Source organism: Siniperca chuatsi, linkage group LG7 (genome assembly GCF_020085105.1).
Source record: "Siniperca chuatsi isolate FFG_IHB_CAS linkage group LG7, ASM2008510v1, whole genome shotgun sequence".
NCBI classification, from domain to species: domain Eukaryota; kingdom Metazoa; phylum Chordata; class Actinopteri; order Centrarchiformes; family Sinipercidae; genus Siniperca; species Siniperca chuatsi.
In genome coordinates, this window is record NC_058048.1 from 23967967 (window position 1) to 24544682 (window position 576716).

Genomic DNA, 576716 nt, shown 5'->3' on the forward strand with positions numbered 1-576716 from the left:
TACCAATTTTTTATTTTTTCTCACAAAATAAACTGTCTCAGATAATTAATTGGCGGACTCAATGATTTGCGGACCAATTTTAAAGGTCTTTCAGAGACCTTGAGCCTTGGTAGAAGAATTAAACCTTTCTCCTGGCTGTTTGCCATCTTAAAAAAATAATTTGCAGCTGTAATGCTTCATTCTCAAAAAACTGGAAGTGATTGCCGCCTCATAATGGTTGCAAAAGCTTTAGAAAACCTGAGGATTATAAAAAGGATTGATATTAATTACACTGAAGTAATGGAAATTTGAAATGTTAATGTGGGAAAACTCATTACAGTCTGTGAAATGCCCACTGTAATACAGAAGATGTTCCTCTATTCACATATTCATATAACAGTATTGTGGTGCTAAATTTACACTGTCCTTAGCACACTAGGCCGGATCGAGTTCATGAAAAGTCTATTAGCCTCAGGCATTTAAAACAGTGTAATAAGTCATGTAGACATCTCCTAACACACCTATGAATTGTAACCTATTTGCAGGAAACAAGTTAAATTCCTAGTGGGACTCACCCACACATGGAGTGATGAGTGGTGGTAAGGCAGTGCTTTGCACTGAGGGAAATCCTCTGCGTAATTCAAAGTAGGTCCACACAACATGCTTGCTCCGCCAAATATTTCTAGCATGTCAGCAACAACGTCCCAATTGGGTTCGACTTTGTCTGAAGTTGAATTTTATTCTTTAATCCTTGTCCAAAACAGTGAAGGGAAGGAAGATTTCCTCCAAAAACCATTCTCCATGTCTGGTTCAGCTAAGAGTTCTAGCAAGGATTTTAGAAATGCTGAGGATATGCACTCCACCCCATCAGAAGAAAATTGACCAGACATTAAAAGAAAAATAAATTTTTGGAATTTTTCAAATTTTATTTATTAGGTGAACTGCATGATTATATTTGTATATTTTATTTCCCTACATGAAGGTCTAAACACTGTTCCGAGGCCTCTCCACATTTAAAAGTAAAAAAAAAACTCTGAAGGGGAAATACTGAATTCTTTATTTATTATATTTTGATGGCCTAAAGATATGGAATGATGTTTTAAAAACAAATGTAACTTTGAACTGCAGAGAGATTCACATTTTCACAGAAAAAAAGACTTCAGGTGTCCTCAGTAATAAGAGCACCACAGTCTACAGAGTGACATCCAAACCTTGCTTAAAACATCAGCGATGCAGCTATGAATGTGGCTTTGATGATAATTTAAGTCACTGAAGAGATTTTGCATCATGTGCTTCAAAAACATCACAGATGCCTACATTACCTAATTCCAGTCATTTGTGCCACAGTATTGCTGTGTGAAATGTTTCAGTTTTCGTAAATATGTTTTTTGCCTTTTTTCCTCTTTGGTATAATTCACACATTTCGTCCAGTTAGGGGTTTGTGATTTGTTTATTATTTGCTCATAATAGATGATCGAAAGATGTATGAGCATCAGTCCAATTGCAGATAAGTACAATCTCTTATGTGTCAGTAAGGCTTGACTTGACGATACTTATCCTTTGTTAAGCTTTTTGTGAGTTTTAAAGGGTTGATTCACTCACATTACAACAAAAAACATTTCTTCACTTACTCATAGCTGTCATGAGACAGACAGTTTCAGTTTTGTTTGTCCATTGTTTTTAGATATCTGCCCCTGTGGGGTTAAATTGGGAACAGAAGGAGGTGGCACTTTGCACCTGTTTACCTTTATTCCTCCCTTTGAAGCAGTTAATTAGATTACAAATGAACTTTACAAAAAGCTCAGGTTCTCATCACATTTCAATGTCTGCGTTCCCTTTACAGATTTGGGTTCACATGGCTGGATTATTATCAGATTTGGATTCACATGGCTGGCTAAAGCTTTTTGTAGTTTGAATAAAAGCATGTGAGTCGTAGAGACTCCTGGCTGGAGAGCAGTTGGAGGATTTTGAATTTTCAGTTGTGGCTGTTTGAACACGAGTGCGTTTTCCTTAGGTGATCAGCATGGCCTCCAAAATGGAGCGGATGGGAAGAGCTGCCGCAGTCAGTGCCATCTCAAATCTCTGTCACGCTCAGCTGAGGCTTTTATCATCACTCAGTTTTCTCTCACTTGTTGCCAGTCTGTTTTCCATCCCCTCAGGGGAACAACAGTGACTGCAAAGATCTCTTTAGCAAAACAATTACGAGACTTGAGATACATAAAGTCCATTTAACTCTTCCTAGTTACAATAACAGTGATCTTATTAGGTAAAAATGAACCCTGGTGAACCATGTACTGTACAGTATAATTAATGTATTTCAGATGTAGCATTTTAGACATGCTAGCGGCGCATGGATCTGTAGGGATGGCACTATATGGCACTCGGCATGTGAAAAACTCAGCAATGTCTCTTTCCAGAAATCATAATCCACAGACCTTGTTGTGAGCAGTTTCATGTAGGACCTATCGGTAGAAAGAAAATAGTTCCTACATGAAACTCCTCACAACAAGGTCTGTGGATTATCTTGAGTAACCAGGTCACGATTTCTGAGAAGAGACATTGCTGTTGAATTTTTCAAATGTATTTGTTTGGCGCTTTGAGTATCACAAGCCGAGTGCCATATAGTCCTATTACATTTAAAAAATGCAGACATCTCTACGGCCAATATCTCCAAAACTCGGCAGCTCACACCAAAACAATCTAGATGGACTACAGGCAAGAGGAAAAATATGTATTTTTGATTTTGGGGTGAACTGTCCCTTTAACAACGAATGTTAATGGATGAATTGCCATGAAATTTTGTACAGATGGTTTTGGTGATCCCCTGATGCCTGCAAAACTAATGTCCTTCCCATCAGCCTCAGCTTTATTTTGTGTTTGGTGCTAATTAGCAAATGTTAGCATGCTTACACACTAAACTAAGATGAGAACATGGTAAACATACCTGCTAAACATCACCATGTAAGCATGTTGACGTTAGCATTTAGCTCAAAGCACTGCAGCCTGACAGAGCCGCTAGTATGGCTGTAGACTCTGTTGTCTCCAGTTCCATTAATTTCATGCAAACCACAAACCGTTTTTGACATTTGTGAAGAGTAGGCTACTTTGTAAAGTAGTTGTTGCTGTCAGACCAAACCATAGTTTAAACTATGTATCTACACATGTTTTTATGTGAATGATTTTAATTTCCCTTTTTTCCCCTCCAATTTCATTCAATGAGTCATGTTAATAGCATGAATGTAGTCATTTGTGCCAAACTGAATCTTTTAGTAAACACAAAGGAAGCCTTAAGTGCCGTGGTCAGGTTGAGAGTGCAAACAGATTCATTCATAACTCGTCACATTTTAATGTTTTCTCCTTAATGTTAGACCACTGACAATTACACTCCCACCTCTCTGTCACACACATATAGGGCCAGAAATTAGCCAGGGAGTGTTTTATGGGCCCAATGTGTCAGCTTGTAAGTTAACAGTTTGATATAGATGCAGACACAGAAGCCTAAGCGGTGTCTGAAATTTTGTTTTGCCCAAGGGAAATTTCACTGATACTATCCAATGAAATAGGTTATGCTGATTTTGAACATTATGCATTCAAAAGGTGTTGCTCAGCAGGAGTCATCTCTTTGCTTGTATATTTGGACCAAGAAAATCATGATAATGAATGTTGGCAAGTCTGGCGAATTAATTATTTTCATGTATATGTATAATTCATCGGTGTCCTGTAAGGGTAATATGATTGTGCCTGAGAATAAACTCAGTGTCAAATGAGAATAGTGCATTTGAGAGGGTCTCTTTATAAAGGCAGAGTGGATAATACAGAGGGTGTTAAACTCATGTAGATGTGCTGGTAAGTGGGCGGGTTGCAGTTAAAGCCAGGCCAAGGACAAGTGCTGAAAGTCAAAATGCTACCAGCTCTTAATCACTGGTTACACAAGATTGGTTTTAGTTCAATAGTGAAATAAATAGTATGCTGTCACAGTGTCAGGCTACTATTAATGATTAAAATATTTCTGAATACTTACCCTCCGCCAGCTGCTTATTCCAAGAGAAGATTAGATTAGATCAAATAAACTTTATTGCCCTTGCAGGGAAATGTGTCTTGGACATGGAAGTCACAGCAGCAAGGACACGAAAACAGTTAAAACATTACAAACAGCAGTGCAGGATAAAAACACAATATATCATACAAAAACTGCAAATAATGACATACACCATGGGAAGAAATTCTGTCCAATTACTGTGTATAACAAGTCAACATAAATAAATAATAGGAACTAAGGAAACGAAGGCCTGAATAGGAATGTGAGAGTGTGTGTTTGTGCAGTGGAGACCCAGACTATCATTCTGAGTTAATCAGTTTTATTGGCAGGGGAACAACAGACTCCTTGTATCTGTTCAGGCTGCAGCATGGGACACTGTATCATCTGCCTGATGGAGAGAGATGGTATTATCTGTCCATGATGTCAGTGGAGTCTACTGATATATATACAGTATATTACTTTCGGTGTATGTATTTTTTGTGTGATCAACTTTTTATTGATTCTGAACTTTTTAACAATTTACCAATACATTAAAGAGGGGCACTTTCAGATGTTGGCAGCATGATCTTAAAGGAGCAGTGTGTAGGATTTAGTGGCATGTAGTGGTGAAATTGCAGATTGCAACCATTTGAATACCGCTCGCCTCACATTCCAAGCATATAGGAGAAACTGCGTGGTTGTGAAACTCACGGAAGACGCGAAAGGCCCTATCTGTGTTTTGTTTTTTTTTCATTCTGGGCTACTGTAGAAACATGGTGATGTAACATGGCAACAGTCCTTTATATCTTTATATAAAGATATAAAGGACTTATTCTAAGGTAATGAAAACACAGCGATTCTTATTTTCAGGTGTTTATACACTAATGAAAGCATACTTATAAATGTTATATTCCATTTCTTCCAATAGCTCCTTCTAAATGTTACACCCCAGAACTTTTATGTTGTCGTGTGACCTGAATGTAGTTGTCGGTTTTTACAGTGTAAAATGGTACGATGGCCCTGAAAGCTCAACGCACCACAGCTTAAGAAAACACATGCAACACAACACAAGCAAATTAAGAAAACACCTTCATCTGACAACACATATGCAGCATTTAGAAAAAATGCTGCAAATAGAGAAAACACAACCAAATACAGTTTCCAGGGAACATCAAACAACAAGCATGTCCCATCAATGATTGGGTGTGTTCATCTCTTTTTAGTGTTCCCTGGAAACAGTTTCCGTTGTCGTCTGTGCTACTTCTTGCATTACAGCATTTCTGTATTTGTTGTGTTTTCTCTATTTCCATGTGTTTTCTTAAGTTGCAGTGCTTTGAGCTCTCAGGGCCACCGTATAATATACTAAAACAGTATTTGATGGTTCAACAGCTGTATAGTGATGGCAGTACAGACTGAACTGGATGACTACCCATTCTATGGCTGCAGAAAATTATAGTTCGTTAATGATCTTTTACTGAGCACTCAAGGAGTAGGCCTACTCCCGCGATTTAAGGGGAAAAAAGGATAAAAATTTTAACTAATAGATATCACCATGAAACTTCCCCAGTTAATTTGTTACATTAAGACAATTATTTTTTCAAGTTTTCTGAAATTTATGTTTAAATATGCAAACTAGGTATTATCTGATTATAAATGCACACATTTGCATATATTTCCATTAATGACATACATACATGACATTAGTGTAAAAAGTAACAAGGATGGGGGAGAGGCTGACAGCAGCTCTGTTGATAGTCATGGGCTCAGAGAAAGTATTGACTTTAACAAGCTTAGTTTGTTAAGTGAGAAAGGAGTGGGAGCACTTGATTATGTGAGCCCTCACCTCCAGTTCCTGAAACTGTATGAGCTGCACGTCTGAAGGAGTGACACAGCTGCAGGATTAGGGAAGAGTTTTGTATTACTGTCATAGAAGAAAATGTGCACTGTCTGATTTCGCTGCAGCAGTATAAACCTACAAGTAACAACCAACAACCTTTTACTGCTGCCTCAGGACTATAACATGTGTTTGTCTGTTACATTAATGTTCACTGCACAGCCATTGCACTTAAATTAATATATTGTAGGCACGGTGTGGCTCATTGTGAGTTCATTGGTACTTTATTAATGCCCGTGGGTCATTTTGTCCTCCGAATTTGACCCAACCTAACTTATTTGGAGCAGTGGGCAGCCACACTGCTGCACCTGGGGAGCAACTCCAATTCTGAGGCCACTGTCCTTGACTGAGGCACACATTATATGCAGGTAGTGTATGCTAGAATGATACTGTTCAACACTGGTCTGCTTTCAAATGGTGCAAGCAAGGATACCACCATTCTGATAATGGTGAGCATAGTTAATTAATAACCAGAAAATAAAGAGTGCAAAGCAGCTCAGTGTGCAGGTGGCTTAATACTGTAACTGTGCAATGAAACAACATGGTGTGATGAAACTAGTCAGAATTCCTCCCACACATGTTAACCCTCATTTATCTTTGAGACACAGAAAGCAGAGAAAAATGGCCACCTGTTCACTTTCATCTCCACATGAAATGTAATTATTTTGAGAGGTGTGGGTAAGTCGGAGCAGCACAAGCTCCAGAAGTCGCAGCAATAGTCTCTGATATGCGAGGAAAAGTCTGGAAATACTGCACCAGTTCATTTTACATTTTTGTATTAAAAAATGGGAGGGATCTATTTGAACTTCTCACTCAAAATATTTCATTACCTAGAGTATAACATGGTGTAAAGTGAACCAAACTTTCTTTTTAATCATTAGTGAAAAAAATTATTTAGTTCTTTCAGTCAGCTGTGAGCTCAGCTTTTACGGTACAGAGAACTCATTCAGTGCTCTTTAATGGATGTTTTGTGTTTTAAGGTTAGATTCAGCACTTCCTATGTACTTAGGTGACCGCACCTAATGCCAGTGTTTTATTTTGCAAGGTCAAGCTACAGAGAGCTCCATTTGTAAATCCATCTAGAGTACTTCATCCACATGGACAATGTGTTGTTACAGGATGATGTCTTTTAGGATCTGCACGAGTAACAGTGGCCAGAAACACAAGAACCTGTGATGGGAATAACATTGAAAATATTTAGGCACTAATTGCATCCTTGCCTAAATATTTTGAACAATAAAGGTCAACATGTTATATCTATGTCAATTTATATATGCTTTAATGGTAATAATCATAATTATGACTGTTTTCCCCTTTTTATTTTGAACATCAAAGTTTCTGACTTTGATGTTGGAGGTGAAAAATAAAATTGGAATAATTTCAGAAAAGCTCATAATCCTCTTATGGCATGTTGCTATATGGTGTTTTATGACATGCAGAATTAAATCAATCAGCAGAGGAGTACGGGTAGAAATGAGAGTATCCAAAAATGTCTGCCGTTATCTGATTTGTCCACTCACAAGATCAAAAGCTTCAAACTTTAAATCGTCTTTGTCATGCAAAATGTTTCCACTGGAAACCAATGACATTAGCTATGCAGCAGTTACTACATCTATTGACATTTATTGTCCCAATCAAAATGCACAGTAAAAATAAAAAACACTATTTTCGAATACAAGAGAGTAATACATGATAATTACTTATTGACATTTGTGAGGATGTTTGGAGTGTGTTGGACCAGATGAATAACAATACCTTGAACTTATGGCCTGTAGCCCTTCAGCCAGAATAATATGATGTGGTGGAAGAGGGGAGAACAGTTTTGAAAAAAGGTGCGACATGCATTTTAATGAAGTTCAGAATTAAATATGAGCTACCCGAGTACCCAGGAAGAATTTCAAAGATAAAATAAAAAAAACCCTGCTAATTGTGTTTGGCTGTGACCAGTAACTATGGGGTTGTTGTTCGTGTTGTGTTTCTTTCTTGTGCATTTTGGCTTTTCACAAAGCTCGTCAGGCTACACTCTTTAAGCAGTTGCTAATTTGTGAATCTGCACTGTGATGGTGGCTCCATACAGAGAATGCAAACCTCATGAATACTCCGTCTCCCTCTCTGGTTGCTGACAGCTGTTGGCAAATATCAAGCAGCATGGTAGCTACAATTGAATAGCAATTTCTTTCATGCACACTTGATCTAGATTTCCTGGCAGGTCTGGTCCTCCTTAAATCACCATGCTGGTATCATCTTATTATGAATTACGTATGAGGTTTGCATCTTCAGGTTAAATTTATGGGAAAGGTGCAGTAAAATGTGATTGAGCAAAGTTTCATATTCAAGTCGAGATAAATATATGTTTTTAATATATGTAATTTTATGGGCTCTTTTATCCAAAGTGCTCATGAGTTTTACCCTTATTTTTGTTTTAGCATGGGTAGCACCAGTGGGAATTAAACCACTAAATCTTGTACTAACTATATTGCGCTCAGAGCAAACAGGGCCTGTATAAGACCAGATCCAAACAGTATCTTCCCCAAGAATGCTGTACTGTAAAATAAAAGCAACAAATGTGAATAATCAGACATAATAAAGGGAAAACGTGAATTGTTGGATCCATTAGTGCCCACTCAGCTGAACTAAAATTGTACAAATGCACATAACAAATTGTACATGGGGGGATTGACTTATAGTCAATTGCTGTCCGTATTACATTATCTTTATTGTCTCCATTTTTATTGCTCTGGCCTCGTGAAAGTCTGGCCTTGTGTAAATTCATACAGCAGCAGTGAAGCCAGAGTTCAGAAACTTTCAACAGATCAGTACAAAAAAGAAAAATTGTAATCAAGCATTACATATAAAGCAGAATGAAGTTCTATTGTTTCATCTGTCCTCTCTGCGCAGGGACTTTGACAGGGAGCTGAGGCTGATGGGAATGTATGATTCCTCCTGTAGGTGGCACTAGAGGAAATGTCAAGGGATCACCAAAGTCAGTAGGATTCATCATCTGTGCACCATAAATGTCTGTACCAAATTTCATGATTAGTTGTTGAGATATTTCACTCTGGACCAAAGTGGTGTATCTACCGACAGACTGCCATCCCTAGAGCCACACCACTAGCATGGCTAACAATCTTATACTCTTCTCGATTGAACACTTCACTTTACATACTCTCTTCATCGTACTCACAGAAAACAGGGAAAGGCAAACAAAGTTTAGATGCAAGCAAACATGTCCTTATTGGTTGTGTTAACCTTCTCACCCAGACACGATTGCTTTACCAAAGTTGTAATGGATTTTTATTGTATTGCAGAAACCTCTGGACTGACAGGCTTCATGGTCTGCTGAGTGTTTACACTACTTATCTAAAGCATTATTAAAAAACATCACAGATGTAATTAGCAATGCATTTAACTGTGGTAATGGGAGAGGATATTGCACTGTTAGAAAAATGAAACAACTAATCCCACAAGATATATGGAGATTAGAAATATTGTTCAGCTCTGTTTGTTTCCTGAAATGGAATTGCACATCATGTTCATGAGTAATAGCTGCATTATAAGCACTGTAAGAACATTGATAATATGTTGTCTGTGACATGGTGTAATTTGTCTGCATTTGCTCCCATGCAAGTGTACTCTGTGTGGCTGAATGTGTCTCTTAATATTATTAGTTTCAACTTGGCATCAATTAGAGATTTATAGTCACTGATAGAGGCTCTGATTGAAGTTGTCCAATCCAGTTATGTGAGGCACATTGATGCAAAAACACAAAAGGGTGATACACATTGCTGCAGTTAATGGTCTGATATCACTGTCCTTCATCCTTTATATCCGTACACACTAATCAAATTAGCAGACGACCAGAGGACAAATTCCATGCCATACACTAAAAAACATGCAGAGAGCAGCTTGCTCGCAGCAAAACGTACAGATATTACAATATTAAACAGATGTTGTGCTGTTTCAGTAGCCTGTCAATCTGTAGAGTGACAAGTAAGATTAGAGATTAATTTTAGAGATCACCAGAGGCCTCTCTGTCACGTATTATGACTGTTAATGTTGTCTAAGGACACATTTATTAACAGTTTGTGACTGTTTTGGTTTTAGTTCTTGTCTGTGATGCCTTTCCAATATAAAAGTCATCCTATATCGTTTTGAGAGGGATATGTGTGTGTGTCTGGGCAGATTTGATCACCCTTTTGCATCTTCAGCTTCTGAGGATGCATCTCAGTTATTGTGAGTTATGCCATGCCCAAGAATAACCTCCTTCCAAAATGATTTGATAGGCCCATCTGGGCATCCTCTTTTTTTTATCTTGTAATTTTGAGTGGTGTTTCTTACAGCAGCTTCACAACTTGAAGCTGTGTCGTCTTGTGGTGTGTTATATTTCCAGAGCAGCAGATTGTTGATAAAATCAAAGATAAACAAGCAGCCTTCCTGCGTGCTTTTGTGCCAGGCCCAAGCCTGCTATGCCTCCTGGGGGAGATTAGCAGGTAGAGGACAGATTGAAACCAGACAGAGAGAGGGTGATGAATTGGAGCATCAGTTCCAGGAAGATGATACGCAGTACTCACCTCTGCTTTCCCACAGAGTCCTAACAGTGAGACTGATGCTGTTCATATACAAGATTTTCCAGCTGCTTTCCAGCTTTCACATCCATGTCTATTCTGTTTATAAATGCATATTCATTTAGTATAATTCGATTCATTTTTGCTGCCTCACATGTGGAGCAGTCAATAGGAATTACAGAGCCATCATAACAACAACAAAAACATAAACGTAAAAAAAAAAATCAAATGCAATAATCACAGATTTCTTGCGTCTGATTAAAGCAGAATCGGACATGAAGATTATATTTATTAGAGTAATGATATCAGCCCAACAGCAGTGAGGCAGCAACACTCAATCATCTTTAAAGTTTACAGTAAAGTGATGTTCAGGGTAGGACGATGCCGAACAGACTAACATTTTTACACTGTTTGTGATCACTCACCTAAATAGCATTACATTAACAGTTTGACAACCCTGCCTAATTCATTCCTAATTAAAAAAATGACAATGTCCATAGTAGCCACCAATGGAAAACAAGCAAATTGAACAGATCCATTATATGTTTACAGAAATTAAAGTAAGTAATTCATCTCTGGAAGCCTACATAATGACATTCCCTTTTTGCAAAGCAAATGCTGGCATAATTCACAGCTTATTATTAATAACAGTGCTACTATATATGCACTTATAGTCATGAACTTGACTTAACTTACTTATGTGTTTTAAGCCTTGACCACAACTGTCTGTGACAAGTAGACAAGTAGATAGACAAAACATCTGCACGTCAGGTAATCACAACCTCTTGAAAGCTAACAATCAGGGTGTAAAGCTACAAGTTCCTTAAGTCACCGCAAGGCTACATTGTTGTGTGTGAATCGCTGACCATGCAAAATGCACTAAAACGAGACAGGTTTCACTCCACTGATGTCCTGACCAGCAAGTAGCAGTAGGTATTGTTGCTAAACCTAAAGTGGAAAGAAAAGCCATTAAAGTCCTCTTAGCAGTGCAGAGCATTGGGGGCTGCAGTGTGCCGTGCACGGTGTGCCAAGTGGCTAGCTGTGCATAAAAGGAAATCATGGCTGTGGCTGAAGCTGCCAGCTCCTGATTTGCACTTAAGTCAATTGTAACTGGTCTATCTGAATAATATAATATATTATCTCTTAATTTCATACCATCCCTTGTTCCTCCTTGACCTCTCTGTGTATATTCCAGGCCCTTCACTGAAGTAGAATTTGTCTCCGACTGGTGTGAAGGAGAATACATTAATGTGGAGGGCAAATATTACTGGGTTTCAGGTTTGGTTGCATCTACAGAATGCATTGCAATTTTACTATTTTTGCATTCTCTCTGCACACATGCCAATAGTCTTGATATGCACAATAAACATGCCATTGCTATGGTGGCATTAGAACCCATAATGAGGGTGGCAGAATAGCTTTAATGCCACACAAGGCAAGATATTAATGGAAAAATACACCTGTTTTAGCAGCCTAGAGAAGAGCAGTGGAGAAAAGCATCCCAACCCTGCAAGTGAGACCCTGAACACTTGTCAGCTCACAGAAAATAACTAAATTTAAAAGCAAACTACAAACAGCAAGTGACTGCTACATTCAGTGAAGGTTGGTCTCGTTAGAGCTTTTGCCTCTCTCATCCCTTAGGTATCCTTTGGCATAAAGTAATCAGAGCCTGGATTAGTAAACATGGGCATGCTGTGTGCAGTTTACTGATGATACATGAATTCTGGGTATAAACAGTTACTTCTTGGTGCTATTTGGAGCTGTCAGCTTGCCAAGTAAGGTTTTGGAGATAGTTCAAAAATCAGTGATTGAAAGGCTTGCTTGAGTATTTAGCCCTTAAAATGTAAGGTGGCTGTCTTACACCGCCTCAGGCCCTGTATGCAAATTATATAGGATCTCATACACTTTCCATATAGGATCTTATACACTTTCCACCTGTCTGAAAACCATTAGTGCATTGACCAGCTGTTTGTCAGAGTTAAAACCAGATAAATCTTTGGTCTTTTCTAAGTAGCCTTGAAGTTCTTACTTAGTCTTTATACATAACCACTCTCTCCTCATTTCTAATTTTCCTTCTCTGCAGTAACAACAACATCACCTGCTGCTTTCAAGCTTCTCTCCAAGAAACCACTGTTAATTGTGCCAAATTTATCTTCAGCAAGAATTACAAATACCTCAGTCGACTCCAATTATCTGAACAATGTTAATGATATTTTATTGTTAATTACTGTTGATGGTAATTCTGATTATGAGACTAAGCTCTGTGCAGCTTTAGAACTGCTGGTTGAATCTAAATCATATTCCTAAAATACAGACCAACCTGACACATTATCCATCTAATTTAACAGCATACATCCATTATAGGACTTTGGCACTAAAACATCACAGTGTGCCCTTGTTCAAATACTTAACAGAGCTCACTGAAGCCGCACAGCTCATCTGTGGTCTCATCAATATTGTTTGTGGAATCGTGCAGCACAGCCCAATCCATGCAGTCAAAGCATCCCTGCAAGACACGAGAGCTTTGATCCACACTGCTGACCTGCCGCTTCAGTGCCTTCTCCCTCTGCGGCCGCCTCTCTGTGGCGGACTGATCTCTTCTGCTGTTACTCAAAGGTTTCAAAGGCAGAACTGTATTCTCCCTTAAAAGAGTCAAAGCATGAATCAAGGGTCATCATGCGTCAGACTTTCAGCTGTGGGGCAGTTTCCAAGCTGAAAACTTTCATATTATAGCAAGAAATCGGCCAATATGGAGTTGCTGCAGGAGTATCAGCAGCCACAGAATACCACTGAAAAATGTCAAAATGGCATTGAAACCCCCCTCCCCCCAAGTGGAAAGTAAAAGACTACTTACTTTGAAGAAGATGTGGCTAATGTGATTTTATGCATATCTGTGTGGGTCATGGCTTTCACAAGCAGTTTATGGAATCTCTTTTTAATTGGTACGCAGACTTTCATCTAAGCTGAAAACTACCTGCATGTGCATCAAGGAGCTGTGCTGTGACAATCATCCACATCCTCCTTTATCCTGGGTTTTCTCTATTCCTTGGAGAAACCAGAAAGGGGCACTTGGATCAGGTCAGAACTGCTGTGCTGAGTTATGCAACTGCTTTGAATTCCATCTCTCTTTTGTGCTGTGGCACTGATGTGTTATTTCATTGATGGCTAGCCTAGCAGAATTATGACCAAAGCTGATATGCTGTAGCCAAAAACACCTGGCTCAATATAGAAGAAAAAACACAGGAAAACATTTTCCATCTCAATTATAAAATCAAATTGCATTGCATCACTACTACTTTTTATTCAAGTTGCGTACACGCTGGTTTTATAACACCACAGTTATTTCCTTGCCCATGTGTGTTGCTTATGGTTATGGTTATTTGAAATTATTCTAAAAAATCAGTTTTTTAATGTTTTGTCTTGCAGTGCACCTGGTGCTCTATAACTCACCAGCACTGTAGAGCTCTGCTGTCATCGTGACAAGCCGTGGTGTGTGTATACAGTTGACAAAACAATTTTGTTGTTCTGGTCTGGACAGAGCTCTTGGGCATGCTATCATCTTGAATCAGTAGCATGCTCTCCCTGAGTGCTAAAACAGTGATGTCTGAGGGGTTGATGGCCAGCCATTGAACTCCGTCCATTCTTGTCAGGGTATCTGCTCTCATCAACAACAGCTGTGTCTCTCTGAGGCTTTGGGTTCACACAGACCTTAAATTTGAACTTCTGACACATCTATTAGAGCCAAGAGAAATATTTGTTGATGGTATTTTCTCAAGAAGCGTGGCCATTTGAAGCTCCATTGTAAACGTAAGACATCAGGTTTTGTCAAACTGAAATATGTGCACTTGTATTTCTTCTGTCACCTCTTTGAAAATCATTCTCTCCTACACTTTACAAATTTATTATTTTCCAAACATACAGGTCAGTGTTGCTGCTCTTCACCACCTCTTCCTCTGAGATATTTCCACTCTTAACATGTTCTTTGACGCCATCTGCTGGATCCTCATTAAATTAATTTCACTCAAGGTTCTAAGTGATAGTCCCACTCACTGTACACATCAATATAATACACATCCTACTGTATTTGTGTTTACTTATATTGCATTTGCAGATAATAGGTAACTCTTCCATAATGTATTGTTTGAGGCAAAGCTGTGGTGGAGCAAATTCACTGAATTCTGTCACCAACATTGGTGTGGAGTTGAAATGGTAGATAAGTCTAAAAGCCAGGAAGCTCATTGAGTCTATTAGCCAAAATCTCAATGTAGCCTACACCAGTTGTGTATATACAGTATTACCACATATAGTTGCAGCAATACATAAAAATAACTCTGTATGTGGACAAACTGGATCAGTTTTTAAAGAGGGATCAGTCGTAGTCATGAACGGCCAGGTGTTTTTTAAGCTTTTATGGTATCTTTATTGCAACGTTGTGTTTTGTATTGATTTTACATTTCATGTCCCATGTCGGGACAGGAAGTGTGGAAAACAAGCCGAGGCTATACATGCTGTGGTATGTGGCATAGGTTCATGCTGTGTACCTGTCCCTATAAAAATATACGTTAACTAAATAAATACCGTATATTATCAAATGCATTTTAAGAAATATAATTAGCTGTTTACATAGAATTACAAAGCAGATGAAAAAGGTTTGCGATACATTTTACATACAGAAACACATATGAAACTAATTGCTAGGCTATTTTTTTTTATTAGATTTAATTAAGATTTTAGGCGAAAAATGTTATGTTGCTGTTGGAATTCATATTCCTTATATATATATTTAAAAACAACACTTTGAATATATGTTCCATATGGATATTTATCGCGTTTTCTAGTAACCGAACACCAGAGTGTACATTGTAACCCATTGTGTTGTTGCTATAGCCTCTACTGTACACAGCAGAATACTATGGTATTCTGTGGCCTTTTAGCGTGCAGGTTTCCCTGTAAAACTAACCAAAGGAAAGCAGGTGTGTTTGAAAGAGGCCGTGGGCCAGGTAACCGTGCCGTGCAGACTGAAGCCAGCGCTTTGCATTATTCAGGAGGACGGAGCAGGGTGGCTGCTGGGGGCGGAGCCTGTCTCTGCCGGGCTGATGGAGGGAGACCGACGGGGAGAAGTTCATCTGAACAAGTGCAGCGCCTGGAGGGACGCTGAGGCTGAAACTTGGACTCACTTCACAAGTGGAGATGGAGTAAGCAAAAATAACAGCACCTGCTGTAGTCGAAGGTATTTATCATCTTTTCAAATGCTGACAAATTCTCCTGAAGTTTCTGCTTTTCTGGAGTTCGTCTTTCGGCGCAGTAACTTTCTTGTTTTCGAGCTGGAAGAAAAATGTGAGCCTAACTTAGTGTTTCTTTTTCTTTCTGCGGTTTTTCAGTAACATGAGGCCTTTCATGAATTTAAAATTAAAGTGTGGTCGCTATAAGTGCTCTAGGTTGTTGGCCATTCAAGTCTTGTTAAATTGCGTTTTGAGGGGTTGTAATGACACCGAGCAATAAGGAGTCTCTACTGGAGGCCATTTTTACTATATGAAAACACAACTTCTGTTCATCTTAAAACATTTTGTTCAAAGTCCATTTGTGTGAAACCCGCTGTCTAAAACAGCACAGTTACAGTGAGGTCAATCTTTAAGCAGAAAACGTGTATTACTCTAACAATGCATGCTGTACATATTAAACCGCTTTCTTTTAGCTAAATGCCCGTAAAAGTCATTACGATGTGAGGGCGATGTGTTGAGTTGGGGGGAAAAATCCTTATGAAAGATGAAAATGTTTTGGTGAATTTGTTGATCCAAACAGTATGTTGCACAATCATCGAGTGGGTCTTTTTATTGTCTACAAATGTAGTCAATTCAGCTGGGGGAAAAAAGATGTGAAACTGTACAATTAGAAAGAAAAAGCAAAAGCACACATTTTATTACAGGCTATCCTCTCTGAACAGGTTGCCAAAAAAGATAAAAAGCCTATCACAAGTTGTTTTGGGAAGTTGTCAGCACTGTCATGGTCAAGTAGGTCCTGGGTTTGTTTCCCTGCCAGCCAGTAGGAGCCTTTCTGTGTGGAGTTTGCTTGTTCGCCTTCTGTTTTCTCCAGATGTTCTGCTTTTCTACCCATTGTCCAAAGACATGCAGGTCATATAACGTGGGCATTTTTCCCCATCATGTCCATAGGTATGAGTGAAAATCTGTTTGTCTATAACACAGTGGTTACAGTTTTGACAGTATGGCAAATATAATTTCCACCCTTTACATAATTGAGATTATCCAAAACATTTCTAGCATTGTCTCCTTTCCATTAGAATGAACTGTGCATTAAACAAAAAAAAAACTTCTCTGCTCTTTAGAATAGCATGACACAAAAAGATCAAGCAGTATCAGTATCTCAGTAGCTCTACTGATCCATCATCACAAGAATGTCATAGTGTCAGTTTTATTTGCATGAGGAGATTCTCAAACTCTGACTTGCAGATGTATAAATGATAAATGATTTTTCCAACTTCATTCTGCACACAGATTTAGTTGACACTGTTGTTTTGTTTGGTACTATTTCTGCAAAACAAACAGAACAAACGTGTTGGTGCAGAAGCGCTCCATAAATAACATTGACTTGAACTGACTTGACACTATTGTCACTCCAGTGAAACTCGCACTCGGCATGATTCTTGTGCATGTTAATATGAACCAAAAATGTCTCTCACATAAAAACTCTGCCAAACTTTGCTTCAAAAATAATACTATCACTACTGTCAATAGTGATATCTATAATACTGTAAAATGAGACAGAAAATTGTAATTAAGAAATAGTGGCAGCGCTTCCTTTTCAGTTAGGCTAGATGTGATCAAAGATGTTACTAGAAATACATTTTTAAAGACAGTTTCAAATTGAAACACCTCCAAGAGGTGCTGGCACCAGGATTATCAAGGTGTCTTCAGCACAGAAGAAGAGCACTAAAAGATTTTCAACTCTCCCTGATGAGAGAGTCCATGCATGCCTTTAGGCAGTTTATGTACCGAAGAGTTTAACAGCTCAACTTAGCGTGTCTTTCCTTTTTGATATTTATAATGCCTTCTGAGTTGCTCAGATAAACCCGTGGGCTATCCACCTGGCGAAAAAGACTAAATCGATAATGAATATGCATACCATGCTGACATTGGGCAAACACTCAAATATCCATCAGGAGCAATAAATAAGTGATTTTTTCCCCCAAAAGCGAGGCAATCCTATTGATGCACAATGCATAAGAACATAATCACCTCACTGTAACTGGATATGCAGGGTGTTCACCTCACCTGGTCTCTTTTTTTCGGAGTCCAAAGTGACTGCATGTGTTCAATATGAAGCCTCTCCCTCCCCAGGTTGATAATAGGCAGGCAGAGCAGGGAACAGGTGCAGCCCTTGAATGGTCCTTATGTGTGTTGACCCAACCCAGACCCAGAACTGAGTGGAGAACAGGTGACCTGTTGAATAATTCACTGTGGATGCTGGCTTTTTGTCTGTTTTTCCCTACCTGTTATGTGAAGTTATATGTGTAAAATATGGAGATGGTTGAGTGAACTGGCAAAGATCAGGAGACTGTGGCATGTCTCACCTGTAACAGTTGTAAAAGGTTGTATCAGCTGTAAAAGGTTGACAGCCTTGATCCCATGTGGTATTAAGTTGTTATGCAAAGTCCTTCCTCTTAGCATTCAAGAGATTTGTAAATGTTTAAACAGCACTCTGTACAGTAGCTTCATGTTGCTTCTTCTCTGAGTGTCTAGAGTAAACAGTTGAACACAAGTGACACAGTCACACACACTGATAGTTTATCACATAAAGTTGTTATGTGTGTTATGTAACAGTCTTCTGTATCCAGCGTCAGTTCCCACAGTACGCTGTGTGTTTGTCTACTTGTTGCATGAGTGTGCTGTGCAAGAGTCCACGATCATTGCTGGAATTAACCTTCAGCTGGTTTGTGCTAACATTAGGGCCTGATATCTATCAATTATTCATCATGTTCTGGTCTGCCTGTGCAAATCTAAATGTGTCTCACCATGGAAACAGCCTTCTGTCTCCGCCGGAGGGTGTTGGTTTCAGCGGCCGTGCCGCCTTCAACCTCGTTTCTCAATCCAGGCGGCCCTGCTCTGCTCCACATAGTGACACATGCGATGAAAAAGACCTGGGACAGTTTCACAGTTTGTAGTAGATTTGATTTGAAATTCAGTCAACTTGTCATTAGTTCAGTTTGTTTTGAGACTTGACAAAAGTTTATATAGATGCAATAATAGCTGATAAAGGTTTATTTATTAGTAGTATTATCAATGATTAGCTCGTGTTGATTTTTGACTTAAGTATTCTTGGATGCATACTGTACAGTCTAAGTTGTAGTTTTATATTGACTTTCATTTACAAAGTGCATAAGGTCTAGAGGCTGTTGCTAATCTACTTTTTTGTAGATCTGTTTTATAGATTCTAATTAACTAGTTGCTAAGTTGCTATCATATAATTACCATCTTCACATTATAATCTGCAAAATGAAGTTCAAACTATTCACAATTGGGAGGTAAGTTAGAACATTTTACACATAAGCCAGACTGTTCTCTCAAAGTTCAGAGTTGTTATTGTTTATTGTTGTGTATGTTTTGTCAAGGTAAGACATATCCAAATATCGCAGTATAGTTGAGAAAGTTGTATCAGCTCCAGTTGTATCTATCAATGGACAGAATGGCCAACTAAATAAAAACCCAGTTACACTTGCATGTATTTCCTACTGAATGATGATTGTGACTCCTGGTGTCATGGTGACGAATTGCAACTTTTCTTTAGCCAGATTAAGGCAGTTAATTGACTCAGCAAGCAAGTAGCAGTGGACGTTTTATTTTATGTTTATTTTGAACACTAGAGGGTGCACTATTACTACAACATCCTTTGATAGTCCATGTCCTTTACAGTAATTTAAGTAATTAGTACCTCTGTCTCAGGTTATTGGAATCTTTGAATTTTCAGATTTCACATTGTGTAAGGTTTTTATTGTTATGAATACTTAAAAACAAACTAAACATGAATATGCAAAGGAATAAACAGTAAGTGGCACTCGCTGTAGTACCTAATGGAGCTCTGAGAGAGGGGACAGTAATTTCTGATTCTGATTTCTGAAGGACAAGTTAAAATATAAATGTAAATCTTGAAGATCTGAATCAAACACAAGGTTAAAAACTTCAAATATGCATATTTAGACACTTGAAAAACTGAGCAGGCTTATTTGTAACTGGACCGGAGTGAGCACAGGCAGGTGTGACTTGAGATTTCAATGCCAGTCAGATTTGTTTGTGTTTTAGTGGGTATCCATATGAGTATGTTATTAATGATTTAGATTTTTTCCTACTGTTGGTCTACTGACTTGGTATCATGTCCTTAAACCCCAAACAGAAAGCATGCCTTTAGATGTTGTGAAGACATGTCTTTGCTTTGCTTGTTGTTTACTATGCCAACATGATTATTCTTGTCCTGAAGGACGTTTTAAAGTAGGTCAGGACCAGGCTCATACTGTAGGTAATTGTAATTCACACTTCATTACTCAAGATGAAACAAGATGAATGTACTTTGTTATTTTTGACAGTTTTCTCGAGTGTGCTGCTGCAGAAGCATTCCATTGAAACAGTTTTCTTTAGGCTACCTTTTTCTTTGACAGGTGGATGAAAAGCAAAATTACTGCTGGACTCATCAGATGAACTTATTGCCAGGGGCTCCCTGTTGTGCTGCTATTCTCTTTGACATAGTTCAGCTCTGTATATTCAGTCAGCCGTGAAGTTAGTCATGTTTAGGTGTGTGATTTTGGCCACATTGTTCTGCAACACAAATCCATGAACAAACATATTAATGACGTGAAAAAAGAGTGTATAAGCTGGTTGTTCCATGTTCTGACTGTGGTTTCTTCCTAAAACAGAAAACGCCTTCACTTCACGTACATACACAGGGTGTTTGTATTGCTGATGTAGGTCAGACTAGGAAAAACTGGTTCATGTGGTAGGTGTGTCCAGTTAGCGTTCACTTCAGTGGTTGAAAAAGACTGAATAGAGCATAAGCTGCAAGCTGTGAGAATGTTTCTCTGGATTTACGTCTTACTTATTACTTGATGGTTTCACACCTTTCACTCATTTCCTTAATGACGCCAGCCATAGACGCCAGATAATGATGCAGTGGGAAGACTACACAGCCCTCAACACAGAGGGCTGGATATAGAAGAAAGTGCTGGGAATGTGCAGTTGTTGTGTACTGAACTGATGGAACCAGTGAGGACTTTTTAAGCAGTGCATGTGGAGGATATATTTCTCTGTCAAACATCTCTGAATGTGAAGAGGAGATATTGTGCAGCTTTTAAATATTCTCTTGCTGGTAATGAGTACATGATTGTTTAAGAAATTCATTTGCGTCTCATTAACACTGCCAGGGGCAAAACAAGTCTGTTTACACTTTGATGTGTGGACTCCAAGACAAATACAGAATATTTATTCAGGAAAGCCTCATGGGCATACAGTAGGCGGGGATGTTGTAGCTGTCAGAGCGGCCTCTCTTTCGCGCTCCCTCCCTCTTTAGTTATGACTTTGCCCCTCTCTTCTCTGCCTCTTGCCTTTTTGCTGAAAAGAGGAGGGGCTGTCTAAGTAATCCAATACCTGCCCAATTCATGAATGTTACTGTAACTTGCTGAACTGCCCTGACAAGTGCAGGGGTTAAAACACATTAGCAGGCCGAAGCTGACAGCTCTGGCTGCATCTGTGCACAGCAGAAATTTGCTGCCCGACCAAGAGAAAGAAGTAAGTTTGTAGGAAAGGAAAAGGAAGAGAAAAATTAAACACTACACTTAAAAGAAAGAGGGGAAAACCTGGCACAGCTTCAAATGACTCCTTTGGAAGAATGATAGAAGTAGCTGTGGGCTCCCTGCCATCCAACATGTCTATAGAGGAGAGTGCTTTGAGAGACATGGCTGAGAGTGAGACGGATTGCTCTGAGGGACTGGATGAGGTTGTCCTGGGGCGCATTGCCAGCTTACCTCTGGATCCATTCCCACCCAGGGACTTCAGAGGAAAGTTTAAAAAGATGCGCCATAAGAAGAGGCCCACCATTCTTGAAAGTAGGTTCTGCTTTGACTCTGTGAAGCTGTGGTAATCGCCTCAAGTATTTTGTTTTTAATGTGAAGAAATGTGATTTTGGAAAAAATGTGGTGCAGAGGCAATACCGGCATTTCAGCTACTACTATCATCACTTTGTGAAATGCCTCACCTCCCCATTGTATTTGTCATAGTTACCTAGGAATGTGATGGCTTGTTAATAATGGAGTCAGACAGTGGGAGAGTACATCACACAATTTTTGATATTATGTAATTGAGCTCATTGTCACAAATTAGCTTTGTATCTGACTTCACTTGAATTTAATAGAGACATTAAAGACCAGAATTTGTGAGCACAAACAAGAAGAAGATGAAGAAGCTTGGGGCACCAGAGGCAGAGAGTAAGAGGGAGTCAAGTGTTTCAGCTTGATAACCACAAAGATGGCTGAACTGGACAGACATACCTCACATTCCTAACCTTCATCAGAGCTTGATAATGCTTTTAATAAGTGTTTAATTTGTCAGAGCCTTCGCCCACTTAAAGCCTAATTAAGGAGAGATGTTTACAATCATTTTTGTAATCAGCAATGCATTTCTGATTTATTCTCTTTTCTTTTTCACGTGTTGTTTGATACTGAACACAACTGCTGGTGAAGCTGCCAATAACCAGACCTGCAAACCTGAAAATGATGAGAGTATTACCGAAGTAGTTTCCTTCTTAAGAAGTGGCACTGATCCTATCCAGGCTGCCAGCAGACTTTCAGTGCTTTACGTCTAAATGTTTGGCAGCAGTTATGCCGACAAGTTTAGAGATATCCAGATAAGGTGTTATGCAATAAACACCATATTTAAGTTTCTTCAGAGTGGCGTTTGGTCTGATATTTTCATGATATCCGCTCCTGGCTGTTATGATGTGGTGGGATACAAATATCGAGTTGTCTTTTCTGGCATATTCATAGTCTTCGGATCTGCTTTGACAGTTTAGATCTCTGTAAAAGCGTACAGTCTGCTTCATGGTGTTCTAGTACAGTCACCTCAAATCTCTCTGAGAGACAGGTCCATTAGACAAGTTATTACTGCTTCTCAAATAATAGGAAGTTTGGCCTGTCAGGACAGGAGAGGCCTGCAAACCTAATACCCTTACTATTTTGGAGTAGTTGTATTTTTGTAACTAGGAGGAGTCAGTGCCTCATATAAACTATTTTACTACTGGATCTATGCAGACCCTTAGTGAATAGGACATCAATCATTTCACTGTTATTCATTAATGTTTTATACAGTTGACACAAAAGAAAAGATTATCCAAAGCCTGAAAGTACACATAGTTTCAGCTGCACTGTGTTGTTGTTAATTCTGACTCATAACATTTCATTTTAGTATCATAAAAGTAACTAACAGTGTGGTTGGTGTTTTTGTACTTCTTTTCTTTTTTTTCAAATTTAACTTAAGTCTGAGAAGTCTCTATTGGTCCACCTCTACTTTGACTTTTTCCTGTTTAGCAGCCTTGTAGAAAAATTTCTACAATTATTCAACTAGGGAATTACATAACCGTTTGTCCTTCAGAGGGCCTCTTACTGGACAAGTCAGGCTGACCAGATTATAACTGATGGATAAGTCGGGGAAGTAAACTGTGTTTGTTCAGTGTTTAAAGAATCCATTTGGGCTGATCTCTGTTTTCAGTAATGAGGTGTGACCATAATAGGCCTAGAAACTGCCCATAATTAGTCAAATTTGCTTTGATTAGACTTCATCAAAGGATCATATTCCTTATCACTGTTTGTGTTCATTTTTGTACAGATCTGAAGCACATTTTGTCTGTAAACAGGATGACATACAGTACATGTAATAGGTGAAAGATTTCTTTCTGAACAGGCCCAGATCATATCGCTTTGCAGAACCCTCAACACTGTACTGGTAACTTAGAGAGAGGTGACCGTAGAGTCTGTGCTCTATTTACTTATTAACAGAAATATTTAGGCAAAAACAGAAGAGGCTAAAATGTTCATCAGGTACATGTGTGGCTTTTTACTCACTTCATTTTATTGAGGCATAGGCATGTTAAAAGACACCACAGATGAAGTCAGCAATAACAGAAGGGAAATATGGATTTGTGTGGATAGTAGTAATATGAGTGTGAGATTGTCACCAAATATGTCATCACAATGTGAGTTGTGATAGTGTCCACACCACTTTAGGTGCTCAGAGAGCTGCTTTCTTAATGTAATAGTTGCAGTATCTATAGCAACCTCAAAGCAAAGCCACATAGTGTTTTTTCAGTGTCCACATACTGTCCCACCTATGTTGTTTATTCAAAACTAATTGTTGCGTTTTTATGACAGACAAAAGTTATGACAAAAATGGTTGATGTTAAATGGCTAAATTTATATAGTGCTTTTATCCAAAGCAAGGTGGGGATTGTGATCAGTAGATGAGCCACAGCCGCCCCACAAGATAGTCAATGAAATCTTCACTTGCAGCCATTTCCCTTTAATGCAGACTTCATATATGCAACATCTTTATTAACATAACCAGCAGAACTGCTCTGCAAAGTGTACACTTTGTCACCAGTCATGTTCTTTACATATTTAAAAAAGAAAGCTCTCTGACTCCATTCCCTGGAGTATTAATCTGTCATGGCGTGACAAAATGAGCGATTGTGTCAGAAAGCGCAACAGTTGGAAAGTTGGAAAAATAATCCTCAAAAATGATGGCACAAGTTCTAGAACCTACAAGAACCTACTTTTGTAGTGGTTTATTTAGTTGAGCCAAAATAAAAACAAAGTCACTGCTGTGGGAAGGAGGGTGGGATTATACACAAACATACTGTCTACTATGTTACTGTGCACAAAACAAAAATGTCCTGTACGGCTATACAGACACCAGATCACCACAGGAGCAGTCAGGCAGTGTTGTCCTGGGTATAGTCAGGGCGCCTGAGGCCCTGAAATGTGTGTTTACCAAACACTGCAACCAGTGATGGCTTCTCCATCACAGAGTGTATTATGTAATGAAGGTCAAGTGGCTGTCGCTTGATGGACAGACAGAGTTCTGATAGGATTATACTAAGAGCGCTGAGAGGCAGTAGAGGAAGGGGGATTGTAGGATGTGTTTTATAGTCCATATGGTTGATGACATACATCTGCTTTTTACATAGCTAAATGTTGTGAATATTCGATTTCATTGTTAACATGTCCAGGAAAAGAAATGTAGTCAGAGTGTAGTAAGATTGATTTAATGGGATCCATAAAAAGAGGAGATTCCACTGGTTTGTCTACACATTGATCAACACTTCAAGTTCTGTTATTTGAGGCTTATGGGCTGAAAATACAGAGGTAGATTTTAAAATACAAATGTAGAAGTGTTTTATATCACATTTTCAGCATGCCTGCAAAACATATTTCCCAATTGCTTGATTTATTTTCTATTATGCAAACAACAGTAATGAGGGGTAGGCTACTGCATGATTTAAGAGATAATAAATGATAATAATACTGCTGAAACTATTACACAAATAATTGATTAATCATAGTCTTAAACTGAAAAATTAATTATTTGTTCATTATTAATTTGTGTTTTTTGTGTGTTTTTTTTTTTTACTCCTTTTTAGCATTAGCATGAATACTTTTTAGTTTGGACTGTTATGCTGTCACCTTGGGCTCTGGGAACTTGTGACTGACCTTTTTCTCTATTATTTGAACCTTTTTAGATAAACTGATTATTAAAGTAATTGATATGAGAAAATAATGGCTAGATAACTGGAAAATAAATAAAATAACTTGCCCCCTAATGTAAGAAGAAGAAAAATGTGTGTAAAATGGTAAAAGCCAACAGTCAGACCCTGCTCCCATGCAGATCCCTTGTGTGCAATTATCCTGTCTGCTTGCTGATCATTTTAGTGTCTTCTTCTTTCCACTGCTTCCACTACAGATGTTCCCTGTAATGTGTCATACTTCCCGCGTTCTCCATCTCCTCTGTCAGTGGTGGCAGCTCGTCAGATGCTCCCAGTCACGCTGAAAGACGCACAAGCCCAGTGCTGTCATCATTATCAGGCCCTGCACGCAGACAAACAGTAGTTATTATTAACTGCACTCCGCTAAGAGGATTGCTTCCTGCACTCTCAGCCTCCGCGCAGTTATTTAAAGGGAACTTGCATTGCCGCCCACTGCCTGCCACAGCTTTAGAGAGAGAGAGAGAGAGAGAGAGAGAGAGAGAGAGAGAGAGAGAGAGAGAGAGAGAGAGAGAGAGAGAGAGGGAGATGTTAAGAGAGTGTGAAGGGAGGGAGAGAGAGGGCTGATAGCCAAGGACAGGACACAAGAGGAGGGGTAAAGCAGTGCTGGTGTGTTTTCTCAGGGTCTCGTCAGCACAGCATTGTGTGCGTCACAGAGAGGTGACAGCAGGCACTACCTGCTGGTCCCAGCTCAGCTGCTGCTGCTACTGGAGGGAAACCACAACTAGAGGGGGAACACTCAACAGGAAGCTGCAGCCATGGCCAGCCAGCAGGACTCAGGCTTCTTTGAAATCAGCATCAAATCCTTGCTGAAATCGTGGAGCGGCAGTGAGTAGCAGCTTGTCTCTTGTTGTTGTTGTGGTTTTTGTACTCAGCTGACAGAGCTGACTGACTCACTGAGGCTGCAGCTCTACCGGGAGCCTGACTTTATAGCCTCTTTGTCCTGTTGTGGTCCATGATGGGGATGTGCTGTTGCTTATTGCAGATTAAGCTAAGCGTGATTTTATTGTTCAGAATGCCAGCTGCCGCAAACTTGAAGAAGAAGTTGCCCATTATACACAGGCACACAGTACTGTGGTACAGTTAACATAACGCAGATTAACCTTGGTGCTATAAGTTCTGCTGATGGTGATTCAGCATCTCATTTCTGCTGCTTCCCTTTAAATTCTAGCCTTATTTTACTTAAGTCTGTGAATCTCTGACAGTCTAAATAGCTCTTATTAAGTGCAAGGACACAGTAATAGGATTAGTGGCGGTTGAGCTTGGTTGCATAGTCTGTGCAGAGCTCACAGCTTCGCTGCCTTCCATCGGGCCCATGAGGATGGGATGGGATGCCTCTCTGCATGATCGTGGCATAATTCTGTTTTATGTAAGATATGATAGGTGGACTTTAAAGATGGACTCCCTTTGGAAGTAAAACAAACAGAAAAGTAGAAAAACAGGTAGTAGCCAAACCAGGAAATGGCAACTTAGCCAATGAAGCACTTGCAGTATACATTCCCAATTATAATTTAGTTTTGTTTGTTTGTTTTTTTTTTTTTTTTACTAATCTAAAAACACTAAGATCCCAGACATATTAGCTGCTGATTTCACAAGATAGGAAATATTAATTTACCTCTTAATTTTGGAAAATACTAGAATTGATCAGGTTTGGATAAGTGCCTGGAACCAACAGTATGTGCTTCCCTGCTGTCTATTAGATAAGGTTTGTGCTGTGACCACAAGGTTAACAAAGTCAAGGCCCTTTAGACACTGGTCTCTCATAAATCAGTGTATCCAGCTCTAACAAAACAGTGACAACCAGCAGCACAGAACTGGCACTGTGCAGCAGAGTTGTCAGGTCTGGTGTTAAAATTGCCTGAAGGCCAACCCACCTTCAGCCAATCAGAGCACGAGATGAGCTGTATTGAGCCGAGCACAGCAGTGATCTCCTGATGAGTAGTCAAACATGTTGTTGTTCAGTTCAGTTGCCATTTATTTTCTGTTATGAAATGTAGTTATGCTCATTTTCTGTGTCACATTTGAGCAAGTTTTTAAATCATCCTTCTTCCATGTCTTAGCTTTATGCAAGTGTGCAGTGCAATACTTATGCTATGTTTTTCAGGAGCTGAAAATAGTTTTTCAACAGTGAATAAAATTGCAGGAGTTATACATAGTCGAATCCCTACCGTTTAGCTGGAAGAGACAGATGCGGGCGTTTCAACAGGGACTTATATAAATGGCCTGAAATGCTCTCTCACAGCAGGCAGCAGTTTCCAGCATGATGTCAGCTTGCTAAAACAGGGCTGATGGTCAATAGTTTGAGACTGACATTTTAATCTGCTTTTCACAGAGGTCTGTAATCACTCTCTCACTCTCCCCAATGATTTTTTTTTTGAGACACTCAAACTGTGAACTTGTGATAATGTATTAGTATTAGGATGCTGCTGCTCCATTGGCTCCAGCTGTTGCCTCCTCTTTTGATAAATATTGCAGCAAAAAATAGTTCAGCTTCAACTCCAGACATCATTCCAAGAGATTTGCAGATTTCCACGTATCCATGGATTTCTTTTAACAAATGGAGTCATAGATTAAATACAGCCTCTAGTGACTTATTTGGTTTCATTTTAATATGGAAATACAGGTATAGTCAGTATGGCACATCTGGTTGTTAACAGGGACTCTGGTTGTTTCCTTTGACCTAAAACTTTATGATCTAAACCAGCCGATAAAATTTTCCCACTTATTTTGTTACATGACGCAAACTTTTTTATTAAAACCCACCTTTAGTGGCAAACCAAAGAACAGTGTCCCTTTATTTACAGCCTGAAAGTATAATATATAAATACTGTACAGTGGTAGAGGTGAGGATTAAATAGGAATGTTTTGCAATTTCAAAGCCTGTATTGCCCCTGACTCTCTCACTGAAATGCAGAGTCAATGTTTCTCACAGCAGCTGGACAAAGTGCTCCCAATAGTCTGCGTTGACATTGGAATTTCTGGTCCAGTTAAAGAGGTCAGTGGTATCTAAATATCCACCCACTCTGTTCACAAACGACTGCTAAAGTGGTTCTTTACTCAGTGGGACAGTCTCTGTGGATGCATATAGGGAACTGCATTCTTTGTACACGTGTGCGTGCGTGTGTGTGTTTGTGTGTAAGAGAGACACTTGTTTGCCTGTTTGCATTGTCCTCTTGGGAGCACCACCATGCTCAGGGTGTTTCCAGCATGGTGATGATGTAATGCACACTGTGCCCGAGCTCCTTGTTTGCAGAGTCACATGTCGCGTCTGAGTCTTCGTACAGCGCCTAGAGCAACAGAAAGGGCTTGCTATGCACACTGGTTGCTTTCTTCACCTCCCATCTCCAGTTTAAGTCATGGACATGGGATAATTTAGATAAAATTATATGTCGATTTAATTTTCTCGAACGTGTTGTGCCCTGTGAAATGTTCGTTAAATCAGATGTGTTTGCATCCAGACTCTCTGTTTACTGAAATGCCTTAATGACTATAGTGCTTGAAAAAGTCTTTAATTCTTTAAAAACTTGCAAGTGTGCTGAAGCAGTGCCTGATCAAGAATGGTGTTTACACTCTGCTGGTCTGAGTTGGAGGAAAGGGGAGGGCTGCTCTGTCAGTATAGTGTGTACCTCGGGATAAATATAGTCACACAACTATGCCACCATAGCATGTTGGACCTCATCGCTGTGCCTCGGCTAAAAATTCCTGCCTGACCTTCACTCTTGGAAGGCACCGGTTGGTCACAAGGCTAGAGGAAGCCATTGCAGAAGCAGCTCAGAGAGAGAAAGAGAGTGAGATCTAGAGATTGCGTGGTCTCCCCGGACCAAACACAACTCCCACTTTTTATAACACACCCGCTGTTGGCTCTGTGTGCCATGGAAACTATACCCAGCAGGACAGAGCCAGCTGGTACACAAGACATGGACATTGGTGGATTTTACTAGCACGCATTTGTCTTGATTCAAGACAACCCTGGATACCATATCCTCCTTCCCCACTATGGACGGGACGGCTGTGTGCTGGAGTAAGGCCAGCGTCATTAGCTTCATCAAGGGCCTGGGTAGGTGCTGAGTTGGCACGAGTGAGCAAAGCATGTTCTGAAAGCCACAGAAGATCGTCACACATGCTGGGCATTCCTTGAAAGATATCCAAACTCTTCATATCCTGAAGGAGACCTGTTTACTGGTACCACAGCATTTCTCAAGCGTCTTCTGTGCAGCTTTGTCAGAGCTGCATACTCTTACTGTACAACCTCTAAAAAATGCTGATTGGAATTTTGATTCTTTCTTTTTTCTGCTCTGCACAACACGCTGTAAAATCTCAATTCCCCTTTCACTTGTGTGCATTTGTTTGCAGTTTGTTTCAACTACCTGTAAAGAGGTAATAGTTCTGAGTAAAGCAGTTTAGGCAATTCATTAGAGCTGTTTTTATCCTCTCAACCTTTGATCTGCAAGAACATTTTGATTCCTCTTTTGGCAGATTACAGAAGTCATTAAATTAAATTACCAGTTATCTGATTCCTCTGTTTAATACACACTGAAGGTTTTTGTCTTGTCACAACTTGACTAATTGAACATAAATTACTTACATTTCAAGGCTCTTCGGGTCTGCATGTGTTGTGCTTAAATATGATGGACAGGCCTACAGTACACTTGATGATTCTACAGTGATTAACAGAACAGACCAAAAGCTTTAAAAAAAAACCCTCTTTGAAACATACTTCATATTTCTTCACATTTGTGATTAAGTGTTACAACCTCCAGAGTAGCAATCTTAGGCTAGTTTAGTAATAGTTAATTTAGCCAGTCAACATTTCACATCATAGTCTCAGAGAAATCTTTTAAACAGATATGCAGCAAAGCTTTGTCTTAGTAAGCTATAATTTAAATTGTTTACATATTTTGATCCATAATTTAACAGCAAAGCAAACAGAATTCATGCTGACCACAAAGTTTGGTGTTTGATATATGACGCTGATAGATGTAATGTGTTCCTGACACGTGCAGGCTGTGCTTGCTGCTCCTGATGTGATTTCTGTCCAGTCACATTTATTTATTACATGCACACTTACACTTTTACACACTCATAATGCAGTAGCTGAAGAAAATGTTTTGTCTCATCAGATTTCTGGTAGTTTGTGAGGTGGACATGCAGTTAGGGGTTGTAGAGTTTCAGGCTAAATAAAAATCTCACAGTTCTAATGAGATGTTTGTATGCAGTTCTTTACTATATTTAGCCCTTTGTCTGTGCTAGTCTGGAGGTAGCAGAGTGTAACACTGAGGTAAATTGTAACTTGTGTATTAGTTTGTAGGGTTTTATGGACTAAGCCAAGCCATCCATAATTAAACATGAGCCACATTATTACACTGGCTGAATGATGGTCACATGCACAAGACTTTTGCTTCCCTCAAAGGGCAATGACATCTTGGGTACGAAATGAAAACACCAGCTGCTGGCCAGGGTGTTTTAATTTCCATATGTGCTTTGTTCACTGTAGCAGTAGGAAAGAAAGAGCAGACCCGGGGCAAGCCTGTGCCCTTTGGACAGTCTCCCTCAGGAATGTTCAACATGTTGGGAACTTTATGTCCATGTTTGGAAACTTCTCAGTAATAGTCTATTCTGTGATCTCCTTTTGCAAACAGATCGGTGGCTGAGCCTGTCCCACTCATTTGTGCTTGAAGTGGCAATGTTAGACTTAACAAATTGCTTCCCATCTCATGGCGTTTGTGTCATTTCCGCAGCCTCGCCTGTGGGGAACGGATACAGTAAACCCCCCATCCCTCCAGTCTGCTGTCCTCAGGGAGAGAAGGGTCCCCCAGCCATGATGCCCATCAGCATCGACCCAGAGAGCAAACCGGGCGAGTACGTCCTCAAGAGCCTGTTCGCCAACTTCACCACCGTGTCAGAGCGCAAGATTCGCATCATCATGGCTGAGCCACTGGTGAGTCGGCAGAAAGTGACCGACTGAACAGTTACTGCTCTTTGTGTCCTGTGGTGATTGGTTGTTGTTGCTCTTTCTCTTTTTAAAGATGTGTGGAGATTGTTTCATGAGTTTTGCTTCAGAAGTTCAGACAAAATAAAAAAAAACAGGCTGTGTCTATTATCAGGGGGCATGACATCGGTGCTCTGCAACAGGTGTCCTAACTTTTTTTGCCTGTAAACCCTTAACAAGGTCAGACAGGACAGGCCCACAATAGCTGGTTTGACATTAATGAAGTACAAACAGTGGTGGAAGAAGTATTTAGATTCTTTACTTCAGTAAAAGTACCAGTACAACAATATTAAAATACTCCAAGGAAAAGTGATGAAAATCCTACTTAAGTAAAAGTATAGTAAGTTTTATTGGCAAAATGTGGTTAAAATATCGAAAGTAAAACTTATTCTGCAGGAAAATGTCCTCTGTGACTGATATACATTACAATATTAGATTATTATTATGTTAGCATTTTACTGTTGTAAAAGCTAGCTGGAGCTAGTTAGTTGGAGCTAGTTTTAACTACTTTGTGTACAGTTTGGTAGTTTAGTCCAGTGGTTCCCAGCCTACAGCAGGGGTTGGGCTCCATCAAAGAGTCACAAGATAAATCTGAGTGGTCGTGAGATGATTTTGGGGTAGAAAATAAGAAAAATCTAATTTCTGCTACACAAATTTGTGTTCACTTTTGGACTTAGTCTTTGACCTTTTGGGGCTTTTTGAGTTTTTTAAATGAAACCAAGTGAGGAGTTCAGAAGGGAAATTACTCTTTGGTGGAACTGCTAACAACTCATCAACTAGACACTGTGTTTTGTAAGCGATCACAAGCCAATAAGGTTGAGAACCACTGGTTTATTTTTTAACAATTTGTTGTATTTTATAAGCTTATCATTTTGTATTTTTTTATCTGAAAAGTAGCCACTAACTATAGCTGTCAAGTAAATGCAGTGGAGTAAAAATATACAGTATTTTCACTGAAATGTAGTGGAGTAGAAGTAGAAAGTGGCATAAAATGGAAATACTTAAAGTACCTCAAAGTTGTAGGACGTACAGTACTTGAGTAAATGTACTTTCCACCATGTAAATGTTGCTTTCCACCACTGCTGACCAACATAGCAGCTTATGATTATTACAAGTTCTCAAACACAAATATTTACCTCTGATGTAGAGTCATCCGTTTGCACCTGATTTCCGATTCGTTTATAATATATTTATAATGTAAATATAATGTTTTTGTGACAACAGGCAGACTGACTTCTGATAATGAAGCCCTTAACAGTTTAAACTTCACAGTGATATATTACTGTCAAGGCCTTGCAACTGAGTCTCACACACATAAAAGCAGAGATGTTAACTACCTTGTCATGTTTAATTGCTGTCAGCTGAAGGCCTGGTAGTGTTTTGTGAAGCAGTAGCTTCATCAGCACAAAGAAGGAAGCAGCCTGGGGACAAAATGTGGAATTTTTAGCCAGCTTCATAATGCATGATTCAGTGTTTACAGGCTTCAGCTGAGTTTAGCACATGAAATAGAGAAAAAAGCCCATCACAACTTTGTAGAGCCAAAGGTGACATCTTCAATTGCCTTGTTTTGTTCAACTAAATGTCCAAAACTCTAAAACATTCAATTTACAATGATATATGACAAAGAAAAGTAGCAAATCTTCTCATTTAAAAGGCTGGAGATAACGTTTGCCTATTTTCATTTATTTTTGCTTGAAAAACAACCGAAACTTTTAGATTTATCAATTTCCATTCAAAGCATTTGCTCACATTGTGAGGCTAGAATTAGAAAACTCACAATTAAAGTGGCAACTATTTTGATAATTGATTAATCGGTAAGATAATTTTTCCTAGCACAAATTCAAATATTTTCTCGTTCCAGACACTCCAAGGTGAGAATTCCTGGATTTTTTCTGTGTGATATTATTGTTATTGTTATTGATTTTTGGACTGTTGGTCGGACAAAACGAGACAACTGACGATGTCATCTTTGAAAAAACATTTTTCCCTATTTTCTGACATTACCATTAATTGATTAATCAAGAAAATAATCGATAATGAAAATAATCGATAGTTGCAGCCCTAATCACAATTGAATACATACAGTTCTGAGGCTTTCAGGTAACCTGATATTTTGATTAGGAAAGTACTTCAGGCTTGAATATTAATCAGCAAGTCAAAGATTTAGGTTGTGCACTCTTCTATATTGTTTTTTGCCCTTGTCTTGACCATTTCTAGGAAATGAGATGAAGGTAAAAGCTGCCCATAAAATCTTTGAGAGACTTGTTGTCCAGTGGAGGTTGGAGCCGATCTGTAGGGCCAACAGCTGTCATAAATAATTCTGTTTACAGACAGTCAGACAGACAAACAGGGAAGAGCCACTGTGTGTTAATGTGAGCACCATTCACCACCTGCTCCCAGAACCACATTAGTGCTACTGAACATCAGTTAAAAATGACCAACTGATCCATATTACTAAGAAAAGCCTCAGAACTCCAACTAAAACACATTCAGAAGTAATCACCATATCTGTAGCTTTATGTCCTAAGACACTGTAGAATTGTTTACCAAAAATGGTTACCCACCAGCAACAACGATTACAGCCCTCAAATTTTAAATTGTATTTATTTTGGCTTCAGGGTGGACAAACGGCAAATTATTCAACCTAAATTCACCTACTCAAAACAAAACTTAAACAAAAAGACAAATCTCCTGACTCCTAACTTAACTCCTAGAAAAACAGGAGAAATGAGATCACACAAAACCGCCCCCCACCCCTCCAGATCCCAGGGCTGCTGCAGATACTTGCATGATACTATTTATAGTCATTTAATGTAGGTTGTACAGGTCTGATATACTGTCAGTTTACATGTGGCTGCTATGGAAAGGCAGTCTGCAGTTTTAGGGACTGTGATTTATAGGAAGCTGTTAGTCATCGTCCTCGGTCTGCAGGGAAGTGTTAATTACCACAGGGAAAGTGTGCAACCCCTCGTTTCAGTATAACTCCCTCTAGAGAACTGCAGGGAGGATGTATCTCTCTTTGTTTTTCCTCTCAGTGGAGAAGTGGCTGAGTAATTTGTTTTAGTCCTGCCTTGTAATTATTAGCATACAGTTATCCCTTCTGCTCATCCCCATCATTCAGGTGAATTTGTTTAACTGAGTCCTTTGTGTTCGGTGAATAATAATAATTAATCAAATATTGAAGAATTTTTAAAAAGTCTGTACTCAAATGGTAAATTAGTGACCAATACATGATATCTAAGTTGCAGAAAATAGATTTAGTTAAAAAAATGCTGTAAATCTGCAAGGTGATTGAATACAAACTGTGTTGCTGTATCAGCCTGCAACAAAGGGCAGTAAAATCCTTTAAAGCCCGACAGTGCAAGAGGCATCGACTTTTCTGTCATTCTAGCACAGATGGGGTCCTCAGGTGCAAGCATTTGTCCAAAAACTAAAAGGTTCATCAGAACATGGGGCTTATTTGGCGTTCCAGCTGCTAGAGAGAGAGAGTGACATTAGCATCAGCCCACGCAATGTCAATGTCAGACACATCAGACAGTTGGCTATTTTGGATTAATCATCAAGTAAGTGATGTGCTGTGATTTGCTGTCTGGCTAAGAGACAGCAGAGGGACATATCTGGCAGAGTAGCAAAAAGGTAAAAGATAGCAGATGCTTTGATTTGTGCAAAAATAGATGAGGTGGTGATTGTGGGCTAAGTGTGAATATAAACATACTCCTATTACTGCTGTGTGTGTTTTAGATAAATCAATTTGACAATACATCAGGCCAGTGGTGGAGTGATGGAGCGTCGCCTGCTAAAGCTGCGTTAAATATCTTTGTAATAATGTTCTTTATTTTTATCTTAATTTTAGATATCAGTTTATAAAGCTTGAATGTGTTTCATTTAATCTATGTAGCCAATTCAGTCAACACTATACAATTTGTTCACTTTGTTTTTATTTGTTGTCATATACTGTGTGACTATTTAAGGCTGTGACACAGACGTTGATTAGTGGCAGAGTCTGGAAACATTTTAAAAATAAAGAGGCTTTGGTAATTGTCATTTCTATGATGAACTTTATAGTACACGGGCCAGTATTCAGTGATTGTTTGTAAACTGAAGATTTACTGTAAATTACTGATCATTCCAAGCATGTTTTCGACTCTTAAATGGACTAAACAAAGGACAGCTTGAACCAAATAGAAATATTTTAAGGGACCTACAGTCCAAAAAATGAACCAAATATTTAAATGTTTAAGGAAGTTGACAAGTAATGTTTTATTCAGGTGTTACATGTGTTGTCATCCTGATTTCAGTGTCTTTTGAAGTTTAGTTTTTAACATAATTCTGATAAACTCAGGAAGGCAGCATGTATCAGGCAGTGTAGAATTTTCATTATATTCACCATCTTCATATCTAAACTAACAGATAGAATGTGCTACTTTGAAATGATATACAGAAGTCAAGAAACCATCTACAGGACTGCCCTTACAGCAGAAGAAGACCAACCCAAATCCCTCATGAAGGCTTTTATGTCGGATGATAGAAGACTGTAATAATGGGAGCTATTATGAAAGTCCCATCTCTAATATCTGACCCTGCCTGCTTATGCCTGGCATCAGGCTGATTGATGGCTCTCTCATTAGCAGAGCTGTAATGAGTCCCAGTTCAAAAATACTCCACACACTCTTCCGACAGGGTGGATAGAGTTATGAGCTTCAGACCAAACTTCAGAGAACTATTTCAGTTTGAATTTTTCTTACAAATAAGAAAACCTACTAAAGTTGTAAAATGACTCCCCTTTTTCTGGGTTTTTTCAGGAAAAGCCATTAACAAAGTCACTGCAGAGGGGAGAAGATCCTCAGTTTGACCAAGTAAGTGCTGTGAAATGCTGGCAACAGGGGCTGTTAGCAAAAAAAGTGATATAAAAGTGATGTGTCGAGTTGATGAACAGCATCACTATTTACTAAATACTTAATGTATTCATTTCACCCTTAGAAAAAAGAGATGACGTTTTGTGGTTGTATTTTTAAACCCTACATGTTTTACATTATAACCTGCAGGCGATTATATAAATGATCAGCATTCAACTGTTGTGCCTCTCCCTATGAGCACCTAGGCAAGTCAGTTTTCATGTCTTAAATACTGCGTTTGATGCACTGTAACATGAAAGAGCTGATGGGTGAAAGCCCTGCTCACATCCCAAAAGGTCTTTCAGATCCAGTCAAGGGCAGGAGTGTTTACCTTGAGAGCTGGCACTGGCTCTGCACTAGGTGTGTCCAGCAGGTCTGTGGCTCTGCAGAGAAGGCCCTTTCACAGCCACAGGGGTGTGTTTGTGCTCCTGCGTGAGGCCATTCAGCAGCCACACAGAGCCAGGATTCTTCTCCAGCCTCATGCTGAATGAAGGGCTCGCTGTGTTCCCCAGCCCGACCAGACTCTCCTCCCTTCCTGTGTGCCCGGCCCATCCCACCCGTTCCTTCCTTTCCCTCTCCCTCCCCCAAGACTTAGGGAGGCTCCCCCATGGCACCTTGTCTCTATGCATAGTCCCAATGAGGACCAGCTCACTTAAAAGCTGCCTCATTTTGCCCTGCTCTGTTTATTGTCCAATTGTAGGAAATATGATGAAATATAAATGAAACTCATTATGAAACCTCTTATGCTGTTTAAATTTTTGTTTAAATTGCTGTACAAATAAACAAAGGAACCACTGATTGCTATCTCTAACTTTGGTATGTTAACTGCCAAACACAAACAAGCATTTGCACGATGTGTGTCTTGTTCTTCCAGTTGATAAGCACCATGAGCTCTTTGGCTGAGTACTGTCTCCCCTCCATCCTGCGTACTTTGTTTGACTGGTACAAAAGACAAAATGGACTAGAGGAGGAGCTGCACGAGTACCGGCCAAGATCCAACACCAAGTCCAAAAAGTGAGAATCATTAAATTGATTTCTGTGTGCAACAATGTGTCACCAGTATATAATGTAAAAAAAAAAAAAAATAATGGTGAAGATCACATGTACTGTATGATTGTAGCAAACCTCTTGTTTTTTCTCTCTCTAAAAGCGATGAGCAACAGAGAGATTATCTACTTGAAAGGAGGGATTTGGCCATTGACTTCATCTTCTCTCTTGTACTTATAGACGTTTTGAAACAGGTGACTTGACTTAACTCTGCTGTCCACAAAAGCTTCTTGGTTTATCTTATTATTTTATGATATAAAACTCACTTAAGTAGAGCTGTTATGATTTACTGCTACTGAAAAGATAAACTTATCATGACTGGTAGTTTTCGAAAATTCATTCTCATGCTGTTGTGTCTCCTGATTCTTAACTAGATGCCGCTCCACCCGGTCCTTGACAGTTTGGTCAATGAAATCATTAACTTAGCCTTTAAGCACTTTAGATACAAAGAGGGGTAAGCTCTTGTCTTTTTCCCGCACTGTTCCTTCTTTTTTTAATAATTTTAAGTTTCTCTAAGGTTTGTTTTTCTTTGTCTAATGTTGTGTTTCTCACAGGTATCATGGTCCTAACACTGGCAACATGCACACTGTAGCAGACCTCTACGCTGAAATCATAGGCGTATTAGCCCAATCCAAGTAAGTAGCAAAGACAGAACTATGATTTATATAATTGAATTTAATATATTATTGTTTTTCTCTTTTCCGTCTGTCTGTTAAATCTTCATTCTCTGCTCTGTTGGGCATTTGTGTCACGCCACATCATAATGATGTGTTATCATTCCTAATGCCTTTCTGCAAAACATCCCCTGGTTCAAGAGACTGGAACATACTGTGGGGACGACACACTTTTGGACAGGTCCCCTTCACACCAAACTAGGACTGGAAATTGATGTCTGTTTATTTGAAGTTTTCAGATCATTGCAGCAAGGAACAAACCCTTAAAATAGAGATATGGTTGGTGAGCACACTGCATACCTCCTCTCCAAAGTGCAGTCTGCTTAATTTCCTGCAGGAGATATTTCACCGAGAGGCTTTTATAGTGATCTTTACTTTTCTCTGAGGTCAAGAAAGAAAGAAAGCGGTCAACAATGTTACTGTAAACTGAAATTATTCAGATATAATTCGTAGTTGTATTTGGAGTCTCTTCAAAGAGATTGAGGCTGTTTAAAAAAAAGTTTAAATGTGGTTTCTCAATCTCTGTTTGTGTCTGTAGAAATCACAAACAATTTCTCCTCACATGAATGATCCAAGATGCAGATGCTGTATTCAGTTTCTTATGCGTACTCTACCAGCCACCAGTGAAGAGGTTAAGAGATGCTCATATGAGCTCCCATAATGAATAGTCTTCTAAATTTAGACCAGCTGAAGAATCCCATCTCTGGTTCAATTTGGGTAAGGGATCAGGTGCTAGATGAGGAGTTCATCTTGGGGCACAGACAGCGTTTTGAGGGTAAGACGAGGGGATGATATTTTCGGGAGGTGTGCCCCCTGAGTATTGTCACTGTATTCTCTACTCTTCTCGTCATGACTCTGAGTGCAGGAACTTTTTTGTGGAAGTGCTGATTTGGGATTTGTCTGACTGGGCTATGCAAGCATGTCTTTATATAGAATCTCATTTAGTTTTTTCTCTCTCTCTCTCTCTCAGGTTTCCTGTCGTGAAGAAGAAGTTTATGACTGAGCTAAAGGAGCTGCGGCAGAAAGAGCAGAGTCCATATGTAGTCCAGAGTACTATTAGCCTCATCATGGGGGTCAAGTTCTTCCGAATTAAGATGTATCCTGTTGAAGATTTTGAAGCCTCTTTTCAGTTCATGCAGGTACAACAGACTTCAATAACTGAATAATCTGTCAATTCTTTAAATGGTTCCAAATGATTCCCACAAACATGCCTTGCTATAGTATAAGCTGATTATATGTTATAAGCTATAGGTTCACACTCTCTTTTCTTTACTCATTTGTTTGTTGTCTTTTGATTTTTGTGTTTTAAAACTTAACCCAAATATGGGCTTAAATCACCTTTATGTAGAAATTGCACAAGATATTCTCAGGATTGTTAGGATTTGCCACCCTTTGACCTTGACTGTGTTTCCTATTAGCTTTGGCATGCAGTTTGTGGATTTCATTCTGTTTTGACCATACAGTATCAAATCTGTTTATCTCTTAGGTAAACCATTTCTTAACACTTCTTTCTCTACATGTATAGTAGATTTAAAGTGATATAACATTTTATTGCGTGTTGAACCATTTACTATTGTCTTTTCTACAGGAGTGCACCCAGTATTTCCTGGAAGTCAAGGACAAGGACATTAAGCATGCCTTGGCTGGTCTCTTTGTTGAAATTTTGGTTCCTGTTGCAGCAGTAAGTTTTTTCCTGCAGTACGTGTTGCATGCATTACACAATATTTCATTTAAATAGGAAAAGAGCACTACTCAGGAGAGGATTGTGACTGTGTGTGATGTTGTCCTAGGCCGTGAAAAACGAGGTGAATGTGCCCTGCCTGAGGAACTTTGTGGACAGCTTGTATGACACAACCCTGGACTTGTCCTCCAGAAAGAAGCACTCACTGGTTAGTTGCCCAGCAGAAAACAAACTCACACTGATTGTTGGCCCTGTTTGTTTTTGCACACCTCTGTTTTCACTCTGACACCCTCTGCTGCATGCTTAGATTACCGGGATGCCTGTGGTCTCTGTGAATCCTCAAGCATTTCAAGGTCACTCCTGTGTAATGTTCTCTTACAACGTCATTGTCCACACTAGAAATAATTTATGAGGGAAGATAGGCTGCCATTCCAAAGCATAAAAACAAGCATGAAAGCAGTGCAGTATACAGAAGCGTATGTAATGTCCCTTCCCTCTAAAGTGTCTTCGAAAAAGAATTTCACCACAGCAGTTCACAGTGAAATGGAAAGACAGCAACCCTTATGGAACAGCAGTTTGCTCTTACAGAAAGTCTACATTCCCCTGAGGCAACGATTATGGCTGAAAGCCACATTTTTTTGTCATGCTTTTCAACAAAAAGCATGACAAAAGGAGAAAACCTTGTTATGTCTTCAATAGAAAACTGGTTTACATCTTAAATTGCACCTAAGCAGATATGATTCAGAGATAACTCATAATTCCTCAAATTATCCACTCAAATAACAGCCTCAAATATTAAATGTGGAAACTGTATTCAACCTATTTTTAAGCAATTTGAAGCTATGTTAACAATGCTGTGTATGATAAAAGAGATTTAAACACTAACTGTTCTCTACGCAGGCGTTTTACCCATTGGTGACATGCCTGCTGTGTGTCAGCCAGAAACAGTTCTTCCTCAACAGATGGCATGTCTTCCTTAACAACTGTCTCTCAAATCTGAAGGTAAGGTAACCTGGAAATCAGCAGCCTTTCATTCAGACTACAGTGGTCTTTGTTTGGGAGGAGTATCTGCAACAAAAAGATTCTGTGCATCCCTGTTGCTCAGCTGTCAAAAAGAAGAGTTAATCTACATTGTTTGTTTTTGTATGCGTGGCATGATAATAGTGCACTGAATGCTTCAGGCAGTAATTATTCTTACTATTCTTGTCAGTATTTAATATATTATGTAAGCATAGTGTGATTACAGTTATCGACTCTAATTTTATCATATGATAGGCTTCCACTTGTTGCAAAGTTGTTCTGCCATTGACTTTCTTTTGTAATTGTAATTTAATTACAGAGCAGAGACCCTAAAATGGCTCGTGTTGCACTGGAGTCCCTGTATCGACTGTTGTGGGTCTACATGATCAGAATCAAGTGTGAGAGCAACACTGCAACACAGGGGTAAATATCTTGTAATTCCTTGCATAATGTGGTGAGCCAGCCAAAGAGGTAGATTTATGGATTGCATTAAAACATTTTTAGATGTTGATTTCTAGTGGGCATGAATGAGAATTCCAATTCCTCAATTAATATGAATAATAATGTTTTTACAGACTTTTCACAGTGTTTTTATTTATCAGTAAATATCTGTGAGAAGCTAATGAAGGCCATGGACTGAATTTTGTTGGTACTAAAAATATTTGTCAAAATATTTCTGGATTTAAGGGAAGAACAAAAAAAGTAAATTTAAGTAGCTGTTTTATGCCTGGGGTCAGGCCTAAAACAGAATGTCAGTGCTGGTGGCCCACAGGTTTATCAGCAGCTTACAGACATTATTATGAGCCTGAGCCCACATGAGAAATCCCAAACGACTCAAGCCAGACTTTTTAAATGTGTTAATTAGGCCCAAAATAAACGTGTCTTAAAATAAACCTCCTTTCAAGCAATGGAGTACTGTACAAAACAATTTCATACAGTTTTCTATGTTTTATGTTTATACCACCTTTTAAAACTTTTTAAATGCTTGTCAAAGGTATCCTCATAATGCGTTCTCTCCTCTGTGTTCACAGTCGCCTCAACACCATTGTAACAACACTTTTCCCCAAAGGCTCCCGCAGCGTGGTACCAAGAGACATGCCTCTCAATATCTTTGTCAAAATCATCCAATTTATTGCACAGGTAAACACAATGATGTGTCACACTGCCACAGAAATGATATGTCACTCCCAGTTAAAACCAATATATGGTATCTCATTGAAACGTGTGCGATGATATCTCCTGACATTCGTGAAATCATATTAAACACATTTTTCCTTCTTATTTCATTACAGGAAAGACTTGATTTTGCCATGAAGGAGATTATCTTTGACCTTCTTTGTGTTGGGAAACCTGCAAAAGCCTTTAGTCTTAATCCAGAGGTATGCATTTAACATTAACTTAAAATGTAAAAAAAAAGAAAGGAGAAAAAAAAGAGGACTTCTTCTTTCTGATAAAGTCCTGTGCTCCCTACATGGTTTCATAGTTCAAAAAGGAAATTAAGAATAAGCTCATTCTGGATACTTACAGATGTGTGTCTCTTATAAAGTAAATGTAAAATCCTAAACGTAGTGCTGTGGTTAAAATTAGGTTTTAAAAATTGCTATTCATTTCTCATCAAATTTGGCACATCATTTAAATATCTGAGTGACTAGTAGTCACATAAAGTCCTATATGGACTACTGTATATCTACTGAACTTACAACTTCATGTCACAGCATTTCACTGTAATTGTATTGCAGCAAAGCTATTGAAAGTATGCCTATAATAACCTACTGTTGTAACTGCTGGTACAATTGATTTTTTCTGCTGAAGTGGCGTTTCAATGTCAGTTTCCCTGCAGGACTAATAATGCCATATTGGAAATTGATTAAAAATAAACAAAACAACTGAAGTTTCTTTTCTGTGCAGAGAATGAATATTGGTCTAAGAGCATTCCTGGTCATAGCCGATAAACTGCAGCAGAAGGACGGCGAGCCTCCCATGCCTAACACTGGTTGCACTTTACCCTCTGGGCATACACTCCGAGTGAAGAAGACATACTTGAGCAAAACGCTGACAGATGAGGAGGCCAAAGTTATTGGTGAGTGAGACGGACTGTGGACAGGAATGTTCAGAATATCATGCTTTTGCAGACTCACATGGCAGTGACAGCTTTAGCATCACATTTGGAATTAGATGGACATTTGCAAATGAGTAACAATGATATCAACAGTTTTTCCTCTGTCATCTTCTCCAGGGATGTCACAGTATTATTTTCATGTGAGGAAGGCTATTGACAACATCCTCAGACACCTGGACAAGGAGGTGGGACGCTGCATGATGATGACTAATGCTCAGATGTTGAACAAGGAGCCTGAGGACATGATCACGTAAGTGCACACATCGCTGTGTCATCCTGGCTGCCAAAACATTTCCAGTTGGCAAAACTGCAGAGTGACTCAGCAGAGAATTATTAAATGTGTTAAATTTATAACGCCATATGACAATCTGATTATTTATCACAATGCTTGATCAGTTTAAACTTGACAGTTGAACACATTGTAGACAAGTTTTTGAGGTTAAACTTAAAATCTGACCTTTTCAGAGGTGAAAGGAAGCCCAAGATTGACTTGTTCAGGACGTGTGTCGCTGCCATTCCTCGCATCCTGCCTGACGGGATGTCCAAGCCAGAGCTCATAGACCTGCTCTCTCGGTGAGTAACCTCTGTTGGGGAATGCCCCTATTTTAAGTAGACAAAGCACTGGAGGCACACTCTCTGACTGTCTGACAAAATAATTAACTGGAGATCTAATCAAGTGTTATTAATGTTTGTTTGGCTACCCTAGTTTGTTGTCTCCAACCTAGTGTTTTATTGATTGCAGCCCACTATAATGTTATTATCTTAAGCTACAGTATCCACATATAATGGCCACGACTTTCTGGCTACATCATCAAAAGAGGGTTTTACTTTAATGTGTTAAAAAACAATGTAATATATGAATTTTAAAATTTCATAACTGTTTTTCTGTTTGAAGACTCTATATTAAATCGCTGTCTAAATAGCATTTGACAAACCCCTTGTCTGATAAAAAATGTACTTGAAACCCATTTATAAAATCATAGTTTCAGTTCTGATCAGCTCTTTCTGATCAGTTCATTTGTTTACACTTAATTATTATTTCAGATGTGAGGCAACTGGAAGCTTGGCAGCTTATCTGCTTTTATGCAGCAGGTGAATTTAAGGTGGCTAAATTAAATAAGTGACTCAGTGGGGCTTGTTTCTGTATGTCAGATTTGTACCAAAGATGAGACAGATAATCTTCAGGCTAAATTTATCTGAAATGAAACCCAGTCATTGGTAGTAGATACAGGACTTAATTTTATTCCTATGAAGATACCTCATTTTGTTTTTCTTTGTCTTTTTTGTCAGATTGACAATCCACATGGATGATGAGTTGCGACTCATAGCCCAGAATTCCTTGCAAAGTCTACTGGTGGATTTCTCTGACTGGCGTGACGATGTCCTGTTTGGATTCACTAACTTCCTGTTACGTGAGGTCCAAGACACTCACCAGGGACTGTTAGATACATCCCTCAAATTACTGCTGCAACTGCTCACACAGTGGAAACTAACCCTGACCACCCCAGGGAAGAGCTGTGACACTGCTAAAATACACACTGCTGAGGTACACATGTTTGTGTTAATTATGATATATTTTTGCGCCTTTAACAAGTGGGAAAGACTAATTATAACTGTGACAAATGCCTGTTGTAGAAATGAAAATCTAATGTACTAAGGTGTAATTTTAATCATACAACTGTGAAATCAGCTTATGTTTTATTTTGATGTTTATGTCACAGCTGCTGCAGACCAGCTCAAGTCTCAAGATACCTGCAGAGCGCGGCCCTCACTCCACTGTGCTGCATGCTGTAGAGGGACTGGTACTCGTACTGCTCTGCTCCTGTCAGCTGAGCACCCGTAGACTCGCCATCGCCATACTCAAAGAGATACGAAGTCTCTTTATGACCATCGGACAATCTGAGGTAAAATGAGACAAAGTTAAACTCAGGTGTCAGAATACAGGAAAGTTTAATGACTTAGTTTACAGACTGTGATTTTATGCTTTTTCAACTGCAGGATGATGATAAACCAATGATAGAGATTATGGACCAGCTCAGCCCTGTAATCCTGGAAAGTTTTGTCAACGTTGCAGTCTCTGACACAGTAAGTTGTTGGTAGCTTAACTCTGTGGCTCAGCGCCAAACTAAACCTGGAGTCTCAGTCAAGATCTACAGTGTCTACAAGTGTCTACAGTTTATTTGCTAATGTTTGACTTTTCCTGTGATTTTTCGTGGAGTTTATTCACACTGTATTAATTTCATGTGATATGCTCATTAGCTACTTTCATTAAAAGATCTGGTGTCATTTGAAACAACAAATTTTTTTTACGTGACTGTAAGACAGAAGCTCGATTTAGTTATCTAACATGTAAGAACTGATTGAACAGCTGGAACTGAGCAGCTGTTGGCCTTTTGACTCTCATTTATGTAATCATCAAGCTATCAACATGACGCTAAGAATACAGATTTATTGAGAATGAGATGGTCACAGTAAATGTCCATATACGCATTATCGAATTGTGTTTTAAATATACTTTGGGATGGAAGAAATGTTGGTAATTGGATATCTAACTCAGTCATGACCCCTGACCTTTGCCCCTGCTGTGCCACTTGCTTGTTTGCAGGCTGCCCTGCCAGCTGGCCACCACGTGGACCTTCAGTGGCTCGTGGAGTGGAACGCGCTGCTCGTCAACAGTCATTATGACATTAGGAGCCCCTCACATGTGTGGCTCTTTGCCCAGTCTGTGAAGGACCCCTGGGTGCTGTGTTTATACAGCCTCCTCCGACAGGACAACCTGCCCAAGCACTGCCCCACAGCTCTCAGCTATGCCTGGCCCTACGCCTTCACTCGAATGCAGACACTCATGCCCCTGGTAGACCCAAAGTAAGTGTCCTCGAACACTACAGTGAGTTCAGGAGGGACCATGAAACACTTCTTCTTTTTTCTATTTTATGTACATCCCTACTTAGCGTTTCTATTTTTAGTATAGCCACCTGATACCAGTTCCCCTTTGCATATGAAAAACCCCTCCTCGAGATCCCCTGTTAAAAACAGCTCAGATAAAAGTAAGGATCTTATTTTCTTTTTGTATGATTCACTAGCAATCCAGTGTATGCGAAGAAGACCAGCACGTCTGGCAGTGGGGACAATTACGTAACGCTATGGAGAAACTACCTGATCCTTTGCTTTGGGGTGGCCAAGCCCAGTATCATGAGCCCCGGCCATCTGAGAGCATCGACACCTGAGATCCCGGCCTCCACGCCTGACAGCGGTGTCATCTACGATAACAAGGTAGCTGCCTCCACGCCCACTGGCATTATTAATTCCCCCAGTGCTTTGTCTCTCCAGGATCAGGTGTTCATACGAAGCTTGTTGACATTCAAACTTGAAGCATCAAATTACACAGCAGCTACCTTACATGAATGGAACAGGAAGCTGATATATTCTTAACTGTACAGACACTTATCTCAATGCAGCCCTGTGTAATTAGTGATGTTCAAGCAGCATTAGAGGTTTATTTGTCTGACTGAACCATAGGTGTTTGATGTTTCAGGTGATCGGGAGCCCATCTGTGGCTTGGCTTCTGAAGCAGTTGGTTCCACTGATGAGGGCAGAGAGCATCGAGTTGACAGAGTCATTAGTTCTGGGCTTTGGTCGCACCAATTCCCTTGTATTCAGGTACATCAGAGAACGGTATTTTAGATGAAGAAGAATTTTCTTTGCCTTAAACCAATTTTAATTCAAATTTCCTCTAACAAATGATTATTTGTTTTCTTACATTTTCACAATGATTGACTCATTATTTTCAAAGATTTATAACAGCACAGCATCATATAATATTTTAGCTGCTGATTGTAGCTGTATGTTGTTTTTGTCTCTTTTGATGGGACAGGACCAGTCAAATGAAAGTTAGAGCACAATCCATTATTTTCTGTAGTTAAAGTGCATGCTGATCTGTATTTGTGTGGATTTAAAGTGGAGATAAACAGGGGATTATAGTTGAGTGGTGTCTTGTTGCCATTTACAGCAGCATCTAAATTGTTTCCTAAAAATCGCATTTTTTAGCTCAAAATCTCTTTTCCTTGAAAAAAACAACAATAGTCTTACTGTTGTTTAATTTTGTCCATTTAACTGAATGTTTACGCTAGTTGTTTGATAAAGCATTTTACCTCATGATGACTTTTATATTTTCACTGTCTGCACACAGGGAACTTGTGGAAGAGCTGCATCCCCTTATGAAAGAAGCGTTAGAAAGAAGACCTGAGGTTGGTTGATTGTATTTACAGCACAGTACATGACATAAGCAAAATATTTAGTGTTGGGTTTAATTTGTTAATGAACTAGATAGTGGGGATGTAACACTACCAGCGAGCTGGCGTGTATCTGAAAATCTCCGTAACTAAATACAGATTAATAATATTATTAGCAGGACTTCTGTCTGATTTTTCTTTATGATTTTTTGCAGAACAAGAAGCGGCGTGAACGACGAGACCTGCTGAGACTGCAGCTGCTGCGGATCTTTGAGCTGCTGGCTGATGCAGGTGTCATCAGTGACAGGTTAGTATGGCATTATTTGACACATTACATCCCCACACTGCACAGTATCACACTCACAGTGGACAAGGGGGGAGCATAAGTAAGATTTAAAAACAGGGTCATCAAGACATAACCTTGACTTTTTCCTTATAATACATGTCTGTAGTATAGTTTGCATTACTTTCTTTTCATTGGGCGTCTCCCTGTTTTCACTGTGATCCTACAGTACAAACGGAGCTCTGGAACGTGACACCCTCGCCCTGGGCGCTCTGTTCCTGGAGTATGTGGATCTAACCCGGATGCTCCTGGAAGCTGAGAATGACAAAGATGCAGAGATCCTCAAGGACATCCGAGCTCACTTCAGCGCAATGGTGGCCAATCTCATCCAATGTGTACCAGGTACTCAGAAAAGATTCAGCTTGAAAGGCCTTTCTTGTCAGGCCAGTCACTAGCAATTTCAGATTACATTTCTTTTATATGGATGCCTAAAATTAATTAGCACAGCACATGGAGCACAAGACTCTTGACATCTTGATTTGGACGTAAGCCAAGGGGAGCTGCAAAAATAGTGCAGCGGGGAACTGCAAAAATAGTTCAACTTAAAGACATAGCAAGCAAGGACAGGTGATGACTCATGGGTTGACAAGCATTCACAAGTCCCCACTGAATGACTAGTGCTCTGTCAAGAGACATCAACTCCTTATTATCATATCTGAAAAAGCACTTTCATTTGTTAGTTAAGAGTTTCAGAGAAAAGAAAATTAGAAGTAAACCAAAATGAAAATAACTTGAAGTTAAAAAAAAAGTGTGAGTTTAACGAATTGAACAAAAAAAATGCAAATTGAATAAAGAAATCTTATTTATGTTTGGTTCTTTTAAAGAAGAAAATAAAAACAGGTGGTAAGTTTGTGTCTCCCCTTTAAGATTATTATTCAATTTCATAATCCTTTGAAAAACAACTAAAATGGAGAAATATAACAAAATCATCATTGGTAGAAGTTTTTTTCCTTTAATAGACTATCCACTACAGTATATAGAGATGCCGCTACCCAGTTATTCATTTACCTATATTTCTTTCAAGCAACTTTGTTTTGTTTTGCTTTTTCAAAAAAAAAAAGTTTTCCCTAGACACAATATTTTTGCTGACTCTTACATTCACTCTTCTCAATGAACAGACTTATAACAGGCTTTCTTGTCTCCCTCCCTAGTGCACCACAGGCGCTTCCTGTTTCCACAGCAGAGCCTGCGGCATCACCTCTTCATCCTCTTCAGTCAGTGGGCCGGTCCTTTCAGCATCATGTTCACCCCTCTGGACCGCTACAGTGACAGGAATCACCAGATCACAAGATATCAATATTGTGCCCTAAAGGTAAAGATACTTTCTGCAATCTATTGTCTTCCGCAAACTCTTACATATATTAATATTACCCCCTAAAGCTTTGTATGAAAACAACCATTTATCTTGACAATGGATTGGTCTGAATTACAAAGCATACACTTGAAAAAATCCTGCCATCCTATCTCGGCTAACCGATAAGATATTTCTTTGTTTGGTATGTACTCTTCTCCACCCACAAGACAAATACAAACTAAAGTAAACAACACTCTTTCCTGAACTGCAGTATGTGAGCGAGTGCTCCACCCAGAAAATCTTGGGCTCACCAACATTAGATTTTTACATCTCTCATCCCACTGCTATCTTTAGGTCTAAAGAAACAACAGACTTAGTAGGTTGGCAAACATGAGCACTGCAGTTTAATGTCACATGATATGACTTCTGGGAACTCAACACGTACTTCCTGCTTGCATACCGAGCTATGTGCAGTGTTGCCTATTGCGGCAGTAAACAACACAGCTGCTATTCAAGATCATTGAGGTTGAAAACTTTGAGAACAGTCACCCTTGCTTGTCCAGTGTTGTGTTGAATGACCACATTAGGATTAAATGTGTTGTTATTTTGCGGTGACTTGACAAATCTTTCTGGGGGTGGAACAGTGGGCGTGTAAGATGAAGGGAAAAAGTAGAACTGTGAATAAGTTTGTCTTGGGTATTAAAACCTATATTGAGTATTGTTGACTGTTTGTTCTTCCAGGCCATGTCTGCTGTGCTGTGCTGCGGGCCTGTGTTTGATAATGTTGGCCTCTCTCCAGACGGATACCTCTATAAGTGGCTGGATAATATACTAGCCTGCCAGGATCAGCGGGTATGTGGCCAAAACTGTACCACCGCGGTGCGTTTAACCAAAGAGCTGACCCAGAAAGCCCCTCTGATAGCTTGCTTTGTAAAAGCCCAACACTAGACCTTGCCAAGTGCTCACCATTATCTTGCAGGAGTGCTGGCAAGTAGTGAAGGAGAGTTTTGTTTCAAAATAAATTTGTCTGATATTGTTTTTATTTCAGTTTACTATGATACAAGATAAAGCAGCTGCATGTTTATTTTACACCTTCTTCCTCTGAAAAATTGACTTAGCCCTCATGTTTCAATTACATGGCTTGAGGAGTAGCATTAACTGGGCAGGTAGCCCAGAAAATGTATTTTATCATCTTTTTCGTAATGAATCCATGAATCTTTAAAAAATACACAAAGCCTCAGATATTTCAGTTTCATGATAAAATCAGGGGATCCTTAAAAAAGACATGAAATTCAGGAGAGTCTGTGTTGGTATCTACTCCTGGCTCAGGTACACCAGCTTGGCTGTGAAGTCGTCATCCTGCTCCTGGAGCTTAATGCCGACCAGGTCAACCTATTCAACTGGGCTGTGGATCGCTGCTACATAGGCTCCTACCAGCTCGCTTCAGGCTGCTTCAAAGCCATTGCTACAGTCTGTGGCAGCAGGTACAATCTCTCTGTCATCTGTTCAACTACGTAGTTGAGGTCAGCTGCCTGTGCACATTGTTTTTATTAAGGGCAGTTATGTTCTCATCTTCACTTCTTTTTGTGGAGTTTGTGTTGTACCATTTTATGTGTATTTGAGATGCAGTTAATTAACAATTTGCCTATTAAGTTTAGATACTGTGTTCTCTGGATCACCCATATTTCTTGTCCAAGTGAGGAAACCACTAGCAAATTAGTTTAGGCTTCAAAGCGTCACTTCAGCTAATCCTCTTAAAAGCCTCACTATTTGTCTGAAATGGGCCTTCCCCTTTTGCTGTATCTCATAAACATTAACCCAAACATTATGTGGACTACTCAGCATTGAGTTCTTAATATTGAAACATTACCTCAAAGTTATTTTTCTCTCCTTACTAACAGAAACTACCCAAGCGACATAGTAACACTACTGAATCTGGTCCTCTTCAAGGCATCAGGCACCAACAGAGAAATCTATGAGATTTCAATGCAGCTAATGCAGGTGAGATACACAAGCACAGTTGCCTTTTATGCTTCTGTGTAGTTTTCTGTGATTAAATGGATAAATGACACATTTCTCCTCCTTCGTTGAACAGATTCTTGAAGCTAAGTTGTTTGTGTACTCCAAGAGGACTGCAGAGCAGAAGCCAAACAGTATCCTCTACGGCACCCATGGTCCACTGCCTCCTCTGTACAGTGTCTCCCTGCCTCAGCTCTCCAGCCAGTTGGCCAGAATGTACCCTGAACTCACACTTCCTCTGTTCTCAGGTAGCTGTTTATGTAGGGATAGCCATGGTATTTCAGCCTGCTGTAATACTCTCACAGGCTTGTCATCTTCTTATGGTTTCCCACTAAATGCTGCTCTCTCATCTTCCAAAGAAGTCTTTCTCTCCTGTCACCCAGACACTTACTATATATATGGACACTCCCACTAACCACAGAAACACTGAGAGCTTAAGTTTATTAAGGGACTCCCAGGTTTAAGTTGAGTTCATATGCGGATCAGGATTAAACTGGCAATTATGGTGAAACTGAGTATACAGTAGATGTTTGATTTCCATGTAGAATATAAACACTGCAGTCCCCACTGATGTTAGCATTGCCTTTCCCTTGCTTGTTCCAGAGGTTAGCCAGAGGTTTTCCACCACTCATCCGAATGGGAGGCAGATCATGCTAACCTACCTCCTGCCCTGGCTCGGTAACATCGAGCTGGTGGATAGCGGCCTGCTGCTCCCAGTCTTCACACCGTGCACCTCAGATTATGACGCTTCTAGCCGGACGACCAGCACAGGTTCGTCCCACCAGCTGAAGGGCACTGGCTGGGGCTCCTTACAGGCCACATCTATGGTGCTCAATAACCTCATGTTTATGACCGCCAAGGTAAAGTCATGTTGGGGAAATGTAATGAAAGGGTATGGGTACATACATATAAGGTCAATCCAGCTAACATGACGCTATGTTCTTTTTTTTAACCCCTCTGGTCAGTATGGAGATGACCTACCTGGACCAGAGATGGAAAACGCCTGGAATGCTTTAGTCAGCAATGAGAAGTGGAGCAACAATCTGAGAACCACACTGCAGTTTCTCATCAGCTTATGTGGTGTCAGCAGTGACACCACCCTCCTGCCATATGTAAGATATCTCATTTAGGCCAACTGGAAAATGTTATGTAGTTTGTTTTTTTTAGCTCTTTCCAGTTTCTCACGGATATTCTGTGATATATTTGCTCAGATCAAGAAGGTGGTGATCTATCTGTGCCGGAACAACACCATGCAAACCATGGAGGAGTTGATATTTGAGTTACAACAAACAGATCCAGTCAACCCTGTGGTGCAGCACTGTGATAGCCCTCCTTTTTATCGCTTCACTGCCACAAGCAAGGCCTCCACAGCAGCTTCAGGTACATCTTTGAAAAACACTGTCTCACTGAACAGAATGAAAACCAGTTTAAATGTGTATTATTTAATGGGAAAAATCAACCAACCAGGAAATCCCAGCAGTTCCAATGGAATCACTTAGTGGCCAACCATAGAAAACTGTGTTTGCTCTGGACAGATCCCAGTGGTGAATGTGAAGCTGTTTTGGTGTTAAAGATCATGCTCAGTTGACATTCCTTGAACATTCTGTAAAACAAGTATTTAGCTCTTTTTGGTTAATTTCTAGGCACCACATCAAGCAGCAATACTGTTGTTGCAGGCCAGGAGAGCTTCCCTGACACAGATGATACCAAGACTCTAAAGGAGAATGAGGAGAGGTAGACAACAATATCTTGAAGCTTAACATTAGATAAATGAAAGTCCTAGCAAGACCCATCATGACGATTTTCTTTTTCCTGAACTCAGGCTTAGCCACATAATGCGAGCCCACAACCGCCTGGAATCACGCTACAGCAACAGCTCAGGAGGATCTTACGATGAAGATAAGAGTGAGTGTTTTTCTGTACCAGACACCCTATGAAAAAATTTGGTTGTCATGGTCTGGTTAGTGTGGAATACACAGGCTGGGTTGGAGGGTAAGATGGTGACCGGCACGGTGTCATTGATAATGCATGAGCAGTGCAGAGCCTGGGGCTCTTAAAAGGCTTCTGTGAGAACTGGCACTGAAAGTAGCCTCTACACTGCTGGCAGTGACCCCACAACTGCTTTGTTATACTCTCTTGGTCTGAATTAGTCCTGCAGACTTACATTTCTTAAAATTTGACAATGAAAAGGATCCCTAAATACCCCTTTGACATCTAAGCTTCAAACCGAAGTTCTCTTCTATGATGTTATGTAGTTGTACTAAATGCATCTCCCGTCTGTCATTTGCCCACATGCCACCCATCTCCAGCTATGGAGAATCCACAAATACTCATTTTTGATTGAAATTTGCCATATGTGTGACATAAATGTCAGCAGTATCATTTTCTGTAACCATTTAGGTGAACCTCTGCCCCCCTATGCTGATTGGCTGATGGTTGTCATTGAGACCAACCAGCCCCATCCTCTGCCCATGCCTCTGAAAGGAGGATGTTGGGCTCCACTGGTGGACTTTTTGCCAGAGACCATCACTCCCAGAGGACCACTGCACAGGTTGGACTGCTGCATACTTGTATGCAAAATGTGCTCATTCTGACTCCCATTCCAAGTCTAGTTTAAAATGTCAAGACAAAACTGCTGCTAGTCACTCCTACAGAAATCCGAGGGCTGTTTACTTTGAGATCAGCAATCAGACTGATCTCTGACCTTTAATAACATGCCACAGTTTACCTCTAAATGCCTGCAGATAAAGGCAGCTCCACTCAGCTTTTTCATTCTGATGCTGTGCACTTAAAGGTCATGTTTTTGTGGAATAGATTTGATTTGAATCTGTTTTAAGAAGTGTGTTTCATTTGATTGAGAGGCTTTACATTATGTGTTTTTGTTTGTTATAGGTGTAATATAGCAGTCATCTTCATGACAGAGATGGTGGTGGACCACAGTGTGAGAGAGGACTGGGCCATGCACTTGCCTTTACTGCTACATGCCTTGTTTTTGGGTGAGTTCACACGATAATCAGTCATCCCCATAAAACTCATCTATGTACATATTTAATGTAATACTGTATAAATCTCATAGCTGACTTAACATTTAAGGACTATGGTTGAGTGCAGATTTTGAAATAACAATTTGTCAAATATTTTGAGTCCAATATGATACATCGCCATTGTTTTTTAAGTACAAAGAGTTGGATAATTCAGTTTCTCTTCTTTGTAGAAAGCTTTTATTCAGTTTCAAACAGCTGATATCAGACAGTTGTATTTTTTGGATAGACTCTGAGATCAAGGTTGTGAAACCGGGAGCACAGAACTTGAAAAAAAACTCTAGTCCTTGTCTTTAGAGTTCAAAATGTGCTGAAACAGTCTGGTCTGTTCCTTTCTTCAGGCATAGATCACTACCGTCCAGAGGTGTTTGAGCACAGCAAACGTCTCCTCGTCCACCTGCTCATCACGTTGTCCTGTAACAACAACTTCCAAGCCATCGCCTCAGTCTTACTGCAGACACGTGAGATCAACGGCACCAAGACCCTCACCTGCAAACCAAGTCTTCAGCCGGAGTATTTACCTTCAGGTAAAAATATAGGCCTTTAGCGATACCCAACTGTTTTGAGTTTTCTCAACTACAAATATATTTACACCCAAAAGGTTGAAGAAGACCTGGGTCCACTTAACAGAGCAGCTTGGTATTTGACACATTGCTCTTCTCTCTGGCTAATAAACTTGAACAATGGTTAACATTCTTGTCAGAGGATAGATAAGTTTCTTATCTGGGGAGAAAATATTTGGACACTCTACCAAAAGCAATATTGAGCACAGAGGACATCAAAGGTCTTGATTAAAGCATTCCATTCTGCTATTTTTATCCTCTTGCCCAAATTGGGGCCATCTGCTCAGGCTTGGATAGGCTGGTTTGGCTCCCCTCCTCCCCTTGCCGATAATTTGTTTTGCAAATGTCTAGACATTTTGAAATGTCCACAGTATACTTTGTCCATTTGATCATTTGAATACAACTTTCATGCTAAAAATATCATGTTGTTTTTTTACAGTTATACCACACAATGATAAGCCATTGAGATCCAAAGAAAATATCCCATTTTCTTCTCGGTCTTTGTAGCAGCTTTACTCCCATGTTTATTATATTTGTATTTAACATGTAATATCTTGCAGAAAGAATCAGTTTGTGAATTAACAAGGATATTAGACGTGCAGCAACTTAGTAGTTAAACTTGACAGCTCCACCACATTAAATAAATGCTGTCAGGGAAATGAAATCATGCAAATGAACTGCTACAACCTGTTTCTGATCACTGACGGACCACTTCTTCTGTTGTGTTCAGGAGGATGTTTTGACTTCCTGCGGGAGTGTCAGGTGTCTCCTGTGCCAGACTCTGGTCTGAGTTCTTCTTCTACATCGTCCAGTTTGAGTCTGGGAGGCAGCAGCAACAACCTGCCTGAGATCTCACATGAGGTGGAGCAGCTGGTGGCCTCCAATAAAATTGATGAGAAGACTAACAAGCTCATTGAGTTTTTGACCACAAGGTACTGATGTTCATATGGTGTTCCCCTGTTAGAATCACTTCCAACAAGTGCAGTAGTTGAACTCAGAGAATGTAGTTTTACTTACAGGTTATAAAGGAAGTAAAATATTTTCCACAATAAATGCATGTTATACAGCAGAAATATCCTTCTAATATGCTTATATACTTCCTCATATTTATTGGTGTAGATTACCACCTAGTGGTGCTGTATGCATAGTGCAATAGATTCCTATAGCAGTAGATAAGATTTGATGTTTAAATTAAGCTAGTGCAGTTGGCATTTACCGTGATTAATTGTACACATTGGACATTTTTATTTGTTTAGAATAGCTTTTTCCAGTTTAAGTACAGATAATACTAAACAGAACCACAGTAACAGTAATTTGTGCTTGGTACAGGTGATTCAGAATAATCAGCTTTTTGTCCCACTTTCTACCATAGCAGACCTTCACCTAGACAATATACTGTGTGTTGTTAGTAACTAAGAAAATGTTGTTCTATAGAGCATATGGAGCACTGTGGTGCCATGAAGACATTTCACCAAAGAACCAAATTTCAAAAAGCACTGGGCAGCTGACGAACTTTCTGCGACATGTGGTATCTGTGTTCAAAGAGTCCAAGTCAGGTAACCCTTCAATATATCCTGAAAAGTAATTATTGATTAATTACACTACAGAACCCTGTCTTTACCACTCAATGATTCTCATTTTCATTAGCGCATTCTTCTCTATGTCCTTGTTAGATTTCCACCTGGAGCAGCAGCTCAGTGATGTGGCGTTGCAGACGGCGTTGTGTAGTTCATCACGTCACTACGCTGGCCGTTCCTTCCAGGTGTTTCGAGCCCTCCGCCAGCCCATCTCTGCCCACGCTGTCTCCGACCTGCTCTCAAGGCTGGTGGAAGTTGTCGGTGAACATGGAGAAGAAGTGCAGGTTAGTGCTCTGTGTGTGTACATGATGCGTGTGAGCATGTGGATGTGAGAGCATTACACATCAATGAGTTGTTGGTAAAGCAGAGGAATTCTACAGTTGTTTGTCTGAATTTGTTTTTAAGGACGTAGCACATGAATTCAGTGCTGTTTAGCAAGTGACTTGGGTGTCCCAGATGTTTGACCCTCTTATGAGCACATTAATAATGATCTAATGGCAGAAATCCTAGATCATCATGAAAGTCTAATGTCTTGAAGACAAACAATCATCACTGGAAGCATAATCTCTTCATTGGATCTATTTTTGTTGTGTTCAATTGTGTCCTTTTCTCTCTTGCAGGGCTATGTGATGGAAGTATTACTTACGCTGGAATCTGTGGTGGATAACTTGGCTGAATGTCTCAAGAACAATGATCTCATGGCTATCTTGACGAGGTTTGTGTCTCCTCTACATATATTTATGTTGAAAGAAGGTGGCGGGGTTTTTTTGTTAAAACATATAGTAACTATTAATTTGTTGTTTTCTTTCATTCCAGAGCCTCATCTCCAGATTTCCTCACCAGTTTCAAGCTGCTGTCCAACAGGAAGAGCACAGGACAGCTCAATCTTAGAAGAGAAGAGAGGAGCCAACATCAGAGGAGCTCTTCTGTCCCTAAGAAGTTTGGAGAGGCAGACAGGTGGTCTGATCCACCTCGCAGCGCTACACTGGACCGTATCCAAGCCTGTGAACAGCAGGTTTTGTTAGCCAAGACCCGCAGCTCGTCGTCATCTAAAGACAACATCACCGACCCAACCAACATCAACCATCCCAGCAACCTGCTGGCCACAATCTTCTGGGTGGCAGTGTCACTGATGGAGTCAGACTTTGAGTTTGAGTATCAGATGTCTTTGAAACTGTTGAATAAGCTGCTGGGCCACATGTCGCTAGACAAAACGGAGAACAGGGAGAAGCTGGAGAAACTGCAGAGCCAGCTTAAATGGAGCAGCTTCACTGGGCTCCAGCAGCTGCTGCTGAAGGGCTTCACCTCCGTGTCCACCACTGACCTCACTCTCCAGCTCTTCTGCCAACTCACACCTGTGTCACGAGTGCCTGTAGTGGACACTTCACAAGCCATAGGTACACTGTAGGGATCGATGGATGCTGATGATGTTTAAATTCTTTGATTTTCTGTATCTGTAAGCTGTTATTTTGTGCCAATATTGTTAAATTTCATAAAATTCCATCGTGAAGCACATAAAACAAAACACAGAAAAACTAACATTGCTGTAACCTTGTATCCATATAATTTTACACAAATTGCATGCCAGTGAACTTTCTCCAAAAGGATTTTTCCAAGTGAATAGTCATGTGAAATATTGAATTAATTTGTCTGTTTCATCTGTTAGGTTTTCCCTTGAATGTTCTCTGCCTGCTCCCACATCTTGTGCAGAACTTTGATGGCCCCACGCAGTTCTGTCAAGATGTTGCTGAAAGGATAGCCCAGGTTTGGCTCTGTTACACATTTCTATACTCATTTTCACTCAAAGATAATTATATGTTTTAAGCTAATGCACTTTTTGTGTGTAGGTATGCCTTGAGGAGAAGAACGCCAAGCTCTCCAACCTTGCCCATGTCATGACTTTGTATAAAACACACTCCTACACACGAGACTGCTTCTCTTGGGTCAATGTGGTGTGTCGATATCTTCATGAAGCTTTCTCAGATATAACCCTCAACCTGGTCACCTACATGGCAGAGGTTTGTGCAGCCATATCAACTGATCATATATTTGCTGAGCAGCAGTAAAAAGGGTTGTACAGTAATTATTAATATTACAGCTTCTCAAAAGGTGCTAAATATATTAATGGAATTTAATTTTGTTTTAACAGCTGTTGGAGAAAGGTCTCCCCAGTATGCAGCAGACCCTTTTACAAATCATCTACAGCCTCCTGAGTCACATGGACTTGAGTGGAATTCAAGCCAAACCCTTCAACATGGAGGTGCTCAAGACAATTGAGAAATTTGTCCAGGTGAGTTTAAATAAAACATTAACACCCAAAGTCCTACTGCAGATAATTTGTTTAAATATGCAATGTGACTGTATGCCTTATATTGATTTTTATGCCTCCGCACTAGCAATAGCTGTGGCTGGAGGCATTATGTTTTCTGGTTGTCCATCCATCCCATTCTTGTGAATGCGATATCTCAGGAACGCCTTGAGGGAATTTCTTCAAATTTGGCACAAACATCCACTTGGACTTAAGGATGAACTAATTAGAATTTGGTGGTCAAAGGTCAAAGACCTCACAAAACACGTTTTTGGCCATAACTCAAGAATTGATAACACAGTTTCACAGTTGGGCGGACAATGAATTAGTGGCACTTTTGACTCAAAGGTCACTGTGACCTCAAAATGACCTTGACAAACACGTTTTTTGCCATAACTCAAGAATTGATGCTGTAATTATGAGAAAATTTCACACAGATGTTTAATGGGATACAACGATGAAGTGATGGCTTTCTCTACCCCGAAGGTCAACTTCACTGTGACATCATAATGTCCTGGAAAAACAATTTTTAGCCATTATTCAACACCTCAGTAACAGAAGGGGATATTGTGACCATATTTCACAATTGGTCGGTCACTGTGACCTCAAAACTGTTTTTTAGCCATAATTTAAGAATGAACTGGGCGATTCCAGATTTCACACACATGTTGACTGGGACGACACAACGAGTATACAAAAACTAGCACAGTATGGGCTTTCCTCCATCTCGTCCATTCTGCCTTTCCCTTCCTGCCTCATTCTGAATTTTGAGCGTCATTGTAATCACGTGACTGCAAACAATGTATTGAAGCGTGCCTAGCTAATCTTGGTCCTGTGGTGAGTGAGTGAGTGAGTGAGTGAGTGAGTGAGTGAGTGAGTGAGTGAGTGAGTTTCACCTACAGCTCTAGAGAGGTTTCATATCTAGAAATGCCAGGAGAAAACAAAAGCACCACATTTAGTGTAGCTATACTCTATAGGAGACCATCTTTACATAGTAATCGAGTACATGTGTACCTATTTAGCCAATACATCTATGACAATCCTTCATTAATCAGTTCAACAATGTATATTAACTGGAATCATACATATGTATCATCAGTATAGTGATGACTTCCATTTAGCCCAAAAATACACTTTATACCTTTTATTCAATTCCTTCCAAGTATTCACTACATATATGCATCTGGGCAGACATGGATGTAAACTGCAACTTGACTAGTTGTCAGAGACATACAACCACGGGGCAGTAATTTTAGCTAGGAAATGGTTGTTTATATTTTTAGGATATATTTGTGGTAACTTTCTCTGATATATATGTGCTCGGGAAAAAAAGCATTCAGATTACCTACACCAGATGTGATCATTGGAAATCCTTAGGCATCGTGCTCTGAGTAAGAGGCTTGTGTTCCCTGTTCCTTTTGTAAGTGTTCATGGGGAAAAAAGGGAAAAAAATCTGTCTTGTGTCAGCACAGTAAATTTGTAGACACACCCAAACTATAAACAGTCTGCCTTTCTGCCGCAGGACAGGCCTCTGCTTATTCTCATACTGAATCAATTTTCCTTTAGCTTCCTACTGTAAGTCAACTGCCAGAACACTTGTCTCCAAAAATAGAACTACATTAAAACACATAGAAAGACATTTGTGGTTGTTGCTTTCTAAACATGTGGTTGTTTTGGTTTTTATCTGCCTCTGTGGGTGAATTGGTGTGTGTATGTCTGCGTTGACTATAGACTGTCCAGTGGGGGGAAGCGCTGAATATCCTGAAGCTGGTGGTTTCTCGATCAGCCAGTTTGGTGCAGCCTTCGTCCCCACAAAGTGACCTCTCCTACGAGGACATCAACCGTGTCTGGGACCGCTCCTCCAAGGCCTTGCCTGGGAAAACGTTGGATTTCCACTTTGACATATCTGAGGTTAGAGAGTCTTTCTTTGACTTTCTTTTTACGCTGTGTGAAAGTTCTTGGTTTGAAAAGTCCCTGTAGCATGAGGAGAGCTTAATGCTTGTATGTTTGCCCCTGTATTTTTTCCTGTATTTTCCAGGGTGTGGTGCTTGTTGAGGTTGTGTGGAATCTTATTAAGCTTTTTGGAAAGGAAACATTTCTTCCCCTTCCTCAATGCTGATATTTCTTTTTGACCAAACCCCTTGAGATTAGCTTGAAAGCTCGAAAGGTAAACACAATTAGCCAAGCAGTACAGAGCTGAAAAGTGATGTCAAAGATACAGACAGAGTGGTGTATGTGTGGGAACTGAACAGGGAGCTATTTGTGTACAGTAGTTTATGAATGGCAGGAAATGATGTCAGCTCTTTGCTGCCGTCCTTTGTATGTGAATCAGAGAGCTCTAGTGGACAGCCAACAACATGTGTATTTAAACTTGAGACACACTGGACAAACCACTGATATTTCTTAAAATACCCAGATATTTTTAAACTGAGGAATAAAGCAAAGAAAAGGTAGGTTTATTTTTCCTCAAATGCTTCACGCATTTGGAAAGGGGAAAAAAAACTGTGAACATTGCTAAAAAATCATTGCCAGCTTATGTTGAAACATTGATCACTTTACATTCATCTTGGAACTGTCAAAGCCCTGAAGAAGCAGGAGCTGCTGTGGAGCCTGAGTCATGGCTTGACTAAGCAGAGAGGCACTTTCTCTTATTCAAACTTTCCCTGACTCATCAAGGTTTCGGTCTGCACATGTCTGTTTGTTTGTGTCCATGCTGTCAGACACCGGTGATTGGCCGGCGTTATGATGACCTGCAGCGTTCTCCAGGCCAAGATGTGAGGAGCAGGACCACAGCAGTGACACGCAGCACCTCCTCTACCTCCTCTGGATCCACTTCCAACAATGTCCTGGTGCCAGTCAGCTGGAAGAGGCCTCAGTCTTCACAGGTGAGCTCTTCTTCCCATCCCTTCTTAGAATTATAATCAGAATTTGTAGGGTAAGGGTTGAAAGCATGAAACAGTTATGATTTGATAATGAGGACATTAAAATGTCAGCATGTTTAATAATATTAGTTTTTATCAAGACAAAAACACATCGAAGGCTGCATTTGACGGCTATTTAACGCATTATTACGCCATTAACACCTGGCATTAAAATGCGATCTGTATCTGCATAAGGAAAAATGCGTATTAATGCCAGGTGTGAATGCATGCAGAATGCATTGTGATCAGAATGCAGTCGGATCAGCCGACCACATTTGGATCAGCAAGTTGAAAGGTCACCTAACTCTTCCTGCCAGCTTAAGCAAGCCCGAAAAAAAGCTACACATGATAGTAGTTGCTAGCAGGTCTTCCCTCGCAAAAAGTGATTTAGAAATAAATGACGTCGTGGCATTGCTTTCCTTGACCTGGGATGCACCATGTCTACTGACAAGTCAGGCCTGCCTAAATCATTTGCATATTGAGATCTGATCACAATGTAGGCGCAATCGAGATAATCAGTTCACATTTTAATACCAGGTGTAAATGCAAAGACCCATGGATCGGATTTCATTATCCAGATAATGTATCCTACAGATAACATGTTAATGCCAGGTGTAAATGGGGCCTAAAATTGTGATGTGGTTCAAATGTAATTGAATTGTGACATCCAAATTCTGTTCAAAATATTTCCATTTTCTCTTGCCCTCTGCAGAAAAGAACACGGGAAAAACTGGTGAATGTATTGTCTTTGTGTGGACAAGAAGTGGGGCTCACAAAAAATCCTTCGGTAAGATACACTTGATTTTAGCACTGCTATGAATTTGGCCAGTTTTTATTATCATGCATTCAAAAATAGCCTGTAAGCCCTTTTTCATTTTTGTCTATTTGTTTCTCTGTATAGGTGATCTTCTCCAGTTGTGGCGAGCTGGACCTCATGGAGCACCAGCCTAGCCTGGTGTCCTCCGACGATGGGACACGGGAACCAGACAACATGGACGACACCACCTCAGAGCAGCAGTTCAGAGTCTTTAGGGACTTTGACTTCCTGGATGTGGAGCTTGAAGACGGAGAGGTGAGTCTCAGGACCTCAAAAGTTTCAAAACAGTGGTAAAAAAAAGGATTTATCCTCCTTCTCACCTCCTCTCACATTTGATGGACGACAACATTGTCAAACTCGTAAGGCAAAAGCACGAAGATGCCAGAATATTTTCCTCCAAACACTCTTATACTGTGTTGGGTCAGGTCTGCCTGCTCTGTGTAATGGGGTTTCTTTTTTCTGCTTTTTTCTGTCTGTGCTATCTAGGAGCTACAGGTAAGTTTAGTCATGTTACATTTTTACTTGCTGTGTTCTTTAGAAGAGTGTTTGCTTGTGCAGATAATTTAGTGAACTGCCACACCGATGGCAAATCATAGAAAATGCGTGTGCATGCTGACATATAATTGTATCTTCAGTTGATTTAAACGGTGTTTAATCATTTTTTCTGGTTATTAAGAGAAAGCAAGTATTAGTCATTGATATTCTACACACAGCTCCCCTTTGGCATATGATAGCTTATATGCATGTGTACAGTATTTAACCTAAGAGATGAGTGGTTTGCTTTTCACCAATGTTGATTTCCAACATAGTTGCACATTATGATACTAGTAGTCGATGTGCAGTTTTCCTCAATACAAATTGAGCATCTGTAATTTGACCTATATTGGAGTTTATATATATATACATATATATATAGTTTATTTTCCCTTCAAAAACTTAACAAATCTGACCAACATGATGGGATTTTAAAAATGACATTTGTGCACTGTTTGTGTTGTATGTGTCTCAATGTCTCCATCTACACAGTAGAAGAAACTGTGTTCAGTTTCAGCTATTCTCATACACATCCCACTGAAATCATTATGCAATCCAAACAGCAAGTTATACACAAACTAATTCTGCTGTATACCTTTGCCCTATACAGTCAACTATTTGGTAAATTCATGCAATGAAAATGTCTGTTGGTTTATCTTGAGGAGAAGAACATCAAGCTCTCCAACCTTCCTCAAGTCAGTTCTGTCAAATTACACAGAGGCCCAAATGCTGATGATATACATATTGTTATTCCCATTGTTACAGCACTAACATTGTTGCTTTCGTTAAATGGTTAAATTTAACACCAATCTTGTTGCATTGTCAAACGTAAAAACCACAGTAACATATTGGCATTTGATGCTGTAGAAATAACATACGTATATAACTATCTCAGCGTATCTAAAGCTCTGTAGACTTTGTACCCTGGAACACAGTGTCAGCTGTTCTCCCTGTGCCTGCTAAAATTTCACACAGACTGAAAACTAAAACAACTGGTGTGGTCAACAAAAGTGCAACACAGACAGTTTTATATGTTAATGACACCACAACACATTAAATGGCCTGAGAAGGTGGTGAGGAAGGTTTTCTGACCACATACAAAATTTGTTTTTGATCTCAAAAGTACTATGGTTTTCTTTAAAAATAAGCTAAATGGGCAAAGTCAAGGCCTTTGCCTTTTACCAGTAGTAGATATTAAGATAATCACCACAGGAAGCCTCCCTTGTTTGATCTGTTGATGTGGAGCTTTGGTGGAATGTGGAAGTTGGCCCCTCCCTGAACCTGCACAGCATGGTTGTGTGAATGTGTGTATACAGTATGTGTGTGTGCATGTGTTTGCGTTAGAGAAGAGATTGTGCGTTACTTCTTGGTACTTGGTAACTCAAGGCCGTTCTCTGTTGCAGGGAGAGACTATGGACAACTTCAACTGGGGTGTGCGCAGACGCTCCATGGACAGTCTGGACCGGAGTGACCTGCAGCCGCTGGAGGAGAGTCAGCTATCCAGCAGCATGCCCAGCCTCAGCAAGATCACCCATGAAGACTCAGACGAGTCGTCTGAGGAAGATTCCCTCACCACCAGCCAAATACTCTCCCACTCACAACTTGTAAGTTCACCTATGTTTGTATGCCAATAAATAAATGTCATAATGAAGGGAAAACCTAGTTGTTGAAGCCCACTAGCAAAGAAAATTATACTTATCTGCAGGCCATGAAAAGTCTTTAAAAAAAGGCTTAGAAAGTATTATAAAATCTTACATTCAATTTACTGTTGGGAGACATAATATGCTAACTAACATCTGTTCAATCTTTTGACTTTGACTTTGTCTCTTTGCAGATTGTCAACCTCTCCCCAACAGCAGAGATCAGTAACATGGACTCTCCCTCCGCCTTTTTTGATACAACATCAGCTGATTCAACTCCTCTGAACACCACAAATCCTAGTTTCGAGGTCCAACTGCCAGAGGACTCGAAGCAGCGGGTGAATAAGGGCTTTAGAGTGTCTGAGATTCTGGGAACTACTAATTCCTATCGCAGTTCCATACTAGAGTTCTTTACTAATTTTGCCAAATAGGAGCTATTCTATTGCATATTTTCTTGTGAAGTGTCTTGGATGTTGTATGTGCTTTGGGTTCGGTCTATGTTAAGTATTATTTTGTGGTGCTGTGACTTGTCTACATTTCCTCTCTTCAGAGTAGAGCATGTGAGGGTCTTTTCTTGTTATTTCAGTAGTTGCATGCTAAAGGAGAATTAACTAAAATCTGCAAACAGGCAAATCATAACGCTTTGAGCTGTGGGCTAGTTGGTGCCTTATTTTAATTGCAGAGGTTGTCTGGGGATGTTAGGGGGTCGTAGCCAATAATATAAAAAAGGCTCTTTCTTTCTGTGTCTGTCTGTTTAAGGCAATGTGTATACCTATTGCTTCTGTGTGGGTGGCTCTAAGCGACAACTAAAAACTCTTGGCATGTGGGAGGTCAAGAAAGGTTTACACATTGCCTGTCCCAAAACATGACTGTGAAGCGCCACAGTGCTGGCTGAATTAATTTATTTTATAATCTATTTAATTGGCACTATTTATGCACACTAAATTTACCAAATTAAAGAAAACATCACAAGGAGTGTCCATAGGGTCCCGTGCCAAGGTTAGTGTATCCATTTTACCCACAAAATTATCTGTTTAATAATTAAATATAACAGAGGGAACACTTTTCAGTTTGTAACAACCTTTACTGCATGCTGCCTCAGTATTTGTTAATGGCAATTTATATAAATATATAATATATTAATATTAATTTAGTCAATTGTGAGAAAGCATGTGTCCCTCTTGCTTTCTTTTAGTATGAGGTGCCCCAAGAAGATGAAGACACCAATGTCCATGAGGATGACTTCTCTCTCCCCATCAGTGAACTGCCCCCTGAATTTTACTGTGGGGACAGTTTAACAATGGACATGGTTCACATTGATTACAAAGGAGAACTGGACATTGACAGCTGCTTACCCAGGTACCTACTCACATTTTTATTTTATTTTTTTGTCAGTAATTTATAAAGTTACATAAAAATTACATTGTTAATAACGTGGCTTTATGTCCACTCAGTCTTGCCGAGGAGGAGAGAGATGACATGCTGGAGTCCCGTTCTTCACCGCCACCGTCACCCTTCTTCTCTGCCATCCTCGCAGCTTTCCAACCAGTTGTATGCGATGATGCAGAGGAGGCTTGGCGAAGTCACATCAACCAGCTTGTGTCTGACTCAGATGGATCCTGTGCAGTCTACACTTTTCATGTGTTTTCTTCACTATTTCAGGTATAATTGCATGGCCTTGTAATCAGCCTACACCTAAATTCCATTATCAGTGTGCCTGGTCAAAGTGAATAATTAAACTGAAAGGGTAGCGGGATTAGCTGTCTGGCTGATTAACCTTTAGGGAGAGAGGCTTCCTTTCAGAAGAGGTCTGATTAATTACAAATAGAGGGCATTCTGTCGATGCATTCAGCTTGAAAGCCTTCCGAGATTCATTAACCAGATGTTGTTCACTTCACTGACCAAAGCTGAAGGGAGAATTTCAGGAAAAAACAGAAATAATGACAGAATGTAAGTACCTTTAATGATGTAGGAGTGACTTTGACAGTATCACAACCAGCCTGTTTTTTTCTTTGCAGAGTATCCAGACCAAATTTTGTTCTTTGACCTGTGACGCTGTGAGTTACCTCGGTGATGGTCTGAGAGGATTAGGATCAAAGCTTTTGAAGTCCTCTCAGATGCTGACATCATGCTCAGAGTGCCCAACACTATATATTGATGCAGACACAGTGAGTAACCTGACATTTTCCAGTTTCTAATACTTTTTAACAGTATGACATGTTAGTGGTAGTTGAACTAATTCAACAACAAAACTCTATTTTCACAGATTATGACTTATGGACTCCTGGAAAAAATGAAATTCAGCGTGCTGGAACTTCAAGAGTATCTTGATACTTACAACAACAGAAAGGAAGCAGCTCTCACTGTAAGGAGAATAAATATTGTGCTTTCCAGTCTTAATGTCACCTGTATGTTGTCACATTGTTTTTATGTTGTTACCCACAGTGGTTGAGCAACTGTAAGGCCACTTTTCCCAGGAGTGCTGGAGGCACTGTGATAACACGTCAACCAGCGGAGCATGAGGAAAAGGTAAAACCTTATTTTTTAGGAATTTGAGCAGTAACTCTGACATGCTGTCATATCAATTGAACGATAATGTAAAATACTGGTTTGGTATTTTCTGTGGTTTAGCTAATCCAGTGTGCAAACAGACAAAGGCTGTATAATTTTAAAGAAAATAGTTGTTTATTGTGTAAAAATAGAATTACAAATTGACAATGAATGAAAATACTAAAGATTCCACTTCAACTGACCTTTCATACTGTACTTTCTGCATTACGAATACTGTGTGATACTGTAGCTCTGTGAGTGTTACCTCTAATTTTCTCACACTATGTAAATGTATAGTTTCTGACAATCTTGAGTTATCGCACGTCACAATGATTATCTCATTCCAGTGTGCATTGTGATTATTTTCAGCTCTGCTGGGCATGGGAGCAAGTTCTCTTAAGTTGCATTTGATCTAGCAGTAAACAGTAACGCTCACTTCATAACTTAGTGAAAGGAAACAGCAAAATGGAAAATTTTGCTGTTAAAACTTGGTATTTAATAGCTAAGAGATTCCCACCAAAGTGAGTGCATTTATGCTAATTAACAGGCAAAATTGTTAATTTGCTTGGGCTTGATTCACTTGGCTTTTTAATTAAAGGGGCCCTGTGGAGTTGTCTTAACAAGTTAAATGGCCTGATAACAAAAGTTATGTTCACATTCAGTGTTACTCACCAAAATGCATTCTGTGTATCCTCTAAAAAATGTGTCGAGTGCATTTCTTTCCTCATAAAACATTTCAAATTCAAATTTTTTCAGTGTTTTGAATGCAGCATTGTTTACATCCACATTAACTAGCATGCAGTCTTCTTCTTCCCGGTCTTTGTTAGCGCATTGCTGCATATATTGGTGTGTTAACGCCACCTGTTGATGAGTGGAATAATGTGACACCGTTGGTAGGACAATGTATCGTGTCACGCGCATGCAAGCATGCCTGTGCAAGCGATAAACAAAATGGGGACCCACTCATAGAAAAACACCTCCATAGCAGTACTAGAGGTCAAAAACTCCACAGGGAACCTTTAATTCATGGCAACTACCAGCTCTCCTTTCAGTTCTAATTCACACATACATCAACCTTCACTTTTCTTCCTCTCTGCATGCCAATAAAATGATCTGTGCTAATACCTTTCACCCACTTTTAAATGGCAATAATCAGGAATTGCATGCCCTTCTTTTGATTCTCTGTTTTCCTTACTTCTTTTCTGTCCTGTAACATGCTTGCTTTGTAGCAAATGGAATCTCTGGCTGTAAGTTGGAAAGACTTGGTCCTCTTTGTTGTTTTAAATGGTCTTTTTCTGTTTTAAAAAGCAAAACTTCAGCTTACTGTAATCCCATTTCCAGCACTTGTAAAGTCTTCTGTATAACTGCAGCAGGTTTGACATCTATTACAAGTAGTTCCACAGTAGTTATATGTGAGTTTATTATCCACCAAATGCAGAACTCTAAAAATACCTGATAAAGTATAAAGTAATACCTAAGAAAGAGAAACCTAGACCAATGAAAAGTCCTTTTGCTAACAACCACTTTGCTCTTACATTCAGCAACTGGAGCTCTGTCAAAGACTCTACAAACTCCACTTTCAGCTGTTGCTGCTTTTTCAGTCCTACTGTAAGCTGATTGAACAGGTCCATGCAATAAGCTCTATTCCCAAGGTAGGTACATCATGCATTTGCTTGTCCTCTCTTTTTGGAACCATGACACCCACCATCTTATCCATGTCCCTGTAATGATATTAATCCCTCTCAACCTTTAGCTGACAAATATGTCCAGAGAGCTAAATGAGTTGAAGAGCAACCTGAGGGTAGCAGCAGCCTCAGTGACGAATGATGAGATTGCTGCCTGTGAGAGCTCCTGCTTTGAGCCCACCTTCAGCTCCTCTGAGGCTGCTGTGCAGGCCATCCTGGAGTGTCTGAAGAACAACGAGTTTCCAACAGCCATCCGCTACATTCGTGAGTGCAGGTAAGAAAAGAAAAGAGCTTATTTTCCTATACAGGAGGAGTGTATGCTGTCAAAAAATGCCCCCAGTCAGACACATAACATTTTATATTTTTTATTGCAGAACAATGTGGCCTAACGACATCTTTGGCAGCCACTCTGAGGATGAGGTCCAGACCTTACTCAACATCTACTTCAGACATCAAACCTTGGGTCAGACAGGAACTTTTGCTCTGGTGGGCTCAAAACAGGACCTGACAGAAATCTCTGTCAAGTTGATGGAACTTAACCGGGAGATTCGGGACATGATCCGGCGAGCCCAAGGCTACAGAGCCATCACAGCTTTCCTCCCAGACTCTAGGGTTTCAGGCTCAACTCTTTGATGGCGGCCTGGCAGCGTATGACACCTGCTCCTGCACAGCACCCTGTCCCCTGCCTAGCCTCTGGTCCTGTCTGGGGTTGCTGCTATCATCTCAGTGGTTAACAAGCCCTCTGCTCTCACCTGGGAATAACTAAACCCCCTTTCCTCTTCTTGCTCAGAGCACATCAGAATGTCATTAAGTCAGATGTGCAGCAATACTGTTGTTTTTTTAGAAAGATGAGAGACTTTGCTGTTTCAAAGAAACTTAGGCTTTTATTGCACTAATAATAGAAATTGTCACAAAGCGACCACTTGCTACTGAGGTCAATAACTTTCACATTTAACAAATGACATACCAAAGCTAAATGATTCTCTTTCAGTTATGTTGTTTTAAATGTCAAGGGAAAATGTGCAATCCTTCACAAAAGTGGAAGACTTTTACTGTAACCTGAAGAATGTATTTGAATATCATAGCATTGGAAAACATTAACATTGTTAGTACAGAAAAAGGGAGGCTTCATTACTTGGTTAAAGGAGTGCGTCTTTGAGTGTGTGTGTGTGTGTGTGTGTGTGTGTGTGTGTTTCATGTTCTTATATCCTGATGGAGACATGTGTCACCATGGGGACAAAAATTTAGGTCCCCACGGGTAGAGACTGCTTTTTGAGGGTTAAGACTTGGTTTTAGGATGCAGGTTACAATTAGGTTAGGGTAAGGGTTAAGGTTAGGCATTTAGTTGTAATGGTTAAGGTTAGGGTAAGGGGCAAGGGAAAGCAATATGTCAATGACTGTCCGCCACAGGGATAGTGAAATAAACTTGTTTGTGTGTGGGTGTGTTGTGTATGGGTGCTTGAGCGTGTGATAAAAACCTGACGACCATCACAGATGGAATTATGGATACTGATTTATATAAATTGTTCACATTTAACTACTAAGACATGCTGCAAAACTACTGTAATGTCTCCCAAACCTACACTACATGCTGCTGTGTGGGTTATCTGTTACTTAAAACATCTTACTGTACCTTTTAACTGTGCAGCTTTTTGCAATTAGCTAAATTATTTATATTATTTGCAAGAGAAAAACTTGCTTTTATCAGACTAGATTCATAGAAAACAAATATTTTGTTTCATCTGTTAAACCTGCCAAGCTTGCAAATTCTATGTACTATAAAGTGTAATAGTAATGTTTATGAACAAATACAGAAACTATTTTAACTGAATAATTGTACATAGTACAATGGGGGCTTTGCTTAGACTCATGAGATTGTATTTTTATGAACTTGAGTTGCATGTAGAGTGAAAGAGATAGCTACATACTTGTAAAACCGTTGGTGTAGCCTCTCGCCTTGTAAATACTACTGCCTTTGCAATGTACTGTACTTTGGTGTTCTGTACACTTATGTAACAAGAAAAATAAAACTGATATTTGCTAACTGTGGTTTCATTTTGTGATTTGTGTTATATTATTATTATCATTATTTTAATTATTATTATTGTTGTCATTGAGCTCTAGCTCTGACAATCATCAAGAAGGAGGGTATAAAGCCAGGAAGGTCTGCCTGAAAGGCTAAACTTAGGGAATGAACGTACCTAGTTTCTAACTGTCATAGTAGGCTGTACCATTCCTAGTGTTCCTGTGTGTCTGTCCCCTGTTAGTCTCCTTGTGTGTGTGTGTGTGTGTGTGTATGCTGTGGTTACTTGGTAAGTTACTGCCAATCAGCAACTGACACACCTGCGAACCATCTACTGCTGCTCACCTGTTCTCCATCCACAGTCACATCTGACAGTATATCTACCCGGCTCTTCCCACCAGTCTTCGCCAGCTCGTCCGTTTACCTCAGTGGTATAACTCTTCGGCTCTTGGCTACCCCGCTCAGAAATGACCTGCATGTTATCAGGACGCCTGATTAACCTGTTTAACTCCCTGTGTCCAGGTTCGCTCGTGTCACCTGCTCCCGCGTTGCCCACCGGCTTTCCAGGAGGACTTCACCACAGCTCTCACCTGACTTGCCTCGGACCGCATTCCTGCCTCAGCCTGCCTGCTCTCCTCAGCCTCTGTCTCCAGCCCACCGGCTTCCAGCCTTACCCCCGCACTCCTGGTTCCTCATGGTGTGTTCTTGTAAATAAACGGAACCTACTACTGCACACTCGCTGTCCTGGTCGTGCTTCCGGTATACCATAACACAAACATATTATTCTTTTTATTTATTTATTTATTTTAAATGCGAGCGTAATTGCCACCCATTATTACAGAGACTAATATTCATGCAATAAGTCCCCAATATTGTTGTAAACAACTGAAACCATATAAAAATTAACTAAACTGCAGTCTCCACAGTTTAAACAGGACTCTTATTTTGAAGTCAGGCTGATGACAGATCAGTGCCAGGAGATTTATAGATAGATAGATAGATAGATAGCAGATTGCCTTCAGATATGGAGGTTAGCCAAACTAAAAAGGCAAGGGTGAAAAGCATGGTCTGAAGAGAGGGTAATCTAAGACAAGCCACAAAAAAAGATTAGATCTTTTCAAATGTACCTCTGGAAATGTCCATGGAGGATGTGAAGAATGAGATACAAGGTGGCAAAGTACTAGAGGCCAAATGACTCCAAACTGATAAAAGTGGTTTCAAATCAGATAGCTTGTCTGTACTACTTGTTTTTGAAAAGATAATGCCTTCTGAAGTGTGGTCTAGAAACAAGCTAAAGAAGTACAGAGGTACAAGGTTATGAATAATGTGACACATGCAGAGGCATTAAAGTATTGGCACTTATGAAATCAGGCAAAATACACCAATAGAGTATCAGGAAACCCTGAGTGACAATGTGAGGCATGTAGTACCCCAGAGTTCAAGCATAAGGAGATCTCAGGAAATCTCATGGAATGCTAGAAGCTCGACTGCAAATGGACAAGAATTTCAAAAGTTTGCAGCAGAATCTGAAGTCAAACCTGATATTGTTTGCATTCAAGAAACTTGGCTTCGACCTCACCTTGATTTATTTTAACTTGGGTATGAGTCTGTCAGGTTTGATAGAGGTGAAAACCAAGGTGGAGGTTGTGCAACATTGGTGAGGGATGGCATATCATTCAGAAGAATAGCAACTTGCAGAAATAGAATGTGTGATTATTGAAATGTATAAATCAGATGGGAATTTGATAGTAATCAACTTATATAACCCTTGTAAATCAATAAGCCTAGAAACCTTAGAGAAAATAATAAGGAGACAAGGAAATAGGAAAGAAATATGGTGCAGAGACTTCAATGCACATAATAGTCTTTGGGGAAGTAGTGGAGGAGCTGAGGGATGTTAGGCAGCTGCTTTGTTTAAATGATGGAAATGGCACAAGAATTGACATGTTGAATTACGTTCCAACACATTGTCTTGTATTGACCTTTAGTTTCTAATAATCTGGCAAGTTTGCCAGTGCACATAGTGGTGATCATTTAGATGAGAAGCTATGGCGATGATCAAAAAAGAAATGATGAAGAAATGGCAGGACAGGTGGGACATGGATAGTAGTGGAAGGAAATATTAGTGTGCAGAAATCTATCAATGCAAAGGGTGTGATTAGAAGGAATAGAAGGAAGGAGGAAGTTTAAACCAGACTGAGGTTTGCCCACACAGGGTTAAATTGGTAAAAGTCAATCAGATACATGTTTGGAATATAAAATCATACCTGAAGGATACAGGGTTATATTATAGATTTAGTTTTTGTTTTGTTTTTTGATGTAAAGTAGTCTTATCATCACTCATGCTACGTACTCCGGTACAGTAGGTGGTGGTATGCACCTTATAAGTCATGGTTGCAACCCGCCATAAAACCAAATAGAAGAAGAAGAAGAAGAAGAAGAAGAAGTCAGGCTGAGTTCCGGTGCGCGGCGCGCGAGGTTTGTTTTCGTAGCAGGGGCAAACTATCTAACTTAGTACTTCTCTATCATTTTATTTCGTGGTTTTGTGGTTTATGTCGTCAACACTTTGTCAAGAGCTTCATCGCGACATGAAAGTCAACACTCGTACGTCGTCATGGTAAGTTAGAGTAAAAGCTAAATACTTTAGCCGCAGGTTTCTTTTGGGGAATGAGTAGCGTTAGCGGTCAATTTAAGTGTACCTGCATTTATGCGTTTTCTTAACATTGGCAACCAACTACAACATTTGCCACGGCTGTGGATCAAACTTTAGCTAACGTTAACATTTCGACAATTTGTCCTAAGCAGGTTTACTATCAAAGAGGCAGACAAGACAAGACACGGACACTTGTCACTTATCAAATTACTTAACTTTAACATAAAGCCATGCCCTCCCCGAGGAATGTGTCGCATCAAATAAATAAATAACGTAGATATGTTTCTGCTTTTTTAGCTTGAGTCGTGATGAAAACTTTGTCTTCTAAGGTGTGCCACATAACTTAAGGGATTGCACAAGTCAACTGGAATGGATTTACCCTCAAAAAACATGTACGACACATTCAGAGATGAAATCTGGAAAGGTAAGATAACCGTTAGACTGTTCACAAAGATTGTTCATGATATTGTGTCCAACACTTTAAATCTAGCTGCATAATCACAAAAGGATACTTTTTTGTGCAATCACAAAAGATAAAACACAATGTTCTGTTACAAAAGAGTTTCCTCACGGGAATCAATAGAGTATTTCTGATTCTGTATGTTGGAGGTTGTGTACTGATCAATAAACCATTTTTTTTATCCCAATTTAGAGCTGGGGCCACTGGACCCCGACTGGTTTGAGGCACTGACAGCTCAAACGTTCACTAATGAGGAAAATGTCTCTTATCAAGATGACCTGTGTGCTAACCTAGAGGGAAATTTTAAAACACCTTTTGACAAAACTGCAGTAGACAGTCAGCTGTTTTCAACCCCCAAAGTTTTCAGACGCTGTCAAGTTGTGTCACCTGAAACTGAGAATGAGCAGTCGTTTACTGCTGAACAAGGTAATGTTTGATTTAAAGTTTGACTGTTTATGAAGTAATATAAGTTAAACATTTCTAGCACATTACATATACTCATGTTAAATGTCTGCATACAGCATTTGAAATGAATTGTTGTAAATTGTAGTAACCTACTTGTGTCTGCATTGATAAACTTTCTTGAGGTTGCATCTAAAAATAATGTTTCTCTGTGGTACATCCTAGAAAAAGAAACATTGCCATGGATGGCAACACACAGTCCATATTTGTTTCCAATGTCAAAAGAGGGGTGAGTGCAACAACTCTGAAACTTTGCTGTCTGTACTGTTTGAAATTATAAAGGTTTTATATATTTCAAATTCATTTTTCCATAGTTCTTATTTCAATGTCATCAGTAGGAACAGTGTTTATCTTAAGTGATTTCTCACATCTTCCATTATTGGAGAGCTATAGGGATTCTAAAGAGCAAAAAAGGAACAAATATCGATTTTAGATATAACTCTTGGAGGTAATTGTGCTTTGAGAAAAGACTCTAAACTAAAATCTATTCCCATATATTGTTAATTCATTGTTTATGGAACTATTTTCTAGATACTTGTTACTTGTGTTGTCACTGCTGTTGGCAGTTTTTGATGTCTGTCTTGTTCTTTTTAGGGTCCCAGGTGCAAAATATGGAGGTATCCAGCCTCAGAGTCAGGACTGTTTTGGTTAGCTGCAAATGTATCTGTATGAATTACATTCGAAATAAAAATATGATCATCACTGGTTAATTTGTTTGTTTGCTTTTGTCATTTGTACAGATATGCTTCATACCCCACAAACATCCCCAGTAAGTGTATTAAATCCAATGGTGATGTTGTGTTTTTTTCTTTCAGCAGATGCAAGTTGGATGATGTATTTGAATGTGGAGTAATGGATAACATTAAGGTTTCCACTCTTTTATATTGTTTTTTGAATGATACAGGTCAGCAATGCCAAGCATATATCTGAAAGTCTTGGTGCACAGATTCATCCTGATATGTCATGGACCAGTTCTCTGAATACCCCATCAGCAGTACCGTCCACTCTGATTTTATGTAAGCAAATGACACAATTGGTTGTTTTTAAAAAATCTTATATAATTTGTTGAATAATTAGTTTGTCTTCTCAATTTTATAGCTAAAACTGATGAGAGTCCCTGCCCAGTGAGTGCTTCTGCAGACAAAAATGTCGTTGTGAGTATTCTGTCCAGCCCAAACAAACAGACATATCCCTCTAATTAGTAAAATGTTACTGAATGCTGAGTCTCTGGTTTTGCTGTATGTGCATCTCAGTGTTGATTTCATGTCAACAACACAAGAGCTTTTATTTGTTTTTTGAACTGTCGAAGTTAAAAATATTCTCTATTTTTGATCTGTAAAAGAGAGAATATATTGACACTACAAATTCTTAACATCATATGATATGAATAGATGAAGAAGAATCAAGAGGAAGAAAAAAGGCAGAAGATTATTTTTTTATAACTCTGTTGAATAAAAAAAAAACACCCCTGTTTAAAAGACATATATAATATAAAAACTATTACGTTGGTACAACTCATTCACAGGACCTTTAAATACCTGCACATAAGGGGCACATTTAGTCTTTCTCGAGTCATGTTTTATCCCAGTGACCATGGGAAAAGGGATATAAAAGATGTCCATGTTTTCCTAAAATGATAATGGTAAATTATATTTTCTCTAGTTTTAAATGAAACATACATACATGTAGACCAGGTAGCATTCTCTGGCTTTACACTAAAATGCCTGTTTAAAGGATTTGGTTAAATAACACACAACAAGCTTGTTGTTTAATCAACCTCATTAATATTTAACTTCTGGTTGTGGCCACTGAGGGGCCCTGAAAGGTGCTCGTACATATTAATGAGTAAGGTGGCATCAATGATGTTGAACAACAATGCTAGGTAGCACGTTGTGCATAAATTACTGATATGGGCGTCTAAGCACACACTACAGGGACCAATGTTTTGCTAAATTACTGATGTGGGTGTCTACGTACTCGTTACAGGAACCTGGGTCCCTCATTGGCCACAACCAGAATGTGAATGGCACAACCAGAAAAGCCATGTTAAGGCATCAATTTTTGTTGTGTTAACGTGTAGAAATATTTTGTCTTGATACTACAAAACTCGGTGCTAACACGCATCTTAATGTAGTCTAAACAATAAATCTCTAAGACGTTACTTGCACAAATGGCTTTCCATAGCTAACCAACGGAGGTTGGTAGCGAGTTGTGGCGACAAAATCCAAAATGTAACAAACTGCTAGTACTGTATATATATATTTTTTTAACGTTTTGTCACCACTACAGAAACACTAGGTAACTGCTAACTGCAGTACGATAAGGTTGTCTGATGCTGACTGCGGTTAGTTATTGGTTTGATTAATGGTTTACAGTCTAATAATGTGTGTTTATATTTATTACCAACGGTGGCTGATCAGGCTAATTATCAGCTAATTGTACTCGATTTCTAATGGCAGTATGCAGTAAATGGTTGCCATTTGTGTGCATGTTTTTAAACTATTTTCCTAATTAAACATGATGTGCTTGATGGTGTTATTAATGATTACTGATTAAACTTGAAAGTCCAGCATTCTCATTGCCCATTAGCTTCCTTTTTACACTTTTTTTTTTTGTCACATTAACATTTATTAACCTAATAAAAAAAGTATTTCTCTGTATAATATGACCTACTCTTTCTGTCAGCTGCAGTGTGTCTGCAGTGTATTTACAGATTAGGGATTTTATTTGTTTAATTTTCAGATACATTTTCAACATACATGAATATAACCATAATTATAACCATATGACATCAAACACTACAATTTTTCAAAAAACACAAATTTTATGGGGGACTCACTCAATTTTCCTGGGACCCACTCAAATGACCACCTGTGGGTCCCGGGGACTCACCACATTGAAAACCTATCAATATCACTGTATAAGAATGAACAGGTGTGGTATTTGAAATTGCTTCTGCTACTCAGTTTTTCTGTCTTATCTTTCTCAGTTTGTACGGAAGCTTTTCCCTTCTCTTTCAAATGCATCCAGAGTTGCGTCACCCAAAAACAATGATATGCCTACCGTTCACCAAGGTACTGTGCTTTATCTTTTTTTAATTTGCTAAAATCCAAGATGGTGCAGTAGTACTGAATATGAATTACATAACTATGCATTGCAACAGATTTACTTATTCTGTGTTGCACAGGCTTTTAGATGCATAACGCAAAAATATACTGATCTGCTGATCTGTATTCAACAGGTATTGTTTCCCCTGAGGCCAGTCAGAATCCAGAGTCCCATGACTCTCCCCAAAGTTCACTGAATCAGAGTGACAGTGTTTGGAGACAGAAGCTACCAGATGCTATTGAGGATGGAGAAATCCGCAGCACCGTAGCAAGTGTTCTTGATGGAGCTGAAAATGTTCTCTCCATATTTTTCACCAACAGTAGTTCAGCACTGAGAAAAGTGAAAACTGACAGAATCAAAAGAAAGCAAATCATTCCAACAAAAGAACGTGGCTGCAGCTCTACAGACATCTCGACAACAAACAACGCTGCATCCAGTGAACAGAGAACAGCCAATCAGGAACATAGCAGACTTCCCTCATCCCCACCGGTGAAAACCGGAGAAATTGGATTCACCCAGTGGTCTCCATTGAGTTTATCTGAAATTCCCCCTAGTACTGTAGATACTTCTTGCCATGATAATAGTCCTGCCACACAAGTGGAAAGCAATATATTAACAGAACAACTGCAGAGTGACTCTGATTCTGGCCAGCTAGTCAGGCCACCTATGAAACTCACAAACTTCGGATTTACTAAGAAAAAAAGAACCTTTGTTTACACTGTTGAGACTTTGAAACCACAAGTTCAAGGAAAGGAAACACAGTCTCAGAAGATGGACTCATCACCAGGGATTCCAGATTCTGGTAACACATTCCTCATGCATAAGTGTAAAAATTGCATTCTGTGTTAAGATGGAAAAAGCTCTTTTTCTACAATGACTGAACTTTTTTTTTTCTCATCATGCTTTATTTCAGGACAAGAAGTGAATGTGAAGCAGTTGGGGAAAGTCCCAGACGAAGCAGACTGTTGCAGTATTGGGAAGCATGAGATGCAAAAACAGGGAAATCTCACTGAAGAAAATCTACCTCCCTCTGTACAAGCAAAAGTCCAGGATTTCGATATGTCACAGCTTTGCAGAGATTTTGCACAAGACTTCAGTCAAATGTCAGACCTGGGTAAACTGAGTAAAGTAGCAGAGGATATGCCTCAAAATGGCTTCTCTCCATCAGCTTGTCTGTCAGCCATGAAACGAGAGAAGCAGAAAGCAAGGCAAGCAAACCTTCACCATGACTGTGATGGCGTCAGTAACAGAAGACATGTTTCTACCACTAATCAAAAGAACTCCATCAATGAGGGCGCAACAAGTGACAGTGGATTCCAGTCTGCTGTTGCAGATATCACTCACGTGACTGCATCGTCATTTGTTCTTCCCAGCTCAGAGAACAATGGTCAAAGTCAACAGTGGACTGGTTTTAAAACTATTATCCACAGGACTACTCATTTTCCATCTACAAATAAAGGAAATGGAAAAGCAAATTTGGATGATATTTTACAAGAAGCTGAAACTGATGCCAAGCTGTCCAGTGCAATAAAGGAAAGCCAGACAATGGGTCCTGGCAAAGAGAGTGAGTTGCACATAAAGAGCACATCAACACAACTATCCAGCAGTGCAAAAGGAACTGTCGATAGCATTAATTGCATTCCACTTAATGGGCCAGTTCTTGGCAGTCTGCCAGAGAAAACAGTAGTTTTTCTTCCTTCCGTCCATGCATCAGGATTCAAGACTGCTTCTAATAAGGGCATACACATTTCCTCAGCCAACCTGGAGAGAGCCAAGCTTCTTTTTGAAGAGACTAAAGAGGAAAGAACTTTTAGTGATCAGCTCATAAAATCTACCCATGACAATAAAGCTGAAATTAGCAGTCCTGGATCAGTGAAAAATACAACCTCTAACTCAAACCAGCCACCTACTTCAAGTGAAAAATGTGTGGATATCAGTTGCCAGTTAACAGCTTCACAAAAAGCTGATGTGACTGAGCTGTGCACTCTCATGGAAGAAGCAGATAGCCAGTTTGAATTTACACCGTTCAAAACTGCAAAGCTGAAACAACATTGTCAAGATAATACCACCTCTCCCACAAAAGTTGACAAAGAACTTGACCCTGATTTTCTAATGGGTATAGATTTTGATGACAGTTTTAGTTCAGATGCTGAAAAGCACCTGGCACTAACTGCGATGCATGACAAAATGACCTTAGTTTCAGATGGTAAAACTAATCGTGAAACATCCATCACAAGTAAATCCACAGGTTTTCCATTGTCGGGTGCAATGAAAAAAGAAAATTTCTCTACTGAAGATGTGTCTTCCTCTTCAAAGCACATCTCTGAAGGCAGCAGTATTATGTCAGCTGAACACAAAAGTTGTGACAAAGCTGGACCCACTGAAACAAGCAAGTTGGAGAACAAAAATCCTTTGATGCTTGGTGTGGGATTTAAGACAGCAGGAGGAAATGTTTTGAGAATTTCGAAAAAGTGTCTGAGCAAAGCTAGAGCTTTGTTTGCAGATTTAGAGGAGAATCTTGTGACAAGTGAAAAATCACCCGACAAGCAAAGTAGTGAAAGTGACGCTAAAACACAGCATAAGCCCAGTGTGGATAATCACACTGGTAACTTGTTGCATCATAAAGAGGATAATTCACAGTTCACCAGTTATGGTGATGATACTGGAGGGAGGATCCAGGGCTGTTTTTCAAACATGAAGGAGTCTGTCTGTTCAGTCAGACAGGTCACAGGCATTAGAGATGAAGATGCTACAAAATGTTTTAAAAACAGCACAATGGAAACAACCACGTGTCAAAGTGGGTTCCAGATGGCCAATGGGAAAGGGATTTCTATTTCAGCAAAATCTATGCAAGAGGCAGATGCTTTCTTCAAAGACTGTGACGTTAAGGACAGTAATGCTGGTATGTCAGTAAACCATAAAAAGAGCATAGAACCCTTGCCTGGAAGTGTCAGTCACAAGAAAAACCTTCTGAAATTTAAAAATGTTCAACGGACGAAAGTAAACTTTTCTGAAGAACCATCCAATGAGTTTGAAAATGTGAATGATGGACCAGCTGCATGCCATACAGAGGTTGTACAAAATAATGTGGAGATTCACAATTTTGGTTTTAAGAATACATCGGCTTTAACGAATGCTACTTCTTTCCATGAAAACCCATTTTCTATTGCAAAGGCACTCTCATCTCCCTCATGCACAACATCAAAGAATATTGGCTCCTCTGCCATCAATGAAATGGCCAATGGTGGCGGATTCTGTACAGCCAGTGGAAAGAAAGTATCCATGTCAGCTGATGCGATGAAAAAAGCAGAGTGTCTTTTGAATGAATTCCATACACTTGAGGACACAAACAAACAGCTGAAGAAAAAAGGAGATGCTTTAAGAACAGGTCATCTCACCAATCAAATTCAGGTTTCACCATCTAAAAATGATGGCTTTCAGACAGCCAGTGGCAAAGGAGTTGCTATTTCATCTGCAGCTCTCAAGAAAGCAAAACTGTTGTTGAGTGAATGTGATGAGGATGAAATCGGTGTAAGACCAACACATTCCAAGATTCCAGTTCATGGTCCACCGCCCAGGAATAGTGGATTTCTTGCAGCCAGTGGTAAGCCAGTGGCACTTTCAGCTGAGGCCCTCCAGATGACTAAAGCTCTCTTCAGTGACATCAGTTTCAGTGTAGAGATCCCACCTGTTTCAGACACAAGCAACATTGACAAGAAACAAGACGATGCTGAAAATACAGAGAGAATGCATTGTGGTTTCTCAACTGCAGGGGGAACAAAAGTCCATGTGTCAGAGAAAAATCTGTTGAAAGCAAAATACATTTTGAAAGAGTTTGATGAAGGGTCTATTTCAGCAAAAGCAATGCAAGAAGCAGATGTTTTCTTCAAGGACTGTGACATTATGGATGGTAATGATGGCATGTTAGTAAAACATGAGAAAAGTATAGCACATGTGAGTGAAAGTGGCAGCGAGAAGAAAAACCTTTCAAAATCTAAACAAGATCAAAGGGTGACAAACATTTCTGAAGAGCCTGGAAGTGGACGCACCGAGTTTGAAAATGTGACTGTGGGAACAATTGTAAACCATGAAAAGATGCTGCATCGTGATGATGTGGAGATTCATAAAGATGTTTTTAAGAACACACTGGGTTCTACCAAAGCAGTTTCTTTACATGGAAACCCATCTTTGATGGCAAAGCCACTTTCTTCCCTGTTGTGCACATCAAAAAACATTGGTTCCTCTGCCATTAACGAATTGAGCAACGGTGGTGGATTCTGTACAGCCAGCGGGAAAAAAGTATCTGTATCAGAAGACGCAATGACAAAAGCAAAGTCTCTATTGAATGAAAGTGCTACATTTGAGGAAACAAACAAACAACTGAAACAAAATGAAGACACTTTGCCACCACAGAATGGTGGATTTCAGACAGCCAGTAGCAAAGGAGTTGCTATTTCATCTGCAGCTTTAATGAAAACAGAAATTTTGAGTGAATGTGAAGGAGTTGAAGATAAAACACATTCTAAGATTTCAGTTCATGGTCCACCACCCAGGAATAGTGGATTTCTTGCAGCAGGTGGTAAACCAGTAGCATTTTCAACTGAGGCCCTCCAGAAGGCTAAAGCTCTCTTCAGTGACATCAGTTTCAGCGCAGAGATCCCACCTGTTTCTCACACATGGAACAATGACAAGAAACACAAAGATGCTCGAAACGATACAGAAAAAATACATTGTGGTTTCACAACTGCAGGGGGAGCGAAAGTCCATGTGTCACAGAAAAATCTCTTTAAAGCAAAGAACCTGCTGAAAGAATTTGCTGATGAATGTCATGATTCAAATTCATACTCGACAAGGCCACGTGACACAGAGAAGACAGATCTATCAAAATTGAAAAATGTGAAAAGAACGTCAAATTATAATCTCACCTCAGCCAGTGACAAAGACATGCCTACTAAGGAAATTGTCCCTCATGTAGTTAAACCTTTAACCTCTTTGCAAGAGACTGACCATGAAAATAAAACTCTTCAAAGTTCAAGTGCACGTGGTTGCATTTTTAGCAAAGACAAAGCACCTACAGATGCATTTAAGTTTAAAGAAGTCAAAATTACCCCATTAAGGGTGGGCAACCTCCATGACAGCCCTGGAGAGGAAATGTCAAGTGTGTTGGACTATGAAATAAATCGGATAAGCAGCAGTGAGGGATCTAAGGTCAACGGGACAGAAGAGTCTTCAGTTCTTAATTTTCAGTTGCTTAACCTTAGAGGCTGCACTGAAACCCAGCAAAAGTTTCTTGCCCAGGAAGCTCTGGACTGCACTAAAGCTTTGTTAGAGGATGAAAGTCTAGCTGGCCAAAGTCTCTCAATGACTTCAGAAAATGTATCACTGCAAGATTACCCCAAATCCAGCAACAGATCTTTAGAGGAACAAAAAAGAACAGGGAAAAGACTGGTAAAAGACACAGACATGACTGGTAAGTGTCTGTTATTACCCCAAAATCAAAAATACATATTTTCCTCTTAACCTGTAGTGCTATTTATCCATCTAGATTGTTTTGGTGTGAGTTGCCGAGTTCTGGCGAGATCGACCACAGAGATGTCTGCATTTTTTTAATATAATGTGACTATATGGAACACTATATGTGGTGCTCAAAGCACCAAAAACTACATTTTAAAAACTCAACAGCATTGTCTGTTTCCAGAAATCATGACCTGGTTACTCAAGATAATCCACAGATTTGTTGTGAGCAGTTTCATGTAGGGACTATTTTCTTTCTACTGATAAGTAGTGTAATATGTTTTTGTTAATGCTGCACGGATTGTCTGAAGGTTTTCAGATTATTATTGAATCTGAATTATTTGAACAACAACAATTATTTCATTGCAGTCTTAAGCTCTGACCTCTATCCGTTACAAGCATGACCATAAACTGTTGCCATGCCGTTTTGAAATATTCTAGGTCAGCCTCCTCTGAAAAGACGATTACTGGAAGAATTCGACAGGACTGTTGATGGTCCAAGAGATTCAACACTCCATCCTGAAAAAAGCAGTCCAAATGGTAAAGCATTAGCACTGTAACAAATAATCTAAAGAGTGCATATTTAGTTTTATAAATTAAATAACTCTTGGTCTGTATTTTATTCTTTATTAAGGTGTGATGAAAGACAGGAGAGTTTTCAAGTACAGCGTCGCTCTTCATCCAAACATCACAAGGCCACACAGGTAAGTTTCCTGTGAATTGTTGGCCACGTTTTCAAGCAGCTGACACAGGTTATCAGCTCTCTGTGATGTTTTGGGGGGTTTTTTGCCTTACAGGAGTGGAAAAAACTATGTGGAAACCACATTGCAAAAGACCACCCCAATACAATCCTCAACCCCAAACAGCAGATCAACACATTCCAAGATGCCAGCTTTTGTTCCGCCATTGTTCAAGAATGCAAAGACAGAGAGTCGCAAGAACACAGTGCTCAAGGACAACATAAGAACACCTTCTGCATTTGTTCCTCCATTCAAAAAACAAAGAACTATTGTCCAAGAGAACTTCTCTAAACCACGGGAGGAGGAGGAGGAAGCTACACACCACCATCTCTTAATAACACCCTTTAACAGCAACACTTATGTACCACCCACTAAAAAAACACAAAGCACTAAAGATGTATCTGGTATTAAAAGCAAATACATTCAGAGTGTGGCCTTGACTGACACTACAAATGATAATCTGATGAATAATCAAAACCTGCCTGTTGGCTGTGGATCAGAGGACTCTGCTGCAGAGGCATCACGTGTGGACGACCCATTGTCTAGAAGCCAAGGTGCAGTAACCTTCGTGGATGAAGTCACTATGATACACATGTAAATATTCTGCACAACATAGGTAAAATAATGGTGTGTTTATGGTCTACAGACATGTTCCAGGATCTTCATAGCTTAGAGCTGGCACGAGATATGCAAGACATGAGGATCAGGAAAAAGAAGCGCCAGACCATTCGACCTTTGCCGGGCAGTTTGTTTCTAACGAAAACCTCAGGAGTGTTGAGGATATCATTAAAAACTGCAGTAAATGGACAGCCTCCTGCAAGATACACCCCAAAACAGGCAAGGCCAGAACTGTTTTGTCAGTCTGTTTTGATGTATTTGCTTAAAAATGAAAACGCTGTCAGGTAAACAGCTTTTTGACATGTTCTTGTTTTTCAGCTGTATGGACATGGAGTTCACCAGCATGTGTATGAGATCACCAGTGAGAATGCAGAATCATTTCGCTTCAGTTTACAGCAGTTTATCAAACAGGAAGCATTTATAGACGGAGGTGGTATTCAGCTTGCTGATGGAGGATGGCTGATCCCCAGCAATGATGAGACTGCAGGAAAAGAAGAGTTCTATAGGTATTGAATTTTGAGTTTAAAGTTTAAATCAGGCTTTGTAATGTTGAACTTGTTATGTTTGAGAAACCAGGTGTATCTTGGTATGTGCAAATGAAGGCTGATTGTACTGACTATCATCTTGTTCTTCACAGAGCGTTATGTGACACCCCAGGTGTGGATCCTAAACTGATCAGTGAGGAGTGGGTGTACAATCACTACCGATGGATTGTGTGGAAGCAGGCCTCCATGGAAAGATCATTTCCACAAACGATGGGCAGCCTCTGCCTCACCCCAGAGCAGGTTCTCCTGCAACTGAAGTACAGGTACGTAGGATTATAGCTTATTTTAGTTCAATATGTCCCTGTAGTTGAAATTTATTTCATTGTGCGCCTAACAAGACACACATCTTGTTGCAAATTGTGTGTAAATATATCCCTGAACTAACAATGGTTACACATTGCCTACTGCTATTTTGTGTTAAATTTAAATTTAATTTCCTTAAATAAATTTACATTTTAATTAATTCCTTTTTTTTAAATTATATTTAATTAATAGATACAAGTCTTATATGTATTAATACACATTTTAAATGCATTTTTAAAAATGCTTTTTCTCTAAAGCATTTATTTTATTTTATGTGTCATTAGATATGATATAGAGGTGGACCACAGCCGCAGGCCGGCTCTGAGAAAGATCATGGAAAGGGACGACACTCCAGCCAAGACCCTGGTCCTCTGTGTTTGTGGGGTCGTCTCCATGGGTCACTCCCCAAAAAGACAGAGTTTCAGTGACACCAAGACTCCCCAAGGTGCTGATGGCAAGGTTGAAAACCCATCTGCAGTTATTTGGCTAACAGATGGATGGTACGCCATTAAAGCCCAGCTGGATGAACCTTTGACTGCCATGCTTCACAAAGGTCGACTGGCTGTCGGTGGGAAGTTGATCGTCCATGGGGCTCAGCTGATGGGATCACAAGATGCTTGCTCCCCTCTTGAGGCACCTGAATCTCTCATGTTAAAGGTACTTGAAGAGGGAGGCCACCGGTTATTCTCTGTCCACAAGGCAACTAAATAACCAGTTGGTTTATTGATTGTTTATGTGTTTAGATTTGCGCCAATAGCAGCAGACCCACACGATGGGATGCTAAAATGGGATTTCACAGGGATCCACGGCCATTCCTGCTTCCTGTCTCCTGTTTATACAGCAATGGAGGACCAGTAGGATGTGTGGACATTATTATACTGAGAAGCTACCCCATACAGGTGCGTTTAGTCATGCATTGATATATTTTTACTGTTACTTCTGGAAGTTCATGTTATGATCCCTTTTGACCGTATGCTTGTCATATTTTTCAGTGGATGGAGAGGAAACCAGATGGCGGCGTTGTGTTCCGTTCTGTTCGCGCAGAAGAGAGGGAGGCGAGACGATACAACAGCCACAAACAAAAAGCTATGGAGATCCTATTTGCCAAGATTCAAGCTGAATTTGAAAAGGAGGAGAAAGGTAGGACTCGTGTTTTCTCCATGTTAAGTACACGTTGAAATGGAATACGTTTTAACAAATTGTCATCGTCAGGTAATAAACCTCAACGTAGAAGACAGACAGTCAGTCGTCAGGATATTGCAAGTCTGCAAGATGGAGAGGAGCTCTTTCAAGCAGTGGGGGATGACCCATCTTACCTCGAGGTGATAAGAAATTTACATTACAGATTGTTGACCTAATTTCTCTAATGAATAGAGTTTTAATTCCTCACCTATTTTACTTACATGTCCAAGGCTCATTTGAGTGAACAGCAGTTGGAGACTCTACATGCCTACAGGCATTCTCTGATGGAGAAGAAGCAGGCTGAATTGCAGGATCGGTACAGACGAGCTTTAGAAAATGCAGAGAACAGCGAAGGTGGCTGTCTCAAGCGAGATGTTACACCTGTGTGGAGACTCTGCTTTGCTGACTCCTTGGGCCAACCCGGCAGTGGTGTGTCTATTTTTATTCATTATAGCTCTACTTTAGATGTATGTACTATTGTGTATTAAAATACTGATTTAAAATTATGTTGTTGGTTTTTGTTTGTTTTAGTGTACCAGTTGAACCTTTGGCGACCTTCCTCAGATCTTCAGTCTTTACTGAAGGAAGGCTGTCGATACAAAGTCTATAACCTCACCGCTTCGGATGGAAAGAAACATGGTGGAAGCACAACTGTTCAGCTGACTGGGACAAAGAAAACACAGTTTCAGGACCTGCAGGTACTGTAGAAACTAGCTATCTTGAGCACACTCAGTGTGCATATGAATATACAGATACAGTATTCATAAATTTAGATAGATGATGGAAGAAATTTATAATACTTATAATTTATTTTATCACTCAGGCTTCTCAGGAATGGTTATTAACATGTTTTCACCCGAGGGTCTCTAGCCCTTTTGTGGATCTTCAAAATCCAGAATTCCAGCCACTGTGTGGAGAGGTTGATCTCACAGGATATGTCATCAGTATCATAGATGGACATGGTAGGTGAATTATTTTTATTTATTTATTTTTTCTTAACTGTTTCTGCCTAACTGTTGTTTACTAAATGAGTGTGCTTTTGAACACAGGTTCCTCTCCTGGATTTTATTTGACCGATGGGAAACTGAACTTTGTTAAAGTGCGCTGTTTCAGCAGCTTGGCTCAGTCGGGCTTGGAAGATGTGGTAAAACCGCTTGTCCTCTTGGCTCTGAGCAACCTGCAGCTGAGAGGTCAGTCCACATCTCCCACTCCTGTTGTGTACGCTGGAGATCTGACTGTCTTCTCAACAAACCCCAAGGAAGTTCATCTACAGGAATCTCTCCGCCAACTCAGAAACCTGGTCCAGGTACAGTGCTAAAATCCCAAACCTGTAAAGCAGCTGCTCATGCTTCAAAAACAGTGCTTACCATTCACTCATTTAAAGATACCTCGATCATAGTATGTTCTGAAGAAATCAAAATCAGAATTGCATTAGCTATAATTCCAAGGTACAGGTGCAGATTATGATATATGAAATTAGAAATGCTGAATAGGAACAGCAATGTTTCTCAAATACAAAGTCATTTTGTCATGCTTACTGAGTTAACTTTTAAAAGAATTTGTTCTAAACAACACTGGAAATGCATTTGTAGAAAATGTGGTGAAATCGGAAAGTTTTATAATCTCTCATATTGACCTCTAACAAGTATTTTATGTCTTCATTTCACACTTGAAAGGAAACAAACCTACTTTGGCATTCTATAAATCACAGAAGCAAAACTGTGCATACGGGCACGAGAGATACAGTATAATAGTGCGAGTGCCAAGGAATGTAATGGACTAATGATCAGATCCTGGAATTGTTTAAAAGAGTTTACTGTTCACTGACCTAAACCATGTAGAGCGTTCTCAACTTTTTTTCTCCATCTCCTTGGTTTGGAAACAATAAAATGTTAAAATGACATAACTAGAATTTTCATTGTGTTTTCAGGGTCAGGAGAACTTCTTTCTTACTGCTGAAGAGAAGCTTTCACATTTAGTCAAATCTGATGGGCTGAGCTCCATCTCCTCTCCAGCTCTGCAAACAAGAACCCCAGCTTCTACAACGGACAGAAGACAAGACACAAGGACAAGTGTGAGTTCATGTTGTTGCTGTGGTATATGTGGCTCTTCAGTGTGTTAGCTCTCATAACCACTTCATATTGATTAAAATCTAAAAAAGTGTCCTTTTATGCAGGTGACATTTCAGCAGCCAGTCAGAAGCTTTGGGTCCTTCACACCTGTCGGCAGGAACCCTCCTGCAGCAAACGGTTCAACAGAGAAAGACCCTAGCAGCCTGAAGAGGAGGAGAGCTCTGGACTATTTGTCTCGTATCCCATCTCCACCACCTCTCTCCCAACTGGGCTCAGTCGCTTCTCCATGTGTAAATAAGACATTCAATCCCCCTCGGAGGTCTGGGACACCTAGCACTTTAAAAACTGTACAGACTCCAGCTCGCAAACCTGTCGATTCACCGATGGAGGACGAATGGGTGAATGACGAGGAACTGGCTATGATTGATACTCAGGCATTGCTTGTTGGTGATTTACTGTAGGCACATACGACTGTATGATGATAAGCACGCTACAACTTTTAAAAAAGTGTACAAATGAGTGAATGTAAAGGCTGCGTATGGCACATCTCGGGGTTTTTTTGTAGTCTCACTGGACTCATTAAAGAGGTGAAATCACTTCACAACAGTAAAATCATGTCATCACTTCATAATGATCTACATTCTTCAGTCTAATTTTTGGTCTGTAAAACTAATTAAGTTAAACACAAATTTAGAGTTGCATCGCTGCAGTTTAGCTCCATGATTTCCTTATTTGTGCTGCATTTGAGGGCAACTAACTGAGGGCTGAGTATCTACTGTCACACCTGTAGATAGTGACATACAGAGTTGTTTTTTAGTAAGTAGGTAAGTAAGGGAATTCTAAAATAACATACATATACTGTATAGGATAGTGCAATATCAAACAAACTAAAGCTCATGATAGTTATTTTTTTCTAAAACGTAAAGTAAACTACTTAAAATAGTTATTTAGGGTTACTTTGAAAACAAAGGGATTCTCCTAAATCAATTTAATAGCAAAGTTGCTAACTAGTAACAGAAGGTTATTAAATAGGGCATGTTTTAACTAATCCACAAAAAAATAATCAAATACATAAAAACATTTATGTTAATCAGTCCAAAAAAGCTGTGCAGTCATAAAAAGTTACCACAAATTCACTTTTATTGGAAGATTCATTTAATAAGGTAGATAGCACCAAAAGTACACATGTAGGAGGAGATGAAAGGAGCAACGTGTCGAATTAGATTTGGTACACATTTAGTTAATATCCTTGGTAATGACCGTCTACTGTGTCACACTCCACTGTTTCCAGCTAGTGGCGCTGACGCGCTTATTAGCCGGTTCCCCAGCCGTTAATCTGGAAAAGAAGAAGAAAGACGTCACTTCCGTAAACACAAGGCACCTGTCGAAATTGTCTGCCGTGGGTTTTTTTTTTGTTAATGTTGTTTCCCTCATTTATGCACCCTGAATGTATATGGTGAGCATTAATGAAACGCGACATTTACTCTATATTACATTACTCGTATGGTAGTAAATTATAAACAGTTGTTTTGTGTCACCATCTTCTGTATAGTTTGTGCGGTGACGTTAGCTAACGGTTGGCTTGGTTTCGATTTTAGCTGCAGTTTATGTACAGTGTGACATCAATGATCTACTGATTTACCTACTCAAGTGTAATTGTTATACAGGATGAAACTGTAATAATGAAAATAACTACACAGATTAATTGAGTATGTTTGTGGTTGTCCAGTGAATTATTGTATGAATCTGTTTTCAGATGTCTCATGCTGAATCCTTCTGTACGACCTCTCATGGCATAGAAAACCATTGCATGGGTGTGCGTGAAAGATCCGAAGATGGTAGAGCTGACAAAGACACATTTGTGAAAAATGACTCGGCCAGTCCAGACAGAAGTGTGAGGGAGCGTGTGTTAAAGGAGGTAGGACTCACCAGCACCACCTTCATTGGTCCAGCAATTCCTCCAAAAACAACCACAGTCAAATCTGACATTGAAGAAACACTGAGTGAGTTTTACAAAGAGCTTGAGAAGATCGATAGACCTGATGGTGCTAATAATAACCCAGGAAGACAAGATGCAGTTCAACCACCCATACCTCCCAAATTATATACCAGCAAAGAGACTCGCGGTGTAAGCGAGGAGAACATTAATACAAACAAATCTACAGAAACAGACGGCTACCAGAAAAGCAGTGGACAGAACTGGCCACACTGGTATCAAAATGAGCCATACTACCCCAGAAGACCGAGGCCAGGCATGGACCTAAGCTTTGGTAGAGCTGTTCCTACACAGAATCAATGGCATTATCCTCAAACACAGAATAGACCACCAAACCCAACATTTCACAGACCCCCATTCCATCGCCCACTGCCCCCATCTGCATTCCCAAATCCACAAAATCCGGCATCACACATGAATCAAAACTGGAGCAGTTCGGGCATGACAAACCAGTATCAAAAGGAGTCGCATTTTCCAACATTTTCTAGCCTCCCACCTCTGAATGTATGTAGTCCACCCTCTCAGGGCTTTTATGGAGATTCGCCACACCACTTTGACAGGGATGAATGGGGTTGCAGCTTTGATGCACACTCAGATCATGTAAATGTTGGATGGTCTAGAGATAGAAAAGAAGAATGGTATCAGTTGACTGAAGTTTATGACAGGCGGCAGAGAGATGATTCAGAACATGAACTCTGGGAGCATCACTGCCAACCCCCTGATAACAATAATGCATACCATTCTCCCTTGGTGCTGATCATAATGAGGGGATTACCAGGATCTGGGAAATCAACACTGGCTAGGTATGTCTTTGTGTAATCTTGAGTCTCATAAATTAGTGCATTGTCAGTTTAAAGGAGTCTAAAACTCAGTTTCCTAGCCTGAAAGTATTATTCATTATACATGTGTGTCCCATCTTTCTCACAGGGAGCTGCTTTCCACTGGTTCCAGTGGGCTAATACTGAGCACAGATGACTACTTTGCTCACAGAGATGGCTACCGCTATGAACCAGGCCTTCTTGGAGAGGCACATGAATGGAACCAGGGCAGAGGTATTTTCTCCTTAAATGCTCACAGGGCTAAAATGGTTCGTCAGAGTTATTTCCATGTCTTGAAAATGCTTCATCACAAAGGCATTTCTGTCATGCTTCAGTTAGTCTTTTCTGTGTTGTCTTCACATTGAGGGTATTTTCAGACATATATGAAGAGTAGTTACAATGGTCTTTGTTAAAACACAGTTTAAGCCAGAAAAATTGCTAGTCCAGTGTCTGGCTGTTGGAAAAATGAATGTCATCCCCACCACCAAAACTAACATTAAGTGCCCTTTTAGCTAATAAAGTGGGTGCATTATGAGAGCAACAAGTTCCCTTAGGTGGATGACAGTTTAGAAAATGTGGTTTGATGAGATTTTTATTTTCTTGCATTTATTTCATGTGCTTAATCCTCTTTCAGCTAAAGACGCTATGCATGATGGCCAATCTCCCATTATTATTGATAATACAAACACCCAAGCCTGGGAAATGAAGCCATATGTCAAAATGGTGGGTATGGAATATTACATATATTTATGGTGTACAACACCACCTTCATAGATCCTCATAAAAATGTCCAACTTTTTTAACAGGCCTTGGAGAGAGGATACAAAGTGGACTTTTGTGAACCTGACACCAGCTGGAAGTTTGATCCTGCTGAGCTTGAGAAGTATGATTTCTTACTTATATTTACATGCCAGTGCAGACTTTGAAAAACTTACAGAAACTTACACATTACCACGCTGCACTGTTTTCCCTCCAGGAGGAACAAGCACGGTGTTCCCCAGGAGAAGATTGCACAGATGATGGATCGTTTTTCATTTCCCATATCCATAGACATCGTCATGAGTTCACAAGAGCCGCCTCATGTGAACCAGAGACGTCGACCATAGCAGCCACAGTTGATGAGAAAAAAACGAGATTTCCATTAGTTTTTAGAGGAATTTAACCAGCGAAGTAATTTGCCTTGAAGAACAACACTTTTGTAATGGCGTTAGCTGCTGTTTCTACATGATTTTTAACATATTTTGTATACTGTAATTTTTTATAAAGAGAGAAGAAATGTATTTTTTATGTTAAGTTTTCATAATTAAATTGTAATGTGTAAGATCTTTGCAAGGAAAGGATGTTGTATTAAATGACTGATATTTCAGACTTGTACTTTTGCAGTTTGTGTGTTCTGTGCAATATGCAACAACGTGGAAAACCAAATAGTTGTCCTCATCTGCCTCATGTTAGTTTCCTGTCTTAATGGACCAAAAAACAGTTTCCCAAGTGCCCAATACCTTCTAGTGCCGCATTTAATTTTGGTGAACATTAAAATAATTCATATTACTTAGCTTATGAGCTCAGCACTCAGGAGTCTTTTGTGTATTGTATTATATATACTACATTAACTATATTATGTTATATGCAGCTAATGTTATGTTATAGCTACATTAGGGTACAAACTATTCTAATGAGTTCTTCCATGTGAGTGATGCATTGATACTCTTATGGCTTATAAATTGAAATTCTTTACTATTTTATGTCTCTATGGTGGTAAAATATTTTCCTTTACAAAATAGCTTTCAGGGGAAATCTTTTAGGTCAGATATTAGTAGGAAGGGATCTTTTAATAGCCAGTATGAACAGGATGAATGATTACAGCAAGAAAAACCTGTATCAGTGCTCAAAATTGTGAACCTATCTTAAAGGTAACCTGGGGAGTTGTTTACCTCTGATTTTCTATAACTGGGTCCCTACTTTGTTTGTCTCGTGCCGCTGTACATGCAAGAGCATGTATGCGCGGGTGATGCGATAGAAATTCCTGCCAATGGTGTCACAGTATTACACTGATCTGCAGGTGGCGTAACAGGTAACAGCCAAGATATGCAGCAATGTGTCGGCCAAAGGAGAGAAGAAGACGACTGCATGCTAGAAAGCATGGATGTAAACAATGCCATTTTTGTTTCGGCTTTACAAGTGTCTATGAGGAAGGAAATGCATTAATCACATGTGTTAGACTGCAAGGATACACACAATGCGTTTTGGTGAGTAACAATGAATGTAAACATAACTTTTGTTTGTTTACATGAAAACTCCACAGGACACCTTTAAGTTGCCTAAATGGGCTAAAGTGTGAAAGTGAAGCAATGGTAAATATACCAGCAGTACAAAATATTCATAAACTGTTGAGTCTTGGTAAACACACTGAATTTGTCATGAGACCCGTTGGCCAAAGCAGAAAATCTCCACTACACATGGATTAAATTACTGTGGAAAAACAATGTACAGAGACCTTTTCACAATGAAAGCTCTGACATATGGCAGAATAACAGTGAGTGTGGAGAGGTCTGTGTCTGAGAGCATTCATTATTGTGTCTCGCAGGAAATCACATTTTGCCTTTGTATTCCCTGTGGTGTTCATTAAAGCAGCACACAGAGGTGCTGTTTTGTTGACTTTATGCTTTTCCAGTCAGTGAAGCCCTGGTGAGAGCCAGGAATTCTCTTTCTCTGGACCTCACACTGTTTTTACTCAAGCACATGTCTCCATTTGAGCATGAAAAATTGATCCACTTTGTTTGTAATTCTATATAATAGATGTAGTTGGCTGAAATCTTTCTGTTATTATGTTAATTTTTAAGAAAATCATACCATATTAGACACTAGTGTTTTATTCCTCCCTCTGGATTTTGGTTAATAGTTATTATTTTTCTGTGGAGCTTCATGTGACATATCTGGGTTACCTTTCCTGTTCTCTGCTTCACATTATGCAAATTCCACGATTTCATGTTTGAAAATAGCAACAAAAATAAAAGAACACTGACAATTGGATGCACATAAACTAAGTATGTGTTGAAGAAACGAGCAGTGGAGGCTTAAAACACTAACAGAGGGGGATGGACAAAATAACAGAAACATCTTACAATAGTAGCGTTAGCACTGCAGTAAACAGTCAACTGCAGTCAATTTGGCGAAGCTTGTAATTTTTGTTTAGACTGTCAATGGTCATTTTTGAGTCTGTAGTTTGTATTGTTGTTAAGCCAATATGCTTGTTAAGTCTAATTTAGTCTTTGATGCTGAGCCTCTACTTGTGATTACTTTTCCTCCTGTGTTATCTCATTATTTCTGAAACATCCCCCTGCCACATTACCTAACATTGCATTGTTTTAGACTAATGCTCCTCCAACCAGTCAAAGTGATATTTACTGTTGTTACATTGTTTTGTATTGTATGATATTTCCATCAATGTATCCACCTCCTGTTGGACAGACACAGACATCACACAGATTTCAGCAGCACTTTCATCTTGATAGCTGTGCATTTTTCAGTTTTGTCCAATTGGTTTTGAAAGTGTTTGACTAATCCAGACGCTGTGATTTTCTGAGGCGCATGGTGATCCCTCCACCAGCAATGGATTTTCATTATGATGACGTCAATGAATAAATTAGTTTGTTTGGCAATCTTCAGTAAATGTAAACATAATTGAAAACAGGAAAATATTTGCTGCCTCTTTTGTGGTGATGCAAGGTTGACTGATGACTCAAACTGCAGTATACATTGTACCTTTGTCAGCAGCTTCCTCTCTTTTCTCTGGAGGTTTATTAACACGGCACTGACCTTGATCTACAGCATCCAGTGCCAATGTTCAAGCCAACTTTTAGCAGTTAAGGAAATAATGTGAATCACAGTGTTTTCTGCAGTATTTATAAGGTGTAGGATGTGCCAACATATAGTTGATTTAGGAAAATATGTTACAGCCTGAACAATGTCAGTCTTGGGGAGAAACAAAAGGACATGCATGATTTGGGATTATAGTAACTTAACCTGCAACAGGTACAAGAAAGGAAATACAAAACTAATGAATTAATCATAAAGATATTTAAAACAAAGAAAGGGACATTTTCATGTTGGCATTGCAAACCCACTTTCCACAAAGTAAAAAGATGGATGGTAGATGTGAAGTGCAGTAATCTTTGAACTACATTTGTAACACAACAATAACAACCAAGTTTCTGACTTGGAGTCACAGTGTCACTTAAAATAAAATAAAATCACCATTAAGATTCCTAATATTTAGTATCAAATTAGTCTTACATGAAATGTCATGAGGGCATTTTGGGAACTGACTACAATCTTGAAAAGGAAATTCATGCAAATGACTTGTTTGTGTAAAGGATTTTAATGCACCTAATTGCAAAAGAGGGTCCATGATAAATTATAAAGAGAAGGAAGGAAGATGAAAGAAAACAGACATGAAAATGCGTGGCATTTCATGGACATTTCTAAATTAATTTTTAATCTAATAATTAAAAGCTGATCATATTTTGATAAACAAGATGTAGAGGTGGTCCCAAATCCCTGACTTTCAGTGGATATAAAAGCGTGTAAGAGAATCAATGTGGAGACAGTTTTAAAGGAGCTTTCAAATGGGTTTAGTTTCCCTCATGTGCCTCCCTTTTCTCCAATTTTAGTTAGCAGTATGACTCATTGAAAACTGTTGAACATGTAGCCTATTTTATTTTATTGGAATCTAAAATACTGGTGCTCACAGGCAGGGGCATTGTTTGAAAAAGAGATCAATCACTGAGTCAATAACAGAAACCAATCAATAAATAAGACAAACTAAACTGTAATGAGAAGGACTGTGATGTTGGACTACCATTATAAAGCAAAATTACCTTCAACAATTCATGGAAGATTTTCCTGTAATTATAAATAATTTAGTCCCATTGCTTTTACAGGACCAGATTTTGTAGATGATGTGGTTTATATTTGCTTGTGTATAAAACAGTGCCCTTCATAGACATTTAGAGGCTTTGATGGTTCTATCTTTCTCATTAGAATATTTAATGTTGAGTGAAATAATCTCTTTGCAAATCAAGAACACGATTATATTATTATATTCTCAGCAAGGAACAGGATGTTAGCTGCCTTCTATATCTTTCAAGTAAAAGCTTTGACCTTTGAAATCTGGAGCTGTTCAACATCCTGCACCTTGATAAAGCCGGGGTATGTACATGTGCAGGAGCACTGAACACTGACAGAGGTGATATGAACTGCTCTAGGAAATGAATAGCTCATTTCCACAGAAAAACAAGATTATTCTGTTTTAAAACCTGAGCCAACACACCAAATACTTCCCAACAGTTTGACCTAATACAGACAAGCTTGTAGTTAACACAGAGCAACTAAAACAGGTGGTCAGTTAGCATTCTTCACACATATTATCTGAGATGTGACCTCATCTAGGAAATCACAGGGCTTTGTCTGTGATCTACATTGGCAGTTATTAATATTTATATTTCAACAACTAATTATAATGAAAACAAGAGCATCTGCACACTCCAATTTGTGGCAAGCTTTCAGTCAGTGAAAGCATTCTTAGAAATGATCTTCCTATCATAAGAAAGGATAAGATGTCCAGCTCCTCCAACAAGCCTATCTGATGATTATATGATGGTATGTTATTTTTATGCAGTATTATGTAGTTTAAGTTAAGTTGTATTTTTGAACTCCTTATACACAATGGTAAATGGACTGTATTCATTCTGACTACTCAAAGCGCTTCAACTACATATCTCATTCACACACACATTCATACAGCGATGGCAGAACTGCTCATCAAAGTAACGAAGCATTCGCACACCGAAGGCACAGCCCTCGGGAGCAATTTGGGGTCGCAATTTGTCTTGCCCAAGGAGACTTCAACATGTGGGCTGGGGGAAGCCGTGAGCTGGGATCAACCCGCCGACCTTCCGATTGGTGGACACGCTCTACCACTAAGCTACAGCCACTACAGCAAATCTTTTTTATATGCTGTCATATATCAGCACAGGGAATTAAATCACACAGAAAGCTAGAAATCCTTTCTTCAGTAGACAATAAAACTACCAACAAGGCCAACTGTGAACTGTAATTTGTGGAACAGTGACACAGTAGCCTGCTGTTTTTCAGCAACAGGATGTCAGAAACAGGAAAAGTCATACATTTTAATCTCTGGAGGAGCTAACATGTCCATGCTTCCTGCATTGGCACTGCATAAATCACTGTTAACACAAATCTGCACACAAAAATCTACATCTGAAAACTGAAAACTGTAGTGAATTAAAAATGATTAAATTACTTTTGTACCTACATTTTGGTTTGTTTGTGTGACAACAGTTAGTAAATACACAAGCAAGCATTGAAGGTTTTGTTCAAGTTAGAGTTTTAGTGATGCAAACATACAGAGAATAGACATTAACCAAATATACTGTAAATGTCAATGGCTTAACTCAACAAAATGATAACATGGTTCGGCTTAGCTACCTCCTCTCCTGTCTTTAGTTTCTTCAGCCAGAGAGACTCTTTGGTTTTCAGATTTTCCTCAACTTGTGAGACTGTTTCTGCCTCTGATGAACATTTGCAGCTGTATAAGAACACCAGTCTTCAGGCTCGGGGTGGTAAAAGTCCTTGGAACACAAACATTATGAAGCCTGGAGCCTCACTACTATCTGAATTCATGATTGAATAGATTAAACTGAGCGATGGAACAGAAACTGACAGAAATGGCAGCGATGTCGAGGTAGAGGTTTGCAAAGTTACTGTGCTCCCTGAACGGCAGTGATGAGCCACAATTAAGTCACTGCCATTAACCATCTTAGAGACTAAAAGGGCAGATGAAATCAGAGCTGACATCCACATGTCAGATAGGACAGGCTAATGTGTGCTAACCACCCTACCAAGCAATTCTTAATGGTGTAGAACTCAAAGCTATCCATAGTTTATTATATTTCATTGTTTATGCAGTTGTAACATTATCATAACCTCAATTTAATTTGTCTTTGCAATATGTCTTTGCAAATGGAAGATCAGAATGACCAAGAAACACTGATGGACTCTGTAGCTCACTATTTTCTTTATGCTTGGTGCTAGAGAGAGGAAGTGGCCCCTGCATGGCTTCAAACAATGCATTATTTTGTTTTTCAATGTAGGCTATGCTGTAAATTTACATCTTATAGATTGTTGTCAGCCTCAAAAATAAACTGATTAGATGAGATTATTCTTAGTAGTTTCCTCCAGGTGCAGCCCTTAGCTGCAAACAGGGATTTAATAGTGGTTAAAAGCCATTTAGTCTTAAAGGGGGTTAAGAATAAAATGAAGGTTCTCATGAAAACCAAATAGATTTGTGCATTCATTCACAAATTGTGAATAATGATGTTTTTTGGTTTTGCAACTAAAGGTATAAACATTTTCTAAATGTTCCCTGTAAAACTCCTATTTAAAGGCAACAGGAAGTGCTGTCTGTCGGCTATACTGTTCACGTTGTTTATTGTGTTTGTCACGTGAGGCTGACAGCCAATGCAAACCATGTCCTGTAACCGGACAGCGTGTCATCTTTTTTTTTACACTGGGTCCGCTCCATTTCAGTGCGCCGGTGCACCGCTTAACATGCAAAGGCGAGGGCCGGGAAGACTGTTTAAATGGAGTGTAATCTGTCAGCAACCACCTAATTGTCAGCTGACAAAACAAACAACAATGTCCGCCTACAGGGCAAAACCCGTGGTAACTATTCTGGTTGACAAATAATTGCCAGCATGGACAGCAGTGATGCTCACAATATGATTTTATGTAAGCCTGAATGGCATCCATCAGTTCTCTGTCGTATCAATCTACCTTGACTTGTTTGTGTTTGAATGGGCCAGGTGGTCATGGTGACGTAATTACCGCTCTCCGGCGTATCTGCCGGCTAGATAACTTTCAAATAGTGTGCAGACTCCGCCTACTCGGCGCTCCACAGGCATACGCCGGCGTCGTAATGGTGCGGACCCACACTAACGACCAATCAGCGGACTCAAGTCAACCATAATAAGACAGGACACTAACGCATATAATCTTCAAAATAAAAGCGTACACTTGTGTTATTTTGACAAGAAAAATGACAAGTAGTGAGCAGCTGTATAGCAACAGTAGCTTATAGTATACAAATACATAAATATGGAGTAAATACTGGCCAGGACTAAAGTGAATACAATTGCCTATGATAGCTATAATGACAGCATGTCTCAGTGAAATAATCAGATTTCCCTCACTGGTAAATTTCTTCACCTTGGTTGCTTTTATTACACAAAAAGCATGTAATTCAATATATTCCTCAACTTGGTATTATCAAAGTTTGACATTAGTCCGCCACTCTCAAGAAAAACTGATCTGGAACTGCGATGACGAATTTGCATCCGTTCAGCCATAGAGAGACAGAATAATGCTTTAAATCAATCAGTCGTTCAATAGTTCATCACAGGACAAGAAAAATAATATGCATGACTGAATGCATGAGCAGGTTGTGAATTATTGTGCTCATATAGTTATTTGTCTGATATAATTATCCAAGAGCGCGCTGCTCATTACACTTGTTTTTTGTTTTCTATTTAACAGAATAGCCATATCATCTAGGAAACCACAGGGCTTTGCTTGTGATTTATATTTGCAGTTATTGTGATCTCTATTTAAACTTTGAAGAACAATCACACCCCAGTCTGTGCAGTATCCATTGCATTTGCATCATTGCATTTAGTGACCTTCTTTAAGGTTGCTTGGAAATGATCTTCCCGTCATTAGGAAGGATGTGATGCTCTTCCTGAATCATCTTAATCATCTAACATTTGCTTTGCCTTTGTCTCATATTGTTTTATTCATTGGAAAAAGTAGGCTATTGCCCTTTGAGCAATGTTAATGTTACTGGTTTGTTTTTTGTTTGCTTGTTTTCACTGTCCATGATAATTGATTTACTGCTTTGAGTGAAACACACACGAAGGGTACACAAAAGGTACCGCGTATTATGTTTTTACTTACACAGAGAAGTCAACATTAGTGTTATGGCAGAGGGGAAAGTTTGGATTAACACACAATAGGCTATTTAACGGTTTTACGCTTTCACCAATTGGGCTTTCATTTTGAAACATCTCACCGGAAGTCTTGCTATACTTCCTAACTACCTTGACAGGTGTAGGGGTCAACATGCTATGCATTTAATACAATCCGGCTGCCAGTACGCTGCTGGCGGTGCCACACGGCAGTTGTTTCCCTCGGCTGACGTTATCCGTCCTCACGATGTCGGTGATAATGTGGTCGGTGCAGCCGTGTCGAGCGCGTGCCTCTGATCCTTATGGCAGATCGATCATGTAGGCTAGATCAATCGCATGTGCACAGAGGGAAGTTTACCTCCAGTGACCTGAGGGTAGAGGCGGATAATTGCACGGCTGTACACGTTGTACGGTAAGTGGCTTTGCATTTTCGGTGGATCATAAGGATGCAGGAGAGGATGTGCAAATATTAACATGATTTATAGCAGTTATTGCAGTATGTAGGCTACATTTATATTTTGTTTTGGTTAAATGTCTAAAATCCGAATTGGATATATATTTTTATCTATATATTAACCCATTTAAGAAACTTTGATGGGACATAAAGCAGTAGCCCATGTGCAGGGCAGTTCTGATACTCTGATATTCATTAAATAAATTTGGCTGTACTTTGGAATACGTTTCAAAGCACTTAAAATGGACCAAAAAATGTATTATTCTGATTTAATTGAGTTGCATTTTGTCTGTTCTGTGATTGTCTATAGAATAAACATATATATTACAGTGCAGGTCCTATACATTGCATGCAGTGTGAGAACAATAGATGCTTGAAGCGGTGAGGGGAGTCTACGTTTAGCAGACTACCTCTCACCACATGTTGATTTTGAGAGTCATTAGCTGCTGGCACACTTGATGAGTAAACCTGTTCTCTGTGGTTCCTTATGTTCATGCAGGGTTAGTGGCAGCTGGCAGAATGACTGTGCACCCCTGTCTGTTCATAATAACACCACTAATCTAATCAAAGCACTGCTGAGGTCTGACCTGAGGGCTCCTTTATCAACCTGGTTTAGGAACATTTGTCTAAAGTTAGGTATGTGCAGAATTGTACAACTTTAAAGGCAAGCTGCTGCTCATATTGTAATATATGTTGTGACCAAATATCTTTTTATAAAACTTATTTTGATATTTGGAGATGTACCAGGGAAGCTAAATTGAAAAACCAAAGACTAAGTGATGGTTGATTTTATCATTCAGACATTGCCTCAGCCAGACATTGCCTCTGTCCTCTGATTTAATTTTAGTTCCCATTGTCAGTCAGAGGCAGCGCTCTGAGCCTCCCCAGCTGCTGGTTACATAATGTCAGCCGAGGACGGCCACAGTTTAGTGAGCAGCGAGGGAAACTCAGGCGGAATTGAGCACAGAAAATACTGAAGGAGGCCAGATTACAGCATTACATAAGGGATGTTTTCCTTCCACTAGGCTGGGATGATGCAGATGATGGTGGTCCAGAAATAGGTCTGAGTGAAGGAAGATGGGGTGCTGCACACACTATATTTACCAGTGGAGGAGAACACAGACAAGCCTGGTAATGCACAGTGAGGGTACGGCTCTGACAATCAGTTTATAGAGAGAAATACTTGCATTTCATGTAGCACAGCTTGACCTTTGTTGCTAATATCCTGTGGTAAACGTGCCTGGTAATCTTCATTGTGTACAGTGGAGCACACAATGGGCACCAGACAATATTACATTCAAGGACATATCAGTCTAATATTTTTTTAGAGAGGTGGAGGGGAAATGTCTGATTGCTTTCCTTCTGGTTTACCACATCAGCAAAGTGCACTGTGGCATTACATGGCTCATTAGGTTGCATCACTCTGTTTTAGATCTGTGATTGTGAATGTCTGTACGGGCAGACATACTTAAAACATAGGTAGATATGGATGCCGACTGTCTCTAAAAATGCAGGTGTTGAAGTGGAAGGACAGTCTAACTTGTTAATTTCCAAATTCAGTGCTATTTAATAGAATGCTAAAACCATCATAAGCTTTCCCAGTGTGAATGAAACTGGAAGTGGATGGAGGATGAAGTGGATTGTAATTAAATATTATGCAATGCAACTGGAGATAAACACGAATGCTAAGCTTTTCTTATTTTCATATTATATTTACAACACTACACACTGATTTTGCAACATATGGCAGCTGTATAATGGCAGTGATATATGATGCATGCTGGTATGAGTCGGCACTGACAACTTTCATTCATCACATGTGATTCAAATCATCTCTGTATCACAGGGCAGAAAATCCATGTCACATTTTTCAAGATGGGTTGAAAGTTGGAAGTGTGTTGCAGTCCTGGCCACATCGCCGTGTTTTAAAGCAGATGTTTTGCAGCAAATGTACCCATATTGTGCACTGATCTTGCACTCCGTGTGATTTAATGATGATTTGTCGCTTAATATCAGTGTTTATACAAATCAGATGTTGAATGCAGAAGAAGAAAGAGACAGCTTACTTCTGTGCTGGCCTTATTCAGTTGTTAGAAAGCTACCTTTTTGGCTATTACCAAATTTAAAATGGTATTTTCCTCATTAATTGCAGACTTAATGAACATGGAGATGAAGTTAGAGATATGTAGTCTACAAAAGATTGTAAAAGCAAAATACTTCTAGCAGCCCACATTTTTTGAATTAACTTAGTCCCTCCAAATTTGTAAAGATGCTGTTATGTTTAAGTATTTTCTTACTAAGGTTTGAAGAGTCCAATGTCAATGTGATCAATTAATAGTTTGTTAAACATTATTAGTAGTTTTGCTAAATACCTGTTCTGATTTACCTAAACCAACTGATGCCAAGCTGCAAGAAAGCATGTGATGAATTTCCCCATCATAAGTTTTTGGAAAAAGGCAGTTTAATTAAATTCTTCAGCTTTGCAAACATCTACTTTTAATATCTCCTTGTGGTAAACATGTGATGGAAATTGTGTTATGTGTGGGTTTGCTTTGCATAAAATTAATTAAACCACATGATGATATGTTGTGAAAGATAACCACACAAGTCAAATGAAAGCTCTGCATATTGAGATATTTGTTTGTCTAAAATAACAATGTTATCCTTTGGATTATACTGTAGAAAAACTCTTTATACATATAGTGCTTGAGGGAGCCGCAGCAGCTCTAAAGGAACTGTGAGCTGCATCCTAATAAACTGAGATGGCAGACTGCAGTGGGAGCTGTGAAAACCAGACATAACACAAACATCACAATTACATAATCCCCAAATTTGCAATCAATTCTGAAATTCAATAATGTACCTCTAAAAGTTAAACAATAAAATCTTCATTAGTTATAAGCTACTATTTATGAAATATTTATAAACAAATGTCATGGATGGTTTTTAAACCATATTACCTCACTCCTCTGTTTTTCGCTCCACTACATAATCAAAACAAATTATCGGAATATAATTTCTTATTTAGGAAATGGTGACAGTTATCAGAGGAAAAGAAACGTCTTTTTCATCTGACAATTACATTAACAGCCTCAACTAAAGCTGTAACACAGTTAAGTGATATCCAGTTATGCAGTGCTGTCAGATGATGGAAAATAATGTAATCAGACTGAAAATCTATCCACATGTATAGATATTAGCCTTGAATTTCTATGGAAATTGAAAGTCCTCCTCAGGATCAACGAGGGTCATCTTAGATAAGAGATTCCTAGAACGTGAGCTGACGCTGAAATCTTTGCTTGTGACACTGAATGAAATATTATAATATGTAAAACCCAGCAGCAGCATAGGGTCCACTTACAGTATATAACATGGCTAAGGAAAATCTTGACAAAAGGAACTTTCACTCAAGCATGATTGATGTTGTTCGTTTTGCATCTTGTTGCCAGCAGAAATGATTTATGTGTTGACCTTTTCCTTCTGCGTTACCAGAAAAACAATTTGACACGGCTGCTGTGGAAATGAACCTGCTGAGTGCTCTGTGAGATGGGGACTGGCTCCTTGCTGTTACCTTGTTAGTTAATTTATGATCCCTGCTCTGGTTTTTTTCACAGTTACAGACAATTCATGACAAATTAAACCTGATGACTTTTATTCATAGTGCTTAACACCAGTCCGTCCTCGTGGAGGACTGCAGGGTGGATGTGAGAAGGCTGCCTGATTGTGACCGCAGCTGGTACTTCAATTACAAAGTGGTGGGTTTGGTGTTAAATTACCGCTGCTGGCTGACAGATGTGTTGAGTGTATCTGCTGATTAAGGTTTCCAGCTGACCTTGTTGGACTTTAACAAGCATGTAGAGAGGAACACCACTGCACTGTTCCCTTCAGGGGGTCCACATTGCTATTTTTTTTATTTTCCTAATGAAACAGAGTAACTATTAGATGGATTTATCATTTGTAAATAAGAACAGAGATGTGTTTGTCCTTGCAGACATGATACTGTGAGGCCGTTGCATGAGGCAGCCTGGATGAACATGATGGAGGAGGCTGCCAGTCAGCTCGAGAGAGATCATGTGCACAGTGTCTATGACAAGATTGCTCCATATTTCAACGACAGCCGCTATAAAGCCTGGCCGAAGGTACGACAGTTCCTGCTGGACTTGCAGCCGGGGAGCCTCGTCGCTGACATTGGTGGGTGTCACCTCCAGCAGTGATGTAATCATGGCAATCCCATGACACTTGATCATTAATACGTAGTTTGTGCTTTTTTATATTGTTTTTTTGGAAACACAATAAGTAATTGTAAAAATTGTCTTCCCTTAAGGAGAGGAAGGGAGTATTTTAGATCTAATCAGACCTCTTATCATTCCTAATCAGTCACAAGTGTTGTAGCTGACTGTTTTGTCCTTGGCAGGCTGTGGCAATGGCAAGTATCTCCACATCAACAAGGAGGTGTTCAAGCTGGGGTGCGATGTTTGTCGCCCCCTGGTGGACTTTGCCTGGAGCCAAGGACACGAGGTCCAGATGTGCGACGGGCTGCATTTGCCTTACAGAGACGGCTGCTTCGACGCTGTGCTCTCTATTGCAGGTAATGGACAAACACACACAGTTTACGGGAGGTTAGGATGTTGCTGATTCCTCCCACTCAGTAACAAATCGCTGCCTTCATATGCTTGAAGCTCAACTGCAGCTGCCATTTGACTCAAATTAAATGAACTCATAATAATGATAAACATCAGTTTACCACAAGCTTCTGTTGCCTAGCCAACAGTGGGAAATAATTAATGTGTCCTCCAACAAGAGTGTAATTAGGAGCAAAGACGACAGCAGACACCCACTCTATTAATTTTATGTTTTATGCCACAGTGTACATACAGTAATGTGTTTTGTTGATGCAAGTGCTGAATGTGACTCATCATAATTAAATAAATTCCTACTCATCATCCCACTTTATTCTGACAAATTAATGTTTTTGTCACAGTCATCCATCATTTGTCCACCAAAGAGCGTCGCATTCGAGCAGTAAAGGAGATGGCTCGCACCCTGCGAGTGGGTGGACGCATCATGATCTACGTGTGGGCCATGGAGCAGAAACGTCGGAAATTTGAGAAACAGGACATCTTCGTTCCCTGGAACCCCAACCCTCATTCCCCCTCCGGCTTCAACAGGGAGCACGCCAAACCCAGACGGAGGGCCGCAGCTCTGAGCGTGAGCGAAGCCATAGACAACACTGACAAGCACAGGAAGGTTAGAAGCACATCCTCCGTGGCAGACGAAGAAGATCTGACCTGCGCCATGCCACAGCAGAGGACACAGAGACTGTGGTTCTTCTCCAGGTCTCTGGATTCTGTGTTCGACTTTGGAAGCTTAGCCATCTCCCGGTCGTCCTCCAGAGACCTGAGCACTTTATCTTCACCCACAGGTGAAAACGAGGGGAACAAGGCCAGCCAGCGTGGGAGAGGACGGGGCCTCATCAAGCAGGTCTCGAGCTTCTTTTCCCCGCCGTCTGTGATTGGATCAGAGGAGGACGTCTTTGACTCGGTCACAGACCTGCACAAGGGACAAAATGATCCTGGAGGCAACAACAACGGCACAGAAAACCAGAGTGTCTCAGTATCTTTAGCCCAGGAGTGTGGCTCTTTGGCCCTGCCAGATCTGGTCCCTTTCCAGAAGGAGCACCTGAAGCAGTCTGGAGATGAAAGTGAAGGAGGGCCGCAAGGAAAAGAGCAGCAGGAAAGCACAAGCAGTCCTCAGGGGAGCGAGGGGCATGTGGAGGGCTCCTGCCTGAGGTACTATCACGTCTTCAGGGAGGGAGAACTGGCAGAGCTGATAGAGAATCATGTTGAAGAGCTTCATGTCAAACACACTTACTTTGATCATGCCAACTGGTGTGTGGTGGCGGAGAAAGTTCAGTTATGGAGAATATGATTTTAACTTTATTTTATTTATTTTATCACCTCTGCCTCAAGTTTTAGCACTGAATCACACATTTGATGATTTATGAAATTCGTGCAACTGAAAATATACAGATGTAGCCATTGTTGAAGGTACACTAAACACTAAACTGTTCTCTACTTAACAGTTTGGAAATTACATTTTTTTTATTCCCTTTTTAAGTTTGTGGTGGTCTTGGAACCAGCTGTGTGACAGACCCATCCATATCTAGCATTAACTACTATTTTAGATGGTTACACTGTAATGGTTTTGCAACAGCAGTGGAGGATGCACAGAGGATGGCGGGATTCAACAATGGCTATCACTGTATACTGTACCACGTTTTTAAAGTATTTATTCTATTTGAATACATGAAACCAACAAGCAGTATCCAGATTTCCATTTTGTGTTCTCTTTTAGTGTCAAGAATTTTATTATCAAACCACCGCGAGCTCCAGTGCTGCTAATGATTTTTTAACTCTTTTAAAAGAGCTTTACTGCAGGGGAAATGTTAAGAAATGCACTGTTTTTCTCTTTGGACTTTTAATATTAGCCAAAGACGAATTTGTGAGACTACAGTATACTCTTCCATCTGCTCTTAAATGTTTTAATGCATTGATTACTTTATTCTTTGTGTCTGCCTGTTTTATAATTGCACATTTCTTAACTCCAAATATGAGGAGCTAAGCTTGCAGCAAGTCTCTGTTATGGACTTCTTGGTGGGACTTTCTGTAAACTGCTCATATGTAATCTATCATAACACTATAATAAGAAGAGCTCAAAGTTGTGCAGAATATCTTCCAAAACATTTGTGCATTTGCTTGCTGTGTTTTGTTGTTTGTTTCAAAAAACATGTTACCAGTGTGTGTGTGTGTGTGTTTGTGCTTGATGTTTGTAATAGTTGTATACTGTCTTGTGTTGAAGTAACAAACTGAGCTATTCAACTGTGTTTCAGCAAATCAACTGCCTCATATATTGTGAATAAACATTGCACTGTACCACATATGTCGCTGCTTGATGTCAGTGAATGACACAAAATAAGTGAAACTTGAAACATACTGGTTATCTGTACAGCTTGTGCCAAGGATGGCGCATATCCTTATCAGTACAGTATGTGTGGACCAACAGTTTGTTCTGAAGTGACACTGGTACCTTAATGTCTTATGTGATCTGATGTAAATACTTTTGAGTTTCAATTTGTTTTCCCTATTAAATATTTTTGTTCATGAGTGTTGTTGTGTTGCATTTGCTATCCTGAATGATACCTGTAATTATGTGGTAGATCTTCATTCAGTGACAACCACAAATTGTATAGTTCAATAACAGAATATTTAATAGTGAGACAGTTGCTACTATAGAAGTACTGATACAGTATCTTGATGGGGTAAACAGCAAGTTGAACATCTTCTTAAATCACAACATACCAGCAGATTAAAAATATTCTAAAATATTCTGAGCAGATGGTGGAATCTGTAAGAAATCCATTGACTCAAATTTCTTTTTTTCATAATTCTTGATAAAAATGTACAGCTGCTGCATCTACAAATATCAATATTGGCGGCGTCTCCTGAAGATCAAGTATCAGTTAAGCTTTGAGGGTCCTCTTGATTTAGGTCATAAAGGTTTTACATTCCACACTCCCTCCAAACCTGAAATATGAAAAATATGAACGCAATATCCACTCATGTTCAATGAAACTGTTTATAACATTTTGTACACTGTTTAAGTCAATTATTCTGTATTGAAAAGGGGTCATCCAATCTGATTATGTGTCCTGTACCTGAGTTGCTGCTCTGTGGACGATGGAGTGTCTGAGGGCCAGTTTGTCAATGTCTCTCGAGTATCCTCCTCCAATAACAGCAGCGACAGGAACACCTCTGCTCACCACAGTCTTCATCACGTACAGATCTCTCTGATACAGCCCTAGGAGATACTCACAAGTCATTCAAAAAAAGTCTAGAAATTATTTGTAGGGGGGAGATACTTCGGTGTTAAAGTTATCACTCACCCTGGTCTGTCAGACGGAGCCTCCCAAGTTCATCTTCCCAATGAGGGTCGACACCTGCGTCATACAGAACCAGGTCTGGACGAAAAGTCTCCAGCAGACAGGGAAGGTGGGCCTCCACTATAGAGAACATCATCAGACATGCAAGTCAGTTCATGGAAACAAACTCCTAATTCAAATTACTGGTAACATACTACTAATTACAATAGTGTCATGTTATGATTTTCATTTAGCTTGTTCATTTCCAGCCTCTTTTGAAACCAGCAAATAGACAACAGAAATGTCTAAAACACTTTGACAAATTCAAAATGTTTAGGACTCAAATTGAGATTTTGTGACTTGACTGCAACACTATTTGGATCTAAACTTTGAAAATATATTACATGTATCATTATGGCCTTAACATGCCTGTGGAGAGGAACTCCTTGTCTTCCAGCCCATCCTCCACACTGACATCAAGGTCGCTCTGTTGTTTACGGAGGGGAAAATTTTTCCCACAGTGCACAGAGAATGTAAACACACACGGCTCCTCTTTAAAAATGAAAGCAGTGCCGTCGCCCTGTTGGATGCAAAAGATGGGAGTTTTACTAATGAAAGACAAATGCTGTGCATCTGACATAGTGGTATAACCTCACATCATTAAAAGTAGCAGAGACAAGTTAGCGTTACCTGATGCACATCTAGATCCACAATCAGAACCTTCCTTTTGGGCGAGGAGATGCCCATTAGGTATTTGGCTGCAACTGCTAAGTCATTGAGGAGACAAAACCCTGAGCCATAGCTTGGAAAAGCATGATGGGTTCCTCCTGCTGTACTGCAGGCCATACCCCTCTGCAGAGCTACTTCAGCAGCTAGAACAGTCCCACCTGTCAACAAGAGAGAGGGTGAACAGCATGTAGTGTGATCTTTCCAGGCCATTCGGCTGTTAAATCATCAAGAGACTTCGGATGTTCCTCCCACCTGTTTCATATCGGCAGCGTCTCACTATGCCTTCACTCCAGGGGAAACCTGTCCTCCTTTGTTCTTGCTCGTTAATTGTCCCATTTATGAAGTTGTTCAAGTAGTCCTCAGTGTGAACGCAGCTGAGCAAATCTTTAGAGGCAATTTCAGGGACCCACACCTACTGTGAAGAAGGAAATTCACATTAACAGGAAAATGTGAGAAAATGCCTTACAGTTGTACTACTACAAAAAAAACATTAGTCCTGCAATAAGGTTTTTTAACTACCAATTAATCTATCAGTATTATTTGTTATTGATTAATCACTTATTCGTCTATAAAATGACTAAATCTGCCCAAAAAAAATGTAAATGTAAGCAGGACATCTTTCAATGTTGTGTCCTACCAACAGTCCATAACCAAATGATGTGATATAAAACCAGAGCAAAGAACCATTTTCATTAATAACTTGTCAAAATTGTTGTCGATTCATTTTTCATTAGTTGAGTTTGATATTGGTGACATTTCAGCACTAAACAATAATAGTTTTCATCACAATTGTATTTTCATGTTGAAAATATCCATGAGTCCCTCACCTGTTTCTCTGTAATGACTTGATCCTTGATTAAAAAGTGTAAAACCCGGGGAAACTTGCCCATGGGGAACCTGTGGGTGGGTGAGAGCTCACACACATACTTGCTGTGATGAACTATTGGAAGTCCGCTGGATTCATGTCTTACCTGCGAGGCGAAAAGGTTCACTGTAAGGTCAGTTTTAATGCAATGCATTGTGTTTATAATGTTCTGTAAAATGTATGTAATCAAGAAGTTCTTACTAGTTCAGCATGGAAACGTCTGCAGGAGGCGAAAGCTGCACCGACGTTTATGCGAGGTTTTATAGAAAAGATTTGTTTTATGCAGCTCATTTCTCCTGACTGCCGTTAATCCTAAATGGCTCGTTTGCATAAGGCAGGGAAAGTGTTGTGCAGATTTATGTTATGAAACGAGACTGCACGACAATAAACGTGCCGAAGGTGTCCTGTTTGTTGACGGATGTTTGACTGTGTTTGTCCTTTCTGATACTGCCATCTTCTGTCATGGAGTGAAAATAACACACAGTGTGATTGTTACATGGTTGATTACCACCATCTACTGATTTGGAGTGAATACTGCAGATGTACAGCATGATGGTCACAAAGCTCATCAGACTGACCCAGATATTTTATGCTTTTATCTCCTCATGAATACATCAGATGTTTCCTTGTACTATATTAAGTGGTTTTTAATAAAAAAAAACATAATACCATTTGTGATCTTTGTAATATAAATTACCACCAACAGGCTCTCAAAATGTATTCTCACTGAAGGCACTGAAATATGCTTTTTTAAAATCTTAATGTTATAGGTAAACAACATATTCAATCAATACTACAATAATCAATACAATGCAATAATAATCCTGAGTATGAAAAGCATCATCTGAACTTGAACTGGTCTATGGCATAAAATCTTGGCACTGGAATTGCATCATCAAATGTAAATGTTAGTGTCTTTAGTGCATCAATTTTTATTTAATATACTGTTTTTATTCAAAGCATTTAGACTTACTTCTATCTGTGCTTTCTGTTCCAAAACATTTCTCACTGAAACATTTGGGACAGTGAGATTTAAAGTTCTTGAGCCTGTGCAAGTGATGCAATAATTGGTAACTAATAATACAAGAATAGAGACTAGTACATCTATCACTGCGTGCAATAAGCATTCTGATCTATTTCAGAATATAGTTTATATTTTTTTGAGTGAGCAAAACACTCAGATTCAAATCCTTTTATCATATATAAAATAGACTATACATTTTGTATATAGTTAATTGAATGCAGCCTCCACTCTGTTAACAGAAAAAGAATACCTTGGAGTCCATCCTATCATATCATATCTGATGACAATCTTTCTGCATGCATACTGATTTCTCATACTGAAGTCAGGATGAGTGGAGGCCCCATGCAAATGAGGTGAATTTATGATTCATGAGGCTCTTTTCATTCTGCTCTCTGTCTATTTTTTCCTCTTTATTCATCAAATGATCAAAGCTCCTTTTACTTTTAGAGCTTTCAACTTTCCACCCATGACCAATTGCTCATCCTTTTCTAGTGCATTTACATATAACTATGGGAGTAGTTGTTTTTCTCTGCATTCACCAGTGTGTCTGCACCCTGACCATCTTTATCCACTCCTCCTCTGCAGCCTTCACAGTCAAAGTGTGCTGTGGCTGAAGTGGTTAATCACAATGGCAGAGGATCATTTATGGTGACACACTGAAATCGTGTCAGACTCAGAGCCTGAGAGATTTACTGTCTTAACTCCCACGTGTTACAGTTTAATGTGATAGAGGACTCTGTGGAAGGGTAAATGAAGTGGTGCTTATAATTCTCTTGCATTTTACAATGTCCAGAAAATTTTCAATATTTGCATTTTCACATATTGGTGCTTTTTAGTTTTTTAGAGTTTCTATAGCTTGAAAACGCCATAGTTTCCTTATCACTGTACTAAATGGCATTTGATTAGCTACTTTTGTGTCTGGTTTTGCCTCTCCATCTGTCTCTGTTTTACATTGCTGGCAGGCAGCTCAAGGCACTGTCTGGCGTACTGTCGTCTGTGGGGTTCTCCCATGAGAGTGTGTGTGTGTGCGTGTGTGTGTGTGTGTGTATGAACAGTCTGGTAGATGGGGATTAGTACAGCCCCCACTGGGAGGGGCTAGTGTCCTCACAGCAGATAAGAAAAAAGACGAGAGCGTTGGCCCCAGGTGCAGAGGAGAGATCTCCTCATAATAGAGAGGGGAGATTAGAGAGGTAAAATCAATTACTGACTTCAGCCTTGTTAACGGGCATTTCAAATAGGGAGAGAGGAAGGAGGAGAAGGGACTTTCTTTCCAAATGAAACACTCCAATATATCCTGACAGAAAGATTGTTAGCTTTGTGCAGCAGATAGAGATCATATTAATTCATTAACATTTCTGTTTTGCCTTGGATAAGGTGTTTCTCTAAATTTCCTCTAGTCTTTTTAAAGCACCATACCACTGGTTTTGTACGTTTTAGCTCATTTACTAGAAACCACTTTTACTTTACATCACAGTTAATCATTTTGCAAACCATGCTTCTTATTTTTCTATTGTTCCAGGCATGCATTGGTTTCCATTCATTTCCATACAGTATGAAACTCTTATTAGCAGACTCTTAAAACATATTTGAGTTGTATATTCCATCACAGTGAAGTCTGCATAATTTTTTTGTCAATTTTTTGTTGTGAATTTTACAATTATTTAAAAAGTAATGCAGATTTACTGACTGATGACACAGATCACGCAAGTTTCTAGAATTTGCTAATAGATTTTCATCATTCAGAAATCTGTGAAAACCAATGGCTGCCTGGAACTGCAGTAACAATACATCCAAAAATCATTGCAACTGCAAAGAATGCATTTGAAAATGGTGAAGTATATATGATTTGTAGTAAGAGTTGAAACACCCTGGCGTGGTTCTTTAATATTTTGCACCAGTGAAAGAGAAACCACAGCTGACAGTCAGCTCTGCAGCAGCTCCGTGTCTCATTCCTGGCAAAGACAAAAGAAGAAGCTGACAAGAACAGAGCTTTGATCTGATCTTCTCTTTTCTCAATAGTGTATATTTATAATAGTAGGCTGAATACAGTTTTTCTTTCTCCTAGCATTGTGTTGTCAAAAATTACAGTCAAATGATTTCAGGGATCACCAAGTTGCTTCCTTGCTTTGAAGGTAGTGTTTAAGTTTATTCAACCAAAAAAGCCTCACAGACTTGGCTTGAAGACCTTGCACCACACATTGTCTTTGGTTCACACATAGATGGGATCAATGATTTGCTGTGTTTAACCAAAAGAATAACCCCGTCATCTGTGAATAGCCCTGTCATCTTAGCATGTATTTTCATGTTTCTGAAAGCAGACATGTTTGTTGTCCGACCCCAGTAGCGGGAGTGGGTGGTGTGATGTTTGCATCAGACACTGGATTCAGACAGACCTGTCAATTACACAACATCACAATCACACTGAGCCCATAAACCCCCCGTCCTTCGCCTCCACCTCACAACCCAGAGCGGAAGGAATTCGCTGGTTGATTGCGAGTGCTGGCAGAGCGTGTTGCAGCAGGTGAGGACAAGGGTTGTTGTTGGAGTGAATTAATTTGTAGCTGCTCTTTGTGATGGTGACGGCCTGCTGCCTCGTCCCTCTGAGGCAATCCCCGGTTACGTGAAAGGCCGAGCTGATTCACCTTTCATCCATCCCTGTCCTCCTGTAATCACATACATGCTGGGGAGACAGGCCCTGAAATCTCTGTGCAGTAGTATAATTTACCATCATTTTAGTCTCCCCTCGTTATCCCTGGAACTGACATTTTCTTTTTACTCTCTAGAATCGCTCATTGTTTGGGAATGTCCTCACAGCTGTTAACTAAGTTTTGGCATCTTGTCATGTGGCTGTTGTACAGTAAACAGCGGGTGCTGCCTGCATGTGCTGTCAGAAAGCGATAATGTGTGAGCCAATGAAATACCAAGATTTCATGAAGAGGAGCAAGGCCAAGAATATACAACGACCCAAATATTTGCCAAGCCCCAAAGTGTTTTGTAGATAAAACATTTCCTCACAATTTAACAAATTTACTGTTGCAAGTTGTTTATAAATTGGCTTTCTGTTAAGTTGTGCATGGGAACAATGCTCTTGTGGTGTTTGACATGTGGTTTGATCGTCTGAGGTTATAAAGTTTAGTATTTTATCAGCTGTTCAACTTAGCTTTGAAAGAATTCCGTCATACTATACCAGTGGCCAAATCTGAATAATTTGATGACAACCATTTAATTTGTGTTTCAAAATAAAGTAATAAACCAGCTTTTTCAAGATTTAAGTACACAAGGCAACCTCCACACTAATTATTCAGTCACTGATTTTGCACAAATAACTTGGTAATATCTGGGTCTGTTTTATCAGTAAAAGAAATCTTGTCTTTTCCAACCAATTATCAATCCAGATTAACATATGTTGGCTGCCAAAAGTAATAGCTCTCATGAGGTGTTGGGGAAGTTGGGGGGGGGGTACCACAGATGTTTCATTATGATGTGTGCATCATGGGAGACTTGGGGGATCTTGGACTATTTTATTGGATACATTTAAATTTTTTACATCAGATTTAATACAATAACATGAGGTGACTTTGTCCTCTTTGTATTTATCTGTGACCCATATTATCCAACTTTGTTCTTACACACCAAAGTGCTCAAAAATAAAAACCTCATCAGTCTTGGCTTCATCCTGGATTTTGTCGCCTGCTGAGTGAAAACGTAAATTTCTCATCTCATATGATTGTTACATTTGATTCTCTATAACTGTCCCATTTGAAAAATGTTTCAAACATTTGTTTGTGACAAAAACTAAATATTGAATTTACACCTAAACAACCTCTGACACAATCTGAATAATGGGAACATAAAGGCCATTATCTTTGCGTCCACAACAACTCTGCGATGATTTAATCAGCTCTTAGGATAGAAACAAAGTGACACTGCAGAGAGAAGTGATAATGCAGAACATCTGGTCTGTGGTATTCTGGGAATCCGTATGGGAGTCGAAAAGCTGCCGAGATATTGAGTCAGACTGTGGTATTGCTGGAATGTTTTCTAATGATGTTTACGTTTTTGTATGGTAATCTGCTGGGTAGGTTCAGCTTGGTATGGTTCATGTTACATAAGATTTGCAACAGCATAAAAAAAGTAGATTTGCGTTTACACTTACTATCATTAGATATAAATGCATCATGGTGAGAATGTTATCAGTGTTTCAGGAGCAGACACAATTTTATAATTTTCCATACTGTAGATGTAGTTTAACCCTGTCAGTCTTTAAGGTCTTAACAGACTCTTGCTTGTTCTGTGCCGCAATAACATGTTGCGTTGCTGGCGGGCAAACCTGCGACCGTACAGCCACATGTTTCAGCAACACAGCTGGCTGCCATTCTCTTCCCCTCACTTTAATCTCACTATGCCATGAGAAGACCACAGGCACTTCAGAACGTTTGCCCCGTCTTGGCAGCCGTGTTGATACAGCTGATAAGGGGAAGAGAAGGGAGAGAAGAAGACAGCAAGTGAAATGACAGCGCAGAATGTTTTTCTCCTCATACACTGTAAAACATTCTCAGAAGCCATAAACCATACAGTAACAGTTTTGAATCAAAAAGAAAGTGTCTGGTAACTTAATGCACAAGAATGTATCATTTTTTGTAACTCTGCCTACTTTTATCAGTGAGACATTGAATCTCTTTTTGCCCATATCTGATTATATTTTTTAAAAATGTATTTATTTATCATTTATTTATATTGGTGTGATGTATTAGTGATGCAGTAAACACACCTTACTGATGACTTCCACACGTTCCACTGTTAGTATATAAGTATACAGTATATACTGTATATGATGTTTAAGTCTCTGTTACTTTATCTGTATGTGTAGCAGATTTTTTTTTTGTCAATAACTTTTTTTCTTAAATTATTTTATTTTGGCAGTTAAACAAGTACTCCAAAGATTAATATTGTACTTTCACAATGTTGTGGGTCTTGTGAGAGGCAGATTTAAAAATGAATGGAAATGTTCCCTACATTTCCCATAATGCACATTGTTAGCATCTTTTTGTTAGACCATCCCTGCCTGGTAAATTCTCACATCTTTTAAATTAATGTCAAACTGAAAATTTCATTCAGTTTCAATTCAGTTCTAATTTTTATTTTACATTAATATTACTGAAACATAATGTCTCCAATAGATCCAAAATAAATGTAACACAATTAGGTTAGAGAGTAAAAGATAAACCTTTCAAACATTCCTGTACACTAAAAAAAAATTCATGTTTAGTAAATGTATGTTAATCTAACTATTAATTGATCTGCAGCACTGATGTGTTTTTATGATGATATTTTGTACAGTGTATCAGGCTGCTGTGTGTACTCAAGGGCCATTCTTGAGGGCTGAAATATCTTGCACAAGCTTGAGTCAGTATGTAACTTGTGTCAAACTGTCATATTTTACAAAGTCTAAAACGAGAACAGACCAGAAGAGATTCCAAAGTAGAAACAAATGTGTTTAATAGATTCTAATGATAATTTAATAGTTTATATTTCTAGCCTGGTTTGAGATTAATAATTCATTGAAAAAGTATTTTGTACCCTCAGGTTTTGCAATTCTTTAGTGAATGGGTCATGAACTCTGTCAATTTCAGTCTCTTACACTCTTCCAGCTGAAGTGAATGGTGAAAAGACAGAAATTATCATTCTTATCACTGTAAATCAGTCAAAAACAAACAGCAATATCCTCTTACAATCACATTTGCTTCTTTCTGGAGGGGTTGGCACTGAGCTTCTCCGCCTGCTGAGGATCTGCATCCGAGCCTTGGTATGCCTGCCATCTCTGGCAGTTTGCTTTGGCAGCCAGTCCACATCCCCCCGGTCCTGTCTTGACATAGTTGTCATAGCGGTGATCCGCAGCAGGAAGCCTTGTCTTGTTTCCATTTTTTATAACTACAGTCATATGTAGAGCGCAGCTTTACATATGACTGTAGTTATAAAAGTTACATTTATCATTGATACTGAGGAAAAGTTTTCATTTCAACCAATGAAGAAAACATAATCTCAAAAGGGCACACAGGCCCCAACTTGTTACTTTTAGGACTTTATAGGATAATGCAATTTAAATCTAAATATACTTTGTATATGAATCATGTCAATTTTATTTATATAGCCCCAAAATCAAAAATCACTATTTTGCTTCAAAGGGCTTTACAATCTGTACACCGTTCAGCTGTAGACCCTCAAATCAGATAGGGTATGAATACATTATATTTAGATAATGCTATATCACTAAATACCTGCAAAACCTATAACATTCCCATCAACCTCAGCTGTACTTTGTTTAGTGCTAATAAGCAAATGAAGAGTATGAAACTGGCATAACCTCTCAACTTTAGAGCAAAAGAATCATGGTGGTAACATTCGATCAAACTTGACTGAAGCACAGAGACAGAGTTTGTAATTTGGCCAGTGTGAAGTGACTTTCTTTTATTTCCTCCCTCCTGCTCCAGGTGCAGATTTTGCCTTCTGTCCCCTGCAGAAGCCAAGTCAGTCAGTGTTTTTCTTGCAGTGATACAAACAAGGCTGTTTTTTTCCTTCTTATTTATAGAGCCATGGGCAGACAGGGCCTCCTAGGTTAGCTTGTGAGAACATCCAGCTTTGTTTTAGCCGAACTGTTCTCACTCCCACTGGCCTTGGACTGTTCACCTCCACAGCTCAGATAGACCAGGCAGAGAAAAGGCTGCTTTTCATTGCAGCGCAAGTGCAGCCAGTTGTTCAAGTTGGTGTTTCCCAATTGTTTTTTATACTGAAAGAGTCGACACACGGGACGGACACATTTTCTTTCTGTTCCTGTGTTTCGCTCTTTCTGCCTCGCTACTGCTCTTTTTCTCATTCACATGCACCTGCACACTTCTGTTACCTTCCTCAGACAGAGTAAAGAAGACCACAGCACATTATCTGCCAGTTGCTCCATCAACATGTACACAACCCAGGCAAGAAATTATTATTTAAGATTATTTTGAGAAGATATCTTTTGGTTTTTTCTTTGTTTTAATAAATAAATTGATTTAAAGGAGTTAGAGATGATTCAGATCGAGTTGTGCTACTTACGTTTATGATTAGTTAGCACAAGCTAAACCTCTTGTGTGCCTCCTGTAACCTTTCCATGTACCCATTCAGACAATAGGGGAAATGTAAACACAGATATCCAACAAGGACATCAGGAATGTCACTTACTCTGAACAAAAGATCAGGAAACATTAGGAGTTTGCACACATACCTTATCTCACCGGTCAAACTGTGGATTTAGTACTGTTGCATGGCTGCTGTGTATATTCCCAAATATACAACAGAATATTTCTACCTTTGTCTTTCATGACTTGTTTCTGAATTTTGAAAAATACTGACAATTTCTGCATATTGTTAACATATATGTACAGAAGTCAGTACAGTCTAAAGAGAGACAAGGCGTCATTGATGGGGATCTCCATTTAATAAATGTGTATGTATTTTTACAGCACTGGGTAGAGGCAGAAGATGAACTTGTAAAAACCAAAAAAAGAAAAACAAGAAGCGGTTTGAAACATTGCTGAGAGAGAATGACAGCCACGGGCAGATAGCAGAAGTGTTTTATGAATGTGAGAAGTCACTCAGCACTCATTTTCTCCCCCCTGGCCAGGGGTCAAACTGAGTCCAAGTGTTGATTTGTGGCCGTGGCTTCACCACCTCATTCCTGGTGAGGAGACTGAATGAACAAGTGAATAAACAAATGAATGAACTTCACCGTAGTATACAGTCAAGGACAACTCACAGACCGTGAACTCAGAAATTCTTTCTGCGGCACTCCTGTCGTATCAGGGAGCCCAGGAGCAGCATAAACAACAAGTCCTCAGCCAGTGAACAAGCAAACGCTCAGACATGCCCCTTTCATGTTTACTCTCCATGCTCATCTCTCACTTTCACTCACTTTCACCCACAATTCCTATATGTGGTATACTTGGCTCTTCCTACTTGTATTTTAACTCAAACTGAGTCACAAGACGACTATTACTGAGGAATGGTTGGTTCAAATTTGGCTCAAGTGTTTTATTTTGGTATTGTGGTTTAGCTTTTGTTTGTCTTTCATGTCAAATGGGAATCACATTAGCTTCTGTTCCACATATCATGAATGATAAGCAAAACACTAAATAGAAAGTACGTAAATATTACAAGAATAAACCAGGTTTTGAGAATGAAGAATGAACATATTTAACTTAAAAAATACAAAGTATATATTTGATTATTTGGATATTCCCTCATTGGTTTTTTTTTGTTTGTTTTTTTTGCTTTTTTAGACACTAAAATGTGAATCGACTATCAATAGTGAGTGCTTTGCCCTAACATACAATTAAGCATCCTGTCAGTTCATGATTTATAATGTGACTCCTACACCGCAAATTGGCTCGCTGTCTGATACAGACTCCTAACTGGTAGTTTTTCTAAATATAGTGTCAAATAAGAACTTGAGGAAACATGCGTTTGGTTTCAGTTCAGCATCAAATCTTCTTGTGGAGATATCATCTTAATCTATGTGTAATATGCTCCAGTAAATCATGGCACTTCACAGCTTTCCTCTTTTGAAAACATTCCTCATCCCCGTGTTTTCAAGCCATAGGTCACGGCTGCGGTTCATCTTGCTCCTGCACAGCTCGGGCCGTTGAAGTCAACCATCCCTCACAGCCTGTTTGTGAGGTCTGGCTCACAGACACCTTGTTCTTTTACAGTGCCAACCGCTGCTGCTCCCTCCCTCTTTTCTCCCCCCTCCCTCTGTCTCCTTTCTCCTCCTCTTTCCATCTCCCAACAAGTACAAATTCTCCCTGCTCTTACACATATTCTGAATGGTTTAGTCGCTGCTAACTGAACACTCCTGCAGCCCCCCAGGGAATCACAAGAGGAGGGGACAATAGTTGTGATGACAAGCTTGCCTTTTAGCAGAATAGGCCTATGGGGACATAAGTGTGGCTCTGCGAGGGGCTGTCGAACCCTCTCTGCTCTTACAGAAACAAGCCTCACTGCCACTGTTTTGACATGATCTCAGTGACACTGTTTGGGCAACACAGACAAGTTTTTTCCACTCAGCAGGTGAGTCTTCTATTTTCTGTTTTTCTGTGAATCTGACTCAGATCACTGAGTCAGATGACTGGCATCTCCTTATGATGGAGAAACAAATGGCTACTCTCAATTTCTCTCTTTGCTAATCCTCCTCGGCTGAGTTGAGAAAGTTATACTATAGGTTGTTTCTACTTGAGAGGACTTGTTCAGAAAATTCTCCAACACTGGATGCTTTTTTTCACTCCTTTAAATGCGTTCACTGTGACTTTATCCCTTCATTTAAATCTGCTCGGCATTCATTTGAGAATAATGAGACCCTCTTTGCATAGTGTTTTTTAAAAGGGGGGCTTCTTGGAAGGAACCCTAATCTCCTGTACACTCACTTCACATTCACCATGTAGAGATGTGGGTTTTACAGGAGGCACTATATAACATTTCATGTACTTATTATTTAATGTTGCAGCATGGAATTGTGAATACATACATACTGTATGAAGGATTTTCCAGTTTTATATCTTAAGAGTTAGATTTTGTCCTTGTCTGAGGTTGATTAATCTGCTTGTGTCCTAAAAGCAAAAGAGCGTGTATGCATGTTTATGTGGGTGTGTGTCAAGTGTCTCAAGGCCATGGTAAAGTCACCCGTGTGTGCAAAAATTACATAAATTAGCTTTCTGTAGCTGCATTGTGCATTTCAAGAAAATACTCTGAAATAACTGATTATTTTCCAGAAAAATCTCTGGGCTTCCATCTATACAAAGTGTTTTGCTGTTATAACATGAAGGGGAAAATGTGTTGATTGGACAGGTCTTGTGTAGGTAATGTTTCCTGGTTCCTGGTTATCCCATCATTTTTCTGAGGAAAGTCTTTGTGGTTGAACAAGATCTTCATCTTAATCTTGCAATCTCTGTAGCAGCACAATAAAGCAATTGTTTGTTTTCGGTGTGTACTTCAGATGTCCTGGACCTTTCCAAGGTGTGTTTTAAAGAAGGGCTTAATGAAGGGGTGAGTGGGATGTTAACCACAGTCGACCAGGGACATCTTCTGCCCTGATGAATGGTGTAGTGTGTAGTAAATCACCGACTGGGGAAGAGCAGTCGGATTCCTCTGTGCAGTGATGTCACCATGATCATGTGTGAAACAGATCCAGACATGAACAGCCCAGCCTGAGCCAGATGTTGAATTTAACAGCAAACTTCTCGCTAGATGGCACATAGTCAGAGCTGTTCAGAGCTGGATTTAGAAGCTTTACATTAAACTCTGGTTGTATACTGAGACTTTGATCATCACAGGACACAGAGACATGTGGAAACACACTAAGAAGTATGTATAGTCAATCTTGTTGTACTTGTATTGTCTTTGCAAATTAAGCTTCATCTGTCTGTGCTTGTCAGATATGTTACATGCTATTCAGGTATTTTCATTTCTGTTTATTTCAGGTTATCTGCTGTGTGGTTTGACTGAGCATCTTGGATAAAAATGGCCATCCGATACATCAAGCACAAGTACCTGTGGATTTATGTTTTGAATTATGAGAAACTAGAATAAAAGAATAATGGAGATTCCACCTGTGGTGAATTTGGAGGGACATCAGTCTTGGACAGCTTCAGGATTACAAAAATTTGCCTTCTCAACACAGGAGTTGACCTCAGAAAGCTCTGCTCTCTCAGCTAACAGCTCAGCAGACCACAGAGGAGATGATTGTCTCCCTGAAGCCCAAAGCTCGCTGTTGGAGCCAGATGAGGACATACACAAGCTGAAGAAGAGTTTTGATTATGTCAGTCATAACAACATTGAATTTGCTGTGTGCTTACAGAAGCCTGAACAAGTGTCAGTCATTCCCGGTGAAGCACCTCTGGACCCGAGTCCACCGGCCTCAGCACAGCTTCATGATGTAGGTATTGTGTCCACATTACCTAGGTCAAATGACATCTGCTGTGGTAGCATTTCATTTCCTGTTCCGGTCGCAGAAGGCCAGTCAGACCAGGTGGTTCAGAATCATGCTGGTCAGACAGTAGACTTGAACTGCAGATGTGTAAAAACAGACTACGAGAGGTTAGAGCCAATCTCAAATGGCCATGTCTTTAGGCCTCCAGAGGACCCGTACCCAATCCTCAATCTGGACTCCACTCCTATCCTCACTGTCCCTGCGACTGTTGCCGATTCAGGCCAGAGAGTCCTGGATCTCCCACGTATTGTGAAGCACAAATCGAGCTCCATCACCTTCTCACACTACACCTGTGCCTCCGGAGCCGACAGCCATGCTTATGTCAACGAGAGCTCTGACGATGGAGCGTCTTCACCGGAAGAGGAGGAGGAGGAGGATGGTCATGATGATGGTCATGATGATGGTGATGGTGATGGTGATGACGATGACGATGACGATGATGTGTTCCCAGAGCTGCCTCAGAGTAGAGAGCTCCTTGTCAATCATAGACAAAGGATCACAGGCAAAGACAAACAGAGGAGGAGAGGCGCTGTGAGTGCTCGAGCAGAAATCGATCACATGGCCAGAAACTGTGGTTATGAAGCAGAGGGGGAAAGCAGCACTAAGGAGGTATGCTGCTATTGATTTTAAATCATCCACAATGATTCAGTGTTGCCATTACATTGTAGTATTAATAACATGGTAACTAATGTCAAGAACTTAGAAGAGATTTTTGGCAGCACAGGCTGGAATTTATTTCTATTTATTTTATTTTATTAGTTTATTTGACAAGGACAGTGCTTATTGATCAACAGAAAAAAAAACTGTAAATCAGCCAGAATTAACCTATGTATATGTATATACATATATAAAATTCATATACACTACATAATAAATATGCACAAAATAGTACAGTAATTCCCGTCTTAAATATGGGACATCTTAAAGTGTGTTACATAAGGCAAAGAAATGATTTAGAGCAACAAATACACACATGTGAAATGTCCAAATACCACATGAGTGGTGCTGTTTCACATATGATAAATTATTTCATATACAATTTTTGTCTCTTACAAAAAGCATTGTTTAATGTCTTACATTTCACATGTGAAATATCTCAAAACCATGGAAAATGTCAGAAAACGCTGTGAATTAATCACGCGTGAAATGGTGTTTGACATGTGCCAAATATGCTAATTGTGTTTCACATGTAATAAATCCACATGAGCTTTTTAAGGGAAAATAAAATAAAATATTTTAGACAGTAAAATAAAAATAGAGATAAGTAATACAGTTCTAATGCAGTTACTGTAATAAATTACCCCAAATACCCCAAATTCAAGTAGAGGATTGGTAGATTAATCAGCTAAAGCCACTTAAAACCATGTGTACAGAAATCTAGAAAACTTTGTATATTTAAAAGAAAATTGACTTGTAGTGGCATTATTTAGCTTAATTTGGTCTTTGGTCCATTCAAGCAAAATACCACAGTGTCCATGCAGTATTTGCCAGCTCCCAGCAGATGACATCATTACACTGTGAGATAATGTATTGTTGGTATAAGTGTGTAGGAGTACACTGACTTCACATTTGTACTGGGGAAATGCAGATCCAGAAGGAATGCAAACAGCTTCTGCTTTCTCTCCACTCCCTCAGCAGGCAGCAGTGTTTTGACAGCCCATAGCAGGCCTTTTTAGCACTGAACTTAGCCTTCCATTACTGAACAGCTCCCTTTATTTTTAACAAGTCAAGGCACATTTCAGTGTCTTTTTCACACAACCTCTACCTTGACCTTGACCAATCATTCCTGCTTTTTATTGCCCTTTTAATGCGTCACATGGACATTCATACGTATGTTCAAATCCATTAGCTATGTTTTCCATTACAACTGGTGGGAACCTCTCCAATGGCACATAACTGTCATCCTTTTCCAAATGGTCTGCAGATAATAGCACAAATGTAGACAGGGCAGAGTACCCGGGTGCTGGAGAGTAGCTTCTCTGTTTGTTGGTCATGCGTGATGTTGCGGTAATGCCAGCTTTATGTGCACAATGATACTCTGCTCTGAATGATTTGTTTTGGAGAAGAGTGGAAGAATGCAGGGAATCCAGGGAGCCTGTTATCGAAGGACAGCAGGTCAATGCTTCTCATGGCGTCACACAACAAGCTCTGTTATCAAATGGTGGGCTGTGATGTGGGCATCACTATAAGAGAGTCTTTCATGCCAACAGTATGCAGTATTTCATGCAACAGGCTGGGAAGAAAAATGTCTGCTGGCATTGATTTCACTAGAAAATACGAGTGAAAACAAGCTGTTTTTCTCAACTAGATATCATTTTGTGTGTGTGTGTGTGTGTGTGTGTGTGTGTGTGTGTACATACATAGATGCTAGATAGATTATCCAATCACAGAACCACAAAAATAAGGCCAATCAGTGCATGAAAGACCTTAACGAAACTGAAATACCCATCCACTTAATTAGGTCGAAAAGGAATATTTTCTTAATCATGAATGGGAGTCTTATTTCCATAATAACACAAAATCACACTTGGAACTACATTCAAATAACAACCCCACACTGTTCAAATGTCAAACATTTATAAAAAAGACAAAATAACGACAGCATAAAGACCAATATTTATCATTTATGCATACATACGTTTTTATCATTAATGGAACAATCCCAAACTATGAGGGAGTAAAAAAACCTGATATTAAAGGATACAAGAACACAAGTATATAAAGTATATAATAGCAATAATAAAAATACCTGACTGCAGAATGCCCAAAATGGAGTCAGTAATAATTTAGCTAGATGTTTTAGTATAGTTGTCGATATACTGTAAACCTGCATATCTGTGTTAAGTTAAGAAATATTTAAGTGGGGGAAAGTTACTGGAACAGCTCATAGATGCAGTTGTTAACATTAACCATATGAGGGCACTGTATGCATATTGTTTCCACTCTGTGTCATCTCATGAATCTGCGCTGCTTGCATCATAGCTAAACTGTGACTAAAACCCCCTAAAAATACACATTTCTTCACGTATTGTTCCTACCCTACAGACATGGTCATGGCTGTGTTCAGTTGGTGTTTTGTATCGCAGGATATTAAGAGTGTAATTTATTCCTCCAAGTAGCCAGGTAGCCGTTGCCCTTTCGCATGACCGGCTGCTACATTTGGATACCTCCATGGTGATCTCTGGCACTCTCTGTGGGTGGCGCAGACTAGGCACCAAGCCCAGAGCTCACACACTTAACTCCTCATTTCCATGTCAAAGCCACTGTGTTGGGGTTCACAATGTGGCCAATTTGCGCTGATAAAGTTATAGTCAGCTCACATTTTGTTATCCCCAGAAGATAACATTAATGCATTTATCTAAAGGATTGACTCATACCAGCTCAGTTGCCATGGTGTGAGGACTTCACACAATTGCCAGGGTCGGATCAAGGAGAAAGGCACGAAGAGATGAATCAAGGGTAGTGTCTCACTTGAGCGTCAAGCCTTCTCTGGAATTTGTCTCATTCTAAGTAGAAGTGTCCACATTCCTGAACAGCACCTTGTGGGGATGTCAATGAAAAGAGACAGTGTGAATGTGTTCCAGATTTGGCTTGAGCATATGCCAGAATGGGGCATCCAACATTTGTGTTTGTCTGACTCCAGAGTTTAATTAGGAATCCAGCTCACAAGATCTTCAGCTTCTTTTATTTCCTTTTCTCGTACACAATACAATACATTTTTCGTCATTTGGCTCAGAATATCAAGATTGTTTCCCACAAACATCTTTAAATATTACTGAAGTTCAGTTTTTTGCTCTTGATCTTAAGAGTTAAAATCGTCTTTCCACACACAAACATACTGTACACCTAGGAGCACTGAAGCTAGAAGTCACTTTCTTGCTCATGGACATTTCACCAGTATTGGTGCTTGCCATCATAACAGCTTAATTCCAGATCTTTAAGTCAATACATAGTATCCACAGGCTCGCTTTAGAACAGTTTGGTCAGTCTCTTTCTTATCTTTAGCTGGAGGAATGTACACCCACTGAGGTGCAGACAGTATGATTTGTTCAGAACTCACTTGTGAGAAAAATAAAATTTGCATACGCTTCTCGTTCCTTTTAATTTGGTGCTTAACTAATTTTACCAAAAGTTTTGGCTACATTGATCTCAGGATGATAAAGAGGAACTACAGCCACTTCCTTATTTGTTCCTGTTCTGGGTCTCAGGTCAATTTGTACATTTTTAATGTTTTAACCTTGTAATCAACCATGTCACCACCATTTTGTCACAGCTTACCTATAAGTTAAATATTGCAAGTTAAAAAATATTCATCACATAGCATCATTCAAAGTCTTTTTGTGATTCACAGACATTTCTCTCATTACAATTAAGAAAGAAGTCTTCATAATTCCATCATGTATTGTGAATGAAGCCTTAATCTCAATCTTGTCAAGATGAAAGCATACATGTATTCCAATATCCTCTTAAATACTTATTCATCAAATCACAAATTTTAAAATAACAAAAACCATGAATGAATTAATATTTTAGTCAACTGTTATACACCCAAAGACACTAATTACATTACTACAGAGGCAAGACAAAAGAAAAGGAAAGCAAGCAAACATATAGTACTGTATTCTATATGCCAAAGTATAGTATACATTATATGAATTTAACAAATTAAACATACAATGCTCTCATATGTTAATGATAGGCCTTTAGCAAAATACTGAGCTAAATCAAACACCTTGTATGTAAACATGTCTACATTCATCTGTTGAGTAAACCAATTAAGAGGAACAGGAGAGTATCTTGTTTTTAATCTGCGATGAAACTCTGATCCTCCCTGGAGAATATCAAGGAAAGATGGAAATAGAAACTGCAAAAGATTGTTATAGATAGAAGAGTATTATAAAGATTACATGGAGAGGAAAGGTTGAGCAAAGATTCATCTACATTATTCTTGTCTCACTTAATTACAGTGGTAGCTGTAGGGTGAGCATTAGCATGCCATTACAGGATAGAGTTTGTGATATCTGATTTCTGTTTTCTGGAGTCTGAAGTCTTGACATCAACATATGCAAAGTATGTGTATGTAGTATGTGTGTAAGTATGTCATGACAGAGGATTGAGCTGTCCCATGTCAAACCTTTTATATTCCCTGGTCAGCACCATGCTTGGAAGGCACACATAGCAGATAAGGGAAGCTTTATTTTTTCCTCTCTGTGACCCCAGGTGACCCCTCAGGCCTCAGAGGTCAGCAGGGGATTGGCCAGATTTAGGTCATTCCTCAGGGATTCAGTGGAAAAAGGCACTTTCTCCCAGTGCTGGGTCAGTCAGCTGACACTGGGTGGTCAGCAGGGTAAATAGACCGTCTGGTGTCTGGTCCCTTAATTCCTCACAATTCAGGGAGAATTCAACATAATATAAGTTTGTCAGTGACTTAATAAAATATAATTTAGATGTACTGCTTCATGGAGAGTGATTTGCAGCTTGTGGGAAGCTGTAGAAAGACTACATAGTATGTTATAAACCATTTATTAAATGGTTATATACTGCTTATAAAGGCTAAATAGGTGGACTTAAAGTAAAGTGTTAACCGTTTTTTAACTCCTTGGATGAACTGAGGACGAGTCTTTCTTCATTCAAAAAGTCAAACTCCTATTGGCCAACAGACTTCCTGCAGAAACCATATTCCACGAGGAGCTTCCTAGGAAATACATGATGTTACTACTGTGTCAAAAACTTTGAAACGATCCACAACATAAAATCTCCAGAAAATCCACTCCTCTGTGGTTCTGGGATTTCATACTGGGATCCTTGAAAAGGTTCCACAGGTTCCACAGTCGAAGAGTGTGTAGCATGTGACCCTCTCCAGGACTAGGCAAGAAAGACACATACAGACAGACAGACACACACACACACACACACACACACACACACACACACTGATATCTCTCCTCTCTGTCAGCCCAACATTCTGCTCAGATTGCAGAACAACAATGTTAATTCATGCTTTGGTGACTGAGGTGTATTCTGCTGATTTATGTTGCTGGACCTCCAGATCCTGTCCGTGTGAGGAAGGTCTATTTATATACACTATGTGTCTGGGGAGTAGTGAAAGCCAGTGCAGGGAATTCCATCATGCCCTGTATGGCACACATGTCTGGAGCCCTCTTCCTTTGCTCTTTCACCCTGAGACACGGCTGAGGAGATCACATTTCCATGTGTGGCAGCAGTGTAGTCCACTGATGAAGCGTCTGCAATTTACAAGATACTTTTTGGGGTTTGCCTGTAACTCTTTTTGAGTTTAGGGCCGTGTGGTAAATCGACAGATACGTTCACCCTACCTCTCGTGTGTGTATTAAATTGTGTGTGTTAAATAAGTCTGATATGGATGCAAGGATGACAGGCAATTACTGGACTAACTAATGAATCTGATTTTACCCCTGATTTCAAATACTTTTACTACGGGTTTGAAAATCAGATTAATTAATTTTTGATTTTGATGAAGTTTAGCTGAAGCGTATAATTAAGATACCAAGCAATTTTGATGAAATGTCAGCAGTTCAACTTGACATTAACCTCAAATGATTGCCTGCAAACTCGTGTGTAGGCCTAGTACTTTGAGTGTGTGTAGCCTACATGGAAATGTGTGTGTGCATAATGTATGTCTGATAATGTAGCTGATGTGATTGAACAAGGGAGTAAGTTTTTCTTTTATTATTGCTGTGAATTGTTTGCACCTTGCAATTTTCCATGATGCAAAAATGCTGAAATTTTGTGAAAGATTCTGAAGATGTGGCAAGAACAAAATGTCACATTTTGGGGGCAAAAATCAGAAGATTTGGTTCAAATAAAAATACAAAGTTTTGTTAAAACACTTTAATTCTTGACAAAAAATCAGATTAAACAAGACTGAATAATTGTGCTCAAATACACAAACTTTGCAAAGAAACCCTGAAAATTAACAACATCAACATGCTGATATTGGCCCAGTCTTTGTCTCAGTACTCTAACAGCAGGAGTAGCTTGTCTTCACTTAAATCAATTCTTCCCTGATTCTTCCACATGAGTCTCCGCAGGTCAAGTCTCCCTGGTCGGAGTTGATGAGCCAGCTGATGAGGAAACTGGACCAGCTTAATCTAGACATAGAGGAGGCTCTGAGTGCAAACTCCTCCCCCTCTGACACACCCTGCACCACCCGCAAGAAGCAGGTGAGAGTTTGTTCACACAACCTGGCATCATGACTGCTGTCACACAAGTTAACACAATACCTTCTAATGGTCTAACACGAGTTTTGGCCCTTGTCCTTTGATATAAACACTGTATGTACTCTGTGATATAAACTATACAGTCTATGGTTATAAAGCAGCATGTGGATTGCAGCCCATCAACTTTCAGTACCTACTGGTATGTGCACTGTCACGGTTGGTACTGTACACATTCCTGTGAAGCGTATGCTGCATACTTGGTCATGCATATAAACTTCCCTAAATCAATTTCCATTGCTCTGTGGAGAGAAAATCCCAATGGATTATTCAGACCTGTGAGCAACAGGTGTTCATCAGAACTTTATGTCCTTTAGATTGAAACAAGCTCTCTCAAATCAAGCAGTGGTAGCTCATAAACCCAGTCTGTGAAGGGAGGTTTAGTATGTTGATCTTTTGTGAGTCTTAACTGTGTCTATGACTTGTGACATATGGGGGATATAGTCTGTCTGCGACACTATGGGCTTTGTCAGGCTATCTTATAGTGTCCTTCTGACTTGAGTCTGTTTTATGATGTAGGTCTGCAGCTCTTAGATGTGATACTGGAGTGTACAGTGCTTTAGCCGGATCAGAATGGTGTGGCAGGAACAGACAGCTATTGTGCTTTTGAGGTTGCGACTGAGACCATGCAACTCTGTTCCTAAAAAGGGCTCTTCTCATGGTGGCGTGTTTCATGAAATATCCCACTAGAGTTAGCATTCAGGAACAAAAGTGCTCTTTCGCAGTCCATATGTATGTACCGCACAGAGGAGCTATTGTATTGAAGGGAGTTTGTATGATTTGGACCATTAGGAATGGTTGAGAGAGGCTCACATGCCTCTTAGGCATCTGCATAACCATCCCAGGCATTCACTGTTACTTGCTTTAACTAATGACAGGCGATTGGGCAAGACAAGACATCTTTACTGGGATATTTGACAAGGTCATAATCTCTGTCCTCTCAAAAGAAGATCCACACATACAGGCTCCTTTGTGTGCCTCTGTCAAGCTGAATTGAGAGTGGAGATTTCACTTCCCCAGCAGTTGACCTCAGCCTCTTGTTTTCTTTTCCCCTGGCCACCGTTGAGACCATCCTGTCCTAGTCTGCTCGGCCAGACAGAGACGGACCCAGTCTTGATTGTTGTTGTGATGTTGTTGCAGTGGGGTCCTGTTTCAAAGTCCACGTTAACCCAAAGCCTGAATGACCAAGTTCTCCAAAGACCAGACAGAGGGGAATGTCTGAGCCAGGACGGGTCTTCTGCTCCTTGCAGCGATGTAATGGGAACAAGAGTAACAACCAAGAAGACGGTACGTTTATCTGAGAATAACAGCTTCCTGCAGGCGTCGCACAGTTTCTCTGAGAGAAATCATACATGTAGTGTGTACAGTACATGCAAACTCGCTACAAACAGTACTGTTGTCTAGTTCTCATCTTTAAGGTCGTTCACTACTAAATTCCTTCAGGTTTAACTCCACAGTTGATTGCATGTTTTCTGGCTTTAGCATGTTTGGGTGACTACCATTACCTGTTTTCTTCCTGCACTGCACATAGTATTTCTCCCTGCTAATTCAAAGTTCTTGTCTGTCTGTTGCTGGTGAATTTTCACTTTGTGTCCATCCTAAATTAGCACTTTATGTATCTCAAATGTTCATCCCTGGATTATTTTATCTGAAACTATCAAATGAAATTCATTTGGACCGTTTAGTCTTTGTTGCTGAACAGTCTTGTTTTAACCAAATGGTTTATGTTTCTGAAAAGATGCTGTATGGGACATCAGGATCCAGATCCAATTTATCCTCTTACAAAATATTTTCATAAACTTTCTTATGAGTTTCCTTCATAAATAAAATCACACTGAAACCTACATTTCACAATCACATATTTCACCCCTATGTCATGATCACTATGTTGACAGAAGACAAACGAAATCACAAATAATACTGAAGAAGTGGATTGTTTTTTTAAGATAAATCCATCACCAGTCAGCTGAAATTCTGACATTCCTTTCTGTACAGCTGCTCTTCCCTCTACATCTGTAAATATTTGAGGTTTGCGTTGAGAATAAGGTCAGCTTAGGCATTCTTAAACAAGCAGGACTCACTTATGCTGGACAAAGTATATAAATGTCACTATTCAAGGGCCCTAAAAGAAACAGACAACTGAGAGATTTGCAGAATGCAGGGCGGGTTTAAATTCAAAGCCTTTAAGCTTGTGCTTTGTGCTTTCTTGATGGCTCTGCTACAGCGTGATGGCAAACAACCTGCTTATAACAGAAAACTGCAGCCATCCACTCAGATATCAGATATCATTTGGCACCATGTTACCTTGTGATATTAGGGTTTGTTTTTGATACTACGTCCAGTATATTATGTAGACTGCATGGAAAGAGAGGGGTGTAAAAGATAAAAAAGATTATTTTGTCTGTGGCTAGGTAGTTCAAATTAAATGAAGTTTATTTCTCAGAGGTGTTGCCACCTGTCTTTTTTGTGGAAGCCATAACTACCTCTTGAAAATGACAGCAGCATGGGTTAAAACTTGGCTTGAGGACAGCTGGGAATGTTCACATATGTTAAAGACGAGTATTTTGGCTGCAGTGTAGTCTTGACTATAATAATAATAGCCCATGTTATTCACCAATCTTTATCAAGATAAAAGTTAAGAGTAAACTTAACCTGTCTGTCTAGCTTTGCTCAATTCCTGTGTAAATAAAACAAGTTACATTCAAAGTCTTGCAGGAGAAGAACTGACTGTATCAGTGGGTATAATATGTTTTAGGGTCTTTGATGATTATATGAATGATACATTTTTCCAAAAAATAAATAAAATAACGAATTTCACATATACCACTCAGCTAACGTTGATATTCTTGTAAGCCTTGAATAAAACAATTTTGAAAAAGATTTTGTACAACTGCAGGTTAGCATGGCAAAGTGAGAATTTTCTGCATGGAAAACTGGATGCTTTGAAGGCTGACAGTTAGGATAGGAAAATAGGATTAGCTTGATATTTGGGGAAATACGCTTATTCGTTTTCTGGCAGATAGTTATATTAGAAGATTGTTACCACTCTCATGTCTCTACTGAAAATATGAGACTACAGCCAGCAGTCGGTTAGCTTAGCTTAGCAAGACTGAGAACAGGGGGAAACAGCTAGCCTGGCTCTGTTCAGTGGTAACAAAATCTCCCAGCAACTCTAACTCTCCACCAGCATGCAAATAAACATATTCCCCAAAATGTCAAACTATTCCTTTAAGTTTGTCCACTGGGTTAAGTTTGTCCTTGCAAAAACAGATGAGATGACATGTCAGCAGCATTGCACATGCTGAAAGATTTCTCCTCTTCGGTCCCCTCTGAGTCTTACATAAGTGCCCTGGAGTCAGTATGAAACTTCTGACAGCAGGGAGCGAGAATCCGATACAGATTGTATCACAGTTTCGGAGTCTAAGAATAAACAGGCTGAATGTGTGAGCAAGCACACCCTGCTTGAATATGCAGTTAAGGCTTTACTGAGAGTTGTTTTATGGAAGTATTTGGTAAAAGTTTTTGGCACCTGCCCGACAACCTTTGACTCCCCTCTGCCTCTGTATGATCTCTAAAACCTGGAATGGACCTCATATCTCCCTCAATCAGCTGCTTCATTTGAACTAATCTTAGCTGGAATGTGTTGAGTGTTGACTAAGAGTTTGTCTTCTTGGAGGGAGATATATATTTTGTTTATTTTTGTTGTTGTTTATTCTTCATATATTATACAATGACTATAAGAAGATGCATCGTTTGTCAACAGACCAGCCATTGTACTAAAATGCAGTTCCAATAGCAAAGAGCAAAATATCAAAATTCCAGTTTTTACAATACAAGTTGTGCCTGACAGCACTCCCAAACTGACCAAAAAGTCTTTAAATAAAGGGATTGACATTAGGCAAGTTCAACATCAGCTATCTGATGCTATAAAGGTTTGTTTATATCAGTAATGTTTCTAGACGCAACAGACCAATATTCGTAATTATTTAGAAGTTTAGAAAAACAAAAATGCAAACTCAACTTCAATTATGCAATTTATATTGTCAGGAAATCTACTGATTGGGTATTTGGGGTGTTAATGAAATATGATTGGTATTGATTTCCAGCCTTTAGAATCATGGTCTTAATCTTTATCAATATAAAATTTAAGAGTAAACTTAACCTGTCTGTCTAGCTTTGCTCAATTCCTGTGTAAATAAAACAAGTTATATTCAAAGTCTTGCAGGAGAAGAACTGACTGTATCTTTCATTTAAAGTAGTTTAAAAGTTGCTCAATAATTTGTCTGTTTTACAAAGTGTTTTTCATTCTCAAAACCAGTCAAAATGTCTTTTTATTCACTGTATTTAGAGCAGAAATGATTTGTTGATTAATTTAATTGATAAAAAATGAATCCAAAACAATTTTTGCTAAGTCATTTGTCAAGCAAAAATACCAGTCTCAGCTTACAGCTTCTCACATGTGACGGTTTGCTGCTTTGCTCTTTGTTTTCTGTCACTGTAAATTAAACATATCTGAGTTTTGGACTGTTGGTCGGACAAAACAAGCAATGCAAAAATATTATCTTGGGCTCTGCGAAATGTAATGGTCATTTTTCCCACATTTTCTAACATGTTATAGGCTAAACAATTGGTCAATTAAATGACCTTAATGTTCAGCATAAAGTCTGATTGAGGCCAGCTGCATACTGTGTTCTAGTTTTGGTGGATAGAGACATATTTGGGTTGAGGATTCCTACTTTTAATTGTTGTTGACAGAGACAGGCAGAACAGAGGACATACTTCATTCGGACTGACCGGTCCTGTAACTGCCCTGTTGACTCTCAGGCAAGGTGTCTTATGTGCTGGGACAGCAGCAGTCATTCACCCACACAGACCTGTCACTCCATATAAACATCCTTGTTGGTGTAAGCAAAGGGAAGTTTTCCCTCTGACAACAGCCCTGAAAGGGACTGTGCTGCTCCTGTGTGGAGGATGTCACTGTTCCTGACCTGTAACCTCTGAAAAGTGTCCACCATCTGACTGCGATTGGACTGAACTAGGGCAATGTGTATATGTTAAAGTGGGTCAGCGCTCAAGATATGCCAGAATGAAATGCTTTCTCTTGGCTGTTGAAAAAGAGAAAGAGTAATGTGTTCAAGTCTTTGAAGCCTTGTCAAATCGGCACATCTCCGCTGGGGCCCAGCATCTGGTTTTTGGAGCACTAACTTTCACGAGTTTATTTCTGAAACTAGGTCTAAAGTTGGTCCTTGGAGACTAACTTATCAGGTCCCTCGTTTTTACAGAAGACAATCCTATCTCCCTCTCTTCAAAGAAACATGTAGTATGTGATTTTGACAGCACAGAAATAATGACCCTCCGTGTTTCTGCACATTAAACCCAGCCTTTGAACTCTGTTACAGAAGTGTTTAGATATGTGATGAAATTCTGCCAGACTGTGCCAAATCTCACAGTCAATAATGAGGGATACATCAGTGGCCCCACTCCCCTCTTCCATGTTTAAACAGAGGTACAAAATACATACATAAGGGTATGAGTCATACTTTTATGACCTGTTTTCCTATTTTCTTGTTTCTCTGTTGAGTAAGAGTCAGAGAGTTGGGATTTTGTGTCTGTAGATAACCAAGTGGTTGAGCCTGCTAACCCTGGAACCACATGGACACCCCTGGTGGTTCAAGGCAGAATCCTGCCAGAAATTTCTTGGCTGTGACTCTTTGCTTTGCTTTAAATCTGCACTTCATCTGAATAAATCAAAAATGGACTTCCAGGTGCCTGCTGTCCTCCGACCTCATTTGCCGTGTGGCCTAAAAGTGTCAAAGACCATGTAACAAAGACAGAAAGTGCACAAACAAAACCACCTGTCCTGTTGAATCCAGCCAGTCAGGTCTTTTTTGTGGTCACAGCAAAGTGGCAACCATATAGGTCTCTCATCCAGCTTCTTTACACTGAGAGCGTTTCTGCTGCCATGACAACACTGGGGGGCCGTGGCCCTCATGAAACATGCAGTACACAACTAACTTATTGTGTTCAGTCCAACTTAAATGTTGCATAATAAAACCTTTGCAAATATGTTGATAGAAGTTTGAATCAGCACCATGTGGGCTGATTGCCAATTGACTGTCATGGCGGAGGATCAACAGTATAACAGGCAGGCTGAGAGTTTTTGCAGCGTTTTGTTTCTGCTAGGGGAGAAATGTGGAAACAGGGCAAGCAAACAAGAGCGTAAATCAGACCAGTGGGGCACAGAGGGGAAATGGAAGAGAGAGTTTGGCAAGAGAGCGGCAGCAATCCTGACTGGTCCACATCAGGAAGACCTTCCAGTCCTCTGGCCTCTGACAGTCATTTTATTACCTGCAAAATTAACCATTAAAATGAAGGACCTCTATCACCCAATGTTTTAAGTGATATTCCTTTTATGCTTTGTTTCATTTTGTAGTCACAGGTAATATGTATCATCACCTCTTTCTATTTCCTTACAAGACCATTTTCCAATACAAACAATGTAACAGTATTCCAGGGAATAACTACCTTGAATCTTTAGCTAAAAGTCCTGGTGTTTCCTTTCTTTTTTTCATTTCCTGACTTATCAACACTGCACTGACGACAGATAATTGGGTGCAGGCTGATGAGCAGCACAGAAGCCTCAGAGTTAATAAGTGCTAAATCATGCCACCATTTCTGTTGTGGATACTCTTTATTGACTTAGTCATTATGGCAGTGATTGCACTATTGAAGAATGCAGGGAGACATCCTCTATCCCTGAATTCAAGGAACTGGGTGTGTTTTTAATGGTTTTCACAGCCAGATAATGTTAAATGCTTTTCTTAGCTTTTAGAGTGGAGCTACATTCAAGTAAAGCCAAAATCTCAGTTGTATTGTCGTTGCTCACATCTCCCATGGTTTCCTCCAGCCACCACCTAATGATGAGTAGCCTCTTCTCAAAATGAATTCAAGGTATATAGCAACTTACTGTGCTACAGTCACTGATATTTTGTTATTTCTTTTGTCTTGTAGATGTTCAATAAGATGATGAACGCTGCAGGGGCAGGTAAGAAATGTTTATTTTTATTTTTGTCCCCCAGCTTTTTGATGCAATGTGCTAACATTGCTCTCTCTGAAGTAAATACTATCACCTCACATAAGAACGAATCAGTTTTGATCTCTGGCCCTAATCCTTTATCTTTGGGTAGATTTCACCTTCCACAAACATGTAATTCAGGTATAGTGGAGAGTCTAAAATGTCTGTCTTTCTATCCATCTTGAGCCTGTGATCGACTGACAACCTGTCCAGGGTGTTTCTCCTCCTCTCTGCTCAGTGCATGCTGGGATAGCACCCGGTGACACAGGTTAAGCAGGTAGAGAAAACAGATAAGTAAATGAGATAACAGTAGTGACTAAATGATTATTAGAGAGCTTAATAAATATTTATTTGAATGGCTGAGACTACTTTTAGACCTCAGCACACTTTGCCTGCATATTTATACTGTGTTACATTGAATCCAATGGTAATTACATTTACATTCACTGGAATTTAATGGGCATGTCCATGATTTCAGGGTGCAGATGTTTCCCATTTCTGAGACTAACCAAAGATTCAGCTGGAAGAGCACTAGATCTCCCTGTATATCACATGATTTTTGTTCACTGGGCAATGAAATTAGAAATGTAACAAGAAAAGGACCTTTTATGCTGAAAAAGCTTTTAGGGAATCTGCTCAGTCTCGGTCTACAGTCAGTACTGTACTGCAATTGAAACAGTGCTGCGCTGCTGTCTGGTACATCATGAAAATCTCCCTGCAAGTTTATCTTGCACTGTGTCCTTGCTTGCACGGTTGGTGGCATTGCTCAGGCCTCAGACAATGTTAATGAGACTGACGGCCACAGGTGTCTGCGAGCTCCCTTTCCAGACAGTGTCTCGAGAATGTCCAAGCGCAGTGTCTCTTAATTTAAAGGCCTTCTATATCTTGGTCACTTGGAGGGATGCAGTTAAAATTAGGCAGCATGCCAGATCATTGTTTCTGTTTTGCTGAGGGGAAACATTTGGCCTGGTGTGATGTGGCCCTTGGGGGACAGCTGTGGGATTTGGGTAGATGCCATTTTAGTCTCAGGTTGCACTCTCACATGACCTCTGTTGTGCACGATGATACCGCACAAGTGAACATTATGGTCGGGAAAAATTCCATGTCACTTTTATGCAGCAGTTAACTAATGTGTGGTCGGCTGGTGTGTATGAGATATGCGCTGTGACCGATCCCTGGTCATTCCTAATTGTAATTCTTGGACTCCCGCGTGTGAGACCACCGTGAATAACATCAACAAGTTTGTCAACACGGCCATGAGATTCTCTTCAAATACATTTCATCATTATATTTTTTCACTATATGATTTTCATAGCAAGCTGTGTGTTCAGCCACATGCTTTCTCTTTTAGGTGGTTATCTTGGCTGAAATAAATCACACCAGAGACAGTGTCACTGTCAACTTTATTTAGTCATCAAGTAAATTAAATCAACATATGTTTTCAGTTGAAATCTAATGATATAATAACTTGGAGAATGTTAATGTTGTAAAATGGACAAAGCTGGCAGAGAGTCAGACACATTAGGTGCGATATTCCCTGTTTGTATTTTACAGCTGGGCTGAGGAGACCTCTTTTATGACATGGATACGAGGTGGCCAGATGGTTCTCAGTATCGACCATAACAACACTGTCTACCTCATTAAAATGACATTGTCCAGGAGAGGAAAGCACATTCTTTGAGTTCAGATCCAAAATAGCAAAGCAACAGTGAGAAAACCGTTGGTATTTTGTGCTATAAATGTGCAGTGTCTTTTTATTGCTCTCATATGCACATGGTCTACACATTCAGTATGTTTGCAAGTAGACACACCATTTTCATCAGTAGCTGTAATGATGTAAATAAAATATTGTGGTTAACAATAGCAAGCTATTAAAGAACTTGTGTAATGAACAAATCCAATTAAAATCTTAAATATTCAGAAAACCAGAAACATGTATTTTACAAGCTCTCAATTTACCTTTAAGAAAACTGACGTTTTTGCAATTTTGCATCTGAAAACATGTTTACAGTGCTGTCTACTGCACACATATACAATTTTGCATGCACTTTAGATGATTGTTAATGCATGATTGGCTTGTTTAGATCATGTTGTCTTATTTTTATCAAATAGTCGTGATTAAGTTATGTAACATTTATAAAAACATTTGCCACATTGTATAACACTTGAATCCTACTAGCGAGAGCTCGGTGAATGTTGTTATTCAGTCACAAAGGTGGTCAGTCAGTCGTTACAAACATTTAATGAGCAGCACAGCCTGTAGGAGCAGCTAATGGGTTTTTTATGCTCTCATCCTACACATTTCACTCATCTCTGCAGTGCTTTTAATAGCCTTGAATTCTGTGGCCAACAATGGCCTTCTTGTTTGCCTCATAGCCAACACTAATAAGCACTACACCATTTAGGATTGATATATTGAGCAGAGATTTCAAAAATAGTTCAGGGGATTTCAAAACCTTTCTTTCTTGTTTTTATTTATTTAAGATCATAATGCATTTATGGAAAAAACACTGGACCTTTTAACCCTCTTGACTTGTTTTGTTTTTCCTGAGGCAAAAAACAAAACCCAGAGCTCCATCCTAAAACCGCATATGGATATGCTCAGAGAAGATTTGGTCTATGGAGGGGGAAAAAAGCTTAATCTTCCCTCTCAAATGTTTATTTTCTGAAGGCATTACTCAATGTTTATAGAGTATTTTTCAAGTCTTGAGTAGATGATGGGCCAAAAGTGCCTTATTCCCTCTCACAGCGTAATTTGTATGGAAATCTGTTCCCTACAGTCTCTTTAATTGCAGTGTGGAAATTAATGGTTTCCGCTGGTGAGAGGTGGCAGCTATGTTCATCCTCAAAACCCCACTGCCTTAACTGACGTTAATCATAGAATTAATGAATTCGCAGTGACACTGCAATGCTGAACGCTCCATATCCAGCCAGGTTTCTATCAGAGATACAGTACAGATAAGGAGGATGAAGCTGCATTTATCTGTCTGGCCTAAAACGTGTATTTAGTTGTGGGCAGATATAAGATTTTGTAATGTATGTGATTATGATTTTGTGCACAGTTAATGTATATTTTATAAATGTATTTGTGTTTAACATAAAAATAGACTGAGTGGAGAGGGTAGACAAACAGGGTCCAAGGAGAAGCAGAACTCAGAACTCAGTGACTTTTAACTTGCATAAATAAATGGTCATGCGCTTTGTTATGATAAACATCACCTTCCCAAACGGCACTCTGAGAGAAAATGACGAGTGAGGCTTTAAACAGCACTTTCTGGCCCAGAACTGTCAGGCCAAAGCTTCCCACTCTGCCTCTGAGCTCTCAAACAGACATACTGTTTGCATTTACACAGATCCTCTCTCTGAATGAATATGCTAATCTATTTCAATGTGGATATCTCCTGCAACTGATTATAAGAAAAACAAAGGGGAAACTCTGTGAATCCCTTGGAGACTTCTTTCTATTTGTAAGGAAAGTAACGTAAAGCCCTGTGTCCCTCACATGTTGTTGTGAAGAAAAGCTGGGAAAGGGGATGTTTTGAGTGTTTTAATCTAATATCACCTGGTGATGGATTCCCAAATGCAGTCTTGCTGCTTTTATTCTTTCTGATTTCAGGGTCATCTAATCAAACTGCAGACTTGTTTTGGCACTAAGAGAAGTGTCTTTGGCATGTGCTCTAGACTGTGAAAGTGAGATGAAGTAAACATTGAATGTGTGGGATGTAAAGCCAGAGAAATATATAAATCTAGAACCCCTTGGCAGCAAATGTTTCTAATGAAATAAAAATGGTATTGGTGAGATTTACATTTTTTGTTTTGGCAACATTTCTGGTGACGAGCAGTAATAGCTGTGGTGTTTTGGTACTGCACGTACTCTGCGTATCAGAGGTCAACTGAATGGTGTCAATGCTGTGACATACTCTTCCTTGAATTCTGTCCTATCTGTCGATGAAGTTAGGGTGTCTGTAGATGCTGTATATCTTTAGTTTATGTTTATCCACAGTGGGTCATGATGAACAGTAAAGACTAGAGTAAAGAAAACTTAAAACAGGCCCTGATGATTTGGATTAATTGCACAGTAGAGTTACAATCATTTATCAGCCTTTTACTCGTGACTCCCACAGTATGAGACTGGCCAAAATGAGCATCCACCTTATATGTGAAATGACTCCTCTGTGGATCTCCAGTGAGTATACACTGCTATATAAATCACCAGTCCAGCTATAGATGACGCACCAGTGGGTATTATATAATCTATGTAGCTACTAATGCATTACAGCAGGGTTGTCTTATCTGTTTTTGACTCCTGCATGTTCCTCAGCTGTTCTCAGAGCCCGGGCCTTCAGTCTCACCCAGGGTCACTGCCTGCTGGTGGTGGCTGACTGTGACCTCAGACAGCTGCAGTCTCTCTCTTTCTCTCTCTCTCTCAGAAGGCCTGTTAGGGACCATAATATATACATCACAAGAGCTTCATGGCAACAAATGAGGAAACATGAAATAGCTGTAATCAGGCAGGATGAATATTGAAATCATATGTACTTTTAGATGTTTTGAGCTGTAGACAGGATTATTAACTCTGTTGTTATTCACTGGTCTCTATTGGATTCTGACCTCAGTACTGTTTTTATTATGAAATTTTTTCTGTTGTGACAGAAAAGGTCCAAACTTAGCTAAGTGTCACATAGTTCCCAAGGGGAGGCCATGGGGTTTTTAAAGTAATAGATCATTTTAGAAGAATTGTACTATTTTTTGTATTTGTCTAGAATTACTCAAACTTGTTGACAAACTTGTCCAAAATCATGATCATTGATATGCTGCTATATCAGCCTCCACTCTTCTGGGAAGACTTTCCACCAGGTTTTGGAACCTGGCTGCAGGGATTTGCTCCCATTCAGTCACAAGTGATGTTGGGCGAAACGCCTGGCTTGCAGTTGGTGCTCCAGTTCATCCCAAACGTGTTGGATGGGGCTGAGGTCAGGGCTCTGTGCACGCCAGTCAAGTTCTTCCACACCAAACTGGGAAAAGCATTTCCTTATGGATCTTGATTTTTGTGCACAGGGGTATTGTCATGTTGTAACAGGAAAGGGCCAAACACAAACTGTTGCTACAGAGGTGGAAGCACACTATCGTTTAAAATATCATTGACGGCTGTAGCATTAATTGGAAGGGGTGTCCTCATACTTATAGTTATGTAGCGTATATTGTAATCATCATTTGGAATGACCAGCAATTGAGAAGCCATTGTTCATTTCACCTTGTAGTGTACCTTCAGACTGCATGTAAATACATAAATAAGACATTAACAGGTCTGTAAAATTCTGGGTAGACAGGGAAAAAAATTTTAATTTGACAAGAACCAATGTGTCCCTTGAAGGCCTAGGAAACAATGTGGATTAGCTTGAGTGTTCTGATAGGGAAGAGACACTCATCTTCTTTGTGAAGGGAATACGACAAGAGCCAAGTTGTAGGAGTCATCACAACACAGGACTTTTTGGTTTGGTTTCAACCTTTTGGTTGAAAAGGAGACGTGTCAATGAATCTGTCTTACCTCTGTGTCGCCCCTAAAGAATATCTGTGGTGCATTAGAAGTGGCTTTGGTATTGAGAAGAAAAGGCAACGTAGCACATTTTTTCCACCCCAGTGTTTGAATATGGCCAAGCATTTTCATCTGCTCTTTGACTATTTAAAGACAGACCTGGACATTGTGAAATGTCTTGATTTAAAGCATATGCAGGCTTTAAATGCTGCAGGAAAATCAATTTTCATGAGATTGTACCGTTATTTTTGCTCCCCGTCTATCCGTTGCCTAACAGGTGCCAGATCAGTGACATCATGTGCTAAATTTATAACCAAGTCGTCATTTGTAGATCCAGCTCAGACTATAAAGGGTGCTGCTGGCATGACGTGTGCATGAAAAATTCCACACATGGAAAGATGGAAAATGACTTGCGGTTTCCTGAGTGCAGAGGCCAGCTCGGCTGTTTGACAGGGAAAGAGAGGGGGAAAAAAAGAAGCCTGGTAGTATTTCTAGACTTTTCTTTGTATATACAGTAATTTGTCAAGGTTGTGAAAACATTAGAGAAACTATTTGGTTAACCCACTCTGAAATCTTTTAACGTTTTTATTGCAATTTCAACATTTTCATTGCAATTATTGTAGCTATCATACATTAAAAAAATCACTTAATATCATTTAATAATGCCTTCAAGGCCCTTGTGCTGAATGAGGTCATCATGTTCAACAATTCCCATCATGTTTGGGCATAATTTATTGCCAAATAAAAATCATCTGGCTTGATCCTGTCATTGTGTATAGTGTGTGTTCATAGAGCTGTTTGAAGAGAAACTGTATTATCTGCCAGTTTTATGTTCTTCGGTGAGAGGAAACAGGTTTATTGTTCTGATTCCAAATTATCTCCACACTGCCACAAAAAAGGCATTCAATATATCCTTTGGGGGACAACTTCCTCAAAACGACCAAGGTGAGAGTGTTTCCTGTGTGCGTTGGTGTGTGTATGTCTTGAGGAATTTAGGCATAGGTTTTGTAAACTAAGTGGAAGGAGACGTGGGCAGCCGTGTCAGGATGCAGGCCAGTCACAGGAGGACAGGCACTCTGTGTGTGTGTGTGTGTGTGTGTGTGTGTGTGTGTGTGTGTGTGTGTGTGTGTGTGTGTGTGTGTGTGTGTGTGTGTGTGTGTGTGTGTGTGTGTGTGTGTGTGTGTGCGTGTGTGTGTGTGCGTGTGTCCATGTATTACTCATGTTGTGGGAACATAAATTTGTTTACACAGTCACATTGTGGGGACTCGCCTTCGTTTTGGGGACAAAACGCAAGTCCCCATAAAGTAAATCATTAAACTTTAGGGTGAAGACTTGGTTTAAGGTTAGGTTTAGGTTAAACGGTAGGGGTTAAGGTTAGGCAAGTAGTGGTTATAGTTAGGGTTAGGGTAAGTCTCCAGGAAATGAATGTAAGTCAATGTAATGTCTTGTGACGGAAACACAACTGTGTGTGTGTGTGTGTGTGTGTGTGTGAAGCAACACAAAAGCTACCAGGTTGGTCCAGCACTCAGCTGCCAACTGAGAAGAAAGGCAAAAACAAGATTTAGGAAGTAATGAGCCAGGAAGGGCCACACTCGGCTACTTTAGGACCCTGCACCAGGATGTAGTGACTAAACAGTCAACAGGCTCAAGTCCTGTTATCTCCCTTTGTGTGTGTGTGTGTGTGTGTGTGTGTGTGTGTGTGTGTGTGTGTGTGTGTACCTTTTCTATTAATGCTCACCACTCTGCTGGAAATGAATCTAAACAATAACTCCTTTCTCATCCAAAGCTTTATCAAGTCTGGTGCTCCACTTTGTAGTTCCTCAGTGCTCCCGCATACACACACACACACCCACACAAGTGTGTTTCCAAGCCAAGAACATATCCGCAGGGTCGGTTTAGATACAATAACCACATTGGCTCTGTCAGTGGCCTCCCAAATTTCCCACATAAACCACAGAGATCCAGATGTTGCAGGGAGGCAAAATGTCTGAGCCTCTGCTGGGCCGGCAACCCTCGCCTCTCCATCCTCGGGTTGGCCAAGCACGTGGCACAGCTCACACTAAACACTGTGTCCTTCTGCAAAGAAGCAAGGCCGTGGGTAACCATGCTACTGGAGATTTACATAGCTGTGCGCTTCCACCTGTACCCAGATAACAAAAAAAAACCAGCACTCCGTTAAAAGAGGCTCTGTCCCGGCCCAGTGTAGCACTACGGCTTTCTTGTGGTTTCAGACCTGATTAAACAATTTGGCTCAGTAATCAAAGAGCAATAGCAGGCAGAGGCAGAACAGACTTCCTGCATCCTCTCTGCTCTCTGGTGCAACCAGCTTTAAAAGTTAAGGGCCCAGCAGGACCTGTTTGTGTCTCAGTTTGAAAACAATACCTGCACTGTACTTCCAGCTTATCATGGCTGATGAGTTGAGCAGAACTGTTGGTGATTACAGTGAGTCCACACATGCATCATTAATAAAAACTCATTTGCTGATGATTTAGGCAGAGATGATAAAAGTACAAATTAAGCTTTTTTTATTGGAGTGGAGGCATAAAAACGTTTATTTTTTTTGGAAGCTCAAAAATCATTTTCGTCTGTATTGCTAACATAACTCTTTGTAAACATGTGGTCTGAGAGTACTTTAAGTGTTCACACAGAGGTTGATAGCTACAGTTTGGTTTCTATTAAGCAGAAATGTTTTGTATAACTGTTGTGTTTTTGAGAATACTTTTTAGCAGCTTGAGAGCTTTGGAGGCTAAACTGTAATGATTTCTAATATGACTCTATATGTAAGACATTTGTCATAGGAGGAGAAACTACAAGCCCTACTGTAGGTTTAATTTTAAGCAGCTGTCATCTCCTCTTAACTCCAGTTTCTCTCTTGGGACGACGCTTATCTTGAAATATAAACATCAACTTCCTGTTTGAATTTGTTTCATGGAGGCTAATGTCATGCTACAGTATATCATAAGATGTAATTTATGAAGTGTTATCCTGTTAGCTTTATTTATAGGTGATTGTTGTGAAGGTGCCTTGGATCAAAACTCTCCTAATGTGCATTTCACATCACCAGAAAGGTGATGGAAATTAGTCCCTGCTGGGTAAAAAGGGACTTAAAACCAGTTTGAAAATGACTTAAAATTAATAATACTTTAGTTTATTTTACATCTGCCACCTTTGAGAGAGAAAAAGAATGAAATGGAGGGAGTGAGAGTGGTTGAGAGAGATATGTTCCTCTGTGATTAGATCCTCATTGCTCTAATAGAAACCAGGTGCTGGCCAGTGGTGTAAATGTTTTCCCATGCATTTTTGTGGGCAATGCAGCCTTAACAGATTCAGACCTGACAGCATTACATGCTTTGTCATTCAATGAAACAATAGCCACATACGCTTGTCATGCCAGTTTTACATTCTTCAAGCCTCTTTATACAAACTTTGACCCTTGCGAGCTCTCACTTCTACAGACGTTTCATGATATTGAAAACAACTTTTTCAATATCATGAAACATTTTTCTATTTTTACCTCACTTAGTGTAGTTTAATACAAAAAGTCACATTGTGAAAAATGTTTTGCTGCAGCTATTTTGAAAACAGATTTTATGTAATTGATCATCTGTCTGAGAATTAAAGATTCTGTAAAGATCAACCTCCACTACAGGAAGAAACTACGACGTTACAAGTGACGGTCCTCTAAGAAAACAGAATTAGTGGCCACTTTAATGGATTAGGACAGTCAGCTCCTCCTTCCCCAACCCCATAATCTAAACCAAGATATACACCACATGTGTGGCTCCTCTGGAAAAATGAACTCAACTTGGGAATATATGGTCAGGAAATTTATAGCACATGCCTGGGACGAGCCCTCGGGGGCCGGGGTGGAGGTGGAGGTGGAGGGGAGCTCTCCCCACTCCCTACTCCCCAAGCCTTGTTTCCATTAGCCTGGGAAGAGCAATCTCCCAGACTATTCAAGGGGGCCTGGTGTAAGACCTCCTGGCCAACAACATGACCCAATCGCGGAGGAGAAATCAGTTTCCTCACATCTGGGATTTTCCCGCTGCAGCTATGGGGCAGAATTCCACATCAGTCACCACCAGACACGGAAACAGCACGCACACACACAAACTCTAGAATTTAGATACATGTTGTGCAAATATATATATGTGTGTGTGTGTATGTGTTTATGAAAGAGGGGGAGGGAGATGGTGAGAGAGAGTGGACAAAAACTATAGCCTAGAAAATGTGCCAGTTTTTCAGGGAAAACGGGAAAACAAGCGCTTTCTAAATAATAAGCTGCCTGGCCAAAACAAACAAGTGGGTGAGTCAGCAAAGGGAAACATTCTCAAGCTGGCTGATGTTTCCTCTCCTTGCATCTGCTATTACTTCCATTGCCAAGGACAGCTCCAGAGGCTAAGTCAGCGCTAGCCACAATGATACTTGCTGCGATAATGCTCATCTTTATTGTGCAAGGGTTTGTTTTTGTTTAGAGGAAGAGAGGAGAGAGGCACAGCGGTGGGCTGTGTTTACCTCTCTGGTGATTCATGTCGAGAGAGGTCAGAACCTTGTTGCTGTGCTTCCTCCATCACTTTTACTGTTGGGGGCTGACAGGCACGGTATTGTCTGTCTATTCATTCCTGCATTGTCAGTCACTGGTCCTGGAGAGTGATACCTTATTTACAACTTTGACACCTAGTACACTCGTTCATTATCCTGCTTTCTACCCATGTCAACATACATCAACCAAAGGATTAGTAAGATGATGGACAGATGACATTTTTAAGATTGTTTAAGTGTCCTTTAAGAAAAAACTCCTTCAAATCTGTGTTGTTTCTGTAATTTAATGCCTTCACTTTTGTAGGAAACAGACTAGCATTATCTTGAACTAAGGATGAATTTCCTGAAAAGTCACAGGATCAAATGAAACAGGTTCTCTGAATAAGTGTGTGTGTGTGTGTGTGTGTGTGTGTGTGTGTGTGTGTGTGTGTGTGTGTGTGTGTTTTTTGTGTCCTCCAAGCTGCATTTTCCTGCCTGGGGTCTGAACAAGTGGGGCTGAAAATAGCAACATGCTGATCACCGGTGAACGGGTTCCTCCCTCTGACCCAATCAAGAAAGCGTCTATGTTTTCTCACATATTTTTCATTCCTGTGACTTGCTAAACCTTAAAATAACGGTGACAAATTCAGTTAGATCTATTCAGTTAGATCTAAATGCAGATGAAAACCTGTCACACTCTGAGAATTATTTAGTTCCTTCACCGTGAATGAGCAAAACGTTTTGATGTTTTGCTTCATAGGAAGGTACAATCTTTGATGTTTCTGTTATTCTGTCTTTAGCAGAGAGTCTCTTAACCGGCAATATGTAGATGTTAATGTTTTCCTGTCAGATCCAGTTAGATCAGAGCAGTTCACTGGGTCTCTTACAAGCAGGTTTTGGGTTTATTCCTCCTGACTGCACATAATTTCTGTTTTAGACAGAACAAATGGAAAACTGAGCCCTTCATTAATATTCTTCCCTCAGCTGCACACTCCTTTGGCGCTCAGATATCTCAATCTGTGACCTTGTAATCATCTGTAAATCACCCGTCCTGCTCAGTGGCAAATGGGGTCTATCTCCTTATTGAAATGAAGTAATGTTAGTTCAGCTTCATATGGAGAGGGCAAACTGAGGTCAGCAGAGATTGTTCATTTAAAAAACTGTCAATCTTCAGCCAATCACTCTGTGTTAAGACTGTGTGTTTATAATGGTATTAAAGCTGTTATAACAGTAATCCCAGCTGGTGAAGAGGGAATTAATACAGCTGATATGATATCACTGCTCTTAGGTCATGCGCTGCCTGAATGGGCAGACAATAATAGGAGGAAATTCCTAAAATAATTATGGTATAATGATTACTGAAGCTGCTGTATAGCAGGCAGCAATAGCCTTATAGAAGAACTTATCATGTTTATTCATCAGATGTGAGCTGAGGTTTTTCTTTTCTTTTCAAAATCTGTGGTGCAAGATATTGTGACAACAAAGGTAAATGGTGCTGAAACTGAACCCATGTTTCTGTTGAAGGGTTGACCTACTCTAACCTACCTGGGGAGAACATGCTGATCTCTCACTAACCTTTAAAATAATAGACGACATCATCCTGATGCTGAAATTTAGGTCAGAATCCTAATAATAGTTAATAAATAGGTCTATGTCAATCAAATGTTTTAGAGGCTTTTTATGTTCAAATGTTTTAGAGGCACAAAATATTGCTCTACGTAGAGCTCTATTTTCTACTTCAGAGTCTTATGTTGGAATTGTTGGAAGCGCTGTTGGTCAAAAAAAAGTGACTAAATGTACTTGGATTGGAAACTCTGTCTGGTGGTTGTTTTATTCTAGTGATCATGTGCCTCTGGGTTGGGTTACGTTGTACTCCCGTAGCAGATTGAAGGGGAACTGACATTGGACATGTCATCCAGACATTGTTGTATCCTACATCACAGCATTGTTACATATAGTATTTTGTTGTAATCTAAATTAACTGTAGTATTTCAGCTATTTGCAGCTGTAGTCTCAAGGACAGTTTATCCACCACAAACAATGTTTAGTTGGAAGAACATTCAGGAAATGCTTTTTTAAGGGTCACTTCACTGACATTGTGGTTTCAAAATAACATTCATCAACAGTAATGTACTTCTGAGATGTACATTTTTATATTTGTATTACTTTATCTAATTTAATTTATATATACTTAAAATATTTTATTTTTTTCCTTCTGTAATTGCTTATTTACATTGTTGTTGAGGGTTTTTGTAATTGTTTAAAAGTGCTCTGTTTTTCAAAATGAACAAAAGCCAATAAACAGTGTTTAAAAAAAAGAAAACATTCACACATTTTGTGTGTTTTCTTAACATAATGTATCTACAGCCATCCCGAGACAAATGCTGTGGGCCCAAAAGTACTTTTTAACCTTACCAGAACACTGCATGGTTATGGCAACCCACAAGGATGTTCTCTTAGTGTTCTTTGGGATAAATGTAGGAACCATTAGTACTCACATAACCATGGCAGAACATTATATAGAGGCCTAGTGATGGAACATTACAAAAATGTATGTTTGCTGGGTTATAAAATTTGTGACATTTAATATTAAACAAAAGCTGAAACTCAAAAGCCTACATAGCCTACAAATCACCAATACATAATATTTACATATCATGCAAAATAGCAATTAGGCCTATATAATGATTCAATTTCACCATCTGTTGTTACCATCGGTCCTCCAAGCTCTCCGTTCCTCCTTTCCAGTCACACTTACCATTTTGTTGGATAGATCATATGTGCTCAGCTGGTAATCCCCATATTTCCCGCAGCACTTGAAGGTATCACATCTTTGTAGCGCTCTCTGTGCGTGAATATCCCTTTCACACACACAGAGACGCACGTACACACACATCTGGTGTGAAGTGTGAAAGTCTGTCTTGGTGCTTTACTATCACTTTTTTAACTTTTACTCGTTTTATTAATTTGCGTTTCTAACCTGAGAGGAATATATTTATGTTTTTCCCTCATAATGTTGACATCTGTGTTTGAAGACCGGGCACCAAAGTCAGGTTTGCTGCTGTAGTAGAGAAAAAGTTAATAGCCGGGAAAAGGAAAGGTGATTTTTTTTCTGTCGGTGACTTTAACATAAAGGGTTTGTGTGGGGCGAAGAGGATTTTGTTATTATGTCCGAGTGGAGGATTTGCGATGACATCTAGAAGAAACTCGGCGAAACTGAAGCTCCGGCGGTCTTTCAGCGAGCAGCTGCGGAGCTCCACATCCAAAGCCTGGGATTTACTCTGGAAGAATGTCAGAGAGCGGAGACTGGCAGGTCAGTAGCCCGCTACAGGCAGACCCTCGCCCGCTGAAGGGGTGTAGTGGAGCGTTAACCACTACGGCAAAAACTTGGCAATCCCCATTTTAATTTTTTGATTGCAGTAATCTGAATGACACCATTCATGGTGTGCATAAAGAGTCATTAAAGTTGTGCAACAAAAAAATGCGTTTCAGCCAGTAGTTAGGTGCAGTGCAAAAACACATTTATCGTAAAATGAATAAATATTAAATGTGCATGTGGACCAATCCATTTTTAAACAGGATTGTAGTTGTGCTGTTGAGTAGGTTTAGTGAACTAAAATCCCACCGATTTTAACACCGTCTGAACAATATAATCAACTTATAACCTTTTGCACATGCATACGGTATTGTACAGTGTTCATCTTAAACACCATGTATCCATTATAAATGACCGCGGGCCTGGTATTGCCACAGAGTGGCGCTGATGGGTCATTTTTGCACTTTGAAATGGAAAGTACATGAAAGATGAGTAAGAGTGGACAATATTTTATAATTTTTTCACTTGATTTGTGGTGTAAGGGTATCCATGTGCTCATAGAGCACCTTAAATAAACATTTAAAATACATTTAAACAAATGTTTACATTGGTTTACTGTTTCTGTAGTATAGCCTAGTGTGACAATATTGCAGCTGCTTCTCAGTCACTCTCTTTGAGATATTATAGACCATTTCATAGTTTCAAATATAAATATTATAGATGGATTACAAGTTTATCTCCCACTGCTAATATTTGCTAATATGACTACCTGGCTGTGAATAAACTTGGACCCAAGCAGTTTCCTAGCAATGCCACTCCAATGAAATGGTCTCTTCATATTTGCTTTAACCTCTTAAAATGCACCTGTCTCTCTGGAGGACAAGACATGTTGTGCTGCCAAGCACTGTTCAGTCACACTGAACTTTATTGTTATTAAAGTCCCAAGTCAAGTCTCTTCAAACAGACATTATATTTCCTGCATAATATGTATGATATTATGCACAAGAGTTCTAGAATCGGCATTTGATGCTTCCATTTAATGAATGAGATTGCGAATTCGAATATTTAACTCAATGTAGGCAAGATATTGCTTCAAAGAATTTCAGGGGGGAAATAATATATGTGACATGTTATACAGAGTGGATTTTTTTAAATTTAACTATAGAGCTACTTTGGGATACATTTGAGAGAAACACTGAAGATTTAGAGGTTAAGGCCTGGTGCAATGATTCTGTCAAAGGTTGTGAGAGTGCTGTGTGTGTGAAGAGTGGTAATCAATCATTTGTGCAGTAACCTAAGTCTACCACTAGGTGCAGTGAATTGACCACAGCAGCTCCTCATGTGGGAAAGCCACATGAAATACAAAACAGCTCTGTCTTCATCAGGAGGAGTTAGAGTGCAGCATGTCATAAAACCAGAGACCAGACCAAGTGCATTCGCTTTGTTTAATGGGATTCAAAGCTGCGGTTCAATTTTCATACAAGGTTGTTGTGTTTTGTGCATGATGTTTGATACATACTGGGCTCAGCTGTGCAGCCTGCTGAGGCATGTTACTGATGCAGCAACTGAGTTCTGCGTTGTCTGGATATTTGACACATTAATCTTGCATTCTTTTCCATATACAGTATGAATCTCAGTAATGTGTGCCATGCGTCTGGCAGTCTCTGCAGTCCTGAGGCCTTGTGCTGCTTATATACACATAGAACAAGGGGACACATATAGACCTGATGCAGCTGGCTGACTTGACAGATGGATTGAAAGTTATGCGACTATTGTTATACTTTTTTTTTTTTTATCCCTGCAAGGAAGCTCTCTAGTGTTGTTTTTTTGCTAGGTGTGCTACAGATATATATGCATTTTGTTGTTTGTGCCTCTTTATAGATTATGTTGATTATGAATATTACATCAGGCTATATCCAAGGCTGATGTGATATTTGGGGCAGACAGGGGAAAACTCAAATTTCATTTCCAAAACAGATTCAAGGGAAATCAGAAGGAGGGACCTTGGATTTGTACAAAATTTAGGTCAGATGTTTTAGACCCCTGACAACAAATTTCTAGCTCATCAAAGATGATCTGGCCAGTCAACAAGGAAATTCATGTGTGTCAAATCACAGAAGGTGGCCTAGTTACAGCCAAAAACTGATGGATGGCAGCTGACTCCGACCTGATAAACTTAAATTATGTGCTTCAGTCCATCAGATAGGAAGTTTGGAGCCTTTCCATGAAACTTCAGACAGTTATACTGTATCTGTACCCTGCTGCTGTGCTCAGAATCAGAATCAGGAATACTTTATTGATCCCCGAGGGGAATCTCTTTTGTTACAGATGCTCACTATCACATCAGAGCTACGGCAACAGACAGGTCACTCTGCAGTAAGCAAATATTTAAAAAGACATGGTGGGCTTCATCTGCTCCTGTGTGATTAAAAGGTGTTAACTGTCACAGGTTAACTGGAAAGCGGGAGCCAAATACGGATAGATGTGAGCTGTCATAATCTATATAGATACATATATATCACAAAGCTTTTTTAATTACGTGGAGATATGCATGAAATCCTTTTACACTGTAAGGGTTTGACTTTGAGTTGAGTCAATTGCTCATCTCTATACAGGATATTATGAAACACTATCCAAGAAATATTATTTAATCTTAAACTGAAACTTGGGCTGTGAATCAGTAATATTAAAATTGCAAGTTTAGAATATTCACCATTGGAGTTGATTGGTTTTGGGTGAATGAGTGAATATTACATTCATGTTGAAAAGCATTTTCTAGTTTGCACAAAATGTAGATACTTATAGAACATCACTGTGTGCAGGAGTACAAACATATAATTTATGGCTTCTGATGACATGTTACTTGGGATTGTGTGTGTTTCACTATAACATTAATCTCATGAGGACATCAGTTACTGCTCTCACAGGTGTCACAGTAATCTGCAAGCTGCATTATTGTTGGTTAAATAGATGTTCATGTTCCTCTGTTATATTCCCATAGCTTTTATGTCAGTCTCTGACAAGTTGTGCTTGAGCATGATACTGAAAACCTGCATGTTTCAGAAACTGACTCCTTGGTGAAAATGTATACAGGTATGTTTAAGCGTAGTAGGAATATGCAAAGCAGTAAATTATATTTTACATGATGAATAACACAACAATATATTGTTTTTAAAAGCCTTAACTGCAAAAAGGCACTGCCCAAATGTTAGGACAGAAAAGAAGAGAAATTGAGAAAATTGTTGAGATTGTTAACGAGCAAGCTGTCAGTTATCGTGTTTCATAACGCACAGTAAGTTGTACTTCTTTGGAATTATAATTAGTCATATTTGTCACAGTACTTGGCCAGAACCACCCCTCTCATAATTGGAAATAATTTAATCTGGATAAGATATGAAATCTATTCACCCCCAATTTTAATGCAAGAAGCATATCATCTTTTTACTCATATATTCCTTAATAATTTGCAGGTGAGAAGCCTGAATCTCTTGGGACACACCTATGTTTTGGGGAAAACCCAGCAGCTTCACGCAGCTGCTCGAGGAGTGCTTGCTACTAAAAATGAGATTAAGGTCTGAGTAATTATGCATGGAGTGATCCTCACTGTGTTGAGTCACAGTTGCAGTGGGTAAAAAGTCTACAGTAGAGCACCTCCTTATCCACTGGGCCATTAAACGGGCCTTCTTTAATACTGCAAGACCAGTTGAGCTGCTTTACAGGTAACCTGAAGCATTTAAGTGTGATTTACTCCCAGACCTGAGCTCAGAATTCAGACATTTGGTGACTCATGAGGTGGAAATCTTCCGTCACACTAGTACTATTCTTAATCCTTAACCACAGGAAACGTAGCCACACCAGAGCCAGAACTGCCCAGTGCAGATTACATGTGTCTGCTGCTGAATCAAACCACATCAGAGCAGTGTCTAAACCCGCTCAACTGCCTCCATACTCATCATCTGTGGGCACCGAGCTTCAACTCCATTATTCAGAATTTAAGTTTCCCTTTTGTAATAACACCTGCTTGAGTGATGGAGAGAATGAATGAAGGCTGGACATGCATTACAGTTGCATTTTAACATGGCTTAATTTGTCATCACACAATACTATTTACTGGCTTTATTGTGATGAACAATAAAATCCACTCTATCAAGCTGGCCAGCATCATACAGACCCTCGGTATGTGTGTTTGTGTGTGTGTGTGTGTGTGTGTGTGTGTGTGTGTGTGTAATGTGAGTCTGGATTCCTGTTGCCATGCTGTATAGTAGCTCTGAAGACAGAGGCGTGTTGGAACAAGTTTGATGAGGACTGGAGTCACTGCGCCTGACACACAACACTCCCAGTAAGGACACACCACAGCCATTTCTTCATGGCATGCAGCATGAAGTTAAACACAGGGACATCCAAAGAGAACATTGGAGATCTCGTAGCTCTTTTACAATCCCTGCTGAGGTATTTGAGTGCTGACAGAGACAAAAACACCATTAATCTCATTCATTATGATGTTGCATAGCAGTGGGTGATTGTTTCCGTAATGCGATATGTGTGATGCACTCTGTGAGTTTCTTTGTCTAGACAGGAGGGAAGAAGAAAACACAGAAATGGGTTCAGGGAGATCACGCTGTTGCCAACATGTTGCCACTCATTTTTTAGCATCTGACACCTGAAGCGATCCCTCTACAGTATGAATGAACACAGGTGTTTGTGTGTGCAAAAAATGACTCACACCACCATCTTGTACCTTAAAAAAGCAACAGTGACATATTTAAATTGCTCCACCTGAGGGTGTGGAGGGGGTCATTAAACCCAGGAGAAGTTTATGAAATAGTGCAGCGGGCTCTGAAGTGTGCTGCTGAATTGTGGTCTTTGTGAGCTTAAGCTAGGGTGGATTTTGCCAGCCAGAGAGTGAAACAGACAGGGTCTGTGTTTGACTTGTTCGCTTGCCCACTTGTGCTCTTTTCACATGTATGGCGCCATGCTTATACTACACAGGCACGCCTGTATGCAGAGGCCAGGACGGTCACAAGGAGAGTGGTAGGGGCCCTGATTGGTGCTGGGTGGGTCGGCTTGTGCGGATGTGGACTTTTTTCAAGTGTGAGGGGATTGTTGTTCCATGTTTGTAAACTGGCTGAAACAAGTGAACTTTTAATTCAGAGGAGCACGAGTTTTCATTTAAAATATTTTCCCAAATGGTGTAAATTGCTTTTACAACTACTAACTAATGTTGCCAGTTGTTTAATTAATGGGGGATTAATTTTTGGTTTTACCATGAAATGTAAAGACATAGACTGTGTCCCAAATACATCATTCTAAGTAGGTTTTAAGTATGTGCGTTCACACTAAGATAATGACTAAATTAATTAGGAGTTGCTGTTGATGGACACTATTGTCCCACAATGCAATGCACAAATAAATGGAGGAGCTGCTCAGTGTTGCACAAAATGAAAATAAACTGTGGATAATGGTGAAACAGCTCCTGAAAGATCATGAATTGGCAATGGTTGCAGTTGGATTTTCTTTTTTTGTGAAATTGTTTTTAAATTAAAAAATGTTTCCTGTTGACTTGCATTTTGCCATGTCTTTAACTGATATAAATATATAAATACACCTTTTAATAAATTAAATTTTTTCATCATGATTTTTTTTTTAGAATTCCTCCAGTCTTAATCATTTTTTGTTTCTTTACAACTTTACACCTCTTATATCACTTCCTGTTAGTACAACATGGAAAAGCATACTAGCGTCTTGTATACTATAAAATGAGTATATAGTGATTATTACATATTATTAATATGCAGTATAGAATTTTTAAATTCTTCCAGTCCAATTTTTTTTCTTTTTTTCTTACAACTATATTTAAAGTCATAGTTTGATTGATGTCTCTTCTTGTTTATACAAAATAATTGCCTTCATGTATACAAACCTAATATATTTATATACCTATAGATATTTTAGTATGTAGTAGGGACTAGGGACACAGTGTCAGACAAGGCTTTAATTCCTGTCACTGAACAGCCATCAGAACTGAATAGATGACGTGCCAGAGCCTGATCTTTCCTTTTGTGTTGAGTAAAGGGGATCTAGGTCACTCATATGTATTCAAGCTAAAATGTCTTTTTTCCTTGAGGAGCTGACACTTTGATGAGACCTGCTGAGAGGCCTTCCTGTGGCTGGAACTAGGGGTTATGTGGTGGGGGAGCAGAAATTAGCATTCTCCAACCAAGAAAACAACTTCTCCCTCTCTTTCTCTCTCCTCTGTAGTTTTCTCTGAAATGGCACAGACTCACTTTCACCCAGTAAACTTGGCACCTGTGTGACCAGAAACAGCAGAAGAGTTGTTCTAGTGCAGGGCGGGTCCAAAACCACTATTTTTGTAATCCCTCCCACACCCCTCTTTCGTCCACTCCTGCTCTCCTTAGTCAGTTCATAGGCATTCCAATGGTATTTATATTTCCCTCCAGAGCAGGGGGAAGTTGACGAGCGTTCACACAGACATTGAATTCAGCTCAGCAAGGTGGGCAGTACTCCCACTGCTTCCTTGCCATTGGCCTCCTGTGGTCACATGGCCTGCAGAGTTAGCCTGAAGTGTTGGCACTCCTCCCCCTAGGCTCTGCTCTGCTGTCCCTTTCAGCTCACATCAGGCGTTTTGCTCCTGTATGTAAAGTTTTCTGTTGGTGGGAGAGTGTGTATCAGCCAGCGATCAGGGGCTTGTTTGGCATAAAGCGTTTCAGATATGTTTCGGGAGCTCCCAGAGTCTGCAGGCAGCGAATGTCTTGGGAGTATGACCCCAGAGACTCAGGATATCTACCTGAGAATGGATCATCATCGCAGACGCTCTGGGTACAGGCTGGGCAGGATCATTGCCAGACAGCAACTACTTAAGAAGATTGCTGGAGGTAGGAGAGGTGTTTGGATAGAAGTGACAGTTCAGACTGTTAGTCTTTTGGTTGGAAATCAGCCTATTTTTTTATTTTTATTTTTTTTTGCTTAGGCTGAAGAGCCAGCTGTTAGGTATTCTGTTTAAATTAATCCTTCTTTGTCATACTTCCAGGAATGCTAGGAGTAATGGCTAAGCAAGCTGGTAGTCAAAACATGTAGTGAATAAGATATGACAAATACATGTGAATATGAGAGTATGCATGCAGGATGACCTGGTGGCAAGTGAGCAAGGGCATTATTGTGTTTGTTTTGGATCAACTGATTACCTTTGTCAAATATCAGTTCATATCGCTGGCTTTTTTCCATGTTTACTTGTTTAAAGATAAAGGTGGAACTCAATAGAAATAAACTTTGGAAGACAATCAAGTGGTAACAAAGTGTTTTTGTGTTGTGCCACTGTAGACAAAGCCAAACTTCACCTTCAGCCAATTGGTAGTGAGGGGTGCAGTTGTGGTAAATAATTAGTATTGACTGACTATAATGAACACTGATAGGTGATAAGCTGTGGGATCTGTTACGTAACAAGAGGTAAGCCCACAGTGTAAACAAGAGATATCAATGAATGTCTGGCCTGACAGTTTTACAAGCCCTCTGCTCATTTGTGGACTGCTGTATGTAGCCAGGAGGAAATAGTGGTGTATTTTTACCACAACAGGGTCTGACACCCCCCCCCATTCATCTTTCTCCAAGGCCAGTAACCTCTTGCCTTTGCATTTACCTGGAGATTTAAAGTCAGTCCCAGGAGGGGCCAGGGCAGCATAACAATAGAGAGGACAAAGCCGCTTCTGCTCCCTCCTGCAGGTCTGAGCACCCTCACGCTGGATCAAAGGGTGGCTGCATTTCATAACAGAAGAATCTTCATCAGTGAAAAACTTCAGCCATCAGATGGCAACACACAGCATAGTTCTCCTCTCAGTCACACAAACACAAACATGAGTCGGATAATGCAGCCTCTTGTGTGGGCAAGATTTCCTGCATCACCACAGAGGACAGAGGCAGCACATGATGTATGTTTTGTGATTTTGACGATATGAAAGATACACAGTGCTTGCTGTTGGATTGATGTGTGAAGATGTCCTGGAGCTGTGTGTACATACACTTGTTTTCGGGAGGAAATCTCCATGATCTGATGTTTGCAGGTATATGCAACCTGGCATGTGTTTTCAGATTACAGATTTGACAGAAAACCAACAATTTAGTTAATCTGTGACAAGGACTGAAAATATGTACATGTTTGAAGTGGGTTTTAGGATTCTTTTATTTAAGTTGAAAGTCATTTTAACAGCTTGTACTTGCATGTTTATTGTCAGGTGTGATGTTTTAAATACTTTTAAATATAATGTGCTTTTCACTGCAGTCTGGTTGACTATTAACTTTTGATTCATTTGACAGTTTTCATTTCACAGTTTGGCATTTTCTGTGAGGTTTTAAACTGCTTTCAAAGTGACCAAAGATAACGTTAGGCTTTGATGACTGTTTCTCCTCAATATCATAAATCTGTCTTAATTGTTAATATTCCACCAAATGTATACAATCATGATCATCATCTTCCATGACACTGTCAACTGTTTCAGCTAAATATTGTATTAAAAATCACAACATCCAATTGCTGCAAATGTAGAAAAATTATCTGTAGAAAAGTTATATGTGCTGAGGTGTGCTGCATTCAGCTGGTGTGTGGATGTGTTAACATGTTAGAAATGTACCTACATTAACTACCAAAAAAATGAAGGCTGTAAACCACAGTAAATGTTAACTTTCCAGTGACTTAATCCCACATAATATCAAGCAATTTGTTTAAAAAAGTGAATACAAACTTTACTGATGTTCCTTAAACATGGTGAATTGTACGGTTATCTCCAAGGTGTCTGTTTCTAAGAGGATAAAAGACTAAAAAAAAGATAAAACTGTGAGACACTTAATGTGTTTCACATCTGTTTTCATTGGCTGTTTTAAGTGCTGTGATTATGCCTAATTTTGGTGATTGTAGTTTTTTAATCTGACTTGCCTTAAATGCCTTAAATGGGCGATTTTCTTGCAGTGTGGCAGTTTTTCTTCATTTTCCTCAGGAGAGCAGCATTTTAGCTCTATATAAATCTTATTTCCTTTCATACTTGACGTCTCACCTTGCGTGATGCACGTGTTTGAAATGCAAGAGTGTGCAGAGCCACAGGATTGATCTCCATGTGGTGCAGTGGCTCCTGCATTCCACTTGGCCAGCCGTGTTGACATAGCAGGTTGAAAGTGAGTTGGGGCCATGGTGATGTTACTCATGTATTGTTTCACCCCAAATTCCAGGGAAGCCTGTGGTGTCTTAGTCATGTTTCCGATTTGATGACATTTCAAAGCCACCAGAGCTATGTGTGTGGGTTCTCATTCAGTCCACCATGATTAGCTACTGACAAAGTACCAAGACACAGTGAAGACCCACAACTTCCTGTTTTTGTTCCTGTATTCTGACCAGTATATCTCATCAGCTTGGAGAGTCGATGGATATAAATGCACAGCTGTGTGAAGTAAGATGGAAAGAAACGAGGGCTGCACAGTGGGATTGTTGTGCAAGGGCCAGTTTTTATTGTGAAGGAATGTGTCTGCTTTCCTGAAAATATTCCTCAGATTTTAGAGGAGTATTCCATACTTCATCACTCTGGAAGAGCTACTGTGTGTCTGCAGCTTTCTGCTCTGTCTGCTGGGCCCATCTGGAGTCCAGATTCTTAGGATTTCTGCATCTGTTGTTGCTACTCATGCATTTACCACACTGTATGTGTCCAATATACCCTTCATTTACATATATTTTGTACACAGACTATCATTTGTGAGTCAATGAGCTATTCATGCCATCATAGAGAAAAAAAAATTAAATTCTTGATTTTATACTCAAATTTCTAACAAATCTAATAAATATATATTTATATTATTCAGGTCTCGTAGGGGACTTTGTTTGCACTTCCATTTCTGCCTTGAAAATCTTTACCATGTAGGTTTTGCTACTGGGTTTACAATTTATGGAATATCAGGAAATTTTGAGATGTACTGAGGTATGTTTCATACATGAAATTTGACTGATTCAATGGAGATTTCAGCAAAAGTCAGAATATGAATGACTCATCTCATAGTAATATGCCCATCGATAGAAAGCACATATTCATTGCATTAGATGATGGGTTTTCCTTTTGCCCCAAGGTGGACTGTAGTGAAAACCAGACAATTCACAGATTGTTCACAGACCATTTTTAAAGTGTGGAAGTGTTCCTGTTTAGCCACGTAAAAGCCCTGGAAACTTCATCGGGGCTTCGGTGGAAACCCCGAGCTGAATTCTACACCGTGACTGAAAGCTTGCTCACTGACTGTGGCTATTTGGGGGGTTTTTCTCATTAAAGAGCTGCTGTGTTTCGGACAAGAAGCTCTGTCCAGTGTGACCCTTCCGTGGCCCTTCTTCGTGACTTATTGACCTTGGTGCAGCCAGTGGGCTCCGATCTCTGCCCTGGAAAGGCCATTAGTGCATTCTGCCATGGTTGAGGATGTTGTGCATCTCTTGTCAAATGGCTCAAGTTATTGCGTGGCAGCTGTGTGCTTATCACGAATCAAATGTCCTCGAGTTACAAAGTGTGCCTTTTATTTGGCTTTCATGGCTGAAAGGTTAATTTGCTGGCATGTATCAATGTTTGTACTGTACATGCACAGTTCCGTCTTACATTGCTTTTTGCTTAGTACTACAGTATATTATGTACACGCTGTGTTGCATATTTTTTTACTGTATTCAACTATATTTTACTGACAATGTTTGCCATATCAACACTAACTGCTTTATATCATGGTTAAGAGAAGTTTGATGACAAAGTTTTAATCTTCTGCAACGTTTAGATGCACTTTATCAACAGAGAAAACCAACTTAGGGAGAAGCAAAACGTTTCTGAGCAGGATAATAGTGTGTAACACTTACACATTTTAAATGCTTAGCATAGAGAGGACAGGAACACTTCAGCTAGTTAAGAGGACAAGCTCTACCCTTCTTCCTCTGTTCTTCCTCTGACTAGAAAATGGATAATTGTTAGAAACAAGCTCTGAAAGGGGGTTTGTCTTGTTGTCTTTTGAGAAGTTGTAACGGTAAAAGGGGCTCTTCAAGGTGAGGAATCTAGTTAGACTCTGCCCTCTCCCACTCAAGACTCCCCTCTCAAAAGCACTGAATTATTCATCAACGGTCTGCTCCAAAATGTGGTACGTTAGATCATCTGTGTGTTAAACAAATATAACTGCTCCTTCATTCAAATGGAGGTTTGATGATAAGTGAAGATGTAGCCTTACGCATTGTTTACTTAGTACACACGAGCCCAGTTATCTTTTATTCATGAACCTCTTTGTTCTAGATGAGGTGATTGTTATGCAGATTTTGTTTGCTACTTTCAGAGGGCAGTAAATAATACTGTCAGCATGCGAAAAGCAATTTTGACAATGTGATTTGCCTGTTGACTACCTCTAGCACTATCATCATCACCCTTCAACTAATTGAATCTATGGCTGGTACTATTGTTTTGTGCTTATATTATATGATGGTTTTGTTGAACAGGTACTAAATACATATTAAAAGAATAAGAAAATAATGTTACATGAGGGTGTAATGGCTACGTTATGGCTCAGTCCCAAATCTATACTACATAATTCTAATCAAGTTTGAGTATGTATTTTGTTTACACTGGAAAAGTGAATAAGTGACAAAATTTAGTATACTCAAAGCAAACAGTATGCATACTAAATACACTCAATTTTTGAGGATGCTGTCGATGGACACTATTCTCCCACAATGCAATGCACAAAGGAAACTGCTCACAGCTGGAAAAATTTAGAATAATTTGTGGGTGGTGGTGAGACAGCAAAGCATAAGTATATCTTTAAAAAGACATTTTGCTCTCTTCTTTTGAAGTTTAATTGGCAGTGACAGTCTAAAGTCTCAGTTTAATTGATGTCTAATGTTACATGTATTGTATAATTTCCTGTTAGTATAAAATGGAAAAGTATGTTGATTTTTGTATACTCATTGTTACAACACTTAATTATGACAATTAGTATGTAATACAAACTGTATAGATTTAGTATGTAGTGTGGATTTGGGACATGCCAATGTTTGCATGTTCTCCTTGTGTAATTGCCAGTTGTCTGTGAATGGTTATGTGAATGTGTTAGTTCTATGATAGACTACCGCGCTGTCCACAGTGTATGTGGGATAGGCTGACGCTGAAGAGGATAAGAATCTTGAAAATAGATGGATGGATGTCTATCATTACAGTTGAGTCCTGATAATTTTCTCTTAAAGTTATTTCTGAAGAAAAGATTTCTAGGAAAATGACACAATACCAATGAAAACAAACTCAAAAAAAGCTTAACATTGTATTTCAGATACATCACCATATATAAATAACTAGATTACACATCAGTGGTTCTTACTGTTTCTGAAGCCAAAATGTACCAGCAGCTGGTTGGAAGCCGTTGATAATTGCCCACCCTGCTGATAAAGAATGAGTAAATGATTCAAGAATCTTATAACGGCTGGGAACAAACTGACTCAATCCAACCAACCTCTGCTAAATATAGGTCACACTCATAAAGCGCTTATGTAGATTCTCACGTTTTGCCTGTAGGTGGCAGGCTGAGCTCATATCCTTCCTGTAAATCTTTCTGCTGTGCATGAATCAGTGTAATTCCTATGCAGTCAGAGTAGCTGACAGCTGCCACATGTGCAGGGCTAATCATTTACTAAGAGATTTCAGAAATGCCTCAGCTGCACACTGTAACAGGAACAGAAGTCACATATTAACAGAGCCACGATGGAAAACTTCTCATGTTCTCAGGTCTTTTACATTCCACAGATTAGAAAATGCTAATTCCCTGAAAAAAGCCTTACTAACCTACATCCAGCAAATAGTACACTAAATATGTTTTTTGACCCAAATAATCACTTCTTTGTCATAAGGAAGCTACAGAAATGTTTTCTTGGATCGATGAAACATGTACAGATATAAAATGTTTAAGTTTACGTTTACATTTTATGGTCTTTTTATTTTACAAAAGGATCCAAACATCCACATCTGCTTATCGAAAGGAAATCCGTTTTGTATAAATATCAAACGACAGTATAGATAACTGTAGGTAACATGCTCCAAATTGATTTTATTGCTTAGATTTCAGGCTTCACTTAAAAGCACATTATATTCTTGAGATAATGATTGTTGCGCCTCACATATATAGTACAGTCTGTATTCAACTTATAGTACATTTTCCCCTTCATGTAAAGAATGCCAGAGTTCAGCACTGGGCTGCCCTCCTGTGGTAGAAATGTACATTACGTAACATTAGCTGGAAAAACTGACGCAAAGGCAGCATGCATCCAGACCACAGACATCAGCTGCTGTCTCTTCACTTTATAGGCCTTTCAGCCACAGAGTGACTGTCTGAACACAGCCTGTCATTGATGGCCACGCATAACACATGGTCCTACATTTTCTATTAATGCTGTGTGTGTGTGTGTGTGTGTGAGAGAGAGAGAGAGAGAGAGAGAGAGAGAGAGAGAGAGAGAGAGAGAGAGAGAGAGAGAGAGAGAGAGAGAGAGAGAGAGAGAGAGAGAGAGAGAGAGAGAGAGAGAGAGAGAGAGAGAGAGAGAGAGAGAGAGAGAGAAACTCTGTGAACGCTCTGATAAAGCAGAACAATCCCAGCATTTTCAGTGGGTAGCATTCTTGATAAGCTACGCCGCACCTCATACACAACAACACATGCTGTCATATCATCATCTCTGCTGCCACTCACAAGTCTGTTGCATGAGTAAGTAAGTGCTGCGAGACTCCTGAGGCAGTCTTGTGGCCGTTTACTTTGATGTTGTTAATTAGGACCAGCGTCCCTAGGGATGGCGCCATTGCTTTTATTGTGGAGGTCCTGAGAGGCCTTTCTCACGGTAGGGGCCCTTGTTCTGACATTGGCCCTCTCTCTACCCTCTGACTCTCAGAGGCCATTCTCAGCGAAGGAGGGAACCCCACGTTGTCCCCTCTGGGATCCAGTCCAAATGAGAGGGAGGTGGACCTAATGGAGTTCTGCAGAATTCAGCTTCAGAGGAGTTTCTTCTTGATGTTTTTCTTTTCCTCTTTTCCCTGTATACTGTACTTTACACATTACACGTACTGGTCACACATGAGACATCATTTGTAAGTTTATAGTGTTTTTGTACTTATTAGCATCTGCTAAACTTAAAAGGTCTTTCATCTTAAGACATTTGATTTGTGTGGGTACCAGGACTTACAGAACATGTGTTGATAACTTTCCAGTCAGTTTTTTTCCATGTTTGAATCGAGATTTTAGGTCAGCTGGCTGAGTGTTTGTCAGTAATTCATAGTCATCCCCCTTCATTTGTGTTATACGGAGCTCTTGGAAAACCAAATTACAGTGTTTATATAGGCTATCAAAGGGAAGGAAGAATTACAGCCACACAACCACATATTATGAATGGGAAAACAGCATGACATGGCAAGGCATGCAGCCTACTGTGCTTTACATAAAACAAGACATGTATGGACTTCAAATCCGGACGCACACAAACACACACATCTAACAACTTGTGTTATATGCTGGTAGGACTAAAGAGAGATACAGTTATACATGACCACATGGGACACTGTAGGAGCCGACTGTTAAAAAGACAACTGAAAAAGCTAAGGTCAGAGTCTTGCTGAGAGAGAGGGAGAAGAAAGAAAAGCAGAGACAAAGAAGGAGGAGAAAGAGGGAAGTGGAGAGCTTGACGGGGATGTTAGTGGACAGAAAACAGAGTTGGGGGAGGCAGGCAGGCCAAGAGTTGAACTTTCCCATTCTGAAGTCTTTTTCCAAGCCTTACATCTGGACCGAGGGCAGCACAGATGCCCACAGGTACAATACCTCTCCTGATCTATTACGTCAGGATATCTTACTGTTTATATGCTTCCTGGGAAGATTTGTCATGCTATTATTAATTTTGAGGAGCTCTCTTTAATAGAAAAATATTTTGGAACGAGGACCAAAAACAACATAGAGATAAGAATGGCTATTTGGCAAAAATCACCCTTTCTGAGAGAAGAAAACTGTTGAATATCATCATAGATAGCTAGCCCCTTGATGTGTGTTATCACTGACAAGGCTGCATAATTCATTATGCACTGTGTTATTTATTTATGGATAGAGCAAATAACTTCAACTGAACAACTAGCACAACGATTACTCTGCAAAGATCAACACTGGGTTGAAGAAATAGTCCAGAGTTTCAGGGAGGTATGCCTGGATGAAATGAAAAAGGAAATCTCCAAAAGCCAAAGTTGATGTTTTTATCACCAAAGAAAGCAAATCTTTCATAAAGGCCTCCAAGATGTCAAAACACTTTAACATGCGTGGGAACATGGCTGCAGTCCAGTGTCTGGAAGTGTTTAGCTTGTGCATCGTGCCTTGGAAGTCACTGCAGTATGTATTTTACAGAAAGATCTACTGATTGATTTCTGTTCTGGTGAGAGTTGCTGGCAGTAAAGCGGAGGTACTTGGGGATCTGGAAATTGCTGAGATGTCTCCTCCTTTCTAGAGGTTTGGGGTCAGAGGTCCCTTTTCTAGTAAAGGACACTTAACTTGAAGTGTCTGCTGGAAGTCATGTGCCAAAGTATCCTGTAGTGTGACCAAAGGGGAAGAAGGAGAACACCTGTCTGTGAAGCCGCAGTACTGCTGTTTGCTAAACGACCCTGGGGAATCAACATGTGGTTGTTAGAACATTTTCTCAAAACTGAGTGAATGTGAGACACTGTAGCGAGTTAGATGAAAACACTACAGAGCTAACGGTTTGAACTTTGAAGCCATGGCTTGTTCAGAGGCCACGCAGCCCACACATCATCGCCCATTATTTGTCTTCTGACTGTGACACCACACCAGATCCAGTGGGTGTCATTTTGTAGTTTGGGCCCAGGATAATTTGTAAGTCCTTCACTGAAAGGCTATTTGTGGTGGGATGAGACAGTGACTCTCTGATAATTTTTCCTATTTCACTCCCAGGCTGTTGTTTGGTGACTTGGAACACATATAATGTCTGCTTTTGGAAACAACTTTTCCATAGTTAAAAAATGTTTACAACATCATGCTGATCCATCTTGATTTTGTGTTCTCAGGCAGGACTGTGTGAAAGAAATGAATCAGCTTTCATTATGAGACTACTGGTAACCAACACTGCACAGGAATAAGGGTATTTGAATGAATGTTTTGGTATTTTAATGTTGTCAATGTCGTAACATGTAAATGCTGCGAAAGCTGTGATTGGTGTTTCCAGACTTGAGAGAAAGAGACAAAAAGAGAGACAGGCAGAGAAAGAGAGAGAGAGAGAGTTGATGGGTTGTTACCCCTGAAGATGAAAGAACCTTCTCTCTGGGTGTCCTTCAGAGGTGAAGGAGAGTGTTACCACAGCTGTGCCGCTCTTGTTTAAATTCAATACAGGACCTCAAGAGAAAAACACAGCTCAGATGACTTTTGACCCAGCAGGCTTTGGCAATGGTCAACAACAGCAGCTCCCTAGCTCACATACTCATGATATTTACTCTCAGAATCAATAAACTCTTGCTGTGAGTGTATGTGTCTGCTGTGTGAAAGGTGGACCTCAGTCTTTCACCAGTGGATTATTCATTATTCATTAAAAAATACTGAGATTTTTTAGCCAGATTGTGTTTATACTTAAAACAGTATATCTGCGATCTGTCTTTTAACAGAGAAGGAATAGAATTGAAGAGCAAATGATGATGATATGTGCCCTATTTAAAATCCTGATCTGTAAAGTATGAAGTGGCTCTTGAATGAATCGTGGATATCTGTGAAACCCTGACCTACGCAGGTTCAGAATGCTGATGCCTCCTTGGCACTGGTTTTTCCTGGGCTGGCACTATGTTTGTCCTCAAGTCCCCATCCTCCAGGAGGCATTGATTTCTGCTTTGTATATCCACTCTTTACTGGAGACCTGTGGTCCACTGTAAGGAGCTCTCCACAAGTCACTGTGGGCCACAGAGCAAAAGCAGGCCCAGGATTTGCTAGCTCATTTGTATTTTAGGAAATTTTACTTTGTTGTCTTAGCAACGCAGCCTAGAGCTGATCATTTTAAACCTGCATCCCATGTCGACTGTGGGATAACAGGTCCCCTCTGTGCCCCACAGGATCAAATGAGGGGGCTGGAAGTCCGTGGGTGATTCAACACTGGCTCTCTGTAATTACTCGGCCTGCGGAGCCAGCCAGCTCATATGCCAATCACTGCATCAAGACTAAAGTCACATTCACAAAGGCACTGTGTTGTTACTCACCTTTGTAGACAGATAATCTCTTAGATTTGGCCATTGTCCTTTGTCTCAACACCTTGGTGGTTAGTAGGTGATGAGAATCCTGTGAACTGAAGGCGTGTTGTCATATAAGCGAGTGACATCTCCTGTTACACTGATGATTGTGGCATATTGTGCCGAGGATATTGGAGTCTGAGGGACATGTAGAGCTCTGTTAATTAAAACCTACTCTTGAAAATAGGCAGGCTTTATTCCCACGACATGCAGTATTAATCCACCTTGTGCATTTCTAGCATTCCCCTTAGAGGACCTGAACTCTTACAAATAGAAAACAGATCTCCTGCGCCTCCTGTATCAACAATCATATTGCTTCTCGGTCATCACCTCCATCTTTTTGCCATTGTTTACTGTTATTTGTGCTTCTTGTTCGCTCTCCTATGCACAATTATAAACAGTGACGGAAACAGAAGGAAATGTTAGGCTATTTTGGGCATGAGACATCAGAAGTTGTGGTTCTTGGGCAGACTGGAAGAGGGGGCAGTGTGTTTTCCCCTGGCTGTCTGTCTGGTCTTACTTTTACAGTAAGGCTGACTGCTCACTGTGAGTGGGTGTCTGTATGCAATTAGCATCATAAAGGAGAACAGAGGCCTCTCCTCCATGCCTCCCAGCGTGACGACACCTCTCTGCCAGCCAGCCGATTAGTGGAATCTTTTTTTCCCCATATTGCTGGCTCACTTTGTCTTTCTCCAGGTGTTTTTGATACAAACTATCTCAGTGCTCAGTTACAGTCTGTGTGGTTTTTGACTGATAAATTCGTCTGGCTTGTCTGGCTGATTCATTCAGTTGTCTCTGCAGCAGTGCGGTGTGGGGGATGAATGGACAGACACAGGGTCTACATAGTTTGTAAAATAAATGTAAGCAGTTTGTTTTAGAGTGTTTTTAAAGCTCTGATATATGCTGTGAGTGTATTTATTGTTAAATGGTTTGTTAAGGTGACTAAAGTGGACTGTCTATGTCATTCTGTCTGTGCTTACAGCTTTGTACCCAGTCGTAGCCCCAGTAGGTCAGAAGAGTTGTGTTTTATAAGAGGAAATGGCAAAAACATTATGAAGCAACAGGCACAGTAAAAGCGGGCTACATATGGAATTCTACTTACGCTGTAGGAAATTATGGATGGCTGTGATTCTTACGTAATCATAGTGCTATGGCAAACTCCAATAATTGAAAGTACTGGTCATTTTATCCACACATTTAAACTAACAAATTTTCCTTGTACATCATAGATTTTTTTTGTGATCTCAGCTTTAATAATATAATGTAAAATCGGGCTGTTAAAATAGATAAAATGTAGGAAAACATGACAGCAGGTTTGGAGATGAAAATGGATCTCTTCTTAAACAGACTAAGGGAAGCCAACTCACCATAATGTATTTACTTGCCAAACTCACTCACTGTATCCTCTTGGATTTGATTTGAGTTTGTCTACTTATATGCTTTTTTTCAATTTTATTTGATTTATTTTGTATTTTAGTATATTTTACCTTCTTTTTTCTTCTAAACAATTTACATTGTAAGCTTGGATAGGTGGTGAAAATTGTTGCCCAGAAATATTTGAGTCTTTTTAGATTTTGTCTTAGATAAGAAATAAATCACTTAAGAATCATTTCATATATATATCAAATTATATCATTATATTATATATACTGTGTATTATTATTAGGGGGCTGAAACCCTATAATGTTTGTGCTTTTATTATTATTTGTTGTCTGCCGCTTCCGCTGAAATTCCAGTGAGCTGTAATGAGGTAGAAACATGAAACTAATAACTGGAAATGATGTGCATGTGCTTCCACAGAAATATGAGCCCAATCGGCCACATGGTGGCACTGTAATTAAGGCCCAAAAATGCAATATTGAACAGGCCACGCCCCTCACACCGTAAGTACGAATGACTTGAAATTTCTCTCACAAGTCCAGCTCAATGTGCTCTAAAAAAAGACTCTTGGACCACTAAAGTCCACTTAACTAGATTTTTGACATCTCCTCCTAAACCGTAGTTCCGATTGCTACCAGATTTTTGGTGGATCATCATTGGACAACGCTTATCAAAAGTTGAATACATCTTATTGATATCTTATTTAGTTTTCAAGATATTGAGCAATGAACTTCAAAAGGGGTGTGGCTCAGCACATAAATAGACCAAAGTCAACAACCGTTGAGCCAATTATCACAAAACTTACAGGATATGTCCACAAAAGTACCTGAAACATACCCTGAAAGTTTCCTTCAAACTAACCACTAGGGGGCGCTACAAATGCTAAAAACTGGGCGTGGCATAACACGAATCAGACTATGAATCATAAATTTATTGTTTTCTTCATTCTATTTGTGAAAATGCAATAAAGGGAGATTTCACTTTTTTTTTCATGTTTAGGCCACATTTGACCAGATCCAGATCAAAAGCCTTAAACTTCTAATGGTCTGTGTTGGCTTGAACCCCGGAATTGCTGCTTGTGGCTATATTATATATTGACAATTACTCATTATTTCTTTTCAGCTACGTTTCTTCCATTATATTTAAGGACATCTTTTCATATACTTTTGTGTCAAGTAACAGAGCAGCACTGTCGCTGTCTCAGATGATACAGATTACACAGTTCCTCTCATTCATTGATTTTGACTCAGACAAAGAGGCTGAGACGGAGGTGAAAAAGACGAATATATCACTCTGATGATGTTAGCGTGGAGTCTTGTGAGCCGAGTGCCTCAGCATGATTCACTGCTGCTGACTGCTGGCAGTTTATGTCATGGTTTTCCCCCTGTGCCGCTGCCTATGTTTTTCCATTTTGTTGACCTGCTGGAACAACATCTGGACTCTGCAAAACCACACTTTCGTTTTGTTTGTTTAAATGAAACATTTCCCACAGCGTTAACACATCTTGGATGAAATTTTGAAAGACTGTAAAAGCTGACATCATGTAATCTCGCCAAAATGACTGAAAACAAAGCAATATATCAGGTGTAAATGGTGGTAAATTCTTCACGTTTAAAAACAGGGTCTTGAACTATAGGAAGAGTCCCAGAATTCAGCGGCAATGCTAACTGTTCGGCTGCAGCTTAGATCTTTGCCAAAAATGTGCTGAGTGGTGTATAAAAGAGTTGTCGTGGGCAGAGCTGGGTAGGAGGGTCGGGCACAAGAAGCTGAGTGGAGAGGGAGAGGGGGGTGAACGTTAGGGAGCCTGCCACAGAAAGGGGTGGGTTGAAGGAGAGATTTAGTGTTGGGACAGGCACATGGTGGTTGGGGGTAGATGGAAAGAGAAAGGGGACAGAGGGAGCTGTGGATCTGAGTTCAAACTGCAAGCTGTGTTCAGAAGGAGAGCAGGAATGTGGCTCAGCGTGGGAATAAAGATGCTCTGACATGTTGAGAGACACTCTTAAGTCTTGACGGATATATGAACCACTCTGGCTGTATGATGAAAATTTCCCGTAAGTACACAGTCATTTGTTAGCAGAAATAAACTATGGTGTTGATTGAAGGATTTAGGCGAGTAGATGCATTAAGGCTTGTGCTTCAGTGATGATGATGCCGTGTTTTTATTCACAGTAAGCCTGAATGAAAGAATCTGGTATTTTTTGTTTTCCAAAAGAGTATGAAAGGAAGAGGATTACTGTTAGTCACGAAGCTTTGCTGTCAGACAGATGCAGCTCAGGACAAAACAAAGCACATCATAAAATCCTCGAATGTTTTCACCCATGTAGTAAATATTTTGTGAAAGAGTGGAATGTGAACAAGCCTTTAAAACTGTCATAATTTTGGCAGTGCTTGTGTCTGCTCAGCCCAAGCACCATCCAAGTGTGCCATATCTTTTCCTGCAGCTCTTTGTAAAATGTCATATCTCAGCAATGAATTACATAACCAATGTTCTTGATAGTGAACGTTGTATAAAGTGAATTGTAAAGGAAGGAGTCGCCGATGCCGCAGATAGTTTAGTTGTACACAGCTTATGACATTCTGGGCCATTGTGTCACAGCCAAACTGGGTTTCATCTCTTTGTGAAACTGTAATTTTATACTGTACACAGTATACAGTTTTAAAGATGTGGGTTATGGAGAGCAAACACAAGTTCTCATTCATTGGCATGATGCCCACCCAGCCTTTTATCTAAAAGGGATTTCCTTAGAGAGAGGATGAGAGGACAGAATGTCTCTGTATCGTGTTACAGAATGCCAAACAGAGAGAAATTCCCAGCTCATGTTACTTGCTCCCAGTGGTCCAACCTGCGGCTGTGAGACACAAGACGACCTGGCAGCGCTCTCACTATGTGCTGCAGTTGAATAATACAGGCCTGATATTATCCACCTGGGAGGGAAGCCTAGCTGAACAGAAAACCTGTAGCTCCTGGTGATACAGGTGGGAACAGAGCAGACAGGCTCCTGACAGTGTACACATGTTGACCTAACTGCTGGTTAAGGGGGTAAACAGTAGACTTTTTTGTCATCCAAGGACACAGGGAACTGTTAATATTTATTCAGTTGTTGGTCAGTCTGAAGACCAAAGTCACTTTTCATTGATTTTTCAGTGACACAGATGTGAAGCAGCGCAGGTGAGTCCTGGATCAACAGTTTAGAAAACGGGTGATAGCAGTATCTTCATTGTAAGGTTACAGTCGCTGTAATTACACAGTATTGTGTGATGAATGACCGCGGTTCATGTTTCAGCTGTAGTGTGACAGGCACAGACAGGGAGTGGAGCTGAGACCATAGATGTGTGATGGGAGAGCTGTTTGTTACCTGTGGGTGCAGGTTATGTGTAACTTTTCTTGGACGTTATGTTTATGCTCTTTACATTGTGGAAAGCTGGCTAAACCACAGGTGAGAAAAAGAGATGGTGGGAAATGTATTAGCTGTGTGGCTTTTAAAGAAGCACTGGAACTGAAGAGAATATTTTCATGTCAGATTTAAAGTCTGTGCTTTATATTTTTTATGTGAAAGGATTTATTATTTATGCCATTGTGATGTCAGTAATGTAGCTGTAGAGGGAGCGACTTTGGATCGTAAGTGATGGAAATAATTGCTTGTGTATTTTGCTGCAGAATACCCTGCTCACGTGTTTTCAGATTTTTAAATTAGATTCTTCTATATAGAGTTGCAACTAACTTATTTTCAAAAGTGGCAATTAATCTATCAATTATTTTCTCAATTAATCGATTCATTGTGTAGTCAATGAAACATGAGAAAATAGTAAAAAAAAATAAAAAAAAATAAAATATATATATATATATATATATACACCACGGTTTCTCAAAAATATTCAATTTATTGTGGACCAGCAAATATTCACATTTGTAACCGGAACAGAGTGAATTATCTAAACAATATCAATTATGAAAATTGTTCCTGATTAGTTTTCTGTCGATCCACTAATTGATTAATTGACAAATCCTTTTAGCTCTACTTTTGATACAATAAAGTGAAGGAAAAGGGTCACATATATTTAAAGAGTAAATTTGACATTACCAGAGTGAGAATTGTAATGTTTAAGGGCCTCCTTCTTATTCTGTTGCTTTTATTTAGTTATTTATGAAACATAAAATCAGACTGTGTACTGTAGCACTGGTGTGTCAGAGAGTATGTCTCACTGAGGCGGTAAATGGCACCCAACTCTATTAGCATTAATGGAAAGGTGCCAACGGTCTATTTCCTCTCCTTGTCATCAGCGGCTCTGAAGCCTGCAGACGGCTAGCTCTGTAGGTCAGCCAGACCAGCTTGTGATTCTGACTGCTGGGGTCATTTGTTTATCAGAAAGTCGATGTGATAGCTTGCTCGGACTCTATTAAGGAGTCACAGAGAACTCTGGTAAAGATACTTTTTCACTTTTGTATCATTCTTTTAATTTTGTTGTCCTAAAATGTGTTATTTCTCTTTAAACATGTGGTTTATACAAGATAATGTCTCTGGCTCTATGCAGTGTGTGGTGCTGTCTTTTCATCTATTTTACCTTTTTTTTGTTTTGTCTTCAGTTTGTAATATCATATATGTTGTCTTAAAAGTAAAAAGACAATAGATACTTAAATAAGGTCCCATGTTGTTTATTGTGAGTGAGATGGGCTACCTCCACCCAGACAGACTGACAGGCAGGGTCATCATCACTTCCATGCTATCTCAGAATAATCAGTTCAGTTTGAGAATCACCTTGGTCTGTCCATCCCCAAGTCTGTTGTGTTTGTGGATACCAGGTGCAGAGGGATTTTTGCTGCTTTAGTTGATGCTCCAGTGGTTATGTCAAAAATGAAAATGACTTAATGTGGTTGAGTTTCACTTTTTATCCCTGTTTTAATACACATACTTTCTTGTGTTTCAGAAATTGAAGCGAAAGAGGCGTGTGACTGGCTGCGAGCAGCAGGATTTCCCCAGTATGCTCAGCTCTTTGAAGGTAATAAAAACACTCAGTAAACTCCCACACACATTCATCACAAAGGAGGGAAATGTTGTTGGGTTAAAAGATAGAGATTAATGAAGTAGCCCACCAATAAAAGGGCTCTGTAATAAACCAAAAATGGCGTTTTAATTTTAGCTTTTTAGCTTTTTTACACTGTTATAGCTCTAATGTTGGCTTATAAAGATGATGAGTGAATAATGGTACACAGTGTCATCTGGTCTGTCACCCTAGTCCCCAACGCTGTACACAAAACCATGTATTCATGGGCTGCATAGTGAGCCTCATTTACACAACTGTCCTCAAGAAGCCTTGGAGCTAGTGCTCCATTCAGATCCCCAGACATCACAAAACAAGCAGAACATCAGCTGCTTTTAAAGTCTAATCTTTTCCAAGCTACGGTTACTACATAAACATGTCTTCTGTGCTTAAAGACTGAAGTCATGGGAAGAAATGGGTTTTATCAGAGCTTAAAGTAGCTCTACTCCCTCAGATCTTTGTGTCGAGGCCAGCCTTTTGAAGTGCTTTGGTGCAATATATTTGTTTGCTGACAGTTTGTAGATAGTTATAACGGAGCTCAAGCAGTGTGCACTGATAATGGCTGTTGGAGTGCAAAGCAGATAACATAAGTTTCACTCCTGATGCGGGGGGTCATGTATTAGAAATGGCATCAATGATGAAATCTATTATTAGGATATAATCACATTTCAAAGCCTACAGTATATCTGAATGTCTGCCCCCTTAAAGAACAGGCTGGGCCTTGTTGAGATCTTAGCATTCACTTCTGCTTTTCATAAAAAGTTAACGACTTCACATAAATGCGGTGGAATGTTAGATTCAGAGGATCTGGATTCAGTCTCTTAAGTTATATAAGAGGAGGCCCATACCCAGAGCAAGACGTAATGCCTGCACAAGCCTGAGCGCTGTTATTTGGGCAAATTCTGTCTCTTCTCATTAGCATCACATACAAAACAAGTTTGATGGTCTCCCAGCCTTCAATACACTTCTGGAAAGAATGTGGTTTCCAGATCTTTCTTTCCATTTATCCTATCCATGAACACTGTCTACAGAAGAACTACTGAAATATCAAATCTAATTTCAACACAGCCACTAATTTGTATGCTTTTTTTCTTCAGATTCCCAGTTCCCCATTGACATTACTCCTGTGAAAAGAGATCATGACTTTCTGGACAAAGATCTCGTGGAACCCCTGTGCAGGTAACCAGACGTTTGATTGACACTGAAAAGACGGTGGCTCATCCATGAGTCAACTATGTCAATGCCACAAATAATTTTCTTGCCCCAAGCAAGTGGAACTTTGTGAGAATCCCCATAGGAACTTTATAGTAAAAACACATAAGCATAACTTTATGTATTTTTTTTTCTTATCCTGCGTATTAAGAATCTCATGAAGAAAAGAAGATTTTATTTAATTTATTAAATCAGTACATCAGTCCATACAGACCTTCATCAGAGCTTCATCAGACCTTCATCTGTCCAAAACTGAAATGTAAGACTGACATAATTATTTAATAAATGCTTTAATTGCAAGAGCATTGAGGGGAATCCTCTTCTCTTCAATATTTTGAGCTTCTCTCTGAAAAACTGTATGAGAAATATTGGATGTGTGTGTTTTCCCCAATTTGTAGAGAGTACACAGTTTTAAGAATATAAAAGTGCACTAAGTCAGCAACTGGTTGCTCCACATCAATCACTTGTAGGGCAAGATGGCTCGTGTACTTTTTCAAGCCGAGATGAAAACAGCACTTCAGTTTCCACAGTAACCATGGTTACGATCCCGAGAGGGAAGCAGGAGGAGCATGAGGGTTGCCTCGCACAGCTCAATATACTGTGACTCTAAACAACCCTAAAGCAACTCATCTAAATTCCAAACTAGCCACGGGATAAATAGAAGACAATTGGAAACAGTTCCACCTCCAACGTGATTTTGCCCATGACTTCCCAGCATCTCTATGGTAACATAAGGGTGGCTTTGTTGTCAGTTACGCCATTACAGTCTAGTGTGCAAAAATAAATACCACCCTACATACTGTGGGTGTCTTTGATAGAAATGAAACTGATAGATATTTCGTGTATGTGAGTGCTCTCCCTAATCCCTGGCTAAGCAGCCTCCTATTTTAGTAACCACACTCAAAAGCTCTTTAGGCCTGTGGAATAAAGGGCCCCCAGCTTGAAAATCGTCTCTTCAGTTGAGTCCCACTATCTACATTAACAATCATGAGAATGTTTTGTTTGGCTAACCCCTATCATCTACAACACTGAGGGATAGTTACAGCCTCCATCTGAGGCCATTTACTGTCACAGAACAATACAGTTAATCTGTAAAAAAAAAGACTGTTAGCAATATGTGAAGCTGTTAAAGCTTGTGATTATCATACCACAGATGAGTTTCTTTTTGTCTAAAGCCAAGGCAAAGTGAGCTGGAGTGTATTTTGTCATGCCGTCATCTTTTCCCCCGTGCTATTGTTGGTTCATGTACAGTTTTTAGTGCTGTTACTTTATATATCCCAGTTTGGACACCCACAAAACCTCTGAGCACTAAGCACATGCTTGCGCAGGCTTGAGACTGTATGGTGGATTACAAATATTGAAAAAGTTTCATTGGTTCTCTGAGAGATTTTTGGAAAACTGAGTTCAGGACATTTGCATTAGTATTTCAAAGACAAAGCTTTCGTGTTGTTGTTGAGCCAAGCAAAGTGCTATTACAAACAGCATGTTTGTATAAGTCAGGTGCATCTGTAGATTAAGATCTACATATGTATAATGAATAAACCAGGCTGTAATTAGAACAGAAATGTTGCCTTAAATTCACCTTCAAACTACTGCACAACACCTTTCAAACCACAATCACTTAGATCCAATGCTGAGAGAAAGAGAACAGAGCAACCGACAATTACCGGTGTTCATTAGGTTTGGAATATTGTCATGGACAAACTGAATTTCCCTCTGGGTCTGGTTGTACATCCAGACCAGCAGATCCAGTTAACACTTAAATAGCAAACAGAATGGGATTTATTTCTGAAGTGCTCATTAGGAAACTATTCTGGTGTTTTCTCTTGTTAGTTCAGAACAGTTTTTATCTTTGGGCCATTTTTCTTTCAGGCGACTCAACACCTTGAATAAGTGTGCCTCTATGAAACTTGACGTGAACCTTCCGAAGAAGAAAGTAAGTGTTGACTCTAGATTACGAGCTTTATCATCAAAATTATGCTTCTGCAGTCTTTGACTTTTAAGGTAGATTATTGTTAAGAAGTACAACACAAGTGCGACACCATTCGCATTTTGGAAAAACACATTCCCCACACTTTAAAATATAAATATTTTTAAAACACATTGATGATTCAATTGTTTGTTTTTTTTCAGTCAAGAGTTTAGGCTTAAGTGAGTGTCATGCTATTTTGAAATATAACACTATATGTACCTCTTAAGGTTTGTTGTGGTCTTTACCCCTCATAAAGCTTCATACCTTGACTCGAATATCACAGTTGTCATTTGAAATTTGTAAGAAATAGAGGACAAACATCAGTGTCCCCGTAAAAAATGGCATTTTCTTACAAAGATTGCCTTAAGCTATGCATATACTTCCTGTACCAACACAAATATAATCTGGCTTCATCCCTTTAACCTAGATTCTATGATATTTGAGATTGTACCATTGTTGTATTCCTGGCTATTGAGTAGAATTGCTTTTTATCTGTCCCCACTTTGGAATGTAGCCTGCTGGTTTATATTAATGATTTTTTCCTGCCTTGGTCTATTTATGGAAAAGCCTTCAAGTCAAAGGAATCATTTTTTCTGGTGTTATAAAACCGTTGGCTGATTGTATAATATTATTACGTCAGAGCAGACACATCCTCATTTCCTGCATTTCCTATTCCTAACTGCTCTTTGTGATATAGATGATATGTGTGATGCTATATATGCCTTACCTTGCAAGCCAACTGATACATATTTTTTCCACTCTTACATAAAGAGGAAACATTAATTATCTTTTGTGGAGTAAGCAAAGTTTGAAAAATATGTAAATGCTGTATAGGTTATTTTATGTCAATGTCAGTTATTGTATTTCCATAGTGTGCATGGTAATAAGTACTGCATGTGTATGCGTGATCTTTTAATTTGATTGTTTTTTATTATTATTAATTGGGTAGTGGCTTTTTTGAGAGCCCTAAATAGAAACATTCATTGTTACCAAATAAAATCTTGTAGGCCAGAGTAATTGATGTAATCTGTCTTTCCCCAGAGTGAAGACTCTGATGAAGAAGACCTGTTTGCTATCAGTGACAAATGGACCTTTGAGTGGAGGAGCCGGCGTTGGTCCAGGTTACAGGACATTGACTGTCTGCTTGGAAACCACGGAGAGAGTCAGCTCTCCAGGGACGGTGTGCCTCTGAGAACCACCATCAGCAGCGAGAGTGTTCTGACGGATCTCAGCGAGCCAGAGGTCTCTTCTTTACACAGTGAGAGCAGCGGGGGCAGCGGTCATAGGGGCCTCAGCACAGAGGACTCTGACTCCTCCAACCGCACCTGCTCGGATTCTGCAGCAATGCCAGACTCTACTTCTCTCACAATGCCTCACATCCCCAAAGAAATTGCTCACTACGGCTCACTACCTGATACGCACAGCAAGGCTAGCCGCATCCGTGCCAAAGACTTCCTGAAGCGCATGGAGACACTGCGCTCCCGAGGAACTCGGGGAAGGGGTCGTAAGACATTGCCCATCAGCTCTCCAGTGCTGCAGCAGGAGGCCCAGGCGCTGAAGACCCTGCAGTGCATTGAGATCATAAATGGAGATGGTGGGGCTCCAGAAATACCGTCCAACAAAGTTCTGCCATCCCAGTCCAGTAGTGAGGGTAGCAGCCATTCTAGTGGCAGCGCTGTCAGCACACCCAGCCTGAAAGAGCGTAAGGCTCACCGGGCTGACTACAAGCGCAGTGGCATGTATTTGGAGGACATAGACATCTTCTCAGGCACCCAAGTGAATAAAGTTGCAGAACAAAACCGCAGGAATGAATTCTGCTCCTATGAAGATCTGGTGGTCCACATTCCCAAAGACCACAAGCCAGGAACCTTTCCCAAAGCACTGTCCATAGAGAGCCTGTCCCCAACCAATGGGGCATCTATCAACTGGCACACAGGCAGCAGGCACTCCCCACTAATTTCATGCAGGAAGGAATTCAGGCCTGTCACCCAGTGCTGCTCCAGAGGCAGCCGCATCAGTGTGTACGACAATGTTCCTGGCTCGCATCTGTACGCCAGCACTGGAGACCTGATAGACCTGGAGAAAGAGGACCTATTCCCTCATCTGGATGATATCTTGCTGCATGTCAATGGTCTACAGCAGATAGTGGACCACTGGTCTAAGAATGTGTTGCCTGTCGGAGAAGGGCTGGCACAGGTTGACAACGAGAGGGAAGATACAGTAGGCCTCCAGTCCTCTAGTCAAATCACATTGGATTTTGAGGGAAATTCTCTCACAGAAAGCCAGACCATACCTAGTTACGGGGACAAAGACAGAGTGTCACTTGCTGAGACAGAATCTACAAGGCTCAGGGAAAGGAGGGACTCAGGAGTAGGTGCTTCACTCACAAGACCTAATCGGTGAGAGTCATGGAACTGTATTGAAAGTACTGAAATTAATTTAAGTCTTCTATGAACAAAAAGAAAATGCTATTCTTTTTCTTTGCTGTTTCTTTTATGGCATTAGGTTACGATGGCCCAGCTTTCAGATATCTAATCGCCTAAGTCACTCAGTGGCATCCCTGCAGATTACCAACCAGTCAGCAGGCCAGCTGAGTTTGTTGCAGAAGTTTTCTCTGCTGCGCCTTACTGCAATCATGGAGAAGTACTCGATGTCTAACAAGCATGGCTGGACTTGGTAAGTCTCATTTTAAGATCCACTTTTGGTGAGATTCATAATTAATTACATATTTTCTTTATTAGTGAAAGCACATTTTATAAAATTTCTTTGAACTGATAACCTGTATTTGCTCCAATTATTATATTAGTACTGTTAATTTGTGTATTTGTCCAATATGGTATGATAGGCCTTTATGAATTACTGTAAGCAGATTCCCTTTGGCTTACAAGCTGTAAATACTATTTCATGTTAAGCAAATGTGTATATACTGTATATTTTGTTTTGTATTGCTACAGCATAGTCTCTTGTTTAGCCAGTAGAGCAAGGTTTCAAAGATGTTGTGTTGATGTCTCTCCCAGGTCCGTGCCCAAGTTTATGAAGAGAATGAAGGTACCAGATTATAAGGATAAGAATGTGTTCGGGGTGCCTCTCATAGTGCATGTGCAGCGTTCTGGACAACCGTTGCCCCTTGGCCTGCAGCAGGCCCTGCGGTACCTGAGGAGCCAGTGTCTCGACCAGGTCAGCCACAGTACACATACTCTCAGGTTGCATGTAACTTGCATTTTCACATGTGATGTAACAAATTGTTGGGTTTATGTAATGTGTATAATGTGGTGTAAGGTTTCAATGCACGATGACAGGTTGTAGGCAGATACAATAGTAGTATAATAATACAGTGAGCGGAACTGCTGTACAATGTAGTTACATTTTGCTGTCAGCTGTCAAGTTAACATCAACACTTCTGTTTTGCTTCCAGGTGGGTCTCTTTCGTAAGTCAGGGGTGAAGTCTCGAATTCAAGCTCTTAGGCAGATAAATGAGAGTTCTCCAGACAATGTGAACTATGAGGATCAGTCTGCCTATGATGTGGCTGATATGGTGAAGCAGTTCTTCAGGGATCTACCTGAGCCTCTACTCACCAGCAAGCTGGGCGAGACCTTCCTTCATATCTACCAATGTAAGGACATAAATCTCTCTTTGCTTGTCTTTTGTCCCATGTCAGGTTTTAATTATATCGTCTCACTTTGTTTTATTTTAATTTGGAGAACACTGTGAAATTGCACCTGAATCTAACACAGAGTACATGTGGCTGTGTGAGGATGAAGTTACAAATCTAGTAAATGACCTTTGACAGTTCACGGTTGCTTTTCTCTCTTCTGTCACTATGTCTGTAAAGAAGAAATAATAGAAATCTATTCTCTCAAATGTGCAGATGTGCCGAAGGACCAAAGGTTGCAAGCTGTCCAGGCAGCCATTATGTTGATGTCAGATGAAAACCGAGAAGTGCTGCAGACACTGCTCTGTTTCCTCAGTGATGTCACTTCCTCTGTGGAGGAGAACCAGATGACACCCATGAACATTGCTGTGTGCCTGGCTCCCTCCCTCTTTCATCTCAACATACTCAAGAAAGACAATCTCTCACCAAGGTAACATTTTTTCTTGTGTCTTCATAGTGTTACAGTACCTAAAAAACTAATGAAAAAGACATGCGAGCTTTCTATTAACTCCTGTGTGATTATCTTCGCCTATGACTCCATAAAGATAGACATAAAATGGGTTACAGAGTTTGCTCAGTCCTCGGGGGTGCAGTAGATTACTCTCTTTCTGGGCCAGTTTTAAAAGGACATGGCACTCTTTTTAAAGCTCAGTGTTTTATGAGATCATGCTGTGTAAAAACAAAGCAAAGCTCTCTAATTTACCATGTTGAAATTGTTGCTAAAAGGATCAAAGGGGTTTCCTGCAGAGTGGAGGAAGGGTTTATATGCTGTGTTTCGTGGGGACGTTGACCTGGGGACTGTGGCTGGCCTAATAAGTTTTCTCTCCCCATAATACCCAGGGCCATGCAGAAAAAGTACGCCACTGGCAGACCAGACCAGAAGGATCTGAATGAAAACTTAGCAGCTACACAGGGCCTCGCTCATATGATCATAGAGTGCAACCGTCTCTTTGAGGTACAAGAACCTGTAGTTGATATGATGCAAGAATTTCAAACCTGGATGCAATATCCACAGGCCTCCCTCTGTGTATATTTGCTTATCTCATGCTTTTATTCACCCATTAGATCCCTCATGAGATGGTTACTCAGTCGCGTAATTCATACGTGGAGGCTGACTTGCATGCGCCAACAATTGAGGAGCTGTGCAAGCAGCTGGAAGATGATGATGGAACGTACCAAACTCTTATGGAGGGGAGACTTCAGAACCTGCTCAAAGAGGCCCGGGAAAAGTCCAAATACTGGGTGTCTTGCAGCAGCTCTGATAACACAGAGCTCTACTATAAGAAGGTCGGTGTTATTCTTTGCATTGTGGAGTTAAATCATTATTGTTTCATATATACTGTAATAGTACATCAAAATAATCCCAGTGGTACTTATCAACTCCAAATCATGAAGGTAACAACAGAAAATCAGTAATGCAAAAAATAACATGCAATGCTTGATACCACTTTCAGATCCACAAGTTAAATTGATGGGTTTTTTTCTGTGTGTCCCATCCAGGTGGGAGATGGAAACCCTTTGAGACGCTGGCGAGTGTCTGTGGAGGTGGAAGCGCCACCATCTGTAGTGTTGAACCGTGTGCTGCGTGAGCGCCACCTCTGGGATGTGGACCTGCTGCAGTGGAAAGTGTGTGAGACATTGGACAAGCAGACAGAGGTGTTTCAGTATGTTCTCAATCGCATGCCCCCTCATCCTAGCAGGGACTTTGTAGTTCTCAGGTGAGTGGTGATAAAAAATAAAACACTAAACAACATATCATCCTATGTTTGGAAGTTGTCATAATGTATTTTCTTTTAGGGTAAATACTCAATCTCTTTCTGTTTATTCAAGGTCATGGAGGACAGACTTGCCCAAAGGCGCCTGCTCCCTGGTTTCTTTGTCTATAGAGCATGAGGATTGTCCTCCTGTTGGAGGGGTGCGAGCTATAGTACTGGAGTCCAACTATCTGCTAGAGCCCTGCGGCTCAGGAAAGTCCAGACTAACTCACATCTGCAGAGTGGACTTGAAGTAAGTCCCACAAGCATCTTGTTAAAAGATTTTCTCACTAAGTCTTTTAGCAAATGCTAAAGTTTTTTTTTACACACATAAAATACATTAATACATTTTTATGTATGAATTTAGTTACATTTTTAAGATATTTGCTTGAAGCTTCTTGTACATGCATGTATACTATAGTATACTGAATATACTGTTTTGATTTCAGGGGAAGGACTCCAGATTGGTACAACAAAGCCTTTGGTCACCTTTGTGCTGCAGAAGTTGCCCGGATCCGCAACTCCTTTCAGCCACTAATCACAGACGGCCCAGAGACCAAAATCTAAAACTCTTTGCCAGTTGTGTCTGCTCAGCCTTGAGATCAAGATTGAGCCTTTTGAGATTGAGTCATTGCTAACAGGCAGACACAAAGCATAGACAGGACCCCAGAACTAAAGCACAGTTTATCCCCTTTTTTCCAGAGTAGAAATGCTCTGAAAATAATTCTGAGCTCCTCTGTACTTGCACAATGACACAAGAGGACATCTTATAGGTGCTGAGCATAATTACTCAATGGGAAATTAATAATCCTCCCAATGTCCTTAGTATTTTATTTACCTTGATGTTGCTAAACCTATATATTATGATAATTATTATCTTTAATAATATTGTATTACTGTTGCTTTAATCTACAATGTCTAAGACATTCAAGCTCTTAAACGCTTCTGGGAAGCATGTATATGTTATTCATTTCAGATTTAAAGCTATAATTATTATGATGTAGACTCAAGTGTTTGTATACTGTATATGTGTGTATGGATATACTGTACATGCAAACAAGATGTATATATTGTATATATGTGAAAGGATAAATAGTACATATGTTAATATCCTATATATGGATTCTTTCACTGTGTCAACCTTCCTGTAATACACATGGTACAAGATTGTAAGCTGGTTTTACTTTGCTTCAGTATTGCCATTTTGGAATGGGTGTAATTTTATTAAACTTTGACCTCCTATGGTTGTGAAAAGAATGACTTAAGGTTTGACTTTATCATACCTGCTTAAGGGTACTGGATTGTGCAGCCAAGTACAAGAGACATCATTTTTTAATAAAACTATCAAAATGCTAAAACATTTGTATGTACTGATTCTTCGTCTTGCTGCCACATCAAAAGGACAAAACAAGAAATTTTAAGAAATGATTCAGTAATGGACATCTACTGACCTGTAAAGGCGTCTAAATATCTGTTATGGACGATTAGTACGAAACAGTGTCAGCAACGCCTCTGCAAAAATGTTTACATTCCACAATCATGTACACAACAGAATTGTACTGACACTAAACACAATTCACCCTGATCTGGGATGAGAGGGACCTCTACTGGCCATTCAAATGAAACACATGATTACAGGCAGTTCACATAAGAGGATAGACTTACATGGACACCTTATTTAAGGTCAACTCAGTTTTAATGCCAACATAACAATGATTTGAAATTAAAAGCAAATGAATTCATTTTGTCCAAATCATATGAAAAGGGGAACACTGAACACATACAACCTGGTTGATAGTCATTTTTGCCCACTAGATGGCCCTTTCTGATCAGCAGAATATTCATCTGCACTGTGGCCACATTTTATTTTACCCTGAGACAATATTATTGAAATGAAGTCCCGCTTTTTTCACAGTTATTTTCAACAGGTAGTAAGGATGAGAAGATATATATCCACTGCTAAGTTATCTAATGGGGGAAGTGTTCATGTCAATGGTAATGGAGCAGCTACAGTAATTGTTTCAGTCTTAAGGAATACCACACTAACTCTATACCCATTTTGTAAAGTATTAAAATACATTTTGGTTGATGGCTTGAAAAATCATCACCATCTAGTAAAACCATACTGAGATAAAGTTAGAGGTTGTGGCATCTCAAACATGATGAAAGTATGTAAAAGGATCATTCACCAAAACCACTGCTGAATACAGTGTGATGCTGCTGGGGCAGACCTTACCAAAACAATCATTACATGAACATCGTTGCAGGTCATTGAGTGTGGATCTGCTCTTCTGATTCAATTCCCTATGGTCTTAGTGTGTGAATGGCAAAGTCAAAGCACATCCACTGACCTCTATTCAGCACTGGCAGGGTTTATAGTTCTCATTGGAATGGGGACCAGCAAGCTTAATACGCAGGTTGGGAGGATAGGAGGGATTGAGTTCCTGGTAGTGATTTCCCACTGACATTAAAAGGACATTTTTAGATAAAGTATTATGTTGGGACAAAAGAATAAAAAAATACAAAAGACTAATATCTTAAGGACACAATAGCTATAAAGAAATTATGACTAATTCATCTATATAGCATTCTGAAAAAACATTTAAAATAGAACATAGGACTGCAGTGAGATAAAAACAACCAGCATCACAAGATGAAATGATATTTAATTTACTCATAAGTGTGCAGGCTAAATAATCAGATTGCCAATTGTTCTGCATTGCAAATTAAATCAAACTTTAAATTAAATCAAGCTTAAAACCTGCACAGTGGTATACATGATGGGTACAGCTATATTAAGCCTGACATTATTTCTGCCTCTTTTGAAGCCATGCTGACACTGTTCATCTTAATGAGGTCATGAAATGCAAGCTCAGCTTCTGGCTGTCAGTCAGGACGATGGACAGGATTGTTGCCAAGCTGTCAGTGTCAGTCTCTTTTATATAACCACTGGAACCTGGTGGCTTTTTTGTTATGATATTTGTTATTACATACTGTATATCTTTTTCCATATGACTTTGTTAGAGAAGTCACTCTTCTTGATCATCTCAAAACATTTAAGACAAAAGACAATATGTATAGATGTAATGCATCTACATGCAAGTGATGCTTTGGCATTTTTTTCATTAAAAAGGAAAACAAACCTCCTCATTCAAAGCAATAATCTATTTGAAGACAAACATTTCTCTGGCCTGGAGATTAGTATAGTAAAAAAAAAGTAAATATGAAATATGTATGGTTAACAGTTATGGATACAAACCAGGATTTAAAAAAATGTTAAGTATGTAAGTAAGCAGATGTGAGCAGGCATAATATTCAGGTGTGCCTTCATGCATGCAGCAAAAAGATGGCCTGAATGGCTTAGTGTCATCAGCAAAGTCTATTAATTAAATAATAACTTTAAAGAAACCTATTAATAAAAGCAATAGTCAATACCATTTTCATCACACCATTATAGGTTTAATTAACCTAATAGCCATTGTTATAAAATTTTACCTGACCATACAACTCAGAACTCATTTTACTCTTTGGCTAAGCTATTGGTCCTAAAAGACTACAATGGCGTTAGGTCTTTTCACTGTTGTAGGCTTGAAGACCTACAACAGTTGACCATCATGATGACAAATTGAGAAAAACCAAGTGAAGAATAATGGTGTTATTTTTTTGACAATTTAAATCAGATTACATTTTTTGGGAGAATTTAATCTGTTAGACCCAAGGGGCCTAAAGATAGACGCTTTGAAACCCTTCAGAATAAAGTGGGCTAAATTAATATGCTCTTGTGATCCAGTTGCTGTAGAAAAGTTTAATTTCTGATTGCATTACAGGTGTCTTTTAAAATATATAAGGAGATACCGCAAGCATAGCACCAATACCACTAACGTGCATAACTAATGGGTCATTATACGAAAACGTGCCATTTCCCACTTTTAATGTTTGATTTTCAAAGTACTGTTTTGAAAATCTTTAAGCCCCTTTTTGGATGAAGTAGATCCTTACCTCTCAGGGAAATGTGCCGTGCCATCTCAGGCTATCTTATTTTTTATAATTTTTTCATATAACCAACATAAATGTGTGTGTTTGGTCAACCCTGTTACCGACATATTAATTACTTTTTGAAAAGGTTTTAAATACATATATAGAACAAATCTGATATACTGTGAAAGACAATCCCCCCATTGTTACATTAAGAGTGTTTGTGAATTGAGAATATTGAAAGTTTTATCTTTTTTTAGTGGATGAATATATTCATTTACAAATGACACTCTCCCAGCATCTTCTGTTTTAAGAAAAATGTATGGAAACAAAAATAAAACGCCTCAATTCAATTTTGAGTGGATTATTAGTCTCCCTTACTAAACATTTACAATTAGTTGGTTACATTTTTATTTTCATTTTTAAATGATATTAGAATATTATACAAGTAACAGGGTTGACACATCAGTAACAGGGTTGACAACAGTTACTGTATTGGTTACAGTTATGGTTGTAATGGAGTCTTAATTGGACATTCATAAACCTTTAATTCAACATGACTAATTAGCATATTTTGTAGAATGCTCTATTGAGATATTTTAGCATAAAAATTATGAAAAATTATGATGATTCTGCGGATGTAAATGTAAATCAATTGTTTTATTAAAACATTAACATTAAAACATTAACATTACATTGCAATTAAATGACCAATTGAACATGTTTGGCCTTAACAGAATAAGCAAAAACCACTAACGATCACTTACTAAAGGCCACTATAAAGTATAAAAAACAAAATGCAGATCATAGATCAAGTGTGTTGTAACATGGAGGAAGTAAACTGGTGAAAAATCTTATGTCTAGAGAAATTGGGTTTCAAGATTAGACACATATCGACATTTCAGAGTGGCCATTTCCTGATTCTATCCTGAAGGTGAATGGTGATGCAGTGATTTCTTTTGTTAACCATTCCCGCCCAGTAGACAGTCGTTAGTCCTCAACTACGTCCACAACAACGCTTTTAAGTACTGGCGCTCAGGACCGGAGCAAAAGGAAAAGCTAACTGTTGAACATGTTTGGCCTTAACAGAATAAACAAAAGTCAATGATCACTAATGATCACTTAATGTAACATTCCTGTCTGCCTACCCAACAAGTTTTGACCAGATGTCTTTCCGTATTTCTACGTGCGTGCTTTCTGTGAAGGTTTAACAGTGTATCAACAAGAAATCTCTTCTGTTTTTTTACTTTGTTTCGCGTTATTGTCTGTTTTCTCCCAGTGGTGACCCGACTGACATCATCCCGGTCATAGAATGCTCTGATACTTGATTTTATATGTGTTGGAATGCGGAGCTTTTCTTTACGAGAGAAAGAAAGTGTATTTCCATCTAAAGTCTTCCACCTTCTTCTTGGAAGACCAATGGCACTCTGTCCATATTTCTGCATGCGGTACTTTTTCAGTCATTTAGAACTAAAGAAAACCCTTGGATGAGAGGCAATATCTTCAAATATGGAAGTACCAAGTCCAGTTGCCCTTGATTTAATCCTTCTTGGGTATACAACATGGGTAAGACACACAAAAGCATACTTGCGTCAACCCTGTTACCCTGGAATGGTAACAGGGTTGACGGTAACAGGGTTGACGGTAACAGGGTTGACGAAAAAGGTTATTGGCGGCCATTACTAGCCATGAGGTATAGGTAATGACACCACATTATGTGCCTTAATGAGAGGCTTAAATGTTGTTATATATGTAAATTTTTAAATATGTACAAATAACTTTTTAACGTATGCTTTTCTGGTAACAGGGCTGACACAATGAGCGTGTCCCTGTCTTTCAGACATTACATAAACTCAAAGAAAATTCATTAAAAAGAAGAGAACACTTCCTTGTCTTCTACCATCAACTTCATGAAAGGCAGATGATGTCACTTCCTGGAACTGATGCAACTTTTGGAAAAGTCCATTATCTTTAAAGAGGGGTTTTCATAAAAAGTAACAGGGTTGACGAGAACCTAGGGACCCGACTAAATTGTATTTTTTTTTTATTTGACACATGTTAAGAATAAAATCCATTCATGACTAATGAACTGACACTTAAGGCTTTATAGAAGTATATGTTTTTTTATGATAGTTTGACTTTTTGGCCTCGATAGCAAGTAGAAGTAGAAAAATCCTACAGAGGACAGGCCATTTTCAACATTTCTGCAAGATGCTTTGCACAAAAATGTGATTAAAATCCTTTAAAAACAAAAGAAACAGAAATTAATTTATTCTTATATTTTGAGACATATTATGGAAACTAAATTATAAAATATTTTATTTGTTTCATGGTTTATTAAGATTTACAGAGCTTTTTTTTTCTGAGGGACACAAAATGGCACGTTTTCGTATAATGACCCTAATAACATTAATCATACATTCCATTTAGGTCAGCTCACCACTGGGACACCTAAATGGAACAAGCCATCCTTAATGTTATTAGGTACACCTGTGCTATGCCAAGCCAGAGTTAACTATGAACATTTCTCAATTTGGAAAGATTTTGAAATTTTGTATTACTTTTATATCAAATGATATTTATCTCAATGATTTTCCATTTAGGCCTATATACTATTGCTTATATCTTTGCATTCTGTCAGGAAACACAAGTCAAGTAACTTCCGGCTGCCATCTTTGTTTCGGAATCGAGCTAAATTCTTGTGAGGTAGCTAAGTTAGCATTATATGGAATATTTTTCGTTTTAGTTGAACTCTCATCAGTAAAATCTTACCGGATTGGTGTAACAGACCAACAGACAAACTTTATAAAATGCATGTCTATGGCAATATAAACCCACTGCTTATCTTTTATAAGTGGCTATGTTATAAGCTCCACTCCGCACTCCGCACTTCGCTGCTCCCACCTGCCCGGCTGATAGCACGGGGAGGCGATGTGCTGGCGGTCAATCTCCGGCTCTCCACCTTCATCATTCCAGCCAGCGCAGGCGTGGTGAGTGGAACCGCAGGCAGGGGGCGGCAACATGGCGGTGACAGCAGCACGGAGACGCGCATTCAAGAGAGCGGCACATACACACATCTTTGTGTACACAGCGCAGGTCAATCAGCCCAGTTAACACACCGAACTCCCTCACCGGAACTCTCGAGAGTGGATTTTACTGACAGATAGTGATTTCTTCTTTGTGTTTTGTTTTTGTTTTTCGGGGTTTAGCGAGTGTTCTCCTCTTTCATTTCTTTTTGATGCTCCAGGGCAGTGAATCAATTTATTACAAGGGGAAAGCGTATAACTAGGCTCTGAAGCCACCCGGGTTGGGTGGAAATGACAAGCGAGAGACCGGTGACAATGCCGGGCTCGGTGTCGCTCTCGGACCGACAACCTCCTCCAGGTCACAGGCAACACGCGGCCGCAGTCCCCGCTGGCGCCGGTGAGACAATGATGATGTCCGGCTCAGGTTCAGTGGTCCTCCCGGCTGGGATTATCAATCCATCGGTACCAATCCGGAATATCAACATGAAATTTGCTGTTCTCATCGGACTGATCCAGGTTGGAGAGGTTAGCAACCGGGATATTGTTGAAACGGTGCTGAATTTGGTAAGTAAACGTTTTTTCCCCTTCCTATCACTCTATGATTAGACGTTATTTCCTAATCCTAAATCTGGATTGCTGTTCAGTGGCAACAATATCTGAATATAATGTTGACATGTAACAAAACAGTGTTCTTTTAACATCGAGACTGTGTAAATGATTATTAAATTATTTGATGTACTAATATGAGTAACTGCCCCGGGAGATGTGCGAGTTAAACAGCAGTAAACATTCAAAAGTCACACGGACAAGGTGGGTTGAGGGGATACTAGTGCAAAGCCAGTTGTCAAGTTTTCAAGTTCAACAAAGTCCTAACTTTACTGTGTGTTACTGTGATGGTGCTATATTTGTTGGTAAGGGGTTTTCAGGGAACCCAGAATTGCTAGCATCCCTAATAAGAGGCTTCACGGAGTGGTCAGTGCTGGGTGATAATTTGGCCAGTGCAGCTCCTCAGCAGAGTGGTAAAGAGGATGAATATTCTTGGTGTATCCTGGATCTGCTCCTAACTAAATTGTCAATATTTGAATATAATAGTCATTGCCCTCTCCCCAGATTCATATTGACACAGGGAGTGTTTTGTGTATAGGTTTTAACCCCTCCACTTTTTAAACAGGCCTGAAGAAGAGTCCATTCTTATAATTCACTGTATGATTATTATTATTATAGCCTCAGCAAAGTGAGAGGAAAGTGAGAAGTAATGGTTGTCAACACAAGGTTGTTGTGAATTTGAGCCCATGGTATGACCAGGGTTAGCAAATTAAGCCAGTTTCCTCTGTTAGTACAATGTAGCATGATATGAAGAGACTGTAGAGCCAGCTAATATCATTGGTTTGACCATCGACAGGAGTACTGCAGCAGATTGGTAACATTAGTTGGCCTCTCCTTGTTAGCACACTAGAGATTAATTACGACCTGTTCTGACACAACAGAAATCCACTTTGTGGAGCAGGACCAATCGTAGCCCTTGGCATGTTCAGACATGAGAGTAGTACTGCAATGGCTGGAGACTTTAACACCTTGCCCCCTCACACTTTGCAGCGCTATTTTCACAGGAAATGTGCTCAAGGAATAACATGCTGTTCTCTACACTGATTTTTTTCAACACAGATTGTCTAGACAAGAGATTGCACATTTATTTGCACTGGACACTGATCTTGTTTTAGTAATTTCTCCATTTTCCTTCATTAATGTCATATCTGCCTTTTGCTCCTCTGTGCATGTTTTGTTTCAAAGTAAAGAGTGGACTTTATCCAAACATTTCTCAGTCACATACAGATCCCAAACTTTTGAATGACAGATTTAATTAACAGAGGTTATTACTGCTTTGCTTTGGTTAGCTATTTAGGATATCAAACCAATTTGGTTCTACTTGACTTGTTTGCAAAAAGAAATACAACCTCCATCCAAATTATGTGCATACAAATGGACCACATATAATGCAGTAATCTTGGGACTAGATGACATAGTAATAGTTATTATATCTGCCTGTTCATCTAAATTACATCACAAAATGTGCATGAAAAATACTAGCCAGGGAAGAGGGTGGAGAAAGCTGTCATGCATAAGACGCTCCTGTCTGAAAGATGCCATGACTACAGGAATTTTTATTCTTATAAGTTCAGGTTATTTTTGAAGTGTAGAGAGGGTCTGAAGATCCTGAAGGATCCTTAACTGTTTCTCATGGGGTCTAATTTGTGGAGTAATGAAATAATGATGTTTTTCTCCATCTCCAATGAGCATCTTGGGAAAATTGTGTGCAGAGGATACTGGTCTGAACATAAATCATAAAAACGTGTCTTATTCTGTTATTTTTTATTTTATTTTTTGGCTACAGTTCTTGTTGAACTGCCAAGATGGAAGATTTGACAATGAAATTGATCTGATATTACTGCTCCTACTTTTCCAGAATGACAGCGTACATAGAAACCTACCTTAGATGTTAGAGATGGGACACCAGGCATGTCATTAGATTTATGGGCGCCACCCATCAGAAAGGTAAATCTTAACTGAATTAGACATAAAACACCTTCAGAAGGAAAAGCATTAAGTTATAGTGCCCCAGAACCCTCAGCTCTGTATCTACATACATTTTTATTTCTCATCAGAATGACATTAATTAATTCATTCACTGCATTATTCCTGTTTAGGGTCATGGGGATCTAGAGCCTTTCCAAACATATTACGAGCAGAAGTCGAAACACTGTGGACAGTTTGTCTGTTTATCTCCGGGTTGACATACAGTGGTGTGAAAAAGTGTTTGCCCCCTTCCTGATTTCTTATTTTTTTGCATGTTTGTCACACTTAAATGTTTCAGATCATCAAACAAATTTAAATATTAGTCAAAGATAACACAAGTAAACACAAAATGCAGTTTTTAAAAGAAGGTTGTTATTAAGGGAAAACAAAATCCAAAACTACATGGCCCTGTGTGAAATAGTGATTGCTCCCTAAACCTAATAACTGGTTGGGCCGCCCTTAGCAGCAACCACTGCAATCAAGCGTTTGCGATAACTTGCAATGAGTCTTTTACAGCACTGTGGAGGAATTTTGGCCCACTCATCTTTGCAGAATTGTTGTAATTCAGCCACATTGGAGGGTTTTCAAGCATGAACTGCCTTTTTAAGGTCATGCCACAGCATCCCAATAGGATTCAGGTCAGGACTTTGACTAGGCCACTCCACAGTCTTAATTTTGTTCATTTTGAAACACTTTTTCACACCAATGTATGTACATGTGATTTTTTTCGTTTTTTATTTTTAATACATTTGCAAGATTTCAAACAAACTTCTTTCACGTTGTCATTATGGGGTATTGTGTGTAGAATTTTGAAGAAAATAATGAATTTAATCCATTTTGGAAGGCTGTAACATAACAAAATGTGGAAAAAGTGAAGCGCTGTGAATACTTTCCGGATGCACTGTAACAAGAACAATGTGAATCATAGTGTGCTATTCAGTTCCCTCTTTGGCTTGAAATGGGCCATAAAATAGTCAGTAACAATAGATTTAGTTGGGTACAAATAGTACGATATTGTGTATGACAACCTAGTTATACTACTTTCCTTATGCGATCATTGGATCAAATTATTATTCCTAAGATGTGTAAAACTGGCAACCAAATTGATTCATGTGTTTTCAAGTCAGAACCATCAGCAGCTGTTTTCAGCTGCACATAAAGCTAAGGCTATGTTGTCTTCTAACCATGAAGTTGGAAACAAAGTGGATTTGTCTCATACTCAGATGTGGAATTTACAGTAGTCATCCCCTTTGCGACCTGTCAGCTGACTCACTGCTTTCTCCAAGATGAGAAAATAGGAGTGGGTATTTCTGCTTTGCTAATTGTCACTTGGTATGAATCATTAAATGAACAGTTCTCTGACAAAAGAGACAGTTACATTACTCAACAACAGGTCAAGTATGATCTGATGGATATTGGAGAGAGGTGTGAAAAGAACATAGTGTGACCTGTGAAATTAGGAAAAAGCTTTCGCAACACATCTTCATTTGGATCTTGACATTTGGGAGTAAAAGAGTTCTCATGTGCTGTCACCAAATGGTTGATATTATCACAAAAGCATGAAATGCACTGTAGGTACCATTGACTGTCAGAATCATCATCAAGCTTATTTCAGCTTCCTTAAAGTGATACTACACCCAAATACTACACCCAAATTCTATTTTTTTTAGTATTGAACACTGTAGACTTGAAAGGTTGGCGTTAAAGGTGGCAGATTCCTTCGTCATAAAGAACAGGAGCTGTGGTCAACTTGAATTTTATACCAGTTCAGGATTCCAGTGGTTACAAAAAAAGTGGAAGAAAGTATTAAAACACCCATTGAAACTTGTCAAAACACTCCTGCACAATCCACGTATTCACTATCCATTTGTATGCTCATGTTCAGTCAATTTTTATTTATATAGCCCAATGTCACAAATACCCAATATGTCAAAGTACAGTTTCTGTTTGTAGCTCCTGCAGTCAGCTGTTTATGTTTGTAGCTTGTGACTACATTTGCTTATGCTTGTCTCAAGGGACTGCATAAGAAAAGCTACGAACAGGTACAGTGTGCAGTATTTGACAGATTTTGATGAGTTTGGATTCTACTGAGCATGTAAAAGAAAAAAACAGGGAAGAAGAAGATTATGTTGCAGGAGTGGATTGATATGTTTTTACACTATGGATGTTAGAATTAATGTACAGAGATATGTAGATAAGCAGACCAGAGCCACTATTTTCCATGAAGAACAAAACTGTCAACATGGACTTTCAAGTCTACAGGCGGTGAGTGTTTTTTGGTGGATTATCACTTTAATGACATGCTTCACCTTGCTGGCCAAAGCTCTATAAAGGGGGAATGAAATACTCTAGTTGCCAAACACAGGGATTTACTAAAAACATTTCCAGAAAATATTTTACTGACGGAGGTAGATTACTCTTGCTACTGCAGTATTCCCTTCCCATCCGTGTCAGTGACTTTACAGTTAATTCTCTGTTACTTGCTCAGTCTTTACTATACAGAGGCTCACTTATTGCTTATTTGATATGACTTTGAATTGCCAGCTTAGATAAAAAGCACACCAGCATGCTAAGATACTTTGAATGAGAAATTGACAGATTCTCTGTATTTTATATGCCCTTACTGCTTCGTTAAATATATTATCACCAATAGTTGCCAAATCAATTATTTTCATTAGCTTAATGCCATTACACATGCTACTACAATTATCCTTGTGAAAAGCACCATGATGTACATTTGACTATGATTAGTAATCACTGATCCTTGCTGTTTTTGATTACAAGATGCTTTTGAGAGCAATTGTACTGAATCAGAACCAAATAAAGACAGAAAAAGCTCTAAGGTGAAACACATTTGAGACATGAGACCTATTGTTGTATTGAAAGCCAGATTAGTCAGGATGCTGGCCTTTTTGTATAAATGTGATGTGACTGGAGAGTTGGCATACCTGAACCATGTGACTCTGTGCTCTCCATGTGCTCTCAAGACTTGGTGTCAGCACTGTGCACTGGAGCTTAACTGATTATCTGCTCTAAACAAGGGTTAGCATAATGGTCAACCAGATGAAACTGTAGACAACTTGAAGTACCTAGGAATCAACCCTGTCTCTTAGAAATTGTTTACATATTACTAAATAGTTTTCCCAATCACGTTGTAGTGTCAAACATAATCGCTGCCTGGATTTTGTTCAGAGGCAACTTTTTGCCTACAGAGCTACACTAATGTACCACACAAGAGTCGCAGAAAGGAGGTCGTGGTGGATGATGGGCGTACAAAGCCAAGGACTTTGACACCAGAGACCGGGTTCGCATCCTGAGTCTGTGACTATGGTTTAGGCAACAAAAGCACTTTGGTTAAGGTTAGGGAAAGATTATGGGTTCGGTTAAATGTTAATAAGTACATTGTGTCTTTTGTTTTAAGTCACTGCTTACTTTTTCTGTATTAAACCAAGACCTTGATCTTTCCCAAACCAAGTGCTGCCAGTGACATATCCATAAACAAGTTTCAATAATGTTGTTGACACTACAAATGGATATTGGGTAAATGGGTATTGCAAGATCAGATAATTTGTCGGAAAACTAATGAAATACTTTCAGTGAACATTTTACTGAAATGTTCAGTATCAACATGTTTGAGACTTGTCAGATACATTAATTAAAAACATTTCTTCATTATGTTACTTGAAAAAGAAACCGGTTGGCATTACGTTTCCTTCTAAATGTATTTGGTGTTGTAAATTAGTTGTAAATAAACAGAATTTCTTGGAGACAGGGTTGCTAGGAATATTCTTAGATAGTAAACTTTGTTTCCCTGTGAATGTGGATTATGTTTTTGAGAAATGTATGCAACGTATTTATTTGCTCAGCTACTTAATAGTTTTGGATTTATTTAATTTTATTTTACAAGTAGTCTATAAATCTCTCATTGAAAGTGTTCTGTCCTACAAAATCACTGCATGCTATGGTAACCTGAACAGGAAATATCGGAGCAAGCTGGTGAGGGTCATCAATGTGGCCAGGAAATGAATGGCCACAGAGTCAATTTGGGGTTCTGTGGGTGAGAAGGAAGGCTCTGTGTACCTGAGGAACCTTCACATCCTCTGTTCTCCGGATTCTAGAAGCTAAATTCTGGTAGGCACTACAGGACACCTCTCTTTTCTCTGTATTCTATTCAGTTCAATTCTATTCTGTTCTATTACTTTTGTGTATATTTCAGTCAGTGGCATGATGGTGCAATAGCTAGCTGTGAACTCAAAACTAGAAGCAAAGTGCCTGTGTCCAATCTACCAGTCTTCTGGGGAGTTTTAATTGTTTACTTGTAGATATTCTGCCCACAGTCCAAAGACATACATTTAGCTGGATCGAGGTCTCTAAATTGCTAATAGGTATGTATGTGAGAGTGAATGACTCTGTCTGTTTGAGTTAGCCGCAATGATGGACTGGCGATCTGCCCAGGGAGTCTTTGTCCTCTGCCAACTGAATTCTAGGATAAGCTCCAGCCCCCAGTAAGTAAAAATAAGCCTAACGATAATTAAAGAATGTATATTCTTTGGGGAGAAATGCCTGCCCATGGCGCATCACGTGTCCCCCTCCCATTACTCAACCTCCCAAAATGTATTTTCAAGTAAAAAGAAAAACATTGGACTGATTAACAATTGCTGCATCCACTGCAATGTGTGAAAATTCATTGTGAGTACTGAGGAAAGTTTTCATTGACCGCTGATGACTGATGCGGCATGCATGTAAGGCTCAGCTGGAGGAGATTCCACAGGGACACGTTGCCCTTTGACACAGCCGTGGGAAGGAGAGGTGCTGAGGGTGCTGCAGCAACCCCCCACCCCGAGGTGGGTAAGGTATATTATGTTTATTGTTTTGTTTTTTTTGTTTTTTTCTCACGTAGTACCCCATCTCTCCCAGTCCCTGTCACCCACGATATCTTTTGTTTCAATTATTGCGGGCAGCGCAAGCTTTCCAGATGGTTTCCTACAATATTTTGTATAGTGTCCTGTAGTAATTTGTCTGTAGACCTAGGAATATGTTGTGGCAGTAAGGTTTGGCCCGGATTCAGACAGCCTCTCTAGCATGAACAAAATATAGTTCTGACTAACAGTATATATAAAATGAAATAGATTAAATAAAATGTAAATATTGACAATATTTCCATTATTTCCCATTATCGTTTGTAATGACTAATGAACGCTAAAAAAAAATCAGATGTCTGTGTATATTCCATTTAGCCTAAGTGATTGATAGAACAGCTTGGTAAGCATCAGTTTGGCACCAAACAGTGTTACATTAACAGGTTAATTGAACAAGATTTGAACATCATTGCCCCACATTTTGTTTGTGCGACAGAGTAATTGAATGTGCTAAACACTCAGACGGTACAGTATTGTGCCACCATCCCTTATTAAAACTAATTAAAGGGTGAATGTCATTTAATTTTTCATGTATAGGTAGCCTGAAATAAAAGCTTAAATTAAAATAATGTGTTATAAGACAGGTTGTGGAGTCCTGTCTTCAAGGTTGATGTAATTCCATAGGAATTAAATGTAGTAACACCATTTGACTTGGAGACATTATCTAACTTGTATCTTTGGAGTTTGTCTTTTTTACGTCACTGCATATTAGATAAGCATGGTTTAGCAGGATCGCTCCTATACACACTGCTGTATTAAGGTGATTTCTACCGTAATGTTGAATATTCCTCATTCCATGTATTTTTAATATGTAAATGTAGATTTGTCGTATGCAATGCACATCCCTTGATTCGATTGCATAAATCATACATCATGTTTTACACTAGCCATCTGACAAAGTGAGAAACGGCTGTGTAATAGATGTTTTTGCCAGCTGTGATACTGTAACATTCATTAGGTGTTTCAGGTTGTTTGTCATATTACATATCTATTTTAGTTTCTAGCAGATAATCAAGACTCTACCATCATTTTAAAACCAGGGTCCTGAAGTGCTGGTTTTGCTAAATGTGTGTTTCACATTAGCAGTAACTTTGTTTTCTCTTTTCTGTTTGCTTACTGTAGGACATTTTTTTATTGCTTATTCTCAGAAAGTTGTAAATAAATAACAAAACCCGAAAAAAGGTAGCAATTATACAATTCAGTTACAGGAGAGGGCAAATAGTAGGTGTTCAGTCGCGATTTAAAAAAAAATTCAATGGTGTTTACATGTCTGATTAGTGAAGTATTTCACAGCAGTGTTACATGTAAGAAAATTCTGAGAAAATAGATTGCTTAGTAATCTTTGGAATAATGAGTAGCCTGCATCCTGTGATGTGAGTGTATGTGGGGTAATATAAGGTCTGAGGAGTTCTGCCAAATAGGGAGGTGCTAATCCATGAAGAGTTTTGTAGGTAAGTAGCAGCTGGATATCTGACTTTGATGAAACAGGAAGCCAGTGGAGTAAGGACAGAATTGTGTCAAATTGTTATGTGTTCAAATTTTTCTGGTTCTAGTAAGAATTCTAACGGCTGCAATTTGGACTAGTTGGAGATTTTTAAAGCTACAGAGTGGAATACCTGAGAAGAGCATGTTACAATAGTCCAGTCTAGATGAGATGAATGCATTGTCGATGTGCTTCTCAAATGTGAGTCAAATGTGACACCAAGATTTTTAACTTGAATTTGTAATAATAATACTGCTATCCAGGCTGAGAGTGGCATTTGGGTAAATATGATCATGATAAACAATAATACGTATTTTCTGCTTGGATTGTTGCATGCTTCTGGAAAACTGATATGACAACAGTATGTTTTTGCAGAGGAATAGATATGTCTCCCTTCACTGACAATTGCTTCAGTAGAGCAGAATACAGTGCAGGCACAAGGCAAATTGAGACTAGGGGATTTAGTTCATCTGGGTAAACTGCTCTTTTCACGTTGCTATTGCCACAACTATTATAGCAACATGACATTACACATATCATGTTGCTTGCTTTCGTCCAAATAAAGTTGCTAGTTGCCAGCTACTCAAAAGGTTACTTGAAGTTGTTCATTAATTTGTAAATCTAGTGATTACAATAGCCTTGATTAAAATTGTAGATCTGCTATCACACCTGTCAGAAGACAAAAAAAAGGAAAAACAAATGAATAAGGCATCCTGCTTCAACATACTGTATTGACATTGTTCCTATTAGTTACAAAGCGTGACTAGATTTGACTTCAGTTTTTTTTTTTTTTTTTTTTTTAGAAATTACATCTATAGTGATGGGGTCCGAAAAGTTCTCTCTGGAAGTTGTTGAAATTTTTTCTGGAAAATATGGGAAGTTTGTAACTGAAGTGGAAGTACACAATGCCGAATCAAGGCAAGTCAGTTTACTAAAGAACTAAATTACAACACAACATCACAAAATAGTAATAAATCACATTTCTGACCTCAGAACTTAACTCTAACGATCATATTTGGTTCAGTCCCTTCCTAAAAAACAAACTTTTCAACCTTTGAGCTATTGTAAAGCTCTCTTTGATAATACATTGCACAAAATGATACATTTGGATTTGGTGTCATTCTTGTTTAGAAGTAAAAATTGCACTTTTCCACAAAAACCTACTACCCCTTTAAGATTCTCTAGATAACTACTAAAAATGGTCTCAGTGGTGCAGCCCCATCTAAACATTTAGAGCCCATCAGGTGTGGCCTCTTAGATCATCCTGCCTAACACTGTCATCCCAAGGTCTACATTAAAAACCAAAGGTGATGTGCCTTTGCTGTCAGGGTCCCCATTCTATGTAACGGCCTTCTGGAGAAAGTTTGTACTGTCCTTCTTTGTTTATTATATTATTCTGAATTATTTATTGAAAAATATTTATTTTAGTGGATGTTGTTTTCTTATGTTTTGTTTAGATATGTTTGCTCCTTGGTACCTTCTCCTTCTAGTCAGACCCTGACCCTAGTTCTGTGGCAAAATGCTGATGTTTTGATGTTCTCTTCATCTCTTTTATCGGAGATTTTAACAGTTATAAACCAGTAGTCATCTTTGATATTCCTTCTGTTTATACAGTGTGGACTTAAATCTGGTAGAAGTAGAAGAGTTTGACAACTCTCTTTATATCAATCACAAATAAATGTTTTCGTTTAGATGATGGCTTAAGGGAAGACTTTGCATCTCCTGCTCTGTGAAGGTTGTCTTTGTTCTTCAGAAGCCATCTAAAATGTCTGAAAAGAGATGTTTCGTCATTCTAGCAACTGAAAATGGTGTTTATTTGGTATTGCAAAACATGTTCATGCATAGGGAATTAATTGAAAATAGAATCAAAGCTGCCCTAAATTAATTAACTTTTGTTTCATAGTGTTGAATGGAAATTAGTTAAACCATACCAGAGTGAAACCTTTATGTTCACCAACTGCCTTTCTTAAAAAAACACTTTAGTCTGCAGCTCACTTTGCTGTCAAGGGACAATCTGTATATTTGGAAATGCATAATAGATGAAAGACAAGGATTGAGACTTGTGTGGCCTAAGCTGCTTTCAGGTATGGTTGGCCTTCATTATAAGCATCCCTCTGCTGCTGTTGAGTCAATCTTGGATCGATATCACCTCTGGGCACTGGTGCAGTTTTGCAAATGTCACACTTTGTCATTACACATGTACAAGTACAAGGCAACGAAATGCAGTTGATGTCTAACCAGATGTGTAATAAGCAAGTGCAGGATATAAAGTATGTGCATAAATGCAGGATAGAGCAATATTATGAAAATATTAAGTGGTACTATGGACATTATATACAGATAGCATTACTATAAACAGAAGTATACTGATGGATTTGTACAATAATGAATTGGACTGGGCAAAACAGTAGTGCAATTTATGGAAATAGTTAACAGTGCAGTAGATGAGTTATTGCAGTATTCAGTACATAGTACTGGAGTGCAAATGATGCAGTATGTGTATAAATAAATAGTCCGGTAGTGCAAATGAACATGCGATACATGTAGCAAAAACAATATAGCAGCATTACCTAATGGGTCCTTGCCTTTTTTATCTTTACACTGCATGCATGTATGGCATTATCATTAGACATTCTACATAATTGATTTACACTTTATTCTCCTTCAGGGCATGTTCCAAAAGTTCTGCTGAAGAAAAATACAAACTACGAACATGAAAAATGCTACTGACATTTCGATCTGGTTTTGGATTTGTTAGACATCATACCAAGCAATTCTAAAATAAGTGTCTTAGTTATCGATCTGTGTATTTTTTATTCCATCCACTAGCTCTACTTATGTCCTGCTGAAATGAAACATGAATACTACTACAGGTCCAGCTCCTCTTTAGCTGTGTGCACTCAAACATCTGTGTAGAGTGGGTCAATGAAAGATAATTTATCTACGTGGACCATTTAAGTGTCACATAAATGCTCCTGCATGCTCTCTATGGTAAGAGAATTAACTCTTCAACATATAGGAATAGCAGTGTTCACCTTCATGAATTCTTTACTAAGCCTTTCATATTTTCCAGTTTGAACCACATGTATGGTAGAGGGCTACAGTATATGCTAAAATGATGCTTCCTCAGTAAAGTTTATTCTCTACTAAGCCATCCAATTTCTGCCAAGAGCAGTTCCCTCTGATCTACTTCATGATAATCTTCTTAGGATTTGAGGGGAAATTGAAATCCTGATTCTGTGCAAATTTGTTTGTTTAAAAGTGATTTACCTGAACTGTTCAGGGAGCATGCTGATAAGCATTTTCTTGTCCTCAACCAAGGACAAAGTGAAGGACTGTATTTTTAATATTTTTCTATATACTGATAGTGGTTTTTTTTCAGATTTTTTAGTCTCTGATATCTAAGTACTGTTGCAATCTTATGTTTCTAATTTTCAAGATGTCTCTGCAGGTTCTTTAAAATATTCTTGATCCATCTTATTTTTATGATATAAGTCTTTTATATCACTTTTTTATCACACATAGTGAAATAACAGTATTTGTTTCTTTTGTTGTGGTGGAATTTACCCTAATACTCACTGCTAATGCTACTTATTGGGCTACTATTGTACTTATACTTGGCAAATTAAAACAATTCTACATTCAATTTTATCCTCTGTCCATTGTTCGCTGTTTAGGCAAGTGCTGTAAATCAGCTTTCTCTAGGTAACATCATCAGCAAAATGGAAATACTTTTGGGTGTAGACCCTTTCTGGTTTCATTGATAACCAACAGCCAGTGCCTTAAGGAACTGCTAAAGAGATAGGTCAAACGACTGAGCAAAAGCCATGGATCTATTTTCTCTCTGTTTTCCCCTCGCCCTTACTCTTCTCTTGTTATGCTCATCCCTCTTACTCGCTCATGCAGTGTTTCCCCGGAGAGATGCTGATGGTATATTATTTGGCTGCTGCCTACATTTGTGTCAGGGTGCATTCTGGGATGCATCTCCCAGCTCAGTAGGGTAATGTTTACCAGGGGCACAACTGACTCCTGGTTGTGGGGACTCTGTGGCAGTGGCTGACTCTATCTTAAAGGACTTTTTTGATACAAATGTGTTGCTGTGCTCCAGTATGATGTGGAAAAGCGTGCAAAATCCTGTTGAGAGAGGCGACAATGAAATGGAATGAGATAGCAGAAAACTTGATAAATTCCTCCAAGTATCCTTTTCTTCTTTTTTGCTTGCTGCTTAAAGGAGCAGTGGCATCTAGCGGTGAAATTGCAAATTGCAGCCATTTGAATACTGCTCACATCACCCTCCCCTTCCAAGCGTGTAGGAGAAACTATGGTGGCTGCGAAACTTTGTTTGTCTGTTCTGGGCTACTGTAGAAACATGGCGGTGCAACATGGCGACCTCCGTGGAAGGGGACCCGCTGTGGACATAAACGGCTCATTCTAAGGTAATGAAAACACAACGATTCTTATTTTCAGGTGATTATACACTAATGAAAACATACATATGAATATTATATTCCATTTCTGCCAATAGATCCTCCTAAATGTTACACACTGGTCCTTCTCCAAACATAGTGTGATCACACCTACATATACATACATGCACACCCACTAGAGTGAGCTGAAGGTTGTTTGTGTTTGTGACCTTACTCAGTTAAGATTTGTCTGCTCACAAAAGCACATTGAGCTCAGCAGGTTCACAGTGTATATTAACAGAATATTACCGCAACTTTCTTTCGAAATATTGACTTTATTAATTTATTTATGTATTTAACAATTTATTTAACAAGATAAAGTCCTATGTAGATTTCAAATTTTATTTTTTCCTGGCTGAGCTACTTGCACATATTTTCTAAAGCATATCACTCTGTTTCTATCAAAAGATGTCTGATTGTGGTCTTGCTATGATGATATTTTTCTGTTGAGATGACATTCCATTGATGCTTGATCCAATTTGGCATCACTCGTCTTCCTCCACCAACCTCTGAAGAGTATATTACAAGAAAGTCTGTTCAAAACAATATATATATATTACATTCTTTCCTGTGAAAGTCTGTGACTAAGCTAGACCATTGTACATGCTGGACTTTGGGCTAGCAGTGCTTTGCATATATGTAGTATATGAATGAATTCCATCTCCTTTCAGTCATTAGATCTTGATAATTCTAAATTTAAAAATATTAAAAAATTTAATATTTTTAATACATATTTATGAATGGCATTGGTAAATATTACACCTTACAGGCCAAAGCCGCTGACAGAACAACAGAATCTTAACCCCCTTTGAGTAGCAGGCTACATACAACACATTGTAAGCATTAAGTTACTGAGCCATTGTTAACCAGACCTGTTTATAGCCAGGGACAAGTGTGTTGTATCATCAGCAGCAACAATGTGAATACTCAGGCTTACTCCTGGGTGGAGCTGGTTTTGGCAGTCAACCAAATCCCAGCCCGGGTGTTAATGCGTTGTCTCCCCCCATTGGGACAAAGCCCTGCGCACACACATGCTCATTTCTATGGAGATGAGATGCGTCTCTGATCAGGCAAACATGCAAAGTCATATTGCTCGCTGCAACAGGGTGACATCACAGTGCAGATACAGCAAAAGCAAAGATAACTAGATAGTGAAGGTGCAAATAAAAGCTGTGGCCTTGTTCCTGACAATCATCAATGATACAGTCGTGCCTGCAAATGGAAAACTTTGTCTAATTTGTATCTAACAAAAGCTTGTTTATGTGCTGTAATGTTAGAAATTAATTTGGCTTATATTAGATGTGGTCTAACTTGAAAACGAACTTGTGTTTGACACTAAGCAAATAATTTCCGAAGGCAGTCAGCAGTGTAATTGGATGTTGGGGTGTGAGTGATTTGATGTTTAATTGTCTGTTGAGATGTCATGAAACCTAACACATGGATTTAGGTGGATAAAAAGTAAAATAGCTACAGAATTTGCTTTTAATAGCAGCAGCAATATTACCTTGGTACTAGTTGACCTCATCTTTTGCACCTCTTTATCTAAAAAGTGATTTATTCAAATGTATTTAAATCATGTTGGAAAGGTAAATCATGACATTTTCTCAGCTTCCTTACTCTTTTTTTGTAACCAGGCCCTGATTAAAAAGAGTGTGGACAAAAAAGTAAGTACGTAAAGCAAAACTAAATTGTGCACATAGCAAAGGATATCAGCACAACTAGCAAATGGCATTCAATTTAAGAAGTTCCTGACCTTCTAGATGCAGTTGTATCTCTCTTTGAATATGGTAACATGGTTTGTCAGTCACTGAAGTCATGGAAGGATCCATATACTTAGGCTCCTGTTCTTATATATTATGAATGAAAGTCTGTATTGTGTGCTATAACAGTATTGTTCTGCTGAGCATCAACAAATGCAGGTACTTCAATACATGTTCTCTGTCATACAACAGTAGCTTCCCAATAGAAAGGTGGTCTTTGTACAAGCAATTTCTTTTTCCATCTCTGCTAGTGACAGAACACATACAACAGAGAGTAACCCACTTTACTGGTGTAGCATAAGGCATCTGAGGTCCGTATTACACAAAGTGACAGATTTATAATTCTCTGTTGCACATGAGCCACTAGGCAGTTAATGATGTGTGCTGTGAATACAGATTTCTACATTACGCCTGACAAGGCTGGCGTTGTTGATGGGATGGTTCTGTTGCGAATATGTTATGTTTTCATTTACACTTCATTCCCTTTGGTCTTGAAGTGCTGTAGCCTGCGGTGTGTTGCCATTAGATGACTGAAACCAGGGTGCTGTGTTCATCCTGCTCTTCTGCTTTTTGCAATCCCGTGAAGGCTTTGCTTTTGATAAAGGTTAGTGTAATCAATCTTCTAGATGTTTATATTTATTGCTCCAGTACAGCTGGGATGTTTCCATTTCCTGCTGATATTGAAGCATGAAGGACTCTGTATGAGCTAGATCACACACTGATTTAATGTAGCTGAAGTAAAGGGGAAATAATGGAGGGCTTAGTGAGAGTTAGGGTTTTGGATTACAATTAATACTAAGGGATCAGCGTAATGAACGAAGACACCATCCATTTTTATGGCTCATTATGTACCCTGCTACATTCTAACTGTCTAATCTTTTTATAATTAGTCACTTGGACATACTTTGTCTGCTGTCTGCTTGTTTTTCTATCTTGTTCAGTGCACTAACTTTTAAAAAAACATTTTGATGGACTCTCACCAGTTTGCTATTGAATATTTAGGTATATCTCTAATGAAACATCAGTGGTGCATGACTTCTGATCCAAATGCCATTTAATGTCATATTTCCTCAGCACAAGTGTTATACATATATTCATGAGAGACTAATAGACACCTACATATGCTCTACGTCCCTTGTTTAATTATATGAATTGGAAATGTCAGCTTTGCTTCTCCTATATAGTCAATCAGTTCAGATTTTCATTTGCAGTCACATCAGTGTTTGTCCTCTGTTGTCTGGGATTGTCAACTTAATAATGATTTATAGTACTCTATAGATGGCTTGTTGTGCCATGTTTTATTCTTTGTTGATTTAAGTTGATTTGAATAGAGAACCAGTGTACTATGGCCACTGTTATAACCAATTTTACAAACATTATGAATTATGTGCAGTTTAGATTCAATTTAAATTTCAGATTTATTTTTGACATTGGAATACCTAGTCTACAAACGCTGCTTAACACGATAGAACAACAGCGGATACATATAACTCCATGCTCCATAATGCACTGCATATCTCTTTTGTAGCTTTGGGGATGCAATTAAGTCTCTGTATGTTGTACGCATGGGCATACTGAAGCCCAATTCCAAGCAAAAGCTAGATGCTAAATGTGTGTCTCTGGCTAATGCTATTAATTGTGAGAGTTGGACTGCTTTGAAAGGAACATCTGGCTGGAGAGCCTCACTGTTACTCCAGAGTCTCAAGCAGAGAAGGATTACTGCCGTGGCATTTGGTTGAAGATGATTCAGCATGGAATTAGATGGCCTATACGGAACACAGCTTGGGACAGTGTGGCAGTCTTACTCTTCTTGTTAATATGAATACAGGGTGTTAGGAGTGGTGAACGGCTGTGGAGATTGCTGAATCCCAGCATCATGCTTCTGACTGATAATACATGCTTTGATTAATGTTTGAGTATTTTATCTCATATTCCCTGGCTTTGGCCAGAAAATCCCCACTCTGGACACAGCTTATAAATTCTATAAATTGTGTTGACCATATTTTATTTCTCAGCAGGATGGTTATACAGTGGGTTTTTCAAAAGAGTTTTTTTTATTTTACCTGTCTGTCCCATCTCTCCCTTCAAGCATTACCTTATACACAAAGTATAGGAGGAAAAAAAACAAATGGAAAAAGTCAAAATAAACTACTCAAAGAACAAAAACAGTGAACAATGGGAGGTACTGATTGTTATAAAATTGATTCATATTCCACTAATGACATTACACAATAGCAGCAGTTTATATTTGTTGAAAAAAGGAACCAGCTGGCTTGTAAGGATTAAATAATTAGTAAAAAAGTAAAATAATTTTTTCTGCTTTGTGTCATCAGATTTTACTTCCTTACTAAAAATATCAAGAAATACATAATCCTGGACATGTTGGCTATCTGAAATGGCCCCAAAACAGATTTCTAAGGCACTCTGGAAAAGTGTTTTGGTCACTCAGCAACCTAAACAGTGAATTATTTTATATAATACTTGTCACCAACATCAAGTTTGTGTCTGGGAAATGGACAGCTCTCGTGGAAAATTAACCATATAGACATGATCAGTGTGGGATGCTATACTAAGGAAATAAAATTCTTATATTTAGATTTATTTATTTATTTATTATAGTAGATTTGTTCATTACTGCACTTATGTTTCCATTCAAATTGATACACCAAGCAAGTCTCCCTCTATGAATGTGCAATATTTCAAGGGGGCCATTCCACAGCCAGACAAGTAGTGCAGATATACCTCTTCAAGAGAGGATAAAAGTGCTTACTAAAGAGAGTGGCTCTGTATCCCAGGTGTAAGTTTTTGGAGGTGCAATAGTTTCTCCTAGAAAGCACAGTCGTCATTATCCTGCTGACAACCTTGTCTGCACACAGTTTAAATATGGGGCTGTAAGAGAATTTAGTTGGTCTAATTGTAGTATTGTGAGCCCATGGATATGTCATCTCGAACCTAAAGGGGCACTGCTGGTTTTCACTCCTACCAGGGCCATAATTGCTTTCACCAGGTGTCCCAGGTCTAAATCAATACATCCAGACCACAGACTGTATAAAGATGGACGACCTGACAGCTCCTCAAAAGTGAAGCCAAAACGTCTCGATCGCCCCCTGGTGGCTGGCTGCAGTATAGGTCATAAACCCCGCCCCCTCCATGTTAGTGGATGGGGACATGAGCCAAACTAAAAACTTCACGCCAAAGAAATGTTTCCCAAAGATGGTTTCTGTCATTTGAGGGGGTTACACGTCACGATTGACAGCTGAGGCAGGCTCGCAATGGAGTCGGCCAGGTGTATGGGCGGGACTTCGATACCACGGCCCCAACTCCGATCACAACTGCGTAGACTCTGGTTGTAAATGATGTCAGAAGTGGAAGATGGTAGCTTGCGTATCCGGGATATTTTGGCTTCACTTTTGTACAGTGGGAGGAAGTGGAGATGCGTCGTCCATCTTTATATACACTCTACGATCCAGACTGGATGATTCGAATGAAAACCAACAATTCTGTTTGGCAATCACTTGCACATGTGACAGATAAATAGAGCATTGTAGTCGATCATCAATACATAAGGCAGAGGTCTCTCTTCCCAGAATACCTTGGTATAATGGTTCCAGTACCAACGCATTTTGTATATTGTATGCTCAAATTGCAAGAGACTGTGCATTTAACTGTCTCTAAATCTCTATTTTTGGATTAGAATGATGTTGCTTCAGTAGAGTATTATGCTGCCTGGCTGGTTTTTGACAACTGGTTTTACAGTTTTGTGTTTGGTCACAGCAAGGGAAGCTTATTTTTTGCTCCACTCTTTGAGAGGCTTTCTTCTCCAGTAGCACATTTCCAGCCATGGCTGATGCAGGTTTCTGTTGACCTTGGAGAAACCGCTGTTTCACCACACTGGGGTCGTAGATGGAGGATGGGGAATGGGGTGAGGAGAAGTTCAGGACAGCCTCATTGCTACTCCAGGGTACAGCAGGACAGACAAGCTAAATCCATGTGGCAGCTGCGCCTGCACTTTATAAAAACAATGTGTTCACAATGTAGGCATTAACGATGATTAGATTGTTCCAAGTTGGTCTTCGCGGCTAACAATAGAAAGTGTCCCTGTGGCTACAATCCTGCAGTGGTCATTGTTAACGCTTCCAATCAGCTGTGCTGCTCTGTGTCCATTACTCATAGCCAGCGAGTGCTGTGTGTAGCTGTCCCAATATTTTCCTTGTTTAAAGAAGGGCTCTCTAATGCTATCCTTCCTGTATACATTGTGCTCTTTTTAGAGGTAGTCTGTTTCCAACAATCTCAAAGAACATCAGTGTGATTGTGATTTTATTAAAACAGTTTATGTTAATGATCTCCCCAAATGTCTATCTAGACCCAGGAGTCAGTGTTGGTCTGCTCTCTCCCTGCCCTCGTTCTGGCTGCAGTGGAGTCAGAGCCACCTTTCTGGAACAGTTTTATCTGCCTGACTTTTATTAAGAGTGTTGAACAAATTAGTATGTCACTACTGGTCCAGAAATGTCCTTTAGGCTTAAAAGTAAATTTCCACTGCCAACTCTAACACACTTGTACATCAAATTTCTGACAGTCCAAAACTTCCGAAACCACCAGTGATCCTGTGTCATCGCTGACTAATCTTTTCTTTCTGTCTTAGAACCACTTGTAGGTCCTCTGTTTTTTGATTATGGGACCATTTCTTGGTTGTAGAGGCTTAAAACAGCAATAGGAATTATATAATTCTAAAGGTGGAACTGGTGAGCTTGCAAGGACTGTGACACTGAAGAGATGAATGAAGAGATACATTTCTGTTAGTCTATTATTACATTCTTCAGCTCCTTGAGCATCAGTCTATTCATTGTGGGACCACTTCAACTGAGAAATGTCAGAGCACTAAAGTCTGTATAAATGAGCAACTTCCTCGAGTAGTTTGTTGCATAGAATCAACACAGTTTTATTGTTGTAGAACAATGAAAGAAAACCAGTTCAGCAACACAAGAGAGTGACAGGCCTAAGTTATTTGTGACTAAAAACTGTTTCTGTGGAGTTCTGAAGAAAGTTGGTCTACCTCTTTATCTTTAATTAGCATAAATTAATGAGAAGTATACACAAGCATAGTAGGTCTGGTGGTTGAATCATGGTTGCTTGCATGAAATATGTGAATATATTTGTTTTGTGTCTGTCTATAGTGATTATCAGCAGCAGGTTTAGGCACATCCTCTTCCTCCTCCTGTGGATTCTCTCTCACTGAAATAAACACCTATTAAGAACCATATGTTGGTTAATAGTTTTTGTTTGGTAAGTGAACTAGTAAGGGTCAGCTGATACAAATATGTGCCTTGGGTATATACATTCCTTGCACATTTTCAAACTTTGTCCCTGCTGACCAAACATTGTCTGAACTAGTAAAATTAAAGTTAAACACATGGCTCTTTATCTAACAAAGTCAGTTGGGTGTGTGCTCCATTGGCTCGACATAAAGTGGTAGCAAAAACTCTGAAAACTTTTACCTTCTTTCTCCGTAGTCTGTACATTTTGAGCCTGGTGAACAGATTTCTGTGAAAAATGTAACTTGATATTTTTCTCCAGTAAAGGATATTTTGGCAGGTAAAGTTTTTAATTTCCTGACTTGGCTTGTGAGCCAAGATGTTAATTTCGGTCACGTCACTGAGATTAAATATTTGCCAAACATCCTTTTGGCAATCTGTTCGTACTGAGCAGCATCTCTGAGGCTGATTTGGAAGATTCACAGAGCCTTGACACTGACTGAAACCTGTCCTGAACCCACAGTGTTGTGTATGACAACATCATTATTTGATCTTCTAGCCCAAAAGAGCGTATTGGTTGGAAGAAGGGTCAAAAGAATTTTTCAGAGACTGAAAAAAGGATAGAATTTCTAGTCTGTTATTGGTTTTCTATAAATGGAATGCCAAATTAAATGCATTTGAAATATACTTTTACATGTTCAGTTGTACAATGCTTTGCTTCCTGTTTGTATTCCTGTTTTTTTATAGTACTGAACTACTTAAGTCACTGGGTATGTCAAGGTTACTTTCTTGTAAAGTTTAATATTTTTAATTTTTGTTGTTTCTGATATCTTACATGCTATATAGATATCTTAATCAAATGTACATAATCAGCCCAGACTGTTGACTTGTTATATAATTAGTGATAAAATAAAGACAAATTGCACAAGATTAAATATACAGCAAAAAAAATCATTGTAATGTAATAATTAGAAGGCACAGAGCATTCAAAAATGCTGATTTTTGTTATAATGGGGATGTCCAGATCAAGTTTTTTGGCCTTATCCCAATCCTTTAATATTGGGTATCTGCCGATACCGAGTCCAATCTGATACTTATATTAGTCTAGTAGTGTAATAGTTAGTGTACTCAGTCCACGTTAGGTCATTTTTATATGATTTATGTGATATGAATGAAAGTTTAAGTGGGAGAATTTGACTCCTGAAACTGATATGACGTGATTAGCTGATTGTTTAGAAGACCTATGACTCCCTTTGTTGGAGTTGTTGGAACAACAAAAACATTCAGTTCACTCATGGGTATACAGCGGTGTTACAAGGTGGAGTTTCTTCCCTCATAAACTGTATTTTACATTCTACCATAGCTCTACTTATCTTTAGCATCTCACTATAGTTACTTCATTAGATGGACAATGCTCTATGCTAAATCAGATCCAATTAAAAAAATATCCTGCGTGTATAGTTGGAGCAGGTATTTGCGAATGTCAGCTCAGAAATGTTTATACTTGGATGCCACCTCATCACCGGCTTCCTGTCTGGTCCCACCAGAAACTTTTCAGAGTTACACTTGATGTAGCTGATCTTCAGAAAACTCATAGAATTAATGTTAATTAGTGGCAGTTTGTCATGTTAACCAGCGAAAGTGACTGTCTGTGCCAGCTAAAACTGAGAAGCTGCTACCTGAATAATTTGTACGCTACTTTGTACTAGATGCTACACATGATTTTTGTTTATCATTCACTGTATGTTCACAATACACAGTAACAAAAATACATTTCAGCATCTCAACTCAATGTTCTGTACAGTACCTAACATTGTGAGTTTTCTGCTGCTGTGTTATGTCAGTGAAGTCTTGTTCATTCATTCCCTGACAGCTGTCATTTCAGTCAGTGAGTGGGAATGATTTTACTGTGCTTCCAGCAGTCAAGCATGTTTCAAGTTTCGACCAGTGTTCTGTTGCAGGTTTATGAGATTGAGTGTGTGACCTGGTATATGGGGGGGGTCATCTTGAGCTTGGCAGGGGGAAAAGAAGGAAGTAGCTGGGGAGTGACAGGAAAATAGAGGAAGCAGAAGAGCAGAAAATGTGTTCTACACAGTTAATTAACCAGTCATCATTACCCTCAAGCCTCTAGTATACAATTCACAACTGTTCAACTCCATCAGTGTAATTTAAGTACACACATTCTTCTGCAAAAAGTATGTTAATGCATATCAATGATATACATATTAAGGAGAACTGAAAATTTGGAAGAATGTTTTTATTACATGCACATCATCATTAACATTAATGACACTTGCAGCTATTCTACAGAATGCTTGTAAACATTCAACATTTAAATGAACATTACTGTTGAACTATTTTTGAACAAAGAATGAAAAATTGTTTTTTATAAAAGTCTGCTGGACTCTTTGTGAATTTGAAATGCAGAATGTTGTAGACTGATGTTGCTCTGCTGTCATATTTAGCTGCATTTATTCCTTTAGGCAGGCTGTAGCCCTTTGACTGTGCATGGCTGGACCCCAGTGTCTTGTTTTAATTTGTCATCTGTCATGTTGGACTTCAAGTTAATCCCATTTTAAATTATGTACTAAACATTGCATGCATTAATTTACTGACAGAAGTGTTGAGTTACTGTGGGATCCATGGATTGTCTAATGTGTTATTAACGGAATTTGAGCATGTCTGTTGGCTAAATGACTAAACCAAGTAACACCGAGTTAATATTACAGTCTATCCTGAGTGCCTTGTTTTCGGAAAACAATTAGCAGTAAGATGTTGACAGTTCATGCTGCAGTAACCAGTTTAAAAATTGATGTAAAGCAATTTAACTTAATCCTCAAGACAGCAGTCAGAGCTTAACCAGGTTATTCTAAACAATTTATGACATTTACACGCACCGCTCAAAAACTGGATTACTTGAGTAACCAGATTAAGAATGAAATTCTCCATGCCTGTAAGTGTGGCTACTGATTGAATCAAACCCTCGCTCTTAACACTCTCAGTTCAGCTCCAAATAACCTCTCGTCTCTCTGTCTGCGAAGCCTCCAGAATGACACTCCAGGGGGGAGACAGTCGGCCCCTGTCAGTACATTCATTCTCAGTCAGAGGGCAGCTGGTGCTTCCAGGTCCGTCACTGAGTCAGTGGTGTTGTGGACGATGTGCCTGTGTTTCTGCACTGAGCCGTGTGATTGCCATGTGTCAGAGAGCATGGCCAAGTCTCACTCTGGGAATCTGCAGATTAGTGTGAGTTGCCTGAGTGACCATGTTTCTTGGCTGTCCAATCATCTCCTCTCCTTTCCTTTCCTCTGAGTCTCTGAGATGCTGGCTGGTATTCTGAACACACTCCAATTGTGCTACTGTTTACTACACATAGGCATCAAGGTAGCACTGCTTGGAGCCTATATGGTAATTATTAGGCTCTTAGCTTTTGATGTGCTGATGTCACACACATTTTGTCCATCACAACTAACCATTTTTTCTCCTCTAGAAGCACTATTTTTATTTGACTAACACCCAGTTTATAAATGGGCTGTCAATAATGATGTGATAAGATGAGTGTACATTGCACATTTTTCATTGACCACCACTGTTATCTCAGTTGTCCCTTTGGTAAACTAGCAGGACAACATTGCATAAGAAAGAAACGACAACAAAAAAAACATACCAGTTGACATACGAGTTGCTGACATTCATTCATAATTATTGCTCTATACAAGAAGAAGAACAGGGTATTTTGGTATGTTTCAACAGAACATCATTAGGAAAAACAATACTAGGACCCTGTTTGATTGTCCAGAGATCTCTGGGACATGCAGTACGAAACCACCACGGCAACAGCCACAACTAAGATGAGCTCTTAAAACGATCATTATTATTTCAATGTCATTCAATATGTTTTATTCAAATCAACCTGTATGCCAAATGCAATACAATAAATTAGTTGATCAATAAGCCTAGTTGCACAAGTAGTCGCTGATAGAAAGATTAATGAATAGCTTATTGCGGTCATAGAGAAAATTCTTCTCCAGTTATAGTGCAAATAACTCATTAAATTAGGACCACATATGGCCAAAATAACCATAACAATACAATATCAATACAAAACAATAAAACATTTACTGCATAATAGAAACAGAGACCACATGAGTTTGCTTATCACCACTGACCCTAGGTAGTGTGCTTATTTTGTGCTAGTGTTTGTATACTGGAGGAGACACAGTGCCCTTCTGTACATGGGTAACCTGTATATTTTAGAAAACTAATGAAACTAAAAAGAGTTGTTGAAAGATTAAATGTGTCGTTTGTATCCATGACTATTACAAAAATACAGTTACACCTGTTGCAGTGTTTGCCTAAATGTTCTCAGCTAGCAGGCACATAGCTAGAGTTTGTTTTTACTTATTTTAATTAGTGGCCTTTTGCCCATTATTTAATTATAAAAGTATTTAAGCTGGGGAACACCAGTGGTTGATTTTGAATATGTTGCTGCTTTTGTTCTCGCTAAAGCTGTGGCAAAAGATCTTTGGGAATCCTGCTAGGTCCCGAGCTCGCAAATTACTGTGTTTTACATGAAATATTGACTCCAGCTCATGTTTGAATTTGATGCTGACACATGAAAAAGAGCTTTAGTATTTCTGTTTTTGTTCAAATAACTACTTTTGAGTGATATTTTAAATTACAAAATAAATTTGCTGCCTAGCAATGCTCAAAAATAAATTCTGCTGGGTAGAAATCCCTTAAGCTAAGGCAACATGATGAAACAGCAGGTCATGCATGCAGTAATTACTGTGCTGCACTAATTTCTGTTTTGTTTTATTGGGTTACTAATCTACACACTTCTACTCCGAACACTGAACAAACAAACCTCATATTTTGGCCATCTGAATTGTTAAATCTGGTTGAATATTCATATACCCTGCAGAAGAAAGGCTAACAGTGCACTGTCTGCAACACTGTCTGGATTTGATCAGTGCATGTGAATGAGAAAGATGCATTGTTGCCATTAATCCCACTTTCAGTGAGCAACATTCTGCTCAGCAGCCTCATGATGTTAGGCAGATTGAGGCTGACAGGTTGTGTTGATGCAAGTAATTACACAGTAGATCAAATAAGACCATAACAGAGCCATCAATCACTGTGCTGAGACCATACCACACTCGTACACATGCACATACCCACATAAATACACACAGAGACAACACACAGAGAGTTTGATGAAATGACTGTAGTCTTTTTCTTAAACAACCTTTTTAAGAAATAGCAAGAATAGTCTCTGATGCATGCTGTTTTAAACTGCAGCCCTATTTATTTCCTATTTTCCAAGCATCTGTTTACTCTGTCTCTGTAATGCAATTGTTTTTTGATTGATTTTCACAAGGTGTTCCTTCTACACTTAAATGTCTGACTGTCAATAATAGCTTTCCATGCAAATGATTCCAGCTTGCTTTCTTTTATTTAAATTTTGGTCATTGATAACCTATTGGACATTCAGCTGGAGAGTGAAGTGAAAAGCACTTTGTCTAATATAAACTGAGCATGGCACTCAGCTGTGTTGTTTTATGTTTGCTGTGGCCTGGTTCAGAGGAGCTTTCAGAGCTTGTAAAAATCTCTGCTGCAGAGGGGCAAGGAATTGCCTCCCTCTCTGACTTTGTCACAACAGAGTGCACCAACAGTGGATTTGGGTGAATGTATGGTATCACTGATTATCACAGATTCTGGTAAAGCCTTGCAGTTGGCTACAAGATGAGACAGAATTTTTTTTGTGTGTTTGTGAGTTGTACATATTCATATGCTTTAGTGTATGATGTATGCGTATCCCTACTCTGCTTTTTTCCATAAAGCTCAGGCTGAGCATGAATTATTCATTCCCTTTTCAGTTTCTCCCAACAGGAACATGGCAGTCAGAGTTGAGGTAGAGGTTGAAGCATGAGCAAGCCAAGGAAATATTCACCTCTTTCTGTCCTGACTGGCTGTCCTTTTCATTTTTATACAGCCTCACTGAGTGAATGAAGCAGTTTGGACTACATCTGTTACTGAACTGAACTCCACATATGTTACTAAACTGAACTGAAGTGATGACACAGTGACTGAGATTAAAGTGTAGACTGTCAGCTTTGACTAGAGAATTTTTTCCACCACATCAACATTTAAATTAACTACTGTGTCTTTTCTACTGTCTATGCATCCCTCCATTTTAGGCTGCAAAAAGCATTTGGACATCTTAAGAATAGTCAAAATACATTTCTTTGTCAAAACCTTATTTTGCCCAGTGACATCCAAAAGTCTACAAATGTCAATGTGCATTTTTAAATAAAGCTGATAGTATAGTAGTACTAGTATAGTATATTATATGTATGTGTGTGTGTGTGTGTGTGTGTGTGTGTATATGTATGTATATATATATATATTATTATTATTAAGTTTGTATATTGGAAAAAATATGCTGCAATAGCCAAGCTTAAAAAAAAACGTTTGTGCAGCTTGTGGTGTTCTTTTTGTGGAAAAAAACTGTGTCAGTGTCAGAGAGTTGTTGGTTAGGCTGTGGTGTGATTTGTGAAGTTCTATTGATTTGCATTATACTCTGAGATTGGATAGGGATTTGGACCAAATATTAGTTGTGTGTATGTGTAGGGTGGAATGTATTGTCTTTTGTAGACTTGGAAAATATGATTATTACCTTTTTAAAAAAACAAAACAGAATAAATAATAAATAATTCTTCAGGAAAGGCATACAGTATATCAGAAAAAATTGTGGTGGTTTAATTTTTACTTCAGCAATGAACCTCTTGAATGGTAGTCACCGAGATTTTTGCTGTAATATTGAGAACAAAGACAGGAAAATAAATCCCCAACTAGTCTTACAATAAGAGGTGTTTTCTTTATGGTATTGTGTTGTGTTGTTTTTTCACCTACATTTCATAACAGCATTGCTGCCCTTATGTGATAGCCTTTTTGACATACTGTAGTTCTATGCACCAAGCCTCACTTTCTACCAAACTTGTGGCAGTTGTGCCAAAGCCACAAGAACCTTGATACCTTACCTGAACAACTTAATTATTTGCCATAAGAGATAGGAAATGAAGCAAATCATGCCTGCGTAAATGTTTGAAACATGAGACGTAGCCAACAAAACAAATTCAAATGTAAAAAAAAAGTAAATTGTTTTTCCTATTGGTTGTATTTTCATTGATACATTCTAAGTCTTTTACTTTTATTCTCCACTGTGTTCTGCTTTAATTCAGTTTTTGATTCTAGACTACTTACATGTTAGGTGTGAGGGTTTATGTCAGCACACCAACAGCATACATCCTTTTGAATTAGGGGGGATTAAAAATCCAGCAAGTGTCCAGCTTGCCTCAGATAAAATTCAGCTACACTGATTTCATATTCCACCTGGCATGAGAGGAGAATCAAAGATGATACCAGCAGCCACAGTTAAATCCTCACAAAAGAGCAGAGATTTCTTCATTTTGCTGTAAATGCTGGCCTTGAATACAGGAACAGTTCTGTTTTGGAGTTTCACTGCATGATGGAATTCTACTCCATGAGTGCTGAACATTGCAGTGAAATACTTTCATGATGTATGTGCACATTGTTTGAAAAAGTTAATTTCCCACCCTGCTGTGTACTAAAAAGCAAGTATGTTACTGGTATCATCAAAAGCATCAACTGGAGCATATGGGGTCCAGCATGGGATGATATTTATCCTTTTGTTTCTGGGTAATGACCATGAATTCCAGGACTGACAGGCTAGGTAGGTGGGGCAGGCAGTAAGCAGTCAAGTAATTACACTGCAGGACCGGGGGGGGCAGAAAGGCCAAACTGCAAGGACTCAGAGGTGTGGAGATTGGCTGAGGTGGCTGGTCTGCCCTTGTGGAGGTGACGGAGTGGTGAGAGAGGGCAACTGGTGCTTGAAGGAGCAGTTGAGGGGATGACATAGCACTGGTTGCGAGCAGTGAGGATAGTGACTAACACATGGTCAGTAAAACCCTGCAGATAGAGCAGATTGGAGAGACAGTATTTGACAGTATGCAGACTGATGACCAGCAGCAGCCTTAAAAGGACAGTTCACCTCCAAATCAAAAATACATGTTTTTCCTCTCACCTGTAGTGCTATTTATCCATCTAGATTGTTTTGGTGTGAGTTGCCGAGTTTTGGAGAGATCGACCGTAGAGATGTCTGCATTTTTTTTAATATAATATATATGGCACTCGGCTTGTGGACATCAGTCAGACATGAGTGTTCTCCCTCCCACCCCCACTACTCCCAGCAGCGTGCCTTTGAAGTTCCCATGAAGCTGTTAATGTACTTGCACTGAGAGAAGACAGGGTATCCTACTTGATCTGTGCCTTATCCCAGCGTTGAATATGCAAAGCTCTCTGTTCATTGCTGCTACAAAGGCACTCATAATGAGCTTGAACGTCTGATTAATTGTGCTCATCCACTGGCTATTAGAGTATGCTCTAACTAGTATCTAGTACATAATGATGCGTAGACAACCAGTGTCCTGATTCATTTAACCTTCACCTGCCACCCCCATTGATTTTTTTTTTTTGCCCTTGCTTGATGTTAGACCTGGTGTGCACTCACCAGACAGCGCACACACTACAAAGAAGATTGCAGTTTCCCCTGCAATTACAAATCTAACACTACACTATTGCTAAGTGTTTTTAACAGTAATAGTTTTATTTCTACAAGTATTATTAAACTGTATTGTGAATGGATAACATTAGATGTGCAAATATTGGCCAGTTTTCAGACATGCTCCGACTCCTCTTAATCTTGTTAAACTATAAACTCCCCATTTAGTGTATCCATATTTCCATCCAGAATCTTGTGGAATTTTGATGTTATAGTGAAGGAGAGCTCTTTCTGATACTGTGGACATTATTTTCGTGTGTACATTATCTCCACTGTTCGTCAGCCAGCTCAGATTTGGTTGAGCGAGACAAAGGTTCTGTTAGGTATCTCCAGCATTTGAAGTATAGCCAGTGGTTGGTTGCTTGGTGGTACATGTAAATACAAATTACATGAAAGGGGTAAAAGATTAGGGGGATTAAAATGTACATGCCCCAGGCAATGATCTGTGAGTGTGGGATTCAGAGAAATAGAGTCCAAAAAAAGAAAAAAGGGGGTTTAATATGCTTTAATATGCTTACTTGTATTGGGTGTTGAAAGTGAGAGTGTGACAAGGTATGTGCTCTGTTCTTGTTTTAGAACTCAGCAATTTACATTTTTCTCTCATGAATTTTAATAAGGAAAATGATGTTTCTTTATTTACTCAGCTAATTGTACATCAACCCAGTGGGAAAAAGGCTACTTTACCAAAGTACCCCTGCTTGATGAAATACCTGACTCCCTATAAGGCAGAGAGCTTTGACCTCACTATACAGCTACAAGTATATTCTTGTGATTTTTACTTTGTGGAAGGACTTCACTTTCGGGAATAAAGGCATCAGCCCCAACTCCACAGAATATTTAATTGGGTGTGTGTGTGTTGTCAGCTTAATGTTGTCATTACTCCTCCTCAGTAACCTTTATGTTTGGCTTTATGTAGCTGCGTTGCATCTGCCCTTATGCAGACCAACAAGAAAACGAATGTTAGCACATATATTTTACATTATGTTTTTGTTGAAGTAGTTACTGTATGTTGAACACTAGTTCTAGATCTAGATGGCATGTCTGTATCTGTATGTGTCATGTGAGGTTTCGCTCTGTGAAAGAAACCAGTATGGCTTGTTGTCAAGAATGTTGATAAATTGTATGTGAAGAAACAGTGTCATTAGTGTTGTGGTCAGACAGAGGATGTGGGGAATTGCTGCAGTAAACACTGTGGACTGTGGACCACTTCCTTCCTCTCCCCTCCTCAGTTCTGTGACCTGCATACTGATCCCTGTTTTTAACCTGGAGGACATCTTGTCCCAGCCCTAGTCTGGTAAGAGAAGTGACACTTGGATGATCTGCAGAGGACAGAGTCAAGAGCTCTCTGCTGTCATCCTCTTTTCATCTTTTGGCTTTCTTGCCTTCTAAAAGTCTATCTCAACCCTCTCTGTTTTCTGTCTTCCCTTTCTATCTCTCCCTCTAGTGTCTGCATTGCAGTGTACTTTTCTTTCCTCTATCAAGCAAGATGTGTTTATATCAGCAGTGGACCTTTAAACTTCTCCTCTCCTCTCCTCTCCAGATGGAAACTAGCAGCACATATTTCTGGATGGATGCGCCTTGCTTCTCTCTTTACAGTGTATGAGACATCAGTAGAGCATATGTTTTTTGACAGCAGTATTCAGCCGGAGGAAACTGTGCACACTAATCACAAAACCCCTCGACTGTTAGGTCTGTCTGCTTCATCCAGTGTAGATGCGACATTATGTGTTTTGAAATGTGAGCTTGATTTAAACCAAATTATATCTCAAGGTCAGTGGGATTAATACCAGCTCACAACTGTTGCTCTATATCTAATGTGCTTAATTAGCTGGGAATTAGAGAGGTTTGGTTGATACTTGTGTGTTCAGAGATGGAGAGGAAGACGTATTTGTTCCAGTTGTTCTGTATTATGGACTTATATGGCATGGCTTGACTGCGTCAACAAAGGTGAACAAAGGAGAATGCTGCAGTGCAGAGTACTGTCAAGGTGACTGTCTATCTTGGGTCAAATTTATAATTAAGTTATGATAGCTGCCAATTTACACAATTCTAGTTTTGGGACAGCAGCTTCATGTCTCTACAGTCTTTCTTTGGATTAACAGGGTGTTCCTATTCAGTTCATGTACAAAATATTTTACTTTTGCATTGTTGTGCTGTCCATCAAATTTGGCCTGGTATCCTGTATTGACAAGGGCATTTTTTAGAAATTAGACTGTACATATTTTCTTTCCTGTGTCCCGTGGGGTTGTTATTGTGTCAGGTTACCACTCAGATTGGATGATGTGTGTTCTGTGACTATCAGTTTTCCTGGTAGATGTGTTCACACAGCACACCCTCTTTCCTTTTGCGAGATATATTTCCTGCAAGATTGCCTTTTAATTTTCTTCCTCTGCCCCTCTGGAGAGGTGAGCACTTCTCCTGTTTGACAATTCCAAGCATTTCAAGGGATTAGAGGAACGACCACATGATACAACCCACCAGAATAGTAAACAGGCCTGTGTTGCCACACAGTAAGCTGTGAATATGAGATAGGAAAAGCAATGTGGCTTGGAGAGTTTTTTTTTTTTTTTTTTACCCCTTTGGACCTAGACCGCTTTCCCATTAACTGCCCCAGTTAATGTGGCCAGCTAAAAGGTGTGATTAATTAGTAGAGTGGAACAAAGGCAAAGTGCTCACATACTCTTTCCCTAAGAGCCATTCAAAAGTAAACAGATCAGCATTATTGGGCTTTGATCCATTTTCGTTTGTATCAGTCAGGCTGCTTTAAAGTTCAAGACTGGCCACAGATGAAATGCCTCACTTCTATGACCATTGGCTGCTCCACATGACAAGGTTTGACATGGAACTGAGGGGCTGAGGGTAGACACTGTAGAAAAGCATTTTTACACCATCATGAATCCATAGAAAGTGAGAACTCCATGTTACAAAGCTAAACCTGTCAGTTTCACTTAAAGTGGACCCTCCTGTTTGACATGTCAGAAATCTATTGCTGATTCTCCACTGGGTTCTACAAGAAGGGAGCTGTCCTCAGTACTGAAATCAAGACAAGCAGCTCGTGTCTGGGGTAGGAGCTGAGGGAATCTCCCTGTTCAACTGCCTTTTTATCATTGCAGTAATCAGTCACTTCCCACATGGAGGGAATCTTTCAGCACCATACTACTTTGCCTTTAAAGCCCCTTTTTCTGTTATATTACATTATATTATATTATATTATATTATATTTAAGTTTAGCATTTCTTAATGAGCTGATAAGCTTTAAGTATTATGGGGGTGAAAACTTGATGAGTATATAGAATAATTTGACATCATATTCTAAAAACAGGACCCCTATGTTCCAATGTTCTCCAGTTTCACCTTCAAACTTTTCAATTTATTCACCCCTCTGGCTTTTGGGATCTGAATAATATCCAGATCCCATAACTCGCAGGGAAAGCTACCTTTTCAAAATAAATGCAGCTTCCCACAAAACTCTTAACTCTCCTGTCATGACTTATTTTCCTTCAAATGCTGTCTGTAGCTTTGTTTATTTTTTAGTTTAAACATTTCCTTTTTAGCAGTTTTTGAAGTTGTTATGTATTTTTATTATACAGGACTAAATGATTCCTGACATGTCTTTCCATTTTCCCGCAGATGGAAATTGTAGTCATGCTATTACTGCTAATTTAGGTAGCATGAGCAAACATCCTGGCCATTTTACATTAAGTCAAGGCAGCAAGACAAATTGCATTTTCTGAGCTTTTTGAGATTTGCTACACTTCATTTTCCCCTTAATTTATTGGCAGAGAATATGAGAATAGACAGAGGTCACACCTTTCCCAAGGTAAGGCCTTTTACACTTGACAATGGAAGGAGCTTTTAATATTCAGGTCATGTTTCTGTGCTTCTTTGCTCTTTTTGTGCGATTACCTATTCCCTTCCTCTTAAATAAACCACAAACAGCTTTTTAGTGTTTAGGGAGTGCTGATTTGATATAATTTTCTCTGTGATTGAAATAATTGTAGCAGCTGTGTCAGTTCAGGAAAACATTTCAGAGCCTGGAGATCTTGACAAAAAGGCAAATTATTTCATTCAAGATATTAATGAATAAATTTTGGTTAGTGTGTGTATATGCAGGGCATATACCAAAATGCAATAATGTGTGTTTGACTGCTACTTTAGTTGATGTTATTCTTTAAGTTTGATGTTTTATTTTAGTTTCCCTAAATAAATTAGCTGTGTTATTCCACCTTAGAAATGAAATGACACATATTGCTGATGTTGTGGCAGGGAGCAGAGACCAGGACATTTAATACAACTGTGCTGATTAGATATATGAGGTGACTGTGATGCATGGTGGGACATGGTCACTCTGCTGTGCACAGAAGATGACTGAAAGATCAAAGTCATACTTTTGTTTTACATTTTCCCTTGGTGGCTCAGTAGTTGTAGTAGTTAGACCTGTCCCCTCACCGAAAGCTCCCAGATTCAAACCGCCACCCTGGTTCTTTCTGGTCTCCCTGTTTTTTTTGTAGTTTTCATCTGGTCTTGTTTTCTGCCTTGCAGAAACACCTTGAATAAAAACAAGCAAGTGAAAATTAATCAATGAGTGGAATACATATGTATACAAATGAAGTTATATTGTCTTGACACTGTCTGTCAGTATGCCCTGTAAGTCTCTCTTTTTCAACCACACTCCCATTCTTTGGTGCACTCTCCTTACCAGTGTCTTTCTTCTTCCTGCTCTAGCATTGTCACGTCTTTCATTTGCTCTTTCCCTCACAATCTGTCTCTTTGCCATGCCTTTAAGTCTGAATGCTGCTGGAGGCTTAGCCTGCTGGGATGAGGAGTTCCAAGTCTCAGCAACAGTGAGCTCTATACAACTGCTGTTGATCTGCCCTGTCTGCCCTCAACTGCACTTATAATGATAACCTCAATCCACTCAGTAAACATATTGGCTCATATTACTCTCTGCCAGTGAAATAGTCATTTGCAAAGGTGGCTGCCAGCAGCTGATTAAAACAGTTTCTTGTGTAATAGTCTCTTTGGAGAAGCAACAAAAAATGTGACTAAACAAGTTGAACCATAACTTTCTCTCCTAGCCATTTATACAAACTTTTCTTTGTTGTCATTGTTGTCACCTGTGACTTCTCTTTTGGTTTATTCTCATCTCCTTCCCCCTTGAGCTAAACTCTGATTGGCTCTAATCAGGATAATGCTCAGATTCTAGTATTGGGGGTCCTGGACCACAGCAAAGTCCTCAGACCCACCTAGACTGTGACCAATGAAATCAGACACATTTGAAATCAGTATGATCAGTAAGCTTCATTTATTGTTCAGATGTCTAGGATATATTTTATCCGCCTTTATTTTAAAATAAATATTGAAGTAATTAAGAAAAACGTTCAAAAAAAAGTTGAGACATAAACAAAAGGCAATTTACCAGTAATTAGCCCTGTGAAATATAGTTTACATTAGGTTAAATTTACTGGCAGGAATAATTTATTGGTGATTTGAGTTCCATGTGCTACACCATACAGTAAAATCAGACAATTAATGTTTAATTGCTTATTTAAAAGCACATGTTGTGCTTAAAACATGTTTAAGCATAACAACTTTGTCTGAAAATTGTATCTTTTATCTTAGATTATTTTACTCTTTGCAGTTAGCCTCGAATTTAATTCTTAGTGTGTCAATTTTCAGTTTACTGATCTACTATGACTATGCTAAGCCCAGCTGATAATCAGGGAAGAAATACAGCAAGGCTCCATTAACTGTAAAGATTTTCCAAAATCTTCAGAGACGGACTCCCTGGTAATCATTATGAAACACCTTTCATCTTCAGTTTCCTGGGGTCTTGTTAGCCACATCTGTATGCTGCTGGTATCCAGTTCAGTGAAGCATAAACACTGTAATTTTTTAAATCTTTAGCAGTGTTTCCACAAACAATACACCAACCCCCCCTGAAGTCTCAATCAGTCTGGTCAGGGAGCAGGGAGCTAGTCTTTAATTCAGTCTTTAATTCAGGTCACACTCTCCAGGCCTGCCAGTGCTTACTGGTAGGTTTACACTAATCTCTATTTAAATGCAGTCAAACAGTCAACATTCCTGTTTAGGTTGTGTAAATAAATGCTACTGTGATTCTCACCTCATAATGTAGGCACAGTGGCTGTAATCGAGGGTTGGTGGCATTAAACTTTGGTACTTACTGTCCTATTATATTGCTGTCGTTGTTATTTTTATGTTCCTTGTATAAACAATAATTTAATCTTTTCTTTTCATGTTTTTTGATCCCATTTTTTTACTGTTTTTCTAGCACTCTCCCTTTCCCATTTTATCACTGAAATAATAAATATGGTGTCTGAGTTGTGAGGAAACAAGTGTTGACAAATTTGTTACACTGATCAACCACTATCAGACATATGGATGTCAAATATAAACTTACTATGGATCCACACTCTGACTGTACATGGCAGGAGATGTACTCAGAAATTCAGACATACCAGGTGGCTGCTGTCTGGTAGCTGTTAGACTGAGCCTAATTTTTAGTGAAGGAGAGGAGACTCTCCAGGTGTCACACAGAAGGCAGTGGGCATTATGAAGTGGGTATTATGCAGTGGTTATGTCCTCTCACCTGTCTAGGTAGAGCTACTCAGTCATGTACTATACCCTTAATTATGATGTACACATCTGCTTTACAGTCTGTAGCAAGATGAGAAAAGTTTGGTTCTAACTTCTGGCTGATGCTAGTTTATGTATTCAGGTGACTGGTTGATTTGCAACAGATTCTGGCTGTGTTGTATTGCTATAGCATGAAATCAGAGATGAGTATGTGTGCAAGATCCCTGTGTTGAAGCCACAAGGTCAGTATTACATTTTTGGCCTCAGCTAAATAGATACAGTTTTCACATGGTTGCGGAATGGTGAAATGCAAATATGAATCCGGATTAAGTATAAAATGAGGAAGTGTTCCACTCTCTGAAACATGTCAGGAACAAGATATGGTCCTGTGTCAGAGCACTATATCATATCTATTGCAAGTCCTGCTCTCTCTCTCTTCATCTCTCTGTCTCTCTTTCGACCCTCTCTCCTTGTCTCTTTCTCTACTCATCTTTTTTTAAATGGAATGAAATACAAAATAAAGGCTAGCAAGCTGTATTGACAAACTTAATTAGGTACAGTTTTGCCAAAGATCTCTCTTTCTGTCTCATGTTCTCTCTTGCTCATGTTCAATAATATAATAATTTCTACAACACTAAAAGCATGTTGACATAGAGTATATTTTTTACTATCCTGCCCATCATGATGGGGCATCTAGTTCATGCGGTTCCAGGAAGCGCCTTGACCTGAGTTATCCTGGACACTGCAACCGTTTTCAAACATGTTTGATTTTATTGTGGCCAATAAAGATGCACTGGTAGCTGGAACTGTCCTCTCATTGAAGCAGTATCCAATTAAGAAAGGAGGGAGGCAGCGGACATATACACATAGTGACTTTATGCACGTTTTTGTTGTAACAAAATATAACAATCATTTGCACCAGTTGTGAATCTCCCCAACGGGAATTATCTTGTAGCCTAATCAGTACACCTTGTCTGAGATATTTTGTGTAAATTGTGCACCCCCACATCAACATGTCAAAAGTGTGGGGCAAAAAATGTGTTGTAGTGTGAGCAGTACACTCTTTCTAAAACTCAAAAGTCTGGTAGTCTAAATGTACATTGAAGTTTTGCTCATGATTATATATTCAGGACTGAACAAGGAAACAAACAGCTAAACAAGAAGGAAGTTACCAACTTGGCTCATTGTTCCTTTTTCTTTCTCCCTCTCTGTTTCTGTTTCTCTGTGTGTGTTCTCTAGACGATCATTGCCTTTTAAAGGGAAAAAGAATAATTATTTTCCCCACTCCCAGTCAGTATGCAAATCTGTGGTGTGGTTAACTCATCAGTGAAGCAGTTTGGATAGATAGGGCATTTGAAGTGTGGTCATTAGCATGTTTCAGCATTGATGTGAAGGCCATTCATCAAACTAAATGGAACCACAGAAGCAGTAAGCTTATTTCTTGCACATTTGACCCCTCTAGCATTCCACACCCCTGTCCCTTAAATGGCTTGACCTTTATTTTGGTGACATTTTTAAAGTAAAGAAAGAATGGCCCTAGGCAGGATTCCAGCTCAACTCTTATGTTCTATGGAGTGGCAGTGCCATTTTATCCCAATGCATGCTATAGTTTGCATAACATCTTCATACATATTTCTTTTCAAGTCATTCATTTTAGCATTTATACATTGAAGAAAGACTAGAAGTAAATGCTAATGTCAGGTTAACAATTGGGCTCTGGTCAACTGACACTCCAGTCAGCACTCTAACCTGGGATAACTACATATGCTTAGACTATAAATGCAGTTTGCCAATTTATGGAATTTTTCCTGTCCTCAAGCATAAGCAAACTCCTTCACATAAATGGTTTTCCAAATTAGTTAAACCTTTCTTTTGGCAAGTTCCACATTTTCTGCAGTTGCTCTATCAATTTAATTTTCTTTCCTCATTTTGAATGCCAGGGGTGCAAAACAAAAATGCAAACTCATATAATCCTCTTTCTGTGCTTCTAGCAATTGATTTAGCTTTTTAGTTTTACAACATACATAACCAAGTTTGTATGGTATGGTTCCAGGGGTAGGGGATGAGATGTTAGTTTGTGATCTTTCACCAGACAAAAAAAAAAACAAACACTTGTACTTATGGTCATGACTGCCAATGAGTTTGATTTAATTGGCCATAATTATTTGCATAATTATTATATTGGCAGCCTAATATAATGGTCTGTGAATTTACTGTATATACTATTAATGTTCTAACCTTCATTTTTCATTACTATAGGACTACTACTGCTACTTTAAGATTGCCACTTCATTTACAAAAAATACAACATCCAAATGACTTAAATCAAAATACTCGTAATTGTCTTACCTTTTTACCTTTCTGTTTAATTCTCTTGTCTTTTGTGGGATTTTTTATAATACATATCACATCCTGTACTTCATAAAACAGACATTTTAAAATTATTAATTATTTTTCCAATGACATATTCCAAAAAACAGTGTGAATCCAATGAAAAGAATGAAAAATATTTGTGAAAATCAAAGTTATTTATGCTAGTGCTTTTGTGAATAAATGTATTATTGTTATATAACTTTTCTTTTATGTCTTATACTTTTAAACAGTTCAGACACATTCATCTGACTTTGCCTCATTGTTGATGAAAAAGAGTTTTTTTTTTTTTAGAGTGGCTGTGAAGTGAGAGGGGTTGTTGGAAAAAGTATTTATATGGATATTGTGTTTTACGTCTAACTCCCTCTGGTGCTGCTAAGCACTTGGCTGTAGAATGGCCAATTCATTGTTTCCTCCTCTTTACTTCTGCATACCACATTTTTGCATCATACTTTATCCCTTTGACTGCATTTGGTTTTAAAAGTCAGCTGCAGGCTGTTCTGATTCTGTAGCTGAACCTTGTTATTGTGCTTGGTACGCTCAAGTTTACTAGAAGAGTTTGGCTTCCAAGTATTGACAGTGCTTTTACTGGAATAAGCCACCAAGCTATATTGTCCTTTTTATGACATTCATTTTTGTTTGCTGTTTGTTTTCCTGGTTTGGTCTTCTGAACATCATATGTTGGAGCTTCATGCTAGCACATAAATGCACCACACAGACAGTTAGTGTTCCAAGCACTTCATGAAGACTCTCCTTTTGCCTTTTGGTTTAAGTGCAAAACAATCCTAATAGGCAAACCTTAGATGAGTGTATCTGGGCTTTTGTCAGGCCAGTGCATTCTCTGATTGTGATGATCGTGATTGGGCAATAGAGCACCACGTTTAGTGTGATTGTAGTGATTTTCAGGGGCAAAATCTTAATTTTGAAAAATTGCCATATTTTACATCTTATAATATTAATTCAAAAATAACAGGGTGGATATGATTCCTGTCAACATCTGCTGCTGTCCACATCTGGCAGACTAGATGAATGTGTCTTTGAAGCTGGAACACTTTTCATTTTATTCATTTAGAAATATCGGAGAGAACATCTTTTCTTCTCCACATCTGCCCAAGAGCCTCCTTCACCTCAATGTTCGCACTCCATCAGCAGTCTTCGTAAATAGGACATCAGTTCTATTTATTTTCACCCAATTTAGTGGCCACTGTAGGCTTCCTTTGGAAACTGTCTCAAGTCCAGTCTTTGCTGCCAGTCACCATGGCGACGGCGAGCCTTCAGCCCTGGCCTAATCAGATGCAGTTGAAAGTGGAGGGATTCTTGAGGGCTCAGATGTAACTCTCTTAATTCTCTGCCTCATATGACGCACAGATGAATTCTTTCGAAGGGAAAAAAAAACATACTTGATTGAGGCTCATAACCCTATTACGCTAAAAGAGAGGACCCACAGGGGTGAAAAATTAAACTAAACACACACCTTAATTGCATTCACATGTTTTTGCTGCACACTCAGTAAAATACATGCCTGCTTGGTGGAATGCTATTCCCAGCACATTAAAGAATCGCTATAATGGCCTAGGTTCTTTTATTTCCTCGGACACAACAAGCTCTGCTGGATTATCTGTAGCATCACAGGATGTCATTATTTTCAGGTCAGCCAGGTGAAAGTGACTATAAGCTTGTGAGCACTTCAATGAACCTCAGGCCAATGTACAAGGGTGACTGAAAGACATTATTGCTAATCTAGTTTCACCTCTGGTTTGTGAATGGTAATCCTTCTCTCTACAGTAAGTCTCTGCTATTACAGTGAAAGGAGCTAGCTGTCACTCACTACACGAGAGTAGTGAGTGTAACCACCTTGACAGGTCTGCCAGCTTTAGCTGCATAGATACCAGTTAGAGCCTAATTAAAGCGGTATTACTCTCCAGCTTCACATTGTAGTGTTGTTTCTATAACCCTCCTCACTGGTTTGCAAATCATCAACCCACAGCTCCACTGAGCTTCTGAGCGTCTTAATAATCCGGAGCAGATTTTCTTAATTGAAATTATATGATTATCCATAGCTGCAGGAGACAGGTTTCCTCCTTCCGTGGGCCCCTCTCCTGGGAACAGAGAAATGGGTTAGCTTTACCTATGTCTGCAAAACCCTGATTTGAACCAGCACATGGGTACTTGCATCACACAGCATGGATTCTTGCATGCTGCTGAATTTGCTTCTCTCCATTACACTGGGCTTCCACATGGCTAAGATTTTCTGGAAGTCTGTGTGATTGTTTGACTCTGCAATTCAGTGCATTCACACTATATGGAACTTTGAGACTACTTTGATGTTGAATTATGCTGCATTCCAAGAAATGTCAAGATTTAATTCCATTTGTTTTTGTGTTTGAGTGGAAACAACGTCAATACAAATTTGTTGGGTGGCTGTGCAAAGATAAATGCTTAAGCTGAAACTTGACATGCTGACTGATAAGTTGTCTTTTACTAGGACTCCAACACAGACCTCAAACACTTGAAAGAGTTCAGTCAGAGCCCATCATTTTTCTATTTTCAGCCTTTAGTGAGACACAGAGACAGAAAAGAGCATTCTGTACGTGGAATGATTAGTTGGGTATGACATCCCATATGCTGAGCTCCTAGCTACATGCAAAGAAAATATCTCCCATATGGATGAATAAACTCTGAGGATGTCATCATCATATCAATAGAAAAAATGCCTTGTAGGCTGTGGAGATTTGCCTTAAGTAATGTAAGCAACAAAAGGTGCAGCTTTATAAGCTTTTTTTATTTGTAAAAAATATCATTCACATAATTTTGTCTGTGATAAACATAACATGCTTTTCAGTATTAACTCATGAATCAAACTAAGCTATAATCATTGGGTCCAATGGCAACTGTGAACAACAGAGGCAAACAACAAAACACAGATTGACTGGCAGATTCAAGGCAACATGGTGACCACATAGCAAGATAAGGCCTGCAATGATAAACTCCTACAGAATTCATAATATGATTCCTCATTTGTCGTATACTGATCCATCTGATGCCATTTTAGTTGTTAGGTTTTAGTTGTAGTTTTTTGTTTTCCAAAGTTTCAATGTTCAACACAGGCTGATAGGTTTCCTAACTCATCTTTATTCGTATGACCAAATGTCTAATTCCTCAGAGTTTGGTAATAGTATAGGCCTTTAACAATTCATAGATTCAAATCCCATTGGGAAATACACTTATACTTCAATACAGGGAGTTAAACAAATAATAGCAACACTTTACAGTATAAATCAGTAGAGTAGTCCAGCAGTACATGTGGTATATTGCAATATTGTTAAATTAACCTTTTGTTTCTTTGTGTCCTGACTTATTTGCATCGGAATTTATTACACGTGTCTTTCTCGAAGCAGATACTGATTGTGCTCATCTCTGAGTCTCAGTGAGAAAGGATTTAGCAGAGGAGCTCAGCTTCACCAGCACTCTGAGCTGCCGTTGGGTTTAACTGTGGTAAACAGGCCAAGGCTAGCAGTCTTCTATCATTGGAAAACATCAGGAGTAGAAGTCAGAGAAAGGCGCAAAATAATTGAGTCTACAGTCACATTCTCTTACTGTCAATGTTTCCTGCTGTTATAGTATTTTAGATAAGTCCTGGAAAACCAGCAGGGAGTCGGAAAGAAAATGAAACGTAATTTTGATGGTAGAGTTTTGGAGGGAGCGAAAATTCACCTTGCATGTTTTGTCTGTTTCTTGTTGTTTCAGTAGTTCCCTTTAAACATGAGAATTTAGCAGTGGCCACTATTGCTGATTGCATAATTCACTGTGTTAAATGATACTGCACTACTCCCACAGACTGCTTCTCCATGGTACTCATTAGGCAGTTTTATAAGGAGGTGTAAAGTGTAACACCTCTTAATTGCATTAAGCATTGGTTGGTTAAGAAACTACAAAAAATGAATGCCAAGGGAAATTTCAAATACATGGTTTGGCAGACATCTTTTTCAAATGCAAATTTAGTAAATGTGAAACGCTGAGATGTCTAATTTACTTAGACGTTCAGACTCTATTACTTTCTAAATCACATCTTCAAGTCCTCTTTGCTTTTACCATCTAACACACCTTTTTGTGCTGTACTGTGGAGATCCTCTTAGCTCCTATCAGATTGGATGGGTACAGTCAGAGGAATTGCAGTCTTCGGGTCTCTCCACAGATTTTCAAACAGGTTCACCTCCAGACCTCACCCAGTGCCTGGGTCACTAGACACTCAGACTCTTGTCATGAAGCCACTGTGGCATTGGCTTTGCTCTGTGCTGAAAGGTCATTGTCATGCTGAAAGGTGAATCCGCACCACATTCTGAGGTCATCGGTAGGTTTTCTTCAAAGACCTCTCTGCATTTAGCTTTGTTTATGGTTTCCTCAGTCCAATTGGTTATGCTTCAACCATCAACATCATCTTTGTTTTTCCTCACCAAATAACAGAATATTTTCATCTTGTGCTATCAGGTTTACTGTCATAAAGTAAACTCCAGACAGGCTGCCTTTAATTTAGGAGTGGAATCTATATAGCTAGTCTATCAAGATGGCCTAATTAATGGAGTGTTACAGAGATTGTTGTCTTTCTGACAGGTTCTCCATCTCTGCAGAGGCATTCTGAAGCTCGGGCCATTTGGTCCTATTGAAGCTTTAACAAAGAGTCCCAGTCGATTCAAACAATTATAGCCTTCCCCAGATTTTTACCTTAATACGCTTATCTCAATGTTCTGTAGACAGTTCTTTGGACCTTTTTATAGTTTTGGTTTACTCAGACTTGCCCTGTCAACTGTGGGAACTTATACAGACAGGTGTATTTGTGCTTTCACATTGAATTAACTGAATCTCAAAATCCCAAAGAAAACAAAATAAATCGAAGCTAAATTTGTGCCATAGTAAAGGTTTGAATATACACTCAGTGTCCACTTTATTAGGTACACCTCTACAGTTTAATGCAATCCAATCCAACTGTTCTGCCATTAAGTCTACTTTTATGATGCTTATAATGTTCAGCTTTTCTTGAAAAGAAACAAAGTAAAAAAAACTTTGAGTAAAAGTACTGAAGCAGGTGCATGTTAGAATTAATTTAATTGTTATGGGATGTTGGTGGAGCATGATGAGTTTCAGTTCACAGGTTGATTTTACTATGTAGCAACTATGTTTTAACATTAATATGTAAACAGATTGCAGCAGTTTGCGCCAGTATACAAAGAATTTGGTCATTTACTTCTCAACATTGATTATGGGGTTTACATGACTGATCTTAAGTGGCATTTCAACTCTGCATTGATTTACTGTTTTAGAATTTGTATATGGCTCAGAGAAGCTCTGCTCTACACGTGTTAAATGTGTAATCAGTTATACTGCTTTCATGTCTTTATTTACCTCTTGTACCATAATGGGTGAAAATTATTCTGGGGATCTGAATCTGCAATTACACCACTTCTCAGGATTGTGGTGTGCCTGTGAATAGTGTAATTAATGGCAATAGCATTGAAGAATGATACGGTTTAGTCTAGACATCATGGCTCTTAACCCCTCCTTACATGCAATATTGGGTGATATGCGTCATGATGGCTGCAACAGGAGAGCCTTTTGTCTGACGATAATAACTTACTTTTAGACGAACAACCATTGACAGCCTCTGAATCCAAACAAGTCTCTTCTTCATTATCAGATGATATATTGGTATTCTTTATGCTACGAAAGGCCACAAAGTAAGAACAAACAACACATTGTGGTAGTGGGAAAACACACTGTGAGTAAACACAAACACTGTTGTCACTGTTAATTCATAAGCACCACAATTTTCCTGTGTTCAGCAGCTTGATCGCGATGTCTTTGTCGTGACATTAAACTGAACATGAATATTTTTTTCTCTTTAGGTAGTTGAATTTATTCATCATTGATAGCGAGACATTTGCACCTTCACTGGAATTCATAAATGTTTTTAAAGCAGAACGGAGCTTCACAGGTGCTGTATAGACTCTGTTACTAGGTTTTTGTCCTCAACAATATTTTATATGGTTAGTATAATGCCAAGTATGTTTAATTTAGTTTCATGTGAATCTTGTTTGTAATTAATTACTTAAATGAGTGTGCTATAGTCATACACATTATTTGATAGTTATTTGAAGTATGTTTTGCCCCACATTCACTTAAGCAGTTGTGACAAAATGTGTTTGTGAACTTGTGTAGGATTTTAGATATGTGTGATATGCCCGATATGTCTGTGTAAATATTCCTTTGTATGTGTAACTGACCTGGGTCCTCATTTATAACTGTACACACAAAATGGGGCCTGAAAGATATGTACGCCACTTCCCATGCAAAAGTTGTGATCTGTAAAAGCAAAGTTGATGGGAGAATGTGCGCATCTGTAAGTAAACTCTGACCCATGCATACACACATTTTGGAGACAGGGGAAATTGGCGACGCAGATGGTGAGGTGGTGAATTGAAGCCAAATTGTATAATGATGCCTCTCACACATTTAATTTCACTTAATATCAAACGTTAATTAGGCTATAGATCCACGTTATCAATAACATTCAAACCAGCAGTGTTATTTGTATTTGCGCTTGTTGTGAGCCATAACTGTTCCATAAGCAACCTTCAGTTATAAAAGATATAAGCCAACTCAAATCTTAATCAAAGTCCGCTCAATATTTTATCAGCGCTGTCTCACCATTAAATTCCCCACCACTGGAGCGCAGAGCAGAGGGCTGGATTATAGCTGATCATCATCGGTGTAGAAATCCAAGATTACATCAAATAGCATTAGCCTAAAGAATTGCAGAACAGAGCGTCAGTAATTTTTAATAATATATTCTAATACTGTGCATATATGTTTATCACCAAGTACGATTTTAGTTGTTAGTTTTTGTGTGTAAAATCGCTGACTGTGACACGACTGTGCTGTCAGGCGCACAGAGCGATGATGACTGGCGATTTAGATTCCCTAGAGCTGTGCTCTTGGATCTATGTGTTGAACTGGGTCCAGCATTAGACAGACCAACCCGATGTAACTGCGCCATCCCAGGAAAAACACAAGTGGAGGTCCAGGTGGACAGGTAAGCCATTTTCGGCTTTTGTGCGCACGTACACTTTTAGTATGGATCCTATGCACTGTTTTATAAATGAGACCACAGATCTTTTGGGCATGTTCAGGGGTTTTGGTATGAAACTGATATTAGACTGCAAAATGTAATATTCACTACCCAATTAGACTTGACCACCAGATGCAGCTTTTTTTACTTGACAGAAGGATGAAGCAACAAAGGATTAAGGATTGTCTGCATACTGATAACAAGCTTTCCACCACTTTGTTAATTTTCTATACCAATTAACATAGTGACTATGTTCAGAAGACAGACGTGTTACAGCTTGCTCGGCTTTGTAGGAGTCGTCTGCCCATTTTGGCTACCGAGCCAACTCAGACTGCATATTACCCCCACCCCAAGAGTTTTCAAGCTGTGAAATTCCTGTTACTGTTACTGCCTCACAGCTCTTTATGCTCATTGACAATCACTTATACTGGATCTACATACCTGAAGCAACCATTGAATGTAGAGACTAAAATGTGGCACAACTGTGTGACAGGATTTAATTCTTTAAATTAGTTTGTGCATCGTTTCCCATAAAGCATTCTCTCACTTTTCACCTGCACTTTTTTTTAATGCACATTGATTTGTGTTATACCTGAGAGAGAATAAAATACCTAGCTTTTGTGGAGTTTTACTTTATTTTTACAACTGCACTCTGAGGAAAGACTGTCTATCCAATCTTAAAGTCCGGGCAGTCTAGTGACACACATCATTGTAATGTAATTACACCAAGATCTGATGATGAGTGAGGTGAGGCTCGATTTATACCTCCATGGACTAGTCTCTCTCCACTACTTGAGGCTGCTTTTAAACTCGCCTAGCTATTACCTGTCAATCACAGTAATGTGCAGTGGGTACCTAGACCCATTTCCCACCTGCTTGCTTTGATGCCCACCAGCAAGTTGTTGTCAGTGCTCTCCATACATACCATGCACTTCTTTAGAGGGCTAATTTCATGCTTGTTGAACTTGAAGAACTGCATTATTGATTGTTGTTTTCTACTTTCTTAATAGTGATTATCATTTGTGTCTCAAAAGTGGCAGCAGGGCCATAGGGACTCCCTTCCCCTCCTCCTTTCATTAAATTCCAGGCTATTTTATTTTCATGGGTGCTTACATTCTGATCAAAACGGTTTAGAAGGAAAGAGATCTCCACTTTCTTCTTCCAGGGCTGGCCAGACCTTTAACATCAGAGTAGTGACCCGAAAAATATGTGAAAGGGTCCTCTTGGTTAATTGCCCCTCAGAGAAAAAACATGATCAAGAACAGGGTTGAAAGCTGGATCACACGCAGAATAAAAATCCAGTCTTTTCTTGCATTCCCTATCTGTCCCATCTTATTCTGCAGTTGGTGGGTGGTGAATTTGATTTGGAGACAAACTTCATTATCCAGGATGCGGAAAGCATCGGCTGCACGGTGGAGCTGTTGGAGCACTGTGATGTCACCTGCCAGGCTGAAATCTGGAGCATGTTCACCGCTATCCTTCGAAAAAGTGTTCGAAACCTGCAAACAAGCACTGAGGTGGGCCTGATCCAGCAGGTGCTGCTCAAAATGAGCTCGGTGGATGACATGATTGCAGGTATGATAGTAGTGTGAGCAGGTCTTTTTTTTGCTCAATAGCAATGGTGGTACATGTATCTTTATTTTCAGATTGATTGTTATCATGTTAATGTCCATCAAGTAACGTATACATTGGTTATACCTATTTGGTTTTAGCTTTCAGTCAGGCAACAAAACCATCTGTCTGTATCTTTTAATAGATCTGCATTTTGAGTTACAATAAACTGGCAAAGTTGATTTTGGAACTTTTAGGACTTTTGAAACTTTAAACTTTCAAAACTATTTAATTTTCCTGGTAGTATTGTCTGTGTTGTAATACTGTCAACAAATACATGCAAAATCAAAACAGTGAAGGAAGGCAGCAGTGAATTTAATACTTCCTTTAAACATATTGAAAATGTGGAAGCAATGAAAGAGACGTAAATCAGAAAGAAGTGTTTGGACTATGCTTTTTTAATTTGGTTTATTTTACAACTATTTAATCATTGTCATCCCCTTTTATTTTTGTCAGCAATTAAATGAATTCAAACAGTTCTATTATTGCAAAAAGTCACAATGACACTTGAAAGTAAATTTGAATTAGAATTGAATTTCTTTGTAAAAATGTTACACTTATATCGGATCTAGAATATTTTAGATATACTTAATACAGTTGTTTTTTGCCCCGTTATGATGAAGGTCTGAGGATGTTCACGCTAGACACAATACCATGAAATTTGTATTTATTTATTTAGGGATTAGGAATCATTCATTCTAATTGCTGTGAAGTGGTCACTGTGTATTTACTTCCTGAACTTTTGTCTAGCACCACCATCAGGTGAAAATTTCCCCCTGACCCACACTTTATTCATTAACAAGGTACAGTATCTCAAATGAATGGTTGGATTTCCATTAAGTCTTGTAGCTGGTAGCACTGTGGTTTTACACAAGAGGGGTTATGAACATTCTGTAGGGTCTACTAATTAAGATTTTAAAAATATTTTCCTTTCTTGTTTTTTGCTACATTTAGGCCTTTCTGGAATAAGCCCCTCAAATCTGTATTCAGGCCACTGTGGGCTTGTCTGTGGAAGTCAGTGTCACTTTGATATTTTGCACTGTGCAAATTACATTCATACCTTGTGTGTGTGTGTATATAAATTATGTTACAGCTGATGAAATCTAAATGCATTTTCCCTGCAGTGCTACTGTGCCTCTGAGTTAAACAATTTCCCATTTAGACGTCACTTTGATTTACAAGTCAGTTTCCATGTAATTGTAGTGGAACAGTTTCTGTGATAAATATAATGGAATTTCACAGACAGTGAACTCCGTGAGAATGAAACTAAACTAAAGCGAAACTGTTTTGATTCAGGAGTTGATGCATATGAGTACTTTTTACCATGAGGACCTCCTGGGCAATGTGGATGAATTATGATATCTGTAAAATGCAGCTGCATTTGATGATTGTCTTCTCCCTCCTCTTTCTCCTCTTGTTTATGTGTGTGTGTGTGTGTGTGTGTGTGTGTGTGTGTGCATGTGTGTGTGTGTTTGGCCTGCTATCTTGCCTTTAAAGACTTGCTAGTGGACATGTTGGGAGTGCTGGCCAGCTACAGCATTACAGTTAAGGAACTGAAGTTGCTCTTCAGCATGCTACGAGGGGAAGGAGGCCTCTGGGTAAGTGATAGCAGGGACCAAATGCAGTGAGTTAGATAGAAGTGTGTGTTGGTTTGACACTGTCACTAGAGGTGCCCCCACAGAGCCATCACACTGATCTGTTTGGGGCTTGCTCTGTAATTGACTAACTGCAGAATAAGTGAATGAGGTAACTGACAGCCTTGACTTACTCTTTTTATCTTTGCTACCTGTGCAGCCGAAGCATGCGGTCAAAATGTTGTTGGTGCTGAATCAGATGCCCCAGAGACACGGTCCAGATGCTTTCTTCAACTTTCCTGGTCGCAGTGCAGCAGTAAGCTTTCACATGTTTCCATTCTGCAGTCAATTTGAAAATGGCATGTATTTGTGCATTTTTATGAATCCCTGCAGATTATCAGTGTAAAACAACGGATAATTCATGCACACAAATTAACAAAACAAACAATCTCTTATACTGTACAGTAATGGATGTCAGAGATTACACAACAAAACAACAAAAAACTGAAGTAAATCCACGTATGAAAAAATGTACCTCTGATATGTGCTGGGCTTTACAAAGTTGTATGTCATGGAATTGTGATAGGCTTATCGCAGCCGGGGTTATTTTGTGATGGAGCATTATAATTCGCCTTTTTGGCCAATCCAATATGCTCATCAAATTCTTCATTTTATGATTTCCTATAATTAGAAAACTGGCCTTCACATGTAGATGGAAACAGCTCCACTAATACTGTATATACATGTATACTGAGTATACAGTAAGAGTACAAATCAATTAAAGACATAGTAGAGGAAATAGGTAGAGGGAGGACATTACACTTGCTGCAGACTGTTCATCACCTTTGCATCTTTTTACATCATGCCAAAACATGTTGATTAAGTAAGGCTGTATTATAATTTCATTAAATGTAATTTTTCAATGATGGTTATAGAGTTGTTTTAAACTACTCCCTACAGAATCTTGGAGATTAAAAGCAACTTTACCCAAATGCAAATAGACTAGAATCATGGCCGGATTTATTCCAAAGAGGTTGGATACTTGCCATCATAAAATATTCAGCATGAGCAGGAATTATAATGCGATCAGTTGGCCAGTATCATTGTGGAGGTCACCACATATTTGCAGTTTCCTGTGTGTTATTTAGTTTTATAAAATGATTGATTAATTAGAACACACACATTTGTGTGACCTAAGCAAAGATTTTATACATGTTCATTAAATATCTGCAGTAAGTATGAGGCACAAAAGAAGAATGAAAAAGTTCCCAGATTCTTCTGTAGTCAGTTGGTCAGTGATTTTAAACACCTTAGTTTTGTGCTCTGGCTCAAGTAGCCTAATTTTACCTTAACTTACTATAGTAAAGGCAGTGCAACAGATTTTTAAACAAATGTCTCCCATACTACATGATTCTTTTGCTATCTTTTTGTTTTTTTGTCCCAGGCCATTGCTTTACCTCCTATTGCCAAGTGGCCTTATCAGAATGGGTTTACATTCAACACCTGGTTCAGAATGGATCCCTTGAATAACATCAATGTTGACAAGGACAAACCATATCTCTACTGGTGAGTACACAATTACATACATTTGTGCTTCATGTTTCCACTGTCCTCAATACACTCCTAGCTCTCTCACAGGTGCTGTAAGTCTACATTATGACACCAGAGAGAAGAAAATTACACTTTCCTGTTTTTCATCAATCTAATTGCTTTAGCTTTGTATTAGAAATCATTCCCTCTCTGCAGAGGCCTATAAAGCTACCAGCAGCTTTATTGACAAAGCAATATGCTGTCTGATACTGTGTGACCTACAGTGATTTTCCCATCTAAGCAGATTATGACTGGAACTTGTTTTTCAAGGTTAAACTAGTTTTACAGACACAATTTTTCACACACTGGCAACACTTATGTAATGTGTTTTGCAAAAGGGCCTCATTTGTTCCAGATAATTTTCTTGAGAAAGAAGGGAATTAGGTGAGATTATTGAGATTAAACTACAGCGACTGGTACTGACTGTTACAGAGGTAGACTGCTGCGGTGGGAGGCACTGCGGAGGTATTAATTTAGATTTGAATATCTGGCACATAAGATTTACATACAAAGTCTTGCAGGGGGTTGTGGGTAATTAGTGCTAAAAGCAGTAACCCAAAAGTGCAGTGATGTTCAGCTGCCGTTCTTTCTGTTTATGAGAGGAGCTTTGGAGAAAATCACACAATACAAAGGGACATATAAAAGAGCTGTGGACGGGAATGAAAGAGAGAGTGGATAATAAAGATGAAAAGGTAGAGTTGGCTGATGGGGAAAACTGTTCAAACTAATTGGTCAGAGATAACAGTTAGTTCACTGTATTCTCTCCTGACTACCATTGCTTTACCTGGATCACACAGTTTGACTGAAATAATCTACTCACCGTGGAAAGAATTGTTCTGCGTTTCTCTGATGTGTAACATCATAAAAAAAAAAAAGAAATATTGGCTAAGCTAAATTGTTGGTATTCATGTGGCAGCGATTTCTTACTGACAAAGTCACAAAAACGCTGAGATATGCCAAGCAAATCCTGTTTATGTATTGCTCAGAGGGCCTCATAGCTCAGTGGCAGGGCATGTAGACAACAAAAAAGAATTGTATCTTCAGAAGCGGACCAAGGTTGCTGCTTTCCACCTGATGTGTAATCACAAGCAGGCTTGTCCACTGGAGCGTCTTGACTGGCTCAGTGGTAGCTATGTGCGAGGCCTTATATCTCTCTGTCCCTGAATGCAGCCCACAATATACAAGCCTAGGCTCTCTTTATCTGCCTTGACAAAGAGGTCTGTTTGTTTTAGATGATCCCTGTGGGTGGTGGTGGTGTGGGGCTTTGAAGATGGCAGACTGCTATAAAGTGTAGTGAGTACATGTCAGCAGTGAAAAAGATGGTCAGTCCAAGCAGGGAAATAATAGAGAACTAGTGTGGTATTGCAAGGTTGTTTGCGTGTGAGCAGGGTGTTGGCTGTATTGGTTGCTCATATTGTATACAGGTGGCATTTCCTTAGTGCTGACATTATATATCTTTTATCTGTGGAGTCAAGAAGATCACAGTGGAGGGATTAGACCCTGGGAGCATCACTGAAGTGTGCTCATCAACTAAGTGCTCTGTAGGTGTTACCATGCCTGCAAAATTTGCAGTAGATGTAGTTTCACCTCAAGTATTTCCCTGTTCTGACTGGTTAAGCATAATATCATAATTCTCATAAGAATTTTAAGAAGAACCTGTCAATTACTTTTGCAAATTGCTTTGTGTCTGCATAGTGCAAGGCATTCAAAAATTATGTTGACCCCAATCTTATTATGCGGAAGTATTGGTTTGTACGGTATATGCAGTATTGTTAAGGAAGAAATATCCAAACGAATACTTAGTCACAAAAAAATGCAGACTGCATAACTTGACACTCAGAAAACTTCCACCTCATTTGGGCTGAAATATATTTGATCATGCTTGTCGATAAATGAATAAGATTTACCATGTCAAGTTAGCAGCTCATGATATATAGTGTGCATGTTTCTGTTTTCAGCTTTCGTACCAGCAAGGGCATTGGATACTCTGCACATTTTGTTGGTAACTGCTTGATCGTGACATCACTCAAGTCTAAAGGAAAAGGTTTCCAGCATTGTGTGAAGTATGATTTTCAGCCCAGGAAGGTAAGAGCAGCTTTGGCTTTCAATCACGTGTTTCAGCTATTATACAACACGTGATTATGTTATTTAGACCTATTTAAATTTAATATGCCCAGGGACCTCTTATTTATTCTTACTAAAATAAATATTTTTTGAAGCCATTTGATTTGAAATACTGGACACTCAAGACATACGTAGCAGTTATCTGTATTAGATAAAGGCTTTAGATTTAATCTGAAAGAACAGAAATTACACTGCTCTTTTATAACACCCTGCAGTTTTGGCTACACTTACCACTGACTCCCTACCTACCACCTGTTCTTTTATTGGCATTACAATGTTGTATGTCTACACATAGACCTGAAGTGTTTAAGACCCCCAGAGGAGTCTTACAGGTGTAATTGGATGTAAATGTAGATGAGAAAATGAAACCTAATTTAGTGTAGAATGTAAGTGTAGTGTTGCTGTCCCTGCAGAGAAGGAAAACTGGCTCAAAACATGTGGCAAACAATTAGAGCCTTCACATAACACCTGGGAACAACCATTCATCCCATTCCTACTGCCACAGCGCAGGTTTCGTTTTGTAGAAGCTCTTAGAAGATAAAACATGTTGAATTAAGTTTTTAATTGATTTTGGATTCAGGCATCTGCGGATAAGTGCTGTTCTAAATTATCTGCGGGCAGCTTGCACTCTTCCCCTCAGCCATGAATCCTCTTTTAAGTGTCCTTACCTTTTGTGTGTAGACGGCTGTAATTCCATTAGATTGCTCACAGTGCCCTTCATGGGTCAAACTAATAAACAGTGGGGAGACAGTCACATAAGAGATGGAGAACCTATTGCCTACTGCTGTGAGTGGTTGTGCCAGTTTTGCCCTTATGTAATGTTACATTAGTTTCATGAGTTAACATGGTTAGCAAGTAAGCAATAATTATATTGCCCTGATTAGAAATTAGCAGAGAAAAGTCAAATTATTTTGAATACATTTTAAGAGAATCATTTTTTCCATGCAGTCTTTGAAATAAAAGTTGTAGAAAGTCGAGAAACTCTGAAAGGCCGAGCTCTTGGCCATTCTGAACTGTTTATTTTTATGAAAGCATGGCATGTTGATAGCTTTTGATGCCTCAGAACAGGAACCCTAGGGTATTCACTTGTTTGTTGTCAAGTAAAAGTAATTTTAGTACTGAATAGTCCCTACCCTAAGTGTAATTATGTTTTTTCTATATCAAAGTTTATTGGTTTAAGGTTATTGATACATAGCAGTTTACATCACCTCTATGACAAGACCCCAATCGGAAGCAGTCCAGTACAATGGTCCCCTGTCACTCAATAGTGTTCTTTTATGTACTAAGTATTTACAAATACAGGCAGAATCCTGAAGTTTGGACTCATGACTAAACTGATCCCTCCATTTTTAACTTTACAGTTCAGAGGCAAAAAGTGATCTGAGTAAGGAGAAAAATTTTGATAGACTTTCAGTGTTAAATCAAAAGAACTGACATCAGTTCTACAACTACTGCTTCAGCAACACAGAATGTGGGATAAATCCTTGGATAAAACTTAATAATAATACGAAAAATAAAATGCAGATAAAAAGTGTACTGGTGTGAATAAATTATAAATCTACAGGTTCTGTGTTAGCAAAAATGAGCAAAGCAATTTAAGTTTGAAACAGTTTTTTTTACTCTTACTATACAGTATACTGTACTTAGGATATTTTCCACTTTATTGACTTGGTGAGTGGTACAATATAAAAAAAGGGTTTACTGCATATAAAATTTATTCAGATTTGGGAGAGCTGTTGACAAACATTAAGCTCTGAAGCAAAAACTACTGTATGTATATGATATTTTTTATCAGTTTTTGTTTAAAAACGTAGGAATAATTGCCTTCAATGAAAGATTTTAATTATTATAATGGCTTATGTTTTCTTCAGTTTTGCACTGTAAGACATACTGAGGACAAATCAGTCACAGTTTACATGTTCACATATAAATAAATATGCCCACAGGAAGGGCTTGCAATTTTTAAGAAATAATAATAATAATAAAAATATATAAGTCCATTCATGTTTCCCTCTCTTATCATACAGCTGTTTAGAGAATAATGTCTCTTTTTTATGGTGTCTTTAATGTGATTTTTCTACCCACTTGACATGACATATTGTAAAGTCACCCCTCTAGCTGTAGACTTGACTTGACTAGCTGTAGTTAGTGTTTCATCCCTGAATAATTACAGCCAGCGTCTGACGTGGCTTTGTGCGGAGTGAAAAATTTGTTGTCTTGCCTACTCTTATACTTTTCTCTGATCTTTTATTCACAATGTTCCACTGCAGATTTCAGAATATTAGGTAGCAAACCTCATTGCCATGGGTTTCTAGTAACTTTGAGGTTCATCTGAATTTCCCGACTTTAAAAGAAACAAATTGGAGGGCTGACGAGAGATGTTGATGTTGCTCAAGAAAACAACTCCATTGTAGTTTTAGTTAAGTGTAGTCTAATTTATTTAAGCTTAAATACATTCTTGCAAAAGAAATATAATGACCCACTTAATAAGTGACCTGTTCTGTAGCTCACATATTAAATCCTTTCAATCTGACTCTCTTCTCTCCCTCAGTGGTACATGATCAGTATAGTTCACATCTACAGTCGCTGGAGAAACAGTGAAATCAGATGCTACGTTAACGGACAGCTTGTTTCTTATGGAGACATGGCATGGCACGTCAACACAAATGATGTAAGCGTTCCTCCTCACTGTTGTCACTTTCTTTCCCCTGGTTTTGATGTTTATTGGCACCGGACTGACTGAGGCTACCACATCTATGTTTCTCATGGCTGGAAATTGTGAGAGGAAAAAAATACATACATCTTCAATAGTGCTCATTGAGCAAAATGGTTTTTTATCATATGAACATGGATTTCTCTCAGAAATATGACTGGCATTTCAGTCTTCATTTTAATATCCATTTGTCGCAGAGCAGTGCTGCACTAGAGGGTGGAAGATGGAATATCAAACTTTTGGAGAACAGATTTACAGTGGTGTGAAAAAGTGTTTGCCACACTTAAATATTAGTCAAAGATAACACAAGTAAACACAAAATGCAGTTTTTAAAGTAAGGTTGTTAATATTAAGGGAAAACAAAATCCAAACCTACATGGCCCTGTGTGAAAAAGTAATTGCCCCACCTGTTAAAACATAACTGTGGTTTATCACACCTGAGTTCAATTTCTCTAGCCACACCCAGGCCTGATTACTGCCACACCTGTTCTCAATCAAGAAATCACTTAAATAGAACCTGCTTGACAAAGTGAAGTAGACCAAAAGATCTTCAAAAGCTAGACATCATGCTGATATCCAAAGAAATTCAGGAACAAATGAGAGAGAAAGTCATTGAGATCTATCAGTCTGGAAAAGGTTATAAAGCCATTTCTAAAGCTTTGGGACTCCAGCGAACCACAGTGAGAGCCATTATCCACAAATGGCGAAAACATGGAACAGTGGTGTACCTTCCCAGGAGTGGCTGGCCGAACAAAATGACCCCAAGAGCGCAGCAATGACTCATCCAAGAGGTCACAAAAGACCCCACAACAACATCCAAAGAACTGCAAGCCTCACTTGCCTCAGTTACGGTCAGTATTCATGGCTCCACCATAAGAAAGAGAAAAAATGGCCTGCAAGGCAGAGTTCCAAGACGAAAACCACTGCTGAGGAAAAAGAACATTAAGGCTCGTCTCATTATTGCCAGAAAACATCTTGATGATCCCCAAGACTTTTGGGAAAATACTCTGGACTGACGAGACAAAAGTTGAACTTTTTGGAAGGTGTGGGTCCCATTACATCTGGCGTAAAAGTAACACTGCATTTCAGAAAAAGAACATCATACCAACAGTAAAATATGGTGGTGTTAGTGTGATGGTCTGGCTGTTTTGCTGCTTCAGGACCTGGAAGACTTGCTGTGACTTGAAGCGAACTTCAGCTTGAGGTTCAGGTTCTGCAGCAGGACAATGATCCAAAACACACCTGCAAAGATGCGTGGGCCAAAATTCCTCCACAGCGCTGTAAAAGACTCATTGCACTCATTGATTTATCGCAAACGCTTGATTGCAGTTGTTGCTGCCAAGGGTGGCCCAACCAGTTATTAGGTTTAGGGGGCAATTACTATTTCACACAGGGCCATGTAGGTTTGGATTTTGTTTTCCCTTAATAACAACCTTCAATTTAAAAACTGCATTTTGTGTTTACTTGTGTTATCTTTGACTAATATTTAAATTAGTTTGATAAAACAAACATTTAAGTGTGACAAACATGCAAAAAATAAGAAATCAGGAAGGGGGCAAACACTTTTTCACACCACTGTATCTATAGAGTGAAAAATGGCTAAATCTTAGTAGCTACTGTATATATGTGTACAGAAATTGTAAATACCATCAGACTGAAACATGCTTGTTTAAGTATGACAACATTATTAGTTACGGTGTAACATACAGTGTGATATTTGTATTTTTGAATGACTCTAAGCCAAAATGAAACCTGCAGTCACACATGGCTTTTAGGGACAGATTTAAAAAGCGATTTGCCCTTGCACAGATGAGACACATTTCCAAAGGTGTGCTTCAGCTGTGTATTCAAAGGAAGACTGCACAAATGACAGGCTGAGATATAAGTGTGGTTCATGAAATATTCCACCACATTAACTAAAGCTTCCTTAATTTGTGATGACAAGTTTTTGTGGAGGAATTTTCCTGCACCCTAAAAGAAACCACAAGATAGCATTATTCTGATGAGGAGGATTTTTCCTGTGATGGCAGCATTACAAAGACACTAGAAACCACAGACACACCAAGAGAATAGTTTAGAGAATACTAGCCTATTTCAACCAAGTGAGGGACATGTGAGGGACACCAAATGAGACAATATTCTACACCCTTGTTTATTACATTTCCCTGCATCGGGATTATTTAAACAACAACCGCTGCTATCTTCTCATATTCTACGGAGAGAAAGGTCACGTAAATGGTGATCTGCACAGAAATATTGTAAGCTGACAGCTACAGTGGTGCTACATGCAGTGGGTTTCTGGTAATATATAAAAAAGTTAACAAAGCTGAGAAGTTTTAGGTAGACATTGTTGTACTTTAGAAACATGGATATTTTTAATTATTATTATTATAATTTCTTTTTTTCTTAATCTACTCTTTCTCTACATTTGAGGTTCTAATGTTAACACCTAAATGTTACTATTTTTAGATATTTATATTATCAACCTCCCAACACCACTTGTATAGGCCCTAATACTAACTGTTTCTTCAGTTGTTTAATTAGGTGCTGCCGTTGTAAGTTATTCTTCAATTTTATCCCTAATGCAATCACAGCACACATTCTCTCTCTCTCCCAGAGGTTTTACTGAGGTTTGTCTTTGTAAATCAGGGCTATTTTTTTCCTCCTTCCATTAGGGAATTGTCAGGATTGACACTGAAACAACACAGACGGTGGTGATGTTTTAAATAGTTACATTGAAAATACTATTTCTAGGCGGAAATATAAAAAATATAACCCATTTGCGCAATCAAATGTTGTACTTCTCTGCCTCATTCAGCTGTGTGTGAATTTGGATATTTTTTTCTTCAGTCCCAAAATATAAAATGATGTAACCTTTTATTTCTATGTCCCTCTTGCAGAGTTATGATAAGTGCTTCCTCGGGTCCTCTGAGACAGCAGATGCAAACAGAGTATTCTGCGGGCAGCTAGGAGCCGTCTACGTGTTCAGTGAAGCCCTCAATCCCGCACAGATATTTGCAATTCATCAGCTAGGACCAGGCTATAAGGTATGTACTTGAGGGTGACTAAATTAGATTATGTGTAAGCAGTCTGCATCACCTATCAATCTGTGAAATCAATGCCCAGTACTGCCCTGCTACAGTTCCTTTGCCATGTGTTTCCATCCTGGGAGATGCTTTTCCTCCCAGATAAATGGCTGCATAAATTACCTACTTCTTGGAAATAATGGCACAATACACCGAGGGAAGCAGCAGGCACTCTGAGGGGATAGAGTCCTGAGCTGGCTTATATCAGCTACAGCAGGTGTAGCTTCTTGACAAAGACCAAAAGATTGTGAATATAGAAAGATGCTGACCTACCCATAAGGGAATTCAGCTGTAAATGTTAATCATATGGTGACAAAATATTTGGCTTGCACATTTTTCTATTTAAATTACAGTTTTATCTATTTATTTTATTTTCTCTCTATCCCCAAATATTCCACTCATCTTGAATGAGATACAGGGTGTGCCCTCAGTTTATTCTCAGATTCAGAGACTGCTCTCTCTTCCCTCTCATTGTCTCACTTTTGCTCTTGATGCTCACAAAGTGTGGCTGTTTTCACAGTTTTAAGCCCTGCACTCTGTCACAAATGGAGCAATGACATGCACTGCTAAATCAGATTTGAAGACAGAATGTGTCTCAGACAATTTAGAATATGTCTGTCCATTTTACACCAGCTCTGTTTGCTCTCTTGCTGCTTTGAAGACAAAATTAGGCTTTTTATGGCAGGAAGAAATAGCAGTCTTTTGGTATGGTCATTGTAAAACCTACTCTGTTGAAGATTGTGAGATGGATATTTGTGATTTGTGTCTATGAATGCCTGGAGATTCCCAGGAGAACTCATTGTTTGGTCTTTTTACTAATGGCTGGTGACTTGCCGTTTACCTCCTTAATTGTGGTTCTAGAACTTCTATTAGAGAAGTAACACACTACGGAGCAATCTTCCAGATTTCTCAAAATAATGAAGAGCGTGTCCTGGGGAAACAATTACCTGCAATTAATAAAGTTGTGAATGGTGTGTTGGTAATGGTGAGTATGATAGAGCCAGCCAAGTCAGTTGAGGAGGAAGGCCAGAGAGTTGCCAGGCCCACTGATTGGTTGTTGTAATGGGAGTGCTGTCCAGGTGACGAGAGGCCTGTCTGTTTTAATTGAGAACTGCCAGGAAGAGTCTGAGAGCAGCAGATCACAGCATACATCCGCTATAGTATGTACATTGACTTTCATTATATCTGTTTCAACTCAGCTCAGGTCCACAGCTGCAGAAAAAAACATAATAGCTGATGTATGATTTATTTTCTGATCCATGGTCCTCTCATCCATGTTTGATGTTTGACACACTTTCCCTTGCTCACACAGTGTATTGAATGTTACTGTAACTTCTGCGGTTAGTTGAAATGCAGAGATTATTGCTGCCTAGGGTTCCAATTTCTATTGCATGTTATGATTTATGGCTGTAAATCTGACAGACCTGTTAGTAGAATCTGTTACCTTGGCTCTTTTCGTATTGTTGTATGCGAAATTGCACTCTGAACCGAGATGGACTCCTGTTTTTTTTATTTAAAGTACCAAACAGCTTTTTCTGTATATTGCTATTTCTATGACTGACTCGAAACATTCCCAGCCATTTGGAGATAACATCAAGGGGCGGTGTTGGGTCTACAGACATTGAGGCTGACAGAAGCTGACTGTCATATCAGAATGGTCATTCATCACTGATGTTTTAGCAGAGTTCATAAGCTTTGGTGAAAGTCTAGGAAATTGTGGGCTGAATGATTTATACAACTGGATTCCCTCACAACTGTGTGAAATGTAACTCAGTATGAAGAATATAATTCCCAGTGGATACTAGTAAACACAAGAGAATAGTTTTAAAAAACCCTCTTAGTGTGTTTATTCTGGATAACTACTTTCCAGCTCTGGGAAATAGCCTGGTCTGGAGTCATAAAGTAACATGCGAAACAGCAATATCCAGTGACAGCTTCACTGAACACAAAGTATTAGTCATTGAGTTGACTAGACAAAACAATTAAGCCTTAACTTTATGTCTTTTCATATGATGCACTTCGAGTTATTTCTGTCTTTACCTTCTATCATCACTACCATATGTGTTCTACATGAGGCAGATTAGCCCACTGAATTTGTGCCAACACTGCTCTGCAGTATGCACCACAGATTGCTGTAGAAGAGACTGAGGAGCCTCACAGTTCCGGTACTCGCTTGTCAGGAAAGACAAATGTTATCTCTGTGTAGCGGCCATGCAATAATACAATGATGTAGAACATTACATGACAAGCTAAAACTTTGGAGATATTATACAGGCCAACATATATACCTGCAAATGTAGGCCTGTAAACCTACCTGCCTTCAAATGCCTCCAAGCTGTTACGGAGAAACAACTTAGTCTCATTCACAACTAGAGAGTATATAAAATACCACCAAGGCTTCACAATAGAACATTTTAATTGTTGTTTGATGTTCTTTTATTCTACATCATAGTACACATTTTTGATGCAGCTGATCCAGATATAGAGTGACAGGGATTCAGCTACAGTGGTGTGAAAAAGTGTTTGCCCCCTTCCTGATTTCTTATTTTTTTGCATGTTTGTCACACTTAAATGTTTCAGATCATCAAACAAATTTAAATATTAGTCACAGATAACACAAGTAAACACAAAAGGCAGTTTTTAAAGGAAGGTTGTTATTATTAAGGGAAACCAAAATCCAAACCTACATGGCCCTGTGTGAAATAGTGATTGCCCCCTAAACCTAATAACTTGTTGGGCCACCCTTAGCAGCAACAACTGCAATCAAGCGTTTGCGATAACTTGCAATGAGTCTTTTACAGCGCTGTGGAGGAATTTTGGCCCACTAATCTTTGCAGAATTGTTGTAATTCAGCCACATTGGAGGGTTTTCGAGCATGAACTGCCTTTTTAAGGTTATGCCACAGCATCTCAATAGGATTCAGGTCAGGACTAGGCCACTCTTTAGCCATTCAGAGGTGGACTTGCTGGTGTGTTTTGGATCATTGTCCTGCTGCAGAACCCAAGTTCGCTTCAGCTTGAGGTCACAGATGGCTGGACATTCTCCTTCAGGAGTTTTTGATGGACAGCAGAATTCATGGTTCCATTTATCACAGCAAGTCTTCCAGGTCCTGGCCCCAGACCATCACATTACCACCACCATGTTTTACTGTTGGCATGATGTTCTTTTTCTGAAATGCAGTGTTACTTTTACGCCAGATGTAAAAAAAGTTCAACTTTTGTCTCGTCAGTCCACAGAGTATTTTCCCAAAAGTTTTGGGGATCATCAAGATGTTTTCTGGCAATAATGAGAAGCCTTAATGTTCTTTTTGCTCAGCAGTGGTTTTCGTCCTGGAACTCTGCCAGGCAGGCCATTTTTGCCCAGTTTCTTTCTTATGGTGGAGTCGTGAACACTGACCGTAACTGAGGCAAGTGAGGCTTGCAGTTCTTTGGATGTTGTTGTGGGGTCTTTTGTGACCTCTTGGATGAGTCATTGCTGCGCTCTTGGGGTCATTTTGTTCAGCCGGCCACTCCTGGGAAGGTACACCACTGTTCCATGTTTTCGCCATTTGTGGATAATGGCTCTCACTGTGGTTCGCTGGAGTCCCAAAGCTTTAGAAATGGCTTTTTAACCTTTTCCAGACTGATAGATCTCAATTACTTTCTCTCTTATTTGTTCCTGAATTTCTTTGGATCTCGGCATGATGTCTAGCTTTTGAAGATCTTTTCGTCTACTTCACTTTGTCAGGCAGGTCCTATTTAAGTGATTTCTTAATTGAGAACAGGTGTTGCTGTAATCATACCTGGGTGTGGCTAAAGAATTTGAACTCAGGTGTGATAAACCACAGTTAAGTTATGTTTTAACAGGTGGGCAATTACTTTTTCACACAGGGCCATGTAAGTTTGGATTTTGGTTTCCCTTAATAATAACAACCTTCATTTAAAAACTGCATTTTGTGTTTACTTGTGTTATCTTTGACTAATATTTAAATTTGTTTGATGATCTGAAACATTTAAGTGTGACAAACATGCAAAAATATAAGAAATCAGGAAGGGGGCAAACACTTTTTCATACCACTGTATTTCCTTGGATTTGGATCTGCAGCTAAAGCTAATCACCTTTCCTTGGATTGTTTCAGTCTATAGTCATTCTAAGACCACAGGTACTGTAGCATGGGAGTGTCACCAATTTCTTCTATGGAGTCGTAGGGATGCCCCTAGTCAATAACAGACTTTTGGGAGAGGAAGGAGGCAACTGTGCTCTAATTCTTTTATATGACTGGTTGGCCTGTGGAATGATGCTGTCATGCTACAGGGTTTGTTACTGTAGCCACAACCCATGAGATCATTATTTTCACACTGCAGCTTACTAAAGTGCAGGGCACTGGAGCTTGTTATTTCTTGTCACTGAACTTTTGAAGGATGTTAGAGACTACATGATGAGATGCATGCTGGCAGCTGTGTGGACTTGATCATAGCAAATGAACACAGAATACCTCTTATGCCTTTTTTATCATCTGACTGGAAGAAGAAATGGCATTAAATGTGGCTCAACCCTCTCAGTTTCTGCAACTTCCATGTAAAACTCTTGCTAGAATAATGCTGCCAGGGAACAGATAAAGCGCCAGCAAATATACATGGATTTTGACCAGTATCGTTTGGAAACAGGATTAATTTGCCCAAAATAAAATCTGAAACCCAGAGGATAAAGTTCTAGGATCAGAAAACTGTTGTGATACAAGCTGGTTTAAATGTAGTGCTGTGCAGTATTTGTAGCAGGTATATAATATAAAGAATAGTATTAAACACTTCATGTTGTAAGTTTCCTTTAAAGGTTGCCACCTACTTAAAATTCTGCACAATAGAGGTACTCAGAATAGAATGCACACATCATTGTACAATTGACAACCTGAGTCAGCTCACCTTTTTATCTATCCACCTTACTGACCCAGATTTAGATGCCTTTTAGTCAGGTGCATGAACCCTGTTTGCTTGTGTTATGTAACATACTGTATTTATCTACAGTCCCTTTAGGACCAGATGGTTGTTTCCTCACTGGTACTTTAGCTCTTTCTCTCTTTCTTTATCTTATCGCCATCCGCTTGCTGTCCATGAGTCAGAGAGGGAAGAAAAACATTTCTCTCATTCATTAATAATTCAACCCTCTTGATTAGATGACTTGATTTCCTTATTAAGCATATTCCATTCACACTGCATTTACGGATTAATTCAGCTCATTTGTCAACAGCTTATTGATTTGAGTAAATTAAGACTAGTCTGTTATCGATAAGCTATTTGTTATGTTAGCCATAATGAATGTGTTACTGAGCCAATGACTGGTGGAACCTCCAGTTCTTTTTACACACCATCAAATGGCTTCAGATGTCTGAATGAATAATGAAAATTCAAGACATACTGTATATGACACATTAAAAACATATAAGACCCTGCATTGATCCCTATAAAGACTTGATTCATCACTGCAATCAAGTCACCAGTGCAATTCAGTATTTGTGAGAATTAAAAAGGGTCAGAACAGCATATATAAGACTTGCTATAAGGTTTATAGATGTATCTCAGCTGGGTGTAGTTTAGTTCTAGTTTTTCTCTCTCTGGTATGAGGGTGGGCGACAAAAATTCAATAAATAAATCCAATAAATAAATAAATCCAATCAATAAATACTGAGTCTATATTGTGATCTCAACAAGTATTTGCACAATGTTTTGACTCACAGTGTGATTACTTTGGATGTGAAATAACACTGTAACTCGAAGCTAAATTACAGACTGCCGGCTTTAATTTGAAGGTGTTTTCAGCCATACTGGATGAACTCTTCTCGTATTTGCTACTGTTTCATGAGTGCAAAGCGTATTTGAACAGAAAAATATTTCTTTCGTAAATAAACCTATACATTGGTAAAAATCTTAATGTGTGCTAAGTAAGACTGCAATCATGGCACACTCTCTTTGTAGCCTTTTTCTATTTCAGTGGATCGTCACAAGAATTCAGCAATGACTGTGCTTGGCTTGAGATTGCTCCAGAACAGGCTAGAATAAATGTCTGGGTTAAATTAATGCAGGTAAACAATCATCTGTGGTATCACAGCAACTCTGATGCTTCTCATCAGCCCCTGTTCCTCCTAATCATTGTACTCGACAGTAGAACTTTGTCATCAAACAATGTTCCCACAGAGATAAAAAGGGAAGGCTCCAGCTTAAACATTAAAGGTGAAACAAAATAAAACCAAATGAGAAAACATACGTAACAAATACCTACATAACATAACCATATAATGTCATATGTCCACTATGAGACAAAGATAAATTCATTAAAATGTTAGCACTATGATATACAAATCTATTATTATTAAATTTTATGTCTCATTTATTGGAAATGAAATTACAGTCCCTGTTTGTCTTGCTTTCTAATTTTCTTTGCACCTTGAATGTAGCTTTTCTTAAGCAATGTAACATATACTGCAGCTTAACTTGCCCTGACACAAACTGTGCTTAGTTGAGCAAATGTACAGTTGCGTTGTATTGTTGATTGCAGCATTACAGAATGATAGCGATGAAAAGAATAGCTTTTAATCAATAGAAAAAAAAAAATGCATTTTCAAAATGTTGATGTACTGTAATGCACTCAGTGCCAATAAAGAAATCTAATCTCTAGAAATGTGTGGTTGCTAATCCAAAAAAGCATCTTGTCATTTTTCATTCTTGAATTGATATTTTTTAATTAAGTTATAATTAAAAGATAACACCAAAGAGACACTTATAGGATGCATGTGCAGGAAGTATCTACTCAATCTATCACTCTCACTCTCTCCATCGCTTTCTTTATCTCTCCTTTATTCTTCCTCATTGCTATCTCTTTTTTCCAGAGCACATTTAAGTTCAAGTCAGAGAGTGATATCCACTTAGCAGAGCATCACAAGCAGGTGTTGTATGATGGCAAGTTGGCCAGCTCCATCGCCTTCACCTATAACGCCAAGGCCACTGACGCCCAGCTCTGCCTGGAGTCCTCGCCTAAAGAAAATGCCTCCATCTTTGTGCACTCACCGCATGCCCTTATGCTACAGGTCAGTTGCTTTACTCTAAGCCAGTTGTAACTCTGTGTACACTATCTCAGATACTGATTCATTAATTTCTGTTGCACTCATTTTAAAATGTCATTACAAAGGTGTCTGTTATTGGATTTATATTATCCTCACAGGATGTAAAAGCCACAGTGACTCACTCCATCCACAGTGCCATCCACTCCATTGGTGGGATCCAGGTGCTCTTCCCGCTCTTTGCTCAGCTGGACTACCATCAGCTGAACGACAGCCAGGTGGAAGCCACTGTATGGTAAGAAGTCGAAATGTTGTTACTGTACAAGTCTGAGTTTACGCCTTAAAAGCTATACACATGATATTGTAGGTGACAAAAGCTCAGTTTGGAGTTATTGTGATTTTGATTACTTTTTGGTCCCTGTTTCTGAATTCTTTTAGACTTGTATATGAGGCTGTGTTTGTGATTGATGGAGAGAAAAATACTTAACTAATATTAATAGTAATGACTTTTTAAAGTTGCACAGAGGTAGATTTTTGTGTCTGTGTGTTATTTATTATCACTATATTGGTGGTGGTGTGGTTACAGGCAGTAAATCGCACCCAAAACAGCAGCTTTGTTGAACCTGTCACAAAATAGCCTGGGAACGAGTAGTGCTCAGTTTGCTGACCTCACATTACATGACATCTTTGTGATAAAGTCTCAACATCCAGAATTAGAGTAGGTGTCTGTTGGACAAAAAATGTGGTAATATGAGTGTTTCTGTATTACATCAAGTACTTTTTTCTGCATTATATACTATACTATAATTTTTCTTGTGTATATTGGTCAACATCTACACCAGTACTGATATATCTCTAATAAACCACTGCCTGCTTATAATACCAGCCTTTGTCAGGCTGTTGTCCAGTTTTCATTATTATCTGTACTCTCTAGTTCAGACTCCTCTCATCCCCGTCATCCTGAGGTCGTCAGTCCAAAAGCTTCACCACAGTTCCCTGAATGGAGTCTGAGCTCTGCTCTAATCCTGTGTTAGTTCAACGACAGCAGTACGACTAGATAGACTCAGGAGTGGCCACACAGCAGCACAACCTCTGATGCCCAAAGCTCTCTGCCTCTGTAGTTTCCTCTCATCTCTGCTCTCTGTCCCTCTTTCTCTCTCGCTCACATGTCACTCTCAGTGTGTCACTCTCCCCAACACTTGCTTTGTCCTTGCCTTGGCTTTTAGATTGAGTTCTTCTAAAGCCTGCTGATCTGAGGAGTTCAAAGCTTCTGTACCAATTAACTTTCTATAATGCCTGCTGTAGCTGTTCTCAACAGCACCCTCGAATAGTACACAAACATTGCTTTTAATAAACATCATGTTACTCTTTAATTCCAAACAGCAGTGATATAACATCAGTCCCCACTGCTCTGCCAAATTGTAAGGAAGCTGTGCTTGCAGTAAAGGATCAGAGGCTAAACCAAAAGCACACTGAGTTGACTGTCACCCAGTTCTGTATGTATTCCCGTGGGCACAGTTATAACTAAGTTGGAGCAGTAGTGAGAAATGAGCAACTGAAAACTAACAAGGTAGACAAACAGGCACACAGCAGAGTGAAGTTCACATTCGATCGTATGAGTTTGTATGCATGTAGTGTATGTACATTATCTATGGGAAAGCCTGCACAGGGGTGATTGTGTCCTTGTGATTGTTGCGCTAGAGCGGAGGCCACTAGAGGATCTGAGGGAAAGCCGATTAAGAAGTGTCACCGAGCACCACTGTCACTCAGCCAAAGGCTGAGCTTTTCAACTGAAAAGCCCTGCAACAAAGAAAAAAAATCATCTTCAGTGCACTTGCCCCCTTGAACCCCTTCGCCCCATCTCACACACATACATACACACCCTGTTGCCAACCCTTTCTTCTGAATTGAAGAGGGATGAAAGTGGTGAGCTAGAGTTCCCATCTGATTGCTGACATCCTCTGAAAATGACCTTGTTTTTTCCCACTACCACACTGTCTCCTCATGCCACCTGATGAGTGTGTGAATAGATGGGTATTTTCCTGTGTGAGAAGTTACGTCTTCTTGTTTTGCAGTGCCACTCTCCTGGCCTTTCTGGTTGAGCTGCTCAAGAGCTCTGTGGCCATGCAGGAGCAGATGCTGGGAGGAAAGGGCTTTTTGGTGATTGGATACCTGCTAGAGAAGGTATAGTAGAGCCTGCATAACATATTGCAACTGTTTCCTAACCTCAGGAACTTGCCATTTCCAAATTAACCAATTCCACGTCACCCACACAAGTACTGTATTGTTTACACTTTTGTTCTCAGGAAAAGGTTGTACAAGAGATCCCAATACATGTAGAGCAATAATCTGGGAACAGGCAGACCCATGAATGGGAAATGATACACTTGTGCGCTGAGTTTTAACAACACTTTTGAAAGTTCTTTCATTTTCCCCACTATCAAGGTGCACTGTATCTTGTCTGCACTCTCTAAGCCTTGTCAACAGTCTGATCTTCCATTGCCTGTAGCATAGTCCTGAATGTGTCTTTGAACTAAACAGAGCCCCCCCCCCCCGGTTTCTCTCTCTTTCTGCATCAATCTTTATTTACCCATTTTGTGATGCAGATCTAGCAGCTTGCCGGCCTCCCTAGAGTGCTGGCTCTTTTGGAGCACTGAGAAATGACTCTATTTTGTCACTCAGTGACTTGCCTGCCTGCTGGCTTCAGCTGCTGTTAACTAACAGCCAGGCAGAGTCGGCACCTGAGAGCAACCGTTTTTTTTCTTGCTTCCTTCCCGCTGCCAGGTTTCACACTTCCACATATCGCACCATCTGTTCATGATCTGTTTATGCCACACCTTTCCTTCTCCCTGTGCCTTCATATTTCCTTCTCTCCTGCCCTGACCAAGTCCCCACATGGGCAGAGAACAGGTGTCAGACAGGAGCGGTATTCGTCAAAGGAAAATTCTCTGCAAAGTCAAGCCTCTACATCTTGCCCTAATTTAGTTTAAACATATGATATGAACAGTTACCATAGGGTGTTGCTGTCCATAATGCAGCCAGGAAAGATGAATACATGCTTAGAGCAGAATAGGCTTGGCAATATGATTGTTTAACATGACTTTGTGTTTCTTCCTACAGTCATCACGTGCACACATCACCAGGGCTGTATTAGAGCAATTCCTCTCCTTTGCAAAGTATCTGGATGGTCTAACACATGGGGCACCACTGCTGAAGCAGCTGTGTGACCACATCCTGTTCAATGCTGCCATCTGGATCCACACCCCTGCCAAGGTGAGCTCCTGCAGGTAACTCAGCCCATGAAAGGACAGGTGTCTTTGCATGTGATCAGGCTGAGAAGTGGATGCATAGCTTTCAACCATAGAAAGCTACAGTAATCCTTTGCATCATCATTGCTTCTGTAAAGATGAGAACAAGTCCTCACATGTGCCTGTGTTTTAAAGGAAATAGGGCTGGAAATTGTGCGTGTTGTAGGATGTGTCACATTGGTGTCAGTTTTGGTGAGATTCCCCATGGCAACAAGTGTGTAGGTGGTAATAAAACAAAGTAGTGGTGAAATTGAAAATGAACCAAATACAAAACTATGCTGACTTGGTTGGGTTGTCAAATTAAAGAATATTATGTAGTTTCACCCCTTGACAGTTTGTATTTAGGGTCCAACTGACCAAACCATATCCAAGTATCTGAAGAATCTTAAGTTGAATGGAGTAGAACACATACACTAGATATATTATTATAAATCTATATAATACATATACATATATACATTTATAAGACATTAAATGGTTGTAGAGTTCATCACTTTCCTGTCCTCAATCTAACCAAGTTTTTTAAATGTTCCATGTTCCCTAAATAATGACCCATGAAAAAACAGGATGAGGTATATCAAAGGAGCTGAGTTTGTGTGGCAAATACATTTGCCTCAGGAATGCTGCTGGTGGGCCAAGCCATGAATAAATAAAATGAGGAAATAAATACAAAAGTGTCTGGAGGCTTGCCTGTGACACTCCTCCTAAATAGAGCATAGAGAAAGAGAGAGAAAAAAATGAGAGAAACCGCGAGGTAATGAAGTGGGTTAGAACGCTTTTAGCTACAATGGCACAGAGAGTTACTCTGGCTCCTTCCCTTACTACATGCTACAAAGTCCACATTTCCCCTGTCCCTATCTGCTGCATGGGGTACAGAGAGCCAGCTGTGTGAATGATGGGAGCATGCAATATGCATTAATTACATGGGTACACTGACCTTGTCCTAGTAGACAAACAAGGTCTGTTCCATTCTTATGGAAATTACATTACCAACAGCATGGTGTTCACTTATCTCCAATGTTTAATTACAGTAGCCTCAAACCATATCGCATCATGCTCACATCATAACCACCCTGCTGCCTTTCATCATGACTCACATTTGACTCGTTTATATCCTATAATTTATGACATATGGGAAAACTCCCTCAGTATTTATAGCTGGAATGACTGTGGTGAGATTAAGGATTCTTGTCAGGTCTGTTGCTAATTACAGAGGACATGCTAATCATCACTGAACAGAGTGGAGCTGCGACAATTATGAAATTGAATAATATAGGGTCAGTGGCCATCCCTACCATACACCTGGAGGATACTAGGCTCAGCTAGTGCAGTCCACCACAGTAAAATGTCTTAGTATACGGTTCAATGGATCGATTACACTGCGCAGTTAATAACATGAATACGTGTACTGTGTGTGTGTGTGTGTGTGTGTGTTCGTTCCCACTCCAGGTACAGCTCTCTCTGTACACATACCTTTCTGCTGAGTTCATTGGCACGGCAACCATCTACAACACGATTCGTCGAGTGGGCACAGTGCTTCAGCTCATGCATGCGCTAAAGTACTACTACTGGGCCGTCAACCCTGCAGACAGCAGCGGCATCATGCCAAAGGGTCTTGGTGAGCATATTTAGAATTTTGGATTTTTTCAACATAAGTCAAGCTAAGTTTATTTGCTTTTTTTTTGCTGTGGAATATGATTTGTTTGATTTGGGTTGTTGTTTATATAAAGTGTTTCCCATTCATCTGAAGGCTCATCCAAATGAATCTCAGTGTTGAAAGGAAATCATTGGGAGTAAACCAATCACAATCATTGTGTGCAGTCACAAGCCTGCTATCAAAGTCTCTTCCTGAAATGGCAGCAGCTCCCCCACATTTGAAATGACTCATCCCCACATGGAAGCGCTTGCCTGTCAGCTGTTAGGACCGTGGCCATCACTGGAGATGACAGTGAGGCAGGCATGCCACATCAATACTGTCATCCCTCTAGGGTGCTTGGTGTGGGTGTTAGGCCTCTGAAACCTGGGCCAGTAGTATGACTGGCATCCTCTATGAAACAACAGTACGTCAGCAAGCAATTGAAAGTGTCCTTGAACTGTCATTTCCTTTTTTCTCTCCATTATTCTTTTCTAAAACTATCTGTCGTAGTACAGGGGTTGTTTTATAATGCTACTGAAAGCTCAGTATATGCTGCACCAAGGCCTAATGAAATATACTTCCTGCAGGTTAAAGCTTGTATTCTAACAACCTTGACGTAATCCCTGTCATGCAGTCAAGGTGATTTCTTCCAAAAAGTTTTTCTTTACTTCCATTGACATTGTTAGCACAACTAACAATTTCTATCACAAGTGAACTTCACATTTATTAACATTGCAAGATGAAACCAAATTCTCACAGGTAGTGTCAGATTTGGCTGAATGTAGCAGCATTTTAGCCTATAAACATGCCACATCAAGGCACTTGGCCTACATTTTTGATCTGTTAGAGCCAGGAGTGATGCTAATTGATTTATTACTAATAGTGGTAATGACCTCTAGACTGAGGTTAGCTGGGATAATATGGGCACACATATCTGTAAGTTAGGTCAGTCCACGGTGCCCTCAATCTCACTTTTCCTGATTTTAATTTGTTCCTTATCCCATCTACTTACACTGCGCGGTGTCCCTTATTGGGTCTTATGCTGTGCAAGGGAGCTTAACAAGACTTAATAAGTGATGAAAGCTCAACCCGTCTAGAACTCATGTTCTAGGATGATGAGCTATATTGAACTTGGACATCAGAGAAACCTTTCTCATAACTTTATTTCTCTCACATTCAATAAGTTGGCTGCTCTTGGTAGGTTTTTTGTTGCTTTCACCACTGTTGAATAATATATTTTGATGTCGAAATCACTTGTTTGGGAAAGCTGTTTCTGTGTAGCCTCAGTCACTGCAGTATAGTTCTGCTTTATATTGGAGCATCACAAGACCTAGTTTTCTTATTTGTTTTAAGTCAGAGATGTCAACACGGGTTGTAAAACACCAAAATAATACACAGGATGTGCTACAATGTACTTACTGTAGTTCCTGCATTGCGTCCACGCCATACAGGAGAGTCACTCTTGACACAGTCATACTAAGTGGAAAAAATTTGATACAACTACTGTCAGTGTGCTATATGTATGGAATCAGATGGGTCTCCATATTAATGAATGCACACAGAAGGATTCACATGTGTATTTTGTGATTTATGTATAAATGACTCTCCAAAAAAATATTTTTTAATGCACACAAAATATTTAATGTTGTATATAAATGTAAAAAAAAATCCACATATAAAAAAAGAATGTTCATGTTGGGATTCAGGTAGGGCAGGTTTCGTTATTAGCAGAAACATCAAAGATATTTATGAATATTAATAAAATTATTAATATTATCAAAATTATTAATAGTATAGTGAAAAACAGTCTCTTTTAATCTTACATTAAAAAGGGGCACAGTGACGGGTGAGTACAAGCTCTGACCGTCGCAACCAGCTACTATCACAAAATGTACACACAATAATCACAGGCAACTGCTCTTTAAAGAATCAATAGCATTTATTTAACCTTAGCACTGATTAACAATCAATAACTTCAGCCAACAACCACTATTGTCTAGTCTAAACACAATAATCATACAACATTCAGTAAGCATATAAGATGTATGTGTGTGGGGCAATAGAGAGGGGGGTGGAAGGAAGGTGGCGGCCACGTGGGTGGTCGTCACAAACTAAGCCAAATGACAGGCAGGCCTGCGAATCTCCAACAAAAGGACAGAGCCAAAACGGGAGTTTGAACTCTATTTGTCCTCAAGATAACGTGCAGCTTAACTGGCTAAGCTACCACGATATCTGGGCCGTTTGAGATGTGTGTAAATGTACGTATAAATGTGTGTGGGTTAGTGGAGATAAAAGAGAGAGGAAAGCACACAGAGTAAGGCACAAGAAATCTCAAATGCCGTGAAAAAGTTTGTTTTGGAGTTGTCCGGTGGAGTTTCTCTCAAGCTCGGACGCTGACGAAGGGTCCAATGGCGAAACTGTTCCTTTCAGGGCAGCAAAGGAAAACAGCGGTTGACTTCGGTAGGAAGAGAGGCTCAGTGGCGATCTTGCTCTCCGTGAAGGGAACAGTCAGTCCGTGTATCCTCCTGCAGGTACGGGATCATTATGGGGAGTAAACGATCAGGATCAGGAGGAAGTGTTCAGCAAACACAAAATAGTCTGTTTCTCGTCCAGCATGCGCTGGGATTTCATGCACCGCGTTGCGTGTGCCGTCCAATGGGAATCCAGTGTTAGGTGTGAATCAATGGCTGTCGGCTTGGCGCCTGTAGGCGCCAGGTAGGCCTGTCTTTTGTCCCTCACATGTGGTGAGATTAGTCGAGGCCCAACATATGTATTTCAGATACACGCTCAAATATTTCTTGTTTTAAATAAATATAATATAAATCCATAATTATATGTTTATGTATTTGCAATTTTCATCAAAAACACATTTGGATGTGGTTAAATTATATACAGACTGTTGAACCTGCATTTACAAACTGCTTGTCATGTGTGAATTTCGCTGCATTTGTGTGTGGGTTTTTTGAGACTTACCTGCCACGGTTCAATTCAAAAATTTTCTGTAGCCTATATATGTGGGCCTACCACCTGCACGGATAGGTGTAGATGTCTGGGTTGGGTGCCAGGCAAAGGCAAGGGTTATTGGATGACTGACGCCTGGCTATAAAACAGGCTCTTGGGACATGTATAGTCACCTCTCTGGTAGGGAGAGAGATGGAACTAGTGCAGTGTCTTTTTTAAGGGGAATGGCACAGAAGTACAAAGAGGAACTTAGGAACAAGGTAAAGAGTTCTGACATCTGGAAGGGGCTTGGAGTACAAAGTCCATTAAAGTTTGTGTCAAAACCCAATAATGGATAGCAATCTATAGACAGTTTTTGATTGCAAAGAACTACACATTTTAAAAAGCATAGGTAAGAATCACTGCTCAATGGTGAACACAAGTTTTTGCAAAGGTGTGATGAGGAGACCTGATGGAATACACACTTTGTCATAGTTTTTCAATTGCAAAGAGGTGCCCATATACACATATTGGACTATACTCCATATTTGTTAACCATGTTCCTTCAGTGAGCTTTCAAATTGAGCCTTCCCTAAATGTAGCCCTCTCAAACAGTGTAAATATGGTGCTGATTGTTGTTGAATTCCTGGGAGATTGTAATGGGCTGGGAAAATGAGATTCTGGGGAAGAATGATCTCGAAATGGATCGCCTTCCTGCTGTAGATAATTCTCAGAGTGGGTCTGCTTCCATTGATCTGCGCTTGATTTGGCAGGTCAGTTTTTCTCTCTGTCCTTCTAAACTGAGAAATGACCAACAAAGACACATACGGAGAGGGAGCGAGCCAAGCAGATAATGAAGTGTTCAATTATAGGGACACAGAACACATTTAAAATGGAGCTACTCCAGCTACTCACTCTGTTTCTGGAAGTGCCTCCTATTTTTTTTCCCTCAGGTCTTAATAGAGAGTGCTATCAAATTAAAGCCATGTATCATTTGGTTATACACAGAATCACTGCAGGCACTCATAGACAGATGCCCATTGCTCAACTCTCAGTCTGTGATATGTAACCACAAGGCAACACATAATCTGTCTCAATCTCTATCACTCTCCCTTTGTCTCTGTCTCTGCCCTGCCCCTGTTTTTACTAAATAAGGAGTAAGACATGGGCAGCAAGGCCAGTCACCACGTTCAATTCAAGCTGGTTCTGTCTTGTTCCCATTACAGGAGAAATCACCAGTGACATGAGACATGTAGGTGCTTCAGAGGAATTATCTGATCAAGGCTTGTGGTTGATTAGATTTTTGTGCCTCCATTCTGATGAATTAATCTCATGTAAGACACAAATTACAGAATGCAGGGAAGTCAGGGAATGATTTGGCACATGCATACTCTTCTTTCAACACTGCCTTGCTTCAGATTTACACAGTTAAACCTGACAAATCCACTGGAGCAAATGGAGGTTAGGTGGTGCATTAGAAAAGCTGTTGAGAGAGAGATGGGGGAATTACTCATACATTTTTTTTATGTTTTTCCCTTTATGTTTACCCCGTGTGTGTTTTATTAAATGTTTAGTCATTGCAGTTTAAAGTCAACATACTCCAGAGCAGGTTAAGCAGGCAAAGCATACGCTAGTTACAACTTAATAGGGAATTCTGGAAAACAATTATTGCAGCTGCAATTAAAAATACTTGTTGCATTAGAGTGTTTTGTCAGCCTTTGTTTATTTAAAAGCATTCAGGGAGTAAACATATAATTCATGTAAAGGTTTGCACAAGTATACAGGACGCATGCTATTGTGTATGCCCGTGACTTTATTATCATCATCGTCATAAGCCGAAATATGATTCCGTCATTAATCACATGGACATAAATTGTTTTTCAATAAACTCTTTCTCCTTGTGCCCTTGGGATGCAGGAAGTGAAGCAATATGTGAATGAGAAACAAGAGCTGTGCAGAGCTGCTGAGCATAATTGGTTGTGAATAACTTGGATGCAGTGGCTGCGGTAATAATGTTCTTATCATCCCTTCCATGTCAGGCTCTGTCGCTGCACTAGGTTTTCCTCTCTCACTCTATTAATCAGTGTCGGGATGCATCGGCACTTGCCATACTCCTGCAACCTCAGGGAGCCTCATCATTGATTACACTGACTTGCTGTTGCAGCAGCAGGATGGTCAGGTGTCTGCTGCCGTTGTAACTGTCATCATGACACTGTCCCCATTTCAAATGAACATGTGTCCAGCCAAGGTGGAGGTTGGAGTTTATCAGGGCTGAGAGGAGAAGAAAGACATTGGTGACCAGTTTTTCCTGAAAGGCTTTTGCTCTTGTATTTGCCCCAGTTAGTGTCATTTAATACCTCTGCAAATGTAAAAGATTTTGTCACTGTGTTTATACCTGGTTGGCTACACAGGATGAATAGGAAATTAGTGAATATTTGCCAGGTTTTACCGCCAAAAATGGAACCTTTGTGCTACAGTGAGAGTGCTGCTAATCTTAAGGAGATGTTTGTATTGTTATAAGTGGTAATGTATACCGAATCCTGCATTTTCTGATGTGTCTGACTGAATAGCTCTGTGTTGTATTGATCTGCCTGTTGCTGCAGCCCATTAGTGCGCCTACTCAGTGTACGTGCAAACACATTTTGGTTAAAAACAAAAGAGCTCAGCATTTTGAATATAATCTGACCGTGTCAAAATTTATTCTTGTGCCAACCAAACCAATACAGCAGCAGCAGCTCTGTGATATGACAGTTAATCAATGCTTTCTGTCAAATTCTGTCATTCTTTATTTGCACAGCATGCATACACCTGCTGTCAACATTCAGCCCATCAGATGTTGAATAAGGTTCATGACAGAGATGGATTGCATTGGATTGGATTGTGAGGCTAACATCAGAGTGCCAAATTATTCTGGGAAGTTTTAATAAGATATTTGTCAGTGTGATGGGCAGGTGTGACTATGGTGACCTTGGGCTGGCTGTCTGGGCATTATGTTGTGACCGAGACTACATGGGATACACTTAGACTTTAGATGCAGCATGAATGATAAATACATTTGCGTTGAATAGTCATAATGACCCCTCCTGAACTTAAAGCATACTATGTATATCAAATATATTCTACTAATTGTTATTGTACAAATTCTTCTCTGTTTGCAAAGTGTGGCTCTATGTGCCACACTCTCTGTCTAGGTTGTTGGTAAACCCTAGTGAAACTTCTGATACACACATTCAAGGTGGATCCGGTAAGTCAGTACAAAGCTGATGATACAGCGAAGAAAACTGAAAATGTCTTTGAAGAGGTCCCTGTTTTGTCTGCTTTTTTCCCCCAAAAGCTCAAGGGAGGAGAACACAAGAGATCAATGACAGAAATATTTCATTATCAATAAATAAATAAAAACTCAAAAGGGAACTTTATATCATGAAAAAATTCAAGAATAACATTGCCAGTAAAAATCTAAAAATATAGATACTGTAAAACAGAAAACAGAAAGACATCTTATTTGGTTCAAATACTTTCTTTCTCAGTTTTATTGCTTCTCTGACTCTCTCTCCAACTACAGATGGTCCAAGGCCAACCCAGAAAGAAATAATTTCTCTGCGGGCGTTCATGCTTCTCTTCCTCAAGCAACTCATCCTGAAGGTATATCCCACCTGTCTTCATGCGTCGCAGCCCCTCTCACGGCTTGATTTTGAGCTGCGCTGAGAAAATATGGAGATTGTCGATTCTCACTGTCTTATCCTTTAAAATGTTCTGCCGGTCTGCTCCTTAATAAATTCAGTGCTATTTATTTCTTTCTTTAGATTTCTTCTAAAAAGTGTGTGCTTGGAAGAAAACCAGTTGTGCTGTAAGAAATTTAAGTCAAGAAAAAATTAATAAATGACAGTTTTGATAATTATTTAATCATTTAAGTAATTTATCAAGTAAAGATACCAAACATTTGTTGGTTCCAGCTTTTCGAATGAGACAAATGTTTTGTTTTGTTATGTTTTGTTATGTTTTTCTTTGTTTAAATTAATTGTAATTGACTCCCTCTGGGTTTGCTGACTGTTAACATACAAAGTTAGCCCTTATAAGGCATCACATTTGGCTCTGGAAATGTATGGCAGGTATTTGTCATTATTTTGTTGTTTTATTGACTAAATGAATGAAATTATTTAAAAAATAAATGATAGACTAATCAATAACACCAAATATTGCTGAGTGCTGGACTACATATTACACATTTGAATATTTTTTATGTTTTATTCTGCACAGTTTTTGTCATATTGCATCCCAGCATGCCATATCGCTGCTGATAATTATCTTCCCACCTTTTGTAACAGGCTTTCCAGGGCATGGCAGAAATAAGAGGAATTTTAATACTGGACAGACAACAGGCTTGGGGTCTACAGGTTATCACCAGGCCAAACTTCTTAGGCAAACAAGAGTTGGCTTTTCAATCTGTCTTGTTGTAGAAACATACATTCTCATGACAGGTGCATCAACTGCACACCCAATCTAAGCACATCAATAAAAATGGACACACTGGAGGCCCTTAACACTTAGTGTTCTTCATCCAGTAATTTCTAGTACTTTTTTTTTAAATGTAGGCAGACATACTAAACCTTTGTAATGCAGTGACCCTTCTCCAATTATTTGCCTTGTACATCGTTAAGGTTTTTATGTTTTCCTATTTTTGCGTTCTTTCAGGACCGAGGTGTGAAGGAGGATGAGCTGCAGAGCATCCTGAACTATTTGTTAACAATTCATGAGGTACATGAGAGTCTATTCCTGCTCCAAGTGAATTCACTCAGTCTGTTAGTGTGCCACTTTGCTGCACTAAGCTACAACGTCATATTTCATCTTCACAGTTGCTATTCAAGGATAAGTTATTTTTTCTAGCATTTAAACTAACCAGCAAGATGAATTAATCATTTTGATTAGCAATGGTCCACCACTGTCCCTGTACTGTTGTAAGGTGTACCAGGGGCGCAGGTATATTCTGCAATTGCAGGTGATACAATTGTAAGGCACATACATTATGTCTTTGCTGCAGTTGCAGTTACAGACTCTTAGCAAAGAACAAAAACTGTATTCTCTCTCATCACCTGCTCCCTTTTCTATTTATCTTGTATCATCTTTCTCTCCTGGTTTGTCTGCAGGATGAGAATCTGCATGATGTGTTGCAGTTGGTGGTTGCCCTCATGTCTGAGCATCCAGCTTCCATGATCCCTGCTTTTGACCAGAGAAATGGAATACGGTAAGCCCCTCAAGGGAAGACACAATCCCTTCACTGTTCAGGCACAAAATGAAGTGGTGATTTCACAAAATAAACCTAAGCACCTAACACTTGTGCTGTTTCTGTGTGCCTATGATATGTATGAATTATTCATAAGTTCAGTGAGGAAAAAAAACTATGCATGGAAAAGTAACAATATTAACATATTGATTTCACAATACGACACGGATGATCAAACGTACCCCATGTGATCCTATAAAATATAAATGCACACAGTGTAGCACTACTTGTGAGTTCGAAGGAATTCATTGTGGAAAGGCTGCTGCTTTCATTAGAACATTCATTTAATGCTAATGTAAATTCTCCCCGAAGGAAAATGGTTGTCAGCTAACCAGTACAGAGCCTTTTCATCAACGGGGCTATATTTTATTCTGTCAAGACATGGTGCTGTTGCCAGCTTTCTCTGCTTGTGTCTATTCCAGGGTAATCTACAAGCTCATGGCCTCTAAGAGTGAAAGCATTCGAGTACAATCCCTCAAAGTCCTTGGGTACTTCCTCAAGCATCTGGGCCACAAGTAAGTAACCCATTCCAATAGCTGTGTAGTAGACTGTAATTACACACTCTAAGTGTTTTATAATAAATAGTCTGAAGGTTAATGTATTGTCAGATGTTTTAAAAATAGATGCATGTTGCTATCTATTTTGTTATCTACTCTGTGTTGTTTTGCCATTTTAAGCATTTCCATGTCCCTACAATGTCCAGATTACAAACATTACGATAGGCTACTAGGTTATAAACTGAAAAATCATAAAACATGTTTTACATTCAGAGAGATGATTCATCTGTTCCTGCCACTCTTTTGAAAAAGTGTGCAATTAGAAGAGCCAAAAAAACTTTTGACTGGATGCCAGTTTTGCAAATTAGGGTGCACTTCTTTGTAGAACACCTGAATTCCTGGCATTGTGCCCTAAAACCATTACTTCACATAAGAAAATGGTGGAAGAGGTCCAAGTTACTGTCCCGCAGAGTGAAATAAATAATAAGCTACCCACTAGGATGTCAACATATCCTCTGTATGCTGCATGTTGGAGAGGAGAGAGGATACCACGGGTGGAGAGCCGATGACTCAAAATGCCGGATGCAGGGATGGATGGAGAAGATATGGGGGTTTTGCTATGCTCACAATGGTGGGGCACCAGGTGTTGTGGTGTTACTGGTGCCTGCTGAATGGAGAGAAAGGGCAGCCATAAGCACATGCTAGACCGCCCCAGGTGCAAGTGAAAGGCCTTTATCCTCAAGGGACATGAGGGCTTCATGAAAGCCTGCCTTTCACCCCTTGCTTTAATAGCTTTCATACATTTTAGAGCACCGTCCTAGTACACCGTGAGCTCCAGTGAAACTCTTCCGTGCGTTGTAGTTATTACTTTTTGATAATTTAATTTTGTCATTTTATATTTCTTCGTTCAGTGATGATAGATATTGTTAGTTCTGTCTGGGTTGATGGGTCAAATGATCAGTATGATGTGATCTACAGATTTGTTGTAGTAGTTTTTGGGGGCATGCAGTACAAAACAACCAGAAAAAGTATTGAGAGAGAAAAGCCAGGATATATGACATAAGCTCGGCTCAGACTTCTGTCTTATAATTGCAAATACTCAACCAAAAAAGATAAAACATAATGAATATTGCATGTCAAGTTTATAATTATAGAACTAAATATGCTTCCTGCTGTAACAGCAGTGTATTTAATCTCTTCTCACTGAATAGCATACATCCAATTTTCATATTTTAAACAGTGTCTTCATTTCAACATTGTCTTAACTGATGATTTAAACTATATTCAGGGAAAGAGACAGTGACTTTGTCTGGATTTATACTCATTAAAGCATTTACAATAAGGCCTCTCCTCTCACTGTACCTCCTTGGTTGAGCAGACTTGTACAAGTTCCACCTCAGCTTGCTATGGATCATCAGTCTGGCCTTTTCTCCCAAATTTCCATATTTATACAGTTGAGAGAAATGCTACTCTTCTCCTAAGTGTCCAATTTGCCAGCCTCTGCAAAATACAAAAAAAAAATTGTCGACTTATTAGGAAAGTCCCAACTTGTCTTGCGGCAGTGGCAGCAGCTTTGGCTTAGCATTGTGACAGCAGTCCTTATGCTGTTTGCAGAAGTAGTTTGTCAGTGTTGAACCCATACACCTGTGCTATACCTATGTTGTATCCTGGAGTCTTTCCTAGTGACAGGCTAACTTCATTATCCTACACACCTCCAACAAAATTCCCCTAATTTATGACAGCAGGCAGTTCCTGACACTTGTCTCCAGAGCCCAGCTCCCTGTGGGAGAGAATAGGGAAGCAAGCTGATGGCACTCACTGATCCTTTCAGTGGCTTAGGGAGCTCTAAACAAGCCACTTCACCATTATGTCTCTGTGTGTGTTTGTGTGTGTTTATCCACAGGAGGAAGGTGGAGATCATGCACACACACAGCCTCTTTACTCTTCTGGGAGAGAGGCTCATGCTGCACACCAACACTGTGACCGTGACGACCTACAACACTCTGTATGAGGTAACAAAACATTTTCCTCTCAAATGTCCCAACATTACTGCACCAGTGGTCTCTGTGTACAGAATGTGTGACTGATGTCTTCTCACCGCTTCCCGCACCAGATTCTGACAGAGCAAGTCTGCACACAGGTAGTTCACAAACCTCATCCTGAGCCCGACTCCACTGTCAAGATTCAGAACCCAAGTAAGCCTGTGACAGCCTGTTAACATTGAGTTTTATTCTTTCTAAAGTACTCGGTTCTCTGGTAAAATTGACAATATGTGTATATTTGTGTTTGCTTGCTTGTTCTATCAGTGATTCTCAAGGTGGTAGCCACATTATTGAAGAACTCCGCCCCCTGCACAGAGCTGATGGAGGTCCGGCGGCTCTTCCTTTCAGACATGATCAAACTGTTCAACAACAGCCGAGAGAACAGACGGTGAGCAGAACTTAAACCGCCTTTTACTCATCCAATCCATCAGTTATCTTGCTGATTAATGTATCAAAGAAAAGAGAAAAAAGGCACATTGTTCCCCCCCCCACCATGTTTAATAGGCTCATATTGATGCTAAATCATCCTTAGACATGCACATGTTCTCCAACAGATGTTTCTGTGACAGTTACTCCTCTCTTTTTCACTCTCACACCCAATCTCTCCTTCTGATACACACACGCACACATTTTGAGACATATTGCAATTAAATTAAGTCTTATCAAACCACTGACCTAAATCAGCAACATAATTAGCCTAAAATCAATAGGCAGAAAGTACTTCGTCAAGTCAAACTGTTGAATTGAAAAAAACACTTAATTGCTTTTCACTTTCTGCCCCTTTTCTATCTTGGCTGTCATTTTGTTTTGTGAGATACTGCTGCCAAATAAACAAATAAATATATGAATGGCCAAATGATCAAAACAATCAGTTATTATGTGAATAACAAAATGCCAAATAGCACCTATATGTTCTTTGGACACAAAGGAGGGTGTTGAGGAGAAGCAGAAAGAATAATTGGCCTAAATGATTTTTAATTTTTATGGAAAAACTCAAAGTACATTGAAAATTAGTCATCAATTATAAATGTCAAACTTGCTAAAGATAAGAGGATCAGAGTTTATTCAAATTACCCAAACGTATTATCAGGCTTACGTAAGGCAGATTTTATTTGTTGATCGTGTGGTGATGTGCTTATTGCAGGTGTCTGCTTCAGTGTTCCGTATGGCAGGACTGGATGTTTTCTCTTGGCTTCATTAACCCTAAAAACTCTGACGAGCAGAAGATCACTGAGATGGTGTACAACATCTTTCGTATTTTGCTCTACCATGCCATCAAGTATGAGTGGGGCGGATGGCGCGTGTGGGTGGACACACTCTCTATAGCCCACTCAAAGGTGTGTACTGTACTATACTGTATAACAAATAGGAAACACTGACCTCTGGTGTTGAGGGAGACATTTTTATCTATTTTGTCTCAACTGTTAAGCTTCTTCTACACTGTTCTTCACAGTTGCTTGCATCATAAATATGTGGCTAACATTGTCTATAACGTTACCCTTTTTATAGGTAACATATGAGGCACATAAAGAGTACTTGGCTAAGATGTATGAAGAGTACCAGCGTCAGGAGGAGGAGAATATTAAGAAAGGGAAGAAGGGTTTGGTCAGCACCATCTCTGGTCTATCTGCTCAGGCCTCTGGCATCAAGGGCACGGTTGAGATCAGAGAAATGGACGATAACTCCCAGACACCTGAGAGTGAGAAGGACTATGAGAGTGCAGACTCATGCAACCTGCTGGCTGAAGGGAAGGGGCCTGAAGAGGGCCTCAGAGGACCGGAGGGTATGGTAGATGGGGTCAGGGTCAAAGTTCATGACCTTCTGGTGGACATCAAGGCTGAAAAGGTGGAGGCTACAGAGGTTAAGTTAGATGATATGGACTTGTCCTCTGAAACTCTGGGAGTATCTGAGAATGGAGCACTGGTGGAGGTGGATTCTCTGTTGGATAATGTTTATTGTGCTGCTGTGGAAAAGCTCAACAGCAATGTCAACCATGTGCTGTTGCCAAAGAGCAGCATGGATGACCAAAGTGCACCCCCTCTCATTACTCTAGATGATGACAAGGATAGCATCCCTAACACCAACAATTTCCTGTTTGGCAAGGTGACAGGCAGCATGGAGGATAAGCTACTGCCTGATCTCAGTCCAGCTGAGCCTTTAGTCCTTCCCAGCCCAGAGCCTCCAGTCCACACCAGCGCCAGTGATGAACTGGGCCTTCTTGCTCACATGACAGGCAGCTCTGAGCTTGGCTCCTTACCCAGTATCCCGGAGAAGGATGAGTTTGAACTACAGACAGCCTTGGAGGGCATCAGCTCTGTGGCTGGTACTGAGGCTGAGGTCTCCTCCAATAGCCCAGAGGTCACTGAGGGCACAGCTGCAGTGGCATCTGAAGGGGACTCCTTGACTGTTAAGACTAGCAGTGCAGCAGATGCAACAAGCAACACTTCTGACACAGAGAGATCAGATGACAGCAAAGACAAGGAGATGAAGGAGATGAAGAAGATTCAGACAACAACCACCACACAGGTTGCTAAATTATCATGTAACTCATTCATGTAAATTGAGTTATCCAGTAATATCCAACACAAAAAAAGGCTTCCCATTCCCGTCTCATGAAATAAATAAATAGAGGTTGGAAAGCGAGGAGGGAGACCATTTACCATTGTCAGGATGTGTTGGCCTTTAGTGAACAGTTCTATATTAACAGACCCATAGGGATCATTCCCTTGTCCAACTCTGGTTGTAATGGGGACAAGATAGCCTGGTGCACATCAGGCAACATCCCTCTGAGACTCAGGAAAGTGGGCTGCTAGAATAGTTGGAAGAGCCAACAGAAGGGCAGAAATAGATGAAGCATTATTCTGCAACAGTCGCCTGGGATTTGTTCATTTCTCCCCTCCTCTCGTATGAGCTGTGCTCTTTCTCAGAGGTCAGGCTCTCTTGCCTAGACTGGGTCACTGATGGAGGGCCAGTGGGAGGCAGAGTTTATTTTTAAACCTTTCCCCGCTGTTGTGTAATTGCTCATGGTTAATTCATCACTGCTGCTTTTTAAACAGGCTTTTTTGCAGCACCTTGCTGACTCATTTATCTTATGTTTAGAGTTTGCATTGAGCTTGTTGTATTTTTGTCTTTACCCACAGGCAGGAATAGGTTATTTGAGGACTCACTTTAATCTGGCAATTCATCATTCATAGTGAATAGTATGCCCGTAGCATTATATTTCCTTAAGGTGCACTATCGATCTTGACAGAAGAATAGGATTAGTAACTCGTTTGTAAGCAGTATCTCATGAAACAGTTTTTTACTGATTAATTGGTCTCCCATCAGAGTCTACATGGCCGACTAGCCACTCAGATGGAGAGGGACATACGTGTGGACTTGGGCTTCAGGGCTATGCCCATGACAGAGGAACAGCGACGTCAGTTCAGCCCCGGCCCACGGACCACCATGTTCCGCATCCCAGAGTTCAAATGGTCAGCCATGCACCAGAGACTGCTCACTGACCTGCTGTTTGCACTGGAGAGTGACGTCCATGTCTGGAGGAGGTGTGTGAAGTGGTTTATGTGCGCTTGAGAGAGACAGAGAGGGAGGGTGAGCATGGTGCTTGTAGTGATACTCAGATTACCTTTCCATATCAGAACTAACATAGATTTGTATTGCTGTTTTTAGACTTTCATTGAATCTAACTTTTTTTTTTTTTCGAAAAATGTTTTGATTTATTTCACACATATGGTTTATATAATGTGAAAAATGCTGGTACCCATAATAATCAATTTTTTTCCCCTCCTTCCCCTGCAGCCACTCCACCAAATCTGTCATGGACTTTGTTAATAGTAATGAGAACATTATTTTTGTCCACAACACTATCCACCTCATCTCACAAATGGTAGACAACATCATTATCGCTTGTGGAGGGATCTTGCCCCTTCTCTCAGCTGCCACCTCTCCTTCTGTAAGTGCACCTCACTGTCTTCACTGTGGGTCAATAATGCCATCTAGTGGGAGTTTATTATAACCGCTTAGTCCATGGTTGTCTGTAGTTTACTACAGTACATTATGTACCTTTTGGGAAATAAGACTTGTTTGTGTTTATTGTTTGGGGCCACCTTTATTTGCTCAGCTTCACCGTGCTACAATTAATGCTGAGGACATTACATTGGTACATTTTCACATGTTTGTAATTCACTTCCCTGTGTGTGATTTATGTTTAGTTTTTATCAATCTACTGTATTTTTTCTTATCAGGTTTAATTTGTAGTCTTGAACTGAAGTTGATTTTAATCATCTTTTTTGTTTTTGTTTATTTTGTCTGTGCATGTCTAGAGTGCCAAGGTTATTGTTTATACTATTTTAATTTCTCTCTCTTAATTTCACACTGTATTCAACACCCATTTGTGCTTAGTACTATTAAATAGATCTGAAAATGTATTATCCCTCTGCACTGGTGCACATGGCATCCCTCTCAAATATTTTCCCTAGAAAACCTCTCCGTGTTTCAACCCAAAGGGAAGGGCAGTTAACAAAGAAGTGTCTGCTCTGGCTCAACCCCCAAAAAAGTATTTGACAAAATGTCACCTTAGGTGGAGTTAGTTAGCTGAACTCAGATTAAACTCTCCACCAATGTTTACAATTTTGCATACTGCTTCCTCAGAGATGAGGCCCTACTCACCCTTGTGTAATAATAATGACCTATGCGGCTGCCCTTTTCCTGATCTGCAACTGAGTGTCTCTGTCCTAAATTTAGCAGCACACTGTCTTTATATGTGTGATATGCCCCTCTTTCCATATGTATGTTGTATGTTTCTGTTAAAAAAAGGTGAGAATGTGGCAGATATGATATTGTACATGTGCACTTTTGTTTTATGTAACTGGTGTCTTCCTTGTTGCTTGTGCAAGACGGAGTTGGAGAACACTGAGGCAACACAGGGTATGTCCTCAGAGACCGCCATCACTTTCCTGTCCCGTCTCATGGTTCTGGTAGATGTGTTGGTGTTCTCGAGCTCCCTCAACTTCAGTGAGATTGAGGCTGAGAAAAATATGTCCTCCGGTGGCCTGATGCGTCAGTGCCTCAGACTTGGTAAGATTGTATGTTTGCTGCCGTAGATGTGAATGTCAGTGCAGTGGGGAAGTGAAACAATTACAGTATCTTTATGTGGGTTTTTGGGAGGTAAACTGCATATTTTGTTCCACTGGAAAATTGATGAGCTAGAAAATGCCATGACAGTATTCTCTTCACTAACTCTAATAATTCCTCTAATCCCTGAAAATCCAGTTTGATCAGCAAAGCTAATTAATTTCAGAGTCTTTTGCTAATTGTATACTAAATTGCAGAATGTGCAGGGTTTTGCTGCAGTTTCCAGCATAAAAAAAATGACAGGATCATCATTTTGGAATTCATAACAAGGAGAGAGAATCATTTGCAGTGCAATCATGTACTCTTTGCAAATGGTAGCCTTTTGTGTCTGTCATTGGTGTGTCTCATAGTACTCCATGAGGTCCTTTCTGCCCTTGTGTGTGTTTGAAAGTGTCTGTGTACATCATAGAGATTTGATGAATTACATTTGAATGCAAAGTAGATAACTGCTAAATTCAGAATTACAAAATTTTATTGAATCAACTGAATTCAAATTTTGAGTTCAGTTGATTCAATAAAATCGTTTTAGGAGAATTATTTAATACATAAAGCAAGCATAGAAAATGTGTGTATTTGTGTCTCTTTGTCTGTTTTTGTCTGGGCGTGTGAGAGTGTATCTGTGTCTATATCTGTTTGCGCCTGTGGGTCTGTGTGTGCGCAAGCCTGTGTTTGCTAGATTGTTGACTCCAAGTTGTGCTCGGGGGGATGGGAAATAGCCTTCAGCCTTCACAGTGTCCTCGTTGCAAACTTACAATTTCTCATCACTGGCTTCAGTGTGAAATCAGTCTGGCTGCTGATTTTACTCCTGATCTCTGTCCCAGCAGCCTGGAACAAATTGTCATCAGAGATAACTGATTAGTTGTAAAGAGGTCATGCAACATTTAACATCAACATTTAATTTCCATTTAACTGAAATGAGAGCCTGTGTGTGTGTGTGTGCGTGTGTGTCTCTGTGTGTGCAGTGTGTTGTGTGGCAGTTAGGAACTGTCTGGAGTGCAGACAGAGACACAGAGACAGGGGAAATAAGTCTTCCATTCCCAACAACAGCAAGACTCAGGAAATCCTGCAAAATGCTGTGACTTCTAGCAAGGTAGGATGTGATGTCATAACATTGGTTTCTGTGCCACTAGTTGAAAATTTCATGTATACAATGCATTTTATTGTAAGAACATGTTGTTTTCCTATTCTAAGCGTTATTTATACCCCCTATGACACTAAATCTGTCTTTGTGTACTAACCTACAATTGTAGATGTTGTAGATTTTTTCAGTTCCATATTTGTCCGTTTGCTAATCCCTGAAATGATGAAAAAAGAAAAACTTGTTAAACTGAGCTTCGACTAAACAGAGCAGCATGTCATATTGTGTTATCTTTCTGCTTTAGATAGCCGTAGAGGCTGTCCCTAGTAACCTGTCTCCCATCAAGGACCCTGATCGCCTTCTGCAGGATGTGGATATCAATCGACTGCGTGCTGTGGTGTTTCGTGATGTGGTGAGTGCAGGTCTGTGTGTGTGTCTGTGTAGGTGCAGGGCGTCGAGTATGTGCACAACATGCAAGTGTTTGTCACAAAGACTTGGCTGCAGGTAGAGAGGATGAAAATAGGCTTTTTTTCTTTGGCAGACAAACAGGTGTGCAATGTAACACCCTTCAATCAACAGGTGAAACGGCCAACATTCCCTTGTCGACTGAGCTGCTGTCTGTTGAACACAAGTCCACAAAATTTGAATGGATATATTTCAAAGCAACATATTTCAAAGCAAGTATTAGAAATATATTAGAGAATAATTGCAGTACTTTGAATGTATTTCCATGCTCTATGCAAGGTGCATTTCCTGTGAGAGAACCATTTCAGGCAGCAGCAGTGGATTGTGTGAAATGAGATGGCATAACCATATTGTGATTCCTCTCCACAGGATGATAGCAAGCAAGCCCAGTTCCTGGCTTTAGCTGTGGTGTACTTCATCTCTGTCCTCATGGTCTCCAAGTACCGCGACATCCTGGAGCCCCAACGTGAGACTGCCAGGATAAGTAGCCAATCAGGCCGCAGCATGCATCAGGAGATCAATTCACCAACTAGCACAGGTGTTGACAGCTGTGCCATACCTTTTTTACATCCATTCTTTCTGCTCACTAATCTTAGCTTTTAGTGACTGTGTCTGATATAAATGAATGTTAAGTGTCCTTGGTCCTTTCTGATACACTGCTGCCAGCTTGAGCCGAGAGCTCATTCAGTAAAATAGCAGGGATACCCTGCCTGCACTCCACTGGCTCACATATGATTTATTCATGAGCTCTGCTAATTGCACCGCACAGAATTAAATGTGGAAGCAAATGGAGACTCGGTCTGGAGATGATAGTTATGAACTTGAATAGGCATCATCGTTCTCTCTGAAATGAAAGGTAGTATGTGCCTCAGGTCATAAATCATACATTAAGTCATATGAAAGGAAATCAGTGGCTGCCTACAAAGGTTTAACACAATGTCTGCTGCAGTGCCAACTCACTATTATGAGATGCACGAGTGAGCATACTTTATCAACTTCCTTTCAGACAAAAGGGGAAGTGAATAAAAGAAACAAGAGATAAAGGAGAGAGGCCAAAGGAAATATGAAAGTGTAATTTGAAGAGCTCGGAACACACAGAATGAAGAAAGGGAAGATGAGCAGTGAGAAGTTGAGAGATGGGAAAGCAGCAGCATGCTGACCAACTACTGTGGGTTTTTGGGGCAGTGGAGCCAGTCTTGCTATTTTCAGCCCCATCTGTCAGTGCCCATTAGGCAAGCAATCCACCATAGGAGAATGGGATCATAGAGGTTGCTGGGAGGAGAGAGGCACACTGCCGCCTTCATAAATTTCACCAGAAAATGGGGGAATTTTCCAGACGGCATGTGGCAGACGATTGTCTGATAGACCAGGAAGCCAGATGACTTGCTGGCTAAATCAGGCCCTGCTGACCTTGTTAGGGGGCATGTGATGAATATTAATATGGCCGGCCTTGCATCTAGGTAACCACTGGGTCAGGATGAACCAAAATCAGATTAGAAAGGCACTTCTGCCGGTTTTGGGGAAAATCAGCATTTACTGGGTCAAGTTGATCACTATATAGACAATGCATTTTCAGTGTATGAAGAGACTGAATGTTGCAGATTTTAATAAGATTCTAGGTTCACACTTAGCACCTCATGTATATAGAAAGGTACAGTGTACAGTATATTATGTACCAGAATAATAGAGCAGCTATCTGACTCCTCTTTCAGTTTCATAGCAGTTAAATAGAAATGCCTCCTAAGGCTTTAGGCAAGAGGAAGCTAAAGAAAAGTATTCATGTCTTATTAGCATAGAAGGAGAATAACAGAGAGATAATCTCACCAGAGGATCAGAGCTTCTGGAGAGAGATCTAAGAAGCTGCGTTGGCACGTGGCTCTTTCTTCACATGCTAAATTTATTCTCAGACTAGCAATGTAAGGCTAGCTCTGGAATGCAGTTATTCATTAGTATTGATATCAAATAATTTAGTTTTAAATCCCCATTTCAGAGCTTCACATTTAATTTAGTAGGCATATAGAAAAACTAGTTATGATACATTTGTGGTATGTTGGTCAATATAGTGTAAGCATCAACAGAAATTATTACAATAATTGTTGACTATTTTAATCACTGAACTCATTTGTATTTGATTCAAAGAAATCACCTTGGACTTTGGGAGCTTGTTTATTCTTTTATTGTTTTTTGGCTAAATAATTAATCATCAAATTATAATGAAAATGGAAAATTGTAATGAATGTGATTATTTTATCATATAATGCTATTGCACATATATTTTTAACTGTAGCCTCTACCTTTCACTCCCTGTTTTCTGTGTGTGAATGTGTGTGTGTGTGTGTGTGTGTGTGTGTGTGTGTGTTCTACAGAAACACGTCTAGCATTTGACAGCAGTAAGGACCATCCTACGCCATCAGAAGACCTCCACATGCTAAGCTCCCTTCCCCACACAGACTCTGGTATCGGAGAGGAGCAGGTAGCCAGCATCCTTAACGGGTCTGACTTGGACCACAGCGCGGGAGGGCCGGATACCATGAGTCAGCTCATATCTACACTGTCATCAGAGGTGAAGAAGTCCCAGGAGAGTCTGTCTGAATCACCCAGCGTGGAGGTGCTGAAATCGTCCCCTTCCATCATCAGCCTCAGCCAGCCGAAAAGGGGCATCAATGTCAAGGAGATTCTGAAGAGCCTGGTGGCAGCTCCAGTAGAGGGCATGGATGCTGGGCTGGAGCCTGTGTCCTACCCAGACCCTACTGCCAAGGCCCAGGCTCAGGCCACGCTGCCCATGCAGTTTCACTCTTTTGACAGGTGAGAAAGCGTCATCGGCAGGTAGTGTGTTGTGCAGAAAATCACTGTTATGAATTAATATTACAGCTTCAGTTAGTTGTCTTTTTTATTTTATTTTATTTTTGTGTAAAGAACTGTACCAGAGATTCTGTGTTTAGCCCATTTACTACAAATCATGTACACTTTACATCACAGTGAACCATTTTGCAAACTCTTGCTGTTGTTTATTGGATACATTTTTCCAACCATTCCAAGAGTTATTTCTTTATAGTATGAAAATCAATTAACAATTCAATTGCTTGAGCTGTCAAGTGCATCCCAGTGTACTGCATTATTTGTTTTTTTTATCAAAGTCACATTGTTATTCCTAGTTAAAGCATTGCATTAAAACACAATTATAATGCAACTTTGGCAAACATTTAATACAGATGTGACAACTGTGATGAATTACATAGCTCAAGAGTCTGCTAATAGATTTTCACATGTTACAGAAATGATTGTAACCCAATTGTGTCGTGAAATGGTAGCAAAAATACCATAACAATCTAAACTAAATAACTTGTATTTGAAAAGGACAGCAAAAATGTAAAGTATACAGTACATGATTTGTAGTTACAGTAAGAAGCTAGAACTTGTAAAAACACCAGTATGGTCCTTTAACTGAACTCAAGTTTTAAATTGTTCTTAATAGGTAAAGCAAACTTAAACTGTTAAAGCCAGAAACAATCCGTGATGACATTAAACAAGATAACTGTAAATGATACCATATGTTTGACTGTATCATTCTCTGAGGTTTACATTTCTAGCGGATAGCTATCAAACGTTTAATGCCATAAAAGATGTGTGTGTGTGTGTGCTATCGCTCAAGCGACTGTAAAGTGCTGATGTTAATCCTCTGGGTTTATTTTAGTTATCCAGTATAAAACAATAATGGTTTCTAAGCAGCATGCAACGCATTATTCATTTCAGGCCACTTGTATTGTACTCATCCCCCATGGCAAGGAATTCCTGTGTTTGAAAAGGTCTCTGAAGCACTGTGGCACTGCTGTGGTTTATTTACATTCCTGGATTAGATAAAACCACACAGTAATCTGTCTGGATTTGCAAGTTTACAAACCTGCTCCTGCAGGGATTTCAAGCTTCAGCTTCCCCCTGATCCCTGTCTCCTATGGTTGGTAAAGTTTTGAAAATCATAATTTTTCTGAAAGTAATTTGAGTTTAGCACAAACAAAAACTCCTCCTGTCCTATGGACACCACTGATTTGTTAGAGTTTTCGTGGGTGTCTGTGCAATCACTGTCAGGCCCCAGAGAGACAGCAGAGGACACACTGATTCAAGCAGCAGAGTCAGGAGGAACAATGGGGCCTTCCTTCTTTTTAATGCAATGCTGCTACTGAGCTGGGCTGAGGTGAGCCTGATGAAAAGGGGAGAAGATGGAGGAGTATGGGGAGAGGGGACAGCTGAGAGGGTGGGGGTCACCAGGGCGTTGATGACAGATTAAACAGAAGCGGCCTCACGCCATACCACGGCCAGCCTTGTTGCCCTCACCGCTCACACCCGTAATGGGAACTGGCAGCCTGAACTGAGTCGCCACAGCAAAGTGTATTATTTTTTAAATGCTTTCACACAAACCCTCCTGACCACATATACAACTTTGTCTCATGCTTTTCATGTCACTCCCCGCCCAGCCTCTATTTGCTGTGTCTAATTGTTTGCCACCTGCCAGTGAAATGAGCTGCCAGACATGGACAGGCCTTTCATTTGTCTGTCAGGGCGGAAATAAATTGGGAGTGACAACATCAAAAAAGAAAAAAGGGGGGAAAAAAAGCTTTTAGTGGAGTGCACAGGGGCAGTCGTCGCAGAGGCGTCTCTACTAGAGACATTCTTAGAGGAGGGGTTTAAATGCTCAACATCCAGATTTCCGTTAGACCAGATGGGAATACACTACCTTATCATCCTTAATCCTTCACTTCCTCCCTTTCCCCCTCTCCTTCCCAAAAAGTCTCCAAATTAGCTCTATGAGATATTGTTTGTCCTTACATATTTGATTTTTCTTATGATGTAGAACAATAATTATTGGTTTTAAGTGAATTTGCTAGTGGTATGTAAGCACATTTCCTGTGTATCTATCCTTAAATTCCCGAATAATGCACTATTAGATTAGATTCCATCTGTTGGATTTATAAAGGAAACATTTCTTTGGTTATACTTTACACTGCAGTGGTCTCCCACAGCAGCAGACCTCATTAATATTAATTCCAAGATTAATCCTTGCTTTATTCTCTGCAACTCAATTAAGACAATCCTATAAATAAAATATACGCTAGATAATCTATACATGATTCATGAGCACTCAGTTAATTAATTATTCATTAAAAGAGGTTCATGTTTTATCAACATCCTGTAGATCTAATGTAACGTCCCAGTTATGCCAGCTGTGTAAGAACAGGCAGGCTTCTACTGGAAGATGCAAGCAAGGGAAACATTTGGAAAGCAAGCAAGATTAAATTCATGCCCAGTTCTAACAATCAAAACACGCTAGTGATGTTCTGATATCTGTCAATGAAATTTCACAGATGAGAACAGTACCGAGATCTACTAAATAAAGGATACTTGTCATGAGTGTTCTTCAGAGCACAGCTCGATAGATATTTCAGTAAGTTTTCAAGCTTTTCTCTGACTCTCTCTCTTACTCCCCTGTGTGATTGAGTTTATTTTGATCTACTAAATTTCAAAAATGTTATTTTATTACTATTTTTGGTATTGTGTGCCTTTTAGGTGGTTATCAACAAGGCAACAGTGTGTCACTTAATGTGTAATATAATCTACGTTTTGTATATTTTATCCATAGAGATAAACTACAGAGCTATTTCATTGGCTACATAAAGCACCATAGCTTTGATAATATTGAGAAATCAGTAGAATGTAGAAAAGGATGTAAGATAAATTACTAAAAAGCCTGAAACACATCTAGGCCAAGTTAGGTTTGTTTCGGGGGACAAATTAAAGGAAAAAACTGAATAAAAGAGTGGAGAAACATATCAAATGCAGATGCTTCCATGCACCAGGGCTCACTGAATGGTTTGGTCAGTATGAAAATGATGAATGAATAAGATGCTACGGCCTTTGCAGTCATCATAGATCTCATCCCAGTTGAACACGTATGGAAGGTTTTGAATCAACGTGCAAGACAGTGCTCTCCTCCACAAGACCAAATGATATTCAAATCTATTTAGTGATGTCTGTGATTGTCTCTGATGCTATATGTCCTTTTGTTATGTCTGGCTATGTTTGTTTTTCTTTCTATCTGCTGTACTCAAGTCTCTCTTGCAAAATGAGATCTTGATCTCAATGACATTACCTGATTAAATAAAGGTTGTATATATAAATGAGTGAATAGCTTGTGGAGGAATGGTGTTCATCCCATCAAAGGAGTTCCACAGACTTGGCAAGGAGCAATGAAGCTGTTCTGGAGGCTTTTGGTGGCCTGACTCCATACTAAGACACTTCATGTTGGTTTTTCCTTTAATTTGTCATCCATCTGTATAATAGCAACATAAAACAGTAAAAGTCTGTGTTGTTTTGTTGAGGGAGGATTTCTGGGGATTTACTTCAGATGACAGCAGGCTTAGCTTGTGACAGAGCAGAGGCCTGGCCTGTGTCACAGAGAGTAACTGCCGGAGATTGGACAAGACATTATCTGGCACCCTCACAAACCCAAAGGCCAACTGCAGACCTGATAAGGACAAGCTTTCCTTCTCTTTCCTGTCAGGGAGCTCTTGCAGGGCCAAGTTCACTGCATCATCTTTAATCCTTGGCCAGTCAGATTGCATGTGAACAGAGGTCTGGTGGGTTAGTGGTGTGTCTGTGCTTTCATGCTCTGTTACATGAGGTCACAAGTGTATCTTTCATCTCAAGCCTCCACAAGTCTTTCTTTACATATTCATTCATGAGCTGTGCCCCTTTCTCTTTTAGCACCATGTGTTGTTTTATACAGTAGCTTCTACAAATAAAAGGGAAACCACTGCTCAAATTATCATGTATTATCACTAATACATTTTGATATTAAGTTGTTTTTCAACATCTTAGCATCTTGGTTGGAGAAATGTCTTCCCCAAATTGTTCACCCTGATCAGGCTGGCTTTGTTAAGGGTCGGGTATCCTCAGATAATATACACCGTCTATTCTATATTTTGTGGATGCCGCCAGGAAGTACGTCAAGAGTTCTGTTATCAGTTGATACTGAAAAAGCATGAACAGTTGGAGTGATCATACCTCTGGAAAGTTCTTATATGGGTAGCCATATGGGTATTAGTGATGTTTTTATTAACATGATTAAAACACTTTACTCTAACCCATAAGATAACAATTTGGCCTCTACTTTTATGATAACAAGAAGTACCACTCAGCCTTGTGCTTTTTATCCTTACTATTGAGACTTTGGCACAAATAGAGTACAAAAAATATAAAGTTGATTAAACCAATATTTTTTTCATTCAACAAAGCATGTTTATCTTTATTTGCAGACAATATTTAGTTATTTTTTGAAAACATTTTATCTCGTAAAATAAATTCGAACAAGTCATCATTACTTCCCCACAACTCTGTTGCAAAAGATGAGCTGTTAGATATGGGTGTGCCTGTGCTTCACCATCTAAAATATTTAGGAATTGAAATATAACCCAGTCAGACTGTCCGTAGGAATTTTAATATTATTCTTTAATCTATAGAATTGGACAGAGTGAGATGGAGAAATTCACCAATGTCTTTTTTTAGTAGGTTATCGACTAAAAATTAACCTTCTTCCCTGGTTAAATTTTTTTGTTCAATGCTCTTTTACCCACCTCCTATCAGTTACTGGGAAAACTCCATCGCACAATTTCACTATATACATATATGGAAAGGGAAAAGATCAAGAATTGAATAAGTCCATCTTCAGAGAACAAAGGAAACCAGTGCTCTTTCAATTCCAAATTTAAAACCTATTTTTAGGCATTTTTCAATTGTTTCCTTCCAACTACCCCATGGGTAGATATGGAAAGCAACATTGTAACACCAATTCCTCTCAAGGAGATTGTATACACAGGCCTGCCTTTTAAACAGTGCAAACAGACATTTGGTCCAGTAATAGCCCATACCATTTCTGGACAACAAAATGGCAAAGACTTACTCCATTTTTTCTTAACTGCTAATTAAGAACAGTAGGACATCACCCATTCACTGCCTTGGTGATATTACGGATGGCCTGGAACACAGACCTATCAGTCTATGAAGATATTGGACTAGGGTCTGGAGGAAAGTTATCTTTTTATCTCATAACTTGAATCATTGACTGATTCATTTTACATTTCTCCATATGTTTCATTTGACACCTGTGAGAGCACATCATATGAAAAAGGTAACTACGTCAAACTATACTTAATGTGTGTCAAATTTGCCAGGAACCTATTTTCATATGATGTGGGATGGTCAGCCAGTTAAAATTTTTTGACTTGTCTACCTTTCTGTCTAGTGTGACAAGCTGTCATTTAACTTGCAATCTAGAATTGATGCCTCTAATTGATGACCCCTTTTGTAATATAACACTCCATCAGAAACATATTTGGCTCATGGGTTGTAAAGCGGCAAAGAAATTACTTGCATAAAAGTGGCAGCCCCCTCATTCTTTTGTCAATAAGTTGATAGTCTATTAGACATTTTAATCATGGAATATTAATCAGTCCCCTCCAAGAATCGTCACCTTTTCATGTCAGAGGGCTTTGTGCATCCCTGTCACCCTGGGCAGGGATATACTTGGGCTCACTTCTATGCAAAGCACTGGGTCTGGAACCAAACTCCTGGAGAGGGGCTGGACACTCTTTTTCCGGAGTTGACGTGGTGATACTCACGAGGCCCTTGCTGAGCGCCGCTGTCTTAGAGTAGATTGACGAGAGGGTTACCCACTCTATAGTTCTGCTGGGGGACTTCAGTGCACATATGGGCAACGGTGGAAAAACCCGAGGGGGGGTGATTGGAAGGAATGGCTTGCCCGATCTGAACTTGAATGGTGCTTTGTTATTCTTCTCTTCTTCTGTGTTAGTCATGGATTGGCATTAACAAACACCATGTTTGAGCATAGGGTGATTCACAAGTGTACCAGGACACCAGGTACAATGGCCAAAGATCAATGATCAACTTTGTGGTTGTACGTGTAGTGAGGGTGAACTGGGAACGTCTGACTTGAGGCCTTTCTTCTCTAGGTCTTTAACTCCCACCTCTGGATGAATTTCTCATGCGTTCTGGGAGAGGTTTGGGATGTGGAATCCGAGTGGGCCATGTTGAGAGCTTGTATTGTGGAGGCAGCTGCTAGGAGTTGTGGTCAGAAGGTCGTCTGTGCCTGGCAACCTAAGATCCTGCTGATGGACGGCAGTGAAGGAGCCCATCAAGCTAAAGAAAGAGGCCTTTTGGTTGGCCCAGGGGTCTCCTGAAGCAGCAGACAGGTACAGCAGTAGGTGAGTTGCTGCCCCAGAAGTAGGTCTTGTTCACAAGCAGATTGATGTAGCGTCAATAAGAGGGCGTTGTACCAGACCGTTGTTGTGCAGTGGGAGCTGAGCCAGAAGGCAAAGCTTTCAATTTACCAGTTGATCTACGTTCCAACTCTCACGTACAATCATGAGCTTTGGGTAGTGACCGAAAGAATGAGATAGTGGATATAAACTGCCGAAATGAGTTTCCTCCGTAGGGTGGCTGGGATCACCCTCAGAGATAGGAGCTCAGACATCCAGAGGGAACTCGGAGAAGAGCCGCTGCTTTTATGTGTTGAAAGGAGCTGATTGAGGTGGTTCAGGCATCTGATCAGGATGACTCCTGGGCACCTTCCTTTGGAGGTTTTCTGGGCACATCCAACTGTTAGGAGACCATGGGGTAGACCCAGAACATGCTGGAGAGATTATATAGCTATAGATTATATATATCTGGCTTGGCAACGTCTCGGGATCCCCCAGGAGGAGCTGGAAAATGTTGCAGGGTATAGGGACGTCTGGACTACATTTCTTAGCCTGCTGCCACCACATCCTGGCCCCGGATAAGTGTCAGAAAATGGATGGATGGAATATTCATCAGCAAAATTTAATGGGGCTAGTACAGATACCATTGGAGCTTAGAAAAGTTATATAGGCAGCATGGTGCAAGACCATTTTCTCTAGATGAGTTTCCCTTGTTTCGCTTTTGTTTTTTTGTTAATTTGTTAAATGTAGTTACATATTATTATTATTTCATATAGTTATTTAAACATACTTGGGTATGTTTGTATCTAGGTATGTACATAGGTATATATGCAAACTATATGTACATTATGCATCATACAGTGTTTATATCCATGTGTATGGTTGTATGTAAGTAAATGTGTTTAACTATGTAAGTTTATATATGTGAGACTAGGTACATACATTCACATGTATGTATATTATTAATTTCCTTATAAAAAAATAAAAGGGAAACCACTGTGATTTTTAGGTCCCTCCTTGACTTAATGTGTATAATTATTCATGGTTTATTCTGACTTTTAAGTTATTTGCTGCCATCTCTTGCATCTCTACTTTAAAAGTTTGTTTCTAAAAAAAAAAAAAACATCAAGGAACATAAAAACCTCCGGTGTATAGGCCATAATCTGCAAATATGTCTAACACTCTACATGTACTTTCCATCAAAGCCAGATGCTGCTCTGTATGGCTGTACAGAGCAAATTGCCAAATAGAAAGGTCTTGAATCTCATGCTCAATGAGCCGTAGTTCTTTCAGTTCAAACACAGACAGTAGCTATGCAAATGCATGTCAGTAGCAACTGCCAAGTTGCTCCAGGAGAGCCTCTCATTAGGGTCTGGGATGTTTTCAGCTCTTCTGAGCAGAACAGAGGGCAGCAGAGGGCCACCAGTGGCAAGAGCAGATGTAAGTGAAAGTGTAGTAGCTGGCTGGTTGGCCTCTTGCCCTCAGGTTTATTTACTTTAGCCTGTTGTGTGCATGTGTGTGTGTGTGTGTGTGTTTGCATTGCATGTGTTATGCTGAAAGATGGAGTCACAGCCTTTCCGAATGTCCTGACTAACGTCTGGACATGCTCATGCTAGCAAGACCTGAGAGTAGTAAGAGGCAATGAAGATCATTACTATTCTCCTCTTCTCTAAAACATGAATGAATTTTATGTTATCCATTATGGTCTGGGGTTAAATCGAAAGTCAAGGAAATTCTGGATTTTCTGTCCCAAGAACAGAGTTGAAAAGCCTCTGTTCCAGATGCTGACTTTACTGAAAGTCACTTTTATTATAACAACTTTTGTCCTAAAGTCAACCTGCTATATGTCTGGGTAATTAGATCTTGACCCCAGGTCACAGGCTAGTTTGCAAATTCCAACTCTGTTATTCGGCTCAACTGTAACCTTCTGACAAAACTGAAAAAGTCTATTTCACCCTAGCTCAGTCTTTTTATATTATCATATCAAGTCAGAGTATATGAATAATTCAATGAAGTATCATAATTTGAGTCTACAGTTACCACCTGCAGTTACTACAGCACCCTGGAGGGATTTAGTGTATTGCTTAAGGGCACTTTGGCAGGGAAGATACTTGTTAAGAAGGTATAAACTCACAACCTCCAGCTTTTCCTCTTGACCGTGCCACTCTGCTGCCCTTTTTGCATCTATTTTACATTTGTTGTTTACTCTGCAGCAGTATAGTCTTACAATGTGAACTTTATTGAAATAAAATTATTAATATTTAACTGTTTATAAGTATAATTTTTACGTGCATGTGTGAATGAAACGTGTTGTGTGTGCATTTCCTGTAGGAGTGTGGTGGTGCCTGTGAAGAAAACCTCCCCTGGCATCCTGGCAGTTAACACAGTGGGAAGCAGCAGCAGCACCTCTGCTGGGCTGACAGCTGGCAGCACCCCCAGCATCTTTGCTGCTGCCTCTGCGACCCCCAAAAGCATGATCAATACCACGGGTAGGTCATGCACAAGGTTACTGGACTATACTGACACTGCTATAATACCACATTCAGCCCTGGTAATGTGTTTTATTTTCAAATAATACTACTTTATAGCAGTTTGAGAGTGCTTAATTTGAGTAATTACTGTTCATCTTAATGACCCAGTCTGTTTTTGATGCCATTCCAAGAATAGAAAGGAAGCATTTTGCCTCTGCTGGATCATGTGATCCTGTATGCCTGTGCAGGGGCTTGTTATTATCACTAGATGGCCCTCTTTACCTTCCTATCAGTGTCTGCAGCAGCTCTGTACACTGTCAAATAAAAACTGCTGTCCTAGGATTCTTCCTGATACAACCAAATCGAACAGTTCCATTTTAATCTACTTGAATTTTACAATTATACAAATGCCTTTACAATAGTGTAAAGAATTTGTACACATGGCTTTCCTGTGTTGTGTGTGTTCCTGTCTGATTGACTGCATGCCCTCTCTTCCTCTCCCTGCTGTCACGTTGCTTCTCCTCAGGCTCTGCTGCATTGAGCCGGTTCCACCTCAGGGCTCCTGTAGTCTGGGCCTCTGAAAGGACCCACTTAACACCAAGAACTATTAGGAGCTCCAACACCTTTTTAATGTGCTCCATTAAAAAAAAAACTCTCCCTCTCCTCTCTGAGCCCCTCTGCAGGAATGTGAGAAATGTATCCAAGTCAAAGTGTGCTTTCAGTTCAAGCCACAGTGTCTCACCCAAACCCCATGATCTCACTCGCTCTGTTTTTAACCTCTCACAAGGACAGTCATAATGATTTTATACTTGGGAGTATGCTGCCAAGAAGATGTGACTCAGGGCTCACCTTTATATTACTGTCAAGATACCCTAATTTTGGCGTTGATACCAAAACTAAGTGCAATATGTAAAAATTTGACATGGGTGTTGTTTTGATATTTCGGTTGATTCTTCATCTTTGTCGTCTTAGTAAGCAAAATAGTTCCATATGTGGCTGCTGGCACCAGTTTGAACAACCAGCTTAGGTACTCTTGAATTCAGTTAAAGATTTGGTGCATTTGACACTCTTACCATGTTTTCATTTGTTTGACTTAGTTGAAATTTGTGCTGTCTTTCAATTATTTCAGTGTGTGTGCTCTTACATAAATTTACAGGCTCTGGAGGTGACATATATTTATGGAGGCCTCCGATATATTTAATGTTTTTTAAGATTCAGTATTAAATGTAATCTTTGACAACATAACTGTGGGACTATTAAAAATACTTAAAATATAATTTACTTTAAATGTGTTTTCTTTTTCTAAAAGTCAGTCCTCACCGCTCTGTAAATGATTATTAATTAGATTTAATTAAAATTTTAATTAGATTATTAAAGACACATATTTACAGTTATTCTTGCGTTGCACTAATGTTGCATGCTTCTGGTGGTCTTCCCTGCAGGAGCCATCGATGCAGCCCCCTCTACCTCCTCTTCTTCCAGTTTTGTCAACGGAGCCACCAGTAAGAATCTGCCGGCCGTGCAGACGGTGGCCCCCATGCCTGAAGACACAGTAGAAAATATGAGGTACAGCAGGCCTTCTTTGTTCACCCATGCTCGCATTCGCTGTGTTAGTAAACTCACTTTATTCGAATTGTGTGATTTATAAAATCTACTCATATGAAAAGTGGTGTGTGAAGCTTATCTTTCAAACACATTTTTTCCTCAGAATGTTCTGTTGTTTTTCTATTTTTTATGTTTTTGCCTTTCCCTTGAACTGATTGATTTATTTTACCTGATCTGATTTGATGGATAACTACGATTTCTACATGCTCACCTTTAATGAATGATGGTTTATTCGATTTGGTAAATTCAGAAATTGTCTTTGTCTCTATGTAGTGAAAACAAAATACCACAAATAAAACAGAGGTGGGTTTTTTTTGTGAACACTATGGCAAAGTTTGGTCTAATACTTTGTGTACTTTTGTGTATTTCTGTGTGTATGTCTTATTGTGACCTTGACTCATCTGCCTCATTTGTTTTAATAGTTTGTGACAGAGGTCCTTAGTCCTGCTCTACCAGACTGCTGAGAGCCCAAGTCTTTCTCCAGAGTCTCTCTCTCTTTCTCTTTGCCTCAATGTGTTTTGCTAGAGGAATAGAGATTCAGTTGCCATGGTAGCAGTAACCAACATCACTTAGCGTAACTGTGAAGTCAATGATAGTACTATCTCGCTGCAGACCCTGCTGATGCCTAACTTATATTTTAGATGAGGGAAAAAAAACATCCAAGCTGCCTGCTCCAGTCTACTGAAAATAACAAATAAATATATTTATAATTATATATAGAACACACTACAGCTTAATAAATTTGTCTCTCTGGGAGAGTTCAAAGATCTGAGAAAAAACTGTGTAACCGAAGAGTGCAATTGCTATTCCTAAACTGGATTTTGTATTATGTGTCTGTTGTCCCCTGTCTGTTTTTGATATGTTCTTTTTTTTAAATAATTTTGTAACCTTGTAATGGTGTGCTATCTTGGCCAGGTCTCCCTCGAAAAAAGAGATTTTAATCTCAAGGGACTTCCTGGTTAAATAAAGGTTAAATAAATTAAATAAAAAAATACAAAAAATTTAGAATTATAATTTTATAGTTAGTTCATGAGCCCAACTGTAAAGTCACAAAGCAACATGAAGCAAGTCCTACCTGTGGTTTCATTTTTAATTTTTCTCTTATTTCAGTGCCTTTTGTGAAGTGGACCAGTGTCCACTGCACCAGGGACTGACACCTCCTGAGCTCAAACCCTTTAGCTCCCTGTCAGGATTACAGGAAGCCTCCAGAGGCGCAGGCCAGTGTCTTAGGCAAGGACATTTATGTTAGCCATCTAGACCCCCTGCACCCTTTTTTTAATGCTAGTCTGTCATCCCTCTGCTGTGTTTTCCCAGGGACAAAACCTTTTCTCTCCTCTCTCTCTGTTTATCTCTATCCTGCTGCTTTCTGCCCATCTTAGCTGGGAAAACAAGCCTCTACTCTCCTAATGTTGCCTAGTTTCTGTGTGTGTACACATAGGAGCACAGAGATATGTTGCAGCTTGAGTCGTATCTCTGCTTATATACAGTGTGAGTTGTATGACTGCATGACTCCAGCTCACAGTTTCTCTGAGGTGCTTAGATAATGTCAGTCAGCAGCATGTAGTGAGTGTGTAGAAGATAAGGAACTTCCCTCTGCAGTGTTGAACAACTGTGATCCCATGTGCAGACCTGGTATCATGTCACAACAAAGAATGCAAACAACTGGTGAGAAATCCTCTTTGAATGCAAAAAATATGTTTTTAACAACATAAAATCTTCTCTTCTCACTGACATCTCCAGTGATAGCAACCATACGCTCATGGATATCCGGCTTGGTTTGCATCCTCTGAAATGTGTTAGTTACCCTCTGCATCCACCAGGACTCTGTCAGTCTGGCTACACACTAACTGCTGTTAGCTGTGTGCACTGGGTCGACTGTGAGGCTCTCACTGCTCTTTTCCTGCCTTACCCTTCATGGAAGGGCACGACGTTACCTCCCTTACATTTTTATTCTAATTCTAATTCAGGTGTCTAATTTCCTTTTGTGGCTTCTGTGTTGATGTTTTCTTTGACAGCATTACTACAAAGCTGGAGAGGGCTTTGGAGAAGGTGGCACCCCTGCTGAGAGAGACCTTTGTGGACTTTGCACCTTTTCTGTCACGCACCCTGCTGGGCAGTCATGGACAGGAGCTGCTCATTGAAGGTACAGATGTTGTATAGTGCATTTTATTGCCCAAGCTGTGTGTGGAGTCCTGTCCCCACCACCCTACAATTGTATGTATTCCACTGGCTGCCCCATTGATGGATGCATATGCAGTAGTAGGTGTTGACAGGAGAGTCACTATTTTGCACACAAGCTGGCGGTCTGTCACAGTCTGATTAAATCTGCTTTCCCTTTCATTCATCTTGTGATGTCTTCTGTGTTTTGTTTTCTTCATGATTCACTCCTCATATTGAAGATTATTCCTAAATGTAGAATTTTTAAACATCAGTGTTTCACAGTCACAACAAATGTCATGTTGAAATTAATCTTGAATTAAATGGTGGCCTTTGCCTCATACCAGTAATATTTTTAGCTCTCAATACTAAGATCACATCTCACCCTGTTGCTTGGTGTTAGAAGGGGATTTTTGTCTTTTTTGGTCAAATGTTTTTTAAAATTTCAGAATGAACTTATGGGAAGTGATTTTTGCTGTTGGAGGGAAATCTGAAAGCTTAAGCTGTATTTACATTGGAAGCACAGTGACCTATTTTTCTGTTTTGTGCCATTAAGAACCCAGGAGATTTGTCCAATCCAAATCCACTTACATAGAAAGTAAAATGAAGTATAGATGCTTACAGAGGCCTTGTTAAATTTTATGTAATGTCTCAGGTATAATGCAGTAATGGTTTGTTGATATTAAAGTGATATAGCACTGCAATTAAAACTTGGAATCATGGATGTTTCAGCACAGGCTTGGTGCTCTCTGTTACAATAAAACTACCTTCAAGATTAATGTCTTTACCATAGTCTCATAATTTTATTTTAAACACCGTTACAGCAGTCACGTTACATATATTTAAGTGCTGGTCTGACTGGCTCGGTTATGCACAGTGTTTGCAGAAGTGTGTGATCCTTCTGCTGCCCTCCACTCTGGGCTCTAGTCTTATTTCCTGGTTACTGTGTGAAGGCTCCCAGTGCCTTCCTTGGGCCCCAGGTTGGCAGTCTCTCACAGTGCTACTTGTGCCTAACCTCAGGGACTGTCTGCCTGCATGTGTGTGCACTGCCACTCTATTCCCAGTGCTTGTTTTGGCCTGCATTCACAAGAACACACACGTGTGTGTGACTGTGAGTGTCTCTGCAGACGTTTGTCTGTGTGTGCGCACTGCAGAATATGTGTGTGGCCTCCAGTCTCTTGACTTGCAGTTTGCACAAAGTGAAATGATATCTCTGACTTTTCTCACTGCCAAAGTCCTTTCATTTAACTGTAAGCTAAACCGATATTAGTTTCAGAAGTCAATGCAGAGAATGACAGCAGGCTCCCGTGACTTTATTAAAGCCGCTTCCTGGAAGACGTTGTCTGACACATGTCCACTTTACTGAGCATTGTTTATTTGTATAGTGTTTACACTGCCAGTTACCTTTAAATGGCAAAATTATTTAATTGCTGCCAATATTATAGTGTTTTAAATAATAATAAATAATAAATATCAAATATTATATTTAGTTTAGCTTAGCTTATTTTTGTTATTAAGCAGCTAGATCTGAAATTTAAAGATTTTTTTTTTTAATCAGGCTTTGTTACTGGTATTAAAATTAATCAACCAAGCAGGGCCTTATTTATTTGATAGTGTATAAACAATCCTGTAATACGGCCATTAAAAGGACATTTAAAGTATTACCGACTGTTTTTTTTAAATGTTTCCATTCCAGCCAGTAAAGTTCCACAAACAGGCTGTTTTTCCTCCATATGTCATGCATATGCCATACATACACTCACTGGCCACTTCAGAATGTACATTCTGCCTTTACAAAGATGATAATGTTCAGTTTTGATTGACACTGTTAGAGAGGTATTAATTTAACTACTGTTTTTTTTAAATTGAGGTTGTAGTTTGCAGTGGTGTTGAACTGGACTGCATTATATTGACAGTTTCTAATATTTTGGCCACCCCATTTACATACATGAGAGGACCAGAATATTAGAAACACCTGTCAACATAATGCACTCCAGTACAACAATACCACCCACTACGACCTCAGTAATAAACATAAAGTAGAATTATTACCTTTCTGACAGTGTCAACAAAAACTGAAAAATTATAAGCTTCGTAAAAGCAGAATTGTGTTGTATTGGATTGTATTACATTGTACAGGTGTACCTAATGAAGTGGCTGGTGAGTGTACATATGTAAATAGCCATGTGGGTATGCCATGCACATATGACTAAGGCTACTCACTCAAGCTCAGGGGAAAGGAATGAAAAATCAGGTAGCATAGCCTTGACAAGTGTGAATATGTCTGTTACCCTTTCACTCAAAGTCTGTCAGCAGACTGACCAAGCTGACAAACCAGAGCTGAGCTGAGAGTGTAACCCCACAAACAACGTGGTAAATAGACAGCTTGGGCCCCAGTGCTCTTCACCAGACATGTTTAACCCTGTCTGGGTCTGTGAAAGGTGCACCCTGACATGGATTAGAGCAGGTTTATCAGACAAAACAAACGCAAAGATTTACCACATGCAATTTAAATCTTTAACTTTATCGAGCCACTCAGGTCTGTTCTAGTTGCAGTGTGTGGGTCCAAATGGTTGAGCACATTTTGCTGTTCCTCTCTCTCTTTCTCCTTTTCTTTCTGGCCCTTCCCAGGCTCACAGTTGAAATACTGTGCTGTAGTGCAAAGGCGCTCCATTTACCAGTAATTACCAGCCATCCATCACTCCTTAGATTGCCCGGGGTCGAGCCCCCCTGTGCCCTGTGTGCCCCTTTGCCTCACCCTATTCCTTCAACCCCCCTGCAGACATGTGGTCACTGCAGCAATTATGTTGAGTGCACCCTAAGCTTTACACTTGGAGTTGCCGGGTAAGGACTGTGTGTGAACACTGCTGCTGTTGTGATGCCTGCCGCCTGCTTCTTGCTGTCCCCTGAGTGGCCCAGGCTGACGGCACATTGCCCCACAATGCCACATTCACCCGTGCCTTAACCCTGCCCTGCTTACAGGAAAGGACTGGCAGGCCGTGTTTAAATAGAATGCATTTAGTTTGTCTACCAGCACAAGGCCAGGGTCAGTTGGCCACCTGACTCCCGTGTCAGACTGGACTGACTTATGGCTCAGCATGTCACAGCTATAACAAGAGGTCAGCCGTGGCACTCTGTGTACAAGAGAAGGGTCACATCCTCTCAGAGTATTTACCATACGCTCCCTCGGACAGTCTCCGCTCATGAATAGAGATGGATGTAGAATCAGCAACCAAAAGATCCATCCATGCAGTGTTGAGAATATTTAGCATTCTGCGTTATATTGTATAGTACTTACACAAGCAAAACTATGTCCATTGAATGTTAATATCAAGTTATGATATTAACTTATATATTTTGTTGTTGTCAAGCATTAGTCTGTGTATTAAAAGACCTGTCAAACATTTTAAGAGTCATTGCAGGTTTCTGTCTTGTGTTTTGAATTTTGGTGGTCGGGCTACAGTTTTGTTTACTGTACATTTGGACAACAGATTGTGCCTTTAATTTAAATATGACATTTTTAATTGAATTGAATAGAGAAATTTTAGCTTTATGGCTAATTTCAATAGGGCATATGCCATTAAGTTATACAGCATGGACTCTGTTTTCCCCTCTAAAAGGTGTTGTTAGGCAGATGTCTTCCAGCATACTGTCATGTCACTCCCTGAGAGTTTCAATGTATCCCTATAGATAAAGAATATTTTGTTCTATCCTCTGATTGACACCCCGCAATCCATGAAACAATGGCAGATGTGTGGCACAGAGTTCTACTCCTGCCAGCATTATAATGAGTCCTAGAGAGTTGCATTCTTTCCTTTACTAATGACTGCATCTTTAATGGTTCTCGCCAAGTGCCACAGAAGGAGCTGGAGGTGCAGAATACGAGACCAGTTGCAGCCATTGTTTCTGCAAATGAGCTTTTCACACCTGCCCTTGTTTCATTAGAGAATTGTCTGCTTCTGCGGCTCACCGTCTACAGAATGGAGATGAGGGAAGAAGCTGTGAATGTCTGTGTTCACTTCTGTGAGTGTGTGTGCATGTGTGAAGGTAGATGTGTGTGTGTGCGTGTGTGCGTGTGTGTGTGTGTGTGTGTGTGTGTGCATACATGTGTGTATGTGGAGGGGCTGTTAGCATGTACATGTGTGCATCTGTTCGTTTTACAGTTTTATGATGGGCAAATTGGAAGTACAATTTAGGAGGGTTACAAACTGATTCTGCCTAAAATTTACCTTCTGCCAAAACCATCAACTTCATCATCAACATCAACAAACTTCTATACTGTATGTCAGAAATTTAAATCAGAATATTTATTTTTCAAGTATTATCTTGTACTGCCACATAAATTATAAAATAACTACTTATTATTATACCCATAGCTCTGTGTTGAATACTTATGTAATAACCTTTATGGTTAATGTCTAATCCTGTCTCTACAGGTCTAGTGTGTATGAAGTCAAGCACCTCAGTGGTGGAGCTCGTCATGCTGCTTTGTTCTCAGGTGAGCTTTTTTCTTTCTCCTTCTCTTCACAATCCACTTTCCCAGCCTCTCTTTGTCTTTTTCTCCAGGCCCCATCCTTTCTTCTTTTCCCTTTGTAATATGCCTTTCTCTACTATGGTTCTCTTAATAACATATTTTCTGTCAACAGTATGTGGAGATGTGTTAGGAGCTGGTTTCAACTCTCATTTAATATACATTGCACAATCTGGCAAATTGAACATGGTCAGTGCAATAGGCCATTTCACTCACCTCTATAACTCTTTAAAATATATGTAATTTATACATTTATGGTTAATGCTTGGTTAAATGGAGTTAAGGGCACTCTCTTATACCAGAAAACAAGTTATTTAATCTCTGCTGAAGTTTTGCTTATCAGTGTATTTTTTTTGTAAAATGTTCCATAAGCGAATTGTCCAAACTGATGACGACATACAGAAACATACAGCTCTCTGTGAATCCAGTGACTTTCTCACTACACCCCAGAGCTTTAATCCTGAGCCCTCCTTTAGAGAACGAGCCCCACCTCATGCAACGCTGCTAGTGACTGATCACCTCCAAGCTGACCCTCTGAATCTCTTGTTAAGCCCTTGTTTTAGAGAAGGTCAAAGCCCCGATGTAGCAGTTAGAGCAGGAGATATTTAACATACCTTCTGTCAGCCCATCAGTCTTGTGTCGGGAGCCCATAAGGAAGCCATTACTTGGTGCCTCTTTGTGGATCCAGACTGCAGGGCCAGAGCCTTGAGGAGGTGGATTGCCACTATGTGTGCTCCGTGGTATCCGCAGTCCAAAGCCCTCTTCAGCAGGGAGCTCAGCCTCTGTTATATGGAGGCCATTATTCAGGGGCTTTCCTCCAAAACATGTACATAAACAGGGCAGCCAGCACTGAGTTATTGTTGCTCTTTTGAAGGATTCTGACTGGCTCCTTTTTGCGCTGCTTTTCTGTCTGTAGAGTATCTGTGAGAAGTTGCTTTTTCCAGCTCTAGGATTTATTGCAGATGAGAACTTCAGCATGCTGTTAAGGGTCTGAGTCCACCCCCCTTTACACAGATAGCATTTCTGCGGTTCCAGAGGTTCTTGCCATTAGGGGCTCTAGGGATGAAACCCAGGCTGAGATATCGATCAGACAGTGAGGCCTTGAAACTGGACCATATAGCTTGGTGTCCTTCTGCAACCTTTCAAAAAGAGATGAGCCATTGCTTTGTATCCTAATACTGCACCATCATTAATGATCCAGTTATGTTGCCAGCTAATATGATTTAACATTCATACTGTAATAATGGATAATTGTTATCAGTGTCTTCTATATTACTTCTTTCAGGTGACAAAGCAGATATATGCAGAGCTGTTTTACCATGAGCAAATCTGGACTCATAATAAATGGCTTTGGTATCACATACTGTATCTCAAGTGCTTTCAAAAAGGACAAAGTCAGATGCAGGTTGAGGTTTGGCTGACATCACTATAAAATGCCAACTTCAACATATCTCTCACATATTTCAGCATTAATGTTTTAAGACAGCAAGGAGGGCACTTAGCTGACCTTTAGTCCCTCTCTGTTTTGTGACCTGTCAGTTTTATGAATGAATAAGTGCTAATGATCTGCCTTTTCTTATTTATGCATACTAATCACAGCAATCATTGCGTGGCTGGCCACGGCTGCAGACACTGTGTGTCTCTCCTCAGCCTGGGCAGCTGAATGAAAAGGTCAAGCAGCTCTGTTTCTTGTAACAGCTTAAACATACAGGGGGGATCTAGAGTGGAGCCACAGAGATTTAGTGATGGAAGGCCTCCAGATGTGGAGAGTATAACAGAGCAAAGCAGAGCAGATAAAAGCAAAGGCTCCCACACACTGACAGGTTGGATTGAAACACCACAAATACTTAGTGCCCTGCTGAATTTCAGCAAGATGAAAGTGGGAGGAGAGAAAATCTTCTCAAGGCCAGAAAGCTGTTCTCTGGGATGGGAGTTGTGGGATTTTAGATCCACAAAAAGGTGGTGGGGTTTTCATTCATAGATGAATGGTAGCATTGCCCCAAGTGAACCTACAGCATCATCATTGACTGTCCACCATTTCCCAGTGTTGCATGTTGTGTCAAATAATTCACCAGCTCTAGCCGCTTTTAGCGAATTGTTTGGTTTTACACACAAATTCACTGTATTGTTTATTGTATTGCTACAGTTTTCAGCAAAAAAGCTCAGGTAAACAAACTGTATAAAACCTGTCTAACACCAAACACATTGATAGCAAGCAGCTTGTGAAGTTATTTTTCTCAGGAGTTTGTGGAAACTAAACCCACAATAAAAATTGAGTTACTATTGGACTTACAAGGTTGCCTGAAACATGACTAAGAGAATGAGAGAATTAAGAATGAATGAGAGAATTACAACAACAATATAGGACGACAATAAGTCAATGCTGTTTTTCAGTTTGTTGTTGAGCTCTTCTGCCCCCAAAAGGGCAGAAGAACTCAACTAATGCAGCTTTAAATCCCAGTTTTTCATATCCAAGATACTAAACAAACTTCCAATGGCCAGAGGTGCTGCACTGTGATCATGAGCTGCATTTATATCAAGGATCACTTCTCTTTTTTAAGCAGCTGCACATCAGGCCTAATTCCCTTCAAATGGGCAGCAGAAGACTTTTTAAAATCTCTGCAATAAAAGGCAGCCTCCTCTGGGAGCTCTGTTCTCCAGTAAAAAAAGAAAAAGAGAGCCTCTGTAGTGCTATCTCAGCTGTCAACAAGTATACCTCAGACAAGATAGCAAATTTGACTAGTTCATGCTATACCTCCTCTGACCTGCTGCCATTTTGCTGGCAATGCCCAAGTGTCACATCTGCCTTGATTTCCGTATTTATTTTTGTCACGTGAGCATGGTGCAAGTGGAACCTCAAAAGACGGGCTCTACATGATCCCTGTCCAAATCAAGAACAGCATATTCCAGGCAGATACTGTAGCAGAGGAAGGGGGTCACGGGGAACATTTGGAGACCAGATGCTCAGCAGTTTGTCAAGACCATCTCCCTGATTTAACGCATTGTAGGGTCAGACTGTGTACTCTTGCGTGAACCAGTATGTTTCAGGCACAACAACTGTGTACAAAAACACAGACCCATACATAATAATGTCAGTGTCAGTTATTCTGGTACTATACACAACAAATGCTGCTTACCTTGTCCAGACATTGACACAGAACAACCAGTGTGTAGCACTGTTTTGCATGTATGACTACAGATTATATATGTCCATTTATTCTTTCTGTTGGATATCATATTAATTATTGCAAATTTTAAATGGATAGTCACGTTCAAAGGCTCCTTATATATATATATATATATATATATATATATATATATATATATATATGAATAGCCTTGAGTTCCATAGAGAATAGTAGACCTCTGGAAAGAAAACCTTTTCCCTTTCATTTTCCTCTGTTTTCCCTCTTCTTTTGAACTGTGGCCTTTTCTGTTTTCTCTTCCATTTGCACCTCAGTGAGGGTACAGGAGAGCTGAATTTCCCACAGTGAAAGGCGCGCTCTCAAACTGCTTTTTAATCATTTCCAGAGCATGTTGTGAGACAGCAAGCGCTGGCACTCTGGCCCAGTGCTCGGATCCCTTCCAGGCGTATGCTGCGGGGCTCGGTGAGGCTGTTCAGTAATCTGTCACTGTAAGGGACAGGGGAAATGGCTGTATTTAAGTAAGAGGATACAGTTTCATCCCACAATTACATCTCTCCGGTGTTTACAGATCTTTTCACAGAGGAAGAAAGGATGGTCACACATGCTGTGCAGGATTTCAGCTTTTTATAGCCATCACTTTTTTCTCAAAGGATATATGAACTAAAAGCTTTCTTTACCTACTTGAATTACAAGCTATGTAATGTAATCTAAATTACAGTTGAAATATGTAATTTGGATGTTGATTCTTGTGTGTGAGTCATGCATTTCTGAAAGATCCTGTTGCATATTGGATCAAAAGGGCATTTTGATACTCATACTCTTTAAAAAAAATACTCTTTTGGTGTCCATTGCAAAGCTGTTTGAGAAAGTGCTTTTTTTCATTATTGTGTTAGCTTTTAGCTTTACTGCCTCTGATTTGATTGGGGGAAAACTGGCCATACTGACAAGATTTCTTCTTAAACCACATCTAATATTGATTATAACGATGTAATTACTTTGTGTTTTTCTTCACAACTTTTAACAACCCATTTACAGCCCAAAAATGAAACAAAAACCACAACTTCTGTAAGTAACACATCACAAATTCTTAAATTTCAGGAATGGCAGAACTCCATTCAGAAGAACGCTGGCCTGGCCTTCATTGAGCTAATCAACGAAGGACGGTAATGTCTCCATTTACTGTAATGCTTAAGGTTAAATCACCCAGCTAAGCATTAGTTTATTCATCCTTCTGTTATCAGTATGCATTGGTCCAAGGTTGTTGGACCAAGTAGCAAGGCATATATTAGCTCTAAACCTCTTGTTGTCTGCTCTGTAGGGGTAATGGTAAATAAGACTGTGGTGACTGGATGAAGTAAGAATATCAACACTAGAGTGCGGTCACCCTCTCATGTTGTCTGTCTTCTTATCTCTCTGTCTGTTTTACTGTACATCCCAGTGTTTGTGTTTCTCTTTCTGTCTGTCTCCCTCCCTCTTCCTCTTGGTTCTGGGTGTGGCCAGACTCAGGGTTTTCCGCAGAGTAGATCAAGGGCGGCTTAGCCTCCTTGCCCATCTGCTGACCCATCTGGCCAGGCCTTCTCTATGCCTGGGTACTTGCTGCAGCCCAACCAGGCTTCTCTGAGTCCCCTGCTGGCCCTGGAACAAAGAGCTTCACTCAGTAGGGCCACACGGCGCTGTCCAGGGTGCTGCTGACAGATACATAATTTCCCAGTCTTACTCAAGTCTCGGCACACCTGCTCTGCTTAACTCGATAGATCTAGAGGAAGCTAGAGTCTGGTAAATCTGTTTGCCTTACAAGGCGTGGCTGACAAACTCGTTGTATCTGCTGTATGTGCAACAACACATACAGCAGGTAGTTGTGTACTGTTTCATGGTGCAGCTGTTTGAATGCAAAGCCGCTATCAAACACACCAAAAATGCCCTGATTAAAGCTCTGAAATTACTGAAAGTAAACTGATCACTTTACTTCATTATTACCACTGCTCCTCTCTAGCATGACTGTAGCTGTAAGCCACCATCCATGTGAAAGAACTGCCTCAGGTTTCCATGTTGATTCAGCATATACAAATACATGCACTATTATGTTCTACATACAGCTCTGTTAAGACAGTGTCATTAAGCTTTAAAAGTCAAAGCTACAGGGATCACAATGTTGACCCCTGACTAATGTTAAGATAAATACAAAATATATGGTGCTTTGAGGCACTCAACATACAATGGTTGGAAATACAATCTGACAATAACATGTTCAACATTTCCAAAGACCAGTTTTACAACCAGTTTTCTGTTACATATGATTGGAGATTCCCAGTCTCCAAACTGTTTGTGTGTTTATTTTTTCATTTACTGTACTATAATATATACAAGAAATGCAGCTCAAAGTGCTTTACAACAAAGAAAATTACATGCACCGAGTGCTTCACATGAAAGACATAGAATGAACATAAAAACAGGGATATAATGCCATAATTAATGGAAAATAAGATGGAAAATAAAACCCTCTTGATAATAGTAGTTAAAATAAAGATAAAAATAGAATACATAGAATGCAAAACATAAGATGGAAAGTAAAACCCACTAAATAATAATAATAAAAATAAAGTTAAAAAATAGAATACATAGAAAGCATACCTATCTATGAAATATTAATGCAAAAGCGTGGTAGAGAGTGTGTTTATATTATATATCTCCAAATATCATTCATCAACTTTCTTTCTCATCTATTCTTGGTTTCAAAACAAAGCTTGGCGTTGTCAGCCTTGTCTTTGAACAGTGAACATCTGTCTATAAATGAGTGCTTGTCAACAGTTAAAGAGGCAATAGTAGCTAATGAATGCAGCCTCTGGATTACTGCCTCTCCTTGGGACAGGAGGGAAATTACAATCTGTATCAAGCACTGGAGAGGAACAGGGGATACTTTAATTAAAGCAAAGCTAGCCTAATGGTGTGTAAAATGGCATGTAATCTACACACAATAGCCAGGGTGTTTTAAATTATTAAAGATACTGGAATTTAAATATGAATGTGGGTGAAGACCATGGAACCTCCAGAGTCAACCATGTGAGAAGTTGTTCACGGCCCGACTTGTCAGTAATACAGGCACTGGGTTGGTGTTCTGGTCAGTGGGAAGGGATGCTCAGTCAATCAGGAGTATGCCAGACAGGCTTCAGTGCTCTAATGACACTCCATTCCCTCCTTAATGCTATAGAGGGATCTGTCACTGACCTGCAGCCGTGCAACACAGACAAATGATGCTGTTTACTGGTTTACTCTTTTAACAAGCAGAATTTTGCACGATCCTGACAAGCTATATTTGCCTTAACCCTTCTCCTTCCTTATGAGTGTCATTACAACAGATTTTAGCTAATAAAAATTATATATTTCCTAATGAATGATGAATATATGTATATGGAAATGCAAAGTCTGCTGCATTTGAACTTTCTCTGCAATGTTAAAGGTTGCTCTGCCATGCCATGAAGGACCACATAGTTCGGGTTGCCAACGAGGCTGAGTTCATCCTGAACAGACAGCGAGCAGAGGACGTCCACAAACACGCAGAGTTTGAGGTATAAACTGTGCTGTCCTTTCTTGCATCTGAAATAAAATGCTAAAGTTGGGTACAGAGTCAAAAGAGAGTATAATAAACAGTGATTAGCACTATTGCAGATCACTGGTTCTCCAAATTGAAATGTTACCATCTTCTGTAAAAAACAGAATATTTTGTCAATCTTCTAATGAACTCTAAACAAATCCTATTAGTATAAAAAAGCCATTTAAATATATATTCTCAGTAATCATGTCCCTCTGTGTCCTCCTGAGGATTAACTCCTCACCCTTACAATTCCTATAAAATAATTTAATTACTGGTAGCAAACAGAAATGCAAGTAATATTAATTTAGGATTTTGATGTGAGCTTTTGCCAACCAACTCGGGGATAACCTCTTGAGTCAAACCACTATTATTTCAGACATGAAAGGTAAAGCTATATTAATTTTCTTGCAGTGATGAGTATTTAGCTTTTATTTTCCACTAATGATTGTCTGTATAGAAAATATAAAAAGAAACATGGCATAGGATATATATGTGTGTGTGTGTGTGTGTGTGTGTGTGTGTGTGTGTGACACACAGACACCACCTCTGTTAGCAGCTTGTACATGTGAGGAGTGATGAGTTTCTTATCTGGGAAAAGCAGCCATCCTCAAACAGCTGCTTGATATACAGTTCTTGAGGATCCTTGACCTGCTAGATAAACTGGAAGAGACGGCTAGATATGCAATGTCAGGAGAAGGGGGAAGTGTACCTGGCCCCATCCATTCTGTCTGCCAACTCCAGACAGCTACACTTTTCATCTGAGTCTGACGTTACTTTATTACCCACTCTCCAAGATTGAAGATTCAGGACGCAGATAAGACATTTTTACAATTAAGTTGGTGTCAGAGCGAAGCGTCATATGCTTTAAAGTGATAAATAACGTTTGATATTTGTCACAGCATCACGTGGTAATGTGAGGTGACAAGCAGAGATTGAGTTATCTGCCTTATGAAGAATATGTTGAAGTATAGTATCTGACAGAATTCAAATTTGAAGCAGGAAATTCAATTAATTTCCAGCTTCTGTTAACAAATTCGATTTTGAATATTAGCAAGAGTTCCCCCAGGGTGGCATAGTAAGACAATCTTGTTTTAGCAGCAAATATAGAGTCAGATGTGCTCCTCTAGATTACTTTTAGGAACACTTAGAGAGTTGGATTGAATTCTGGATATTGATTTAAAACCAATATTGCCATTTTTCACATATTTTTAAATTGATTATTTTAACTTTATCATCTGACACTTACATATCAAACATCATTTGGACTATTGTATCATCAATATTTTTAATGTTTATTTCATTTTTGCAAGTTACAGAAAGCAGTGTGTTCCTATGGTACTTTTTGTTGTAGAAAATGACTTCATATTTACATTTTACACCATTCCTTTACCAGGGGACAATAACAAATTCCTTTATATAATGGCAGTGTAGCTTTGTTAACCTTGACAGACTATATTCTTTGTGGATCTATTAGACTATTTTCCCTTCTTCTCTAATAGCGCCATCCATGGCTACCTAGCAGGGAGCCTCATCTGTCCGCAGTTAGGGAATGGACTGCCTTCATGTGCTCGCCATGATTTACTACACTCCTCCAAGGGAGCAGAAATATATCTCTCAGCTGTCCACTAATATCTTTATGCACTCAAGTGTGTTGAATGAAGCCATAACATTCTTCAGTGTGACAAATGCTCCATTAGAGGGTATATATTATTCTGGCTTTATTCAAGTAAAACATTCTCTAATGCTATTAGTACAATGTCACACATCACTTTTGGCAGTGGATACTGTACCGAAAGCCATAAATATACAATGAGGTTCACACTATGTTTTTCTTTTTTTCCTTTTTTAAATCTCAAATTAGTCCAACTGTGCCCAATATGCTGCTGACAGAAAAGAAGAAGAGAAGATGTGTGACCACCTGATCAGTGCTGCTAAACACAGAGACCATGTGACAGCCAACCAGTTAAAGCAGAAAATCGTCAACATCCTCACCAACAAGCATGGTGCCTGGGGGACACTGGCCCAGAGGTAAGCTGTCACACTTGAACAAGTTCACCTTCAGACCAACATTGGCCATGTTAAGTCTTTATGAACCATAAAGAACATGAACATGAACCATAGCTGCTCAACGTTAAGTCCAACCTAGAGAACAAAAGTTACCTGTTCACAAAACTCTGCAGTGATGGGATTGGACCACCAGTTAATTTTCCCAGTATCCGATAGGGTCAGCGATCGGGTCAGCAAACGCAATTACAGTGTGGAGTGGCTTAATCCCCTGGGGACAGCTGATTGGCCACTCGTCCGACAGACTGGGGTAGAAGAAGGGGAAGAAGGGGGTTGGGGTGTTTCTGCACTGTTGTCCAGGCATTCATTGACTGTCTCCGTAACACAGCCCAGCACCTGGTGGTAGTTGCAGACTTCCCCATGGGCCCTGTTAAAATAACCGCCGGCTCTCCTGCTCTGCCTCCCACCTCTCGCCTGCATCCACATGTTCCCACAGATACAGAGTGGAGTGGCAGGATCAAGAGCTAGTTATATTAGACAAATAGAGGTGTTACAACATACTGTTTGTATTTTGTACAAAGAGCTGATAATTATCTTTTGTTACAGATGTAACAGCGTACATGCAATTGTTATAAAGACAGAACTGGGGAGCTTCAGTTGCTGCTTGCAGGTGACGCTGTAGTGGGGTTTATTTTAGACTCATTATTGTCTGTAAAAAAAAATCAACATCACTGGATGCAGATCAGATGTAGAAATGTACAGTAAAATATGAAAATGTTCACCCAAACATTAATCCAAATACTTCTGTTAATTGTGCTGTGAGCTGCATTCTGCAAGACCTTGAGAGAAAGTCTGCCATTTTTACATTTCATTTACTTTACATATCCCACCACTGCTGATTTGCCAAAACAAATGTTGCCTCTTTGCTAACAGTAGCTTTGGTTTTGTTATTACATTTTGAAAATACAATGCAGATGTTCAACCATGTTCACTGAAATTGGGTTTGTTTCATATCTTAAACCACATTTACTGTTGTCAAGAAAATTATTTTAGCTGATATAATTACTTTTTACGGCTATATTTTCCACTCAAAACAGCAGATGTCATTAGCAGTTACATTTGGTTTCTTTTTTCATGGATTCATAGAAGATTATGCACTGTGGCATGTGTCTATTTTCTTCATGATATAGGATGTATGTATATAGGCATTGTTCACTGCCACAGTTTTTAAGTTTCTTAGAGGCCATTCATTTTTTTTGAATAATTTCAGAACTACTACAGAGAAACTGTACATGTACAAAAATTGTGTTTAGTATTATAGATATTGTCAAATGAAAAAATATTTTGGCCGTGACTGAAAAGGTTACAGTATTCAAGTACGGATTTTCATAAAACTGACTACCCGTGACAAAATCTATTGGATTGAATTCTGGGCTCTTGTTCAAATATTTATGGAGCCCCTCTCAGAGGCATACCATTTGCATTGAAACAAAAGGTTATTGAGCATGGGTGCATTGTAAATGATACTGCAAAACTTCCAACAAATTCAAATTTAATGGTAACCTGCTGGTGAAGAAAAATGATGCAATATGCTCAGAAGCTCAAGGCAGTGTTGCAGTTCAGCAGCTTAGTCTTATTCAATGCTACATTAACTTTCCCATTTATGCTGCTCTTGTAAAATATAAAGCCCTCAAGCATTTTGAGGTGGCTGTCTGTTATGTCTGTATGTGTGTGTATGTGTGTGTGTGTGTGTGAGAGAGAGAGAGAGAGAGAGAGAGAGAGAGAGAGAGAGAGAGAGAGGAGAGAGGGAGAGGGAGAGAAAGAGACTTTAGTTGTTAATATTTGTTTTCACCCTCATGCACTGAAATTGCTTTGCCTTTTACTCCTAAGTTTTGCCTGGAGACATGCCAAAGGACATTTATCATTTGTGTAGAATATATTATAAACAAAATTATTCTAAGGCAGGCAGGAGACAGAAACTAGTATAACTTATATGTTTATATTTCTTCTTTTACCAGTAACTCATTAGATTGATATAACCACCTGGCCTGATATTAGCATCTGTTTTTTTGTTAATTACAGACTTCTGCAGATTATCTACATTTCCGAAGGCTACTCTATTTTGAGCTGTTGTTCTCTTTGTGGCAAACAGTGTAAGAAATTGTGTTGCAGCACATATGACAGCCGACGACAATGAAATAATCTGTGTGAGGCTTGAAAACAGCTGCTCTGCAGTCATGTGATCTGAGTGAAGAATAAGCAGATCAGACCCTATGGTGCCCTGTTAGATCATACTATATGCTTGCTTGATGATGAATGTCCCCCTGTATAGAGTCAGCATAGGAAAATCAATATTCTTCAAATTGAAACAGTATAGAGTTATATTGATCCGCCGTGCTAAATCAAAATGAGTAGGCTTTGATACATCTCTCCAAGACAGCTCCCTGCCCAGTAATGACACACTATCAATTTTAGCTTTACACTGATAAATCAAGTTGAAAATTGGATGTCAGAGTTTTTTCCAGGGAGAGAGTGATTTTCCCTGCCCTCTGGTCCCCTCTGCTGTTGACCTCTGAACCCTGCCAGTGGATTATAAAGTTCAGGCTCATCTAAAGTGAAAGTAGATGTCAAGGCGAGGCTGATGAATTCATTGAAGAATAATCTCCATCACTTTTGCAGCATAGGACTACCTTACAGTGACAATACTATAAAGTCTCTCTTATTCTGCAGTTCTCTCACACTGCTAAAGAGTAAATTAAGCAGCAACTGTTTATTTCTCACACATCAAAAATCTGTAACTCACAAAAATGTAACACACAGTTAGAATTACACTGACAGGTAAACATGCCAAGTCATTGTTTTTTAAGTGCATTTTTATTGCATTATTAAAAGCATCCTTTTAATGTTTTTGCATCACAGAAACTTTTATACTGTATACAAATAATATAATTTTATTGATGTTTGCATCATTTACACCTTGTGCAGATGATATAGCCTTACACAGACACCCAGGCACACCTACATACTACTGACACATAAACTTAAATATTCACAATTTGAGCTTCACTGAACCTCTTATGTGTCATTCTCTACCATTCATTCACCTGCACTCCGCAGGTACTAATTGTTTCAACACAACCACCCTAACAGAAATGTAAAAGGGGCTGAAGGAGACAAACCTCCCTTTGTTCCCATGTGGGCGCCCGTGTCCACATCAGCAGCGTCAGTGACAGCTGACAGAGGAGCCTCCGCTGGCCCCCACAGCAGACCTTAACCTTACCTGACTAGTCTATTGATTGTCAACATTTCTTCTGTATAATTACTTTTTTTGTAGCAGAGAAGAGAAAGGAAAATGGCGGCATATATTGATCTGTGGCAAGGCAGTAACACAGCCGTTTCCCTTGACTAACTGTGAGTTTCATCTCTCACACTTGATGAATGGTAACAATCTGCCTGTGGATAATAACTTTGTGATGGAATGAACCTTTTTACTCATGATGTACCCAGACTATTTGGTCTTGCCTGAAAGGGTTATCAATTCTAATATAAGTCTACTAGCACAAGGGGGGGCACCTTTAGAGGGCCTTACAGCCTCAGAGGGTTAGAGGTCTGCTGACCCCTCTGGGACAGAAAAGAAGGTCTCTGGTTGAGCCTGACAGTATAAAGAAAAATCAACCTCACAATATAATAGATATAATTCAAAAATATTATTCTTTTTGACATCCAGTGTAGCAAAATGTGTATCTTCTTCTTCGCATTCTGTGTAAATTCTTGTGATTAATGTAATGTATTCTCTTAAAGACTTCCTTTTGTGTAAAACTAGCAAGAATATAGGAGAATTAGGTAATCCTAGAAATCAAATGAATGTATGAATGAAAGCCCATTTTTTGCTATGGATTGCATGCAGACTTTAGAGGTTTCTATTCTGTCCTCTCCACCAAAGCTTTTTTTTTGTTCTGAACCAGTCCTCTGCAGTACCATCTTTCATTTTTCAGTCTACTATCTAGAGAGGGTTAAAAAATGCAGCTCCTTTTAAAACAGCTTGCAAGTGATAATGTTTTTTATTCTTCATTTAATTAGATCTTATTTAAATCATGATGCTCCTTTGTTCTTACAAGCTGATATTCTCTCTGCTTGCATTTGTTCTTGACCTACACCAGGCTCTATTCCCTTATTATTCTCTTAACCTTGCACACTGTGCTAATTATCTCTGGAAAGAGGCCCATTCACACAATCATCAATTTCATCGGGTGTTGAAATTGAGCTGGGCATCGTCTGACTGTGCCCCATTTCTGATGAAAGATGGAGCTCCACAAAGCTGGCGATCCAGGGGAGTTCACCTACAGTACAGTACAGCTCCTCATCCCTCGTCTGATCGCGTATGTCTGTCTTCATTACACCAGATGACCTAGAATTAATCTTGTTGCTGCTGTGTTGTTTCCCTTTCGTCTTTGTCCAATACCCATTCCTCAGTGTATCTATTCTTTATCTACAAAAGAAAAGTAATATCCAATAACTACAAGCATTTGGATCTAAGCTTGGTATCCTCACGCCTGCAACAGTGTTGAGTGTATTGATGATAAGAAATGGCGAAATTAAAGAGATGAAAGTGCTGTGTACCATTTGCAGCCCTCTGTGATAATCTGAACATGATGTTGGCCATACAGTCACTTAACAATTGGCATTCAACAGACGCATGATCAAACTCGATTTGTTTTTATAGAGGAAATTACTGTGATTTTTTTTCTTAGTTTATAGGTTACTTTGAAAGCAGTGGGCTGAGAAATGCTCATCACCATATGGCTGCCATTCACCACTTTTTGATGCACAATGTCTTTTTCTGGCATTTTATTTTTAATCTAGAAGCAGTATGTTAAGGAATGTGGTGTAAAAATGCTTACCAAAAATAATGCACTGGTTGATAGACAATGTTTTAGCATTTTCTTGCTTTGGTTTTTAGTGTCTGCTGGCTGCCTGATGGTTTTCATAATGTGTGGAATCCCTGTCATTACAGATGCACATATGTGGTTTGTCATTTTAACGGGATCAAAGGACTGGTTCAATTAAGTAATGTTATTTGGTCAATTGAGAGGTTGTTTCTTATATTCTGTACTGAATATGAATTTCCTCAATAATTCTCTTTGGGCAGGTACATGTTAGGTAGGTTACCAATGTACTATGTGTTTTGTTTATTTTATTTTCTAATTTTTTAATTTTTTTTTAATGTTTTTAAAAAGTTTTTTTCTTTTACTTTTAGAGGCTGCGACATTGTATCTCAGACTAATTCCTCAAGGACTTTGTAACTCGTAGTCAGAGCCTGTTAGGACAACTGAAAATGAAAGAAAAGACCACTTGTCCTCAGAGTTACACTAAAAACTGGCGTGTGTTCAGTGTCCCAGTGTGTGTGTGTGTGTGTGTGATAGAAACCAGTCACTATGCCTTTGAATAGAATTGTCACTGATTACTGGCATTTATTATAATTACCCCCTACTCGTCACCAATGGACGCTTTTAAAAGGAGTATAATGGTGTTTTATTGAATCAGCATGTCCCTGTCCTTCCTCCCGACCGCCTCATACAAATCTCCTCTGAGCACAAATAGAATAAAAAGGAAATCTTTAACCATGAGATCCTCATCTGTCTGCAATCTAGCCCTGTACATGTTTTAGTGAGCCATTCTGGTTTAAGTGACTTGAAAAACATGAAGATAATTATTGCTTTTGACAATAGAACAGTGTAATTGCTTGCATTTCAATGATTTTATCTTAATCGTATGGGATTTTATTTTATTTGCAAATATGACACTACAAGGCAATTGCGTGAATTTGAGTGAGTATGGAGCTCTAGCTGATAAGTAGCTGATCTGTAACTTACTGTATTGTTTTTGGTTGCTTCTCATTTATGTGGCCTGAGCCTTGCTGATTAGACACAATTCAGGCCTTGAACAAGCACCTTTAACAGCCTAGGTTTTTCCTTGCACTGGCTCACGTTTACCCTTTTAGTCCAACACAAATTATCAGACAAAATAAGTAAAAACAAAATAGGGTCTCTGCTGCCCTAATATAACAGTAGTAGCATAAGAATATATCACCCTCTAATCCAGTATGAGCCCTTGTTAGCTGACAAAAGTATCTCTCTTTTCTAGGATGATTTTATAGTTTCCTAAAAAACTGTTATCAATCCTTTTATTTTTATTTCCCTCTCCATCTCATTTAGAATTATGCCTGTCAGCTTTCCTATTCCTTTTACAAACAAAACAATCCCTGTAGACTGGGGTGTTAGATCTGGCTACTCAAAAACCACAACACTGTCTCCTTGAGGAAAGGTGTGCATTAAATACCTATTTGAGAGAGAAGAGAATAGACGATAGTCCTCTTACACATTTATCCTACTGCACTTAGCAAGTCTGAAAGCATCCATAAATAATGGTGCTCCTGTTTCCTGTAGGTTATCAGTGCTGGAAAATTAGCTTTTAAAATGCGGTTTGAAATCCATTTGGGTGATTGATGGGTGACAGGACTAATACATTTTGCCAGTTTCTTGAAGGCCAGCTCACAGCCATTCTTTATGGTTGTCATGAAGCCAGACACATTTGATGTGGAAAGTAAGGGGGTCTCGAGCCAACTCTGCTTAATAAAGAATACTATTGGATGGACAGTTTGTTGTTATACAGACAATACAAGCAACTATCTACTTTCTATGAATGATTCTGAAACAATAATTGTGTTTTATATGCAGTCTTGCACAATTTAGGGATCAGACTCAGTTGTTTGCTTTTGCAATATATTAAATGACACAGTTGTGTGCTTGTCAAGTACAATTTTACTATATGGTTTTGAGTCCTACTGATTGATTTTGACAAAATATTAAACTTCTTGATTATTCCTTATTTCCCACCATGCTTTTAAGACATGGGTGTGCTGTTTGGTGGTTCTGTTCCATCTCAGAAATCCCTTGTGTGAGAGTTCAGTAGCTCCCAGCTGTAGATCTCCATCAGGAGTGCAATCCTCCTGAGCACTTTTTGGACCACCCTCAGAGAAGAGTTCCTTCAGCACAGCACTTTGGCACAGTCCAAATCCAGTCTAGCACTGACCACATAGTCTAAAATATCATAGGTCCTACTTGAACAGCAGAATACCACATTCAAACTGAAACCATCTGCACAGGACAAGGGGAAGACGCATCAAAATGTTGGCATCCAACTCATTAATCTGTCACAACATCATGGTTTGGTTGTGTTTTTGATTGCTGTTAAAGACAAATTAAGATATTGTGGCTTAAACTAAAGTTGTACTCAGATGAGCATCCTTAAGCCGACCAAATGAAATGCATCAAATGCAGTTAATACTGTTATAAGGAAATCTTCAAAGTGACAGAGTTATCCCCCACTGGCATCTGCTGTCTATTTGCACTAAGAATTAAGGGACATAATCTTCAGCAGTAATCGCCCAGTTCCCTATAGTGGATTTACATTTTTCACACTGTGTAATCTTGCATTTACAATATCATTTACGTGGGTTTCTCCTTACAACCCACTGACATCTCTCTTTTCCTCAGTTAAGGTTTGAGGGAGATTGACAGGGGACAAGCTCAAGGCGTTCAGTCTTGCTTTGCATACAGCGGCTCATGATACTTTGTGCATACAATAAGCGCACACTTGCACGCGCACACACACACATACTCAATTTTGATTGATACTTAACTGAAACTGAGCTCTTGTTGCTGTCAGAGCCCAGCTAAGTCTCCTGAGCCTCTTGAATTCTGACATTTGTAGATATTATATTCATGGAGCAAGCGGGCTGTATTTTGTGATGTGATCCCCTGTAACACTTTAATCTGTTTAGACTGCTTCAATACTGTGGCAGGGAAGGGGGCAGAAACCATACAATGCAGTAGACGGCTGCCTGCCAAGGTCTTACTGTATCCTTCACGCACCGAAAAATCTCTACTTGGATTTGGACACACAGTACCAGATCCAAGGTTTTATTAGCAGCTTTGGGTGGCTATTTGTAGTATTTTACTTTTTTATAAGATGGAGGCAAAGACAACATTTTAGATAAGAGTTCTGTTCTACTACAGCATGTACTTCATGTTTGTGTAATAAATAGCAATAAAACTGTCTATATGAGTTAAACTGTGTGGGTATTAGAGTGTGTAGCTGTTGAAGTTCAACCAAATGAAACAGAGTGATGAGTTCACTGAAAATGAAATGAAAATGAACCTCATGCCAGGCTGATGTAATCACCTTTTACCTTACTGTCAGCTGCAGACCAATTATTTGAATCATCACTCTTTTTTATGTATTGCTCTTCCCTGTTAAGGGTAAATTAAAGCAAGACTCTTTTTTTTGCTGCATTTCCCTCTAAAGGAAGCATGAAGGCTTTGAAATAGCTCCAGCTAGTACACAGTTGGAACAAGCAGCACTTAGTAACCTAATGCTAGTCCTGGTGCTTAATGGTTTGCATTAGCTGCAAGCAATAAAATTATCCCAGGTCCTCACTAATGTTGGAATAATCATTTACAAAGATGGTTACCACATGCTGGAACTGTTTTCTTCTTTTTCTCTTTTTTTACGACCCTAATTCGCTGTTATTAATAATGAATAAAAATGCAATTTTCTGTCGGGTTGCTCCAGGGCTCTGGGAATCATTTCAATGAATATTTCAGCACATTATTTTAATCATGGCTCCACATATGCAGGGAGGGGGCTTGTTTTATAGGCTCATGCCTCACCCGCCCCAAACCCCCGATCATTAAACCCCACGCTGTCTGCGTTGAGGTTCCTACCTTTGATTTACAAGACTTGTTAAAAAACATTGTAAAAAAGGCTGTGCCATTTATACTTGTAATTTGATGCTGTATTTGTTAATGGGAGTGCCTGTGATTTATATGTGCAGTGGCTGCTAGTGCTCCCTGCTGTTCTGATGCTATACGCTTTAGCTGAACTAACAATACTGGGCCTCTGCAGAGCATGCCACTAGTCAGCCTAACAAATCTGTTATCTGTGGCCTGATTTTTCCCCTCAGGATGTTTTCTTCTGATAAGGAAGTGGCTGCTGTAATCAGACCATCACTGGAGGGGTGTGTGCTCTATCTAACATACCTGTCTTCTCATTTCTCTGATAGTCAGCTGCAGGACTTCTGGCGTCTCGACTACTGGGAAGATGACCTGCGGAGGAGGCGGAGATTTGTCAGAAACCCATTTGGCTCCACCCACTTAGATGTCACATGCAAGTCGCTGCAGGAGTATGGTGAGTTTATCATTTATTTGTGGAATCAGAGTATTTTTTAAAAAACGATCAGAATTAGGGAGCTGAAAATTCATTACCCAATGTTAAATGTAGAATATCAATGTTGCCATTAAAGCATTATATAAAATGCATTAAAAGGGCATTAAAGTTAGTCCAGGCTTGTCCATATAGTTTAGCATATTGCTTATTAGAAGTTAAGTGTCATTTTTATAGGTAACATATTTATGAGTCCTGTGAATTGAACATGACACATTCATTTTATTGTACTTTTTTATTTCCATCGCAACACATACTCAAGAGCAAATTGGATCGCTCCCTTTATTGTTTCTTCTCTTTGCCTGAAACTTTTCTTATTGACCCAGGCAGTCGTGTAGTGTTGCCCACCACATTGTGTCAATTTTGCCTTATGTCATGCAACACTGACTTTTAAAGGAGAGCAGCTCGGTACTTTTAAACACCCTTGGCCCTTCTCTCCCACCTACAATTCAATAGCAGAGCAAGTGTATTAATGGCGAATTAAGGGTGAATGTATTGATTCTGAAATTAATGGAGTAAGCACATTCTTTACTTTATAGAAAATAGAAACCAGGCAAAACATTATGGTCAGGGTAGCCTTTTAACACAACTGTAGACTTACAGCATCACATGCATAATGGTCACAATGGTCACTGACCTCTGTCTAGCTATCTTAGTGTTGAGCTACTGAAGCCGACCGTTGGCTGGGTTCAGCATGTCATCTGGCTACTTTCAGCTCTAGCTCTGCCATGGCTGCTGTATGAAGATCATGGCAGCTCTGTAGATAAACACATGCCAGCTGTTGCCTTGGCTGCAGATGGTCCATACAGTATATGAGACACACATGCAATAATTGCATCTGCTTTAGAGTTTGTGATGGTTCCATTATTTTCAGCCATTAGCTAATTTTGTGGGCTTTTGGTGATGTGTTGATAGTGCGATTGGGAGGACTCAAATAAACAATTGTTACAACTTAAGCACTTTTAACCTGCTAAAAAATATTATATAAATATTTAAAAAAGGCTTTTACGAACTTAAGTATCATCAGCATCATCATATTGTCAGTATGCTGCAAACAATCCACGCCTCGATAACTAATAAGGGTAGGCGTAATAAACTCTGGTTTCAGCTTACACCTTTTTGGTCATTGCTATAATCTGTTTTTGTCATTTACATAAATTTGTAGTTGTTTAAGCTGTTTATTTATTTTTTAATGATTTAATTTTATTATTATTATTGTTGTGTAATTTAAAGCCCAAAATAAAGATAAGATAAGAGCTTCCTTCCAAGCCTAGAGACCATGAGTATTTTAATACTCAAAAGATTTTCATTGAAACATTACTTCTTCTTTTTGTGGATAATTTTTTTCTGTGAAAACTACTTCAATGCTTGTATAAAAGCAGGGAGAAGATTATATTGAAGGCAGATAAAAAAGCTATTTCATCCATTTCCATTGCTACATCTGCTAACTTTCAGTTAGCGTCGCCCATTGGCCAGTTTACCCACTGTGCAGCTGCTGAAATTGGTATATGTGTGTATCATCTCCTTTAGTGACTTATGTGACAGATGTCCTCAAGACAATGCCACATAAATATCATGTTATTCAGTCCATCAGATCACTAGAATATGCTTTTGAGCTATCAGTTTTGTTCCTGTTGTTTGACATTATTGCCTCAGTGTAGTTGACTGAAGACTTGTTGAAGTCCTGCTGGCATGTGGTGGTTTTAATGAGCAGAATAATGTATAAACTTGTCAAGAGAAAGGGATCACCTGCAGTCGGATGGCCTTCTTGTTCTCCTTGAGAGGTGAGGTGCACTTTCAGGCTTTTTCCAGCAGGCTTTGATGTGGCTGCATGGCGGAGGCCAGGTTTTGTTATGAGTTAAAATGAGAACGATCTTTTGTTCTTTTGTAGAGCTTCAGTAGATTCCGTTGGCAGTGACAGTTGGCAGTTTTTGTTTTAAATGTACTATGACAGTTTGTGTGGGGTTTTTTTTCTTCATGAATATTCACCTTTAATTAGCATGATATTAAAGATAGGACCTGTCTTTAGCAGATAACCCTGGTGCAGAGGCTCAGAGGTTGGATATCCATTAGTCGTAACTTCCAGACTTTGCTTCCTAGATTTGACTGGGACGCTGTAGAACTTTTTAGTGGGTTGCTGACTGCACAGGCACCAGAGTAGAAAAACAAAGAGGCTTGTTTGAGTTGGCCCTTGAGAGTCATTATTAAAGCTTTAAAATCTGGGACTATTGGAGAACCAGTAGGTTGTCCAAATTGAATACACAGTTTTTGGTTTGACAGCAAGATATGACAATATACACTCAGCCACCATCTTGAGTTTGAAGAGGGCAGACTTGCACTGTTGTGTTCACAGTAAACATCGTCTTATGAGCTCACTTGGGGAAAATGAAAGCGAGCAGGAACAGGTTTTTTTTCCACAAGAACATTTCAGTGAGTGAGTGGCCTGTGTCGTTTTTGACAGCATCTAAGAGCCTTTCAGTCTTCTGTGTTTTCTCTTAGATAGTAAAAAATAAAAATAAAAATTTAATTTTAGAAGTTGGATTTATTTATTCATTTATTTGTTGTGTGGGTTTCCAAGAGCGATGACTTGACCAATTATTTTGAACACTTATGGCTTTTTTGAAAGCTGATATTGATATTTTTCGACTAAAGTTGTTAAACATTTTTGTGAAAGACATAGTTCAATGCTTTCCCCAGAATTATCATATGCCAAGTTGAAACAGAATGTAGATCATCCTCTGAGAAAAAATGTAATTAACATTCTTCTTAAATTCTTTGAGAGTGCAAATATTGAAGGTAAACTTTTTTTAAAATCAAGTTGATATATTGGCAAAACCAGTGCATCAGTGTAACCTTTGTAATCACTTTTGTGCAGTGTGTGTCTGTTTGTATGAGAGTGTGTACATTAATGAACGTGTGTGATAGGAGGTTAAACTCTGCCTTAAACTCTGCCTCGTTGTCTATTAGCAGCATTGACAGCTTAGCCAGCACATTCTGTCTCTGCCCTCTGCCTGTAATAACCTGCCCTGTTACAGCCAGCCACGGCCCAGTATCAGAGTATATTGTTAGGTGATTGGAATTGGGCAAGCATGAAATGGAAGTCACGTTAATATTGATCCAAGTGTTTAACGGGGTGTTTTACCTCCGGGTGTCCTTGCTGTCTCATTTCAGGTGAGCAGCTTCTCTCAGAGCTGATTGCCCCGGGCGGAGATCTTTATAGCTCTTTACTGCAGCAGAGGCACCAGCCTTGTGATGTGATATTAACCTTCTCTAGCTTCATGATCAAAGATATTAAACTGTGATAAATGACATTAGGGCATTTACTACCATGCAAATCCAGACATTTGAATGCAGCCTTTCAGTAAATACATGGTATGTTCAGAAATGGTTATGTGGAGTACCTAACGTTCAGGTCCAGATATAGGGATTATTAGACTCTGCTGTTAATGTTGTTAATGTCGTAACCTCTGGCAGCACAGTAGACACGCACTGCACATCCCAGAATATTGAAAAAAAAAAGATCACCCCAGGAGGAAGCGTCTGCACTGTATAAACCCCCCTACATCAAAGTTATAATGTTTACTTTTACAGTCTCAAAACACATACTCTGCAAAACGAATGGTTTGCATCACAGGAAGTATGAAGCTGTCATTTTCCCCCCTCATTTCATCTTTCAGGGCAGAGTAAATAAAAGTGAAGAGACAGAGGGCAGAATTGCATCGCCTTCACGGTAATGCAATCCCATGGACTGAACTTTTTCTCTTCATGTGGAATGTGGAGCCCGTAGAGAGGGTGCGTAGGAGGGCAGGATCTGAAACAGATAGAGTCTGGGAAACGGAAGAGATATATTTAAAACATTCTATAGAGCTCACGTTATATGGATATTGGAATGACTACACAAATCACTGATGTACATTATAAGGTAGTGTACTAAATAACCTATGGAACAGAGGCTTATACTAATGCATGTTATCTACAGAGATCTGACAGAATGAGACATAAAACAGAATAATTTCTGCAAAAGCTCTAGACCTTAAGTTTTCTTTCCAAGTTTTTGTTTAGAAAGAGGTCAAGATAACTGTGTCTTTAGCTGTATCCAAAATTTGCCCTTTTCCAGCATTGTCCAAATCTTGCTTTGCTGCTGAAACCATTTCATGAAAACCTCTCAAAATGAGCAACCTGAGGTATTTTGTGTTTTATTTATAGTCGTGTATATTGAATTGTCCAAAGTATTTGTGAAATCAGCTATATATTTCTCCTGAAGAGAAGCACCCATACACGTTAGTTGAACCTTAAGTGAAACATGATGTGGATTTCTTTTTGAGGAGTGGCAGTGAAGTGTTTGAGGCAGGGTGTATAATACATAGGAGACTTAGAAAAACTCATGCTCGCCAGTTCTACTGAGGCTATAAAAATGAAAAGCCAGTGCCACAAAACTCTCCAGCGTTGCAGTATATGAAACATGGACCATTGGCAACACTATTATAGTTGATTCAACAATCTTTTAAAGGCCTTTCAACTCTTATCTATTCCATACTGAATAGTAAAACTACTGAACACTGAAATATTTCCAGCTTGTATCTAAGATTATAAAGTTGAATTGAATTGGGCTTAAGCTTGTTCACAAAAGAACACATTTACTTGATTTCATCACTCTTTAAAGGAACATTATTCTTATCTCTTTGTTTTATGTGAAACACAAAATATTGCTGCTCATGCATGTTCTTTTTTTATGCAACTCAATTTTTCATTTATAATGTAAAGACATAATAAAATTTACACTTTAACTTTCTGGAAAACTGTCAACATCACCATTAAAAATTCACCCCTCTGCTTCTTATATCAAAACATACAGCCTTTTTTCTCCTGAACTGATATGACATTGGTTTACACCTTAGAATGATCCCTCTTTGTGTTATATCCTGGCACCAAATCCTGTTTCAACAGGAATCACATCACATTAAAGAAGTAAAGAGATCATGTAATGCTGTCTATAAAAACGATTGCATCCCCTTTTGTCATGATTTTCAACATTGCATTAAAAATACATTTTCAAAATAAAAACATAATTTCATTTTTGAAATATGTCAGTGAATTACGTTTGTAAAATGGCCCGAACAGCACAGCACTTCAGCAACAACCGAAACTTACTCATGTCAGTAACTTAATGTAAACAATAATGTATCTCTGACTCCAGGATGGAACTTAAAATCTGATTTATTTTGTCCTAGTATCAAGGCCCATCCCATGTGATTTGTCATGAAGATTACATTATAAAAGAAGTCCAAAATGTCACCCAACAGCATGTTTTTTAACATTTTAATGTGTTTTTTAGGAAAATTGTGCCACAATAGGCAATCGGTAAATACCCTAGAAGGAACTCTGGACCATGGGTCCTTGTTGAACCCCTGTGATGAGTGCTCAGGGGCGTCCTCCATTGGTCACAGCTGGCAGGTCTTCATCAGCCTCCAATGGGGTCATGAAAGCTCTGCAATGCACTTTACTGAGTGTAATTAGTGCACTCTGAAGCAGTTTCAACTCAGTGATTGAACAAGAGGACCTGTGAGACTGGTGATCGGTGACTTCTCCTGGCACTGTTGAGTAGTAGTAATGGTCTTGAGAGTAGACATGACATGAAATGAAACTGCTGGGGTTTTTTTCAGAGACATTGAGAAGTCAATGGCAGTGGCTTGATGGACTGTTCACTTTGTAAGGTTAATTAGATAGATGCTAGTTGGTTTAGCATCATTATACAGTGACACAGCATGGGGAAAAATGTTTTCCTTTCTTTAATATTAATTTTATCAAGTGAATATTGTTTGGAAATGCACATTTAATAGGATTTGAGGGAAAGATTTACTAAAGCATACATCTGCCATTGTATTACTTGGTAGTTTTGCACATTTTTTAAATTTTGTGTATGAACACTAGACCAACATAACAGTATTCTGAAGATCAGTTCAGTACCCTATTGATCATGCAATTTGTGGAGGAAAACCACAGTTACATTCAAGGATAATAAAATATAAATGTAGAAGAATTTCAGCTTCTCACACCATAAAATCAACTGAACAAAGAATGTTTAAATCCTTCAGTAGGTGATGATTGGATATGCACATAGTGTCTACCCCAGCCTACACTTGTGTCTTTTTCTTTTTCATTTTTGCCATTTAGCGGTCAAGGGTGAACACATGAAAATATTTCTAATGAGACTGCTTCGACACCAGTGCACAGCATATCCTTTAATAGTGACAAATGGCGACCCTTTTCACAGCCACACTTTTAATGCAAGAATGTCTCCAAGTCAACGGGCTATCACTCATGACAAGATCACTTTTCATGTCAGCACATTTTCTCCTTCATGTCATAGCTCTTCATTTCTCGTTCTTTATGACCATATTACTTTTTCCGAGAACAAAATTGCATTGTGGGTAAAGCTGATCCTCTACCCTGCCCCCCCCCAGCAGTTGATGTGAGACATTTGCGTGTAGAAATCAGCATGGTTTATTTGGTTTACTCAACCCTGTACATACTTGCCAATCAGAACATCAGCCTGTCTGCTGAGCTTTCCCTCATTTGCTTGGAGCATAATGATGGTTTACAGAATTACAGTTTTAAGTTTCACTCATTCTGCTTTGATCTCTGACCGCTGGCTGGCTTTCTCCTTTAACATTACACAGAATTCATTTCCGAAACTCACAGACTTCTTCCCTCCCTCTGATGAAAGCACTCCAGATATGAGACAGAGCAGGAAGCAGACTTTTTTCTCAGTAGCAGTGTTGACAACAGTCAAATGTGACCTCTTCAAGACAAGGTACATGTTCCTCAGGGGAGGGAGAGCCGAATTAAGAACTATGCTGAAAGGAAACATGTCAGACGGGTGTCAGCCACCTCCCATTTCTTGATATGTGTTCTTCCTTTTATACACGCAAGTTTTTCCTCCGGTTATTTCCTACATTGGACTTCAGAAAGACAAATTGACATTCTGAGCAGCCGTGTGGCAGGCACATGTTGGAGATGGGCTGATTTAAGCTGATAAATGTGCTATGAGACCTCTTTGTTTTGCAGGATGTATGAACACAACTTTTTCAATGAGCATGCTCCACTATAGCCATATGATGAAATCCTGGTGTAAGCAGCCTCCTAATTGTGCTGTCTGTTCAGTCTCACTCTTGTCAAGTCTCCAAAAGCGGCAAATGATATCTCTAATCGACTACGAGCTCGAGATGTATCCCCCGACTCAGCTGTTGGTCTTTCAAGATACAGATAGTATTTCATTGGTGACCTTGTCTAAAAATAAAAGCTGAAACACCTCTGATGTTCAACCAAGCAAAATGTATTCAGTGAACGAATGTGTACCCTGACATTCTTACATATACTACGGCAAATACATTAGTGAGCATCTCATATCAGGTTCATCCTGCATACACTGTGTATTTCATGCAGAGATTCTCCATGGTTTATTTCTTTTTATGTATTTTACTAGATGTTGTGCTTTTTAATAGCCTATTAAAAGAGATTGTTTTGTTTGAACTTGTGGATATGCGCAAACTTGATTAGAATAAACCTGTTAAGCTGATAGTCAGAAATGTGGTTATGACACCTGGTTTGGTCAGTTAGTTTGAGGTTTCTGCAATGTGTAAATATGTGACTGCGCTACTTTTGGTTTACACGGCTATAGGCATTACTGAAATGTACTATATATTGGTAATGAAATTGCTTGCCATGCCTTACTTTTGAAGCAAGCCTTTGCTCAGTCAATCAGTACAGCAGCAACAGCTGAACCTTTTCAGACAGACAGGATAGTACAGTATTGCTTAACAGAAATGTATCAATGGAAACTGCAATAGTTAGTGTCAGAATAGGAAAGTTGATAGGACTTTACCAAGGAATAGACCATAGCTAGGTATTTCTGTCCATTTAAGCATAGTGACGTATACCGATCTGAGCTTTAGAGGTTAGAGTGCAATATTCACTGGTTTCTCATCCCCATATTTCTTTTGACAGGCACAGAGGAGGACGAGGAGGTCAAGTCTAAGAATGTCTTCCGTGGCCAAACTGTGGCCAGCCAGAACCCCGAGACAGAGTTGATGCTGGAAACAGACGATGATGCTGTCAGCCTGCTGCAGGAGAAGGAGATGGACAACCTGGGTGGTAAGTCAGCACACCAGCACCTCCATTAACCCTAAGTCAACATCACCTCTGCTGGAGCATCAGCGCTTGTCTTGTATCTGTCTTCTACCTAATAGCTGGCATAGTTACAGTATACATGATTAATATCAGTGCATCAAATGAAATGTTTGGATCAATGTAGTAGCTTTTAACGTGTATTATATAGCATTTGCAACAGTACAACTGAAAGGGGAAACTTTGAGATATTTGGCATTAGTCTTTGTGTTCTAATCTGGACAGCTTTGCTTAGGTTTGACAGCTACATATTGTTTTGGTCTGATAAGTGTTCTTCTCTGTTTTGTTTTGGATCTTGTCAGCACGGTTCCTTCCTCAAGTGTTGATCTCCAGAGGCAAGTCTTCTAAAGTTAAACTAACACCGGAAAGATGATCAATCTAGATATGTCACGACTCATATTTAGGATTTCTCAAGAAATCAGTGATTTAAGTTGATATGAACCACTGCTTGCTAATGCTTAACTTAACAGTGGCCTTATTTAACCTGTCATCTGACCCAATAATGTACCCTCAAAGGTTGAGTGACACCATTCAAAATCTATTTGTATAAATTAAGTCATTGTGTTTAGTTCATGTTATTAAACTCATATTATACTTAAATACTAACAGAGCATTATTATGTAATGGAAATTATGCTGCCCTATGGCTAGTATATCAGTCATTACACTTTAATAAGGCCATAGTGTCACTTACTGTAATAAAAGTGATCTGAGCTAAGACACCTGATAACACAACTCTTTTTACATAATCTTTCGATGATACAGAGTAATAACCTTGTGTTGCAATGCAACACTTCATTACTCTGAATCAAAACCCTGCATAATAATAACACACATAATCAAACACACATATCTCAATAAATATTGTAACATAATCAATCAACAAATTCTTTGATAGTTAGAAATTGTTTCAGTTAATCAAACTCTCTATACATTTATTTTTCCAGTAAATACAATCGGTTCCATGGGAAATCTGAAATTACAGCAATTAACTTTCCTCATTTCAAATGAATAAAATGTGTTATATTTTAACTTAACCTAGAAGGACCTTGCCAAGACAATTGTATATAATATGTATTTTCCGTGTGGATGTGAGCCTTTGGATGTTAAGGGAGAGCAAACAACAGCTTAATTATCCTGCAGTCAAACTAACCCTCATTCTCTCTACAGTGAACAATCATTAAGATATTAATTGGCTGTTAACAGCAGAGGAAAGACAAGTACAATATTAAATCTTTATTAATCTTTGATTTATTTTACCAGGGTTTACCTGTTATTTGTTTTTTCTTTATCCAATATCTTAATCCAGCTTTAATACTTTGTCTGACACAATTCAGTCAATAGTGCAATGTACTTCCAAGGTAATGGTTGCCTAAAGATCCTGTAATTTAACCGGCATCACACTCTGTGTGTGAGCCAAACTATCAAGCCAACCCCTAGCTGCTTTTCAAGAAACTGCCATGGCTTTAAAAGGTAAGTTATTTAGAGTTCACTTGAGTTTTGAGTGGAGATCAAGAATGCTGCACTACGTACTCGTCAATAAAGCCAAATCTTCACTTAACACCTCATGCAAAGAATTGGTGGTCTGAATAAGCAGAGTCTGTTACTGATTTGATGCCTAAATTATACAGGCTTTTAGTAGAATACAAAGTAATACTCAACCCTGGCAGCCATCATCAATTCTAAAAACATATATATATATATATATATATATATATATATCCCAGGGAAAAGAATAATACAGCAGTAAAGAAGTAAAAGTTTCCCCTCTAAATCTGGGCCATTGTTACTGACTGTTGTTGTCACTGGATGTTTTATTTTGGATTATTGGCTACTTCAGATGATGTAAAGGAACAATCACTGCCCCAATACTGTACATACATGACTGCTGGCTGACATGTTGTGTATTAAAAGAAAAGATGATGTCTAATGTTAGAGATGTTCCTATTTTCAAAGAATTTACTAATACTAGCTGTATTGTTCTCAGAAATAACAAAACTGAACAGGAAAATTGGAGGGTGTTCTCGTTTTGGTAATAGAATTGCAATAATAATCTAATGTTTGATTTTGTTACTAGGTTCTGCAAGTTAAATTATTCAGCCTACAAAGCAACTTTTAATTGTGTTTTCACTGAAGTGATTGCATAATCCCTCCAGTTGACATCTGTAATGTTACCAAAATGTCTTTACTAAACCTGTATGGTCTGGGCTGCCACTGAAACACATGTTAACAGTAACAAATATGAATACATGTATTTAATGGATTCATTGCAGGTACAAATTGTGCTAGAAATTGTATGGAAAATGATGCCCTGACACTTAAATAATAACATCAATTTCATAGCCCTGTATACATTACCTAGTTATCATAGCTTAGTATATGAGGCTCAGGCTGGACCAGGGCACTGCTGAGCAGTGAAATCCCCTCTTAAGATCCCACAGATGAATCTCAGAGGAGGAGGCTAACCCCTCCTCTTTGTCCCAGGGCCAGCAGGCAGCCAAACACTCCATGTCTGTCAGATGAACCCTGCACTGCCCAATCGAAAGAACAAAGCAGTGAGAATGTATTCTGTTGTGAGAACTAATAATGACCTTCTACAGAAATGTTGAGATTTAATATTTGAATATTTTTTTATGTTGAATCAAAATTGAGTTCATGTTTGTACCAATAGGGGAGCTCTCTCACTCACAACATTTGGATAATGTTTTTACCAGGATACACTGTCTGTGTTTGGCCTGTATCTAATCTCAGGCATGAACAGCCTTAATGAGAGATCTGGGACTAGATCCTTGTCAACAACAGTGCTCCTCCTGCCAGCCGTTGGGTCAGTGCCTGCTGCTGCTGCTGCCAAAGGGGCGGCGCCTGCACTCAAAGGCCCAGGCAGTTGTGGTTACTGAACCTATGATTAGTTTTGCTCCCCCACAAACATTGGAAATGCTGTCTGTGCTTGCACTGGCATTAAATGAGCCTTTTTGTATGCACATATTGTAACCAAAATTGGGTAAAATAGAAACTTAAGATGAGCATGTGAGAGGAAAGAAGAGAGGAGTCTAAGCCTCACAAGGCATTTCTCATGTCAAGCAAGAGTCGGTAGATTTGACTGCTCTGCTGCCATACCGGAACCGTGTTAGTATACCCCGGAGTGTGGTTTAGCAGCCACAACCATTTTGTTCTGCCTTAATTTAGCCTTTCTGTATCCATTTTAGTCCCCATTCACAACAATGCTGATCCCTTGAGTGGTGACATGTTTATAAAAGAGTAACACCAACACAATATTTCTGAATGTGTAATCTTAGAAACACTTTTTGCATAACCAAGTTGCCCAAGTTTCTTGTTTGTTTTTTATTCAAAGTCCTTTCTTAATATAAACAGAATATGGGTGACATCAAAAAGAAAATATACAAAAAACACTGGAAATTTTAATTATTTATATGAAATATTTAAGTATTTTTCTGCCTATTTTAATTGAATTATTGTATGCTGCAGCCTTATTAAATAGTCCGTAGTGCAATACATATTTCTCAAGGCTTTTACATGTAAATGTTATATGTTGAAAAGTAAATGGATGCTTTGAAAACAGTGGAAGAAAATATCATTGCTTCAGTGACTCTAATGAGCAACATCGCAATGTGCCTCAGATATTCAGCATACAGTAGGTTATAATGGCTGCAGCTGTGCATGTGTGTATATCTGCGTGTATCTACTATAAGTCAACATGTACATGTTTGCAAGTGAACGATAGTGCTCAGGTCTGCAAGTAACCTACTTCCACTTGTAGAATATGTAGAATATAAAAGCACCCAGCCTTATCAAACACTGCAGTCCAGTGCATGGATTGTGGGTAATAATATACCCATCTTCTCAGCAGTTCTCCCAAACTCCCACTACACCGAAATGAGACTTTTCATCACTTCATTAAATCGGCCTGTCATTTGACAAATATTTGCATTTTCATTAAAAGAAAAACCCAACAGCTGGGTATTCCAAGCTTTAGCCTATATACACCACTCATCCTGTGTAACTTGGCCTTAATTTCATTATTCTCCTGTAAACATTTTAATGCCATACAGCCTAATTATGGAAGGATCCCTGAGGGGATTACTGCCTAATCCTCTTCCTCCCCATGAGCAATGGATGCTGTGGCTTAATGTTTCAGCCTAGTGTCTTTCTCTCTGTGTAGCCCTTTGCATCAGCCCTAAAAGTGTTATTTTTAGTATGGGCTTGTAGTTTAGAGGCTGGAGTGAAGTAAAGACAATCTCCTTTTATTGCAGCTGAAACAATTCATGCCACAAAGAGGGTCAATTGTCGGAAATAACAAGACTAATAGGAATAATAGGAAGGATAGTTTTACATAAATACTTTCACTTCTTAATGGCGTGCAATTGAATTTTTTTACTTTTTAAATATTCTCTTCTTTTATTAATAGGCTACACTAAATGTTATCTAAAATGCAGTAAAACAGGCTACGGTTACTGCAAGTATTTACTCTTCATATGAAGCTTGTAAGCAACGTGTAGCGCATGGGCTGATAGCATCAGCAGATAGGATCACCGTTAATGGACCCGAGCAACGCAGGGAAAAAATCCAGGGAGGGCGGTTTGACTGTGCAGCCTGCAAGAGCGATGAAGGGGCGCTCTGGGAGTTGAGACCGAAATCCACTTGTATTCCTGTAACACTATCGGCCATAATTGGCTGAGGAACGCAGATTAAGATTGATGAGACATTAAAGTGGCTCTTTGGAGTTTAAGGGATCGATAAATATCCTGATTTCGAGAGCTTTCGTTTGAGAGCAGACAAATCACTGTAACGGTGCTCCACAGCGACACTGATCTGAGAACATGGAGGATGAAGCAGAGGAAGAGAGGGAGGGAGGAGACTGAAATAAAGATGTGATCACTATCAGCTGGCAGGGTCGCAAACCCACCTCGAAATTCTGGGCAATTATTTGGACTTGAGGACAAGCTTGTAGTATGTTTTCCTACATGTCTAAATGTAGGATGTATTGGAGAATAAAAGATCTTTTTTTTAATTTTCGGAATCCACTTATAGGCGGCCCCTTTTAATGCAGCCCTGAATATCAATGATGTAAATTCATATTTTACACCCGTAGGCCTACTGCAGATACGTTATAACGATATGACCGTGTGAGGGAAATAAGTAATTAGTTTATTTTATTTAACTTCATTAAACCTTTTTTTTCTTAATAGTTGTTCCTGTTGGCATTATGATCTGATCAGATCATAAAAGCATTTTTGTTATCAGTGCATCGCCGGTTTACAAACAGGTACTTTGTTTTGATGACACCTCTATGTATTTATAGGCCTGATAAATCTACTGTATTATGCGCATAAGGGCATGTGCAATTCAAAAACAAAAAACGTTCAAACGTTTTTGTTTTGTGGCGCGATAAATAATAAAGGCTACAAAAATGAAGACTTTCACGGAGCTGTCGTAATGCGCAATATTTGACTGACTGCAATAATTAGTTTTAAAATTCCCTAATTTTTATAAGCTCAGGGTGTATATGCACGTAGCGCCTATGGTTTGATGCAAACAGGCCGCTGGCATGATGGTATCCCCTGAAATCTCATTGATCAGTTTTACAGAATTAACCTCAGCCTCGCTTTATTTAACATAAATATAATCTCTTTTGCATGTTACTGATTCTGCACGTGGCTGCCCCTTCTACACTCTGCAGGCCCAGTGGTCCTGAGCAGTCCGGCCCAGCTTGTTGCCCCTGTCCTGGTGGCCCGGGGGACTCTGTCCATCACCACCACTGAAATCTACTTCGAGGTGGACGAGGATGACCCTGCCTTCAAAAGGGTCGACTCAAAGGTAAGTAACCTGCAAGCAAGTGTGCAGCCCAAGTTTAAAGCGGGCAGTTTGGCTTCCGACATGTTTCACAGTTGATTTTTTTTTTCCATTGTAAGTGGTCGACATGTCTTAAACATTCACTATGTTTTAAATAGCCTACACAATTGTTGGCAGCCTATATAAAGAAAAGGCGCGGATTTGCACAGGTGTTTTCAGAGAGGTGCGCTGCGCTTCTGTCTTCATGCTCTGTCTTGCTTTTTTGTGTTATATAATGACGTTTTGCGTCCAGAACTTCACAGGTGATTTTTATTTTGTGTGTTTCAATTTGCTACATTATTTATGCATTTAAAAAAATATATCATATAATGACCATTGAGGCCTACTCCTCGTGTAGGTTCAACCATCAAACAGTGGTGACAGTTTCCACCAAGTTATGACAAGTTAACTGGTTATCCACCTAATATTGAAAAAAAAAACACTTTCTTGCACAGGAGGTTGTGGTTTAAAAAATCCAAACAGATCGGCAGGGTTACAGATCTGTTTAAAATGTGTATGAAAATTATCCCTTCCTTATTTCCCTGTTTTCCCTTTTAAGGTGTCAAACCCATCTACGTAAAACACCTACAAGAACCAGAGAGCCCGAAATTTAAGATTCCATTATATTGTTATTGCATGGCATTAGGCCTACTTCACTACTGTCAAAAACACATTTAATAAAACCATAATGGGACACAAATATAAACAGCTCGTTTTATTAGCTCTTTAAATTAGATCAAAGACAGAAATAAAAAAAAATCAGATCACAGATGTTATAATCCAGTGTATTTCAAGTGCATTTTTTTCAATTAAACTGTAATATATATATATATATATACTATATATATGTTATTTTCATTTTTTATCATGTAGGCCTAAGCATGGTAGAGAATAACAACAACCAAATGTTCGAGTACTTTAAATAATAATTCAAGTAAATTGATGGAATGTTTTCAATGTAACAAATGTCGTACGCCGAGCATCAAAATGTAAACTTTCAAAAATTAGACAATGTCCATTGAAACAGATGAATCAGACTACCACTGATGCAAGTATAAATTAATAACGTTTCTACCAGATAAAGAAAAAGTTCAGAAGTAGATTTAAACAGGTGGATCCTATTTACGTGTCACAGAACAACATTCACAATTTCAGACCACTTGAATCACAATCTATGAATGTATTTACAGTATAAAATGTACAGATGTGTGTTTTTATTTTTTTTTTCCAAAGTTTATCACGGGGCTTTATTTTAAAGCATTTAAGAAAATGTAGGATTTAGGTAACCGTGTGGCACGGAGAGAAAAGAAACCACTGTTGAGGTGGCCTCCTGGATTAATGGTAGCCAATAATTTAAACTTGCTCCTAAATATTGACACCACCAAAAGGTGCACGGGGATAATGGCAAATTAAACTGTCATAAAAATCATCCTGAAACAGGCTAGGCCAAAACATATTAAACAACAGAGGACAGTCACATTTCAAGACTTTGCAAATTGGTTGGCAATATTTTTTCTGTCCGTTTATGAGCTCGTTAGGCCTCTTTACCACAATTTTTAAGACGAGGTGAACTAACATATTTTTTTACCTCAGAGTTTCTCCAAGCTTTTGGGGTTGGTCAGTATTTCTCTTGCCAGTCGCCAAGTCTGTTTGGCTGCGTTCTCTAGAGCAGAGTGAGGTTTTCCTTGAAACAGGTCTAAATTGGGCAGGAAATAATGCGGGCACCTTCTGCACTGCAAACATGAAATAAGCTGCAATAGTATCCCGTTCAGGCGGTCGCCGAGGCAGTTCTCATCCCAGTCCGACTCCCTGGGATGCTTCTCACACTCGTAGGAAACCAAAGTTTTCATGTGGTAGTTGTTCAGGGGTTGTCCAGGCAGTTCGAGGTGACGGTCGCGTAAGGCTTTGAGGACTGACAAGCATTTCTTCCTGCATCCACCAAGGAGGAGCCGGTTCTCGGCCTCGGCGAACTGCAAGACCCAGGCGTCGCTCTCTGCTGAGCTCTGCTTGCCGTTCAGGGAGTAGCACTCTTTGGATAAAAGATTGAAACCTTCCGCTTTGACCTCTGCCACTCGGTTAGGTCCCGGCCAGGGGATGTGAGGGAGAGGCCAGTGCGCAGCGCTTCGTGGCCAGATCCCAGTGCACTTGAAAGCCGGCGTGATTTGCACCACATATCTGTCTCTAATGCGCAACTTCACCTCACTTGTGTCAGCGACCATTTTGACAACATCTCTGTAGCTGCATTTATCCACTGCCTGCGCCACCAGTGTCTGAAATCTCGACCGGATCTTGCGCGCCGAAAGGTAACCGGAGGCTGTGATGAATTCAACCCAGAGAGACATGCTTCTCTTGCGGCCGTCGCTGAGCTTGAGCACGGCGCAGCCCGGGAGAGACCCGTCATCCACAAAGTTGAATACTCCCATCTGATTCAGATAGAGTACAACCTCGAACTCGGTGGGTGAAATGACCTCCAGTCCCTCGAAACGGTTATCCATCTCGCTGAGAGAACTGATGAAGCGGGGCTCCTGCACCTCGACCTCCTTCAGGACATCCGATACCACCTTGCACACCTCCCGGATGGTCTTGGAGATGGCTGCTTTTCGAGACTGACATTTCTCGTTGTAGTATTTGTTGAGGTGATACACCAATTTTGCCTGGGCGGCTATCATATTAGGGCAGAGATCCGGGTTATACACCGGAGTCTCGCAGTAAGCCGAGGGATCCAACGCGGCTGTTTGTACGGGAGCCAATTTTAGAGAAAAAAGAAAGCTATTTAAAAAGAAAAAAAAGTCTATTTATAAGACAACTATTCAAAGCTGTGCTCAAAGCACATGCGTAAAAATCATATCATAACATGCACAGCTGTTGTACCGTAAACTGCATTGAAGTGCTCGAAGCAAGTCCTTGAATTTATCAGGATGGCCTGATTAAAAGTCCATTTCAACCTTGTGAGGTTCAGTAGCTGGATAAAATGCCTTTTGGTTTTTCTCTGATCACTGTGCCAGTTAGGAGTCCGCGTAATTGCGCAGAGTGGAGTGTGCCCTCCTGACGCAGACGCCCGGTGTTGCTGTGTTTTACAACAGGGAGACACACATACTCTTTATTATAAGGGAGGAGTTGAAACCAAGATGTCCAATCGCTGTCTGATGCGTCACCGCTTCCCAGTTTATCGAAAACAAATTCATCCCCGGGTGTTATATACAAGTAAAAAAGTACAGGTAGTAGTAGTATATCGAGGAGCGGAAGTACACCTACGCATTTGGAGAGAAGAAAAAAACAACATTTCCACTGCGTTACGTTGCTTTTTCTTGGACTCTGTCTGCTATATTGAATCATTTGAAACAGTAGGTGGATTTAGAATTGTTAAAGTATTTATTTCTTCGGATAATAAAACATTAAGCTACATTTGCCATATTATTTAAATCTTTTCTTTTTCTCCAGTGGACTGGATCTAATTTCTTACATAAGCCACATCAGATAAATAAATTAGAATGAAGTAATTCAGAGTTTTTGTCACGCAAAATAGAATTGTATTTTATAAATCAGGTTTGGCTAATTTGTGCGTTTTGTTTTTGAAGCCACATATTTATAAAATAATCATGAATTAGTTTATTAATTAGACATTTCCGGGTTAGTTAAATTAATTGAACAGTCTGGTGACGTACCAAGCCTATTTCTGAAAGCTGAAAAAGTTATTGTGCTATTTATATTTAGCATTGTGATTATATTTGACACATAAATTATCGTGGCTGTGATGCATAAGAGTGTTTATATCGCAAGCTTGTGTTACCATGCAGATTGAGAAGTCATATTTGTTTTGCTCTTTTACTGTGCGTGCCTGGGTTCCACAATTCCACGTGCCACTGTTTTTCAGTCATTTAATTAATGTATATTGTCAGAATAAAAAAAACTGCTGTGATCTTAATATACATTTCTTTCTTACTTTGCTCAAATATGAAAAGCAAATTAACATATTTACTAAACTATATATTGCAATGTTTTATTGTGTTCATCTGCCAAACGAAAAAAGAGTGAATGTGTCGGTCTGTGCTTTTCTAATTATTATTTTATATTTAAAATGCTTGTAATGTTGAAATTATTATTGTTTTGTGTTCATAAATGTTGTTATTGGTAATGATAAATATATTTTTTTTCTTCAACAACAAGATAATAATTGCAGAAACAAAACAATAATAGCATAAAATTCATAGTTTGAATATTAAAGAAAACTAAATAAAAAACATTAATTGCTAATAATCCTAACAATTCCGAATGCCATGGTTAACCATTTTATGTAAAGTCCCATGATGTATTAGTGTGTTGTTTTTAGCTATGTTGGTCTGATATAGATCGTGATTTACAATAAAGAGATCTTGCATCCACACTAAACCCTCTCTGGCTCTCATCATTGCACTGGCGCTCCATCTCAGAAGGTACAGTGCATGCTTTGAAGATGACTTCAAAAAGATAATGCTGCACAGATCAGATAAGGAGCACAAAGGCATTTACACTCATCTTTGCTCTAGTCAGAACTGCATAAGACCAGACATTATGAGGGCAAACCGCCGCACGTCAGCTCTGACTCTCACTACATGGATGCGGCTGAGCAGGAGGTGGCGTGTGCGAGAAGGACCCTGATAGATAGGTGACTCCCATTATCATCGCAGCCTGTCATGGACACACTGCCAGTAGCTTTTTGGCAAGCCCCAATGATAATTTCACACTGTTACCAGGCAGAAATTACAGATATGGAGTAGCATCTTTTTTTTTTTTTTTTTTTTTTTTTTTCATAAATCTAATTGTGGGACATGATAGAGGTCTATATAAAGGTTAATTCTGAAAATAAATAATAAGATTAGGTCTATATTCTAGTTCTTCTCACATTTAGGTCTGATTAAATTTATGTTCTCACTGACATATTTCTGGAGGATATGGAGGACATTATGGAAGGTTTTCATGTGGTGAGAGGTAGCTAAAAGCCTCTTCCCCTCTCTGGCTTTGATAGTCTTTTCTCTCACTCTCTCCCACTGTCTGTGGCCCAGCAGGTACTTGCCTTTTATTGAAACCAGACTAGCCTCACTTTCCAGGCTATCTTGCTCCAAGTCAGATACCTCAGAATCCAGTTGCACCTCTTGAGTTTGTGCTCCAGCCTTTGGCCATTCGTATGCGTGATAGAACGGGGGATTTTCATTGAGATTATCACCTCTTTATCTAAAGCATGTGGCTGCACAGATCTCACAGTAACTCAACCTGCCCTGCAGTCCCAAGACTCCAGCAGTTGTCAGGTCTAGCCTAAAACAATCCAGTCTTCTAACCCATATCTTTACCATTACAACATTGCAAGCTTTGTTGCTTCATTCAACATCCCGCTAGGCCATTGGAGGCCCTCGAGTGTGATATATGGGGCTGTGATTCCAGCACAGGCCTATTTCTGACCCAGCAAAATACATGCAAGATTGTGTAAATCAATACAATGACTTCTACTTCCCCTAATTTTGCATGAGCATGTGACCCTGTTTTCAAGGCCTCTTTGTTTCCAGAGCATGCCTCTACACTTATTCATTTCTTTCTCCTCCATTTTTCTTTTTGCTTTCTTCTAGTAAGACTGATCGTCCTGTTAACATGGCCGGGCATAAGGTCAATGGTGCTTGTCTGATGGCTGAAATTGCCCTTTGATGACACCACTCGTGGTTTGAGTGACTTGAAATGATATTCTACTGATTGTACCTGAAGTCATTAAATGTATGTTGCTTTATTTTATATTTTAAGCTTGAGGCTTTATGCCGTATTGATACACATAAATTAGTAATATATATGTATTAACCTAACACATACTGTATGTGTTCTTATCATAGACTGTATAAATATACAAATGACCATAATCTGTGTAAAAACATGATTATTTTTATTGTGTGTACAAAACAGTATGTAGCCTCAAGCATTTAATAAAGAATAATAATATTTTGAAATAGTGAGTCTCCAGGGGGGAAATGAAAAACCAGTGCTCCACAAAGATGAACGTTTATTGGCCAATATTACCAGCACAATCCTCTGTAGCTCTGGCTTTAACTATATTTTATAAACAAAAGGTTTTACAGTTTAACATTTATGCATGCAGTCTTTAAGTTTCAATTTTCTGTATTACCTCATGACTATTAACAAAATAGTCAATGCCGTTATATAAGTATATCATTTAGCTAATTTTAAGCTGGATCAAGACCTTTATGACCAGCAGTCTTCTGACTGGCATCATAATTATGAATGATGTTTTATTATTTTGATAATCCTATTACACAAGAACAAATAAGGTCTGCCATATCCGTTGTCATTACATTCCTGGGGTCATTTAGTTTTGAAAAAGAGGATCTCAAGCCATATCCCATACAAAGGGAGTTTACCAGCTAGCTCCCAAGCTAATATGCAGATTAGTCAAAGTGGACTTAATAGGATGACATATTTCTGTATAAGTCAGATTAAAAGCAGTGACACTTCAGAGAAGTGACATCAACACTGGCTCTCAAACTGTGAGAAATAATATAGTTTAATCTCATGGGATAGCCACTCACATTGACACATTTTCTATAATATTATTTGTCACAAAATTAAATTGTCATTGGGATTTTTAATAACGGAGCATTATTATTCCAAGCAATATGGTGTCTCTGTAGGAGGCCAGTTAATTTCTGGGCCCGGAGCCTCACTGAGGACCCCCTTTGGATTGTGTCCATTCATTTGTTTTATTCTCTGCTGTGTATTAGCAGCCTCCTTTGGAGAAGTCAGGAAGCTGGACTACATAGCCAGAGGCTCTCGGAGACCCTGTAGTGATCAACTCAACAGGCTCTGTTCACTATGAACCATATCCACAGCATATACACACACAGAAAACACCAAACTTATCAGCATGATGGAAATGTTGAGAAAACAGAGAGGTGGAGAAAAGTGTAAATTATGAAACTTAATTGATTGTCTCAGCTTCATTTGGCCCTTCACCCCTCCCCTCTGCAATATGGTACGCTTGTCAGCCTTCGTGATAAATTACATGCATGTATTTGCATGAATTTAGTATGAATACAATTCAGTTTTGTATGCCAAAACAACGACCCAGAAAATGTCTGGTTTGCTTCACAAAAGGTAAATACAAATTGTGTTCAGTGCACTTTTTTTGTACCCAGGTTATGCAGTTGGCAGTTGAGTGCAGTGAAAGTGCTGGTGCAGTGCTTTCCACTCGCTTTATTAACACACAGTTTAGCATTGTATTTTGTTGTACATGACAACGCTAAACATGGGGTGTGTTGGAGACTGGATCAGGATCGTGGCAGGTTTATTATTACTTTATTCAGCATGTTTCTTCCCTACAAATTGGTAGTGCTTAGATTCTTCTCAAAGAATTGAATAGCATATTTGTAAACTTGCAGTTCTTTTTCATTTTCTTTTATTTATCAAAGAAAACTATATGCCTGACTTCCATCTTGTCTGTTGTAAAAGGCAACCATTCAGCAGCAGCAGCGTGATTAATCTTAATGTCTGTGAGATGTCTGCCATCTAAAGGTGGGTGCTGTAATCATCTGCCCACTGACCCCATGATGCTCATCTACAGTCCTCTCTGCAGCCCTTGTGTCTTATAAGTATTATCAAATCTCAGATTAACTGAGCACAGTTCTCACCCACGTGTCATGTGATCTAAGAGTAGGAGTACATTGAGGCACGAAACAAAGGGAATGGAAGGATTGGTTGCATATTGTAGGTTTGGGGTTGTTGGTAATCAAATGCTGCTGGTGATGCCTGTGATGAAATTAGGCAATGTTGCCTAAATAAGGGATGAAGGGTTCATAATTGCCAGTCCTAGAGATCTGAGGTGCCGGGTGCCAACTGTCAGAGCAGGGCTAATGATGACAAATGTCTCTCTATGCAGATTGCTGCAGCAGCACGGGTGTGCAGCTGAGAAAGAGCAAGAAAAGAAAAATGCAGAAGACCTAATAAGAGAGAGCTTGTGTGCACATATTTAATGACCTACATGGAAACAAACCTCCCTAACTAAAAGTACTCAAGTTTGATGCTGTTTAAAGCTACACTGTAGTCCCCTACAGTACCTGTGACTGATTAATAGTCATGAATCTGTGACTACGAAGAATCATTCCGATCTGCTGTTTTAACAGATACAGTGAACAAAAAATAGAAACTACAATTAACTTACCTTTGCTTGCAAGCTTGTCAAGATGATTTAACAATAAAAAATTGTCAGGTTGGAAAAGTTAGCTCTATATTTAGCCAAACAATCCATCAACTCTGGATGAAAGGACATGTAAGCATTGTCCTGGTGTGTAGTTTTCCTCATTAGCTTTTCTAAAGTTGATGCTTTGGTCATTAGTGTGCAAGATGGCAAAGTGTTGTAAAAAGAGAAATGGCCTGTTACTCTGTGGCTCATATATAAAATAACAGACTGTTCCTGGTTAACATAGCTAAACTGTTGTTGGTTAACATGGCTTTAAAAAAAAGTTTTTGTGTCTTAAAAGTGTGCTTGATTTTAACCTTTGTAGCAGAGAGCCATAAATCTGATTTCACTTACTGTGACGTAAGGCTCACGCTAATAAAAGAGCAAACCCAGAGTGTTGCATGGCCAGATTTCTCCAATTTGTTGCATGAATGGCTTTTGAAAGGGGTCCCTCTTTGTACAAAGGGAGTCTCGTCTTTGTTTGGTTTCGCCCCATCTGTGTCATCTGGTGGTCTGTGCAAGAGGGTGGTGTCTCACGGTGCTCCCCAGCGGCGATGCCAGTTGTTTTATGGACTCGGTGGAGTGGTGCTGGGAGTTCATAAGTTGGCTGGCCCATTGTGTGCTGAGCCCAGCTGACACGTGTGAATTGACTCCAGCATATTGACAGATCATTTCCATTAATGAATCGAAAGAGTCTGCCTTGTTTCACTCTGTGATTTATGCCCTTGCTTCATCATCCTCTGAGCTCAGGGTTAACTAACAACCCCCTGAATGACTCAACCACAAATTGTTGGATGAAGGGAGTTTTCTTTGTTCAGTAGTTTTATGCATGGATGGATATACTTTAAGTGATATTTAAGCATTTTATAACTTATATTTCAAGTCGAATCAAGTGAATTTATGTATATAGTCCAAAATAAGAAGTTTGTCTCAGAGCGTTTTACAATTTGTACAATATATGACATCCTTTATCCTTAAAAACTGTCTTAGAATCATCTTTTATATCTGATATTTACATCTAATGTAATAGCATCTTGTATGCTAGAAATGATTTTTGAACGCAATTCTGCACATTAAAACATTAAACTGCCTATAAGGAATAACTGGGTGATGTGCAGTCGGTTATTAACAAGCCACCCTAGACAACTAAGTTCACATTTATCAAAGACATGTTTTCTGTTTGGGATGGGTGGCCTGTTTCTTGATTTGATATTGAGCTGCTTTTGTTTGTCACTGCTGGTGTCTCATCAGCTCAGCCCTGATCCTCCATGGCAACTATCCAGGTTGTTCAAAGCAACAGCCACACACTGCAGATAGCGCTGGCCTCAGCCTGCCCTGTCACCCCCACCAATGCTGCCACATGGAAGGCACATTTGCTCGCCACCATTTTATGCCGCTGTCACCCTCCCTTCAAGAGCGAGGGGAAAGACGGGAGGTGAAAAGGAAAGGAGGGAAAGAGGGAGGCTCACCCTGAGCGGATGCTAGACAAAGATGGCAGCAGAGACATTTTGTCTACTTTCATTAGTTCTGGTGGTGGTGAGCTGTGCTGAATATTAGCCTGTTACTGGAAAAGCCACACATTGTGGAGCACAGACGGAGAGCATGTCACAATCAAATCTACCCCACCTCATTTCCATCTTCCTCACTGAAAAAGTGGGACATATGGGGCAGGATGCCAATTGCTTATTTTATATGGTAATTAACATCCCTCAAACCGTGTTATGTGATAGGTGTGTCTCAACCGTGACAAAGTTTATTTCACAAATTTACATATATATTCCCAGTAAGGTAAGATATTTTAAGATCCTAACAGACTATAAAGGTTTATGTGCTATATGTCATTAATAAATGAATGAACTGTGCTGGCCTTCACTCATAGTTTCACTGTAATAGTCTTGTTGTGACTGTCACATTCAGCTAAACTCAGAACATCATAAATGAGTGCTGTCATTTCCTTGAGTATCTACTATCTGGTATCAGTCAGTTTAAATTGGGACCCTACCTAAACCCATCCACACACACTATGGATCTCTGTGTGTTCGTGTGTGTGAAGGGAGTCTGTGCTCTAATGCATGTGAGTGAAGGACAGTTGGGTATGTAATATGCTCGTGATGAACTTGACCGTTGATTGTTTGCTGTTGTTTGTGATCAGCATGACATAATCAACCAAAACTCCTTTTTGGAGTTCTGCCAAAACACAGATGCTTCATCTGGTTTCCTATTGTCGAGCCTCCATCTGATTCTTTTGTTTACCTAAATAACACACAGCCAGTCCCTGATTTGTGCTAACCCCAGTGTGTGTGTGTGTGTATGTGGAGAGATGTATCTGAATGTTGTTTTGTCCTGCTGGGCTTTCATCTGTTAGACTCATTATAGTAGTCATCTCACAGAGCTCTAGAAGGGAAGCTCAGGAGACGGGCTCCCCATGAAAGAGTCATGATGGACGAAGAAGTGCTGATGTGCAGGTTCCTGCCTCCAGGCTTTCACCTGCTCAGGAACAGCCCCAAGGCAAAAAGAACCAGGCCGCTTCGACCAGCCAATGAAAGACTGAAGAGCAAAAGTCAGACTTTCTTAGTGTTGCTTACTGTGAACTGGGGGCTTGGAATTGATGGTTAAACAAAAAGTAAACTAATTACTAAGTGAATTTTCTGAATCTCTTTCTAATGATAAAAAAAGGTGGATGAAAGCACCAAAAAAGATGGATAAAGTTGTGCCGTTCTACCTTGTTAAATTTCAAACGATTTTATTAGTGTTGATTCTGTGGTCTTGGCAGGGCTTGGGAGGTGTCTGAGCAGGGAGTGCGGCAGAAGGGTGAGAGCATGTCGGCTGTTGACACCATCTAACGAAGGGAGGATTAGGAGTTTACAGAGGCAGTAATATGATAGGTCAAAAAGAGGAGGCACTCCTCCACAGCACTTGGCTCTGTAATGAATGATTGACTGGAAAAGGAGAAGCTGCCACTCGCTGACTGGGTGCTCATCTTGACGCCTGCCGCACCGCTCCACGGCTCCCCTTGATCACGTTTCGCTGCTCCCTTCTCATCTAAGGCACCAGTCTGCAGGGAAAAGCTGCTTTTCCCTCTTATTTTTCTCCCTAATTTACACATTTAAGACATTTTTGTTTGCTTATTTGCAATTCCTTTTTTTGTCAGTGAGCCTCTCTCTATCAGTCCTACTCCCAGCCTTGAAACAAGCCCCCCACCACACACACACACACACACACACACACACACACACACACACACACACACACACACACACACACACACACACACACACACACACACACACTCACTTACAACCTTCCTTTTCTCTTCTGTTTGCCTTGAGGCAATGAACTAATTTCAGGTTCCATAATTGCGGTGTGTTGTACACCTGTCTGCTATTAAGTCTCCCCTGTCTCTCATTCTCTTTCTTAATGAGATATTATTGTAATTATTGTCATTATGCTATTTTCCATAATGAAGTTGATTGATGTTGTTGTTATGGCACTATTTATTCTCTGTAATTAGTGTAAATGTGTTGAGAACTTCTATAGGCAGTCTGAGACTGTTGTTATGAGTGAACTCAGTCCCTCATTCACTCATCAGCTGACCTCAGAGTTCCCGCTTAGTGCAGAGTTTGTCTTGGATATGGAGAAGAGAGCTGAGCAGCCTGGTCACCGCTGAATAGGGCCCTGCTTGTAGCCATTTTAAGACCATTACAACAGTGAAAGGCTACACAATGGCCAGCACTGGTCTTTGTTTCAGCCTGTCACTTGCACCCTGTGAAAATCAAATAGTGCTTTGCCTTAAAAAAAAAAAAAAAAAAAAAAAAAAAAAGGTTTTCCCTATACTCCCATTTTTGGAAAATCTGGTTGTGTTTTGAAAAGGGAAAAAAGTTTTCAGTGACTTGAGACTGAATGTTATTGTTGAAGAGGCAAACTACTGGAAGGAATGCTAAAGAAAATCTCAGCTGAATGAACAATGTTGAATTTTTTTTCTTAGCGGCTCTCAATCCAATTAAGAGTTTAATAAGGGTCATGCATAGGGGCTTCACGCTGCAGGTTGGTTTCTTTTGGGTGCTTTTGGGGAGTAGGATGGGGCTGATGTTGGATAGGGCCTGACTGAAGGCTGGTCTCTTTAATGTGTAGTGAGGGGTCTTGTGCCCTAGTGAGTCATTGAAACTGTCTGGGGAGCACAGATGATCTTTTCCGTTATTCTGAAGGCGAGGTCGGGAGATAATCTGACACTGTGGTTAGATTGGTTTCTCAGGTGGTACCAATTACTTGATCTCTCACAAGCCTTTGCTTCCCCCCGCACATGCTCCTCTGGTGTTGTCTCATTTGTCTTGAATTTTGCCAAGGATTTATTTCTTTATACATGACATCTTTTTGGTCATTGACTTTTTTTCCCCCAATACATTTTTCAGGTTTAGTATCTTACCTGGAAAGCTGTAACCCTTCTTGAAAATTGGAATGTCAGTACAAATGCAGAAAGGATATATGGGTCTTTAAAGGGGCTTTAGTTGATCTTTAATCTCTCCCTATGAGAGGGAAAGTAGGTAGGAGGGCCCTAGAAGTGGACACGTCCAGCCTTTGTGGGTTTGTTCACATGCTGGGGAGCTTTGAGTGTCTGACAGCCGTTTAACTCCACACGACCTGGTTCTCAAGTGCCATCGTTTGGGTGCTCTTGAATCCTGTTAGGAGCTATAATTACAATTCATGTGCTCCCTACGCTTCTTTGAAGAGGCATTGAGAGCTCGAGAGGGGTGCGGAGAGCCTGAGAGAACCCTAGCAATACTGGCCCTACATCAGTGTGGAAACACTCTGAGCCTTTCAGTAAACTGCCCGAATACTGTGGCCTGCATCGTCGAACTAAGCTACAGCATAGTTTTATGCAATATACGGAGCCACAAAATTATAAATAATTGGGTCATAGAATGGCAAATGGTGTAAAATGTGAATATGAGTAAATATTATAATATTATAATATAAATATAAATATTTTCTTTTGTTTGCAAGTTGCAGGAATGGATTTCTTATAGTGCAAGTGGAAATATACATTTTACATGACACATTATATAAAATTTTCCTTCTTTCAAGTATGCAAACAACTTGAAATGAAATGAAGTGCGAGTGAAGTGAAGCACATTCACTGACTTTCAAAGGGAAAGAGGAGAAAGGGTAAGCATAATGCCTAATAGGTGCTTTAGTAATTTTCTGAGTTTTCATAGCTTAATCCGTTCTGAAAAGCTCAGGAGAAGAAAGGCTGCAAATGGCCCTCAGTATTAATTTGATGTGACTTCTGTACAATAAGGGCTGTGGATCCCAGAAGCCCATTTTCAAGCTTACCTTCTTTCATCATCCTCAGCCCTTGGAACTTTTGCCTAAATGTTTCATGAAACCAAGGCTGTAAGCCTCTTTGGTATTCTGTCTTTATAACGCCTGGTTTAAGACTATTATTACACCATGTTCAAGGCAGAGGAGCACATACAAACAGTGAAGCTGCTTCTCCATTGTGTGAAACTCAAATTGATTTGGTACAACTGGGAGAGCACTTGTATTAAAACACACACATTCTATGGCTCATTTTCCCCCTTTCATTCTGGAGTTTTGCAAATGCAAATGAGGGTTGGTTTCCCTCCTTCTTTTTACAATACAATAAGTATTCTTTCTGGTTTTCTGAGTATATCTATTAATTTTAAAGCAGATAAAGTGATGTGTCCTTTATTATTTATATTAATCATGGATTTCAACACATTTCCTCAGAAGAACAATTGTCTGACCAAACCACACATAAAAACAGTTCCTCATTACTCAGATTTCATCCTGATATTTTGCTAAGATAAAAGTAAAATTAAAATGAAATTTTGCACTGTTGTTGTCAGCATGTGGAGACTCTCCTGAGTCCCCCTACCCCCATTTCTATGTGTAAAAAACAATTTTGTGTACTCTGGTACTTATTTCAGATTCGTAAAAGTCGTTATTTTGTTTTTCTTTTCCTGCAGAGAGATAAAGCAGGCAAAGGATTCGGTTTGTTATCAAAGAATCCTGTGATGATGTGCCTCAGGAAAGTGCAGACTGTATCTCACAGCTTTCTCTGCTGTGGATGCTTTGTAACACATTCTCTCCCATTATAAAAAATAATGTCAGGGATATAGATACATGTTCATTGTTTTATCATTTCAAGAAACAAAGAATCTGCTTTATTTTTTGTATATGTTTTGTTTACACAGAATATGGGGAAACTAGCAAGGGACACACTAGGTGGGTCAGTGACCCTGGAGAAAACAGCTTGCATTAATATGGTCTAATCCAATGTAATTAGTCAAATTACAGCACGCCAAGCAGCTTGTTAAGGGCTGTCGGTTTTGGCAGACACACAAGATGGCCTGGAGTCCCACTGGACAGCAGAGAGACCTCAAAAGCTCTGCCACCCTACTGCACTTTTACTCTTTTCAGTCCATTTTCCTGGTCTCCTCCATCTTTCTTTCGTGACAAAAATGGGGAGGGCTCTTTCAGCTGTGCTACAATGTTTTCACCTTTTCTGAGTTGTCTCCCATACCCCCAGGCTGCTAGCCTGGCTGCCTGCCTGCTTGCTAAGGTGGATGAAAATGATATGAGGATTCATAGCACAAGCTACAGAAAGTCAGAGTAATTATATCAGCGCTGCACTCCTCCTACGTGATTTTACGAGAGAGTCAGATGCACGTTAACTAGTGCCGCTAAGAACCATAGACACGGTTAAGACACTTCCTCATGTCGCAGGATTAGCATTGGTAAAAAGATTTAAACTATATAATTACATGAGGATAAAGTACAAATTATCTAGTGCACTCAACAGCCAGATTATCATCCCCTGCAAGGCCCGTTCAGCCCCAAGGGGTGAGCCTGGATGACAAAAGGCCCTCATTAGCATAAATTTACAAGCGCTCTCGTTCAGAGAAGCCGATAAGAACCTGTTCCACCTTTGCTTTGGCCCTGAATGGCTTGTTGTGCTTTTGGCAATGACAGATAAGTCAGGGTAATTCTACTTTATTCCTGAAAAAATGATGCTCCAGATTCTGGCTGCATCCCGAAGGTGTCACCCATGATAATCCTCAAAGAGTGTCCACCAGAAAGGGGGCTGTGTGTTTTCCAGATGATATACTGCGAATGACAGAAAGAATTATACGAAGGAGGACGGATCTGTAGCATATTATTAAGCAATTCCCAGTGAATAACAGGGATAAAAGGATAATGGATGAGGGTGTCGTTATTACCTTGGTGCTGAGGGAAGCGCCAAAGCAAAGGTAGAGAGACAAGATTAATTGAGGACGAGTGAGGCGCTCATTGCTCATCAGGCCCTCTCGTCTAACCACTTGCTCTTTCTCTCCTCCTCTGTCTCTCCGCCTCTCCATCCTTGTCTCGTTCTTTCTCTTCTCTGTCTTGCTCTGAGCCCCTATCCCTCCCACACACCACCAAAAAAGAAAAAGAAAAGTTGGATTTAAAGCGATCAGCTTGGCACTCTCAGTGGCAGCCAGGAAGCTGGAACCCAGGCCAGGAAGATTTCAGTCATCTTAAGGCTGACAAGTCCCTGAAAAAGTCCCATTAGGAAAAGCTTGCTGAAAAGACCCCATACCAAATGACTGCATCCCTTCTCTCAAGCTCCTTAGTAAAGGCATCCTCAAGCTGTTTATCTGGATGATGTGCTTACTGTGTGTTCATGTATGTGTGTGTGGATGTGACTGTGGGTGGGTCAACACTTGAGCATGTTCGTATGTTTAAATGTTTGTTGTGTCCCTTTCTTTGTTTGTTTGTTCGCTAGATATCATTTACTCACATGACATAATTCATTTAACTATTATTAATTAGTACTTACAGAGGAGGAGACAGATTCATGTACATGGCATGGAAAAAGACTTGAATTCTGAAGTAACTTAATCACCAGTAGTAACACTGCTACAAAGATGAGTCATATTATATATTATATTTGATATCTAAGTTTTTCAAAAACACAGAGATAAATAACTGAGCCACGAAGAGGCCAAATAATCTGTTCCCAAACTGTAGGTAGTTGTTTAATCAAAGGCAAAATTATTTAATACATCGAGTGGAACTCTCTCCTCACAACATATGCCAAACATTAACAAACTCCACTGGCAAATAGGACCAGTATATATTGAAATTATCCAATAGGGATATGATCCAGCTATATAGCTGTTTTTTTTCATGTACTTTTAACATAATTTTTTTATAACCACTGTATTTTTGCTATTCCTAGTGAAAGGTTACTGCATATTGTGTACTACTCCTGTGAAGGGTAAAGGTGTGAACACGATCTTGTAATCAGCACAGCCATCCAACTACATGTGAAGTCTAAAAAAGACAGTTGTGTGTGAATGCACAAGTAATTATGACTGTGTATTAAATACATAAAATGTGCTTTTATAATTACATGTAGATTATAAAATACATAATAACATTAAATATGTATTTTCCTACTGCACTTGCATATACCACACTGTGGATATCACTAAGGTCATCAAGGAAGGGCTTGATGCCAAAACTTCGCTGTAGAGAACCATAAGTAACTGTTTGAATTTTTTTCATTGCATTTTTTGAGGCTTTATATTTAAACATAGGCAAATAAAGAATGTTTAAAGAGCCTTGACTCTTGAAGACGAAATTGCATACTAGGAAAACGGCTCCACCCACCTGTCCTACCATGGCAGTGTAGAAGACAGCGCTGCAGGGCCTGGTAATGTGCGTGAAATACCATCCCTGACATAAATGTTATTGACAAACTTGGCTGGACATTTGGGGCAGTGAACTGCCAGCATATTTAATGCATATTCATCTCCTTTATCCTACTGGTCTTGCTAGAGCACCCAAGCTGTGTCATCTTGCCACACTCCAGCTACCACCCAAATGTATAGTGACACTGATTATGCAAATCTGTATCTTGTTTTCCCCCAATACCTGCATTAGGAGCCTGCTACTTTATTGAAGTTGAGATATAGGTCTCACAGAGAGGAACCAAGTGGAATGCTGATTTTTTTTAATAATCTGTGGGAATCTTTTACATTTTTATATTTCTACATTTCATAACAGTTGTCACATTAAAGGGGGGGATCAGATGAGAAACATACTTTGGTGCTCAGGCATACATTATAAACCTTTGCAGGATGTAAAAGGGATTAAAGCTGAAATAAAAGTGTGGATTTGGGCACGTCGTGGTCAGACAACTAAGATCTGTCTGCACGGATTTATAAAGTTTGATATGGCAATACTAGTTTAATTTCACAGTGTGTGGAACACCTGAGTCATTTGTAGAAAGACGAATATGTACAGTTTATTCCTACTTTTTTATTTAAAGAGTCAGTTCACCCATATTACAAAAAGTTATATGTTCTCCCTTACTCCTAGTTGTATTTATTCATTCAGATAGTTTTGGTTTAATTTGTCATTTAACAGCTACATCTCTTTCCAGAAACAATGTCCCTCCATCCATCCATCCATCCATTCTACCGCTTGGTCCCGTTAGGGGTCGCGGGTGACTGGAGTGTGTGTTTTACTTTCAAACAGATACAAATTTTTTTTGGCAACCTAGTCTACCACATTGTCTGTGGCTGACGATGCTCTCCCACTTAGCTGAGAGTTGCTCTCTGCCCTAGCTGTTTCCAGCCTTTATGCTTTCTCTTTGCCTTTTCCGACTGCTCAGCCTCTTCATAGATTTGGCCCATATTGCCTGGGGTCAGCCATTGAATACAGTATACGCAGTGTGTGCTGATCCCCCAAATTGCCATGTGTGAAATCCATCCCACTCGCTCCTGGGGGAGTAGTCATATCACTCAAGATGAAACTGCCTCTCGTATCCTCCCTTATTCTACCACTTCGCTGTTTCTCTGGCCGCCTGGGACCATGCAGTTGTGAGGCTTTATAGTGGAAGCCTATTAGACAAATCTTAGAAGAATGCAGCAGAGGTGCTACGATACCAGGTTGTCAGAGTGCTCCAGAGTCTCATATAAATATATCAGTCATGCTGGCTTGGAGGTCTCACTGAATTATATTATTTTCCTGTTTTGGTATAAACACAGTGGAAGGAGATTGTATTGTTCCATATGGGAGAAAATTGCATCAGGTTTTAGAGAAAATGCTTCGTTAGATTTATTAATAACATCTGTCATAGTGTCTCAGCCAGTGTGGGGTTAAAGCTATTTGGAAGTCAGATATGATTAGAATCTATTTCCATGCATGAAGTGGCTTACTTTCGCTTTAAGTATGATGTGCTCCATTTGAGCATCTGCACATTATTATATACAAGTTTCAGCCTAAACACTGGTGTCACCTGTGCCTCTCCTCATCTCATCTGTCATAATATTTTTCCGTTTTCCACCTGTGATTTTCTACAGGCAGAATGCAGCCTGCCCTCTGTCAAATCAGGGAAGAATAGAAGGGGAATAAAGGAAAGAGAGGACAGACGTTAAATTGCATTATGGCTATTACGCTGTAGAGGTATATCTCCTTGCAGCTTGCAGAGCAGCGCATGCGCCTGTGGCTCCTAATGAGCCTGCGTGGAGGGACCTGTGTGGAAACAAAAGGCTGTGCTTGTCGGCCATACCAGACCCCTCCACCCGTCCCCTCACTGCTCCCCCAGCCCTGAGCGTGACAGACCAAGAGCAGAGCGCCGGTCCCTTCCTGGTGGCGTGATTAGATTGGGGCCGAAGTCTCCAGCTGGCAGGCCTGTCTGTGACTGGAGGCGGCGGTCCCCAGCGCTTGTCACTGGCTGACACCTCTGACAGGCAGGGGACAGCTTCAGCAGACAGGTTCATTAAATGGCATTTTTTACAGCTGGGCCTCCAAAAATGAGGGCTGGGCTTTGTCAAATCTCCAAGTCTACAGGGGCCCCTGCGTGTTGGTTTAGACCAAAGCTTTGTTGTTATGACAAATTTTTTGATCTGGGCTGTTTGAAATCAGCTCTTTTTTTCTCCTCTTTAGCCTCTCTTTTGTTGACAGCTAGCCCTTTGGCCTGTACTTTGTCATGGCAGCAAAATGTTCACTTTAGCTGCGTAACAAGAAACAGCCAGTGCTAAAATATTATTGTATTAATAATCAGTTAAGCTGTACCATATTATAGCTGTTTTTATATATTTGACAATTCTTAAGAACCTGAAGTGAAGTGTCTGTTTGACAAACCTTTGTAAACTGCATTACAAACTTGCTGGGTTGTTACAGTTACAGCTACAGTTTTTTTATAATACATGATATAACAAATGGAGAATTCAGGAAGCAAATTTATGGCACTGTTAAAATAAAATAGTAAAATAATGAAATTAATAGAGACTTGCCAAAAATGACAAACCATTCAAAGTCTCTAGACATCCAAATAACTTAATATGTACTCAAATAACTGCTTGTTAATGCCTTTATCGAGTAAGCTGTTGTAGCCTTCCCATGATGCGTATCTATATGACTTGCCTTTCAGCATTGCACGCAGAAGGCTACTTCCAGAACATCTGGCTGCAGAACAGGAGGGGGATAAAAGCTACCCTGCCTCCTAGTGAGCTCCATAGCCGTCCCTCCATCTCACCTCCCTTCCTCTTTTACTCCCCCCAGTCAGCACATTGCCTCCTCTGGGCCGTGCTGTCTCTATGACAACTGTTTGAGTTGGGGGTTGCAGAGGTGTCAGGCAGGGGCATTACTGGGAGGAGAGAACCAGAGATACTGTGCTGCACATCCAGCATCTCCACCTAATCCAATTTTAATTGAGCTCCAGAGATTTTGGATGTGGCACGGAGGTCGGGCATGATCTATTCCAGGGAGAAATTAAGGCAGCCCAGCTCACGCTGTACTCTTCCAGCCTGTCACCATTTTAAATGAGCATTAGCATCAGACCTAACCCAGCTGAACATCTCACTCTGGCTTCCCTCCCTCTGTGCCTACTCCACCTCAGTCACCCCCACACACACATACAGACACCCACACTCACACACATGCTAATGTACTGTAGGGCGTCACCCCCTTACTACCCTGTTATATCTTTATTCTCTCTCACACACACTGTCTGAACTTAACATATGTGTGATTATAACCTGGGGAGTTGATGAGGTTGCTCCCCGGCTCATACTGTTGGACAAAATTGTTCAGTCAGAGGGAAGTGAGATGGAAGGAGGGGGGAAAAGGTGTGTGAGGGGACCATTCTCACCTGTCAGAACAACTGTCTTGGTTTTCTGTGTGTGGACCTGCAGCCCCAGTGGTGCTGCATACACTAATGATCCTCTGTCTGCTCTCTTCTCTCCTTGGCATGATGGTTTTTATTGATTATTTATGTGTCACTGACCCAGGGGGCATTTTTTTGACCTCTAGTGAGTTTTATAGACCAACTGAAAAAGTGTGAAACACTCAAAGAGAATCTGTAAAGAGCTTCCTATTGTGTAGAAAAGTGCATTGAGATATGGTTTAATGTCTAATGCTTTGTTACAAGTTAAAATAAGAATGAACTGGTACTAGTGTGATACTGATATTCCATTTTGAATAAAACTGGTTATAATAAGGATAGATTATAGGAATAGGAATAATCTTGCAAACAGCTGGGAAATAATGTCTCACCAACTATTGTTGTGGTGTCCTTAAACAAGACAGTTCACAAAGAAATACTAAAAAGTGCAACAGTTGCCAACTTTTTTAATAGTTAAGCAGTAAACAAATATTAAATACTGATCTCTTTTTTGTAGAATTTTACTCAGGTCATATTTACTGTCATGTTACTTGGCTCACAGATTGCTTTTGTGTTCATATCAAAACAAATCAGTGGCTCAATTCACAGCAATATTTTATTTAGTTCAAATAATTTATATCTTAATCTCAGAACTTGCCTCATTTAAACCAGCAGCATTGCAGACAAAATGTTACGCAATAATCTAAAAGCCTGTTGTGACACTTGTCACAACACTTGTCATCATATCTATGACATACTGTGTTGGTGATGTTTTCTTGTTTTGTTATATGCAACTTTAATGATGAACATATTGAAATGGTCAGCAGTCTTTATTACCTGTAATCTGACATGATCTCTGGTTTTATACAGCTTTTATAATCTGAGGACATTTTTCTCTTCTTTTTCTACCCTTCTAGGTTTTAGCATACACTGAGGGTTTACATGGGAAGTGGATGTTCAGTGAGATTCGGGCAGTATTCTCCAGGCGCTACCTCCTGCAGAACACAGCGATGGAGGTCTTTATGGCCAACAGAAGTAAGTGGTAGCGCCAATTACAGCAATTGAAATCCATACCTCTCCTGTTCTTCTTCACTAAGTGATATCTCTCACTGTTTCACAGCATCAGTCATGTTCAACTTTCCTGACCAGGCCACAGTAAAGAAAGTGGTCTACAGTCTTCCTCGAGTGGGAGTGGGCACCAGCTATGGACTTCCACAAGCCAGGTGGGTCTCATATGCCAAAAGAAAATGAACTCTATACTATTAAATATTTCTAATTTTGTAATTCCTTCATGGCCAATGTTACACCTTTGTGTTGTGTGTTGGGGCCTCTGTGCAGCCTGGCCTGCAGCAGAATCATTTGAAGTCCCATTGCTCCAGTCAATTGATGGATGTGCACTGACCCTGACTGAACTGACCTAATTCTCTGACAGAAGACTCTATACAGCAGGGCTGCAGCCAGGCCACTGACCACAGAGAAAACCACAGATTCCCTTTAGACTCTCATAGTGCTAACAGGCCTATTCATACACTGTTACAAAACATTTCCTTAAGTCTTATGTTAATTGTGTGGATATAAAGCAAGCCATCCTAAATAAACACATAGTAAATTAACTGTGTTATTTAAGGACTGTTAATTTGTACCTAGCTTTCATTTAATCTACTGGAATCAGACTTGTGTAACTGTGAATATCACTGCATTGGTTGCCACAATTATTCTCTCACTTGCAGCTCGACATTTAGTTTTTGTCTTCATCTCAGTATGTTAATTCTAAAACTGACATTCTAGACCACCATAGAGCTGGTTGTCAGCTATTAAATGTTATCGTTCCGGTTTTCTGCGATGTAGCCAATCCTTAGAATTTAAACATAGCTTCATATAGTTTATGCTCTTTGCTTTAATATTTTTAAAAATATACGTTTTAAAATATCTAACACCAATCTTCTGTTTTGTGATTCGTGGTTTAAATGGTTTTTCAGGCGCATCTCCCTGGCCACTCCTCGGCAGCTTTTCAAATCCTCCAACATGACCCAGCGCTGGCAGAGGAGAGAGATCTCCAACTTTGAGTACCTCATGTTTCTCAACACTATCGCAGGTAAGGATTCCTAATGCTTTACAATGCTATGATTCCCAAGTGAAACTCGATGCTTTTAATTTGAAAGTAGCTGAAGGTATGGAAATAATGTATTGTCTTTTTCACAGCCATCAGTTAAATAGATAGATTTTGATTTGTTTTCTTCCTTATCCGGGCAAAATTTACAAGTGTTAAGTTTTAATCTATTATCTATATGAATCTCTTCACCATTAGCGTCTTATGACTTAAAGTTAAACTGTCATGATCAATAAACTTTGTGTGTCAGTGGCACTGGAAACATACTATAAGTGGCCTCAGGTATGTCATATTTGTTTAAGAATCCATGGTAACCTTAAGTGGTGCTCAACGGGTAGACTTCACTGTTCATGGGAGTGCACTGTTTGAAGCAAAGAGTAGGCACAGCACATTTGCCAGATAATTAGTGCCTGGCTTTGTGAGAGTGTACACATGTGTGTCTGCCGAGTTGAGGGGTTCTGTTGTTGACTCTCTGATCTGAACTGCAACTAACAGGGAAAGCATGAGCGACTGCATACTACTCTGAGAGGTGTCATCCTCTTTCTCGCTGCATATTCATGCATATTTATATTTAGCTCGTGCTTGAGTTCGATACATTATTTCCAGCTAATTAGATATAAGGCAGACAGAATAACATGACCAAAATTCATTAAAAATCCCTGGTAATGACCTGGGCTGAGAGGGATGTCAGAATAGTGTGGGGTGGCAGACAGGCAGGGGGTGAAGTGCTGGGAAGAGGTGCGAACGGGAAGTGGTCTTCTAATTAAACACTTTTCCACTGTTATTAACATCCTGCCACCCCAACTCAGGCCTCGGCACCAGTAGGTTGAACCACACCAACACCCCCGACTCTTCCTCCACACTCGGCCCGCTGCTTCCTTTTCACTATGTGGCATTAACCTCGATAATTATGCTCTCTAGCTTCCCCCAGACCCTGGATACTCTGCAGAAGCCTTCGCATTGACTGGCCTGTCACACATTATCACTCGCTCAGCTAGATTTAGATTATCTAATGCCAACCTGCTGCAGTCAAGGAGTGAGCGGAGACATGCCTGCTGAGCTGGTCTAAGATGATAAAATTTTGTAGGTAATCATTAAAAATTTTATGACACTAGCAAGCAGATTTAGGAAGAGTATTTCCATTGATTGGTCTTTTTTAATTGTATTGCATAATATTGTATACTAATGCAAGAGTTTTCATTTAGATGTAATAAAACAACTTTTATTACTCTGACCTTAGTGTTGCCACCTCTTTATCCTACTTTGATTTGAAATGCTTAAACCTTTCACTCAATTGGCCATTGCTAGAATATCATCTTAAGACAGTTAAGACAATGTGCTTTATATAATTGAACTTGCTGATCTAAGATATTCATGGTATCTGTGACAGCTTCGTAATCATCAATTAATTATGAAAATTTAACATTTTTAATGTAAAGGTGTGAAGAAGTGTCTGCAATGATCTCTGTGTAATGATAGAATAATATGTTACTTTGAAGTTTCCATTGTCCTCCAGTTTAAAAAGTCATTCTTACAGTATGTCTTTGGCTTGGTATATACTAGTCAACATCAACACTGGAAAAGAATAAAAACATGTGAAATGTTTGGAAAAAATTTGGTAATTTTTATTCTATTAAGAAATTTTGTTATAGGAATGGTCAGACCTTAGAATTAGCACTTTTACAGTTTAGTTTATTTTTTCTTACTGGGTAAAAGAAAATGTTGTTGCCTTTTTACTATAAATTTGCTTTGAACCTACATTTTTAGCTTGATTTATTACCACCAATAAAAATTCCAACAAAACCATCCATAGCAGCCCTGTCCCAATCCTGGATTACGACTGGCCACCACCTGACCTCACAGCGGTATCAGTGTCATCTTCAAAAGAAAAGTAGAGCATTAATGACAACATGGTACATGCTTTTGGCTTTTCCCATGGATTTCCTATGACACATTTTACCATCTGAAAACCATATTCCCACTGCCAGAGCATAGAGGAAATTCACATCTGGCCAATCAGCGCATCAGACTTGCAGTGACATTTCAAGTGCTTGGAGTCATGGCCCTCAGAAGAATCTATATTCCTCTAATTACATCCACTCCTCACAACTTAGATATGTGTATGTTCTCTATAAACTTAAAGACAGCCTCCTCAGGCCTCCTGTACCTCCCACAGCCCATTGATAAAGTACACTTAACAGTAAAAGGCATGGGGAGCACAGAAAACATTCTCTCATAGGAGAAAGAGCTTGCCATTAGTGTATGTGTTTCCCTGGCAGACTTCGTATGAGACAGGAAGTGCGTCTGATTGAGGGCTCTGAGATTGGGGGGCTTGTTGGAATGTTGCATGTTGATCTCCCAAAGTAACTGAAGCCTCAAGTGTACCCTGCCCTGCTTTCAACCCCTCGGTTTCCTTCCAACCCTTCATCACTCACAGATTTCTGTCTGCTCTGTGTGTCTAGGGAGGACATACAATGACCTAAACCAGTACCCGGTCTTTCCCTGGGTCCTCACCAACTACGACTCAGAGGAGCTGGACCTGACCTTGCCGGGGAACTTTAGAGATCTCTCAAAGGTACCGAGGCCTCTTGGCCATGCACCTAAGTATGACAGAGAAAGGGGGTGCAAATAGTGGCAGCCGGCTCTGACGGCAGGGAATTTCCTTATTAAGGCCCAGACTGTAAAAGAATATCATATTTAATAGCTAAGGAATCGTGCAGAGTCTAAACTCATGATGTGGAATGCAGAAAGTGGAAAATACTGATTGTAACATCCTGAAATGCACTCAAATACGTTATGTAAGTTTACTCTCCATTTATTTGGTACTTTATTGTCTCCGCATGTAGCTTGACTATAAGCTTAAAGTGGCTTCCAGGTTTCTGCATAGAGGTTTATAAATTTTTTATAATCATATGTGCCTTGTATAGTAGACACTACAGTGTCATGCTCACAGGTATTCTTTCATCAAGGGGCTTTAGATGCATCATGTAATCCACAAATAATTTTCATGATCTCAAGGCGGTCTGGGTCATGTGGTTTAAACCATTATTGCAATGTTAAAACCACTATAATAAATATTTTAATATTAACAATGGATCAATGGACTACTTGTAAGTGAAAGGGGTCACTCATAGTGATGAACCCACAGGGAATTATCACCTGTATCTCCAGTTCCCCTCAGCTTTACGGAGCTTTATAGCATATTTCAGCTCATTGTTTTGGTTTTCCAGTGCCTAACTTTAAGATACTTATTACGGGAGTTGGTGGAGAGCAAAACAGAGCTAAAAGGAGAGTGAATATTGAATTTACAATCTCAAGTGGCCAGAGGCCCGACTCTTGCTAAAAGGTTCACCATATCAACATATTATCACCATATCAAGTGATAATATGTCAATGTTGAGTTTACAGCATGTTTCCGCTGCCCCCAAGTTGTCAAAAAATGCAGGTTTAATAAAAGTATTTTCCATTATCGATATATATCATGATACAGCAATCATGATAAAATGATCTTAAAAAATAATCAAGCTGATGTCCAATGCAATAACCTGTGTTCAAAACCAAACTCTTCAAATGTGTAAAACAAAAACTTCAATAACTTATTTTGTTAGTTTTGATTTACAGCTTGCTTGAAATCATTAATTTGGACAACAAAAAGTTGTAGAATAATATGACCATATCATCACTATAGGATTAATATTGAAGTATTGCCCAGACCTAGTCTTTACAACACATTTTTGCAAACACTAATCACATACCGTATTATATTTTTATTGCTGCTAATTGTATTAATAAAACATCAGCATTTAGTCATTTAAGTTTCTGCTTGGATATGACTTTCATGGTTGATGAACTGATAAGAACAGGTCATAGGCACAATGTTGCAATGAAAGTCTTTCTAAATGTGGTGGGTCAAAAATGCATCAAGCTGTGCAGTAGCAAGAGTACTGCTAATGCTGCCAAATCACAGGAGCTCGGACACAATGACACTAATGCTCCGCAACCCTGGGAGATAAAGTTCAGCGTTATGTTTGCTCTGTCTTTGACTGAAGAGGAAAAAGCAGCAGATCACTCTACCACAAACTGTGGCCTGGTTTACTTGTTTATGACCCCCCTTCTCTTTCTCTGTCTTTGTACATGCACACTGCAGCTCACTGACCTGAAAACAGTCGCATTCCTGTCTGAGCTCTTTCTCTCTCGCTCACTTTATCGCTCCCTCATTCTCCCTTGTTTCCCTCAAAGTGCCGACATTCTGACTAAGAGCCTCTCTTTGCCATCTCAGTTCTCAACAGTTTGTATCAATTTTCAGCTTTTCAAGGCATGTGTGTGCTGCGTTTTGTAGTGGGAGAGGAGGCGAACTTTGATATGAAAAAAAGAACTATGAAACACTCAAACAATTGAGGACAAGTTAGATATAGTGTTGTGAATTTGAAAAATGAGCTCCCACTGCTCAGGAGCACTTCTTCACATTTCACTAAACCCAGAACGTTTTGGACAAACGGCTCAGTTATGTGTCTTGCCACCGTCATCTCAGCATTTGTCTGCTTTTGTTGGCTCTGGCCTGTGGGGTATCTGGGGTGGACTGAGAGAGCCATGTGATGAAGGTGTGTGTATGAATGTGTGTTGGTGGGATGATCAGGGCTGAGCCATGTGCACCCCTCCTGCCCTGGGGAGACAGTTATGTATTGTAATGTATTCTAGTGACATCCTCCCATGCTGTTTACAGGGCTGAGCTGCCTTCATTAGCATGAGTTCACAGCCCGTGTCTCCTGACAGTTGTCCTTGGAACCCCAGGGCTCTTACCTCCAAAAGTTCACAGCTATTGTACCAGGGAGGGACTAGAAGCCCCCACACTCCTCTCTGCTTGGTCTGCCCTTTTGTTCAATTATGGATCAGAGGTAGCAGCACAGTCTCTAGAGACTTGTTCATTGTATATTCGGGCTATATGTGTCTCACGAAGGTGTATGTCCAGTAGGTTGCGTACCACGCAGGCTGTGTGTGGTAACTAAGGCTGGGTATCGTTTCAGATACCCAATTTTCAGCACCAACACCAATATGATACCAGTTCTTTAGCAATATAAATCTTTTCCTAAAAAATTTTTTTTTTCATTTAATTTACCAAAGGAAGCCAAACTTCTCAAATAATCAATGATATCAAACACAAACACTCATACAAGAACTTTGCTTATATAATATAGTTTTAAATTAGCAAAGTTATGATTTAAACTGTCTTATTAAAAACTAAGTAGAGAAGAGTATGAATCTAAACAAGCATTCAATACCAGTTTTCAGTACTTTAGTAGTTTATGATACTTGGTTTTTGATACAGACACATTTCGGTCTGTTCCTAAAAAGTATTGGTTCTATACCCAGCCCTAGTTGTTACCACATTAAGCTTTTTTATTCATTTGCTATATTAATTTGTATGTTTATTTTTTTCTGCAGTTGAATAATATCAAATCACCTCATATCATATCATCTGTCACTCCAGAGCTCAGTGAGCTGCAACATAATAAAGATAAAGTGTCATATCATTACTCTTAGGTTAATACACTGGATAAAGCTAAATAGTAATGGCAGCTAAATTAAAGACTATAAACTGAAGCATCATTAATACTCCTAAATTATTCTCAAATTATCCCACGCTGGCATTGCACAATTTGGGAGGCTTTCTTTCCTACAGATCAGTGTCATGCCTGAGACCTGTTTGTCAATTACAGGTGACTAACACTTGATGGACAGCATTGTTTAAACTGCTGGAACTCTGTGCTCATCTGCCAAATAATATCCTCACAAGCCTACTGCACACACCTACAATTACCTGCTGGTTGGGCATTCAGTCAACTGTGAATAGCGCTATTGAACACTGCATTGCTTTGCCTCGGGCCAGAGTTCTGCATATTTGGATGTCAGATACATTCATGCAGTGGAGTGTTTCATTAGATTCTAATGATTATTTCTTGATGGATTGACAAGTGGATGATGGATAGGTGGAAGCTAATCTTCCTGTTGAAAGAAGCAGATGTGGTTTAACACTGTGCTTCTTCATCCACTGACTTGAAATTATATTTTACAAAGATACAGCTAATACATTTTAGAGACAAGCAACACCAGAAAGTGGCACAAGCAAATTTCTCAACCCATGTAATTTAAAGTGTTTACATACATTTTCACCTTACTTAAAGTCACTAAAATAATGCTGATAATGTTGATTTTCCCTTGTCAGCATATTTTGAATGAGCTGTGCTGAGATAGTGAAACCTATTTTGATCTGTTTCCTTCTCAAAGCTTTTGCTGTTGCACTCGGTGAAAGCTGAGCTTCTCTAAAAGACATACTCTGAGTAACGAAGAAGCTTGGCTGCTGTAAAGACCCCCTCCGCACTTTTCTTTCCATAATGGAGACTTCTTCACCCTCACTTCCACTCTAGTCAGGCTGTTTGGGAGCACATCTGCTTTATCTTGAGTTTGAGCAACTTGATTGCATTAGACTGGAGCTGCATGCAGCCCTGGGTCTGACGAGGCAAGCAAAAACGACTGCGACTTCTCCTGACAGAGCACCATAGCAACATACTGTAATGTAATTTATTTTGAAATATAAAATGCAATATGCGTCTCTTTGGGAGGTAGCTTAGATGTAACCAAACAAATGGAGGCACTCTCTGCACACTCATTCACCAACACCATTCGTTTCCTGCATCTTTGGAGTGCAACACCAGAAATGATCCTGATTGAATCTGAAGCCAAATCTAAGTTTGATCATGCTTTGTTTAGTTGTGTTGATGTATTTCACTTGGTCAGGTGTTATACAAGAAATGAACTCAGATAGGAGCAAGTGTGGAACTGTCTGAACCAGTCTTCATTGTCTTATATCTGTGATCAGTATGATATGCAATGCAGGGAAAAGGGAAGAGGTGATTATTCTTTGTTGAATAGAGGTAAGCCAAGCCTCATATGGGCTTATCAACAGATGTGACTATGACAGGAATAAAGATACTAAAGGACCACTGAAGTGCTTATGCTATCTTATCATTTCTCATTGAACAGCTAATCAATCATACATAATCCTCAGATTGTTGGCTGTCATTTCATAGTCAAAACAAAAGCATATTAGAGGCTACCTATGGTTACCTATATCATTACAATTTCACGTGGTTTCTTTTATTGGTGTGCTAAGTCTTTTTTGGTGTCAAACACTGCCTTCATTCTATGACACATTTGACACATTTGATGCTAAGGACAGTGACAGTTAGGACAAATATTTCCCTCAATTAATATACGAGATTTTAGCATTACACATAATTATTGAGCTGAGAATGTGTGGTAGTAATCATCACCTATTTTAATTGGAACTGCAATCACGACCATTGTGCAGTTATAGGGTGACAAACAATAGAACCAGACATTGCTCAGGATTTGTTAAGACAGAGAATCACAGTCAGCTCTATAGTCCAATGTTGACTTTTCAATGAGCTCACTAACCAACACTCACACTACTACAACCTCATCTTTATATACAAATGGGGGGCCACAAGCCACCAGAACAGCTTTAATTTTTCTTCTGCTCTCATTTATTCATGTTTTTTCCTTAATTTGTCACCCATCTGTATATGTCTGCATATGCACCTTACTTCTATAAATATACACTGAATTTGCTTCATTATTTACATCAATACAACTGTATTAATCACAAGAGAAATAGCCAGTTGGCCTTTTGTCATCTTTATTTTGTTGTCGTCTTTTTTTATATTTCAGTGAGCGGTGTATATTTGCTGTTTGGTGTATATTTACAGTCCCAATTTAAGTAGTGTTCAACAATCTGCCAGGCTCAAATTCCCATTCCCTTTAAAATGACAGCAACCTGTAACAAAGAATAACTTCTCCAGTGATGTGGGTGAACCGATATATGTTTTGCCGAGCAGTCAGTATAATTATCCTAGCTTACCAACCTCACAAGTTTTCTAGAAAACAAAATAAAAGCATTCTTACTTCTACACTACACTACAAGTCACATAGAAAATGTCTTATTGTATTTATGCATACACAGCTAAGCGACTTGGGAACACTGTGAGAATGCTTTTGCTTCATTTATGTTGTGCCAAATAGAAGAATGAATAGGAAATAACTTTTTGCATGTACCCAAAATTTTAAAGCTTAAAAATAATAATGTTAGCTTGTAATATCCCTTTAAACACAATTATATGTTTCATATAACATACTCTTACCTATAATAACACGACTTAGTTTGTTTTACTGGTACCATTAAAATGGGCAAGTAAAACATTTAATAACCATTTTGTGAGCTTTTGTTCTAATATCTGTCACGTGAATTGTTTACTTATTCCTCTCATACACTCATTACTATTACCTGCAGCTGACTTTTCCTTATTCCTCTCCCTCTGTCAATAAAGTATTACCTGGATTTTTCATACAGCTCTAACCTGCATTAGTTACACTAGTGGTGGTTTTACGGAGTGCGAGACATCTTGTGGCTTGCACCCTGATCCAGCTGGGCCAAGACGTCACATGCAAGGCTATTATCACCTCATAAATCTATGCAGATCTCAATAAACTTCTCTTTCAGTCTATTCAATTGTGCTAACACTGATGTGGGCTGCCATTGAATTTTAAGGAAGAACCAAAAAAACTTGGCCCCATTTAATTTTGACTTACAGCTTCAGGCATGTGCGCTGTGCCACACATGGTTATAACCATAATCTTCAAAATGACCAAGAGAATCGTCGTACTGAGGCGGTTGCATACAAACTGTACCCAGCCAAAAGAATAACAATTTTAATAATGTTAGAATAAGTGGCTTTATTTTTAGGCATCACTCTCAGACCATTTTGAATTGAGGGCTTTTATTTAATTTTGTCTGACCTCTGAGCTGCAGCTTTCAGGTAGAAAAGCTGCCATTGATTACATTACCAGTCTCCCTTCCCCCTCTGTAACCGATTCAGTGGTACTGAGTATATTAATATTGACTGCCAATATGCCTTCGAGGCTCTTATATTGGACGGGGTGATTGAAAAGGCAGAGAAAGCAATTTATTCACCACTAAATGTATGTTTAATGGGAGTAATTTTGTTGCCTTAAGAACACATGAAAATGAAACAGCCGCCAAAGGGCAAAAACCCAGTGATGGTGTCAGTACAATATTGAAAATTTTACTGAGGCTGCGGTTAAATAATGAACCACGCTATCCAAGGTTTGGCCTAACTATGAAATAATTGGATGGATGTCAAATAAACATAGCAGTGATGTTATTTTTTTCCTTTTTTATATCCTCACAATAATTAGGCAGCAGTTTTTGAAAAGCAGAACAACGAATAAGAGTTTTTATGATTTCTGACATTTTCGGTCTTGACACTGCACCAATTGCTCATTTGGCGTTTTGGAGAATTCAAAGCTCTGCTATTAACCAGTAAAAGGCTGGTTTGGGGTTTTTTGAAAATGTGTTTTCCTCTACTTTTTATATTAATAATAGGAAAATGTTAAGGTAACAAATGTTCAGTAATTGATTCTGTACATATGTTGTGGGTTGCTTTTATAATAACATGCTGTATACAGTAATGTAATCTAATATAGTTTTTCTGCAATAAATGCTAGCCATTATGCTCAGTTTTTTTTCAGTTTCAGACTCTGAAAATCTGATGTTGATTCAATTCTACTGATTGCTGATTTTAAGACCATAGCTTGTGGTCATTATTAGATTGCACCATATTGTATAGGTCCTGGTAACTCCCAACAGCAGTGTCCAGTAGCACAGAAGGGCTCTGAACACAGATGGGAGTAGCAGTGCTGAGTAAAGTGTTTGGCTCAGTGGGTGCGCTGGGTGTAAATCAGGTCAGCCAGGGTTAATCCACATGGATTACCCACAACATTTAGCAGGAGACACTCATATCTCCTCCCTCCATCCTCAGTGCGCCATCCTGCTCACCCATGCCACCAAACCCCTGTAAATTTCAGACAGAAGACAGAACAACAGGAACTTTTTAGGGTTCAGGAGAATAATGGGGTCTGACAGACAAATCCCAGAGTAAAGCTCCTTGTCTGCCCTGAATTCTCCCCCAGCTTCTCCGCCGTCCTCACCACATGTAGCCTAATGGGTAACTACAAGTCTTTCTCTGTTAATTATGCTCAATTATGCTTTCCCGTTCCTTGTGCTTTCCTAACACAAGGAATAGGAAAGCAGGTAATTTACACTATGCACCCAACAAAAGATTTGTACCTGCAAATATTGTAGCTTCAAATCAATTTCACTGTAGCAATAAGTTTGGACATTCCATCATCTGCTAAATGATGAGAATATTGGCAGAAAACCATATGTGTCACCAGGCAAAAACTCTGTCTGGTCCGCATGTTGTTGGTTCTGCATACACTATATACAGTGGTGTTATAAAATTCCTCCACAGCGCTGTAAAAGACTCATTACAAGTTATCACAAACGCTTGATTGCAGTTGTTGCTGCTAAGGGTGGCCCAACCAGTTATTAGGTTTAGGTGGCAATCCCTTTTTCACACAGGGCCATGTAGGTTTGGATTTTGTTTTCCCGTAATAATAACAACCTTCATTTAAAAACTGCATTTTGTGTTTACTTGTGTTATCTTTGACTAATATTTAAATTTGTTTGATGATCTGAAACATTTAAGTGTAACAAACACGCAAAAAAATATGAAATCAGGAAGGGGGCAAACACTTTCACACCACTCTATATGTATTGGAAATGATGCAGCCAAAAGGTGATGCCTATAAAGTGTACTACAAGAAAAAAAAGACCCTTCACTTACTATGGGCGGCACAAAAAATGTGAAAAAAAAAAAAAGTTTTGTGCACTCTAATAATCTATTTTACAAGTGTATGCAGTGAATATTTCCCATAACCCTTTCATGACTGTCATATATCCTATCCTATATCCATGATCATTAAAATTTTATTTAGATGGGAGACTGGTCATGAGACCTGCTGTGTCTGTTAGATGTAAGATTTTCCATTTTTAGACTCAAAATAGATGAAGATTGGGCAGTTCATGCGGAAAGATCATGCAGAAAAAACAATGGACTTCCAAAGGCAGATCGCTCTTTTATGAGGCTTTGTGTGTGACTTGTGTGGTTGTCCAATAAGTAAATCAGATTAAGTACATTATATGAGTCAGACTAGCTTAAGTTTAGCACTGACGTTTCAGAAAAGGATTTACTAATAGTGAATCACACAGTGAGTGTGTCTTTTAGTTTTTGAGAATATTAGATCTGAGATGGTATAGCACAAAAACAAAGACTATTTTAGACTTTTTTAGATTACAAAAAGATTTATCTTCATACTTTTGATAGTGTAAATTATCCCCAATTACTTAACATACTCTATGCTAAAGCATTGTATTGCACGTGATAAGTCCTAACCTTATATATATTATGGGTGTCAATTGTAATCTTTCAGAAGTCTAACTGGCTTACAGTTATAAGTGTTGCTGAAAATGCCAACAGCTTTCGCTTCCAGTTTTTTAACAAGACATATATTGGGTCAGCTACACGCAGTGTAATTTTTACTGACCTGATGACACTTTAAGTTAAGTCAGTCTGTGTGGTTGTGATGAGAAGGCAGTTAAACAGTAAGAGCAAAGAAAATAGCTCACATCACTTCTATTGTAAAGTACTCACACTGGCTTACTGTTATGCATAATATAGATTTTAAAGTCCTTGAACTTCTATAAATCCTTTCATGGACTTGTCTTTTACTATATTGTTAATATGCTGCCAAGACATGTGCCTGGTATAGTCCCCAGATCTACAGACTTTCTTCTGCTCACTGAACCAAATACTCACTGAAGCTTCTGCAGTTTTGATCCAAACCCAGAGCAGTTTAAAGACAGCAAGATCAGTGACTAGAACGTGGCCTTCTGCCTTGCTTTAACTTCAAGTGGGTTATTACTATGTTATTACTATTACTATTTTGATACTTTTACTTGATTTTGACTTTTTATCTAGTTTCAACTTTTATTTATTTTTGACTGTGCTTGTGTACATGGTTTTGAGCAAGTAGGTACTGAAAGTCTTGGTTGTCTCAAGACAAACTGGATTCTACAGAGGTGTTGTTCCTGTAAATATGACCCTCAAGGATACATAGAGGTTCATTAATGATTTTTATGCCTGTATGACAACTGGTTGGTCACTGTATACTGTAGTTGTTGTGGTTTGGTGTAATATATTGGCCATGATAGTTATTAATACAGATAGATAAACACAGACTTTTAATTTGCTCTCATTTTAGGCTGTCTCCTGTCTTTTTAATATTTAAGGAGTATTTGCTTCACGTTTTCAGCCTTGATTGTTTTATTAGTTGTTTTAGTGTAAAGTACCCAAGCTGTATTTTTTGCATAAAAGATTATTTTATTTATTAAGAGTTTTACCAGTGAGAATGTCTTCTATTTATGGAATAATGTTAGCCAAAAGGTGGATGTCAGAAACTCAAGCATCAACAAGTGTGATAAATGTAAGCATCCTTTACAGAATCATCAAACACAGTTTTGAAAACAGTATATAAAACACAAATACAGCAGTATATTTTGTCAAGCTTGCAAAGTCAGAAATATCACAATGGTACAACCATAAGTGCATATCAAGTTGAAGTTTGCCTTCACAAAGCATATGACTTACAAAAGCATACAATAGGAAACTTGCTTTAGGGTTTCTTTGAGGGGAAAACCTATGTTTTACTTACACAGGCAAATAAGGAACAGATTACTTGATCATTTACTCACTTCAAGAACTGAACCTCTTGTTTCCTTATTTGCTTTCCAGCCTGTTGGTGCTCTGAATCCAAAGCGTGCAGCATTCTATGCTGAACGCTATGAAACTTGGGAAGACGACCAGACACCACCTTGTCATTACAACTCCCACTACTCCACAGCTGCCTCCACCCTGCACTGGCTTGTCAGAATAGTGAGTAAAATCACTTCTTCAACCACCTTCACACCCATTATTGTACTGTGCTCAAAATCCTCAAATTAGTCAAGCATCTGAATAGGAATGAAGTCAAACCCACATCCTCAGACAGCTTTTCATTTTTGAGTCTGCATTAGTTGATTGTCACTTGTCAGACTTGATGATGCTGTTACTTTGAGGTCTGTCGGCTTCTGCACAGGAAACAGCTCGACATCTCAATTTGATTGGGCCTGAGTTAGACCAATGGCGCTCAGAAAACACATTTCACAGGCCAGTAAACCGGCATATGTGAACTAAATAAAGAGTGGCTGGGTAATGATTTACAGAGGCTGCTGTGACAGGTTTATGTGTTTCAGGCAACCCAGTGAGCGCTGGAGACATGTCCATCAAGGTTACTGAGCACTGTCCTCATTTACTCTGGAAGAGAAGGAGAAGGCACACACACACTCTCCCAATCTGTTCCCCACAAAACAGACCCTTTTAACCTGCATGGCTTCTTTGAGTTGGTGTACATTTGATTTTGAAGTCAGCTTATTAATTTGAAAGAGCTTTATGGGGAGTTCGTACTATATTTCTCCTCCTCCCCCAACTTTAGTAAAAAGGGGCTGATGAACTGAGGGAGCTCCCTTGACAGGAGTTAGATTGGCCTCTGTGGGTTTGTTCCCACAATCCCTTTCTTCCTCTGGTGAGTGATCCATCCGCTCCAACCGGCAATGGTCGCCATCTCAGGCTGAGAAAACCAAATTTGAGCCAATTATCATTATGGCTTACTGTACTCAGGAAGAACACTAATTAATTACCCCCCGAGGCTTGGATACAATGAATGCCTGATCTCTACAAAGATCCCGTAGTCTGCTGCAGAAAAGAATAACGAATGAAATAATGCAGATAATTCAGACTATTCACAAGTATATTAATAAGTTGCATGGTAATCCAGTAAGTTCAAAACAGTGCTGAGATTTTCATTATGTTGATTAGTTGATTGATAGGAAATGCAGATCAAGAGGGTGGAAAAGGTAATGATGACTTTAAATTTGGGTGGAAATCTTTGATCTTTGTAATGTCTAATTTGCTTTCTCTCTAGGAGCCCTTCACCACGTTCTTCCTTAGTGCCAATAACAACAAATTCGACCACCCTGACCGCACTTTTTCAGCCATTGCCCGCTCCTGGAGAAACTGTCAGAGGGACACCTCTGATGTAAAGGTGAGAATCACAACAAAAGCAAATAGTACAATTCATGGTGTACGTTTGTATAGATACACAGGTTTAGAACTGGAGACCTGAAAACAATTGGAAATGAATTCTGTGATCATTATTATTCATCGATTAACTATTCTATTATATATTTCCTTGCCACATACCTTCTTTAAGCTGGTGTTATGGACCTGTGGGTGTAGGTATCTAATTCTGAGAACAATGATAGTAAATATCAATATATATCTACTAGCAAAATTGCAACTATACAGTGTGTATAATTGACAATATAACCATACTAAGCTTCTCACTCGCTATGGTCCCCTCCTCAGCCAATGGGCCTCAACACCACTACAAAAATATATACCATTAATTATAAATGCCCCATTCAAACAGCGAATCACAAAGACCCATAGTGCACAGGGATAACCTAAGCACTTAGAAATGCACATTTGATTTATCTCATGTAGAAAACAAACTATCTCAGATGTAGGCTGATCTTGTGTGTCTGCATGCAAGCACTTATGAGTTTGAACAAAGGCTGTGTCTGAGAGAAAGACAAAGCCCTCCCTCTGCAAATCCACCGAGCAGTTACTGAAAATGCTGAACCCTGCTGATTCGCCTCCATTTTGCCCACTGCATAACACGCAGCAGGAATACGCACTGACCTCAAAGTGTCATATATTTCTAGCACACCCTGCATCGGGTAGTGTTGCCCCAGGCAATTAATAAAGCATTAATGACAAAAGCTATTTAAAATGTAGTCTTTTATGTATGGACAGGGCTTTTACTCGCCAGTATCTGGGGGAGAGCAGCCAACAATCTATGTGAGGCAGAGGCAGAAAGCTGCGAGGCTGCGAACAGCTGAATAGTCAAACGCCACCCTGTTAACAAATACAGCCTACTTTCAACTACTTGTATGTCTGCATGCATTTGTTTTTACACACATAAGATTGCTACTGATCTATTAGGAGAGGCATTGTACTGCGGAGGACAATGCTGGATTACTAACAGTATTTCATAATGTATTAGAAGCAGGAAAATATTACACAAGAGCTTGTTTGGTTTACTCATGTTGCAACAGGGGTAAACTATGAGGCAATGCCACTATAATGACTGATTAGATTATTAACATTAACTGTGATCCTTTTTTTAATAATCTAATATTTCCCTTCTTTTTTTGCATGCCTCCCAAATCAGTTTTCTAATTTTTTATATTTGTAAACTTGAACATACTATGTATAAAAAGGGCATTGATCAATATAATCCTATCAAAAATAAAATAAAATGAAAGCATAGGTTTCCATGCATGCCAAAAGAACGGCAGCCAGACAGACACACAAATGCCATTCACAGCCACCATGTAGCGACTGAGGCTGAGCGGAGAGTCTGGGGTTAAGGTTAGCTTTGGCCCAGTACACCGAGCGGGCCATCAGGCCTCTGATTAAAAGGCAGCTTGTTTTTACCAGGGTCTCTCCTTCATTAACCCCGGCCTCCTCCTGCAGTAATGAGAACAAGACCAAGGGAGGCTGAACCCCTGATGGGGATGACCTCCTAAAAGAGCAAGTCAAATGGAAACAATCCTGCGCAGACCAAGTCCTCACCTCCTTGACCACCCCATCATTATTGTGCGTCCATACCTCTCATTTATATCTGTGCACACACAGTTACGTTAAGCTGGCACAGCCAGAGAAGACTTTTCTTGGAAGTAGTGGGCGCACACATACACACACACTCTACCTCTCTCTCTTATATACACACACACAAACTGCCACCATGCTGTCTGAAGGAATCCAGCAGAACTCTGCTGGTGACAGATTTTGACGAACATGTCATTAAGGTGACACAGTGTAAAGCAATGGAGGCTTGTGTGATTGACTTGTTAGCCCATTACGATGCTGTTGCAGAATTAATGGCTGCCATGGGAGGGTGGCTTGAAAACAGAGCTGGCAGTTTTAACGGCTTGGCGGTGAGTTACGGCAGGAAGTTTACAAACGAAAAAGTGGAGGGTAAGTGTGGTTGCGTGTGTGTGTGTGTGTGTGTGTGTGAGAGGCAGAGGGAAACTGAGAGGAATGGCTACTTTACTCCCTTACCTGTCGTGTGTGGAGGGTGAAATGTGACCAACAGCAGACCAGCAGTGTTATTGGCCTGTACCATGTCATGCTAACTCGCTCTCTCAAAACCCAGTGATTTATGGGGGCCTAAAAGCTCTGCTATTATGTATCCCATAGGCAATATAAAACTCCATAATACCTCTGAATCTGACAAACACTGCATTCATAAAACAAGCCTGATACAAGGAGTTAAAATACTGTCTTGCACCCTCCTTTATAATCTCTAATCGCTAAGAGACAGACAACATTTAACTTGTCTTGTGTGTATGTTTTCTAATGAGGACACAGCGGAGGATCTACATTCCTTGTGTGCATATGCCTCATTGTGCAGAGGTTTTACTCACTCATCCTTTCTTAGCTGAATGATCAGGAGGATAAGGGATCAGTGGGGTATACATACAGTAATTTATGTTGTAAATACCGTTTCCTAAAGAATTTCTTAAATGACCATATCTGTAGTTCTGAGCCCTTTTGAGCCCATTACCTATCCAAAGCATGCCATAGTTTTTGGATTGACTGCTTGACATCCAGGAAGCCACCATTTTATTTCAGAGCACTATGAAAGTTCATCCTGAATTTAAAACTTTTTTTAGATAGGTCATCATTAAATATCATCTCCTTTCTTCTTCCTATTTTTTTGTCAAAGTGTTGGTTGCATGGTAATACCGTTGATAGCATTGCTAGAAGTGCTGTCTGTCCAAATGTTCTTGCTTTCAAGGATGGTATGACATCTAAATGTCAGAGTTGGCTGCCAAAGAGCATTGCGCAAGCTGTGTTTTTGGAAAAAGAAACTCAAACATGAATGTTGTGAGAGTTTTTAAACAGTTTCTGTATGTAACTTTGGCTAAAAATAAAGGAACCAAAATGTGCACTGTAGTGGATTGCTTCACTCACTCAATTCAAGCAAGTCTCTGCAAGTTGATGTTCACGATATCTAAAAGGTTGCCTGGAAGGTAAGAACTCAATCTAAAAACATATAATGTGCTTTGGAAAATGGTCAGCAGCAATATAAAGTCTACGTAATGTGTACTTAATGGGTTAAAAAATGTAAAAATACCAGTATGGTCATTCAACACAAGTGAAATGCCTTTAGGAATAGTCTCGTCTCAAAATGCAGGTAAATATTTGCTCTCTTCCTCAATGTATGGAATCACACCAGGCTTTATGAAGGGGGCTCCTTTACCATGCTGACTTCCCCTCCACTGCGAGGTCCTGACCTCATCACAAGAGCCCAGAGACCAGGGAGAAAAACCCAACTCAGTTCCAGTTTCATTTAACACACCTAACACCTCTGCCTAGAATAACTGGACTAGCACCTCTCACCGCCTTCTCATGGCCTGCTGTTTAGTTTGTTTGTGTTACCTTTCCCCTTGAATTCTCACTTCATCTCAGTGGGATACAGAGCCTTTTTTCTCTGTTTTTCATGGCTCTGTCCTCACATGTTATTTCTTGCACTTTGCTGAATTGTTGGGCGATTATATGGTGAAAACTGTGGAATTAGACGTGGTCCTGTCAGTGCGCTGTATAACATGAACACATCTCTTCCTTTAAAACACAGGAACTGATTCCAGAGTTCTACTACCTCCCAGAGATGTTTGTTAACAGCAACGGCTACCACCTGGGAATGAGGGAGGACAGGACCATGGTTTGTGACGTGGACTTGCCGGCCTGGGCCAAGAAGCCTGAAGACCTTGTTAGGATCAACAGGATGGTAAGGTTTAGGCATGTGTCAAATTAGCCAAAATCATACCTGTATATGATATTACTTACTTTATTACCCAGGTAAAATATTAGAAAATCTTCAGACAGTATTAAAACATTAATGACCAAAAATCCCACTTCATCTTTGTCTGTTTTCTGCTTTTCTGTCTCTGCCAAACATTACTTTATCCACCTTTTATTCCTTGTCAATTAAGATTGCAGTAATGACACTAATAGATCTTTTTTTTTACCAAGATAGATAGTTACAGTACATTGATTAGTGTCCCATTCATAGTAACAAATAATTTCATTAAATATATTTATATATTCTTCTTATACCATTCAGTAGAGACCATCCATGCACTACATTATATTGCACACTGTATCATGTCATGTTACTTTTTGTATTTAAAATACACTACAACATGTATATACTGTAGTACCATATTGGAAATCTACTATAGGGTGGGATTATGTAATTTAGATTGACTTTTTAAATGAATTTTTTAAAAATGTAGCTATGCTGCCTCCTTCTCACAGCATAAAATAAATCATTTTCCTATTCTTCCTTGTAACCTTCCCATGCATCTGTGTCTCCTTGTCTTATTCATGAAGCATCTAATAAAAGTGCACCGCTCAATACTAACACTGTACCCCTGACCCCAGTGATGTCACTAAAGGACAGGACTAAGGGCAAGTTTGCCCTATAGTGTTACCTTCTCTAATGCCGGGCCTCATGATTTTGGCAGTGTGCAGAGCCCTTTCCGTCTGCATGTATGTGAACGTCTGTGTGCATGTTTAATGCAGACAGCCTATCAACATGTGGTCCACAACTCCCAGCAGGTCTCAGGAGCAGCACGGAGACAGAAATGGAGATCCAACCTGTCTCTTGCCATCAGATATACTCTGTTCTCCCTTTAATCTGGAATCACTTACTGTAGAAACTCAACAGCTCTCTTCCCCCGTTAAACCTAATGAAAGAGAACAAAAAAATTTCATACAAAAACTACACGATGAATGGCCATTGCATGTGCTTACAACAATGTAGATGCATTTTGAACACATATCCAAATATTCTTTTTTTTAAATAAATCTTTACATTAAAAGTAAAGTCAGATTGTTAAAGGTGATAAAAGCTGCATGGTGGTGACTCAGAATTTGGGCAAATGCTAATTATTTGGAAAATAGTATCTTCAATACCCAGATTGTCAGTATACTGTACACAACATGCTGAACTTTCATGGCCTGGCTACTCATGAAAGGGAGAGAATAGAATAAGAATACAGTTTGTATTCTGTTACCATTTATGTTTTAATTAATACTATAAAATTCATAAAGTCCCTTATGAAAAAGCCCATGTGGAATGTAATCTTTCACATGTGAGAAAGATGATTTCACATGTGAACCAAAGATTCACATTTGGAAATGGCGTGTACCTTAAAATTCACTTGCGTTTAAAGACAGTATGATTTTCTGTTTTACATGTGAATGCAAACCTATATACTGGTATATAAAATTGAAATCAGAAATCAAACAACAGAAAATTTAATGGGTGAATTTATAGTCTCATTTTAGAGTGATGAAAAAATCCTCTATGATATGCCTCCACTTTATAATTTTAAAACCATAGAAACTTCCATAATACTGCTAAGAGGACACAAAGTTTCATGCATCTTATGTATCCTGAGGTTAGGGGCCACAGTGTTTTTGGACCAGAGGTAGAAAGAGGCTATGGGAACACACTTGACCTTTTCAGCTGGAGCGACAGAGCTGGGCTGGTCTTATGGAGGTGACCTTTCCCCGTGCTCTACCCACACTGCCTGGTGAGCTCTATTAGGCTTGTATACCGAGTGGCAGATTGGGGGGTTGAGGGGGAGATGCAGGAAGGGAGAGAGAGGCTAGGAGTTGTTATGGGCATGTCTGCAACTCCAAAACAAGGAGAGGATGACTGAAAATAAAAAGGATTACAGTGGATATTTTCTCACTGTTGAAGGATACATGTGTGATGTTACCTTGCATTGTTACATTTGTGGACCAGTCTATTCACATTCCCCGAGAAAATCATAGTCTTCTGCCTCCATTTTTTGGTCTTTCTTTTGTTCTGTTCCCTAGCTAGCCCACACTCTTGCTTCCTCTATTATTTCATTTCTGTCAGTGAATCGCTCTCCCTGCCTCCCCCTCTGTCTCACTCTTCCTCTTTTTTTCTTCCCTCCTTCTCCCTCCCTCCCTCTTCCTCCCACTTCCCATCTTTGCATGTGCCACTTTCAATTGTAGTGATATGCCCTGTGGCAAACTCTGCCTCTGTGTGCTTGAACAGGCTTTGTTGGTAATGGCTGTTATTCCTGACGCGAGGGGAGGAGTGTAAATTCCTCCAGCAAAGCCTTACACCAGTATGCATGGGAATTATATCGTACCATATTGTGGAACAATACATCAACCCCCCCCGCATTGCTTACATAGGTATATTTATAATAATTGTCAGCCATAAATCTTATTCCAAATTTCTCACTAACACTCCCACAAGAAATCAAGTCTCCTTTTTCACTCTTACAAGTGATTTATTAATGTTGCTCCTGCAGATGGCTTTACAGTAAATTGGATCCCTGTTAGTATTGAACCAATTTTTATGTCTCCATGCAAAGACAGTCGTCAGTATTTTGAATGGATAGAGAAATGTGATATCGGATGCTTGTCCTGAGTTAGCTGATTACATTCAAAGGAGAGTATCCAGCTTTCTCTTCTCTTCTGTAATCTTTATATGCAGTTAAATAGGTTATAAGTTATTTTTCCCTTAATTAATTTTGTGATGTTTGATGTGATGTAATGCCCTGGTAGGTCAGCTGTGTACAGTATGGTAGGCTGTGTTTTGTTGTTGTTTAGTGTTGTGTGGAAGTACAATTTGTGTTGTGTCTTTTGGCCAATGTGCTTTGTGCTGCTGGTATGCCTCTCACCTCTACTTGCCCTGTACTCGTCTGACAGGCCCTGGAAAGCGAGTTTGTGTCATGTCAGCTGCATCAGTGGATTGACCTTATTTTCGGCTACAAGCAACGAGGCCCAGAGGCGGTGCGTGCCCTCAACGTCTTTCACTACCTGACTTACGAGGGCTCCGCCAAGCTGGACAGTATCACTGACCCTTTGCTCAGAGAGGTAAGGCACTCACACACATTGCCATGGAGACAAAGCCCCTCTCGACTCTCTTGTTCACCATAGGCACGACTTCCTGCCTCTATTTGTTCTGGCATGTGCTGGAGCTCCGGGAGCATTCATATCATGCATCTGTCAATCAATTATTGTGTCATGCAAATGTAACCCGTGAGAGAATCAGGCAGAGCTGCTGACTCGTCGAGTTTGCTTTGAGATTAGCGTCATTTTGTGATGACCTGAGTTATTAATTTCCTCTCTCTCAGATAAACAGTAATCTTTTAATATCTGTCACATTATTATCATAAAACCATCTTAACATCTGTGCTCTTTTTGGTGCTAAATAATACACTATGTATGTTTCTTACCTCAATAAGATCAATGAATCTGACTGAGCTCTTTGATCAATCAACAGAGGTCACTCAGTCAATAGATGAGGGAGTGAATCTTCTTGTTCTTAACAAATTAACTGAATATCTATTAGCTCGACTGTACTACTTGTGAATAGCTTAATTGCATAGAGGGGAAAGGAGACCAGAGACTGCAGCAGCTGGCATGCATTGTGGTACTTTCCAGTGTGAGCTTGTCTCTCCCTGTGATATCCACCATCTGCTGTCTGCAAAACAAGTCATTTATATACTGTCACTTCCAGAGGCGCCTTTATTTATCAAGTGACCACTATGCAAATCACCTGCAGAAGATTTGGCCAATCTAATTACCAAACCATATTGTGAAAGGTTTGGTTTTCATCATTTTGAGAAAGGTTTAGGTGATGCTTTTTTTATTTTGCATCAGCCTGAAGGGTTTTTAGCTGTCCTACACTCTGCCTACTGTTACCCTGAGAGTTGACAGTACTGTTAGTTAGTTGCACATTAGGAAGCCTGCTAGTCAGACTCCCTAATTGTGCCCAGTCGATGTACTCGCTATTGTGACATGTGAATGTATTTGTGCTTGAAAGAGAAATTGGCTCAGCTAATTGCAACTGATGTAATGCTGATATGATGAGCACTAATTAAGACAAGCCTTCATACCTTCAGTCATCTTTCTTATTCCAGATGGACTCTCTTCTTGTAACATAAAGTATAACCTTGTATATCTAAACCCCATATACTAAAAACCTAGCACTATTCTGAAAATGCATTATGAACAAGTCTATTAAACAGGGCTGTTAAAATGTAATTATTTGATTTCCTTGCATATACAACTTGTGAAGAAGATTTACTGGCAATTCCAAAACAGATAAGTGTGTAGAAAAGAGTGGAAAAAAAAAAAATATATATATATATATATATATATATATATATATATATATATATATATAAAATGCCCAGTATTATAATTTACCAAGTATTTCTCCAGGCTGATCTGATTACAACACTTTTACTGTCCTTTGATGCTCTGTTGTGAAATGATTTAATTTAAGTTGAACAATTTCTGCACAGTCTATGTTAACATTATGATTTTGTAGGTTATTTCCTGCAGGATTTATCGTACCATTATTCCCATTATTTTTTTACTACTCCTCCTATTCCACACAAACCAGTCTGTGAGCTGCCTTGCCGAGTCAGTGAGGTGGAGCATGGAAAAGTGCCCAATGAATGTCTCGCTAAGACCTGCTGAAATGTGACGATTGACTCTGGGGTATTGATTCATTCTGGGCCTGACAGGTGAAACTGCAGATTTGGCATTAGTCACAACAATTAAGGCATTTGAAATGTCAAGAAATTAGAGGTCATGAGACATCATTTCCGTTCTTGTGTCAGACGGAAATGATGACACCCTCTGACATGCCGCCGGGCCTCTAGTTGAGGGCACGGTGACAGCTCTACTGGGCACATTGCCGGAACAGCAGTCCTTCTCTGTGATGTTCCTCCTGACAGCCTTCTCTTATGGAAAAACATGACAGCAACCCCTTGATTCAGACCCCGCTGTGTCACTCAGAAGTAAACAGACAAATTATTCATCAGTGGGACTCTATTTCTCCTCAGCTGCCACTGCCCCTCCCGCCCCCTCTGAATCGACAAAGACAACAAAGTCTGCTGTGGCTAGCCAATGAAGGGCTTTGAAGTAGTTGACATACTTTAAATTGAGTTCACCTTGGTATTCTCATAGTGATGGGACACAAGTGTTTAAATGCTTGACCTTAATCATAAGAAACTCCCTTCATATGTATCAGGCATACACATATAGCATATAGGATTCAGTGTGCATTGTCATTGATGATAGCTACATTAGAGACATCACCTAAAGGTGGACACATTGTTTGAGACATTTCTGCTCCCACATACAGTAGTGCACATTTCAACTCCCAAGCTGTCACTCAAGAAACACCCTCAGGGTAATTCTTTGTTAGTACTTAAGGATTATTATAAGTCCGGATATAAGCTTATCGTAAACAAATTTCCTTTGGCATGAAAAGAATGGGCAGCAGTGTCGTCACATGAGAAAGTAACACAGTTACACAACAATTACATTAATAGTTTGTTTATGTGTATTTGCATGTGCCTGTATGGTTTCTGTGCTGTTTTGATCTGTTTTATAATCTGTTTATGCTACTTAAAAGCCATAAGTACTGAAATGAAAGTAAATTAATGAAAGCAATTTGTTTCTGTAATCTACCGAATCTGTCAAAAGGTGAAAGGTGTAGCAGCTTCATATTTGTAGTTGCCACCACTGATCTCAGGTGTCGTGACTCAGCATGATCCCACGCTGCTTAGCGGGTCACTGCAAGGCCGTGTTTGTATTGTATCTGACAGAGCTGTTGTGTTGCTGCATTGCATGAGTGCACTGGAGGATGCTGTTGGGGGATCATCCTCCACGGACTCTCTCTGTCACTAGTTTGGGAACCAGGCAGCAGATAGAGAGAGAGCTGTAGCCGCTCACCTCTGAAGCCTTTTGCTCACGCCAAAATCAGATGCGAACAAAGTCAGACAGACAGACATGCAGACACAGTGTGTTATGATGGATGTTTGGTGCTCACCCAAGCAAGGCTGTTGTTGCTGGAAAGGGAGATCATCCAGATGGCTTTGGCAGTAAGTGTCACTTATCAGCCAAAAAGCAGAGCCTGAAGTGACTTAAACTAATGAACTGCCTGTTAAGTGCTCTCCATCTCAGACTGAGATAAAGATAAGTTTCTGACATACCTCAGAGAGGATTAGTGTTGAAGCACCTGAGAGATATTGACATGTTTTGATCATCTAGTGGAGGAACATGTTCTTGAGTTAACCTTCAACAAGTCAGACCCCCTTCCCCAGACACACGCACAAAAACACAAACACATACAGACAAATCCTCCCTCTTGCACTTTGGAAATAATTGTTGGACGTCAAGGTTGTCTAAGACTACCAAAACGGGACATGCAGCAGCCCTGTTTCCCTGGTAATAGAATCATCACAAGAAATATGGTGATGTTTTCCACATGGCCCTCTCAGCCTTTCTGATCTTTGTATCGAATTTCTTTATTTGAACAGACATTGTGACCCTCACCCCAAACCTAACCTTAAATAGCCATAATGTCAGTTGCTTATTACTTGACAGACTGCGTTGTAAAGAAACACTGACTAACACTTAATGGTTGCCAAATGTGCTCACTAACTCACATGAAACTTTCACTGCTGTGCGACAGCGCTCAACCGTGTGGACAGTGCCTTTTTTGGTACTGTGGAAGATAGGAAGTGACCAAGGGGTGTTGGGGGCGACTGTTTGGCTTGCAGGTGGCCTGTCCTAATTCAGTATCACCTCCAAACTTCCCGTTCCACATCTCTCTCTGTGGCATGTGCTACCCAATAGGTCCTTTTGATAGTGAGTGGTGTGTACAGGCGGAGGAAAATGAGGGCTAGTCACCCAGGCAGTCAGAAGGGCGGGTGAAAGGCTGAGCGATGTATGTTCCATTGTGCACAGTGGCATTGACGGACGTCTACAAGCTCCCCTCTGATGGTGGAAGTGGCTCCAGTCACATCAATCACTCCCACCGTGGAGTGCCCCACTTTCAGTCAAGCTCAGCAGCTCTTACTGCTTGTTTTTTCCTCTCTCACTAGAGGCAAAGGAGATCTATAAAAATGGAAGTTATTTTCTAATAATAGTAAAGCTTGATTCCTCTGGTGTTTTGTTGTTTTATTTTCCCTACTTAGGGTGCGACTTGTGCCGTTTTTAGTTTTTTCCTTTAGTCACAAGCATCCAGACTCACAGTTTATACCCCATAAATCCTCCTTCATCAAGGTACCCTCTGCCAAATCGCCCTGGTCTGCTTGTGTGATTTTGTGCCTCTGTTTCATACATGTGTGCATGGACATGCTTTTCCCCTTTGTTTCAAGCACAATAACATCTAAAAGCGGGCCGGCCTGCTGCAGTCCTAGCTGGATGTCACTCCAGGTTAACGTTTATGCAGTGGGGGCCCCTACGCCTGGAAATGGGAATGGTTAACTGAAGCATGTTAATAGGAAAAGGCTTGTCTCTTCCATACTAACACTTGGATGACTCTGCAGGCTGAGGGGGGAAGGGGGAGCACACAGGCGGATAGGGAGTGCTCCCCTTTCGCTTTACCTCCCCCCTTCCTCAGAGGCACGGCTGAGTTAGGATTTGCTTGCATTGTCAAGTAACGCATTGACCCATCACTTTGATGCATATTGATTGTGACAGCCACTCTCTCTCTCTTTCTCCCCTCTCTCTCTCTCCCGCAGGCCACAGAGGCGCAGATCCAGAGCTTTGGACAGACGCCATCTCAGTTGCTTATTGAGCCACATCCTCCACGCAGCTCTGCCATGCACCTGGTGAGAGCAATGAGCATGCTGGGAAAATTCCCTGCACCTCTGGTGTTGGTGGTGTGTGTGAGTGAGGATGTGTGGACCTGTGCGAGCCTGGATGGTGTGTATTTGCGTGCCTGTGTTTGTAGGTAGACACAAGATATGAGATAGATGTCCCTGATTTCTCATGTCTATATATTTCTTTCAATCCACTCTTTTATAACAAAACATACATTTTTCAGAGGGTTTACCTCATGTAGGTCATAGACCCGCAATATAACAACACATTTTCAGTACCAGTTGTCTGCACTGTTATATAGCTGTTACTGCCTACTAGCAGTGCAAAGGGAAGAGTGCTCCCTACTGGCCTAGTAGCTCCCCTCTTTCTGCTGTAAGCTGTTCTTCCCTGTCTAATCCATGTAATAGCCAGACTAGTCCTCATTATCCCCACATGGCTCTCTCTGTTTCGCTCTCCCGACAAGAAACTTTGTAAGGCAGATCCCTTTGAGACCTTTTAGTTAAATTTTCTACTTTTGCAACAGATGTGAATGTTTTCATCCACTTCTGTCAAAATTCTAAAATTAGGGTTGAGATGAGAGCTGAAACTGGTTCAAAACTCAGAGTAATGTCAGGATCACTATCTCCTCCATTACTTTTACTCCTGCTATGCATGTAGGTTAACCCAGGGTTGTAAAGGTTGAGCTGAATTTTACAGTGGTAAAATAAGCACATCTTCAAAAACTCATGCAATCTCTTTTAATGCTTCTTTTTTTGTGGACCAAACAAATGTGTATCATGTATGCACCATCTCATGTGTACAGCCTACTTCATTCCAGTTTTCCATGTCTTACCCTTGTCTGACCAGTCCCTTGTCTGACTGTGCATGAAGCTCTCCTCTGTGTCTGAACCTAGTTTTTCCTCCAACCTCCACACTAATTGCCTCTTTCCATCTTTTCATACCTCTTCTTTTCATCTTCTGCATCCCCTGCCTTCCTGCTCCTTCCCCTTCCTGCTCCTCTTTCCTTGTACTCCTCCTCCTCTCCCACCATCACATCCCACCATCCTTCCCCACACTCCGTCTTTTCTCTCTTCTACTCAATAGTGTTTCCTTCCACAGAGTCCTCTCATGTTCAAGGACCAGATGCAGCAGGATGTAATCATGGTGTTGAAGTTTCCATCCAATTCGCCAGTAACACATGTGGCTGCCAACACCCTGCCCCATCTTACCGTACCTGCTGTGGTCACTGTCACCTGCAGCCGCCTATTTGCCGTCAACCGATGGCACAACACCGTTGGTGAGTGGAGCTCAACGCGCATGGCAAGTGATATGTTCAAACATACACATATGCCCTTGGAAAAAAAATGTGCCATGCCACATGTGATACCTACCACAGCAGAGGCCCTGTAAAATCACTTCATCACCGTCACACACAAACCTGCCCAACGCTCATAATAGAGCTTAAGCCAGCTGGCTATGTGAGAGGCTAGCAACTCCTCGGTAAGCTGACCATGAGTGTTTCCACATGTTCCCTTTCAGACATGTGTGAACAACATTACCCGCAGAGCCCCTCCCTGAGAATCAGCCTCACCTCAGGGTCAGAGGGCCAAAGCAATGGTTACTAGGAAATTAGGCCGCGACTGCACCACATTCTCCTCACACGTCCCCATCTGTCACCGTAGAAACACACTGAGCTCAGGACCAATCCGCACTGTGTGGCTGCTCTGGCTGCTCCCATACTAATGATCACAGCTGCAGCACCCTTGCCATCCTGTCGGAGAGGAGGGAAATGTGTTTTTTTCAAAATAATGATCATAATAAGGCCTCCATATTTTCAGGCATGTTGCTGTTTCAAAACTGATTGCATGGATAAAATGTCTCCATTCAGTTTGACACTGGGGAAAAAAAACCCAGCTCAGTAAGACAGATGGAAATCTTTCTGATGGACTTCCAGTACTTCCTTCTCCTGGAAGAGACTATGAATTAACTTTGGCTCTGAAAAGGTAAGAAATAACCTCAATGATTAATTTCCTTATGTATCCCTGCCTGAATCCAGGTCTCCGAGGAGCACCAGGCTACTCTTTGGAGCAAGCCCATCACCTGCCTATAGAGATGGATTCTCTGGTTGGTGAGTACGCTTCCTTGTTTTGAATGGAAAATACAGCATCAAACAAAAAAAAATAGACCCTTGACTTTTATATACGTTTTAGCTGTAAGGGTCTCAATTAATAACTGAAAATTTGCTTGTAACACCTCAGGTATTGACATGTGTTCTGTTTTCCTTTCTTTTTTTTCACAGCCAACAATACTGGAAGCAACAAGCGTCAGATCACAGACCTAGTGGACCAGAGCATCCAAATCACCACACACTGTTTCGTGGTGACAGCTGACAACCGCTACATACTGGTGTGTGGCTTCTGGGACAAGAGCTTTCGTGTGTACTCCTCCGAGACAGGTAGGTTGCAGTGTAAACTCTATTTCCTATAGAGGTGTGCACTGATGTGTGGAGGACTGAGCGCTATGATGGGAATAATACAGTATTGTTGCTGCTCTCTCCTGACAAGCCTTGTAGAAAAATGGATGACTATACCGTGATACACTGGAACTCACTGATAGTATTTAAAAAAAAAAAGAGAGAGAAAGAGAAAAGGTAATTTCCTTTCCATTGATAATGATTCAGTGGGATGATAATGTCGGCAACATACCTGTTTAATTATATAAATGATTATCACTGCAGCTTGACAAGTGCCGTTTAACTCATTGGTTCCAAATGTGGTGGTCAGGTCTGCCCCAAGGGGTCCAAGATGAATCTGAGGGGTGTTTTCTCTTATAAAAAATCCAGGCCATAATCTTTGATTTGGCTCACAAGCAGACACTGTTTCACAAGCCAAAAAGGGTCCACTGATTCAACTATATTGGAAATATTTTTCCACTGTTTCATACAATACTCCCATGACTACAGTCAGTGGGGGTTTGAAAACACAGCCGGCTGTAGTTTTACCATGTTTCATTTCAGGAACTTCTGACTAGCAATTTTTGCCAACACCAAAAACATGTTTGTTCATATTTTCTTTAGGCAAGCTGACCCAGATAGTTTTTGGCCACTGGGACGTGGTGACATGTCTGGCCAGATCAGAGTCTTACATTGGAGGAGACTGCTACATAGTCTCTGGGTCCAGGGATGCTACACTTCTGCTGTGGTATTGGAGTGGACGGCACCATATTATCGGCGACAACCCAAATAACAGTGAGTAAGAGTACGCATGTGCCATGCACACACACGCACACAGAGAGTATACAGTAGCATCACCCTCTGGACAAAGTTACAGGAATCTTTTTACACTGTTTAGTATTTCACCTATGAAATATACTCCTTTGTTGCTAAGTAAAAGCCTGTAAAGGTGCATGAGTTCATTGTTAGTAATTTAAAGACGTTATATAGGAAGCAAGAGTCTTTGATCAATCAAATCAAATAATGTGGGACAGGGAGAGGATAATTTAACTGCACTGTAGCTGTGATATATTAGTGATTCACTACATTGAGCTGTGCTGCTTTCAAGTAGAGGACTCCAGATGTCTTGGCATTCAAAATAGTAGACCCCAGTGTGTGATTTCTGCTACTCAGTTCATTTAGTTGCTCATTCTCACTGATTGTCTGTTTTCAAAACAATCCATCAGGGTAGGGGAAGCAGACATCACAGTACTGTACAAGCAAGGAGTGCCATATATAGCGTGGAATTGAAAAACTGAAGATGAGGAAGGGAGTGTGTTTTTATTTTATTTCTGGATGACAACACAATGTGTGTGTGTTTGTGTGTGTGTGCTAGAAGATCTTGTGTTTCCAATTGTCACAGATTCTAGGAGCTCCAGATTAGTTGCAAGTGTTCCCTAATTAACTTCACCAAGGCTCCGACAGTTAATTAAGAATTTCAGCTTGGTTGCCTCCAATTAGCATGGGGCAATAGCACTTGTGTTACTGCAGCAGAAAAACAGTATCCCCCTGATATTCACGCTACTAGTGCTTACAATGCATCTTCAACGAACAAAAGGGAAGGAAGCAACATAGCTCATCTCAAGAAACAAAAGACAGGATGTGTTTTCACTCAATCAAATAATTTCCAATCTCTTATCAATATCTCACCAATATATCATGATGCCAGAAACACTGTGGAGGCAGCAGATAATAATCTAGCTTGGTTCAAGAATGCAGAGAGGTGCACTAGAGGTGTGGGAACCTGAAGTTTGTTTGTGAAGGAACAAGGACAGTGCCCTGGAAAAATGACTCAGAATCTGCTAAAAACTTCACATACTGTATGTTTGACACAGCATTATACAAATCTCTGCAGCCAGCCAATATCAGTCATGTTCAAATATAGATGGCAGGCATTTGCAAAGACCCTCAGGGATAAACCACTACCACCTTTTCATATCTTCACACTTGAAGTCCTCTTTATTCTCTTACTTACTGGCTTATTCATTGAACAATCTTTTCCACAAGTCTCATTCTAGGGATTTCATGCCTATTGTATTTTCTATAATGCTGGTTGAAGGTTGTGTGAATATGTAGCAGCAGCAGCCCTCTGGATCACTGCTCCCTCATACCGCAGATGCGGCATGCCCAAAAAATTGATTTCACCCGCACCCCAAAAGGCTGCATGTGTCTTAAATGTGTAATAATTAAAATAACTTCCAGCTCAATCATGGCCCTGCCTCTCAGACTTAGGATATTTGCACCGGGTAATTGTAGTGGCTGACTTTGGCTCGTCCCAAGGGCTAGGAGAGGGTGGGGGGGTATGCAGTGCAGGCTGATTGAATCTTTTGTCGGGTAGGTGAGCTACACAAGGTCCCTTTTTCCCCCTGGAGGCTTTTTCTGACACTTGTCCTATTCAGCCCCCCTCAGCAATGGGTGCTGGGACTGACAGCGCCGCTCAGGTCCTGGTCTCTAAGGGACTATGCTGCATCGATCACAGTCCAGCTCACTGACTGGACTGCTACAGCTGCAAAGACGATATGCCTGAGCTGGAGGAGGAGATGATTGGGGGGTTGGGTCTGACACATGTCCAGAGCATCTATCAGGACTTTACTGTCATCTAGGTGGATAGAGAAACTTTTACTGAATTGGCTGAACTTTGAGTCATGTGTGGAAACCAACTGCCACATAGTACCGTATATTCAGTGGTATTAGTTTGACATGAATTTGCCATCACAAGTGGGCTGAAAGGTGGTACGTAAACCTAAATAAATTCAAATAAAAAGAATGTTAAAATCATTTATTAAAATAAATAAAATTGTGGGTGCCTAAAGCATTATTTTTTTCAGTTGACCCAGAATTCCTATCTACCTTCTTCTTCCTTTATGATTTAATACTTCATATTAATGTAAATTTTAGACTGTTTCTCTGCTTTTGATTGGCTGCGTTCGTTCAGCATTTCCTTGTTTGTTGTCAAATACAGATCATTTCCACTGATTACATTAATATAGTGATGGATTCAATGGGTCCAACTCTCTATAAGACAGCAGTATTTAGGGACATGAGGGTTTATTCAGTATTGGTGATCAGTACATTTCAGTAAGAGTGCTGCTTTCATACTTCTCTTCAGTCACCATTCTGGCAGTACCCAAGGTAGGCTCTAGTTGCCGTGAAACTCCCCTCACTAACCTCTCCCCTGGCCATCATCAATCATGTGACACACGCAATGAAATCAAGTGGCTCGGTTGCCATCAGTGGGCATCCCTGCATTTACATGACAATTCAAAGGGACCTCCCTGCTAGCAGATGTGTGTCACAATCGCTATGCTTGTGTTTATATGATTTTATTGCCTGATGGAGTGGTGGTTAGACCATTGCACTGAAATCCCAATTCAGAAATGCAGCATTTTGACTGGTAAATTTAGATTACCAGTCAATATGCTCTTCAGGTATTCAGATTGTTAATTTGATGTTTTCAGAGTCAGACAACAGGATCTAATCAATTAAACCAAGTAATGTGTTTTATGATATTGTGTATCTGTCATCTTTTAGGTGACTACCCAGCTCCACGAGCAGTTCTTACGGGTCATGACCAGGAAGTTGTTTGTGTGTCAGTTTGCGCAGAGCTGGGCCTGGTCATCAGCGGCGCCAAAGGTCAATGTACTTTTCTGTCTTCCTTCCATGTCAAGCCTATCACTGAGCATGCACAGTAGTACTGTAGAAGTTACATTGTTTGATTTTATAAAGACAGAATAGTGGATTTCTTTCCTTAAGCACAGTTTGCTCACACTTGTGTATTTATGTCTGTGCATGGTTTGGCAGAGGGTCCATGTCTGGTCCACACCATCACAGGGGATCTGCTGCGGGCTCTGGAGGGGCCAGACCACTATCAATGTCCACGGGTCATCTCAGTGTCCAGCGAGGGCCACTGCATCATCTACTATGAGAGGGGCCGCTTCTGCAACTTCAGCATTAATGGAAAACTGCTGGCACAGATGGAAGTCAATGATTCCATCAGGGTAAGCTGACTTTTTGACACCAGTATACTCCATAAGAGATGTGGATATATCTTTGTTCATCTGCAGTCTTAAATACTTAAAGATTTGCAGCTGCCCACTATTTCAATCTTTTAAGTACATAAGCTTTGATTCAAATACTGAGTCATTTTGCAAAAGTATTTCATGTCCAGTGATTGTCATGTTGTCAAAAAGGCCAGAAGGGATTCAGAGAACAGAGCGATCTGACTGATACAGTATGTTTGTTTGTGAATTAAGTATTTTACATGGCCTGGAACATAGTATACAGTCCAAAACATCCTTTAACAGGAGAAATTAAAGTTGCCCCTGTCAGGTTTTAAGATATAAATAATATCATAATTGTATAAATATTAATATTAATACAATACTATATATTAATACTTTTACATGCTGCAGCAAGACAACTTTTCCTAGAAGGGACAATAAACGTTAAGTTGGAAGTGACATGTTGAACCCCTCTCTATCCCTACTGTAGGCTATTCTCCTGAGCAGTGATGGCCACAACCTGGTCACAGGTGGGGATAACGGTGTGGTGGAGGTGTGGCAGGCCTGTGACTTCAAACAGCTCTACATCTACCCTGGCTGTGATGCTGGCATCCGAGCCATGGATCTATCACACGATCAAAGGTCAGAGCAGGCAGTTGTATGGTAGCAATGTTGAGGCAACAGAGAGAGGAGACAATGTATACAGAAATTAATGAACTGTCTCACACTCATCATATAGAGGTACATTTACTGTTTTAAAAAGGTCCTCTGATGAGGTGAATCCAGGACATACACATTAACCCTTATTGATTTCCTGTAATGAATCTATACCAATCACAAAAGACATATAGGTAAAGAGAAAGAAACAAAGATTTTTTAAGCTCTGAAGTAAAATGAACTGCAAGTCATATCCAAATGGTCTGTTCATTTTCATGTATGATTAGAATTAGACAGTCCATGTTGGCTCTGCTTAGCTTTACAGAATCATTGTGTGGGCTTGCCTGCGTAGGTTCGCTTAGTGAATCCATGTTTGTGTGCATGCACACTATGTGGAGGCTTAAGTAAAAAGCCTTGTGTTTCCTGTTTTTCATGGTTGTCACTGTGCATTTTAGTTAGTGCAATATCCACAATCCTTTACCTTAAAATAGAACCTACAGTTGCCATAGAGACAAAAATGACCTTATTTTGGCAGACAACTGCAAGCACACATCCATACTGCACCAATCTATTGGCAGGTCAGCAGCCTGTTTTTCCTTAACATTTTGCATTCTGCAAGATTCATCAGGAGTCATGTAATGGGTGCCTGCATGGCGGCGCAGAGGCGACAGTGTTCGCTCTGGGGCTATAAGCCTGACGTCATCATGTGACCCTGGCAGTCAAGAGAAGTTAGAGAGTACGTAAGTACTTACAGTCCAGCCCAAAACAGAGGACTGGTTCTTAAGTAAATTAATCATCATGACTAACTGCTAAATCTGTTAAGGTAAGGAGTGGATGGTCAGATAGAGGATGTAAAAACAATTTCCTCAGTAAGTTGACATTAGGTAACACAAGTGAGTCCTGCTCCGCAACTCCATTTACAGAGGGGCATTCTGCTGCAGCTCTGTTCATTGTGCTTGAGCATTTAAGCCCTTGGGCTGTAGCAGTATAAGACGACCCTGTGAAATCAGCTGCTTTTCCTACATACCAGCCAGCCATGGACACAAGAGCAAAGGGGTTGCAAAAGACACTGGGACTCAATGGTCTACTTCACTTGTCAGAGGAACCCCGTAATTTACTGTCACAGTCCCTGATGACCTCCTGTGCTTGTTTCATTCGCCAATATGGACATTTTAACAAACTGTTCATATGCATGGAAATAATCTTTAACAATGAACACATTTTAATACATGTTGGTTCCTTGCTCATATAAACACACCTTGGAATTTGAATACATTATACATAAGATCGTAAAACGACCAATACTGAGATTAAATGTGTACTTTTACTTAAATTGTAGTTTCTATTTTTCCACATTTTACTAAATTTATAATTTATTTGCTCACCCTGGGATTTCATGTTACTTTTTCATGGTTTTGATGCTCTTCAGGACTTTGATCACGGGCATGGTCTCTGGCAGTATCGTGGCATTTAACATCGATTTCAACCGGTGGCACTACGAGCATCAAAACAGGTTCTGAGGAGAGACAGATCCACGCTGCAGGAGGCAAGTGCGGAGGGTTAAGAGAGACACCTACCAACCAGTGACTGAGCTGTGCAGCAGAAGCATGGAGGAGATCCAGTGGGCTGGAGAACATCAGCATGGTAACGCTAATAAAGAACAAGGTGTGCTTACATGTGCTTACATCTGTCCTCTAAGGCGAACTTGTTGTTATTCGTCTGTTGTTCAACAATCTCGACACATTTTCTGTTGGTTTTCATGTCTTACCTGAGCACCGGCTGATGCATTTCCCCAACTGAATCAAGCAGGTTTGTTGTTGTGGGCAAGGAGAGCCTGAGATCAACTTAAATTAATACAATTACACAGTTAAGTTAATAAAACATACTTAATGTAAGCTTTTAAGTTCCTGTTTCAAACTGTGACAATGCAAAACAAAATGAATCCTCTGTTAGGAACATTTATACAACATTTGTATGGCAGATACATATCTCACTTGGAACACTTTTCTAGGATAAAAATTTAACCTGTAAATATGGACAGTGTAAAGTTTCTCTCCTGTAAAGGCTGAGATAAGGATTTAAATGCTGTTAGACTAGCCACCATGTTACCAACATTTCCATCATGTGAGCCATGTATAAATGTTCAAAATGTCTTCATTGCACTTCAGATATTAGTTGGTTAGTAATACATGTATAGGGCCATTGTTTGCTCATTGTTATTAACAGTGGTCAAATGTATGTGTATGTGAAAAGACAAAATGTTCATTGTTACTTTGTTGTGTTTGGTTGTCTATATGGAAGAAAAGTCAAATTCAGTGTGAGCTTAGTCCTTTGTGAAATATTTGTTTTTGATCATGTCAGCAAAAAAGGATAAATTGTGATTTTCCATATTTATTTTAAATTGAGGACTATTTTGTTTGATGGCAAATAATTAAAATTACTCAATGTAAGATCTTAAAATGATTCAAGTGGGACATTTGGAACAGCAGTTATCAATCTTTTGTCATTTCGGCTTATTACAAAAACACATCCAGAGGATTAAATACCAGATTTGTTGGATAGTATCTCATGACTGTTAAAGTGTTTGTGGTAAAGCTGTAAGACACTTTGTAAAAATGAAGTGACATTCTACAATTGTTGGCACTGCAAGCATTAATACTGTTTCTTGTGCATCTCACTGTTTAGTTAGCCTATTTTTGCACAAAATATTTGCTCGTCCTTTTTCAGTCTGTGAATTCATGAACACCAGTTCATGCTGTGACATCATGCATTGGTAAGCAATATTATGAATTGGTTGCTGAAAAGGTCTAAGAAAGGTTTTCAGCTTTGTGAAAAATGATCTAATGATGAACAGGATAGTCTTCCAAAAATAACTGGAGTCTATTTTGGTGATATGAAAGCTATTGTCAGGATTTAATTACAGAAATGAGTCTGTTGCTGTGCGCTGACAATTTAAAATGAACAAATATGCAAATATTTTTTGTTTGCATTCTGATTTTCTAGTGGTGCTACAACACACCACCCTACCCAAAGCTAAAGTTATGCATGCTACTGAAGGCATTGGGTTTACTTTGCTTTCCTGTGAAATCATTTTCATTATTGTGAATTTAAAATTAGTTTGACAAATCATTTTGTTGATATGTTAGAATTAAGCAGTGCATTTTGTTTTCATGTAATATATTTTAAGATATATTATGATTTATATATTTCAGTTGTATTGCCTTGTTTTTGCTAATGTTTTGGAAGAGGTAGGATATATTTGAAGCTTATGTGATTATATCAAAATTGATAACTGTAAATTCAGTTGCTTTCATTATTTTTGTTGTGTTTTTAATAAAAACTGAATAAATATACCAGTGTCAGGAGTATTTCTTGTTGAAATTTTACTCATTTATGTGTGTAGACTGACTCCCAAACATTCATGAATGTATTAATGCAATCCCATAATAAAGTATGTATAAGGAGAACTAGCGCTCAGTAAATGCATGCTGTAAATGAGTAACTGAAGGTGGAGTTTTATTGAAGATATTATAAGCTTGTGTTTGCTTATACTGCCACCTGCTGTCTTAATTTGTTGCTGCAGATTTAGTGGGTCCACTGCAAGTTGTCTTGCAAAACACCTACTGACTCGTGGACATTAGTCACTGACTCACAAATTAATTAAATCCTTTTTATTCCCAGGTTTGGTTTCTTTCCAGAGTACATTGGTGGAAGTTTGCTTTAACCATAGCAATAGATTTTTTCTCATGAATTGAAAAGAAGTGTATTACTGTTTTTTGTTCTTATTTAGATTGTTTTACAATGTCCTTACATGAATGTAATATGGATGAATATAATACAGCATTCACATTCTCCATCTGCTTCCACATAACACTGACATTCCCAGTTGTCTTTGAGTACCATTTTGTCAAACTGTATATAAACATTACATGTTTTTCAGATGATGAAAACCAGACAGTCTGGGGAAAGCGAAATGTACAACATCACAACTTCCTTGTGCTTTTTGGTTCACTCCATTCTAGTCAAAAACTTAAAATCCTGTTAACAACAAAGTCAGTGGTGTGATGTTACATTTGTTTAAATATGTATATACAAGTCTTAACTCAGCTGTGGTATGACTATAGTCTGCTTTAACTAAATTGCATTCACCAAGACAGTACGTACAATGACAACAGAAATGTTTTCATATTCATCAGACAGGCGTATATCAAACAGTAGAAGACCAGAACAACTGATTTAGGATGCATATTAGCACACATGCAGGTTACAGTCTCTAATGAAGGGAAGAGTGCATTCACATTCATGAATAGTTGGCATCTAGTGAACCAATATGAAGTGGTCAGAGGACATACAGTATATGTCTTGTGAGCCAGACTTCTGACTTCATGTTGTTTGATCTGATTATTTAAAAAAATCCAACTATTCCTATCCTGACTAAATGAACAAATATTAAAATAATGGATTTTACTGGAAGCACTGTTGTGTTTATTAACATTAACTAGTTTCTTATTTCAGTGTGTGAAAAAAAAAAATCAATGTTACACAAGAGCTAATTGCCCCATCTAATAGCGAAGTGTGTCAGTTGGCTGCCAATAACACCTGCAACAGATCCATTCTCACTCATTCCAGCATTTCGAAGGACACATTTAAAAATACTGTGCTCATCGGGCAGTACACCTAATTGCACTTAAATCCATATGTGCCAAGGCAAGGCTTTAAACATGCTACACAGCACTGACATTCATCTGTGTACCACCACTGCATTACAACCACTCTCACAGACATGTAACAAAACTACTGTTTCAATAACCATCAACAGTCAAACATTAGCACCCTCAATTATCTTAAAGAAGCGAGCTACTGGGTGGCAGGACAATATTTGTCCTACACAGAAAAATCTGTTCAGTACAGATAATGCTTATGGTACAATATAGCAGCATGTGTTTTCAGTTTCTTAAGTTTAAGGTTTATGCACCGGAACCTTAAGTACCACAGCAGTGTAATCTAGATGTCATAACAGTACAGGAGAAAGGTGACTGTTACACAAATGTTGTATTGAGTGAGTTATAACAAGAGTTAGTGTTTAAATAAGTATGATAACTGATTTGTACTGAACATGTCATATCACAAAATCATGTAATTTAATATTTAGAAGCTAAGGTCTTCAGTGTTTTCCATTTACACTTTCCATTAAAAAGCTAAGTGCTTCATGAAGGAGGTTGTCTTTCCTGCAGTATACAATATAAACCAGTAGAGGGCTCTAAAGTACTACAATGAACCAGTGCTTGCTGTGTAGAAAGGAGGCTTAAACAGTTTGGTGACTTTTTTAAAGACTTTTTTTTTTTTTTTTTTTTTTTTTTTAAATGTGTGCGCTCTTAAGGTGTACTCGGATCAACACATTTTGTAATTAAAATAAAAGTGTTATGAGTGGGGGGAAAAATAGGTACATAATGTCCAAGTCAGCAGAGTGAACCCAATGTTGTTGTTTTTTGTTATGCACTCCACCCTTTCCCACTTCTTCATGGAGGGATGGATGGTGCCGTAGCCTCAGGAAGGCTGTTAGAATGGAGAGGTGGGTGAATGGACAGTGTCAGCAGAAACTGGGGAATAGTCCTCAGACTCAGAGGTGAGCCCAACGGGGGAGAGGCCAGGGTTGGCACTGTGGGAGGCACCAGCACCGATACTGTGTGGGAGGTGGGGAGCGAGCTTCACATCCTGGTGGCGTCTTCGTCTGAAAACTTGCTTCTCCTTATCAAGTGCCGTGGTCTGAGAGAGGGTGACACAGCAGCTACTGTTAGGTTCTCCACAAGACTTCAGAGATGAGGAGTGGCATCCACTCAACCACCAGTGAAACACTTGGTAAATGTTAAATGAGCCAATTTTAGCATGCAGTTGTATCTGAAAAGCTGCATTTGCCTCACTGCTGTTCTTCTTAGAGAGTATAACTTCCTGTGACAGAGAAAGTTTAACTTCATCTTGTGACACAGGCAGCATACTAGTGCAGCACTCAACAAAACCAGGAAAGGCAACAACAAGAGGCAATAAGGTCTGCCAACATCAGGTGCGTGACATCTTTATGTCTGTGACAGCACTTCTTACAAAGAAATAGAAATGCATTCAACTCGTGAAACAAAATCCAGTTGCTCAATACGTCACATGAACCCTCAAATGCAGTTTGCATTGTGGATGCATAACTTTTCAATGCAGAATAAGTAAATAGAAAGGAAAACTGCACGACCAGGCGAGAGGAAACAGCCACAGCACTAGTGAGATGACATAACGTGATAAAGTGATGGATCTGGTGAGGTAAATAAGGGCGATGCATGAAAAAGGGCTCTGTTGAGGGGCAAAGGGTCAAACCCTTTGGGAGATGGGAAATGAAGACTGCCAGCACTTTGCCATGGAAGCACTGCATATTAGCGCTATGCTGTGTCATACCTTATCCAGTACAATCCTGGATGGTGGTAGTGGTCCAAAGACCCTGACCTCTGGATGGTAAAGTCCTGGTCCAGCTGAGCAGAGAGAGACGAGCGCAACTCAGAGGATCACCTTAAACTCACAGAATCACTGGCCTGAACAGCATTAAGACGCACAACTCTAAACTTCTGCTATAACTGCTCTGATAAGAAGGAAAAAAACTGGCAGAAAAATGTCATGTCATTGTCAACTGACACTCTGAACTGTCAGAGAAATATTTCCATTTGGCAACTGACAACTGAGTTCTTGACTGCAAAGTAAATAAAAAAGCTAGATACCAGAAATGTGGAGGAATGCAACTGATGCCCCCACCCCGGACCCCATCAATGGCAAGATAGGCAGTTTCTGACTTCCAGAATAAGTTATTCATCTTTCTGCCAATTGTAGAAAGAAAGAAATCATTGTCTACCAAAACCTAGTCACTGTAGAGCTCCTAACAACAGTGCTGACAGTCCATCTAAAAGAGGAGGATGAGATGCCAAAGCACACAGGAAGACGTGACAGCAACAAGCAGATGGATGAACGGATGTGTACTGTACACAGAAGTCGCTAATTTATAAATTACACACAAAAAAAGATGGATAACGGATTAATGTGCTGCTTTTCAAAAGCAGACAATGCTAGCTTCAACTTAAAGCAAATTAATTTTTATGACATCTAAAGGATTGCACACTTAAGAAGCAGGTGCATATGAGGAACAGAATGTCATTCAAAATTCAAAACTGCAGGTGTTTTCAATTTTGAATGACATTCAAAGCATCATCACTAAAGCACATTTATAAATAAGAGCCAAAATGCAATCTACTGATGCAGTTGCATGGAGTGTCAGTGTGTGGAGATCAGTGCTTACTGTAATGACTGACACTCCAGCTGTGGTGCTGTTGAGCTTGGGCCCGGTGTTGAAGTGCTTCTTGATCTTCCCAGCCACAAGCAGCTGGTGCTCGTTCTCTGACACACCATCATCCTGGAAAATATAAAGAACAAAGCTTCAGAAACTCTACCTGCTGCATCACAATGTATATTCTTTCTTAGCAGTACTTGTATGTACATAGGTGATTCTGGTGAAAGGACTGACTTCAAAAATGCTGAGCTTACATTAACCCAGGGGTGATCGAGCACCTGCACAGCTGTGTATCTCTGATCCACCTCTACCTGCAGCATCCCAGTGATCAGAGCCTAAAGAAAGACATGTTATGTCATGCCATGAGTATCCAGTATAGTAATGTAGTCTGAGACACCACAGCAGCAGATCACTGACAGATTCTGGTGTTTCACATGGAGGATAACAATAGCAGATGAGGAGAGTACTTCCAGATACAAACCTTAGCAGTGTCAGACACATTGTCCCAGTATGGTGAAGGGAAATCAAGTAGGCCCCTCAAAATCTGTTCAAAGAGAGCCTCCTGATCTTCACCACTGCTGTAGAAATTAAAACAGGTATTTTATAAAGCTCAAAAAGTTCCACATGATGTCTATAATGTGATGGCTTACCATAGACATTCTGATTGATGCAATTTAAACAAAGTAAACACATTGATGTGGTTAAAACATCATACTTATCAAAGTGAACCTCCTGATACAGGCGCACATACCCACGGAAAGGAGGAAAGCCACACAGCAGTATGTACATGATGACACCAGCTGCCCAAATGTCAACCTTGAGGCCATACCTGTCATTGAAGAGGAAGATACCAGTAATTTTTTTTTTTTTTTTTACTTTTCTTTCACAGCAAATGCCCTAATGATCATGTCTCAGATGGCTCAGATGATGTAACTCCTCAGACTCACCCCATCTCAGCGACGATCTCTGGTGCTACATAGGTGGGCGTGCCACACACAGTATAGAGGGGCCCGTTGACGACGGTAGCCAAGCCAAAGTCACCTAGCTTCAGAGATTTACTACCATCGTGGTGTTCATACACCTGTGTAACACACACAACAAGGGAAAGTGAGAACCACCAAGCAAAAAGGTCACCAATTAATATTCATTGCTGTGGTAAAGGATGTGATAGTAAAATTAGGTAACACTGAGTGCAAGGACTGAACAGAGTTGAAAAATAAAGACCTGGGAAAGAACCTTGCTACATTTGCATTAGTAAAAACAGTGTTTTGGAAAAATACAGGAAAAGAACAGCATTCAAATTCATTTGTGATAAAAGTAAAAATCAGCAACTGCAAATACAGATGGTCTATATAGAATAAATTATATTTTGATTTTTGCTTAAATAATCACATGAATATTATGTAACAAATGGCAGGACTAAAACAACTGCAGTTGTGACTGAGTTCACTTGTATTTGAGGTAGGTGTCTTGTTTTAATCTCAGTCTCTTTTTTTGCTGTTGTAAATTAATGTACAGTATTCATTCAGTTCAGAAATCTTAAGTCTTCTGCTTCTAAAACTACATTTTAGAGTTAATAGATCAAAAGTATTTTAGATCTAGGTCAGACTTTACAGAAGGGATGTTCGAAATGTGAGTGCCAAATGATCACAGTGAGATAATGATACAGTAAATACCTTGTGGAGTTGTATATAGTAATTTAATTTCATTGTTCATTCAATATGTTGCATGCCTTATTGTTGTTAGTTGTAAGTGCAAGCATCTACGTATGAACTTTGAAGAAAAGTGACAAGGGGAACAGACAAGGGGATTAATAGACCTATGACGATTGAAGATGAGAAGATTTTAGATTTAATTGTTGTACAGTCATACTTACCAACAGGTTTTCTGGTTTTATGTCTCTGTGGACAATATTGATACTGTGCAGGTACTTGATGGCACTTGCCAGATTGAACAGCATAGAGCTGGCGTCTCGCTCTGTGTACTTGTTAGAGGAGGTGATTGCATCAAAGAGATCGCCCCCCTGTAGAAAGAGTATTTAAGATGTGAAAGAGTACCAAGTACCAGTTGCTGGTTTTCTACTATGCAAAAGAGCTGATGCAGCTGAATGGCTTTGGGGATTTGACATACTATTATAAAATTAAGTCACAAAACAGAATTTGAATATAACAAAACATACTGATGAAAAAATGTTGACTTTTACAGCATTTGAGTTTGAAATTTCTTTGTAAGAATGAACAAATGTGTAGTACCTTAACCAACTCCATTACAAGATAGAGCTCACTATGGGTGTCCATTTCCTCAATTAAAAGTACGATGTTGGGATGTTTCACACGCCGAAGGATTGACACTTCACTCTGGATCATGTGCTCCTGGGTAATAAAAGGAAATACAATCAAAAGGAAAATCTATAAGCACTGTATAATGAAAAAAACAAAAAAAACAAAAAAAAAATCAAGAGCCAAGATTTTAGTCCCAGAGGGGATCATAGCACCATCTGCTGCCCAATTAAGAAAATAAAGAAATTGGAATGAGCAACAGAACTCCATCAACATTATATATTATAACATTATTGAAAATGACCAAACTTGGTGGTGTTTGAATGTAGAGGTAGATTCACCTTTCCCCTGCATTTATCTTTGCTGATGATCTTCAGAGCGTACTCTCTTCCAGTGCATCGCTCCACACACTCCCGTACCACAGCAAAGTTTCCATCCCCTAAAGTCCTCCCCACTTTGTACCTTTCCGTTATGGAAGCAGGGACTGAGGGGTACTCATCCATTGGCTCAGCTGTGGAGCAAAACAAAAGATCTATAAAAAGGTAAAAGGTATAAATAGTAGCCTACATATTACTTGCAAACAGGTTTTTTTCCACTACGTTTATGTCTATGCAATGTCTTGCCTTCAGGCCCATCTCCTTCATCCATTGAGCTGCAAACCTTGGTAGAAGCTAAAGAGAGTGAAGAGCCACTGTGTTGAGAACCCTGAAAAGAAGAGACAGCTATGGAGTGAGAAAGAAAGACACATTTTACTAACCTTTCCACCAGCATAAAGACTGGCATGTGGTTCGAAAAGGGATTGAGAGAAAATAATATCCTCCACCACAGCCACAATACCAACCCTAGCCAGCCTTATGACTAATTAATCATAGTTTCATTGACAATTGGATTCCGTTCCAAAGTTGACTGTTCTATGCAGTCTCAAAACCTGTTTGTCCTCCCCAGATCTATGATAATCACAGCGAAAATGTGCTGCTGCAGTATGGATGATGTTTCATTCAAAAAATAGCTCTAAAGCTTCATAATACATGTACAAACACAGCCTGTGTTGAAGTAGGGGACATAAAGTTTGGCTGATTTTTTCCCCCTGAACTCAAAAACATGTTGTATGTGAGCTGATATTTAGATCTGTACACCTGTGTACACAGACCTGCAATCACCCATGCCATCTTTTTTTAGATGTATCTCTCAGTAACATAAACAACACTAGCAGTGTTTCCAGTCACATTACTGCACAACAAAAATAAACAGTAAGGTCAATAATGTATAGCTAGTGGAGGCTCACACATACAGTATTTCCTAGGCAGTATTCTGAAGGTGAGAAATTTATCAAATTTACTCCCATCAATAAACTACAACAATTTAGTTTAATTCCATGTCAGTAGAATACTTTTAAATATTATTCATTGATGATGTCGGTACGACATCTGACATAAAATAAATCTTTTTTATTTATAGGAACATCAATTTGTATTACCTGTCGTCTTCGGAGGCTAGCTGGACTGGTTGGAGAGGGGCTTGGAGACTTTCCAGATCGAGGTGTGGACAGCTGACTGCCTGCTGTGCCATTAGCTGTTGGTACAGCATAAATGGAAACAAAACAAACAAACAATTAATCAGCATAATGATAAAAAGGACAAATTAAAATGTACGTATTATACATAGTGTATACCTATACATATAATCCTATAAGAACACAGTGTGAAGCTTTAGACCAATAATACATTTGCATTTGTGTCAAGACACACTTACCTGAACCAGTGGATGACGGAGACTTGCTCCTGCGGGACATCCCGCCACCTCTTGGGGAAGAGCGACCCTGCAAAGAGGGGAGCCGGCCATATGATGCTGACTTTGCCACCCTGCATTCTATAGAGAAAGAAAGAAAAAACATAATGTGCACTGTTGCAGCAAGATTTTTCCTAAATAATACTAGGGTACTTTGTGCTTTTTTCACTCAGCTTTGAGTCTGTGACGATTTGAGGTACTGTGTTAGTTTCAGAATAATTTTACATTTGTTAAAAAAAAAAAAAAAAAAAAAAACAAGAGCTCCAAATACCAGGGACACACAAAGCTGTGTAAGTACTGTACAATATAATTAATAGAGATTATTTTCTCTTGGGTGCAACAACCTAAAACCACAGAGCCACAAACTGTGATAACATCCTGTCTATTCTGACCTACATATTCATCAAACATGCACGCACGCGCACACACACACACACACACACACACACACACACACACACACACACACACACACACACACACACACACACACACGCACACACACAACTATAAAACTAGGTTAGGTGATTGAATGAAGGTAATGATAATGTCCTTCATTCACTTGTTTGATAAAGTCTGGCCTATACATTTTAAACACAAAGATTTGTAATGAGAAAAAGGTGATGGTGTACAAGGTGGAAGCACCACCTCATACTGTATATTAGTACTGCTTCTAACAGAATTGGCAGAAACAATAACAGTAGAAAGAGAGCAGTAGAAAGAATATATGTATGAGTGTTAGTCCTATGTTCTCCCCACTAAGTGATCCAAGCATTGTATAAATTAAAAAACACTTACCACTTTCATCCAAGTTGAAGTCATCCTGATAACGGAACTTCTCAGGGCCACAGGCAAAGAAAATATCATCTTCCCCAAAAAAGTCCTGAAGGCAGGCAATCTGGTAAAGATGGAGGTGTGTCAGTTACAGTACAAAAACAAGTTTGATATATAATGTGTATTCTCTCTCTAATGTACACAATATAAATTCCAAAGACAGTACTGTTGTCTTGAAATATCAGACACATACCAAAATAAATAAAATAATCTAGAAAGCCACCTAAGTGTAGGTATTATTTTTCAAGCAGTTCACAGTCCCCGCCCTACTGATAGAATCTGTTGCTGCAATCCCTAGCCAGTTTTGGACTGCTTTCAAACTTTAATGGAGTATCTCGGAAGAGACTCAAATAACATTTCGGTATGTGAAGGCAGTGACCAACACCCACAGAAATACCTCAGAAAGTCATACAGTTTTCAGACAGCAAATTACCATGGCAACAATGACATCCATATAAAATATATCGAATCAAATGTGTCTGCTCACTCTTGCAACAATTTTTTTATTTTATAAAAATAATGACATGGAATGTCATATGTCATATTTGTACATTCAAAGGATACAGTACAGTTTATTCAATAATACACAGCACATATAGTATACACAGTACTAGATATTCTACGTCAAAGATGTCATTATGACTTTTGAAGTAACTTTATCAACAAATTCATTTTTGAACCTTGCTCTACCATGATTAGTCGTATTTGGGAAATTCTTCCCAAATATTGATTATATAAATGTCAGTACAGATGTACACATCTACTTCATTGATCAAAATCAACAGTCAGGTCATCTCAGTGTACAAGAGAGAAAACCATGAAAGAAATACCACTGGATTAATGATATAGGATTGCAGTTGACACTCTGTAGTTGCATATTCAAAAAGTACAAAGGGAAAATTAATGCTACAGTGTGTACAGCATATGAATAATGGAATTAACATTTATTTTTACTGGTGTATCAGCCTGGCTGCATATGAAAGTGTCTCTAGGGCAAATACAAAAAGGAAAAAAAGCTTTTAAACCGGTTAGATTTTATTCAGTACAGTCTGTGACAATGGTGTCTGCCGGCCATTAAATTGTTTCCATCCTTCGTGAGAGATTAAATTAATTGCCCTCTATTGTCTTGGACTATTCAATATAAAATAATGGATACACACGTTTTTAAACACCAGTCATCCATTCAGGGAGCCAATCATGTCAAGATGCAATCAGCATATTGTTCTTCAAATGGAAGCATTTTCACAATTTACTGGATCTTTTAGTCCAAATCTGATTTGTAATGGCATAGATAATTTAAGGTATTACAAATTGAATCCACAAAATAAGCCTAAAATCTGAAATTGTAATAAATTGTTATATGGTAAGAGGTGAAATGTTACCTTTAGCCAGAGGATGGCTTTGATGTTTAAGAACTTTTGTTAAAACAACATGGTCACCACATATCATTTGATCTAAATAATAACAGAGATAAATATAAGTGATAATCATTTTCACTTTTCTACAAAGAGAAACTAGATGACTGAGTTGCTGCATCTGCTGCTCTCACTAATACAGAAACCCATCACAGTGGATGCACTTATTAATATATGAAGATGCTGATGGAGTCCTGACCTTCTCCTCAAAAGGGTTATTGATGTGCTTAACTACAGCAGTGTGCCAGAGAGCTCCTGTTTTCATTTCCTCTACAGAGGGGTGGAATCAGCAAAAACTGTCAACAAAAATGTGATCCCATATTGATATTAAGTGGAAATTTAGCAATTCAGTCTTGAATTCAAGTTAGATGTGACTGACGATAAATTACAGATCATTTATAAATGCTAAATAATTTGAAGGAATAATTGTTGCTATTGAGTAAAACAAACAGTGCACGTAGTACTCAAAAAGTGCAGATTGTCACCTAACACCTAATTATTGTGTTTTTACTATGTAGTTAAGGATAAGGTTAAGGTTTAGAAAACTGAAATCTGAAAAATCAAGACAGCCAATTGCAAAGATCTAATATGTACATACATTATTCATTGTCTCATCATTAAGAACCATGGAGAGTTCAGCAGGAGTCTACTGAGATGACTTACATGCCGAGACATAGAGCAAAGAAGGCCAGACAAGAAAGCCACCACAGTCTGTCAACCCAACTGCCTCCTAATCATATATTAAATGTTATGTTATCATCCTCCTTAGTTATGATTTGCCAATATTCTGGTTTCCATTGTACAAATCTGATTATTTTGGAAGAAATATACCATTAAAGATAGTCAATAATTAAGAGAATACAGTATATGCAGCTTTGATATTCTTTATCCAAAATAATGAAATGATGGATTATCCACAAAACAAAGGGATTGGTTTATCAGTAGCCTGCAGCAAAAGTAGATCCAAACAACCAAAGGTCATTCAGCCATGAAATCTTCAAATAAATTTTGCGCACAGAGGGGGACTTAATATGGTCCTTTTCGCTGCAGACGCCCCACTCTGACAGCCCCTGCCCCCCACCCCTCCTCCAAAAGAACGTGAGATCCCAAAGGGAGGAGAGCCGCACAGCTGTTGCCAAGGAGACCAGACAGAATCACAGATGAGTTTGAGACGATGAGAGAGACATGGCTACTTTAAGAACCACTGTCAGATCATATCTGGAGTACTGAACAGTACAAACTGCAGACAATACAACAATGTCACCATCAGTCTAGGTAAGACAGAATAGCATAGAACACCTTGTCACTATGACGTTTGCAGGGTCAAATCTGGCTTCAGACCTTTGGTGGATGTCACCCCCTATAACTCCCAATCTCTCTTAAAACTGTCTAATAAAAACAAAAAAATGGCCAAAAGTTTAAAGTTAAAATAAGCAAGCAAATAAGTAAATCTGACAAGAAAGAAGTCACAATCCACAATAGGATCATGGAATCAGATTTAGATGGTAGATGATTGCTACTAAGGGTTAAAAGTCATTAACATAGATCTAAGTCAATGGGTGAACACCCTCTTAACAACAACAGTGTCCAACTAAAGTAACAAAAATATAGATTGCTTCATGTAAGATCTTGAGCTAAAACTCATTGATTTCATTTGAGCCACTCTATTTTTTATATGTATCCTTTAAATAACAGTTACATATTGTTCGCCTTAAATACTAGGAAATAGGAAACCTAAAAAAACTTGTCATGGAACAGTATAACTAGGGCAACTATGAATGTGTTGCTTTATATTGATTACTTATGCCTGCTGGCTCAGTGACACAGCAGCTTCATCAGACCTACCATCCCCCTAACACACACACACACACACACACACACGGTCCTGGAGCATCCTGTTCAAATATTGATCGTCAGGGTTTTATCTGTAATTTCCTGAAGCATGAGTGTTGCTCGTGAAGAAAGAAAGCACAATGGGAGGTATGCATGCTACAGAAGCTAATCACTGTGAGCCATGGTAAAGACCACAGATTACACAAAAGACACAAACTGGCAATAAAACAACTCTCTACCAGTGGACAGGTGGAGCTGTCCAGGGTGCTGAATCTCCCCTTTGAAGTCAATGACTGAACATAGCAACCAGTCACTCACCATGTCAGAGAGAAACATGACTCATCTTCACATGTAATTTTTAAATGGTTCTAGTTCATTTTGCATGAGCTGCCATTATATACAGTTTGAGAGCATGCTTTACTTTTTCCCTTTTTTTTTAAAACACTGTAGTAATTAGTTTTCAGGAATCAAGGCTCAATTATTCAATTATTTGCTTTAATCTACTTGTTTTCCGTAATCTACTGTATGTCTGCATACCTACATGGTGTAGAATGACCAGTAGAAAGAGGAGAGGATATAAAACAGCGTATTCACAGATATACATAATCCAAGATTTTAATTAGGTCTGTTACAGAATTCTGTGACATAACTACAGTTACTGCAAAGACAGATGTATAATAGTATTAGTATAATAGAGTAATAGCTGCCTGAATAAGTGCAAGTCAGAACTATCAGGACATCCATAAGGACACACCCACAACCCAAGCACACATTAAAACACATGAGCCATTACACTAGCCCACACATTTCCAGCATTCCTTATCACAATGTCCTAGTCTTGAGTTTCTATATTTAGCCCTTAGTAGCTTTAACAATGTCTGGGGAAAAAAAGAACATTTCAAATCATTTTTCCAAAAGGCTTGATTACCATCAAAATGTATCACCATGATATGGGGCATGTCATGTCACGTAAGAAGAATTTGGAATTCTGCATAACATGATATATTGTGTGTCAACATATGTAAGTCACGTCAAATCACCAACAGATGATTCATTAACTGAAATTAAAATATATTTAATATGTTAAATTAATGCAGAGCCTATCTTTTATGTAAACATACTGCCGCTCACAGTACACATTTGACATGCTGTAAAGTTTCTGTAGTATTCTAATTTAAGTACAATAGCAACTTCCACTTTAGCTCAAGCATAATTAGTAGCCTCTCAGAACAAAAAGAGGATAACAGAGAACATTTTTTTTATATACCAAATGCAGTGGGACACTGAGCAAGTCACTGTTCTGTGTTTAACAGCCAAGTCACAGCAGTGGGTGAGAGGAAAGCCAGACCGCCTCCCTATCTCCTTCATCCTTCTTTCCCCCTTTAGTCACAGTGAGGTTTAAAAATGTCATGGTTTGAGAAAGATTTATTCTTTTTTTAAAAAGTAATCGCTAATTACTAACAATAGTAGTTATTTTAACATTAAATAGCTTTTAGTAAGAAAAGCACTACACACAATTCACTATGTTACATTCGCACCAAAATGGTAGTTAGTCTGTCTATTAAAAAATATTTTGAATATTATCTTTGTCAGGTCTCCTACAACAAAAACGAAATGGCTACTTTCATGTTAATGTAACTGAACTGCAGGATAACATCAGTTGTTTGTGATTTTAAAACACTTTGTGAAATACAATTGATTTTCTAAAAAGGCAAATAGCCACTATGCATCATGCAGAAATTACAGCTGTGGTATGAGCAAAGACCAATAGAGATTCATTGTGGGCACACACAGGCCAAACCAAGAAATGGCAGAGTCAAGGTCAACATGAAGAAATGAATTGGAAAACACAAGTTAGGTTTTGCTCTCTGGCACATAGGGCATCATGAATCTCATAACCACTTCCACTCTGTATTTAACTTCTAAAGCATGAATGAGCTGTTTATCACATCTACTGATACATAATTTTACCATGGAGAATTAAGCCTCTGCTTTCGGGCACTGATGTCAAGCCATGCTCTGTCCTCGGGTGGCTGTGCTGTCTTCTATTTCAACAAAAAGTGTTGACTCTAACACACAGAGAAGTTAGCGGTGTGCATAATACAATTACAGTGCAGAGCCATATCCATTAGCCTGGGGATTGGAATGCCATGGGCTAAGTCTCCTCAGACATACTTAGTCATGCAGATATTTTCTGTTCCATCCCACACAACAGCAGGATCACACCAGGTCATGGCAAGTTTTCTTGCCTCAAAGGGCCTCGTCTGCAGGGTGCCTCTTCCTCTTATCGCTTTCTCTCTACCTTATGTTTGTACCACTTACAGTGTGGATAATGTTTTATTAATAATTAGTAGCTGAGGTTTATAAAGTGCAGCCCAAGATCATTAACTTTGTTGTGTCCATTTTAAACTTCACTCTCATGGCGGAACACCATTACAGAGTGACTCAGCAGTACGGCGGTATCACAGCCATGAAGCAGAGCAACCCGCTAAGCAGATCCACTAATAGAAACAGGAGTCCAAAATAAATTTGAATATACAAGAAATCACAGAAACCGTCTGGCCATTATTGGTAGAATCAAGAGGGATACATTTGACTGAATACACGTATAATCAAAAATTCAATGATACAAGAAATAAGAAATGTGTAACAAGCAGTTATACCATTTTAAGTAATAGACTAATCAGGTGGTTGTGTTTGGAAATTTTACTAATGTTTATAAAACAAACTTGCGAGAATGAATTGTTTCCACAGAATGTCACTGTCTCAGGACCAAAAGCACAAGCAGGTCATTTACCAAAAGGTTAAACAGCCATGAAAACAGGCCCTTTGATGCCAACGGGCGGCTTATTTGGCCATCTGGAGCCGCAACATGACAAAGAGTACAAAAAGCAGGGAAACTAGAACACAGACCTGCACTGCCAAGCACATAACAGTTTATTATGAAGAAGGCATGGATGACGTTAAAACCACTAAACTGAAGAAGCAATGATATCTGGCAATAACTGTGTGACAGACAAAATGCAGAAACATAGAAAGAAATTCTACTTTCTAGTCACTTTTACACAATCTACCGTTGATCTATTGCAATGTCATGTCCATCTATTGGAGCTATTTAGCAGAGTTTCAGGAGCAGGGCCACACCTCAATTATGCCACTCCCGGCATTCCCATAAATACACACCTAACCCATCTCCTCCTCTTTCGCTCTCGTCGTCTGTGGCCCTCCCTTCCTCTCCTTTCTTTCTCATATTTTTCCCCTCCTTTCTAATCTCCGTAATGTCCGGGGGGTGGGGGGGTGCTATGGCGGATTCCCCACCAAAAGCTTCCCCACAACGCAAATGCAGTACGAAGTAGTACAAGAGTTCAAGCTTTGCTCATAATCTTTCATTTTCGTTAATAAATCATTTAAACGCATCTGTTGATGGTGTGGTCCTTGCTAGTGAATGCCTCGCTAAATCTGTATTCCTAAAATAATTTAGAGATTTGAGAAGGCAGATTTGTTTGTTGGAGTGAAAATCCCCAACTCTTCCCTCTACACACGATTACAGTATGGGCCCTATCCTGGGATTATACCTCAGCCATGTGCTCCATCTTGCTGCCATGTGTATAAGGCTGACAGACCAAGCACTTCATCTCTGAGCCCTCTCACACTACACCTACAGTCCTGATATCACTACTGCACCGCTCTGCCGCAGAGGCTGTTCCTTAGCAACCAGCTCAAGAAACCATGTCACCATAGAAACTGTCAGAGGAAAAAAAAAACCCCATTACATTTTGTGATCAGGTTACGAATATAGAATACATGGGATAGAGTTAGGTTTAGTTAAAAAGCTGAATATTTTTGTAAGATGTTTTGTAATTAATTTGTTCAGTCAATTATATATGTGCCACTTATCAGCCCATAAAGCAAAGCACACATCTCATGTAATTGTGATATCCAAAAGAATGTTAGTTAATGTAACGTATGGGTACAGTGTGATGTGAAATGAGGCACGAATTATCAATTTCACAAAGTATAATAATGTAAATAATGATTACTATCCAGAAAGGTCAATTCAATATATATATATATATATATATATATATATATAAAATAGAATGCAAGCAGCTTGTTAATTAGGTGCCAAGTGACTGATTAGATTTCCTGTCTGGTACTATCTCACTAAGTGAATATCCATTCAATAGTGTGCTACTGTTTGGTAGGAATATGAGATGGAGTCCTAGAAACCTATTTCTCATAATACATTTAGCAAATATTCCCAGTTGACTTTGAACCTACTGAGCTGTCTCCCTTTGGGTAAGGACGCAATTCTCAGAGAGATGAATGAACAGAACAGAGCACTTTGTCTGTCATGTCAGAGGCAAAGTTCTATTTCTTCTAAAACCTCAAAATTCACTCACTGTGCCAGATAAACTCAGCCTGCAAATGTGTACCAAGTTTGCCTCATGTGCAGCGTGCTGAGGTAAGCTTCCTATGAGATGCAGTACCACAAATGGAAAGACAGAATGTGGAGAGAATATTTAAACCAAAAAAGCACAATACCCATCTCCACAACCAAATGTATCTAGGTACTGCACCCAACCAAACTATGAACAGATGCGCAAAGGTCATGCCAGTCTCCTTTGACTTCTATCCAACAAAAGCATCCTTGCCTCTTCCTCTCGTAAGCAATTGATGTTACAGAGGTGGTGAAAAATGCATAAGATAATCGCACTCTCTTAGGTATAGAGCACTTAGGGTTGTCCTGGCTGCTTTGTTCAATGACTTTTAAATGCAAACATTCTCTCGCAGTGCTTTTGTTTGATATAAGCACACGACAAATTAGCATATTAGAATAAGGGCTATATAAGTGGATTAACGAATCTTAAATGTATGGCAATTTAAAAAAAAAGGCTGAATAATGTTAACTACAAATGTGCAACCAACACAACCCAACAGAGTTTCTACATCAAACCGAACCCAATATTCTCTGGAAAAGTTCATCAAGCAACTTATGCAACTTTAATTAACTTTAAGTGTTTGCCACTAACTGTGAATGGCACAGTTGTGTATGCAACTGGTAAGACATATGTTTAATGCTTCCTCTCTGAGTAAGGGGAGCACTGAAAGAAAATCATGCACAGACAGAGGGTGGACAAAGGTCAATGTGACTTTTGCAAACTTAAGTACATATGATTCCTTAAGTAACTGGTACACAAACACATACATACTTACAGTGGTGTGAAAAAGTGTTTGCCCCCTTCCTGATTTCTTATTTTTTTGCATGTTTGTCACACTTAAATGTTTTAGATCATCAAACTAATTTAATTATTAGTCAAAGATAACACAAGTAAACACAAAATGCAGTTTTTAAATGAAGTTTGTTATTATTAAGGGAAAACAAAATCCAAAACTACATGGTCCCGTGTGAAATAGTGATTGCCCCCTAAACCTCATAACTGGTTGGGCCACCCTTAGCAGCAACAACTGCAATCAAGCGTTTGCGATAACTTGCAATGAGTCTTTTACAGCACTGTGGAGGAATTTTGGCCCACTCATCTTTGCAGAATTGTTGTAATTCAGCCACATTGGAGGGTTTTCGAGCATGAACTGCCTTTTTAAGGTCATGCCACAGCATCTTAATAGGATTCAGGTCAGGACCTTACAACCTTCATTTAAAAACTGCCTTTTGTGTTTACTTGTGTTATCTTTGACTAATATTTAAATTAGTTTGATCATCTGAAACATTTAAGTGTGACAAACATGCAAAAAAATAAGAAATCAGGAAGGGGGCAAACACTTTTTCACACCACTGTACATACATACATACATACTGTAGCTATCAAACTTAATATTGGCTAAGTACTTCATAAAGTGCAGGACCACAAGACAGTAGCATTACACACATAACTAATCTGTCATCACATTCACCATAATGTATTGCATTCTTATTTCCTGAAGTTTAAGTAATTGTCATTACTGTCATTGGACCTCAAAATTATAAGAACCCCACCACAATATTTTATCTATTTTCTTATATTGGCAGCTTTTTGTTTAGATATTTGAATGTTCTCCAAGTCTGAAAAATTAGCAAAAGTGAGGTTCACAGAATCACCACTAGAAATGATAACTTTAATTAACACCTACCATCTTGCCATCAACAGTATACAGCCTTTTGACGACTCCAGAGTCCAGCTTAATGGCGTCTGTTATGTCAGTCATGACCTGCTCAAAGGAGTGTGCAGTCTTCTTGTTGAGCAAGATCCGTACAGCCTTGCGAGGCTTTACTCCACTGCGGACAATGGTTACCAGTTTGGGCTTAATAAAGTCCTTGCTCTCCTTGGCTTCTGGGCATCCAGTCTTGGCACTACCAAGGGAAGAAGGGTCACGGATGGACACAGCAGTCCTAGCACCAACAGACCAGTTGGGATTTACATTCTTTGTGTAGTCCACCTTCTTGTAGGGCTCTATGGATGCACAAACATAGCTCTCCCCTGCAGAAAATCAGGACACATTAATTGATTTTCTATTTGCCCACAAACAAAAACTAAGACACACATGGAAGATAAAAAGCAAAGATCACAGAATAGTGTAACACTGGCTACTTCTGCTCTACAAGACTAAGGAATCATGCATTTTGATCTGCATCAGCTGTTAAATTTGGTGGAGTTTGTGACTTAACTGATCTTACATTACTTAATATAAACTAAATCAGGGGCAAACTTACAACAATTCAGGAACACTACTCACCTTCCACCAGCTGGTCCATGCTGGTGATCTTTGTTGTCCCATCAATGGTATATATGGTCCGCACCCCTTGTGGCAAGTTGACATTATCTGATAGAGATCTTGTGAGGTCAGCCAGGAGTGCTTCTATGGACCTAAATCTCTCCTGAGAAATGGCATACACAATCCCTTTGAAGTAGCGGTCCCCATTGCGGTAGAAACGAATCTTCTTGGCCTTCTTTTCTGAGCTCAGTGCTTGCAGTGTCCTGGTTCTGTACAGGCTGCAGTGAGCGCTATGAGTGGGACTGGGGAGTCCATTCCCTCTTGAGCCCCTTCGGGTATATCTCTGAGCCTTGTCCCGCTCATCAAAGTGCTCCAGCTCCATGACTGTGCAGTGCTATTATACCTTAAATAACACAAGGAGAATTCTTACTATTCTAATAAGCTCTTTAACTTGAACTCACATAATACATTAGAGCAATGAGGCTCTCTGTCAGTCTAGTTGCTTTCACTCCTGATGCAGCACTGAGGCAAGCTTTGATGCTGCCACTGATGCTCCTATACAATATGAAGTAACATGTCACACCCATTTCATGCTCCTGGTGTGTCTCAATTCAGTTTTTATAGCAATTAAGTTCACATGCATTTGCAGTGGCTAACACAACATCAACAGTATTTAGCCTGTTTAGGGATCTTGACTGAAAGGTGAATAGGTAAACGACAAAAATGAATATAGCAAGAAAACGGTATATAACATATGTTTTCTTGTTCTGGTGCAATCGCTCTTACCTTTGAGGTGAGGACAGATGCAATAGAACGTATATCTGTTAGCGAACTTGTCTCAATGAATCATTTATTCATTTGATGCCTTATGAACCATGCGTCCCTTTGTTGCTTCTGTGATGGTGCTCTGTCTGCTTGCCTGTCGTGTGTTTACTCTGCTGTAGAGAAGGCAGGGCTGTAGCCGGTGTCCTCCACCCTCCCCTACTCCTCTGCCATTGCAGTGATTTACACCGGACCACTCGGGTGTCAGCACTCCTCGTGCACGTTGCTGTCAGCGCGCGCCCTCACAGAAACCTCTGTACGTGTTTATATGATGCGCGTTCACGTTGAGGTTGACCTGCTTGAATAACATCATACTTGGGATATTTATGTATTAATAATAAAAAAATCCAATAATAACCATTCACTAATTAGCTCACAACCACAGTTTTTTTTTTTGCGTGAACAGCAATCAGGTAAACTTTTATTTCATTAGGATATTATACAAACATTCAGGTAAACAATATCAGCACGTATAAATCAAATTTAAATGTTACAAATACATATGGAGAACACACCATGAAAATAAATCACAACCACAGTTTAATTAGCTTAAAGCCACCACGCCGGATGTTTCTGTTTGCCTGGTAGGTGTTTCCCAAACACATTTCACCATAGCAACAATAGCTAGCTAGCTCGCAAAGTGAAACTCGGGTTAAAGTGACTACAAATATATTACAAATGAATGACGATTCACCTCCTCTTACATTAAAAGTTTCCTTTTATGTAACTGACTTACCATTTTCAATAAATATGTAGCATTAGCTAGTTAGTCTTCAGTTCATAGCTAAGTAAGCTAAACTACAGCTGTTTCAAACATTCCAATCGGATTTTTGTTTATTTCCGGTTAATTTTGCTGCTGGAAAATAGGACTAAAAAATCCCTATACAAGCCGGGTGATCGAGCAGAGTACATGCAGGGGTTACAGATTAAACTAATAATGCACTACAAATTTGAAGTGTCTTCCTATCTGGCCTGTTTTGAGGCCAATTCACACAGGTGTAGGTGATGTATGTAATTAATTGGCACACCCCAAGCGCGTGGATAAGCTGATGAGCGGCAGAAGGACACGTTCCACACGGGAACTAATAAACATCACTTAACTATGAGCAGAAGACCACCTAATGGGTAATTTGCACGTGTTTTTGTATCAAAATCATCACAGCGGACTGTCATACTTTCATAGGCCTAACCTTATATCTTGCATGAATAACTGTTGTAGGAGTGGGTCTATGACACATAGCCTACTTTTATGGCTATCAGCATTTGTTAAAACTGATGCAATTACTTTATTATAGGGCTTTTATCCAGCTGGCATGCTTAAGACATAATTTACTTAGACTCCAAGTTTGGAAGGTTATTTTCAACAAGTCACAGTTTGCTGATCAGGCTGTCCAACTAAAAGATCTTAAAATAATGGACAAACTTGTGACTTGTTGAAAAGTTGACTTACTTTTCTTCTCACTTTAACGACTTTTACTTGTATCTCAAAGTATTATGGGGACATGAATCTGTTTTCATTGTCTTTGTTCCTTCATAGAGTATGAAAATGAAGTGTAGATATAATATTCCCCTTAAAAGCTTATGGACACATGCTCATAGTCTTTTTCATGCAGGTTTTTAGTGAATATTTGCAATGTAACCTGAGCCTTTAGAGTAGCACACCAGATGATATGATAACAGCATGATACTGGAAAAATGTACTTGACGAAGACACTTTGTAAACCCGTTTAAACCTTTTTATATGTAAATCAACAGTTTTGAATATAAAGTAGACATCAGTGTGTTGGGTGGATTCAGGATTGTGTTTGCCTTCAGGTCCAAGGATGATCTTAATGATGACCCTACTAGAGGGAAGTATTACCCCTCTACTGAAAAGGAAAGTGAGCTCCAGGCTTCTCTTCATTCTCGCAAGGAACAGAAACGGAGGTTGGACTTAATCTTGTGTTTTCTGTTCAGTCATGGGCAACTTGTAGACTACATTGTGTTATTTTGTGTGACACCATCAACAATAACGTGTGGCACAAGTTCACATGTAATATTTTGCATGTTTTCCCAGGCTTCAAATCAGAACATCTTGTCGACGCTTGTGTGACCTTCTGCCCTTTGTCAATGGTCAATTAGACACAGCAACCACACTAGAGCTCACTGCAAGGTACATGAGCTACCTGAAGGAGACTCTGCCTCCAAACATTCTGTCTAAAGTAGGTCTACTGCATCCTTTTAGCAGCATGGAAAGCCATACCTTTGCTGTAATCATTAACATGACTTAATGTCTTGTTTTCCACAGGTTAATAAAGCAGTTGAGGAGAATGTGAGCAGTTCATGCAAAAATGTACAGAGATCACAAAAGAAACGGTACGAACTGTACTGATTTTTAGATTTTTTTTTAAGATAGTTTTTAATAGCAAAAGTGCTAAGTGGGATTTCTTTTTCTCCCACAGAAGAACAGTCAGGCTACAGAGGAATACTTTTCAGAGAGCAAAGCCAGGTGCTAAGAAATCAACTGAGGGTATGATTGTTTTACTTAATTTATTGTATTTGTTTGTCTCTTGATGCAGTTATATTGACTATACACCTTGCAATCCTGGGATAACAATTGTCAAATAAATTAATTGCATTGTTTGAGAATGTTTCCTGCAGCGTGAGTTTAACATAATATTTAATTTCAGATCATGTCCCAAGAAGATGCACTCAGCAGAAGATCTGTAAACAGGTAAATCAGCCATCTATCACAATAACCAATCCTCTGACAATGGATCAGACGCTTCCTCCAGGTGACGGCCCGACCACAGTGCATGCCCCGATACTGTTGGACAAATCGGCTGTTCCCCGGGGACAAATGCTGCCAGTATGCCAGGATCAATTTCTCCCTGCCTCATTTCAGTCTGTGGAAAATAACTGGATGAACCCGACCTCTGCATTTATGAATCCCACTTCTTGTGCTTTCACATCAGCAATGATCAGCCGCACTTTTTTACCAAAGATGGGACCTCACCCATCTTCAAGCCATGTGTTATGGGATGTCACTCCTAGCCTGGTGGATCCTGTTGCTTTCACATCAGGGAATTTTGGCCAAGCCTACAGCCCACCTGAACAGACTACGGTAACAAACTTCATCGTACCCCCGGTAGAACAATGTCAGATTGATTCACCTCTGGTTGGCTCAACTGACAGTATTTCATCTGTCGATTTTACAAACCAACCACTCGTCCCAAGTGCAACTTCAAGTTCTCATGACCTGACACCTGAGAATGGAAATCAGCCAGTGTCAGATGCTCTGTGTGATTTAAGACTCCTCCAGGAGAATGACCTTTGTAGCAGTAGCCCTTTGACAGACAGTCCACAGGATGTGGTCAGTCCATTTTGGTTGGATTTGCTGTTGGATACCAATGGTAACTTGTGCTTCCCGGATGCTAATCTCGTAAACATTGTTCTTTCCCCTTACACGGGGTCTAACTAAGCATATGGTAACTATATGTCACTGATATGCTGAATATATACAGCATATTTGCTTTGTTTTGATTGGCCAAATATTTCAGAAATGTAGATATTGGTTAGTTTTTATTTTATGTTGATCTATAATGCATATGTGAAAGATATGTAGGCAGTTGATGGGTTGTCTGAGTCTTTCTCTCATGTATAACTGAGCTAGAGCTGCTTTATTGTGATTTGCTTTAGGGGGTCTACATACAGTAACTCGGCATGCAATACATGTCTATATACCGTAGGTCTTCATTACGGCCAACAAATTAGTTAGCTCATAGGGACAAAGTATATGAGGGCTGTGTGCAGCATAGTACACAGACCTCAATATATGCATTTTCAAATAGTAAAAGGGCTCACAGTTTTTCACCTTTTTGTTGTTTAAAAAGTTACAGATGGCACTTCTGATTATTTTTAGTACATCTTTTATTTTTCAATAGAACACTGTAAGAATTATGGTAGCTGTGCGTTCCTTCAATTTCTCAGGTAAATAAAGCAGATCAGTCATATTTTATTGTATTCTAAAATTACTACTTTAAATATGGCCAATCCATATAAGTGGATTATTTGTGTTACATAAATTGGAAACTACTGGAGGATTGTTGTTTTTGTCTTGCAGTTAAATAAAATGCTGTCTTCAATACTTCTGTCAGTTCAGTTATGAATAATAAACTCAAATATAGCCAATGTTTATCTCTGAAATGAAGGAGTGTTAGTTTTGAATAAATGTGCAATCAAACCCACATTTGAATCTTACAATCAAATACTTTCAGGATTTTAATAACATGAATTTATATGAGTGAAATTCAACTGACTCAGAAGCACAAAAAATCCCATAAAGCCTCCCTAAAAATAATGGAATAATTTATAAACATACTGATTTGAATTTCTGAATTCTTTCTAAAATATTTTCCATTCTTAATTTCTGAAATTTAACTCTTTCACACTTGGTACAGAGTGATTACTCTAACCCTGGTTGGACAAGAAATGTTGCTGTTCCTATTTATAAGAAAAAGAATTTACAGAATAAACCATCAGTATGATAAAAATACTGTGGTAATTAACATGTGGTAAAACATACAGCCACTAGATGGAGGTATTAAGCTGACAGATTCAAGATAGTCTTTACTGGATTTAAACTGAATAAAACTGCTCAAATCCAGCCTGCTCTTAACGCAGAGTACAAAATAGATAGCAATGAATCCTAAATTCTTCAAAAATACTGAATTTCTTGTTTCTTTAGTTTATTTTTTTCCCAGAAAAGTGTAAGTATTTCTGGTGGGAAGAAAATCTCAATGGTCAACTAGAGTACTTGAAAACTATTTGAAAATTACATTTACCTGCTGAGGTCTTAAAGCTCGAGTTTAGAAAGAGACAAACCAGATCAAAAATAAAATAAGCTGGTTTGGAAACAAAAATAGCATCACACTTCAAAATTCACATTTTGTTAAATGTTTTGTCCATACATCAAAATAATAAAATCTAGATTTTTATATTAAATGCTATAAACATTAACATTTTGAAGATATGTGGATACAGTTGAACTAAAATGCAGAAGACAGCACTGCAGATTGTTGACAAACACAAATATATAATCATTTTTACAGTTTGACTCGTCAGACTTGCAGTCAGCATTAACATTTTAGTAACCCTCATTCATAGGAGACGGCAAACATTCTCTTGCTACGTATTGAGGGTCCAACAAAAATGCATAACATAATTTTGTCTGAAACAGTTTATCTGAAAATACTGACACACACACACAATATGTTTTAATAATTCATTCAAAGTATATAAATTAACACACAGATGCTTCATGAACAAGAAAGATTCCAGTGTCTAGTCAACAACAATTCAATGCTTTCTTAGTACAAAGATCAGAGTTAAACTGGTATCTTGAAGGTTAAGTGATAATACCTGAATGTTATAGCGTGTCAATATAATGTAAACCCAAAATTAATGTTTTAATTTGGGTTATATATAATCTGCTGTTTTTCTTCATTTAGGTCCATCTACCTTATTTTAAATAAAGATTAAAGTGCTTAAGAGCTGTATCAAACTATAGGATATGCAAATAATAGTAATAATAATAATAATAATAATCTTGTAAATATAAATCATGTTTTATAAATTATGAGTATCAAATATTGAGTTATTTGATAGAAGAATACAAATTATGCTTTAAGGCATTGCTGAGGGAATGAGGCAGGGCACGACCGTCTATTTGTCAGATTTCTCCACTTGCTTCTCGCTCTCTGGTTTTTCCTGAAGGTTGTAGTCTTCCAAAATGGCCTGCGCTGTGTGCTTGCCAGTCCTTTTCACCACAGCTTTGATCCCCAAGTTGTCAACATTGAAGGCAGTGATACCGACATTAATGGCAGAATTGACAGCGTGGTCTGTGGCTTGTCCTACTGCTGCCCCGTACCTTCATCAGAAGTCAGATTGGGTGAGAGGTCAGCGCGAGAGGCGAGAAACAGAGGATATTGGAAGAATTAATTCGTTAATATGCAGTGCAAGGATTGCAAAGATGCCATGCTGTATATGGATTTTACTGTGTGGATTACACCCATGCAAGTGCGCAATCTTAAATTAAGAAATTTCTGACTGCCAGAATCTGAATTTTAATCATTTTTCCACTATGATTTAGAAATCCAAGGGTGGGAAATATGTGGTATAATTGTTTCCCAAAATGTCACAATATCAATGTATATCGAAATTTAATTAAGAAACCATTTAATGATAAAACAGCCAGATGGGAATTTTTTGGCTAATCCAGTTTATTAAATACCTGACAAATCAAGGTACTTTAATTAAAGGGAGAACTTGCATAACAAAAACTATATCTCGCAATATATAACATGATATCGCCCAACCCTATAGAAATCAATAATAAATCAACTATATTGTGTAGTTATTTTGCTCATCATTGGAACATGTAGCACCAATTCATACAATCCGGGAAGATTTTAAAATCAGGCAGGACAGAAACATTGCTAATTGTGAAATTTCCATTGGAAACATTTGGAGAAATCAGTAAAAGGCAGCGGATTAATTTCTACACAGGGAAGGACAGTGAATTGGCAGCATAGATGACTTTAGAGTGGTTTGTGCAAGAGCCAATGCTTGTGATCATGCTTGTGATTAGTGGTGAAAAGAGTTAAATAGCTGTGTATAATTAGGAGAAATTACATTTCTTCTCATTAGGTGGGTCAAAGATATTTTGTAGACCCCTAAATCTGCAAACAAATTGAAAAGGAAAGTAAGTGAGTGCACGTTTGGTTTGCATGTATAATGCAAGACGTCAGCTGCAACATACAGTATATATCAAAAACCTGTCCAGCAAGCAGTTGAGCAAAAATTTGCATTGCTGTATATTTAAGCAAGTGATAAGTGGTCAGACAAGTAATTTGAAAAGGAAGGGAAGACTTACTTATGTTTTACGGTGGTGACTGTCTCTGATGCTACACTCGTGGTAATGTTCTTTGCTGCTACTTCCAAACCAGTCCACATGGTTGCAAATCCTGGGCAAATACACAAAATACAAAGCATGTTAGGCACATTTTAGTACTCTTTTTATGAAGAACTTCCTTTTAGCGAATATAAAGTGTAAATATACTCTACCTTGCACTCCACTGGCAGCTACCACCATGGCTCCATCTATGTTGGAACGCCCATCCTTGTCTTTCCTCATAGACTCTGGGATCAGCTTGCCTCCGTGTTTTTTCACGTGTGGAGCCAACTCTCGACCCACACAGCCAGCGACCGTACACACCCCGTCCACTACAGTAATACAGCATTACTCAATTAGAGGTCCACTGCCAAATAACCACACAAGGTCAGTAAAACATGCTGACTGCGGACAACTTAGTCACCTAGAAACTGGCTGACTTTGACAGCTCCCCCTGTCGCTTGCTTGGCAACATGGAGGCCTTTGGTGACTGTGGGGCTGACTTGGGTGGGTTTGTCCTCTGGAGTGATGTGTTCTCTGAGTTTAGATGCCCCTTTGTGAATGGCCTTGCCTGTGAACTCAGCTCCCTTCACCAGGCCCCAGCTTAGCCAGGAAGCACCTGAAAGGACAGCAGGACCACATAGGACTAGTCATGCAGACTCTAGTCTTTCCTAACTAACAGCATATAGATATTTTAGGGGGAAGACGCAGTTTGACCTCACCTGTCAGGATCCCACTTGCCACCTTTTCACTCCACTCGGGCAGAGCCTTATCCTCCTCTGTCGCTGCTGGTTCAGTCTCATCAGATGTAGCGATGGCCACCTTCTGACTGAGATTAATGGTGTCTGCAGCTTCATCTGGAGCCTGATCATATAGACACATTGGTTAGCTACTGAAAGATGAAGACAGAATGTGGGCTGAAAAAAAGACCTACTTGTCAGTCAAAATATTTGCTTCTTTGTGCAAGCTGTACACATCTCCGTTCAGATGCTCGTCTCCAAGTAACCCACCAATTCGCACAATAGCTCCTCTTATTATTCTGTGCTTCTCGTTACAATGCGCTATTTGTTTGCCACAAAGAGATTACCATATTAAAATGTCTCGGTGCAGTCAGAAAACAGTCTCCCTTTGTGCTGAAAACCTCAAAATTTCTATTTGACCCAAAAACGAAAACAACACAAAAGTGCCTACTTGTTGATAGGGAATCACGTCCATCAGAGACAGATATATAGAGATAGATAAAGAAGATAACTAGCCTGACTGCATACATCAGAAATGACCTTGTTTGGCATCGATCTGAGCCAGCGTCTCTACTTCCATCATGGCTGAACTGGCATTTGTCTTTCAGCTGAAGCTCTGAGGTCTGCTGCAGATAAGAGCATTATACCTGATTAATTCTCCTCACCTGTCTTTTTCAAATCCCCATGATGCTGAGGCAGGGGTAAGTTGGAGATGTGCGCCAGCTCAGAAGTAAGCAGGAGCCAAGGTTTCATGCCAAAACAATAAAAAAATTTGGAATCCACTCAGTCTGCAGCCTCAAAGCATTGTGTAAGCAGCAACTACAACCATAGCAGATTTAATATTTGCAGTGTTTCCTATGCTTGCAGAATTTGTTTGTGATGATCAACTTGGAGAAGGGTGAGGGGTGTTTAGGGACTGCCAAACAGCAGTGAAATCACAAGCTAACTAACAATTGCACCATTTGGAACAATGTCACTCTCAACTGCATTTCAACACAGAATTTAGAAACAAAAACACATCTTCATTTGTGAGGAGAAATCTATATAGGTGGCCCAATGGATCCTTCTGTATGGGAAACACCGATTTGTTAAGTTAACATTAGCAGCTGAAGCTCAGGCATTCTCGTATTACATTAATAGCATGGAACAATTAAGACTGATGAGTGGGATCTCAGCTTTCAAAGTATATGCAAAGTGAAGATGCACCCTTTCACATGCCTGTAACTAGGGCTGTCACAATTATTACATCATCGCCTCATTGCGATTATTAGAGCTAACTGCGATCATTTTGCATCGATTGTTTCCATTCACCTATATAAAAACATCTGGATGAAACTAACAGAAATGTCATATTTCCACATCGTTTTCCATTGTATGAGGCTTGACTGCTGCTCTTAATGATGTCTTCTTGTTGTGCCCCCTTCTTCTGCTATGGTTTAATGGCACCTGAGTGGAGCATTAGCGCCACCTGCCCTGTGCAATTTTTGTTTACAAAGCCAAAAAGGCAAACAGAAATGTAATTTTTATTTATATGTTTCAATGTTCAATGTCAATAAATGGCGTTTCTTCTTCATAAAGGTGTATGTGCATTATTAAACTATTATTAGGCTTATACTATAATAGTGGCATAAAATGAACAGAAAAACACAATTAAACTGGAATGCAATTATTTGTATGACAATTATTTGTCAACTAAAATTTCAGGATCGTGACAGCCCTATCTGTAGCTACCAATAGTGGCAGTGCACTCTTAACTTCAGTCTCATTTGCCTAAAATAGCTCTTCCACTGGAACAAGGGGATTTGTCAGAAGGCATTGTGTAACAATTCTTTGGTGACTTCAAATACATAGTAAAACATGTGTTGTGGCTGAACTGTCTGCACAGCAACACTGACCTGAACCCTGAGATCTGTCATCTGGGACAGCAGATCCTGGAACAGCGCTCTGTCTGCAGCAGGCAGCTCAGAGGACAACACCACCCCGACATAATAGCCTGGAGCTGGCGCCATCATGTCCGGAAACATAAACACACCAGTGTTACACAGCAACACTGGAGAGTCCATTGCCATGAGAGGGTATAGCCAGTCGCACACCTGCCAGGAAGCAAAAGAAAATTAAGAGAAATAAAGAATGCAACAGCCAGAAAATGTGATAATAAATAGCTAAATGTATGATGTCATGATGATGTGTTACAGCCCAAAATATCACATTTATTTCTGAACAATGTTCCCTAATATACATATTGAATTTACATGGAAGTCAAATGTAAGAAGGGAAGAGAGCGCTGCAAAGAGATCTTGCTATGGTATAGGTTTTCAAATATAACCTCGAAATGACAAGCCTTACATGTCTAATGGTGATTCTGATTAGTGCAACACTGAACCGTCTGAGAGAAGACAAAACAGAGGACACTGTCTCCCTCTGACTGCTGCATGTCTAACAGGATTATAGGGCATAACAGTGTAAGCAGGGTTTAGCTAATTACTAGCACTCACTAGACATCACTGATGTCACCCACTGGCAACAGCACCTGGGAAATTCCCCAATGAAGAGTCAAATTTCAGTCTCATGATCCACTAGTGTCAGTGGCTGTTTTAACAGCAGGGCAAAACTTTGCCCAATAACCACATAAAATTACTCAAAACAAGATGAGTTGGATGAATTAGATAAGGTATTGATTTAGCCTTTTAACATAAATCTAAGCTGATACATTTACATAGCTTCATGTAATTTTTTATCTTATCCCTGTGGGATTGACAGGAGGATCACATCATATCCATAAACTCATTGGTGTTAGGGCACTGAGTAACGCTCACGTGAACATGTCCATAGGGCGAGGGATAGAGATCATTAACAAGCCTATCTCCTCTTGCTGATGACTCATAGTCAAAGAGGTCTTGATGAGCCGAGCAAACAACTTACATAATCAGGTTAAAGGGCACAAGAAAGACTTAAGAGAACTGGTGACAGTGCAGTGATGACATTTCACTTGCACTTATTGCATCAGATGGGCACGGGGGTGGCTTATTTAGTCTTTTCAAGCTTTGTACCAGAGAGTGTTTTAGCGTGCTGAAACACCTGGGGGAAAACATTTATTGTCTCTTACCTGCAGAAATGCTGGTGGTCGATTGGGCATTCTGTCAGAGTGATCACTAGTAAACTTCACCAGCCGCAGGTAGCCCGGGTACGACGGAGCGCTCACCTGCCCTTCAGGCGTGACAAAGAATATCTGTACACCACGAGGGATATACAGCACCTCCTCTCCCTCTTCACCCATACTCTGGGGAGATGGTGTTGAGTTAGATGTACGACTGTAGAACTCATCCCCAACCAATGACATTTCCCCTGCATCTGTTCCATATGAGATAGATACGTGGCCGTCAGCCGCCTGAGGAGAGTAAGCTGGAGGATGTTCGGCTGGAACCACAGGCTGTCTGGTAGGTGAGAGAGGTAGACCCTCACTACTGAATGCAGGCATGCCTCCTACAGCTCCTGCTGCCTGGCCATTAGCAGAAAGTGGGTTTGGGGGAGCTGGCCTCTCTGGCTTCTCTTTGATGGGAAGTTTTGGGTAGAGACCTTCTGCAGACATGTCTGTAGCATCAGGGCCAGACACACAGCTAGCGTTCAGTGTAGGTGCTGATCCAAGGTCAGAGCTGGTCTCTAGTATGGCCAGGCGAGTGGTGATGTTGTTCAGCGTCTCCTGCATCTTCTGCTGCATCTGTCTGGCTAATTCCCATGAGCTGCCGACACACTCCTCCCCCCTTGAGGGCACACTGATGGCCCTGAGAAGGTGTTGTCGCCCTCGCTTGTACAGCTCCAGGGCCTGTGCCTTGTCTCCAGCTTCGTCTAAAGTGAGTCCTTTATTGATGCACTCAAAGGCCCTCTCATAGCCATCTTTGATCACTTGAAGTCTGGCATTGTCGTATGCATCTTGTTTAGCTTTCTCCATTCCTTTTGAAACGAGACAGTTAGCTTTATTTACAATTGGCTGTATCCATACAAACATGGACTGACACTGTCACATCACTAACGATAAGGCAAAAACATGTACAGTATGAGAGGGCAGATTGTCACCTTAGCTAGAATTTGACACACTTCATAATACTTTACGTTGCTAAAGCTATGGGTTATTCTACTTACATTTTACTGTTTAACGTTAACGTTACTTAACTTCGGCCCCAGTGTTAAGCTCACCTTATTCACAATCAGAAGTCATTTCATATCACTTGTGAAAAATTGAGTAATATGACCAGTCTCTCTGACTGATGATAAGTAACGTTATCTGAGTCACTCTAGTTACGTGCGTTGGTTTATCTGGTGTAAAAGAGGTCGCTAAAGTAGGCTAAAACAGGCTTATATTGATGATAAAGTCGCCAACACAAACTAAGAACAGCTGATGTCTCTGTTCACACGAGTTCACCTGTTACGCCATGATCTCATTGTACCAACAGCAACATAAATATAAAACTGAGAAGTCTGTTAACATAACATGATTAGTATTAGCTAGTTAGCATTAGCTCCGCCGTTAGCTAACGGTATCCACACTTACCTCAGTGAGCAAAAAAACTACGAAGTACAGCTTAATTAGCCAGTTGCGTTAGCTATCTAACGTTAGTAGCTAACGGTACGTGTTCTTGTCGAAACGGACCCTTCTAGCTTACGAATAGCATTAACTTCAATCAGGAACCGTCTTCCTGAGAAAAGTTGTGGTGTGTTGGTAGTTAGTCGCTGATGGACCTTTTCACGACTCCCAAATTGTAGAGTAGTGATGTTACACAAACAACTCTCCACAGTATTGACGTTTCAAAGCAAAAGTATTGTGACAGGATGTATCGATGTTTCACTTCAAACAACTTATCCACGCCCACCACAATGCTAGACATTTGACTCGAGCGTATCTACTCTTTTAGTTTTATTTTGAAAGTAGTAACCGGAAAGGTTAGTATGCTACAATAGCTGCATCGACGCTAGCTTGATTTAAAGTGTTGCAGTTCGTCACTGTGACCACTGGAGGGCAGTAAAACATCATTCTATGATTCTAAGTACATTAGTCTCGACGCTGGGTGGAGAGGACAGTTACATTTAGAATCACGTCTTGTGCTGCCATCTAGTGGTCACAGGGAGGAACAGCACTACATTCAAATTAGTCAAGTTAATGTCAATGCAGAAACGATAACATACTGACATTTCCTGGTGCATACTTTCAAAATACAGTGACAAAATGGAAGCATTCAGAAACGAACAAATGATCATTTAAATTGTTTTCAAGTGATCACTACAACTCTGCATTTTTCAGTGGGATTAACGTTGAGTTGTGTATGGGTACTGATTAAATGAATAGCCTTTAGACGTATCAATAAGCATATTCAAAACAATCAAACAATATAAACCCCTATACCATGTAATGCATTTTGATATACACCTGCAATAAATCAGGAGACTTATGGAAAGCCGATGAGGTCATTATTTGTGTGCTTGGTCGATGTTTTTATACGTCTGTTAATATAGTTTTATATCCAGCTGGCGTTTATAAACGAGGTTGTAAACGGCATTCCGCGTTTTTAAATGCAGCTCCATAGCTGGCTGGCACACCTGAAGAACAAAATAGGCTTTGACCAACAGTTGTGACTTGTCTTGAAGTCAGAGGAGAGTAGCCGATTGCAGTCTGGGGAGGTATCAAAAAGCGTGCCTTAAGTCGAACAGCTCGGAGCTGGCTTGACTCACTTGCAATGGTGGAAGTAGCTTAGCTTTCTTCCTTGCTGATGAAGTGGATGCAATAGAAATCCCAAGTGACTGAAGCATCTGTTCATTTGAAACCAAATCAATGCAGGGGGGTTGAATACTGCATGTAAAAGCCATAACCACTTATTAGTTTTCCAAACAATTTGTTCAGTGGTTCTGACATTAAATTGTTAATGTCAGAAATGTACTAATTAAACATATGTTACTGCTTAAGTTCATGTGTATAGACTTTAATGATGAAAAATTTTAATGGAAGTGTTGTCATTTAATTGTGAGTGGTGACGTAAACCTTTTGTGGAGCCAGTTGGAGAGTTTCATCAATAGCACAGGGTAAAAACTCCCAACAAGCACTCAGCTTGATCTATTCAAGCATTTCACTCCTACAGCTCCTGGAGAGCAACTGCGGCACCTAGCTCTCAAAACTGCGCAGTCTTTGTCCCGCAAGATTTCCATGTCTCACGCTATGCAATGCACTCAGAAAAATGGCGATTGAAATTGTGCAGGTCTGCGTCAGTCTGGCTCATCTCAAACAAGCTTTATATCAACTTTCCAAAATAGTAATATTGCTTTTTGAGTTTCTATACAGGACAAAAAGATTTAATATCTTGTAAATATTTGATTCTGCTGGCAAAATATTATTTACACAAATGTAAATTGAAGAAGACACGTTATCCTTTTAAAAAAATAATTTATTATTTATATTTTCACTTCAGTATTTGTAACAGTCTTGTTCAGCAGTATTGTAATATGTTCTATAGATGCCTGTTTAAACTTTTGTATTCAATAAATTGGGAAAAAAGTTGATTGTGTTTTTAGTGCTTGTTTAGTTTGTTTGCCTTGTTTCTTGGACTTTGCCTGCCTTGTGAATTTTAGGCTTTGCCTGGCTTTATTGGACTTTAGATATCGCCTGCTCTCTGTTGGACTCATTTGCTGGTTTTGAACTACTTTTCTGGTTTTGATCTCTGCCTGTCTGACTATCCATGTAAGCCCTTTGTCTTTAATTAAATCACTGCTGCATTGCTCTGCCTCTGTTGTCTGCATTTTCAGTTCATCCCTTGTTTTCCCTGAGTTCCCTGCTTGACACGTAACAGGCGTTTATAAATGTGAGCTGGCGATAGAAAACTATATTAAAAGACGTATAACATCGAACGGCAGGGAAAAGTCAATGAATAATGACTCTTCAGGGGCCCCTACGACGTACAAGACGAGGGTCATGTGAAAAACGGAGGAGGCTGAACTAGTACAGCTAATAGTGCTAGCAAACTTCTCTGGCACTGACCATCTCCTTAATAAATCAATGCCTTTAACGTTAGCCTGGTTGGGAAAGCTACCAGAGCATTTTAACTTGATGATGGTTTACTTTGGTGTATTTTGAATCATGAGTGTTTAGTGTCCTCTGGTGGGTGAAGTCAGGAACTGCAACACATTAAAATTGTCAAAATACAGTGAGCAAACGGAAGCAATCGCAAATGAACTGTATTGATGCTGCTTTGACTAGTGTGTTGCAGTTCCTCATGGTGACCAGAAGATGACAGTAAACACACGTGATTCTAAACTCACCTCAATGCGGACATCATAGCATACTAAAACTTCTGGTGAATACTTTCAAAATACAGTGATCAAATAGAAGCATTTAGAAACTAAGAAATGATCATGTTCCTTGATCTCCAGATATATCAATGTAGATATCCCAAACAAGCAAAAAATATAAAGCCTTCCACCATGTCATGCATTTACATACAATCTGTACAGCGCTATAAATTGGGTAACTTTCGAGGGCCCCCAATGAAGAGCAAGAGGTGGTTCAGATGAACGACGGAGGTAGTTGAAGCAAGGCCAGTGCTTCGCACTGATTACCTCTAATGTTATCCTAAATTAATTTGCAATACCTCTTCTTTGAGGTTTTACGACATCCTTAACGTTTCATTGTTTACAGCCCCCTAGTGGTCACAATGCAGACCCTCAAAACATTCAATTAGTCAAACTAGTTTGGGAATACCGATAGGGGTAGCTCAGCAAACACTAGTGCTTAGCAAACCTCGCCAAGTACTGATTATGTTCTCACAGTAAAAGTAATGTTACCCTAGTTAACAAGGCAACCGATAAGTAGCCTTCAGCTGCCTCCATCTGCTAGATAATGAAAACAAAATGACTGAACAGTTTAATCTATTATTTTTGATAGCCTTTTTTGTTTTTAATTGACATTGACTAAACTGAAGTAATTGGAAATGAATGGGCAGAATTATCATTAAATCAATATGTTAATTGTTCTCTAGCAGTCAGATTTACTTAAGTTTAGTTAAAAACCAAAACAAAATAACAAAAACAAGGACAACACGATACAGTTGACTGTGGCCCTTAATGTTTAGTATATTTTCTGATGTATTCAACACAAATCCACAATACCACTAATAATAAACAAAACAAACAAAAAATAACTTTTATAAGTAATATTCTTAGACTAAAGACATTCCTAAAACAAAAACTTTGTTTTAAAATTAAATTAGATCCTGTTGTTAAAGGCTACATGTACTAAGCCAAGCTATACCAAGCTGTAATTGTACTGACTTCATCTCAAAAGACAACCCAGCTGCTGAGAAAGTTGTATTCCCACATAATTTCTTTCTTGGCAAGAACCACCACTAGCCTGATTAATTTGTTCTAGAGGTGACCACTTCAATGCAACATGTGACCCTTCCATGTTTACTGGCTCGCTACAGCAGGAGTGGAGCAGAGAAGCCTGCTTACCAGGACTCTGAATCATAAGATAAGCTCAGAAAAAACATAGTTCGAAGAGACAGTAAATGGCCACTTTGCTCAAGAATTTGATATACACAATATGGTTGTTTGATGATATCTCCACTGTTTCCACATAATTAATAAATTGGAAATATTTTAGATAATTCATTAGATAGAACTCAGGACCAAGGGCTCAAGGGGTGGAGAGTGAGGTAGACGAGACATGAGCACTCCTTGTGCTTTTTCTGTGCTGCTTTCAAATTTCTTATAGCAAATGCCAACCTATTCTGACATACTGTATGTGAAAAGTAAAACATAGCAGGTCATATAAACACAGAGACACACATTATTATACTGCTTCTAATTTACTGTACATGTACACTGAAAATTTCACAACTTAAACTTGAGAATTGTGGAAAATTGACCAAGATAAAAAACTTTGGATTGGCTATGTGCACCATCATTTTACCTGCAGTAATTTAATCTTTACGGTAAGTATTGTAAAGACAAAGTAGTATTAACAATATTATCACATATATATGTTTTGTTTTTCATTTGTTACTGCCATTACAACACTAACTGGTAAAATACTTCACCTTGTACTTAACAACTTTTATGTGTGTAAAAACTGATCAAATCAAACATGACTGCAATCTAGGCTATGGTACTGCAGGACATAAAAAAGTATGATCACTCGACCATTTACTGTTCCATGTAAGCGCTAAACATAATGGCTTCCATGGTTGGTTAAAGTAGCCAGATAAGGCATTATTAAAACACTGCAGTCTGATAAATATAAATTAGCTGTGAATGCCACAGTGATTTAAATTCTGTACATCAGCTTGTCAATACTGGTATCAATTATTGTATACAGATTAAGTGTTAAATGGAGAGGAGTACTGATAGATGAGGACTATAATCTGCAGAGGGCGCCAAATCCAATCTCAAATGGAAAGAGCTGATGAGGCATGGGACTGGATACAGAGTGGTGTTTATACTGCTGTGGGTTCAAGTTGATCAAAGCTTTTTATAAAACTCATAATTTAAGCATTTTGTACGATTAAGGAAATGACCTACAGCTTGATATAAATGTGCCACTAATGACCATTAAATTGCCTTTTTTTCAACATATTGGCATTAAACAAAAAAGACTACAGGCATTAAAAGTCAACAGTGCAAATCAACATGCATAATTAACTAAGAAGTCCCTTTTTCACAATCTTTCCTGTCCCCGTTTTATTATTCTGACTGCCGCCAGTTTCTGCATGTGTCCAGATAGTTGCTGTGAGCCTGAAGAAAGGCATGTGATAAACATCAGTCTCATCACCAGTGTGACAGATTCCCACCATACATCCTGCACAGATACCACAGGGACCAGACTGGACACGCTCTCCACACATGTTGAGATAATACAGCGTGGCTTTTGCTCACCTTCACATCCTGTTTAACTACAGTGTGCCATACCCGATGATATTTTTGTTTTCCATCACAGACAAAGCACGCTAATTTATATTTTAATTTGTTGATTACCATGTTTACTATTGTGCATATTATCACAGTTTTAGTCAAAGTGAGTAAAAGAGAATTTGTTGATGATTCTTCTTTGAATAAATTCATAGTAAATACACTACACAGTACTTTAGCCTCTTCATACTTCATCTTTTTCAGTTTTTAGTTATATAACTCTTATGTATGCACATAATATGGTGTATTATGCATCTCAGTGTATCAAATGTGTATCATACTCTCCACTTTGCTCCTTTGTATTAGTTCTTGTCAAGCACTGACATGAATGCATCAGAGCAATATTGAGTATACTGCAAGTATGTTGCATGTCTCCATATTGTTGACTATTTTGCCATCTGACGCTCCATAAGGAAGTTGTAAATTGTTGTTGTAAATGTTTCATCATAGTGAGTTCAACAACAACAAATGTCTGGAACTCAAACAGGCCGGTAATAGACGCCGTCTGTCTTTCATGTTGGTTCACATATGAGCAACATATGTGCCCTTCATTGTTTTGGAGTGCTGATTTCTTTTAAATCTATAGAGCCATAGATGTGGTTTGGTCAGAGCAATAATTTGTCAAGATCACATCAAAATAACAATGTAGTTTCTTTTCCAGTGTTAAAGAAAGCATGAACAGCCACTAATGATAATTCTAGCTGCACTGTTAAAAGTTAGAATGATACTATGACTGCTTTATGTGTAGTTGTTCTTATTGTTATTGTTCTGTTCTGTTTTTATTCATCAACAGTTGAAGAAGCCACACAAAGAAGCCACATAAAGATTTCATATAATCTAAAACAGCCGGTTTGCATTCTTTCCATGCTTAAGTGTTTCTATACTCACTTAAGTGATAAATTAGGAATGAAAACTTAGCCAACATTCAAATGATATGCACGTGCTTGATGGAAGAAAAAATAGGAGCAACATAAAATTCAAAATGGTTTATTGTTTTTATTGGCCCTTGGCTATTTCAGTAATTTAAATTCACTACGCTGTATTTTCATGGAGTTTCATTTTTGAGTTTTCTCCTCAATTTAGTTGCATGAATGATATATATAAATATAAATCATATAAATGTTACTCATTTATTTATGGAAGCGGATGAAACCGGATGAGCTGAGGATGATCTCTTTCACAATACTATTATAACAATAATACTATCACAATAATGTTCATTTTGACCCAGTTTCCCTTTGTCTGACGTCTTATTTCCGCAGACTGCTGGTCTCCAGTTTAATCACTGAGCACATCAAAACACACCATTACATAGTTAGTTACATGTCACAGACGTGTTTTATACTTCTTTCTGCCAGATTCTATTATTTCAGCTATGGATACAATTATGGCAGTAATTTATTTCTATCGTTTATATGGTATTCTATACTCCACTTCACTTTGTTTCAGACATAAAAGTCCATATTTGTTCCATAACCTATTGTATGTAATATGAATACATTATGGTCCATGTTGATGGAAAAAATGATGGTCAAATGTTTTTGATTGATTGATGATGATGTCACCTAATGATACATTTCTGTTTGGTATGCCTTTGAACTAAGGACAGGGTAGAGGTCAGAAGATAATATGGGGAAGTGCATCAACAGCTGTAACAGCCAAAAACAAGAGCCTTTCATTCTTTTACTGAACTGCAAATACACAACATTGGTAACACACTTATTAGTGCAAATAGAGCATCATGGGACTTTGTGGTGCAATAATTTTTTTTTTCATCTTGGGTATCCCTGCAGCAAAACCACAAATTATGCAGCTCTAATGTCAGCCTTCGTAAGGTATTTGTGTGTAATTTGTACCACAAATAAAGATTTCAGACAACTAATGTTACTGAGGACAATACTATGTCAAATTAAAATCATGCTTTCCTTTAGTCTTTGCATCAGCTGTAGTGGTCACTTGTGATTAATGTTGCCAGTATTCACTTATTTATAGCTCCTTGGGCAAGCCCAATAAATAAGCTATCAACATAACAAGGAAGCTATGTCACTGCAACGTCATATGAAGGTAATTATTTAGACACGCTAAGCGATTACATCTACAGATGTTGAAATCAATTTAGAACAATGTATACACATTCTATCAACAAATGTATGCAAAAGTATAAAATGTGTAATCAATTGAATTCCATGTGTTTCATGTTCATAAACAGATTTATGAAAGGGTGATAGAACAAACTATACCATAACTATGGACAGAACCAGATGGAAAGTATGCAACCAGGACACAGGGGTAATACAGACAACACCTGATTCAAATCATGCTTGTGTCAAAACTCATGTTGTTTTTCTTTTCCTACTGAAGCTGTAAAAAACAAAGCAGCTGTGTCCTCTGTCCCACATTTTGTTATTTTTGAGACACAAATGCATACCTCTTACGCACACCTAATAAAACTCATCACAGTCACAGTTTCCCCTCAACCATCCACAGAGGCTCAAAATATGGTAAGTTATTGTCCCCATAGTAGATAGAGTATATACTGGTTACAATAAGTCTCGACTTCAGCCAACAAAAATGTGCTCTAGTTTCAAGAAAAGTGTTACCCAGCAGCAAGTTCACAACAACTGTTCAAATTAATCCTGTTTAAAAGAAAATTTCAGCAGTTTTTTCATAACTTTTATTTTACTTAGATAATTAGCAACTACACACTAACTGGAGAAACCCATGACAGGATACAATTATAAGGATATAAAAATTCTTAGTTTCATGGAGAAAAATGCTCAGTGTCAGACTGACATTCCTGTAACCTGTGTTGCCTCAGGTAACCATATTTGACCCTTGAAACTCACTTTCATTTTAAAAAGGTATGATGAGAATACACTTTATTAATCCCAAGATACATATAGCACTATAGTGAAAAATGACAGATGGGTGTTACATATCAATAAGTCTTGTGAGTCTTATGAGTGTCTACTCTAGTCATTAAGTTGGAGGACACTGAAAAGTGTAAATGTGCCCATCCTATTCTCATTCTCATTTGATATCCTCATCAGTTACAGGAGGCTTTAAAAAAAAAATTCTAATGGTGGATGAAGAAAATGGGAATGGATCACAGTTCCTAGTAAACCTTTCTCTGCCCTATGATTTATGGGCGGAGAGATCCAGAGTCTTGAGCTATCATTCTCGAGGTGAAACAAGGCTCCAATATTTGGAAAAACACTCTGTCCCCAGTTTAACTGCTGGTTGAAAGTGTGCTAAATATGGAATGGGGTACAACTAATCTGAAACAGTCTTCTACTATAGGAGTGATTAAGTATAACATGAAGGTAAACTTTTAAGTGCTTGCTCATAATAAAAAAGTGTCTTCAATAAATCACTCAGCTGTTAAAAGGTTATCAGCTTTACCAGCGGCAATAGTAAATCCTTCCAGCAACCTGACAACACTGCATGCATGAGCACTTTACCTCAGGAGAAATGACTGAGATAACTGATGTCATTTGCACTAAACTAAGGTATGTTTCCCATAAACTTCAACTCAGAGAGGTTGTTGTGCCTGGGCATAGTTTAGGGTTAAGACATTTCCCTCTGTAAAAATTCCAAATGCAAGATACTGATGTACAGTTTGCCCCCCTGTTGCTTCTTGTTTCTGTGGTCTTACATTTTTAATTACATAAAAAATATTGTGTCAGTTTCAGTTTTGGCTGTGCATGGCTCAACTAGCAAATTGTGTTTATGTGGTTGTGGATTACTCTCAGGCTAAAGCATATTAAGCAGTTTTGCTGAAGGATAATTGTAGCTACATGATATTTACATACGATGTATCACTCTGTTTATACTTTCAGTCCATGGAGCTAAGTGCACTTTTACTTACCAGAGAAGAAGGTATTTTCTTCCCCCACTAATGCTCATTAGGATGTACATATTGTATACTTTCTTGCCAGAACTGGAACTGTACAAACATAGACACACATGATGGCTTTGCTTCTAGCTAGTCTGATGAACTACATTTCCATTTCGAGACTAAAAAGTTGCCTGAAGTCATTCCAAAAAAATATCCTAACTGCACCTATTGTGTGCTTCTGTAAAGTTCTGTCTTTATAAGGCCACGTTTGATGGTCATGGCTGAACTGCTAATCTTCATGAACCAGATTCAGGAGTATGAGTCAGGTCAAATGTATCTTGCCATATTTGTATGTTGAATAGCTAGCGACTAGCGTGTGAACCTAAAGTCACTGACCATATTTCAAGAATATCAAGTAGATGAGCCATACTAATGACAAAGCCAGCAATGGAAGATTCACAAACACATGCAAACATCATTGGTGCGGTTTCCCAAGACAGTAAAATATCATTGGCAGGAAAGGGTGGGAGGAAGGCCAAACATATTGGGTCTGCTACATCAACATCAAGACAGCCAACAAAAAAATAAGGAACATATGGAGTATTTTGCTTGCATTCAATTTTTAAAATGTGTAAACTTTATTTAGATGTAAATATCTTTTTGTAATCAATGATATGATTTTTTTTAAAAGATGTAGATTACAGTAAAATGGGGGTGAATGATTGAAACAAAATGACTCAGTGCAAGCATCCCTAACAGAGCAGGCATCTCTAAGAGAGAAAAGACACTGTAATTATCATCATGACTGACAAAGTTTGTAAAGTGAGTGTTGAAAAAAAGCATGATTAATGACCTGCAGTGGAACCTTGAAATGCATGGTAATATCTTTGCTTAGAATAACATTAGAGATGTGTTTTTTTTTGGACACCATCATATACAATATGCAGCTTGATGCAGTAGATGGGTTTTGTTTAAAGAGATAAGTAGACCAAAACAATGTCAGAAAACTAACCTTATGTCATGATACAGCTTGGATTTCATAATAGTCAAACTAAGTAAAATTAATTTATTTACTTGTGTAACATAACCAACGAAGATAAGAAGCTGCTGTACAGTAACAATGTCACCACTTGCCTCAACACATCAGGACTTACAGCACTCTCGGTTAAATTTCCAAGTGTGGAAAAAGGAGATGTGTTCAGCATGCTGGTACAGATAGAGGAATTCATCAGCTGAATTTAGGTGTGGCTCGGCTATATTGTCTTGTCTCAAGGCTATGACTAAAACAATCTATTCTCATCTCAGGGTCTGAAAAACTTCATATTTGAAAATGTAATAAATTATGATGTATGAACAACCTGGCAGGACCTGGTGTTAAGGTATTGCAGTTCATTATGTACCTCACAACCAGTGGTGGAAAGTAACTAAGTACATTTACTAAGTACCATACTTAAGTACAATTTTATGGTACTCACGTCAGTATTTCCATTTAATGCTACTTTATACTTCTACTACACTACAATTCAGAGGGAAATGTTGCTCCATTGATTCATTATAATATTACTCCATTACAATAATTGACAGTATGACAGATTTAGTTACTTTTTTTAGATTAAGATTTTACAATAAAAAAACGGCTTGTGAACCGTTACAAAACAACAGTGTCTAGTTGTCAAGTTTCAGTCAAACAAAAGAGACATTTCCCCTCTAAACTTTTATTGTTTTAATTATTGTTGAAGGCCCAAAGAGGTAAAACTCAAATATTTCACAAACAATTGAAGATTAGAGAGAAGTCCAAAAACCAAAAACAACTTTTTATAATCAGTACTCTCCTTATCGTCTCACGACACCTCATATTAATCTTGTGAGGCTTTGGAGGGGCCCAACCCCTAGGTTGGGAACCATTAGACTGAACTAGCTAACTGTATATAAAGTAGTAAAAACATATGTGTTGATGCATCAGTATTAACACGTATTTTTACTAGTACATTTCGCTGATAATACTTACGTATACATGTATTTTTACTTAAGTAGGATTTTAGGTGCATGACTTTTACCTGTAATTGAGTATTTTTACATTGTGGTATTGGTACTGTAACCTTAGTTACTGTATACATTATGTTTTTGGGTTACTTAAGTTTATCATACTAATTTATGTTGCTTGCTAAACTGTACAGTATACTGTAGTAAGATATATATTTTAGTAAGAGTAATTACACAATATTATTTGGACTTGCAAAATGAAGTTTATAACTACATACAGTAATTATTTCATTATCATTTATAGCACTTTAACTATTATATTATCTAAATATTTATATGTGTAACATTTAAGTTGCTATTTCATGTCCTACCTAGTTTCTACCTGCCATTGTTTACAAGGGACAGGACAGAGTGTAACAAGGAGAGAGTAACATGTGCAACAGGAAAGAGGGGAGTTTGCTGTGAACCCAGAGAGAGTAAAGTTAGGTCTGTACTGTCTTGCCGTGTTAAATTAAGTAAGATTATTCAAGAAGAATTTGTAGCTGCTTATCACTCACAGCCCAGAAGGACAGGAAAATGCTACCAACGCAGAAAAGCTGGTTACAGTACTTTTACTTAAGTAAAAGATCCGAGTACTTCTTCTACCACTACCCACAACCCGATATGACCCACCATTCACAGTGTAACCTACTGTAAAAATATACCTGTGCTAAGTCACATGACATTACCTTTTTAGCTGTTATCCAATGTACAGTCATTAGGGGCTGGAACTCCTCATCCTATCTCACAAACCCATAAAAAAGATTAAAAAAAGGTTTGCTTTACCACCATTAAGTAAATTATCCTTCATCATGTTAATGATGAACCCCTTGAACATTAACCCCTCCTCCTTTGCTTATTGTTACTTCACTTGGATGTTTGAGCTTTACTGCACAGAATGATGTATGTGCAGAGTTTGACACTAGAAGGATGTTCAATTCATCTGCCGAAGTGGGAACGTTTCTCTGTACTCACCTTACAGTAAATCTGTGTTTAAGGCCTGTGCCAACACCATCACAGTCCAACACACAACTTACAGAAGTGTCATGTGCAAACTTAAAGCTTTCAGAGCGCATACACAGAATAGACCGTTCGGTGAAGTAGGAGAAATCTTGTAATTGTACTTATTTGTGTAAAAACCATTTCAGATACAAATTATCATTCAAAGAGTTTTTATACATCTTAAAACAAGTCTGAAAGGGAACATTTAACATTTTTTTCAGTGCTGTTTGAACTCATCACATATTTCATTCTGTCTTTCTAATGAACTGAATATTAATTTCCAAGTCATCACTTTTTATGGACTTCACCATTGCATCACATGGAAAATTCAAAATATCTTGTGCATCATTTTATACACATTTTCCTTTAATTTTGCTTGACATGTCCAGTTTTTTCGAAGACTATGTCTTGAATTCAAAATAAACTTCTGTGGGTCCGAACCATGCTTGACAACATGAATATGTAATGGTGGACTTGCTGCAGTCCAGGATGATGAGGTTAGGCCAGGCACGGCATTAATGAAACCTTTTTTCTCTCCAAATGAAATTTATGCTGCACATGAAAAATCCACTCCTTTCTTCCAGAGAAAACAACTCATGTGGAATTTCTTACAATTTCTGTGTTATGAAATAAAAAAAAAATATTATTTGGCTTCCTAACAACATCATATTTCTCACATTTTGAACTTTTTGTGTCCCTGCAGTGACGATGAAACACTGAGCCAAGTCTCAGACCATCGCATTACCACTGGAGGAAACAGCAGATTGGAAATCTGGAACATGAAAGCACAGGGAATCCCATCTACGTGGCTCACGACTCACAGAAACTGCTGGAGGAGGGGAAGGGGAGTGTTGTTGGCCACCAGCTAACTGATCTTGAAGGAAAAGAGTGAAATATTGCCTTCCCACTCCTGTGACCAGCAGCATAAACAAAACTCTTATATGTAGTATATAATGAACAATGATTATAATGCAAATCTGTGCACTAATGGCTTAATTTTGAAGTGCACATGCAGTGAATAGTTTTCACCATCATTCCCTGAAGTAACATAAGTCAGAGTTGCCTTGGCTCCTTACTGTGCATGTGTGTTCATAAATCCATTTTGATGCATTGTTACTGTTAAAAACTCTGAATGCTTGGATTCCACTGAAAATAAATAACCACAAGGGAGACATATTTTACAACACATAATAAATACACAGAATAAATAATTAAGTAACTTTAGGGACGTTGTTAAAAGAGCACTCTAACTTCTATAAAGCTGTGGAACTCCCAAAAACAGATAAAAAAAAAAGAATGGTCAGAATCGATGCAGTAGAGGGCAACGTAACGTTACATAACGTTACGGACGTAACATGCTAAACTTACGTTAGTTGCGTAACTTACATAACTTACTTATTTTAACCCAAACCATGGGTCCATTCCAATACCCATACTACCTTACTATTTAGTATGTCAGAAAAAGATTTAGTATGTCTCAATACATAGTATGTTAAATGCAGAATGCCAAAAATACCAGGATGTCCTACTGTATCCGGTCGCATTTTGCAGTATGCAAGCCAGCATGCTTTTCTGGCTATTCCAACCCACAATCCTCTGCACAGCATGAGTATGAGGTCAAAGTTCAAGGCGATTTCTTCATGATTTCTTATTTTTTTGCATGTTTGTTACACTTAAATATTAGTCAAAGATAACACAAGTAAACACAAAATGCAGTTTTTAAATGAAGGTTGTTATTATTAAGGGAAAAAATCCAAACCTACATGGCCCTGTGTGAAAAAGTAATTGCCCCACCTGTTAAAACATAACTTAACTGTGGTTTATCACACCTGAGTACAATTTCTCTAGCCACACCCAGGCCTGATTACTGCCACACCTGTTCTCAATCAAGAAATCACTTAAATAGGACCTGCCTGACAAAGTGAAGTAGACCAAACAATCTTCAAAAGCTAGACATCAGGCTGAGATCCAAAGAAATTCAGGAACAAATGAGAAAGAAAGTAATTGAGATCTATCAGTCTGGAAAAGGTTATAAAGTCATTTATAAAGCTTTGGGACTCCAGCGACCCACAGTGAGAGCCATTATCCACAAATGGCGAAAACATGGAACAGTGGTGAACCTTCCCAGAAGTGGCCGGCCGACCAAAATGACCCGAAGAGCGCAGCGACGACTCATCCAAGAGGTCACAAAAGACCTCACAACACAACAACATCCAAAGAACTGAAGGCCTCACTTGCCTCAGTTAAGGTCAGTGTTCATGATTCCACCATAAGAAAGAGACTGGGCAAAAATGGCCTGCCTGGCAGAGTTCCAAGACGAAAACCACTGCTGAGCAAAAAGAACATTAAGGCTTGTCTCATTTTTGCCAGAAAACATCTTGATGATCCCCAAGACTTTTGGGAAAATACTCTGTGGACTGACGAGACAAAAGTTGAACTTTTTGGAAGGTGTGGGTCCCATTACATCTGGCGTAAAAGTAACACCGCATTTCAGAAAAAGAACATCATACCATCAGTAAAATATGGTGGTGGTAGTGTGATGGTCTGGGGCCAGGACCTGGAAGACTTGCTGTGATAAATAGAACCATGAATTCTGCTGTCCATCAAAAACTCCTGAAGGAGAATGTCCAGCCATCTGTGACCTCAAGCTGAAGCGAACTTGGGTTCTGCAGCAGGACAATGATCCAAAACACACCAGCAAGTCCACCTCTGAATGGCTAAAGAGTGGCCTAGTCCTGACCTGAATCCTATTGAGATGCTGTGGCATAACCTTAAAAAGGCAGTTCATGCTCAAACCCTCCAATGTGGCTGAATTACAACAATTCTGCATACGCTTTATTGCAGTTGTTGCTGCTAAGGGTGGCCCAACCAGTTATGAGGTTTAGGAGGAAATCACTATTTCACACGGGGCCATGTAGGTTTGGATTTGTTTTCCCTTAATAACAACCTTCATTTAAAAACTGCATTTTGTGTTTACTTGTTATCTTTGACTAATATTTAAATTTGTTTGATCTGAAACATTTAAGTGTGACAAACATGCAAAAAAAATAAATCAGGAAGGGGGCAAACACTACTTCATACCACTGTATGTTGTCGTATGGGTTGGAGGACTTGTTGCAGAGCTTGCTTGTAATTTTTGTATTAAGGTGTGTATGGTTTGCAATAACCATAATCTTTCTGTGACCTTAACCATATTGTAGTTGTCATTTGTAGTTGTTGCTGAACTTGACTTAAAAATATAGTTTTGAAACATTGGTATTGAATGAATTCTGGGGTTTTGCAGAATCATCCAATATTGACAGTCTTGTCTGGTGATAGGGTTGGAAAAGTTTCACTCTGTGACAAAAACTGTGACAAACTGATCTTGATGTGTAAAATCAGTTGAATGCCTCCTTTAAGTTTTATTTTAACTACTTCCTTAACAGTTTACTGTTATTTTCACAACCTTGTTATTGCAATTCTGTTGGTATTCCCAAAAGTTGTGGTAAGGAGTTACATCACTGAGTAGTGTGACAGATAACTTTACACCATTTGGATACTGTACACACTTGAACACTACAATCCATGTCCTCATTTGGCACAGTGGGGAAAAAGTCTGGATGTTTTCCACAAGGGTGAGTCATGAATATACACAAATGAAGCCACACCTAGTGAAGCATGATATTGTTTACAGCAGAGAGGCTGTGATAAATAGTGTGGTAGAGCAGAAACATGACTGTAATTGTTTTGGTTAAATCTGATTGTAGCGGACAGGAAACAAGTGTACTTTTTTTTTTTTTTTTTTTTTTAACTAAATCTTCCAAATTTCTCTCTGGATATGAATAATAGGTTAGCCTACTTAAGTCAGAATTAGGAGTATTCAGTTTAAACCATCATGTTTAACATCAGCTAAACGGCTTAAAACTATTGTTTACTCACATTTTTTAATTGTTGCTTCATTACAAGCATTTAAATGTAGTTTTGACTAACTGAATGCAATTTAATAATGTAAAAAAACGATGGAAACAAGGCTCATTGCTACAAAGTTTGTAAACTTCACTTTTGTTGTATGAATGACTTTCACCATCTCCAGAAACGTGAATTCAACCCAGAAAGGAACATACTGGCCATATATTTGTGCAGTATAAAGATACACAGATGGATGTGGATTATATGGATAATATAATCTCGTTGCTGGTATTTGGTCCAGGTGTAGGCTTTTCATTTGTATTATATGTATATCTGATGATTGTAGTGCAATGCACAGAAAGGAAAGACTTAAGAAAAAAAGTGAGTAGCGGGATATTGATATTCATTTTGGCATATTTGTTGGCCTATATGTAAAAAGAATTTGTAGTACAGAAAACGTGTTTAAAATAGTTTAAATTACATTGTCCAGTAGAAAGTGATCTGACCCCATTGTTTATAACACTGATGTAGTGATGTGAGGTGGGAAAGCACAACAAAACAAAGTACCTTTGTATATTCATATTGGTGCAAAAGCAATACATAATCCACAAAGTATACATCTTGAATAGTTGAATTGTTCTCCCCTAAAATCAATATTGTATTGGCCTAAAAAAAACAAAAACATTGATCTAATGTGACTGAATTGGTCTAAACAACTGAGCATGAATGAATTTCATGAAAACATGTCAAATTTGTGGTTTCTTCAATGAATAAAGTGTTTAAACATGGCACGTTATGAATAGTATGTCATTATGAATGGCGTTGTGGCAAAATTGGGTTGGGAATAGAGAATTTGTGAGTGGGGTGAGTGCCCCTTTATTTTGCTTGATCCCCTGTCCCCCAAAATGTCTGTGCATGGTCTGTTGGTTATACTGTCCAATTAAAACTGTATTGCACCTTCCCAATAATATTAAATATTCTCCTAGCTGTCGTAAAGTAAAAATAAAGTGTGTTAGACACCACTGTCCAATATTTGTGTGCAATACAGGAGGATGGTGCTCCAGAGGAAAGCAGAATGCCTATTTTAACGTCATACTAGACTTTCTAAACTCCTATTTGGATAAGTGACCACATTCTTCTTGGAAGCACTAAAGTTGCATTGAAAAACATTTCCCAGCTGTTGAACTTGTTTCTAGGTTGAAAAGGACAAATAATCAGTAAATACAATAGTTAATACTAACAAGACTGCCAGACTGCCATTTAATTTTGTAGAAAGCACCATTAGCTGACATACAATACTTACAGTATAAACTAATTAACATATCAGTTCTCTGTCTTTGTGTTGTTGCAGGGTTCTGAAAGAGTTAAAATCCTCATTTTGTCATGCAAGCTGTCCAGCAAGCCAGGGCTTGTTATAAGTAAGGCATTTCACATTATTTGGGTTGGCCCAGGTAATGAGAGGTGTTGGACCTCATGGCGATGAATTGCTTTAAACAAGATTGATTTGAATATCGTATCCTCATGTGTCCTTTCATCAGCATGCAGAAGCTGTCTGCTGTCAGGTTATAATTCAAAACAAGTCACCAGATCAAATGTATAACTGCACAGTATATAGGAAGTTCAGTAGAAATGCTTCAATGGTAACAAAAAAGTAAAAACAAGATTGATGTTTTGTCAGTGATGTGGTTGCACTGATGCTGGAATTCTGTAATTTGTCAAAACTAAGAGAACAATCCAAGCACTGGATCTTAGAGGTCTTACTGTCAGAGAGTTTTATGTATTTTCCATAAAAAGCGAACATTACAAAAACTATCTTTTCTATGCACGTGCCTTTGTTGGACAAACTGTTTGGGAAGTTGTTGCGTGCTGTTGATCCCTCTTGTGCTTTGAGCCAGCCATGGAATTTGGGAAAAACATGAGACTGCAGCTGCTGGTGGTCAAACTACCCATAATGATTTTGTAACACCACTGGTCTCAATGTTAAGTAACTAATGCTAGCTCAGCACTGAGATAATGTATTAATGCGAGATGCACAGTGATATACAGCAGGAAACCTCACAGTGACATCTTCAAAAGAAATTCAAGACAGAGGAGACTTGAGTTGGAAAGTACAGTTTGGGGAAAAAGTGAACTATGTGTGGATAAAGGGCTCAGTTTCAGGAAAAAAAATAATCTCTGCCACGATTTTCTCTGAAAGGTACAAAAGGACCTGTCCATAAGCACTCAGTTTATCTTACATTTCCATGGAAACATCAGGGGTACAGTACTGAAAACACAACGCTATGACATATTTTTTACTTGGTGACCTTTGTTGCATGTCATGCCCCTTTCTCTCCTGCCATTTCCTGTCTGCCTCTTAACCTCACTCTGTACAATAAAAGATGAAAAAATGCCCCAAAAATATCTTTAAAAAAAGCACATAAACATGAAATACTTAAAACAAAAACTACCACATGAAATCACAAAATAAAATGAAAGTACATAAAACAGAAAACCTACCACATATAATCACACAAAATACAATGTGCATAAAAACTGACTAAAATCCATCCAACAGATTTTTTGGAGGAATAACTATCAGCCACATATGCATTTAACAGTTTGATAGCCTCAAACTGATAGGCCTGAAATAATGTTGGATATATTTACAGGTAGCTACATCTCTGAATTGCTGCCCACATCTCACATTTTGTCAAGCAGGTTGGCCATTCATGCGTCGCTGCTGCAGTGCAATTTCTGAAGTTGGACATTTTCAAATTCGATTAATAAGATCTTTGCCTCACACCTGCCTGCTGCCATTCCTGAGCAAGTTCTGCACTGGTGGTGCCCTGATCCCGCAGCTGAGTCAACTTTAGGAGACGATCCTGACGCTTACTGGACTTTTGTGGGCGCCCTGAAGCCTTCTTCACAACAATTTAACCTCTCTCCTTGAAGTTCTTGATGATCCGATAAATGGTTGATTTAGGTGCAATCTTACTAGCAGCAATAGCCTTTGCTGTGAAGCCCTTTTTGTGCACCACAATGATGCCGGCACATGTTTCCTTGCAGGTAACCATGGTTAAAACATGATTTCAAGCACCACCCTCATTTTAAAGCTTCCAGTCTATTATTCTAACTCAATCAGCTTGACAGAGTGATCTCCAGCCTTGTCCTCGTCAACACTTTCACCTGTGTTAACAAGAAAATCATTGACATGATGCCAGCTGGTCCTTTTGCAGGGCTGAAATGCAGTGGAAATGTTTTTTTGGGATTAAGTTCATTTTCATGGCAAAGAGGGACTTAATTGCAATTCATCTGATCAACTGAAGCAGCAAACTTTGTGAAAACCAATACTTGTGAGATTCTGAAAACTTTTGACCACAACTGTATTGTGCACCTACAATACAGCAGGAGCAAGATATCACAATGAATTTGATGGAAGGGACAAGATAAACAATCTAAATCTAAATCTAATCTAAAGGGACTTATTCGTGAAACCATGAATTCATGAAATTAAAACTGAAATAAAACTTGTGTTTCTTTGCTTAATAATACTATTCTTTTTGTTATTATTTAACTGGGGAGAGTCGACCATGCCCACTTAGGATACAGGAAGGGTATACCATTTCATACCATGGGTACCTGGTTCAGGTGACTTGTTATGGTTTTGCAGTCATGCAAGCTCAAGAAACACTTCCCTGACCTGGCACTGTCACTCAGAACAGGTAGGGGGATATTGATTCATGTTGATTCATGTTTGCTTCAGTATGAGTAAATTTCAAATTGCTTTACTGCTAGGGTACATAATATTCAATCTTACTCCCCATCTCATGTGGATAAGTACAGATTTTATTTTATTGCAGCCAAGTCTATATATGATGGCACTGCAGTGAAAACTCATCCAAGACTGAGCATATAGCCACCATGCCAGGAACATGTCAGCTCTTTGGAGTCGTTGCATCCAGATGACGAGTCGCTTTCACACAGCTGCATTCAAGGCATTTACGATATGCACATTTACTGGCCCAGAGAGCTCTTCTGGTATGCTTACATGATTGATATGGGCCAATTTAAAACAGACTGAAACCTCCCCTGAACTCCTACATTTGTAGGTCAGATGAGGTATACTTGTTTACTACATCAAGAACATCATATCATTCATCAAACTTTCATAAATGCAAATGTAAACTTTCTGCATTATGGAGTTTGATTAGATAATTAAATCACAGCTTTTTGAAAATTTGTTTTTGCAAGTGTGCTTTTACTTTAACTGTTATAAGATTAACACTGAAGTAGAGGTGCAGTTAGTCTCAATTCTTTCTTATAAATGATACTCTAATATCCAAATAATGGAAACTTATTATTGCACAGTATTTTAATTATTGGGTATTTAATTGATTATTGAATTCTGGAACACTCTTCTATCTGGCCTTTGTGGTGCCTGTTTAGTGATACAGAAATTATTAGTTCTATTCTAAAATTTCACATACTAATTTCATTCTCTAGCAGTAAGAACATATTTTAAAAATAGTGTTTTGTACAAAAGCCACAGCATGATGTACCTTCAAAGGAGGATTTATTTCAAAAGTAGAAAACTCATGTCATTAATACATTATTTGGTCACAAAATTACAAACAACAAAAGCCTGAAAGATAAGTGAAAGATTATTCAGCATTAAGATACTATGTGGTTTCACTTAAGGATGAGCAGACAGCTGCCCGTTGGTGATAGTGATGAGCAGTGGAAACTGTCAAGTCAAGTGAATGTTGAATCCGTTGTTGGTGATACCAGCAGTCTCATAAATGACTTAATAATTGATTGGGAGATCACTGCTGAGTACAGTGTGGAAAATCCAAGACCAAATGGAAAAGCAATCGGATCCTCCAGCAGATGTTTTCTCAATTCTCAGACAATGTTGTAAATGTATAAAATATTGCCTGCTGGATGTCTGACTGCAGAATGTATTCACTCTCTCTGTAGCAAGATTTGTATGTTACTGTAGCAGTTTGCTAAAATAGTTACTTAATCTCTGTTGGTAAACCTAATGTAACAGTGACTGATACAGTCTAAACATATAATAATTCCTCAGGGATTTTAGTGAAGGGGAAAATATTATATAAAAAACAAACAAACAGGAGGATAAATTATTTATTTTTATGGACATAGAGACTTCATTCCCAGCACACATCAAGCTGAGGATGTTTCACTAATACTGAATAAGGGTCAGTCAGTTGCAACATGACCCTCATGAAACAGGACAAGACACTAAACCCCCCTGGAATGAACACAAACTTATCAAACCTCTACTTGAGATATGGTGACTCTCCTTCCTTCTTTACGCTGAAAACAATAGCTGCGCATCATCAATAACAACAACAGTTGAATTGCATTAATTTTAAGATATAAGAAAAATATGGCTTGCAGATTTAGATATATACTGACAAGATACCAAATTGAGCAGTTTACATACTATATTTCATGACATGCATTCAGTAATGAAGCCTGTCAGCTCTACATGTTTTAATCAGAGATGTGCAAAGTTACCTCATTGGTATGGTGTAAAGCAAGCCAACTTTTGACAGTACATTATTTGTTGAAACAACCACAAAGTACGGATGTGAATATGTTCATTTATGCAACAAGGTACAGTAATTAAGCGCTATCATCTATTTTTTTGTCACACATACATCTGTTGGTCTTTCTGTATAGTAAACAATAAAGCAACATATTTTTGTACTTCTTGTTTGATTGGCAAGCAAGTTATTATTTTGATTTTCCACAGGCCACTGACTGGAATAACAGACAGACTGCTTCACTTAAGATGTCATTTGAAATATTACTAAATAAAGCAGCATGTAAATGGCACCACAATGATAATAAGTATGATGACTTCATCAAGCAGTGGTGAACCAGCTGCCTGGCTCAATAAAGCCTGTTGTTCCATACTGTGAATTATTTTTAATGTAAAATTACAAATGAACAAAAAATAGCTTTTTCTTTTTCTCTATGTTTGTGTTTTTGTATGTTGCAAGAGTTTGTGTTTGTATCTTGGCAGTTGCTCAGATTTTCACCCTTTTTAGTCCATAAACTGCACCGAAGAGTTTTGCACATGAGCCAAATAACCTGGGCCTGACCCAAATGTCTGCGCACAACCGCTCACACAATGTCCCTTCAGGGCAAATATCTCAACTGGCTGTGTTATTAAAGATACCGGCTTAAATATGATTTACACATTCTTCTGATAAACATATAGCAATGCATTCTTGTTCATTTCATAATTCCCAATAAAATCATATTTACTGATGTTAAAGTTAAAATGACTGATTTATTTGTTTTCACATTATGTAACTTATATAAGTTTACTGTATTATATGGACTTACATACTTTCCATGAAAAATGGAAAAAGACGTTTGTTTTGCACATTAAACCCAGTTTATTTTATATTTTACATAATGTCCTCTTGGAAGTTTCCAAAAGTGGACTGCCCAGCTCCCCCTTAAACATACAGAAAAATTAATGGGCCATTAAAAAGGATGACTCATAAATCTTAGAGTCCAATTTAAAGACCTTGTTCTTGGAAATACAAAATGCAGACATAATATTTAGATTTGACATTTGATATTTTAGACTCTCTTTTCTGAGCCAATGTCGAACTTACAAGCCTTACAAGTACATTAGAAAGGACTCCAAACAATAATCTCTCCAGATGCCCTTTTCAAATTGGCATATTTATATCAAAGAATGCACTTTATTGGAAGATGTTAAAGATGAAAAATAAACAGGAGAACACCTGTTGTTGAATACATCATTCCAAATGATACAAGCAGAGAAACCATTTACATGAAACCCTTAAACAATTTACAGCCAGAGAAATTAAAAGTATGTAACAGTTTAAGTCTGAAAACACATCATTATTTCTTTTTAAAATTTTATCATGCTGAGATTTATAAATCTTCCCAAACAGCTAGTAAAATCTCCTTGCTTTAACCTTCACTTCTAGCAGAGGCATAGAGAAGTTTAGAATTGAAATGTTTTATTGGTCCCCTAATGGCTTGGATTTAAAAGATTTTATTGCTACCCTGACTTGATCCATGTCTTTAAAGTCATGCCAAAATGTTCATTTGAACACTGTTAACATGTGTTGAATTAAAAGACTCTTTTCAGACATTGCACACTCATAATAGATATACATTCAAAGCACCACTGAATTGTTTATGAAATTAGTTTTCTTTTTGTCAGTTGTACTTCACTGACAAACACTGACATTTTAAGTGTATCCGCTGTGTTAAAACTCCAGTTTCAACCTCTGGGTTTGGTGTCTCTCTCTGCCTTTACAACGTTGATATTCTCATCTGTCCATGCTCAGTCCCTTCCCCTCCTCCTGTTGCCAGCTGGTAAAAAAAGGAAAAAGATATAACCATACATGTCAGTCAGTCAACTCACATGGAATACATTATTACGTCATTATATGTACTGCATTGAAGTTTGGCATCTAGGCTCTGATCTCATCACTCCCCACAAGGAAACACCAAGCTTAGCACAGCAGGGAGTGTGGAGTGATGATAATAACTTTCCCCTTGGGGAGCGTATAGACTCTGAGCCTACAGGTGGATGCTGGGGTGGAGGTGGGGCTCATGAAATGCTATACAGTATGAATAGCAGCTGCAGTGGCACCAAATGTCAGCATAGCTTTTATGTGTGGCAAGCATGGCAGCAAAAGAGTGAGCAGCGCACAGTCAGCTTAAAGGAATAGTTTGACATTTTGGGAAATGTGCTTATTTGCTTTCTTACAAGAGTTAGATGAGAAGATTGATACCATTCCCACATCTGTTCGGTAAATAAGCAACATTCAACAGCTTAACTTAGCACAAACACTGGAAACTGGGAAACAGCTAGCCAGGCTCTGTCCAAAGGTAACAAAATCCACCTACCAGCACCAATTAACACGTCATACCTTGTTTGTTTAATCTGTATAAAAAACTGAAGTGAAAAATAACCCATTGGTTTTATGGGGGGTGGTGTGCAGGATTATTTCTTGGCCAGACACAGACACTTCCTAAAACGTTTTACACTTTGTTTTTTGTGCGGATTAAACAAACAAGATATAATGTGTTAATTAGTGAGCTTTAGAGGTGTTGGTAGGCAGATTTTGCTACATTTGAGCCAGGCTAACTGTTTTGCCCTCTTTCCAGTCTTTGTGCTAAGCTAAGTTAATTGGCTGCTGGTTGTCACTTCATATTTACCGTACAAACATTCATATTCCTTTAAGTACACCCACCATGATTGAAGGGGTGCATTGGATATATGATGCAGGGAGAAGAGTGTGAAGAGTTGACGGCCTGAACTTGGTCACAGACTAAGCTGCATTTATTACAAATGCAGGATTTGTTTTAGACTGGCTGATTTTTTTTTACCTAAAACTCTTGGTTTGGTTCTTCTTGAGCTGCCTTCTATAAAGGCAAACAAACATATTAGTCACACATTATTTATGAATTATTCTTTCCCAGTCACTGAGATGTACAAACTGATAAAACTCACCTTGGATAATTTTGGTAAGTCTTTCAGAGCCAAAATTAGGGTTCCCTTCAATGTTGGCAATTTCTGAAAGGTCAGCTCCTGAAGGAAAAAGAAAACATCATTAAAGGGTAATTCCGGTATTTTTTAAACATGGGCCCTATTTTGGGGTCTAAATGACTAATAGGTACAAAAAGTTTTGAAATCGGTCCAGGAGATAGTCTCAGCTGGCAGCCGCGAAACAGGTAGCAAGTCAAAAGTACATCCACTAAAAGTGCTTGTTTTTGCCACTGACAGACTCAGATTGTTATTCTGTGTCTGACAGTATTATGGAAAGGATCCCTGCAGAGATACCTACCTTTTTGTTATTGCATGCATTGTACTGTACCATCAGAAACTTTGCCTTAAAGAATAATAATTTCATATTCAATTTCTTTTTAGCCTTAATTTACCAATTATAACATTCACATTGTATCTAAACATGTTTAAACAGCTTCATGTGATTTACATAATATTTGTTTTGAGTCTATTTACTCACCCATAAGCATCCATTATAGTATGTTTGTATATTAATTTTCAGTTTTTACGAGTGTGTTTAACTTATATAATTTTATATTTAAGTGGGAAATATTTCCCTACAATTCCAACCACAATTTACCACTGGGAGGCTAAGAAGTGTGTAATAAAACTTTGGACACATGATCATTATAGTTACACAAACTAGCACATTATGGTAAAATGCTTAAAATAACTAGAATTTTCCTTAAATTTCTGTGTTCAAATCTGAATTAGTTTCACTACCTTCCAGGTTGATGTTGGTGGTGCCAGTGTTGACTGAGTACTGAGGGCCTGTAGATGACAGCATTCATGAATTCTTAAGATGATAAATGATATAAAGCTAATGACATATGGATTCAAGTAAAAAATATTTACTTGAGACAACCCTGGTGACTTTGGTGATGGAGGGTTGACCTTCAATGACCCTCGTAACCTTGGTGATGGAGGGTTGACCTTCAATGACCCTGGTAACCTTTGTGATAGAGGGTTCCCCTTGGACAACCCTTGTCACTTTGGTTACATCAGGAACTACAATAGCAAAGAAGGCATGTTTCACTACATTCAAATAACAGGCAGCACAGCATTGCCCCTCGATACAGAGATTTTTCCATTTGTATACAGGTATCATAACAAATGGACCTTTCACTGGATCAGAGAGGTTGCTTTGACAAAAATGTGATTCATAATCAAAGGATTTCTGCCATCTAGTTTTTAAATATTATTTTTGCACAGTGTTTTAATTTCATAAATTGTGTGACTTATATATTCGTGTTTACCAATGTTTTAAATATGTATTCAATTTTTATCCGTTTTTATTGCTGACTGATACAAGAATTAGCCAGTAGCAGAAAATCGATTCTCTTTTCTTCTCTCTAATTAATGTTACTTAACAAAATGTGTCAGTGAGTGATCAGTACATGTTTCAGTTCAACAGCCAGTAGCCTCACTCCCATGCAACTGTTTCATTAACCAAATACATATCAGACCTTACTGATTAGGAATCACATGATGATGATACTCTGTAATCATCATTACTGTACCTTCCTGGACGACACGAGTGATGATCCTCTCTAATAACAACAGGAGATATGAAGCCATTAATGGCAGTGACGAATGCCTTTAAGGAGATACTGCATTGCAAAAAAAGTTAATAAAAATACAAGTAAACATAATAATATTGCTACTTACTCATAAATGTAAGGGGAATTTCCTGATATCTGAATCCTGAAATATACTGTAAAGAAAGGGTAAAACTCTGTTATAGCAGATACACATTAACAAAATGGTGTACAGCATGACCATAGTTAAAAGATGTTTGTGTATGCTTCATAACAAATCATGTAATTAATTAACCAGTGGAAAATGTTCACGATTAAAAGCAAAATAAACCAACTTCTGTGCCCAGTCAGAACCAACACACATTCAAAACTTCTATCTTAATGCTCTGCACAGATGGTTTTCAAGCAGGTTCTTGTCTTGTGCTTTATGTTGAGTTACAGACATTTTTTATTTCATATTTTGGCAGCCATGGAAGGAATAAAAAAAAACACCTGCACAAAGAAAACTGCACCCTGCTCTTTGCAAAACCTTGCAGCTTTAATAACGAGAAGTACATTTTTGACATGACACCTTGATTTGCATGTAAGTGATGAGCCTCTTCAATAGTGTGAGGAGATCCTGGCTTCCAACAGGGATATCTGGAAGAAAGCACAGGGCGTTAACTGCAGTCGAGCCTTTACAGTTATAAATTGCAGAGTGTATCTCTTGACAGATTTACAAAAGGAAGGGGAATATCAACAAAGTTGACTGGGTGAAAATTGTACCTCCAGGATACAAGACTTGATTGACGAAGTGAATGACTCCATTTGTGGCCATGATATCAGATTCAGGGACTTGGACAGAATTCACTAGCATAGTCTTGTTTGCCTGAGGGAGACAGTTAAAACAATTACAGACAAGAAAACCACAAAATGAGGGGCTTGAATGAACCTGTATTTTAAAACATGAGGAATGAACTCTATTCTACAGAAATTAATGTTATCAACTTGCCAAGGTCACTGAGTTTCAACATTGAGGATGAGATTTTATCAGATAATAAAGACTGACACTACCATAATTTTACTGAATAATTAAAATCTATTTTTGTATACCTTTATTCTTAAAGATAACAAAATGTATGGAGCTTGAATTGATCCAGGTATAAAGTTTATTGACTTAAGATTGCTGCACTAAATGCTTACAAACATAATTTTGAGGTTGCTGCCCTGGAGAGACTTGAGAAGGTTTGTCACCCCAGCCTCCAAACCACCACCAATGAAGATACCATTATTGATGTGATACAGAAGGATGGTTCTGAGAGCATTTATGTCACCTGAAATAAAGAACCCAAAACACATAAACTATCATTCATTTTGTGGGATTTTCAACTAGCAACACAAGTGCTTGAAACACATTAAAAAATAAAGGGAGTCTGGGAGACCTACTCTTCAACAAGACGAAATCACTGTCGCTCAAACCAGAGAAAGCTTTATCGCTTGGGGCGAACAGAGTAAAGTCCCCCTCTTGTTTCAGCAGGTCAGTCAAGTCAGCAGCTTCCATCAGAGACAAAAAGATCCTGCAGCACAGAGAAGAAAACAGTGGCTGTTACAGAAATCACTGAGGGCTGACATATTGCAACAACAGCACTTTCTTATTCTCACATGTGCCATGTGGATTTAATGGAAATATACAGAAAGATGTGGTTTGAGTATTATGGAACATTTTAATACCACAGTTCATTTTCACTAACATTGCTCTGTACTCACTTGAACCCTTCATTTTCTGTTAGAATCTCAAACATAGTTTTTTCTGCCGGTTTTAACAGAGTCCTCATGAGATGAAGGGCCCCATTGCTTCCTTCTTTACTGCCTCTTATCAGACAGGAATTCTCAATGCACACAGCCTGCAGAAATAATCCACAAATTAAATGATAAGGGATGAAAAATCAAATGATAGGGGTAATGCATATAGTGTGTATTTTGTGGCACCCAGCCACAATTTTTGGGCACAGCTTCAGAGAATAGGACGCACTGTGCGATAGATGAAGACCCTCAGAAGTTTTCCTCCAATGGTCTCCAGCCGCTGGCCATTGTATAACTGTCCCAGGACAATCTTACTCTTCAAGATGTGGTTCTCCAGGATAATCTTGAGCAAGCTCTGATCCATTGACATCACTTCATCTGTGGAGGAAAGAAATGGTTTTATATTTCCCATAAAAAATTAAACTTACCAGCAACATTGCACAATTACATCTAATGTATTGGCTTTAGCAACAAAAATAGCATTTATATTCTTATTTTTATTATTTTGGCCACAATGTCCCAAGAGCAGCAGCCACAACACTAACTGTGAGCAGACACATCTGCTGTCAGTGACTTGATTTACTACACAGTTCTGTAGGTGGACCATGCACAGTAACCTACAAATCATGTCTTATGATTTGTAGGTTACTTCACAGAATTTACGGTTTAAATGTCAGGTTCCTGTTACATCCAGCTGTTGCCTTGTGCATTCCTTACATCCATTTAAAACCGTATGTTTATAAAGATAAAAGTATAAAATTAATTATATTAAAAGTTAATTACACATTCTTGTTACAGAAAAACAAGACATCTCTACTCCCTACTGATTAAGTCCAGGGATGTTCTCTGTGGGAGTGGTCTTACATGACATAAACGTTCTGCAGTGTCCCAATAAATCCATAATTTTCCTGAAGTTTTTCCTGAAGTTCCATATATGTACATCACTATTCACTATTCACTCGAGTCAGCACGTGAGGGGAAATAAAAAATATTCCCCTTTATTCCAGACTGTGACTGAGTGTGGAATGGCCAGTGTTTATGTTTAGCCAACTTCTGTGAGGAAACTAGAGGGACGTGCATGATGTAATGATCAGTATGTGACTCACCATTGAAAACAGTGTTGAGGGGAGCCAGCAAAGTATACTCAACCTCTGGTCTCATGGCAGCAGAAAGGCCCAACTCGGACACCATGTCACCAAAGGTTGACTGGGAACTTCCCACCAGTTCCATCACCTGCTTAGCTTAAAGGGCACAGGAAATCCCAACACCGTTGAAATATGAAAAATACCAATACCAAACACCGGGCACAATATATTTCTGTAGTCAACCAGGTACATTTAAACAAGACGAAAAGAGGAGATGGGAGTCTAACCTGAGTCTGGCATGAGCACTTGGTCAATAAGGTGGACAACACCATTGGTGGTGACAATGTCCTTCTTGAGCACCATCTTGATGCCATTGACTGTTAAACTTTCGCCATCACAGCCGATCTCAATGTTGTTGCCCTCCATTGTCTCATAAGAGCTGCCAGCCATGATGGCCTCAGAGCACTGAACTGAGTCCAGGAGGTGAAAATTAAGAAGAGCTGAAAAAGTGAGACAACGAATAAATGAATGTGTGATTTAGGTGTATAGTACATATAGTGCAGCGCAGGTCAGTTGGCTGCATGGGCTGTTTTATGTTCTTTCTCATGTTACACTGCAGCTGAGGATATAATGCCCTGGGAACCTGAAGACCCTTTGGATCCCTTGGGTCCTTGAATGAGAAGACTTGTGATTTCTTCACAGTTCTGTTTATCTATGTGTGAAATGGTCTGATCTCATGTCATAGGGCAAGCTGTGGTCTAATAAAAAGTTTTGGGTTGTTGCCAATTTAACCAGATTGTTCAATGAAGCAGCTGTTTCCTACTTCTCAGTGTTGACACAAAACAAGCTAATGTAACTTTTTTGTAGTTTTCTCTGTGATTTTCCAAGAGATCACGGTCACTGTGTATTTGAAGACTTTAAGTTGCTCTGATTGATGATTATAGTGATACAATTTTTGCACGTTTGAGAAAAATACAATATGCTACAGTACATTGACCCTGACCTACTCCCAACATATATAACTCTAAAGTGTCATATACAATGTGTTGCATTGTTTGACTTTCCACCCAAAATTTCATGCATGACTTGAAACTAGAGACTTATTTTTATTACTCTTCAACAAAACTTTGGTACATCGTGCCAAATGTGTATAAGTTCCAGATCCATTGTGGCTTCATCTGTTTTGAATTGGAAGAAGCTGAACATGTGAAAAAAATTTGTGGGTGACTTAGTCTAGCAGACATGCTGCCAAGGAACCACTGTTTTTCCTTTCCTGTACCTTCATCATTAAATATAAATATGTTCCTAGTTTGCTACAGTTAAAATAAATCCCCAGTCTCTGCTGCAATGTTTTAACTGGCCTTGAGTGATCTTTTGGGCATTAAGGAACAGCGACAAACCTCTGAGAATAAAAGTCTGGTTTACCTTCAAGGACCTTCTTGTCGCTCCTTAGTCTCTCCAACACTTCGCTGCCCAGGCTCTCAAAGGCTTTGTTGGTGGGGGCAAAGAGAGTGTAATGTCCTGGCTTACCCAGCTTCTCCAACAGTCCAGTGTTTTGAGCCATATCCTAGATGATAATTTCCCCAGCAGGATTATGTTTAGTGAACTTCAATAGACAATGGAATACAGTAGAAACATTTGTAGGAGGCAGACATAACAACCTAATCATCTGAAAAATTAATTTTAAAGTAATTACATCACAAATGTAAACTCTGCATGTGTTTTTCAATTCCATCTAAATCCCTGCATATGTAAGTTGTCAGCCTGTGGTCGTCCAATTTTGCTGTTTTTTGACTGATGCACCTGCAATATTTCATTAATTGCTCTGCATGCTTGTATTCTATCTTAATAACTTGTAACGTGTTCAGGAACTACAGGTGAAAACTTTGACTTTAGCTAACTCTGGTATATTTACTGTTATGGTTAGTAATGTTGCACTATCCCTGTTAAGTGAAAAAGTAAACGAAACAAATTATTTGTCTTCTTTGCCCTGTTAGTTGTATCACATTGCTGTGAAAACTCCCTTATCAAACTCCCACGCAACATGACCCACTTTTGCAGCAGTGTTTGCAATTACTTCAGAATCCTTGTCCTTGAGGTGTTTACATTATTTCATCTATCCCTATATGTGTGTACTCACACTCAGAGTTGTCAGGTCATCGTCAATCTCGATGACATCCAGGATTGTGTTTCCAACAGCGCTGATAACACGGTCAATGACATGCACAACTCCATTGGTGGCAATCTGGTTACCATGGATAATCCTGGCGCAGTTCACAGTCACCACCTGCACATAACATACACTTCAATGTTATACCACTGAAAAGTGTTTATAGTACAACTACAAGGGGACTGCTATGACAATACTGAATGATAATACTCACCCCATTGGAGTAATGGTTAATTTGGAGACCAAGGTCATTGTACATGGAGGTGACTTGCATCCCATTCCTTAAATCTTTGGTCAAGAGGCGTTTGAAGGTCATGTGATAATGCAGAGCGTTGAACAGTTCAATGTTCACATTGCTGACCAGTGCGCTCCTCACTGTCTGTTAGGTGAAAACTTAGATGTTAAAACATCACACATAGAGAGGTTCCACAGCTTTTTGTTTTGTTCTTGACTCACCTCATCCAAAAGCTCCCAGGCATCGTTACTGGGGGCAAAGAAGGTGAAGGATCCAGATCCCTCAATCTCAGGTCTTAGCTTAGAAATGTCAGCGTATCTTTGGGTTGAGGTGGCCTTCACCAGACCCAGGGTGCCATAGACATGGTCAATTGGGGCCACTAAGAAAGAAATTTTTAGATGTCAGCACTTCTTTCTAAGAATAGAAATAAGAAATCTTTGAAACATTTGGGGCTTGAAAAGAAAGACTCTACATGTGTCGACAATATGCTATGGCATTCTCTTCTAGTTTATTTGGTCTGATGGTCTACAGCTGGTCTACAGTTGGAGGATGTGGCTTCATATAACCTTTATACATTGACTACATTGTAACACTTAACACACTGTACCTGCAGGGCAACCACGCATGCCCTCCAGCTTCATGTACCCTGGACAGCACTCATAAAGCACAGTCCTGCAGGTAAAACACAGAGATCACAAATGTGGGTCTCACCTCAAATAAGTAGCACATCCTTTGAAATACTGATTGTAAGCATCTTTCAACATAGCTGTGTAGGAAATCTGTATTTTTTCTGGCTGCCATGTATTTAGCTGAATCATCATTCGGCTTTGGTCTTGTGTATTCAGTGTTTCCAGATGTTACTCATTATCTCCTTCATTACCCAAACAGGCCATGTGATCCAACAGCTTAGGCCATAACCTAATGGAAAGGGTGCCTCTGGGATTATACTACCATTACAGTAGTAGATTTATATTACCAAGACCTCCTCTTTGAAGCTAAACAATTAGTTTGGACTTGGCATTTGGTTAACCTCAGAAACATTAAGATTCTGGCCTTGAAAAACTGCATTGTAATTAGAGTTGAGTTTCAGGACATTCTGGCTGACACAAGGAACATTTAAAGGGTTTGATGGTCTGTATGGAAACTGTTGAGTTAATCTGAAAAACAACATTGTTTATTATGTCACCAGAATTTTTACTCCTTTTTTTTTTTACAGACTTTTATAATTTAGAGAAGGACCATTGAGATTGCTGTTTATATAAATTAGATACAAATGATAAATGTTTATTTGCTGTTGGACAAACATGTGAGAAGCAGTCCTTCCTGAAGCAGGCGTCAGCAGGTTTGAACATGTTGGAACTGTAGCATTGTTTCCAGCTCATGGAAGACCAGACATTTGGAGATGTACATTTCACCTCAAATAACTGGTACGCAACAATAAAATGACCCACATAAAGTACACCACAGATGTACCTATTAGGCGAAAACAATACCACATGTGTCCAGAGTTGGCTGGGGAGTTCATTACTGTAGACTGCCCAGTTTTTTTGCTAGAAAACTCTAACAGGGAAGCTGCTTTTTCACCATTTTACAGCTCAACATGATTAAAGTAATAATGACAGATAGTAAAAATATTATCAAGTCCTAGTCTTTTACAAATTTATCACTTACAAATGTCACTATGTAACAAGTAGCATTATGTTTAGTTGTGTATGGGAGTGAACAGTGTATGGGAGCACTGGTTCTACACAACACAAAAGAAGGAGGAAGATGGCTGCACTTTATTTGAGGAGTGTGCCAAAGTTAAGCAGTTCCTCTTCATCAGTTTCCATGTGAAATCTGCACACCAGGAAAGCTCCATGTGTGTGCCATTTGTAGTTCAAAACTGATAATAGTGACTATGTTGGCATGGTTAGGGACGAACAAATACGTACTTGTATTGAATTATCTGATGAATAAAAGATGCTACACATGCAGTAATTGTAAATACTGGTACTTGGGCAAAAAACTCCAGCAGTGAGACCACTTCATAAAAATTAATAAAAATATCCATTTGGAGTTATACAAGCATTTATGCACATGGATGGTTGTTTAGGACTGTAGGTGATGAACCAAACGCAAGATCAATCTTATGTGGATAGCTAGCGATCACAAGCAATTAATGACTAAACGTTGAGACTTTGGGTCAAAAGAGAAGACTTCAAGCAGACAGGGTACAGACTGAGGCTTCTGAGTCATGGCTAACTGCATCTCTTTAAAACCTGTATTTGAATCAAAGCTGAATGGAGTTGGAGGGAGTGGGATGAGATCACACAAGCCCCATAGGGGCAGACTCAGCAAAACCCTCGCTACATTGCACTCCCCACACAGAGGGATTATGTCTGGCCATGGAGTTGGAAACTTTTGACTTGTCAGCATCTCTATAAAATAACCTTTCCACTAAGATTCATGATAACTTTGTCAAACACAATATAAACTGTATGTGGATTTATTCCAATTCAACCCATCACTAATGGGCAGTTTGGTTGTACAAAGTTTTCTTGGAGACAGAGCTGCTGTGGAAGCAGAAATATTCTCATTTGTTGAATTATACCTCAGCGGGTGAAGACACATACTTTGACTGGCTAAATAAAGTTAGACTGAGCACCAATTAAGTACAACACTTGTTTACATTTGTTATCTGATGTGTACGTATATATATGCTTGCAAGATTATACTGTACACCTCTTTTTTGTATCATCCTTGTGCATGTGGCACATTAAATTGTACCTATTCTGTGTAAGTTAATTGCCCTTTAACATGTTTGTCCATCCCCTGAATCCAAACCAGTTATATAAACATTTGATAAAACAACAAAAACAGATCAATTTATCTTTAATTAACCAACTAATGTACGCAAACTCCATTGCAGCTCTGCTTTGAAGAGATATTTGTGTAACTCAAACTGGAATCAACAGTACTAGTTATAAGTTGTGCTTTCAGGAGACCTTGCATACTATAATAGGTGTAAATCAGCAAATCAGTTTACTGTGTGAATTCAACTTTGGCCCAGCTATCTTTTGATTGATTTCATAGTCCGACGCACATTGAAAATAGATAAAATTCTTTGGCTGCCCCCAACATTATCATTTGCCAGGTTCAGTGAGCAGTGTGTATTCATCATGAAGAACTAAGCCTATTTAGAGAGCTGAGCACGACTTAGGCATAATGTAAGCATAGAGGGTAAGCTGAATATGTGTCTGTGTTCATGTTTAAACACAAAAGTGCTGAGTGGGCTGGAACAATAAGAGAAAAAGATGCTGTCTAGAATGATTGAGCTGAACGTTTTTCCATTCATGAATACAGTCAACATTTTGCAGCCACATCATATTCTGGAATCAGTGGTTCACCACTGTGGCATCCAATGACAACTAGGCTTCCAAAGTTATGAAAACCCTACATTTCAAATTTACAGGATTGAGTAGGACAGTCTTCAATACAAAGGGTTTAGGGCTGCAACATTAAATGTGTTTTTCATTTTAAGCGGTAGTTTAATTCAAAGTAAGATGACAGATGTCTTTCTCTATGGAAACATTCGAGTTTCCACAAACCCCTTAAAGAAGACGCAGTAAAAGAAGAAGAAGCAGACACTGAAGAGAAATGCTACAGGTTAAACTTTTTAGTCGTTGAATTTGCTCATAATTTTCATATTTAATCAGGAGGAAAAACTTGTCCTGTCGGAAATATGAAACAACACTTACGCTTTCTTTCCACAGATGGCCCCTCTGTACCAATTACGACAAGTGCTAAAGTACTTCTTCTTGGTCCCCATGACTTGCTGGAGTGCGCAGACATTGGGTCTGATGAGAATTGAGGGTAAAAAGGGGATGAAGCATTAATCACCTGGTAAAATACCTGAGTGAGATTCTATGGAAACTCTAAAATAATTCATATTTAAATCATTATGTGACAAACAGCCTCTGCTGAGTAAGACAAGACTGTCAAAGTGTGAATAAATATTTGGCAACAACCCCTATTGCTATGGAAACCAGACAGTCAAATATGAATAATGACATCCACGCCTGCTGAATATGAAATAGGTTTGATGGATTTGAGTTATGATTCAACAACCATAACCTTGCTGGTTTACACCTTTTCTAAGTTAAATGTAATATTATTCAATAACATTTCAATACATATGCCATAAAATGAACAATTAATATTCGTGAAACAATTGTGACTGCATTACAATATAGCAGATTTCATAAAAAAATAGAAAGGACAGAAATGTGCAGAAATTATAAGAACTACTGATACTTGTTATGTTCAAGGCTCAACAGTATTGCATGCAAAATGAAATATCATGACATCACAGGGTGTGAAATATAATCACACAATCATCCAAAATCATCATCCAAAATAATCAGAATGAAAAATATTGACAAGCTTACCCTTCTTTTCTTGCCCTGATGCGACTGTGAGAGACTATTTTGTCATAAGCTGAAGAGTCAGCCTTGTCAATTGAAGAGAGCACAAAGAGTGCAAAGGCAGCTACAAAAAGGAGCTTCATCCTTGATTCCTTAGCTAGCCCTTCCAGACCCAGAGTAACGGGAGAAGACTCAGAGTGGGAGTTTATGTACCACAAGTCTCACCCTCCACTCAAGGAGGATGGCAACATTTCATGCATGCATGGACCACCCAGAACCTCTAAAAACCCACATTTCTATACACAAATATGCTGACAGGGCTTTATAATTTTTTGTGTGATGAATTATGATGAATTATATTTAGTGCATTCTTTTATATAATAAATCATTTATGGAGGGCCATTTTTAAAAAGTGGGACCACCACCACATTTAGAAAATGTTTTGTAATCTTTGCCATTCCTCTTTTATGCAGATTAAAGGTGCACATATTTTTGAAGCAAGTCTCACAAAATGATTTGATATGTAAAAACATTCTAGACTTGTTTATTTAACAAATTTTCTAGAAATTTAAAAAGTGACATTACAGATCAAGCACAAAGACAGTGTTACAGACAGTTGATTGAATTGCATTGAAAACAAGTAAAATTATGTGGACACATTAGCAAACTTTTTGTTTTAAAAATTCAAGATTTTACGGCTCAATATTAGGTTTTAAGAAAATATATTTCTCAGTACACTGCTACAAAATAGTTCAGCATATTTTTTAGAGCCCTGAAGCTGAGCGCCACATTAAGAGACACATATAATGAGCAGATGGGATAGCGAATCCAGCTGTATCTTTTTTGTAAAAGTGTAATTTATTTGGACTGCAAAGAAACATTGCATAATCTCTGCCAGAGCAATGGTTGTATCAATCTGTCAGAATGTGGTTTACTCCACCTAGTGGTGGGAAGGAGTGCAGGCAGTAAGTCTCACAGCATCACTATTTTACATGGATATTTTCACATCATTTTTACATTGGAGAGTGAATAGATACTGAGGTGAATCATTATTTGAACTATTAAAAACTTCCTATCAAGCTAAGAACCAGACAACCCAAACATTGCTGTAAAGTCGGAGTTTTGAAAGTTCAGGTGTTTTTTTCAGTTATAAATTCTAAAACGTTTCTTGTTTCCCTACAACATCAACCTGGATATCTATCAAATTACTTTTATCATATAGTCAAATGTAGTCTCTTTAAAGCCACAAATTGGATCTGTACTGTATCGCAAACTCTATCAAACTGATAGGCACGTCTTGTAATACAAGAATTAGCAGGACACCGACATTTTTACTTTTATGTTAACAGTAGTATCTTAGCTACAACTACAGACACAACAAAATAATCGCCTGTGGCTCAGACATGTGAAATCCCAGAATTGTTAAAAAGATGTGATAATAAGCTGCAACTTATAAACCTATAAACACCATGAGCACACATGTGCCAAAGAAATTAAAGCAGCTACTTTATAATGTGGTATTAAATCCTTTTTGGTTCCTGTAAAAAATCAATTTTTAAAAATGACTACTTCTTACTACTAATCAAAATGACCCATTGGTCGATAACATTAAAAGAATGATCATTTTGTTTATGCCATTCAAATGTATTATTTCTGAAAGTGTAGCTGTTGTTAAGCTTTACCAGTGGGTGTTTTTACTCACAGCATACCCAAGTGGCATCACTTACACCATTCATTCTGCCACATGTTGTTCAACCTCCTGGCTAGCCAGATGTTCCAAATGTGAGTTCAATACTGCAGCACAGATTTGACATTGAAAACCAGTCACCTTGCTTATGCTTGTGTATTATATGTGCATGTTTAATCAGTGAGCCTGAAAGTAGAAAAGTTTTAAATATCAGAAAATGAACCATTCAGCAAACTGTATGTCCATTAAAAAGATGACGCTTTCAAGGCAGCAAGGCTCTTATGAACTTTATTAGTTATGGCCTTTAGAAAAGCACTTAGGCATAAAATCCACACCCAGGCTTTTTATCTCTCCTAAAATCCGAAAAACTGGAGTACATTAACTTTACAATCCCAACATTCCAATGAGCAGCCAATTTTCAAACTAAAGACTTTGTACAATACTTGCTTGCATGGAGAAATAATGGCACAGATTAACTCACTACAGTGATAATGTAATGTAATGTAATGCAGTGTGGCTTTTACACATTGACTCAGAACACTCTGAATCAGTCACAATCACACACACTGACACACAAATACAAACACTGCATGTGTCACAAAGAATGGATAAAGTAACTTTTGATCTCAATTACAGATCCCCCTCTTTGAATGTTGCTAGTGAGCTCCTTTTAAGTGGTAATTAAAGGAAATTGTGACAGCAATCTAAATTGAGTAAGCTCTTCAGATATAGTACAAAGATCAAAACAGTTTGTTGACTGGCTTTCTAAAGATAGTGTGACTTGCTCTTGGCTGCTATGGTAACAGAAACCAAAATACTTCATCCAGCACCCCAGGTTGCTTGCAGCTTCAAGCTATGAAGGTGTGAACTTTAATATCTGTAGAAATACAGAATGTGAGTAAATACATTTCAGTCGAACACTAATAAAACTGAACTAACTACTATCAATTAATATTATGCTTATAGAAGTAATATAGTAATTACTGTACCTCAAATAAAAGCAGCTAAAAGGCAGGCCTATGTATTTAAATACAGCTTTCATCGTCTGTTCTACACAGGTTTGGAAGTTTTGCACTTAAAAGTATAAGTAACATACGTGGTCTCTATGCAGTGATGCCCACATTTAGCCCACAACACTGGTCTTTTACATGCTTACACATCACTAGAGGGTGCTTGACGCCTGCTAAGTCAGGATACCTTTAACACAAGCTGATTATTCTTTTATATACCCTGTGTTGTATGTAAAAATGCATGTGAAATGTAATGCCGAAGTATAAAGAAGCATAAAATGGAAATACTCAAGTAAAGTTCAATATCGCAACATTGTACTTAAGAACAGGTCTTACGTAAATTAACTTTCGAATATAACGTAAGTTACATTCTATTAATGCTCCTTAGTTGTGAGAGCGAGTGTTATGAAATACAGCAAATATAGCAAAGTTGCTGTAGAAAGTGTAGAGAAAGGCCTGCTGTTTATGGGAAGAGCTGCAGATTTTACAATTAATTTACAGTTATAACTAAACGCAGATTCAGTTTACACCTGATTGGACAGCCAGGATATAAGTAATGTACCAAATTAGCATTTATTCTACAAATGAGATCAATAGAGCCCTGAGTAATGCTTCTCCTCTGACAGGTCACAAAGGGAGCAACATGTTGTGTTGTAAATTAGTCCAAAAAAAGTTAGACACTGCTTTTTGAATTAGCATTCTCTTTTATTTTATCAGAGTCATTTCATCACATTACAAGTTACAAAATTGCACAGTAACACACAAATCACAAGAGGGCCCTTACACCTACAAAGTATAGTAGATGGCGCACATAGTTAAGGAATAAATCCTACAACAAAGTAGATTGCATTGCATGTCTCTTCTTCTCCAACAAAATTAGGAGTAAAAGAGAAGTTGACACAAATCTCTGAATTAGCTATGCGCTACATTGCTTGTTAATCAACTGGATACTTTGTCCAAATTCAATGTAAAATTTGCTCATGTATTAAATACAAATAAACTTGTGTTTACTCAGTGTTCATTTTCTTGGTCTTGGAATTAAATGCTCAAGGTAAAACATGAATTACTAACTTGCTTCCCTGAGCATCAAGTCAGCACTCACTGAGGTCAATCCTCACTCAGTATTGTTGTATATCTGCTATCAATCAGAGGTGAATGCATATAATATAATATGAGATAACATAATATTATTATACCATTATATACAGTACATTACAGGATACAAGATTATTTAAATTGAATATATAATTGAACTACAGTACTATTTACAAATTTGTTTATTTCGATAAACTATTTTACAACTCGTAGATGAATGAATGAATTAAATTCAAAAATGTCTTAACACTCTAACATGATTAACATTTCTCACTTGCAGACACAGATTAATTGTTATATATTTTTTGGCCCATTTTTCACTTCCTTAGCGTGCTCTTTGCAAGAATTTTCAATCTCCTGAATGTCCTTCTCCCCTTTCCGTAAGACTTCCACAATTACTTTTTCAGTCTGAAGTTGTTCTTTTCTTTGTCCACCAGATCCCAACATATCTTCCTCTGATAATGAATATATTTCATCAAATTTCTGAGAGGGGAGTCTGCTCTGTCTCTGGAGGGACCCAGCATCTGAGACATCCTGCAGGGTGGTGGTGGTCACATCAAATACATTCAGCTTCTGTTGAGGCTCATCAGTAGGGCGTTTCAGAGAATATTTGAATGAGTTTCCAGGGTAAGCCAAGGTGGAGCTTGCAACTTGACCTGCAACCGCACCTTGAGGTTTACCCTTCATCATTCCCAGGACTTCATAGCGGAAGCTGGAGATATCCTGCTTAAGCTCCTATCAATTATTGAGAAGCAGAGATAAAACGACAGTAGAGATTACATAGCAATGAAAAAAAACTTGAGTAATTGAGGTTCCAATGTTGAAAAACTGCATACTACCTTGAAATTCTCTTCTGTCAACCCTTCCTCTGTCTTGGCATCTCTGATCATTGCGGCCACATACCGCTTCACAAGGTTCCTCAAAACCTCCTAAAAAAATACACATTATTTTTAAGGCAAAACTACAGATTAATTTTAAAATAAAGTTTCAAGACAAAACATTACAGTATATTATGGAAAACAAATTACTACCTGATACTCATGGTTTAATCTTACATTTTCGGCTGCACGTCTCTACAATTAAAGAAAAAAAAAGGTCCATTAACAAAGCGACACATGTTATTTCTGCTTGCAATGATAGGGTGAATTGCTCTTTCTTTACTTGGCCTTTCTCAATAAGAGGTCTTCCTATATACATTAACTTAGTGCGTAATCAATTTCTGAAGAGACAGGTAATCTAATTTACGCTTAATTATTTTGGAGCCGTCTGCTTTGATGCTATACAGGCATTGAAAATGTATGCAATACAGTGGTGACAACACAGATCAGAGCAAATCTTTGGAAGCTCCTTACCCCCAATGTTTCGAAGGTTTCAAGTCTTTTTATGCTTTGTCTCTTAAACAAATGCATCTTTATCCATTCAACTAGATAATAAAAAGACTTTGGACTTGGTACTATATTGAATGGAGATGGCAAAGTTCCCCCTTCTTCAAAATAGCTCATCCATAATTTTGTTCTTGCAAATTTCCACTCTATATCTGCATGATCCTGAAAATAAAAACAGAAATTTATCAAAACCTTTTTCAAAGGACTGCAAGACAAATTAGTGTGGTAAAACTAACTTAAAATAGGTAAGTTACACCACTCACAGCAATGTGCTGGTAGGAGTTGTTCATCATTGCAATTAGCATGTTCAGAAGCACTACCAGGGAGATGACATTGTACGTGCCAAACATGGTAGTGCCCACAAACTCAGTGAATTCATGGTCTGGTTCCACATTGGTCACATAGAGGGAAATCAGCCCAAATACAGACCAAAATAATGACTGCAGCGTCTCGAACAGCCTGAAAAGCAAACAACCAAACATCACATTATGTGCTGCTGAAAAACAAATGTATTATAAACAATGCAGATTTGTCAGGGACAATTTATTTAAGAATTTCAACTTGCGTTGAGAAGGCGTTGTTTTGCTGATTACAGCGAATACCCGTGCAATTATTGCCCTCGTTTGTTTCATAATAAAAGTAGAGCTGGTTGAGGCCATTGGCAAAGGCTAACAACACTAGACAGTAGATGAAGAGGAACTTGAGGATGTCCAGGAGCATGCGGCCCAGTGAGATCTGTAAGGGGCCCAGATGGGAGTTGGCAGTGAAAAGGCAGATGAGGCGTAAGGAGCTGAAGATGTTGGCGATGGCAAATAATGCCTCTGCCACCAAAGTCGGGTGCCACATTTCCCAGCTGCATCTGGCTTTTTCCCCACTGTACTGTAAAAACCCCCAAAAAACAGGACAGTATTCATTGTTCTACCATCAGAAACTGATGCTGCAAAGTTTCAAGTTTTCCAGCACACAAGTTGACTTGTCTACTGAGAAATAAAATAATATACAGTGATATTATTTGTTTTCATTTTCCTCTTAAAAGTAAACTATGATGTTGACTGCAGCAAAGTTAAAAGGTGGGGTTAATATACCTACTGTTTTAATTGAGTAAAACTACTGCAATCTTTGATATACTGTGTAGATAAGAATAATTTTGAGGCTGTCAAATACCTTGCACTGTAAGATTTACAGTACCTTTGCATAGGCAACAATCTTCAGAGAAATGGTTGCAAGATACAAGGAGTTCATTATGAAGTCCATTAAGTTCCACCAGTCATCTATGTAGTCTTGGAAACCGCTATCCCACATCTGTTTGATCTCAGTCCATATAAAGCCTTGGAGAGATGAACAAACAGAGGTCATTGTAACACTGTCACTCAAGTATCCTTCCACAGGAAATAAATTATGTGACAAACAATAATTGTACAGATAGTACAGCAGCATACATATGGTCATGGTCACAGTTAGCACCTTAGTTTGACTTTCTTCAAATGTGTGTGTGTACAGATGTACAACGGTACATGATAAAATGAGGATTAACAGCTGTCTGTTAGTGTGTGTGTGTGTTTTCGTTGTTACCAAGCACCCAGGGCAAGATAATCCATTCCACAGTGGTGGGTGGTGGGCCCTGAAAGTCTGGTTTTGCAGAGGCTATATGCTGCGAGGCCAAGAAGAGCAGGAAGAGGAAGGTCAGGTAGGAAGCAGTGTGACAGATGAACTTGATGAAGGGCTTACGAATGAATAAGCCATATCTGCTCTTTGGAGAAATCAGGTAGAAAATGGATAACAGTGGGAAGAGGAGGCCAATGAAGATACACGTGAGGAGCTTTCCTGCCCAGTGACGCCTCCTCCAGCCTGGGAACTCATCATACCACCGAGATGCCAGCAGCTGCTGACAGTTGGGCTGAGCAACAAACTGAACGAAAGAGAGAGACAAAGAAACATTTTCATCTCATTTATTTACCTCTTTCTCTAGAAATCCATTGAGAAAACGGTGGACAAATCAGTACACAAAAACAAAAGGATACACAAAACAAAACAAAAACAAACTTTCAAGACAGTAAAGACTGTATTCCAAATTTCAGTGTCATGGTGCGCACTACATATAGTATCACTCCAATGCCACATGTTGGCATGTGAGTTTTTAATTGTACGATTATCTTGACTAGAATTATCTTACACCATTTCCTCTATAAAACTGAAATGAATCATGTAAAACCTCAATAGCATTTACATGCCTTTAATTTAAATAGGCATGTTTCATAAAATACATGTGAAAACTTTGCAATTTTTACTATGCAACTTCTTTTTTGGTCTCTGTAAACAAAACTGCTGACGAAATTTCTTACTGCGCCACTGCCAGGATAAATGTTTGTTTATTATTATGCTGTGGTGTCTAGTCTACAAGCATTTTAAGTAGGAGAGGATTTTGCTTTTTATATTTTTGGCAAGATACAATAATGTTAATTACTGTCACATCCGTTGCCCCGTGTTAGTTTTATGAAGTCTAAACTGCCATTACACCAGTGGTATAAATACTCAGATCTGATTCTTAGTAGTCCTAAAAATAACAAGCTTGTCTGTCCCTTACAGGAGGCTCGACAGACATGCGCCAACTCCCTCAATTTTTGTAAAACAACCCAACATGTAGAACCTTCCTGAAGTCTCTAAAACCATCCTTCAGGAAGCATCAATAACCCCTCAAATGTAGGACATTGAACAAACACATGTAAATTTTCAGCTGCTAATCAGAAACAACAGCCCTCCCCAGGTACGCCACACGTCTGCACATAGCATTTGCTTAATATACACAGGTAATTTATACAGGGAGTACAAGCAGACATGCCTGGACCAAAGAAACTCTCCCTTACACCGAAGTAACATAGATTGCAGTTTCAAACTCTCCCAGGTATGATGTTAAAATGGCAAAAACTCACAAGCCACCTCCTGCTGGTAACCCACAGCAAGGGCAATATTTAGGGATGGAGAAAACATGCTTCAACATTCTTCACCCCATTGGACAGAAAGAGAGAAGCAAGACAGTAAAGACAGAATGTGCAGCAAACCAATTGCTTATGCTGTCTATATTATTTTTAGCACCACTGACATCAAATCACAAGTGTTGTAAAAATACTACATGTGACTGGTGAGATAAAAAACATATAAGCATGCAGACCAAAGGTTTCAAGTGGGCAAACATTTCTGAAGTGTTCTCTAATCCTCTGTTAAGAAGTGATTGTCAAATTTGTTTCCCATACACATTTTCTCTGCCCTGTGAGATTTGATATAAACATCTGATGGACATCTGCGAATGGTGATGGAAGTTAATTTCAACGTAACCAAGTTATGGCCAAATTATGTTACTATATAGCATTAAATTATGGGTGATGAGGTCATCTACAAATGATAAATCTGACATCTTTAATGTTTCCTATCTGTCCTTTTGATATGTTGACTTGCCATAACATGACTAGAGGCAAAAGGCGGCATCTGGCAGGACCAGATTTTGACTGAGGACATTTTTGGAAGGTGAAAATCACCCCCATCCACATGTCAGACCACTCTCCCCTTCAAAAACAAGTATTAATTCTGTCCTAAGGCACATTCACAATGATGACATACTGTATAGTGCTAATTAATTAAGCGAATTAATAACACTGTATCACTTTATTTGAATATGATCTAATCAGTTCCACAGAAAATACTGCCATTTTTGGTAGGTAACTTTAGCAACAGTTTATATTTCTTTACATATATGTATATGTTGCATACTGTACATAGAAAAACTTCTTATACAGCAATGTGATTTTATATAAAACACTACACTATGTATTGCACTTTAAATTAGAAAATAACAAGCTATCATCATGAGTCATGCTACACTGCAGCAATTTGTATGAACATCAAAGATGGAGAGAGTGTGTGGCATCAAGTGATTCTTAATTATGAATGAGAATTATCAGGGTTTACGAAGTGAGCTTAACTGAGCTAGGATTTGTAATTCCACTTTATGTTTCACAATAATAGCACTTAATAATTAACAACTTAATAACTAAGTTCTGCTCAGCAAATTGTCTTTTAATAAGACTTTTTTTGTCACAATGTTACTACAATGTACTGTACGTATAGTGTCATAATTGTTTTACCATTACAGGTCCATGAAAACATTTGCATACAAAGAAACCTTTATGCAATATTTTCAGATGGTAGAATCCAGGTCAGAGCAGACTGAGTGCCAAAGGGAGAATGAGTACAGAAGGCCACAGGAGAACAGAGGAAAACATCTGTACTGAATACATTAATTTTGCCACAAATAATGTGGACATCCAGTAAGTGCTGGTGGTCTATGTAGTCCAAAATGGCAAACCCAACAGCCCAGCTTAAGATTGTGTAGTATTTGTTGGGTTGTTAGCATAAATGGACAAATGGACAGTGACATTCTATGTACCGTACACACCCAAATACTACACTGGCAGTACACAACAACTCACTGGCCACCTCTGTGCAGGTAGGGAGGGGCAGGACAAACAAACACTCCTATATTCATTTTACTTACTTCTGTTTGCAGCCTTGCTTAACAAGTTTTGGCTGAAAAAAACTGTCCGGAGTTTGTGGTTTCAGTTTGGGTGCAACAATGATGACATTCATCTTGCAATCTGATCCAAGTGGTGGTCAACTCCCTCAATATCTGATCTTGAAATGAAAACTATGCAACTCTCTCAGACATCTGTCAGTGTACTTAATGATAACTTTAAGGTTTCATGTCAACCTAAGTTGTAAACTGACCTCTTTGAAGGCAAGTCCTAATCTAAAGTCATTCCAGATAAGTCCAAGTCAAGTCTAAAGCCTGTCACAAGTTTTCATAAGCATTAGAGTTCAAACTGTAACATCTCGCTGCTTAGAGTCACCAGTGTTCAATATTATTCAGTATTCAGTTACACTTTATAGTACAGCCTGTGATTGATGACAGTATAACGTCATTGTATGATCAGGTACCTATCAGTTGTCGGTTCCTACTGGAAGTTAAATGTAGGTTTTGTGGAAGAAAACAAGACTATGGGAAACAAGGAAGTAACAATTGGGCCTTTTAGAGGAATGAGGAAATAAATTATACTCTTAGTATTTTTGTAAATCCTGGGTACAACTCAATTTTTCTAAATGTGGTGAATTGAGACCAAAGGTATACATTTTTACCACCTTGTGCTTTCATTGTTGTTACCTGTTGCTGTGTTAAACAAAAATCCATGCAAAGTTAATACATTTACAGATATAATCCATTATAAACTTCATTACAAACTTCTGTGTAATCACAATGTGTACATTTTTAGTAGCCGTATTTCACAACAAATGAAGTTGGTATTGCATCTAGGAGATAAATATTCCAAAGAAGATGTTAAAAGTAACAGTAAAAGGTTCCCACCCTAATTAAAATATTATGAGAATGTATTTCAGGGAAATGGCCATCACTTATTCCATCATTATCCTCAATTATACAATTGTCATGGGACTCTCTGAGAGGGCTACAGTAATGCATTGCTAAGAGCCAGCCTGGCAATTACATGTTGTTCTAAACTCCCTAAGGACATCTCCACCCATCTCAGGCCATTTACATCTCATCTTGGACATGTTCTTGTTACCAAGTCCATGATGTTCAAAGAATGTAATGATTATTCCTTGTTGTACTTGTTCCACGAGTGTCAATATATACTGTACATTCCTGTCAGTTCTCAGTATGTCTATACTGTATGTTAACCAGTGTAACCAAGACAAATTCCTGTACTTTTTTGTAGGCCACAGCAGTCATATGTCAAAGAGGATATCATAAGAAGCTTACCTCTTTCTGGCAATATTTGATAGCCAGCTTCAGTCGGGCCAGATCATTACCGTTCTCGTCCAGCAGAGGGTTGATGTCATCACGGTAGTTGAGGATTATTTGCAACTCTTTAGAGCTTCGGGTCTGGTCCAAGAGGTCCTTTGCAAATTGTTTACACGTATGGGACAGTTCCTCATACTCTGACTTGAACTCGTTCTCCACTGTGCTGAGCTCCTTCAGCTCCCAGCTAAGTTGAAAAGCTGTGAGAAAAGGATCCTCGCTGGAGAGGGCAATAAGTGATGGGCTGGCAAGGGCCTTGTAGATGTTAAGACGAGAGCGCGAATGACGAAGGCTGTCCACATCTGAACTGGCCACACACTCCATGCAATTGCAGCGCACAGCATGTGGCTGAGGTATGGAAACACCTCGCTGCACAAGTAGTTTGATGATCTCATAGTTGTTTGTGTGGGCTGCAAGGATGATTGGAGTGATGTCTGGGGTGAAGTCTGAAAACTGTTTGTCCAGCAGAATTGGTGGGACCTTTTCAGGAAGTCAAGAGAGGAACACACAAATCAACAGACATAAAAAATTTACAGTACACCATTATTTTATCAGTTAGTTCACAAAAGAACACTGCTTTTTAAACCCCTCACTGGAACTGCAACAACTGGTTTAAATGGGTCTAATTTCATCTGTCTTGGGTCTCTGACCATCTTGTCTAACAGCACACAGCTAATGGCTTGTGGTTCAGCTGGCATCAAAATATCTTCCTGGTTGGAAGCAACTACACCATTTTTCTTTTTCCTTCTCTTCACAGAATGCACCAAGTCCATTACAGGGAGACCCAGCAGTGTTGAAAAACAAATTTACAAAGATGTCAAGTATTTGAATGCAACCGGGGGCTTTATCAGGAAGGCTTTATATCTGCCTGATACACAAACCGTGGAGAGCAACTCTGGCTAAAAGACCCACAGCAGCACATCAAAGAGTATCAGTGCTGCAACTTTTAAGCAGAAAATAAAAGTTGGATTCCTAAAATAAACACAGCCATGCTAAGAGACACAGGAAAGCATGTAATTATTTATTTTCTTTATCTCTATCAGATTTAGACTAAAGAATAAAATGACTGAAAACTGCTCACTGCTGAAGCCATTTGATTCAATCTGACATAACATTGACCTAAGTGGTTATGTTGTGTTGTCCTAGTAGCTAGAGCAAAGCAGGCATGTTACCAGAATCCCAAAATCTATTTTCTAAACTGCTTATGCTCTTTAGGGTTGTGGAGTGCCGGAGTCTAATCCAGGATAATAGGGTGGAGCCGAGATCGCCAGTGCATCCCAGGGGCACACATCAACAATCACATGAACAAATATGACCAGCTGGTAGGGGACATTTAAAAACACTGCTGGAGGTAAATAATGAAAACAAACTTAAATGTAGTGTGATTACTATACTGTATACTTGTATTTGATACTAACTTGAGTACAGAGTTTCCAGAAGCCTTTAGGTAATGGCACCGCTGAACATTGTTAAGTGTCATGTGCCTCAATGTCAGCTACTGATTCCAGTTAGGCTTAAAGTGGTTTCCCTTATGTGATATATTCTTTTCAATTACATCCTAGTCATGCAGTCTGTGTGAATTGCAAATGCACTTATGTCCATGCCTGTACAGAAAAAAAGGAGTCAGTGGGCACAAATAGGCTACAGTACTGTATGTGGTGCCTGTTAATCTGCTTCAATAAGAAACATTGTTAACTGTCCTATTTAGCAACAAGTGAAACACTGTGGCAGATTTACAAGATCGTCAATATCAGTTAATATTAGGTTATTTCTTTCATCTTCTATAAATCAATTCACCCCTTGCAGCAAAATTTCACAACCGATCAAAACAGAGTATAGTATATTACATGAGGCATAATTGTGTGGGCAGGTTGGTTTATAATCTCTTGCAGAAGCAAAGAGGCTCAGAAAACATTTTGTGAATGCCAAGTTGAACACAAAAAATTAATAAAATGAAATTGACTGAGGCTAGAAAGGTTACCAGTAAACCATAACATTAAAAGTCTAGGAGAAAGAAATGTGGGAAAGTAAAATGTATATGGGGTGTTATCATGGATCTACAGTACCTGTTTTTCCCCGCGTGGCTTCTTGTGGTTGAGCAGCAGCTCCACAGCTCCCACCACTTCTTTGCGGATGGCATGTAGCAGGGCATCACCCACATATACATTATAGCTGAGCAGCAGCTCAATGATCTCCAGGTTCTCATTTTCAATGGCAATGAGCAAGGCTGTGCGTCCCAGGGGGTCGATGCAGTTGATATTGATCCTGAAGTAGATCTCAGCCTCTGCCAGGGCTTGTTTCACACTGCCATAGTCTCCCCTCTCAACAGCCCCCAGGTAGGCCCTCTCCAGGGCAGAGAGCTCAGATTCGGCCCGTACGATCCGCAGAGGGATGCGGTCCCTGTATGAGGAGTTGTCAGTTTTCCTGTAATACAGCTGTGACATTGCTGCTACAGTATCACGGTCTCAACTGAGAATACATGAGAAATAACAAGACAGGGGGAAATATGAGATCAAGTTTCAGTGTCAGATGACTTTTCAGACACAGTGGGGCAATGCAATATAATCTAAATTTCAGTTCAGAGTTTATAATGCTATTTAAGGACATATTTGGCCAAAAAAGATGTAGTATTAGAGGATGCAGTGATAGATTTGTCTAAAAACTATGACACTGTCTACAGATGAGTCTAAACTTAGATGTAGAACGTAGACTGACTAGACTTAGTCAGGAGAGGATGCAGTAATGCAGGCTAACGTTACTGCTGCAGTAGGCTCCAGATAAAAAGATGTAGCATTTATGTTTTTCATTCAAAATATTGTTAAAACACGTAAACTGAAAACACTCTTCCTGTGCAAATCCACGGCAGTTCACAGAAACATAATCTGAAACATGACTAAAATGTATTTTTCCTAAGAAAGCTCAATACAACAATTCATGGCAGATGACTAAAACAGACAATTTTCGGTTAGAAACGTAGGCTACTTAATCACACATAATAAAATCGACGCCAAAAATAATCGCGCAAAATAAATACTAACTTAAGAAACTTTACCTTCTTCCTGTTGCTTTCCAGTTGTGATATGCTAATGAACCACTCGACTGAGAACCAGCGGCTGTCAGAAAGGAAACTTGCGTGGTCGGATCCTCATCTCATCTCCACTGGAGACACTGTAATTTAATGGCATATCGTGCAATCTCCTGCCCAGCCCTTTGGCTTTGTCTGCAAAATACACGCGTCACATCAGATGGGAACAAGAGGTGACATATCCTCTCACAGAAACTGTGCACAAACTGCGCGCTCAAAACTCATCAGCAGAAAATTCATCTTCAGCCAACCCCTTTGGGTTTTCTGTATCTCAGTGTAACAAGTGTTGGGGTAGGGGTAGTTTCCCATGAAGGACTGTTTATTATCATGCAAAAAGTAGCCTAATTTCATTACTTTTTATTAATATTGTCAGGGCAGTGAAGTTAAAGTATGGTTCTTTCCAAGAACAATGTGGCGTAAAGAAATGATTATATCGTTGTTCATTAGTTTTCTTGTCAGATTTTGTAGGCTAATTAAAGCAAAGTGTGTCAAATGGTAAGTATTTATTTATATATTTATTCAGTAATTTTTGACTGATTAATATCCTGGTACTGATCGACATTGCTATAAAAACCCATGCAGCAAGCTCTTGTTAAAGTCTTTTTGATACCTCTTAAGCAGGGTAAAATATAATATGAGATATAATATATATTTTTTTAAATAACGAAAAAATAATTTGGCAAACATTGACTGATTTTCACAACTTTAGAAAATGCATGCACTAAAGCAACATTTTCTCAAGATGGTGTAAGATTTTTGCATCATGTGATTATTTATTGTGACATTTCCACAAATGTATTTTCCCAATTTAAATGGGTCGGAGCAAATGATTTACATTTATATTGATGTAAACTAATATATATGTCTGGGTTAAATTTATGTCATAGTTTTGCTTATAACCTTACAACTTTTGCTCTCCAGAGGTCAAAAAGAATCTCCAAAACAAACTCACAAAACCCTGACACACCCCTGATTTTTAGACTCTGCTGTGATTTTATCGTAGAGTTGAGCGACTGAAGCAATGTAAAGGAATTCAACAACATCAGGTAATTCATTTATTTCTTGTGAATCAGATATTTTTTCCACCACTTGCTGATCACCTGTCTCTCCTTAGATATAAAGGGATAGATAGATGCAATGACTCCTATACTGCCCTTTCATACTTGTATACAGTACTTGCCAAAAATAACATCCTGTAGCCTTGACCTTAGCTTGGCTTTAGCTGCATCTACCTGGTGAACAATTCTTCCCTCTACATTGCTGAAGAAAAAATGAAACAAAACTTAAATCTGAAAAAGTGGCTATTTGAGTATAGGTTCATTGCAGTCAGGAATGTTGATTTGCAACAACATGCATCTAATGGGCTTCATTTGCCCATGACATGGTATATGTGAGGATGACAGTGGCCAAGCATAACTATAATTGATCATACTTACAGCACTTACAAACTTTACTAATGAGTAGCCTACTGTATGTTTCCTGACTCGTACTATACCTTCGCTAACAAATTAAGTATCAAGTTTAGCTGATGCAGTGGTCCCTTCGTCTGTCTCTACTGCAAAGATCCTTCTTATTACTGATATAAATATCTGTGATATTTATCTGCAGGAAGATTATGAGTTTAGAACTGCAATTTGTGAAGTTTATCAACATCTTGGTTAAGATTATTTTACAAGAAACCTGAGCAGTTAGCATTTTTAAATACATATACTGTATGCCAGCAGTGGCACAGAGAACTTATATTTTCTGTCTACTATCAACAAGTTGCTTTGGCTAACCTGTCAGCAAACAGATTACTTATGCATCTTCCAGATCACAAAACAGCATGGGCATTTCATTGCAGTTATGCTTCTGGCAACCTGATAAATGTAAGTACAATCTTCAGTCTTCATTTGGTCTCTTGCAACTCCTAAACATATCTGGGTGTTTAGTTGCTGTACTTCCTACTTCTCGGTGGAGTTGATGGTATAAGCGACAAATTGGATTCAGTGTTAATACAAAATTACTTTAAATTTACTTTTTGGAGCCTTATTGTATAAAGCTGTCCTGCTTGAATTGTATGTCAGACAAGAAGCATGAGGTAATTTTACCCCAATTAATACTTGCCTTCTAGCTAGATTACCTTGAGGATACGAGGGCCATCTTATATTACAAGCACATCGCTAAGAAAATCAATCAAATCCAAAGTCTAATAAAGTGATAAATTTGTCTAAAATCTATGACACTGTCTACAGATGAGTCTAAACTTAGTGTAGACTGAAGTCAGGAGAGGCAATGCAATAATGCAGGTTAGCATAGTAGGCTCCAGATAAGTATGCCATAAGGGAACTTATACAGTGTTGAAAATACATCATGTGATGCTTATTGGAAACCACAATGAAGACGTAAACATCTTTGTAGAGTAGATACTAAGGGTATAAAACACACAGAGGCCCTGTTGACTGTAATTAGAACAAATCACATGATTTGCTGAGAATGAAACATGCATGTGCAAAATTTGCTCTATAATAATTTAACACAATTTCACATGAAAAGCACAACCTTGTCCAACCTTTCTGCATCTTGTATTTTTGCACCGCAAGGACTGTTTTTGGTTATTTAATAATATTTCACAAAAGTCTGTTCAACTAGCCTTGAAAAACATTGCCTGCTACAGAGCTTGGAAGATGTGAAATAACTATCCCCAATACATTTTTCCATTGAACTCCCAAAGGGTAATTACTGCAGTAGGGAAAAAAGTAATGTAAGATGTTTAACATCAGTCTTTAGATGGCTAGTGTGAGCCTGCACAGTTGCTAAGAAACCTCTTGCCAACCCGTGTCTTTTTTCCACATCCATAGGCAAGAAGAACAAAACACACCATGTCTTAATGTTCCTTCCCCCCTTGAGATACAACTGATGTTTAAGTCTGTATAGGGAAATGTTTGTCAGTGATACTTAGTGATACATTGAACAAATCATGGTTTCAAGTTTTTAGTTTGCTATTTTGTAGTGATCTCATTGAAAGAGCAGATTTTTTTAAGGCTAAAAGAAGCATCAGTAAAAGCATTTTTACTCCATTGGGTGCAGTCTTGCAGGTTTGACAAATAAAAACTCATTAGACTAATATCTAGTGACAAATTAAATTTTGATTTAGATAGTCAACTAACATATATAAATGTGATAAGATAAGGCAAAGTCAAAATTGATGATTTTTTTCATATGTTTTGATTAGATATTAATCCTTCTGAGTCATTTTATTTATGGTGTAGACATTTTTTTGTTTCCAGCATTTGCACATTTTGAGTGCTGTTCTGAGGGTAACAGCTCACTTTCCAACCCAGTTACCCCCAAGGACTAATGGGCTTCACTAAGTGAGTCATGCTGTATGAAGTTCACATTCAGTATTTCCTCCTTTTCCTTATAGTCATTGTAATTAGCATGTGTTAGGCTCTGGAGAAATGTGTGTACTTTTGTGTGATTTTGGCAGATACTTTATGTGTGAGAGGACACAGTGTATGAATTTCCCTCCCTCCAAATCAACAGAATCTCTCACTTACAGGACTTGTGGTCATTATTACCATCACTGTAGCTATTATCTCATCACACTCATTGCAAGACATCTGCAAGGCAATCTGATTTGTGCACTTACCAATACAATTATAGCAGCACCATCTTATCCATCAGTACAGTGAGAGATTATGTTATGAACAGACACAGTATTTAATTGGATTTTTCATATACATTATTTATGCATTGTGAAACCTCTTTAAACATTAAAAGCTGGCCATGGGTTATCATAGGTTTACACAGCTGGACCAAATGGCTCTAATTAGCCCAACAAGCTTTGCACAACATCACTTTAAAACACAACTCACTCATTCCATTTTTGGTTAAAAGTGCCCTTTTGTCACAACCTGGTCTAAGGAAGGACAAAAAGAGGAGATAAGATGTCAGTTCTGACTTGAAATTGATCTAAAATAAACTACAAGCTGAAGTGAAAACATGTAGGGAGGTTGTATGCAACATTGTTGGAGTGGAAAATGTGATGATGTTATATGGTATTGCAAACAAACCTAACCAAACCCAGAAGAGAAACGGGGCAAGTGGTTGACTCGCCACCAGCTTTAGTGTCGCAGGCAGTCAGATTAGGTGAGCTGAATCTCCTTAATGACCTGACTCCACCCTACAGGCTCCTGCAAGGACAGACTATGGAGGCAAACCTGCAAACCATATTTCCAAAATGTAGTATGGTGTAATGAGACTCCATGCAACTGCACACTCCAGTGTAATAAACCTCCTTTCCTACTGATCAGTTTGACTTAAGATATGAGGGAGTCTCTCTAAATCATTGAGTTTTTCTACTTAAAGTTAACACATTTTTACAGCCAGTTTTGGACAGCTAAATAGGCTGCTTCTGAGGTATTCTTCCTTTAGATTGTTTATTCCATTTGTCTACTTTTATTTAATACAAGTAAGTTTTATTTAAGTGAGAAAGCATCATGGCCAACAAAGTATATATAGCCACATTGACCCTGTCATTTTGTTTGGAACAGTAACAGAAGTTGCTTAATTAAATATGCAGTATTGGCAATCTGGTGGTAAACTGCGAATTAAAAAAATTCTTTGTGTTTTGTGTGTTTTTTTTTCATAGCAAAATTTGACGTTCTTTTGAAGAGTATAAAGTATTACTTAAGAACAAAACATTCTCCTTAAAACCATTTTGAAGCAAAAAATTATTAAAATAGTGTAAGAATTATTCAAATGAGTAAGCTAATGAATTCAGCAGTTACCTCCCAATAACGACCAAAATGATTAATAGGTTCATGAGTGGCATTTGAGAAGGTCTATTAGCAGCTGCTGTAGCTTTCCTTTTTGGCCCTTGTTGCTTTTCAGTATTACAGAGCACAGTTGTGGCAGCTGCAGCACAGTTCTTTGCCCTGAGGAGCATTCAGCAGTGCACCTCTTCTATTTATTCCAACTGAAAGTCAGGGCCCTGATGTGGCCACCTTTCGAATATTACCTGTTTATTTTCCTGGTTGAATTGCCTGCCATAACACTGTCCTGTCAATTTAAGTTAAGGTCACACTGTATGATCAGCTCATGTACTGTATTTTTGTTATTATGTCTTTTGCAGGGGAGAGCCTTTGATAGACAGAGCTGACACCAGACTGCAGAATGTGATCTCTGCTGTAAGATATTCCCTCTTCCTGGTCCAGACAATATGCAATACAACAAATATAGGTATATCTGGTATTTTTGCACCTTGTGTATAGGGGGTCTGTGGCAAAGCACAATTTGTCTTTAGCCTTTGATAATGTCACAAACGTAAAGCTGGCTCTGTTGGTAAATCCACAATCAAAACAATTTTAAAGGCACAATCCCTTTACCAAAGCCAAACATAATGATATCCACCCACCAAAATTCAAAACTCAGGATTGGAACCCATTATCACCCCAAAATTGATTGACAGTTGTTTTATTACATGTATCAGCTCTAGACAACAACTAAACCTAAGCTATTAATGTTTCTGATGCATACACCAGTAAAAACAGCAGTTCACAGGCCTAGATTTTTAATTATTATCAGTTGTGAGAAGCACACAAATGCTAGGTTTTTATTAGTCTTCATAGTCATACTCATTCAAGTCATACTCATCTATATGTGAATGTACAGAGTCAAAAATCTGATTGAGATTTTAACAATAACACATTGACTCACTTGCCACTAGAGGGCAGAGAGAGATTTCCTTCTCTGCCAAAATCCTGATGAGCCTCATCTGGTGCACAGATTTTTAAAGCCACCCAATAATGGCATTTGTCTACATTTGTCTGTCTACTAATGGCTTTTTTTATTACCTGTTAGAGAAAAATCATCCCCTAAGAAGGTTCCCATTGACTGAATAACAGGGAAGCTGTTTGAAAAGCATTTAAACTTCCTAAGTTAAAGGTTTATGTTTGGTGAGGGTTAGCAAATCTGGGCCAAATGTTTCTTAATGATGTTTGCTATTGCCAAAAAGTTCTCTGACCCATTTCCTGGCATGTTGATTACTGCTTTCATTTTTCTTAAGTATGCAATGACTCTCACTTTCTTGTTCCAGCACTTGGGGTTTATGTCTTTAATCTGCATATAATAAATAATGAAAACTGAAGCACACTTAAAATAAGTTGTATGTGAATTCTCGGTGGTAAACTTTATGGTCAGGTTTCAGATGTACAAGTTGCCAGCAGTAACTGAAGACATTCGCAGCACCATGATTTAATATTAATTGGAGGATGTTTATGTTATATAAGATATCACTAAGCAGTGCTGACAGTATGATTACTGATAATTCCGTCAACTGAGATAAAATTTGTTCCATTAATAAGCCAGAGAATAGCCAGAAAGAGTCCCTCATTTTTTCATTTAAACATTTACATTCCAACATGAGGTTACAAGCACTCTGATAGTGTTTGTGTGGCAATTGAGATAAAAACAGGCTATCCCATAAGTTTTAACTAGTTTTGTTGAGTCTCTTCTGAGCTGAATTCAAGTCATTTATGTGAGGTCATAACAAATAGCTTGCATACTTTCAGAGAAAGATATGAAATATTTAATAAGCCATTGTGCGTGATGCATGGCTGGTTTGACTTCTCAGGAGGTCATCAGTATTTGCTGTGCAGGTGGGTGTAGAACACATTTGGCATTGCAGTCCAGCTCTCTGTCAATTAGATGTAGTATGTATCGGCCAGGTTTCGACCCCGCTTCTAAAAATGAACACTGATGCAATAGGCAAGCTGGCAGCAGAAATTCAAAGTCATTAGATAAGGTCTTGAGCTAATTAGGCCTGCCAGTCTTTCAGTAGTGAGACAACACAGTTACAATATGTAGCTCGACTAACAAGTAAAACCAAACTGAACACATCTGAAAATTTGATTTACAGGTATGGCATTATTGTTTAATAAGTGTTATTATTCCAACTTAGCACCAGACCTCACTGCAAGCAGGACATTTATACGTTTTCACTATGTGTATATAACAAAACATGTGATACACTATAATTCAAAGTGGACTGACAGTTTCTTTACCTGAAGATTTCAGTTATCATCTCTGTTTTAGCTTAAGATATTTCATGTTAATAATAAAACTAAAGCTTTAATTGCATAATCAGTATTTTACGCTAACTTCATATTAATCAATCAAGCTTAACAGACACAAAATTACAAATTCACAACTAATTCAACAGAGTAAAGTCAGATTTTAATTGTTTTTTGCAAGTTTAATTATGTATTATTCTTTATTATTAGTCTCCTAACTTTATGTAGCTGTTGTCACAATATGATATATTTATGATGCAAAACTCTATAGTGTATACTTTGCAACACACCAGATTTATAATGTGATGTTGCCATCTCCTGGCAGTGGCAGTGAAGTATATAGTACATGATATTCACTGCTGTTGGAATTTATAGGGTATTGTATGCAAAATGTACATGTTTGAATACTGAAGCTTGCTTTCTGGAAATTAAAAAAATAATTGTTGACTTTTCTCATTGTACAAATAAATGCAATAAAACGTGATTAGGATTGTCTCCAAATACTCGGCAGGAATCTTTTATCTTTGTCTGCTACCTGTGGAGGGGTGAAGATGCGTGGAGGTTATAGGTTCTGTTTATGTCTGTCTGCAGGAGTATTTACCAAACTCAATAAGATCAGCAACACCCCGTCACCTGACAAAAATTAGCAAAAGTTTGTCAGTTTGTGTGCTGGTGCTTATTAGAGCTGTCAGCAGGGGAGATGTGTGTGTGTGGTACTCATGTATGTGTGTTTGTGTGCAGTGCTGGGGGGTAGGGGGTTAAAAATCACCCTTAAGTCTCATAGCTAAAACTCACATCTATCAGGAAGCATAAAAAGCACCTTGTTACAACAGTTAACTCTAACAGATGACAGCTGACTTTGGCGACTTGGGGCTAATGGAAAGATTAAGTCAATTACAGCTTGGCAGGGGGACTTATTTGAGACATTCCCCAGAATATTTGAACAATAGGCACCCACATAGAGGCTGTCACTCGGTGGCAGTAAATTTCATAATGTCAGAGTAAATCCAACAAAATGTGATTGGTTCTTTTTCTAAAAAATAAATCTTTATAATAACATAACAATGATAATAGTGAAATGCAGTCTAAGGGAAAGCATTACTGTCCCCACATGTGCAGTGTCTGCAGCTTTTTCATGAGCATCTAGTGAATGCACTCTGTTTCATCTATGATATTGTTGCTGACTTAGTCCCCAACTTTAGATCAAACAGAGTAGAAAGAGAACGCATTCAGCTCTGCAGAAAATGGAAACTCAAAAGGGTTGAGGAGGATAAAATGCAGCAAAGAGGAATGGTCGAAATATGCAGCTGTGAAGTCCACTACACAAAAGAAGCTTTGGGAAGTATCATCATTCTTATTCTCTAGAATCACATTGTTTTTATTGCACGATATTTGTTTTTTGCTTGAGTAATTTCCTCTCAGTACAGAAGGTCATACAGAAGGCTACACAATTTGCACTTTTGTTTTCTAATAATCACATCAAAAATCTGACAACGTGCAAATGTCACACGATGACTCCCACCAGGTGAATTCTCATTTCTCTTTGTGCAGTATAAATGAGTTCAGCCCGCGGGGTGGGCATACATGTTAAGTGCCTCTCAGTTTTAAAACTCATCAGAAAAAGGAAGGCCTGCAGGGTATCTGGCAGCAGTCCGATTAAAGGATGTGACCTTTGGCCTGTAGGCGACCACACCTCCACAGGAAGCCCAAGCTTTTGAGTTTTTAATAACATATAAAAGTCTGAAGTCGAAGACACAGTTTTCAGTTATGGATGAATGGTCAAATGTCTGCTGGTTGGCCTTTATTTGTGTCCTTAACTGCCACCATATCAGTCAGGTTAGTTAAAAAATAATGAAGGCAGTTTTGACTGTGCCCTGGTGCCCCTACAATTGCTTTTGCAATGTTAGAGGCTTTTGGGCACAGCATTACACATCATGCTTCATTAAAATCTCTCTGTAACATGGTGTCCTTACCAGAGTGCAACAACATCAAGCAATTAATTGGTCACACAGTCAGAAACGTTGATTTGGTACCAGCCAGAGTGATTGTGTGTTACACCACTTTTTCATAGGTTGTGACAGACACTGGATGCATGTAAAACAATAAATGTATCTGAATGAATTTAAATTGTTTCATAGCATTTTATAATTTTGAAAACACTTGGGAAACCACCATCTGTTCTAGACAACACATATACATCATTAGTATCATCAAAACTAACTGTAATTCTATGAACTCAGCATTTTACATTACTTTAAAATAACATCAATGATAGATTTCAGATTTTACACCACAGCCTAATGAGTATGTTGGATTGTTATTTTACCAAAGATTATCAAATGTGCCTTAAAATGTAGTTATATGATTTAACCACATTTTACACCCAGATTTTTGTTTTTTAACACATAAGTCTTTATGCAACATTATACAGAATTATTATTATTATTATTATTATTATACAGAAACCACAATGGAGAATCCCAGTACTGTCCTTTGATTTGCCTTGATGTCATCCCATCTGCAAGTTTTTTTTTTCAAATTTTGCAGTTTTGTGGCAAATGTTTAATCCAGTTATACTTAACTGCTATTAAAATAAAATGACTGATATGCATTTTGTTCTAAAGCTGAAATAATACTCATGTCATGTTGTATTTCCACTGTGTTGGGAAAGACTATTATTCCTATTATGATTAAAATCTACATTTATCAATAGATTCAAATTACGATGACCTATACGTGTAGGTATATTCTACTATTGACTAACAGACATTATTAAAGTATTTTCTGTTTTTTTGTGCTGCAGAATTTACATGAAAAGGACATCTATGAACCTTTGAATTTTTGAATTTGAAATGCCATATTCTGCAAAAAACAGTTTTTGAGGTTTGAAATTGGAAGACAGGTGAATATTATTCTGCTTAAATGCCAATACATTAGTCACATTAGCACCACTCTCCATTTCATTCTGTAGTTTTACTCCTGCGTTCTGAAGATAAACCGCTGAAGTCTGAGGTTATGCCCGGCCTTAAGTGGAGGTCAATATAATGCGGCCAGAGAGCCTTAACATAGTGCTACGTTTTGTCCATAAACACACACAAACACACACACAGATTTGTGTCCCCATTCTTAGAACTTGTTCTTCCTAGTCTTTTGATTGTCCTTGGATTTCATCTATTTTTGTCTTCTTTGTTTTCTGCAAAGCACATTGATGAACCTGTTTGTTAATAGCATGCTGTAAATAAACCTAATTTGACTTGTTTTGTAAGCAGTATCATTGCTCTGACCATACGTTATAGTCTTAATACATGGGTCCACACACACCTGGGGAATTCGGGAGCACAAATAATAAATATGATTAAACTTGACTGGTTCTGCTGCCTTTTTAGTTCTGTAGTATCCCAAGTGTAACATAAGCTGGGGAAGATGGATTTGGCTGCTGGTTGGCTGTGCATTGTGTTTCTATGGGTTACTTTTGTAGGGGAGGATTTCAGAGTAGCTGCTGCCACCATTCCAGCTTCAACCATCAAAAGAATTATCCCTGACAGAGACGTAATGAACTAAAATAGCCTTAATGAGATCAGTGAGGCCGGGGTTGTATTGTCTCTAGGGAGTAACCACCAACAGAAACAGTCCTGATAAGTCCAAACAATTGTTAGAATGGAGTTACTTTAGCAACACTGAGACAAACAGTGGGATGACACCAAAGGAGACAATTATCAAAAGCATTTCTAGTGAGAGAGGAACGCTGCTGTCACAATGTCCAGATAGAATAAACAGTGATAATATTTTGTGTAGCTTTGCATGATGGAGGGAATTGATTAGAATTGATTCAAGATACTGTCTAAATTCACATTTCATCCAGAAATTATGTCTGATAACAATTGTATTTACTTTATTATTTACTGGTTTATTTAACACAGACAGTCAACATTAGGGATATTTTCCAGCCACAGTTGCATAGTACAAAATACTGAAAATGATACAAGTATGCATGTAATAAAAATTGTTAGACAGTATTGAGATATACAAACTACTGGCTGCAGAAATTAGCTCAGACTGAACACACAGATGGTCCATCCTGCAGCACCTCATTATCCATGTATCAGGTTGACCCAGTGATGTCACTTCTCAGAGCTCGGGGCACCTTACATGGAGTGTATCTCTGTTAACCTGGTTACAATAACAGTGGTGTCACTGACAGCAGAGAATGCAAGCCTTCCAGTGTTTGGCCTGTCAGTGTGTGATGACAAGGCAGGGCATTCAGCTGAGAGGAAATTGAAGTTAGCTCTGCTGTAAACAAAAAGCAAAACAGGATATTTTTAGATTATGCATGCATCTAACGTAAATATGTTTTTATTGTTTTCTTCTAGGTAGTCGGTATCTTTGGACTGTTGGTAGAAGCATATTTAGCTGTCACCAGAGTCATCACAAAGTAAAACAAACTGAGTTTCTGGGTACTAACAGCCACAAAGAAAAACTAGATGAGCTCCTGAACAAACAGATTTGAATATTTTGTTGGCAGTGTTCAGCAGTGAGAAAACTTTAAATGAATGAGCAACCTAAAATCATCTATTGTTATTCTGATAAACATTGGTAACAAATGGTATTCAAAAGTGAATTGAACTGCAGAATTTCAGCCTAATCCCCACCTGCACCATGTACAAGACATCACCTGCACATCAGGAGTGCGATTGGCATCCTCACTTCCTATACACCAACAGTTCTATCTTCTTAGAAGCATCGGCCATTTACAATAAATTTGATATAAATGTAATATGACAGAATATCATCAAACTTCCCCTCGCCTCAAAAATAAGCCTGAAGGTTTGGGTATGATCCAATTCCCTCTCTGCCATCACTGCTGTCAGAAAGTTCTATTCATCTTCTTTTTCATTTTCTCTTGTAACTAGGAGCTGTCAAGGCCTGAGGGCTTTGCCTTGCAGTTTGCTTGGCTATATTTATAATTGGACTCTGTCAACAGTGTCCAGTGCAACTCAACTGCACAGTTTGTTATGGCAGCTACTGTGTACTGATTTCAACACATGCCAGCTGTGAGACGGTTTGTATGTCATTAATGCGCAACTATAGGTAGTTGCAGACACAATGGCTGCACCCATGACTTTGTGGATAGAATGAAAATAATCTAAAAGGGATCAGAGGGGACTGAGCACAGCTGAAGTCAAATTCTTCCAGGCAATATAAAGCTCTAGGGATGCTAAATATTGACAGGGGAACATAGGTATGTGTGTACATCTAATATATACAAAGGCTGTGTGGTAACTCAAACATACAGAACAGCTGTGTCTGTAGCTATGCACAATGAATACTACAGTTGTGTTGAATGAATGAAATCAGATTTTTTTCATTTTACTGACATTTTAAGTTAATGTAAAAACAGTACAAACACCATATGTGAACCTGGTAATGAGAGAATATAAGATTTTGCATGGCTCCTTATCTGGTCAACATTCTCAGACTCCCCCATAGACACATATCTTAACCTATTCTAAAATATCTGTGATTCTTATCTGGATGTGCAGTGGTGCTCACTGTGTAAATAATCAAACCTACTTTTAATATAATTGAGTCATTTTGACCTGCCATCCTGTGCTGCAGAATGTCTGCGTGGATGTCCTCTTAATCAACACTGGATCCCCAGATGAGTAGTGCAGAGAGAGGCCAGATCGTGACTGGGCTTGTCAGAAGTCAGAGGAGAATGCTCTGCTGGGGGATGCCTCTGACACCTGGAGGACCTGTGTGATGAGAGAGCAGCATAGCAGGAAATAGGACAATGTCACTGGTTGGCTCTAATAAATAGAACTTTTGACTCATGCTTTAACAGTAGATTATGGGCTATTTTGCAGGGTGAAATCTGTCAAGAGGAGTAGCTGTATTGTGGCCACATGGATTGACAGTGGACACAGTCAAATTCCTGCAGTGCTTCCTCTCCATCAGCTCTGGTGTGTATGACTGCATACACGCCATACCACCTCACACATTCAAAAGCAGATATAAGAACTTTATTCCACTATGTGTTCCTTGTCAAACAATACACAGTACTATATACTGTAGTGGCACTGCACATGCAATGACCAACCTGTTTGACCAAAGAATTTCATGACAGATGTGATTTTCAGGAGAAAGAAGGTGGAAAATGTACATAACATCGAAGGTAGTGTGTGATTTCTGCTGGTAATAAAGGGTGTGTGGATCATCCTCCCTACTCAGCAGAGCAAACCACAAGAGGGAGACAAAGCTTTTCACCAGTCAGACTCTTATACAGTTTTCCTTTATTGTTTGGAATAGCCGGCAGTGTGTGAATACATTTAATTAGAGATCATTTAAAAACAGCATCTTACAGATAGATTTGATCTATATAAATAAAATTTGAAATTGAATATTGATCTGCTTTAGGCGTGTAGGCGTTATATATATAAATCTTGCCTTATGCCCAAACATCACCTTATTCGTTTATTTTTCTAACCGTATCCAACCTGATGAGGTCCAGCCCACGCGGCATCGTTTTGTCTGTCCAGAATGACACAAGCCACGTCCATTTAAAACCTGACATACACATTCCAGCGGAGATATTAACCAATCGGCTGAGAGGAGGGCGTCACTCTCCTTACTCCAGCAAAGCAGGAGTATGAAGTTTAGGTTATCAGTGTGCAGCTGCTGTGAGAGAATGGTGCACCTTAGTGCCCATAGGTGCGTGATATTATCCAATTCTGATTTTAAATTGTTGCTACTTTAACCGCTATACTTACTTTACAAGGGTGTATGCGCAAAGTTCTGTCTCCTCAGCGGTTCCACTCTACAAATGGCTTGGATTAAACCCCCGCATCAGCACGGGACTGGCGCTGCTTTTATTCTGCTTGCTGTGATTCTGACAGGTGATGCAGTTGCGCAGGTTTTTGACAGCTATGGATTATCATACGCCTTGAGGTCCGAGCTGTCAGAGGACACGATATTGGTTGCCAATAATGGGATCCGCGTGCCTTTCGGGAGATCTGTCTTCATTGATCCCATCAACGATTTGGTTATCCAAGTTCAGCCCGGTGATAGATGCAGCATAACAGTCCTGGACAATGATCCCTTGTCTCAAAGGCCTGGACACCTGTCTCCGAAAAAGTTTCCGTGTGAATTTGGCCCCAACGACGTGAAGTATTCTCACTTTGGCTCTAGGAGTCCTCCGAGGGATAGAGTGAGATTACAACTCAGGTATGACACCCACACGGATACGATTATAATACCTTTTATGATGGAAGTGGAAGTCATTTTCACACAGCTGGAAGTGCTAACCAAAAATATGCCACTCACTGTTGAGAAACTGCTCGGCACAAGTAACCCTATCGATAGAAGAATTTTAGAATTCACCTATGATAGAAGTGCACAGCAATGCAAAATAGCCTCTCTTTCCAGTGGCAGCGTGCTGCCCAGGTATGGAAAACTTGTGGATGAGGACAGCCTCGGAACAATGGTGGACTGTGATGAATATATTAAAATGAACATCCGTTATCAGCATACTTTTGCTTTGAAGTCACCAAACAGAGATTACATTCCAATGTTTGTGGAGTTACATGATAAGGAAGGCAATTTGCTCAAGCAGGAATTTTTCCAAATTTTGGTGAGGATTAAAGATGGAGAGGAGAACACAGCTCCTAAACCCAGCTTTGTTGCAATGATGATGATGGAAGTAGACCAGTTTGTAATGACAGCGATAACCATGGATATGCTGGCTGCAGAGGATGTTGAGTCTAATCCTGACGAATTAATTTTCAACATCACATCCACCCTGTCCTTTGAGGAGGGCTACATAGTGAGCACAGATGATAAGAATTTACCAATAACTTCATTTTACCAAGGAGACCTCAAAGACTTGAAAATCGCCTACAAACCCCCTGCTGTGGATTCAGACACAGAGCGGATTTTCCAGATTGAGTTTGAGGTTGTGGACACAGAGGGGGCTGTGTCAGACCCTTTTGCTTTCATGATTGTTGTTAAGCCTATGAACACATTGGCCCCTGTGGTGACTAGAAATACTGGCCAGTTACTTTATGAGGGTCAGTCCAGGCCTCTGTCCAGTTCACAGAATCTGGAAATCAGCGATGAGGACAATTTAGACAAAGTCAAAATCATGGTTATTGATGGACTGAGGCATGGAGAATTAACTGTTTTGGGCTCGAGAAGGAAATTTTTCACCCCAGATGACCTCAATGCTGGAGTAGTCATTTATCAACATGATGGCAGTGACACATACAGTGATAATATTATTTTCAGAATGACAGATGGCACAAATGAGGTGGAGTTTCTGTTTCCCATCACTGTTGTGCCAACTGATGACGAGCCTCCCATAATCAACGCCAACACTGGTTTGGTTTTATTCAAAAACCAAATGATACCTATCTCCTCACTTATGCTCAGTGCAGCAGACATCGACTCAGAGGATTCTTCAATAAAATTCACAATAGAGCCTCCCTTTTCCACGATTGGGCAGGTCTTGCTGCGTCAGTCTGAGGCCCCAGAGGACCCATCAACCTGGAAGTTTAATACAGAGGATGAATTGTATGAGAAAGCAGTAACTGAATGGCTGCAGCAGGATATTACTGATGGCAAACTGTTTTACAAGCACAATGGGCCTCACAGCGTCAGCACAGTCATGGATCAGTTTGTGTTTAGAGTTCAAGATGACAACGACCCACCAAACCAATCAGGTGAGAACTCGTTCATTATCAAAATTCTCCCTGTTGATGACCTCCCACCTGAACTGTACCCTGGCACAACTCTGCAAATGACTGTGCACGAGTATCAGCTTACTTACTTCCGAAAGAAATTCCTCTGTTACACTGACCTGGACTCAGAGGATCGGGATCTCAAATACACAATCATCCAGCCACCGACAGATACAGATGAGAATAGCCCTGTTGTATTGGGAGCTCTGGTATTAACTGAAAAGCCAAATACCAAAGTCACAACTTTCACTCAGGCACAAATTAACCACCATAAAATAGCTTACAAACCGCCTGATCTTGAGCTTGGAATTACCTCTCATTTTTTGCAGTTTAGGTACACTGTGGAGGATGTTTCTGGAAATATTGTAGAAGGAGTTTTCACTATATTTTTAAAGCCTGTGGACAATAAGCCGCCTCAAATAACCAACTCTGGATTTACTGTCCTTGAACGTGGCACACATATCATTACAAGTGCTGAGCTCGACACCTCAGACACAGACACAGATAGCAAACAGATATCCTTCACTATTACTCAGCCTCCACTGCATGGCCAGATCCAGTTTACATTTACTGACATGACAAAAGGAGACAATTTCAGCCTAGAGGATATTGGAAATGGCAGAATTTCGTACATCCATAATGGAGATGAATCGACAATTGATTTGATACAAATAGATGTCAGCGACGGTGTCCATGTTGTCCCAATTACTATAAAGATTAGTGTGAAGCCAGTTGATGATGAGACTCCAACTATCAGTCTCCCAGCTGGCACAATTGGTTCCTACATAGATGTACTGGAAAATGGAGCAACAGAAATCACAAGTAATGTCATTCAGGGAAGAGATGAGGACACAGATGACCTCCGTTTGACTTTCATTGTGGAGGACCCACCATCATTAGGTGAAATTCTGGTGAAAGGTGTCCCGTCTGGCACATTCACCCAAGCTGATATCATTAACGGCCTTGTGGTCTACGCTCATACCAGTGGGGAGATAGGTTTGATCACAAAGGAGGACTTTTTCAATCTCACTTTGACGGACATGTCTGATGAGTGGACTGTTGGAGGAAATAAGATCACAGGTGTCAGAGTGCATGTAACTATTCTTCCCCTGGACAGCCAGGCTCCAGAGGTCTTTGTGGGGCCACAGTTCACTGTTGTTGAGGGAGAGAAGAATGTCATTCAGATTCTTCATATAAGCACTGATGATGTTGACACCCCCAACGATGATCTCCTTTGTACAATCATTGTACAGCCGACTTCTGGGTATGTGGAAAATATCTCCCCAGCCCCGGGCTCAGAGAAATCCAGGTCCGGTACAGCTATTAGTGCTTTCACCATCAAGGACATCAGACAGAATCACATTTACTATGTTCAAAGCATTCACAAAGGAGTCGAGCCAGTGGAGGACAGGTTTACATTCAGATGCTCTGATGGCATCAATTTCTCTGAAAGGCACTTTTTCCCTATCTCCATAATCCCCTCTAATGATGAAAAGCCTGAGATTTACATGAGAGAGTTTGTAGTTATGGAGGGCATGAACATAGTCATCGACACTCCCATTCTGAATGGCGCTGATGCAGATCTCCCCTCTGATCAGCTCACATTCATTATCACCAAACCCCCCAAGCATGGATTTATTCTCAATCAGCTCAGTACCGGCACTGTCCCTGTCTCTAACTTCACCTTGGATCAGATCAGGGAGGCCTCCAGCATTGTGTATGAGCATGATGACTCAGAGATCACAGAGGACAGCTTTGATATTGTTCTCACAGATGGAAAGTTCAGTGTAGAGAAAACAGTAATAGTTATGATTATCCCTGTGGACGATGAGACCCCGAGGATGGCAATCAATGACGGCCTTGAAATTGAGATAGGTGACGTGAAAGTCATAAACAGCAATGTATTAAAAGCTACTGATCTGGACTCTGAGGATAGCACACTAACTTATATTATTCGCTATGGGCCTGGACAGGGGTATTTACAGAGGACAACACCTTCGGGGACATTGCAAAATATCACAGTTGGAATGAACTTTACACAGAACGAAGTGGATCAGGGTTTGATTGTGTACATCCATAACGGGCAAGAGGGGATTCGAGACCTCATCAAATTTGATGTAACAGATGGCATCAACCATTTGATTGACAGATACTTCTATGTCACAGTGGGGGGCATTGACATGGTTTTCCCAGACGTGATCAGTAAAGGTGTATCCCTTAAAGAGGGTGGCAGGGTTACTCTGACAACAGACCTGCTTAGCACCAGTGACCTTAACAGCCCAGATGAACACTTGGTTTTCACAATCACCAGAGCTCCAATGAGAGGACACCTGGAGTGCACAGACACACCTGGGATGCCCGTCTCATCCTTCACACAGCTCCAGCTGGCTGGCAACAAAATCTACTACATCCACACTGCTGATGATGAAGTGAAAATGGATAGCTTTGAATTTGAAGTGACTGATGGCTACAACCCTGTGTTCCGTACTTTTCGCATCTCCATCAGTGACGTGGACAATAAAAAGCCTGTGGTGACAATACATGGCCTGGTGGTAACCGAGGGAGAGAACAAACTCATCACACCTTTTGAGCTAACAGTGGAGGACAGAGACACTGTTGACCGCCTCTTGAAATTCACAGTAACTCAAATACCAGTTCATGGTCGCCTGCTCTTTAACAACACCCAGCCTATCACCTCCTTCACAAAGCAGGACCTGAATGAGAACATGATCAGCTACAAGCATGATGGCACAGAGAGTGCAGAGGACAGCTTCTCTTTCACCGTCACTGATGGCACTCACACAGACTTCTACATCTTCCCCGACACAGTATTTGACACTCGAAAGCCCCAAGTGATGAAGATTACTGTCCTCCCGCTGGATAATGGGGTACCACAGATTGTGGTGAACAAGGGTGCCCCAACATTGCGGGTTCTGGAGACTGGTCACTTAGGGTTTGTGATCACCAGTAAGACCCTTAAAGCAGAGGACAGAGACAGCATTCAAGATTATGTGACCTTTAGGATTACTGTTGCCCCAGAACATGGCTACCTGATCAACCTTGGCAAAGGGAATGCCACTATCACCACCTTCACACAAGGTAAGAGAGCTGCATTTCAAACAGCTTTGCAATCCTGTGACATTCTGTTAGATGTATAATGTACTGCAGAGACTCACATTGAAGACAGTTTCTAATTCTCTTGAGCCTGCTCTAAAACTCATTTTACATTTAGGCCTACTCACTCTGCTAAAGTGCTCTGATCCCTGAAAAATGCTGAGTTCAGACATAAAGGTTTTTGTTTTGACTCAAGAGACTGCCTATTTACAGAGATGAAGTATGCCAGTGCCTCAGGCTGACCAGATCTCACTAGAGGAGCGCATTTTTCAAACAGTGCCTAATATATTTCACTTTGGGACAGAACTGATTGTGATTTGTACATAACCAGAGTCATATTTTCTAACAGAAGACAAGGGGTTTACAGACATGATGATAGATAATGTGCTCATGCAAACAAAAGGGGGTGGGGTGGGGACCCTGGTAGTATGGCTTACAGCAGACTGGCTTTCCAAACGTGAGTACATACATTTTTATGTCACACAGACCAGAGGGGTAACTTGGTAAATGCTAAATATCAGGGTAGCAGCATCAGTGTACAGTCAATATCCATGTGTTCCCTGCTTTTATTTACTGAGTCACTGTGAGATGCTTTCCCCAAGAGGCCTTTTCAGTACTTCAAGAGTTCTCACAAGAGTAAACAGACAGTAAATAAAGACACTATCTCCTGGGCATTTGAAAATCATGGCTATGCATTTTTATTGATCGGTCCCTTTGAAGGGAAATGTTTTGACATCAAATATTGAAGACAGCAAGGGCTGTAAACTTCACAATCTTTTAGATCCAGTGCTATAAAGAACCCTGTCTAGCACCACACTATCAGGATGGCAAACAGATCGTTGTGATGGAGCCCCAACAACCAAGCTATTCTTTATGTTCTGTATCATTCAGGAGTCTAATAGATATACAGCACTTGTTACCAGGCAGTTTTTTCTTTCAGATTCCCCCGACACTATGCATTGTGCACATTTCATCACACAACCTCAGGCTGTTTCTTTTGCAGTTATTGACAATCAGGAATAAATGTGTCATTTAATGTGTCAAATAACTGATGTAAACTTGACTCATTACATTTTATGAGTAGAACATTGTGGATATTTATGCAAATCCATCTCTTTTTCAGCTGAAATTGATGACATGAACATATGCTACGTTCTGAGGGATGGCGACAATGCTACAAATGACATGTTCTATTTCTCCATCGAGGACAGTGGTAAGTTACTTTATTTAAACAGGCCCTCTTGAAATTATACTCTGTGGTAAGCACACCATTAAAGTTGAAATGAGTCCTTGTCATGCTGACTTTTGAGGCTGAAATATTGAATTTTCAGAATCAGAAATACTTTATTGATCCCTGAGGGGAAACTCTTTGCAAAGGCAACAGGCAGCATGCACGTTGGCGCATACACACTAGAATAATGTTTTGTTACACTACACTGTCTCAAGTTTAACTCCAATTTTTTTAAGAAGGTAAAGGAAAAGCTTGGCTGTGCTTCATAATATGCCTAATTTAACAGAATTACTAAGCAAAAGCTGTGTGCACAGTTGGGGAAATTTCCAGAACAATAACTTCACACGGTTTCTTATCTCATGCATTGAATGAGAAGTAAAGAAAAATTTACCATTTATAGATTTTGTTTATGGCATGCTCTGTTCAACCAGGAGTTCTGCCAAAAAATTTTTATGTCAGAACTTCCATGCTTATTAACCTTTTATACCTGAACATTCATGTTAGTCTTACTGTGCAGTATACCCTCAGTATAGTCTTAGTGAGTAGCACTAGCACCCCACCATGATCACCCATAATTTTTTCAATGCAAGGGCTTCCTGATTTTGAAAGTAATGATTGATTTAGCAAGTAAGTAATTAGTAGAACAATTAGTGAAGACCTTCCTTCCACTGTAGATACGTAATCAGTGAGTGATTGGTTTGAGGCAATTATGCCGGTGTTGCCGATTAGCAGAAGCAGTGTGCCTGACAGTGTGTCCTTTTTTGCCACTCTTCAGGCGTGATGAGTGAGCACAAAGGACCTCTCTAATAGGGGCCCTCTTTTCCCACATGCACCTCGGTGGGCCCGTGTACACATTTTCCCATCTCTCGACTCAGGACTAATCTGTGGCTTCAGTTGAATAATAGACAGGTTAACATCAATGCCAACAGGTGGATGGGGCGCTAATGTTTGATGACTAAAATGCAGGGGACAACTCCTTATCAGGAGGTGATACTGAATGAAAGTGCTTTACCTGAGCTGCTGGCAAGTGTTGAGCGCATGCAGAGCTCTTGTTGTTGAGTGAGGTTCAGTTAGTACATTTATTATTGTCTCAGTTGGGTTATTTGTCATGGATCTCTCTGGGCTTCTCTCTCTGTGTCACTTTCTTTCTCTTTCTAGCTTGCTTGATGCTTGATGATATACTTGTATCCCACACTGGTAGTTTATCTTCCAGAACTGGCAATTAGATTTACTTTTTTCAGCACTCCCTACAATCTTTTACATCACTTTCAGATTTGAAAAGAGGATTTAAAACAGCATGTCTTATTCTATCCTCGATCATAGTTATCTGCTCAAAAAAAAACAAAAAAAAACATGACACATCGCATATCTCTAAAATGGCATTCTATGACATGGGAATTGTGCTTTATAGTGTTACCTAAATGGCTTGACAAATTGATGAAGAGTCTTGTTGGATGACCCATCCATAAGCACTCGACACATACTGCACTGCAGCTTGTGAGGCAGTCAGTGAACATTTTTTAAATAAGATTTAAGCTGTGCTGGTGGCTGCCCTAAATCCCCAGACAGAGCCTCCAGCTCTTTGAACAGTCGTGTTGGGGAGGAGTTGAATGGTATACACTGGCACACAGCTGCACTCTATCATGTTCAGCAGTGGAAAACATTCTCCTCCTCACTTCAAGTTCATTGGGAAATTTACCAACTGCACTTGGCAATTTTTTAGGGTGAAAAGTTACTTTTCATGTCGCAGCTGCTCAGTGGGATTCCAGGACTTTTTGCTAACAGCTGTGATGAACAGTGAACGTGTGCACAGTTTTAAGTATATGTATGACTACTAATTAGTATGTGCAACTGAATTTGTGTGCATATGTATTTTAGGGTGGTTTTCATTTTGTTTACATTACATATATAAAATACTGATAGACAGGATAGAACAGGGCTGAAGTTTATTATGGATTATTCAGGTATTTTCTTTCAAAATAATTGATTAATCATTTAATCTATAAAATCTGAAAATAGTGAAAATTCCCTAATAAAATTGAAAAATCCCTTTTCCCATGGAGCACAAAATTGAGGCCTTTAAAATTGCTTGTTTCATCCAACTCAACACGAAGACATTCCACTAATTTTCAATGATATTAAACAGAGAAAAGCAGCAAATCTTCACATTTGAGAAGCTGGAAACAGCAAACTTGAGATTTTCCGTGATAAATTATTTTAACAATTTGTTAATTATCACTCTTACTATAGATTTTCTGTTGGTTGACTAATCAATTCAATCGACAGTTCAGCATTAGTTGTAGCCACTGACATTACCTGCTGTCACTTTGCCTCTGCTCAAAGATAAGTTTACTGTACTGGGATCAGTGCCCCACACAACTGTTATACTTGTTATAGAATTTGTCCTGGTACTTGGCACAGTCGTGGCTCTCTTAAATTGAGCAGCCAAGGGCTGAGTTCTTCTTGGCAGTGATGCATCTTCTGCTTGATGTGTCATTTAAACTTTAAATGAAGTTTTCAGAGCCCAAATTTAAAGCTATGTTGGACCTGACCCTTATCCATTGTTTGGCACCATTCAATGTGAATATTGGCCGCAATAATGTCCTTTGCTTTAAGTGGGTGTTACGGACAGAGCAGACCAGAGACACCGTGAAGAGACTGAGATAGTTTATTGTAACAATGGAAATGTGAGGATGATAATGCAACCGTCCTTTAGCTGGTAGTAGAGGAGCTCTGGGGTTGAGGAGACACACACTGGAGAGATGAGACACGCGGGACCGGGATCTGGAGCAACACACACGGGAGGCTGGAGATAGTTGGAACCGGGATCGGGGCACTGGAGTTGAGTAGGCGTCTTGCTGAGACGTAGGTGAGTCCATGGCATTTGTGGAAGCAGGATAAAGAGTTCTGTCCTTAATCCAAATGATACCGGACACTGACTGAGGCAAGGGATGGTGTTTTATAGGGGAGTGGAGTGATGATTAGGTGCAGGTGTGTAGTGAGTGGCAGGTGACTGGGATTAGTGCTCAGATGAGGGAGTGCGATGTGTGAGGTTAATGACATGTGAGTGTGACTACTGGCTGGTGAGAACATGACAGGCTGTGACAGTGGGCAGATATTCATGATTTTATAAGAACTGCTTAAAAGGATGATGAACGCTTAGTCAATTTTTTTGTTTAACTCTGTAAATTATGCTTATGTAATTTAGACTTGAAGAGAAGTTGCTATTTCACTCAATTAACTTGGCTGCATAAAGACACCAGATGGGCTTTAATCCACAAATAAAAACATGGCAATGAGGTCACATCCCAAGATGCTTATAATTTTTAATCAGTATGTGTCACAATAGAAGGATTCTCACTGTGTGACTAAAACGCACTGCTACTTTTAACCCCATTGTGGTAGGACAAACATCAGAATGATACTGAAATCACTTCAAAATTATACTGCACATTTTTTGTAATAGTCTATAACTTTATACTCACGGGTAATATGTGGACTTTATGTATCATTTTCCCCACTGTCTCCAGTTTCTTTTCATTTCAGAAAGCTGCCTACCGTGTGCCTTTACGGCTGTGCTGTTGCCAAAAAGGAGATAACAGGGTTTATTTTCTCAGAGCCGCTTGTGTATCTCTGCTATTTGTCAAGCTTGTCAAAGCTTTGAATGAATAATCACAGAGGGCTGAAATTACACATATTAATTTGTGGGTGTCTGTTTACTGTTTTGGAGAAACATCACACCTGGACAGCAAAGTCACGAACAGAGGCGTGGGCCAGAAACCTCTTTAATTACTTAGAAAGTGTCTTGTTTAGAACAAGACTGGTATTTGGATGTTTTTGTATCCGTGTGTGTGTGTGTGTGGTGGGGAGGGGGCTGCTCCTGTCGTTCTGTGAGTTAATTGCTGTGTGTCAGTGAACTCCAGCCCTCTCCTTGTCTCCTGAGGATTCAGGTGCATTCAGGTGAGCTTACCTGAACACACACAAACCCTGGCATTCCCAGGCAGTTGTTTGTGGAGCTGAATCCCTGTCTGCCTCCAGCCAGTCAGTCAGCATCAGGGATGTTCCTACTGACAGACACAATGCTGTGGCCTTTGTTTTTCTTTCCAGGCACTCACTACCATCTCATTTCTTTCTTTCACTGAGGTACAAAGAGACAGCAAAAGATCATTGATCGTTCAGTTTATAAAAACATGCTATTTCTGAAGGTCAAACACCACACCTTTGTCTAAAGTTTCCTCGTGTTTCCCATGTGACTAGTGAGACTTGTTTAGTATTTAAAGTGCATAGACTATGAAAATCAATAATTCAGATTTGTAGTGGAATGGGTCTGCACAACACAGAACATATTACTGACTGGAGCATTTTTTCTTACATGGCAGCCCCTGAAACAGAGAGGAATGTTTCTTGTTTCCAGTTTCCAATGCAAGTCTGCAGTGCGCACCTCAACAAGCGTGTTGTGTTTGTTATTTCTGCTTGGTGTAACAAGATAAGTTCAAGTCACCATGAGTACCTCGACCTAATAAATCCTCCGAACCATTCCGGCCTGCAGTAACATCTGCCGTGTAGATCGTCTACATCTTCTATGTTATCGCTGTGTAATCGCTTGTGACACCGAGTGCATACTTGAATCCATCTCCCTTGTCTCCCCTTCTGTCTAATCCCAGGTTAGGAGGGATTATCTTTCTCCCCATAGCGTGCTAGAGCACAACAAAAGTAAGGGGGAACATGCACTCACATGCAGTTCTGTGGTTAATATAGACTTTGTGTATGCTATGATATCCCCATCACAGGGCAGGTGATGACTCTGCAGTTTCTCTGTGTGTCTCTATCCTGTTATTAATTAAATTGTCTCCCCTACACTTTTCTTGGGGCGTATAACATTCCTCTGTCCTTGGGACCTATAGTATGAAACAAATGCATAAAGTATGCTGTAAGCTTCAGCAAATTACATAGCGGGTCCAGTTGTTGTGTTTTAAAGATATTTTAGGGTGTTAGGTTTTCCTCACAATCCACCTGTGGACCGTCATTTTATTGTTATGGAAAAATGTTTTGTGATAAAACATCTGGGAGTTAATTAGAGGAGCTATTCCTGGGTAACAGCTGCTTCAATTTGGGGGATGAAAAACTGAATTACAGAAAAGGATTTAGGCTAATCGTTTTATATGGAGAGTGATTTACGTGGCTCACTGATCCCTTATGTCCTTAGTCACTGACTTTGAGTCATATTTTTTTCATCAGTCTGCACTGCAGTTATATTTGTAATGTTTATTACCCAGCACCAGTCTTCTCTATTCAACACAACATAACAAGGTGTTTGGTGTTAACAAGGGATTTTCCTTTCATGTGCGTGTGAAGAGCAGAGATGACTGAAGTAAAAGCATATCTGGATTGTGCTGCAGTGACTAACCAAACAAGTGAAGAACCTGTGCTTATCGATGAGGGGATGAGACATTCATTGTGATCTAACAGACTTGAGCCAATGTAATTCTTCTTAAAAAAAGGTTAAAAAGCCATTATTAATGATTGGCTCATTCTATAAGGCAAGTAAGCCAAAAGATGCTGGTGAGAGGTTTCATTGTTCTATTATGAATTAGGCATTGAATTAGCCAATGAAGGCTTTTCTGTCTTTTTCCTTGGGTTTTCTTGGCTCAAGTTTGTTGGATTACTATCAACAGATGTCTGTTTTATGCTTCTTTTCCTCCATTATAGTTTATTTTTCTTTTGAGTGCAGATTACTGCTAAACACTCCATGTTTAATCAGAAAAGCGTCTTCTGCTATGTTACATGTGAATGCTGGGACAGAAAAAGAGAGCCCTAAATGTATTGGTAATGATTTAGATATATACAATATTTATTTTGTGATAGTGATAGTGATTGTATATCACATATAATTTGGGTGAAACATGGCTAAAGCTTCTCAGACCCTTTCACACTGATGTGTCCTCATTTTTCCTTTGGAAAACAGAAGTGAAACCCTGCTTGATGATTACCTTCCTCTGTCTTAATATGCTGCCAAAGTAAGTGTGTGGAGCCAAGATTAACAAAGCAAAGGCAAATTCCCAAAAGTATAGAAACCCCAGGCCCAGGCTTGTTCCCTGGATGATGATATGTGTCGTCATACCTGCCTTAGGATATCACTCTAGCAGAACTGGGGTTGTTCAAGCACTGAGTTTGTAGAATATCCTTCTTTTGTGAAAAAAGCTTACAGGGTGAAGTTTATGTTATCAGTTTTGAGTTTTGACAGTCATGAGTCCCATCAACTCCAGAAAACCTGATGAATACATGTATTTTATACATAGCTTTCTAGCACTGGAAAAAGGAGAGATAATAGAAAATGGAAAACTGAAATGTTCAGCAAAATGAAAGCTTTTCACATCCATAATGACAGCAAAATTTAAATCTCAGTCTCTTATGGGCGTTCCATTTCTGTCTTGTATGATTTTTGGCCTTAACATATCAAACGATATAATGAGACTGTGTTTTGACAAATCTGATACTCCCAGAAAACAGCAGGAACTAAGAGTCAGTGATGCCACAGTCACTGCTGTGACTCTCTCTTCATAGTAGCAGAGCTTTTGTTCAATTTTGCAAAATCACTCTGGATAATGTGTTTTTGGCCCCTGAATCCCAGCAGTGGGCAGGAACTGCTCCTCTCAGCCCTGCTGCATGATAAGCTTCTGTCAGCTGGGCTAAGGCTGTAGTGTCACAACTCTCTCCAATTGAGCCTGGGTTTCAGGATTGGAGCCTGGATTGGATCCTTTGTACACACCTTTGCATGCGCAAGCATTCACACACACACACACACATACACAGTTGCACACACAAACCATCCACCACCTATCCATCTTGGGGCCAGCTGCCTGATCCCATAATCAGAGATGAAGCTGGCACTGCTAAAATGTTGCATCAAGATGCTGGGCATCGACTACAGTTTAACTGATGCTTTGTCTTTGATTTCAAGCTGTTGTCTCTTTTGATTAGAGTGCTATGATGTAGGCCAGGAAAAACACCAACTTATTTCATTTTGATATCATCAGCATTTCAGTATGCCAAGAAAATATACACAGCAGTGGGGAATTGAAAATGTTACACAGTTTGAAACAAACTCTTTTGAGTAGGTTTTCATTTTATACACTTGCTCTGAACACGGTACGAGTGTTTCTTAAGAGTAACAGGGCTCTCATGTCATAAATGGTGCTGATGAAACCTTTTTGGGATTCTGTGTATGGATCAAGCTCCCTCTCACCACCATCTCCACCACCTGCTTTCCTCTATAAGTGGAGCCTGATAGGCAGGATATGAGAAGTAATCTAGTTGAGAAATGGGAGGGAAGAGCAGTCAGAGGAGATGAAAGATAGAAATGCTCTGTTGGTCCCAGTATTGACGGGGGCAAGGCGTCAAGCTGCTTCCTGACGCCTGTAGCGATGGCATGGATGAATGTGCTGATGTGCAGTTCACTCTCTAAACACCGCCTGTGTTGACAAGTTGTGAGGGCTCAAATGTAGTTAGTTAGCTCTGCTGGTATGCAGCCTCATCTACATATCAATAGAAATTATTTTGATATTTGTCGTAGACTTGATTACTCTATGGCAAATATAGACTAATCTTTTTTGGTTTTTGCCCTATGTAGCTTTGAGGAACATAAAAAAACTTAAAAACATGTCTAGAACAACCAGTGAAATGTCTTGCTGCCTGAAATGAACTAGATCATGCCTGGGCTTATCATAGTTTTCCAGGACATGGGCTTGGAGTGAAGAGTTACGTATTAGCAAGCAAATGGGAAGAGGGAAACAAAGATGGGCCACTGGGTGCTGGTCTAGACAACTGGACAATCTGATACAGTAGTTACATTTAGCTCCTTAAATCTCCAAATCACCGGCTGAAGCTATTACAATTACCACACAATTGTTCTGTAGTACTTTATAGGTTATCACTGGTCAATAAGTCATATGCAAGAACAGTTTTGTTTCAGCACTTTGTGTTTCATTACAGGGAGGAAACATTTAGTGCTATTGGGGCATTGTGAAACCTTTGTGATAGTCAGCTAACAGATTTAATTTGCACTTAATTGACGTTCTAAAGAGAGTTGATCATTTTTCAAAGGGCATTCAGTGTTTGTGAGTTAAAATGTCACAGATAGAGCTGTAGGCTACAGTGCAACTTCTGCACACCTCTCATTTTTTATCCCCTTTGCCATTTAGCTTTTGTCCTTTAGATCTAATAGTTTTCTGTGTCTGTGAAATAGAACTCATCACATCTTATTACTTTATTCCATTCCTCGGGGGTCTAGGTGTTGTGCTCCTGACACCAGGCCAAGCATCTTTTTGTTAACTTTGAACATCCATGGTCTCTGAATGACAGCCTGACATAGAGAGCAGCTTTTTGAAGTTCATGAAGTTGAGTTTTTGACACATTTGATCCAGTTCTGTGGTAATTTTCAAAGTGTTCGGTTTGTTTGGTCGCTATCTTAGTTGTTATCTCTACCTGTCTCTATCAATGAGCTTCAACTTGTGAGCACTGCTGCACTTTAATGCTTTCATCATTTTCAACAGTGTTCCCTGTGCCATATTAAATCAATTTGTAGTAAAAAAAAAAAAAAAAAGAGTATAATAGGTTATACTAATAACTGTAGCCTACACTGTATTGAATTGTTAGAGCTTATACTTTATGAAAATTTTTAAATCACATGACCTGAACTGACCGCAATCTTTACATTGTCTTTATTGTTTCAAGGTAACTAAAGTAGTTCCACATCATTTAAAAACACATCAGTTAAAAAACAACATTAACAGTAGCGGTCGACCTATGTCACAGCTACTGTAATATCAACACTAAACCTAGTCTAGCTGACAAATATAGTAACTATACTTTCAAATGGTGTACCATGGTCTTGTACATGTTACATCTACAATGAGGTAATAGAGTAAAGGTTAATTTAACAAATTAACAGTCTGTAATAAGATAGGATAATGCTTAATTGATCCCCAGGTGATTAATTAGGTGTTACACATCCAACTTTGACAAATTACATTATATTATATACAGTTATTACATCATCAAATGGCTATCACATTGGAAGTTGTGATAAGCAACTAATAATATAATAATTGTACTAGTTACAGTATGTCGTAATACGTAGTAATACGTTTTTCTTTTCAAAATATTAAAAATCTCAACATACTGGCAATAGTTTGCCCAAATGATAATGCTATTCATGGATGGACTTTGTTTTGCCTTGCAAAGATAATTGCTTACTCAACTAGAATGCTGCACTTCCTGATGGCACACTGCACACAGCATAATCTAATAAATTGCACTCAAATAATTTTTTAAAAATTAAATGTAATTGGGCGATAGGATTGAAAGTAATATACTACATGTAAATAATACAAGAGTAACTGGGTACTGTATAAGGCCATACATTTAAATCTCCATATTACGCATTTTGGTATACTGTACATACAATTGCTGCATACAAATACGTTTCTTGTTATTTCCATGTTATTTGCATGGCCACTACTATACCCACAAAGTCACAGAATTGATTCCTGCAACTACCAGAGTGTCTACTGTATTACTTTGCACCAAAAGGTCTTTTTCTTGATTTTTCTATTGTACAATTCACACTGTCCAAGACATCCAGAAGTTGTTTTTACAATGATTCAGATGCAGAGGGAAATACTTGCAGTTTGAATGTCTAAATTAAATTTTGCAAGCATCCTTAGACGTAATCTTCTTTTACCATACCTGTACATATTTTTGAACCCTGGGTTTGTTCCACTGTACAGACTAATCTTCTGTCCAATATTACAAGAAGGAGACAATGACAACATTAGAAATTTCTCCCCTCTTTTCATGAACACAGAGTAACATGCTTATCTTTAACATGCAGGTTTGCACAGTTCTACTTGAAGGCTCCTTTTCACAAGTCATAAACAAAGAACCAAGAGTCATTCAACACTTCTTTAGGAATTACCATTTCAGCTTTTCAGGGAGCATTTTCTTCTCAGGCAAAAGCCTTTCTACATGTGAGGATTTGCAAGTAACAACTGTGAAATGCAGCTGAAACATGTTGTTATAAATAAAAAAACCAATGGCTGCCAGCCCTGAGAACAGCCTCGACAAACACCCGGCTCTATTAGTATGGAGCTCATGAGTCTGTAGGACTGGGATGGGGTTTTATATTCTATGGCCTCACACTGCTGCTTTCAGCAAACAGTCCACCATTATTCGGTCTGACAAGAGAGCAAACACTGTGCATTCAAGGGTCAAGAAAAAGCATGTCCCCCTCTCTTTGTCAAGTCCCTTCATCCTGCATCCTTATGTTGCTTTGTTTTCTCTCACATTTTCACACTTCCCCATGTATCTCCTTGTTATTTCACTACATTTGTTCTTATCTATTCAGTCACCAGCAGCATTGGTGAGGTACATTTAACACATGCACTTGTAACAATGCAAGCCTTTCAGCTCCTGGTATGGAGACAGATTTTTGTCTCCATGAGCTCATTGCTTCAGTCAGGAAGTGTGTGACATGACTTGATAAATGTTGTTTTCAAAGATAAGCTCTAAATGAGTGTTGCATGTTGTTCTTTTACAAATAACTATTCAGAAAGGTGTTGTAATGAGTTCATATATAATGCATGAATGGTTGTAGATATATTTTGCAGGTGTCCCCTTATTCATCTTACTTTATCTTTTTCAGTGGGTCACAGATTTGCCAAAGCTACTTCATTAACTACTTCAGTTGGCCTCATGGCTGTCAGGGCATTCATACTTTATATAATTGACTGGTAATGAGCGAGAAACTTTTGATTTTAAATCCACAATGACCTTTACATGTGAATGCCGAAGAAAGCCCTGCAGCTGCTAATTCAGCCTTTTGTTGTTATTTCCGCTGCTGTTGAGAGTTCAGGCTTTTGCTCTCTAAACCGTGTGGCTGTTAATTAAGACACTTGAGGCTGCATCCTCTTTGACAGACAGGAATGCCATTCAAGGGCAATCAAGGAATACTTCGTCTGACCTCACCTACACAATCGAAATAAAGCCCTCAGCAATTATTTTATACCTCTTTTGGATGGGTTCCGAAACTCAAGGTCTGCTAATTGATTTATTTACTCGCTTGTACAGAGATACAGGGGCATTAGACTTTTCATCTTTTCAGTTTTCAGGTGCAATAGTCATTATCCTGCTGAACAAGGCCAGACAACAAAAGGTCTCTTACAGTCTGAATGTCAGTGGATATGTATTTAATGATGAGTTGAAGATCTAGAGTCTATATAAATCATGATCATGTTAATGATTGTAGCTTAACCAGAAGGATGGAAATACCTTAGAATAACTTGTGTCCACCCAAGTCTGAACAGTCTGTTTTCCAGCCCTAATGATGTAGCCATGATCAAGGATAAGTTCTGACCTTGGGTGCTTGGCAGGACACCCTGTGCCCCTGGTTGGAAATCAGCAACCCGCAACAGAGCAGATATTCTGCAGGGTTGTGCATCCAGAGTTGGTCACTTGCTAATTCCTAAGGTGTTTGGTAAGAATCAGTTTCAACTAATATTTCCAGGTGTGGCTAATATGATTATACTTAAAAACCCAGGATATTTGCATGTACTGTATGTGATGCCAGTGATTTCTAAACACTGAGAAATAGTGACCCTAGCAAATATCCAAAGGGCACTGTATTGAGTTGTTTTTCTGTCTGCTGTTTGGATTTTTTCTTCACATGTACTTCATATTTTTAATATTTTAATTCATTTTGAATGTTCCTCAATAACTTTCAAAAAATGAATTTCTCCAGCCAGTGTGTGGGTTTTGTGTGAAGTGTTTTCTCTAATGACAAATTATGTCATTTGTGGCAGTGTGTGAGGACACTAGAGTGTGAAGCAGACTCTCAGGACAGGACTGACCTTTCCCTACAATCACACTGTACAGTATTTACACATTTGCCTCTTGGGCCACAAATAAAGGAGCTCCATCTGAAATAAGACCTCTGGGAATTCCTCACTGCCTTTCCACACAGGCGAGGGTGCTCCTACTTTGTGACCCAGGAAGAAAGCCACCGTCAGCAGTTTCCACAACAACCTTATGCTGCAATTTGGAATCAAAAACAGAAAGTGTGGGAACAGGATGAAGGTTGCTGCTTTGCTTAAAAGGTTACTTACTGTCAATCACACTGTGGAGGACAACATTTATAAGAACCCTGAAGCACATTTTCTGATTCACAGAAGGCACATTTAAATCATAAACTAATAAGTGCTTTACCTTGAACGACTTTCTGTGGATGTTGGTTAATGGTGTAGCATTTTCAAAATATGCTCTTGTTCTAATGAGCTATTCAGTTTCTGTGCTCATCCAACGATCACTGTTATGTATGACTGAGCAGTTGAACTAATATTTTGTCAATCTGTCAGGTTTTGCATGCATAAGGCTGAACAAGGTGAAAAATAAAAAAAGTGTATGTGATTTATTTTTACAACAGTAAAGTGTTGAAAATATGATCCAAAAAGCCTCCAAAATTGTATTCTAATTTCATCACAGCCAACATAACAAGATAACTATGTTCCTATAGAAATCAACATAAATTTATATTTCTAAGCAGAGGTGTAATATGTAAACACCTCTTGGTTATTCCATATCTAAACACCTTCTAAACAGTTTTAGCAAATGTTTATTCACAATATGGTCAAATTTAAGACTAGAAAGTAATTCCAGCCGTTGTATTTTGTATTTGGAAAAGCACTGAGAGTTAAATCACCACTATAGTTGTTCGTGGTTCAGATGTTAATCTCAAAGAACTTTCCCTGCTGAGAGCAAAGCCTTGCTTGCTTTAAGCCTTGCATGGTTCTCTGACCCAGCACTTTTGTTCAGAAGTGCCTTTGGCCTTCTTCTTTCAGGCCCCTCAAATGTTGCCTCAGAGTGACCACTGTGTCAGAGTGGACACAGAGGTAACAGCAGACAGAATGGACCCTGTAGAGTGGCCAAATTTATAGCAGACCAGTTCCCTGAAAGGCTGTCCTGATAGAAAAGGGTTTAGGGCCTGTGAAATCATAACAGTTCTAAATCTTTCAAGCAATGGCCAACTCGTTACTGCTGATACAAAGCTTAGGGTGATTAGACCATAACGCTCTCTCTCTCTCTCTGATCTGCCATGTGCTTTATTTCCTTCAACAGGATTATCATACCCCTTTTCCCTTATTTGGAGAGGTGAAAAGTATGCTGGTATGGTCTGGTACATCATGTAACCCAAAGACATCTCATTTTATAGTTATTATAAGTTGTCACGATGGAATATGTTTACTTTCCATCACACAAATGAAGCTTTATTATAGATTTTCACAGTATATGTTATTGGTTATTCTCTAACTTAAATGTAAAGTCTGCTGACCATTTTGTCATTTCTTGTCCTGGAAGCAGCATGGAGCTAAAAATGTCAGAATTTACAGCAGAATTTAAAATGAGCAAGATTAAAAGACACGCTAATGACCCCTAGAGACTGCAATGTTCATCATACACTGCAACATTAAAGTCTTAGGAATGATATAGTGACAATTTTGTAGTCTGCCTTACTGAATGTGGGGCTTTAAGTGTTACATTTTTGGTTTTAGAGGAAACCTCATGGAGTGTTCTAAACGGAAATGATTCTTCCTCTGGGGTCAATAGCCGCAGCAAATTTCAACATACAGTACCTTGTCATGGGCCAAAGCTCTAGTCAAGGGTAATTTTTGACCTAGATGACAGCTGGGGGATCACCCAAATCATTAGGAGTCATCTTCTGGGGACCTTATATATTAATAAAATCATCCCAATCAATCCAAAGCTTTATGGCAGCCTGGTCAGTAATTGGTGCGATATCTAGATAAGGATCAAAATGTTGGAAAGACAGACCAATAGATTGACTTACCCTTATTGCCATATTCTGCCACTCAAGTCTAAGAAGATTTTTATTTTTAGAAACAATTATTTTCTGCTGTTTAAAAATAATAACTGTTTAATAAAGATTCAGGGGCTTTGATAAATTGTGTAATTATTATGAATTGGCTTAAACAAGGCACTTAAATCTGCTTCATAAGACTTTGTGGCTCCCAGTGCAGGTGCAAAAACTCCCTATCCAGCATTTTGTTATCCACATTACTAAGTATTTGTATAAATGTAAACAAATGAAGTATTGAAAAATGAACTGCTCATTTACACTTGATGCAAAGTCCATTTGCAATATATGATCATTAAGTATTTTTAGATGTATTGTGTCTATTTAACAGGATTCACAGGCTAGTCCCAATTTATCCTGCCTAATCAGTGTGGTGTTGGCTCTGTGGGCAAAGAGCCGCCTGTCTGTCTGCCTGGCTGAATGAACAGACGAGGGTCCATGGGGCATCGTGGCCCCACAATGCTTGACGGTGACCAAATAAGGGCAACTGTCTGCAACATGTATGCAGGGAGGAGACAGGGGCACTAAGTTGGCACAGTCCAGTCTCTCACATTCTTTGGCCTCTCTCAAAAGGCTTCTGTCCCCCATCACACATCCACTATGTGAGTAGACAGAACTTGTATTTAGAAGTGTTAAAGTTTTTGTGAAAAGGTTCATGCACAAGGCTTGTTATGGTTAAGTGGTTAAAATAATAGAGGCTGACAGTTTGTTGACACTATTATTTAGAGAGACTTACACTGCAAGCGCTAAAAAGCTTACAAGAAACCAACAAGACAGAGTACAGGCAAACAGGTAATTCAGTGAATGAATTTAAGTTGACTAGCACTGAAATTTGCAGCATTCCTGCTATAACCATATGGTTTTAATGAGAATATGGATATTATGTAGAAATACAGTCTAATATTAAGTTCATGTGATGCATTCACTGCATATGATGTATGTTTCTGAACTGAACTGCACAGCAGTGCAAAGACCCAGACATAAGAGATACTGATATTGTTCACTAAATTCTGTCTCAGTGCTGTGAGTGCTGGGTAAAGATTAACTCTGGTGTTTTCCTTGGGGCCTCTTTGAAGTGGACTTACTCCAACCCCTGCTTATCTTAATTAGAAAGAAATCTGGAGGAGTGAAGTGGTCCTCTGGAAACAAGCACCTCCACTCCCCAGCTCCCTGAAGGCCACACTGCAGCTTTACCAGGACTTTGAGGCCTCTTAAATATTTTCTCATGTCATGGTGGGATTGTATGTAGTATAAACTATAACATAAATTGTTTTTTCTGCGCTTTTAAAGCAAAGCTTTGGGAGGTATCCTCCTCAGACCTTGCTGGATATGAAAAAAAGTAATAATTGATAGAGCCACTTTGAGACACCATTGTTTGGTGAATACTGTTGAAGGCATACAGGTGTTTAACGTGATTCATCTTGAAAGGGAGAGCTGCCTCTTTGAAGCTTAGCTTGATGCGTTGGCTGTTTCTTCAGTGTCATGTAAATAATTATGCAGAGCATGTAACTATTTAATGTTGTTATTGAAATGTATGAGACACTTGAGATAAATCCTACTGATAAACGGTTTTTAAAATGTCCCTGCCGGAGTGTTTGATTATAGAGAGCTGATGCATATCATTTAAATTCTCCATTTTGTAGAATTATGCTTGAGATCAAGAGTATCAGCCGTGTTATAGCTATTACAAAGTCAGTGTGAAGTCAGATAAATGGCCAAGACCTTCTCTGTTTCCATTACCTCAGTGGTGGACGGGCTCCTTCACGACTCCCAGATCACACATGCAGTGTTTACCGGTGGCATGCGTGCCAGGCTGCTGGCTTTAATCCAAATGGAGAAGGGAGGTCCTGTCATACACAAATCGCCTGTCTCCAGAAGAAGGATGTGGAACACACAGGAAGCAAAAATCCTACACTGTGGTAGACCTCAAGAATGTATGAGTTATAAAATGTATCACTTGGGACATTTCCAAAAAAAAAAAACACGTTTTGCGAGTCTCTATTACCAGTTGATACAACACAATAGTGAGTCAACCTTTACATATGTAATATTGTTGGCTCAAAAAAATGTGTTTTCTTTGCACACAATTTTTTCAGAATTGTTTTTCTTATCACTAGCTTTCCAAAAAGCATAAGAGATCAGCGCTTGTTTGTGATTTATTATATCAAACTTAATGCTACATTGACTTACCAAGCAACTTTTCCTGCTTTACTTTTTTTCATCAGTAAGTGATGCAAATTTTAGCATAACACAAAATACTCCGCAAAATACTCTGCACATGAAGCACATTACATTACCATCAGTAGTAATAGCAGCTTATTTAGGATTAACAGAGGAATGGGTTGTCTGCATGAACAGTGACCTGATGGCTGAGCAGACCTGAGCAGAAATTTGAGAAAAAAGTCATCACACTACCATATTGTTAGAAGATAGAAGTTTCACCAATTAAAAACATAATTTTCTGGATTGTAACTTTAAGAGAAATGCTGAGACAAATTCTTCTCATAGTATGAACTGTGAAGGAAACAATGGTTTGAGTCATAATAAGGTCAGGGACTCATTAACATCGTTGTACACAAATGTGTTGAAGTGGTGCCTCTAAGTTAAAAAAACAATTCCTATTTTCAAAGAGATAAAGAAATTCTGTGTTCATGAGAATTTCATGAAATGTATACAACTAAATGATTCAAACATTTTGTTAATTTTGTAGAAGAGCTTCACAGTTTCTGCAGCCTTTTGTCCCAATTACAGCTCGGTGTTGACATTACAGAGTCTGTCTGAAGTTCGCTCTGAACTGGATCTATAAGTTCAAGGAACATCATTCTTCTGTATTCTTCTTCTTTACAGCATTTCTGATAACTGCAAAGATAAATTATGGAAAGTCATGTTTCACTACTTCACGTTATCTATCTAGTAGAAAATATCAAAGTAACTCCATGTGTTCATTATGGATTATATATATACTTAATTCAACTAAATAATTTAAATGAGTTGTTGGTTTTGAAAGAGATGGGGAAAAAAAGAACACTATGTGCTCCCTGTTGTCCTCGTGTGTCACACTGACTCTGTCCTCTTGTCCCGGTTATGGCTTCATATTGTCAAAAAACATCAATGTAAGGGGCATTAAGACCCAATTTTACTCTGTGTGAGGAAATATGTACATTATTAGACCAAAGGAAAAGCTCTGAACAGGTGCAGAGAACATTTCACATGTGCACACACACTCAAACACACAAACTCGTAAATGCATGCACCCTCACACATAATAAAACACCCAGGGTGAATGTGTATAGGTCTCACCGTGGTCATTGAGGAAGGAAATGGACACAGTGGAGCGGTCAGCTAGACGTAACAGATTTACTGACCATAACAACCGGGGTGGGGCGGGGTAGAGACTCTCAGTCGTGCCTAACAAAAACAACAGCAACACTCTGAAACCTCTGAACAATGTCCCTGCACCCTTCCGGCAGTTTCACTTTTATTCCACCACTTTCAGAACTGCCAGATGTTCTGTGGCTCAGTCATCTGTAGCTCACCATCCTCATCCAGTACAACAGCAGGCAGCAGCTCTCACTGTGTAGTCTGGTGGATGCATGCTGATTTCTAGGAACCAGTGGATTATTATATAGATAGTCAGTGCTCTAGAAATTACAACATTAAAGTGTGGTGTGGTTTCTGTATGAGTCAGTGTGTGTACGTCTTTGCACATTTTTATTGTCACTGTTTGTGTATCTGTGTGTGTTTGATGCCTGTGTATGTGGCTCTGCTTTGAGTGTTTATGGTCAAATGGTAGCAGCGATGCCCTCCAGGACTTTTGCCTTGGCCTCTGAATCCAACTTCAAAAGGCAAGGATAAAATAACCCAGTTCAGACAGGAAACAGACACCTTTTATCTTAATTAGAAATGAAGCAATTAGACGGCACAAACTCTATTCCTTTTGCATAAGGGCTACTGTATGCACCCCTCATACCTCCCACTGAATTCTGGCTAGGAGTCTCAAAGTCAAGTCCTAAAGGTAACCAAGAAATCATTCTAATAAGGGGTAAAATTTCTGTGCCACCCTAGAAAGAAATAGCTAATAGCAGTTAATTTTCAAAATATATTTTGGATTATTAAGTCCCAGTTAGGCTATTTGAATTTTCTTCTATGTTTTCCCTTGCTGTGTGATGAGTTCTAGGGAGCCATTTTAAGTTTCTTTAACTTAACTATCAACTGTATTTGTTTGCAGGAGGCAACAAACTGAAGAACCAGCAGTTCCGTCTGAACTGGGCTTGGATCTCTTTAGAGAAGGAACACTATGTGGTGGATGAAGAGGTCAAGTTCCTGGAGGTGGTGCTGAAACGTCGGGGCTACCTGGGGGAGACCTCCTTCGTTAGTAAGCAGACGCTGCTTCTGAGTCACTTGTCACTTGTAATAATAATTCCATCTAATGAGACAGAAAGGAACCATAATCATTACGGAAAGTTACTAGAAAGCACTGAGATCATGCAGAATTTTAATTTATTCAAATATTTCTGTTTTATTTTAATAAAAATGTTGTTCTGGATCCACATCTAAACCAAAAATAATAAATAATTAAATGTAATATATAATTAATAAAAAAAACAATTTTTAAATAGATGCTACAAAATAAAAGAAAGAAGTAAGACAAAATAAAAACCATGATATACATGTGCCAGATTTCTTGATATATTGAAATCTGGCACATATATATTGACTTGATATATTCCTGGATCCATAACACAAACTACTCACTTGTTGCTTTAGACTAATTTACCACCAAATTTCATTTAACTAACTAACTAGCTAACATTCAAAGTGACAGAGACACAAACAAACATGACGAAAAACATACACTCCTTGTCAGAAGAGATTGTTTGGGATTCCCTTCAAGACATCTTTTTTCTTTTTTAACATTTCGAACACCTACTTAAAGCACAATGCCAGAGGCCAACATAGACAAGCCCCAACAGCACACAGACACAACTACATAGACACACACACACACACACACACACACACACACACACACACACACACACACACACACACACACACACACACTCTGATATATTTTATTATTCCAACTCTGAGGCTGGCCTAGACACCCTGGACCTTTCACCTGTCTCCTCTGGCTAGTATTTATGTTCCAATCACACAATAGCAGAAGACAATCCCTCAGGGACTGCATGCGCACATGAGAAAGGTCACCCAAAGTTGGCGGCCATGGAAAGGCGCCATTCCAAATGTTAGTTGAAGCAATTTACTGGCCGGAACTAAACGAATGGAACAATAACTGTTAAAAAACAAGCTGCTGTAATCATTTATGAGTGGCAGGAATTCTTACTACTTTTTTAGTGCCGCCATTTATTTTGTCTATAAAAATAAGGTGTGATTAAAATGACCTGATGTTAAAGGTCAAATCACATAGGATAATTTACTATACTGTCATCTGTATCTTTGTATGCCCCAGGGCGTCAGACTAATGAAACATCTGAGGTGATATGCAAATGTTCCTGACCTTTATAGTACTACACACAGCACAGGATATCTACTCTACCTCAGTGACTCAGTGAAATAAAAAATTATACATCTTAAGGCAAATCATCATATAGGCAGAAATAGTCGACAATATTTCACAGTAAGAAGTAAATAACTGAAAACAAGAATACACTTATATTTTGTTGTTCATGTTGATAAAGTACAAGCACAAAATAAACTAAAAATAAAAAATCATCTGAAATTCCTGTGTGATGACCCCACAGTGATCTCTTTGCAAATTAATATTAAACAACAAAATCATAGATCTTATATAAGGAGCTTGGGCATACAATAAAATAATTGCCCCTTGTTTTGATTTTCTGCAGCATTGCTAATGTTTTATTAATGATTGCATTATAAATTCAAGAAGCGCTACTTTGAACTTTGGATGCACTGGTGTTCATTGCCCAGAGAAAACATGCCTTGCATTTTCATAATGTCCGAAATTACTGTTGTGTGCTTTCAGGTCCAAACCATAGTTTTTCACAGTGCAGTTTTCTTATGATTGAGGCAGCATGAATGGGAATGATAATGGTTGAGGGAGGATGATGTACCTCTCCATGCTGGTTATGGAAAGCACACAAAAGAAGCTGTAATTTAAAAATGTTTTCAAGTCAGAACCATTTTGTTTCACAATGGCCTCAAAGTACCAATAAAAATGTATCTTTCTAAATGCATAAGTGGTGAAACCTTTTATGTTCTCCATTTCTCATTACAGTAAGTGAGTACATGTTTACATCCTCAGGCAGTGATTCTTTGATCACACACCTCTCTGTTCTTTATTTTTCAATTTCTAGCCAAGAAAAATGTTGACATACCTATACAGACCTAAATCTGTACAGAAACTGTTTTTGATTTCCTCTAACATTAATATGTATTTGTAATTCGCCTGCCAAACCTTTTGCCCCTTTTCTACCATGTCTAGGCTGTAACATGAGTATATTTAAATCTTCAAAAAGCAACACAACTGCAAGGCAGGCTTTGATAATTTACTTTGTTGTAATCCAAGAAAGAATTATTTTGGACAGATTATTTTATTATACATGCTCAAAAACATCTCTGCAGCATTCGATCTGCTGGTACACAACTAACAACCAATATCCTGTCTCAGTAAGGTCATATCCTTCATGGTAAAACCCCCCCAAGAGCATTCATTACTTTCTCACAGTGATCATTGGAGTTTCTATCATCCTCTGCTGCTTTGAGGATATGAGAGCAAAAGCAGCAAACCGTTTTGATTAACCGGCATAAACAGGACACCAGAGCAGCCGGACAATTCAAGCCACCCATCTGCCTCAGCGTTGCAATGAGATAGTGAATGATCCCAGGCCAGTGCGTTCTCATGAAGACCGGGGATATCTCTTCTTGCCCAGCCCCGCCTGAGTGAACACTGATCAGAGGAGCCCACTTGTGGGCTACTGCTTCACTGGTCAATGTGCACAGTGCAGGTGGCACCAGTTTGGAGGCTGCAGCGAGCCCACCTGCCGCGAAGCCTCAGAGTGACTGCTGTGATCAGGGCCATCCAATCCAGGCATTGTGTAGGAGATAGAATTAGGAGCATATCATACTCTCTCCTATCCTAGCTACTCTTTGAAGACTGCTGATTTTTCTAGCTCCATTGAGCTTGACCATTTTATCTCAGCACATATGTGCAGGGGCGTTTTCCTTCTGTCTGTACTTGCATATCAAAGCCCACTTTTTATTTTCATCAAAGAACAGAATGGTAATTTTCTTAAAAACTCAAACTCATGCATTTCTCAATTTGTGGTCTTTTGAAGATCTTGTGTGTAGTCCTGATGTGATATTTCAAATTTTCTCTTCTCTTTCTTCCTCCCTCAGTTGTGAACAATCAGCTTTTTTTTTTAAAAGTTCCTATTACTCCAGTACTTCATTTATCCAGTCTATAGGATTGCCTTGGGGTGTGTAGCCATGTTCTTTCTATTTACTGCCAGACCCCTGCTGCATGTTGTGTGGCTAGTTAGCAAAGACAATGGAGAGGCTATGTGACATTTCACTGGCTTCAGTGCTCCTGCTCAACAGGAATCCTGCCAGTGTCACAGCTATGGTGACTGAGGCCCCATCAAACAGCTCACATGCTGAAGGTCAGACAACACAAGTTAGCTTCCAACCACTGCTGCTGAGACTAGGCTGAAATGGCTATATTCCCACCATGGCCATTTGAAACACACAGGAAATTGCACCCAGAAGATGGGCAGATATTGTCGGATTAGACCAACTGGGGCGTGACATTTTCCTGGTTTTCCAGGAGATGAAAAACAGTAGTTTAATTATCTTTTTTTTATTGACAAAATCTCTAGGATCATGTCCATTCATAGTTACAGATATATCAGGATTCACAGAATGCACTTAAGAAATGTGTTATTAAAAGGTTGATATGAATAAATATTTATATTAAAGGTTGCCGGTACTGACCAAGGTGATTCTTTGATATGCCTGATGCGTGATATTTTCACAGGTTTAGCAGATGTTATCTGATTATGATAATAACCCATTTTTCCATGTCCTTCCTAAGGTATTGGTACAAAAGATGGCACTGCAGAAAAGGACAAAGATTTCCGGGGGAAATCTCAAAAACAGGTGCAGTTCAACCCGGGCCAGACCACAGCCATCTGGAAGGTCCGGATCCTTTCAGATAGAGAGTATGAAGTGTCAGAGACCTTCCAGATTGTATTGTCTGAGCCAGTGATGGCAGCACTTGAATTCCCAGAGTTCGCTACTGTGGAGATCCTGGACCCTGATGACGGTCAGTAATTATTTCACTTTCAGGGATTAATATTAATTCAAATGTTTACATTTAATTATTGTCAAGGAATGCACTATATTTTACAAATCAGTGTAAGAGTACCTAAAGGTGGATCTTTTTCTAGCAGCAGTGATCTCAGTTTAGGTCCAGGAATCCTTTAGCCCTCATCTCAGCAGTATTCATGTTTTGATGAAATGTTTCTGTCCATCTGCATGAGCGCATCAGAGCACATAATATTTGAAATTAATTCACATGAAGACTGAAAGCTTTAACATCTTGAACCCAGCTTTATTATGAGAATAGCTACATAATGAGTAAAAAGCAAACTGCATTTATGGGCAGTATTTTCTTTCCACAAGTGTAGATAAACAAGGTCAAAAGGATATGGAGATAACCACACTGACCTCCCTTGCATGTGAAATGAGCGCTACAAGAACAGATGAACAGTGTCTTTGAAAACAGCTTGACTGTGATAGAGCTTAGATAGAGAACTGCATAATATAAATATGGATAATGCTTCTCCTCATCCCATAGGCCTTCATTGGGTGAAAAGGAAGAATTTTCTGTCAACAGTTTATGCTAATTAACATGTTTAGTTGGAACATCAGTCTGTAAAAGGCAGTCAACAAAACTGGCAGCTATATCTCTGCAAAATGTGAAATTCTATTGTTGTTTCCTTATGCCTTATGCCAGACATTGTCTTCCTACAGTCTATTATCATATCATTATGCTGTTTATGGTTTCTGAAGTGAATGTATTTTGGCCTCTCAAGGTCAAATAAACTTTGAAGGCTTATAAAAATGTATTTGAAGTTTATTTTCATTGAGAGAAGAAAAATGGAATAGCCCAGGGGCGGCCACAATGAAACTGTGAAACATAAATTATTTTACACCAGGCGGACTAAAGTGGCTGGAAACAGCTGAGTGTGAAGAGTGGCCACATTATCCTAGGCAATTGTTTGCATGGTACTCAGCATGGGAAAGGAAAGGTTGAGTTCTGATGACTTACCAACACCTTGTTAATGTAGGTGACCATACTCACTGAGAAGAATAAAAAGCTTCTGTCTGGGCTCTGTGGATTTCATGGCTAAAATGTTGCAAGCTCATTACCTTCCTGATTGTCATACGCAGCTCAGAGAAGGAGAGAGACAAAGAGATGGAGAGCTGCCAGTAAAACTGTTGAGTAAAAAAAAGCAAGTTGTTTAACGTGTCTCTGCTTGCAAACAGAATTAACACACCTTTGTATTCTAGTCAATTTATGTGGGCAACTAACAATAGATTAAACCAAGTGTGTGAGACGTTGATTTGTACACATTGTTTTTAATTTTCTTGCTCTTTTCCTAAACACCATTTTCCAAATACATCTGTTTCACTTACCAAGTCAATAACCAGAGCTGTCTCTCTGTCTTATTCTGTGTATCAGTGTAAGCCGACTCTCGGCTGGAATATTTGCTGGAGACAAATAAACAGTAGATGGTGGGTTTGGATTAAACATGATGGAAGCACCATCAGGGGAGCTGTAATGAGAGCTGTCATTGGTCCCAGTGTGTAAGCTGCAAGCCTGTGTATTAAAGGTTTTGGATGCAAATAATGTCACATATGATTTGATGTTCAGAAGCTTTTCTCTTTTCTGCATCTTCAGTTTGATTCACTTGACATTCAATGTATCACATTCAGGTTGTCAGAGTGATTTCCTTGTACCAAAAGTCAGATAAGATTTATCATAAAGGTATTCAACTCAAATAGTTTTAATGCACTATGTCAAAGTAATGAACTAATGTGTTGATGTTTGATTTTTCTCACATACAGAGTCTACAGTGTTCATACCCTCAGCTGCATACAACATAGAGGAGGATATTGGTGAGCTGCTTATCCCAGTGCACAGGAGTGGAGATGTCAATCAGGAGCTCATGGTCATCTGCTACACCCAGCAAGGTAACACAAGAACACAATTCTTGCACATCAAATGTAGCCTATAATTTGCCTGTAATTTGAGAAAGAGCTTAGGTTGCTCTGAACAAGTTATGATGTGTGTATATACATTAAACAAAAACGTGAATAACTGGGTTAAGAAAATAATTTCTAGGCATATCCTAAGGTAGTATTTCAGTGATGCATGTAAACATTGTTCATGAAAAAACAATTTCAGTGAAAAAAGAAATCATCATCATTTATGTATGGATTTTAATGTGAAAAAGAGTTTGGATCGTTAACCTTGGTTTCTCTAATTCTGTTTTCTGCCCACTCAGTTTCGGCCACAGGCACCGTCCCCACCACAGTGCTGTCCTACTCAGATTACATCTCCAGGCCTGAGGACCATCACAGCATCCTGCGCTTTGACAAGGGAGAGGTGGAGAAATCTTGCCGGGTTGTGATCATTGATGACTCCCTGTATGAAGACGAGGAAAGCTTCAATGTCACCCTCAGCATGCCCATGGGGGGCCGCCTGGGCTCAGAGTTCCCCACAGTCAGAATCACAATCATTCCTGATATGGAAGACGGTAAGATGACAGATGACATTTTCACTGATCATAAGTGTGAAATGGAATGCAATACAGTGTCAAGTAGTCTGTGCAGGTACAATACATTAAAGGGCTTTGATTATTGATTCATGAATCACTTTGTTGCATTTAGAGACAAGTTTTTTTAGGCTTCTTCCTTTCACTTTTAAAGGTTTTTCAATTCTGATTAAAGCCTCAAGAAAAGGCAGCTGTTTTGTGACTAGAAGGGCTTTTATCTGATTTAATTTGAGGTGTTACAGTATTTGTGCAATATATGTAATGGATAAGCACTTTGACAGTAGCTGAAAATTTGTTTGGAAAAAGTTTTGTAAATGCAATATTTTTTGCTGCATAAATTGATCCAAAAAGATTCTGTGTGGTAAGCAGGTGGGCATGTGAAATGTGTGTTTGAATTTTTTTCTGTGTGTGTTTGTGCATGTCTGAGAACGTCTCGGAGAGAAAGCGTTTGTGTGTGTGAGCCTCCTTCCTGGAGGCGAAGCCTTTATCTCGTATCTGCAGGCTCAGACTGGAGGGCTGATAGTCTCCCATATATTCCTGACGCCTCTTTGTTCCCCAACACCTGACGGCCATTCCTCAGTTCCCTATCACTCTGACGATCTCCGGAAGCACTGTTGTGAAGTCAAGGCTCTGTAATCGCGGGCAGGCAACACTAGAGCTGAAAAACCCAGCATGATTGCGGAACCATCTTTTTTTCCTTGAATCAAAACCCATTTGAAGCTAGATAATTGGGGTGATGATGTAATATTCAATTCAGCATTCCATCTAATTGCTTGATTTAAGTAGTCTGAAAATCATGACCATTGGGAAATAAGTAATTTTTTGCATGTAACTGAAGTATGTTAACTTCATTGAGACTTATTTTAATCTTCTCCAACTGCTCCAATTACTCAAAATTGTCTTTCTGTTGTAGGAGACCCCTCCATTTCATAGTACTGTACATGCTGCTGAAAACATCATAGACTTGAACTGAAGACTTGAATTGAGCACAGCGTAGCACTGATCCAGCTAATGACTTGAAACAAAACATGGTGTTGTTTTTGGTCAGTGATGATGGTGCTGCTGTTCGCACCTTTCCTTCCGCATGGCAGCTGCTGACATAATCACGTTAATTAATTAGAACCTCCTGGTGCTTTAGAATAGTTTTTTTTAGATTATGGCCAAAATCAGTACTAAGGATGCGAATCATCGGTCCATGTGGCTAAGAGGTCTTGTCTTCAAGGCTCCTGCAGCAGCAGTTTTCAGACTGTGTAACAGGTTATTCTCCCCTTCTATTCCCCATGGCACTCAAGGCAGACGCACTTCAAGTGGATTTGTTTGACCTGCTTAAGGAAGGAGGAGGTTACGTGGTTGGAATGTTTTCTTACTGTAGCAGCATCCGGTGTAACCTGAGAGCGAGTATAGGGCCTTTTGACCTCTGCTGCTCCTGGGTATTGACTCCAGACTGCTGAGACACACAAGTTTTTAACAGGATGTACAACAGTAGGTCCTTACAGCATTCAGCCTGCTTCACAAAGAACTGTTTTACCACTGCAGCTATTACATTTCCAAACAGTGTCACGGTCTTTATGGATGGCTCTGACGCTAACAGTGCCAGACATGGAAGTCTTTACAACTGCCAGAGAGCTCATTGATTGGAGATATTAATGGTTAATCTTTTACTATAACTGTCTGACTCTGTCGCATACGGTTGCTTGTCATTTACATTTAGGATAAGGGTCAAGGGTGTTTGAGAAACAGGGAGGCTGAGAAATAAAGCACATAGATATCAGGAAGTGCTACAAAGGATAAGTCAACTTGAAGATTGCTTTGGAAGTTGTCTCAGAATAACAAAGGCAAAGGGTTAATGGTTTAAGAAACTACTTCTTTAGTGGGGCAGAGTTTCCTGTTACTGATAAATAGCATGTTCATGTTCATGCATTACTGCTTTTTCATAGAGTTGTGGAAGGCAATTTTATGATTACCCCTTGTTTATAGAGACTCAGCCAGTGTGCTGTCTTAACTCAACTGTTATAAACAATGACTTGCCTGAGCAATCCAATTTTTGTAGCTTGAAAAGTCAATTCATTATAAAATATACAAAAAAATGTTTTCGCTTTACAGATTTGAGACTTCCTGGCATGCCTTTGCCTCAGTGTATTATCACACAGAAACAGGAGAAAAGAAGGCTCAGTGCATTATAGGATTAACTTGATTTAGACTGACTAACAGTCTATACTCAGATTTATTCTTGCTTTATCTGTAATCATGTTTTCTTTGCCTCTGGTTTTGTCAAAGTGGCTGCGTGACAATAAAAATCTTCTTATGCATATCAGTTGTCAGAAAGAGCCAAACTCACAAGGGTGCTCCATACAGCATGGTTGTAAGGGCCAGACTACAGCCTTCTTTTGTGGACACATCTTTTGTGTGCGTTTTACTGTTATTCTAAAATTGTTATTCTTACTGTTCACTGACGTAGTGTGACGTGAAGAGAAACAATGCCTGGAACTACTGTCCGACAACTTGTGCTCCCCATTATAATGACACAAGTACCTGACATCAGATGGAGTGCCCGAACACACATCTACACACGAAGACACACACACACACACACACACACACACGCACGCACGTCCACATGCACACACAATATGTGTAAAGTTGGCTCAGCAACACATCCAAAGTATAATTTGGATTGGGTGTTGGAGGTGTTTAGGTTGCCGGCAAGCACTGAATAAATGGAACGTGAATAGCGAGGAGAAATAAGGTTGTGTCAAAACATTCATATCTCCCTGAAGGAGGTGATAATGAAATGGCTTGGGCACTGATGGTGAAGTAAGTGGTAAATAGCTCTGAGGCAAGCAGACCAAGACCAATCTCCTGTGAAGAGTAGAAAGGCAGCAGGAGATTCATTCCCATTTGAAGTTCAGCTATCATTGCTTGGTATTAAATTTAAGTACATAATCCAGGTTCCTTTCCTAACTCCACTCCAGTATATGTGGAAGGAACGTAAATGGGGGCATCACATCCTTCTTTGTCATCCCTCTTATAGCAGTAGCTATCCAGTGGGTTTTGTACATGGGAGGAAGGAGTCGGCGCCTGGCCGAGCACCTGTCCCTGCCTGTGAGAGGTCTGTGCTGGGGCTCCCCAGGAGGGCTTTCAGCAGCTACACCGAGTTGTGGGCTCAAATAGTTCTTAGAAACACACACTACTGATATCAGCAAAAAAATGCATGCCAGCAATATGTCTTCTTTTCAAGCCAGCAAACCAGAGTAGCACAATATTATGAAATTATAAGCCACAGGGCACCAATGTATACACTCCCTGCTCACTGCAAACACACAGTCTTGGCCACCTACGTAGGTACAAGCATGTGCAAGAAACCACACAAGTGCAGTAGGAGGTTGAGCTCGTATTGTCTGCCCAGGGTCTGATAATCTGACAATTACAGGAATCTAAACTGAGAATGTTTATAGCTTTTACACCTAAATGAGTTGAAGTTTAGTGCACTAATAACCAGTTTTATAGACCTGTGCCATGGAAGAGAAGGCATGTTTTCTTTCCAACCAAAACATTAATTAGCACAACTTCACGCAGAGAGGGAGTAATTAAAATCAGGTTTGTTTAGAGTGAAAACCACCAGACTCTTACATGGCACTGGAACTAATATTTCTGCCTCAGAAAGAACTTTGTTGGCAACTGATCTCAGACAGAAAGTGTAACCAAAACTCAACAAAATCCCACTGGGTGGTCTCTAGTCTTTTCCCATTTTATGTATTTGGGTCTACAGGAAATTCATTTGGAAAAAAATTATGTGGTAGATGAGTTAAATTTAGTTCATTAACTAAAATCTTCCCTATCTATAAAACAATAATTGAGTACTGAAATTCTTAGCCATTTATTTTGACTTTAAATGCATGTTTTAGTCTATATCCCCTATGTTATGTTATGAAGTGCAGTCATAAAATTAGAGGTGGGTGATGTGTACAAAATGTATTGCCAGTATATTGTGGAAATTTCAATCGAGACCATTTACAATTAAAATAATCAGTTGGAAATGTCAATTTTTGGCTAATCCAAATATCGAAAAATAAGTACTTCATCACAATGATACAAAAATCCTGTACATCCAATATTGTCAAAGCAGTTTTGCTCATTTATTTATAACATTTCCAGAAATAATCTAATATATGCCTAGATATTAAAGGGATTGTTACCTTGGTATAAATAGTAAGATGCAATTGCTGTACTGTAAATGCAAATGAAGAAACAAGTTGTTAACAGAATGTTACCTGTGGGCATTAAGGTAGTGTAAAGTTATAATATTTGCCCACAGTCACAGAGATCCATGCAGGTTCAATACCCAGCAGCTGTGCTTCCAGCCTGTCCAGACCCTCTAACAAACACAATTGTCAGTCTACACAGGTGCAGAGGTGGTGAGGGATCATTGTCTGCTTGCTGCACTTTCGATCTCTGCCGGTTGTTCAGGTTGTCTGTTCAGCAAAGGGAGGATCTTGGAGGGATAGTGTGAAAGCTTGCATGTTAACAGTCTCCAAACACAACTCTACAAACCCAGGTGCACAGTATGTTACCTGGTTTGTGGTAATTTAATTAATTGAAATTTGTTTGAATATATGCACTACACCAAATTATCAATTTACATGATGAGGGGGGTTTTCAGCATAGGAATACCATACACAATACAGAGTGGGAGAAAAGGGTTTTAAAAGGAGCTAAGCAGGTAATTTAGCTCTGGGTCCCCAACCAGGTTAAACATGGAAGTGTAGACACTTCAATGTAGATGTGGATACAGTTGATAAAAATATAAAAGGGACTGTGGTAATTAGCAGGAAACTGTGTGTGCATGTGTGCAAAAGGATATAGCTGGTTGTTATTTTATATTGCTAATAAAGAGATAAAAACACACAGCCTAATAGCCTTTCACACTCTTTTTTCTGTCTTCTTCTTATCACCATACACACACACGCACACACTGAAGACTCCAACTAATGCACAAGTAGACACGATACTATGGAGCTGCTGCTGAAAATTGCTTCCCAAGCGTATTGCTAATGTTGACAGTTGACTACTTTTTATACCAGGTACATGAATTATGTTAACCTTCTTTTTGCATAAAGGTAACTCTTCTGGCAACGTGGCATGTAAGATTGTAAAGTTTACAAGCTGTCCAGGCATTCTACAGTAGCATGCATGGACAGCTGCTATCCTTAGAATACCTGCTATTTTCCCAGCGGAAGACCATCTGCACATAAACGGCCACATACTTACAGTTTCCATTCTGGCTTTGGCTGCGATGGGTTTGGCAAAACTTGTCCTTTCTTGCAGAGGTAATTGCTGTTTGATATTGACTCTGCATCCGGGAAAATGTATTTGTGGTTGGGGCTGTAAGACATGAGAATGCTTGTACAGCAGGACTTGACTCGTATTTATAGTCTTGTGTCAGTTGCTTTTAAATTTTCCTCTGGTTCTGAGGGTATGATTATGAGCTGTTTTAAAGATGGGCAGTATATCCTGGATGGGGATGAATCGAAGGGGAACCCACGAACCCTGTCATTATGTCTCACCTGGATTCCCATTCATTCTGATATAAACAGATGTCCAAAGTACTTAAGCAGAGAGGTGCTGACTTTAATCAACAGCCTTAAAACACTCAATCCAGAGCCTTCTTTGAAAATTCACGTGGTTCTCACAGTCGTCAACGGTTAAAGTAATAAATTATTCTGTATTGAATATGGAGCTGCTTTTGTATGTTTTTGCTGCTGGAGAGAAATTTGTCGAGCACACAGTAGGCAGAGGAGCATTTGCCAGGGCTCAATTGAATCTCACCATTAGAGAAGCCACTTAGCGCTGTGGGAATGTCATGCAAAGTTCAAGTGAAATCAAGCAGTCAGTGGGAGTGTAACAGTCCCCTTAGGGATGCCTGTGTCCCTCCTTGTGCCTCTTATTTTATTTTATGTTCATATACGACAGTAAAGATATTTCCTTTGTTTGGCTATGTCATTAGGGCATATTGCACAATAAATTGACCGCCACAATGACTATACCTAAGGTGCTCTTATTTCTGACTTATGTTTTAAATTTGTGTTTCTTATAAGGAAACCAAGTGGTTTATTGTTTGTTTGTAGAGCTAGTATTAATGACAATACTAATGAAAGTCATAGAATAACTATATTAAAAACATATCTTATAAATCAGTTAAATGAGTATAAAATAAATTAAAGTCTATGCACCTTACATAATTTTACATAATGAGTAGGTCTAAATCAGGATCATCTCCACTTACATCCAGGTAACCTTAGATGTGCTGTGTGGCATAGAATGCTGCTGCTGTCTGGGCTGATGGAGCCCAGGAACCAGTGGTTTACCTTTCAGTTAATGGGCCGTAGCTCTTTGAAGCTCACTGTTTGTCTGCTTCGCAAACCTTATCTGATTACTGGACTAGTACAACAGTGCCCAGGTTCCTGGCTGCCAACCTCAGGCTAGTAGATCTGATTACTCCTCCTGTTGGGGACCCAGTGCAGGCAGCCAAAACCATCTTTGTTTGGTTTCTCTGTGGGGAGATATTCTGGCAGCTGCAAGCCTCTTGATGCAGCACTCATTGTCCTGGATGTGCTCTCAGGACAGATTAAAGCATAAAAGTTTTCTGTTTGCTTGCTCTTAGGAGAAATGTTATTGCAGCCACAGAGACTGCTCCTCTGAGAACCACAAATCCCAAGGCTTTGCCTAAAAAGACTATTTCGCTTTTAGAACTTGTCTTTTTGTCAATATAGAGCTGTTAATGCCAAAGCAGTCTGCATCAAAATATGCAACACCATCTGAGACTCAGATTACTACTCAGAATAATGATATAGTGAAAAATAATAAATACTTTTTTCTTGATCAGTAATTGTGTCTGGCAGCACTGTTGACTGACAGTTAATCTCTTTTTTCCTGCTCTTGTATTTTGGTTTCATTAGATAACATAATAATAACAAAATGTAACACAAAAGTATGGATTTGTTTTTGTTCAATTAATTTATCAGTCAGTTCCACATCCCCACTCTCCTTTTTGACTCATACTGTGCAATGAGAAACGGCTAAGTACCGTTTTGTAGGTGCCGTTTTGAGTTCCATTGTCATGGAAACCACAACTCTGCCCATGGCCATCGCCATTCACTTAATTGATTCATTATTTGGTCAGTGTTGCTCTCAAAAGCACACAGTTTTTATTGCTCAGTAGTGGCTTGTTTCCATTAATCATCATAACAATGATGTATTTGATCAATTATGAGAATGTGTGCATTAAGTGAAAATTGCTTCTTTGGATTGGTCTCAGATCAGGTTATTTCTGTATTGCTCTAAAGGACTATGACTGAAGTCCATAAATAGCCTCTTTGTGATGGCAGTTCTTGCAGTGTGACAGTGGCTGACTGCACCACCCGAAGGGAACGTATACAGAGGTCCAAGCCCTAAAGCCATTGTTTCACAAGCAGCATGACATGTTGTTGAGAGAAAACAGGCTCTGAAAGGGTTAAATAGAATAATAGTGGGTGAGTTTGGCTGCAGAGGAATCTCAGCTCATAGAAACACTAATTGCAGTCAGGCAGGCCTGGGCTGGCACATTGAGCTCTACATCCCCCAGACCTCCTGTCAGGCCTCCTGTCTGCCTCTCAGACCCATCACTATCAAAGTCAGCTCCACCACCAGGCTCATCCAGAACAAAACCAGGAAATTCAGGTTCAGGTTGCTTTTTGTCTTTTAATACTTGTTGCAGATGTAGAACCCCCTTTCCTTCCAAAAAAAAAGATTTCCAAGAAATTAGAAAGTGTAATTTAAGGGCTACAATTACAGTGTTGACTACCTGCTGGTGTTTCGATGGAAACATTCCCTCAATTTCTCCTGTAATCAGAAGCAATCTTACAGAGCACGCTAGCTATTACAGATTCAACTCCACAATTACAACAGGCATTCAAGTATCCTGTTGTGAAACAGCTAAAAGATGATTATGGATTACATACTCCTGTGTGCTTTTCATCTCTTTCACTCCTTCTTTTGTTGTTCTTCCCAGCTCCCATCTTCTACTTTGGCAACACAGACTACCACGTGGATGAGAGCGATGGCTTCGTGGAGCTGCAGGTGTGGAGGACGGGGACTGATCTTTCCAAAGGAGGAACCGTCACAGTGCGCTCCAGAAAGACAGATCCTGTCTCAGCTGAGGGTATGTGTACCTGTGAGGCACCTTTCTCTGACAGTTTTAGCAAGTTAGTGGTTAGAGAAATGTAAACCACAGAAAACAATAGACTTAAGTCGTCACTCAGTCACTCTTTGTTTTCCTGAGCTCAAGAGACAAAGAGATATTAACGCTGGATATGTTGGGTGGATGACCTGGGGAATGTAAACATTGTTTTAGGTTAGGGGGAGAGAAGTCAGGGCTATTCTGTTAGGCATCTGTCTGTAGGCATCGGATATAGATAGTGTTGTGAGGATAATGGTGATTTGAGTGAGGACAGAGCTTTAGGAATGCATACTGATTGTTCTGCGTGTTGGTAAGCGCCGCGGACTGTAAGACTGGTTGCTATCTCCTCAAGCCTTCCCTACAACCTCTATTATCTCCAGCCCCCAGGCAGTCTTCTCCCCCTTGTACAAATGTATAACATTTATGCTCTTGCCTGCATTATAACTGTAAAAATAACTAGCATCTAATCATATGCAGCATGGTAGAAATGCAAGCCCACACTTACGCACATAACTGGGTCATAAGTACATGAGAAAAGCCTGCGGGCAAAGGGTGAGCTCTCAATACCCAGACTCTTCAAAGAATGGCAAATGAATAACGCTGGGCGCTTGGGGAGATATCCCGTTTCTTACAGCTCTCCTTTAATCACGCAACAAATTCCAACTGTTCATTGCTATCGACCACGAGATAGAAAGCATCATTTTGTCAGCATGCCTGACATTCACAAATGAATTATGAAGTAACATGAGAACTACTGTCAAAATCATATCAAGTACTGTAGTCCATTTGTGCTATATCCACTATATCCCATAAGTGTTCTTTGAAACACGCCTGATCTATATTGTGTTGTGGAGCAGCTGGTGTGGATTACGTGGGGATCAGCCGGAATCTGGACTTTGCACCAGGGGTCACAATGCAGACGTTTCGTGTGACTATCCTGGATGACCTGGGCCAGCCAGTGCTGGAGGGGCCAGAGAAGTTTGAACTGGTGCTGCGGATGCCCATGAATGGGATCCTTGGGGAGCCGAGCAAGGCTACCATCCTCATCAATGACTCTGTTTCAGACCGTGAGTGAAAATCAGTTACACTTAGTGATTTATGATGTTTATACTGTATTTCTGATGTTGATTTATGGGTTAATAATTATGTTGTTCTAGTGCCAAAGGTGCAGTTCCGTGATGCTGTGTATGTGGGCAATGAGAACTCAGGGCAGATCTCAGCTACTGTATACCGTAGTGGTGATATCAGCTACAAGTCCACAGTACGCTGTTACAGCAGGCAGGGGACAGCCCAGGTCATGATGGACTTCAATGAGAGGCCCAACACAGATGCTTCCATCATCACCTTCTTACCAGGTGGTGTAGTAAAACCTAGCACACACCCCTTTGCATGGTTTGTGTTTTCTTTACTTAATTAAAATGAATTACAAGGACATAGCGTAGTCGCTCAATATTTTTTCCCTTTACTTTTTTTCAGGGGAGATTGAAAAGCCTTGTGTACTGGTACTAGTTGATGACACAGAACATGAGGAAGAGGAAGAGCTCCGTCTTGTGTTGGGAAGCCCCAAGAGTGAATCTCCATATGGAGCATCTATTGGAGGGCAGAATGAAACGCTCATCAAGATAAACGACAATGCCGACAGTAAGAATGCTTTGGTTTTTTTGTTACACGTTGTTCCTTACATTATTTCTGTTTAAATGCCTCCATGTGCAGAATGTTTATATGATTATAACATATTTTAAGTTATCCTGATGGCATAAATTTTGTTTGTGAAAAAATTGTTTGTTTAGTCAGTGTGTTGCTTTCAGCCCATTCATCTGTTTCCCCAGATCCACCATAGTATCTGTTATGATATTACCACTGGGGCAACAAATTCAGAAAGTTGTACACACAATGGCTTTAAAATATGGTAGAGTTACAGTTTACTAGCATGATTGAAACTATATGCCATGCTCTCTCAGAGGCTATTATTAGGTTTGGAGAGACCAAATTCAGTGTGAATGAGCCGAAGGAAAATGGCCAAGTGAATGTGGTGAAGATCCCAGTGCTGCGTGTTGGAGACACCTCCAAGGTCTCTGTAGTCCGAGTTCACACCAAGGACGGATCTGCTACCTCTGGGGAGGACTACCATCCCATATCTGAGGGTAAATAATACTGCCAGGCACTTTTATCAGGACAGCGTTTATTTGAAATTTGCAAAAAAAATATTTGTCAAATCTCTTCTTTCTCTGCAGAAATTGTGTTCAAAGAGGGTGACACAGAGCACTATGTGAAGGTGGAGATTTTATATGATAGTGTCAGAGAAATGAGGGAGGCATTCACTGTTCACCTGAAGCCTGATGAGAACATGGTGGCAGAGACAAAGGTGAAAATTAAGCCAAAGTAGCATATAATTTAACTGTCAAGTATGTAACTACCTGGCTAACTATCACATTAGATGTGAGCAGCAATTTGTTCTCCATTAACATCCTCTAAATAGCCTTTGCTTGTCAATCAACAGATGAGCAAAGCCATAATCTATATTGAGGAGACCAACAGCTTGGCGGATGTCACCTTCCCCTCTGTGCCCAGAGTGGTTTCTCTGTTGCATTACGATGACATCGACAGGACCAGGGACTCTCTCCCCGTAGCCGGATACCCTGTCATTTGTGTCACTGTATGTCCCTTACTTAGTTAAATACTTTCAGTCATTTACTCTGCTAATGATTAATTTAGCAAGACTTTTTGTCCGTGCAGTTTAAACAGGTAAATATTGTTAATGAGGTAGTGTGATGTGCATACTTTGCTCAATTATCAGCAACCTTGAGGGCTCATCAGGAGTATACAGAATTGATTTTGGCTGCTGCAGTGATTTTTGGGTGCATTTCACACACGAGCATTATTTATTTTCCTGTTTCCAGGCCTGTAATCCAAAGTACCCAGACTATGACAAAACAGGCTCCATCTGTGTAAGCGAGAACATCGACAACACCCTAACTCGTTATCGCTGGCTCGTTAGCGCCCCCACCGGCCCTGATGGTGTCACCAGCCCTATGAGGGAAGTTGACTTTGATACCTTCTTCACCTCCTCCAAGCTCATCACTCTAGACTCAGTCTACTTCCAGGCGGGTTCCAGGGTCCAGTGCGCTGCAAGGGGCGTGAACTCTAACGGGGATGAAGGTCTGGAGCTCAGTAGCCCCATAGTGTCCATCAGCATGGACGAGGGTGAGTGCAGCTCATTATGTAACTTGGAATGTTTAGTCTCTCTCATGGAAATGGCTCAACACGATAAGCAGCTGTTGGCTGCTTTTGGTCTCCCACCGCAGTACTTGCTGTCCTTGCTCTGACAGAAAACTGAAACATAAAATAATTTTCTGTGAAGGATGTGTTGGAAAATAAAACATTTGGTGTTTGTATGTTTCCGGCGTGGTTGCAGGAATGTGCCAGCCTCGTGTTATAGGCACAGTGGGGGCAGAGCCCTTCTCTGCCAAGCTGCGGTACACTGGAACAGATGATACACACCACCCCAACCTCATCAAACTAACTGTCACCATGCCTCACATTGATGGTAAGAACAGCAGATTGAATGTTTAGAATAATCTATGAATGAAAATATGGCAGGTTGTTGGTTTGAAACCAATCTCGAGTTGGGAAAGTCTTATCTTGGTTCCATATGTCAGTCATCAACCACATTCTTTTAACAAGAAGATTAACATTCCTATGATTCAACTTTCTGACTGCTATGTGTGTATCCTCTCTCAGGTATGTTGCCTGTAGTTTCCACCCGGCCCTTGTCTAACTTTGAGCTCACTCTGAGCCCTGACGGTACCCGTGTTGGCAACCATCGCTGCTCCAATTTGTTGGACTACGCTGAGGTCAAGACTCGCTACAGCTTCCTTACTGAAGCCACCAAAAATCCAGAAGTCATTGGTGAGACGGCCCCTTACCAATACAGTACTTCGCTCAGGGGATCCAGTACACTACGATTCTACAGAAACCTCAACTTGGAGGCTTGTTTGTGGGAATTCACCAGCTACTATGACATGTCTGAGCTGCTCAGTGACTGTGGAGGCACCATCGGGACTGATGGACAGGTAATCAGCCCCACCTTTGAGCTTCTGCTCACCTCTGACCCCTTTTTTCATCTCTAGATATGAGGTGCAAGGAGTCAGTTCAATAGGGAGCAGACCCCTAGGGTATGTGGACTCAGCAGTTACTGGTCTGTTCTGTCTATAACAAGTCTTTCTCATTTTCATTTCAAAATACTCCTGAATTTTCAATTCTAATTAATCATTTACAGGCATATTAAAATCCTGCTTGCCTACTTGGTTTTCCTTTAAAGATCCTAAAGTAAATACTAACCTGTAGAGAAGTAATTCATTCTTGTCTGGAGACCCATGTTAACAATTAGTTAATGACTAACCAGACACCCTGCTTCCTTCAACTCCTGCTAAGACCAGTTATTTGACAAATCAATAACCAACAGCCTCATAAATAACTATTTGTCTGTTTCGCTATGTGCGCAATGTGCTGTTTAAAGCAGGTGTTATATGTGGAGCTTGAAGGAGGAAATTTTAAAGCCCTCACATGCCTCGCAGCCTTCAACATTTACATTCACCTTGGAAACCTACTGTTAGTTGACTTGCAGTTAATTAAGGTAGAGTGTTGATAAAGAAGGGCCTGAAGAGTGCACAGGGCACATCATGGTGAAAACCACCACTACAATCCCTAGTGAGGATAATTAATTAAAGCCCTACAGCACTTTCAAATATATCTTGGCTTTGAAGGTATATAAGAGTGTATATTGGTTTGTTATTGTAATGGGAGTTTCTCATTTTACATGGCTTCAGGTTTATTTAATAACAAAGGCATCATCCAGGTGATAACAGCCTTTCTCAACAAGTGGAACTTTGTTGCCTTTAGCTACATGATGTAAATGTGAATGTGGCGGTAATAAACATGTCTTGACAAGTAAGCAGGCTGCTGCTGGTAATATAAACTTTAACTTGGCCAATACCTTGAGTTCAGAAATCGACAATGGACATGCAATAAATGATGAGTATGGTGATTTCACTTCTTTCTTCATTGATTAGTGACCACATAGATCAGAGATAATCCAATAATTTACAAAAGAAAATAACAGTAAGTTATGAAAGAAATGAATGATTTTAAAGCTTAGACTACATACTTAGGCAGTCTCAAAATCCTGAAGAACACACATCTAGCAGTAAAAACTCTATTCTTGTCCCTATAGTCTTTCCATCAAGGGGAAGAATGGTATGCATTCAGCTCTTGTACAGCTCTGTATGTAGAATGTGTTGCTATGGGCACTGTTGAACAGAGCAAAAGACGGTATGTAGATATATAGACTGAGGCATCACAGATTCAGATTCAGAAGGGTTCTGTAAGGTAGGCCCTGTGGAAAAAGAAACTCCCTTTGTTTGTGGGTGACCTGTGACCTGAGTCCTCCTCTAAGTGGGCAGGCAGGCTGAGCGCAGACAGCTCTGTGCAGGCCCGAGCCAGTGTCATGTCACAGTGTAGGGCTTAGTGCCCAGCTTAACAGGACCACAGGAATCTATTAAGGCCCAGCAGGTTGTGTCAGAAGGCAATTCTGCAAATCATTTGCTTGAGCTCTCAGCGCCCAGAGGCGTAGGCACGTCTCTACATGAACACAGAGTCAGTGCAGGCAGGTACCTCTCACATGTCAGAGGAAAGTGCAGATACCAGTGTGTGCTCCCTCTGAGGACTTTCACCACTTGGAATCCTTTGACCATTTTAGGACAGCTCTTTTAGAGAAGGAAAGTTTGGAGCAATTCAATATCCCCAACAAATGTAAACATAGTGCATTCTGTGTTTTTTGAAAAGTATTTCTTATTTTTGATGTTAACTAAAAACGGCAATACATTATGATTTGGACACATTTTATTTGCAATTGAAATGTTTAAAATTGATTTAGTTGAGATGGTAAAAATACATCAGTAATGGTTAGAGTCCATGAACACTATAGAGAATGCATTCAATCTTACAGCTATATAGAACATCAAGTGAACTTAATGATGCCTATTTGACGTTAACATTATAGGCATGATTTCCCAGAAAAGTGTGCTTTAAGTTTCCTAATACATGTTTTGCCAAGTCCAGTCAATCTATAGACTTTTCTATTCAGAACAGAGCTTGCTTATATCAGTCATAATAGTAGGATATTGTTATTTATCTCCAGAGGTAATCAAGGTGTCTTTATGTTTTCCTCATCTATGTAACAAGGCTAAGTTAATCTGTGAAATATGAATTACATTTTTTGCTCTGTCACTATATGTTGGTTTTTCACTGCAGGTGTTGAATCTAGTCCAGTCCTATGTGACCCTACGAGTCCCGCTCCATGTGTCATATGTCTTCCACTCCCCTGTGGGAGCAGGAGGATGGCAGCACTTTGACTTACAGTCAGAGCTGAGGCTCACATTTGTGTACGACACTGCCATCTTATGGAGGGATGGTATCGGTAGCCCACCAGAGGCTGAACTACAAGGTAAGACTTGAACAGTAGTTCGCAATATAAAATTGAGAATTACTTAAAAATGTGTCATGTTCACCAAATGAGGTAATGTAAATTAATTAAGTAGACAAATTAAAGCTGTCTGTGACTGTCTTTGCAGGTGCCCTGTACCCAACCAGCATGCGCATAAATGGCCAGGGACGACTAGTAGTCAACTTCCGCACTGAGGCTCGATTCAGAGGCCTGTTTGTATTTGCACATCCAGGTACAGTATGTCATATAGAAGGGATATAGTGTTCAACAGTCTAAATATAAAATGATATATGATGGTGCTTTACAGCATGTCATAGTATTTTGCATACAAGTTTAAATAAAACATGTTTCTTTTTATCGAATATGTTTATTGTAGGAGAGGTTTCACTCAGCTTTTCACTTTTTACCTGTGACAATGCATTTCAAAGTATACTATAATTCTCTTTTTATAGCACATTTATCATTTGTTAAAATTGATGTTTTTTGTGTCCATTTGTCAGTTATGACTTTTTTTTGTGTATAGTTTTTGAAGTATTTGAACTTGCAACTGAGTACATATTATTGTAATAGACTGGTACATATAATTTAACTGACGTATTTTTCAATCAGCTTCACCACTCACCTCCATGGTCATGTGTCCGGACCACCCTGGTTTGACCTTTAACCTCAGTCTTGTGAGGAATGAGCCAACCTACAACCAGCCCATCCAGCAGTGGACATTTGTCTCTGATTTTGCTGTGAGTAAAATTTGTTTTCTAAGGAGCAGTTTAATTGTTTTTACATCTAATTCTTACTCAACACAATTTCCCCTCTTAGGTGCGTGACTACTCGGGCACGTACACAGTGAAGCTGGTCGCCTGTACATCTCCTCCCAGCCTGGAGTACACCATCCCTCCTGTCTGTAATCCCAGAGAGCCTCTTACCTTCGACATGGACATCCGTTTCCAGCAGGTCACTTGATCCTTTTGGGGAAATTAAGCAAAACCAGGATTCAGGAAGAAATGGAGGATAAACAAATATAGGCCAATAATATTTTCTAAAATTAACAGCTATATAAAAATAATATGATATTCAAAACACACGTGAGGCTCTGCTATCTCAGTTAAAATACATATTATTAGCTACACTGATGGAAATTATGAATTTAACAATGTGTGGATTAAGTCACATATTTTACTTGGACACACAACTGCTTGTTTGAATACTATACATTTGAAAAATTTGCCTATGAATCTCTGTGAATTTGTGAATTCTCCCCTTCTTCTTCATTCATTACTTCCTGTAAGCCGCACCTCTTGGCTCCTATTGAGTCATTTATTTTTGTGCCTCTCTTTTGTATCCCATCGCTTGAAAAATCTAAGAGTAAACTCCCTCCTGGTTCACTCCATCCAATTAAGTACTGCAACTCTTGTCACTTACCTTGACAGGAAGAAATCTCTAATCAACATCCCCCTATTAATCCATTTAGCTGCACCTGCAGTGCTATGTGTCCAGCTCCTAATACTGATGCCAATATCTAACTACCCCAGCATCAAGGCCATCTAGAGTAATTTTAGCAAAAGTGAGTAAATTCATTAATCGTTTTGCCCATAAAATGCCAGAAATAATGGCAAATCCCCATCAGAATGTCCAAAATCCCAAAGAGATTAAAATGTATCTCTTAATGTATTTATTTGTAATACTGTAACCTTACTGGTTACAGCTTTACAAATATGTTGGTCTGCTTATCCAGAATATGAATATTGAGAGTATTGGAACTATTTGCAAATACAAGCAAGATTGTGAATTTTCACTACTGAGTTTTGTCTTCAGATGTGTCATATTCACATTGACAAGTCTACAAATGAATTACAAATAAATTGCAATGGTGTGTTGACTAGGATAAAAAAAGATTGTTTACCCAGTGTCTATTTTGTTAACTTTGCTTGGTTTAGTCTCTAAATATTGTTTGTGTTTGTATTTGTCTGTCTTCTATGTGTTTCTAGGTTAGCGACCCTGTGGCTGCTGAGTTCAGTCTGAACACGCAGATGATCTTACTCTCTAAACGGACGCTCTGGCTCTCAGACGGCTCTATGGGCTTTGGACAGGAGAGTGACACTGCGTTCTCACAGGGTAAGGCAATAAGATGCAGTCATAAAATACCAATTGCTCTTGAAAGTTTATGGATTCAAAAAAACAAAAACAAAAAGGCCCATAACGGAAATCACGTTATGAAGCATATTTCTGTTGATTTAACTGTTCCCCATTATTTCCTGACCCATCAGGATAAAAATGGAAGGAAAATGAGGCCTCCATGAATTGCCATTTTGACCACTTTCATGTCTTTTTCCAAACCAAGCTAATTACAAGAGCCTGAATTTTATTTCTCTCAACAAGATCTGGAAAGTCTTTAAAAAGTTCTTGAAGCTGCTGTCCAAGTGAGTGTGGAAAGCTCTTGTTGCCAAGAGTGAGAGAGTAGTTTTAGCCTTTTTAATGTTGCTTCCAATATTGTAGTATTGAGCAAAATAACGTCATTTGAGAGAACTGCATCAGTGGACATAATAAAACCTTTCAATGAAGGTTTATGCACATGTGATGTGTTACATGTGTTTTGCAGTGATGAAAACTGTATTTCTCTTCCCTCAGGGGATACAATTTACGGCCGAGTGATGGTGGATCCAGTGCAGAACTTGGGTGACTCCTTTATTTGTAACATAGAGAAAGTGTTCATGTGTACTGGAGCTGATGGATATGTTCCTAAATACAACCCCAGCAACTTTGAATTTGGCTGTCTGGCTGATGCTCCATCACTACTCTACAGATTCAAGATAATTGTAAGCAACAAAAGTATATCTCTTATCATGTCACATGTGCTCTGTGTCCAATCAGACCTAAATATTCCTTCCTTTGCCACTCCAGGACAAGGCCCAGCCAGAGACCCAGGCCCAGTCATTTGGCAATGTAGCTTTCAACGCCTTCCTGGCAGTGGATGATGGTGGTGCTTTAGCTCTAGTGAGACAACCTGGGTCAGATGGATTCAGAATGGACTCCTCAGCTCTCTTTCAGGTAAGTATAATTGTCAAGTACAAGAAACACATTCAGTACACACCCTTGAATAGTCCACATTTTCATATTTCATCTGTGAATCTGGAATTTATGCTTTTGTGTAACTCAGCCAGCTAGTAACTCTCAGGGAACTGGTGTTAACTTGTGACCTGTATAGAGAGCAAGTGGAAAGGGCAAGATGAAAATATACTGGACTGTAAGAGTCACAAAAAGTGACCTTAAATGATGCTTTTTTCACTTTTTCTTAACAAGCCAAGAAGCCAAGCCACATATACACTAGTACAGAAAAAATACCACAGCAAACATTAAAATGGGTCAATGAAGGAAGTTACATTGACAGTAGCTGTATTTGTTAATAGTATATTTTTTCTTTTATTACTGAACTCTAATGGTATCAGTTTTTAAAACAATAACTATTGCTCTCTCCAGGTGTCTGCAGGGAGAGAGTGGTACATTCACACCATCTACACTGTCCGTTCTCGGGACAACGCTAACCGTGGCATAGGGAAGAGAAGCCTGGAATATCATGTGATGAGCCAGCACACAAATCTGCTTCCAAAGGGTCAACATCGCACCAGAAGATCAGCAAATGATGTGCCAGACATAATAGATGAGATTGGTGTGAGTAACAACCGTGGCACCAACATACTCCACATTGCACTGGACCGCAGCAGCCAGCGGAGGACAAGCCCAGAGAGGGAGATCTTCACCAAAGGGATCATCCCCCATGAGCTCAACCAGAGAGACAACAGTGATGACAGACTAGTGTTGATCATTGGTATCTTTGTCGGACTGCTCCTCACCGTGCTCATCATCATTGTGGTAGTGTTACTGGTCCGGTCCAAGCGAGAGAAGAAAGATGTACCCAAGAGCTCCAGCAGCGCAGAGCCCATGGTAACACAAGCCCTCAGTAACAGTGACAGCTCAGAGGTCTAACAGACTGATGATTGAGCGTTTTAGTTAATATTTTTGTTTTGCAAGTGCCTCACATTTAGATAAAAATTGAAGATTGTGTGTGAAGCAACACAAACTACAAGAGCTTTACTTGAAATATTGCATCACTTCCATGGCTGGGGAGCAGTCTGGACACTAACTTGGAGACAGATTTTGTTAGTAGCTGTTTCAAGGCACTTGTCAGCACTCACTTATTGATTTGCTTTTAATGCCACTTGATCCAAAAAAGGGTGTTTTTACGTTTCCAAAGGTGCTATAGAAGATGCCTCCTAACTTGAATGGCATTTGGTTTTACTGAGTAGGTCAAGAGAAGGTGGATATTTTGCATACTGTAGTTGTTAACAACAGGCTTTGTATGTTTCATTTTGCTGATCAAGACACTGTCCATAGTTTGCTTACACTGGGTAAACCTCTGTTCTTACGGTCTGTTCTTGTTGAGAATTTGTCCTTAGATTCAGTGCGTGCCTAAGAAATCACAGGATTTTGAGGTTTTATGATGTATGTTATGTTTGTCCTGTATGATCACTCAAATGAAAAAAACATTTTTCACATTGTTTTCTTGTGCTCATATTTTTGCATGCATTTATTTTTTTTTATTTTAAGATTGTTTGAAATTGTAAAAAAAAAATCTAAATGCTGACTTGAATGGAATTGTGACAAATGCGTCTGATCTACTGTATTTCCACCTTGTATTTTACAGTATATCCCATGAAAAACAGTATTTATCAGTAGCTAATTGTTATTGTTAAATTCCCCTAATATTTAGTTGTTGAAACACTGTATGATTTTCTGACCTATAACTGACACATGGCACTAAATCAAATAAGATAATTTAAACTGTTAGAGTCTGTAGAATTGAAGCAACTTTCAAGACAGCTGGTCTGCAATGTACAGTGTAGTATAGTAGTGGTTCCAAATCCATTATTTCCAGCAGGAACTATTTTCACTTTTGGCACAACTGGTATGCTAAATTTCTAAGTGTTGCCTATTGTATCTTAGTAGAGATAGCTGGGACTCCAGATCCCTCTCACAACAGGGCTATGTGTTGACTGTGCTGTTTATTTTTTAAAACCTTGAAATATTGTCAAATAAGTTTAGCAGTTTTCATTTAAAGGGAATTAAATATTTTACCCTCAGTCATCATCTTTATTGTCAGAACTACTGTACTCTCCCTGATTCATTAGTTTTAAATGTATTTATTTATTTTCCAATGCTTGTTATTTAGTACAGATACAATCATATATAATTTCCTTTCCCTTTTTAATTTTGCTTTAAACCTATCTTTCTCAAATTGTATGACTTGTTTGTTATATTCAATAAACAATACACATATACAGGTTATGTGCCATGTTTGCATTAAAACATTGTGCAAATAAGATGAACATCATACAACCTTTCCATGTATTAGTTTTTTTGTTGTTGTTTTTTTACAGATCCAGGCACCGAATTGCCATAAAATCTGATTACCTCATATGTATATCGTATGATAGACTCTAACTTCATAGTGACTACTCTTAGGTTTATTTGCTATTTTATTTGGAAATTGACAGAACAATTCTATGCAACCTGTGATATCATACCTTCATGAAATGTTTACCCCAAGTATGAGTTTTCTTTCAGTGCATAATTTGCTTGCTAATCTAGGTCTGACACTGTATCAATGTACTGTGGTTCTTTTATTTCACTCTAATACTTTGAGTGCATTCTTCAGCTTTTTTATTCACATGTATGTATGTATATACGTATGTATTACCTATAAATATACCATTTGGATGTTTTGGGAATGGTAATTGTTAAAAAATGCATACTGTATGTGCTGTAAGTATTTGTAACATAGACCAGAAGCACAGCGTGGTCTTCAAATAAATAATTTTTCAAGAGAACATCATGAATTTTTCTGTTTTTTGATGAAACATGTTTGTTTATGTTTTAGCTTGAAGCTGTTACTGGGCAGTGCTACAGGAAGTGTCTCACTGTAAACCAAGATGTGGACTTACTGTATAATTTCCTTATTACCACCATTCAATGATTAAGTTTAATGCACAAATTTAGAAACGGATCATTTTACCCTGAGTGCAAGTCAAGCATAATGAGCAGTCACCTACGTATACAACAACTCAGTAAACCATGTGCTTTTATTACCAGTGCATATTCATAAAGAAAACAAAATTGTTTGTATTGGTGTGACACAAACAGCTTAGGTAAAAATGCTTCAGACACATGTCAAAAAGGTGAGTCTTTGACTCTTTCAAGATGTCTGGGCTCATGTATGGCAAAAAGTCAAACAACAGATCAGGTACATGAAGAACAGCAGCTTCCTGGTTGACTTAACTGGTGAAATCAGTTCGCACAGTGCTGTTGGTAATTTTGTCAGACCAGGAAATTGCCTTCTTCCTGCACCTGGTCTCTCTTCTGCTGTGGCACTAGGTTTTCTTATGACATTACACAGAATGAACACTAGGGGAAGCAAGAGCAGCAACAACTCCACTGGTACAAGTTTTTCCTTGGTAGTCATGGCTGGATGTAGTGCAGGCAGAAACTCAGATCTAACAGCATTTTGTTAGATAGCTTACAACAGTATCATAGGTGAGTGTATTTTAAAGCGTGGATGAGTTTGCTAATAAATTCTCATTTAATAATTTTGTAACTATTTCCTATATGAAAGCCAAAAAAGCCAAAAAAAAACCCCACTGTAAAACAGAATTCATTTTCCATCCCAATAATTTCTTATTATTTCTGATTTCTCACAAAGCTCCCAACATCTCCCTTACAATCTGATACCGTCAAAAGAAATAAAACATTTTTTAAAGTTGTTCCATTGACATTGTGATCTAATTTGAATGGATTTCCTGAGATATATATATTCTTTCTGGTTTGTAACTGTTAGCACTTCAATGAATAAATCTCCTTATTTCTTAAAGGCAAAACAATCATTCTATGAGCCCATATCTTTAGCTATTAATTTTGAACAGAGAAACTTAAAAAAACTTTCTTTTTTAAAGGCATTCCAAATGAAAACAAAGATGGGTTTGTAGCTTTGGAAAAGAGCTGCTCATGTGCACAAACACTGATCTAAATTTTCCAGATGTGGGTGGATATTGAATTCTGCTTTAAGGTGTATTATGTTCCTTTAAGGGAAAGGGATAAAGTGTGATGTTCCAAAGAAAAAAAAGCACATCAATTTAGAAAAATAATTTGTAAATGCTTAGCTAGTGTATAAAATAAAATAAATTAGCATTTTTTTGTTAAGTTTTTTTCCCTTTAAAACAACAGATATTAACAAAAATGATTATTGTGCTGCTTACATTAGCAATAAATATGACACTCTTCTTATTTTAAGCATGTGCTGGGTATGTTTAAAAAGCACACTTTTTAACAGCTGCCATACACACATTTTTAAAATCCTGGAATTCTTGACTGCTGCTCTCTGAATAGCCAAAAGGCTGTGTGTTTCAAAATCATAGCACATACATACGGAGTGATCTAATATACACAATATACATTTATGTATATACAATACATACAGCAAATCAATGCACAGATGGTAGTGACATTTTTATGTGAGATGTCATTAAATGAGAAATTTTACATTTCATTGCTGGAATAGCATAGCGCTGTTCATTTCACTGTAAGCATTAACTAGTTCATGAGAAAAGCAACTGATGGGTACACTGTGTTGTTGCCTAGGCATTAAGATAAAATAAAACTTCATGCATTTGGACAAGTTATGGCTCATTAAATACTTCAATCTATCTCCTACTCTGTCCGGTCTCACAGAAAGTGTTGTTTAGTAATACCATCAACAGTGTACAACACACAAAAATGCTTTTGCACGTTCTCTAAAACCAGTCCATAGCTTTATGTCCATTACTTGTCCCAAGGATGCTACATTACCCAACTTTAAAAACAACCTTCAATACACATCATAAGGAGGGTAAACTCAGGTTCAGACACTTAATTATATCTGGGAGATCAGCTGATGTACACATCAAAAGGCTGTATTGGAAAATTCATTGCACCCTGTGGAATACATTGGTTGTGTCGTTCAGTGCTTGCAGTGGTGAAGATGGTTGTCTCTACTGCAGGTAGCGATAGACCTTGAAGCAGTGGTTCCCAGAGTCTGCCACTGCCACATGACCATCAGATGTGAGGGCCAGGCCCTGGGGGCCGTAAAGGGGGTCCGCTGATGTGTTGATGTAGGACAGGAAGGACCCTGAGCTGTCAAACACCTGGTTGGTTACACAGTACAGAGGAAAAGGTTTGGGTAAGTGAGTGATATGCTTACAAATTTGCTCTCAGCATTCAATAAGTTGTAGTTTTCTCAAGCTAACCTGGATCCGACTATTGCCCCAATCAGCAACAATGATATTTCCATTGGCATCCACGGCCACACCTGTTGGAGCGTTGAATTGGCCATTCCCCTCTCCATGGGAGCCAAATTTAAACAGGAACTCCCCATCTGCATTGTACACCTGCAGGAAAGATTAAACAAGAAAGAGAATAGGAGAATGACTCTCTGCTGTCACATTTAATAAAAACATATTAAGAAAAATACGATACAAAGCATATTGCTAAAATTATTTAAAACAACACAACCAGTCAGACACAACAGCTGATTACCTTTTAATTTGTAATCAGTTATTGTCTTATGTTTATGTTTTCTGATGTTTAAGTTTGGTTGATTCTGCCTTTTCTTGAAACTGAGTGATTTTAAATTGCTGATTATGCTGGAAAGAGACTAGCAATGTCATTGTGGAAGAAAAAGAAAGGGAAAAAGAATGGCAGCCATAACCATTTATAAGTACCCCCAACACTTCATTCAGATTACTGAACTGTATTTTTTTTTAAAAAGGTAGGCACTTCAAAGCAAAGATACTGGAAGAGGTTTTCTGTACCTTTGGCAAGTTAAATTGTTTTAAATATAAATGTTTTTTGCTGTAAGCCATTTATTCACAATACTTCCAATGCAGGTTTACTACAATAAAGAATGTACACACACACACTTGCAACAAGCCATACCTTGACTGAATGGTTATGAAAGTCTGTTACCACAATTTCATTTTTGTTATTTACGGCCACAAAGTGAGGACCTGAAAGCAGCAGAGGGAAAGAGAGGAAAGATGAGTCATCCACTGCTTTACAACATACAAGAGGAAGTTCCACTTCCGAAGTTCCTATTTTTGGACTTTGAAAACGACACACAGACACACAGTGGTCACAAAGAGACTCTGAGAGTCGACGTGGGACAATACGTGACACATGACAAAACAGATGCATCAACATGTAAAAAGAACAAAGAATTTTCTTAGTTCACATTCACAGGGAATTAATTACTTACTGAAAACAGGGCCAGATTTACTAAGCTTTTGTTCCAGTGCAATGTTTGCACCACTTTTTTCTAAAAGAAAAGAAAAGGTCCAAGTGAGAAATTAAATCGAAAGAACGGTGAGTTTCAACTAAAATACTGCTGTCTGTGCAACAACTGAAGCCTTATCAATGAGGGATTCCAGTAATGCAAGCAAATCCTATTAACAGTAATTTCTGTTCTCCCGAAATTTCAGTGAGAGGCAAAGACAAGAAGACAATCATCATATCTTTTTCATGGATTAGTATGCATTATGAATTTTTGCCTGTTCGGTCTTATACTATGGTGATCAGGTGCATGTTAACAGTACAAGATTATCAATGCAACAATAAAGAATGATTAACTGTGTGTTGATGTCTATAATTTACCAAGCAGCTACACATGCTAAGATTAGTTAGACTCTAAAATAAAGGGTGTATAGAAACATACTGATTACTAAATAAATGAGATTTGTACAAATTCCTGTAAAGCATGGAACAAATAAAATCTGTAAATCTGGCCCAACCACATGCCCTGAAACATGAAGCATTATTCGGTGTGCATCTTGCCTTCCTGTAAGAGACATCATTAATGAAATAATCGGTACATGTACTAAGTATTACACAGTACCTGCAAAGTGTCTGTCTGATGTTCCTCTGGCTCCGAACTTTGTCACCAGCTTCCCATTTGATTGGAAGATGAAAACACAGCAGGCCTTATTATCAACCGTGATGATATGTCCATTCTTATCCACAGCCACACCTTTGGGTCCCATCAATCTTCCAGCACCAATTTTGTTCTGTGACAGCCAGAGGGACAGTTTGGTCATTCAGTGAACATTTTGAATTTGTGCAGTAAAAAAACATTTTTTATCTCTGGCTGAGACCATTCACCTTAAACTTGCCATCTGAAGAGAAGATGCTAATCCATCTGTTGTCGTAGTCAGCTACAATTATGTCACCATTCATGTCCACTGTGACACCTGTGGGACGCTGTAGCTGCCCTGGCGAACGACCTCTGACCCCAAACCTCATCTTAAACTGCCCATCATTTGAGAATACCTAGAAAAAGAGAAACTTCAATTACTCCAAAACCTAAACAATGGAATAATTCATTACATTTTGCAGCTCAAAAGAATGATAGACACTAACCTGTATACACTGGTTGTTGCTGTCTGCCACCACAATCCGTCCATTACTGGAGGTTGAGATGCCTTGTAGGTTAGTGAATTCTCCTTTATCTCGCCCTCTTGTTCCTGTTATATCAACAAGACATCAGGTTGCTTCAGCACTATGCATGTGTAAGAATTATGTATATTTCAGTTCTGCTGTACTTTGCTTGGAATTTAGCGTTGACTTGGCGTTTTAACAGTTTGAACAGACAGAGGAAACAGGAATTGATGAGTGTGCACTCTAGATAAATACATCATACAGCTCAGTCAGCAGTTACCATAATTAACAGCCAGTTATTCACCCACCCAATCTGTAGATCAACTCATCTTCTATTGGGTTTTCCTTTTTCTTGGTGGTGCTGTACATGCTGGAGGGCCTGCGCACAGCCTTCTGTCGAACATGACCTCCTCCTCCACTTGGGGACTTCACTCTTCTCTTCACGTCGTCCGGTGACTGCAGGACATCTGACGGCTTGACAGCGCGCAAACGGAACGGACTCCCCCTCACAGGCTGTTCATATAGCAGCAAAGAGAAGGTGAATTCTCCCTCTGAGCGGATTGTATATCCAACCTCATAGGTGCCATTCTTGTTGTCCACCACATCAGCTTCAGTGCACACTCTATCCGCTGAGACAATCTCTGCCCTCAGAGCAGCATTACCAGTCTTCACTAGTTCTCCATCCTTGTCTTTAGTAGTGACTGTGACAGTATTGTGCTGGCCGACCAGTGCATGTCGCAGGCCTTCACCAGTGGCAACACTAGTATGGCCTACAGCCCCAGTTGTGATCAGGACTCCCAGGTTCTGGATGGAGCGCCTCAGTCCATCCGTCTCCACCTGGCATTCCAGATGTCCATTTTCGTGGGGATGCTCAGGAAAGCTGTGTCGTGCCAGGGCACTGACCCGCTCACCCATTTGTTTCTGGACCAACAGGACCTCAGTGGCGCTGCCATGGCTCAGGGCCTGCTCTGTGAAGTTGCAGCTGCTTTGAATGTTCTCTTTGCCCTGAAGCAAAGATGTCAGCTGGGCTTGAAGCACCTAAGAATGTCCAAAGAGACAGAGGCAGACAGTCAGTGGTGCTTGTACTAAAATGTGGAACACAGCAAATTTTCATTCTCTCACCAAAAAAAAAATCAAAAAGACCTCTGACCTTCTGCTTGGTGCTGCAGATGTTTTCCACCTCAGTAATAAGAGCAGTCTTGCGTTGGTGTAAGGCCTTTTCCAGCTCATCAAAAGTGTTACTGATTTCAGTCACTGCCTCATTTTTCCGCTCCATAAGCTGCTTGGAGATCTCATTCACAAGCTCAATGGCAGCTGTCAGTTGAGGTAGTCTGCCCAAAGAAAGCAAAGAAGATAAACACAGAATAAAACTTTCAAATTAGCATTCTTTATATTTCCAATACTTCCAAGATCTTCCAGATGCAATCACATAATTAATTATGGATTAAAGCACTGAAAATCGTACCTGTTGCGCACAGCATCCAGCTGATTTTTAAGTGCTGACTTATGCTGTTCCAGCACATCCCTCAGAGGAACTGTCACATGTTCCCTGTGTTCTCCTTCTGTGCACTCCAGACACATGGCTGTTTCACACGACTCGCAGTAAAACTCCATCACCTGCAGATGGTGCAGTGGAGCACGAGTCAATTTAACATTATATTTCTGTGGGTAAATTTGCTCATAAATTCAAACACATATCAGAGAAAAAAATGTAATATGAGATCTTGTAATAGTATGCAGTGTTGTCATGAACTTTTGGTTGATAGATCTGACCTACTATATAACAGCCTTGGCCCTTTTATTTTAGCTTACCTTGCCCTCATGGTTGGGGCAAGAGAGGGGCTGACAAGCTGTAGCCGCACTGGCTGACTCAAGAACATTACAGGCCTCAGGTCGGCTGCATTCTGGGTCTCGCTGTAACACCTCCATTAGGTTTGTGATGAAGAAGTTGTTCTGCAGGGCTGCCACACCCTTCTCTGGCAAGATAGAAGTCTGCCTGCATACTGGGCAGGACAGCGTCAAAGACTGTGGAGGGATGTAGTTCTGTAGACATCTACGCAGAGACAAGATGTAAAAGAAATGAATTAGAGGGCTGAAGCTACAATTTGGCACCTATTCCAAGGTCAACATGGTGCAAAAATGCTAAACCTTTATTTTAGACTTGTTCAGAAGACATAATAAGATTCTGGTCCTTACAGTTTTACTAGGTGCACCAAATTATTTAAATAAATGTACTATCTGTCCCATGTGGGAGCAACAGAGCTGTGGAAATCAGTGCTTGCTGCCAACAATACTGTGCCATAAAGAATGCTGTCTGTTTTCTTGTGGACAAGCTCAGAGTGGTTGGTGTCTTACATCATGCAGAAGCCACAATGATAATAGAATAGCTAGCGTAGGTGGTGTGATTTGGGGCCATTACAGATAATTTGGAAATTTCTTTAAACATCCCTTTAATGCATCCCAGTTAAAGAACTCACAGAGGGAATACAAAAACATTATAATGCACTAAACTATTTAACTAACTACTATTTAACTATTATACTAACTATATGTATTTTATTATGTGCTCAATTTCTGTATTAAGCATAATATTGAAAGCATAAATTCTAGTCCATTTTGTCTTAGAATGGTTCAAAGCTGTCTCATCTTTGAATTTTCCTTATAAATGTTTTATGGCTATTATTAGATTTTTATCTTGTGTTGTTTTTCTCTTTTCATCTCTTGTCTCCCATTGTTTTACTGTTTATCTTTCTACTTAATATTAATCATATTAGTTTGTCAGTCACCTTAAAGCACTTTGAACTAAATTGTATAAAAGATGCTGTACAAATAATGTTTGATTGATTGATTCAGAGCTTACTTCTCACAGAAGGTGTGCAGGCAGGGTAGGACCTTGGGGTTGTGATAATGGTCCAAACAAATGCTGCAAACCAGGAACTGCTTGTCTATCTGCCTGACCACAGGGCTGGTGCTGCCAGTCTCACGCTTAGCCATAGTAACGGACATTCAAAGGGGGCACAGGGACCACTTAACCTGCACACACAGGGTGGAAGAAACCGGAGAAAGGTCAAGCCTAGAGAAAACATTCAAACAGGGTGAGGAGGGCGTATTCGCTTATCCTCAGCATGAGCAAAGGAAGAAATGAGTCATAATGCTGTTAACATTAAAAAACTTCATCCAAGTCCTGTATCTGCTGGCATTTTATGCTCTCCCTCTCTTATTAAACTGTGTCAGTAGGATGAGCTTCTTTTTTAACACCCGCAGAGCCAGAGGTTGTTTGACTTTATAAGTGAAAATCCTAATCAAGCTAATGCAGTGGAAGAAAAATTAATACCGCAGGGCTAAACTCTCAGCTGTGACAAATATGCAGTCTAGGAACCAATATGTCTGTGTTTACAGTGGTGTAAAGTGTAGTGTATGTGTCTATAAACATGCTGTTAACAAAAAGCTTAAACACATCTTGTGTAATTCCTGGCAATATTTTACCATACAAACTCTGTTTTATTGTTTAACATTTGTTGAATTCCAGATGAGAGGATAATTGCTGGTTCTCTGTTCAGATGGCAGTTGCTGTTACATGAAATTGTATCACTGGGTCAGGCACAGATTATCTCAGTGTGCCAATGACATGTTGTACATCTGTCATATTGTACATAAGCACATAATCAGAATCAGAATCAGAATCAGAAATACTTTATTGATCCCCGTAGGGAAACTCTTTGTTACAGTAGCTCGTCTTTACATCAGTGCACACAGGAGAAAGTACTAGAAAAAATAAACACTATAAAACAGGTCAGAAATAAATTAAGTATCCTGTCGGTATAAGTATAAGATAAACTAAGTGTCAAGTACCAAGTGGGTTTACTGGTTGGTGATGAAAGTACAGTCTAAAATACAATGTAACTCCTTATGTAATAAATAATATTAATAAGCGGAGGTGCATGTACTGTCGAAGAGTAATTGAAGCGGAGGTGCATGTACTGTCGAAGAGTAATTGATTACATGGACACCAAAACACAGGCACAATGCTTTAATGTGATCAATACATACTGCTTACAAAACAGCATCAATCTGTATTTCATGTAATGTTAGGAACATTTCAGCCATTGTTCTGTTTTGGTGGTTAGCTTGATTGTATTGTAACATTACTACGTGTCTTAGAAGACAGAGATCCTCCGTCTTCTATGACACCTTTTCTCAGGGAACTGAGACACAACATTGTAGAGAGCATGTCATTACCACTAACTCTTTTCGGTTTTCACTTCAGTTCAGATGCTGTCTGTCAATCACAATCCTCTAAAAACCTTCAGATTGCATTGTGGTTCTTGAATGAAAGCTCTCCATCCACTACATCTAGATTTCATTACACATTGATGGAATTTAGAAGGGGAGTACTTATATGAAAATTCAAGGTTGTCAGACAATGTCTGTGTGTCATTGGTGGCATGAAGAGCAGAGCTCATCATGCCAACAACATGTTCAATATGTTCATGGTTGAACATGTTGAATAAAGTAAAAACTCATGCAAAGGCAATTCACAGTTTTAAACAAAAAGCAAATAAATCCAATAGTAAATGTAAAACCCTGAAACTGCCATGTTTTGCTCTGCAGAAACCATGGATGTTATGTTGTAACTGAGAAAGTACTAGGCCTACACAGAAGAGTTTTTTTCAGTTTTCTTGCCTACACCAGTAAGCAACATCCTGCCTGATTATGTTCTTATGATGTGGCTTATTTAATGTATAGTCATAAATCCTCAATTACTTCATAAACACTCCAAAAACAAGATAATGTACAGTTGGCTGAGTGAGATATGGCTGATGTAATACCTAGCACAAATGGAACTGGATGCTATCCTTATTTGTAAAATAATATCTGAAATACACTGAAAACCACTTCCTGAACAACAAATATAAAAACTAGGAGATATTATAAAAATCTATATAACTCTGCTTAGTTTAAATTCAGATTTACAGCTTAAAATAGACCACAAAACATGATATGCATGGAGTTGTAGTGCTACAATCATTGTGAGCCTGAGATCAATGTCTTTGTCCCAAAAACAGTCTTGTGGATAAGAATGTAGGACATTATCAGTAAGTGAAAAACATCATTGTACAGTTACTGATGATATAGTTTATTATAAGCAAACCAAAACTCGATCATATGGATAAGGACATGGATATGCTAACAACATCATATTCATTGTAATTTAATACACCACAAGGACATAGGAAATCTAAAAGACCAGTGTGCACTTTATATCAGAAGAGATCCACTCAACTGAGAAAGACTCACTATTAGTTTTAATGTTGCATAACTGCAATTGTTAATATCCCAGTTAAGAGCCATGGTCTAGATGTAATTAATCCTAAGAAAACACACACAAACCTTTCCTTAGAAAGCAATGTCAACTCACCCATCACCTCTTCATGCATCACAGACCTATGACTATACAATTCTTCAGCCTCACCTCATCTTTCATCCACTGTTCCAACAGCAGGGTTTGTAATTTCTCCTTTGAGGTTGCATCTACACAACTGCTCGGATGATACCCAATTATATCTATCGATCAAGCCAGATGAAACTAATAAGTTAGCTAAACTTCAAGTATGCCTTAAGGACATAAAAACCTGGATGACCTGCAATTTTCTGATGTTAAACTCTGACAAAATTTAAGTTACTGTACTTGGCCCCAAACACCTCAGAGACACATAATCTAAAGACATAGTTGCTCTAGATGGCATTGCCCTGGCTTCCAGCACCACTATAAGGAACCTCAGAGTTATCTTTGATCAGGATTTATCCTTTAACTCCAACATGAAACAAACTTTAAGGACTGCCTTCTTTCACCTACGTAACATTGTAAAAATCAGGCACATCCTGTCTCAAAATGATGCCGGAAAAACTAATCCATGCATTTGTTACTTCTAGGCTGGATTATTGCAATTCCTTATTATCAGGCTGTCCGAATAAGTCCCTTAGGACTCTCCAGTTGATCCAGAATGCTGCAGCCTGTGTACTGACAAGAAAAGAGATAATATTTCTCCAATATTAGCTTCTCTGCACTGGCTCCCTGTAAAATCCAGAATAGAATTTGAAATCCTTCTCCTCACCTACAAAGCTCTTAATGGTCTGGCACCATCGTATCTTAAAGAGCTCATAATACCTTATTACTCCATTAGAACACTGCCAGAATGCAGGGTTACTTGTAGTTCCTAGAGTCTCCAAAAGTAGATTGGGAGCCAGGGCCTTCAGTTATCAAGCTCCTCTCCTGTGGAATCAGGTCCCACTTTGGGTTCAGGAGGCAGACACCATCTCCACATTTAAGAGTAGGCTTAAAACTTTCCTCTTTGATAAAGCTTATAGTCAGGGCTGGCTTGGGTGAGTCCTGAACCATCCCTTAGTTATGCTGCTATAGGCCTAGACTGCCAGGAGACTTCCATGATGCACTGAGCTCCTCTCCCCTCTTCTCCCTCTCCATCTGTATGCATTTGTATCCCATTAATGCATGTTACTAACTCATCTTCTCTCTCCCGTAGTTTTGTGCTTTCTCATCTCTCTCCTCTCTTCTTCTGTTGCTTTCAAGTCTGGATCGTTGATTGTGGGCCACCTGCTGCCCCGTGTTCCTGCTCGACAACTGCTACTACAATTGTTATTATTAGTCTTATTACTATTATTATCATTATTATTCCTATCACTATCATCCCTTTTATTATTACTTTATTAATATTAATATTACCACTACCATTACATTATTATTATTTTAAAATTCTAGGTGGAATTTGTATTGTGCTTCCCCCTCCCCCTCTTCTCTCGCTCCCCCCTTTTTTCCTTGCCACTGTCACCCTTGTGTTGGGTCTCTGTAAATAAAATTATAAAGAGTACGGTCTAGATCTGCTCTATAGGAAAAGTGCAATGAGATAACTTCTGTTATGAATTGGCGCTCTATAAATAAAACTGAATTGAACTGAAATGAACAGTCCTTGGACAAATATAGCTAGGCCTCTTTTCTTTGCAAGTAAGGAGAGGAAAGAGGAAGCTTTAAAACGCCACTCCCCGGATTCCTCCTAGTTCCTTCCCATGACTCCCAGCTGGCTGAGTTCAGGCACCACCTGTCTGTCTGTCTGTGTGTGTGTGTGTGTGTGTGTGTGTGTGTGGGGGGGGCTCGCACATGAGCAAGCAGGCCTCAGAGGCAGCTGTCCCTCTCTGAAACACAGAGCAGTTCTAACAATGGCATTCCAGCTCTGCTCATAGCCCATCACCCCACATCTCTTCCCCTCCCTTCATCTCTCTCAACCACATAAATGCACTCATAGCATCAGCCGGCCTGATCTCAGCCACAGACGTCTTGCAGATGGGGATTTTCTCAGGCACGCAGGCCCCATTGTTGCTCCTTGCCAAGTGATTACAAGGCCTACTGACTAAGGAGCTCTGCCGAGCCCTTTCACTGTCCACACAATCAGCCCTTCCCCGAATGTCTCTGCCTCCCCCTCCCCTTGTCTCCCCTCAAAAGCCCTCCTCTCCCTGGGCCGCCTTCCCTTCACATGGACTCTGAATTGCAGCAGCTGAACGGTGACATCAGGAGGAAGCTTGAGGAGCCAAAGGCCTCAGGCTCCTCCCCTCTCTGGTGGCTGGCCGCTGCATTTAGGATTGCAACAGTTGCCCCCCACCTTCCCTTCCCTTCCACCCCGCCTTCCCGTTCTCTTAGCAGCCCTCCTCGACTCAGTTCCTCCCACTAGCCTCATCACAGAAAGAGGATCTTTCTTTAAAAACAGTCTCTCCCTAACTGCAGCTAGTAGTTGTGCATGTGTTTAGAGAAAAGCTGGATAATATGAGTGAAAAATGCACTGAAAAATAAACAGAAAAGACAAAAACAATGTCATTTAAATCACTGCAGATGCTTTAAATATACAACTTCACAAGCCTTTGTCACAAAGCTCCAAAGGGTTCAGTCATTCCAAGATAGTAAAATCTTCCGAAGACTGATAAATCTAAAAATAATAGAAGAAATCCATGAGTTGAGATATTAAAAATATCTCTGATAGAAATATTAGAAGTACAGTAATAGTGACAGTAGAGTACAGACTAGAGACCTAAAATCTGCAGTACACTGTAATGTTTGAGACAGCATGTGAGTGACTAGATCCTCTTCAAGACCCCGTCACGGGAACTGCATGATCAGCACATCACACAGATGACGTCAGTTATCCCACTCAGTATGCAACTGAGTTTTCTCTGTACTGTATCTGTCACACTGGGACATGATGCCTGCCGAAAGTTCACCAAATGTGAATGTTTGTAAATTTAGCTGTTTAACTGCAAAGCATCTCTTGCCACTCTCACCCTGCATTACAGTTACAGTAAGTGGCTTAATGTCCTCCTGCAGGGTCAGGCCCTGTCTGCCATCAGGATTACTGTGTCTCCCAGACTCTGACAAAACCATCATGCCCAGTCAACTCAAATCTGAATTAAAGTAAACGCCTCACATAGATGCACATAAACTTGGCCTGACACACTACTCAAATGCTATTACCGCCAGTGAAGCAATGACAGTCATTGCTTGTCCATAGATCAGACTATAAGGAGGTATTCCATATTTCAGGTAAGTCGTTTGTGTGCTAAACACCTTTCTCCTGAAGACGGGGATGTCTAATATGAATGTTTTAATTGGATTTCAGCAACATGAGCTCACAGAGAAAACATTGGCATCAGCTTAATCTGCTTGGATTTCATCTGCTGCTCGAGGGCAGGTAGCCATGCCCCGCTCTTCACCTCTCCCATAAAGTGCTGCTTGTTTGTGTAGTTGTGAGTTGTGTACTTGGACAGGAGAGCTGCCATGATTTCTGCAAATGATCACTCTAAAGTTTTTCTGTCCTCCATAATACAAAAAGTAATGACTCATGTCTGCTAGTCCAGTGCATTTCACTACTTTGTAAAGTGAAATGAATAAAAGAAAGACAGTTTTTTTGCCTTGTGACTAATGGATGGAATGAGTGATGTTATCTTTTGTGAGAAATCATTCCACTTAGAATCACCCAAAAAGTCAGACTGAATAGATGGTCTACTTCTCTCACCCACAGCTTTTAAATTATTTATGAGACCTATTACATAAGATTCTTTGGAAAGGCCCTACAAAATATGACCTCTTGGGTAAGTCAGGCTACTCCCATCCCTTAAATATTTCAGATTACCAAAAAGTAATTCAAATGCGATTTGCTTAATGCTTCAGTTAGATATAAATCAGTTTGCTTCCAGAAAACAATTTAATATGAATTTAAACATGCATTTTCTTCAAGGGGTCAGAAAATAGTGAAAACTGTTGACAACATCATCTGTGAATTATCTTGACAAATTGGGACATGACTCTAGAAAGAAATGTTGCTGTTGAGTAATTTTTCTATGCTTTGAGCACTACAAATTAAATTCCATTCACTCTGTTGTACTTGAGTGGTGATAGGAGTCTCAGTGGCAAAGATCTTGAGAACTTGGCTGGTAAAACAAAAAGGTCTACGTGGCTCGGGCTGGGTATGATCACGGACCATTGAAATCATAATATTAATAAGGATATTTTCTGTATATATATATATTTTTTTTACAGCAAATGCATGCAAATTCACATATGACATAATGAAACTGATGTTCAAAGCAATTAACTGTGTTCCACTGTTATGCACATGTCTATTACAATCATATCATTGAGATATGATTCCACTGGAAGTTGATAAATGAAACCATGGGAAACTGGCCCTTTAAGCAGGCTGTAATTTGTAGATTGTTAATATCATTCCCTAGCTGTGACTATTCAGGATTCCAGGATGTTTGCACTTCAAGGGCCATAAAAAGTATTTCCCCCTTCTCTTCCTGCTTGAGTTAGAGGCAAGCACCCTTCTAACTGCAACCAGTATGTTAAGTCTATGTTTTAGTATCATCTTTTACGATTTTTTCTACCTGTGTTAGATTATATGTACCATTATTTGGAATAAGTCCTTTGTAATTCTGTTACTCCCAGTGATATCTGCTGTGTGTCGCAGCAGTCAGGACTTCAGACTAAAGAGTTTTCCAGCAGTTTATTTCAGCAGTCAGCTGTGTGCTGGACCAGTAAACATGGGCGAAAGTCTCTGCGACCTGAAGTAGGACGTGTTGGCTGTTGATGATGTGCTGTCAAGATTGTGTTTAAATATAGACTGTAATTTATGTTTCCATTCACATCTGTTGTGTCCCTGTGCATGTGTCATCATGCAGTAATTGTTCCTGCATACACTCGACCTGAGCAGAACTAGAAATATCTGTGTGTTTGAATGAGTAAAAATGAGAAAGACAGTTGTGTACCAGAGATTTTAACTGAGCTTTACAACAGCGACTCATTACATAAATTATATAACAATAAAACATCTGAACTTCTGTCCACATTACTGTGAATGTCACAAATCATCTGCATTGCTGTAAATATCTTCTCTGTTTGAGATGTAACTGTCCACATAATTTTCAAGCATTCTGAATTTTGCTTTTCTTTTGGTTTCCCATAATAAATCAATAAACAAATGGGAAACTTATGATCATTATGTCCATTTGTAGCAATATCTGAATCTAATTCAGACACAGGTCAAGCATGACTGATTGCATTGTCCCATTTGTACTAGTAATAACAATCCAAAGAGCCCTTGTGCTGTTTAGAACAACAAAGCTGACATCCAGAGAATCGAATTTCTGAAAGTACATTTCTGTGTTTTGGAGAGTGTTAAGGGGCTGTTGTAGGGCCAGTGAGGGTGACTGGCTCTATGATGACTCATCAATCATTATTCACACAGCACAGAAACCACTGCTCCTCAAACTAACAAGCTCCCCTTACACTTCATTGCATCATTTGAAGGAATCTGTCTCAATGCATCAGTCTCTGTCAGACCGGTGATAGCAGTGGACGTTGAGTTTCACATAATGAAAGAAAAACAGTGTGGACATAATGTATAAGGCTTCTGAGAACAACAGACTCAACATAAGACACAGCTATTTGAACCACTGCTGTTTGATTCATGTTATATTGTTTTCGTGGAGCTCATCTTATCCATAACTGGGCTCAATGTTTGTATTTATATTTTATGCCTGCCTGACTTTCTAAGTCTGAGAGCAGAGGAATAGATTTGCATGTATATCAAATGCCTGACCAAAATTTGCTGACCAAGTCTGTACATTAGTAACATTGAAAAACTATAGAAAATTGACTCTAATTGTAAAGTGCAATTAGTTACTGTACTTCAAAAGACTAACAGTGTGGCCATCTTTTATATGTCTTTGTCTGCAGATGTTAGATTGATAAGATCTGACAACTAATGAGAGAAGACAAGAGAAAGTGACCACATCATGTCAAGTACAGTAGTCAGCACAATTTTTAATCAACACTGACACAAAAAGGGAGTCAGGAGACATCTGTGTCTCTCCCTGTGAGCCCACTATTACAAAGGCTGGCAGAAGACAATGCGGCATGCAGGCAGTGTGTCTGCAGGCACAACATGCACTGCAGATTTTATAAAAGGTCGATCAGTGCACATGCACAGGCCCCTGCCTGTGACCCTTATCCACCTGCAGTAAGCGCTATAGAGTAACTGTGGCATCGCATTCGCTGACTCAGATGGTCACATAATGTCTTGTACATGTTGTCCTCTGCAAATACATTGCCAATGTTTTGCTTGACGATTTGATTATCAAAGGTCAGTGTGCACTATGAAGAATTAGTGGTGTTGTAACTTGTAAACAAAATGGAAATTACTTTTAAAAATGACAAGTGAATGCTCAGCATGTATGATGAACTGGATGTGATTTTGGAATGACAATTTGTTGAGCAACACAAATGTTTAGTTTGATGAAATGTACTGTATCACTGGTGAATGGTCTCTACTAAGCAACTCTATCATAATAATGAAAAGAAACAAAAATGTGTGTGGGAATTGTAACATTTAAATAATAGGGATTTATGTTGCATTGTGTTTATTTTTGTTGACTTATTAGTCAAGCCTCTGTTGTGTTCATTAATTGTTGGGCTGTAATATGTTTGACAGGGTAAACGTTAACCTTTGAAATGGCTGTAATTTTGTCTTTCCTGGAAGCACTGCATCATCTGGGTTTGGTTTATCTTTATATACTGCCAAATATTACTGTTTAAGATGTATAGTTTACTAAAAATAAAACTGGCATTTAAGTTCAGTTGCTGAAGTGTAAAAGAAGAAATAAACCATCAACCCTGTACATCTTTGTGCAATGATGATGAAGCTTTTTTCCTGTAATTATTGATGTAAAGCTTAGACTGAGAAATATTTCTCATAGTCTCATCTAATATTCATTACAGACTGTGTGCACATTATATCATCTCTGATGTGACTACATCCTTCTTCATGAAGTTATGTTATACCTATGATGCCTCATGTATAGAACTGAAAGAAAATACCCTCAACCAGTGAAAGGGTTGACTTTAATGAAAATGGCCAAACCTAAACAAGTGGTTCCAGAAAATCCATCTTAAAGGAGGGCAAATTACATAGTCTAATGATTGGCTTTGATCTATCTGAAGTGTAGACCCACAGTACATGAGCAGACTACAACCAATTCTAGTCAATATGCATATGCAGTTCTTAGTCTGAAAATGAGCCATGAACAATCTTTATTGAGGAAGAGATTTAAAATGGAAACAGTAGAAAAATACAGAACAGTAGAGAACTTTTATCAAATTACCAAATTTACTATCGAATGCTTTTATTGTGTGCAGCATTTTTCTGTACTGTCTCGCAGGCCAATACCAATGTTATTACACTACAATATGGTTAAACATTATTTTCCTGCATTTGGTTTTCTACAGACCTTATGATGACAGTAACATTGGTAGGGGGTTATAAAGATCCAAACTTATGTACCATATTAAATCAGTATAACAAGTTTAACAAAATTAAAATTTAAAGTACAAGCTAAATAAATTATTTCAATTGATATTTAATTCAATCATATTTGGTTTTTACCATTTGATTTCAGTGCACAGGTTAAGAAAATAACCCCAGTAAAAGTTACTGTCATAGGCCTCATTTACATGTGATACTTGTGATGATACTTGGAGATTAAGTCATTAAATCATTGAAAATGAAGGATCAGGGTCAAATTATCCTGATTAATCAATCAATCTATCAATGTATTCATCAATCTATCTTCTCTTTTGCGTGGGTACACAGCAATTGATTGTGACAAGTAGGGTACAGCTACACCGTCATTACTGCCACATGTCTGTATTCAAAGGTTGTATCTAGTCACTTCTAAGCTGTTCCTGGCAGCCTACACTTTAGTTTAAGATTTACAAAGATTCAGAGTGTACTGGTATGGTCAACAGAGCACCCTTGTTTGTAACACTGTTCTCTTTGACATGCTGCCAGCCCTGTCTACCTAAATAACACAAGACTCCAAGCCCATATATACAAACTGAATGAAACCCTGAAGCCCTAAGACAGACATGTAACCATGGCTAAGTATCTGGCCTCAGGCACAGCATCCAAGGCCATCTGCAACCTCCCTGTGACCCAGTGCAGGTAGCCAGCAGAGCAAAACCAGCTAAACATTTCCCTCAGCTGCTCATCAAACAAGTGACTTTTGAGAGTTTTACACAAAGATGAGCCATCTTACAGAACAACAGACCAATCATTAAGGAACCACTGAACCATCTGCTCACAGACTAGGCCAGAGGTATAAGAATGATGCATTGGCTGTTGCTGTTGCTGCAGTACAATGCAACACAAGGACTCACAGAATGATATAAGCAAACAACATGCCAATTTACATGTGCCTTACATAGCTTCCAGCAATATACCCCATACAAATTCAGATCAGAAAACCAACGAAAGATCACTAATCCTCTAGACAAAAGAGCATGTATGCTTGATTACAGAGCCCAGCCCTCAGACTGCAGCAGAGATGCCCACCTGCTACAGAGCCAGGGCCGCCTAGGAGCTAAAATGGAGAAGTGTGTGGGCTGGTTGATGAAGCAATAAAGATTAAGAGCAGTAGAGTGTTTTAGTGCAACTGTTGCTCTTAAACGAGTCTGGAATCAAATGCTTTCACCTTGTGTTTTTCATGATTGATACAAAAACAGAATATATCACAATAGAGAGGACATCTTTGTTAATAAGTACAGTCCCTCTATTATTAACCAATGCACAGATGCCGGATGGGATGGAATATCAATTATTCATCTCATCCCAGTCATTGTATAATTTACAACTCCAGATAATGGCACAAACAAGATGAGAAAGCAGAAATACAATACCATAAAAAGAAGTGAATTGCCAGATTGTACTCACATGAATTCCCAGCAGGAGGGAGTGGAGTGTCAGCATCGCAGGCCATAGAGAAAGCTTCCCATTGTCAGTGTCCCAATCCTCTACAACAAAATCCACAGACCGGGCAACAGAAAGGAAAGGGCAGGGTCTGTCTGGGAGAAGAAGGGGACAGTAACAAGGAAGAGGAGAAGGGAAAGGAGGAGATTAGGGGAGCGGTTTACATCCAGCATTGGTCAGATGGCTGATGGGAGGAGTTGAAGAACCCAATTGCATATGGAGGGGGCAGGGAATATGCAAAATAGTTGAAATCTCAGGAACTGACTGAGGGATACAGTCTGTCTGGTGCAAAGGGGTTTGGCTTCCTTAGATACCGCCCAGTTCCCTTAAAAGGACAAAGGATGCAGTTTATTATCTTTAAGCTTTGAATTATTAGGGTGCAAAGAATTATTGGAGTATAAAGACAAAAGGAATATACTGCTATATACAACAACAAATAAAGGCAATAATCCTGAAACATTTCATGTTATATTCTTTTGGATCTTGCCTCATGAGGCCCCAGTTTCTTGCATTTTTAACTGTAAACAGGGAAATTGCTAATTACTATGAAGAGTCTATGACGGAGGGAAATGAGAGGGTGCGGGGAAAGGCAGAGGTTGTGGGTGTGTGCAATCAGCGGGGGAGTCCTGCTTGTTCTGGTATGGATGATACAGTTATTTGGGTGGAGTCAGGTCGTGGTGTGGGGGTTGGGGTCAGGGCACTTTATGAGTTTACAGGAATATGTAATATAGGCTGTGTGTAGAAGGGAGTTAATTAGATTCCCACATAGAAGTACAAGAAAGGGGTATTTGAAGAACAATGCAATTTTCTCAAGATTAAACTCGATGGATGCAACATCTTTCACTCGGAAGGTTTATTTGTAGAGGAGTGAGGGATGGGTCAATAGATGCTCTGGGTAAAGACTAATGAGAGCGATGATGGCAGAGAAAGGGATGAATGAAAAAAAAATGGCACTGTATTGTAATGTGGATGCACTGTGTGAGACTGCTGTGGTGGTGCAGGCGGTGGAGAGTTTGTTGGGGGTGGGGCTTAGGGTGAGAGGCAAACACAGTCATCTCTGGGTTTTATTCTGCAACGTGGTGTTGCCATGGAGACTGCTTCCATCGTAGTTTAGTCAAGATGGCTGCTGCAGTCTGGCAGCAGCAGCAGCAGCAGCGAGCAGGTCACACAATACATACTGTGGGCAACTCTCACTGACAAGACTGATACAGTCGAAATAGCTTATAACATGGGTTGTAACATATTGACGATGGAAGAATCCAAATTTCTAACTATTTTATCACATATTTGTACATTATAACAAATATAACATCATTACAATGTGTCAAATTTGCTATGGCTAAATTATTATTTTCATTTAATATGCTATCCCTTATTGAAAACATGGCTGCCTGTAGCAACTGATAACTGCAAGGTCCTGCAGTTACCTGGTAATACAGTAGATACCTAAATAATACAATAAATCTAATCATAGACAGCACGTGTTACAGCAGGTGTATCATGCTTTGAACAAATGATGTAACAATACAATAATTAGGTACAATGTCTGAGAGAGACTCCTCAACAACAGTTATAACCGTAGGACTCTTGGCCTGGGAATCTTTAATTTTAAGTATTGTATCTCACTCTTTTACTCTATTTTATCATAAAGAAATATAAAAAGCATTCAGGTCACTCCAATTGGTGTTTAAATGAGAGCAAAACTAAATAAGAGGTAATTTTCATTAGCTCATTTATACACTTCAGTTAGCTTCAGTCATAGTCTTAAATTGTTACTTATTGTAATTCTGGTATTCGCCAGTAGTTGAACTCACATTTTGAACTCCTAGATGTATTGGCACAAGCTGTGGCCTCACTGACCCTTGTAGAGCAGTGTATAGGGGTAAATCCAGGGAGACTGGTTTTCATAATAATAGGCCACCAGGTGTTGGCCCTTCAACCACAGTAATCTCTTTGCAAATTAATTTGAGATCAGCACCCTTCACTTTGCCACTGACAGTCCATGGTTCAGCTCTGCTCAGATACAGGCTGCTTTTGTAACACTGACCCATTTAAGCCCAAAACAATGGCTGAATTGAGTGGGACCCTAAAAGTTTCCCCAGCCTCTTTGATGTGATTCTGTGACAACAGAGGAGAAAAACAAAGAGGCAAAATTCACTACTGTAAAACAGCAAAAAATAACAAAATTGAATTCAACCATACATGTATACAGTATAAGTAGTCATTTATCAAAGTATCAAAAATAACAATCAAACCAAGATTTTACATGCAGTTTGATTTCTCTATGCTGTCTCACACTCAACATTCATTTACTTTCTCAATACATTCTGTAAGGTTGTACATTTTAATCCAGACAAAGAACACACACTGTAAATATTAACCCATTTATCCTACTGATGAGGACAATGCCATACTGTCAAGTATTGTCAAGGGAATATTATTATGCACAGATAAATAAAATTAGGATTTTTTTTTACAGTGAGTGTGTCCATCGTTTTTTTGTTTACTAGACAATGTACAGATTTCCTGGAAATCAACAACAGCCCTATTTTCTGAGCAACAGTTTACCATGTTACTGTTAGATTCTCCCATCTAGTGGTACAACATACGCAACTGCCTTTCCTCATCAAAAACATTCTTCAACCACTTTCCTAGAACCTTCTTTCCATCTCTTTACAACCTCATTTCCTAGAAACTTCTCTCCATCTCTTTACAGCCTCATTATCAATTTACAAAAGTAACATTAAAAATAAAACTACATCATCACCATGATGAGTTAATTACAAGTAATATTAAAGTTATGTGTGCTTCCCTGACTTTAAATTGTATATCTTTCAAACCTATACACCAGAATCTGTGCCCTTTTGGACAGTTTCCTTGCTGTTCGGCAGTTTATCTCCAAGGCGTTTTAAAAAGCTAAAAAATAGTCCAGAGGTTTCAGTCTTAATCCATGTACTCTTCAAGGGAATATTTTCACTATTCCTCTGCAAGTGGTTGCCTGTGGGCTCTACTGATTTGCCCTCTTGGTTTTGCTCCCCAAGCTCTTCTGGAACATGGGTTACAGAAACATTTTTCTTGCTTTTCTTTTCTGCTGATGGAGAATTCTGATCTTGAGCACCAGATTTATTAAAGTTGTGAGATATGTCAGTAAAGTCAAACACTTGTTTTGAGGGATTGTGTCCAGCACCCTCTGCTGGTGTCCCTGTTTCTCCTGCTGCAGAATTAGGAGTTCTGACTGGGGGCTGAGCCCACAGATTATCATCCTCTTCCTCAGTTTTAGGGACTTTGGTAGGTAGTGTATAGCGGCGGCCAAGATTACGTTTTGACAAGGAGTGGGGATTGAGCAAAAATCTAACTAAATCCTCATTGGTTGGGTCTCCAGGATACCTCTCAGTGTCCTCATCAAAGGTGCGTTGTCGAGGCAAGATGGTACTTGCACCAGGAGATTTCTGATTTTCCAGAGAATAGTCCCCAGATGAGACACTGGTACGGCTGTTCTGAAAGCGCAAAACTTTTTTAGATGCTTCACGCAACTTTTGGGCCTCCTCCTCATTATTGTCTTGTAGATCTTCCTCATTATCATCAGTGATGGCTGAGAAAGATCTGCCTGAGGAGGAAATGCTGGTGGTCCCATTGGCTGGGTGTGTAAAACCTCTAGATTCCTCTTTTCTGGAACTTTTCATCTCTTCTTCATGAGGAATGCCACCTTCTGACTTGTTGTCCTCACTATTAGACTGGGCTTTCTTTTGTAAAGAGTTCTCTGTAAGTTCAGCTGCTGAATTCCAATCTTTTCTGCCGATATCCTCAATTCTAAAAGAGCCTCCTCCCTTTTGATTTTCATTAGGGAGGTTTGCCTGAGAAGTAATTTCTGATAGGCTTCTGTTGTTGGGGCTGCCACTTGTTGGGCTTCCATGAGAGGATGAGGGCGTTCCGAGTCTCCTCCGAGAGACACGATTGGTAAGAAAGTTCTGTAGTACGGACTCTAATGCAATGCCATCCATTTCCTTATCTCTACTGGAGCAGGTAGCTGTGGACCTGCGCTTGGCAGCACTCTGCAATCTGTCTCTGTGTCTCCGCTGCACCTCTGACACTTCTCGAGTATTGTTTTCCTGCAGAAAATCACAATTATCGGATGTTTTTTTTTTTGTTTTTTTTTGTTTTTACCTCAGCTAAGGAAAACGTGTCAGTACACAGGCTTACCTGCATGGCTCGCATAAATTTCTCACAAAAGGAGTTGAAAATGGAGCAACACTCCTCCAGTTTGAACTTGTTTGGGTCTTCACAGAAGTACTCTGCCACAGAGTCACTCACTGACTGCAATTCCTGAAGATCACTCTCCATTTCTGCCAAGCAGACCTCAGCCTCCTAAATGGAGCCCAAATCAAAACATTAGAACATGTAATCACTATTGAAATGTACACAAACGGGGCTGAATTCCCCAACAAAAGGCTTCCTCACCTTTAGAAAATCCCCCATCTGTGCTTTTAGGTCTTCCTGCTTCAAAGTGTCTGCTTTGCCATCTTGTACTTTCTTTAACTGCCTTTCAAACTCTGCTTCAATGTCACCTTTATTTATTCTAAAAGAATGAAAAAAAGATCAATTCTGATCGTATAGCAAATAGAAAGAAGGTTAAAATATGCTGAGTGCCTTTAAAAGAGATTGTTTACCTTGCTGCAGCTTCAATGTGTTTGAGTTGTTCTGGAAATTTAAGCAGGGCCATGTCTGCCTTCTGAGCTTGCTGTGGTAAATATGAAAGTTTGTATAAAAATCACATTTCACAAACATATCATTAAATACAGAAAAACTGAATGTACATTGCAATCAGATCAAAGTAATAAAAGCTACTTGCCATCACGACATAATGCATAAGATTCATTCCAGGTTTGTTTGCTTTGGTGTCCACTAACTTCAACAGAGAAGCCATTCGGAAGCCAACTGCACTGCCTGCATAGCCACCCTGTGATCAAATAAATAAAATGAGACTCAGAGATGCACAAACACAAACGAAAGTCATCCAAGGCTCCACTATCACATTTTATATACTCACAGCATTCATGTAATTTCCAGTCTTCAGAACCAGGCGAATGACAGAATGGAGATGATCAGACTCCAACAGCTCTAAAAGAAGACACACATAGTGAATTATAAGTCTAAATGGGTTTACACCTCTGTTCACTTTTGTTCAAAATCTGTCATGGGTCTTATCTATTTAAAATCCAGGAAAACCAACAATACCCTTTCCAGCAGCTATCAAAGTGCCAATAAATTCTTTTATTTCATCCATGTGGGGGAAGAATTCCTCTTTGAGAACCAAGCCTCTGAGACGCTCTTCGTAACTAACAGAAACAAGGCTTCCATCATTAGTAAAGTACCATTGACATTTAACATTTGCAATACATGGAATTACATTCAGGTAGCTCACCTTGGAATCTTTACCAACATTAGCATAAACAGATCTGCTTCAGGGAGAGCGGAGTGGTCGCCCTTAAAACTGACCAGCTGCTTCTCCTGTATTTATTGAAAGAGCCAAAGAGAAAGCACACAAATCTTAAAACCAGGTTGTGTTTTTAAGGTAAAATGACAAACAACAAGGCTGTAAACATATTAAAAAAATAGAAGCATCCATCACAAGTACCTCCCCTTCATCTGGCAGCAGCTTGCACAGCTCTCTCAGTTTTCCAGAAGCAAAACTTAGACTACTTCCTGATTTAATTTCTTCAATCATGTCTTTTACAGGCCTGTGGAGGGAGGTGGAGAGACAGATAGGGTTCAGATCTTTAGTCACCAATTATCTTGAATTTGTTGTTTAGGGTTGGGACTTCGTCAGTGTTTGTCTATGTTAATACCACACAAAGTTGGGCTGCTGACACCAACAAGCCTCTTCCTGCTCAAATAGCTTTGCGAAATAGCAACACTTCTGATGTCAGTCCTCCGAAAAACACTGTACACAACATTAGAATGATGTAATATCCTTAGACAAAAAACATGTTCAATATTTTTTCAGTTTGCGTGCTAATGTTTGAGGCAGTCATTATAGTATTTTTTCCATTTCCTGTTAGAGCTGTTGTATAAGCCAAATAGCCTTAGGCAACACATTTACAATAGAACTCAAGAATTGATCTGAGGGTTACCACACAGAGGTAACCTGTTGGAGCTGTAGAACAGTGTAGATCAGACCTGCCAGGACATGTTGGCTTTCAAAGGTTTGTGAACATGACGCAGCCATGTTGCAGTTTAATCTGTCTGCCTCATCCCATGTTGTCAAAAACACCTTAAGAGTACTACTACTGACTCACCGTTTGAATTGCTTTAGGAAAATTCCAATGTTCATGCTCCTCTTGGAGTTGAGGATGGAAACCTGGGAGTGGAAACAGACACAAACCTGGATATAATCAGCTTGTCAGAAGATAATTTCACAATTGGCTTGAGTAGTGTCTTTTGTATCACAGATACCTCAGCTTTCCAAACAGACAGTTGATTCCAAAGGTTAAAAATTCTTTAGGTTGATTGTATTGAACAATCAGGGCAAAGATACCATTTTGCATCAGTAATACATTTTCTCAGTGTCTCTCTTGGAAAATGGGACATAGGTTAAAGTGTAAGTTTAGTTACAGATTTTAACCAATTTTTGTTAGACAAACAACCTCTATTGATCTACAAAAGACATGACAGTGAAGGTTACAAATAGATATAGCAAAAAGATATGTTTTGAGACCTGCCTTTAAATTAATGACAAAAAATGCAGATTATTATATACAGTAGCTTGAATACAAAGCACAGTAGGCTGCTATACAGAATAGTGCTGTATGAGGACACAATTATATCTTCCTTTAGCAAACAGATATGAAGAATAGTGAGACTCCACCCTTGTATTGAGTGATTTTATTGAGGTTTTAGACAGGTGAAACATTGTAAGAAGGTTTCCTATTTATCTTAACTGCACGTCTAGAAAAAATAATCAATCCAGGTCAAAAGAACTTCTCCATATATCAGCATTACACAACAAAAAATACCAAACATTTCAAATATATTGCTACAAACCCTTGGGGTTAAAGTGTCACTCTGATTCAGCAAAGTGTGACGCCTGTATCCTATGGTTGGTTGTACTCACCATTTCCCCTCCTGAGGCAGCAGTTGGCAGGCCCCTCAGACTCTGGCGGTTCAGGGCCTTGACTTGTTGCTGAACCTGCTTGCGGCTGAACAGTTCCTCCATGTGATCAGTGTCCAGCTCATATTCCCCATCAGTCTTATCTGCTGTCCAGATGTTGTGCTTTCCTATCACGCTGTGTTTGGGAAGGGTTTCCCAATTGAAATTGCGCATCCTGGAGCTGCGAAGCACCCCCTTGGCAATGAGGCCTGCGCCATGAAGGGGTGGAGGGAGGCCAGGGGCTGGAGGTGGCGGAGGAGGTGGAGGTGGCGGAGGAGGTGGAGGTGGTGGTGGCGGAGGTGGTGGAGCTGGAGGACCTCCTGGTTGCATCTTTTGGCAAGGAGCTCTCAGCAGTTTTGGGATGCTGTCATGGTCGCAGTCATACATACAGGCAGGATTAAAGCCAATAAAGAATTTACAGTGAAATATAAGATGTTCTAAATCACAGTTTTTATAGGACTGTGCTGCAGCTGTTGTGCTGGAGGGAAATCTTGTCAGTTACGATGATGCATTCAGACTGAAAGAAAGAGAACAGGGTGGGGACAGTTACCAAAACCCTTATAGTGCTGTTAAGGGTTGTCAAAACTTATGAAAAGCATTATAATAATCTAACATAAACTTTTGAATTATAATACTGAGGTTACTCCAAATCTATCACAATACTCAAGTTGTGATGGGATTATTACTGGCCCTTTAGGAGGTAGGCTACTATAAAGAAGTAGCTATTGAGCATGTTACATTCAGTCCAGTTGATTGAGTTAGTTACTCAAGAAGCTTATTTGGCAAAAACATTATGTAAAAAATACATAATTTTATATAATAAAGGATAAATTGTAGCTTTATTCTGCATCCAGCTAACCATACCCACCTTAATCTATAAACTACTAAAACCACCATTCGTTACAATGTTCGCTAATATAGGCCTACTAACATTATTATCAGGTGGTAAAAGGACAACTTACTTTGTTTTTGATTCAGCTGCTGCTCCATTATCCTTGTTTCCTTGTTCTCTGTCTTATCCCTCGTCGTTTTCTTGAAACTTCACCATCAACAGTAAAGAGTGACAACAACCTGGATAGCGCAAGAAAAGAGTGTCGAAACTACCTGCGCGTAAACGACACGCCCAGGTAACTCATTTACGTCCATGGCAGCCCACACCTTCCCAACAACTACCTTCCCAAGAACTCTGGGATTTATACTGACGTTATTTTGGCATGTTGGCTGGAGTTTGTGGCTGCGCTGTGTTTTGTGTCCAGCTGTCATGATCATATGTGAACAGTCCACTGGATTTATAGACTCCTCCAACGTGATTAACCTCCTGACTGATAGGGAAAGAAAATTGATTTCTCAAAGGTGTTTGTAGTATGCCAGGCTTTTACCACTAGCCCAAGTAAAGCAGAACATTATACCGTTAAAAATCACTGATCATTTTTAGAGCTGGTGTGCTGGATTGCCTCATTTTTTGTTTTGTCAGCAAAAATAAATCAATTGGCAAGCGGATAAATGAGTAAAAAGTTAAAACAGACTATATAGGCGACTTTGGTTAAACATTAAGCCATTTCACCAGCTCACACAATGTCATTTTTTTTTAAAGGGGGCTGGTGGTCAGCCTTTAACTGTTTGCTGTGTTGTGTTTAGCAGCAAGCACTTCAACTCTGTCCCAAAAATGATAAGCCCTTAGAATGATAGATGTAATACCCTAAATACACATTTGTATGCAAATCATTTGACTCTCTACTATCAAATAGCCTACTGAGGGAAACTCAAGAAACAGTTTCATCTAGATTTACTGCTCCTCATCTCTAGTACACCAAAAGGAGAATGAGGGATCTCTTGCCCAATTGTGCAAATTCTCAAAAGCTCTTTTTCCTAAGTAACTTCATCTTATTTTTCTATAAAAATGTCTGGAAGAAATATGTGCCTTATTTTAAGTCAGATATTTTGTAAAATCAGCTATGTCCAAAGTATTGCAAGGGCAGGCAATTTTAAACCTTACATATGTTAAGATTCCTTGACTTTAAGATTAATGTGTGTCTTGCAAGTTGCAACAATAGTGAAGAACTAGCTGTTCTCCGCTCCTTTTAAAAACGTTTCACATACAAAACCACTATGTAAATATAATTAGGCCACTGCAACTTTTTCTTTACCAAGAATAAAAAATTTCACTTTTATTTGCTTTTCCCTGCCAATGAGCCTTGAAAGTAAAAATAATTTTAACTGGGAAGTCTCCAGGAATGTTAACATTTTTGGTTGCATACATCTATTCAGAGAAGACTGAAGGGAGTGATAAGGATTAAATTCACTACTTAACATAGTCAGATCACGTGTGTGACCACACCAGCTGTGTGTCATTTTAAGATAAGTTTAAAACTCAGACTCTTATTAAAGTGCAGTTTAACAAGAGAGGAGATTAGGGATGTGCATACAGAATCATTTCTGTGTTTTAATCTGATATTCTGCTTTTGATCTGAGAGCAACATGAGAACATGTTTACGATTTTGCAGTGCAGTTTTGTATTGCCTTGTTAGGTTTTACCAGCTGCACACACCTACACAAAGAACACATCCGGCTTGTTTAAGCTACTGTTAGTTGCCCTGTGAAAATAACATCAGGCCAAACTAGTCTAACCTTATTCAACATCCCTCAAGTCCACTTAAGTCAACATCAGTAGACCTACAGAGTAACACAAAATAAAAAAATGTACTCACACTAACATGCAGTCCTTGAAGAGATACTGAAACCTGTATTGTAACCTAGAACGTATGTGGTTTCACATGTATCTCGTATTCCCATTTACTATTTTGTCGTTCCCATTCACTGTATTGTTATGTACATAATTGATGGTGCCATACATATTTTATATATATTACATATAAGTATGTACATAAAATGCTTGAAACTAAATCAGTGAGGGAAACAAGATACACAAAATTAAATACAGTAAATACATACAGTAGGCCACAGGATGTGATGCGTATCTGTCCTAACTGTATGGGCAACAGCTAAGAATAAGTCTGTAATGTTTTCTGATATTGTTTAAAGTTCTTTTTTACTTCAGAAGTTTGTCAACACTGCTGGAATAAAGGAATCAGTTAAATTAGTTAGGTGTGAATAGGTGTAATTTACATAGAAACTCAATCTTTAAGACTAACTTAATTTCACTGGGTATTTTTAGTGGGTGAACTTTGAAGATGACTTCTATTACCAAGGAGACTAATCATCTCACGCAAAAAATAAGTTAGTGTTTACAACAGCAGCAAAAACAAGAAATTGCTGCCAAAAATCACAAAACTGTTTAGTTTTACTTTTTTTCTATTTAGTGATCAATGTGCTTCAATGTGCCTTGCTAAAGTAACTTGAACTACAGCTTCAAGTAATGAAAGTATAATTTGATGATTATGAAATAAGATAAAAAGTCATGGAAAGCATGTTAGAGATATATTAGATTGTATTATCATGTACATAATTAATGGTGACATACATATTGGTGATATACATATTACATATATTGTGAGTTTTCTTTACATAATCTGAGAGCTTCCCCTATCAAACTAACAGATCTGTGTCAACTGCTCAGTTAAGTGAAACAAAACATCCAGCACATTTTATTGGATATGCAGAACAAGACAAAGACAATCAGCTGACTAGAACTTAAATGAAATGTACATAACATACAATGTTATGTTACAGATTGGTAAATAAATAAAAAATAAGAAAAACGTACTCATACATTCTGTCCTTGAAGAGACACTGAAACTTGTATTGTAACCTAGAGTGCATGTGATTTCACATGTATCCAGTATCCCCATTTATTTTTTGTGTTTTAAAATTTGAAACTTCAAGAATGAGTCTCAAAGGCTGTTTTTTTTTTTGCACACTGGTGCCTCCTATTGGACCACAGTTAATCCACCACTGCCTATGTGTTGCATTTTCATTTTGATTTCTTTGATACTTGAGATGTTTATATTTATCATCGAAGCATCCAATATATAGATTGATACTGATTTACTGCTAAACATGTGTGTTACATCTGTTTTTGAGGCTTGTTTCCATGTGTAAATTGTGGAGTAAACAAGACAAATACTTGTAACTGTGCTGGATTCATAAGGACATATCTGAATGTACCCAAAATTTAGGAGACCAAACTAATTATGGATTGTATATTAGGTTTGAGAAAATCACTATATTCATTATATATATTTTCCCTTCTATGCATGTAAACCATGAACTGACCATTCAGGCAAGTATTCCATAAAGCAATATTAGGAACATAGTGGGATAACTTTAAAAATTATGCTATATCCTGATTTTTTTTTATTTAAATCTGTAAAACTAAATTTGAAGAAAATGGTTCAGTCATGCATACTCAAGAAAAATAAATACAATTTCAGAGGATATTTCATAACATTTTTAACATTATTCCACTAACTTGCTAATTTGATTTGTGGAATTCCTCCCATGTGATATACTCTGAAATATTAAAGATAATGCTTTAGACAACATTAAAAAACAACAAAATAATGCATGTGCAAAACTGCCAAGGTGTATTTCCACAATAGTAGACTATACTGTACATAAATAAGAAGTGATATCCATGTAAATGATTGTGCTACCTAAAGAATAAGAAAGTAACAAAAGGTCATTTTGTGACTTAACAAAACAATTCTAAATACAACTGAAATTGTTGTTCCATCTATGTAATAAGTGATGCTGAAAAACATTACAAAAGAGATATCTCATGTTTTTCTTTATCACTGGCAGCTACTGATCCTACGATATACTCCTTTATGCATTTAATTCTTGTCCAAAACCACAATGTCAAGTTCTTCACTGACCAGCATGTCACTGTACATCTCAAACAGCTGAACTCTGAGTGCTCTTTACTGCTCCTCCAGCCAGGATGGCTTGTCTGATCCTGGGGGCTTTAACTTTACATTGAACTGTATTAGAGTTTGTTCCAACTGCTGCTGGTTGCCAGCAAAGTAAGCTGAGATAGCATTGTGGAAGAGAAGCAGCTGCTTGTGCATTACCTTCACCTAGGGAAAAAAATTAAAGGGAAATTCTTCCATTACAAACATAGTTTCAAGTGTTTATTTGGCAACAACTGCCAAAATAAAACAGACTTTTAAATAAAACAGATGTTTTTGACAGTGTGGATCATTGGTGTGTGTTTAATTTGACAAAATTCTCTTTCTCGACTGTGATTATCTACAGCATGAATATGCTTGCGTCTGTGCATGAAGAATTCTGCCTGCTTCCTTTAGGCCAGCTTAATAGATGCATAACAGCAAAGAAGAAGGTGCATTCAGAATGCTATCCAAAAGCAATTCTGAACGGGTGTTTTTTTAAGGATTAACCTAACACCAGGCAAAAAAAGCAGTGTTTTATTGCCCTCACTCATTGACAATTTCAAGCCTGATTCACCTCTGACCACACCCAGCATCACTGATGCTTGTGGTGGATGCTGTCAAAAGTGTGCACTGTTGCACTTGTAACCACACCAAATAGAGATGTCATGGGGTCACTGCAGCAAGGTGAAAAGTTAAACCACTGGAGATCAGCAAAAACAAGATTTCAGGAGGTGTCAAGTTACTCTTTTTCATTTCAAAGAAAAAAGAACATTGTAAACTACAAACCTTGTTTTCCTCTAAGAATTTGAGCTTGATTGTGACATCACTACGCAGCCTTTCATATTTGTCTCTGTGGATCTGGTACTCATGCTGAGCCATCTCAATGCGGACCATGGTAGCTGCATCCCTAGGTCCCAGACTCAGCTCCTCCAGATCAGAACGATAGGCATCAAACTCAAGTCTGCATGCAAAAACAATTATGGCTGTCACAGGCTCTCATTTTCCAGGTAATCACCCTACAGGAATTCTGATTATATTCCTCAACTCCTAAACAGGATGTCAGGATTTGTTACTGTACCTTGCATTTTCATAATGCTTAATGGTCATCAAAGTATCCTCCATTGTTTTGTTGACCAGGGTGTTGACACTGGACACAAAGAAGTTGATGGCACCGAGCAGAGCCTCACCATTCTTACACAACAACTTTTGTGTTTCTGCATTATACCCAAACTCGTCCTGCAGAGAAACACAGACGTTTTACCTGCTAACTTCATTTCCATGTCACATCACACAGGGGAGCTTTGGCAATACCGTACCTGCAACTCTGGGGACTTCTGGCTGAGGTCGGTGAAGGTGTCTCCTAAAGCCTGTTGTGTCTGCACCATGCTTTGAAAATGATTGGTGAGTGCAGTAGCCAGTCTTAGAATGTTTTCATACTTGTTCTTGGTGTCTCTTAACACGTCAATCTGAGCCTCCAGTTCCAGGTCTACTGTTCGTGAACCTCGTCCAAACCTCTCTGAGAACATCTGCTTCGTGCACTGCATAGTGGATATGGACAGAGATTACATTAAACCCAGCAAAAGAAAATCTGATGAAGGTAGTACAAAAACATGTAGTCATGTCAACTAAAAACACATGTGTAAGTAGTCACATTTTTTGACAAAAACAAGAGAATTATATTATATTATATTATATATATATATATATATATATATATATATATATATATATATATATATATATATATATATATATATATATATATATATAGAGAGAGAGAGAGAGAGAGAGAGAGAGAGAGAGAGAGAGAGAGAGAGAGTAATAATACAGGGTAATACAGGAAATATTAATAAATCTGATACAGGACCAATATAGATAAACTTGGTACCAACGGATACCCAAAATTTTCACATATGTATTTTAAATGTCTCTCAAATGCTGTATAACATACACATGTTTATGGGGGTAATGCAAAGAGGGATGAATAGGACTAACATATCAATTTTATCAGCTTTTGGAAACTTTTAAAAACAAAGAATCTACATACAGTGTACAATACCTTGTATGTGTTTATGCCCCACTTCTTTACACTGTCCAATTTCTCCACTGCCACACCACGAGAAACTTCTTCTGCTGAATTACTACTATTATGGTTTGATGACGCTAACAAACAAAATAAAGAACAATGTACATTCTAACGCATGTTATCTTATCAAAGTTTACAAGGCAGAGGTTTACAGCAATTGCATGGGTCATGACAATGAGTGAGGACAGTGTGGACATGGTGATGAGCCTGGTGATACCTGGATGCTGGTCTGTATGTTGGGCAAGTCGACTGGCTGCAGATTGGCTTTTAGGCAAGCTAACACCCCTGGATTTCATGCGAATGTCTGAAATGAGCATGGTGATGATAAAGAGTGACAATGAGAAGAAGGCATGGAGTGAAATGTGTGTCAAAAAAGCTTGGTAGTGAGATACGCAGCTGAACAGCAGAGTATGTAGACTGAAAGAAAGATGTTAGGCTGTCTGGTGGAGGATACATAATAAGTTGGCATTGAAAGGGGTTTTAAAATAATCTACCATGCAGGTTTCTCATGCAGAATAAAAGGATTTAGAAATAAAAGATGAAAATGGACTTCATGGGATGAAAGGTATGTACCAAGCAATGACAAAACAGTCATCCACAGAGCATTTCACAGTACAAAAGAGGTCATTCTTATTAGACAGCAATACAATATTTCAAGTGACAGCCCTATAATATCAGGTTAGTGCATCCCTAATTTGAAAGCTGCCAAAATGTTTATTGTTGCTGAGGCTGTGAGTTGAAGAGGTACAAGCAAGGTTGCATACCAATCCCCTGGTCAAGCAATACCAAAACCTCTTATAAAGGGGCCAAAACAGACCAACATATAAAGGTTAACTTAGAAAACAAAAAAGGGTCGTCAGAATACACAGCCACCTGGTCCTGGTGCAGGGGCTCGTCTTCTGTCCAGATACTCGGGGTTGAAGCGAATTGCAGGCCCTATGGGATATGGATGTTTGTAATATGAACCAGGAGCCTAGAGGTCAGCAGCTCTCTAAGTGACATGACAAAATACAAGGAGGTAAAGCTCTCGGTATGGTTTCTAAAAGGGGCATTAAGTATGAACCTCTTTCAGTGAATTAAGGATTGCAACAACATTGACAGATCTCTGGCACAGCTCATCGCAGACAGAATGTGTGTGTGTGTGGGGGGGGGCATTTGCAGGGCCATTTGTACTGATTGACAACACTAGATGATGTGAAGAACAAACAACAAAGCAAAACCTGTAAAGGATGGCAGCTAGTTTTTCTACCAGTACCTTTGATTGAGCTGGTAGGAATTATGCCCCCTGCAGGTCCTCCATAACCTCCTGAGACAATGCTGGTTTCATTCAGGTTGGGTCCAGACACCATCACCTGCTGCAAATCCTGATGGATTTACAACAAAATATTGGTAATACATATGGTTTAGAAGGCAAGAAATACTATCAAATGTTTCATCATCTACAGTACAGGGACAGTACAGTGCAATTAAAACAAAAAATATTAGCAACTTAAAATATCTTTCATTCAAAACTTTTATTATTATTATTATTATTATCAAGATAAATAGGTGTACAATTTCCTATATTCCAAAATTATAACATGAAACAAGGAGTGCGTAAAAAAGGATTTAATTTTTTTGGTTAAAAGGAACCAGGCAGTTTTTTGTCATTTCTTGTCAACTGAAACTGAGTGATGCAAGTCAACCTGCACACAGAGACCACACCAAGAAATTGCTTATGTGCTGTTTTATTATTCAATATGGTGGCCCTCAGTATTACTTTCCTCACAAAGACAGACATATTATCCATGTAGGACCACTGATACTGCAGCTTTCTCAATCCTGTCAGGCTGTACCAGAATGAGACATAAAATGATGCAGTACAGTTTCACATTTTATTGACTGCTTGTCATGCAAAAGGTCATATGACTAAAGCATCCTTTCCCTATTAATATCAGAATTACTCTCTCTCCATGCTCTTAACACATCATTCCCAGTTGCAGGCATTGATGGTGACAGTGGTATATTGCTACTGTACATAGCTGCAGGCCTGTGCATGGTTAGGTAACAGTTGGCCTAACCAGCCTTAGTACTAGACTTTACTGTTATGTGAAAAATGATAGAGAACCACAAACTGAGCGCTAAATGCCAATACAGATTTAATAGAAGGACAATGTCAGTGAGGTGAGAGAAAATGTGACTAACTGACCTGCTCCAGGCTGTCATCCTCTGGCAGAGTCCCTGTGTCTCCATTGCTGTTAATGGGGATCTCCATGGTAGCAGCCTTGCTCATGATACTGTCTGCCATAGTGAAATCTCTGCAAGACAGCACCAAACACTGACACATAAAGATAGTATCACGTTTGTCGTTTGACAAAATGATAATCATACAGCCTTCTAATCCACATCGTCACCAAATAACAGCTTGCATACACTGATGCTAACGTGGCTAGCTAATAGCAGCGGTGCTGATGTGGCTGGCTAGTGGGCTACTACTTGACAGCTAGCTTCCTCACCACTGTAGAACCCTGATATTGGAGCCAAGTCCAGTCGTCCGAAGGCGAAACAAGCCGTTGTTTGCACAAACAGCAGACTTAAAATGTAAAATAATTTCAACGGGAAAGCACCGTTGTCTTTAATTTTCAGTCAATGCTATATCCATGATTATTGTTCTTGCATCGCTGCCTGCTTACATGTAATTCAGCCAGAAAATCCCTGCATTCAGCCAGCTAACAGCTTTAGTAGTATCACTTCGAAATAAAAGTTTGTGTAATTTTCTTTCTTTTGTAAGTCACATGGCTGGGCTTTAAACGCAAAGCACTTCGAGTAAAATGTATAATCGATGCTGTTTAGTGTGTGTTATTTTACAAATGAGAGGCTGGAAGCGTATACAGTGAATATATGCTCTTATTTTGAAGGATAATACCTTCACTGTAGCATCGTCGTCAAGCCCCATGCCTCCTCCCCATCTTCCACGTCGTGCAGTGCTGACGTAGCTTTATCCTTAAACTGCAGTACTGTCCTGCTCCTGAAGATGGTACTAACAGCCCACTGACTAGTAAAAAGAAAACCTGACGTGTCACACATACAGTAACTCTCCATCTGTAACTACATTGAGGCGCTGGTCCCTGAAATGTTGTGAGTAATAATCATTAGAAGGAAGGTTGTTGCGTCCTGCCCGTAACATTGATTACAATATCTCTTGAAATCAAACTGTATAAATACAGTCGTTTGTTTTCAGATGTGAAAGGCCTCGACATAGACCTCATCCTAGTAAACTGACCACACTTCCAATTATTTGCCTCATTTGTTTCAATCAGGGATGCAAGGGAAGTGCACATGGTCTCCAAATGTAGAAGTTTTTCTGTAATTACTCCAGCTCTGAACAGAGAACCAATCCCTCACACCCACCCACAATGTATTCCTACAGTAAAATTGTTAATTTTCCTTGATGTGCTGATTTCCTGCAAGTGACATACTTTCCAAACATCTAAAATCTCATGTTGAGAAAACATTTTTCCCCTTCTTGCTTCTTCATCGTCCTCCTCCCTCTTTTTCAGGCTTTTGCACATGACTGAATTTGACTACTGCATCCCCAAGATCAAAGGCAACAAAATGGCAAATGATGAAGCTGGGCTATTCATGTTTTCCCCTTAATCAAAAAATCAACATGTCAAAGGCTATTTGACTGGCATGATATGTGTTCTGCTTTTGATCCTCCAGCCAAAATTCATTGATTTTTGAACATTACGTTGGACAAGGTAGTCTATGCGCTGAAACATATAATGTAGGCTATATGTTTACATGTCTGTAAACATTCTCAGTCATCCAATTCACAAGATATCTAGAAGTATGTAGACGCAACATTGGAACTGGGATTCTGAATCCAAACATTTTTCCAACTTTCCGAAACTGACAATCTGGCAATTACGCCCACTTCACACTGCAATTGGCCAGGTGGGAGGCAAGGCGGTAAGACAGTATGCAAGATTTTATCTTCTCTCTTAAGCTCTACTTCCATTCCTTTTTGTATGTACAAACGAGTGCGACACCACGAATAGGCTACCTTTGAGAAGGGACTGTCCCAAAGTATGCGCTGTTATTCCCGTTTGAACTATTATCGCGTCTCGTGCCACTCCATGGCCGCATGCCATTCAGAAGAGGTATAGACACGTTTGCCTTTTGACGTTGTTGGGTGACACTTTGAAACATACTCAGGCCTTAAGGTAGCCTACGGTCATAGCCTTCCAACAGCCCTGCACGTAGCCACAAAAAAGGATGTGATGTATGCGGGTAATGAATAAATATTGACCAGAGTTATCACAAACTTTGAACAGTGTATGAACGCTACAGTTTGCAGTCTGGTAGCATGATGATGAACTAAACATGGTGATGAAACACACCAGAATACAGGCCTGTCTTCTCCATTTCCAAACACTGTACATCAATGTTTCTGTTGGCCAACCTTGTACATCCGCATAGTCAAAATTGAAGAAGGGTGAACTCTGACCTACGAATCTGCCAAAGCTGGCTGAAGATTGCACTGAAACAGGAAATGCATGCTTCTTTTTGTCCCATTGTGCGGGCTTCTATAGAAATTAATTGGAGACTGCGCGAATATATGTAGGACGGTAATGTGATGTGACTGTATCCTTAGCCTTTATGGGTTGTTCATATGTTGAAGTCACATAAGTTGTTGAGGTCAAAGTTTACACGCCTGACTTGTTAATTTGTACGTTTGTGCATATTGTAGAATTAATCTATTTTGGTGATCTGTTTTATTCTGATTACAGTAGCCTATATGTAACAATGCCTAAATTTCCTTAATTTCCTTATCGCAAGTATGTCTTAATACCTTTTGTTGAGAACACCAGTTCACCTGGTAAATCCCTTGTGACCTGGCAAAAAAGGTGATTCTAAAGTAGTTTGGTATAAGAAAGTATATAACCCTTCACTTGCGGAGCATATAAACAAGGCTATTGATACTGTCAACAGACTGACCCAATACAGTAAAGTGTTTTGAGTCATAATATATATATAAGTCCAGTCAATTAATGACTGTAGCCTATTAATGTATTTACATCACAAAGGGCAGGAACTGAGGTCACAGAAATGTAAAGGTAATGAGGCTGTTGCTGTTACCATTATCTCAAAGCTAAATATTTCAGTGCTACTTTAGTCCCAGTTTGGTGAGTGAATAATTGAAAGGGTATGTTTTGACTTACCATTTGAAGAGAGTGACTGACTCAACATCCTTTAGCTCCGGTACCTTTGACCTCTACATTATTCATGGCCCACAAACAGCCTGCTGTTGCTGAGGCTTGAATTTTAAAACCAGTTCTTTTGTCTTTTGGTGTAGAAGGAAAGGAAATTATGTGCAGTAGTTAGTTACTAGCATTGTACAAGACTGCAAGCTGCAATTAGATACTTAAGGCTTATTAAAGCAGAGTTTAATCACAAATTATCTCACGTTTCAGCATGTTAATGTGATAAACATCACAGATGTAACTTCATAACAGTCAACAGTTTAATGTTTTAACAAGGCAATGGTGGGGGGTTTATACCAGTTGTCAAGCTCTCTCTATTCTCACCCTTGGATAGAAATTTTAAGACACCAAATTCTCACACAGGAGAATGCAAATTTAGTGTTGCCTATAAATTTAGAACAAGACCAAATTAAATTTTAAAGGTCTCAGGCGGGGTCTCCTCTGAGACTGTACTGCATGTCACAAAGCCAGCGTATGCATGTGAGGGGAGCGTGAGACCTAAACCACAGTGTACCCTTCCCCCCTGTCATTTTAGAGAATAGTTCATCTTGCTTTTAATGATCATTAAGCACGCTTCCAGATGTTGGGAGGGAAATTCATCCTCACACAGTCCCCTGTGCTCTGTAGCAGCAAACAAGCGTACTGAGTGAGAAAGAGGAATGCAGAAATTCATGGCAAAGCAGTGCTGCCTGCATCCTTACTCCATGGGAATTACAAACAGTGCTCAATTTTTACATTATAGAACATATGAAAGTAATTTTTTATAGTGTCTTTAATGTGCCATTTCAAACAGTCTGTCAACCTTTTTCCCAGTTGGTGGTTCAATCAATGCTCTCAGAGAAACAGCAGTTCATCATCATAATGGATCCTTGGATGCTGTGAATGACAATTGTATAATGTCTGAAAAGACAACACACAATCCAGAACAATACATGTTTATATCTTTTCCTTTTATGGAGTATTGCTCTAAGGGTAAGGGCATAAATGGATGCTTTGAAAATGTTTAGATTACAGAGAAAGTATAGATATGGGTCTGTGTGAAATAATGCATGGTTTAAAGGGGTAAATTAAATTTCTAATAACAAGAAATATTATTTTGATTGACAGATGTGTTTTCAAATGAATCACTACTGACATAAAGACTTTGTTCCATTTTTTCTGCTATCTTTATTTTGAAGGCTTTCATTTAAGAATACACACAGAGCTGTCAAGCGTATTTCTATTGTTTAGATTAAGTCCCAAACAACTGAGGAGACTAATATCTCAACACATGAAAAGAAAAACAAAAACAAACTCCAGGGTGACATATAAAACATTTTAAAAGTATAAGTCGTTTAAGGCAGATTTTCAAACCACCTCTGTGGCACCAGGCTGCAGTGAGCACAGTGACCTTGGGTATATGGCGTGAGAGCAATGGCCCCCATAAAATACAGGCTTTGCAAATGCTCTGATGTTTTCAATTAAATTCACCTGCATAATCAGAGGGACAACCAGTCAGAGGCCACAAATAAACTGAAGGGGCAATTTAAGAATCGTAAATCCCACAAGGGCCTGTTGGCATTTTCACTGAAGTGTTAAAGCAGTTGTTAATTTTGTTTTCATGAATGCTACCTTTGGTTGGCACACAGAGGCTGTGGTCAGGATATGCACGAAAGGGCAGTTGTTTAGTTCCTTTATACTGTTTACTTACTTTGTCGTGCAATTTTCTGTTTTGCAGGTCTCCAATTTTGCAATCTCATTCATTTTAGTTTCCTGCATTTTCTCAAACCATGAATTAGGACTGCTATATGAAGAGATTTGAACTCCATGTTAAATATAACTATGTATACTAGTGTGATATAAATATAACTCACTAACAACTTTTTAAAGAAGCTGTTATAATTATGACAAGCTATAATGACTATGCAAGTATTTCTTGAAATCAAACAATATGAATGAAATTAGAAGCCATGAAGCACCTCTTGACAGAACTTACCTCATCAACTGTGGATACTGTCAATAATGGCTTTATTTAAACTGCAAATGGACAACAAATGCAGAACAATGTCCATTTTTACTGCTACCTTTCATGACATAAAGAGTCTTCCCAATTTATTCCTGTCTAAAATAATTGTCTGTGCTGATTTCCTGAGACATACCAAACATTTGAGAGATTCATAGTTCCATTACAGCTTATGAGCCAGAAGATTTTTACCATATTTTTCCTCCTCACTTCAGATTTGTTCAGGCTGCTGCATACGGTGTGCTCCTGTTCAATAAGTAATCATGCAGCTTCTCCAAGTGTGGACAGCAGAGAAAAAAACCTCTATGGTTATACAAGGAAAGTGTGGGTGTCTTAAATTCAATAAACTACTGTGCAAAAAAGGAAAAATACATTGGTGGAAATCTGCACAAAGCAGGGTGATTTGTGGACATGCAACCACATTTTGTATTGACTAAAGGGTAGTTAGGATAACTTTTTATTTTGACAGATCGTATTATCATCATTTGAGTGTGTGTTTCTTGGAAAATACTACAATATCTGAAACTTAGATTACATGTTATTAACACAACTTTTATGAACATTATGAGTAAAACAGTAAAACATGACCAATGCACCAATGGAGCATCCCAACAACATTTTTTTCCAATCAACTATATCCAGGTCAGGGTTCCAGTGGTAACAATATATATCCCAAGGTGCTCCTATGTCAGCTGGAAGGTGTATTCTCTCCAACATTTCCTAGATCTTCAGCAGGTCCGCTTCAAATCAGTCATGCCCGTTATATGACATAGAGGCCACTTCAGACTTTCTAAAGCCTCTCAGCATATGGGCTAGGGATGTAGATTGAATTTATGATGACTTTGCTTTGTGGAGCAGCTTCTCCTTAACCAGCATGTCATGTCTGTGGGTGGCTGTGGCTCAGGAGGTAGAGTGGGTCGTCCATTAATCACATGTCAAAGTGTCCTTACGCAAGACTTGAACCCTAAGTTGCTCCTGATGAGCATGGCTGGCGCCTTGAATGGCCACCATTGATGTGGAAGTCTGTGAATGGGTATGTACTTCACATGGAAGAAACAACCTCAGCTTGGAGGTTGTGTGTGGGTGTGTGCAAGAGATAGATAGCACTTTGGTGGGGTGGGTTGGGGGCAGGTTAGCTTGAAAGCCCCTTAATTGTATTTACCTTCACTCATGAGAACATCTTAGAGGCTTTACTTCCTCCACTTAGAGCAGTTTTTAAACCTTCACCTGAATGAGACATTTTCATCAGTTTTTGGGTGCTCAATCAGGGCTCATAATACATCACTTATACAGTACATACATTGTAGTACACTTTGTAGATAAACATGCAGTGATGTCAAAGGAAATGTATCATCTGAAAACAGAGAAATACCACTCTAGTGACAACAATTTGGATTCATGCTTATAGACTTCAGGTGAGTGTTGATATTTTGTCCATGAATATGTTACAAGAAGAGGAGTGGACACACCATCCCCCTGCTTAATGCTCAAGTTGAGAGAGCTTGTAAAAATGTTCAGAGAACCATCTCAGCTCTGATTCTAAATGTAAAGGAACCAAATAGTGCATACTCCTGCAGTTCTTCACACAAGATACTTTGGGGAACTTGGTTGCAAGCTTTTTCCAAATTCACAAAACACATGTAGACAGGATTAGCAGACTCTCATGATGCCTTAGTTAGCTGAGAGGATAAAAAGTGCACCATTCTGCAACCAAGAAGGAATCCAAATTGTTCTTTTGAATAGGTTTGACAATTGGCTGGAATCTCACTTGCAGCACCTTGGCAGAGGCTTTCCAAGGACAATGTGACTCCTGGTAAAAGCTTAATCACATCCACCTATCTGCTTTTATTGAAAGTATGGGCACCGCCACTCATGTTTGCTAATTTAAGCGTACTGTTTTCAAAAGTTGTGTCACACTGACGAGAGATTTACAACATCCAGCAATATCCAGAGCATTCAGCATTTCAGATCAGCTCTCATCT

General features: G+C 39.2%; 17 protein-coding genes and 2 long non-coding RNA genes across 63 annotated transcripts; 9 read left to right on the forward strand and 10 right to left on the reverse strand.

Moving 5' to 3' along the window:
- Positions 1-25781: 25781 nt before the first annotated feature.
- On the forward strand, positions 25782-70260 carry frya (furry homolog a (Drosophila)). Of its 2 annotated transcripts, XM_044202480.1 has the most exons (63): positions 25782-26095; positions 31006-31205; positions 36059-36112; positions 37026-37165; positions 37302-37392; positions 37573-37652; positions 37753-37833; positions 38843-39011; positions 39461-39553; positions 39663-39761; positions 40454-40555; positions 40893-40996; positions 41605-41713; positions 41866-41952; positions 42482-42653; positions 42810-42942; positions 43158-43265; positions 43983-44238; positions 44414-44596; positions 44691-44777; positions 45298-45557; positions 45776-45965; positions 46228-46352; positions 46882-46939; positions 47140-47231; positions 47437-47609; positions 48419-48579; positions 49303-49413; positions 49891-50045; positions 50463-50562; positions 50657-50828; positions 51184-51440; positions 51546-51692; positions 51792-51960; positions 52224-52314; positions 52403-52485; positions 52981-53131; positions 53473-53576; positions 53963-54148; positions 54915-55116; positions 55619-55740; positions 55858-56045; positions 56382-56476; positions 56578-57158; positions 57428-57525; positions 57609-57779; positions 57911-58051; positions 59801-59980; positions 60790-60954; positions 61703-61777; positions 61892-62062; positions 62294-62302; positions 63745-63945; positions 64176-64319; positions 65177-65340; positions 65436-65643; positions 66000-66149; positions 66248-66346; positions 66427-66510; positions 67761-67778; positions 68073-68183; positions 68285-68490; positions 68591-70260. In XM_044202480.1, the coding sequence occupies exons 1-63, from the start codon at positions 26026-26028 to the stop codon at positions 68847-68849; spliced, it is 9045 nt and encodes a 3014-aa protein (XP_044058415.1). In that variant the 5' UTR covers positions 25782-26025; the 3' UTR covers positions 68850-70260. The 2 variants fall into 2 exon arrangements, with proteins under 2 accessions (XP_044058415.1, XP_044058416.1); XM_044202481.1 differs by lacking the exons at positions 62294-62302; positions 67761-67778 and having other exon boundaries at positions 25784-26095.
- Positions 70261-70265: 5 nt separating this feature from the next.
- Positions 70266-70972, forward strand: LOC122878941. Its single transcript, XR_006378591.1, has 2 exons — positions 70266-70670; positions 70762-70972. It is a non-coding gene; the product is annotated as an uncharacterized LOC122878941 (long non-coding RNA).
- Positions 70973-72649: 1677 nt separating this feature from the next.
- Positions 72650-88497, forward strand: brca2 (BRCA2 DNA repair associated). 5 transcript variants are annotated; one of them, XM_044202626.1, is made up of 27 exons: positions 72650-72856; positions 73190-73316; positions 73545-73778; positions 73980-74043; positions 74409-74461; positions 74555-74583; positions 74719-74830; positions 74913-74968; positions 76804-76888; positions 77056-77724; positions 77836-82392; positions 82878-82976; positions 83071-83140; positions 83234-83730; positions 83823-84013; positions 84113-84300; positions 84432-84602; positions 84927-85299; positions 85386-85541; positions 85635-85782; positions 85855-85964; positions 86055-86253; positions 86356-86522; positions 86648-86786; positions 86874-87130; positions 87755-87898; positions 88001-88497. In XM_044202626.1, the coding sequence occupies exons 2-27, from the start codon at positions 73262-73264 to the stop codon at positions 88355-88357; spliced, it is 9180 nt and encodes a 3059-aa protein (XP_044058561.1). In that variant the 5' UTR covers positions 72650-72856; positions 73190-73261; the 3' UTR covers positions 88358-88497. The 5 variants fall into 5 exon arrangements, with proteins under 5 accessions (XP_044058561.1, XP_044058560.1, XP_044058562.1 ...); XM_044202625.1 differs by having other exon boundaries at positions 73222-73316; XM_044202627.1 differs by having other exon boundaries at positions 73222-73316; positions 74409-74431.
- A 148-nt stretch (positions 88498-88645) lies between these two features.
- Positions 88646-92084, forward strand: n4bp2l2 (NEDD4 binding protein 2-like 2). Its single transcript, XM_044202631.1, has 6 exons — positions 88646-89352; positions 89653-90695; positions 90820-90944; positions 91345-91433; positions 91517-91593; positions 91687-92084. Exons 1-6 carry the CDS (start codon positions 89344-89346, stop codon positions 91814-91816), a joined length of 1473 nt encoding a protein of 490 aa, XP_044058566.1. The 5' UTR covers positions 88646-89343; the 3' UTR covers positions 91817-92084.
- A 7796-nt stretch (positions 92085-99880) lies between these two features.
- trmt9b (tRNA methyltransferase 9B) lies at positions 99881-107368 on the forward strand. 6 transcript variants are annotated; one of them, XM_044202103.1, is made up of 5 exons: positions 99893-100163; positions 100705-100869; positions 104197-104396; positions 104620-104793; positions 105187-107368. In XM_044202103.1, the coding sequence occupies exons 3-5, from the start codon at positions 104234-104236 to the stop codon at positions 106131-106133; spliced, it is 1284 nt and encodes a 427-aa protein (XP_044058038.1). In that variant the 5' UTR covers positions 99893-100163; positions 100705-100869; positions 104197-104233; the 3' UTR covers positions 106134-107368. The 6 variants fall into 6 exon arrangements, with proteins under 6 accessions (XP_044058037.1, XP_044058038.1, XP_044058039.1 ...); XM_044202104.1 differs by lacking the exon at positions 100705-100869 and adding an exon at positions 101231-101352; XM_044202105.1 differs by lacking the exon at positions 100705-100869 and adding an exon at positions 101231-101336.
- An 83-nt stretch (positions 107369-107451) lies between these two features.
- hdac12 (histone deacetylase 12) lies at positions 107452-110158 on the reverse strand. 2 transcript variants are annotated; one of them, XM_044202108.1, is made up of 8 exons: positions 109919-110158; positions 109680-109823; positions 109105-109264; positions 108814-109010; positions 108553-108703; positions 108148-108264; positions 107920-108062; positions 107452-107788 (listed from the first exon to the last, which is right to left on the reverse strand). In XM_044202108.1, the coding sequence occupies exons 1-8, from the start codon at positions 110006-110008 to the stop codon at positions 107765-107767; spliced, it is 1026 nt and encodes a 341-aa protein (XP_044058043.1). In that variant the 5' UTR covers positions 110009-110158; the 3' UTR covers positions 107452-107764. The 2 variants fall into 2 exon arrangements, with proteins under 2 accessions (XP_044058043.1, XP_044058045.1); XM_044202110.1 differs by having other exon boundaries at positions 109680-109843; positions 109919-110073.
- Positions 109754-183128, forward strand: stard13b (StAR-related lipid transfer (START) domain containing 13b). Of its 7 annotated transcripts, none has more exons than XM_044202096.1 (18): positions 109754-109850; positions 121250-122367; positions 128820-128960; positions 130155-130301; positions 136026-136059; positions 173066-173137; positions 174277-174358; positions 176264-176327; positions 177405-178762; positions 178869-179039; positions 179381-179540; positions 179779-179977; positions 180233-180446; positions 180857-180971; positions 181082-181303; positions 181517-181734; positions 181847-182023; positions 182220-183128. In XM_044202096.1, the coding sequence occupies exons 2-18, from the start codon at positions 121366-121368 to the stop codon at positions 182335-182337; spliced, it is 4494 nt and encodes a 1497-aa protein (XP_044058031.1). In that variant the 5' UTR covers positions 109754-109850; positions 121250-121365; the 3' UTR covers positions 182338-183128. The 7 variants fall into 7 exon arrangements, with proteins under 7 accessions (XP_044058031.1, XP_044058030.1, XP_044058032.1 ...); XM_044202095.1 differs by lacking the exon at positions 109754-109850 and adding an exon at positions 119610-119843; XM_044202097.1 differs by lacking the exon at positions 109754-109850 and adding an exon at positions 119610-119843 and having other exon boundaries at positions 128829-128960.
- Positions 183129-188433: 5305 nt separating this feature from the next.
- On the forward strand, positions 188434-386989 carry nbeab (neurobeachin b). 12 transcript variants are annotated; one of them, XM_044201438.1, is made up of 58 exons: positions 188434-189335; positions 235300-235531; positions 237065-237165; positions 237362-237457; positions 238586-238707; positions 240690-240816; positions 243407-243526; positions 246469-246615; positions 253517-253714; positions 253849-253982; positions 255763-255871; positions 256808-256960; positions 258445-258613; positions 265134-265213; positions 266264-266326; positions 266716-266813; positions 267275-267367; positions 269253-269361; positions 269463-269544; positions 269656-269779; positions 270536-270728; positions 270901-271917; positions 272719-272936; positions 273190-273343; positions 274287-274467; positions 275487-275614; positions 275949-276014; positions 276437-276605; positions 278434-278872; positions 287668-287825; positions 289250-289373; positions 290523-290642; positions 291428-291555; positions 296006-296067; positions 300345-300409; positions 302704-302812; positions 304700-304866; positions 313967-314091; positions 322135-322281; positions 322617-322649; positions 328012-328148; positions 349471-349588; positions 349674-349776; positions 350533-350648; positions 353126-353238; positions 363455-363595; positions 364683-364802; positions 368466-368618; positions 371588-371755; positions 376429-376518; positions 377594-377786; positions 378546-378617; positions 378789-378944; positions 379566-379736; positions 382512-382613; positions 382782-382978; positions 383472-383623; positions 385068-386989. In XM_044201438.1, exons 1-58 carry the CDS (start codon positions 189063-189065, stop codon positions 385156-385158), a joined length of 8826 nt encoding a protein of 2941 aa, XP_044057373.1. In that variant the 5' UTR covers positions 188434-189062; the 3' UTR covers positions 385159-386989. The 12 variants fall into 12 exon arrangements, with proteins under 12 accessions (XP_044057373.1, XP_044057361.1, XP_044057362.1 ...); XM_044201426.1 differs by lacking the exon at positions 290523-290642 and having other exon boundaries at positions 188435-189335; positions 275907-276014; XM_044201427.1 differs by lacking the exon at positions 290523-290642 and having other exon boundaries at positions 188435-189335; positions 275907-276014; positions 377609-377786.
- mab21l1 (mab-21-like 1) lies at positions 328864-331223 on the reverse strand. Its single transcript, XM_044201447.1, has one exon. The coding sequence runs from the start codon at positions 330830-330832 to the stop codon at positions 329753-329755; it is 1080 nt and encodes a 359-aa protein (XP_044057382.1). The 5' UTR covers positions 330833-331223; the 3' UTR covers positions 328864-329752.
- Positions 386990-387294: 305 nt separating the features above from the next.
- Positions 387295-407504, reverse strand: LOC122878558 (serine/threonine-protein kinase DCLK1-like). Of its 3 annotated transcripts, XM_044201442.1 has the most exons (18): positions 407375-407504; positions 406603-406936; positions 405838-406219; positions 405235-405581; positions 395822-395921; positions 394988-395104; positions 394713-394807; positions 393859-393940; positions 393577-393746; positions 393209-393328; positions 392833-392979; positions 391904-392037; positions 391708-391785; positions 391438-391534; positions 391211-391291; positions 390966-391079; positions 390077-390150; positions 389211-389404 (listed from the first exon to the last, which is right to left on the reverse strand). In XM_044201442.1, exons 3-18 carry the CDS (start codon positions 406196-406198, stop codon positions 389347-389349), a joined length of 2175 nt encoding a protein of 724 aa, XP_044057377.1. In that variant the 5' UTR covers positions 406199-406219; positions 406603-406936; positions 407375-407504; the 3' UTR covers positions 389211-389346. The 3 variants fall into 3 exon arrangements, with proteins under 3 accessions (XP_044057376.1, XP_044057375.1, XP_044057377.1); XM_044201441.1 differs by lacking the exon at positions 390077-390150 and having other exon boundaries at positions 387295-389404; positions 391438-391531; XM_044201440.1 differs by lacking the exon at positions 390077-390150 and having other exon boundaries at positions 387295-389404.
- Positions 407092-411280, forward strand: LOC122878560. 2 transcript variants are annotated; one of them, XM_044201445.1, is made up of 6 exons: positions 407092-407222; positions 408454-408564; positions 408695-408839; positions 408926-408993; positions 409080-409147; positions 409308-411280. In XM_044201445.1, the coding sequence occupies exons 1-6, from the start codon at positions 407155-407157 to the stop codon at positions 410096-410098; spliced, it is 1251 nt and encodes a 416-aa protein (XP_044057380.1). In that variant the 5' UTR covers positions 407092-407154; the 3' UTR covers positions 410099-411280. The 2 variants fall into 2 exon arrangements, with proteins under 2 accessions (XP_044057380.1, XP_044057381.1); XM_044201446.1 differs by lacking the exon at positions 407092-407222 and adding an exon at positions 407595-407763.
- On the reverse strand, positions 410886-419173 carry spartb (spartin b). Of its 2 annotated transcripts, XM_044201444.1 has the most exons (9): positions 418859-419173; positions 417416-418260; positions 416205-416402; positions 414292-414433; positions 413994-414188; positions 413743-413901; positions 413552-413642; positions 413311-413357; positions 412426-412546 (listed from the first exon to the last, which is right to left on the reverse strand). In XM_044201444.1, exons 2-9 carry the CDS (start codon positions 418256-418258, stop codon positions 412530-412532), a joined length of 1692 nt encoding a protein of 563 aa, XP_044057379.1. In that variant the 5' UTR covers positions 418259-418260; positions 418859-419173; the 3' UTR covers positions 412426-412529. The 2 variants fall into 2 exon arrangements, with proteins under 2 accessions (XP_044057378.1, XP_044057379.1); XM_044201443.1 differs by lacking the exon at positions 413311-413357 and having other exon boundaries at positions 410886-412546.
- Positions 419174-441393: 22220 nt separating this feature from the next.
- postnb (periostin, osteoblast specific factor b) lies at positions 441394-454985 on the reverse strand. Of its 3 annotated transcripts, XM_044203019.1 has the most exons (22): positions 454817-454985; positions 454127-454225; positions 450994-451058; positions 450608-450765; positions 450366-450530; positions 450122-450268; positions 449407-449548; positions 448269-448481; positions 448003-448137; positions 447126-447274; positions 446861-446997; positions 446540-446670; positions 446297-446427; positions 445880-445982; positions 445686-445753; positions 445245-445290; positions 445097-445126; positions 444432-444584; positions 444300-444347; positions 443523-443600; positions 443399-443434; positions 441394-442375 (listed from the first exon to the last, which is right to left on the reverse strand). In XM_044203019.1, exons 1-22 carry the CDS (start codon positions 454933-454935, stop codon positions 442347-442349), a joined length of 2382 nt encoding a protein of 793 aa, XP_044058954.1. In that variant the 5' UTR covers positions 454936-454985; the 3' UTR covers positions 441394-442346. The 3 variants fall into 3 exon arrangements, with proteins under 3 accessions (XP_044058954.1, XP_044058955.1, XP_044058956.1); XM_044203020.1 differs by lacking the exon at positions 445097-445126; XM_044203021.1 differs by lacking the exon at positions 443399-443434.
- Positions 454986-458173: 3188 nt separating this feature from the next.
- On the reverse strand, positions 458174-469111 carry trpc4b (transient receptor potential cation channel, subfamily C, member 4b). 2 transcript variants are annotated; one of them, XM_044203017.1, is made up of 11 exons: positions 468888-469110; positions 467902-468304; positions 465797-466315; positions 461542-461878; positions 461158-461297; positions 460535-460848; positions 460233-460428; positions 459937-460131; positions 459616-459657; positions 459424-459513; positions 458174-459319 (listed from the first exon to the last, which is right to left on the reverse strand). In XM_044203017.1, exons 2-11 carry the CDS (start codon positions 468277-468279, stop codon positions 458879-458881), a joined length of 2652 nt encoding a protein of 883 aa, XP_044058952.1. In that variant the 5' UTR covers positions 468280-468304; positions 468888-469110; the 3' UTR covers positions 458174-458878. The 2 variants fall into 2 exon arrangements, with proteins under 2 accessions (XP_044058952.1, XP_044058953.1); XM_044203018.1 differs by having other exon boundaries at positions 458180-459319; positions 459640-459657; positions 468888-469111.
- A 10731-nt stretch (positions 469112-479842) lies between these two features.
- On the reverse strand, positions 479843-482474 carry LOC122878598. Its single transcript, XR_006378513.1, has 2 exons — positions 481573-482474; positions 479843-480265 (listed from the first exon to the last, which is right to left on the reverse strand). It is a non-coding gene; the product is annotated as an uncharacterized LOC122878598 (long non-coding RNA).
- A 166-nt stretch (positions 482475-482640) lies between these two features.
- frem2b (FRAS1 related extracellular matrix 2b) lies at positions 482641-534404 on the forward strand. Of its 2 annotated transcripts, XM_044201528.1 has the most exons (24): positions 482641-487806; positions 488945-489034; positions 507208-507354; positions 511054-511284; positions 513093-513218; positions 513533-513784; positions 521850-521999; positions 522875-523084; positions 523175-523372; positions 523494-523658; positions 523979-524161; positions 524252-524382; positions 524518-524673; positions 524918-525221; positions 525433-525564; positions 525759-526090; positions 528330-528522; positions 528650-528754; positions 529132-529259; positions 529339-529473; positions 530508-530634; positions 531148-531335; positions 531421-531567; positions 531997-534404. In XM_044201528.1, the coding sequence occupies exons 1-24, from the start codon at positions 482796-482798 to the stop codon at positions 532501-532503; spliced, it is 9348 nt and encodes a 3115-aa protein (XP_044057463.1). In that variant the 5' UTR covers positions 482641-482795; the 3' UTR covers positions 532504-534404. The 2 variants fall into 2 exon arrangements, with proteins under 2 accessions (XP_044057463.1, XP_044057464.1); XM_044201529.1 differs by lacking the exon at positions 507208-507354.
- A 234-nt stretch (positions 534405-534638) lies between these two features.
- Positions 534639-555348, reverse strand: LOC122878596 (tripartite motif-containing protein 3-like). Of its 2 annotated transcripts, XM_044201532.1 has the most exons (14): positions 555218-555348; positions 553368-553498; positions 541895-542067; positions 540847-541087; positions 540500-540651; positions 540185-540365; positions 539343-540072; positions 539017-539120; positions 538759-538926; positions 538496-538664; positions 537860-537919; positions 537541-537611; positions 536853-536993; positions 534639-536750 (listed from the first exon to the last, which is right to left on the reverse strand). In XM_044201532.1, the coding sequence occupies exons 3-14, from the start codon at positions 542038-542040 to the stop codon at positions 536598-536600; spliced, it is 2316 nt and encodes a 771-aa protein (XP_044057467.1). In that variant the 5' UTR covers positions 542041-542067; positions 553368-553498; positions 555218-555348; the 3' UTR covers positions 534639-536597. The 2 variants fall into 2 exon arrangements, with proteins under 2 accessions (XP_044057467.1, XP_044057468.1); XM_044201533.1 differs by lacking the exon at positions 537860-537919.
- A 262-nt stretch (positions 555349-555610) lies between these two features.
- Positions 555611-561828, reverse strand: fhdc4 (FH2 domain containing 4). Of its 2 annotated transcripts, none has more exons than XM_044201531.1 (12): positions 561513-561828; positions 560515-560914; positions 559700-559761; positions 559039-559141; positions 558826-558911; positions 558639-558739; positions 558451-558521; positions 558253-558360; positions 558071-558141; positions 557862-557979; positions 557604-557768; positions 555611-557512 (listed from the first exon to the last, which is right to left on the reverse strand). In XM_044201531.1, exons 2-12 carry the CDS (start codon positions 560878-560880, stop codon positions 556244-556246), a joined length of 2520 nt encoding a protein of 839 aa, XP_044057466.1. In that variant the 5' UTR covers positions 560881-560914; positions 561513-561828; the 3' UTR covers positions 555611-556243. The 2 variants fall into 2 exon arrangements, with proteins under 2 accessions (XP_044057466.1, XP_044057465.1); XM_044201530.1 differs by having other exon boundaries at positions 560515-561067.
- A 2152-nt stretch (positions 561829-563980) lies between these two features.
- Positions 563981-570299, reverse strand: LOC122879240 (arfaptin-2-like). Of its 7 annotated transcripts, none has more exons than XM_044203134.1 (10): positions 570159-570299; positions 569675-569783; positions 568742-568850; positions 568360-568422; positions 567704-567790; positions 567460-567563; positions 566717-566938; positions 566479-566636; positions 566187-566361; positions 563981-565586 (listed from the first exon to the last, which is right to left on the reverse strand). In XM_044203134.1, exons 2-10 carry the CDS (start codon positions 569771-569773, stop codon positions 565431-565433), a joined length of 1173 nt encoding a protein of 390 aa, XP_044059069.1. In that variant the 5' UTR covers positions 569774-569783; positions 570159-570299; the 3' UTR covers positions 563981-565430. The 7 variants fall into 7 exon arrangements, with proteins under 7 accessions (XP_044059069.1, XP_044059070.1, XP_044059071.1 ...); XM_044203135.1 differs by having other exon boundaries at positions 569675-569803; positions 569982-570250; XM_044203136.1 differs by having other exon boundaries at positions 569899-570249.
- Positions 570300-576716: the final 6417 nt, after the last annotated feature.

Bases quoted from the DNA above. Each gene is read 5' to 3' on its own strand.
- frya (XM_044202480.1), top strand. From the start codon at position 26,026: ATGGCCAGCCAGCAGGACTCAGGCTTCTTTGAAATCAGCATCAAATCC. The intron at 39,762-40,453 runs GTTAGTTGCCCA...TTCTCTACGCAG, and splicing joins CCAGAAAGAAGCACTCACTG to GCGTTTTACCCATTGGTGAC. The intron at 50,563-50,656 runs GTGAGATACACA...TTCGTTGAACAG, and splicing joins TTTCAATGCAGCTAATGCAG to ATTCTTGAAGCTAAGTTGTT.
- brca2 (XM_044202626.1), top strand. From the start codon at position 73,262: ATGGATTTACCCTCAAAAAACATGTACGACACATTCAGAGATGAAATC. The intron at 84,603-84,926 runs GTACGTAGGATT...ATGTGTCATTAG, and splicing joins CTCCTGCAACTGAAGTACAG to ATATGATATAGAGGTGGACC. The intron at 85,965-86,054 runs GTGATAAGAAAT...TACATGTCCAAG, and splicing joins ATGACCCATCTTACCTCGAG to GCTCATTTGAGTGAACAGCA.
- n4bp2l2 (XM_044202631.1), top strand. The intron at 90,945-91,344 runs GTATTTTCTCCT...ATCCTCTTTCAG, and splicing joins TGAATGGAACCAGGGCAGAG to CTAAAGACGCTATGCATGAT. The intron at 91,594-91,686 runs GTATGATTTCTT...TTTTCCCTCCAG, and splicing joins GATCCTGCTGAGCTTGAGAA to GAGGAACAAGCACGGTGTTC.
- trmt9b (XM_044202102.1), top strand. From the start codon at position 100,054: ATGGCAGATCGATCATGTAGGCTAGATCAATCGCATGTGCACAGAGGG. The intron at 100,164-104,196 runs GTAAGTGGCTTT...TTGTCCTTGCAG, and splicing joins ACGGCTGTACACGTTGTACG to ACATGATACTGTGAGGCCGT. The intron at 104,794-105,186 runs GTAATGGACAAA...TTTTTGTCACAG, and splicing joins CGCTGTGCTCTCTATTGCAG to TCATCCATCATTTGTCCACC.
- hdac12 (XM_044202108.1), bottom strand. From the start codon at position 110,008: ATGAGCTGCATAAAACAAATCTTTTCTATAAAACCTCGCATAAACGTC. The intron at 109,011-109,104 runs GTGGGAGGAACA...TCTTGTTGACAG, and splicing joins ACGCTGCCGATATGAAACAG to GTGGGACTGTTCTAGCTGCT. The intron at 107,789-107,919 runs GTACAGGACACA...TTCATATTTCAG, and splicing joins TCCACAGAGCAGCAACTCAG to GTTTGGAGGGAGTGTGGAAT.
- stard13b (XM_044202096.1), top strand. From the start codon at position 121,366: ATGGAGATTCCACCTGTGGTGAATTTGGAGGGACATCAGTCTTGGACA. The intron at 179,541-179,778 runs GTCAGCCACAGT...TTTTGCTTCCAG, and splicing joins GGAGCCAGTGTCTCGACCAG to GTGGGTCTCTTTCGTAAGTC. The intron at 181,304-181,516 runs GTCGGTGTTATT...TGTCCCATCCAG, and splicing joins CAGAGCTCTACTATAAGAAG to GTGGGAGATGGAAACCCTTT.
- nbeab (XM_044201438.1), top strand. From the start codon at position 189,063: ATGACAAGCGAGAGACCGGTGACAATGCCGGGCTCGGTGTCGCTCTCG. The intron at 255,872-256,807 runs GTATAGTAGAGC...TTCTTCCTACAG, and splicing joins TTGGATACCTGCTAGAGAAG to TCATCACGTGCACACATCAC. The intron at 258,614-265,133 runs GTGAGCATATTT...CTCCAACTACAG, and splicing joins CATCATGCCAAAGGGTCTTG to ATGGTCCAAGGCCAACCCAG.
- mab21l1 (XM_044201447.1), bottom strand. From the start codon at position 330,832: ATGATAGCCGCCCAGGCAAAATTGGTGTATCACCTCAACAAATACTAC.
- LOC122878558 (XM_044201440.1), bottom strand. From the start codon at position 406,198: ATGGAGCTGGAGCACTTTGATGAGCGGGACAAGGCTCAGAGATATACC. The intron at 393,747-393,858 runs GCAAGACATTGC...TTTGCTCCACAG, and splicing joins TGAAGGAGATGGGCCTGAAG to CTGAGCCAATGGATGAGTAC. The intron at 391,535-391,707 runs GTATGTGCGCCT...TAATTTCTACAG, and splicing joins GGCTTTCCTCCTTTCCGTGG to CAGTGGTGAAGATCAGGAGG.
- LOC122878560 (XM_044201445.1), top strand. From the start codon at position 407,155: ATGAAAATAAATCACAACCACAGTTTAATTAGCTTAAAGCCACCACGC. The intron at 408,840-408,925 runs GTAGGTCTACTG...TGTTTTCCACAG, and splicing joins CTCCAAACATTCTGTCTAAA to GTTAATAAAGCAGTTGAGGA. The intron at 409,148-409,307 runs GTATGATTGTTT...ATTTAATTTCAG, and splicing joins TGCTAAGAAATCAACTGAGG to ATCATGTCCCAAGAAGATGC.
- spartb (XM_044201443.1), bottom strand. From the start codon at position 418,258: ATGGAGAAAGCTAAACAAGATGCATACGACAATGCCAGACTTCAAGTG. The intron at 416,403-417,415 runs GTAAGAGACAAT...GCTTCCTGGCAG, and splicing joins GACCACCAGCATTTCTGCAG to GTGTGCGACTGGCTATACCC. The intron at 414,189-414,291 runs GTGAGGTCAAAC...CTGTCCTTTCAG, and splicing joins GGCAAGTGGGATCCTGACAG to GTGCTTCCTGGCTAAGCTGG.
- postnb (XM_044203019.1), bottom strand. From the start codon at position 454,935: ATGAAGCTCCTTTTTGTAGCTGCCTTTGCACTCTTTGTGCTCTCTTCA. The intron at 449,549-450,121 runs GTGAGTACACAC...ATTATCATCTAG, and splicing joins ATGACCTGACAACTCTGAGT to GATATGGCTCAAAACACTGG. The intron at 442,376-443,398 runs GTAAAAAAAAAT...TTTTTTTACCAG, and splicing joins AACCAAACCAAGAGTTTTAG to CTGGCAACAGGAGGAGGGGA.
- trpc4b (XM_044203017.1), bottom strand. From the start codon at position 468,279: ATGTCACAGCTGTATTACAGGAAAACTGACAACTCCTCATACAGGGAC. The intron at 461,298-461,541 runs GTAACAACGAAA...CATCTCTCCAAG, and splicing joins TATCTTGCCCTGGGTGCTTG to GCTTTATATGGACTGAGATC. The intron at 460,849-461,157 runs GTACTGTAAATC...GGGTTTTTACAG, and splicing joins AGATTGTTGCCTATGCAAAG to TACAGTGGGGAAAAAGCCAG.
- frem2b (XM_044201528.1), top strand. From the start codon at position 482,796: ATGGCTTGGATTAAACCCCCGCATCAGCACGGGACTGGCGCTGCTTTT. The intron at 523,373-523,493 runs GTGGTGTAGTAA...ACTTTTTTTCAG, and splicing joins CATCATCACCTTCTTACCAG to GGGAGATTGAAAAGCCTTGT. The intron at 524,383-524,517 runs GTGAAAATTAAG...GTCAATCAACAG, and splicing joins ACATGGTGGCAGAGACAAAG to ATGAGCAAAGCCATAATCTA.
- LOC122878596 (XM_044201532.1), bottom strand. From the start codon at position 542,040: ATGTCCGTTACTATGGCTAAGCGTGAGACTGGCAGCACCAGCCCTGTG. The intron at 540,652-540,846 runs GTAAGCTAAAAT...CACCATCTGCAG, and splicing joins GCCCCAACCATGAGGGCAAG to GTGATGGAGTTTTACTGCGA. The intron at 537,920-538,495 runs GTACTGTGTAAT...CTTTTCTTTTAG, and splicing joins ATCAGACAGACACTTTGCAG to AAAAAAGTGGTGCAAACATT.
- fhdc4 (XM_044201530.1), bottom strand. From the start codon at position 560,937: ATGTATGACTGCGACCATGACAGCATCCCAAAACTGCTGAGAGCTCCT. The intron at 559,762-560,514 runs GTGAGTACAACC...TTCCACTCCCAG, and splicing joins CTGCCTCAGGAGGGGAAATG to GTTTCCATCCTCAACTCCAA. The intron at 557,513-557,603 runs GTAAGCCTGTGT...GATTTTCTGCAG, and splicing joins AATTTATGCGAGCCATGCAG to GAAAACAATACTCGAGAAGT.
- LOC122879240 (XM_044203134.1), bottom strand. From the start codon at position 569,773: ATGGCAGACAGTATCATGAGCAAGGCTGCTACCATGGAGATCCCCATT. The intron at 566,362-566,478 runs GTACAGTAACAA...TTTTGCATGCAG, and splicing joins AAGCATTATGAAAATGCAAG to ACTTGAGTTTGATGCCTATC. The intron at 565,587-566,186 runs GTTTGTAGTTTA...TTTTTTCCCTAG, and splicing joins AATTCTTAGAGGAAAACAAG to GTGAAGGTAATGCACAAGCA.